At 37.1% G+C, this 558,578-nt stretch overlaps 8 protein-coding genes, 3 long non-coding RNA genes, 3 other non-coding genes and 1 pseudogene across 28 annotated transcripts; 5 read left to right on the top strand and 10 right to left on the bottom strand.

The window, feature by feature from the left end:
• The first annotated feature begins 117,536 nt into the window (after positions 1-117,536).
• On the top strand, positions 117,537-117,644 carry LOC145715582 (U6 spliceosomal RNA). Its single transcript, XR_014137866.1, has one exon. It is a non-coding gene; the product is annotated as a U6 spliceosomal RNA (small nuclear RNA).
• A 14,764-nt stretch (positions 117,645-132,408) lies between these two features.
• On the bottom strand, positions 132,409-132,534 carry LOC132670648 (small nucleolar RNA SNORA51). The gene has a single exon (XR_009606868.1). It is a non-coding gene; the product is annotated as a small nucleolar RNA SNORA51 (small nucleolar RNA).
• A 60,097-nt stretch (positions 132,535-192,631) lies between these two features.
• Positions 192,632-200,166, bottom strand: LOC132669088 (uncharacterized). Its single transcript, XR_009605991.3, has 3 exons — positions 197,741-200,166; positions 193,261-197,495; positions 192,632-193,228 (listed from the first exon to the last, which is right to left on the bottom strand). It is a non-coding gene; the product is annotated as an uncharacterized LOC132669088 (long non-coding RNA).
• A 10,364-nt stretch (positions 200,167-210,530) lies between these two features.
• On the bottom strand, positions 210,531-230,332 carry RSL24D1 (ribosomal L24 domain containing 1). Its single transcript, XM_060618474.3, has 6 exons — positions 230,180-230,332; positions 225,633-225,746; positions 223,827-223,899; positions 218,376-218,439; positions 216,498-216,583; positions 210,531-215,090 (listed from the first exon to the last, which is right to left on the bottom strand). The coding sequence occupies exons 1-6, from the start codon at positions 230,258-230,260 to the stop codon at positions 215,017-215,019; spliced, it is 492 nt and encodes a 163-aa protein (XP_060474457.1). The 5' UTR covers positions 230,261-230,332; the 3' UTR covers positions 210,531-215,016.
• A 3,907-nt stretch (positions 230,333-234,239) lies between these two features.
• LOC132670490 (U6 spliceosomal RNA) lies at positions 234,240-234,345 on the top strand. Its single transcript, XR_009606727.1, has one exon. It is a non-coding gene; the product is annotated as a U6 spliceosomal RNA (small nuclear RNA).
• A 1,390-nt stretch (positions 234,346-235,735) lies between these two features.
• RAB27A (RAB27A, member RAS oncogene family) lies at positions 235,736-310,688 on the bottom strand. Of its 5 annotated transcripts, XM_078448629.2 has the most exons (8): positions 310,577-310,688; positions 293,878-293,992; positions 275,464-275,629; positions 265,464-265,638; positions 257,555-257,640; positions 255,271-255,374; positions 249,425-249,548; positions 235,736-238,025 (listed from the first exon to the last, which is right to left on the bottom strand). In XM_078448629.2, the coding sequence occupies exons 4-8, from the start codon at positions 265,614-265,616 to the stop codon at positions 237,827-237,829; spliced, it is 666 nt and encodes a 221-aa protein (XP_078304755.1). In that variant the 5' UTR covers positions 265,617-265,638; positions 275,464-275,629; positions 293,878-293,992; positions 310,577-310,688; the 3' UTR covers positions 235,736-237,826. The 5 variants fall into 5 exon arrangements, with proteins under 5 accessions (XP_078304755.1, XP_060474452.1, XP_060474453.1 ...); XM_060618469.3 differs by lacking the exon at positions 275,464-275,629 and having other exon boundaries at positions 310,577-310,687; XM_060618470.2 differs by lacking the exons at positions 275,464-275,629; positions 310,577-310,688 and adding an exon at positions 296,483-296,573.
• Positions 310,689-324,299: 13,611 nt separating this feature from the next.
• Positions 324,300-326,110, bottom strand: PIGBOS1 (PIGB opposite strand 1). 2 transcript variants are annotated; one of them, XM_060618467.3, is made up of 2 exons: positions 326,001-326,110; positions 324,300-324,676 (listed from the first exon to the last, which is right to left on the bottom strand). In XM_060618467.3, exon 2 carries the CDS (start codon positions 324,593-324,595, stop codon positions 324,431-324,433), a length of 165 nt encoding a protein of 54 aa, XP_060474450.1. In that variant the 5' UTR covers positions 324,596-324,676; positions 326,001-326,110; the 3' UTR covers positions 324,300-324,430. The 2 variants fall into 2 exon arrangements, with proteins under 2 accessions (XP_060474450.1, XP_060474451.1); XM_060618468.2 differs by lacking the exon at positions 326,001-326,110 and adding an exon at positions 325,800-325,911.
• A 108-nt stretch (positions 326,111-326,218) lies between these two features.
• PIGB (phosphatidylinositol glycan anchor biosynthesis class B) lies at positions 326,219-366,717 on the top strand. Its single transcript, XM_081795870.1, has 12 exons — positions 326,219-326,351; positions 328,127-328,262; positions 328,692-328,809; positions 333,697-333,801; positions 335,737-335,867; positions 347,313-347,453; positions 355,406-355,457; positions 356,588-356,799; positions 357,404-357,468; positions 363,806-364,019; positions 365,653-365,833; positions 366,344-366,717. Exons 1-12 carry the CDS (start codon positions 326,219-326,221, stop codon positions 366,479-366,481), a joined length of 1,626 nt encoding a protein of 541 aa, XP_081651996.1. The 3' UTR covers positions 366,482-366,717.
• LOC145715560 (uncharacterized) lies at positions 336,030-339,871 on the bottom strand. The gene is made up of 2 exons (XR_014137802.1): positions 336,875-339,871; positions 336,030-336,746 (listed from the first exon to the last, which is right to left on the bottom strand). It is a non-coding gene; the product is annotated as an uncharacterized LOC145715560 (long non-coding RNA).
• On the bottom strand, positions 340,250-343,905 carry LOC132669084 (uncharacterized). The gene is made up of 2 exons (XR_009605989.3): positions 342,327-343,905; positions 340,250-342,086 (listed from the first exon to the last, which is right to left on the bottom strand). It is a non-coding gene; the product is annotated as an uncharacterized LOC132669084 (long non-coding RNA).
• On the top strand, positions 348,165-348,259 carry LOC132670537 (U6 spliceosomal RNA; annotated as a pseudogene).
• On the bottom strand, positions 366,297-408,617 carry CCPG1 (cell cycle progression 1). Of its 5 annotated transcripts, none has more exons than XR_013556294.2 (11): positions 408,459-408,616; positions 387,715-387,783; positions 385,057-385,177; positions 383,342-383,418; positions 382,292-382,490; positions 380,221-380,316; positions 378,135-378,386; positions 374,387-374,508; positions 369,748-371,156; positions 366,703-367,468; positions 366,297-366,441 (listed from the first exon to the last, which is right to left on the bottom strand). XR_013556294.2 is itself a non-coding variant. In XM_060618462.3 (11 exons), the coding sequence occupies exons 2-11, from the start codon at positions 387,772-387,774 to the stop codon at positions 366,810-366,812; spliced, it is 2,451 nt and encodes an 816-aa protein (XP_060474445.3). In that variant the 5' UTR covers positions 387,775-387,783; positions 408,459-408,617; the 3' UTR covers positions 366,297-366,809. The 5 variants fall into 5 exon arrangements, 4 of the variants coding, with proteins under 4 accessions (XP_060474445.3, XP_060474442.3, XP_060474443.3 ...); XM_060618462.3 differs by having other exon boundaries at positions 366,297-366,826; positions 367,371-367,468; positions 408,459-408,617; XM_060618459.3 differs by having other exon boundaries at positions 366,297-367,468.
• PIERCE2 (piercer of microtubule wall 2) lies at positions 408,590-415,868 on the top strand. Its single transcript, XM_060618466.3, has 2 exons — positions 408,590-409,038; positions 415,375-415,868. The coding sequence occupies exons 1-2, from the start codon at positions 409,021-409,023 to the stop codon at positions 415,720-415,722; spliced, it is 366 nt and encodes a 121-aa protein (XP_060474449.1). The 5' UTR covers positions 408,590-409,020; the 3' UTR covers positions 415,723-415,868.
• A 2,310-nt stretch (positions 415,869-418,178) lies between these two features.
• Positions 418,179-488,573, bottom strand: DNAAF4 (dynein axonemal assembly factor 4). 5 transcript variants are annotated; one of them, XR_013556295.2, is made up of 11 exons: positions 488,364-488,570; positions 487,886-488,033; positions 484,495-484,628; positions 462,770-463,001; positions 446,971-447,116; positions 445,158-445,267; positions 429,943-430,096; positions 428,780-428,885; positions 426,480-426,608; positions 420,841-420,913; positions 418,179-419,239 (listed from the first exon to the last, which is right to left on the bottom strand). XR_013556295.2 is itself a non-coding variant. In XM_078448632.2 (10 exons), the coding sequence occupies exons 1-9, from the start codon at positions 488,484-488,486 to the stop codon at positions 426,499-426,501; spliced, it is 1,263 nt and encodes a 420-aa protein (XP_078304758.1). In that variant the 5' UTR covers positions 488,487-488,571; the 3' UTR covers positions 418,179-419,239; positions 426,480-426,498. The 5 variants fall into 5 exon arrangements, 3 of the variants coding, with proteins under 3 accessions (XP_078304758.1, XP_078304757.1, XP_081651997.1); XR_013556296.2 differs by having other exon boundaries at positions 420,846-420,913; XM_078448632.2 differs by lacking the exon at positions 420,841-420,913 and having other exon boundaries at positions 488,364-488,571.
• Positions 488,574-514,577: 26,004 nt separating this feature from the next.
• On the bottom strand, positions 514,578-543,530 carry PYGO1 (pygopus family PHD finger 1). 2 transcript variants are annotated; one of them, XR_013556297.2, is made up of 4 exons: positions 543,369-543,530; positions 521,840-521,925; positions 517,737-520,779; positions 514,578-516,249 (listed from the first exon to the last, which is right to left on the bottom strand). XR_013556297.2 is itself a non-coding variant. In XM_060618457.3 (3 exons), exons 1-3 carry the CDS (start codon positions 543,415-543,417, stop codon positions 519,655-519,657), a joined length of 1,260 nt encoding a protein of 419 aa, XP_060474440.1. In that variant the 5' UTR covers positions 543,418-543,530; the 3' UTR covers positions 514,578-519,654. The 2 variants fall into 2 exon arrangements, 1 of the variants encoding a protein (XP_060474440.1); XM_060618457.3 differs by having other exon boundaries at positions 514,578-520,779.
• Between the last annotated feature and the right edge of the window lie 15,048 nt (positions 543,531-558,578).

Below are 558,578 nucleotides of genomic sequence, written 5' to 3'. Positions count from 1 at the left end.
ACAATTTCCAGTGGTGGAAATAGCACAAATCTCAACAGGATTTAAATAAAATACCAGACCTGAGGAAAATGGTCTTTTTCTCAGATGCAATGGATGTATAATACAAGACCTAAGGACAATAACCTCTAATTGTTTTTTCAAATCTAGTCAATATCCATTATGAATTGATTTGCCTTTTATCTGTCCTCTGGACCCATTCCATGGGTGTACCTGTCTGAATCCAATGATCATTTTACCACTGAGGATTAGGAGAGGAAGAAAGAGATGTCAGGAGACATCCAGGTCCCTTCTTTTAGAAAAAGTTCAAACTAGTGGTATCTCTGAAGGCCACACTAGCCTATTTAACAGTTTTTCCCAGCTTCTGAAACATCATCATGCTCACTGACAAGATGGTCCAGTGTCTCCCCAGCTGAGGTACCTGAGTCCACTCTAGCATGAGTAATGGAACTCAGTGGCAAATCCTCAGCGTTATCTGCCAGTCACATAACTGGTTTCTTGACATGGAATAGGTAATCTTCAGCTGTCTTTGTCATAGAGTGTCAGGGGGAAACCAGAAAGCCATTTCGGTCAGACTCTGCAGATTATTCTGTAAGCCAGAATCACAGTGTTCATTTTACCAGGAGTAGAAATCCCAGGAAAACTCATTTATGCTACTGAAATTCATACTAGTCAGATTTGCTCTAGGAGAGAAAAAAGACCAAGCTGCCAGAATTGCCAGATTCTGGGTCATCCAAGAAACTTATAATGAGCTGAGCTGGGCTGGACAAAACATTATTGCTCTTTATCCAGTATTTTTCGCCTAGATGACAACCAGGACTCCTTGCAACCATTTACACTTTAGGTTTCTTGGCAGATTTCTTTTGAAATCTTCCACTGGAAAAGAAACATTATCTAAAGTAATCTACTGATTCTAAGTCTTTCATCTTAACCATGGACACTGGTGCTTCCACACATGAAGGGGCTTGCACAAGGTCACCCTAAGGGTCAGGATGGGAAGGGTTACTCCACTGTAACAATTGCTCCAAAAATCCCAGTGGGTTAGCCCAGCAAAGGTGTATTTCTTTCTCATGCTACATGCCTGGCATATCTGTTCATAATCTCTCAAAGACTCAGACTGACAGAGGCTCCATTTTAGTACATGCTTACATGATTACCAAAAAAAGAAAAGGAAAGATGGAATCAGTCACTAGCAAGTTGATGCTTCTACACACAAGTAATATATGTCTCTTCCACTCACATTTCATTGCCCAAGGAAGTCACAGACCACATCTGATTTTAACAGGCTGGAGAAGTGCTATCCTGCTACCCAGCCAAAAGGAAGAGAGCAGAAATGTTTGTGAACAGCTCTGAGGACAACAAAAGTCACAGAGCTAGTTAAGTGCTGAGCCAAAACTAAAACCCTGTTTAAGGGTTTTTCTACTTCCCTATCCTTGAAGGCCTAGATCAAGTGCTGTCTTTTGCATAAAGCTATCCCTGGCTATGCTGGCTCAGTTTGCTCTCTCCCTTTATTCTGTTATTCTTATTCTTTAAACTCTATCTGGATACATTGGTAACTGTCCTCCATTGAAAACCAACACCTTCCAAAAAAGAAAAAAAAAGAAAACTAACAACTTCCCTCCTTTAAGGTTAGGTAATATTTAGGGACACCTGGGTGGCTCATTTGGTTGAGCGTCCGACTTCAGCTCAGGTCATGATCTCTTGGTTTGTGAGTCTGAGCCCCGTGTCAGGCTCTGTGCTGACAGCTTGAGGCCTGGAGCCTGCTTCAGATTCTGTGTCTCCCTCTCTTTCTGATCATCCCCTGCTCACATTCTGTCTCTATCTCAAAAATAAATAAAGATTTAAAAAAAATTTTTTAAAGACTAGGGAATATTTATGGGGTAAACATATTTGTGCACTGAACACAAACACACACTTACACACATATACACAGTTTTTAAGAAACCGCTCCATTGATGCTGGATCCTACAGTCTCCAAAAATGGTACTAGAAAAAGAAAGGGTCTTCTTCTCTGGACTCAGTAGATATAAGACAGGGAGAAATTAAGTTAAGAAGGCATAGTTCCAAGCTTAAGACGGGACAGTAAAAACTGATCTATGAAATGCATTTTGACTTTATGAAGCAATGTTTGGTAGACTAGATATTATTTAATGTGTTTTGTTTTGTTTTGTTTTGTTCTATAATTAGCATTTATTTCCATTCCACTCCTATCCTCTCCCCTGTATCACAGGGGCTGGGCACCTAAGACCACAACATGCAGATTCCCTTACTTGCAGAGGGATAGATATGATTTACATTCTGCCAGGGTGATGCTTTCACGAGATTTGAAAGGATTGAAGATGCAGTAGCCATTTTCTTCTTTCTCCAGCAGTGGCACCAAATACATGGGCTTTGCACAAATAAGTTTTCCAACAGCCTCTGCATTCCCCTGCCATTCACTCATCTCAGGACGTGAAGAAGCTGTAAAGTCAGCAGAAATTTCCTGCAGTTATCTGCCTCTGAGGTGACAGCACTCTGACTCTGGACCATGGGGGTTTTGCAAAATGAAAACTGATGGCTGATCCCCTGACTTTCATTCCTGCAGACTTCCCAGTGGTTTATAACACCTGAATACCTGCATAAAGTTATATAAATTCCTGTTTTCCTGACTGAAGTCCAACTGAAACAAAAATTTACCTGGTTTAGTTATTTACTTCTGATTATAAACATAATGCATGATTATAAGAAATAAACTTAAAGCAACAATAATCTACCACTCAGATAATACCCTGTGTATTTATTGATCTATTTTATTCTATTCTCTTTCCTATATAACACGATTTTTGTCTTTATTCATGAAGATTTCAATATACACATGATTCCAACATCCTAGCCTTTCAATTCCTAGACTTCCTCTCTGCAGATGACCTTGTCCTCCACTTGACCTCAGCTGCTCACTCCCTTGGCCGTGTCCATAATGACCTTGTGTTTACATAATTGCAATCCTTCTATTAACTAATTTTCATGCATCTCACTCCCTGATCACCACCTACCTTTCTGGCTCACACCCTCTGGTGCCCAGACTCCATCAATACTAAGATCCCTGATAAGACTCCCAATTCATTGGTCCTGCCAACTTATTCTCCTTTGCCTACTGATATCTCCTCCTCCCTCCTTACCCAGCTTATTCTGTGGTGAATAATCATAATCACTTCACTTCCTTGTATCCCCTCATTTCCCTTACCCCTCCCTTATTTCATCACATTGACTATGGCAAAGTCACAACACTAATTAAATCCAACTTTCTGCCTATACTATGCCTGCCCCCTGTGCAGCTGAATATGACTGAAAGAAAAAAAGTACAATCTATAATTGGTCTCACTTCAGATCCATAAGCATGAACCTCAAATAGGCTCTTAATGCTGTCCAACAGTCATACTTTATTCTCTTAGTCACACCCACATAAATCCGTATGATTACTTCATACCTCCTCTTCTCTTCTCAGCCTCTAAACCCTATGCCCCCAATCACCATTCTCAACCAATGACTGTGATTCTTACTTAATTAAAGAAATCCTTAATCAGTACTTTATGGATACATCTACAATATCTGTATTCATGCACAGTACATGTAAGACGTAGTACCTTCCTGCAAGTTCCAAAGTTCAACTATTTATTATCCTATCTTAAAAGCCAATGTTCCCACTTATCCACTGGAGGCTATCCCCTCAAGCCCAGTCACAGACATCATTCTAACAATTCTCACCATCCTCTCTCACATTGATTTTCCTGCTCCAGTAGATCTTCTCTATCAGAAATGTGCTTCATCTCTCCCATCTTTAAAAATCAAACTATCTTTTAAACCCACTTTCCCTGATATCTCATATTCAACTCTCTGTCCTCCTTTGTAGCAAAATCTCCCAAAAGAGTTGTTTAGGTCTGCTTTCACAAATTCGTCTTTCTGTTTTCAGTTACAGCCATGCAAATAAGATGCTTTCCTGTGTAACCCCAATGAAACTTGTCTGGTCAAGGTTACAAATGACCTCCATGATGTTCACTCCAATGTCATCTCAGTCTTCATCACTTTGATGCTTCTAAAACACCACAATCTCCTAGCCCTCTTCCTGCTCATGGGTCCCTCCTCTGTTTCCTTGTAAGTTCCTCCTTTAATCTCAATCCTCTTACTTTTGTAGTGACCCAGAACACTTCCTTGGCTATCCCTGTTCTTTGGGGATCTTATTCAGTGTGATGGCTTTAAATACCATCTGTCTCTCAACTTCTCTCAACTTTACATGCTAGCCTAGACATCTCTTCAAAATACCAGACCTACACACCTAAATGCCTTCTCAACGTGTCCATTTGGTGTCTACTTGACATCTTAAACTCAAAGAACTCAAAATTCAATTCCTGTTGTCCCTCCCAGAAACCTATTCCACTGGTAGTCTTCACCATCTCAAACAATGACAGCACTATTCTAGGTGCTCAGGCCAAAAATTTTGCCATTATACTTAATTCCTTTCTTCCTTCCTTTCTCTCATAGTCTACACCCAAAACGAGCTTCAACAGTTGACACCACCTTCAACATGGGTCCAGAATCTTTCCACTTCTTCTTATCTCCATTGCTATCACCAGTCCAAGACACCCTCATTTTCACCTGGATTACTATGAAACCTTCTAATTGGTCTCTCTGCTTCCACCCTTGGCCCCTTAAAGTCTACTCTTAAAGCAACAACTGAAGTGATCCTTTTTAAACCTAAGTCATATAATCTCACTCATCTGCTCAAAACTTTTCAGTAGTTTCCATCCCACTCAGACTAAACCCAAAGTTTTATAAAACTCACATTTTTTGCCTTCTTTGTTTTTCTCTCACCTCATGTCCTATTGCCTCTTCACTTGCTCTGCTCCAGCTAGTCTGGTCCCTTGCTATTGCTAAAATGGGTTCCTTCCTTGAAGCCTTTGTGCTGACTACTCCCTCTACTTGAAGTATTTTTCCTCAGATACTAATATGACTATCTCCCTCACCTCTCATGAACAGTGCCCATCAATGAGGTTTCCCTTGACCAACACTACTTAAAATTACAATCCCCTCTCATCCTAACTCCTGTTGGCTCTGCTTTCAAACTACATCCAGAATATGGTTCTTTTTCCCCTTTTCAATCTCCTATTTCACCCCTTATTTCCCTTACCCTTACCTCATAATACTTACTGTCTTCTAACTTACTATGTAATTCACTTATTGCTTACATTTATTATTTGTTGCCTTAATTTCTCTACTGGAATACATGCATAATAAGACCAGGAATATGTTGTTCACTGGTATATCTCAAGTTCCTAAAATACTGTCCAGAACATACAGACAGGTGCTTAATAAATATTTGTTGAACAACTTCATATATGTGTTAACACATGCATTTTTTTTTGACAGGCAGGGAGTGTCTTATAGCACGAGCAGTCAGAGACAAAGGATCCAGTGTCATGCTCTACGATCATTTCTCTCTCTTCAGGACACCCTCTTCTCCACCTTTCAAAAGAAGGATATTTCAGATAGTACTGGTGCCCCCCTGTTTGCCCTTCATACTCACCATTCAGAGCACACTTATGGTTTCCTACTGTCAGTACTTCCGACTCTCTACCAAAAGGCTTTCCCTGTCCACAGAGGTGTATTCTTCCACACACAGAGTTGGGAAGAAGTTCCAAGGAGTTCACACCCTGAGGCAACTTTGACCAATATAACACAGTGGTTGATAGATAAATGAATTAGTTTCTTCTCGTCTCAGGTAGGGTAGCTCTGAGGTATGTTCTTCACTGCCTTCCCAGTTGCCCATAGTGGTGACCTACACATTAATGCATCTACATCATGTATTGGCTGTTTTCCCCTTCCTGTGTCATTATCCACTCGCCTACTGGTACTCCCTGGGATTATAACTTGCATTCAAAACCTTGTCAAAAGTATGTGACAGAAACTACCTGCATTTAAAACCTTGTCACAAAGTATGCTTTTTTAACCCAAGCCAAGACAAGGCATTTGGATCAATTTTTGTCACAATTGCATGTTACACAAACCTTTGTTTCTCCCAATGGTTCTCAACAGTTTAATAAAATGATAGAAAACAAACAAATTCAAAAGCATCTCAAAAACCACCCAATGCAGTTTTATTTTTTTCTGTTTCATGTATATTGTGGTTCTTCATAAGATTTCTAAAAAATAAAATATAATACAGCTTCCCCCGCAAAATGTAAAACTTCTGAAACCACAAAAAAATGATCTCTATTGATCTTAAGTCTCCTCTTAGTTCTAAGATTCAGTGCATCTATCAACACTTTTGTAAGAGTTCACACCCATAAGAGTTTTCTATATTCAACTTTTACTCTGAGGTCATTACAAGATTTTCATGGAGGTACCAGAAACTGTTAAATTCAGAAGATTTCCCAACAAATTAGAAATGTATCCATCTGGGCTCATTGCAGTACCTCATACCTGGCTGCTTGGAGATAATTTCCTTCCTCCTGGGAAGTGGAGTGTCACTCACGCCCACAAGACCTGTTTCTTTCCTATCACCTCTTGTCTAAACATCACAAACAATGATAACCTGGCTCAGGGATGAATGGCTTGAGAGGAAATTCTGCTGTCCTGTTTTTTCACCAGTTAGAATCAGGCCAAGTATTTGACATTTTTCTTGGGAGCTGAGCCACTGGTGACTTTCCACCAGGGTGCTGGCATTTCCAACAGGCTCCTATTGTGCAAGTGAGGTTGTTTGTTTATCATAAATTAGATCATGTTTAACTTGGCTGCACAACATGCCAATATGGACAAAAATATGTTAATAATTGGCATTCCTTACTTCCCCACACTCATGGCCTTGCTGCTATTTGCTTGAATCCCCCAGCACTAATCTAATTAAGCCCTTTATCCCTCATTATATCAGTTACTATAAGAATCTTCAGATTCCAAGACCCCCCTCACTGCCTACATTCTAATCCTCATAAGGCTCTACGTACCTCATATTTCTTCCCCTTACCACCCCTCCCCAACTCCTGAAACCAACAAAATCTTTCTACTTTCTTCCTCTACCTCTACCTCTCTGACAATTCCCTTTACCATCTTGTTCTAATAAACCCACCTCCCATAAGGTTACTACTTCCCTGAATCTCTTACAATGGAGCTTGTTTTTTCCCCTCTGTAGCCATCAAACCACTGGACTCAGTGGTACAGAATGTATCATCCTGGGTGTTCATTACTACTTTAATTCTCCCTCCCTTTTTCCTAAAAACCTCCAGCTCTGAATCTCAATTTATTAGATTATATCATCTCCTATCCAGCAATCCACAGACCAACTTCCCCTCATTCCTCACTAATTTTAGCTCTTGGTTCACTATAATCCTAATAGTACTCTCAACACAAATATAAATGATCCTTCTAAAACCTGGCCTCTATCTTCCTCAACATCCTCTTTTCCATCATCTTGATCTTTATCCTACCTCAACTATGGACTCCCATGGTCATATACTAGACCTTGTCATTTCTGATTACTAAAATACACAGACTCCAAGTAACATATAAATCCACCTGACAACATCATCCCTGACTGTTCTGCCTTCCCACCTGTTAAGACAGACTACCATATCCCTATCTAAAACATTTCCCTACAATTTCATACTAAATTCCACTCCTTTCACCTATTCAAGGACATCTCCAGAAAATTTCCCCTCATCAACTTTTTCACCTTTACTGAATTTTTCCAGACAGAACACAAACATGCTACTATTTTTCCTACCTTAAAAAAAAAGAAAACTTCTATACTGACTCACTTTCCCCACAAGTTATTGCCTAATTTATTTGTACCTTTTGCAGCAATCCTCCCACAAAGTACTCTACAATTTGTGTCTCTAATTCTTCTCTTTCCACTCCCTTTTAAACCCACCTCAATGAGCTCCTCTTTGTCTATATTATTCGGCCAGAACTGCTCTTGAGTCATCAAAACCTCCATGTTGATAAATCTAATGGTCAATTATTAGGCCTTATCTTAGTTGACTTATCAGCATTTGACACAATCCATTACTCTTCCTTGATACTTTTTTCACATGATTTCAAGTTATCATAATCTCTTTATTTTACTCCTACCTACTGCTCCCTCCTTCTCAATCTCCTTTCCTTTCCCTTTCTTCTCCCCCTTGACTCAATATTGAAGGACTTCAGATACATGGTTTGAAAGTATTTTCTCCCATTCCATGGGTTGCTTTTTTTACTCTATTGTTTCTTTTGCTATACAGAAACTTTTTAGTTTGACAAAATCCCACTTGTTTATTTTTGCTTTTGTTGCTTGTGCTTTTGATATCATACCCATGAAATCATTGCCAAGACCAATTTTATGAAAATTTCCCCTTATATTTTCTTCTAGAAGGTTTACAGTTTCATGTCTCACATTTAAGTCTTTGATCCATTTTGAGTTGATTACTGTGCATGCTATAAGGTAAGGGTCTAATCTCATTCTTTTGCATGTGAATATTCTCTTTTCCCAACACCATTTGTTGAAAAGACTATTCTTTTCCCGTTGTGGATTATTGGTACCCTTGCCAAGTGCCATTTGATTGTATATGCATGAATTTATTTCTGGGCTTTCTGTTCTATTTCATTTGTCTATATGTTTATCTTTATGCCAGGATCATACTGTTTTTATTACTGTTAATCTGCAAACATATAAAGAATTCAACTTAATAGCAAAACAAAACAAAATTAATAACCTGATTTTAAAATGGGTTAAGGATTTGAATAGACATTTATCCAAATAAGACACACATAAATGGCCAAAATGTATATGAAAGAAATGTTCACATCACTCATCATCAGGGAAATGCAAATCTAAACCACAATGAGATATCATTCCACACATAATAGGATAGATATTATTTTTTAAAAAAACAGAAGATGTGTTGGTAAGGATGTGGGAAAATTGGAAATCTTGTACATTGTTGGTGGGAATGCAAACGGATGTATCCCCTATGGGGATGGAATTTCCCCCCAAATTAAAAATAGAACAACATATGATCCAGTAATCCTACTTCTAGATACTTATCCAGAAGAATTTAAATCATGATCTCAAAGAGATATTAGCACTCTCATATTTATTGCAACACTATTAATAATAGTCAAAATGTGGAAACAACCTAAATGTTCATTAATGGATGAATGGATTAAAAAAATGTGGTATATGCATACAATAAAATGTTATTCAGCCTTTGAAAAGAAGGAAAACTTGCAACATGCAACAATGTGAGTGAACCTGGAAGATATTATGCCAGGTGAAATAAGCCAGCCACAGCAGACAGAAACTGTATGATTCCAATTATATGAGGTATCTTAAATGGTCAAACTCATAGAAGCAGAAAGCAAAATGGTGGTTGCTAGGTGGTCAGAGGGAAAAGGGGACAATGGGGAGTTCCTAATCAATGGGTTTACAGCTTTAGTAATGCAAAATGTGTAAGTTCTAGAGATCTGCCATACAACATTGTGCCTATAGTTAACAACATAGTATTGCACACTTAAAAACCACACTTAAAAAGAATAGATCTTATATTAAGTGTTCTTACTACAATATAATAAAAATTAAAAAAATTTTAAATATATATTGGGCTCACTCTACTCTGAAGTCTCTACTCCATATTTTTTCACTCCTTTGGAGGTTTTTAAATACTATTTTTATGCCAAAGACATTCAAACAGATATTTGTAATCCAAATCTTTTTTCCTGAATTCCAGTCTTATATATCCAACTGCTTACTTGACATCTCCACATATATCTCCCTTACTTTCCTATTTCTGTAAAACAAATTACCAAGAATAGTCACTTAAAACATCAGTCATTTCTTATCTCACAGTTTCTGTAGGTCAGAAGTCTGGGTGGACTGGACTGGTTCTCTGCTTGGGATTTGACAAGGCCAAAATCAAAGTGTTGGTTGGAATAAGTTCTTCTCTGGAGGTTCTAGGGAAAAGTTGGCTTCCATCTTATTCAAGTTGTTGACAGAATTCAGTTCCTTACAGCTGTAGGATAGATATCCCCCTTTTATTGCTGGCTGTTAGCTAAAGGCTACTCTACAGCTTCTACACCCACATTCTTTGTCATATAGCTCCCTCCATCTTCACACCAGCAGCAGTATGTAGAAATCTTCCCATACTTCAAATCTTTCTGGTTTTCCCTTCTGCTACCTTATTCTGTCACTAGTGAGAGAAAGACTATGATTTTAAAGAGCTGATGTGATAACTCCCTGTTTTAAGATTTACTGATAAACAACCTTAATTACATTTGCAAAATTCCCTTGCCATGTAACATAACATATTCACAGGCAAGATATCTCATTATTTTCATAGTCCCAGAAATTAAAGTGGAAATCTGGGGAAGGGGGACATATTTAGAATTCTTCCCACTACAATATCTAATGGACGTTTCAAACTCAGAATGTCCAAAACTGAGCTCCTGCTATTTGGCCGTTAAAACCTGCCTCGCCCTCAACTTTTTCCATCTCAGTTGTTCAGGCTAAATAACATGAAGTCATTCTTGGCTCCTCACTTTCTCTCACATGCCACATCTAATACATCAGCAAGTCCTACTGACTCTACCTTTAAAATATACCCCAAATATGACACTTCTCACCATTTCCACTGCAAATGCCCTTCAAGCCGTTGTCATTTCTTTCCTGGACTATTCAATAAAACCTCAGTGGAATCCCCACTCTGCTCTTCTTTCTGACCACCTATGTACAACATAGCCGCTGGAGAGAAACTTTAGAAACCTAAATCAAATCATGTTCCCCCTAATTTTAGTTTAGTTAGATTAAAAGCCAAAATCCTTATAATCCTTACAAGGCTCTCCATGACCTATAAATTCTCACTTTACCTGTTTGACTTGACCCCTTATTCTCTTCTTCACTGACTTTGCTCTAGCTACTCTGGTCTCTTCACTCTACTTCAAACATACCAGGCATGTATCACCACTAAGGTCTTTGCATTGGCTATGCCCTTCACCTAAAATGTTTTTCTTTCATATATACAAATAGCTAATTCAACAACCTCATGTATTTTCTAAAATGTCACTGTCTCAATGAAGTCTTCTCTGAACATCCTATTTAAAGTTGCAACCTGTCCCCTACATTTTCAATCCCCCTTTCTCAACTCTGGTGTCTCTCTGTTCAATAGTACTTACCACCTTGCAATATATTATATAATTTACTTTTTATTATGATATTGTTTATTGACTGTCTTCTCATCTCCTCCCCACTGAACTTAAAATGTTAATTTAAACGTAACTTTAATGTTAATTTTAATAGGGATGAGATCTTTGACAGTTTTGTTCACAGATGTATCCCAAATACCTAGATAAACAGTATGTGGCCAATTAATAATAATTGAATGATTACTTGCATTATATAAGATAGAGAGATTTAATTAATTCCTGAGTAAGAAGGGTAAGGTGAGTCAAGATTAGAAATCACAGCCCACAGAGAGCTTTAAAATTATAGCATATGTCTATTCTTTAGGTTTCATTCATTCCCCAAACTGAACAAAATTAATAATAAAAATAATTATATTCTTACAAGACTTTCTTTTAATAATCATCTCACTGCTGAACCTTTCCAATATGTCAAAGGATCCAAAAGTTTCATAGCCAATATCATTTTCTTTGTTCTTCCCATACCAAAGCTATGTTAAATTTAATAAGACCCAAGATAAAGAAATAGAATCTTGATTACCTAGCCCAAACTCTTCCCCTGCTACTTAAGCATCTTCTGAGATACATATGTGCTCCAAACTTAGAATGTCTCTATCTTGGATGTTCATGCCCAACCCTTTCTTATCCTCTTCTTTCATATCCTATGCACTAAGATACCTGTATTCTATTACCATCAGTCTGTAATACTACTCATCCCTCCTTTGAATAACAAAAAATATTGTAACATTTACTGAATCTTTACTAGATGTCATATATTTTGCTAAGTATTTTATGTCATAAAAACACTAAGGTAGGTATTACTATTATTATCCTCTTTTAAAAAAGAAAAACTTCAAGCATGCAAGTTCAAGAATTGCTAAAGTCCCACAGCAAGTAACTATGGTTGAGCCAAGATTCAAATGGAAACAACTCTATTTCACCCTCACAGTCCTCTTACTAACTTTGTCCTGCCATTTCTCCCAAAGTAAATTATCTCCTCTTGTTCCCAGAAAAGTGTGTCATGACTATCACCTACTTAAGGCCGGGTGGCAACTTTGCATAGAAGCTGACATTTCATATCACCCCTGAAGTCGGACTTCTGGCAGGGAGTAGAATGAAATGGTAGAAACCTAGAAAACTATTTTACTACAGAAGATTCAGGAATTTCCATTATAGGGAATCAATTAAAATAATAATAGCTTTTATGTATAAGTTGGTATATATATCCATATATGTTCTCTAATTTAAATCCATTTATTCATTGAAGAAATAGTTACCAAGTATTATGCCTATGATAAGCACTGTTCTAGACATTGATAACAGTTCCATGAGATAGGAGACTAGGTATTATAATTCTTATTTCACAAATGAGTCAACGAAGGCTCAGAAAAATCACATGATTTGCCTAATATCACATGAAGTTATGTGATGGAAAAACAAGAGTTAAACAAGGGCTCTTAACTAATAGTTAAATGTCTTTATTATCCAGCCTTTTTGCAAACTATACGTATTTTTCATTGAAACTATTCAAGGTAAGTGGCTTTATTTGAAAATAAAAGTTTACCCAATCTCTGGAGTCTGATACACTTCTCTGTAATCTATAGTTTTGTTCACAGATGTATCTGTGAAAAAGAAATTCAGAAATGGAAAAGATAATTATATGGATCAGCTCTAGTTAGTTGAGCCCACGCTTAGAAAGAAAAAAAAAAAAAAACTATGGTCTCCTGATTAAAATTGAGAGAGAAAGGAAGCAAGGAAAGTCTGAGAAAATCAAGTTGTTATAGCACGTTCAGAAAACAAGTATCATTTGTTTCCTCTCCCAGCGCAAAGATGATATTGGTAGTGGTTTCCCAACCAGCCTTCCCCTCTTCCTACAAAATAAACCATTTTGTTTTATTTCACAAACACTTGCATATGCCACATACTGTTGTAACTGATTTATAAATATTACTTCAAGAAATCTTGGGGTTCCTGAGTGGTTCAGCCAGTTGAGAGTCCAACTCTTGATTTTGACTGTAGTCATGATCTGTATCATGACTGTAGTCATGACTGTCGTCACAGTTCAAGTGTTCGAGCCCACATCAGGCTCTGTGCTGACAGTACAGAGCCTGCTTGGAATCCTCTCCCTCCCTCTCTCTCTGCCCCTCCCCTGTTCACACTCTCTCAATCTCGTTCTCAAAAAAAAAAAAAAAAAAAGAATAAATAAACTTTTTAAAAAATCACCAAATTGCTGAAGCATCATTTCAAACATACCATCCTCCTCAAAAACGTATAATGCTTCCAATTGCCTTTCAGATTGAAAACTCCTCCTCAAATACAACAATGCACCAGAAACTTTTGGCCAAGAATTAAATTCAATATAAGTAAAAGGTTCAATATCTCTACCAATCATTTCATACTAGCTTTACCTCTCTGCTCTAGGCAAATAGACACTTTTACTCTTCATTACCAAACCTTCCTCCTCTAATCTCAATACTTTCGTATATGCTAGCATTTCCTCAAATTCTTTGGAATCAGTAAATTTCAAAGATCCTTCTGATAACAAGGTCATAAAACAGTTGAGAAACTGGGGCTCTTCAAGGTAATCTAGTCCAACTCTCTTGTAGGTAAGGAACTAGGACCTAGGAAATTAAAATTTTTTCCACTAATTAATGGTATAACTGGTTTTGGACTTTGATGTCTAATCCTGGGCCATTTTAGCAAAAGGAAAAATGACCACATTCTGGTAAACAAATAGGAAATCTAAGCACAGAGGCATCTACACAGCATAATTTTTAATTTGGTCAAAATGGATTTATTGTCAAGTAAAAATCATTTTTTCTTTAAGACAATTTGTAATTTTCATTTTCTTTTTAAGAATTTCTACACAATACTGTGTAATAGTATTGATTTATGCTCTGTATTTCATATTGATCCAAAAGGACACTGCCAAGGTCTGCTTTAATCTATAATTAAAGAAGAAAGTCTCCAAAGCCATTCCCTGAGAACTTAATTCCCAGCATCTTACACACTGCTCTTTCACAATCGAATACTTTGCAACAGTTTAAGGATGTATTTTACCCTTTTCACCATTCCTGCTAAAAGAGAAAAATCATGTTTAAAATAAATGTCTAGTCATTAGAAATAACATTCCACATTTATATGCCCTCAGGTTTTGCTTAAGAATGCTACTCATTGACAGGAAAAAAGCAAGTTCATTGTATATCTTTCTCTTTATTTTCTCTTCCATTAGGTAAGTGCTTCCTGGATTTTTTTTATGACAGCCAATTTAAATTCAGCAATCATGTCCCTTCCTGACACAAAGAGCAACAGTCATTATAAGAAAAGATTGAGCAGAAACATACAATCTGACACTCAAGGAAATTCTGTCAAAGTAACAACATCTCCCACACCTCTGAACTATGATCCCATTTTTGGATACACAAGATCCAACCCCATTTGAAATTCCAATGGCTACTACAAGGTTGCCCAAACACCTTAAACTTGTCCCTTTGCTCTCTCTGAATGTGCCCCTTCTCAAATCCTCTTCTTTCTCACATTTTGCCTCACATACTCTGTACCTCACTCTCTGCCTCTTGATCACTTTCTCCCTTTCATTCCCCTCTCTTCTCTGACTTTCTCATCACTTCCTGCTTGAAACCATGGCATCACAGCACTGGTACCTAACGTAAGTTCTATCAGTCCTTTGAACCCCCTCTATTACATTCCCTTCAAATGAATATCTAATGGTTAGAAATCCTTTCCCTTTATGGCATTGAGGAGGGCTCTTGTTGGGATGAGCACTGGGTGTTGTATGTAAGCGATGAATCATAAGAATCTACTTCTGAAGCCAATAGCACACTGTATACACTGTATGCTAGGTAACTTGACAATAACTTATATTTAAAAACAAAAAACAAAAAAAAACAAAACAAAACCTTTCCCTTTTACAAAGCCAACCTAAGTTTTCTTCAATCTTTCACCTAGAGACCAGAGATCTCAGCCTTCTGGGTCCACAATTAACAAAGGTAAATCCCTCTTTACATTACTGCCAGACAAATGTCACTTTTCCAGGCTAAACATTCCAGTCATAGAGCTTCATGTATATCACCTTAATTATTTTTGCTCCTCTGAACTCCCACTCCTATTGTCTGGACCTTGTAATGTTGTACTTAATATGATTTACAAATCACCAGTCTTATCACATGGGCTGGGCATATTCCCACAGTGAAACTGCAAACTCTTTGAAAGCAGGGCCATGATTTATTCCTCTTTATGTCACTTAGATCCTAGGTCATGCAGGGAGCCTTTCACAATACTTCCTGCTGTTGCATTAGCCAGTATCAGGCATTGTTGGCTCCAGGTCTTATGCTCTGGCTTCTGGTGTAAGGAAACTTCCTATACATTCTAAGAAGGAACAGGATCTCTTTCCTCTGCATCTAGGGTGGGGAAATATGTTTCTTCCCAATTCTGGTCAATGAGTTTTATCTAGACCAGAGTTCATATACCTGGTTGTGTGGCAGAAACATCAGGGGAGATTTTTTTTTATTCAGATTCTCTAGCCTCACCATTGACATCCTAAATTAATCCTTCCAGGAGTGGGATGTAAGATGTTGTATTTAAGGAACTTTCCCTACATGATTCCCATGCAACCTGTCTGCTCACCGATATTTGGAAACTTGCAAATTATTTAGCCTTCAGTAATAACCCCAGTTTGTTTTTGAATCATTTCTTTATGGGATGTGATATTCCTCCAACAGAATCATTATAATATTCCAGGGCAAGAGATTTGTCACATGTCAACAGAAGAAAGCAAGGCAGGTCAGAGCAGACAGAGAACTTGAAGAGGGCCTTTGAAAGAAACACCCAACCTCATTATCACAGGAGGAGGCCAAATGAAAATTAGGAAATTGTTTTGTTTTGTTTTGTTTTCCATTCTGGTCCTAAAGTTATTCTTTAGAATAAAGACAGAAATGGAGGCAGCAGAGAGATAAAAAGAAGGCCTAAGTCATATGAAGCAGGTTCCACAGGAAACATATGGTAAACCAGAGAAAATGAGAGGAACTGTGCTCAAATCCTTCCTACCCTTCCTGGCCCTATGACCTTGGCCAGGTTCACTTCTCTTGTCTGCAAAATGCATTTAAAAAAAGTTGTTAGGATAAAATAAAAAGATGTCTGAAAAGCACACAGGAAGTATTATTCCCCTTCCCCTCAGATCTAAGGTGGTGCTCCTTCCTCAAGACCTCTGTGAAGTGCAACCTTGTGTTTCAGCACATACTGTATTGGAAATATTTTTAAAGTAGCAAATTTCAGAACAAATGAAAACAGATTACAGCAAAACAAAAGGTAAGACACAGCACACAGACCACTTCACTCCTCTAAATATAATATTTAGAAATTAAGAAACTCAAGCCTTACAAGTCATTCTGATTCTCGACTTTGGGTCAAAGATTTTGGTTATTGCTTTTCATCAGCTTCCAGCATTTGAGGCTGCAGACTTGCCCTTACTTCTTTATAAGCTCAAATTTAGTGCTTCCAAGATGGCCAATGTAAAGGCATTCACTTGCCCTTAAATGCTAGATTTCACCTAGTAAAATGCTAGATTTCAACTTAGTAAAAAAAATAGCTAACTGAATTAAATGCCCACTATACCAATTTACTGAGCAAGTACTTCACATATATTATCTCATGCAATCTTCATAACAACGCTGTAAGTCAGATGCCATTATTCTCCTCATTTTATAAATAAAGAAGCTGATGTCAGAGGCATTAAGCAGCCCAACACAACACAGCAAGGTAAAGATAACACCAGAACTCAAAGCCAGTTCAAAAGTCCATATTTTTAAGCAAAATGTTCTACTGCGTCTGTGTTCCTCTTCATTCAGTCACCAAAACTTTACTGAATGCCTCCTATATGCCAAGCATTTTCTTAAGCAAATTAAATGATATAAAGATAAATGAGTCTTGGATCTTTCCCTAAAGGAACTGAAAATTTTATATTATAATAATAACAGTGATAATAATAACAGTGATGGTAATTACAGAAAACACTTAAATGGCACTTATTGTTTGCCAGGCAATATTCTAAGAACTTTAAATACCAAGATGTTAAACTTACTTAATTCTCCCAGGAAGCATGTGAGATATGTACCAATTTTAAAGATAAGCAGGCTGAGGCACAGAAAGCTAAGTAACTTTTAGAACTTTACATAGTAGCAAGTAGCAGGCTTGGGACTTGAACACAGGTAGTGTTCCTTCAACCCGATTGACTGTGAGCTAAGCATATATTACCAGTGATCCGAGGAAAACTTGATGTGTGTTTAGAGGACACTAATAAAATTCTGCTGCAATTAAAGAGAGCAAGGCTACTTCTAGCTGGGCAATGTAAAAATTCTCACAGAGGAAGTGACTCTTGACCTGGACATAAAAGGATGGATTAGGGACTTCTGTAAACCAAGAAGAGCATTCTAGACAGAGGCATGAGCAGCAGACATAAGAGGAAAATCACAGAATGTGGATAGGGAATGTAAAATATTTGGCTGGAACATCAGTCTGTATCCTGGGCAGTGGGAATAGATTGAAAAAGAGAGTAAGGTTAGAGCTCTTCTCCCTTTATTTTGCCTTCTGAAAAAAATTAGAATATGACTCATCACCAGCCAAAGATGAATTAATTTTCCTGTTCTGATCTCTCTGAGAAAGTCATGGAATCTTTGCTTCCCAGCTCTTTATGTCTTTATTTCTTTATCAGAAACTTAGCTTGATAAATGGTAGGAGAGCATATAGTTTAGGAGCACAGACTTGGGAGCCAAATAGACTGGATTCAAATCTAGCCTCCACCACTAACTAGCTATGTGACATTGCGTAAGTCTCACCTCTTCCTTGATTTCATCATCCTATAAAATGGGTATAATAAAGTGTTATTTTCAAGACTCAAAGAGATAATATGTGTTAAAGCACACAGTATCTTGCTTGGCACATAACACTCATTAAATGCTCAATACTATCGAGTTTTTGCTATTGGTTTTGCCTTTTGCTGCTGGTTCCTCTCACCATATACCTCTAAGGTATATCTGTATTTGTCTAGATGATATTTGAAATATTTAGCAACCAGTAAGGCTTAGCACTAGCCAGTTAGACTAGACACTGCTGATGACAATATATACATACACTAGCTAAATATCAACCTTGGCAATATGGAAATTTCAGAAAATGACTATGGATCTTAAAGCATACCATTTTTACAAGCAAATTAAATTGGAAATTTAGATTGATGGTAAATAAAATAAAGTGTTACCTTACTGAACAAAAAAAAAAAACTATATGGTAACAGAGTATGTGAGAACTAACACAGTTATTTTAAAAACTCATATACCAGGGTTCTTCAAATGAATAATATATACCCAGACACCAAATGAAGCAACAGTTTTAACTTATTTAGTTTTAAAGACATATCTGAAAAAGTTCCGTGGCAAAGACTATTTAAAACAACAAAAAGATATACCGTGGGTATAGGCAGGATAGAGAGAAGAATAATTTTTGGTGGACTCAAAACTATATTACAGCAAGATATCTTAAAAATAAATAAACAGGTGCTTCTCTTGAGAAAAAATTAATAATGACATTCTACATAGACCTTTCGTATTTAGCATTATTATAAGAGATCTAGAAAGGCAATTCACAATAGTACAGCCAAATTCGCAGATCTTAGTTCTTCCAGGTAGTGAAATGCCAAGCCAATAGGAATAAATCATGCAAGTGAGATGAAAATTTTCAAGTGAAATGCAATGTGGATCAGGATTAAAGACAATTGTTTAAGTAAATGAATTCATATATGCCTATAAGATGTTGAAATCCAAGTTGTGGTTAGATAGGAAAGAACCCAAGAATAATTACAAACTAAAATATTACTAAGAGAGCAGCTCATTATACTTGTCATGACAAAGAGACCAAGAAAATGTTTGAAAAAATCTTGAAAACAATACAGAAAATATTTTACTACCCTTATATAAAAATTTACCATCTGAATCAAGAATACTGTGTGCCAATGGAGAAAGGATAGTATCTTTAATAAATGGTTCTGGGAAAACTGCATATCCATAGGCAAAGAAAGTAATGAAATTGGACCCTTAAATTAAACTTAATGTATGACTTAAATGTATGACTTAGCACCATAAAACTCCTGGAAGAAAATGAGGCAAAGCTTCTTGATGTGGCCTTGACATTGATACTTTGGACAAGACATCAAGGACACACAGAACAAAAAAAATAAACAAATGTAATTATATTAACTAAAAATCTCCATATGACAAAGGAAAAAACAAAATGAAAAGGCAACCAATAGAATGGGAGAAATTATTTGAAAACCATTTGTCTGATAAGGGGTTAATAACCAAAATATGTAAGGAACTCATACAACTCAATAGCAATTAATAAATAACTCAATTAAAAATAGACAAAGAACTTGAGTAGACACTTTCTTGAAGATATATAGTTATTATAGTTATATTGACAATAGTCAATGAGTTATATGAAAAGGTGCTCAATATCACTAATTATTAGGGAAATGTAAATCAAACCACAATGAGATTTTACTTCATACTTGTTAAAATGGATATTATCAAAAAGGCAAAAAATAACAGGAATGTGGAGCAAAGTAATCCCTATGCACTGTTGGTGAGAATGTAAATTGGTACAGCAACTATTGAAAACAGTATGAATGTTCCTTAAAAAATTAAAAATAGAACTACCATATGATCAAGAATCTCACATATGAGTATATATCCAAAATGAATAAAATCACTATATCAAAGATATTTCTGCTTTCCCATGGTCTATACATCATTACTCACAGTACAGAAGATATAGAAACAACCTATATATATTTCAACCTTGTCTGTTGAAATATGAATGGTTAAAGAAAATGTGCTGTGTGTGTGTACATATATGCAAACACACAATAAAATATTATTCAGTCTTAAAAACAGAAGGAAATCCTTATTCCAATGATGCAAGGATGCATCAATATTTCCAAATCAATCAACATGATATACCAGATCAACAAAATGAATGGTAAAAAGTATATAATCATATCAATAGATGCAGAAAAAGCATTTGACAAAATTCAACATACATTCATAATAAAAACTCTCAAAAAAAAAACTCTCAACAAAGTGAATTTAGAGGAAATATACCAAAATATAGTAAAGGCCTTATATGAAAAACCCACAGCAAATACCATACTCTCTAGAGAAAAACTGAAAGCTTTTCCCCTAAAGTTAGGAACAAGACAAGAATGTCCAGTCTCACTACTTTTATTCAACATACTACTAGAAGTCCTAGCCACAGAAATCAGAAAACAAAAAGGAATAAAAGGCATCCAAATTGGTAATGAAGGGGTAAAACTATCACTATTTTCAGGTAACATGATACCATATACCAAACACCCTAAAGACTGCCAAAAAAACTTCTAGAACTAATAAATGAATTCAGTAAAGTTGAAGAATATAAAATTGATATACAGAAATCTGTTGCATTTCTGTATACTAATAACAAAGCAGCAGAAAGAGATATTAAGAAAATAATCCCATTTACAATTGCACCAATAGTAATAAAGTACCTAGTAATAAACTTAAGAGATGGAATGACCTGTACCCTGAAACTATCAAACACTGATGAAAGAAATTGAAGACACAAAGAAATGGAAAGGCATTGCATGCTAATCAATTGGAAGAACAAATATTGTTAACATGTTCACACTACCCAAAACAATCTATAGATTTAATGTGATCCCTACGAAAATACCAACAGCATTTTTCACAGAACTGGAACAAACACCCTAAAATTTGTATGGAACCACAAAGATCCTGAATATCCAAAGCAGTCTTGAAAAAGTAAAGTAAACCACTAAGAATCACAATTCCAGACTTCAAGTTATACTACAAAGCTGTAGTAATCAAAACAGTATGGTACTGGCATGAAAATAGGTTAATGGAACAGAATAGAAAACCAAGAAAAAAAAAACCCAATTATATGGTCAAGCAATCTTTGACAAAGGAGGGAAGAAGATGTAATGGCAAAAAGACAGTCTCCTCAACAAATGGTGTTGAGAAAACTAACAGCTACACACAAAAGAATGAAACTGGATCACCTGCTTACACCATACACAACAATAATTTCAAGTTGGATTAAAGACCTAAGTGTGAGACCTAAAACCATAAAACTCCTAGAAGATAGCACAGGCAGTATTTCTCTGACATCAGCCATAGCAACATTTTTCTGGATAAGTCTTCAGAGGCAAGGGAATAAAAGCAAAAATAAGCTATTGGGACTACATCAAAATACAAAGCAAATAAAACAATCAAAAAAAATAAAAGGAAACCTATTGAATAAGAGAAGGTACTTGCAAATGACATATCTAATAAAAGGTTAGTATGTAAAATATATAAGGAACTTACACAACTCAATATAAAAAAAACAACAACAACAACAAATAATCCAGTTAAAAACCTTCCAGAATGGTTAAAATAGAAAGACATAATAAGTGTTGATGACAATGTGGAGAAAAGGGAACTCTCATTCCCTATTGTTGGTAGAGATGTAAATTGGTACAGCCTCCTTGGAAAACAGCATGGGGATTCATCAAAAAAACTAAAAATACAAACACCATATGACCTGGTAATTCCACTGCTAGGTATTTATCCAAAGAAAATGAAATCGGTGATTTGAAAAGATATATGCACCTCTACATTTATTGCAGCATTTACAATAGCCGAGATATGGAAGTAACCTAAGAGTTCATTGAAGGATGAATGTATAAATAAAATATGGTACACACACATGCACACAGGAATATTACTCAGCAGTAAAAAAGGATGAGATCTTGCCATTTAGGACAACATGGGTGGACTTAGAGATATTATGTTAAGTGGAATAAATCATACAGAGAAAAGCCAATATGATATGATTTCACTTATATGTAGAATCTAAAAAACAAAACAAAAAACAAAAAAGCAGAAACAGACCTATAAATCCAGAGGACAAACTGATGGTTGTCAGAGGGGTGGGGGTGGGGGAATGGGCAAAATAGGTGAAAGGGAGTGAGAGACACAGGCTTCCAGTTATGGAATAAATAAGTCATGGGATGAAAGGTGCAGCATATGGGGAATACGGTCAATGATAGTGTAATAGCATTGTATAGTGACAAATAGTAGCTACACTTGTGGTGAGCATAGCATAACACATAGATTTGTCAAATCACTATGCTGTACACCTAAAACTAATGTGACATGTATCAACTACACTTCAATTTTACCCTCTCTCTCTGTCCCTCCCCACTTGTGCTCTGTCTCTCTCTCTCTCTCTCTCAAAAATAAATGAAAACATTTTTAAAAATTTTTTAAAGGAAACACTACCATTTGTAACAATAAAAATGAACCTGGAAAACATTATGCAAAGTGAAATAAGCCAAACAGATAGACAAATACTGTATGATCTCACTTATATTTCAAATCTAAAAAAGTTGAGCTCATAGAACCAGAGAGTAGAATTGTGGTTGCCAGGGACTGGGGGGTGGGCCAGTGGGAAGGAAATGGAGAAACATTGGTTCAAGAGTGTGAACTATCAGTTAAAATATGAATAAGTTCTGAGGATCTAAGGTAGAGAATGGTGACAATAGTTAACAATACTACATACTTGAAATTTGCTAGGCGAATAGATCTTAAGTGCTCTCACCACAAAAATAAAAGTTAACCATGTAAGGTGATGAATACATTAATAATCTTTATCACGGTAGTCATTTCATAATGTATATCTATTTTAAATCATCAGGTTGTGCACCCTAAATATATACAATTTTTGTCAACTATACCTCCGTAAAGACAGAGAAGAGAAATACTGCGTGCATTTCTACATCCTACAAGAGACATATGGATCTGAAAAAGGTCCAACGTAGAAAACTAAAAGAGGAAAAAAAAATAATAAATCACTTTATGTGGTCAAAATTTGGGATTTTTTTGGGGGGGGGACTTTAAGAACAATGACTTGAGTTCATAATATTCTTTAATTCATGGCATTCTAACATTAATGTTCTTGTCAAGCCCTCTGTTTCATTTTTCCCTTTTATCTCCAGTTCCTACTCCTACTCCCTCTAGCACCCATAAGTGTATACCTGAGATTTTCAACTGTGGTACCACTGATATTTTTGATCAGATAATTCTTCGTGTGGGAGTTGTCGTGTGCGTTGTAGGATGTTTAGCAGCATCCTTGTCCTTTATCTACTAAATACCAGTAGCAATCCATTGCGGGTTGAATTGTGTCCTTCTCCCAGGAAAGGTATATTCAAGTCCCAAGATGTAAGTAAATGTAAGTAAAGATGAAATTATACTGAGGTAAGGTGGGCCCTCAATTCAAATGACTGGCATCCTTATAAAAAGAGGAGGAGACGCAGAAAGACACACACAAAGCAGAAAAACCTTGTGAAAGACATATGGAGTCAATATAGCCATGTGACTAGGGAGGAAGAGACTGGAATTATGCAGCTTCAAGTCAAGGAGTGCCACGAATTCCCAGCAACCTCCAGAATATGGGAGAGACAGCATAGCCCTGCTGAAACCTTGATATCCAACTTCTAAGCTCCAGAACTGAGAAAGAATAGATTTTATTTTAAGCCATCCACTTTGGTAATTTGCTTACGTCAACCCTAGGAAACTAATACACACCCCCACGATGGTGATAACCAAAAATGTCATCAGATTTGCCTAATGTCCCTTGGGAGACAAAATCATCCCTGATTGAGAGCCACTAGTATACACTCTAGTAAGTTTGATGTCCTTTGATGTATATATGTCTTTCATATAATGTTTTCTTTCCATATAATGTTTTGAGATATATATATATATATATATATATAGATATATATAGATATATATATATATAATTTGATATATATATACACACACACACATACATATGTATGTATTTATACACACATATATATACATATATGTATATATTTACATTAAATATATATATAATTAATGTAAATAAACAGTAATGTGTTTAGAGATCTTATCCTATTTTCATTCAATGTTATATTATTCTTAAGATGTGATCATATTAGTATATGAACATATATTTTATTACTTTTGACTGATGTATTGTTTTCCAAGGTATACATCCATTGCATTTTACTTACCCAGTTCCCCATTAATGAAGAACTCAGGTACCCTCAGTTCCCACTGACAAAAACAACACTACAAAGAGGATATTTTTATTTATTATTGAAGTATAGTTGACATAAAATGTTATTCTAATCTCAGGTATACAGCATAGTAATTTGACAATTGTATACATTACTCATTGCTTACCAGGATAAGTATAGTCACCATTTGTCATGATACCACATTATTACCTACCATCTTATTTAGTATATTGCCAGTGCTATACTTTTCATCTCCATAGCTCTCTGATTTTATAAGTGGAAGTCTGTACCTCTTAATCCCCTTCATCAATTTCACCATCTACCCTACCCACCTCCCTGCTGGCAATCACCAGTTACTTCTCTGTATGTAACAGTCTGTTTGTTTTATTTGCTCATTTGTTTTGTTTTTTAGATTCTATATATAGGTGAAATCATATGGCATTTGTCTTTATCTAACTATTTCATTTAGCATAATACCCTCTATACTCACCCATGTTGATGACAAGGTATCATTCTTTTTTATGGCCAAGTAATATTCCACTATATATACACCACATCTTTGTTACCCATTCATCTATCAATGGGCACTTAGGGTGCTTCCACATCTTCAGTATTGTAAATAATGATGCAATAAACATAAGAGTGGGTATATCTTTTCAAATCAGTGTCTTCATTTTCCTTGGATAAATATCCAATAGTGAAATAATTGGATCATATGGCATTTCTGTTTTTACTTTTTCTAGTGGTTTCTTTTTTCTTTCAAATATAATTAACATACAGTGCATAGTGCTGTATTGGTTTCAGAAGTACAATATAATATTTCAACAGTTCTATACATTAGTCAGTGTTCATCACAATAAGTGTCTTCTCAATCTCCTTCACCTATTTCACCCATCCCCATATCTATCTCTCCTTTGCCAACTACCAGCTTATTCTCTATATTTATTTTATTTTTATTTTTATTTAAATCCAAGTTAGTTAACATATAGTAGAATAATGGTTTCAGGAGTAGAATTTAATGATTCATCACTTACATATAACACCTTGTGCTCATCCCAACAAGTGCCCTCCTTATGCTCATCACCCCTTTAGCCCATCCCCCAACCCACCTACCCGCCAGCAACCCTCAGTTTGTTCTCTGTATTTAGGGTCTCTTATGGTTTGTCTCCCTGTTTTTATCTTATTTATCCTTCCCTTCCCCTATGTTCATCTGTTTTGTCTCTTAAATTCCACATACGAGTAAAATCACATATTTGACTTTCTCTGACTTATTTTGCTTAGCATAACATATTCAGTTCCATCCACATTGTTAAAAATGGCAAGCTTTCATTCTTTTCAATCACCAATATTCCATTGTATATATGTACACATATTCTTTATCCATTCATCAGTCAATGCACATTTGGGCTCTTCCATTATTTGCCTAGTGTTGACAGCACTGCTAAAAACATTGGGGAGAATGTGTCTCTGTGAGTCATCATTTTTGTATCCTTTGGATAAATCCCTACTAGTGCAATTTCTGGGTTGTAGGGTAGCTGATTATTAATTTTTTGAGGAAATTTCACACTGTTCTCCAGAGTGTCTGCACCAGTTTGAACTCCCACCACCACTGCATCCTTGCCAACACCTGTTGTTCCCTAAGTTGTTCATTTTATCCATTTTGACAGATGTGAGGTAGTGTCTCATTGTGGTTTTGATTTGTGTTTCCCTGACTATAAGTGATGTTGAGTATCTTTCTTTTCATGTGTCTGTTATCCATCTGGATGTCTTCTTTGGAAAAGTGTCTGTTCATGTCTTTTGCCCATTGCTTCACTGGATTATTTGTTTTTTGGGTGTTGAGTTTGATAAGTTCTTTATAGATTTGGATACTAACACTTTATCCAATATGTTATTTGCAAATATCTTCAATCATTAAGAAGTAAGTGAGTTGGCCTAACATCTGTGGGTCCATTTCTGGGTTCTCTAATCTGTTCCATTGACCTATGTGTCTGTTTTTGTCCCAGTACCATACTGTCTTGATGATTATAGCTTTGTAGTAGAGCTTAAAGTCTATAATTGTGAGGCCTCCAGCTTTTGTTTTCTTTTTCAACATTACTTTGGCTATTCTTGGTCCTTTTTTGTTCCATACAAATTTTAGAATTGTTTCTTATAGCTCTGTGAAGAATGCTGGTGTTATTTTGATAGGGATTGCATTGAATGTATAGATCATTGTGGGTAGCATCAACATTTTAACAATATTTGTTCTTCCAATCAATGAACATGGAATGTTTTTCCATCTCTTAGTTTCTTCTTAAATTTCTTTCATGGGCTTTCTACGGTTTTCAGGGTATAGATCTTTTACTTCATTGGTTAAGTTTATTCCAATGTATCTTAATGCGTTTTGGTGTAATTGTAAATGGGATAAATTCCTTGATCTCTCCATTTTTTTGTTATTGGTGTATAGAAATGCAATAGATTTCTGTACATTGATTTTATACCCTACCACTTGGCTAATTCATGTATCAATTCTAGCAGTTTTGGGGTGGAGTCTTTGGGATTTTCCACGTAGAGTATCATGTTATCTGCAAAGAGAGAAAGTTTGGCTTCTTCCTTGCCAATTTGTATGCCTTTTATTTCTTCTTGTTGTCTGATTGCTGAGACTAAGAATTCTAGGACTATGCTGAACAACAGTGGTGAGAGTGCAACAAAAGATGAAGAAGGGCTTTATATCATAATTAAGGGGTCTATCCACCAAGAAGATCTAACAATTGTAAATATTTATGCCCCCAACTCAAAAGTGCTCAAATATATAAATCAATTAATCACAAACATAAAGAAACTCGCTGATAATAATACAAGAATAGTAGGGGACTTTAACACCCCACTTAAAGCAATGGACAGATCTTCTAATCAGAAAATCAACAAGGACACAATGGCTTTGAATGACCCACTGGACCAGATAAACTTAACAGATATATTCAGAACATTTAATCCTAAAGCAGTATAATACACATTCTTCTCAAGTGCACATGGAACATTACCTAGAATAGATCACACAGTGGGTCACAAATCAGCCCTCAATAAGTAAAAAAAGATCTAGATCATACTATCCATATTCTCAGACAACGCTATGAAACTCAAAATCAACCACAAGAAAAAAATTGAAAAGAACACAAATACTTGGAGGTGAAAGAACATCCTATTAAAGAATGAATGGGTTAACCAAGAAATTAAAGAGGAAATTAAAAAATACATGGAACCCAATGAAAATGAAAACATGACAGTCCAAAACCTTTGAGATGCAGCAAAAGCAGTTGTAAGAGGGAAGTATATAACAACCCAAGCCTTCCTAAAGAAGGAAAAAATGTCTCAAATACACAACCTAAGCTTATACCTAAAGGAGCTGGAAAAAGAACAGAAAATAAAGCCCAAAACCAGCAGAAGAAGAGAAATAATAAGATTAGAGCAGAAATCAATGCTATTGAAAGGAAAAACAAAAACAAAAACAAAACCGGAAGAACAGATTAAAGAAACTAGGAGCTGGTTCTTTGAAATAATTAACAAAATTGATAAACCCCTAGCCAAATTGACCAAAAACAATAAAAAGACAGTATTATGAGCAACTATATGGCAACAAATTGGGCAATCTGGAATAAATGGATAAATTACTCGAAACATATAAACTAGAAAAACTGAAAAAGGAACAAATAGAAAATTTGAACAAACCCATAACCAGGAAAGAAATTGAATCAGTAATCAAAAATCTTCCAACAAGAGGGGTCAGATGGTTTCCCAAGGAAATCCTACCAAACATCTAAAGAAGAGTTAATACTCTTTCTTGTTAAGCTGTTTCAAAAAATATAAATGGAAGGAAAACTTCCAAACCCATTCTGTAAGGCTAGTATTACCTTGATTCTAAAACCAAAGACCCCACTAAAAAGGAGAATTACAGACCAATTTCCCTGATAAACATGGATGTAAAACTTCTCAACAAGATACTAGCAAATCAAATCCAAAAATACATTAAAATAATTATTTGATATGATCAATTTGGATTTATTCCTGGGCTGCAGAGGTGGTTCAATATTCACAAATCAACCAACGTGATACATCACATTAATAAAAGAAAGGATAAGAACCATATGATCCTCTCAATCGATGCAGAAGAGGCATCTGACAAAATAAAAGCATCCTTTCTTGATAACAGCTGTCAAGAAAGTAGGGATAGAAGGAACCTACCTCAACATTATAAAGACCATATATAAAAGACCCACAGCTAATATCCTCAATGGGGAAAAACTGAGAGCTTTTCCCCTAAGGTCAGGAACACGACAGGAATGTCTACTCTCACCACTGTTGTTCAACATTGTTCTCTATATTTAAGAGTCCGGGGGTTTGTTTGTTTGTTTATCGCTTTTTTCTTTGTTTGCTTGTTTTGTTTCTTTACTTCTACATGAACCAAATTTATTTCAACAGTGTCTTATAGTTTTTGGTATATAAATCTTTCATCTCCCTAGCTGAATTATATTGTTTAGATGCCTTTATAAATGGGATTGTTTTCTTTATTTCTCTTTCAGATACTTCATTGTTAGTGTATATAACTTCAACTGATTGTTGTTTGTTTATTTTTGCACCCTTAAACTTTACTGAATTTATTTATTAGGTCTAACAGTTTTTTGGTGGAATTTTTAGGATTGTCTGTGTACAAGATCACTGGTATACAAGTTTCAGAGTAAATGTTCTGTGTACTGTGTTCTCCAAAGTTCTGCTAAAATTTTAAGATACATTTGAATTTAGTTTTACACTTATTTGTGGAAAATGACAAATTTACAATGTTAAGACATTCAATGAGGAATATTCTGTTTTCCCAATTATTCAGATCTTCTTGATGCTTTTCATTAGAATTGGAATATAGGATTTAAAAAATTTCACCTAAATTACCAAAAACATTTTTTCTTTAAAGACATATTACTTAAAGTGCTTTTTACAGGTCTGAAAATTTGAATAATTCATTATCCCCAAGAGATAGTAATGTCTGGAACTACAAATAAGTTAGGATAACCATCTGCAAGTCAGTTAAGAGAAACTGAGGATGTGACACATACTGTTTGAAGCTAATGTCACAGAGGAAAGTCCTACCATTTGATATTCTGTCCAATGATCTATTATTGTTAGAAAGAATTATGGGCTTCATATATTAGGATTCTGTGGTCAGATTCAGACAGGCAAATATAATGCAAATGGGAGACTGTTCTAAGACCTTGGTCTTTCCGCCTATATCCACCTGAAGAAAGCAGGCATGTAAAACTCTGGAAATAGATTTACAAGAGAACTTGATTCTTGCAAAGAGTAAATATCACCCACTGATTGAGGGAAGGAGAAAAGAAGCATTAAAATGGGAGCCTGTCTGACAAAAACCTATTTATTCCATGGCTAATATTGGAGAAGGAGAACTAACTTTCTGGTATGTTGTTCAGAATCCCAGAATTTACCCAGTTCATTATATTACTGAGTTGTGGGATTAAATACATTCTTCTCTCCCTTATTCTCCCAACCCATTCCTAGTCCCACTGTCATAAGCCACTCATAATACTTTCCTCTAAGGTTTCCTGACAGTCATTTAAAATATTGAAGGTCATTTACACTGTGTCCTGAACCCACCATACTTTCATGACTTTGTTTAAGCTCTTTATTCTGTTTAGAAAACCCTCACTTCCACTCTACCTTCTATCAACTAGGTGAACTCCCATTAACTCATCAAGGCTGAGCTCAAATATTATCTCCTCTCTATAGCTTTCTTTCATCTTTTGATCCTCATAGAATTCATTGATCCTTCATTTCTGCTCCCACAGTACTTTATATGTTTCCCTGTTATTATATATGTCTCACTTATCTTACTTAATTTTAGTTTATTGATTTAATTGGGTAACATATATAAATTTCTTTAAATAGTACTGGGCATGTGGTATGCATTATATAAGAATTAGCCATCATCATAGTTAACACTGTTATTGTTATCATTCCTTTGTGTATTTGTCTCCTCTACCAGCACTTGACATTTCTCAAGGGCAAGAATAATGCCTCATTCATTTTCATTTCCCCAGTGCCTGTCATAGTATGTAGCATACATTAGGAACTCAACAAATTTTCATTGAATTAAGTTCCTTCACAACAGTAGGAACTGCCATGTCTAAAGCTGGAGCATGATGCTGACTTTGAACTTTCCAAGTCTCTTAATCTTAAACTAAATCTTTGGCTGCTCTGCCCCTCAAATGATGTAGTTGGGTGCTGTAACCACTGCTAGTGAAATCATCCAGAATAATTGAGGTACACCCAATCCATGGTGTATAAGAAGAGCAGGCCAAACACCCTCTCAGAATGCATTTTTCATGATAAATCATTTATTTTCTATTGGTTCACTGCTAGGATGTCTGAACAATCTTTGCCTCTGAATGGCAATAAAGTTTGGTGACTTTATTTCCAGAAAGTAAATAGTTGTATATTCATAGTTGTTTCACCTTTTCCCAAAAATCAGTTGTGCTTGAGGTATGATAGGGGAAATGAATCACATGTACCAAACCAATATCCACAATGACTTTTTTTTTTAATTTAGGAAGAATTAAATCTCTCTTCCCAAAACCCATCATGTTTATGACCTAAGATGTCAATATATCATGCTTTTTCAGCTGAGTCAATTTTCTGCTGAAATTAATGTATTACCCTTCTTTCTCAATTCAATTCTGTGGAACTAGTCTTGATAAGCTTTTCTGGGAGAAAAAAAAATGTATGTTTCAGACATTTCTCATATAGACATCCAAATCATAGTTAGATACATTATAAACCAGAGCCAAACTAAAAAATGTAGTCTTACACCTACACAAAGGGCAAAGATGCATATCTTGACATTTGTCAATAAAATTACACATATTCATCCACACACAAAAAAAAATCTGAATTATTCCCTAAATGTGTGTGTCATGTGTGTGTGTCATATGAGGAAGGACTATGGAGTGGTATAAGTCAGCAAAATCAAGTCCTCTCTCCCTGCATTAACTTCAGACACACACTTTCCCACCCTACTGGGCTTCCTATTGCCTACTCAGGCAACATGTCTAGAGACCAGCATCCCTTGGTTCCAGCCTACACATTTTCCCAGCAAACCACCTATCCACATGGTGAATACTAGGAAAGCCTAGGACATGAGAGAAGAGGGAATCTTAATCCTTTTGATCCTATATCTTTTTTCAATGTAGTGGCCATATTGTTCCCAATGAGGACTTCCTTGGGCCATCGTCCTTGTAGTATTTCATCTTTCCAGAAAAGGAAGCCACTCAGGAAACTTGCATGATCATTTCAACCTATACCAGACTCTCTTATTGCCCAAGAAATTATTGAAATCTGCAAAGAAACATCCCTAACACTAGGCATTGGAAATTATCCAGGGGCAAGAAGCTAAAGCTATCTCTGAGGATATGTTGAATTGATTCAAGGATTTCTCTGGAGTATATAGGTTTTTCCAGCTTTCTTGGGTTCCTTCTCTATCACTCAATATCACCTTGTCCATTCAGGTTAGACTGAAACTTCACAGATGAGAGAGAGATGATATATATATGAATAGAGATAGTTACAGATGGTAATTTCTGACTAACCACATTGAAGCCCATATATTAGATTTGAGGTTATGCTCAAAGGGTGAAGTCCTAAAACTGATGCAAGTCTCCATAAGACTGTGGTCAAGGGTGGATGAACAAATTAAATGGACTTTGAGAGATGAGGCATAAGCAGAACAGTCTGGAGGTTTAGGGAATAGTGTGGGGAGGTAATTATTCACTTTACTTCTGCAGAGAATCTGGCAGCATTCTAGTGCCCTTATCACTGGTATTTTGAGGGACATAAGTAAACAACACCTTTGGAATGGACAATGGCATGTCCTCAATGGGCATTTGCAGCATAGAGTGGCAAATCTTCCTCAAGCAGCTTCGTATTTGTGGTCAGTAGAGAGCACTGGAGTAAATACTAGTGGTCAAAACAATTCCATTTATAAGACATAAAAAATTAAAACAAAATACTTTGGAATAACCTAACCAAGGAAACAAAAGACAGACCACTATAAAACATTGTTGAAAAAATTAAAGAAGGCATGAATAAATAGAAAGATATCCTAAGTTCATGGATAGGGGGCATAATATTGTTAAGATGTCCATACTACCCAAAGCAGGCTACAGATTCAGTGCAATCCATGTCAAAATCCTATGGCATTTTTTTGCAGAAATAAAAAAATTAAATTCATACAGAATTTCAGTTTTAAAAAGATCAAAACAGTTTTTAAAAAGAGCAAAGTCAGAGGTTCACACTTCCCAATTTCAAAATATATTACAAAGGTACAGTAATCAAAACAATATGATAGTGCCATAAGACCAACAAATAAGCCGATGAAATAGAATAGAAAACCCAAAAATAAACCCTTGTATATATGGTCAAATGATGTGTGATGAGGATAGCAAGACCATAAAATAGAGAAAGGACAGTCTTTTGCCAGATGCCATTGGGAAAATTGGATATCCACATATCAAAAAAATGAAACTGGAAGCTTATCTTACACCAATACCAAAGTTAATTCAAATGGTTTGAAGACCTAAAATGCAAGACCTGAAACTGTAAAACTTCTAGAAGAAAACATACAAAAAATTCCATGACAGTGGACTTGGGAATGATTTCTTGTACATGACACCAGAAGCGTAGGCAACAAAAGCAACAATACTCAAATGTAACTATATCAAACTTTAAAACTTTGTGTACCAAAGGACATATCAACAGAGTGAAAAGGAAACAGGAAGTGAGAGAAAATACTTGTAGATCATATATTTGATAAAGGGCTAATATTTAGAATATATGAAGAACTCTTAAAATTCAACAACAAAAAAATCAAATAATAAAAATAGGCAAAGGGCTTAGATATTTCTTCAAAGATAATATACAAATAGCCAAAGAGAATATGAAAGATGCTCAACATCACAAATCATTAGAGAAATGCAAAGCAAAACCCCGTGAGTGAGATATCACCTCACACCTGTCATGTCAGGATAGCTATTATCGAAAGAAAGAAAGAAAGGAAAGAAAGAAAGAAAGAAAGAAAGAAAGAAAGAAAGAAAGAAAGAAAGAAAGAAAGGGAAAGAAAGAGACAAGGAAGGAAGGAAGGAAGGAAGGAAGGAAGGAAGGAAGGAAAAGGCGGCTACTGGGAGACTCAGTAGGTTGAGCGCCAACTTCGGCTCAGGTCATGATCTTGTGGTTCATGAGTTTGAGCCCCACATCAGACTATGTACTGACATCTCAGAGCCTGGAGTCTACTGTGTCTTCCTTTCTCTCTGCCCCTTCCTCTCTCTCTCTCTCTCTCTCTCTCTCTCTCTCTCTCTCTCTTTCTCAAAATATTAAGTTAACATTAAGAAAGAAAAAAGAAAGAAAGAGAGAGAAGAAAGAAAGAAAGAAAGAAAGAAAGAAAGAAAGAAAGAGAAAGAGGAAAGCAATGCAAAAGTAACAAGTGCTGGTGAAGATTGGAACACTTTTGTGACTATGTGTAACATTACTGAACTTTATACCTAAAAATGATTATGATGAAAAGATATGGTTATGATGTTAAATTTTATATTATGTGGTTTTTACCACAATAAAAAGAAAAAACTAAAAAAAATAATGGTAGTCACTGCATTTGATGAACTAGTCTTTATGCACTTGCAGGACACACTTTAAGGATTCATAAATATGTCTGGGGGAATACTTCATGGGGCTAAGTTAATGTCAGGAGTTTCAAAAGTCATTTTGATTTAAGAATTAATATAAATGCAGAATTAATATAAATATTAATATAAATTAATATAAATAATTATACATAATTATAATTATTAGTTATATTAGACATTATATAATATATATTATGCATATATAATATAAATATAAATCTGAGCCCCTTTTGTCATCACATGAGAAGATCAGGAGACATTTATGTTACACATAAATTTTTGGCACCCCGCGGTAGTTTTTACTTAAAATGATGACAAAAGACCTCCTTTTCCACACTTTGCTGGCATCTTAAGAGATTTAGCCAGGTCGAAACATCGCAAATGTGTCCCCAAATATTTCTATTACCTTGGGCATTATATCCCTATATCACATGATGTCATTATTTGATAACTTGTCATAACTTCTCAACACTAAGGAAACAACTCATGATTTCAGAATAGACACTTAAATTATTCCTGACTGTAATTAATAATGTGATGGACTCAAAGAGGAGACAATAATTTGTGAACTAGATTTGAAGTGGTGTCTTGAGGATTCTTTGGCACTAAAAGCAGATCTATCCTATCTCAATCCATCACAGCTAAGCGATAATATGTCATGGGGTTGTTAGCAAGACCTAAATAATTCAAAAAGACAAGTCTCTTGGGATATAACGGAAGACTTAAATTGAACTTTATTTTAAAGCAAGTCATAAAATATGCTTTTGAATCTGCCAAGGTAGATGACAAATCCATTTAAAACTTAACAGTCAATACAGTAGCTTTTATAGCTTACAGGTTGATATACCCCCATTGCCATCCTTCCCCAAAAAATATATCCTATTTACTGTTGGAATGAAAGATGTGTCAGAGGGGTGTGTGGGTGGCTCAGTCGATTAAGCGTCTGACTCTTGATTTCAGCTCAGGTCATGATCTCACAGGTCGTGGGCTTAAGCCCTGCATCAGGCTCTACACTGACATCACAGAACCTGCTTGGGACTCTCTATCTCCCTCTCTCTCTGCCCCTCCCCTGCTCACTTGCTCTCTCTGTCTCAAAATAAATAAATAAACTTAAAAAAATGAAAGATGTGTTAGAATGAGAGAAATAGAATCAGGGAAACAGAAGAGGTTGCTTCTTTAATCACATGAGATAATAAGGGTGAACAAAATCCACTGGCCAGAGGTCAGTTCAAAGAACTCATATCAGCAGCACATTTTAAAAAATAACAATCTTCTAACTTTCCAGTTATGTTTTTTTCCACTCTAATGTGTTTGTTTGGTTTGATCCTTCTGATTTTACCTACTTCTCAGTGTCCAAGACAAACTCCACTTTTTTTCTTCCAAGTTTTTATTTAAATTCCAGTTGGTTAACATGCAGTGTAATATTAGTTTCAGGTGGAGAATTTAGTGATTCAGCACTTCCATACAACACCCAGTGCTCATCACAAGTGTACTCCTTAATCTCCAACACCTACTTAACCCATCCCCCCACCATTCACCTCCCCTCTGGTAACCAACCATCAGTTTGTTCTCTATAGTGAAGAGTCTGTTTCTTGGTTTTACTCTCTTTTTTCCCCAATGATGTTCATTTGTTTTGAGATAAACTTCACTTTTTATTGTGAACCCCTGGTTTACTGAAGTTCAGAGAAGGGGATGGGATTAGATCTTATTAGATAAGAGTTTATGATCCTTCTATGAAAAATACTGAACTATCCAAATTCAAAATATCTGTTCCTGGGATACCAAAAGGTACAATAGTGGTTCTAATGTTGGATAAAAGTAGTTGGAAATAAATTTAAAGGGAGGAATGAGGCAGAAAATAAAGAAAAGATTAAGTGTTTTATTTTAGTCATGCTGTGAGTGACAGCTGTCTTCAGACAGATATCCACTAGCAACTAGAGATATGTAAATAGAGGTTGAGAAAGAGGTTGGAGTCAAAAGTCTTGGTTTGGAAGTCCTTAGCACTGAGGATCATTGAAGCCCTTGGATGGATAAAATTTCCTCTCCAAAGGTGATAGAATAGAAAAAAATAGAATCAAAGGGTATCAATTGTGCTTTGGAGAATGCAGAAATAGAGGTGAAAGAAAGGGACAGGATGGTGTCATTGAAACTGATGGGTAGACGGTATTTCTCATGACTGAAAAAGGTTCTGCATTCACTTTCCCAGTTTTTAAGGGTCTAGGAATCATCATATATTGGCATCAACCCTGAGGAGGACCCAGAAGAGAAGTCCCAAGATATTCATAGTCAGGAATTAATAAAGTGTGAGAAAAATATATCTTTATCCAAGACAAGAACCAAACTGGATTAGAAAAACAAACTAAAATTTTTTTAAAAAACAAACAAAAAAGTTTGGGGAAAGGAGAACACATCTAAGTCTGAATCAAGTCACCTGGAAAGGTCAAATGAGAAGTAAAGATGACCCTGAGAATAAAATTACAGATGCTAGACAGACTGGAGTTATGATTTCACTTGAACCAAACATCATTTGGAGGGCTTTGGTGATGCTCTACACTTCAGGGTTGACCAGACCTTTTTGTGAACAGAGTTCTAACGGCTACACAGTACACCATAAAGAGTAGTTAAGAGCACTTAATTATAGCATCAGATAGACTTCAAGTCAAGCCCTGGATCTGTCATTTACATCCCTGTGGCTTTGCAATAATAACCTCTTTCTCTGAGACTCAGTTTCCTGATCTGTAAAACAGGGATGATAAGATGTATGCATCACAGAATTATAGTAAGAATTGAATAAGATAATATATGGGAAGCACTTAGCACAGTTTCTAGCAAATTAGTAAATGCTCAATCAAGTTATGAAACAGTTGAAGCCTTGCTGATTACATTTCCCCACACTGAGGACCAAAATTATAGTAAGTCACTGTGGGAGAAGCTATTGTAAATAGCTCTGTAATGTGCTGAGCCATAACTTTCATTTCCCAATACTCAAGAAGTAGGACATATATCTACTGAACCCTCAATTGGGGAAGACAACCCATTTTGCCATGACCTACCTATTCTTTGTTCTGGTAGGGCAGACCTTTATAGTGGGAAATGTAGTCATAAATAGAGCACTGGATAAGTTTATAAATTTCCACAGCAATGTCATTATTACCTTCCAGAAATCTTGGGAGGCAATATGAAAGTCAAACCTGTCATGGCTAATCATGAACTCCCAGAAGTACAAAAAAGTACCTGGATATTTATTTGGACATTATTTGCTTATATACCAGATTTTTGAAAGGAAATGAAGAACAATAACTAACTCCATTCTACAGATGGAAAAACTGAGGCCTAATGAAATTACATTGTCTCCCCCAAAATACACAGGGTAGTAGGTATTTTTAATGCCTTCTAGAGACCTAGCACATTTTGAACACCTTGCTATGTTTCTAAGTTATATCTCGTATCAAGGTAGAACCTAGAAAAATCACTAATCCATACTCCTTAGACGATAACACAAGGACACATGCTCTGGACTCCATGCGAGGCTAAGATTCAGAAGTGATTCATATTTTGTTTCTGCAGAGACAGAAAAGGTGCCCAGATTTGGGATTGGGAACAATTGCAAGGCCAAGTTACTGGTACATGCGTGTCATTGGAGCTGGGAAGAATGTCAGTGGTGCTACTGAAGTATGGTTTTGGACATGGTTCCTGAGAAGTTAACCTTAGTGAGGCCAATTATTCTACGAGCTTCCCAATAACCTCTTAACACATTTTTTTCATTTTTTTGAATTTAAGTATAGTTGACACACAATGTTACAGTAGTTTCAAGTGTACAACCTAGTGATTCAACAATTCTATATGTTATGCGATGCTCACCACAAGAGTAGCTACCATGTAACACTATCACAATACCATTGGCTACATTCCCTCTGAAACTCTTATTCCCATGACTTATTTGTTCTATATCTCCCACTCCCCTTCACCCATCTTGCCAATCCCCCTCCTTCTTCCCCTCTGGCAACCATCAGTTTATTCTCTGCATTTATAGGTCTGATCCTGCTGTTTGTTTGTTTGTTTGTTTGTTCATTTGTTTTGTCTTATAGATTCCCCGTGTAAGTGAAATCATATGGTATTTGTCTTTCTCTGTCTGACTTATTCACCTTGATAACAAACTCCTTTTCTGCTTAGTCAGCCATAGCCAGCTTCTGGTGCATGCTTCTAAGAACTTCAATTGATTGGCTCAGTACTTGAACCTATAAAAGTTATGTTACTTGCAACATGGGATTTGTGTTGGATGAATTTCAATGTCTGATTTTTCTTCCAAAAGAGCTTATCTGTATACAATGTCAGTGATAACTCTCAGAATATACTATACTTTAACAATTCTAAATAAAGTAAGAATTTATTGGGATGCCTGGGTGGCTCAGTTGGTTAAGTGTCTGACTCTTGACTTTGGCTCAGGTCATGAACTCATGGTTCATGAATTCAAGCCCCACATCTGGCTCCATGTTGACAGTGTGGATGGAGCCTGCTTGGAATTCTCTCTCTCCCTCTCTCTCTCTCTAAATAAATAACTTTAAAAAATTTAATAGTTGCTAAATTTAAAAAAAAGAATTTGTTGTAATTCACTTTGTGTTGAGAAAGCTATCCTATGGCTGTGAGTGAATCATGCTAAAGTAGCCATCCAATTTTGCCCAAAAATCAGTCAACTCACCAAGAAAAAAATCAGTCAAAATAGGCTCATTTGTTCCACAGTGTATGACCAATATGTTCTCCTGATCAAATGAATTTTTCTCTTTTTCAACTAACTTTGGCACTAAGAAACAAAATATCCTTTAAAAATTATTTCCCCACTGTAAATAAATATCTCCAATATGTTAAAATGTATACAGTTATGGACAATAACCTTTTCTCTGAGAAAAAGAAATTGGACAGACACCTTTCTTCTGGATCTCTAGGCAAAATAAATAGCATCTCAATGATACTGTTTGAAAACACTAGGAAATTTAACTCTAACCACTCTACTACTGTCTCCCAAAACACCCCAGAAATTTCCTGTAAAGGAAAAAAAAGGAAGGAAGGAAGGAAGGAAGGAAGGAAGGAAGGAAGGAAGGAAAAAAAGCAAGCAAGCAAGGAGGCAGGCACCATCTGATAGTTTTAAAGACTATTTGGAAATTTTGTAACATTACACCATCATCATGTCAAGGAAAACCAAGACACTTTGCCTGGAAGCCCCAACCCTATTTCCTTCAAAGAGTGGATCCATTCCATCAATTTAGCATTTATCTAGGTGTCATCTTCAAACATTTCCTGGGCCTTAAATGGCTATATTTGTTTTGCCTCCCAGACCAGGGCCTCCTGGTTAACTTACCAACACTCAACTTGCCCTGGACCCCACACCAACCCCATTCTCTGCACATACCAAGACCACTCTCAGAGTCTTACCAAAATTGGTTTGAAGCCTTGCCAGAAAAATTCAGTGTCTTTTGAACATTTTTTATTTTTCTTTATATATTATCTAAAATTCAAAACAGTTCAAATACCAACATGGGACAAAGTACTGTTTGGTCTTCAAACTACACACTATTTCCACATACATACATATTCTCACACTGAGCATCATTAAGCAACCAAAGAAGAGTGGTATACCAGGGTCCTAGGCTCAATACTCCTCTAACTGGATGGTAACTTAGGGAAAATCTCTTTACTTCTCTGGACTCTGTTTACTCAGTTGTAAAATAATGACATTAAACTAAGTTCTAAATTTTTTTTGTTTTTATAGTACATTATTTGCTACAAAACTGTGCAGTTTGTTTATATTTACTTCTATCTAAATCAAGATAAATGGTTATATTTCAGAAACAGTATAGGTATTTATTCTGCATGTTCACAGATAAGCAGTTCGACGTGATCTTGAGGTCTAAGAGTTCGTTCCACAGTCGTATAGCACGAAGATGCAAGAACTGAAAGCCACCATTTCTGGATTCCAGAGCAGAATCAAAAACCCCAGACTTCTGATCTCTGGCAATGCCTTGGCCACAAACAGGTATAACTTAATTTCTTCCCTGAGTTTTCCAGAAGTGGAACAGACTATTTCACAACTATTCTAAGTAAAACTTCAGAGCCTTTACCATTGGCCTCTCTGTGAATACATCCAGGATTGTAGACAGCACAGAAAATAATGACATTTACTCCTCACATTGATCCGACTGCTGGAGCAGGAGAAATCAATATGCATTACTGCAATGATTTGCTAAATTTTCCATTCAAGGAAATCGGCTTCTATTAAGGCTGAAGAACCACATATCTACTACTCTTCAATAGAAGTTTGAGGACTGGGGAGGATAGTTAATCCCCAAAGAAAGTCAAATGTTGGGGAAATTAGATGGGGGAAAAAAGTCTTAAAAGTAGGGTCACCAAGTTATTTGAATATTTTAGGTGCCATTTCTTTCTGCCATGGCAGATCCCCTAAGTGACAATGATAATCTCTAGGTAAAACAGCATCACAGTGTAATGTGGGCTCTCAAATAGGAGCTGCTATTTCTCCCACACTTCCACCAAGGGAGAAAATGATATAAGTTTCACTCTTAAATAAACTGTTACTTCCAGAAATTTCCTCTTCCACTCATGCAAAAGTCCCTCAAATCATCTATTTTTCCCCTCATAAACACTGTTGTGCTAGCTATTCACCAACCTTCTGATCCTGGTCTCACCTTCACCAATAATTTTGACATCTTATTAGTTTTCCTCTCACTCTTAACACTACCACCAATCCGGTAGATCCCAATATGGATACGGACAACCTACATAGGATGTGGTCACACAATTCCTTCACTTCCTCAGTACTAGTGACCTTCGCCTCACCTCCACAACAGAACCCAAACCCACAGCCAACACCAGATGTTCCTGGTCAGCACAAAGAATTTTTCCACCTCTGAAATTAGATTCCATTATTCCATTTTCTGACCAAAAACTGTACTCCATTACACATCTCTTACCACCATATTTCCTATCACACCTATTTTTCAACTTTACCACTATCTCTAGTACCCTCTGACATTCCCCCCAAAAATTACCAACACATAGATTCACAGCTGATCGAACTTATCCTGCATACCCACAAGCATGGTCAATCCTGAGAATCACACAATTAGCATGCTTATTGTCTTGACATGCTGCCTTACCACACCACACCCTGGATCACTGTGATCATCTGCTTTTGCTCTCAAGTATTCAAGAGTTTGATTCTGAAATGCAAAATTGAGAACTTAGTTTTCAAGTGTAACTACCAAATGTATTATTAGATAAACCATGGAATTGAGACACACTGCCTCTCAGAAATAATATAGTTTGAGTCCCCCTCAATTTATAGGAGGTAAAATAACTTACAAAGTTCACAAAGCTTGTTAAGAAACAAGGTTGGAACCAGATCCCAGGGCTCCTGGCCACCAGACTCCAAGCTTAATGCTCTTTTCTTTATGCCACATCACTTCCCTTGGCCAGTCACTCACTGACAATTATCAAATGTAAAGGATATTTTGTTCTCTGAGTTGGGGAATTTTACACCATATAAGCATCCCTTAAGACATTAGAATACATTCTTTGTGTTTTGTTTAAATCCCTTATCCAACTGGGGAAAATAAAGTTTAAATACCAACAATACAGTGATTATAAATAATCTATAATAATCAATGAACTTACAAATAATCACTGAATCCTAAGACTTATTCCCTATATCAGGAGTTCTCAATCCTGATGGGCATCAGTATCACCAGAGGAGATTTTTCATAAGTAGAGATTTAGGATACTTTACCCTCATAGGTCCAATATCAACAATGGGATACATTATAAGTGCAAATTCTCATTATAAAAAAATTCTGTAGCAGCATAGTGTTTCTGTTATCTAAATCTTATTATCTATCTATCTCTGTGTGTGTGTGTGAAATTATCTGGAATTTTTTAAATATGAGATAAATATAAAGACACCTCCCTCTCTGGATCTAAATATTAGAAGTTCTGGTAATGAGACCAAGTTATCTGGATATTTAAAGTTTTTCTCCCAAGCAATTCTGATGCTCATCTAGGTCAAGAACATTTATCTCATGTAGCTGCAGTCCTAAAGTTTCAAGTCAGTGGGATCTTCCAGGATCCCACTTCTAAAAATAACACAGTCCAGAACACAGTCCAGCAGCTGCTGTTCCTGAACTAAAGATTCCCCCACTGAGCATATATAGAAATCAGCTCAGGTTCAAAGCTCACACCCACTCTTACTCAGGTGTATGATTCAGCCATACAGAAAGCTTCTTATATATATTGTGATATCATTAAACATAACATTAGTGGCCTCATACAACATCCTCCTGTGGTTTTGTTTTCTATTGCATTTTTGCTGGAACTTTACCTATATAACTTTGGGTATGTCAAAACCAACCTCAGAGATTATTCCCTCATCTAAAAAAGTGAAAAACTTGAATTACTTTTAGTCTCAGAGAAGATCAGTACTCACTCCCTAGCTGCTCTTTCTTCATATGCCTCTAAGACTCCCTCCTGGCCCAAATTTTGGCAACACAAACCAGTTAACACCACATTTTATATATGTAAGACCAAAGTCAACTTCAAGTACTTTATTATTATTATTATTATTATTATTATTATTTAGGACTTACAATAGTCTAAACATTGTGCTAAATATTTTTGTGTGTGTGCTAAATATTTTAAAACATTATGTAACATTTAATCCTTTTGAGTCCCTACAGAGGCAGAAACTATTATTTACAGATGAAGAATTAATTTAAAGAGGTTAAATAATTTTCCCAAAATTTTACAATAAGTGGCAGAACCAAGATTCAAACCACATCTGTCTAACCCCAGAGCCCTCTATTCAGTTTTATTCCTCTTCATGTTTAGAAACTCATGTAAGTACATATTCTTCTGAGGACTGCCTCATGTTCACATTATTGGGAATTTAAATACCTGACTTTTGAATTAATAAGTTATGATTCCTCTATTTTTACAAATACTTAACCCTTTGAGCCTTAGAGAAATCATTGTTTTCTCTTACAGAAACACGCAGACACACACACACACACACACACACACACACACACACACACCAAATAGCCAATGAATAGTCACTGAATGTTTCTACTGGATACGGTCTCTTAGAGGACAACTACTCCAAATCCTTTATTACATGTAGATGGTGAAACTGAGGCTCAGAGTTTTGCCTAAGATTACAAATCTAGTTAGAGGCTAAGCTGGGAGATCTCTTCACTATTCATGCTGCCTCCCACAGTTGGACATTACCAATTTCCTTACAGCCACAAATGATTTTTTAATACATTTATTAATCTTTTGGAGACACTAGTAAAATCCCATTACAGGATTTCTATGCAGCAAAGCTATTTCTGTGAAGCAGAGAGTAGTTCAAAATCATACCACTTTGTCCTTCAAAGTCATACACAATCTTAAGAGCACATGAAATTCTGAAGATGAATGTTCTTTTCTGGTATCCTCCCACATACCAATTATTCTGCATGTAGGAAAAGCCTGATGGTATATTTGTGTGTGTTTTTCTCCTCTTGAAATAATTTAACCAGATCAATCTATATGCAGCTCTTGGTTCTTTTACATGAAAATTTCTTGTTCTTTACTATCCTCTCTTTCTCCTGAAATATGAAAATCACTTTTATCATAAGGATTGTACCCAGATGATAGGGTCATATCATAAGGGTCTTGAACTCAAATGACAGTTTAAGGAGATGCTCAAGGAACAGAATTAATCCTCATCTTGGCTAAGTTTGGAAATGTCCTATGAATATTTACTATTGAAGAGAGAAGATTTCTATAATTCATTCATTGAGCATACACTCAGTGAGTACTCCTGGATGCCTTGTATGAAATAAGGTGCCGAGAGCAGAGAGATGGGCAAGGCAGAGGTCATGCCATCAAAGAACTTATAGTTTCCAAAGAAAACATGTGTACACAGACAATGCAATAGAATTTGATAAGTGCTGTGATAGAGATAAAGTCAGGTGTGTGGGATCTCACAAAGGGGAATAGAACTATGCTTGGAAATCAGACACGTTTCCAAATGAATATGAGATGTGAGGTGGATCCTGAAGAATAAATAAGAATTCTCTTTAAAAAAAAACTAGATAAAGAAGGAAATTCCAGACGGAGGGAATAACATGTACAAGTGCCTGAAGCAGAAGAGAATATGAAATATTTAGGAAACTGAAACAAATGAAACATAGACCTGAAAGCCAGGTAGTATCTATCATCAAGGGCCTTTCATTCTATGAGACCTGGGAAGCCTATTAACCCTTCCATTCATTGATAACTTGTATTCTCTCAATTATTCTCTCTCTTTAAAATCCCTATTGTCCTCTTGAACAATTTTAATATTCAACCTATTAGCCTTCCCTGTACAGAATTACTCAGCGCCAATGACATCCATGTCCTTGCCTCATCTTTGCATCTGAAGCAGTCTTCACTCCTACTTTCTATCTGCCCCCGTCAAAAGAAGTTATCCCTTCTTTTATTCATCATTCTTTCAGTCTGTGCTTTTAATCTCATCTCTTCCCTGCATCTTTGAGTCATTATTGTCACAATTTATCCTCTCTCTCCTTTTTTTTTTTTCCAGCTCATTGTGTTAGTTTTAACACTTTGCTATGTATCCTCTCCCCTCATCATTCACTCATTCAGTTTGTCAGTATTTATTACCAAAATCCACACTATGCATTAGGATCTCAAAATATGAGTAAGAAAGAGACACAGTCATCAAGGAGCTCAGCCCAACAAAAGAAAAGGACATAAAAACAAACATAACCAAGTGTAATTACTTTAGTCTATATGATATAGTATGTGACGTAGTTCAATAGACTCATTCTGAACATCTGCAGCTAGTGTACCGTTTATCTGTGTTATTTATGAAATGTCAAGAAGGTCTGTTTTTATCGTGAGTTCCAAGAAAGAAGCAATTTTTCCCACTGAGTAAGATTTACAATGATCCATCGACAGACATTGAGAATACTATTTGTAGCATTCCAAATCTGCTTATTCTCCTTTATTCCCCAACACAGTTAATGGTACTGACTCTTCAAATCATAAATCTGGTACTCACCCTTGATACCTACATCATCACCTGTGTCTAATGTATCATCAAGTCTTAGTGAAATCAAAATATATCCTCAAAATAAATCTCAAATCCTCTTGCTATCATTACCAAGATACTACCAGTCATCATTGTATCTTGTCTGGACCACTACAATTGCTCCACACTCATCTTTGTACAGCCACTTAAGCTGCCCTTTGAACCATTATCAGCTCATCAAACAAAACAATATTTTTTCATTGCAAATATCATGACAGCATTCCACTTTCAAACTTTCAATGGTTACCATTTCTTCTGTAAACTAAAAAGTCTTTAATATGACCTAAAACTCTTGAGGGATTTTTGCTCTTTCTGCCCATCAAATCTGAAATATATGACATCTCTCTTGCTCACCAGGCTCTGACCTGCTCGCCCTTCCTTAAGAGCACCAAAGCAGTTCGCACCTGACAGCCTTTACACAGGTTGTTCCAACTGCCTAGAATGCTCTTCCACCCAATCTTCATTTGGTTAATTCCTGCTTATCTTTCAGAATTCAATTTATATCATTTCATAAGAAGTAGATAATCACATTAGAGAAGACAGAAATCACATAGTCATTCCAGTTCTCCATAGGTTTCCCTCAACTTTTTTTGTTACAGCTTTGGTGAGATATAATTAACATACAATTCAGGGGCACCTGGGTGGCTCAGTTGGTTAAGCATCTGACTTCAGCTCAGATCATGATCTCACAGTTTATGAGTTTGAGCCCCATATCAGGCTCTGTGCTGAAAGCTCGGAGAGTGGAGCCTGCTTCGGATTCTGTGTCTCCCTCTCTCTCTGTCCCTCCCCCACTTGTGCTCTGTCCCTCTCTATCAAAAATAAATAAACATAAAAAAAAATTTTAAACATACAAGTATACAATGTTTTTAAACATTTATACTATAATGTTTTTAAACATTAAAGTATATAATTCAACAGCCTTTTGTATATTCACAGAGTTATGTAACATTCACCACAATCAATTTTAGAATATATTTATTACCCCCAAAAGAAATCCCATGCCTTTGTATTTGACTTTTTATTTGTTCAAGTTTTTATTTATTCTAGTTAACATATAGTGTAATATTGTTTCAGGAAAATTTAGTGATTCATTACTTACATATAACAATACGCAGTACTCATTACAAGTGCCCTCCTTAATACCCATCACCTACTTAGCCCATCCCCCACCCATCTCCCCTCCAGTAACCATCAGTTTGTTCTCTATATTTAAGAGTGTTTTATGGTTTGCCTCCCTCTCTTTTTTTTCCCCTTCCTCTATGTTTATCTCTTTTGTTTCTTAAATTCCACATGAGGGAAATCATATTGTATTTGTCTTTGTCTAACTGACTTATTTCACCTAGCAAAATACACTGCAGCTCCATCCACATCATGGCAAAGGTCAAGATATTCTTTTTGGTGGCTGAGTAATATTCCATTATATATATATAATTGTAGTGTTATCAATTTATATTTCTTCATGATTTTATTAATTGATTTATATATTTAGGTGCTTTCAAGTTGGAGGCATAAAATTTACAATTGTTAGATCTTCTTGATGTACAGACCCCTTTATTATGATGTAGTGCCCTTCTTCATTTCTTGCTACAGTCTTTGGTTTAAAATCTAGTTTATCTGATAGAAGTACGGCTACTCTGGCTTTCTTTTGATGTCCATTAGCATGAATGGTCCTCCATCCCCTCACTTTCAATCTGTAGGTGTCCTTAGGTCTGAAATGAGTCTCTTGTCAGTAGCATATAGATAGGTCTTGGTTTTTACCCATTCTGATACCCTATGTCTTTTGATAAGAGCATTTAGTCCATTTTCATTCAGAGTGATTATTGGTAGATATAAATTTTGTGCCATTTTATTACGTTAAAGTCATTGTTTCTGGAGATTTTTTCTGTTCCTTTCTGGTCTTTGTTGCTTTTGGTCTTTCTTTCCCACTCAAAGAGTCTTCTTTAATATTTCTTTCATGACTTGTTTAGTGGTCACAAATTCCTTTAGTTTCTGTTTCTCTGGGAAACTCTTTATCTCTCTCTCTGTTCTAAATGACAGCTTTGCCTACACATTTTTCCCACTCAGTATGTTGAATATATCATGCCGCTCTCCTCTGGCTTGCCAAGTTTCCATGGACAGATCTGTTGATAACTTTGTCTCCCTTGTAGGTTAAGGATTTCTTTTCCATTGCTGCTTTCAGGACTCTTTCCTTATCTCTGTATTTTGCAAATTTAACTAAGATATGGTTTGGTGTTGGCCTGCTTTTGTTGATTTTTATGGGAGTTCTTTGTGCCTCCTGGATTTGGATGTCTATTTCCTTCCTCAGATTAAGGAAGTTTTCAGCTATAATTTGCTCAAATAAACCTTCTGCTCCTTTTTCTCTCTCTACATATCCTGGAACTCCTATGATACAAATGTTATTACACTTTATCGAGTCACTGAGTCCCTAAGTCTACATTCATGATCCAGTATTTTTCTTTCTTTTCAGCTTCATTATTTTCCCTCATTTTATCTTCTATATCATGTATACATTCCTCTACTTCTTCCATCCTTGTGGTCATTATATCCAGTCAGTTTTGCATCACAGTTATAGCATTTTTAATTTCATCCTGCCTAGTTTTTAGGTCTTTTATCTCTGCAGTATGGGACTCTCTGGTGTCTTCAATGCTTTTCTCAAGCCCAGCTAGTATCCTTACGATTGTTGTTTTGAATCCTGGCTCAGGCATATTACTTACATCTGTTTTGATTAGATCCCTGGCTGTGACCTGTTCTTGTTCTTTCCTTTGGGGTGAATTCCTCCATCTTAGCATTTTGTCTAGTCTCTGTCTTCTCTGTGTTAGGAAAGCCTGTGATGTTTCCTGCTTCTGAGAACTAATGCCTATATTAAGTAAGAAGAGGTCATATACTATCCAGGGCCTGATGCTTCAGGAAGTGTTTCTGGTGTGTGCTGCGTGTACTTGCTATTGTGTTTTGACTGTTCTTTCCCTCAGGTTAGACCTCTGCAGTTTCTCCTTGCCTTCTGTGAGGAGTTTTTAGACCTTGTCCAGTTGTGTGATGAGCTTTAACTAGATGTATTTTGGCCTGTTTGTTAAAAGAGGCTAGATTCTATTTTCCCCAGAGCTGAAGCTTTGCAGCACTCTATGGTCAGTAGACTTGGTACGTGCAGGGGTTTGTGCCAGTCTTCTGGGGGAGGGACCCACTACTGCTCTGACTCTCAGGCACACTTGCCCTAGTTAAAAAGTACCTGCAGACTGCAAGGGGGTGGGGCTTTGTGTAAGTGACTCAAGCCTCCACTGTGGGCACTGTGCTGCTCAGTGAAGTCCATCCATGCTGATGGGTGGGGGAGGGAAGTGGCATCCACCTGCCCTCCCATTCCTAGAGAGGGGAGTTCACACCTACCACTGTTCAGGCTGCCCTCAAAGAAGAGCAAATAATCTCCCCTCATGGGTCTCAGGCATCCCTCAGGTGCCTTCACTCTGTGTGTGTCTGAGTGCTCTGCCCGCCCAAGGGTGCTCTGGCTGGGTTTCAAAACTCCCAATTTTAGGGATCCACTGCAGCATGGACCTGTGCTGATCCTCTAGGGGGTCTCAATACGCTGTGGCTGGTGCCAAGAAAGGCGGTCACATGAATGCACAAGGGCCTGTAATTTGTGGTAAAGTGTAGCAAAAAACTGGTGTGTAGGTTAGCTGCCCTCAGCAGGTGCCTCTGCTCCTATTTTAATAAACAAGCCAGCTCAATGGCGCCCTCTTTAGGAAAGTATTTTTCTTGTGCAATGCTCTGCACATTGCTTGCTCCCACACACGCTCTCTCTCTCCCACTCCTCTCTCCCTGATCAGGGCTCCCTTGCCTCCACAGCATCAGGGATTCTTTTCTCCCCCAAATCATGTCTCTGCACCTACTACCTTTCACAATGTGGCCTCGTTTCTCTGCCTAGTTGTGCAATTTTTTCTCTCAATCCTCAGATCTTTTTACTGGGTATTTAAAATGACTTGGCTGTGCTTCCAATTCTGTGTCTCCCTCTCTCTCTGCCCCTCCCCCGTTCATGCTCTGTCTCTCTCTGTCTCAAAAATAAATAAACGTTAAAAAAATTTTTTTTAATAAATAAATAAATAAAATGACTTGGCTGTTTATCTAGTTATGTTCAAGGCATGATTGCAAGCATAGGGTCCCCCTACTACTCTGCTATCTTAACTCTTCCCCCATCTTCATACTGTTTGACAGTCACCTCTAAAACTTCTCCCCCATCCCTAGACAACCACTAATCAACTTTCTGTCTCTACAAATTTGCCTAGTTTTGATTAGATTAGATTAGATTAGAATCATAAAATATGTGGTCCTCTGTTCACTTAACATTAATATTTTCCAGGTTCATCCATGTTGTAGCATGTATCAGTATTCCATTTCTTTTTACCTACCAAATAATATTCCATTGTATGGGTATACTACATTTTTTTTATCCATTCGTTATTGATGGACACTTGGGTTGTTTCAACTTTGGGGCTATTATAAAAGAGACTTTCATGAACATTTATATGCAACTTTTTATGTAGACACAATTTCTCATTTCTCTTGACTATGTAACTAGGAATAAAATTGTTGGATCATATGGTAACTTTATGTTTAGCCTTTGGAGAAACTGCCAGACTATTTTCCAAAGTGAATGCTCCATCTTACAATTCTACCAGCAGTATATGAGGAAGCTTTGATATCTCCAAGGCTCACTAACACTTGTTATAATCTGTATTTTTTATTCCAGCCCTCATAGTGGGTATGAAATAATATCTCCTTATAGTTTTAAATTGCTCTTCACTGATGGTAATAATGCTGATCATCTTTTCATGCGCTTAATTGGCCATTCATATATCCTCAATTTCATGTGGTATAGCCCCAACTCATGGTAAATAGACTATATTAAAATGTATCCATACCCTTTATGGAAGATAATATATATGTAACTTTAGATTCTTGTGTTGCATTCCCATTGACTAGCTGACAAAATGTTATATTTTGAAAACATTTAATTAAATATATATTGATTTTAATTTTGTGATTTTTTTCTTATTTTGAAATCAATAGAACATCTTTTTGGCTATCCAACGTTATTGTAGGTCACATCTATGGTTCTTAATGCTAATTCCTATTCAGTAGTAACACAGGCTATTAACATTTTGCATAAGATAATTAGGAAAGAAAAACACTACCATATTGCCTACAGGGATTCTGACAGCATAGAGGAAGAATAATCCAGAACAAATCAGAACTACTGCTTCAGTTTTCTTTACTCTTTCCAGTTATTTACAGTTCTGTAGGTAAGAGAGATTGAAAATTAACAACAGAACTCATATATATCTATTTCAATTTGTTGAACGTCTGTACATGTTGTGACTTTTAAATTTTCATTTCATAATACTAATTTTTAAAAAATTATTTTGTTATCTTCCTAACACCCTTACTTAAAAATTCCCCTAGTAAAAAATTAGAATTCACTTGGTGCCTCTGCATTGTGCTGCAAATCTGATACCATCATCCCATTTAAAATCAGAGATGCCTGTACTTGAAGGGTAGCAATTCTAACTGGCTCTAAGTATGTTTTTTTTCCAGAGTTAATAATGACAAATAAATAATCCAATAAGTCAATTAAAACTTACTACAGGAATTTGATTCATCCATACCTATTGTTTTGGAGCCTAAGACATTTCTCTATGAACATAGGTAGGTAGGAGGAAAGATGCTGGATGGATAGATAGATAGATAGATAGATAGAGATTTGGGAGCATGAGCTATGCCTAGAGGACCAGGAAAGCTCTCTTCATAAGGTAAAGGTCCCTAACTCACCTGTGTATACTGCTCCCCAGCTCAAGAGATATATTGAATATCAGGAGGATTAACCAAATATCTCATCAGCTAATGAAAGGCAAAAACATTTAACTCACAGGCATTCATGATTTAATCAATCATAAGGATTTAGTGAATCTTAAAAAGACTCAAATGAACTGAGATTCAGGGAATAAGTTGGTGACATAGGAGGCTTTTGAATTTTCCTCCTCCCATGAACACACTGAATGTGCAGCTACAGATGAAGCAATTCCCCTTGAGAGAAACAGAAACTGAGTGACTTCTACACATCAGGGGACTAAACACATCAAATGGGTAGGAAAGGCAAAGACACTCTCCTCATAAACACCACCCCCAACTAGTGCCATATGATCAGAAGGGAACCCTAGCTCCCAGTTTCTCCCTGAGGAGCAAAGGGTTTGGACCACAAAACTGGTACTCAAAATTTTAAGGTTCCCATAGGAGCAATGAGGTCCCCAAATCACCTAGTTCTGAAAGTCCAAGGGACTTGCGTTCCTGAGTCCCACAAGACTATAGCAAATAAAGAAGCGGTTCTTAACAGGTGCACAAGACTTATCTTGTCTATCACCCCAGGGCACAGCAAGACGAAGCAGGCAAAAAAGTCCATCTCCCAGGCTCTCCCTGGAAGGAGTTTGACTGCATACTTTATAAGCTACTGTATACTCTACAAATTGATGTCGGAGGGTCCAGCTTCTAATTAGCACACATCTAGGCACTGGCTGTGATCCTCCCCAAAACCCAGAGGAGCTGGTAGGCACTTCCTCTGACTTCTTTCTCCAACTCACTCCACCAGTAAAATCAGATCACCAACATCTCCTTGGAAGGAACTTGTCTACACATTTACCATGGCAGGTTCCCAAATTATGTAACTTTGATATCCAATGGGGCTTGCATTTACAAGTCCCACAAGACTATAGCAAACAGAGAAGCAGTTTTTTTTAAATATTTATTTGTTTATTTATTTTGAGAGAGAGAAGGAGAGAGTGCAAGCAGGAAGGGGCAGAGAGAAAGAGAGAGATAGAACCCAAAGCAAGCTCCGTGCTGCCAGCACAGAGCCCAACATGGGGTCTGATCTCACAAAATACGAGATCATGACTTGAGCCAAAATCAAGAGTTGGACATTTGGGGCGCCTGGGGGGCTCAGTTGGTTGGGTGGCCAACTTCAGCTCAGGTCGTGATCTCACGGCTCCCTCGTGAGTTCAAGCCCCCTGTCGGGCGCTGTGCTGATAGCTGGGAGCCTGGAGCCTGCTTCAGATTCTGTGTCTCCCTCTCTCTCTACCCCTCCCCCACTCACACTGTCTCTCTCTGTCTCAAAGGTAAATAAACATTAAAAAAAAAAGAGTTGGGGCGCCTGGGTGGCTCAGTCGGTTAAGTGTCCGACTTCGGCTCAGGTCACGATCTCACTGTCCGTGAGTTCGAGCCCCACGTCGGGCTCTGGGCTGGCTGCTCAGAGCCTGGAGTCTGTTTCGGATTCTGTGTCTCCCTCTCTCTCTGACCCTCCCCCGTTCATGCTTTGTCTCTCTCTGTCTCAAAAATAAATAAACATTAAAAAAAAAAAAAGAGTTGGACATTTAACCAACTGAGCCACCCAGGCACCCCGAGAAACGGTTTTTAATTAGGAACAGGATCCCTCTCCACAACTATGCATATAGGCTCAGTGCAGAGGAAGTAGGTAAAAACACAGAGTCAAGGAAACATTGGTGAACTCTACTTGGTTCACTGGAGGCTCCAGAAAAAGAACCAGTACTTCCAGTACTATGGAAGCTCAGGATGACTAAGTTGATGAATATCTACTTCAGGACTACAAATAGTCTTCTGACAATAGCATTCCATCACTAAGCTCTTCTGTATACTATTTAAACTAGTTTTTGCTTTTAATTTGAAAAAGTAATACATATACATAGGGAAACAAGTGAAACAGTTTCCAATAGTAAAAATTAAATCTCCTTCCTACTCCAATCCTCGCAATCCCATTCCCTGGAGAACCACTGTTATCAGTTTCTTGTGTATCCATTTTAAAAAAATCTATTTACAGGCATCATACACACTTCTCTGCATCTGCTTTTGTTGTTGTTGTTGTTGTTGTTTGTTTATGTATTTATTAGGGAAATAGAGAGAGAGAGCGCACAAGTGGGAGAAGAACAGACAGCAAATCTCAAGCAGGCTTCTCCCTGACAGTGCAGAGCCCTATGTGGGGCTCAAACTCACCGCGAGATCATGACCTGAGCTGAAATCAAGAGTCAGATGCATAACGGACTGAGCCACAGGCGCTTTTTAATAAGAGATATTTCTATGTTAGCACAATGTATTTATATCTTTCTACTTAAAGTGATATAATATTCTATAATATAAATCAATCATAATCGATTTTACTTCTTTTTAATGAGAGATATGTCTATGTTAGCACAAATGTATTTACATGTTTCTACTTAAAGTGATAAAACACTCCATTGTATAAATCAACTATAATTTACTTGATAGACATATTTTGGTATTGCAATCAGAAGCAAAGCTATACAAGCATCTTTGTACATAACCTCTTTGACCAATTATCTTTGGTTAAATTTCTTGATGTAGAACTACCAGGTCAAGGGATATTTATACATTTTCAGTTTTTTCAAATAGCATCCAACTGTTCTCTAAAATAGTTGCACCTGGGGTGCCTGGGTGGCTCTGTCGGTTAAGCAGCCGACTTCGGCTCAGGTCATGAGCTCGCGGTCCGTGAGTTCGAGTCCCACGTTGGGCTCTGTACTGACAGCTCAGAGACTGGAGCCTGTTTCAGATTCTGTGTCTCCCTCTCTCTGACCCTCCCCTGTTCATGCTCTGTCTCTCCCTGTCTCAAAAATAAATTTAAAAAAAATAATAAATAATAAATAAATAAATAAAATAGTTGCACCCATTTTTCTCTCATCAACAAATTTGAAGTTGGAGATTGGGAGGGAAGATGGTGGCGTAGGAGGACGCTGGGCTCACCACGCGTCCTGCTGATCACTTAGATTCCACCTACACCTGCCTAAATAACCCAGAAAACCGCCAGAGGATCAGCAGAACGGAGTCTCTGGAGCCAAGCGCATACGAGAGGCCCACAGAAGAGGGTAGGAAGGGCGGCGGGGCAGTGCGCGCTCCACGGACTGGCGGGAGAGAGCCGGGGCGGAGGGGCGGCTCACTGGCCAAGCAGAGCGCCCAAGTCTGGCAGGCAAAGCGGAGGGGCCTGACAGACTGTGTTCCGACAGCAAGCGAGACTTAGCGTCTGGGAGGTCATAAGTTAACAGCTCTGCTCAGAAAGCGGGAAGGCTGGTTTCAACCTTCTGCATGTTGCTGTCCAGTTCTCCCAGCACCATTTGTTAAAGAGACTGTCTTTTTTCCATTGGATGTTCTTTCCTGCTTTGTCAAAGATGAGTTGGCCATACGTTTGTGGGTCTAGTTCTGGGGTTTCTATTCTATTCCATTGGTCTATGTGTCTGTTTTTATGCCAATACCATGCTGTCTTGATGATGACAGCTTTGTAGTAGAGGCTAAAGTCTGGGATTGTGATGCCTCCTGCTTTGGTCTTCTTCTTCAAAATTACTTTGGCTATTCGGGGCCTTTTGTGGTTCCATATGAATTTTAGGATTGCTTGTTCTAGTTTCGAGAAGAATGCTGGTGCAATTTTGATAGGGATTGCATTGAATGTGTAGATAGCTTTGGGTAGTATTGACATTTTGACAATATTTATTCTTCCGATCCATGAGCAGGGAATGTCTTTCCATTTCTTTATATCTTCTTCAATTACCTGCATAAGCTTTCTATAGTTTTCAGCATACAGATCTTTTACATCTTTGGTTAGATTTATTCCTAGGTATTTTATGCTTCTTGGTGCAATTGTGAATGGGATCAGTTTCTTCATTTGTCTTTCTGTTGCTTCATTGTTAGTGTATAAGAATGCAACTGATTTCTGCACATTGATTTTGTATCCTGCAACTTTGCTGAATTCATGGATCAGTTCTAGCAGACTTTTGGTGGAGTCTATCGGATTTTCCATGTATAATATCATGTCATCTGCAAAAAGCGAAAGCTTGACTTCATCTTTGCCAATTTTGATGCCTTTGATTTCCTTTTGTTGTCTGATTGCTGATGCTAGAACTTCCAGCACTATGTTAAACAAGAGCGGTGACAGTGGGCATCCCTGTCGTGTTCCTGATCTCAGGGAAAAAGCTCTCAGTTTTTCCCCGTTGAGGATGATGTTAGCTGTGGGCTTTTCATAAATGGCCTTTATGATCTTTAAGTATGTTCCTTCTATCCCGACTTTCTCAAGGGTTTTTATTAAGAAAGGGTGCTGGATTTTGTCAAAGGCCTTTTCTGCATCGATTGACAGGATCATATGGTTCTTCTCTTTTTTTTTGTTAATGTGATGTATCACGTTGATCGATTTGCGAATGTTGAACCAGCCCTGCATCCCAGGAATGAATCCCACTTGATCATGGTGAATAATTCTTTTTATATGCTGTTGAATTCGATTTGCTAGTATCTTATTAAGAATTTTTGCATCCATATTCATCAGGGATATTGGCCTGTAGTTCTCTTTTTTTACTGGGTCTCTGTCTGGTTTAGGAATCAAAGTAATACTGGCTTCATAGAATGAGTCTGGAAGTTTTCCTTCCCTTTCTATTTCTTGGAATAGCTTGAGAAGGATAGGTATTATCTCTGCTTTAAACGTCTGGTAGAACTCCCCTGGGAAGCCATCTGGTCCTGGACTCTTATTTGTTGGGAGATTTTTGATAACCGATTCAATTTCTTCGCTGGTTATGGGTCTGTTCAAGCTTTCTATTTCCTCCTGATTGAGTTTTGGAAGAGTGTGGGTGTTTAGAAATTTGTCCATTTCTTCCAGGTTGTCCAGTTTGCTGGCATATAATTTTTCATAGTATTCCCTGATAATTGTTTGTATCTCTGAGGGATTGGTTGTAATCATTCCATTTTCATTCATGATTTTATCTATTTGGGTCATCTCCCTTTTCTTTTTGAGAAGCCTGGCTAGAGGTTTGTCAATTTTGTTTATTTTTTCAAAAAACCAACTCTTGGTTTCGTTGATCTGCTCTACCACTTTCTCACACCATTCACAAAAATTAACTCAAAATGGATAAAGGACCTGAATGTGAGACAGGAAACCATCAAAACCTTAGAGGAGAAAGCAGGAAAAGACCTCTCTGACCTCAGCCGTAGCAATCTCTTACTCGGCACATCCCCAAAGGCAAGGGAGTTAAAAGCAAAAGTGAATTACTGGGACCTTATGAAGATAAAAAGCTTCTGCACAGCAAAGGAAACAACCAACAAAACTAAAAGGCAACCAACGGAATGGGAAAAGATATTTGCAAATGACACATCGGACAAAGGGCTAGTATCCAAAATCTATAAAGAGCTCATCAAACTCCACACCCGAAAAACAAATAACCCAGTGAAGAAATGGGCAGAAAACATGAATAGACACTTCTCTAAAGAAGACATCCGGATGGCCAACAGGCACATGAAAAGATGTTCAACGTCGCTCCTTATCAGGGAAATACAAATCAAAACCACACTCAGATATCACCTCACGCCATCAGGGTGGCCAAAATGAAGAAATCAGGAGACTATAGATGCTGGAGAGGATGTGGAGAAACAGGAACCCTCTTGCACTGTTGGTGGGAATGCAAATTGGTGCAGCCGCTCTGGAAAGCAGTGTGGAGGTTCCTCAGAAAATTAAAAATAGACCTACCCTATGACCCAGCAATAGCACTGCTAGGAATTTACCCAAGGGATACAGGAGTACTGATGCATAGGGGCACCTGTACCCCAATGTTTATAGCGGCACTCTCAACAATAGCCAAATTATGGAAAGAGCCTAAATGTCCATCAACTGATGAATGGATAAAGAAATTGTGGTTTATATACACAATGGAATACTACGTGGCAATGAGAAAAAATGAAATATGGCCTTTTGTAGCAACATGGATGGAACTGGAGAGTGTGATGCTAAGTGAAATAAGCCATACAGAGAAAGACAGATACCATATGGTTTCACTCTTATGTGGATCCTGAGAAACATAACAGAAACCCATGGGGGAGGGGAAGGAGAAAAAAAAAAAAAAAAAAAAAGAGGCTAGAGTGGGAGAGAGCCAAAGCATAAGAGACTGTTAAAAACTGAGAACAAACTGAGGGTTGATGGGGGGTGGGAGGGAGGGCAGGGTGGGTGATGGGTATTGAGGAGGGCACCTTTTGGGATGAGCACTGGGTGTTGTATGGAAACCAATTTGACAGGAAATTTCATATATTAAAAAAAAAAAAAGAAAATAAAAAAAATAAATAAATAAAAAATTAAAAAAAAAAAAAAAAAAAAAAAAAAAAAAGAAAGCGGGAAGGCTGGAGGACAAAGGGAGGGAGAGCTGCTGAGCCCCCGACGACGGAACTCAGTTTGGTGGGGAACAAAGGCGCTCACCAGCGCCATCTCCCTCGCCCATCCCCCAGCCAAAATCCCAAAGGGAACCAGTTCCTGCCAGGGAACTTGCTCGCTCCCAACTCTGTGCTTCTGCAGAGCCAAACCTCCGGCAGCGGATCTGACTCCCTCCCGCTGCCACAGGGCCCCTCCTGAAGTGGATCACCTAAGGAGAAGCGAGCTAAGCCTGCCCCTCCAGCTCCCGTGCACCTTGCCTACCCACCCCAGCTAATACGCCAGATCCCCAGCACCACAAGCCTGGCAGTGTGCAAGTAGCCCAGAGGGGCCACGCCACCCCACAGTGAATCCCACCCCTAGGAGAGGGGAAGAGAAGGCACACACCAGTCTGACTGTGGCCCCAGCGGTGGGCTGGGGGTAGACATCAGGTCGGACTACGGCCCCACCCACCAACTCCAGTTATACACCACAGCACAGGGGAAGTGCCCTGCAGGTCCTCACCACTCCAGGGACTATCCAAAATGACCAAACGGAAGAATTCCCCTCAGAAGAATCTCCAGGAAATAACAACAGCTAATGACCTGATCAAAAAGGATTTAAATAATATAACAGAAAGTGAATTTAGAATAATAGTCATAAAATTAATCGCTGGGCTTGAAAACAGTATACAGGACAGCAGAGAATCTCTTGCCACAGAGATCAAGGGACTAAGGAACAGTCACGAGGAGCTGAAAAGCGCTTTAAACGAAATGCAAAACAAAATGGAAACGACGACAGCTCGGATTGAAGAGGCAGAGGAGAGAATAGGTGAACTAGAAGATAAAGTTATGGAAAAAGAGGAAGCTGAGAGAAAGAGACATAAAAAAATCCAGGAGTATGAGGGAAAAATTAGAGAACTAAGTGATACACTAAAAAGAAATAATATACGCATAATTGGTATCCCAGAGGAGGAAGAGAGAGGGAAAGGTGCTGAAGGGGTACTTGAACAAATTATAGCTGAGAACTTCCTTGAACTGGGGAAGGAAAAAGGCATTGAAATCCAAGAGGCACAGAGAACTCCCTTCAGACGTAACTTGAATCGATCTTCTGCACGACATATCATAGGGAAACTGGCAAAATACAAGGATAGAGAGAAAATTCTGAAAGCAGCAAGGGATAAACGTGCCCTCACATATAAAGGGAGACCTATAAGACTCGTGACTGATCTCTCTTTTGAAACTTGGCAGGCCAGAAAGGATTGGCACGATATCTTCAGTGTGCTAAACAGAAAAAATATGCAGCCGAGAATCCTTTATCCAGCAAGTCTGTCATTTAGAATAGAAGGAGAGATAAAGGTCTTCCCAAACAAACAAAAACTGAAGGAATTTGTCACCACGAAACCAGCCCTACAAGAGATCCTAAGGGGGATCCTGTGAGACAAAGTACCAGAGACACCACTACAAGCATAAAACATACAGACATCACAATGACTCTAAACCCGTATCTTTCTATAATAACACTGAACGTAAATGGATTAAATGCGCCAACCAAAAGACATAGGGTATCAGAATGGATAAAAAAACAAGACCCATCTATTTGCTGTCTACAAGAGACTCATTTTAGATCTCAGGACACCTTTAGATTGAGAGTGAGGGGATGGAGAACTGTTTATCATGCTACTGGAAGCCAAAAGAAAGCTGGAGTAGCCATACTTATATCAGACAAACTGGACTTTAAATTAAAGGCTGTAACAAGAGATGAAGAAGGGTATTATATAATAATTACAGGGTCTATCCATCAGGAAGAACTAACAATTATAAATGTCTATGCGCCGAATACCGGAGCCCCCAGATATATAAAACAATTACTCATAAACATAAGCAACCTTATTGATAAGAATGTGGTCATTGCAGGGGACTTTAACACCCCACTTACAGAAATGGATAGATCATCTAGACACACGGTCAATAAAGAAACAAGGGCCCTGAATGATACATTGGATCAGATGGACTTGACAGATATATTTAGAACTCTGCATCCCAAAGCAACAGAATATACTTTCTTCTCGAGTGCACATGGAACATTCTCCAAGATACATCATATACTGGGTCACAAAACAGCCCTTCATAAGTTTACAAGAATTGAAATTATACCATGCATACTTTCAGACCACAATGCTATGAAGCTTGAAATCAACCACAGGAAAAAGTCTGGAAAACCTCCAAAAGCATGGAGGTTAAAGAACACCCTACTAACGAATGAGTGGGTCAACCAGGCAATTAGAGAAGAAATTAAAACATATATGGAAACAAACGAAAATGAAAATACAACAATCCAAACGCTTTGGGACACAGCAAAGGCAGTCCTGAGAGGAAAATACATTGCAATCCAGGCCTATCTCAAGAAACAAGAAAAATCCCAAATACAAAATCTAACAGCACACGTAAAGGAAATAGAAGCAGAACAGCAAAGGCAGCCTAAAGCCAGCAGAAGAAGAGAAATAATAAAGATCAGAGCAGAAATAAACAATATAGAATCTAAAAAAAATGTAGAGCAGATCAGCGAAACCAAGAGTTGGTTTTTTGAAAAAATAAACAAAATTGACAAACCTCTAGCCAGGCTTCTCAAAAAGAAAAGGGAGATGACCCAAATAGATAAAATCATGAATGAAAATGGAATGATTACAACCAATCCCTCAGAGATACAAACAATTATCAGGGAATACTATGAAAAATTATATGCCAACAAATTGGACAACCTGGAAGAAATGGACAAATTCCTAAACACCCACACTCTTCCAAAACTCAATCAGGAGGAAATAGAAAGCTTGAACAGACCCATAACCAGCGAAGAAATTGAATCGGTTATCAAAAATCTCCCAACAAATAAGAGTCCAGGACCAGATGGCTTCCCAGGGGAGTTCTACCAGACGTTTAAAGCAGAGATAATACCTATCCTTCTCAAGCTATTCCAAGAAATAGAAAGGGAAGGAAAACTTCCAGACTCATTCTATGAAGCCAGTATTACTTTGATTCCTAAACCAGACAGAGACCCAGTAAAAAAAGAGAACTACAGGCCAATATCCCTGATGAATATGGATGCAAAAATTCTCAATAAGATACTAGCAAATCGAATTCAACGGCATATAAAAAGAATTATTCACCATGATCAAGTGGGATTCATTCCTGGGATGCAGGGCTGGTTCAACATTCGCAAATCAATCAATGTGATACATCACATTAACAAAAAAAAAGAGAAGAACCATATGATCCTGTCAATCGATGCAGAAAAGGCCTTTGACAAAATCCAGCACCCTTTCTTAATAAAAACCCTGGAGAAAGTCGGGATAGAAGGAACATACTTAAAGATCATAAAAGCCATTTATGAAAAGCCCACAGCTAACATCATCCTCAACGGGGAAAAACTGAGAGCTTTTTCCCTGAGATCAGGAACACGACAGGGATGCCCACTCTCACCGCTGTTGTTTAACATAGTGCTGGAAGTTCTAGCATCAGCAATCAGACAACAAAAGGAAATCAAAGGCATCAAAATTGGCAAAGATGAAGTCAAGCTTTCGCTTTTTGCAGATGACATGATATTATACATGGAAAATCCGATAGACTCCACCAAAAGTCTGCTAGAACTGATACATGAATTCAGCAAAGTTGCAGGATACAAAATCAATGTACAGAAATCAGTCGCATTCTTATACACTAACAATGAAGCAACAGAAAGACAAATAAAGAAACTGATCCCATTCACAATTGCACCAAGAAGCATAAAATACCTAGGAATAAATCTAACCAAAGATGTAAAAGATCTGTATGCTGAAAACTATAGAAAGCTTATGAAGGAAATTGAAGAAGATATAAAGAAATGGAAAGACATTCCCTGCTCATGGATTGGAAGAATAAATATTGTCAAAATGTCAATACTACCCAAAGCTATCTACACATTCAATGCAATCCCAATCAAAATTGCACCAGCATTCTTCTCAAAACTAGAACAAGCAATCCTAAAATTCATATGGAACCACAAAAGGCCCCGAATAGCCAAAGTAATTTTGAATAAGACCAAAGCAGGAGGCATCACAATCCCAGACTTTAGCCTCTACTACAAAGCTGTCATCATCAAGACAGCATGGTATTGGCATAAAAACAGACACATAGACCAATGGAATAGAATAGAAACCCCAGAACTAGACCCACAAACGTATGGCCAACTCATCTTTGACAAAGCAGGAAAGAACATCCAATGGAAAAAAGACAGTCTCTTTAACAAATGGTGCTGGGAGAACTGGACAGCAACATGCAGAAGGTTGAAACTAGACCACTTTCTCACACCATTCACAAAAATAAACTCAAAATGGATAAAGGACCTGAATGTGAGACAGGAAACCATCAAAACCTTAGAGGAGAAAGCAGGAAAAGACCTCTCTGACCTCAGCTGTAGCAATCTCTTACTCGGCACATCCCCAAAGGCAAGGGAGTTAAAAGCAAAAGTGAATTACTGGGACCTTATGAAGATAAAAAGCTTCTGCACAGCAAAGGAAACAACCAACAAAACTAAAAGGCAACCAACGGAATGGGAAAAGATATTTGCAAATGACACAACGGACAAAGGGCTAGTATCCAAAATCTATAAAGAGCTCATCAAACTCCACACCCGAAAAACAAATAACCCAGTGAAGAAATGGGCAGAAAACATGAATAGACACTTCTCTAAAGAAGACATCCGGATGGCCAACAGGCACATGAAAAGATGCTCAATGTCGCTCCTAATCAGGGAAATACAAATCAAAACCACACTCAGATATCACCTCACACCAGTCAGTGTAGCCAAAATGAAGAAATCAGGAGACTATAGATGCTGGCGAGGATGTGGAGAAACAGGAACCCTCTTGCACTGTTGGTGGGAATGCAAATTGGTGCAGCCGCTCTGGAAAGCAGTGTGGAGGTTCCTCAGAAAATTAAAAATAGACCTACCCTATGACCCAGCAATAGCACTGCTAGGAATTTATCCAAGTGATACAGGAGTACTGATGCATAGGGGCACTTGTACCCCAATGCTTATAGCAGCACTCTCAACAATAGCCAAATTATGGAAAGAGCCTAAATGTCCATCAACTGATGAATGGATAAAGAAATTGTGGTTTATATACACAATGGAATACTACGTGGCAATGAGAAAAAATGAAATATGGCCTTTTGTAGCAACGTGGATGGAACTGGAGAGTGTGATGCTAAGTGAAATAAGCCATACAGAGAAAGACAGATACCATATGGTTTCACTCTTATGTGGATCCTGAGAAATGTAACAGAAACCCATGGGGGAGGGGAAGGAAAAAAAAAAAAGAGGTTAGAGTGGGAGAGAGCCAAAGCATAAGAGACTGTTAAAAACTGAGAACAAACTGAGGGTTGATGGGGGGTGGGAGGGAGGGCAGGGTGGGTGATGGGTATTGAGGAGGGCACCTTTTGGGATGAGCACTGGGTGTTGTATGGAAACCAATTTGACAGTAAATTTCATATATTAAAAAATAAATAAATAAATAAATAAATAAATAGAAATAATAAATAAATAAAATATTAAAAAATTAAAAAAAAGAAATAATCGATCAAATATGAAACAAACTAAAAAAAAAAAAAATTTGAAGTTGATAGTTTCTTGTCCTTAATACTAGATATTATCAAATGTTTAAATGTTGGCAATCAAGTAGTTATCTACTTGTTTTGATTTGCAAATATTCATAACCAATGCTGAATATTTTTTTTATATTTGTATAATCCATTTATATTTTTTCCTCTATGAACTGCCTATTCCTACTCTTTTTGCATATTTCTACTGAGTTATTAGTTTTTTACGTTATTAAATCATCAAGTGTTGCTTTGGTTTGAAATAACTATTAGAAAAAATAATACCTTTTCTTCTTCAAAAAATATAAGAACTACTTGAGAGTTTAAGCTTTTTCTTGTGGATCTATAAAGCCTAGATATTTTTAAGTCACATATTCTGTTTTTACCACTGCAAGAAAGACCAGAGAATAGAAATATTTTTAGCCCTTATCAGATAAATATTAATATTACAGTAGACTCCCTTAAATTTTCAATACCGTTTTATTTTCTTATTTTCTATTCTTTTGGCAAGAAGAATCTCTTCCTCTTTTGAGCCTTCTGTAATTGGTCTCACTTTTTATCTGATTGTTCAGTCAAATAAATTCTCAACCAGCAAGGATTTCTTGGTTCATGGTGGATACTCCACAAATATTTAGGGTGTTGTTAAATCAATATATGGATAATGCAAAGCCTCCTTCAGGATGCATTTTCATTTGTATGTCTGCTACTCAGCATAAGACCTTATAAGGAAAGCAAGTGATGTTCCCTGTTTCCTGATAATAAAATCATGGATAGGGGAGCCTGGGTGGCTCAGTGAGTTAAGCGTCTGACTTTGGCTCAGGTCCTGATCTGGTGGTTCCTGAGTTCAAGCCCCACATCAGGCCCTGTGTTGACAGCTCAGAGCCTGGAGCCTGTTTCAAATTCTGTGTCTCCCTCTCTCTCTGCCCCTCCCCCACTCACACTCTGTCTTTGTCTCTCTCAAAAATAAATAAACTTTAAAAAAAAAATCATGGCACAAAAACAGACACTCAGATCAATGGAACAGAATAGACAACCCAGAAATGGACCCACAAATATATGGCCAATTAATCTTTGACAAAGCAGGAAAGAATATCCAATGGAATAAACACAGTCTCTTCAGTAAGTGGTGCTGGGAAAACTGGACAGTGACATGCAGAAGAATGAACCTAGACCACTTTCTTACACCATACACAAAAATAAACTCAAAATAGATGAAAGACCTAAATGTAAGACAGTAAGCCATCAAAATCCTTGAGGAGAAAACAGGAAAAAACCTCTTTGATCTTGGCCACAGCAACTCTTACTCAACACGGCTATGGAGGCAAGGGAAACAAAAGCAAAAATGAACTATTGGGACCTCATCAAAATAAAAGGCTTCTGCATAGCAAAAGAAACAATCCGCAAAACTAAAAGGCAATCGACAGAATGAGAGAAGATATTTGCAAACGACATATCAGATAAAGGGTTAGTATCCAAAATCTATAAAGAACTTATCAAACTCAACACCCAAAACACAAATAATCCAGTGAAGAAATGGGAAAAAGACATGAATAAACACTTCTCCAAAGAAGACATCCAGATGGCCAACAGACACATGAAAAAATGCTCAATATCACTCATCATCAGGGAAATACAAATCAAAACCACAATGAGATACCACCTTACCCCGTCAGAATGGCTTACATTAACAACTCAGGCAACAGCATATGTTGGCGAGGATGCGGAGAAAGAGGATCTCTTTTGCATTGCTGGTGGGAATGCAAGCTGGTGCAGCCACTCTGGAAAACAGTATGGAGGTTCCTCAAAAAATTAAAAATAGAACTACCCTATGACCCAGCAATTGCACTACTGGGTATTTATCCAAGGGATACAGGTATGCTGTTTTGAAAGGACACATGCACCCCAATGTTTGTAACAGCACTATCAACAATAGCCAAAGTATGGAAAGAGCCCAAATGTCCATCGATGGATGAATGGATAAAGAAGATGTGGTATATATATACAATGGGTATTACTCAGCAATCAAAAAGAATGAAATCTTGCCATTTGCAACTACATGGGTGGAACTAGAGGGTATTAAGCTAAGCGAAATTAGTCAGACAAAGACAAAAATCATATGACTTTACTCATATGAGGATTTTAAGACACAGAACAGATGAACATAAAAGAAGGGAAGCAAAAATAATATAAAAACAGGGAAGAGGACAAAACATAAGAGACTTAAATATGGAGAACAAACAAAGGGTTACTGGAGGGGTTATGAGAGGGGAGGATGGGCTAAGTGGGTAAGGGGCATTAACGAATCTAATCCTGAAATCATTGTTGCACTATATACTAACTAATTTGCATGTAAATTTAAAAAATAATAAACTTGGGGCGCCTGGGTGGCTCAGTCGGTTAAGCAGCCGACTTCAGCTCAGGTCATGATCTCGCGGTCCGTGAGTTCGAGCCCCGCATCGGGCTCTGTGCTGACCGCTCAGAGCCTGGAGCCTGTTCGGATTCTGTGTCTCCCTCTCTCTCTGACCCTCCCCCATTCATGCTCTGTCTCTCTCTGTCTCAAAAATAAATAAACGTTAAAAAAAATTACAAAAATAATTAAAAAAATAAAAAATAATAAACTTAAAAAATGTTTTTAATTAAAAAAATACAAAATAAATCATGGATCTATCCCTATTTTACCCTCATTGTATAATATACAGTTCCATAGCATCCATGACATTTTGTTGTTCTTTATTTACATGATATTTATATATCTCTCTATCCTACTAGACTGGAAGCCCTATAAAAACCAAGCTGTTTCTAATTCATATCTGTACTTTCTGCCCAAGCACAGACCTTAGCACATAATAAGGCCTCAGTAGACACATTGAGTGAAGAAAGAAACAAAGTTGTATACTCTCTATAACTTACTACATGTTAACACAAGATCTGAGGCAAACTTTCCTGCCCATGCTTCATTGTAAGAGCATTTACCTAGACCACTTCCCTCAGAAGCAGGAAGATCATCAGGTCCTTCTGAAGATAATCAGGAAAAGCTTCTGGAGCCTGTTCAACCATTGTCAATCTCCTTCAGTGATTACTATAAATGAAATTACAGAAAATCCTGACTGGATATATTTTATAAAGAAATTTAAAATATTTAATAGGATATTGAACTCTTCTCAAAGGAAAACTGCTCTTTCCCTGATTAGATTATGGGTTGTTTTTCTTTAGCCCAAACGAGGTAACTGATTATATGAAAAATAAATACGTAGCTAAAAGTGAAAGCTATTAGTAACTCCATCCCTCAGAAGCCAGGCTGCCTTGAGCACATCTGTGCTGGGATTTCTAACTCCTTCCTCCATCCTGAGATGGTGATATTCTTTCTTTCTTAGTATAAAACAGCCTTAGCCTGAAGGGCATCAGTAAGCAGCCCAGCATTGGGAAAGAAGCCTCCCAGGGATGCGGGAGTAGCCTTCATTCCCAGCTTGAATTGTTTCTTAATGGAATTCTACAATGTCAAAAAAGTGTCTGCTGAATTCTAAACTAAATCTTGTCACAACACACTGATTAGACTGACAGCTTGGCTTGAAATCCTGGGGGAAATATAGTTGAGTAGGGGCTAAGAGATTTGAGGGGAACCAGCCTACACCTGACTATATATTGAAAAGAAGAGGTAGCCTGAAGTCACAAAGAGCTGAAAGCTAGAGAGGAACATCTCAATACTAAGGGACCTCGACCAGGTGAGTAAACTGAAACCCAGAGAGGTGTCAGTTTTTCATAGGTGGAAGTGTGAATGGGAGTTAAGGAAATCAATATTGTGAGTGTTGATTCCTCTTTTCAAAAGTTTGGTGATGAAAGGAAAGAAAGCAACAGGAGCTTTTTAAATATTCCTGATGTGACATGGCATAAAAGTCTCACCAGTTTAAAAGACATGAAGAATTTGGAATTATTTTAAGAGTCACAGCTCATGACACTAACAGATAAAAGGGTGATGATATAATGAGTTGCATAAAGTCAACTATTTTGAGTAGCCAGAAAGACACCATTTGGGTTGCACACTCTATAGATGTCAGCCTCTATCTTCTGGAACCTAAGATAATTAGCTCCTATCAAATCTGTAGGAAATAGAATAGAAGAGCCCTAAAGATGTTTATGCCCTAATCCCCCAAAGTCATGAATATATCACCTTACATGGCAAAGAAACTTTGAGAATCTTGAGATAAGGAGAGTATTCTGGATTATCCAGGTATTGTTGGGGAAGGTCACTGAGAGGACATGAACTCCAGTTGACCTGTGAGGTGGACCTTGGCAATTGGAGGCTTCTCACCTCCTTTACCTTCCTTGGAATATACATTTTTCTTGCCTTCCCCAAGAAACTGCCCCAAAAACATAGCCTTGAGATAGTGATGTGGTGTTAAAACATCTGGATGATATTATGTTACTGAACCCAGTTAAGGTCTCTATATAAGCTTTTAAGATTTGTCTCGTAGGTGCAGAGATATATTCACCTTACAGCTGCCCAAAACAAGGCTCCTAGGTAAGTTTTTTGCTTAGTGAAACTGCCACCTACAAATCTGTAATGTCCGTCCTTTTTCTTGAATCTCTCCCTGTCCTCCATGTACAGGGGCCAGTTTCAGATTATAACTGGGAAGCTCCTAAGGTTTTGAACCAACAGGTGTACCCAATGTGATCACAAGTGTCCTTAAGAGAGAGCCATGAGGGTCAGAGTGACAGAAGACATGATGATGGAAGCAGAGGTCAGAATGAGGTGAAGAAGAGTTCATGAGCAAAAGAATGCATGCAGCCTGTAGAAGCTGAAAAAGGCAAAGAAATGGATTCTCCTCTAGAGTGTCTCAAAGGAACACAACTCTACCAACACTTTGATTTTAGAACTTCTGATCTCCAAGACTAAGATAAATTTTTGTTGTTTTTACTGCTTAAGTTCGTTGTGATTTGTTACACCAGCAATAGGGGATTATGAAGAGATTAACTGGCACATTTAATAGATCTCAGCACTGGATAAATGGGCATATGGGAAGTATTAGCATAGAACTGTGCTCTAACCACCACCCTGCTCCAGCTCAGGCATTGTCTCCCCCAAGTCTATGCCATGTGTTCATTCTCTTCCTTCACCTACTACTCATTCCCTTTTGTTCTTTTTCCACCTGTACTCTTCCCACTCATCCTTTAAAGCAATTCAAATGTTATTACCTGTCTATATGGGCATCTGGATGCCTCCAAGAAGACTTAAAGTTTCCTCCTTTGTCCCCATTGGATTGTTTGTACCTCTGCCACACCCCCTAGGTTATAGCCTATCATTAAGTCTACCTCTGTGGCTTCCCTATCTCCATCCCCTACCCTTGCCTTTGTCTTCAGAGGGATAAATATTAATTCAATCCCCAACTGGTGGAATATTAGGCAGTTTGTTGGCCAAAGATCTTCTCATTATTTTTTACAAATCACCTGTATGTCATTAGTGCCATACTCATTTGGTTACTATAGCTTTGTATTAGGTTTTGAAATCAGGGAGTGTGAGCTCCATTTGTTCTTCTTTTTCAAAATTATTTTGGCTATTCATGATCCTGTGAGATTCTAGAAATACAATTGATGATTGTATGTTTATCTTTTGTATGTTTATCTTTTATGTTGTACTCATTTATCAGTTCTATGAGGCTTTTAATGTGTGTGTGTGGGGGGGGGTGGATTGTTGTTACAGATTCCTTGGGATTTTGTTTGACCAAATCATGTCACTTTCAAATAGGGGCAGTTATATTTCTCCCTTTCCAGTGTTATGACTTTATTTTCTTGCCTTACCGTATTCTACTGGTTAGGTCTTCTGGTACTATATTAAATAAGAGGGTATAAGTTGACATCCTTACCTTATTCTCAATCTTAGGGACAAAGCAGAGGTACTTAACCATTAAGTATAATGTTAGCTGAAGGTTTTCCATAGATGCTTTTTACCAAGTTGAGGAGAAACTATGTATACTTATTTTTCTCAATGTCAATTGACTTTTTTTTACTCCCTTCACCCATTTATGAATTTTTTTTTAACCATGAATGGGAGTTGAATTTTGTCAAATGCTTTTTTTGCATTTATTAATAAATATGGTCATGTGTTTTTTTTCTTTAGTTTGCTATTAAGATGGATTACATTGATTGGTTATCAAATACTGAGCAAGTTTTTATATCTCTTGAAAAGCTTCACATGGTCATGGTGTATAATTCTTTTCAGATACTGCTGAATCCTATTTGCTAATATTTTCTTAATAATTTTTGCATTTATATTCATCCATTCATTTTGAGGTTTTCCTGGTTCATGGTATGACACGTGATTTTTTATTGAAACCTGGACATTTTTATTATAAGAATCTAGATCTTACTTAAATTTTCTGTCTTAATTGGTTCCCTTTGATACTGCTCCAACAAGAGAAGGGATGGGGATAATCTTGTTAGTTCTACCTCCAGGGGAAGTAGAAGTCCAGGTTCTTCATGTGGCCTCTGTTGAAACTGAGATGGGGGGATTCCTTTTTACCACAGTGTAGGAGTGGGAGCTCCAGCTCTCCATGTAGCCTGCACTCCTACTGTGGTGAGGTAGCCTCATTACTACTGGGTAATGGTGATGATGAACTCTCTTATACTTCCCTGACAGGAAGGGAAGAAGTAACTCCTCACTGTCAGGTAGGTATGAAAGTCCAGGCTTCCATGCGGTTTTCAGTAATACTGCAGGGTGGACCTCATCGTCAATTGGCAACAAAGATGATCTCCACCCCCTAGTTTGATTTTTCTGATACCATCCTGGCAGGGATGTTGGGATATCTTGTCACAGCCTTGCACATTTGGAAATCTAAGCTCCCTACTTGGCCTTTGCTGGCATGGGTGTGGATAGGGCAATTGGTTTTATTTATTTTCCTTCCTGTGGTATTTGGCTGGAGTAAAGAAATTATTGTATGAAAGTTTTCTGTCTTGCTATACCAGCCCTTTCCTGTTCCTTTGGTTACAGAGAGCAGGCTTGGTGGGGGTGGGGGGAGGATGTTTGTTTGGGGGTTTTGTATATTTTGTTTGTTTGTTTGTTTGTTTGTTTGTTTGTTCTACACCTATTGACATTTCTGAGTTGCCAGTTTCTTCAACTCCAACTCTGGGATATATGGGCAAAAAGAAAATTCGGGGAATTCCACCGTATCATTCCTTAGTTTCTGATGCCCCTAGCTTGACTGCTTTTTCTCTCTAGTTTTCAATCTTCCTATATTTCTCTTATATATAATATTTAGAGTGTTCTGTTGTCTTTAGTGGTAGAAATAGGAAAAAGTGAATCTACCCCATCTCTCCAGAAGTGGGAGTCTCTACCTTCACTTTTTGATGGTGGTAAATTTCCATTGTGCACTCAGCTCCCAACATAGTGACTGGCATTATGTCTGTGGAAGTATTCATTTATTGATACTTGTGTTGTTTACAGTTTTTGGTGTTTATGAAAATAGCTGCTATGGACAATCTTGTACAAATCTTTGTATGGACATATGCTTTTATTTATCTTGAAGAATAACCTAAGAGTGGAATGACCAGGTCACAATGTAGGTGTACATTTAACTTCTAAAGAAATTGTCAAATTTTTCCAATTTTCCAAGTGGTTGAATCATTTATTTTCCCACCATTAGTGTATGCGAATTCTACTTGCTCCATATCCTAAATAACACTTGATGTAGAATTTTTTTTACTTAAAGATTTTATGAATTTATCTTTCCAGCTCTATTGAGATATAATTAACATAAAACATTGCATAACTCTATGATGTACATTGTGTTAATTTGTTACACTTACAATTGCAAAATTATTATCATCAGAGTGTTAGCTAACACCTCCATAACATCACATAATTATCATTTCTTTTTTATGGTGATAACATTCAAGATCAGTATTTAACTTTAGACATTCCATTAGATGTGTAGTGGTATCTCACTGTGATTTCCTTAATGACTAATGATATTGAACATCTTTCCATTATTACTTATCCATATTTATTTGTTGGTAAAATGTTTGTTCAGATCTGTTGCCAATTTGAAAAATTGTATTTTTTTATGATGTGTTTTGAAAGTTCCTTATATATTCTAGATATGAACCTTTTAGTTGATACATGATTTGGAAGTATTTTCTTCCAGTCTTTAGTGTATCTTTTCATTCTTATAATATCTTTTGAAGAACAGGAGTTCTTAATTTTGATGTATCCCAGTTTATCAACGTTTAATAATTTTTTCTTTTTGTGTCATGCCTAAGAAACATTGCCTAATTCAAGGTCACAAAGAATTCCACCTGTGCTTTCTTCTAGAAGTTTTATAGCTTTATGTTTTACATGAGGTCTATGATCCATATCGAGATAACTGTTGTATATGGTGAAAAGTATGGATCAAAGTTCTTTTTTTTTTTCAAATAGTTATTCAATTGTTCTAGTACAATTTGTTGAAAGGGTATACTTTTCCCATTGCAGTGCCTTTGTACCATTGTCAAAAATTAGTTTTTTACATGTGCAAGGGTCTATTTAGGGGGGCTTTATTCTTTTCATTGATCTATTTGTCTATTTTGCACCACCACCGCAGTGTCTCGATAACCATAGGTCTTTAAGTCTTAAAATAAAGTAATTAAAGTTGTTTCTTTGTTCTTCAAAGTTGTCTTGGGTATTCTAGGTCCTTACATTCTAATATAAATTTAGAATCAGCTTGTCAGTTTCTACTGTAAAGTCACTGGGATTTTGACTAGGATTTCTCTGAATCTATAGCTTAAAACCATGGAGGGGCACCTGGGTGGCTCAGTCAATTGAACATCTGACTCTTTATTTTGGCTCAGGTCATAATCTCATGGTCAGTTGTGAGATTGAGCCCAGCTCTGTGCAAGGCAGAGAGCCTGCTTGAGATTCTCTCTCCCTCAACCTCTGCTCCTGCCCCATTTGCACTCACTCTCTCTCTCTATCTCTCTCTCAAAAAAAACAAACAAACAAACAAAAAAAACAACAACTGGAGAAGTTATATCTTAATAATGCTGAACTTTTTTATCCCTGACCACAGTATATGGTCACCATTTATTTAAATCTTTAAAATTCTTTCAGTAAAATTTTATAGTTGTTAGTGTAGAGGTCTTTTTGCATGTTTTATCAAGTTTGTCTGAGTACTTGATATTTTTGATGCTGTTTTAAGTGGCATTTATTTTTTTAATTTTAGCTTCCACTTTGTTTAGTAGTATAAAAATATAATTTAGGTTTTGTTTGTTTCAAGTTTTGATTTAAATTCTAGTTAGTTAACATATACTGTAATATTAGCTTCAGAAGTAGATTGGAAAGATTCATCACTTACATATAACACCCAGTGCTTTTTGTATACAGTTGACACTTGAACAACACCGGTTCCAACTGCATGGGTCAACTTACACATTGATTTTTTTCAGTGAATATACAGGAAAAATTTTTGGAGACCTGTAACAATTTGAAAAAATTCAGAGATGAACTGTGTAGCCTAGAAATACCAAAAGAATTAAGAAAAAGTTGTCACTGTAAGAATATACTATATAATGTACATAACAGGCAAAAGATGTGTTAATCAATGGTTTATGTTATTGGTAAGGCTTCTAGTCAACAGTAGGCTATGAGTAGTTAAGTTTTGGAAGAGTCAAAAGTTATATACAGATTTTCAACCGTACAGAGGGTTGGCAACCCTAAAATGTATATTGTTCAAGGGTCAACTGAATCTATCTTGTATTCTGCAACCTTATTAAACTTACTATAGGATATTGGTCTGTAGATTTTTTTGTACAGTCTTTTTCTGGACTTTGTATCATGAAAAATCAGCTTTATTAAATAAATAGGAAATTGTTTCTTCCTATTCAATTTTCTGGAAGAATTTGTGTAAAATAGGTCCTTTTTTTCTTCATAAACCATTGGTAGAATACACCAGTGAAGATATATGAGGCTGACTTTTCTTTGCGAAAGGTTTTTAACTTCAATTTCTTTAATACTTCCACAAATATTTAGGTTAGTATGTTTCTTACTGAATGAGTTTTGGTAGTTCATCTGTTTCAAGGAATTTGTCCTTTTAATTCTACATTGTCAAATTTCTTGTCATAGTTTTATTCATAATCAACCTCTACTATCCTTTTAAGAACTATAGAATAAATAATGATCACCTCTCATATTTCTGATATTAGTAATTTGTGTATTCTTTCTTTGATCAGCCTGGCTAGAAATTTATTAAAGTTTTTTTTTTTTTAATTTCAAACACAGCCAAGAATTTTATTCTTCTTGCTTTGTACTAGGCTAAAACATGAATGTTGAAAAAAAGTGCAATCTGCAAAACAAACAAAACACAAACAGAAACATTAATAAATACAAAGAACAAGCTGATGGTTGCTAGAAGTTTATCAATTTTATTAATATGCTCAGAGAACCAACCTTGATTTCATTGAGCTTACTGTTTTGTGTTTCTGCTTTGTGTTTCATTGATTTCAGCATTGATCTCTAATATTTTTTTTCTTCTGCTTAATTGGAATTTAATTTACAACTTTTGGCCTAGTTTCTCTTTTTTTCCTTTTCAAATTTTTATTCAAATTCTAGTTAATTAAAACACAGTGCAATATTGTCTTCAGGAATAGAATTCAATGATTCATCACTTACATACAATACCCAGTGCTCATCATAACAAGTGCCCTTCTTAATACTCATCATTCATATAGCTCATCTCCCACCCACCTCCCTCCATCAACCCTCAATTTGCTCTTTCTTTAAGAGTCTCTCGTTGTTTTGTTTCCCTCTCCCTTCAACCCTATTCCCATATGTTTATCTGTTTTGTTTCTCAAATTCCACAAATGAGTAAAATCATAGTATTTGTCTTTCTCCGACTTATTTCACTTAGCATAACACACTCCAGCTCCATCCACATCATTGCAAATGACAAGATTTCATTCTTTTTGATGGCTGAGTAATATTCCATCGTGAATATATACCACATCTTCTTTGTCCATTCATCAGTCAATAGACATTTAGGCTCTCTCCATAGTTTGGCTATTGTTGATATTGCTGATATAAACATTGGGGTGCATGTACCCCTTCAGATCTGTATTTTTGTATCCTTTGGGTAAATACCTAGTACTGCAATTGCTGGATCATAGGCTACTTCAATTTTTAACTTTTGAAGAAACTTCCATACTCTTCTCCAGAGTAGTCATCATCAGGGAAAAACAAATCAAAATCACAATGAGATATCATCTCACACCTGTCAAAATGGCTAAAATTAACAATATAAGAAACATTAAGTGTTGGCGAAGTTGCAGAGAAAGAGGAACCCTCTTGCACTGTTGGTGGGAATGCAAACTGGTGTTGGCCTAGTTTCTTAAGGTGAGAGCTGAGGTAATTGATTTAGACCTTTCTTTTTTTTTAATATTGGTATTTAATGCTATGAAATTCCCACTAACTACTGCTTCAGCTGCATCCCACACTTTGAATTGTTTTCATTTTTATTTAGTTCAAATACTTTTCTAATTTTACTTTTGATTTCTTCTTTGATCTGTGGTGGGTTATTTAGAAGTATATTATTTAATTTTCAAATATTTAGGGATTTTCCAGATATCTGTTATTTATTTCTAGTTTAATTTCATTGTGGTTAACCTATTTTCTTTTACTTTAATGCTTTTAAATTTATCAAAGCTTTGTTTTATGGCCTACCCTGTGGTTTACCTTGGTGAAAGTCCCTTTGCACTTGAGAAAAATGTGTATTCTGCTGTTGTTGGATAAGTATTTTATAAATGTCAATTAGGTTAAGTTAGTTGATGATGTTTAAGTCTACTAAATCCTTGCTGATATTTTGTCTGCTTATTTAATTATTGAGAGAAGGATATTGACACTCTGGCTGTAATTGTGGATTTGTATATTACTCCTTTTGGTTTATTAGTTTTTGCTTTATGTTTTTTGAAGCTCCATTATTAAGTACATAAGTGCTTAGAATATTTTTGTTCTATTAATGAATTGACTATTTTATCATTATGAAATAACTGCTCTTTATCCTTGTTAATATTATTTGCACTGAAGTAGACTCTGTCTAATATTTAATATATCCACTACAATTTTCTTTTGAAGAGCATTAGTAACATAATTTTTTCCATCGTTTTCTTTTTATTGTGTTGTATCTTTATATTAAAGTGTGGTTTTTGCAGGCAACACAGAGTGGGTCAATTTTTTTAAAAAATTGAATCTGGCAATCTTTGCTTTTTAATTAGGATATTTGGGACATTTACATTTAAAGTGATTGTTAATATTATTTGGTTTAAACTGATCCTCTTACTAGTGTACCATAGCTCTATTTCTAATTTTTTGAGGAAACTTGATACTTTTTTCCACAGTGGCTTTACCAGTTTGCATTCCCACAACAGTGCACAAGCGTTCCTTTTCCTTCACATCCTCACCAACACTTGTTTCTGACTGTTAATGTTAGACATTCTGACAGGTATGAGGTGATATCTCATTGTGGTTTTGATTTGTGTTTCCCTGTTGATAACTGATGTTGAGCATTTTTTCATGTGTCTGTTGACCATCTGTATGTCTTCTTTGGAGAATTATTCATGTCTTCTGCCCATTTCTAATTGGATTATTTGTTTTTTGTTTTTGAGTTGTATAAATTCTTTATATATTTTGGAATTCAGACATTGCCATTTTTATCTCTAGAAGCTCAATTTGTGTCTTTTTTATACCTTTAACGTCTCTACTTAACATGCTTGATTTTTCCTTTAGCTTTGTGAGTGTATGAAATATACTTATAAAAAGTGTTTTAATATTATTTTCTACTAATTCTATTACCTGTGTCATTCTGGGGTCTGTTTTGATTGATTAATTATTCTTCTCATGGGACGTATTTACCTACTTCTTTTCATGACTGATAATTTTTTACTGGATGCCAGACATGAATGTTACATTGCAATGTGCTGAATATTTTTTGTATTACTACAAATATTCTTGAACTTTGTTCTGGGATGTAATTCAGTTATTTGCAAGTAAGCTAATCTTCTTGAGACTTCATAAAAGTTTTGTTAGGTGAGACCATAACTACCTTTATTCTGGGGTTAATTTTCCACCCATTGAGCTGAGACCCTTTTCTGACTGATGCCATATGGATTATGAAATATTCTCACTCTGGCAGACACTATTTTCATCCCTTTGTGAACTCCAAGCACAGGAATTAGTTTGTTCTTTCCTTAGGCTGGGGTAGTTTTCTTACTAGTATATGCTGATCAGTATGCAAATGAAATTGTGAGCAGATCTTCAGATTTCTGGTGTTCTCTTTATCTGCAACTCTCTTCTCTGAGACTCTGTCCTAGGAGGTCTGGTTGTCCTAATTTCCCCAGTCTTCCAGCTTTACCGCCTCAATTCAGGGACACCTCTGGACTCTGAGTGACTGCCCCCCTTTTTGTGCCTTGGCCTAGAAACTTTCTCTATGCAGTAGCACAGGGCAATATGAGGTCTCATCAGATTTGTTTTCCGTCTCTTTGGGATCATTTCTTTGTTTGTTCTCTGATACAGAATATCTTATTTTTTTAGCAACTTACTCTACACAGTTTGCTGATAAGCATTTAATACTGTCCTTTATGCAAATGGAACCATTTCCATTTAGTGTCTATAGGTTTTCCTGGCAGCCCTATGAGATGATTTGGGGAAAGTAATAGTCATTTTTGATGGAAAAGGAAACTAAGGCATGGAGAGGCTAGGTGAGTTGTTCCAAAATTTACAATTACTTTAAGAACTGATAGTAGGACCTAGGATTCCAGAATCAGATTCCTGTGATCTTTGTACTATAGCAGGCTGTGGCACTGCTGTTTTAATAATAGAGTCCTGCTCTCAGTTACTTAAGGAAATTTTGAAGTCTTATTCTTTACTTCTTTATAATATACTTCTTTTGTGGGTGAGATTGAAACATCAAGTGAAATCAATTGATCCCATTCTATAGAAAGGAGAAATTCATCCCATTCATTTATCACTTACTTCATTAATCCAGAAAATATATGTGAAGCATCTACCACATGCTAAGTTTTGAGAAATTGACAGGCCTGACATACGATGGGGAAGAATTTATGTCTGTTTATATTTCCTGGTTTTCTTTCCCTATTTCCACCTCATTAAGCTCTAGAAATAGTTCAAATTTGGATCTTAGCTAAGGTCTCCTTGACATAATTTTATGCTCCCTTCTTTAAATATAAGGAAACAAACTTCTGACTGGTGTAAGGAAAGATATGACAACTTAAAAATTTTTTTATGAGAACATATTAAAAGATTTGTTTGAGGATGATTTAGGTCCTATCTTTCCTTGAGGGCATGTAAAACAGAAGGACTAGCATGTCCTTTGCACAACTTAGATCTTATTTGTGTCCACTTTGTAATTGATCTTTGTGGTTGCAATCCAATTTTGTCTCTCTAGTTTAGGATGTACTTAATAGTATCTTGGCTTTGACTAAGGCAGGATAGAAGAGGCTTGCTGTAGGATGAATTAACCTGGCCAAACACAGACTTATACCACTTAAGAGGTTCCAAGAAAGGGATGTCTCACTTTGATGTTTAATATGTGGGGCACATTTGTGCGCACACACACACATACGGAGAGTAAATTCTAACTTAACAGTTGAAGCCCTGGGACATATAAACACCTATAATGAAATCTCCTAGGCTTACAAAGTAGAGAGAGCTACCCCTCTCCCATGTATTAGCAGAAGTAGCAGATGGCAGCTTTCTCCCCTAATAATCACCAGATGGCATGTTGCTATGCCCTGTGGTGCAGGAAGGAAGAAACTGGGTTGATCAGGTATTTTCTAAACTTAAGCTCTTCTTACTTGATTGAAATTTGCCTGTGTTATTAGTCATATGTCTATGTAAAGAAAACTTAAAGAATGTGCCTAGAACTGTACTGTGGCTACAGAGAGCATTCATTTTAATTTCAAAAAGTTTTAACATATTTACCAGCTAGTAAATTTCTAGTCTAAGCATATTCGCAGGTAACTGTTCACTTGTATTCTGGGCCATGGTATCTTTTAGCATCATGCTCTGATCCATTTTAAAAACCTCTTTTATCCAGTATCTTTCAAGAAAAATAAAATGTCTAGAAAACTGATGTTTAATCTTCTGAGAAGCAGGTATTTTATTGTAAAATTTTAAAATAAACTTTTCATATTGGGGTGTCTGGATGACTCAGCAGGTTAAGCATCCAACTTCCGCTCAGGTCATGATCTCATGGTTCATGGGTTCAAGCCTCACATCAGGCTCTGTGCTGACAGGTCAGAGCCTGGAACTTGCTTCAGATTCTGTGTCTCCCTCTCTCTCTCTCTCTGTCCCTCCCCGTTCACACTCTCTCTGTCTCTCTCTCAAAAAATAAATTTTAAAAAATAAAATAAACTTTTCATAAATATACTTGATTTTGAATAATAGTCTAACTATAATTTAACTTTGTTTTCTGTTAGAGACATCAGTTATGGTACAAGTACAATTGATATTATAGAAACAAATGGGACTAAAAACAGAATTCACCTTAATCCTGGAGATGATCCTAGAACAAAAAGTTCACTGCAATTTTTGAAAGAAGCTATAAATAACTATCCTTTTAATTACAACTCAATGGGAATAAAGCACCTAGTATTACCACCAAAACCAAATTATAACATTAATCTGACATGTTTCAATGGATTCAAAAATCATTAGGATCCTGACTGGTAATTAGATATTAAGATGTATCTTGTCTTTGTATTTGGCTGGTAGGCTGAGGTTTCTTAGATTAAAACCGTATCTTTAATGAGTAGAGATAATATATGATATAATGAAAGGCTTCTTCATCACTTGCAATACTTTCTAAGCTGCTTTTATGTAAAAATGGACCATTCATTTTCTGGTTCCATTTCATGTATAGTACTTCTGCCTCACACTGGCCACAGCATTTTACCTCAAAAGGAACTCATTGTTCTGCCAGCACCATTTGCTAAAGAGATTTTTTTCTTCCGTTATATACCCTTTCCTGCTTTGTCAAAGATTAGTTGGCCATATATTTGTAGGTCCATTTCTGGGTTCTCTATTCTATTCCATTGGTCTTGTATCTGTTGTGTGTCAATACTTACTGTCTTGATGATTATAGCCATGTAATACAGGCTAAAGTCCTGGATCATGAGGCCTCCAGCTTTGGTTTACTCTCTCAACGTTACTTTGGCTATGCAGGATCTTTGTGGTTCCATACAAGTTTTAGGCTTGTTTGTTCTAGTTCTGTGGAGAATATTGGTGCTATTTTTATTGGGATTTCATTGAATGTGTAGATTGCTTTGGATAGTATCAACATTTTAACAATATTTGTTCTTCCAATCCATGAGCATGGAATGTTTTTCCATTCCTTTGTGTCTTCTTCAATTTTTTTCATAAGCTCTCTATAGTTTTCAGTGCATAGATTTTTTACCTCTTTGGTTAGGTTTACTCCTAGGTATCTTGTGGATTTTAGTGCAATTATAAATGAAATCAATTTCTTGATATCTCTTTCTGTTACTTCATTATTGGTGTATAGAAATGCAACTGATTTCCGTACATTGATTTCATATCCTGCAAATTTGCTGAATTCATATATTGGCTCTAGCATTTTTTTGGTGGAGTCTTTTAGGTTTTCCATGTAGAGTATCATGTCATCTGCAAAGAGTGAAATTTTGATTTCTTCTGGACCACTGTCTTACACCGTACACAAAAATAAATTCAAAATGGATGAAAGACCTACATGTGAGACCATCAAACCATCAAAATCCTACAGAAGAAAACAGGCAGCAACCTCTTTGACTTCAGTCACAGAGACTTCTTACTTGACATGTCTCCAAAAGCAAGGAAAATAAAAGCAAAAGTGAATTATTGGGATCTCATCAAGATAAAAACTTCTGCACAGCAAAGGAAACAATCAACAAAACTAAAAGGCAACCAATGGAATGAGAGAAGATATTTTCAAATGACATATTGGATAAAGGGTTGGTATCCAAAATATATAAATAACTTACCAAACTCAATGCCTAAAAAATAAATAATCCAGTGAAGAAAAGGGGAGAAGACATGAATAGACACTTTTGCAAAGAAGACATCCAGATGGCAAAGAGACACATGAAAAGATGTTCATCATTTATCATCAGGGAAGTACAAATTAAAACCACAATGAGATACTACCTCACACTGGTCAGAGTGACTAAAATTAACAACTCAGGAAACAAAAGATGTTGGCAAGAATGTGGAGAAAGGGGAAACCTCTTGCACTGTTGGTGGGAATGCAAACTGGTGCAGCCGCTCTGGAAAACAGTATGGAGGTTCCTCAAAAAATTAAAAATATGACCCACCACTGGCACTACTAGGAATTTATCCAAAGTATACAGGAGCACTGATTCAAAGGGGCATATGCACCCCAATATTTATACCAGTGCTATCAACAATAGCCAAATTATGGAAAGAGCCCAAATATCCATCAATTGATGACTGGGTTAAGAAGATGTTATATATATATATACATATACACACACACACACACACACACACACACACAATGGAACACTACTAAAATGAAATCTTGCCATTTGCAACAACATGTATGGAACTGGAGGGTATCATGTTAAATGAAATAAGTCAGTCAGAGAAAGATAGATATCATATGATCGCACTTATATGTGGAATTTGAGAAACCTGACAGATGACCATAGGAGAAGGGAAGGAAAAACAAGATAAAAACAGAGAGGGAGGCAAACCATAAGAGACTCTTAAATACAGAGAACAAACAGGGTTGATGGGAGTGGGGTGGGGAGTGGAGAAAATGGGTGATGGGCATTGAGGAGGGCACTTATTGGGATGAGCACGGGGTGTTGTATGTAAGTGATGAATCACTGGAATCTATTCCTTAAGCCAAAACTACACTGTATGTTAGCTAACGTGAGAACTGAAAAAGAAAAAAAAGGAACTTATTTGTCTTATAAGTGTGTCATTATGATTCTTAGCAGTTCGTATATTTTAATACACATAAATGTCATGGAGATTACATAGGCAAACATGCCATTTAAGAAATAATGTAAGATTCAACAAATGGTGTTGGAAAAACTGGATATCCACATACAAAAATAAATTTAAAAATAAACTTCGACCTTACCTTACACTGTATTTAAAAATTAACTCAAAATGGGTCAAAGACCTAAACATAAGAGCCAAAACTATAAAATTCTGAGGAGAAATCATAAAGGAAAAGCTTCATGATATTGGATTTAGCAATGATTTCTTGGATATGATACCAAAAGCACAGGCAACAGAATTTAGGACTTTTGGGAAAGATAGTAGAGTAGGAGGACCCTAGGCTCACTTCACCCCACAGATACAACCAGATAACATTCACATCAGTATAAATATTTAGGAAATAACCTGAAAAATGGCAGAACAAACTCTGCGAACTGAATATAGAGAAGAGGCAACATCAAAGATATTAGGAAGGGTGGGACGCAATTTGAAACTAAATGGACTTGGGGGACTGTCTTCAGGAAGGAGGGATGTGGTGGGCACAGAGATGGAAGAGAAACAGACCCCACACCAGGAAGCCCACATGGGGAAGATGAATCTCCATTAACATTTGCTGTGACAACCAGAAGGGCTGAATATTGTGCATTCATACATCCAGTGGGACCTTAAACATGTAATTAAAAAGAAAAACCCCCAGCAAGTTCAGTTCTGAGAGAGGTGGTGGGGGAGAGGAAACTGAGTCTCTGCCCTTAAAGAAACAACACAACAAACAGTCCATGGAGATACAGCATAAAAGCAGCACTTTGAAAGGCACCTGGGGGATACAAGAGGAAAAGTTATTTACTAATCTCAAAGCTGTCCCAGAGGGGCAGAAATTGCTGGGGAATTACTCCAACTAGCAGATGCCATTTCCTTTCTCCTCCACCCAGTGTAAACACATGGCCACCTGTGGGACTCACTACCTAAGTTACTAGCACTGTCACCCCAACCCCTACACTGTGTTTCCATCAATCCAGCCCTCCCCATGGCCTGCCTCAGTCCCAGGCCATTACTGCAGAGGATGAGGGCACTCAAAGCTTCTGGGACAACTGCTCTACTGCACCACCCCTGCAATGTCCTTCCAGGGATCCACCCCTCCTGATGGGCTGCCTCAGTCCTGGAGCTGCAGGTCCCCCACCTGCAGATGATGGGAGTGCAAAGCTTGCTAGCACTGCCACCCCATTGCCCTTCCCAACCCTGCTGTGCTTCTGTGGATACACCTTCTCCATTACTCTCTTGGCCAGAGCCCATACATGTGATGCTACAGGCCTGGAAGTGTACAAGCAGCCTCTACAGTATCCAAACCACTCCAAAATGACTCCTCTCTGAAAGAGGAAAAGATAGCCACACACATCAGTCAGACACAGAAGCCAGCAGTAGGCTGGAGGCAGACAATTGACCTGACTACAGGCTCCAACCCATCAGTGAAAACTTCTCAGGGGATGACACAGGGAAATCACCTGGCAGTGTGTTGCTACTGCCTATCTCTAGCAAGCCCCTTGTCTGACTCAACTCAAGTCCAAGACATCCCTATACTGCCCATTAACACCACAGGAACCAAACAGTGCCCATAACAGGCAAAGAGAGCCATTTCAGATGACTACACTGAAGGAAAAAACAGCTCAGCCACTACAGCAGGACACATGAATCACATATAGGAGACATCCCTGAAGCACCAGGTTCTGGTGAACATGGGACAGTGCATGTCAGGGCACTACAAAACCTCTTCTTCAAAAGGCCATTACTTTGTGCAGGATATGTAGCTATCCTTCCTAACAGAGAAATAGACAGACACTTAGAAAAAAATAAGAGACAGAGAAATAAGTCCCAAGTGAAATAAAGGACAAAATCACAGCAAAAGACTTAAGGGAAACAGAGATAAGTTATATGCCTAACAAAGAATTCAGAGTAATAATCATTAAAATATTCACTGAACTTTAGCAAAGAGTAGTAGACATCGGTGCGACCCTTAACAATAAGATAAAAAAAAGAACCCAATCAGAGATGAAGAACACAATAAATGAAATTAAAAAATATACTAGATGGAATAAATAGTAGAATAGACAAAGCAGACTTAATCAGTGACCTGGAGGGGTGCCTGGATGGCTCAGTCAGTTAAGCGTCCGACTTTGGCTTAGGTCATATTCTCAAGTTGGTGAGTTTGAGCCCCATGTAAGGCTCCATGCTGACAGTTCAGAGCCTGGAAACTGCCTTGGATTCTGTGTCTCCCTCTCTCTGCCCCTCCCCTGCTCACACTCTTTCTCTCTCTCTCTCTAAAAAATAAATAAACATTAAAAAATTTTTTTTAATCAGTGACAGAGGACAGAGTAACAGAATATAATCAAGCTTAGCAAGTGAGAGAAAAAAATTATGCAAAATAAGAATAAATTTAGGGAACTCATTGACACTATCAAGTGTAATGACATTCACATTATAGGGATCCCAAAAGGAGAAAAGAAAGAAAAGAGGGCAGAAAATTTACTTGAAGAAATAACAGCTGAAAACGTCCCCCCAGATCTGGGGGAAGAAAACGGAAATCCAGATCCAGGAGGCACAGAAATCCCATAACAAAATCAACCCAAGGAGGTTACACCAAGATGCACAGTAATTAAGATGGCAAAAAGTAGTGAGAGAGAATTTTTAAAGCAGCAAGAGAAAAGAAATCGGTTACATACAAGAGAAACCCCATAAGGCTAAAAGTTGATTTTTCAGAAGAAACTTTGCAGTCCAGATGGGAGTAGCATAGTATATTCAAAGTGCTGAAAGAAAAAAGCCTGCAGCCAAGAATACTACATCCAACAAGGCTATCATTCAGAATAGAAGGAGAGATCAAGAGTTTCCTAGACAACAAAAGTTAATGGAATTCGTCACCACTAACCCAGTCCTACAAGATTGTTAAAGGGAACTCTTTGGGAAGGAAAGACGATAAGCAGGAGTAAGGAAAGTAGGAAGCACAAAAGCATTAAAAATAAGTATTTCAATGAAAATAGAGCAGGGGATTCACACAATAAAAAAATGACACCATATACCTAAAATGTGGGGAGGAGAGGAGTAAAGAATGGGTTCAAACTTAAGCGACCATCAAATTAATATAGTCTGCTATATATACAGAAGACGTTATATACCAGCCAAAATTTGGGGGAAGCAGCAAAAGCTATTCTAAGAGGGAAGTTCATAGTAATACAGGACTGTCTTAAGAAGCAACAAAATTTCAAATAAACAACCTAACTTTACACCTAAAACAGCTAGAAAAAGAAGAACAAACAAAAAAAACAAACAGAAATAAATAATATAAAACTAAAAAACAATAGAGCAGAACAATGAAACCAGAGCTGGTTCTCTGAAAAGATCAACAAAATTGATAAACCTTTAGCCAGACTCAACAAAGAGAGAGAACTCAAATAAACAAAATCAGAAATGAAAGAAGAGAAATAACAACTGACACCACAGAAAAACAGAAAGGATTATGAGAGAATATTATGAAAAATTATATGCCAAAAAATTGGACAAAGTAGAAATAGATAAATTCCTAAAAACATATAACCTCCCAAAATTGAATCTGGAGGAAATAGAAAATTTGAACAGACTGATTACTAGCAATGAAATTGAATCAGTAATCAAAAAACTATAAGTTAAGGACCAGATAGCTTCATAGGTGAATTCTACCAAATATTTAAAGAAGAGTTAATACCTATTCTCAAACTATTACAAATAATAAAAGAGGAAAGAAAAATTCCAAATTCATTCTATGAGGCCAGCATTACTCTGATACCAAAACTAGATAAAGACACCACTATAAAAGAAAACTACAGGCCAGTATCTCTGATGAACATAGATGCAAAAATCATCAACAAAATGTTAGCAAACCAAATCCAACAATATATTAAAACGATCATTCACCACAATTAAGTGGATTATTCCCAAGATGCAAGAGTGGTAAACTATTCACCAATCAATGTGATACATTACAGAAATAAGAGAAAGAATAAAAACCATATGATCATTTTAATAAATGCATTAAAAGCACTTGACAAAGTACAACTTCCATTCATGATAAAAAACCTCAACAAAGCAGGTTTAGAGAAAATATGCCTCAGTATAATAAATTACATATATATTTAAAAAAAAAAAAACACTGCTAACACCATACTCAGTAAGGAAAACCTGATAGCTTTTCCCCTAAAGAAATGAACAAGACAACGATGTTCACACTCACTACTTTTATTAAACATAGTATTAGAAGTCCAAGTTACAGCAATCAGGCAAGGAAAAGGAAGGAAAGGCATCAAAATCAGTAAGGAAAAACGTAAAACTTTCCTTATTTGCAGATGACAGGATACTCTATATAGAAAATCCTAAAGACTCCACCAAAAAACTATTAAAACTGATAAATGAATTCAACAATGTTGCAGGATACAAAATCAATGTAAAGAAATCCATTGCATTTCTATACACTAATAATGAAGCAACAGAAAGAGAAAATAAAGAAAGCAATGTCATTTACAATTACACCAAAATAATAAAATACCTAGAAATAAACTTAATCAAAGAGAGAAAAGACTCTAAAAACACAAGACAACACAAGACAACACAAACAAATGGAAAGATATTCCACACTAATGGATTAGAAGAACAAATACTGTTAAAATGTCTGTACTACTCAGGCAGTCTACAGATTTAATGCAATCCCTATCCAAATACCAACAGCATTTTTCACAGAACTAGAACAAACAATCCTAACAGTATATGGCACCATAAAAGACCCCAAATAGCCAAAGCAATCTTAAAAAAGAAAAACAGGGGCACCTGAGTGGCTCAGTTTGTTGAGTATCTCACTTCGGATCAGGACATGATCTCATGGTTTGTGGGTTTGAGCCCCGCTTCTGTCTCTGTGCTGACAGCTCAGAGCCTGGATCCTGCTTTGGTTTTGTGTCTCCCTCTCTCTCTCTTCCTCTCTGTCTCTGTCTCTCTGTATCTGGCACTCTCTCTCCCTCTCTCTCAAAAATAAATAAACATTTAAAAAAAATTTTTTTAGAGAAAAAGCTCGAGGCATCACCATTCTGGACTTCAAGTTATATTACCAAGCTATAGTAATCAAAACAGTATGGTAATGGCCCAAAAATAGACACATAGTTCAATGAAACAGGATAGAAAACCCAGAAACAAATATACAATCATATGGGCAATTAATCTCTGACAAAGAGGCAAGAATATGTAAGGGGAAAAAGACAGTCTCTTCAACAAATGGTATTGGGGAAAATGGACAGCTACATGCAAAAGAATGAAATTGGACCACTTTCTTACACCATACACAAAAATAAACTTAAAATCAATTAAATACATGAATGTGAGACCTGAAGAAACCATAAAAATCCTAGAAGAGAGCACAGGCAATAATTTCTCTGACATTGGCCATAGTAACATTTTTCTAGATATGTTTCCTGAGACTAGAGGAAACAAAAGCAAAAATAAACTATTGGAACTTTATCACAATAAAAAGCTTTTGCACAACAACAATTAACAAAACTAAAAAACAAGCTACTGAATGGGAGAAGATATTTTTATATGACACATATAATAAAGGGTAGTATCCAAAATATATAAAGAACTGATAAAACTCAACACAAAAAAACAAATAATCCAATTTAAAAATGGGCAGCAGACGTGAACAGACATTTCTCCAAAGAAGATATACAGATGGTCAAAAGACATGAAAATAGGCTCAACATCACTCATCATCAGGGAGATGCAGATTAAAAGCACAAGGAGATGTTACCTCACACCTGTCAGAATGGCTAAAATCAAGAAACAAGTATTGGCAAAGATGTGAAGAAAAAAGAACCCTCTTTCATTATTGGTGGGAATGCAAACTAGTGTAGCTTGCACTGTGGAAAACAGTATGGAGAGGTTCCTCAAAAAGTTAAAACTCGACTACCCTACGATCCAGTAATCAAGCTGCTAGTTATTTATCCAAAAAATACAAAACACTAATTTGGAAGGCTATGTGCATCTCTATGTCTATAGCAGTACTTTTTTATAATATCCAGATTATGGAAACAGCCCAAGTGTCCATAAATAGATGAATTGATAAAGATGTCATTGTGTGTGTGTGTGTGTGTGTGTGTGTGTGTGTGTGTGTGTGTGTATACACACACACACATAATGGAATACTATTCAGCCATTAGAAAAAAGAATGAAATCTTAACATTTGCAACAATGTGGATGGATCTGGAGAATATAATGCTAAGCAAACTAAGTCAGTCAGAGAAAGACAAATATCATATGATTTCACTCATATACAGAATTTAAGAAACAAAACAAACCAGCAAAGGAAAAAAAGGGAGACAGAAACAAACCAAGAAACAGACACTTAACCATAAAGAACAAACTGGTGGTTGTCAGAGGGGAGGTGGGTGAGGGGTTGGCTAAAATAGGCAAAGAGAATTAAGAGTACCCTTATCATGATTAGCACTGACAGTATATAGAACTGTTAAGTCACTATATTGTACACCTGAAACTAATATAACACTGTACATTAACTATACTGGAATTAAAATTTAAAACAATAAAATTTTTAAAAATTAAATATAAATAAAAGCACAAGCAACAAAGGTAATAATAGATAAACTGTATTACATCAAAATTTAAAACTTTTGTGCGTCAAAGGATGCAACTGACAGAGTAAAAAGAAAACCTACAAAATGGGGGAAATATTTGCAAAGCATATCTCTGATAAGGGGTTAATATTCAAAACATATTAAAAATTCCTATGACTTAATAACAAAAAAAAACCTCAGCTTAAAAAGGGGCAAAGGGGGCACCTGGGTGGCTCAGTCGGTTAAGCATCTGACTTCAGCTCAGGTCATGATCTCCAAGTTCATAGGTTTGAGCCCCATGTCAGGCTCTGTGCTGACAGCTGAGAGACTGGAGCCTGCTTCAGATTCTGTGTCTCCTTCCCTCTGCCCCTCTTTCACTTGCGCTCTCTCTCTCTCTCTCTCAAAAATAAATGGCCATTTAAAAAAATGTTTAATGGGCAAAAGACTGGAATAGACATTTCTCCAAAGTTGATATGCAGAAGGTCAACAAACACATGAAAAGATACTCAACATAACTAATCATTAGAGAAATAAAAATAAAAACTACAGTGCAATTTCACCTCATACCCATTAGGATAGCTATAAAAAATAATAGTAATAATAAGTATTGATGAGAATGTTGGGAAATTAGAACCCTATACACTGTTAGTGGGAATGCAAAATGGTTAAATGGCTTTGGAAAACAGTATGGCAGTTCCTCAAAAAATTAAAAATAGAATTATTATATGATTTCAAAATTTTACCTCTGAGTCTTGAAGAGATGTTTGTATATTCAAGTTCAAAGCAGCATTATTCACAATAGCCAGAATGTAAGCAACCCAAGGTGTGTTTTGACAGATGAATGGATAAACAAAATGCTGTGTATCTATACAATAAGATATTATTCAACCTTTAAAAGAAAAGAAATTCAGGCACATGCTATAACATATAACATGGATGAATGCTGAGGACATGATGCTAAGTAAAATAAGCCAGTCACAAAAAGAAAAATACTATATGCTTCCACTTAAATGAGGTATCTTGAGTAGTTAAATTCATAGAAACAGAAAATAGAATGGGGGTTTCCAGGGGCTAGAAGAGAAGGGGTAGTGGGGTGTCACTATTAAATGGGCATAGAGTTTTAGTTTCACAGATGAAAAGAGCTCTGGAGGTTAGTTAAACAACAATGTGAGTGTACTTAAATACTACTCAACTACACACTTAAAAATGGTCAAGAGGGGAAATTTTATATTATATGTATTTAAAAATTTTTAAATTTTTAATATTTTAAACAGTTGGTGCTATCAACATTCATGTATAGGATTTTATGTGGGCATAAGTTGAATTTCCTTGGGATAAACATACAAGAGCACAACTGCTGGGTCTTAATGGTCTTTGCATGTTTAGTTTTTAAAGAAACTGCCAAACTGTTTCCAGAGTAGATGTACCATTTGCATTTCCACAGGAATAAATTGATCCAGCTTCTCTGCATCTTCTCCAGTATTTTTGATGTTGTCACTGTTTTTCATTTTAGCCATTGTGATACCTGTGCGTGATACCTCATTATGGTTTTAATTTACATCTCCTAATGGCTAATGATGTTAAACATCTCACCTATCTATGTACCTATTTAGTGCAAGCCTTTCATGTCTTTCACCCACTTTCTAATTGGATTTTTTTCACTACCTGCTTACAGCTATAAAATTTGGAGGACTCTCAGAAACAAAAGTATCTATGCATGAACAAAACAAACACATAAGCACGAATAAAAAAAATTTAGTAGACATATGGTTAAACAAATAAAAGAATAAAAATAACACTCTGCAACAGTTTCTCAATAATGACATTAAATCTAATACCTGTGGTGATAAATATATTAATAGTTCTCTGCCCCACTGAGTCACTTTGAAATGGATCCAGCGGCCTGGCTGTCATCCATGGTGTGACAGCTTCCAGCCCCAGACTCTGCAGGAATCACTTCAGGGTTGATCCCAGGGTCAGTCTCCACTGATCCAGGAACTAACTATGATTTTTATTTAGGCATGAGGCTTAGATAAGCTAGTAAACTCCATTTAAGGAGATGGTTTGTTTCTATGCCAAGTTTACCTGCAGATCAATAGTAACCATAATTATAATAGTACTAATATTAGCATATTTTTTATAGTTTACAAAGAGTTTCAAAATCAACTTCTTCCTTTGTTATCTAATTGAGGAAAATTAAAATGTAATTGCAATAAAATAAACTGATATTCTATGGTTCCTAGGAATGCTGAAAATCAGAAAATTGTTAAACCTATATATTTATTCTACTGAATCAATGAAATTCTTTGGCAACAACTTCAAACCCTTCCCTGTGAAAGGTAGCTGAGCTGCACTTAAAAAAAACTGAGTTTACTTCCAAAGAAATGTTGGAATCTTTAGCCAGCTAGGCTAAAGAGCTGAGATCAGGCTAGAATAAAAACAGCTTCCTTCTCTTTGAGTAGTATCCCTCTGTTTTTGGGTGTTTTTTTTATGAATTCCTTTTAAATTCTTCTTGAATTACATCTTGAATGGGCATCTCACATTTCAGCTGAAGAATTGAATTCAGGTGGTCTTCACATGTCGCTATAATGAAGGCAGAGAGGATTCAACCAGACATTGGATTTATATCACTGGGATTTTTTGTTGCCTATTCAAAAGTTTTTCCACTAAACAGCTAGCGTCTGTGTCACTCCTAGATTCAGATTGTGCATTAGACTTCTTCTTAAACAATAAACTTCCATACTTTACATCTACTTTCTTGGTTTCATAAAGTTATCTGTCTCTTCTGATAAAGTTATCATAATCTGCATCTTTATGTCTCTAGTCTTGAAGAGTATCTTTTTTACTCCTCTAATGCCAAATAAATTAACAGGCAATAAAAATTCTCTTTCAAACAATTAAAAACATGGAGATTCTTTACAGTCATGATCTCTCATAATTTTTTAAGGACTTTGGATCATTTCTTCAGTGCCTTCATTCATCTATTAGATTCAAAGAACTGGAGAAACAATGATTAGCCAGACAAGATCTCTGCCTTCAAGAAGCTCACATTTGAGGGATAGATGCAAGCAATGTGCTCTGTACACTGTGCTCATTGCCAGAGTAAAGCTGTGGGCATTGAGTAAAACTGTGCCTTGAAATCCGGGTAGAAAATGAAGAATTTGTAATACAGTAAGGGTGTGAGCTTAGAAAAGAAAAAAAAAGGTAAATATAAAGTAAGCAACAAGAACTGGAGATTTATACACACATGCATAAAACTTTTATTGAGCTCCCACCAAATGCAAGACATTATCCTAGGAACAAGATACCATTAGAATAGATACAGAAGGTCCATTTACCTATGTCTCTTGTGCTCTAATGGAGGAGACAGGTAATTACCAACTACAATTTTTTAAGTATCAGGTAGTAATATGTACTATAATGAAAACAAAACAGAGTAATGTGGTAAGGAGTGAATTGAGGCTATTTTAGGTAGGGTGGTCAGTAAGAGTCTATTTCATATCAAAGGATAGGATTTGAGTGCTTAGATTTTGTTCTTTTGCTAAGTCCATTATTTTGATACTGTTTCCTAGAAGGCATCTCACAAAAACTGGAGAACACTTGGAAAAAAGACTTGATAGCCTGATTAAAAGCTTTTGCTACTAAAAATGAAGGCAAAGCCAGAAAAATATATTAATGCAGAGTCAGGTGAAGGCAACAACAGCTTATTCATAGAGCAAAAACAGAAAACAATAGTGGAGAATATGCCTACTAATTCTCAGGAGAAAACAGGAACAGTTTCAAAGAACATACATTGAATCCTCAGCAAATAAAGAGGCAGGAATTGATGTGAATGTAATTGATTTGTGAATGCTTCCACAGGTATTCTGTACATGTACCAGAATGCTTATGAATGTACTTCTTATCTGCGGGGGGCAGGGGGTGGTGGTGAGAGAGCCGATCCTAACTTGATAAAAAACTGTTCTGTCCTAATTTTTTCATACTTAAAATATTTTAAGGTCATTCTATATCAATACTTACAAATAATTTCTTTTTTAGTAATATAGTTTTTAAGTTTATTTATTTATTTTTAGAGAGACAGAGACAGCATGAGTTGGGAGGGGCAGAGAGGGAGAGAGAGAGAGAGAGAGAGAGAGAGAGAGAGAGAATCCCAAGCAGGCTCCACACTGCCAGTGCAGAACACGACACTGGGCTTGAACCCACAAAACCAGTGACCGAACCATCCAGGCTCCCCAATATAGTTTTTGAATCACTATGTTGTGCACCTGAAGCTAATGTAACATTGTGCCAATCATACTTCAATTAAAATTTTTTTTCTTTTTTTAAAGCTACATCTTGTTCCATTGTTTATTTAACCACTAATATAGTATAAATGGTAGACATTGAGCTTTCATAAGTAATTGGCTACTTGTTCACCAAACCAAATTCTTCCTCCTGAGCATATGGCTATGCCTCATTTTCTAATTCCCCTCACAATTCTGTGAGTATGTGACTATGTTCTAGCCAATAAAATGTGAGTAGAAGTGATAGTACCATTTCCAGGCCTGACCCATAAGCACTTAATCCTCCATACTATTTCTTCTTTAGCTAATTTGATGAGGTTGATAAGTCTAATAGATGAGGGCTTACTGCAAAGAACACCCTTCCCTACATGACTTAAGTAAGATTCAAGGATGCTCCTTTGTTTATGTATGGCATGGTCAACATAGATCCTCCAAATTTCCATCCTGTGCCTCAAAAATGACTAACTGAACTGTTTTGTTCCCCACTGAGCAATCAGAACAAGATGCTCATCAACCAAACTTTGGTTAAGTTTCTCTCCTTCCTCTGGGCCTCAGCCTGAGCCAGCATCATGAAATACCACCATACCTGCCTCTCACAACAACAAGCTGACATCTGGGTAAAACATTCTCTGATATCCCGTCTCATTACAATACCTTTGCTCATTCCACTTTCCCACACCATTTTTTCTAGCCTTGTTTACTTCTGCCTATAAAAGAAAAGCCCTTTTATGCCTAACTTTTGAGATACTTGCAGATATTACAGTCCAAATATCTGTCTATTGCAATTGTCTCTGCTCCCTCCCCAACCTTCTTGCAATAATCCTTTGAAATAAAGACTCGGTTTACCTAAATCTGTAATTTGGGGTTTTTTAATAGACTTTATTTCTTAGAGCAGTTTTAGGTTCATAGCATAACTGAACAGAAGATAGAGATTTCCCACATACTCCCTGCCCCCACACATGCATAGTCTTTCCCATTATTAACATTCTCCACCAGAATAGTACATTTGTTATAACTGATGAACCTACATTGACATATTATCACCATAATAATTTATCACCATAAAGCCCATAGTTTATATTAAATTAAATTCATTCCTGGAAAAATATATAATGACATGTACTGTTAAAGTATCATAGAATATTTTCTCTGCCATAAACATTCTCTGTGCCCTACCTATTCATCCTTTCCTCTCTGATAGTGGATATTTTTTAAAATTTTTTAACATTTATTTATTTATTTTTTAGAGAGAGAGAGAGAGATAGAGCATGAGCAGGGGAGGGGCAGAGAGAGAGGGAGACACAGAATCTGAAGCAGGCTCCAGGCTCCGAGGCATCAGCACAGAGCCTGACGCGATGCTGGAACTCACGAACCGCCGGATCATGATCCGAGCGAAGTCGGACGTTTAACCGACTGAGCCACTCAGGCGCCCCTGAGAGTGTATTTTTTTAATCTGACAAAGCAATGCTGCAATACATGTCTTTATATTCTTCTTTGTGCTCTTGAGAGAATACACATATATATATATATGTATATGTGCTATATATAATATATAACTATATATACATATATATATAAACATACATACATATGTATATATAAGAATTGCTGTATCAAAGGGAATGCATATTTTAAAAACTTGATAGGGGGGCACCTGGGTGGCTCGGTCCATTAAGCACCCGACTTTGGCTCAGGTCATGATCTCGTGGTTTGTGAATTCAAGCCCCACGTTTGGCTCTGTGCTGACAGAGCAAAACCTGGAACCTGCTTCAGATTCTATGTCTCCCTCTCAATCTGCCCCTCTCCTGCTTATGCTCTCTCTCTCTCTCTCTCAAAAATAAATAAACATTAAAAATTTCTTGATAAAAAAGTTAAAAAATAATAAAAACTTGATAGATATATATTGATAATTTTTCTTTCAAAGGGGTTGTATTAGCCACCATAATATATTCTTGTATTGTCCTAATATATCCTTTGCCAGTATGATAGATAATAAATAGTCTGAAAGATTTTAGCTACTTCATTTCTCATAAATTAGAAGAAACAAGAGGAGGATTCTTGCTAAGACCTTGATTCTTAGCAATAGGGGAAAACTTGTTAATAGTGAAAAGAATATTGTGGAAAATAAGCCTTTAATCTTGGGATTTATGATGATAAAGAAATGAAATATTAGGCACTGTCAAACATATGCACCTGAGTTTAGGAAGCAAATTCCTAAAAAATTCAAAGAAAGTATGGATATCCTACAAAAAACTCCAAAATTAAGGGATGGTGAATGGGTTCCATTTTGCACTCCAACTCTAGTCAATTGGTAATGGCTGCCTGGCACCCAGCAATGAGATGGATTATGAGGGAGCATGCAGCTCAGTGATTTAAAAGGAAAAAAATGGAAAGGTACAGATGCATGCAGTGGCTACCAGATGGAAGAGTGGTAGAATATGTACTCTCTTTCATCCTGAATGAACTAAACACAGATAATGCCATTTTTTTAAATGAAGCAATGCTCTAGAAAGTAAAAATCTATGCAGTTGTGAAGAAAAAACAAATAATTGAATACATCTATACTCACATCTTTAGCATTCATTTTCAATAAGAAGCAGTTTCCTCCCCCGTACCTCAGGAGACATCTGACAATGTTGTGTGGACATTTTTGGTTGTCATAACTTGGAGGGGTGCTACTGGTATCTAGTGAGCAAAGGACATAGATGCTACTAAACATCCTATAATGCGTAGGACAGACCTCAAAACAAAGAATTATCTGGCCCACAGGGCAATCATGTTACTGTAGAGAAACTATCCTCTACAAAGGTAAGAAGAGGTACATAACTGGGGAACAAGTTAGAGCCACAAACTTAGAAAAATAATGTCCCCAAAACTGGCCAATAATGAAATGAGACTTGTAAACAAGCCTTTTAAAAAAAAGTTTTTTGGTTTTTTTTTGTTTGTTTGTTTGGGGTTTCTTTTCCTTAATTGCTGATGAGAAAAGTGAGGATGGAATAGGATCACTTCTGAGGGAAGATGATACAAAACAGAGAAAGACATGCCATTTAGTTATTATCTTACAAACCATCTTACCAGCCAGAACAATCTCCAACCAGAAAGGAAAAAACAAATACTGATTGAAGAAAACTGAAGTACAACATTAAAGAGAGGTAATGTTCTGCCCAGCTACTTAAATGAATCCAATGCTGAAACCTAGATGACTTACCTTTAGGGCATGGAAAGTGTTGATATACCATCACTGACTTGAGAAGTCATAAAGAATGAAAAAGCTTCCAGAAGGTGAGAGAGAGGAAATGTTGTCCCAGTTTTCTAAGAAATATAGGCACAAGAGGAGAGAAAGGTTTTGATTTCCAGGAATTCTAGACCAGCACATTTGGGTCAATGTCCAGCAAATATTCATTGAGAAAGTAAAGCAATGACTATAGTAGACACCATGAACTGGTCATTTATTCATTTATTTACAAAACACCTTTTTAATGCCTGCAAAACATTATGTACTACTCAAGGTGCTATTTTGTTACAAATCAACATTATTTGCTTTGCTATTGGGTCCTAGTTGGTCAACTGCCTTAAATCCTTTTGGAACATGCCCAGGAACAAATAAATTAATCAATACTTGTAGATAAACAGAATCATTTACATCTAGTTAATCTTGATTTCAATAATACGTTTCACATTCTCTCATATATATCCTTGTTAAGAAAGAGAAATATGAATAAATGATGAGTAAGGGAGATTTACAGCTGGTTGAAGTTTATGGAGAAGCGTCAGAACAGAAAGAACAATGGCTCCCAGTATGTTTGCTCATCAAAATCACAATCCTAGAGGGTGCTTTAAAAATGCTGATTTGTGACTTCTACCCCACATACACAAAAACAAGATGTCCAAGGATGGACTCAGGAATGACTTATTTTTTAAGTTTCCCAGGTATCACTGACATAGCTAGTACAAAGATTTGCATTCAGCGAACAGTGATCTGAGGAAGAGTATTTAGTGGTATACATCAGGGCTCAGTTAGTAGCCCCCTTTAAGCTTATTGGCAGCATGGATAAAGACTCAGAGATCATAATTTTCCTATCTGCCAATGGCACCAAGTTGACAGTGCTATTCTATATACTGGAAAACAAAATCAGTGTTCAAAAAGAGGTCTATGGATTGGAAAAATAAAAAGTAACAAGATGAAACTTAAACAGCTACATTTAAGGTTCTATATCTTGGTTCTAAAAAGAAATAAGATGAAAATATAGGGAACATGTGTGTTGGGAGTAATTAATGAGGGGGTAATCCACCCCAATGAGTTTAGGTGACAATAGATCCATATGTACCAACAGTGTGGCATAAATAAATGCTAAAAGCTAGTGCAGTATTTGGCTGCATTAACAACCATCCTTGGGTTTTGCCAAAGAAAAGGAATAGACACACTGTTGTCTCCTGTACAGACTACATGTGGAGTATATATCCAGGTAGAGTAGGGCTCTCAATCTTGGCACTGTTGACATATTTCTTTGTTGTAGGGGCTGTTTTGAGCATTGTAGGATGTTTAGCAGCATCCCTGGCCTCTGCCCACTAGATGCCACTAGAATCTGCCCCCAGTCATGACAACCAAAAATGTCTGCAGACATTGCTAATTGTCCCTGAGAGGCAAAACTGCCTCCAGTTGAGAACCACTGAGTCAGAAGTGCCTCAGCAGACAACTGTCCTCACTTTCAAGAGAGTAGACTAAAGAACCTGAATTCAATACTGACTCTGACAATTATTTGTCTGACTTTAGGCAAGTATCTTAACCCCTCTGTGTTTTGGCCTCCTGATCTACAAAACAAGGATTAAAAAAAAATACCAGAAGAATTTAACTCACTGAGTTGTTGTAAAAAGCTGATGAGTTAACATAGGTGCTGACACATGATTGCTGTTATACAAACACTAGCTATTACAACTCAGTCTATCAACTTCTTAAAGAGAGCCTCAGAAGACTTCCCCCAATTCTCATTTTCTTTTCACCACTCCTCACCACCACCCCCAACGGCACACTGCAGGCTCTGCTAAGAACCTTGTGTGTGAGCCCAAATAACAAAGGAAAGAGAGAACAGACAAGGAAGAAAAAAGGAAAATGAGCAATGAAAGCCAGTCCTCAGCTTTCCCTAGACCCTATATAGAGAGATATTGGATTAGAAAAGTGAAACGATGAAAACACAACATAAAACTGTCACATTATGCTTTAAAACACTTTCATGCACATTAATAGATTTAGCATAACCTGGAAAGTGATTTCAAAATCAGAGAGAAACAGCCAGGAGCACTGGCTGAAATCTTCAGCCAACTTTGGCTGTGAACTAATTTATGCCATAGTACAGTTCTCCACTGTCTCCCTGGAGCTTGGCATGTGGTAGGCATTCAAAATATACTTTATGGATGAATGAATGAATGAATGAATGGTTTTAAGAATTATCACACAGCTAGTTTGTTTAGAGCATGGGGGGTTAGACATAACCTATTCACAGATCTGGCTATTAATACTAATTAAGGAGTCCTCCCTTTTTATTTTCTTTTCTCTAGGTAAATCTCTATATAATTTGTACATAAGTTTCAATAGGTAGAAAAACAGAGCACCTTTTGATGAAGTTAGTTCTCCAATTATTTATCAGCATTTGGGGAGTAATCTAGGCTTTTCTGGATAATTCTCACAAATCCTGGTTATAATCCCAAAGAAGTCTTTTCCTCCCAAATTTTACCTTCCTTATTTTCTCTTTCCCTTAAGTTTTTGTCCCTTCTTATACCAAGCTGAGTAAAGAAAAAGCCCATGAGGCAGTAAAGCCATTTGTGTTCCTTGGAGGTGGGTAGAAGGATGATTGTTGGGGTGGGGAGTACAAGAAGCCTCATGCCACCTTCTATCTGTCAGTACAATGTCTCAGGGGTTAAATATCAAACATCTGTAAAAGTTGGGAGAGGAGAGTCATTAAACCAGAAAATCTCTATAAACTTACCAATCCTAACAATTACGAAAGCTGAGCATGGGTTGTAAAAATATTGTAGTTAAGATCAAATTTTTCCTTGGACTTGTAACTAGTTCTATGTGCTAGATATGAACACATGCGTACCTACTCCAAATCCCCCTTCAAGGAAGGACTTGATGCCCAGCTTGGGGACTGTGATCATCAGGACAATTTCCAGCTTTCAGCTTCTTCAATGTCTGCTTCAGTCACAAGGAGCTGCCTCACCAGTGGTCACACTGTTCCAGGGGCATCCTGTTTCTAGTGACTGAACACGGAGGGGTACAGAGGCACAGACTTTGGTCTGAAGCAGACACTCCAAAGGCATACTTGCCCCACCGATGCCTGACCCAGGTTTGCTGAGGCTTTGTCAGGCCTACATCACAGTTGAGTTTCTCCCTCTGCCCAATCCTGCTTACCCCTTCCCTTCACAGATGTTTAGCTCTGATAAACGTGATATCCCAAGCTCTGCTGGAAGCACCCAATTCTGGAGAATCCAGCCTATGACATTTTCTGTGATGACTGTAATGGATGAGTTCCTAAATTATTTGGAATAAACAGATAACCTCCCAAGAGGACTATTTTGAAGAAAAAATGGGAGAGGTGGAAGAGGTAAGCCCTTATTATGCTGATTGGGAAAAAAAACTGTTTCAATACTTGATGCATTTTAGTCTTAAGGAAATGATTGTGATCCTCTGTTATGGGCAGAGGACGGAGTCTGTGGCTGAGAAGGAAATGTTTTGATTCAGACACTTAAGAACTAAACTTGCCCCGAGTTTGTCTTTTTGATGCTGAAAAGCAATGGTATGTGGTGGAAGCAAAGAATGAGAAAAGTCAATGCAAATCAGTCAACTAGTACAAGTTGAAGATGGATCTGTTTGTTTCACGTCAAGGAATAAGGTGAAGCTGCCATTGCTGATGAGAGGAAAATAAAAACTGTTAAAATAAAAACATAAAAGCTGTTTCCAAGGCAATGGAGAAGAGTTCGTGAGTGATCTTTTCTACAGGAAAATCAACAATGAGAATAGGATAGCCAAACAAATTTCTGAATTTGTTTCTCAGGACCCACCAAGTTGTTCTAAGCCCCCCACAAAAAAAATTCTCCTAGAGATAATCCCATATGAATATCATGACCTTATTGAAGGTAGATTCCGATTTGCTGCAGTAAAATTAAGTAGGAATTAAAAAAGAACTTTGTATTGCACACAATCATAGGCACCATCTGAAATACACATTTATTTGGTTATTCAGTTTAAATACCCTTTAGAAGGTTTTACTAAATATAGAACTATCATTTATAGTTGATTATTATCGATGTTTATGGCTTTTTTAAATAAAATGTTGGTTAGGAAAATAACTGCATTTTAAACCACTGATCATTTATAACAATGTCAGACCCTTACCTGAAGATGCAGAGAACCAAAGGGCCTGGAATTTACTTTCCTCTAGAGCAGTCTTCAACCAATTACTGACAAACATAGAATAAGAAAGTCCAGCTACCTACTTGGGGGTCGGAGTGAAATCTGGAGACACTCCTACCCCAAGGTTTAACTTAAACTCCAGGGCTCCCCTACTGGATTAGACTGAAGCTTCCCCCTGAGGGACTTTGTCTGAAACCACATCCTTAATTGGCTCCCACAGCTGTCCTTTGCCCAGTCCATATATAGGAGAAAACACGGCAAATAAAAGAAGAAAAATAGAGAAAATGCTTTAATGTTAAATTTTAATTACAAACATCAATATGAACTTATGATTTTTAAAAATATATTGCTGGGATACCTGGGTGACTCAGTTCGTTAAGCATCAGACCCTTGATTTCAGCTCAGGTCATGATCTCACAGGTCACGGGTTTGAGCCTCACAAAGGGCTCTATACTGAGCATGTAGCCTGCCTGGGATTCTTACTCTCTCTCTCCCTCTGCCCCTCTCTCCCACTCATGCACTCTCTGACTCACTCACTCTTTCTAAAATAAAATAAAATAAAATAAAATAAAATAAAATAATATGCGAACATATTTATAAATATAATAAATATATTTATATAAGTAAATAAATATAATAAATATATCTTCCTATCTCTGTCCACTGAAAAAAGTCAGAAAGCAAGAGTTCAGTAGGAATGAGGATGTCTACACCTAGGTCTTGGTTTCAAATTCTCCACTAATACACTAGAATTCCTTGGGGGGAAAATAGCTGATTTTAGGTCTTGGAGAGGAAATGCACAAGGTAAATCAAGGGCATCTTGTTATGTCATAAAGCTAGAAAGCACTCAAAGACAGATTCATAACAAAAAGACCCAGAAGCCAGCTTGAAGGGGCTTCCACTGGCCTTTGAAACAAATGCATATCTCAAAAAGAATTAAAAAAAAAATTTTTTTTTTTTAAAAAGGGGCGCCTGGGTGGCTCAGTCGGTTGAGCATCCAACTTCGAATCAGGTCATGATCTCACTGTTCGTGGGTTCAAGCCCCGTGTCAGGCTCTGTGCTGACAGCTCAGAGCCTGGGTCCTGCTTTGGATTCTGTGTCTCCCTCTGTCTCTCTACCGTCATGCTCTGTCTCTCTCTGTCTCAAAAATAAATAAACATTAAAAAAAGTTAAAAAGAATAATGACTGTAATGGATGGATTGAATAAATAAGCATCCAGGAACCCATAATTAAACTCAAGAAAGAAAGACAAAGGAAAGAAAAAAGAAAGCTCTTATTTTATAATAAATGTAGAAGTAATCATGGAAATCAGAAACTTACCACATTTCTACCCTATTGAAAAAATTTATTTGGGTTTCTCAGTGAATACTAAAACCGTGGAGTAAAAAATTGTCTCCTGGTATTGGGTCTTTCCCCACAGATCACTTACAAATTCCAAAGCAAAATACACACCTTTATTATACAGCAACCTAGTAATCACCACCTTAAATGAGTATCCAAACTTAAATTTCTAAGAGCAAGACAACCTGACCTTCAGTGTCTCATCATATGGTGCAATATAAAATAGATAATATGTGTAAAACATTCTTGCCAAAAATGTTTAACCTGGGTCTAATCAAACCTATAGACCTAATTTACAATTCATAAAAAATTTAAGAAATCGTAGCACAAGGTCAATAACACCATAAGGGAGCAATCAGAAACTCCAGAATTGGAAGGTTTTTACATGACAATTGCCCTGAACTCTTTCAAAGCCAATGCCAGCAAAAAAATAAATAAATAAATGTTCTAGATTAAGAAATACTAAATATCCATATAAGCAAATGCAATGTGTGAATCTCAATTATGTCATAATTCAAAAGAATAAAGATACAAGTTATATTCTTGGGATACATGGAAAAATTGGAATGCATATTAAATATTGGACTGGATGTTAGATATTTATTATTTAATATCACAGAATATGAATATGGATTTATTATTAAATATTATAGAATTATTGTTTTTTTAATTTTATTTACATTCTAGTTAGTTAACATATAGTATAATATTACTTTCAGGGGTAGAATTTAGTGATTCATCATTTACACATAACACTTAGTGTTCATTATAACAAGTGCCCTCCTCAATACACCCATTTAGCACTTACCCCTCCATCAACCCTCAGTTTCTTATCTTTAATGGTTTGTTTCCCTCTCTCTTTTTTTTCCTTTTCCATATGTTCATCTATTTTGTTTCTTAAACTCAACATATGAGTGAAATCATATGATACTTGTCTTTCTCTGACTGACTTACTTCACGTAGCGTACTACACTCTAGTTCCATCCACATTGTTGCAAATGGCAAGATTTCATTATTTTTGATGAAAGTAATATTCCATTGTGTGTGTGTGTATATATATATATATATACACACATATATATACATATACAATATATATACATATATGTGTGTGTATATATATATACATATATACATATACACATACATATACATATATGTATATGTGTGTGTGTATGTATACATATACTATGTATACATAGTATATGTGTGTATATATATGTATATATATACATACATATATATGTGTATATATATACATATATATATATACACACACCATATCTTCTTTATCCATTCATCAATTGATGGACATTTGGGCTCTTACCATAGTTTGCCCATTGTTGATAATGCTGCTATAAACATCAGGGTGTACGTACCCCTTCAAATCTGTATATTTGTATCCTTTGGATAAATACCTAACCTACTAGTGTAATTGCTGGGTCATAGGGGACTTCTATTTTTAACTTTTTGAGAAACCTCCATACTGTTTTCCAGTGAGGTTACCACCAGTTTGCATTTCCATCAACAGTGTAAGAGAGTTCCCCTTTCTCCATATGCTCACCAACACCTTTTGTTTCCTGTGTTGTTAATTTTAACCATTCTCACAGATGTGAGGTGGTATCTCATTGTGGTTTTGATTTGTATTTCCCTGATGATGAGTGATGTTGAGCATCTTTTCGTGTGTCTGCTAGCCATCTGAATCTCTTCTTTAGAAAAGTGTCTATTCATGTCTTACGCCCATTAATTAACTCATTATTTGTTTTTTGGGTATTTGATAAGTTCTTTATAGATTTTGGATACCAACTATTTATTACATACGTCATTTGCAAATATCTTCTCCCATTCTGCCTTTTAGTTTTGTTGATTATTTCCTTTGCTGTGCAGAAACTTTTATCTTGATGAAGTCCCAATAATTCATGTTTACTTTTTTTTCACTTGCCTCTCTGGTGACTAGTCTAGTAAGAAGTTGCTCTGGCTAAGGTCAAGTACATGCTGTCTGTGTTCTCCCCTACTATTTTAATGGTTTCTTGTCTCACATTTAGGTCTTTCATCCATTTTGAATTTGTTTTTGTGTATGGCGTAAGTAAGTGGTCCAGTTTCATTCTTCTGCATGTTGTTGTCCAGTTTCCCCAACACCATTTGCTGAAGAGGCTGTCTTTCTTCCATTGGATATTCTTTCCTGTTTTGTTGAAGATTAGCTGAGTATATAGTTTTGGGTCCATTTCTGGGTTTTCTATCTTCCATTGGTTAATGTTTTTGTGCCAGTACCATACTATCTTGATGAGTACACCTTAGTAATATAACTTGAAATCCAGAATTGTGAGCCCTCCAGATTTGGTTTTCTTTTTCAAAATTGATTTGGCTAATTCAGGGTCTTCAGTGGTTCCATACAAATTTTAGGATTGTTTTTTCTAGCTCTGTGAAAAATGCTGATGGTATTTTGATAGGGATTGCATTAAATGTTTAGATTGTTTGGGGTATTATAGACATTTTAACAAGGTTTGTTCTTCCAGTCCATGAGCATGGAATCTTTTCCTATTTCCTTTTGCCTCTTCAATTTCTTTCATAAGTGTTCTATAGTTTTCAGAGTACAGATCTTTTATCTCTTTGGTTAGGTTTATTCTTAGGTATCTTATAGTTTTTATTGCAAGTGCAAGTGGGATCAGTTCCTTGAATTATTTTTCTGCTGCTTTGTTATTGGTGTATAGAAATGCAACAGATATCTGTACAATGATTTTATATCCTACAATTTTGCTGAATTCATGTATCAGTTCCAGCAATTTTTAGCACAGTCTTTCAGGCTTTCTACAGAGGGTATCACGTCATCTGTGATAGTTTGGCTTCTTTCTCACTGATTTGGGTGTCTTTTATTTCTTTTTGTTGTCTGATTGCTGAGACTAAGATTTCCAGTACTATGTTAAATAGTAGTGGTGAGAATGCACATCCCTGTCTTGTTCCTGACTGTAGAAGAAAAGCTCAGTTTTTCCTCATTGGGAATGATATTACCTGTGAGACTTTCATATATAGTTTTTATTATGTTGAGGTATGTTCCATCTATCCCTACTTCATTGAGAGTTTTATCAAGAATAAATCCTCTAGAAGAGTTAATATAACAAAAGAGTAGGAAGACCCTAGGTTTGCCTTATCCCTTAAACACAGCTAGATAAATATCAAATTATTTTGAACACCCAAGAAATCGATCTGAGGACTGAGAGAGCAAAATGCACAACCAGTGGTGGAAAAAAAACCCACCACATTGTGGAAGGTAGGAGCTACAGAGAATTGATTTAGGGGAGAGAATAGCTGCAGGTGCTGTGATGGGGAGGGGGCCCTGATCGCAGAGACAGAAGTGAGAGAGAAAGAGAGAGAGAGAAAAAGAGTGGAAGTGCTTGCAGGGAATTTCACAAGAAAAACTCTTCCCCAAAGTCATTGATGGAGAAAATGAGAGGGGCTGAATACTGCAAGTTTTTCTCAACAGTGGGCCACAGAGGTTTACACCATCATCAGGGTCACACCTAGCAGGCTTAGCGATGCTCCTGTGGAGAAGGAAGGTGGAAACCTGAGAGAGGGCAGCATGGGCTGAGGATCCCCTGGGCTGCACATAGAGAAGCAGTTCTCCTGCTTGGAGTGCATTTGGGAGAGAGGACACAGCCCCTCTGAAAGCAAAAGACCTAGTTGGTGCCATTGAGCTGCTTCATTCATAACATAGGAATGGGGACACTGGTTGAAGGCAGCAAGACTTGGTGCTGGCTTTCTGCTGTGCCCTATAAACTCTGAACCAGTGTAGGGTCAAGCAACTGATTTCTAGGACAAGCCACAACTGGCCATAGTGCACCAAGACCCTTGCCCAGAGGATCAGCGTGGGTCCATGCCACAGGGATCTCTAAACTTTGGAGTTTTGAAACTAAGCCATGCCCTTGAGATAGAACAGAGGAATGTTGTGCCACCTGGCAGGCAGACAGTTCAGACTCAGACAGAGTGAAGGCGGGGATCTGACAGAAACCAAGGACACAAGAGAAGTGATTGCTTGCTCTTCTGTGAGGGCTCCCTTGAGAGTGGTGGGCATGAGCTCCCGGCTCTGGGGATGAGAGCCAAGCAATGCTGTTTTCACCCCACGAGTTAGCATTGACCTACTTCAGTGAGCAAAACAGTGCCACCAAGTGGACGCTCAAGCTGCTTACACCAAGCGCCACACCACTGCACCCTGCAGGTGCATCTCCAACAAGGCAAGTCTGCCTGAGAATCAGTGCAGCAGGCTCCACCACCAGAAGACCAGCACAAACTCCTCACACGTACCAAGTCTACTGACCATAGAGTGCTGCAAAGCTTCAGCTATAGGCAAAATAGGACCTAGTTTCCTTTGTTTTTGCTTCTCCAACTTGGGATACAGAAAAAAACAAATTATTTTTGGAACCAGCTTCTTTTAACAAGCTGACCAAAACACACCTAGGATCTAGCCTTCTTTTTTCTGGGGACCTTGACAATATGACAAGATGGAGGAATTTACCCCAAAAGAGAGAACAGGAAGAAGTAACAGCCAAGGATTTAACCAATACAGATATAAGTAACATGTTTGAACAAGAACTTAAAACAACAATTATAAAGATATTAGCCGGGTTTGAAAAAAACATAGAAGACACAAGAGAATCCTTTATTGTAGAGATAAAGGAACTAAATACTAGTCAGGCTGAAATTAAAAATGCTTATAACCAAGATGAAAACCCAACTGGATGCCATGACACTGAGGATGGATGAACCACAGGAAAAAACCAGTGAAGGTTATAGAAGAAAAAACCAGTGAAGGTTTATAGAAGATAAAATTATGCAGGGCACCTGGGTGGCTCAGCCAGTTAAGTTTCCAACTCTTGGTTTCAGCTCAGGTCATGATGTCACAGTTTCGTGGGTTCAAGCCCCAGGTACACCTTTGTGATGACAGTGCAGAGCCTGCTTGGGATTCACTGTGTCCCTCTCTCTCTGCCCCTCCCCCACTCGCTCTGTCTCTATCTCTCTCAAAAATAAATAAATAAACTTAAAAGAAAGAAGATAAAGTTATGGGGGGGGGGAGAATGAAGCTGAAAAGAAGAGGGAAAGAAAGGTATTGAGGGGTGCCTGGGTGGCTCAGTCAGTTAAGCGTCCAACTTCAGCTCAGGCCATGATCTCTTAGTTCATAAGTTTGAGCCCTACATCAGGCTCTGTGCTGACAGCTCGTAGCCCAGAGCCTGATTCAAATTCTGTGTCTCCCTGTCTCTCTCTTTCTGTCCCTCCCCTGCTCTCTCTCTCTCTCTCTCTCTCTCTCCCTCAAAAATAAATAAACATTTTTTAAAAAACAAGAAATGTACTGGATCACAATGTAGACTTAGGGAACTCAGCAACTCCATAAAGTGTAATAACATTTGTATCATAGGAGTCCTAGAAGATGAAGACAGAGAAGAGGGCACAAGAAGCACAGGGAACTCCCATTAAATTCAACAACAGCTATCCATCACCAAGACATATCATAATCAAATTCACAAAAGACATAGTCAAGGAAAGAATCCTGAAAGCATCAAGAGAAAAAAGTCCTTAACCTACAAGGAAAAACAGGTTCACTACAGATATGTCCACAGAAACCTGGCAGGCCAGAAGGGAGTGGCATGATATAGTCAATGTGCTGAAGGGAAAAAATATGCAGCCAAGAATACTCTATATAGCAAGGCTATCATTCAGAATAGAAGGAGAGATAGTTTCTGAGACAAAGAAAAACTAAACAAGTTTGCAATCACTAAACTAGGCCTGCAAGAAATATTAAAGGGGACTCTTTGAGTGGGGGAAAAAAAGGACCAAAAGCAACAAAGACTAGAAAGGAACAGAGAACATCACCAGAAACACAACTTTATAGGTAACACAAAGGCATTAAATTCATACTATCAATAATTACTCTGAATGTAAATGGACTAAATGCTCCAATCAAAAGACATAGGGTATCAGAATGGATTAAAAAACAAGCATATATTCTGCCTCTTAGAGACTCACTTTAGATCTAAAGACACCTGCAGACTGAAAGTGAAGTGAGTGCCTGGGTGGTTCAGTCGGTTAAGTGTCCAACTTCAGCTCAGGTCGTGATCTCACCGCTCATGAGTTGGAGCTCTGCATTCCACTCTGTGCTGACAGCTCAGAGCCTAGAGCCTGCTTTGGATTCTGTGTCTCCCTCTCTCTCTGCCCCTCCCCCACTCGTGATCTGTCTCTCAAATAAATAAATGTTCAAAAAAAAATTTTTTTAAGAAAAAAGAAAAAAAAAAGAAAGTGATGGGATGGAGAACCATCTATCATGTTAATGCACATCAAAAGAAAGCCCGAGTAGTCATACTTATAACAGACAAACTAGATTTTAAAACATACTGTAACACAAGATGAAGAAGGGCACTATATCATAATAAAGGGGTCTATCCAACAAGAAGATCTAACATTTTAAGTACTTATGCCCCCAACTTGAAAGAACCCAAATATATAAATCAATAACCAACATAAACACATTGATAATAACACAATTATGGTAGGATACTTAGCATCCCACTTACAACAATGGACAGATCTAAGCAGATCAAAAAGGAAGTAATGCCTATCAACGACACACTGGACCAGATGGACTTAACAGATCTATTCAGAGCATTGCATCTTAAAGCAACAGAATACACATTCTTCTTGAGTACACATGGAACATTCTCCAGAATAGATTACATACTGGTCACAAATCAGCCCTCAACAAGTACAAAGATCTAGATTATACTATGCATATTTTCAGACCACAACACTATGAAACTTGAAGAAAAATTTTGGAAAGACCACAAATACATAGAGGTTAAAGAACAGCCTACTAAAGAATGAATGCATTAACCAGAAAATTAAAGAAGAAATTTAAAAGTACATGGGAGCAAATGAAAATGAAAACATGACAGTCCAAAACCTTTGGGATGCAGCAAAGACAGTCCTCAGAGTGAAGTATATTGCAATTCAGGCCTATCTCGAGAAGCCAGAAATGTCTCAAATATACAACCTAATCTTACACCTAAAGGATCTAGAAAAGGAAAAATGAATAAAGCCTAAAGCCAGGAGAAGAAGAGAAATAATAGGATTAGAGCAGAAATAAATGATATAGAAACAAACAACCAAAAAAAAAAAAAAAAAAGGTAGAATGGATCAATGAAACTAAGAGCTGGTTCTTTGGAAGAATTAATAGAATTGATAAACCCCTAACCAGACTTATCAAAAAGAAAAAGATCCAAATAGATAAAATCACGAATGAAAGAGGAGAGATCAGAACCAACACCACAGAAATACAAACAATGTGAGAGAATATTACAAAAAATTGTATGTCAATAAATTGGGCAATCTGGAAGAAATGGACAAATTCCTAGAAATGTACAAACTATCAAAACTGAAACAGGAAGAAATAGAAAATTTGAATAGATCTATGACCAGAAAATAAATTGAATCAGAAACCAAAAATCTCCCAACAAACAAAATACCAGGGCCAGATGGCTTCCCAAGGGAATACTACCTGACATTTCAAGAAGGGTTAATATCTGTTCTTCTCAAAGTGTTCCAAAAAGTAGAAATGGAAGGAAAGGTTTAAAAATCATTCTATGAAGCCATCATTACCTTGATTCCAAAACCTAAGACCCCACTAAGAAGGAGAATTACAGGCCAATATCCATGATGAACATAAATGCAAAAATTCTTCTTTCTGTATTTATTATAGACTCAAGACATAACACTGATGACTGAATTAACATACATTTAGAAGGGTGTATGGTTTAGGCCTCAACTATAAAGATTTTAGAAAAACTTAATTTTCTCAAGTATCCCCCAGAGTCATACCATTCAAGAAATATATGGCTTCCTAAACTTGAGCCACTTTCAGATATTTCTTTATTCATTGAATTGGTATAAGCATTTGTTAAGGTTTCAGGCATCATTTGTCTCTTGCCAGTATCAAATGAGATATTGGATTGTATCCGAGCAATCTGCAGTTTCTATAAATACTTGATAAGGTCTACTTTCTCTATTGAAAATGGAAAGTCACTTGGACTCTGGTAGAAAATTTTCTTTCTATTCAAAAAGAAACAAGTATTTTGCCCGCTTACTCTGTTTTTCTGGATTCTAGTACTTCTAACATTACATGACATTATATCATGCAAAGGAACTTGAGTTTTCCAACTTCACATCTTACAGATAAAGACACAGACCTGCAAAGCTTAAAGGATTTGTGCAGAGTTATATAGCTAAGTGGTGTCAAATTAGGACTGAATCCATGTTTTTTGATTTCTAGTTAAATGTAAAGATTTCTACACAATATTTCTGTACCACTTATTTACTGTGATCTTGGATAAGTTGCTTAACCTCTCTATGCTCTGGGGCTAATAATACTGTGGCAGCTTGTTCAGCTGTCCAGCCCCATATCTCCTCAGCCTCCCTCAGATTTCAGAAAGCTGTGATGTACAATTCTGTGGGAGTTTAAGGTCATCTTAGGCTGAGTATTCCACCTTAAACATCCATTGCCTACCCTTTCCATTCATTCCCTTCCCTCTTCTTTGTCATCCAAAGGGAAAAAGAGGTGCTCTCAGAAGTCAAGCAAGGTCTGGCCATTTATATTCTGAAGTTTATTTTTTAAATGAACAAATTCTAGAACAAGTTTCAAACATATTTTATACTGTGGATGAATAAACATCTTATTTCAATCCCATCCAAGTATTTTTGTAACTAACTGAATAAGTTTATTTGAAAATAACACCAAAAATCTAAATGTGAAGGGTTTTGCGCATGTGAGCCTAAGGCAAAAAATTCCACCTAGTCCAAAGATCTATAGCCAGGATTCTGTTGAGGAACAGCTACCGTTCTGCCTCTCTTCTCCACCTCAGCCCTGAGAAGGAAATGGGTAATACTCTGTTTACTTCATTATGGGTTCTAGAATGTACTGTATGCCACATCCTTTTCCTAAATTATGCCTTATCAAGATCCCCTTCTATTAATAATAGTAGATTAAATTACAGCCAATCCTCATCATTCACAGAATCCGTATTCGTAAATTCACCTATTCATTAAATTTATTTGTAATACCCAAATTAGTATTTGGGGCACTTTGAAGCTCATTCATGGACATGCACATAACCATAAAAACTTTGAGTTGTATCATGGACTAGTTCTCAGCCAAAGTTGAAAGAGGCACTGCCCTGCGTCTTATTTTGGCTCTCATACTAGAGAAAAATTACTGAAATAAAAATCTGATTCTTTGAAAAGATCAATAAATTTAAAAACCAGACCAAGTGAGAAAGCAAGAAGTACCAATATCACAAATGAAAGAAGGAGTATTACTACAGATTCTACAGACAGTAAGGATAATAACAAAATGTAAATGAACAACTTTATACCAAAAAGAACCCAACAACTTAGATGAAATGGAAAAAAATTCTTGAAATAAACAAACTACCCAAGCTCACTTAAGAGTAAATACATTATTTGAATAGCCCTAGATCTATTAGTGAAATTTAATCCATAGTTTAAAACCTTCCTGGGTGGGGGGAGGCAGCCATATTCAGATGATTTCACTAGTGAATTCTATCATGCATTTTAAAAAGTAAACTCTTGCAGAAAATATGAGGAGGAACACCCCTGCAAATAATTTTATGAGGCAAGCATTACCTTTATGCCAAACCAAAGAAATCATAATAAAGCATAACTTCAAATAGCAGTCATGAATATATCCACTATTATCATTATTATTATTGAGAGAGAGTGTTATTGGAGGAGAAGGGCAGAGGGAGAGAGAAAGAGAATCTTCAATAGGCTCCACACTCAGCAGGGAGCCTGACATGGGGCTCAGTGCCACAACCCTAGGATCAAGATTCAGGCACTCAACCATCTAAGCCACTCAGGAGCCCACATATCCACTGTTATTGCTAAAGTTAAAATTCACATACATTGCTAATAGGAATACAAAGTGATACAACTACTTTGGAAAATATTTTTGTAAATTGTTAGATAAAGTTATATGTATTTGTCACATTGGTTAGCAATTCCATTACTAGGTAATAACCCAAGAGAATTGAAAACATATTTCTAAAGGTTTATAAACATGTGAATGTTTACAGCAGTTTTATTGTGCAATAGTCAAAAACTGAAAACAACTCAAATGTCCATCAACAAGTAAATGAATAATGAAAACGCAATGGTCCAAAACCTCTGGGATGCAGCAAAAGTGGTTCTAAGTGGGAGGTTTTATCAATATAGGGCTGCCTCAAGAAGAAAAAAAAAATCTCAAATAAACAACCTAACCTTCCACCTAAAGGAGCTAGAAATAGAACAACAGAGACACTTGGGTGACTCAGTCAGTTAAGCATCTGACTCTTGATTTTGGCTCAGGTCATGATCTCACAGTTTGTGAGATCAAGCCCTGTGTCTGACTCTGTGCTGGCAGCCAGAGCCTGCCTAGGATTCTCTCTCTCCCTCTCTCTCTGCCTCTCCCCCATTCTCTCTCTCTCTCTGTCAAAATAAATTCAAAAATAAAATAAGCTTTACATTTTAAAGAACAGCAAACAAAACCTAAAACAGCAGAAGGAAAGAAATAATAAATATTAGAGCAGAAATGATTGATATAAAACTAAAAGAAACTACAGAACAGACCAATGAAATTGGAAAATGATTCTTTGAAAAGAGGATCAATAAAATTGATAAACCTCTAACCAGACTTATCAAGACAAAAATAGAAAGGACTCAAATAAATAAAATCACAAATCATAGAGGAGAAATAACAACCAACACCACAGAAATACAAACAACAATAAGAGAATATTATGAGCAATTATATGCCAACAAATTGGACAACATACAAGAAATGGATCAATCCCAGGAAATATATAGACTCCCTAAACTGAAACAGGAAGAAATAGAAAATTTGAACAGACTGATAACTACCAAAGAAATTGAGTCAGAAAACTCCTAACAAACAGAAGTCCAGAATGAGATGGCTTCACAGTGAATTCTACCACACATTTAAAGAAGAGTCAATACCTATTCATCTTAAACTAATCCAAAAATGTAAAAGGAAGAAAAACTTCCAAATTCAGTCCATGAGGCCAGCATTACCTTGATACCAAAACCAGATAAAGACACTAATAAAAAAGAGAACTATAGATCAATATCCCTGATGAACATAGATGTATAATTTTTCAATATAATATTAGCAAACTGAACTCAACAATATCTTTAAAAAAAATTCACTATCATCAAGTGGGATTTATTCCTGGGCTCTAAGGGTGGTTTAATATTTGCAAATCAATCAATATGATACATCACATCAACAGGAGAAATGGTAAGAACCATATGATCATTTCAATAGATGCAGAAAAAGCATTTGAGAAAGTACAATGTTCATTCATGATAAAAATCCTCAACAAAGTAGGTTTAGAGGGAACATAACCAACATGATAAATACCTTATATGAAAAACCCACAGCAAATATCATACCAAAGGGGGGAAAACTGAGATCAGTAACACAACAAAGATGTCCACTCTCTCCACTTTTATTCAACATAGTCCTGAAAGTCCTAGACACAGCAATCAAACCAAAAAAAGAAACAAAAGACATTCAAGTTGGTAAGGAAAAAGTAAAAGTCACTATTCACAGATGAAATGATACTCTATATAGAAAATCCTGAAGACTCTACTAAAAACTGCTAGAACTGATAAACAAATTCAGTAAGGTCGCAGGAGGCAAAATCAATATACAAAAAATGTGTTGCATTTCTATACAGTAATAATGAAGCAGCAGAAAGAAAAATTAAGAAAACAATCCCACTTACAAATGCACACAAGATAATAAGATACCTAGGAATAAACCTAACCAAAGAAGGGGAAGACCTGTACTCTGAAAACTATAAAAAAAACTAATGAAAGAAATTCAAGATGACACAAAGAAATGAAAAGATATCCCATCCTCGTGGATTGGAAGAAAAAACACTGTTAAAGTTTCTATACTACTCAAAGCAATGTAGTCTATTTAATGCAATCCTTATCAAAATACCACCAGAACTTTTCACAGAACTAGAACAAACAATTCTTAAATTTTTGTAGAACCACAAAAGACCCTGAATAGTCAAGGTAACCTTGAAAAAGAAAAGCAAAGCTGGAGGCGTCACAATTCTGGACTTCACATTATATGACAAAGCTGTAGTCATCAAAACAGTATGTTATGGCCACAAAAAAAAAAAATAGACATATAGATCAATAGAACAGGATAGAAAATCCAGAAATAAACCCACAATTATATGGTCAATTAATCTTCGATGAACAAGGAAGGAATATCCAATGGGGAAAAGACAGTCTCTTCAATAAATGGCGTCAGGATAACTGGACAGCAACATGCAAAAGAATGAAACTGGACCACTTACTTACACTATACACAAAAATAAATCCAAAATGGATGAAAGACCTAAATTTGATACAGGAAACTATAAAATCCTTGAAGAGAATACAGGCAGTAACTTCTTTGACATTAGCTGTAGCAATGTTTTTCTAGGTATGTTTCCTGGGGGTGGGGAAACAAAAGCAAAAATAAACTATTGGGATTACATCAAAATAAAAACTTAAGCATAGCAAAGAAAACAAAAAAACTAAAAGGCAACCTATTGAATGGGAGAATGAATATATGTGCAAATGACATATCCACTTTATCCACATATCCACATATCCACTTTAAAGTTTCAGTATCCAAAATATATAAATAACTTACAAAACTCAACACCCAAAAACCAAGTAATCCAATTAAAAATGGTCAGAAAATATGAACAGAAATTTTTCCAAAGGAGAAATACAGATGTCCCATAGACACATGAAAAGATGCTCAACATCACTCATCAACAGGGAAATGCAAATCAAAACTATGATGAGATAACTACCTCACACTTGTCAGAATGGTTAAAATCAAAAACACAAGAAACAACAGGTGTTGGTGAGGATGTGGAGAAAAGAGAACCCTCTTACACTGTTGCTGGGATTGCAAACTGGTGCAGCTACTGTGGAAAACAGTATGAAGTTTTCTCGAAAAGTTAAAAACAGAACTACCCTATGATCCAGCAATCTCACTAGTAGACCTCACTAGTAGGTCTTTACCCAAAGAATACAAAAACACTAGTTCAAAGGGATACATGCACCCCTATGTTTATTGCGGCATTATTTACAAAAGCCAAGATATGGAAGCAGCCCAAGTGTCCATCAACTGACAAATGGATAAAGAAGATATGACATATGTATATAATGGAATATTACTCAGCCATTAAAAAGAATGAAATCTTGCCATTTGCAATGGCATGGATGGACCTAGAGAGTATAATGCTGAGCAAAACCAGTCATACAGAGAAAGACAAATAACATATGATTTCACTGGTATGTGGAATTTAAGAAACAAAACAGATGAACATAGGGGAAAGAAAAAAAGAAACACACTTTTAATTATAGGCAACAATCTGATGGTTACCAGAGTTGGGAGGGTGGTTAAAGAGGTGATGGGAATTAAGCAGTGCACTTGGTGTGATGAGCACAGGATGATGTATTGAACTGCTGAATTACTATATTGTACACCTGAAACTAATATAACACTATATGTTAACTATCTAGAATTAAAATAGAAACCAAAAAACAGTAAATGAATGAACAAGTTGAGGTACATCATACAATGGTATACCACTCAGCAATAGATAGAATATATGTAGTAATATATGTAATATATGCAACAACTTGGACAAGTATCCAAAGCATTATGCTAAAGAAAAAAAAGCCCAACCAAAAAAATGTATCATTTTTTTTATTATTCCATTTACATGACATTCTAAAAAAGGCAAAACAATAGGGATAGAAATCAGATCATTGGTTACAGGGACTGGGAAGAGGAAGACACTGCAAAGGGGCAAAAGGAACTTTTTGATATAGTGGAAATATTCTATAACTTAATAGTGGTGGTTTTTACATGACAACATAAATTTTGTAAAACCCATAAAACTGTGCATTTAAACATAGTGACATTTGTTGTATGCATATTATACCTCAGTAACTCTGAATGAAAATAAATTGTATAAGATACATATTCTTGGTAATTTCTTAATATACTTTCTTATAAAAGGAAACAGGAAAATCCCTATAAGAAACTGCACCTCAACCATTTTTTATTTTACTCTCCATTTCTGATTTTCTTTACACTGTTAAAAGAGAAACTATACAGTTTTCACATTAGAAAGAAAGTGATGGGCACTAGAAGTTCAATATATGTATGTGGCCACAAATGAATTATATTTAACATCTTTCTATGATGTTTTCCTCCAAAATTCCTTTACACCATAACAAGCAAAAAAAAAAAAAAAAAAAAAAAAGTTGCAATATTATCGTGTTGTTATTTCTCCAGAAATCTGGGTTCTGGAATGCTATTTCAATTTGCACAATTCTAAGAAAGCTATACTAGAACAGTATGCCAGTGCATTTTCACAACAACAAAAAATTATTCCAGTGGCTGACATCTAGGGCAGAGGGAAACAGAGAAATTTTTCATATATTGTATTTATTCATACTTGGGAATACATGGTTGACAGGAGGATGAGAAAAGGGTTTCAGAAATTACAAAAAAGAAACAGGAGAGTTTAGAATCCCTAACTCTCTGGCCTCTTATAGATTTAATTATTTCGGAGAAAGAGAGCCCTAACATAGGCAGTCCAACACATCTTTTCTACTCATGCTGTGACACAGCTGGCTAGGTACGGCGAAAGTATATTAATTCACTTACAAGTCCTCTTCATAATCAAATAAGAGGCTGAAAAGAATGGAAGGGGTGATACTGGGAATTCGAGCAGTACTGTTTTTCAAAATAATGCAATAAGAGCCCTCTTATCTAATATATCTGCGGCCAATTGGTAAGTGAATAAAGTAAAAGTCAGTAAAAAGGAATCATACAAAGTGATTCACTCATTAGAATTTTTGTTTTAACTTAAAATATACAAATCCATATATATTCATCAATCTTTTGACATAGGACAAAGGCCTTCACTTTTAATATGATAGGAATTAAAATGATCTGTTACCAATATTTTTTAGCAACTTGCCTTTAACAAGTCTTTCCAAAACATTCAATTGAACTTTCAGAGAAACAATTCTCTTTTCACACTTAAAATTCTTTGGTTTATATAATATTTAACTCAATTACATAATTATAACAGCAAGTACAACTGGTATAAAAAGCTTTGGAAACAAACACAACAGACTCATGGGAAGCATATAACTCAACTGGCAGGAACAGAGCATGCAGAAGTTTTATATAATCATTAATAGATGTTGAAATTTATCAAAAGCTTGTGCCGCATTTATTAAGATAACCATGAAAGAATTCTTGTTTATTCAATTAATATAGTGCAGTATACTGAGAGAATTTATGAAATTAACCATTCTTACTTGATCTGATATTTGTAATACACTGATGGATTTAACTGTATATGTTATTTAGGATTTTCACATACAGTTCATAAGTAAAGTGGACCTTTAATTATCTTTCCTTATGCTGTCTTTATTTGGGTAAAGGTCATACTAGCCTTAAAAAAAGTTGCAAGTTTTCCTCTTTCTTTTTTCATAAAACTTATATAAAACAGTAATTTTCTTCCACAGAAAATTTGGTAGAACTCTCCCATAAAGTCATCTTTGTCCAGCGCTTGTGGGGAGTATGGGTATAGGTAAGGGTTTTTGATTACCATCAAATTAATTTGTCTTTTATCTGCTTATGCCATTTTATAATTACATATTCTTCAAGAACCCTAGCTCATCTAATTTTTCAAAATACTTTTTTTTATATAATAGTCTTTTTAAAAATTACTTTTGTTGCAAAATAAAGTCATGAAAGTGCCTCAGAAGCAACTTGGTGCTGTCAAGGAAGGTTTCAGGGAGACCTGAAGGCTATATAAGAGTTCACTGAAGGATCAACATGTACAAATGCATGGAGGCACACGGAAAAACATTTACAAAAAGAAGTTAAATGTTATATTTTATCCTGTAAACAATAACAAACCACTAAAGGTTTTTGAGCAAAAGCAACTCAAAAGTCACATTTGCATCTGAGCCAGGGGAAAATTCAGGATTAGTGGGACCTGAAGCTTATACAGTTTGTGAGGTAGGTCTTTAAGAAAAGAATAGAGGGGTGCCTGGGTGGCTTGGTCGGTTGGGCATCCGACTTTGGCTCAGATCATGATCTCACCATTTGTGAGTTTGAGCCCCGCATAGGGCTCTATGCTGACATCTCAGAGCCTGGAACCTGCTTCGGATTCTGTGTCTCATTCTCTCTCTCCCCTCCCCCATTTGTGCTCAGTCTCTCTCTGTCTCTCAAAAATAAATAAATGTAAAAAAAAAATTTTTAAGGAAAGAATATGGACTTGTGAATACAAAATTAGGCTCAAAGGTAGAGTATTTCTAGAAGCTATTCCTACACCTAGGTAATAACTATAAAGAAGAGATACAAACCATATAGAAATGTCTCACTAAAATGAAACTAAACGTATCCCCCCTTCAATCAACTTCCATTCAGCTGGATCTCAAAAATGTCTGAAGCAGCTCCAACACCACCTAATACAAGAGAAAATGTGACTAGGGAAACTAGTGGAAGGGGACAGTGGTTTTAATCAATTGTGGTTTAAATATATTCTGCAAACTTTATAAAAACATATGACCATGTGACCATATGACAAGTGACATGCCCTGCAGCTAAAGCTTTCTTAGCTTAAGGGGGGGGGGGGGGGTGGCTGACTTTGGCCACACATATAATAAAATTGGAAAGACACAGATAAGATTAACATGGCCCCTGCACAAAGATGACATACAATGGTGTGAAGCCTTACATAATAAAAAGGAAAAAAAGGGAAGACAGGAGGGAGGAGGCTGTTGCATTAGTAATGAAACAAAGATGAGGCCTGAATCAGGATAGCTGCAACATAGGTAGAAAAGGATTAGATAAGTGGGATATTTTGGATGTTGAATAGGCAGGGCTTGGGAACTCATTGAAAATAGTAGGTGAATGAGTGAAGGGAGTGTGAGTTCATTTCTGGGTTGGATGTCAAGAGTGGATGATGGTGCCATTGACTGAACTGGAGTGTACGGAAGGAAAAGCAGGTTTGGTGGGGAAGAAGAGACTAAATTCAGTTTGGAGCACATTGAGTTAAAGTGTGTTTGAAACATTAATTCACTCACCCAGAAATTCTTTCTTGAGCATCTAGTATGCTCCAGGCACCATATTAGGTGCTGAGGATGTAGTGGTAACCCAGGTAAGATCCCGACCTTCATGGAGCTGCCATTCTACTGGGGGGATCAGAAAAAAAAAAAAGAAAAAAAAGAAAAAAAAATTACTTTTGTGAAAAGTTTCTAGGTTGTGATCTCCAGGGAACTTCAGAAAACCTCTAATATTACAGTCTGTACCTCTCTTGGCACTAATCTTCAAGAGTAGTCTCCCTCCATTCTAGCACATAGCCCTCAAGATGGAGAGGGTGTTAGGGGAGAGGGAAGGCTTGAAGGCCCATAGACCTGTCTACACTCATTGCAAATTCCCACATCCCCAGCCCTGCCCACCATGCTGTTATCTAGCTGTCAGTAGGCTGCTTTTTTGCCTTATGGTGTCAATGAGGCCAACAATGAGCTACGCAGGTAATTACCAGGGCACAGAATCCTATCTAAAGATTAATATCTGGGAGTGCCGGAAGATGGTGGCGTAGGAGGACGCGGGGCTCACAGCGCGTCCTGCCGATCACTTAGATTCCACCTACACCTGCCTAAAGAACCCAGAAAACCGCCAGAGGATTAGCAGAAGGGAGTCTCCGGAGTCAAGCGCAGACTAGAGGCCCACGGAAGAGGGTAGGAAGGGCGGCGAGGCGGTGCGCGCTCCACGGACTGGCGGGAGGGAGCCGGGGCGGAGGGGCGGCTCGCCGGCCAAGCGGAGCCCCCGAGTCTGGCTGGCAAAAGCGGAGGGGCCGGACGGACTGTGTTCCGACAGCAAGCGCGACTTAGCGTCTGGGAGGTCATAAGTTAACAGCTCTGCGCGGAAAGCGGGAAGGCTGGAGGACAAAGGGAGGGAGAGCTGCTGAGCCCCCGGTCGGCAGAGCTCAGCTTGGCGGGGAACAAAGGCGCCAGCGCCATCTCCCCCGCCCATCCCCCAGCCAAAATTCCCAAAGGGAACCAGTTCCTGCCAGGGAACTTGCTCGCTCCGCGCAAACACCCAACTCTGTGCTTCTGCGGAGCCAAACCTCCGGCAGCGGATCTGACTCCCTCCCGCTGCCACAGGGCCCCTCCTGAAGTGGATCACCTAAGGAGAAGCGAGCTAAGCCTGCCCCTCCAGCCCCCGTGCACCTTGCCTACCCACCCCAGCTAATACGCCAGATCCCCAGCAACACAAGCCTGGCAGTGTGCAAGTAGCCCAGATGGGACACGCCACCCCACAGTGAATCCCGCCCCTAGGAGAGGGGAAGAGAAGGCACACACCAGTCTGACTGTGGCCCCAGCAGTGGGCTGGGGGCAGACATCGGGTCGGACTGCGGCCCCGCCCACTAACTCCAGTTACACACCACAGCACAGGGGAAGTGCACTGCAGGTCCTCACCACGCCAGGGACTCTCCAAAATGACCAAACGGAAGAATTCCCCTCAGAAGAATCTCCAGGAAATAACAACAGCTAATGAACTGATCAAAAAGGATTTAAATAATATAACAGAAAGTGAATTTAGAATAATAGTCATAAAATTAATCGCTGGGCTTGAAAACAGTATACAGGACAGCAGAGAATCTCTTGCCACAAAGATCGAGGGACTAAGGAACAGTCACGAGGAGTTGAAAAACGCTTTAAACGAATTGCAAAACAAAATGGAATCCACGATGGCTCGGCTTGAAGAGGCAGAGGAGAGAATAGGTGAACTAGAAGATAAAGTTATGGAGAAAGAGGAAGCTGAAAGAAAGAGAGAGAAAAAAATCCAGGAGTATGAGGGGAAAATTAGAGAACTAAGTGATACACTAAAAAAAAATAATATACGCATAATTGGTATCCCAGAGGAGGAAGAGAGAGGGAAGGGTGCTGAAGGGGTACTTGAACAAATTATAGCTGAGAACTTCCCTGAACTGGGGAAGGAAAAAGGCATTGAAATCCAAGAGGCACAGAGAACTCCCTTCAGACGTAACTTGAATCGATCTTCTGCACGACATATCATAGTGAAACTGGCAAAATACAAGGATAAAGAGAAAATTCTGAAAGCAGCAAGGGATAAACGTGCCCTCACATATAAAGGGAGACCTATAAGACTCGTGACTGATCTCTCCTTTGAAACTTGGCAGGCCAGAAAGGCTTGGCACGATATCTACAGTGTGCTAAACAGAAAAAATATGCAGCCGAGAATCCTTTATCCAGCAAGTCTGTCATTTAGAATAGAAGGAGAGATAAAGGTCTTCCCAAACAAACAAAAACTGAAGGAATTTGTCACCACAAAACCAGCCCTACAAGAGATCCTAAGGGGGATCCTGTGAGACAAAGTACCAGAGACATCACTACAAGCATAAAACATACAGACATCACAATGACTCTAAACCCATATCTTTCTATAATAACACTGAATGTAAATGGATTAAATGCGCCAACTAAAAGACATAGGGTATCAGAATGGATAAAAAAACAAGACCCATCTATTTGCTGTCTACAAGAGACTCATTTTAGATCTGAGGACACCTTTAGATTGAGAGTGAGGGGATGGAGAACTATTTATCATGCTCCTGGAAGCCAAAAGAAAGCTGGAGTAGCCATACTTCTATCAGACAAACTAGACTTTAAATTAAAGGCTGTAACAAGAGATGAAGAAGGGCATTATATAATAATCACAGGGTCTATCCACCAGGAAGAGCTAACTATTATAAATGTCTATGCGCCAAATACCCGAGCCCCCAGATATATAAAACAATTACTCATAAACATAAGCAACCTCATTGATAAGAATGTGGTCATTGCAGGGGACTTTAACACCCCACTTACAGAAATGGATAGATCATCTAGACACACGGTCAATAAAGAAACAAGGGCCCTGAATGATACATTGGATCAGATGGACTTGACAGATATATTAGAACTCTGCATCCCAAAGCAACAGAATATACTTTCTTCTCGAGTGCACATGGAACATTCTCCAAGATAGATCATATACTGGGTCACAAAACAGCCCTTCATAAGTTTACAAGAATTGAAATTATACCATGCATACTTTCAGACCACAATGCTATGAAGCTTGAAATCAACCACAGGAAAAAGTCTGGAAAACCTCCAAAAGCATGGAGGTTAAAGAACACCCTACTAACGAATGAGTGGGTCAACCAGGCAATTAGAGAAGAAATTAAAACATATATGGAAACAAACGAAAATGAAAATACAACAATCCAAACGCTCTGGGATGCAGCAAAGGCAGTCCTGAGAGGAAAATACATTGCAATCCAGGCCTATCTCAAGAAACAAGAAAAATCCCAAATACAAAATCTAACAGCACACCTAAAGGAAATAGAAGCAGAACAGCAAAGGCAGCCTAAAGCCAGCAGAAGAAGAGAAATAATAAAGATCAGAGCAGAAATAAACAATATAGAATCTAAAAAAACTGTAGAGCAGATCAACGAAACCAAGAGTTGGTTTTTTGAAAAAATAAACAAAATTGACAAACCTCTAGCCAGGCTTCTCAAAAAGAAAAGGGAGATGACCCAAATAGATAAAATCATGAATGAAAATGGAATGATTACAACCAATCCCTCAGAGATACAAACAATTATCAGGGAATACTATGAAAAATTATATGCCAGCAAATTGGACAACCTGGAAGAAATGGACAAATTTCTAAACACCCACACTCTTCCAAAACTCAATCAGGAGGAAATAGAAAGCTTGAACAGACCCATAACCAGCGAAGAAATTGAATCGGTTATCAAAAATCTCCCAACAAATAAGAGTCCAGGACCAGATGGCTTCCCAGGGGAGTTCTACCAGACATTTAAAGCAGAGATAATACCTATCCTTCTCAAGCTATTCCAAGAAATAGAAAGGGAAGGAAAACTTCCAGACTCATTCTATGAAGCCAGTATTACTTTGATTCCTAAACCAGACAGAGACCCAGTAAAAAAAGAGAACTACAGGCCAATATCCCTGATGAATATGGATGCAAAAATTCTTAATAAGATACTAGCAAATCGAATTCAACAGCATATAAAAAGAATTATTCACCATGATCAAGTGGGATTCATTCCTGGGATGCAGGGCTGGTTCAACATTCGCAAATCGATCAACGTGATACATCACATTAACAAAAAAAAAGAGAAGAACCATATGATCCTGTCAATCGATGCAGAAAAGGCCTTTGACAAAATCCAGCACCCTTTCTTAATAAACACCCTTGAGAAAGTCGGGATAGAAGGAACATACTTAAAGATCATAAAGGCCATTTATGAAAAGCCCACAGCTAACATCATCCTCAACGGGGAAAAACTGAGAGCTTTTTCCCTGAGATCAGGAACACGACAGGGATGCCCACTGTCACCGCTGCTGTTTAATATAGTGCTGGAAGTTCTAGCATCAGCAATCAGACAACAAAAGGAAATCAAAGGCATCAAAATTGGCAAAGATGAAGTCAAGCTTTCGCTTTTTGCAGATGACATGATATTATACATGGAAAATCCGATAGACTCCACCAAAAGTCTGCTAGAACTGATACATGAATTCAGCAAAGTTGCAGGATACAAAATCAATGTGCAGAAATCAGTTGCATTCTTATACACTAACAATGAAGCAACAGAAAGACAAATGAAGAAACTGATCCCATTCACAATTGCACCAAGAAGCATAAAATACCTAGGAATAAATCTAACCAAAGATGTAAAAGATCTGTATGCTGAAAACTATAGAAAGCTTATGCAGGTAATTGAAGAAGATATAAAGAAATGGAAAGACATTCCCTGCTCATGGATTGGAAGAATAAATATTGTCAAAATGTCAATACTACCCAAAGCTATCTACACATTCAATGCAATCCCTATCAAAATTGCACCAGCATTCTTCTCGAAACTAGAACAAGCAATCCTAAAATTCATATGGAACCACAAAAGGCCCCGAATAGCCAAAGTAATTTTGAAGAAGAAGACCAAAGCAGGAGGCATCACAATCCCAGACTTTAGCCTCTACTACAAAGCTGTCATCATCAAGACAGCATGGTATTGGCATAAAAACAGACACATAGACCAATGGAATAGAATAGAAACCCCAGAACTAGACCCACAAACGTATGGCCAACTCATCTTTGACAAAGCAGGAAAGAACATCCAATGGAAAAAAGACAGTCTCTTTAACAAATGGTGCTGGGAGAACTGGACAGCAACATGCAGAAGGTTGAAACTAGACCACTTTCTCACACCATTCACAAAAATAAACTCAAAATGGATAAAGGACCTGAATGTGAGACAGGAAACCATCAAAACCTTAGAGGAGAAAGCAGGAAAAGACCTCTCTGACCTCAGCCGTAGCAATCTCTTACTCGGCACATCCCCAAAGGCAAGGGAATTAAAAGCAAAAGTGAATTACTGGGACCTTATGAAGATAAAAAGCTTCTGCACAGCAAAGGAAACAACCAACAAAACTAAAAGGCAACCAACGGAATGGGAAAAGATATTTGCAAATGACACATCGGACAAAGGGCTAGTATCCAAAATCTATAAAGAGCTCATCAAACTCCACACCCGAAAAACAAATAACCCAGTGAAGAAATGGGCAGAAAACATGAATAGACACTTCTCTAAAGAAGACATCCGGATGGCCAACAGGCACATGAAAAGATGTTCAACGTCGCTCCTTATCAGGGAAATACAAATCAAAACCACACTCAGATACCACCTCACGCCAGTCAGAGTGGCCAAAATGAAGAAATCAGGAGACTATAGATGCTGGAGAGGATGTGGAGAAACAGGAACCCTCTTGCACTGTTGGTGGGAATGCAAATTGGTGCAGCCGCTCTGGAAAGCAGTGTGGAGGTTCCTCAGAAAATTAAAAATAGACCTACCCTATGACCCAGCAATAGCACTGCTAGGAATTTATCCAAGGGATACAGGAGTACTGATGCATAGGGGCACCTGTACCCCAATGTTTATAGCGGCACTCTCAACAATAGCCAAATTATGGAAAGAGCCTAAATGTCCATCAACTGATGAATGGATAAAGAAATTGTGGTTTATATACACAATGGAATACTACGTGGCAATGAGAAAAAATGAAATATGGCCTTTTGTAGCAACATGGATGGAACTGGAGAGTGTGATGCTAAGTGAAATAAGCCATACAGAGAAAGACAGATACCACATGGTTTCACTCTTATGTGGATCCTGAGAAACATAACAGAAACCCATGGGGGAGGGGAAGGAAAAAAAAAAAAAAAAGAGGTTAGAGTGGGAGAGAGCCAAAGCATTAGAGACTGTTAAAAACTGAGAACAAACTGAGGATTGATGGGGGGTGGGAGGGAGGGCAGGGTGGGTGATGGGTATTGAGGAGGGCACCTTTTGGGATGAGCACTGGGTGTTGTATGGAAACCAATTTGACAGTAAATTTCATATATTAAAAAATAAAAAAAATAAATAAATAAATGGAAAAAAAAAAATAAAGATTAATATCTAAAATCCAGTCACACCCTATCTACTGTCTATGGTGCCCATTCATTCTGGAGGCAACAAATGTAATTAAGCATGTATTTGTGCCAGGCTCTGGTCAAAGTACCAAGAAACTCAGTAATGAACAACATATAAAGGACTTTGCCATTTTGAAGTTACAGTTTAGTGCAGCACTGTCCAATAGAAATATAATGCAAGCCACATGAGTAATTTAAAATTTTCTAGTACCTATATTTTTTTAGAAAAGAAACAGGTGTTTTTAAATTTAATAATGTTGTGTAGACTGAATTATGTCCTCTTCCTCCCACCCTCAAATTTATATGTTGAAATCCTAACCCCTAGCATTTTAGCATGGGACTGCATTTGGAGAGAGGGCCTTTAAAGAAGGCTTCAAATGAGATCATTGAGGTGGGCCCTAACTCCAATATGACTAATGTCTTTATAAAAAGAGGAGTTTGGGACATGGACACATGCAGAGGAAAGATCATGTGAAGATACAGGGCGAAGATAGTCATCTAAAAACCAATGAGACAGAATGGCTAAAATGAACAACTCAGCAAACAACACATGTTGGTGAAGAGGCAAAGAAAGGGGAACACTTTTGCAATGTTGGTGGGAATGCAAACTGGTGCAGCCATTCTGGAAAATAGTATGGAGTTTCCTCCAAAAGTTAAAAATAGAACTACCCTACAACCCACAATTACATTGCTAGGTATTTATCCAAAGGATACAAAAATGTTGATTCGAAGGAGCACATGCATCCCATGTTTATAGCAATGCTATCGACATAGTCAAATTATGGAAAGAGCCCAAATGTCCATAAACTAATGAATGGATTAAGAAGTGGTATATATATATACAATGAAATATTATTCGGTGATAAAAAAGAATGAAGTCTTGCCATTTGCAATCATGTGGATGGAACTAGAGTGTATTATGCTAAGCAAAATAAGTTAGAGAAAGACAAATATCATATGATTTCACTCATAGTGGAATTTAAGAAACAAAACAGATGAATATAGGGGAAAGGAATGAAAAATAAGATAAAAACAGAGAGGGAGGCAAACCATAAGAGACTCTTAAATTCAAAGAACGAACTGAGGTTTGCTGGAGGACTATTGGGTTGGGGGATGGCCTAAATGGGTGATGGGCATTAAAGAGGGCATTTGTTGGGATAAGCAAGTGATGAATCGCTAAATTCTACTCCTGAAACCAATACTACACTATATGTTAACTAACTCGAATCTAAATAAAAAATAATAATAATAATAATAAATAAATAAAAACCAATTAGAGAGGCCTCAGAAGAAATCAACTTTGCCAACATCTTGATCTTGGACTTCTAGCCTCCAGAACTGTGAGAAAGTAAATTTCTGTTGTTTAAGCCACCCACTCTGGAGTACTTTGTTACAGAAGTCCTAGCAAATCCATAAAAATAATATATTTTATTTAGTCCAATATATCCAAAATATTACCATCTCAACATGTAAGCGATACAAAAATGAATTAATGAGGTACTTTGCATTCCTTTTTTTTTATACTCAGTTTTCAAAATCTAGGGAGTATTTTATACTTGCAGCACATCTCCATTCAGACTAGCCACATTGTAAGTGCTCAGCAGCCACTTGAGTCTAGGGCAGTGGAAGTCTGGTGTGTCCAGCCCTCTTCCAAACCAGGCTGCCATTTCCCACACTGTGAAACCCAGACATGCTCTTTGCTCAGTGTTTCTGAGTTTGTTTGCTTCTTTGTTTTTCAGTTTGCCAGTCCCACTGACTTCCCTCTGACTTCTGCAGCGATTTAGTGTTGGTATGGTGACAGAGAAAGCAACCCGGGCTCAGTTAATCATCTTGTCAGAAATCAAAAGTCTCCCCAGAGGACTGGAAGGTTTTTGAAACCTCACTGTTCTTGGCTAGCTAGTATTCAAATAAGAGCACTGTAATGACTCAGTCATCTCCCTCTTCAGCCTTATGCAAGTTTTTCCTCTGTTGATAGTTGGAGTTTCCCAAAACTTCAAAAAACAGAGAAATTGAGTGGGACATTCAAAGATTCTAAATGTGCACTGAGAGCCATGAAAAGAAATAATAGCATAGAACTCCTCTACTCCCAGAGTCCCAATAGCAAAAACTCACTTCTGTGAAAGACCATCCTGAGATACAGACAAATAAAATAATTCTTGACCAAAGACAGTTTTATTCCCATCTATTAAAAGGCAGAGTCACTTAGTGCTAAATTTCAAACATTCCCTTCCCCTTCATGTTGAACACTGGAGCTTGCACTTTCATCTACACTTCTGAAGTTCTGATTTGCTAACATCCTAATGAAAATTTATAGTAGTTTTTAAAGTATATGTAATCCAGATATCAGCTGGCATTGACCTATTTCTTAATATCTAGATAAAGACAGATTTAAGTCTCCATGGTACGGATTGTAGAAAAATGCAGTGGGATCCTTGGGATATCTGCCCATTTTAGGGGTTAGGGAGGGTGACACTTTGGAACGGCTGCCTCTGCTTCTCTACCTCTGCTGAGTGAATATTGAAATCAGGGGTCCTCTCATCATCCACTCCCATCCAGCTCAATGGTGCTCTGCCTTAGGTATTCTTGTCCTTAATTTCTACCCAGTGCACCCTCCAATCAATATATTTTGAGTGAATAGAAAATATTACTGGAGGGGCACCTCAGTGGTTCAGTGGGTTGAGCATCCGACCGGCTCACATCATGATCTTGCAGTACGTGGGTTTGAGCCCCACATCCGGCTCAGTGCTGTCAGCACAGAGCCCACTTCAGATTCTCTGCCCCCCTCTCTCTGCCCCTCCCCCACTTGGGATCTCTCTCAAAAATAAATAAACTTTTTTTTAATAAATAAATAAATCCCTATTTGTTTCTAATGCACACTACTTAAGTTATCACAAGTTTGCCAGTGGCTCCTGCAGACCCCCATACCCTATCCTATGGTCTCACCTTTGCTTCAAGTAGCTTATCAAGGTATCTTTTCTCTTCTAAACATATCTGTAACTCTGTGTTGAGAGGTCTCTATTGGATCAATTTCACAATGTGAATACATCTGTTCTGTTAAGGAATATTTTTTTTCTCTTTCTTTCATCTTTCCACCCATCCTGTACTCTTTCCATCCAATACTTCTCCATTTAGTGTCCCATATTCAGTCATTGCCAGTATCCCAGTTTAAAAATTAAACTATGATATAAACTTCTATGTTTCATTTTCACACTTCCTTGTTTGTACGCTCTCTAGCTAATAGTCAAATGTTAGCTGATACTGCGTTAAGTACTTTCTTTTTCACTGGGGTATCTGCATTCTAGTAGAAGAACTAAGACCTTGCCACACTGACCAAAACAAGTAAAAATGGGGGTATCCTAATCTTGAGCACAAAGCAATTATCTAAAAACAAAAGTACTCCCTTTGCCTTCTTGCCTTTGGTGGCCAACATTGGGCATAGATGTTTGGTTCTTTCTTTCTTTCTTTCTTTCTTTCTTTCTTTCTTTCTTTCTTTCTTTCTTTCTCTTTCTTTCTTTCAGAGAGAGAGAACACACACACAAATGGGGGAGAGGGTCAGAGGGAGAGAGAGAGAATCTCATACAGGCTCCACACTCAGCCTGGAGCCAATCCCACAACCATGGGATCATGACCTCAATTGAAATCAAGAGTCAGATGCTCAATCAACTGAGCCACCCTCAGGTGCCCCGAAGGTTAGTCTTCTTATAAAAAGGAAATAGGATTTCAAGGAGTATGAAATTAAAAGAAAAACTGAACATGTGGTGTAACTTGTTTCCATCCTTAGAATCTCAACCAAAGGGCATCTTAACCAAAGGGCTCCTTGGTTAGATGTACAGCCCAACTGTCTCATAATCAAGGACACTGGTCCTTCTTCAAGAGAAGGTCTGGGGGAGAGGCTCTGCATGAGGCATCAGAGTGTGTGAGTTACCTTACCCCCTAGGAAATGAGGCCTGCTCTCCATTATACCCCCTCCACAGCAGGCAGTTTTATCCCCTTCCTCCAAACTTACCCAGTTCAGTAGCTCTTCAACATCTCCCTTGCAGCACTTACCCTTTCTACCTTCTGTTACAGTTATTTACCTTTACACCTTTTTTTCCCTGTTAGAAATGAATCTCCTGAGGGCCTTGGTACTTACTTTTCCCTCAGATAAATGTATTTCTGATCAAATGTAATCTTGTCAGAGAACCCTTCCTTGACCAGCCTCTGTAAAAATAATACATTCCCCATCACATCTCTCTCCATTCTCTTCTTCATTTTTATTCAGAGCTCTTATTACTACTTGACATGTGATATATTTTTTGTCTGTCTCCCCAGTACATACCCAGGAATACAACTTACTGAGAAAAAGAAATTTTATTGTGTACCCAACTCTGTTTCTAGCTTGTAAAATAGAGCCCTGGCATACAGGAAGCACTGAATAAATATTCATTAAATGGATTACAAATCAATCATAATATCTATCTACATATCTATCTATATACCCTCCACAGTACCTAGTACAAGGCCTAGCATTTCTTGAGAACCTAGTAATTACCCTTGAAGGTAGGAAAGGGCAAAAGGGTGGTAGGGAATAAAAGAGAAGAGAAGAAAGATGTGTGAAAGGAAGGAGAAGGGAAGGAGTAAAGAAGGAAGGAAGAAGAAAGGACTAAATGGCCAAATGAATTCATAAATGAACAGGTTCTATTTAAGCAACATGTCACTTTGGGAAATTATGGGAAAGACTACAAGTGTCATTAAAACCAACTGGTACAAGGAAGAAGGCTTAGATAGTGGCTCATTTCCTTGGTAGAGCCATTTACTGCAGAAAGTCAGGATGCAAGGGAAATTACTGTAGGAGAATGCTATCCTACAGTCTGGCCAAGTGAAATATTAGATGGATTTAGACTTGGCCATCCATTAGATGGATTTACTGCTTGGCCAAAAGCCACAGAGCTAATTGTTACTTGTTTGAGTCTCTTAAGACTACAACATCAAAACTTGAATTTTTAACATAACGAATAAACATCTGTGAGCCCCTTAATTAGAGGATGGTCTAGAAAATTAAGAAAATTACTTTTTAAAAAAGAGAAATTAAGACATGGAATCAGTCCAGGAAATTATTCAACTGCCTCTGTATAGGATCAATTCATATTTTCTCCCTGCCTCTTTAAACGCCTTTTGGCCATAAAGCCACTCCTCTTCAGCCCCATTTGACTCTTATCAGCTTAGCCATGCTGACCAGCCTTCATGTTCTAGCTATTCAACCATTAGGCACATATAAAGATGGCACATATAAAGATCATATTCTCTAATGATCAATAAAAGGGCACTGAGGTGCCAATGAGATAGTAGAGCACAGTGATTAAGAGTTTAGCATCTGAAGTCAGATTTCCAGATTCAGATCCTGGATCTGTCTTTTAATTGATGTGACTTTGGGCAAGCTATTTAACCTCTTAATTCTCAGTTTTTATCAGTAAAATATGTGATAATAATGCCTATTTCATAGTGTTACAACAAATATGGTGTATGCAAAAAATATGGTATATTGTCTATAGTGTTGTAATGTTATATTTAGTCTAGTTCCCAGCAAACAAGTGTTTAATGAATGTTAGTTCTTTTCTGTCTTGTTTGTATTTGTCCTTTTTTTCTCCTTTGATAGGATGAAATTTCTTAAAATGAGAAATCATGTCTTCCTTCTCCTTGATAATGATTCATTTTAACAATAAAGTGTTCTAAAATGAAAAGTATGTACTCACTTTAGGGGATTCCATTCATCCCCAGTCAGTAATCTCTACTTATATTTTCCTAAAGATAGCATCCAGTTGTGAAGCTGTTAGAAAGAGCGCATAGTATGCACCTGCATGTTATTTTCAGGTAAAAATCTGATCTCTATATCATCTCTTTCTCTATTTCTCTCTTTCTCTCAATCTTGCTGTCATTTTCCACTTTATTCCTCTACTCCAAAAAGTTACATTGGATATTTGCAACCAAATTCTTCCCAATAGTTTGTTTTATACTCAAAGGAAACTCAAATCACATTCTCTCATAAAACACAATTGCCTAATTGATGAAAGATAATGTGATTTCCCAGGGCTCTGGTCTTTTCACTCCTCCACTTTCCTGCAGAGTAAAAATGCTGTTCCTCTTATAAGCAGTAATAGGGGAAAACAGCATGGCAGATACCCTGCTCTAGAATACTGAAGCCAAAAAGTGAGACAACAGTGCTGACATCCTTGACCCTGGTGTACAGTTCTGACTGAACTTAAGTCAAAGATTCTTCCTTGCCCTTGTTAAACTGTAAGAAACCATTCTATTAGCTCCACCAACTTCAGTACATTTATTTGTCCTGCTTCCATGCTCCATATTCATTTGGGAATCACACTGCTGTGGCAAGAAAGAATCTCCCATCCATCATGATGCCCATTTGCACCATCATAATCCAGGGACTTCCCATAGAAAGAGAATCAAGAAAGGTTAACGAAGGAGAAGAAAAGCTAATGGAAGTCTACACATGTCAAAAAAAAAAAAAAAAAAAAGGCTTCCTCGTCATAGTTTGACAAACACAACGCATTAGAAAATTATAAACTTGAGGATTCAGAAAAATAAAGGCACAGTTACTTTCTAAAGAACAGAGTCACATTTGTAAATTGCTGAGGTAATTCCAGTTTCAATGATTTCCTGTGGAGAAAATAAATCTGGGTTTATCAAGCTGAAATGCTCCCTACATCTTCCATATTTAAAAACTTGGATTTACTTGAACTTTTAAGTTAACCATCTGCCAAAAGTCTAAGCCTGTTTTCTTACATAATCAAAACCTGGGTTTCAGCTGGTATTAATAATACATCTGTATTATCCATAATTGCTTCAAGCTTCATTTTGGCATGATTAAGGGTAATCATAATCCTTTGAAAAGTCCATAGTTTATTCTGTTTAAAGCTACTGTTAGAGTTAATGCATTTTCATGTTTCTACCTTCAGTTCAATTAATGTGAAATCAAATATGCATTTCCTTTGATTACATCAACTTTTATCTTTCATTCCATATACCAAAGTAATAAGTCTGAGAGTCTAGCAGATAGGAATAGATTTATGTGTTTTGGTTAACAAATCCTATAAAAATCCCTAAAATATGCACAATAGTATCACATTTATGCAAAGGTCATATGTAAGTAGCTTCAGCCATCTGGGTAGAAGCTAAGAACCCACAAGTAATTGAAGGTCAAAGTCTCTAGTACAAAAAGGAGAGGTTGCCTGTTGCTGCTGTAGTAGCCCAGTGGTGTTCTATTTCTTCTTCACTGCCAACTAGCCACAGGAGCAACCAGCCAAAATCAGACATGCTCTGCCAAGGGTGGGAGGGGTGGGGGGACACCAGTACCCCTCAGAGATATTCTGCTTTCAGGTACCTTCTCACACTACTAGTCTGGAATATTTGGCTATTGTTCTGCCACTCATGACTTCCTTGGAAATGATGACAATTCCTCAACAAAACTTCTTTTCTACCTAAAAGTAGAACTCTTGGCTCTACTAATTTCTTATTGTAATTTCAAGACACCCCTCCCAAGCCTTCAGGAGGAGGAAGAGGCCAAAGAATGAAGATTTTAGGGTTATTGCCTACACACCATAAACTCCTACCAAAATGCCAATTAATGACTCCAATCCCCCCTCCTCCCCAGCACTCAGCTTTCTTATTTGAAGGACTGTAGTCCATTCCATCTACTCTAGGTCTTACTTCCAAAACCAAAGCATCTGTCATATTCTCCAAATCAACCAAGCTTCCACCAAGAGGGAAATACCTTTGGTTCCTGCAATCAGCATCCCTCTACTTCTATCCTACAACCGCTCTTCTCAACGTCCCAGCCTCCCAAAGAGAATATACAGATTACCTGAGGCCACTGAGGCAAACAGCCTCAGGGATTTTTTTTCTTTTTTCTTCTTTCTTTTTTAATTAATTAATATTTTCCCCAACTCCATGTCTCCCCATCCACAATACAGGCAAAGGGCCTGGGCTGTGGTGTATATGGGTAGATTTACTCTGCCTCCTTTTTCTGTACCATCAGTAGAAGGACACAGTCTGTGGTAAGCACTCTCAGGTTTTGAATGGGCCAACTCTTCTAGATCTCATCTCTAAAACCAGTACTTTGCCAAGTGACTCCAGCACACTCTGTTACCCTGCTTATACTGAACCACGTATATCCTAGAACACAGATCTTGTGGTGGATCTACTGCGTACAGGGCAATGCCCCTCCCATAGCATTAATAAGATACTAACATCTGCAACGACTATGCCTAAAACAGGTTTAGGGGCCCTGCTAATAACGAAGCAGAGCGGATGATTCAGGGTCCCTCATTTCACAGCCAAAGATTCAAGTCACAACAGGCTTTCTATGGTTGCCCTTCTATGTAGGCCCAGACCAAACACAAAACTCTGACACAACTGGCATCAAGTAATTATTAATAAAAAGATGCATCCAAAATTGAATTCTACTGAGGATGAGAATTCAGAATTTGAGCTTACCCCAAACCTCAGTCATATATAATCCAAAGGGAGAGCTCCCCTTTCTATATCAGTTTGACCAATAATGATTTAATTGCCTATAGAATACAATACTCTGAAGTGCGGTAAAGGATACCTTTGGAAATTCATTATAAAACAACCTGTATGGGGGTGCATGGGTGGCTCAGTCAGTTAAACGTCTGACTTCAGGTCAGGTCATGCATGATCTCATGGTTCGTGGGTTTGAGCCCCGTGTCGGACTCTGTGCTGACAGCTCAGAGCATAGAGCCTACTTTGGATTCTGTGTCTCCCTCTCTCTTTCTGCCCCTCCCCTGCTTGCACTCTGTCTCTCTTTCTCTCAAAACTAATAAACATTAAAAAAAATTTAAAACAACCTGTATGAAGGCATTTATAGCTAGAGAATTGAAATGTGTTAGGTTTTCAGAGAAAAGTGTAGATGTGCTTTAGGAATGGAGGTAATTTACAAAAAGTCCTAAGCTTAACATTACTTTACTCCCTTTACCCATTTCTTACTGTCTCAGGAGAAGAGATAATTCATTTTTCCTTGACTTTTTATATTCATTTACATGTTTCATAATTTTTATAGGTACTCTTTAAGATAAATTCTCAAAGACAAACATATCTCACTCTAAATCTCTCATTTGCTTTTCCCCATTATCCATCCTTCTTCCTGCTGCTTATTCTGGGCGTCAAATTTTAGTGTTCTAAACTTTTTCCTTAATGGATATTTCAATCTCTGTTTCAGCTAGCTTGCCCTAACCAACTATTTGCCACTAACTTTAAATGAATAAATAACCTTACAACCATCCTATTTTAAATCATATGACTCTTTTCAAAATAAATTATTGAAGATAAATTATTATCCCTAAAGAACTTGAGTCCAAGAATCCACTGAAGTAATATGAGTGAGGTTTTATAAATTTTTAACTGTTTCAGAACAGGTGAGATTCATTTGATTAAAACAAAGTATAGATGAATTCAAAGGAAAGATGGAGCATTCCCTGCTTAAGAGCACTTTTATATTGCTATAACGAATTTTAAAGTTCTGAGATAATTACAAGTTTTTGCTTTTCTTTGATAATATACGCATAAGTTGTTTTTATGAGATGCTTTAGCCCTTTAGCAGTGAAAATCGCCTACCTACCCAGCGAGCTGTAACCATGATACATTATCTGAGGGAAAACTCTGAAACAATTTTAGGAGACAACAAATATCAGAGGCCTGAAAGTGTACTGGAGAAATGTGTATGGAATGAAAAGGGAGAGAGCTGCTAGGGCTAAAATAAAGAAGTTTGGCCATGTGACCAAAGCAGGTTTGGGGGCGAAGGGGGCGGAGTGTGGAGAAAGATTTGAGAGACCCAAGCAACCAACCAGAGCCACTGAATATATCTTCCAAACTCAGTCAGCCTCCACTGTCCCAGCTTCCTTCATCTGCCACCTTCTTCCTAACTTTCTCCAACTGAGGTCTCTGAGAAAAGACAGAAAATAAGGCAAGGGGCAAGAGTCAATCTCGGTATCCAAAGACACTAAGAGAAGGAACAAGAATAATAAGTTTACCAATCCATTCCCCCAAAGAAGATTATAGAAACTAAGCACCAACTCCAACTTCTGAAAGAAGATAGGAAGGAAGGAATGGTTGGAGATAAGCAGAATTCCAGAAGGAAAAACGATATTCACTAGGAACCAGATATTACATAATCAGAGTTTCTTTTATTCCAACTGTCACCCACAAAGTTACAAGAGTCAAATTACTTCCACAGCCTGATCTTTGAATAATTTAAATACTTTACTATCGCCCCCCCGGCAAAATGAAATAGAGAGGAGAGTGTGTACACATTAGGTTGTATAAGATGTTTGTAACTGATCAGCAGCCAGCATTGAAAATTTTCATTGCATAGAAGTCAGACCTAAAGATAATTTTTCCATTTTCACTTTTTAAAATTCCATTGTGCTCCTCAGAGAATTAGATAAAAAACGTTGTGTGCCTTCTTTTTTTTTTTTTCTTCTTCTTCTCTTTGAAAGGCTGGTTAACAGACTTCTCCATCTCTTCCAGTTATCTCAAATAGCCCAGCGCCCTCTATTGGCCTTCCTGCCACACTGCTTCTCTATGGCCTCTGCAGCTACCTGGGTTGTTTTTAAACATTCTGCAGCTGCAGCTCTGCAGACAAATTAGTGGCTTAAGAAAAGTGCTGTATAACAGGGCGCCTGGGTGGTTCAGTGGGTTGAGCATCCAACTTGGGCTCAGGTCATGATCTCACCATTGGTGGGTTGGAGCCCCACGTCAGGCTTTGCGCTGACAGATCAGAGCCTTCCTCAGATTCTCTGCCTGCCTCTCCCCTGCTCAAGCGTGCTCTCCGTCTCTCTCGCAAAAATAAACAAACATTAAACAAACTTTTTTATTTTTTAATGTTTATTTATTTTTGAGAGAGAGAGAGCACGAGCGAGTGCAGGAGTGGGGGAGGGGCAGAGAGCGAGGGAAACACAGAATTGGAAGCAGGCTCCAGGCTCTGAGCTGTCAGCACAGAGCACGAAGCAGGGTTCAAACCCACGAACTGCCAAATCATGACATGAGCCAAAGTGGGACGCTTAACCAACTGAGCCACCCAGGCTCCCCTTAAAACAAATGTTTTTAATTAAAAAAAAGAAAAGTGCTTTATGGATTGAACTTGAATCATTTGACAAAACAAAGGAGAAATAGGTATAATGGACTCTAAAATCAACCATTAAAATTATTTATGGTAGGGTCAATGATTATGTCATTGCCCTCTTTTTAAAAAATATTCAATTCAATTCTTTTAAAAAACATCTTTGTTACGTGGCTGAATTACCATTAATTGTGGATATACATGACTGGCTTCAGAAGCAGACAATGAACTGGATCAAATCTAATCAAAATGACCCAACAAACTGAAGAGTGATGAAAGCCCATCATGCTAGCCCATAATGGACCTAATCTTCCCCAGACTTACATCCTCTTAGTCTGAGCTGTGAATGGGCTAAGGGAGTCAGATGATATGAGGAAAAGAAGCTCCTTGAGAAGGACAAGTTGAGCACTTCCAGAAAGCAACTGATCCAAAATTCTTGGGAACCATTTCTTGACAGAATCTTTAACCCTACAATCTTTGATACAATGATCTTTTAAATGATATTATAGGGTTACCTTTGATGGGTTTTTTTTTTTCAATAGGAGAGTTTGTCGTCCAAACAAAGGCTAATTTTACCCTCATATGTGAAAAAATCAGAACTTCCAAATTAGCTACCAAAAACTAGCAAATAATCCAAGACTAATTTCAATCTGGGACCTATGAAGTCTCCATGTAAAAAAGAGAAAAGACATCACCACAGTCCCCTGATCCATCCTGACTGATCTGTTCCTTGGGCTAGAGGCCTCATAAGTAACATTTCCTTGCAACACAAGATTATCAGGAAACGGTTTCTCTTACCACTACAATAGTGAATTATGGTTCTGCCTCAGCAGTGTTGAATCATTTATATGCCAGGCGTTGAACAGGGGTTGGAGGAACAGAAATAAAATACAATCTCTACCCACAAGGATTTCAATCAAGTAGGATTCAAAGACAAGTGAACATAATTAGAATACAACACTGTAAACTCAATAATAAAAATATGCACAACACAGGAGCAAAGAAGAGAGGGTTCTAGCAAGATCCATGATTTCAAAGTCAAAGTTTGTTTTGCACCCCCAAATTCACCCCTTTCATTCAGTGAGGATTTAGAAACCAACTGGATTCTTCTCATACATTTCTGATACACCATTGCAAAGGAAAAAGCTGAGAATAAATAGGTTAACCAAAATAAGATTTACTCATAACCAGAGAAGCATTAAACATAAATAGCAAGTTACTAAAAACACAGAAGAGGGAGTTTCAAGGACAGAATTGTAGGCTATGTCAGATAGGGATTAAGTCAAGGAAAATTCAAACTGAAAGAACAGATTGCTAGATTTGGAAGTAAAGAGGTCACTGTTGAGTTTAAGACAAACCACTTCAGTAGAGTGATGAATACAAGAAGCCAAGCTGAAAAAGATGTGTTTAAATAGGACATACAGCAGTCACAGATAGTATTGTAGGTGCAGTTACCTTAAGGGAATGCCATGGGAGACAGCACAGGGGAACATTTTCTTCAGGGACAATAGCCCTTCCTGTTGGGGAGAGGTTGAGAGCATGGGCTCCCCACTCAGAAAGATCTGGGTTCAAATTCCAGCTATACCATTTAAAGTAATTTCACTCCAAGCCTCTATAAAATTAGGTAATCACAGTACTTACCTCATAGGAAAAGTACCTAGGAGAGGATAAATAGCTGGAAAGAAATCAGAGAAATCACCACATTTCTTCAGTTCTAAAACTCATATTTTAACATTTCTGAAATCGGGATGCATTATAGTTTAATTATCAGCATTTTCCCTTCTTAGCAGCACATAAAATAATGACTCACTTAGCAATCAATGGCATCTTAGTATTTAATGAGAGAGTTAGTCTCTAACCCTGGAGCAGTTGGGTAACTAGCTTAGCTTTATGCAAATTGGCTTATGAAGAAATGTTAAAGTGAACGTTTTGGTTAAACTCACAAGGGCTTAAAAAGTTTTCTGTGTCCTTGCTATTCCTAATACAGTCCACAAACAACAACATCAGCATCACCTGGGATCTTGTTAGAAATGCAGAATCTCAGGCCTTACCCCAGATCTATCAAATAAAAACTCTCATCTTAACAAGGCCTCTAGGCAGTTTGTGTGTATAGTCAAGTTTGAAAAGCACTGTGCCCGCTTTTTTGTTTAGATATGTTTTTAAATTGAAGATATTGACGTAACTGGAATTTGATTCGCTTCCTTAACTACTCAGCAAAATTTTATTTTTTCATTAAAAATATAATGGCAAAATGGGATTAAGTTGATGCTTTAAAATCTTTCAACATTTATGATGTATCTGGGGATTAATATAACTACATGGAAATCAAAATCTCTGGAAATCACATAACATTTATACCAAAGTTGGGGAGATGGAAAATAAAGTTTTAATTAAAATTTTTTTTTCTTCTGTGGCATTGCTCAATTTGGTTTTTATATGATGTTCCAGAATGATACATTTGTTGCTGGCCAAGGGAATACCACCCAGATTGAACACTTATGCACAAGGACTGAACATTTAAGGATTCCAGTTAACCTGGTCTGACCAACCCAAGCAAATGATAAGCTGCCAAATGTTTGATTGAATATCATACAATTAGAAATAGTGAACTGTTAACGAAATTTGTTGTGTGGTGACGTCTACTGTAGAAAATATAAATCATTAATATGGTCTTTTGGAACGCCCTGATTAAGAATAATAGTACAATCATGACCAGAGGTAGTACAACTTTGATTATTCTATTATCCTCTGTGGTGGATTTAATCAAAAGGGAATGTAAAAAAAGAAAGTATAGCCCTGAAATGGAATAGTTAATCCTCCACATAAAGAGTCTGGATTGGCTGCCAGAATGCAAATAGCTGGAGTGATGAATGTGAAAAGATCAGCAGTCCAGAAAAACCCCTGGACACTGTTACTGTATAGTGCAAATAAATTAGGTTTTCTATAATTAATGTAGGCAGGAGGAATTAGATTCAAGACTTTTTTTATTAATCTTCTTGGTTTTATTACATTGAATAGGCACATGTGGTCTCTCCATACCCCCAGGAATCTGATGTCCATCCCCAGCTTCTTGCTACAGGGGCCCTTTGCCAGCTGGTCAAGACCTAGCCAAGCCCACTCAGGCTCTGTGTCACATAAGGCCCATCTCTGCTCCATGGAAAACACTCACACTCACTCTTTTCCCCAATAAACAATGGGATACAGGTTAACCTCTACACAGTAACCTTTCTGTTGCCCCCATCAGCAAAGCAGTCTATTCTTTGGATTCCCTGGATAGAAATCACATCCCTGTTTCCTATAACTGGCAGCATCAGTGGACACATAGTAAACTCTCCAAGTAGTACTGTGAAAGCTCTATCTTGGCTTGGGTTTCCCCTGAAACAAACACTAAGAAAAAGATTCAAGGTCAAGTGGTTTATTTTGGAGATTAGCTCAGAAAAAGCTGGTGGAGGAATGGGCAACCTAGGTATGTCTGGCACTGGGATGCACTGTCCAGTTTCCCTCAAGAAGAAAGACTTCGAGTGTTACCAAAAGAGCCTCAGCCATCGGCCTTCTTTGGAGATTGCCTTGTCTGAAGAAAACTGCCTCTCCCAAGGTCAGGCTTCCTTCTAAGCACAACTCATACCCAGTGACTAATCAATGTAGTGTTTAAAATGCCCAACCCACTCCCCCAACTCAGGACAACTCGGAAGAGCATTCTAACTGCAGAGCTCCCCAAGGGGTCAGGGGAGGCTCTGTTTGGACTGCATTATGGTCCAACTTCTCCCTCTATTACTCTGCTTCTTTCCCCTCCTTCGCACAGGTATTGATCCCAAAAGAACTCTTAATAAACATCCTGCATGCTAATGCACCCAATCTGCAACTACAGGAAAGGAAAGGAAGCCAATATAGGGTATGTTATCAAGTAATTTTCCACTGTGGGCAACAGGAGTTCAATCACACCAGAAAACTTTGAGAAACAATGTGGAACATGTGCCTTACAAGTATCCCACCTGAGGAGTGAAGGAGCTGGGGTATTCACTGGGTGAGGACATAATTCTTCTACAACTGGCCTATCCCATGCACAGCAGAGCAGGCTGCAGCTGCAAGAAGCAACCCTTAGGTGGAGTCATGGGGCTAGTTCTTGGTTAGTGGACTGGAGCACAGGGAAATGAGAGGTGCCAGTGGGATATGGGTGGTCTCTGACAGGGTCCACTTCTAGCCTCCTGCCCCAGCTTATGCCTGAGTGGAGTCATCTTCCCAGACTAATGATGCTATGGAAAGAAAAAACAGATATGGAAGAGTACTAGAAATACCTACCACGATCAGAAAGGGATTTGGGCTTGGAACACAGAGTGACCATAATCAAACATTTATTGAGTAAATACCTGCCAGACATTATCTTTGGCTATTCTCACTCAGAAACTCATTTAATATTCACAGTAATTCAATGAGGTGTTTTTATTTAACATACCAGGAACTGAAGTTCAGAGGAGGGAAATTTCCCCAAGTTAGAAGCTTAATCCCAATCAGACACAAAATTCCACATTCTTAACCATACTATACTATACTACCTCTCTAGGAGCAAGAAATAGATTTCTCAAAAAGGGAATATTGTCGGTGAGTCTGGAAGGCAAAGGGGAATTATTCACAAAGCTAAATATCTTTCAATTTTGTGAAAAGTGAAGAAACAGCACATCCCCTTTTCCCCTTGCAAGCAGCCAGCATGGGGCAGGGGGGAGGTAAAGGGAGGAAAATGTAACACCATAACAAAAATTTAATGGTAAAGGTGAAATTTCTTTATGTTTTAAACTGTCAGCATTTTGATTTATTCCAACTGCTAACATTAGGCATTCCAGTTGCTGAATTAAGATTGTGTTTGCAACTTAAACGACTATAGCAATGTTATTACCTGAGAGTGACCAGAAGAGTCATGGGTTGGCTGGAGTTTTCATCCAGGGATAGGTGCAGGTTACTAGGAGATGGGAGACAAAAACAAAGTTGTGTCTCAATCATAGGCTACATCCCACACATCATGCTAGTTCAAATTAACACTTATTACCAAGTATCTTACAAAATTCATATTGACAGTCTTCCCAACTTCTAAGAACTATAGAAATAATTGCTACTACAATAACTATATTAGGTCCCTGGGCTTCATTTCCAAATCTCACTTTCTTTTTTATGAGCTGCCACTTGTCTAAATGGATAGTGCTCTCAACCTCTAACTTCGAGATATAGAAAATGACACAAGAGGAAGTGGCAGAAGACCAAATCAGCTTACAGACTGAATACAGCAAGCCAAGTCAAAGGAAGATTTTCTCTCCCTTGGCCAGAGTCTCCATACTTTAGGAGGCATCTGAGGTACCACAAGGCTCCACGAGAAAATCTGTTCCTTTCTTTCTCCTCAGGCATGAGACTATGAAAATTCTCAAATGCTCTCTTATGATAAATGGTCAATTGTTAGGGCATTTTACCAGGATTGGGATTTCAGGCTCAAAAAAAAGTGAGAAAAAAATTTCCACTCAGAACCACAAAACCAGTGGGAAAAGTGGGCATGTTGGATGACAATGAAGCTGGTAAGAACAGGAAGAGGAAAAGATACATCAAAAATCAAAAGAACAGAAGTAAGAAGTTGCAAGTTATTTTCAGGGTTTTAAGTGGAAGGAGAGAAAATAAGATAGGTATAAAGGCAAAGATTTTTTAATAAGAAATAGACTAACTTTTGAATATAATCTGGGAAGATTCTCAATGCTTCTCCTCATTTCCTTTTGGAATCCTATTTAACTAAGAGGTCATAGTTCACAGTTTATCAGCTGTTCTTTATCCATTTAAAATAATCCACTAGGAAATGTTAGACCAAGACTGTTAACAGTGTCCAAACAAATAATATCTCAGAAACTAATCACCCTGGGGGGAAGGGGAGAATGATCTCAACTCCACTATGGAAAATTGCTAATCTTATGACCCCAATAATTACTTTGTAAATCATAGAGTAGTTCTTTGTTATGGTGCAGGGTAAAACTTCACCATTTATCTCCACCGAAATCTGGGACATCTGGCTACTCTAACCTTGTCTACTAGACAGAGCATAAATTGCAGGCCAGGGTGCTGTGAGCAGTAAAAGGTAAAAAGTTATGAAAATTTGTGTCCTTCCAAACAAAACCAAGTGATGACTTCTATATATATGTTTTATTTTTATATCATCTTCCAGCCACCTGTCCATAACAGTTTGAATTTAGGGAAAGACAAGTTTGACACATCTGGTCACTTTTATATAAAAAAGCTTATAACTAAAGCTCATGTTTAAAATGGCACTCAAAAAAAAAAGGGACAAAAACTTCAATAAAAAATATTATTATCAAAAGACTGTTTTATTATTAGAATTTTTTTAGGAAGTTGGTCCTTGGTCCAGATGATGTTTTTCTGAATCCTATGACTATTGGCCTATGCATAAACAGATCAGAAGTAGATGATTGGAGGGAGTAGTAACAGGTAAAATTATTTTGCATTTTTTTTTTTTTTAAATTTTTTTTCAACGTTTTTTATTTATTTTTGGGACAGAGAGAGACAGAGCATGAACGGGGGAGGGGCAGAGAGAGAGGGAGACACAGAATCGGAAACAGGCTCCAGGCTCCGAGCCATCAGCCCAGAGCCTGACGCGGGGCTCGAACTCACAGACTGTGAGATCGTGACCTGAGCCGAAGTCGGACGCTTAACCGACTGAGCCACCCAGGCGCCCCAACAGGTAAAATTATTTTGCATTTTAAGTTGTCAGAGGAGAAAAAATATATGAATACAGAGTGGGAGCAAATTGCCGAATTGGATATATTGAGTGATTACTCTTTTTAATAAGTTCTAAAAACTATATATATATATATATATATATATATATATATATATATATATATATATATACTTCACATACATACAGAGGAAGAGAGAGAGAGAACTGATAATGGCCTAGAAGAATATTTGTTTAACTCTAAAAAAAGATAATCCCTACTGTATATACTTCTGTATGATTGTTTTTGTGGATTTTTTTTAATAAGCTTTTTTTAAGCCAATGAAAATGCTTTTTAAAAAAGATTTTATTTTTAAGCAATCTTTACACCCAACACGGGGATTGAACTCACAACTCTGAGATCAACAGTTGTACATTCTACTGACTGAGCCAGCCAGGCACCCCTAAAGTACTTTTTAAAAAATCTCCTCCTAAGCCTCCCAGCATGTAATCTTCAATAATTATCTCTCCAGTGGTAAAAACAGGACATACATGAAGTTTGTAAGGAAAATTAGACAATATATTTAAAGAATCTAACACCAAACTTAGCTAGCAGATGCTATATGATCAAAGGCTACTTATTTCGGGAGCCTGGCTAGTTCAGTCGGTTAAGTGGCCAACTTCAGCTCAGGTCATGATCTTGCAGTTCACGAGTTCGAACCCCGTATCAGTCTCTGCTGACAGCTCAGTGCCTGGAGCCTGCTTCAGATTCTTTGTCTCCCTCTCTCTCTGCCCCTCCCCTGCTCACGCTCTTACTTTCTCTCAGAAATAAACATTAAAAAAAAAAAAAAAGTCTACTAGTTTCATTGGCTTATAACATTTTCTAAAACCAAGGATCCAAAATGAAAATGTATTCTATTTTTATTCTTTCATTTTCTTTCATATTTTTTGTTTGTTTTATTTAAAATTTAGTTAGTTAACATACAGTACAATATTGGTTTCAAGAGTAGAATTCAATTATTTATCACTCACATACAACACCCAGTGCTCATCACAAATGCCTTCTTTAGTACCCGTCAGCCATCTAACCCATCTTCCAACCACCTGCCTCCGTCAACCCATAGTTTGTTATCTATCATTAAGAATATCTTATCGTTTGTTCCCCTCTTTTCTCCTCCCCCCTCATATGTTCATCTGTTTTATTTCCTAAGTTCCACATATGATTGAAATCATATGGTATTTGTCTTTCTTTGATTGACTTATTTCGCTTAGAATAATATATTCTAGCTCCATCTATGTCATTGCAAATAGCAAGATTTCATTCTCTTTGATAGCTGAATAATATTCCATTGTGTATATATATATATATATATATATATATATACATATATATATACTATATAGATGTGTGTGTGATAAATATATATGTATATATATATTTATCACACACACACACACACACACACACATCTTCTTTATGTATTCCCCAGTTGATCGACATTTGGGCTCTTTCCATAGTTTCACTATAGTTGATAATGCTGCTAAAAAACATTACGGTGCATGTATGCCTTTAAATCTGTATTTTTGTATCCTTTGGGTAAATACTTAATAGTGTAATTGCTGGATTGTAGGGTGTTCAATTTTCAGTTTCTTAAAGAACCTCCATACTGCTCTCCAGAGTGGCTGAACCAGTTTGCATTTCCACCAGCAGTGCAAGAGGGTTTCCCTTTCTCTGCATCCTTGCCAACACCTGTTGTTTCTTGTGTTGGTTAATTTTAGCCATTCAGACAGGTGTGAGGTGGTATCTCATTATGGTTTTGATTTGTATTTCCCTGATGATGAGTGATGTTGAGCATCTTTTCATGTGTCTGCTAGCCATCTGAATGTCTTCTTTGGAAAAGTGTATATTCATGTCTTCTGCCCATTTCTTAACTGGGTTATTTGTTTTTTGGGTGTTGAGTACAATAAGTTCTTTATAGATTTTGATACTAACCTTTTATCAGATATGTCATCTGCAATAAACTTCTCCATTCTTTAGGTTGCCTTTTAGTTTTATTGATTGTTTCCTTCACTGCACAGAAGATTTTTATCTTGATGAAGTCCCAATAGTTCATGTTTGTTTTTGTTTTCTCGCCTTTGGCGACATGTCGAGTAAGAAGTTGCTGCAGCCGAGGTCAAAGAGGTTGCTGCCTGTGTTCTCTAGGATTCTGATGGTTTCCTGTCTCACATTTATGTCTTTCATCCATTTGAATTTATTTTTCAGTGTAAGGTGCTAGAAAATGGTCGTTTCATTCTTCAGCATGTTTCCATCCAGTTTTCCCAACACCATTTGTTGAAGAGACTGTCTTTTTTCCATTGGATATTCTTTCTTGTTTTGTCGAAGACTAGCTGACCATATAGTTGTGGGTCCATTTCTGGGTTTTCTATTCTCTTCCATTGATCTATGTATCTGCTTTTGTGCCAGTATCATACTGTCTTGATGACTACAGCTTTGTAATATAGTGTAATATAGCTTGAAATTAGAATTATGATGCCTCCAGTTTTATTTTTCTTTTTCAGGATGGCTTTGACTATTCAGGGTCTTTTGTGGTTCCATACAAATGTTAGCATTGTTCGTTCTAGCTCTGTGAAGAATGCTGGTGGTATTTTCAAAGGGATTGCATTTAAATGTGTAGATTTCCTTGGGTAGTATAAACATTTTAACAATGTTTATTCTTCCAGTCCATGACCATGTAATGCTTTCCATTTCTTTGACCTCTTCCATTTCTTTCATAAGTGTTCTACAATTTTCTGAATACAGATCTTTTACCTCCTTAGTGAGGTTTAGTCCCAGGTATCCTATGGTTTTTGATGCAATTGCAAATGGGATTAATTCCTTGATTTCTTTTTCTGCTGCTTCATTATTGGTGTATAAAAATGCAACAGATTTCTGCACATTGATTTTATATCCTGCAACTTTGCTGAATTAATATATTAGTGTTAGCAATTTTTTTGGTGGAGCATTTTGGGTTTTATTCAGAGAGTGTCATGTCGTCTGCAAAAGTGAAAGTTTGACTTCTTCCTTGCTGATTTGGATGTCTTTTATTTCTTTTTGTTGTCTGATTGCTGAGGCACAGACTTCCATACTATGTTAATTAGTAATAGTGAGAGTGAACATCTTTGTCTTATTCGTGACCGTTAGGGGAAAGTCTCTGTTTGTCCCCATTGAGGATGATATTAGCTGTAGATCTTTCATATATGGCCTTTAGGATGTTGAGGTATGTTCCATTTATCCCTACTTCATTGATGGTTTTTAACAAGAACGGATGCTGCATTTTATCAAATGCTTTTTCTGCATGTATAGACAGGATCATATGGTTCTTAACCTTTCTTTTATTAATATGGTGTATTACGTTGATTGATTTGCAAATATTGAACCAGACCTGCAGCCCAGGAATAAGTCCCACTTGATCATAGTGAATAATTCATTTAATGTACTGTTGAATTCAATTTGTTAATATCTTGTGGAGAATTTTTGCATCCATGTTCATCAGTGGTATTGGCCTGCAATTCTCCTTTTTAGTCTGGTTTGTCTAGTTTTGGAATCAAGGTAATGCTGACCTTCCATAAGGAGTTTGGAAGTTTTCCTTCCATTTCTATTTTTTGGAACAGTTTGAGAAGAATAGGTACTAACTTTTCTTTAAATAGCTGGTCGAATTCCCCTGGGAAACCATCTGGCCTATGATTCTTGTTTGTTGGGAGATTTTTGATTACTGATTCAATTTCTTGGCTGGTTATGGGTCTGTTCAAATTTTCTATTTCTTCTTGTTTCAGTTTTTGTGGTTCATATGTTTCCACGAATTTGTCCATTTATTCCAGATTGCCCAGTTTGTTGGCATATAATTTTTCATAATACTTTCTTATAATTGTATTTCTGTGATATTGGTTGTGATCTCTCCTCTTTCATTCATGACTTTATCTATTTGGGTCCTTTTTCTTTTATTTTTGGTAAGTTTGACTAGGAATTTATCAATTTTATTAATTCTTCCAAAGAATCAGCTCTTAGTTTCAGTGATCTGTTCTACTGTGGGGTTTTTTTGTTTGTTTCTTTCTTTATCATTTATTTCTGCTCTAATCTTTATTATTTTCCTTCTGCTGGCTTTAGGCTTTATTTGCTCTTTCTTTTTTAGCTCCTTTAGGTATAAGGTTAGGTTGTGTATTTGGGATTTTTCTTGCTTCTTGAGATAGGCCTGAATTACAATATACTTCCCTCTGAGGACTGCCTTTGCTGCATCCCAAAGGTCTTGGACTGTCATGTTTTCACTTTCATTTGCCTCCATGTATTTTTTAATTTCTTCTTTAGTTTTCTGGCTAATGCATTCATTCTTTGGTAAGATGTTCTTTAACTTCCATGTATTTGAGGGGTTTCCAAAATTTTCCTTGTGGTTGGCTTCAAGTTTCATAGCGTTGTGATATGAAAATATGCATAGTATGATCTAGATCTTTTTGTACTTGCTGAGGGCTGATTTGTGGCACAGAATGTGATCTGGAGAATGTTCCATGTACACTCGAGAAGAATGTGTATTCTGCTGCTTTAGGATGAAATGTTTGAATATGTCTGTTAAGTCTATCTGGTCCAGTGTGCCATTGTTTCTTTGTTGATTTTCTGCTTAGAAGATCTGTGCATTGCTGTAAGTAGGATTTTAAAGTCCCCTGCTATTATTGTATTATTATCAGTGATTTTCTTTATGTTTGCTATTAACTGATTTATATATTTGGGTACTTTCAAAATGGGGGCGTAAATATTTAAAATTGTAAAATCTTGATGAATAAACCTCTTAATTATTATATAATGCCCTTCTTCATCTCTTGTTACAGTCTTTGTTTTAAAACCTGGCTTGTCTGATATAAGTATGGCTACTCCAGCCTTCTTTTGACATCCATTAGCATGATAGATGGCTCTCCATCCCCTCACTTTCAATCTGCAGGTGACTTTAGGTCTCAAATGAGTCTCTTATAGGCAGCATATACATGGATCTTGGGGTTTTTTGTATCCATTCTGGTACACTATGTGTTTTGATTACAGCATTTAGTCCATTTACATTTAGTTTATTTTTTTATTGAAGAACCTACATACTATTTCCCACAGTAGCTGTACCAGTTTGCATTCCCACCAACAGTGCATGAGATTCCCTTTTCTCCACGTCTTCACCAACATTTGTTATCTCTCATGTGTATGATGCTAACAATTCTGACAAGGTGATATCTCATTCTGGTTTGATTTGCATTTCTCTGATGATTAGTGATGTTGAGCATCTTTTCATGTGTCTGTTGGCAATCTGGATGTCTTCTTTGAAAAAATGTCTTTTCAGGTCCTCTGTCCATTTATAATCAGAATATTTGGGTTCTCTGGTGTTGAGTTGTATAAATTCCTTATTTTGGATATTAACCCTTTATGAGATATATTATTTGCAAGTATCTTCTCCCATTCAGTAGGTAACATTTTTTTTTTGTTGATGGTTTTCCTAACTGTGCAAATGCTTTCTATTTTTGGTACAGTCCCAATTGTTTATTTCTGCTTTTGTTTCCCTTGCTTGAGGAGACATACTTAGGAAAATGTTGCTCTGGCCAATGTCAAAGAAATTACTGCCTATGGTTCCTTCTAGGATTTTTACGGTTTCAGGTTTAATATTTAGGTCTTATCCATTTTGAGTTTATTTTTGTGTATGGTTGAGAAAGTGGTCTAGTTAGAAGTAATATTGTGAATTATCATTTATTTTTATGTGTGTATGAAAACCTTTACAAATTAAATGAAAATTAGAATCTTGAGGGGAAAATGTCTTTCAGTAAAGCAATCTTGCATGACATAATGAATCCCATTAATAATAATTGAGTATTATAACTCTCTGCTTCTTTGACATTTATTGAATTTTTACCAGAACACCATGATACAAAATAAAAGTTTGGAAACATTGTTTCTCATATTATAATCCAACTCAAGTATAGTATGAAAAACAAAGCCCCAAACATTAGAACTTAAATGAGAGCAGAAGACACAGTAAAAATGATGCTATAGACCCAGAATAAAAAGAAGACCCAGAAGAAAAAGAAAACGGGGCCCAGAATGAAATATGAGACACGAATTCATTAATCTTCTTGTCCCCACATCTGTGTATGTATCAGTATCTGAACTCATCTCACCATGTTCCCCTCCATTGCCAATGGAAGAGTTTTCTCTCTTCCCAAATCTTACTTTTTCTAAGACTAAGACTACAACCTAACTTTATTATCTGTTTTCCTTATCTCCTTCCTTAAAGTCTTCAAGATCTTTTTAAAACTCTCCTTCAGCCATGTAAACCTCACAACCTACCTTTCTAAAGCTCTTCTCTGTCACTTCCAACTTACTCAAGATAATTAAATTATCTCTAATTTTGTTATGCAAATTCACTCACTGTAGCAAGGCTTCAAATACTCCACCCCTAACACTCCCCTGTCACCCAAGAAAGGTCCCTGTGAGCTCCATTGTCAAATTCAATGTACATTCTCCTGATCTTGTTAGAATTCTGGACCTCTCTCCTACATTTGATACCATTAGCTACTTCATTATCCTTGAAACTCATTTCTTGACTCCTCTATCACAGCTTTCTCCTTTTGTATCCCTGGCTGCTATTTATCACTTTCAGTTGCTGACTCAGCTCCTCTGCCTCTGACAGCCCTTATATGTTGACACTTCCTGGGGTTCTATCATTCTGTTCAACAATGTCAATGATCCACCATATTCTCTCTGCAGTTTTAATATTCCCAACAACCTGATTCTTTTCTTTTTGACAGAGGAATCCCCCAGAGTACTGGAGTTCTCTTTGCCTGTCTAAACCATGGAAACTTACACTGCTCTTTCTGGGATTATATTCATGTTCACAATTTCATCTCTACTTACATACTGATGACTTCTACCTAGTCCTATTAGGCCTTATCTTCTCCCTGGAGCTTAGACTTGTGTACTCAATTGTCTAATGGGAAATTCGATTTCCCCCAGATAATTCAAACCCATCACATGTACAAAACTGAAATCATAATACAGCACCAGTTTCCATTTTTTGTATCTTCCCCTTATTATAGAATAGCACAAGCATTCTTCTTCCAGCATCAACCAGGAACCAGGGACTCATCATCCTTGTCTCTTTTCCTTACTCCCCACATCTAACTGAGACCAAATCCTATCAATTCTAATTCATTAGTACTTGTCATATCAGTCACCTCATCTCTGTCCCAACTGCTATTGCCATTGTGGAGGCCCTATTAGCTGTTTCCTATACTTTTTCAATGAAGAGAGAGCATAGGATTCTGTGGGATGAATCAGGCTCTGGAGCCAGCATTCTTTTATAGAACTAGAATAAATAATGCTAAAATCTGTTTGGAGCCACAAAAGACCCCAAATAGCCAGATCAATCTTGCAAAAAAAAAGCAAAGCTGGAAGTATCACAATTCCAGATTTCAAGTTATATATAAAGCTGTAGTAATTAAAACAGTATGGTAATGACACAAAAAGAAACACATAGATCAATGAAACAGCATTGAAAGGCCAGAAACAAACCCGTGATTATGTGGTCAATTAATCTTTGACAAAAGAGGCAAGAATATGCAATGAGAACCTTCAACAATGGTGTTGGGAACACTGCACAGCTACATGCAAAAAAAATGAAACTGGACCATCTTCTTACACCATACACAAAAATAATCTTAAAATGGATTAAAGAGCTAAATGTGAGACCTGGAACCATAAAAATTCTGGAAGAGAGCACAAACCGTAATTTCTCTAACATCAGCCATAACAACATTTTTGTAGATATTGTCTCCTGAGGCAAGGAAATAAAAGCAAAAATAAACTATTGGGACCATATCAAAATAAAAAGCTTCCGTACAGTGAAGGAAACAGTCAACAAAACTAAAAGACAACCTATTGAATGGGAGACGATGTTTGCAAATGACATATCCACTTTAAAGTGTTAGTATCCAAAATATACGAAGAACTTACAAAACAAAACAAAAAAAAAAAAACCACAATATAATCTAATTTAAAAATGGGCAGCAAACATGAACAGATATTTCTCCAAAGAGGATATACAGATGGCCAAAAGACACATGAAGAGATGCTCAACATCACTCATTACCTAGGAAATGCAAATCAAAACTACAGTGAGATATCACCTCATACCTGTCAAAATGACTAAAATCAAGCACACAAGAAACAAGTGTTGGTGAGGCTGTGGAGAAAAAGGAACCCTCTTTCACTATTGGTGAGAATGCAAACTGATGTAGACATTGTGGTAAGCAGTATGGAGCTTCCTCAAAAAGTTATAAATAGAACTACACTATGATCCAATATCACACTACTGGGTACTTACAAAAAAAAATACAAAAACACTAATTCAAAGGGATACATGCACCCCTGTGTTTATTGAAGCTTATTTACAATGACCAAATTATGAAAGCAGCCCAAAGGTCCATCAATATATGAACGGATAAAAAAGCTGTGGTATATCTATATACAACTGAATATTATCTAGCCATAAAAAAGAATGAAATTTTGCCATTTGCTACAACATGGATAGAGCTAGACAGTAAATGCTAAGCAAAATAAGTCAGTCTAAGAAAGGCAAACACCATATGATTTCACTCATACGTGAAATTTAAGAAACAAAACAAATAAACAAAGGAGGAAAAAGGGAGAGACAGAGAGAGAAAGAGACAAACCAAGAAACAGACTCTTAACTATAGAGAACAAACTTATGGTTACCAGAGGGAAGGTAGCATAGAGGGATGGGTGAAATAGGTGAAGGGGGTTAAGAGTACACTTATTTTGATGAGCACTGAGTAATGTATATAATTGTTGAATCACTATATTATACCCCTGAAACTAATATAACACCATATGCTAATATACTGGAATTAAAATTGGAAACTAAAATATATACATGTATTCATGTTATTATTATTATTGTTCTTATTTTCTTCCAATTAATGTATGGCAGCAAGACTAGTTCATGGCAGCTATTAGTATTGGGAATGACATTCTGAATATATTCTGTACCAAGTCAGGAGGGGACCAAGAGCAGGACCTCAAGTGACTCCAACAAAGAGAGCATCCATAGCACCCCCAACCATTCAAAACTACCAGAAGACTCATAGGAATATTTGGAAATGCCATTGTTTTAAGTCAAAAAAGTTGAATTATTGCAATTTCACATTGTTCAATCTGATACTGCATATAATGTATAGAAATTAGATATGTTTACCCAGAAAAAATACTATCTTTAAATTTTTGTTCAGGGCCTTTAAAAACTAGTTCCTCTAGGGGAACCTGGGTGGTTCAGTTGGTTAAGCGTCTGACTTCGTCTCAGGTCATGATCTTATGGTTCGTGAGTTTAAGCCCCACATCAGGCTCTCTGCTATTGGCATGGAGCCCACTTCAGACCCTCTGTCCCCCTGTCTCTCTCTGACCCTCCTCTGCTCATTCTCTCTCTCTCTTTCTCTCTCTCTCAGAATAAATTTTTAAAAATCTTTAAAAAGTGGCTTCTCTTCTTTAAATAATTTTAAGAATTTTTCAAAACCATATTACTGTAGCTATATGTCACTTCTCATCTTCATGAGGATCAAGACAATCACAATCAGTATCATCAGGAAAACTCAGGTCTGAGCTTTTGTTTCTTCAGTCTTCACTGAACATGTTCCTTGGGTCTCTGCGATGTTACTTGTGCACCACCAGCTGCTTAATTTTAACCCTTATATCACAGAGTTTTTAGCTTCTAAACTTGACTTGAACGTTAAAATCCTTAATGGCAATGCTTCTCCCTGCAGATGTTCTAAAAAGTTGGTGACAGCATCTGTTTTCACCTGCACAGCCATATCAGCAGGTTGTCTGATCCATTTTGACGGTGTTTGGCAATGACAATGGCAACAGTTGTTGCCACAAAAAGAGACAGGTGATGAAAAGCACTTCTAGCTGAGTGTGGAAGATGCAGGATGTTCAAACAACCAGAGGTTCTAATTTTGCAAAGGTAGCTTGGATTTCATCATATGTCCTATGAGTCCACATAGTTCAAACTCAGTTCATAGCTTCTGGTTGACTGTCAGTTGGAAGGGACATTTTTAAATGATTTCTCTGTGTGTCATCACTCATGTTCTCTCATCCAGGTCTCCAGGACTTGTTGCAGATTCTATAAGAGAAAGCATTTTAGGAAACTGGAAGAATAAATCAAGAAGAATATTAGGTCTAAGGACTACTCTGCCTAAATAAGAGGCAAAGCAAGGCTTTCTGTTTGAACACTGTTAAATAAAGAGTTGACGTAAGGAAGACTTCCTTCCCCATCTCAAGGCATTGAAGAGGCGGCCATGGAAGAAGGGAGAACATCAATATTAGTGGCCTAACTCCAGTGGCTAAGCTAACAATAAAGAGATAGAGTGGAGCAACAAATGATCTCAAAAGAGGAGGCCAAATGCTGCTCATAAAAGGGAAAGAGAAAGAAACCCACGGAGACAAAGCACCTGAAAAAGGGCTTTGGAGGAGAGCAAATAGGTGTAAAGAGGATTTTCTTTTCAGTTGTTTGTGATGGGATATATGACAAATTCCCTCCTCCACCTTTCCTATAAAGTTTTCTATGTCAATTGCTTATTATTTCAAATGATCTGAAAGGGGTTTTGTTGGTTTGTTTCTATTGACCATAAAGAGATTATGAGTTTGGCATGAAGTATAGTCCAGAGATGCATCATGGAAATTCTGAAACTGGACTATGGTCAACATCTGGGTGAAGTCAATATTTTTCAACATTCACAAAGTCCCAGCTAAATCTTGAAACTCTCCCCTCAATTTAGAAGAGACTTGACTGGCCCAAGATTTACCAACTCTGAAAACATTCTCAGTGATTTATCACAAAGGAAACACTTGCTCCTATGTTAAACATCAAACACTTCCAAACTGCCCCAAACACAAAGCCAGCAAAGAACCATTCCCTAAATTAATATAAATATTAATAAAACTAATAAATAATATATGTTTTCTTTTTGCTTATACTTAAAATAGAAGGTAAAGGCATCCAGAGTGATGCAATGAAATAATGAAATAATTATGTTGCACACACACCATAGCGAAGTCACATAGAAGGTAAATGCCAGATGGCTGCACCACTCCAAGGAGGCTGGCAAGATATACACACCTCCAGCCTCTCATAAAGCAGGGCTTCGGGAATAGGCAACCTGATCTCAATGCAAGAAGGCTTGAGCTCCATCTGAAACCACTGGTAGCTATCCACCTTCCTAGTATCAACAGTGCAAGTTGTTCCAAGCCTAAAGGGCTGTTGTCTGAAAAGAAAGAGGAATATCATCTAAAAGAAGCCAATAGATGAGACAGATTTTTACATCTCCATCTACCAAATTTCACACAGATGTGTTTGTAGGAACAATCTGAGTGGATTTAGCTAAAATAATAAATAAAATATAGCAGTTAACTATTTACAAAGTATTTCTGGGGAATCCTTGGAGATAGATATTATCTAGAAGTTCTCATTGTAAGCTAGTCTCAGCAAAATCAGTAAGATGGATAGGAGATTGGAGAGTAGAATGCAGTGGTAGCAGCCCCTGCCATTAGTGTCAACACCCAAGAGAAAACAGCTGCAATCCTCACTTTCTGGAATGCCAATATCATCCCACCTATATGGTAGGCCTCTTAAAGGAAGAAAGCTTCCAGGATTCAGGGATGGACTTGCAAGAGGCAGGGAACTACATGAGAAGAGGATAGGTGAAGGTAATGGGAAGAGGCATTGTTGAATTCTCCTTGGAAGCTGTGATTCATACTCACTCAATCACTGATATTTCCCAATCAATTTGGGCAGGGGCAAGAGGCTCTTTGTTACACCTGATTTACCAAGCCAGGTGAGCTCGCAGGGCTAATTCTTCAAACCAAGAGAGGAAAGAGTGGGAGAAACCTAACTAAATAAGTAAAAACCTAAAGGCAAGAGGTACATTAGATTGTCAAATTCCTGTTGGCGGGTGTATTAATAAGTATGAATTAATTACACACTTGCTATAGTTTTCTAACTTCAGGCACCAGTTACCCCGGCTAGTTCCATCTTCAAAACTGGAGACAAATGAGAGGCTTTACCCATGGACATTTAGTACTCCTTCTGAAGTACTAGTAATGCTTAGTCTCACCAGCAAGAGGTCCCCTGTGTGAGGGGGAAGGATGGCAGGAAGCTACTTTATCTCAGCTAATTCCACTACCTTCAGAAAGACTGAAAAATGTGCTTCAGGAACAAAGCTTTGAACCCTAGGGAAATCCCACAGAAGTCTGAGTTTTTTAAGATATATATATCCTCTGTACCAATGAATCATTTCTTTTCAAGCATAAATGCTCCAGTCCTCAAGCTCTCCATTCATATGGTGTAGAACAAACAAGGTTGGTTGGTTGGTTAAAATTCACAAAACTCCTGAGATAGAAAGTTAAAAGGACCTGGGATAATGGCTGGATCTGAACAAATGAGAAGTGGTATTGTGGACCAGTTGTCAGGAAATTTGGGGGCTACTTCTGCCTTTGCCTTTAACTCACTGTGGCTTCTAGCCCTGGGTTTCCTCGCCTGTGAAATGAGGCTAGCATGATAAAAACTGTATTTCATTTCTTATGCATGCTCCGGTTGACTGGCAGTGGGCACCTGGATGGTTGGTTGTCAGGATTCTGAGGCCAAAACTATATTCAAAGGGGAAAAGGATTGGGATTGATTAGTGATGCCTACAATGCACACAGGATTAGGAAGTACTGCCTCATAATTTGCCATATGTGGAAGTTCTTTTCTGGGGCTGCAGCTTTATAAAGTTATGACTTATGTACTTCAGCATTACTGAATCTGGACAGTTGTGTTCTTATAACCTCCATTGTTTCTGTCAGCAGTTAATCTTATTAGTGTTCCCTTGTACATAACAAGTCATTTTTCTTTTGATTTCAAGATTTTCTCTCTCTGGATTTTATCATATTTGCAATGATGTGTTGTGGTGAATCTTTCAGTATATCTTACATGGAAGTTGTTACACTTCTTAGAAATGTAGATTAATGATTTTCATCAAATTTTGGGAGTTTTCAGCCACTATTTCTTTGGATTTTTGTTTTTGTTTTGGCTTCTCTCCCCTCTCCTTCTGGTACCCCTAATACACATATATAGATGTGCTTAGTGGTTTCCCACATTTTTCTGAGGTTCTGTTCATTTTTTCTTCATTTTTTGTCTCCATTTTTCTGTATAATCTTTACTGATCTATCCCTAAGTTTGATTCTTCTTCCAGTTCAAAACTACTGTTAAGCTTGAGTGAATTTTTCATTTCAATTATTGTATTTTCAACTCCAGAATTTCAATTTGATTCATTTTTATAATTTATATATTTTATTGATATTCTCTATTTGATGAAACACCATCACTGTACCTTTCTTTACTTCTTAAAATGCTTTTTTTCTACAATTATTTATTTTTGATAGAAAGCACAAGCAGGAGAGTGGCAGAGAGAGAGGGAGACACAGAATCAGCAGGCTCCAGGCTCTGAGCTGTCAGCACAGAGCTCAACACGGGGCTCAAAACCAGGAACCATGAAATCATGACCTGAACCGAAGTCGGACGCTTAATCGACTGAGCCACCCAGGTGCCCCTACCTTTCTTTACTTCTTTTAGGAAGGTAAACCATGGTTTAGGAAACTATGGTTTCCTTTTAGTTCCTTGGATGCATATAATGGCTGCCTTAAATTCTGTTAAATCTGACATCTGGTTCCTCACACAGGCAGCTTCTGTTGCCTACATTTTTCCCTGTACGTGGGTCACACCTATTTCTTTGCACATCCTATATCTTCTTGTTAAAAACTGGAAATTTTAGGTAACACATTGTAGAAACCCTGGATACTGATTCTTATCCCCCTTCTCTGGAGCTTCTTTTCTTTTCTTTTCTTTTCTTTTCAAGTTAATTAATATACAGTGTAGTATTGGTTTCAGGAGCAGAACCCAGTGATTCATCACTTACATATAACACCCACTGCTCATCCCAACAAATGTCCTCCTTAATGCCCATTGCCCATTTGGCCCATCCCCCCAGCCAACATCCCAACAGCAACTCTCAGTTTATTCTCTGTATTTAGTTCAGTTGGTTAAGTGTCTGCCTTTGGCTCAGGCCATGATCTCGCGGTTCATGAGTTCAAGCCCCCAGTCAGTCTCTGTGCTGACAGTGTGGAGCCGGGAACCTGCTTTGGATTCTGTGTCTCCCTCTCTCACACTTTTCTTTTTAATGCTTATTTGTTTATTTCAGAGAGAGAGAGAGCAGAGAAAGGGCAGAGAGAGAGGGAGAGAGGGAACCCCAAGTAGTCTCTGTGCTGCCAGCACAGAGCCCGATGCGGGGGGCTCGAACCCACAAATTGTGAGACCATGACCTGAGCCAAAACCAAGAGTTGGATGCTTAACCAAATGAGCCACCCAGCCTGTTCATTACAGCCACAAAACCACAACGTGGTTTTAGCAGAACTCTCTTTGTCCTTTCCCTACCTCTCTGTTAAAATGTCTGCCTCATTTAGTATCACATCCGTTTCACTCCACTAATTGTTCTACTGTTGTCAACAATGTCCTTGGACATAAATTGTTCCATAAACTCATCCAATTAAATTCTGGCAGTAGTAGTTGTTAGGACCAGTCGTTGAGGTTTGTTCTAACCTGAAGAAGGCTCTTTCTTGGCTGTCCCTCTGCAGTTCTCACTGGTTAAACTAGCCAGTCTGTGATTCCACTTACTGCTTTTAATTTAGAGCAATTACCTGCCACCTCTTATTTGCTTCCACCAAAACTTCCATTTTTTAGATATCCATTATTTTTGAGAGCATCCTTAGGTTTAAACTTCCTCACATTTTTTTTTCTCAAATAAAATCAGTACCTTTGGGGAGAACTTCAGATTGATCTTTCTTTCTGGATTGTCTCTCTCCTTGAGCAAAATTTTCAAACTCTGGGCAAGTGTGACAGCCTGTGATTTTTCTTGGCTTACTTCTCTTGGCTTGGAACCTCTGTTCTACAAGCGAACTAAGACAAGCACATCGGGGACCTCAGTACCCTTGGCCTGACATGCCCAGGGAAGATCTTCTGCCCCATGAGTGGTGGTTGGGTGGATGAAGGGAACTCTGACCTCTCAGTCACACTCAACAGTACAGGAGCCTCTTCAACTCAGAGTTTGAGAGAATGAAAAGTGCTGGATACCTGCACCTCCTGATGATATACCATATTTCTTGATCAGAAACTCAGGAGAGAGAGAGCCCCATCTTCTTGGCCACACTCACTACAAGTAGAGCTTCTGTCAAGTTGATGGGGAGAAGGCTGGTTATGGCTTATGTGCCACAGACTCTTACTGTTATTACTCAGTTTTAAGAGATTTTCTTTTTTTAAAAAATGTTAATGTTTATTTATTTTTGAGAGAGAGAGAGAGAGAGAGAGAGAGAGAGCAGGGAAGGGGCAGAGAGAGGGATATAGAGGATCCAAAGCATGCTCTCCACTGACAGCACAGAGCCCAACGTGGGACTCAAACTCACAAGCCATGAGATCGTGACCTGAGCCAAAGTCCGATGCTTAACCAGCTGAGCCACCCAGGTGCCCCTTAAGAGATTTTCTTGAATAAATGTTTCTTCATTTGCTGTATGCCCTTAGAAAAATGTGTAGATTTTTCAGTGTTCGGACTTTATTTTATAGTTTTTAGTAGTTATCCTTGTTTTACTGAGGAGTAGAATCACAGAACTCTTCACATGCCAGCGGAAAGGAATGCCTAACAGCTGCCTTCTTTTCTTAAAAAGTAAATTAAAACTTGCTTTAGTTGCATCTGAAAGTTGTCACATCTTTTTTTACTGAATGCTGATCATCAGGTATCTTCTGTTACCCAAAGTGACAAATGGATAAGTACAGATATATGCTTATTTTCTACTCTATAGAAAGAATCTGTGTCAGCTGAGGCTCTTGATCATTGCTGAACAGAATTCTAGCAGCACCAGGGGATTCTTGAAGGAATGCTTTCTTGTATACCGTGGTTATTAATTTTATGCGTAAACTGAGGAAAGCAGACTAGGTAAAGCAGATTATCCTCCCTAGTATGGACAGGCCTCATTCAATCAACTGAAGACCTGAATAGAACAAGAAGCTGAGTAAGAGGGGACTCATCCTTCCTGACTTCTTGAGGTACAACATTGGTCTTTCTTTTCCAGCCTTCAAACTCAGACTGAAACAGTGGCTTTTCTTGGATGTCAAGCTTGCCGGCTTTGGGAACCAGCTGTCCTGGTTCTCCAGCTTGCCAGCTGAAGATCTTGGGACTTCTCAGCCTCTATAAACACATGAGACAATTCATTATAATAAATTTCTGTATAGACATACATATAGATATAGATAGATATATTTATAAGTATATAAATGTATCCATCTTATTGATTCTGTTTCTCTGGACATCTCTGACCAATACACATACGATTTTACCTTTTGTAGTATTTTGCTGCCGCAGATAATTCTTAGATTTGGCTTTCTCCAAATGATTAAAAAATTTAGCCTCCAGAAAAACTCCACGAAATCACTCATGGTTTCTTCTACTTTTCGTTACTCATAAATGTTGATTATGAAAGTAAATTGCATAAGTAAAGCTATTTTTTATCTTTTCCTGCTGCATTTAATTCAGACCTACCAGGAGACCATAATGTTCTTAGAATGCATACAATTCAAACACCACAAGGCCAAAGTAAAATAACATTAACCAATCTGATAGAAATACTCACATGAATTGAGAACAAGAACAATCAGACCAGGGGCGCCTGGGTGGCTCAGTCGGTTAAGCATCCGACTTCAGCTCAGCCCATGATCTCACGGTCCGTGAGTTCAAGCCCTGCGTTGGGCTCTGTGCTGACTGCTCAGAGCCTGGAGCCTGTTTCAGATTCTGTGTCTCCCTCTCTCTCTGACCCTCCCCCATTCATGCTCTGTCTCTCTTTGTCTCAAAAATAAATAAACGTTAAAAATAAATAAATAAAAGAACAATCAGACCAAAAGTGGTGATAGAACCAATTATTTTACACTGATTTCTCTACCATTCAGCAGAGAGCACCCCTATGATACAAAAAACATCAACTATTTTCAAAGTGAATTTAGACCACCTCCAAATGTAGTTAAGGTAGGAGAATTGTTGAAATCTAGGGACAAATCTACAACTGTAACAATGTTATTATCTATATACCATATCCATAGTTCATCCCACTTTTGTGAACAATAGTCTGAGAAGATTTATACCATTGGCAAAATAATCTTACAGAAACAATGACCCTGAAATAACTGACAAAAAACAGTAAACACACTGTAAACAACTCCGTTTAATTCTACTTACATGATGCCATGTCTACTTCATTAAACATTTGAAGAGAAAATGGATGTTACATGTTTTATTGGCTTATCTGATCATTGCAAATCACTTCAAATAGCAATCCTATGTTTAAAAGGATTACACAAATGCATCATCACACAGCAACATTGCTGGCTACCTCTAAGGCAATTAGCTCTACAGATTTCTGCTGTGCTAGTCAACTTGACTCTGCTTTTAAACTAAACAAAGAGAAAATGAGAACCAGCCAGCACAACAGAACCTTACAGAATTGATCTGGAAGACAGCCCTTTTCCCATCAACAAAAAATCTGGTCCTAACTTAAACCATCATTGCCAAGCACCGTTTCCAACCTCTCATGAGATATGAAGTTGGACCCCCTACTCCTTCAAAAAGATTATGTATGACCCTGGCTGACAACCATAGGTATAAATGAATAGCTATTCCTGGAAAAAGGGGATGTAGGAGGTGGGTAGACTTCATCTATTCCTTCAAATATTTGCATGCCCTCACTCTGTAACAGACAATGGACCAGATGATGCCATACAAAAATAAAATCAGATACAGGGCCTATCCTCAAGAAGCATCCAGTCTGAGTGTGAAACCAAATAATTTCAACCCCATGTTATAAGAGCTACAAGTGAGACATATTCATGATTCATTTGGAACTTAGAAGATGTTAAAATCTTTGGCTGAGGAGAGGGAAAAAGGCATTTATCTTCACAGAAATATTGAGCCAAATTCAATTTTTTTAAGATTTATTTATTCCTGTTCCTCCCTAGCTCTACATCAGTTGCCTTAAATAACACTCCAGCTTCTCACCTCAAAATCAAAGGATACCCATTCCAAATAGATAGCAGGTGTCTCTCTCACTTCACTTCTAAATGGGGTCAAGAATAGTTTTTAACTGTTTTGTCCCTGGGAGCTAAATGACCAGAATTCAAGTTCCTAACAACAGTATCAAACTCAGCTTCCCAAACCTGCCCCACAAAATGGCAGTAGAAATTCTACTGATTGCCATTTAACCATTTCCAGACTAACCAACTCTGTCCATTCCCTCTATAAAAGAGACAGATATGCACAATGCATACTGAGTAGTCACAGTATATCAGTCAGCTGCTCCCTAGCACATCCACACACTTCTGTTTCCCTTAAACTAGTTGTATGTTTATCAGCAGTCAATTGTGTTTGTTCCCAAACCTATTTATGCCTGTTGTACTTGTAATCTGAATGGGGATTGTGGTAAACAAACTAATGCCCCTCAAAGATCTCCACACCCTAATCCCCAGAATTTGTGAATATGTTACCTTCTATGGCAACAGGAACTTTGCAAGTGTAATTAAGGTTAAGGGCTTTGAGGTGGGGAGAATAGACTGGATTACCCAGGTGGGCCCAATCTAATCACATGATTCTTTAAAAGGGGGAGAACCTTCCCTGGGTGTAGTCAGTCAGAGAGAAGGGTCGTGGTGAAAGAGTACATGAATAACTGTTGATTTTGAAGATTGAGGAAAGTGGTCATGAACCACTGAAGGCTGTCTCCAGAGGCTTGAAAAGGTAAGGAAAACACTTTCTTCTAGATTCTCCACAAAGGAATTTAGCCCTGCTGCGTCTTGATGTTAGTCCAGTGAAACCTATGTCAGACTTCTGACCTACAAAATTGTACGATAACGCATTTGTGTTGATTTAAGCCACTAAATTTTTGGTGACTTGTTACAGCAACAATGCAACAAGAATATAGGAATTAAAGATCTCAACTTCCCCACACAGACATTTCTTCCCTCCACCTTTCCTTGTAGCAGGTGCTGTGGCTTTTCAGGTGTGAAGGCAAGTCTGTCTTCAGGCCCATGACCAGAATGCTTGAATTCTGCATGGTTAGAGCTCACATACTCAAGAAAATGGGAAAGGCATTCCCCCAAACAAGTTTCTTACAACAGATTTGCTAGATCAAAGCCTGCATACACTTCTAAGGTGGGGAATCACAGCGCTGAATACTAAGTTAGGGAGAATGATCCCCATACCAACAGCCTACCAATGTGCAAATAATTTGGAGGAAGCATGTGTAATAGTAAAAAGAGCACAATCTCTAGAAACAGGATTGAGTTTAGTTCTTTCCCTGAACAAATTATTTAATTTTGGTAAATGGGAATAAAAATACCTAGTTCACAGAGCTGTAAAGATAATCAATAAAGCATGTAAATCTTTAGGCATATGCACATTTAACACATTTATCACTATTGTTGTTACTACTTGCAAATTGTGCTGCTTCTTTGTTTCTTGGTCTCTAATGCCTCATTAGGCCTCACTAGGTAACACCTGCCACACTCAGGGCTTCAAATTTCTCATTCACATATGTTGCTTCATTTGATCTTGATAATACTCTGAGAGGTAGGCGGAGTAAACTTTGTTCTTCAGGGGAAGCAACTGAGGTGCTGAAAGATAAAGTGATTTGCAGACTGCTATTAAGTGGGCAAAGTCAAGTCCAGAAGGTAAACAATCTGGCATTAGGTTTCCTGTTCCTCCTCCCCCCATTGATCCTGTCTCTGGTTTCCATATGCAAATACAATGTGGTTCTGTTTAAGTAACTCCCCAGCAAGCCCTTTAACACTGTTTTGTTTGAGGCAGCATCCTTGTGATGTCCCTTTTCCTACACTTCTCATGCTGAGTGCCTCACACCTCCTTCCCCGTAGAGTATGTATCAAGTTGGCTTTCTCTTAGCTATCCACTACACAAATCCTCTCACGTGTGTTTTGCAGCAAGAGCAGTATGTCTGGGCTGACCCACAGGGTCCAAATATAGAGTATGTGCTTGGTGTAGGTTGGCATTAAGGATGAAAGCAGATGAGTCAGTAAGGTCAGCCCCATAAAGAAATGTGACCTTTACCCAAATGACTTCCAGATCTATAGAACGATCTAAAAGTAGTTGTATTTATTCGCTCAGTTTCCCCAAAGTGATCACTTTTCAAGATACCAGTGGAAATAAGGTCCAAAAGCACATAGTATAAGGTTTGATGGCCACCTGCTGTCCTTGCCACTTGGGAGGCAGTTTCCATGTTTTGTGTATAAGGACTTCAGCAGTGTGTTGTAAATTAAGTGCAAATCTACATAAACATATTCTTAGATGTCTCCAGCTACAAATCTCTTACACACTCCGTCTGGCCAAACCTGAAATGTTCTACTTGGCAAAGTTATGCAACTCACAAGAACTCAGATCTGGGTCAGGGATTAGAATCTGCATCAGAAAGTTCACCTATTTCCATCCTTTGGTCCTCCTGCTTCAACAACCCCTATTGGAGGAAGCAGAAAGAAGAGTCAGAGGAACTAACATCTAGTGAGACCAGACTATGTCTGGCACAATGCCATATGTGGTTCTAACATAGCCCAGAGAAGTAGGGAGGCACGGTTATTCCTCTTACTAACGAAAAGCCCAAGATTAAATAATTGACCCAAGGTCACACAGCAAATAAGTGACAACTGGGATCTAAGCTCAGGTTTGATGAGTCCTAAGCCCTTGGTCCTTCAACTACCCCATACTACCAGAAGCATCTAAAGAGAACACAAAAGAAGACTAATTATGTCACAACCTATTAGCCCTCAAGTACAGCTACATTAACCTGTAACAGTGGATCTCAAAGGAAGCAGTTTTGCCATCCAGGGGACATTTCATCATGTCTGGAGACATTCTGGTTGTCACAAGTAGAGGAGAGGTGCTACCGACCTCTAGTGGCCAGAGGCCAAGGATGCAGTTAAACATGCCACAATGCAAGAGACCTTCCACAACAATGAGTTACGCTGCCCATAGTGTCCAGGTTGACAAACTCTGACCTGTAAGAATCAGTCTCAACATTGACCACTCCTCCAACATTGACCATTCATTAAACGTTTTTTTTTTTTTTTTTGCCTTTTTTAACAAACTGTCCGGAAGGATTCAATACTGTACTGTTGCTGTACCATTAGATCCCTTATATTGTTTGTTTAGTATTTTTCTTGAAATCTTTTCAATCATTTTTACATAGTTTCAATTTACATGTACTTAAATGGAATCCTCATTGACACAATAGCTAGTTATATTTTTCAAAAATACACTAAAATAAGTTCCTACTTAAAACAAACCTACTTGTCTATGCACCACCTGTATAGTCTTCCAGTGTCGTCATATTCTAACCCTCTTTGGTAAATACTGATCGAGATGCTTGCTAATTTCCTTTCCAGTATAATGGTTTCTACTCTGAAGTGGCCTAAAGCGTAAGACCCAATATGGCTTCATGAGGGATTTAATCTGGGGCCCAAAATTATTAGAATGAGAAACAGATTGACACACTCTGTCCTAAAGAATCTCTGAGGCACCACCCATGTGAAGATGGAAATCTGATAGAGAATTGGTAAATGGCTCAACAACAAGGAAGAATGTGAGAGCATGGACACTGGTGAGGAGCCAAATGATAGGATTTTCCCATCAGGGACTAGAGTCCCCCAATGCTATAGAGGTGACTAAAAATAGGATGGTGGCTTTAAATTCTGTGTAAGCAATTTAGATTCCCAAAATCCCCATCATCTCAAAAGTTCTTTATGTGGCCAAACTAGCAATCAAGTTTAAGGGTAGAATAAAGACTTTGTTAAGTAAGTCCTGTAAAACCTCTAAGAGTACACAATAGGATCACAGGTGTACGTTCATATAAAACTCTTGACAGGTATACTTTAAATCTTAATAGTGGAGAGGACCTACCAACTCGATTTACTTCTCATACTCTGTCTCAGAAAGCTATTGAAGGATGGGCTAAGGCTTTTGGAAACTAAAACCAGGAAGAATTGCAAGTGTTTGCTTCTTTCTACACTGTCCCATTCCTTCATAATAAAATGAGCCACCTAGCTCATTTCAAAAAAAGAATAGATCATTGGTTAATAGCCTGAAAATATTTTCTAATGATGCATGGTTGCCTCACCCCCTCCTCCTCCCCATCCCCAGTAATAAGGGCTCAGGATTAATCGGCTTCAGGATTAATACTACACTCCTACTGTTAGACAAACTACAGCATACAAACTAGAAATGGGAATGGATCTCGGTGCTAGCAATCATAGACATGGAGTCAGCAATTTGATACAATTGTTTCAAGGTGATTTTTCAAACCTGAGGTGATTCAGAGGTGGGGGTGGGATGGGGGTTGGAACAGAATGAGGAAACAATGTTTTTGTTAATGAAATTGAGTTAACTAAACTATTAACCTGATCTGTTGACCTTTGACCTGGAAATCTTTTTATTTAACTAGTCAGTAGACCAGTTTTAAGGGCAAACAGCTGCTTTTTAGTTTTAAACATTATAGCCAGTGGATTTTAGCTAGCTATGAAAAGTTAGTTCCCACAACTGGAGCAGTAATTCAAACTAAAAACAAAAGAATTACCTCTTTATATTCTGATGGCATCCCCATATTTGCTACACATTTCTGTATAATTTACCTTTGAAATAAGTTATTTCCCAATCTCCTATAGGATGCAATGAAGTCATGACAGCTGAGTTCTAAATTCAGCTCCATTGTCTATCACTATGGCTAAAACCCTAGAACTCAATTTTCTAATCCACAAAACCATGCCTTCACACGTTATTTCTAATGTTCCTTCCAGCTCTAATAGTGCATGATAAACTGCATAAACATTCAAAAACACTCTGGAGCTAAGGTACTTGGTACTAGAATGGGACGTGAAAAGAGGTTAAGAGGAGTTGAAGAGAGAAAAGTACTAGGGCTGGAAAATGGGCCCTTTTCTTCTAAAGGAATACATACTTAATCTTGCCTGAAGAAGTTCTGCAGGGGCCAATTAGTAGAGAGATCCAGAGAGACCCAGAAAAGACAACTGTCTGCTCACTGAAGGCTAAAACCTCTCAATCCTGTATTGCATAGCAATTCCAATCTTTTGTAAATTTTTTTATTGAGAAAAGCCACAAACCTAATTTAAAAACATTAAATCCCTGTTGGGAGTTTTTCACCTCCCCCAGAACCTGAAAAACATTTAGGTTCATTTCTTTCAGTGTCTACCAAGAGTTGGTTTTGTCATCATGTTGACTTTATTTAATCTTCCCAGGATGTCTGGTTGCAACACTGAGGAGCAATATCTCCCATCATACACTTGATGGATTGTTGAGCCCATACAGGACAGGGTTCTTTAACTTTCTCCTTAGAAAATATTTGTTTGTTTTCTGGGGCGCCTGGGTGGCTCAGTCGGTTAAGCGGCCAACTTCAGCTCAGGTCAAGATCTCACGCTCCGTGAGTTCGAGCCCCGCGTCGGGCTCTGGGCTGATGGCTCAGAGCCTGGAGCCTGCTTCCGATTCTATGTCTCCCTCTCTCTCTGCCCCTCCCCCGTTCATGCTCTGTCTCTCTCTGTCTCAAAAATAAATAAACGTTAAAAAAATTTTTTTTAAAAGAAAATATTTTTTTTGTCTTCGTGGCAGTTAGCATTTTCTTTGAATAGATGAGCTATATACCCTTTTTCAAATGTCTTCACAGGCTTCCAGAGCTTCTCTTTATTCATGGCCTTTATCCTGAACCACAAGCCCCACCTACCACCTATCAACTATCTAACTTATTCCCAGCTCGACCCCCTGCTTCTTACCCTGTTTAAGTATATTATCATTTGATCCCCTTGGACCTTAGACACTGCTATACCCCCACGACCTAACTTAATCCCTGGACCATGATTTGGCAGTCAACTCCTAGTAAAGCTGCCACTGTTAGTAAATGCTGTATGTAATTCAGCTGACCCAGAGGTGCACTTCAGTCCTTGTGACCCATGTCCCCACCAGGTCAGCCCACATGCAGAACCCACACCACTTTGAGAATCCATCCAAGTAAGGTAACTCCTTCTCTGTAAAGTCACAAACCAGGTGAGGGACAAAATCTGAAGCCTGGTTCAGATCAAATGTCTGAGATAGTGTTGGTCTAGTCCCCTGCCTGTGTTGTTGGTGGGATACATGTACAAACCAGCTTTGGCCTTGAGAAAAGGGAGAGAGTCATGAATACGGTTTCACCTTAAACAGCTCCCCAAGGCCCATGAAAGTTATTATAAACAAATGCACCTTCTTGTGTTGATTTCCCTTATGGAAATGGCACCTAACAAAAATTCCCAAGTCTACTGTAGCCTTATAAATCAAAAACAAAACAAGAGCCCTCCAAAAATTAGTAATGCTTATTCTACTTATATATATATATTAGTCACAGGAAATAGGCTTAGTTAATAATTGTTTGCAGAGAATGAATATCAGTGAAGGAAACATAAAACATCAATTCTGATACAGCTGTCTTTGCCCATACTCCTATATACTTAAGTTCTGAGTAAATGTATTTTTATTTGACTAAAATACATCATTGCAATATTATATCCATAAAATTAATTGGAATTTGATTTGTTCATTTTGTACTACTGATATTTTGAGAAACCATGTCATTTAAAACTCTCCAAGCACAATTTTGTGGAAATAAAACTACCGACCAAGAGCTCAGTTGATGCAAGCCATCATAATTCTCTCTGCACTAGGCTGCTACTAAATTGTCTCTCTTTATCAAAACAAAGATCTTCAAGGAGAAATGTTCTCCTTCAAATCTATTTAAAGCATCTTGTTTTTCCTCTTGAAAAGAAGCAGCAGGCACCCCCTTCACACTGTAAGCCCCTAACTGCTCCTCTGAAAACAGTAATAGGCTGGAATTGCCCACCAAGGAAGGAAGTTCCAGCACCTTTTCCGAAGTCTAAGTCATTTAAACCTGATCCAGGTCAAAGTAGAATGTCCTCTGCTGGTTATGCCAAAAACCAAGGAGGAAAAACTAACAGTACTGAGATAGGGGTTCCAGGCCTAGCTCTGCTTTGACCTGAATATGTGACCTGGGGCAAGCTATTGGATCTGTGTATGTCTGAATTTAATCACTTGTCACGGTGGAGTAATATGTGCTCTACAAACTTTACAGGGTTATTATGCACCTCATATGAAAGAAATGTATAAAAGTGTATAAAAAGTTTAGATCCTGTACAAATAAAAGATTACCATCACTGAGTGAAATCTGGTAAAGGGGAGACAGTTACTTAGTTCCAGTGATTTGCATAACCTATATCCTACTTGGCCTGTCCATAAGTATATAATATAAAATCAATTCTTGAGGTGCCTGGCTAGCTCAGTCGTAGAGCATGTGACTCTTGATCTCAGGGTTGTGAGTTTGAGCTCCCAATGGGTGTGGAGCCTACTTAAAAATAATAGTTTCTTGATGCTTCATTGACAGGAAATACCATAAATCATCCTTAGAAATCAGTTCATTTCACCTTTTTCTTTCACACAGTTTTTCCATTCAGATCAACAGCTATGTAATTCAACACGTGCACGTAAGCTCACTGACTTTCTATGATAGAGCTAAAGGTAGAGGTGGAATGAAAGAGCAGAAGAGTTACCATTCCTTTTGTATTTCCTTTAGAGACCTTGGCCAGAATCTATCCTAACCTCCTTAGCTTCTCGTATTGCTGAAAATACTTCCTGTTTCAGCTTTAACCACTGCCTTAGAGACTGATCACCCCAACCAGCAGACCAATCACATGGTTATCAGTACCTTCAACAGACTCCTACATAGGCTTGTATTGTCTTTAACTTCCATCCATGTTGCAACAGTAAAGTCAGCCACAGAGACGCACAGGTTTTCCACTGCACTTAAAATCATACCGCTGGGGCACCTGGGTGGTTCAGTTGGTTAAGCATCCAATTTTAGCTTGGGTCAAGATCTCACAGTTCATGGGTTTGAGCCCCATGTAGGGCTCTGTGATGACAGCTCAGAGCCTGGAGCCTGCTTCAGATTCTGTGTCTCCCTCTCTCTATGTGTCTCCCTCTCTCTGTGTCCCTCCCTGTTCATGCAAGTGCGTGCTCTCTCTCTCTCTCTCTCTCTCAAAAATAAACATTTTAAAAAATGTACCCCTACTTCATGCTCTTTTCTGTCTACCATCTCTCAGCCTGTGTCTGTAGCTGTGGGCCCTTATTTTCTGCACAGAACACACGAACTTTACTATTCTCCTCCCAGCAGTGGAACAAATATAAGTTGCCATATTCAAACACTATTCCTATAGATCAGATCTAAGGAATGTCTAATATTTCCAGTAAATCCTTCTTCGACCAATGGAAATTACTCACTTTGTGCTGGACCAGGCCCTTTACAGAGCTTGGTGATCCAACCTTGCTAATCACTGGGAGGAGGGAAACTGAGGTAGGGGGCAGATTCCTGAGTTTGCAGAGGGATAGGTTTAGTCCAGCCCCCCAAAACTCCTGCACTAAGCTGTCCAGGTGTGTGGTGAGCAGGAATCAAGCTGCTGAGGATGGGAAACAGACCCTGTCCTTTCTAGTGTACCCTGTGTTTTGAGGATCCTTCCTGCCTGTGAGCTTGTTCTTCACGGTGGCCACAGTTAAGTTCTCTCACCCCACTAGCTTGGTTACAGGGTCCTCACTTGGGGGAAGGGGAAACTTGCCCCACCTCCTTCCCCATCCCTCTGGATCTGTCACCATTTTGCACCTTTAACACCTGCCAGTAAAGATTGTCTACACTAAAAAATAGAAAAGAAAATTTGCTGTAGCAATTATTACTGCGAGAGAGTCTGAAGGTTGGGGAAATGAAGGGGTGTTGAACTGGGAAGACCATAACTTGTGACAATGGGTGTAAATTTAGGGAAAATATTTTACTTAAAAAAAAAAACAAAAAACAAATACCTGAAAAGTGGGCTTTGCAGACAAGAAAACCCAAAAGCATTCTTTTTTCCAGTCTGTATCAACCAAAGTATAAGTCCTTGAGTTCTGGCTAATGCCCAGGTGGTGAGAGGCTCCATGCTGTTTTTTGGGGGGAAGGAGCCTGCATGCTTCTGACTAGTAGCTGTGGAAAGGTGGAATGTACTGCCTTTTTCCAGGACAATTCCAGAAGTAAAGAAAATACAAACATTTGAAAAAAAATTTTGAGGAAAACCGCATCACTCGTGAGCATCATCCTTGTTGGAAATCATTTCTGTCCTCAGTTTAGGCAAAATAAGAATAGCAGCTGAAGGCTTAATTTCTGGATCTTGTACTTAGATCTTGTACAACTCTGGATCTTGAACTGGCTTCTATTTTACTTGAATGGTAAACTCCTCTCCTAAACCAAGTTCAAATGGAACCTTAAGTCACCTTTCTTATGACAACCCTCTTGGTAGCTTGATTTGGTCTGGGTCATCCTTGCTTTGTACAAGATTATTCTTTGGAGGCAGGCTTGATTTCAAAGGCACAGATTCTTCAATGAGTGCAAGCAAAGTAGGAATGTTCTGTTGTTTCCCTGAGGCACCAGATCTTACAGCTGGGATTCCACCTGCTGCATTTATTTCAGTATCTAAGCTGCTGGACTCAAAGCCATCCCAAGCCACCTCTTCGATGTTCAAGTTAGGGGGAACATGGGGGCATCATAGGGTTCCATGGGACAAATCTGTATGTTGACAACTTTGTTTTCAGGTTCCTCAGGCTCACTCCCATCAGACCACTCCTCAAAGTTTTTAGAACTTGATGGGGAGTTTTCACTAACTCCTGAGGTACTTTTCACCCCTGAAAGTCCATTCATGGGAAATTTCATAGGCTGAGAAAATTGATCACCTTCTGGGGATAGGTCCGCAGTTTTAGTAAAACTTGGGGCAGTGAGTTTGAAGATCTTGGTTCTTTATTCTCCCACAACTACTTCTGGCCCAAGTAAAGACACCAGCACTGCTAGGCTGTGAAGAGTAATCGACACAATGGAATAGCTGGTATCACACAGGCCCAGTAACACCTGCGGCAAGATGACCCCATTGGATGAAACAGGATTTGAATTGCACTTTGGGGTTTTGGGGGGCTTGGGGGAGGAGAGTTTCCAGCATTATTGAGATATAATTGGCATATTCTGTAAATTGAAGGGGTACAACATGTTGATTTGACATACTTACATATAGCAAAATGATTACCACTGTTAGCTTTATGTAATCTTCATTGCTTCTTTGTGGTGAGAACACAAGACCACTCTTTGCTACTTTCAAATAACAATGCAGAATTACTAACGACAATCATATCAAGTTAAAACTGGATGTTGGTACCCTTGGACCTCCAGCCTACTATTCTACTTCTATGAGTTTCACTTTTTAAGATTCCCTATGTAAGCGATACCATACAGTATTTATCTATGTCCAACTTACTTCACTTAGCATTATGCCTTCAAGGTCCATCCATGTTGTTGCAAATGGCAAGATCTCCTTCTTTCTAATGGCTGAAATAAATTTCTGTGTGTGTATGTAACTATCTTCTTCACTCATTCATTCATTAGTGAACACTTGGATTGTTTCCATATATTCACTATTATCAATAATGCTGCGATGAACAGGACAGTGCAAATAACTCTTTGATAACCAATTGTCCTTTCCTTTGGATATATACTCAGAAGTGGGATTGCTGGATCATGTAGTAGTTCTAATTTTAATTTCTTGAGGAACCTCCATAATGTTTTCCATTGTGAGTGCACCAGTTGACATTGCTACCAACAGTACATACCAGCTACCTTTTCTCCACATAAAACACTTGTCATCTTTTTCTTTTTTTTAATTTTTAATGTTTATTTTTATTATTTTTGAGACAGAGAAAGACAGAGCATGAATGGGAAAGGGTCAGAGAGAGGGGGACACAGAATCTGAAGCAGGCTCCAGGCTCTGAGCTGTCCGCACAGAGCCCGACACGGGGCTTGAACTCACGGACTGTGAGATCATGACCTGAGCCGAAGTCGGATGCTTAACCGACCGAGCCACCCAGGAGCCCTTTGTCATCTCTTTTTCGATGCTAGCCATTCTCCCAGGTGTGTGGTGACACCTCATTGTGGTTTTTTCTTGAATTTCTCTGGTGATTAGTGATGTTGAGCATTTTGTCATGGGTCTGTTGACCATCTGTATGTCTTCTTTAGAAAAATGTCTATTCAGTTCATCGGCCCATTTTTAATCATACTAGTTTTTTGGCTAGTGGCTTCAAAGATTTCCTTATAGATATTGGCTCTTAGCCCCTTATTCCAATACATGGTTTGCAAAATTTTTCTCTAGTTTGATAGTATGCTTTTTCATTATGTTACTAGTTTGTTTTATTGTGCAGAATCTTTTAAATTTGATGTATTCTTACTGGGTTTTTTTCTTACTGTTTTGCTGTCTGTGCCTTTGCAGTCCTATCCAAAAAGTCTTTGCCAAGACCAACATTGGAGAGCTCCTTCCCTGTTTCTTCTAGGAGATTTATAGTTTCAGGTGTTATATTTAATTCTTGAATCTATTTTGAGTTATATATTTTTCTTTTTTTCTGTATCCTAGGAGACCTCATAATGACCAAATCTCAAGCACATGAAATAGGTAGTTCTGTGTCAAGCTGAGGGGCAAAAGTAGAAGACCAGAGTCTTACTTCTTTCCATGACACCTTTAACTTCAGAAGCTATACCAGCAAATTAACATTGCAGTCTTTGCCAGGTTGGGAGTTGAGAAAGGGGGAAGACAAGAACCCAATTTGTCTGTTTGCTACTTAGGATTAGGGTAATCTTAGAGGCAAGAATAGGAAATAAAAATAGAACAGAATGTACATCTACATTTCCTCTTCTTGTCTTTTTTTGCCCACAGTATATCTCTCTTGCAGCTTCCTTGATGACAGAAAGTTCCTCACTCCCTCCCTTTCTTCCTTATCCATGAGGCGTCACACCAGTTTTCTAACTGTTGACAGTCCAGGGGAAGGAGGAAAGGAGAGTAGGTGGAGGAAATGCAGTCTTGGGATTAAACTCTGGGAAACAAAATAAGCATCCCACTACTTACTTATGTATGGGGTTTTTCCTTTTTACTTTTTTGACATTCCCCCCTTCACCCATCTGTCTTGAAATAATTTTTTGAGTGATAGAAGACAGGGATCGCATTTTATTTTCCTGCGTGTGGTTTTCTATTGTTCCTAATACCATTTGTTGAAGAGACTGTCTTTTCCACAGTGGATGTTGCTGGCTCCCTCATCAAATATAACTTAACTATATATGTGGGATGATTAATTCCACTTTCTCTATTCTGTCCATTGGTTTCTTTGTCTTATTTTTATGCCAGCATCATACTTATTTAATTACTATAGCTTTGTATTATAGTCTGAAATCAGGAAGTGTGATGCTTCCAATTTTGTTCTTTCTCAGGATTGCTCTGGCTATTTCTGGTCTTTTTTGTTGATGTACAGATTTTAACATGCTTTTCTATTTCTGTGAAAGAAATGCCATTGGAAATTTTATAGGGATTGTGTTGAATCTATAGATGGCTTTGGATAGCATAGATATTTTAACAACAGTAAGTTTTACAATTCACAAACATAGGATGTCCTTCCATTTGTTTATGTCTTCTTTGATATCTTTCCACAAAGTCCTCTGGTTTGTCACTTCTTTGGATAAATTTATTCTTCACTATTTTATTGTTTTTATGCTGTTGTGAATGGGATAGTTTTCTTTAATTTTCAGATGTTTCGCTGTATAGAAACCCAATTGATTTTTAAAAATTTTTTAAAGTTTATTTATTTTGAGGGAGACCGAGAACAGCAGAGTAGGGGCATAGAGAAAGGGAGACAGAGGATCCGAAGTGGGCTCTATGCTGACAGCAGACAGCCCGATGAAGGGCTCTAACTCATGAACCATGAGATCATGACCTGATCCAAAGTCAGACACTTAACCTACTGAGCTACCCAGGTGCCCCAAAAAGCTATTGATTGTGTGTATTGACCATTATATCCTGCAACATTACTGAATTTACTGATTAGATCCAATCTTTTTTAGTTGAATCTTTGGGACTTTCAACATAAAACATCATAACAGCAAATAGTGAAAATTTTACTTCTTCCTTTCTGATTTTGATACTTAATATTTTCGGTCTTGCCTGATTACCCTAGCTAGGACTTGTTCTTCATCTTAAAAGAAACGCTTTCAATTTTTCTCCATGAAATATGTTAGCTGTGGGTTTATCATATATGCCCCTTATTATGTTAATACATGTTCTGTACTTAACTTGTTGAGGGTTTTTGTCATGAATGGGTACTGTATGTTGTTAAAAGCCTTTTCATAGCTACTGAGATAATTATGATTTTTATCTTTTATTCTCAATGTGGTCTATCACATTTATTAATTTGTGTAACTTGAACCATCCTAGTATCCAAGGGATAAATCCTACTTGGTCATGGTATGTATTCCTTTTTTTTTTTAAACTGAAATGTAGTTGACAAACAATATTAGTTTCAGGTGTACATATAGTGATTCAACATTGACATACATTGTGAATTACTGCATAGATCTTAGCTAGCATCTGTCACGATGAAACGTTGTTGTATGTTATTGACCATATTTCCTATGCTGTACATTGTATCCCTGTGTCATGTTTAGTTTATAACTGGAAGTTTGTACTTTTTAATCCCGTCTTTATTTTCCCCTTCTCCTCAACCCCCACCGCTCTGGCAACCACTAGATAGTTCTTTGTATATATGAGTCTGTTTCTGTTTTCTCGTTTGTTCATTTTATTTTTCAGCTTCCACATGAGTGAAATAATATGGTATGTCTTTCTGTCTGATTTATTTCACTTAGCATAATACCCTCTGGGTCCATCCATGTTGTCACAAAGGAAAAGATTTCAGTCTTTTTTATAGCTGTGTAATATTCCATTACACACACACACACACACACACACACACACACACACACACACACTCCACATCTTCTTTATCCAGTCGTCTATCAGTGGACACTTAAGTTGCTTCTCTAACTTGGCTATTGGAAATAATGTGGCAGTGAACACAAGAGTGCATATGTCTTTTCGAATAAGTGTTTTCATTTGCTTTGGATAAATATCCAGAAGTGGAACTGCTAGATTATATGGTAGTTCTATTTTTAATTTTTTGAAAAACCTTCAATGTTTTCCATAGCAACTAAACCATTTTGCATTCCCACCAACAGTGCGTGAGGGTTCCTTTTTCTCCACATCCTCACCAACACTTGTTTTTTGTCTTTTTGATAACAGCCATTCTGAAAGGTGCTGGGTGATAACTCATTATGGTTTTGATTTGTATTTCCCTGATCATGAGTGATACTTAGCATCTTCTCATGTGTCTTTCGACCACTTGTATGTCTTCTTTGGAGAAATGTCCATTTAGGTCCTCTGCCTATTTTTTAAGTTAGTTTGTTGACACTGAGTTGTAAATACCTTATATATTTTGGATATTAACGCTTTATCAATTATGTCATTTGCAAATATCTTCTTCGATTAAAAGTTTTACCTGTTCTTTTTGTTGATGCTTCCTTTGCTGTGCAAATCTTTTCAATTTGATGTAGTCCCATTTGTTTATTTTTGCTGGTCTTGTCCTTGACTGGGGAGACAGATCCAAAAAATACTTGGTAGACTGATGTCTAAGAATTGACTGCCTATGTTTTTTCCTAGTAATTGTATGGTTTCGGTCATATTTAAGACTTGAATCCATTTTGAGTTTATTTTCACACATGGTATAAGAATTTTTATATATGATCCAAGGTCACCTGAGTGGCTCAGTCAGTTGAACATGTGGCTTCAGCTCAGGTCATGATCTCACAGTTCATGAGTTTGAGTCTGACATTGGGCTCACTGCTGTTAGTGTGGAGTCCACTCAGATCCTCTGTACCCCTCCCCCACTTGCACTCTCAAAAATAAACATTTTTAAAAAAGAATTTTTATATGTGGTCCAGTTTCATTCTTTAACATGTCATTGTCCAGCTTTCCCACGATAATTTATTGAAGAGACTGTCCTTTCTCCATTGTATGTTCCTGCCTTCTTTATCGAAGATTAATTGACCATAAAATTGTGGGTTTATTTCTAGATTCTCTGTTAAGTTCCATTGATCTGTTTTTGTGCCAGTACCATACTGTTCTGATTACTACAGTTTGATAGTATAGTTTTGAAATCAGGACATGTAATAACTTGAGCTTTGTTCTTTCTCAAGATTACTTTGGCTATTTGGGGTCTTTATTCTGTACAAATTTTACAATTATACATTCTAGTATTGTGAAAAAGGCCATTAGTATTTTCATAGGGATTGCATTAAATCTGTAAATTGCTTTGGGTAGTATAGATATTTTACAATATTCCTCTAATCCATGACCATGGGTCATTTATTTGTATCTTCAATTTCTTTCATCAATGTCTTATAGTTTTCAGAGTACAGGTCTTTGCATCCTATTGGTTAAATTTATTCCAAACTATTTTATTCTTTTTGGGGCAATTGTAAATGATATGTTTTCTTAATTTCTTTTTATGATAGCTCATTATTAATGCATAGAAATGTCACAGATTTATGTACATCAACTTTGAATTCTGCAATTTACTGAAATAATTTATTAGCTCTAATAGTTTTCATGGAGTATTTAGGATTTTCTATATATAGTATTGTGTTACCTACAATTAGTTTTATTCCTTCCTTTTCAATTTGAATGTCTTTGATTTCTGTTTCTTATCTTATTGCTAAGACTTAAGGCTAAGAGTTCCAATATTATGTTGAATGAAAGTGATAAGAATGCACCTTGTTGTCTTATTCCTGATCTTAGAGGAAAAGCTTTAAGATTTCATCACTGAGTTTGATATTAGCTGTAGGTTTGTCTTTTACAGCATTTATTATGTTGAAGTATGTTCCCTCTTTACCCATTTTGTTAAAAGTTTTTATCACAAATAGATTTTGAATTTTACCAAATGTTTTTTCTGCGTCTATTGAGATGATCAAATGATTTTTATCCTTTTAATTAATACAGTGTATCCCATTGACTGATTGGAAGATAGTAAACTATCATTGCAGTCCTGTAATAAATACCAGTGGTCATGATGTACAATGTTTTTAATGTATTGTTGAATTCAATTGGCTAGTATTTAAGTATTATTGCATCAAAGTTCATCAGAGATAGTGGCCTGTAATTTGGGGGATAGGGGTCTTTCTCTGGTTTTGGTGTCAGGGTAATGCTAGCCTCATAAAATGACTTTGGAGGCATTCCATCCACTTGAATTTTTTGGGACTAGTTTAAGGACGGGACTAGATATAATCCTTGCTTAAATGTTGGGCAGAATTGACCTATGAGGGCACCTGGTCCTGGGCTCTTATTTATTGGGATTTATTATTATTATTGATTGAATTTAGTTAGTACATATCAGTCTTTTAAGATTGCCTTTTTCTTCCTGATTCAGTCTTGGAAGATAGCGTGTTTCTAGGAACTTATTCATTTCTTCTAAGCTATTCCATTTGTTGGCATATAGTTGCTTGTAACAGGCTATTATGATCCTTTGTATTTCTGTGGTGTGCCTTATTTATCCTCGATTTATAATTTTATTTGCACCTTCTTTTATTCGTAATGACTCTAGGTTAAGTGTTACCAATTTTCTTTTCAAAGAACCGGTTCTTAGTTTAATTAATATTTTCTTTTTTTTTCTTTTAGTTTCTATTTCACTTATATCTGCTCTGATCTTTATTCTTTTCACTAACTTATGGCTGTGTTTGTTCTTCTTTTTCTAGTTAATTTAGGTGTAAGTTTAGATTGTTTGAGATTCCTCTTATGTCTTGAGGTGGGCTTGTATCACTATAAACTGCCTCCTTAGAACTGCTTTTACTATACCCCATAGATTTTGGACTGTTGGCATTTCCACTGGTTTCAAGGTAATGTTTGATAAATTATTATAGATTGAAGGAGACTATAAAAGGAGGGCAAGGCATTTGATGATTAATTGCACAGCTAAAGGACGATAATATGTTGAACAATTTTTTTTCTTAACAGCAACATGTTTAGATTTAATTTCTTCTCATAAGATGGCTACATTTTTTGAGTATAGTTGGCAGACAATGTTACATTAGTTTCAGATGTACAACTTAGTGATTTAACAAGTTTATACATTATGCTATGTTCAACACAAGTATAGCTACCATCTGTCCCATTATATCATTATTACAATATCCTTGACTGTATTCCTTATGTTCTGCTTTTTATTCCTGGGACTTACTCATTCCATAACTGGAGACCTGTATCTCCCACTCCTCTTCACCCATTTTCCCCAACCCTGCCCCCAGCAACTATTGGTTTCTTCTGTGTATTTATAGTTCTGATTCTACTTTCTCCTTAGACATTTTTTACATTCCATTTATGAGTGGAATCATATGATATTTGTCTTGCTCAGTCTGACCTATTTTGCTTACCCTGTAGGTCCATCAACGTTGTCTCAAATAGCACAATATCATCCTTATTATGGCTGTGTAATACTGCATTGTGTGTATATGTGTGTGTATACCACATTGTCCTTATCCATTTGTCTAATGATGAACCCTTAGGTTGTTGCCATGTCTTGGCTATTGTAAATAAAGCTGCATAAATATAGCGATGGATATATCTTTTGGAGTTAATATTTTCCCTGGATAAATACCCAGTAGTGGAATTATTGCATCTCGCAGTATTTTTACTTTTTAATTTTTTGAGGAACTTCCACACTATTTTCCACAGTGGCTGTACCAATTTACATTGCCACCAACAATGCACAAGGCATCCTTTATTGTCTACATGCTCGCCATCACTTGTTTCTTGTCTACTTTAGCCATTACAACAGACGTGAGGTTAATAGCTCATTGTGGTTTTGATTTCCATTTCCCTGATGATAAGGGATGTGGAGCATCTTTTCATGTGTCTGTTGGCCATCTGTATGTCTTCAGAAAATATCTATTCCAGTCCTCTGCCCATTTTTTAATCAGATTGGGGTTGTTTTTTTTTGTGTGTGTGTTGAGTTGTAGAAGTTCTGAATATAATTGGTATACTAACCCTTTATCAGATATGTAATTTAGAAATCCCTTCTCCCATTCAGTAGGTTTTCTTATAGTTTTCTTAATGGTTTCCTTTGCTGTTCCAACAAATAATTTTTGCTTTTGTTTTCCTTGTCTTGGGAGACCTATCTAGAAAAACGTTGGCTGATGTCAGAGAAATTACTGTCAGTGTTCTCTTCTAAGATTTTTATTTTTTCAGATACCATATTTTGGTCTTTAATCCATTTTGATTTTACTTTTGTGTATGGTGTTAGGAAGTAGTACAGTTTCATTCTTTTCCATGTAGCTGTCCAGTTTCCTCAGATCCATTTATTGAAAAGACTGTCTTTCCCTCCATGGTATATTCTTGCCTCCTTTGTCATAGATTAATTGACAATATAAATGTGACTTTATTTCTGGGGGGGTCTCTATTTTGCTCCATTGATCTAAGCATCTAATTTTTGTGCCAATACTATAGTGTCTTAATTACTACAGCTTTGTAGTATATCTTGAAATCTGGAACTGTAATATCTCCAGCTTTGTTCTTCTTTCTCAGGATTACTTTGGCTGTAAAAAGTCCTCTGGGTTCCATTCAAATTTTGGTATTACTTGTTCTAGTTAGTTTTATGGGGGGAAAAAAGCTATTGGTATTTTCATAGGGATTGCATTGAAACTGTAGATTTCTTTGGGAAATTTGGGCGTTTTGACAATATTCTCTGAATCTATGAACACGGAATTTTTTTTTCTGTCATCTTCAATTTATTTAATCAGTGTTTCATAGTTTTCAGGGTATAGATCTTTCACTCTCTGATGAAGTTTGTTTCTATGTATTCTTTTTGGTGCAAAAGTAAATAGTGTTCTTAATTTCTCTTTCTGTGACTTGATTATTAGTGAATAGAAATGCTACTGATTTCTAAGTATTAATTTTGTGTCCTTACACTTTAATGAATTGTTTGATATCTTCTGGTAGTTTTTTGGTGGAGTCTTCAGGATTTCCTATGTATAGTATTATGTCATCCACAATAGTGACACTTTAACTTGTTCTTTATCGGTGTGGATGTCTCATTTCTTTTTCTTTTTTTTTTTTAATTTTATTAACCTTTACTCACTTTTGAGACACAAAGAGAGAAAGAGCACGCTCATGTGCGCCTGAGTGGGGGAGGGGCAGAGAGACAGGGAGACACAGAATCAGAAGCAGCACAGAGCTGTCTGAACAGAGCCCAATGTGGGGCTTGAACTTACCACAAGATCATGACCTGGGCTGAGGTCGGATGCTTAGCCAACTGAGCCACCCAGGCTCATTTCTTATCCTTGTCTGATTGCCGTGGCAAAGACTTCTAGGACTATGTCGAATATAACTGGTGAGGGTAGACATCCCTGTTTGTTCCTGACCTTAGAAAAACTGTTTTTCACCATTGAGGATGATGTCAGCTGTGGGGTTTTAATACATGGCCTTTGTTATGTTGAGGTGTTCCCTCAACCTTATTTTGGTGGGTTTTTATCATGAATGCAAGTTGAATCTTGTCCAGTGCTTTTTCTGAAAATACTGAGATAATGATTTTTATCATTTGTTTTGTTGATGTGGTGTATCATCATGATTGATTTGCAAATATTGAACCATCCTTGCACTCCAGGAATAAATCCCACCTGATAGTGGTGAGTGATCCTTTTAACTTATTGTTGTATATGGTTTGTTACTAATTTGTTGAGGATTTTTGCATCTATATTCATTAGAAATGTTTGCATCTATCTTAATCAGAAAAGAAAAATTTCTCTTTTGTAGTGTCTTTGGTTTTTGGTATCTGGGTAATGCTGGCCTTATGGAATATATTTGGAAGCTTTCCTTCTTTAGTTTTTGGAATAGAGAAGAATAAGTATTAACTCTTGTTTAAATGTCTCATAGAATACTCGTGTGACTCTATCCGGTCTTGGACTTTTATTTTTTGGTAGGTCTTTTTTTTTTTTTTTTTTTTTTTAATTACAGATTCAATTTCATTACTTGGTATCAGTCTGATGAGATCTTATATTTCTTCCTGGTTCAGTTTTGGAAAATTGGATGTTTATAAGAATCTATCCATGTCTTCTAGGTTGTCCAATTTGTTGCCATATAGTTTTTTGTAGTATTCTCTTATAATCCTTTGTATTTCTGGGCTGTTAGTTATTCTTTCTTGTTTCTGTTTTTATTTTTGAGGGTCTTTCTCTTTTTTTCTTGATGAGTCTGGCTGTTTGTCTTTTCAAAGAACCGGCTCTTGGTTTCATTGGTCTTTCTTTATTATTTTTTTTCCCTCTACATCATTTAATTCTGCTCTGATCTTAATTATTTCCCTTCTTCCACTCACCTGGGGCTTTGTTTGTTCTTTTACTAGTCCCTTTTGGTTTAAGGTTAGATTAAGCTTTTTGTTTGTTGAAGTAGGCCTGTATTCCTATATACTGCCCTCTTAAAAATGCTCTCACTGTGTCCGAGAGATTTTAGATTGTTGTTTCATTTTCATTAGTCTCTATGTATTTTTTTATTTCATGTTTGATTGTTTAATTGACCCCTTTGTTGCTTAATACCATGTTTAATCTCCACGTGTTTCTGAGATATTTTCTAGTTTTTGTGATTTATTTCTTGTTTCATACCACTGTGATCAGAAAAGATGCATGGTACAATTTTAATCTTCTTAAATTATTAAGGCTTGTTTTATGGCCTAATAACTGATCTATTGTGGAGAACATTCTATGGCACTTGAAAATAATGTGTATTCTGTTGTTTTTTGATGGAGTGTTACATAAATATTTGGTCCAATGTGTCATTGAAAGACCTTGTTTCCTTACTGATTTTCTGTCTGGATGGTCTATCCATTGATGTGAATGGAGTGTTAAAGTCCTCTACTATTATTGTATTACTATCAATTTCTCTTTTTATGTCCATTAATATTTGCTTTATATATTTAGGTGCTCCAGTGTTGGGTGTGTAGGTATTTGCAATTGTTATATCCTCTTGTTGGCCTGATCCCCTTATTATGTAATACCCTTCTTTGTCTATCATTAGAATCTTTGTCTAAAAGTCTATTTTGTCTGCTAAAAGTATTGCTACCCTAGATTTTTTTTCTGCTGCCTTTGCATGGTGAATATTTTTCCATTCCTTCACTTTGAGTCTGTATGCCTCTTTAGATCTGCAGTGAGTTTCTTACAGGGAGCACATATATGGGTCTTGTTTTTTTTATCCATTCCACCACTCCATGTCTTTCGGATTGGAGCATGTAGGCCATTTACATTTAAAGTAATTATTGATAAGTATGTACTTAGTGCCATTTTTTAAAATTTGTTTTCTAGTTGTTTTTATAGTTCTTTGTTCCTTTCTTGTCTTGCTCTCTTGGTGATCAGTGAGTATCTACAGAGTTTTATTTGGCTTTATTTCTCATTTTTTGTTGATCATAGGTTTTGGGTTTGTGGTTACATGAGGTTTGTGTATAACATACTAAGTAAAGAACAGTCTATAATAATTTGATCATTTAAATTCAAACACATTCTTTAAAAAAAAAACTTCTTCTTCCCCTTCTCTTGCCTTTTTACTCCCTTCTCCACATTTCATGTATATGTTGTTAAATTTTATATCTTTTTATTCATATTTTCCTTAGGTCTAATTATGGCCATTTCCACTTAAAGAAATCCCTGTAATATTTCTTGTAAGCCTGGTTTAGTGGTGATAAACTTCTTTATCTTTTATTTGGTGGGAAACTCTTTTTCTCTCCTTAAAATCTGGGTGACAAGCCTGCCAGGCAGAGTACTCTTGATTGTAGGTTTTTCCTTTCAGCAATTTGAATGTATCCCTTCCTTGTGGCTTGGAAAGTTTCTGCTGAAAAATAGGCTCCTAGTCTTACAGGTTTTCCCTAATATGTAAGTTTTTGTCTCTCTTTTGCTGCTTTTAAGATTCTCTCTTTGGGGGCGCCTGGGTGACTCAGTCAGTTAAGTCCCTGACTTTGGCTCAGGTCATGATCTCATGGTCTGTGAGTTCGAACCCTGTGTCAGGCTCTGTGCTGACAGCTCAGAACCTAGAGCCTGCTTCGGATTGTGTGTCTCCCTCTACCTCTCTGTCACTACCCCACTCACACTCTGTCTCTCTCTTAAAAATAAACATTAAAAAAATTTTTTTAAGATTATCTTTATTCTTTCACATTTTAATTATTAACATTTTTAATTATCATGTGCTATTGTGTTGAGCGCCTTGGGTTCATTTTCTTAGGAAATCTCTGTGCTTCCTGGACTTGAATGTATATTTCCCTCCTAAGGTTAGGGAATTTTCAGTTATTATTTCTTCAAATAACTTTTCTATACCTTCCTTTCTGTTCTTCAGGAATCCCTATAATGTGAATGTTCATTTGATATGGCCCAAGAAATCTCAATCTATCCTCATTTTTAAAAATTCTTTTCTCTATTTCCTTTTCAGTTGTGTGCCTTTCCTTACCCTGTCTTCTAGATAGCTGAACCATTCTTCTGCATCCCCTAATCTATTGATCCCCACTAGTGTGTTTATTACAGTTATTCTTAACTCTTACGGGTTCTTTTTAATATTTGTCTCTTTTTAAAAATTTTTTAGGGTTTATTTTAGAGAGACACCAAGTGCAAGTCGGGGAGGGGCAGAGAGAGAGAGGGAGACGCAGAATCTGAAACGGGCTCCAAACTGAGCTGTCAGCACAGAGCCTGACATGGGGCTTGAACTGAGGAACAGTGAGATCATGACCTGAGCCAAAGTTGGATGCTTGACTGAGCCACCCAGGTGCTGTGTGATGCTGTCTCTTAATTGAAGGTCTTACTGAGTTCTTCCATTCTTTTCTTCAGCCAAATATCTTTATGGTCAGTACTTTAAATTACTGTGATTTAAATTGTGATGCCTCCAGCTTTGGTTTTCTTTTTCAACGTGATTTTGGCTACTTGGAGTCTTTGTGGTTCCATACAATTTCTAGAATTGTTTGTCCTACACCTGTGAAGAATGATGGTGTTATTTTGATAGAGATTACATTCAATGGATACATTGTTTTCATAGACAGTTTAAAAATATTTGTCTTATCCATAAGCATGGAATGTCTTTCCATTTCTTTGTGTCTTCTTCAATTTCTTTCCATGGTTTCTTCTTGCTTTCTTGCCTTTATAATTTAGTGACTTTCCTTATTGTTATATTTTTATTCATTTTTTTAATTTTTTGTGTACCTTTGTGATTTGTGGTACCATAAGGTTCATATATAACATCCTGTGTATTTAACAGTCCATGTTAAGTTGATGGTCACTTAAATTCAAGCACATTCTTGTTTTTTAATGTTTATTTACTTATTTCCAGAGAGGACACAAGAGCAGGGGAGGGGCTGAGAGAGAGGGAGAGAGAGAATCCCAAGCAGGCTCCATGCTGTCAGCACAGATAGAGCACTTGACCCCACAAACTGTGAGATCATGATGTGAACCAAAATCAAGAGTCGGATACTTAACCAACTGATCCCCAGTTCGAGAATATTCTAAAAGCATAATATTGTTACTTACCCCCACACACACACAACGTTTTGTTTTTGATGTCATATTTTACGTCTTACTTTGTGAATCTCTTGACCTATAAGTCTAGATGATTTTGCTACATTTTTCTTTAACTTACATACCAGCTATGTAGGTGCGTGTACCACTACCTTTACTACATTATCTTTTGCGAGTGAGATTTTTTTTCTCTCATAATTTTTTATTTCTATTTATGGCCTTTCTTTTCCTTTTAAAGAAATCCCTTTAACATCTCTGGTATAGCTGGTTTGTTGTTGACAAACTGCTTTAGTTTTTATTTGTCCAAAAAATTACTTACCTCTCCTTAATACTGCATGATAACCTTCCCAGGTAGAGAATTCTTGCTTTAAGTTTATTTCTTTCAGCATTTTGAATATATAATGCCAATCCCTCCTGTCCTGTAATTTTCTTCTGAAAAACAGGTCTTAGGGGGTTCCCTTGTATGTAACCAATTTTTCTTTTGCTACTTTTCAGATTCTCTTTAACTGTTAGCACTCTGATTATAATATGTCTTGGTGTGGGTCTGATTGGGTTCATCGTATTTGGGATCTCTGTGCCTCCTGCACTTGAACAGTTGTTTCTTCCACCAGGTTAGGGAACTTTTCAGACACTATTTATCAAATGAGTTTTCTGTCCCTTTTTCTTCTCTTTCTGGGCCCTTACGGTATAAATGTTAATATGCTTGATATTGTCCAAAGGTCTCTTAAATTATCTTCATCTTTCTTACTCTTCTTTTTGATGTTCAGGGTAGTGATTTCCACTACCCTATCTTCCACATCACTGATAGCTTCTTCTGCATCACCTAATCTTTGGTTGATTCTAGTATAGTTTTCATTTCGATCATTGGGTTCTTCATCTGCGATTGGTTCTTTTTATATTTTCTATCTCTTTACTGAAGTTCTCACTGTGCTCACTTAGTCTCTTGAGTTTACTGAGCATCTTGATAACCATTACTTTGAATTCTTGATTTGCTTATCTCCATTTTATTTAGTTCTTTTTCTTGTGTTTGTCTTGGACTTTCTGTTTGGAGCATATTGCTCTGTCTCATTTGGTAGCTCTGTTTCTATGTGTTAAGTAAATCAGTTACATCTCCTGATCTTAAAGAAGTGCCTTTAGGAGCGCCTGGGTGGCTCAGTCGATTAAGTGGCCGACTTCGGCTCAGGTCATGATCTCGCGGTCCGTGAGTTGAAGCCCCGCATCGGGCTCTGTGCTGACAGCCCAGAGCCTGGAGCCTGTTTCAGATTCTGTGTCTCCCTCTCTCTGACCCTCCCCCATTCATGCTCTGTCTCTCTCTGTCTCAAAAATAAAATAAATGTTTAAAAAAATTAAAAAAAAAAAAGTGCCTTTATGTATAAGGTATCCTGTGGGGCCCAGTAGGATAGTACCCCCCATTCCCCCAAGCTAGGTGCCCCAGGAGTGGCACTTGTGTGAGCTGCATGCACACTGCTGTTACGGCTGGGCTGCTATTTTTCAGACTCAGTGATGTGTAGTGTTGTCCCACAGCAGAGGGAATATGGCTGCATGGTCTACCTGTGACTGACAACAGCTCTATACTGATAAGCAGGAATGGATTCCACCCTGAGAGGCCCAACTTTGTTACAGTGGTACTGGTGTGTAGTGCTGACCCCTGGCTTGACTTTCTATAAAGCCTGGCTGCAAGAGTTGTAGGCGTATGGTGGATAGGGCAGGCCTCTGGCATGGCTTGCTGTGAGGCCTGGCTGTGTGTGTTACAGGTGTTCTGGTGGGTGAAGCTGGCCGTTCCAGACCAGAGGCACTTGAGAGTGTCTCTGGTACTGGCAGAGGCCACCCAGCAAGGATAGCAGGGCAGTGAGCTCCCTGGTGGGAGGGGCCCTGAGACAGGTGGGCAGTGTGTGCATGGTACTGCATGGGAAAACCAGGGCAGAGTAAGCAGTGCAAGCACAATAGATAGTGTCAGAAATGGTACTGCTAGCACTAGTCCAGCTAGTTAGAAGGGAAGTGACAAAGGTGCCCACCAATGCTTCCATGCCCAGAGTATGTTCCAACAGAACCCTAACCCTCTAGTCCACATGCTTAAATTAGTCACTGGATCCTGTTCACATGTAACCCAGGTGATTTTCAAACTGTAGTCTCTACACCAGGACTTGGAGAGAGTAAGATTGTGTGTACATCCTTTAAAAGCAGTCTCTATTTCCTATTGACCTCTGGCTCTCTCAAACAAAAGCCCTATTAGTTTTCAAACCCAGACATTTCAAACCCAGACATGAAGGATTCATCTTCCCTGTACAAGACTCCCAGGTGTGGAACTCAATGTAGAGTTGGGAATGCTTGTTCCTCAAGGAGGGCCTCTATGGTTGTGCTATGCCTCCCACTTGTGTATCACATGCTGGAGGAGTGGGTCTTGACTAACCCACTCCTTTGCCCTTTCTACCTGACTTGACAATTTTTATCTTTATATCCTTAGGTGTGTATGATGTGTGCTGCTAATCTTCAATTTATTGTCAAACCCCGTTCTATGTGTTGTTGTAGATTTTGGTGTGTCAGGTAGGGGGAAGGAAGGAGCTCAGGATCTTTCTACTCCACCATGTTGATTTTGCCTCTTGTCTGTGGTCTTTTAATGAGTCCTTAAGTTCATTCTGCTAATATTTTATTGAGAATTTTTGCATCTATGTGTGCCAGGGATATTGATCCATAGTTTTCTTGTAGTGTTCTTATTTAGCTTTTGTATTAGTGTAATGCTGGTCTCATGAGTTTGGAAGTGTTCCCTCCTCTTAAATTTTTTGGAAAATTTTGACAAGGATTGGCAATTATTTTTTGAATGTTGAGCAGAATTCACCTGTGAAGCTATTTGGTCCTGGGGTTCTCTGTGTTGGGAAGTTTTTGATTACTAATTTAATTTCCTTACTCATTATTGGTCTGTTCATGCTTGCTATTTCTTCCTGATTCTTGTAGATTATCTATTTTATTGACACATAATTGTTTTTAATTGTCTCTTATGATCCTATGTGTTTCTGTAGTGTCAGTTACTGTTTCTCGTCTTTCATTTCTGACTTTGAGTATTCACCTCCTTTTTTCTTACTCTTGTTAAAGGTTTATTAACTTTTTTTATCTTTTGATAAGCCAGCTCTTACTTTCATTGATCTTTATTGTTTTCCTGGCCTCTATTTCATTTATTTCTACTCTGATCTTTATTATTTACTTCCTTCTAACTCTGGGCAATTTGTTAGTTTTCTAGTTCTTGAGGTATAAAGTTAGAATTTTTTTTTTAACTTGGGTTTTTTTAAAATTCTTAATGTATGTATTTATCACTATGAACTTCCCTTCAGAGCTGGTTTTGCAACATCCCATAATTTTGTTAAGTTTTATTTCTATTTTCATTCGTTTTGATTTCTCTTTTTATTTCTTCTTTGATCCAATGGTTGTTCAGGAATGTATGGTTTCCACAGATTTGTAGATTTTCCAACTTTCTTCATGTTGTCAATTTGTGTTTGTTTTGTATTTCCACTGTTATTTCCCCTCTGTCTCTACCTACTTTCATATGTTAATTCCCATGGTGGTATGCTCAGTTTCCCCTTTATTTGTCTTTTGTGGATATACCATAAGATTTTTGCTTTGTCATTACATTGTAAGTTACATAAAACAGTGTATTTTACACTAATAGCAACATATCTTTGAAGACCTAGAATGGCTCCACCTTTTTGCTCCTTTTGCACCTTTTGCTTTTATACTAATGTTGTTACAATTTACCTCTTCTTAGGTCATGTATTTGTTAACAATTTACAGTTATTTTTACTAGTTTTTGCCTTTAACTTTTATACTACAGTTAAGTGATAAACACACCATCCTAACATAGAGGTACATTTTTCTATTTTCACCTTTACCAGTATTTTGTGTATTTTCATGTTTTCATGTGGCTGATGAGTGTATTCATTTCATCTTAAAGAGATCCTTTAAGCATTTCTTACGTGGCAAGCCTGGTAATGAATTCCCTTGGTTTGTGTCTGGAAAGGCCTTTTATTTCTCTTTCAGAGCAGAAGGATAACTTTGCTGTATAAAGTATTCTTAGCTGGCAGTTTTTATTTTCCCAGATTTTGAATATGTTACTCCACTCTCTGCTGAGTTGTAGAATTTCTACTGAGAAGTCTGCGATATCCTAATTGGGTTCCTTTGTAGGTTACTTTTTTTTTTTTTTTTCCTCTGACTGCCTTTAAAATTCATTCTTTATCATTGATTTTTTACAGTTCCTATATAATGGTCTTGGAGAAGTTTTTTGCCCTGAATAATTTTTGCATTGAATAGGATGTTGTATTAGTTTCATCAACTTCTATGTGCACTTCCTTCCCCAAGTTTGGCAAATTGTCAGCTATTATCTCTTTAAATAAACTCTGTCACCTTCTTTTCTTATCTTCTCTTCTGGAACCCCAATTACTCAGAATTTTCCCATTCTGATGGAAACTGATGGCTCTTGTAGACTTTCTTCACTATTTTAAATCTTAGTTCCCTTTCTTCTTCCAACTGTATTTCTTCTATATTCCTTCCTCCAAGTTACTTTTTTGTTCCATCTGGTCTGCCCTGCTGCACATGCTCTATATTGCATTCTTCATCTCATTCACTGAATTTTTCAGCTCTGTAATTTTTGCAGTTTGTGTGTACATAAATTTTACATTTATGTTTTAATGGGTTTATATATATTTATATAAATTTTCATATTTTATATATTTATAAATAAATATAAAATTTCAGTCCCTTTGGTAAAAAACTCCTTGAGTTCATTAATTTTATTCCTGATTTCATTGAATTGCCTTTGGATTTTCTTGTAACTCAGTGAATTTTTTAATAGCTATTTTGATTTCATAAGTTAGAACACATTATCCCATGCCTTTGAGTTCAGTTGCTAGAGTGTTATTTTTTGTGATAACACATTTCCTTGATTTTTCATATTGTTCATAGTTATGTGCTGCTGCTTTTGCATTTAAAGTAGCAGACACCTCCTTAACAAAGCTTTTACACTTTGGTTCTTACATTCATCATGCTGGCTATTAGAAACATGTCTTGTATATTCCAAGAGGTGGTGCTATAGCTCAAGTTTGTGGTTTCTCCCTTTCCAATTTCTTAAGCACATTCTGTGTCTGTTGGAGCTCACTCTGACATACAAGGATGCAGAGAGTAGGGGGAGGTGTGCATTTAGTGTCTGAGGCTTTGGGGGTTCCCTGCCCAAGCCCTTTAAGAACTGGTTCTCCGTTCACTATAGCCTTGTGAATCTTGTGGGTGCAAGTCCCATTGGCTTTCAAAGCTAGGTGTTTGGGCGCCTATCTCTCAGTTGCAGGTATTAAAAGTTGTGGTTCCAACTTCAAACAGTTCATTCTCAGGGAAAGTCTCAAAGTTAAGAGTTCATTCCTGATTGTGGGTCACCACGCCAAGGATGGGGTTTATGGCAAGTTTGTGTCATACTCTCCTACTCATTTCAATGTGTTTTTTTTTTTTTTTTTCCTCATTCACTTGATATGTAGGAGTTGCAGTTTTATTCTACAGGAAACTATTATATATGTAACTGTAGACTTGGTATCTCCATGGCAGGAGGTGAGTTCAGGATCCTTCTACATTGACATCTTGGTCTACAACTCCTTCATTCCTTTTTTTTTTTTTTTTTTCTTTTCCTTTTTGCTCCTGTGATGGGATGTTTTCAATAGATACTTTGAATTCGTCTGTTTTCAAGCTCATTGATTCATTCTTTTCAAGTATGATGTTGAAACTTTCTATTGAATTTTCAGTTCAGTTATTATATTCTTTAGCTCCAAAATTTATGTTTGGAACTTTAGTTTCCCTTTGTGGAACTTCTCATTTTGTTTTTGTATTCCTGATATCATTGAATTGTTTATCTGTGTTCTCTTGTAGCTCTTCGAGCATCTAGAATAATTATTTTGAATTCTCTATTAGAAAAACCCTGGATCTCCACTTCTTTGGCACCAGTTAGTGGAGGTTTACTGTAATCTTTTGATGGAGTCCTGTTTCCCTGATCGTTTTTGAACCCTGTAGCTTTGCATAGGTGTCTGAACATTTGAAGTAGTCATCTTTTCCAGATTGTCTCAACTAAGTCTTTTGTAAGGGAAGACTTTCACCTGTGGGTAGGGGCACACTGGAGCATGTTGTGACCCTGGCTCTGGTGGTGCGGAGTACCAAGTGCAGGGGCATGCGGCAGCACTGGGTCTGGGGGAGTGTGTTGTCCCTCTACTGAAGCTGCTAGGGTGCAGATCATCAAAAACTGCATGGTTTTATAAGCATTATTGGTGTCTGCACTGGCTGCAAGGGCTATTAGAGTCCTCAGTGGTACCTCCTGGTCCACCAGCTATGGATCAGAGTAGGCAGCAGTGGTGGCTGGAGCTGGTGATGTGCACACACTGAAGTGTGGAGGCCAACTGCAGGTGCCTATATAGTGTCAAGGGCAAGTTGCAGACACACATATGGTAGTGGGAGCCAAGGAAGGCAGCAAAGGCTAGGGCCAAATGTGGGCATGCTAGTGGCTGCAGGTGCCCTGGATATCATGAACCAGCTGGCTGCTGGGTCTCAAAATGTGTGCATGGCAGTGGAGACCAGTTATGAGGTGTCTGGCCAGGCCCATGCAGGTGTGCAGCTGGACAGACTAGGTACAGGTGCAAGCTAGTAATGGAAGATAGCATTTTATCTGAAACCATAAGTGTCTGGGAGACCATGACTGTTGGTGTGCTCTCCCCTGGCTGCACAGTCTCCCCTGCGACATGTGTCCTGCACTGAAAGACAATAATGGGGGTCAGGCCGGTGCATAGCTAGAAGGGCTAGCCCTGAGTGTGCACACAGCAGTGGGGAGACATTCACAGGAATCTAGGCTGGCTTCTTGCACTCACACAGCCACCGAGGTCTGGAATGGCTGCCAGTACAGCTTCTGGACTCCAGAAAGTGCTAGGGGAGAAGTTAAGAGTAGAGAGGGACTCAGGCAGCTGGAACCAGTGAGGGGAAATATCTGTGAGACAAAAGGCAGTGAAATCTTCAAGGAGTCCATAGCAGCTGTGCTGGCTATTAGTTTCTTTGGTGGTGAAAGCTACCAGATTTGTGTGCAGAGCAGGTCTTGGGGAGTCACCATCACTCGTGCTGTGTAGCTTGTACATGCAGCTTTTGCTTTTCTTCCTTGTTCCTAGCCATCTCTATACATTTCAATTTTGCCAGTTGGGAGTGGCAAAACCAATGCAGGATCTTCTTGTGGTGCCTTTGAAAGGCTGGGGAAGCTGGTCCCTCACTCTCTAAGGGAGGAGAACTCTTCCTAGCTGAGAAGTTGACTCTTGGTGCTAAGCAATGCCACCTTAGGGAATAGGGTGATGCAGGCAAAATGAAGCTGTTGTCCTGCCTCCTTTTTTGCAGTTAGTCTCAAATTTTTATTGTACTGTGTTGGTAATGTTTCTTAAGTGGGTTCCAAAGCTTTCTCAGAGCTGTTGGTATTCATGAATAACTGTCTAATTGTTGATACTTGTTGGGGAACAGAGGCTGGGGTCTCCTACACCACCATTTTGGTGACATCACTCTTGAATCCTAATATTGAATAATGTCACATCACCTGCATTATTTTCAATTTATTCAGTCTTTTCCACCTTGGTCAGTGCCTGGACTGAGGGACTGCATCTGTAAGTACTGGATCAAGCTTCCTTGCCCCTAGTAGAATCTTTCCGATCTTCAAAAGAAGTCCTAAGTGACTTTGGTTGTAGTCAGTAATAATTAGCCCAAAAATTACCAACTTGATTTGTCTTTTTTACTCTCAAAATCAAGGTGACAGGTGCATTTTCTTGGCAGTTAGCCAGCCCTTCCAGTATCATTGTTCTGTCTCTGGTAAGCATGCACTTTGGGGTCTGAGATGAAAGCCCTGATGATTCCATAATAACTTTCTGAGGCTGGAATTCTGATAGTATTTTGGGAAGGTTCCATTTTGTTTTCCTGTGGGTAAAAGCTTCCAATATGCCAGATTCTTGGGCAAATAAAGGTGATCAAAAATGAGTTTCTCATCAGTATATGGGCAAATGTATACCACTTTACTCTCCATCACTACTTCCCAAAAGAACAGCCTGTCTTTTTAAATAACTGTTTTCCATGGCAACTGCTTACACACTACCAATGTCATGGTAGTCCAAAGTTGGGCTGAGAAAACTCACAACCCTTATTCCCAAATTATTCTCTCAAGCAGCACACACAATCCCTGGCCACATCAGCCTTTTTATCCCTTCCATAGTGGGGAAAAGCCTATGAAAAGTCAATGAGAACAGTTCATTCAGGGGCTTTTTGTGCCAATGTTGGGGGAAAAAAGATCAAAATATTTTTACAAAGCAGTAGAATAATCCCTGAAAAATTCTATACTTAAGCACAAAGCCAGTGCTGAAATCCCAGTACAATGAAAAGTTTCCCTGTAATGTTGGTTCACACATCAGAAGCTAGAGGAAAAACACTGAGAGATAGTTTTTTTGTTGAAAGAATAATTTTTCCCTTGGTAGAGCTGAAAGTCCGAGTAGCATTTCGTAATAGAGCCTTTGGGAATGATTTGAAACAAAATAAGCTAACTTCATAAACTCATTCATCATTCAACAGTATTTATTGAACATCTACTGCATACCAGACTATATGGGGATTTATGGAATTTCTAAATATGAATCAGCCCTGTATCCTTAACTATAGCAATCTGGCCAAACTGTTTGAAAAGGAAAACAATAGCATTAGCAGCATCAATATAATAGTTCCTATTTATTAAGTACTAGGAACTAAACTGCATACTCTAATTTCCAAACAAAGATTATGCCAAGAAAGTACAGATGATAAGAGATTCTGACATTTGTCCAGCATATACACAGCTAGTGTGGAGTAGAGTCAAGGTGAAAACAAAGCCACTCTAACCACAAAGCCTATAACTTAACACCCTAAGACACACTCAGAGAAAGCACACTGGCAGCTCTAAAGAAAGAGAAATTATTTCTCTGCCTTTTTGTAACTTGGGGGTATTAGAAACTATGTTTGCCTAGACTTGGGGTCATTTTTATGTAAATTTAACATAAAACTTTCCTCAGCTGAAGAATGAGCCCAACACCTTACTTGAGTTTCTCAGGGCTGCTTACAATTTTAGGAAAAGTTACCCTTTGCATGAAACCTGTCCTGAAGTAATCAGTCTCACCCTAATCTAGGCTGCTACGTGTCCTATTTGCCCACTGCTCTATCTCCTTCCCCTTTGATGGGGTTAAACCTTTACCATGTGATTCCCATGGAAAGAATATTCTATTCCCACTGACCTCAATGATTGGTCTGGTTGGTTTCTGTATCGATATATGAATGAAACAGTCTACTCTGGGCATTTTCTCTACCTCAGAAAAGTACTTTCCTACTAGGCATTAAGTTGGAATAGTGTGAATGTAGTATTTACCATCTTGTCCAACACAAAAAGCTGAGAAACAGAGTGAAGGCACTCTTAATATCAGTGCAGCGTGGACCCCACATACTGAGACTAACTACACACCTGGTCTTTTCAGAGCTCCAATAAATGACCTCTTCATAACCTTAGTGTAAGTTGGGTTTCTTTTACTAAAAAAACACAAATTATGAATAATACATTAGTTGTCTATAGATGTCTTTGATGATGTGTACCTCATCACTAAATTTTGCTCAATATCAAAATATGCATGTTTGTTACTTATATTGCTGTACTAATTGTGTAGTTATAAAGAATACACAAAAAATACATATTATAAAAGGTTGATTAAAAGCTAAATATAAATAAAAGCTTTAATGTTTTCTTTCTGAACCCCTTTGAACTGCAAAGCAAAGCCCCCAAATCGACATATTCCACATTAGAGACCACTGCATGAATGAAGACTGGTCAAGGTTGGACAGTGCTGTGAAGAAAATCAGAGCTCATGTCTTGAAAATGGAGCATTTTCTATTGGCAATGTGCTCTGTGGTGATATTTTGATGGTGGGTGATGGAGATCACTGGTAAAGATCAAGGATACTGAACCTTGAGAGACTGGGGAATTTATCAAATAGAATAATGACTAGCTCCATAATGTCCTCCACTTTTCAACACCATCATGGAAGCCCTCTGCACTCTCCACATGGAATTAATTACTTTCTTATAAATCAACTTTGGTTCCCATCACATTGTATCCTAGCTAAGTAACAGCCCTCTATCTCTTTCACCTAACTTTAAGTATTTTAGTCACATTTCACTAATCTCTGCATCCCTAATGATTGCTTAACAAAGAACTGGGAAACTTCTGTGGTGAACAAATGTATGCATTACACCAGCTTCAAGCAAGAAAAAGAAATGAATTTAAGCCTCTTGCCTGGCAAGAGATAAGATAGTAAGAACTGTAATGTATCACTTCTCAGATGAGAGAACTTCATGTTGAGCTGTATATGGGTAATTTTAAACCTTTGTATGGTAATACCTACAGCCTGAGTCTACTGCTTCAAAAAGAGATACCATTTCTTATGCTTTCTCAATGACTCATTAAAACAGATGATGATAATAGCAAACATGCAGTGTATGTGATAAGCTCTTTACATGGACCAACCAAAAAAATAAGTGCTATCATCCCCAATTTACATATGTGAGAACTGAGACTTGCATAAGTCAAATAACTTGACTGAGTTCACGGAGTCCGGTGCCCAGTAGAACTGTGACTTCAAAGCTGTGCTATATTAGAGCTTTCATTTTTAAAGCAGCTCTGTGTCCTCTAAATTGACTTGGCTGCAATCCCTCTCAATCTGGGTCCAGAATCTAACCCCTGGATCCTTACTGGCTTTGGCTCCATTTAACCCTTTTGCAGACAGTTTGTCTGAGCTGCTCAGCCTGACAGCACAGCACCTCTATGCAGTGCCACTCTACCCAGAATTCTGATTCTAGCAACTCTCTACTGCCTCCACCTGGCACCTAGAAGTACAGATTGCACTTTAGCCTAAGTAATTGCTTACCACCACTTGTCCAATAGCCATGTATGTAATTAAATTTCCTAGAAGCCACGTCAATAAAGTAAAAACAGAGGAAATTAATTTTTATATATTAACCCAATGTATCTAATGTATCCAAAACACTGGAATGCCCAAAATTTGTTAACGAGGTATTGTACATTCTGTTTTCGATCAAAATCTAGTAGGTATTTTATACTTACAGCACATCATAATTTGCACTAGCCACATTTCAAGGACCCGGTAACTACATGTGGCTAGTGGCTACTGTACTTCTACATTTTAGCCTTAGACATTAAATCCATTAGCAATGTGTGCTACCGCATCAAATTGGATTATAACAGAAATCTACTTGAGAGTCAATCTGATATAGTGAGGAAAGCACAGGCTTCATAGACAGTCTCAAATTCATATCCCAGAAAAATGATACAAACAATTGGTAAAGTTTTTTGTAATAATGAAAAGTGAACATTTGTTTAAATTTCCCTCAATAGGGTAATGGATAACAAATTGTGGTATATTTCCTCAATGGTATATTATACATCATTTAAATCAACTAAATCTACATGTGTGCAGAACATGGATGTAATAAAAATGTTTAGTGCAAAAATGTATTATATAATAGGATGCCTTCAGTATGAGACCACTTTTAAAAGTTTAAAGACGTGTAAAAACCACTTGGGAATAGTGGTTCTCTGGGGATGGAAGGAGGGAAATGGGGTGACCGTGTGAAAGGGGAGACTTCAACGGTATTTGCAATGACTGGAGGAAGAGGAAAAAAATCCTAAGACAAAAACTTCAGCAGTTAACAAATGTCTACATATCAAGAAGTCCCTTACATGAAGAACACTATATGTATATCCTCTCTCTCAGCAGTTTTAAGAAAGCAAACCCAGTAACTACAATTCTTAATCCAGAAACTTTTGTAGACAGGCTTCTATCTGAAAATCAGTTTTCCAAGGTAGCCCATCTTTCCCCAAGGGAAACCCATACTTCAACAACACTGGCTTGGAGAGGCACAGAGAGACAATCACTAACTATTGAACTTAGCACCTAGACAAATTTAGGAAGAAACGCCTTTCTAAACTAATCATTTAAGTTAAATGCAGCATGACAAGAAGTGCCTTCACGGTTGCTAAGTCTGTAGGATTTCTACCTGGATCTGTATAAAGTATAACAAAACTTACAGTAACTAATGCAAAATTGTCATGAAGCCTTGGGAATTAATACAGTGCTTACAGAGGATTTATTCTTGGACACATTTTTGTTAACAACATCTCCTAACCCATCTGTGCTTCTACAATGAGGCTTCTAATGATAAAGACCTATGACTTTTCCACTTGCTCCTGTATTATACAAAACTGTGTTGTTGTTTTTCTGCCTGATTCCAGTTCAATTTAAACACTGATTAAATGGGAAATAAAATACTGTGTTGAAAGTATTGATGAAATCATCAAAAACTGGCACTTACCCATGGAAACAAATCATCTACTAATGAATTAATTGTATGCTTTATTTGGGGGTGAGAACGTTTGATGTGATCAAATGAAGTGCATACACATTCTTAGGCCCTCAACAAGCGGTTATGTTACAAGAACGATAAACTAATTTCAAGACGCTTTTTATAGCATGTAGGCTCTAGTTGGAAAATAAGGAGTCCAGTGAAAGAGAAAATACATGCTCTACCTTGCCTACTTGATAATACTTGTCCTGCTAAGGTAATATGACTTTTAATTAAAAAGAATGGAGACAGTTAATTCCCTGGTGCATAAAACATGCACATTCAAAGTAATAAAAATCTTGAGAAAGTTTCTGAAAAGATCACAATAGCTTTCCACAAACCAGCATGCCACTGGCCCTGGGTTCTTTGTAGATAAAATTCGAGCATTTCTTAGGTATTTTATGGTCAATCTTTATTTCCATGGTGGGCTAACAAAGAGGTGGCTAAATTAGTAAGCCCATTTAGATCCTTAAATATATATTAAAACAAAAAGAGACCATTAACCATACCCCAGCTTTTCTGGACATGAGCCTAGATTGGATATGCCAGAGTAGAGTTATGAAAGTTGAGGCATTCACTGTGCACCCTCATTTTTCTGGGACCTGTGCTGAGGGATGACAGACTCCTCTGACTTACTCAGAACATAACCCATGGATTCTAAGAACATGCTATTAAAAACACAAAACAGATAAATTCCCTGGATGGACAAAGCCCATTATTAAAGCAGGCGAGTATATCAACCCTTGTAGTGGGAATAAACCAGGACCAAACATAACCTGGGTCCATCAGAATCAAGGCCTCACAGATATAGGCAGCCAGGTGTGCACAAGCCAGAAGAACAATTAGAAATAACAAAAATACCCTAATTTTTAAAGAAAAGCATCCCCAGGCAGAGATAATAAATCCAAACTTCATCACATTTTAGAATACTTTGTTTTCTAATTATAAAATTAATACATTCTCATTGAAAGCAAAATCCAAAGAAACAAAATAACATTTAAAAACATCCATGACCTCGGGCGCCTGGGTGGCTCAGTCGGTTGAGCGTCCGACTTCGGCTCAGGTCATGATCTCACAGTCTGTGAGTTCGAGCCCCGCATGGGTCTCTGTGCTGATGGCTCAGAGCCTGGAGCCTGCTTTGGATTCTGTGTCTCCCTCTCTCTCTGACCCTCCCCCGCTCATGCTCTGTCTCTCTCTCTCTCTGTCAAAAATAAATAAAACATTAAAAACAATTTAAAAAAAAAAAAAAAATCCATGACCCTATTTATCCAAAAGGTACTTGTTCTTTAAATGCTGTATATAATTAAAAGCACAGTTTCTCAACTTGAGCACTATTGTCATTTTGGACCATATAATTCTTTGTTGGGGGTACTGGTCCTATGCATTGTAAGATGTTCATCAGGATCTTGGCCTCTACTCACCAGATACTGGAAGCACCACCCCAGTGTGGCAGTCAAGTGTCTCCAGGCATTGATAAATGTTCCCTGAGAGGCCAAGTAGCCCCCAGTTCAGAACTACTTTTAGGAGAATCACATAAAATTGTGAAATCAGCAACTTTCACTTAATATATTGTAAGCATCTTTCTGTGTAATTAGAAACATTTCTGTAGCATCCTTTTTAATGGCTTCAGAATAGTCTATTACATGATGTACTATAATTTATTCAACTGAGATTTAATTGATTCAATTAGTCCTTGTTTCCAATGTTGTGCTATAATATGATGAAGGTCTTTGCACATACACATTTTGTCACATAACTATTTCCTTAGAATATATTTCTTAAGATTTTTGGGTCAAGGTTTTTTAATTTGATTTTTTCAACTTCATTTTAAAATTTTTGACACACCTTTGCCTCAGTTTGTTTGAGATGAGTGTCAGCCTTTACCTGGGACACTTTTTCCCACCCAACTTCATGAGTATAGGGATTGATTTCCATCTATTCACTACAATACACACACAGTGCCCTGAACAGTGTCCAACAGATAGTACTAGCTCAATATTTTTTAAATAGATAAGTGAAAGAATGGCAGTTAAAACTTCAAACACCATGTAAATTACTAGTTTTGAAAATTACGTTGTCCAAAAAGAGCAAATTTGAGGTTTATCCTTAAATAACAAATAAGTGATAGGTGTATTTTGGCTTCAGAGAAGAAGGAAGAATATTAAGAAGAGGCGGATTAAAAGTCCAAGACTTGAACCCTTTACAGATCCAAGTTTACAGTGGGAGAGAAAAGCTTTTTGGTGGAGGTAGGGAAGTAATGAATTATTTATTGAATCCCCCCTAGTTCTGGATGTTCTTTAGAAGACTGTTCACTGCCTTCATGACTATACAGCTTCCTTCCTGGGAAGGAAAAAAAAAAAAAAAAAAAAAAAAGACAAACTGGTTTCCTTAAATATTTTCCTAAGACTAAGAAACTTGGAAAATGTTACTTTAACTAAATATTTGTCTTGTGATGGAAACATTCCAAAATAAGATAGAAGAGTTAATCTGAATTAATACCCTGTACTTGTTTGTATCTAATTAGTGGATCTTGAACCCCAAAACCATTGGAGAAAAAACAAATCTAGTTATGAAAGCATAAAAACTGTTTCAAGTAATAGTCCATTTTGCAGCTATGTCCACCCACAGATGGTATAATAAACTTCTCTTAGAATAAAAACCCCTCAAGGTGCCTGGGTGGCTCAATGGATTAAGTATCTGACTTTGGTTCAGGTCATGGTCGTGGTTGGTGGGTTTGAGCCCTTCTTTGGGCTCTGTGCTGACAGTGCGGAGCCTGCTTGAGATTCTCTCTCCCTCTCTCTCTGCCCCCGCCATGCTTGCTCTCTCTCAAAATAAATTTTTAAAAAATTTACAATAAAAATCCCAACTCTCTCCACTTTTACATCCCCTTCTCTTTGAAGTAGGTGAGTTTTATTCTTTGTGATAAGCTACACCATGACAGAAGCACAAATAGAAGGGCAAGAATATGGTGTGTGCCTCATTTAAGATTCAAGGAGTCCTAGCCAAGATGTTCATAATTGGGAGAAGTAAAGAAGATAAAATATGTACATCCTGGCAAATGGACCATACCATCTTCACTGCTTTATTCCAAGGTCACATTGGTCTAACAGGATATTGATCAAACTCAGTAAAAAAAAAAAAAAAAAAAAAAAAAAAAAAAAAAAAAAACCCTAAGATGATTGTTGTTATACTCTAATTGGTGTAAAAACTTATGTAATTTTTCAAGTACATACATTTCTTAACTGTTGATGAACTTATACAAACATCATGCTAAGAAATACCTCTTATTTTGGAGACCTTTGCATTAATTGCCTAAACAAAGAATCCTAGATGTTATAGATGGTAGTTCTCAACTTTGAGAACATTAATATCACCTGGTAGTCTTTTTTTTTTTTATAGCTGGTGAGTTATAATTAACAAAATTGTAATATATTTAAAGGGTACAACCTAATAGATTTGATACATGTATACACTGTGAAGACTCCCACCCCCCCATGGAATTATTTATCCTGTTTTGTGTGTGAAAACATTTTAAGTACTACTCTTCTAGCAAATTTCAATTAAATAGGGTTATCAACTATAGTCACCATGTTTTACATTAGACTCTCAGAAATTACTCATCTTAAAACTGAAACTTTGTACTTTTTGACAGACTTTAACCTATTTCCACCCCACCCCACCCCACTCCCACCCCAGCAACCAATTTTCTACTCTGTTTCTAGGAGTTGAAACTTTTTGTATTCCCTTACTGTTAATATTAGATTCCACATATAAGTGATACCATGCAATATTTCTCTTTCTTAGTCTGCTAATTTGACTTAGCATAATGTCCTTCAGGTCCATCCATGTCGTCACAAATGTCAATACTTCCTTTTTATGGCTGAATAACAACACAGTGTATATAGATACATGGTTACGTTTTCTTTATGGAATTTCTCTATGGATAAATTTTCTTTATTCATTCATCATCCATCAGTGGACACTCAGGTTGCTTCCATGTCATGGCTATTGTAAATAATGCTTCAATGAACATGAGAGTAGGTATCTCTTCAACATAATGACTTTATTTCCTTTGGTATAGACCCAGAAGTAGAATTACTGGATCACATGATAGCTCTATTTTTACTTTTTTGAGAAACCTCCATAATGTTTTCCATAGAGACTGCACCAATTTACATTGCTACCAACAACGGTTGCCTTTACTCCACATCTTCGCTGGCATTTATTATCTCTTTTCTTTTTTTAGAAGAGCCATCCCAGTTGGTGTGAACTGATACCTCATTGTAGTTGTGATTTGCAGTTCCATGATGAGTAGTGATTTGAGCATCTCATCATGTTCCTGTTGGCCACCTGTATATCTTCTGTTGAGAAATGTCTATTCAAGTCCTCTGCCCATTTCTTAATCAGATTTTTTTCCATTGAGTAGTATGAATTCTTTATATATTTTGGATATTAACCCCTTATCTGATACATGATATACAAATATTTTCTTCTTTTCAATAGGTTGCCTTTTCATTTTGCTTATGGTTTCCTTTGCTGTGCAGGAGATTTATACTTTGATATACTCCTGCTTGTTTTATTATTGGTAAAATAATACCAATCAGTATTGGGTGATTGCTTTGGGTGTCAAATCCAAAGAATCATCACCAAGTCCAGAAGCTTACCGCCTATGTTTTCTTCTAGGAGTTGTATGTTTCTGCATCTCTTGTTCAGACATTGAATTCATTTTGAGTTGATTTTTGTATGGAGTGTAAGACAATGGTCCAGTTTCATTTTTTGCAATGTGGCTGTCAAGTTTTCCCAACACCATTTATTGAAGAGACTGTCTTTTTCCTAGTGTATATCCTTGGCTCCTTTGTGAAAAATTAATTGACCACACAAGCACAGGTTTATTTCTGGGCTCTCTATTCTGTTCCACTGATCTATATGGCTTTTTTTTTTTTTTTTTTTGTCAATACCGTACTGTTTTGATTACTATAACTTAGTAATATAATTTGAAATCAGAGCATAATGTCTCTACCTTTATTCTTTATTCTCAGGATTTTTTTGATTATCCAAGTATTTTAAAAAATATTTAAATATTTTAGGATAGTTTATTCTATTTCCATGGAAAAATGCATTGGAATTTTGACAGGGATTGCATTGAATCTATAGACTGCTTTTGTTAAATTAACATTTTAACAATATTATTCCAATCTGTGACTATGTAATATTTTCCTATTTACTTAGGTCTTTTTAATTTCTTCATTCAACGTCTTATAGATTTCAGTGTACAGGTTTTTAATCCATTTTAAGTTTATTTTTAGGTACTTTAACCTTTTTGATGCAATTGTTTTCCTTCTGTGACAACTTCATTATTAGTGTATAGAAACACAACTAATTTGTATACTAATTTTGTTTTCTGCAAATTTATTGAATTCATTTATTATACCAGTGTTTTGGTGGAGCCTTTAGAGTTTTCCCTATGTTCCATGTCATCTAAAAATGGTGACAGTTTTAATTCTTCCTTTCCAATTTGGATGCCTTTTATTTCTTTGCCTTGCTTAATCACAGGCTAGGACTTATAGAAGCATGTTGAATAAATGAGGTGACAGCAGACATCTGTCTTGTTCCTAATCTTAGAGAAAAAGCTTTGAGCTTTTCGGTGCTCAGTATGTTGTTAGCTGTACACTTGTCATATATGGCCTTTATTATATTGATGTACTTGCCCTCTGTACCCAGTTTGTTGAAAGTTTTGTCTTAAATGGATGTAAAATTTTGCCAAATGCTTTTTCTGCATCTATAGAGATGATCGTACAATCTTAATCCTTCATTTTAGTAATGTGGTGTAAGCATTTACTGATTTATGGATAATGAACCATTTCTACATGTTTGGGATAAATTCCATTTGATCACAACATATAAACCTCTTAATATATTATTGAATTCAGCTTGCTAATACTTTATTGAGGATTTGTATGTCTATGATCATTAGAATTATTGGCCTATGATTTTCTTTTCTCCTGGTGTCCTTGTTGGCTTTTGTATCAGGGTAATGCTGGCCTCATAAAATGAATTTAGGAGTGTTCCCTCTTCGTTTTTTATTAGAGCTTAAGAAAAATTAGTATTCTTTAAATGTTTGGTAGAATTTAGCAGTAAAAATATCTGTTTCTGGGCTTCCTTGTGTCAGGATTTTAATTACTAAATTAGTCTCTTTACTCACTATTGGTCAGTTCAGATTTTCAGTTTCTTCATCATCAGTTTTCATAGGTTGCGTGTTTCTAGAAACTCACCCATTTTCTGTAGGTTATCCAGTTTTTTTGGTAGATATTTGTTTATAGTATCTTTTATAATATTTCATATTTGGTGGTTTCTGTGTGTTACTGCATCTTTCATTTCTGATGTTGTTTGTGTATTCTCTCGTGTTTTCTTAGTCTAGCTAAAGGTTTGTCAGTGTATCTTTTCAAAACACCAGCTCTTTGTTTCACCTCTTTTGTTGTTTTTCTGATCTCTATTTCATTTATTTTTTCTATGATCTTTGTTTCCTTCCTTCTGCTAACTTTTGGTTTTGTTTGTTCTTTTTCTGGTTCCTTCAGGTATAAAGTTAGGTTGAGACCTTTGTTGTTTCATGATATAGGATTTACCACATTGAACTTCTCTCTTAGAAGAGCTTCATGCTGCATTCCATTAGTTTTGATATGTTGTATTTACATTTTTATTTGTCTCTGGTATTTTTGTTTGTTTTCTTTCTGCTTTCTTCTTGGGCATATTCATTGTTCAGTAGCCTGCTATTTAATCTCCACATATGAATTTTTCCAGTTCACTTGCTGTAATTGATTTCTAGTTTCATACCATTGTGGTCAGAAAACATGTTTTGTCTTTCTATTCCTGAAATCATTACACTATATGTTCACTAATCGATTTAAATTTTAAAAATATATTTTTGATCTGATTTCAGTCTAAAATTTATAAGACTTGTTTTGTGGGGAATCTGGGTGGCTCGGTTAAGTGTCTGACTTTGGCCCAGGTCATGATCTCATGGTTGGTGAGTTCGAGTCCCTCATTGTGCTCTGTTTGTGTTGACAGTGTAGAACCTTGGGATTCTTTCTCTTTCCTTCTCCCTCTCTCTCTGCTCCTCACTTGTGCTGTCTCTCCCTATCAAAATAAATAAATTAATAAACTTTAAAAGCAAGACTTGTTTTGTGGCATAACCTATATAATATTTCCTGTAGAATCTTCTATGTGCACTTGAGAAAAAATTTGTATTCTGTTGCTTTTGAATGGAATGTTCTGTGTAAGTCCATCTGATCTAATGTGTTGTTTAAGGCCAATGTTTCCCTATTAATGTTCTGTCTGATCTATCCATTGGTGAAAGTCCCCTAGTATTACTGTATTGCTATCTATTTTTCTCTTTAGCTCTCCTTATATTTGCTTGATTTATTTAGGTGCTCCTATGTTGGACAATTAGATACTTCAAATGTTATATCCCCTTGGATTGACTAGATAAACATTATATAATGATTTTCTTTGTGTCATATAACAGTGTTTATCTCTAAGCCTATTTAGTCTGACTATAAGTATAGCTACCCCAGCTTTCTCTTGGTTTGTTTGTATAGGATATCTTTTACCATCCTTTGACTTATAGTCCATGTGTGTCTTTACATCTGAAGTGAGTCTCGTCTTGTTTGGATGGGTCTTGTTTTTTATCCATTCAGCCCATCTATGTCTTTTGATTAGAGAATTTGGCCTGTTTACATTTAACTTCTAGGTATTTATTGTCATTTTGTTCATTGTTTCTGCTTTGTTGTTCCCATAGTCCTTTCTTCTCTTTCTCTCTCCTTCCTGATTTGGTGACTTTGTTTACTGGTTTGCTTAATTCCTTTCCCCTTAACTTTTTGTATCTAATGGAGATTTTTGTTTTGTGGATTTGTGCATCTATGATTATTAGGATTACATAAAAAAATTTTAAGTCCATTTTAGATTGACAACTTAAGTTCAAACACATTCTAAAATTCTTTACTCCCCATACCCCTATAATCCATTTTTGATGTTGAAATTTACATATTTTGATTATGTGTATCTATTAAGTTATTGTGCTTATGGTTATTTTTGTCTTTTAAACATACTAGCTTTATAGGTAATTATCCCCCACTGCTACATGAGATCTGAATTTTGCTGTGTACTTACCTTTACACATAGATTTATACAGATAGAGATTCATACTTTGATGTTTTCCTGTTAGTAATTAGTACCCTTTCATTTCACCTTAAATAAGTCCCTTTAATATTTCTTATAAGCCTGGCTTAGTGGTAATAAACTCCGTCAGTTTTTATCTTTTTCTTTATATAGGAAAATCTTTACCTCTCCTTCAGTTCTCAAGGTCAGCTTTGCCAGGTAAAGTATTCTTAGTTGGTAATTTTTTCTTTCAGCACTTTGAAAATACCATGCCACTCCCTTCTGGCCCATGAAATTTCTGCTGGAAAATCTGCTCATAGTCTTGTACATAACAATGTTTTTCTCTTGATGCTTTTAAGATTCTCTCCCTGTTCTTAACTTTAGGCAATTTAATTATACTGTGTCTTTGTGTGGTTCTTTGAGTTGATCTTATTTGGAGCTCTCTGGTCTCCTTGCCCTGGAGGTCTATTTCTTGCCCTGGATTATCAGTCACTATTTCTTGAAATAACTTGTCTGCACCTTTATTTTCTCCTTCAGGGACCATTATAAATGTGAGTGTTGATCCATGTGATGTTCTTCTGTAAGTCCCTTAAGCTATCTTCACTCTTTTCGATTTTTTTTATTGTAGTATAATTAACATACAATGTTATATTAGTTTCAGGTACACAACATAATGATTCAACACTTTTATACATTACTCAGTGCTCACCGATAAACATAGTCAACATCTGTCACCATACATTATTGCAATATTACTGACTACATTCCCTATGCTGTAGTTTTCATCTCTCTGACTTGTTTCATAACTGTAAGTTTTATACCTCTTAATCATTATCTTTTTAACCCATCCCTACCACTCACCTCCCCTCTGCCAACTACCAACTTACTCTACTTAAGAGTCTGTGTGTCTGTTTGTTGGCTCAGGTGTTTGGTTGTTTAGATTCATAAATAAAATCATATGGTATCTGTCTTTCTTTGACTTCTCTTAGATAATGCTCGTTAGGTTCATTCATGTTGTCAATAATGGCAAGATCTCATCCTTGCCTATGACTGAGCAATGGTCCATTGTATACACATACCATGTCTTCTTTATTGATTCATTTATCAATGGACATTTGGGTTGCTTCCAAATATTGACTATTGTAGATAATGCTGCAATAAACATAGGGGTGCATATATCTTTTGAATTAGTGTTGTCATTTTCTTTGGTTTATATCTAGTAGTGAAGTTACTGAATCATATGCTAATGCTGTTTTTTGAGAAACTTTCATGTGGCTTTCCACAGTGTTTACAACAATTTACATTCTAACAGTGCATGAAGGTTCCTTTTTTCCCACATCCTCACCAACACTTGTTTTATCCTGTCTTTTTAATAATAGCTATTCTGACTTGTAGGAGGTGGTATCTCATTGTGGTTTTGATTTGCATTTCCCTGATGGTTAGTGATATTGAACCTCTTTTCGTGTTTCCATTGGCCATCTGTGTCTACTTTGGGAAAATGTCTTGATACTCTGTCCATTTTTAAATCAGATTGATTTTTTTTTTTTTGGTGTTAAATTCTTCATATATTCTGGATATTAATCCACTGTCAGGTATCATTTGCAAATACTTACATTCACTGAGGCTCCCTTTTTGTTTTGTTGATGGTTTCCTTTGCTGTGTGAAAGCTTTTTATTTTGGTGTAGTCTCAATAGTTTGCTTTTGCTTTTGTTTCCTTTGCCTGAGGGGACATATCCATATTCTGAGGGGTGGGTTGTTTTGGAAGGGCGTCCGTGTATGGTATAAGAAAGTGGTTTGGCTTCATTCTTTTACATACAGCTGCCCAGTTTCCCCAGCACCACTTATTGAAAGTCTGTTTTTTCCTCATTGTATATTTTTGCTTCCTTTGTCATAAACTAATTGACCATATATGTGTAGGTTTATTTCTGGGCTCTCTATCCTTTTCCATTGATCTATTTGTTGTTGTTGTTGTTGTTTCCTTTAAGCACTTTGAATATATCATGCCACTATCTTCTAGCCTGGAAAGTTGAGCTGAGAAGTCAGCTGATAGCCTTATGAGGTTTCTCTTGTGTTTTCTTTTGCTGCTTTTAAGATTATCATTACTTTTTGCCATCTTAATTATTATGTCTTGGTGTGGACATGCTTGGGTTAATCTTAGGGTCTCTGTTATTACCTGGATCTGGATATCTGCTTCCTTCCCCAGATCAGTTTTCCACTGTTAATTCAAATAAGTTTGCTGCTCCCCTCCTCTCTTCCCCTTCTAGTGTCCCTATAATGTTACTGTTAGGGTGGTGTTGCTGAGTTACCTTAACCTATTCTCATTTTCTTAATTGTTCAGCTTGTTTGCTTTCCATTACCAAATCACTGATCCATTCTTCTGTATCCTCTAATCTGCTCTGAATTTCCTCTAGTATATTTATTTCCATTACTGAATTCTTCATCTTTGATTCTTTCTTATATTTTCTCTTTGTTGAAGTTCTTATTGAGCTCATCTACTGTTTTCTTGAGTCCAGTATCTATATGACCATTACTTTGAAACAGAGATGAGCAATATGCCATATCAAGAATTCATTTGGCTCCCTTGCTGTGACTTTGTCTTGTTCCTTCATTTGGGACATATTCTAGGTCTCATTTTGTCTGTTTCTATGTATTAGGGAGATCAGCTATGTCTCCTGGTCTTGAAAGTAGTGACCTTGTGTAGAAGTCCTCTGGTTCCTAGTAGCACAATCCTCTTTAGTTACCGGGACCAGCACTCCGGGGACGTCTTCTATATGGGCTGCATGTTCCCTAGTGTTGTGGCTAAAGCGTCTGACTTCAGCCCAGACTGCTGCAAGGACCTGTTTGCCTGATGTGGGTGCACTCATCAGTTTGGGCACTGGGCAGGCAGGGTTTGGTCCCTATGCTGTTGAGAGCCCCGAATGAGGTGGCCATGGGCATGTAGGTAGGTTGGGCTGCCATTCAGGCTACGTGTCTGCAGTTAGCCTCTCTGCCACAGTTCTGGGGCACTGAATGGCAGGACTTATTTTCTCCACAGCCAGCTAGGAGGCTCAGCTCCTGGAATAGCAGGCACATGGTGTGTGAGGTTGGTTCTCCCTCTCCCCAAGGCAGGAGTCCCTTGGAGTAGTGCCAGCCTCTGCCAGGGCTGCCTGCAAGATAAGGCAGACAGAGCAGGAGCTACTTCAGGATTATTCAAAATATATTTGTCTGTTTTCATTTTCATTGACAATGTTGATTTCTGCATCTTAGGTAAAATAGCCACATCTCTCAATCTTGACAGAGTATCCTTATGTAGGAGATGAACATCTATCAGCCTCACCTCAGATGCTTTCCTAATTGTCCAAGCTCCCTTCTTCCTTGTTGGTAGCCTCCAGCTGAAGCGGGACCAGAACCTATCCCAGTGTGTCCCAGAGTGAAGATCTCAGTCATTCCTTAGATGCAGGCTGATGAGAAGTCAGACCCTCAGGCAATAGATGAGCAATATGTGATTAAGCCCCTTCCAGGGAGACATTGGGAGCTGGGCATTTTTGCCTGCTTCCTCTACTCTGGGCCCACATGTATGTATAGCTGCAAGTGACTACTCCTGTGCCTGTGAAACTTGAGAATGCAAGTCGCAATACTAGTTGATCCATGGGCAGGTCACTTGGACAGCAGTGCAAAAGCTGGGGCACAAATATGTGTACAAGTTTCTTCCACAATGACATTAGCAACTTTGGGCTGTGGGGAGACAACAGGAGAGGTGTCCACCAGTTTCCTAGATGTGTGTTAAAGGAGAAGTCTGACCGGCAGTCAGCAGTTTTCAAAGTATGCAGATGGGTCCCCTTTTAGTTAAAAAAACAAAAAACAAAAACGGGGAGATGGAGTGGGGGGCACCTGGGTGGATAAGTTGGTTGAGCATTGACTCTAGATTTCAGCTCATCATGATCCCAGCCAAGTTCATGGGATAGAGACCTACGTCAGGTTCCACACTGAGTGTCAATCTTGGTTAAGATTCTCAGTCTCCCTCACCCCTCTCCTCGGCTCATTCTCTATAATTAAATAAAAATCAAAAATTTGAATATGGGTAATTCTGCCTGCTCCCTTTATACTGGGCCCAGGAAGGGCAGCCCTTGTTAAGTGTTCACATACCAGTAACTACTCTTTTGTTTGCTACAGTCTTGTACCCAAGTGTCACTGGTGTTCAGTGCTAGGTGTTGTGGGGACCTGTCCCTTGGGTGAGCGTCTTAAAAGCTAGGGCACCAGATGTGCATTCCAAACCCTTCACTCCTCAGGGAGAAGATAGGAGTTGTGGAGTTATTTCCTCGTTGCATGGTCTTGGACCAGGTTTACTGGAAATGTGTCTCAGCCTTTCCTACTCATTTCAATGTGGCCATTTCCTCATTCAGCTAAGGTATAAGTCACCTAGCTAGTTTCTGGATTTTCTTCACTAGTAACTGCTCTGTATGTAACTATACATTGTGTGTGCATGGGAGTAAGAAAGTTGAAGAGGCTACTATGGTGTTGTTATTGGTCAACCCTTAACTTGGTAGCTTTTTAAAAAATACCAATGTCTGGGCCTAATCCCAGAGATTCTCATTTAATTGGCCTGGGACAGGGCTCTGGCATTGTTAATTTTATGGCTGGCCCATATAATTCTAATGTGCCAACAAGTTTAAGACCCACTCTCTGCATGCTACTATAGCTGTCCTTTAACAGATTTGACCCAAACCTTCCTGGATGCCTAATCTCTAGTGGGGATTTCCCATCTAACCAAAGGAAGTAAAATCACTTGATAGGACCCACGTTATTTCTGAGATTCCACTTAAAAGTGGGAATGACATGTTACCATGTATGCTGTATATTTTGAGAAGATGATCTGAAGATTTTTTTCCCTTTCAGTTGTTAAGACAGCTCAAATAGCCTCCTGGGTATCTTCAAAAGCCACCTCTCACCTCAAATGAACCCTGAAGCTTATCAGCATCATAACTTTCAGTCCCTAGGACTGTTGGCAATAATCCCAACAGTCCTGGAGAATTTTAAGAACTGGCAGAAGAATAAATACCTATTAAATTTTCAAAGTCCTATAAACTGTAACTAGATGAAGACAATTCCCAATGATTCAAATTTCTCAAATATAACATAAACTAATTATTTTGTTGCTAAATGAGGCAAACAATGCCTCATACACAGCAGACACAAACATTTCAAAACCTAATTGATGAACACTGAAATCGCTCATAAATAAAAGCAGGTGTTGGTAAAATTTCAAATTTTTTAGATAGGATTAGCATACATTTCAGGGCCAGGTGAATATTTCCTTCAATAATTAGAAATTACACTAATTACAGGCATTACTATCCTAATTTACTTTAAGACAATAAGTTTCAAAAACATTTCATTAGATTTGCTGTCTTAATTACACTCAAGCTGGGACAAATGATCACCTGTCAGCCCTACACACAAAAAAATTAAACTCCATAAAAACCTATCCAGTTCTCCAGAACCCCTTCTCTTGATAGATTTTTTGTTTCCCTTGAATGAGTAAACATATATTGAGCACCAACCATGTGCCAGGCATCATACTAGATGCTATTCAGAATACCAGCAGGTGACTGACTCAGTCAGACTGAGCTTAATTCTAAGTTCTGCTAGTTGTTAGTGACATGGATCACACTATTCAATCTCTCTTAACCTCAGGTTCCTCATCTGCAAAATGAGGACAGACTTAAAGGGTTGTGAATATTCTAAGATAAATGCAATGTACCTGTCGGTAATAACTGGCACTAGATTCTCACAACTCTGGAACTAGGTAGTACTACATGTTTGTAAATGTGAGAACAATGGTATTGAGAGGTTATTACCTGCATATGTTCTCCTTTGAGATGTTTTTCCCTACACAATTTTTATTTCCGTTGTCTATTCTTCTAATGTATTTTCTGGTAGTTCTTCTTGTGTACATTCTAAGAAATGGGGGAAACTGTATTAGTACAAAGTCAAAAGCTAATAGCCGTGTTGTTTTGGCAGCATTAAGAATCTGAGGGCTGAAGAGAAACTCAGTGAACCATGCAATGTAAACACCTAAAATTTAACAAATAGGAGTATGTTGTACTATGCTTCTGAATGGCAAATTCTTTGAATCAAGTAAACTGCCTTTAATACTTGCTCACTCCCTCCCTGTACTGCATTCCTTGCTATCAGAAGAGGAAATATGGAAGTCTCATTAGATGCACACTAGAAAACTGTGTGGAATAACTGACTAGAATGGCATACTTTTCACTGGTGTTCCTAAGAGGCCACAGCTTGCCACCAAACTAAACATATTAGCACTTTACTGTAATAGACTAAAGCAAGTATTTAAAAGCTGTCATTCTGAAAACTGAGTTCCTCAAAATACTAAAGAGCCTGTCTCTTTTATTTTTTGTTTGGTTAACATTACTTTGGAACAGTACTCTTGAGGTATTAATAGATTCTTCCCAATTCATTGTCCTTATTTATGTTTTTATACTCTATGACTGCCATAACAATAACAGCTTATGTTCAGTCCTTCGTAGGATTTCCTGACATGGGAATGCTCCAGCCAAACCCAGAAATGCAGGTTGATCTATCGCCACTAAAGAAGTAGACCTAAGCAAAATCTGGTGTGCCACCCAAGGCAAACACTGCTCTTAAGCAAGTCTTCCTAACAGATTTGATTAATGCTGAAGTCACAGAATGCTTCCTTTCTTAATGCAGCTCACTGCTGGTAATTTATCTTTTGTATCTTTGAAGTTACTGGTTATTTAAAAAAACAAAAAACAAAAAAACCGTCCAGTAAACCTAGCATGTAGCTACACACTAATTTTCCACTTAGTCACAATTATCAAGCATCTTCCAGGCACCAGGTACTTAATATGTGCCTGGGATAAGATAGAAATCATCCCTGGACCCTTGGAGATTATGATAAAATGAGCTGCCTGGATTTGCTGAACAGGATGGAGATGTCTATTAGTCAAGACTTTATCACAAATGTTGAAAAGGAATCTATTAGCAAGATCAAAGGGCAGCCACAAAACTAGAGGTTACAGAATGAGATACAGTAACTGATACCTTAGGGAAGGTTACAAAGCACAAATATCACCTTCAATCCCTATATGATGGATTCAGTTAAGTTATAAAAGCCAAGGAAAATTTTGGAGCAGGACAGCTTAAGCCAAAGGCTCACCAGTGGCACCAGAAAGTAGAGATTCTTACATTCAGAACATGAGAATATATTCTTAAAAAGTCACTTCTTCACAAAGAAATTCAACTGACCAAAAAATTCAAATCAACGTAAGGCTAACTGATACTCAAAACAAAAACATGCAGGGCAAAATGTGTGAGTTATATTTTCAATTCTGTTATATGTATAAAAAAAAAAGAATACAGAAAGAATTTTCCAAAAGCAAAAGACTTTGAAACTGTGTTCTCTTTTTTGATAGTGACTTTTCCCCCTTATCTTTTGAACACTTTTAATTCAGCAGGCTACTGTGCTAATTTTTACCAGGTAGCATTCATTCAATATTATAATGTATACTACACATCTGTATAATTAAAGTCTGATTTTTTTCAATCTCCTTTTAAAATGTAAGAAGGATTAGTGGGGGGGATAAACTGTCTTACATAAATTAACCCTTGATATTATGGGTGACAATTCACTGTTTAAATCATGAGCTGACAAATCGGAAATGGATTTCCCCCTCCCAATCTTCCTAACAGAACGGGGAATAAGATGCTCTAAATAACTGATTTTTCTAGGTGAAATTAAAAGTTAAAATTAACATTTTAAGCCCTACATAACTCTGGCTTTGTGGACTAAGTGCACTGTACCCAATTTAATGACAGCTATCCCCAAACCCTAATACCCTCCACCTTTCTCCCAAGGCAAAGCCCATTGCCTGTAAGTTTTGTGTGGTCACAAAGCCAATCCTAACAGCTAAGAATTCAATACTACCTATTATGGGAGTGGCCTTGAAATGATTATTTTGCATATATTACCTGGATCCTCATAAAAAATCCTGTAGTCATACTATCATTTCCATTTATTCAATGAAAAAACCAACACACAGGTTGAGCATCACTCAAGTAACTTGTACAGTCCTCTCTTAGAGCAATCACTGGGACTTAAGACAGTATCTGAAGCTCCAGATAAATCCCTTCTACACATAGGCACTTGCATGAATACAAAACACTGCCTACTCCATCTATGTGATAAGAAGGCAAGTTACCTAAAAATTCTTCCAACTAGAAAAGAAGAGTGCTACTTTGTGGAATGTTAGGAAAGAGGCCAGTCCTTATGGAACTTATTTCTATAACATAAACATCTTTCAAGGTTTTCTATTTTTAAGAAATAAGACTTAATGAGTTTAAGTAAATTCTACTCCCAGGGTGGAGCTCGAACTCACAACCCCAACATCAAGAGTTGCATACTCTACTAAGCCAGCCAAGTGTCCCTTAATGAGTTTTTTCTGCTATCCTACAAGGTTTTATAAGGCAAATGTGTAAGCAAATTCTTTTCTATGACTTCCAAAGTTATATTACCCTTAAACAATTGAAGAATACGTAAGTTCTATGAAGCAAAGGTCAAGAAAATTTTATGCTTTTGTGTTACACTAACTGCCCAGCAGAGGTCTCAATCAGACAAACAGAAACAGCACTGTACCATGCCACTTCTCAGGCAACATTTTAAAGGGACAACTCAGTCATAGAACCGTAAAGAGCTGCAGAGGAGGGAAGGGGGGAACGGTGGCATCTGCATCCATACAGTTTATAAAGATATCTGGGATCTCAAAATACTATGAATTCCTGACAGTTAGGAAGAACTGATACTACATCTCAAAGTTTAATAACCAAACAGTTCTCTTTTCAGCTCAATTTCCCAAATTGATGGTCTCAGGGTAGGAAATCTGACAGTATGTGATCTTAAACATGTTGATTTTTTTTAAATTTTTTTAATGTTTATTTTTGAGACAAAGCATGAGTGGGGGAGGGGCAGAGAGAGAGGGAGACACAGAATCTGAAGCAGGCTCCAGGCTCTGAGCTGTCAGCACAGAGCCTGACATAGGGTTCAACCCATGAACTGTGAGATCATGACCTGAGCCAAAGTCGGATACTTAACCGACTGAGCCACCTGGGCACCCCTTAAACATGTTGATATTAAAACAAACATAAATCTAGTATGGAGTACAAACTTCAAATAATTTAACAAATGTCTTTGAGTTCATATATCATTTCCCCTAATTGTTTTATCAATAATGTTGTCTACCAATGACCCATATTTAACAAATAAGAACACAAGGGCAAAAATCACACTGGAATTCAGATCTTTGTCCTGAACACTTTGTCCAGTGATCACTTTTTCACTAATACTGAAGTAAAAATTTAGCCATTACTTTATAATTTTATAACCCTAAGATTATAATTTATTCTAAGTTCTGTCCTTAAAAATGTGAAAAGTGAGTTACTTAATATCCTTAAAGTTGCAAAAAATGTATAAATATAAAAACATTATTCAGTATATATTTTTCTTTAATTGTATTTCCTACTTCAGTACTATGTGGGAGTTATTTTCTTCCTGCTAACGAATAGTTTTTTAGTAGCTTTTAAACAAAAAATATGAACTTAGGTCCAAATAATTTGTGACACAAAAACCGTAAATTCTATTATCCAAAAACAATTAGGAGCTTTTTAAATGGAACCACACAACATCCTAAAAGGCACTGGGATTCTTCCACTTTTAAACCACCGCTAAGCTGGAAAAAAAAATCTGGTTCTATCAGGAATCTCAGAATTGAGTGTTCTCCAAAATGAAAGTATAGAGTGCCATTTCAGGAAAAAGCTATTCAGCTCTCACCTCCAACATAATTAGGCTTCATATACTCTTCTAAGAAACCGAAACAAATACTGAAATCAAAATAAAAGATTACTTAAGGCTAATTATCATATATACAGGTTGTTTTAGTTCCTTGTTTTAAGCCCCCTTCTATAATATTAATAAAGTAAAATTAATATTTTACTGCAAAGAAAATTTATGGCTAGGGATATGTAAAATATATTTTTGTCATTAGTTCTTCCATAGTGCCATAATGGCACTGCATAGTGCCATTACCCAAATGGCAGGAACATTTTATGTCTACACTTTGCTTCTGTATTTACAAAGAGAAGTTGCATGACTTACATAAATGTAAGTATCAGTGAAGGTTTAACAATGGAAATGCAATCTAACATCCATAATATCTGATATTTTACAGACAGCAATGAGCAACGTAGAAGAGATGTATTTTTAAATACCTTTCATTTGAGTGACCTTATGTAAAATATAAAAGATCATTTAGAAGTTCTTGGTCTCCTAAGGAGATTTTCAAATGCACTAATAGAAATAGTGAGATCTTTAAGAAATATCTTCCATGTCCACATCCTGTTGTAATTTCTGCACCATTTTTTCTTCCAATTGCTTTCCTTTGCCTTTAAAAATAAATTAAAAAAAAAAATCAATCCACTGTAACCTTGCAGAACACTTACCAACATTTTATAAAGGATCTTAGATGGTTTAAAATAGCCAATTCTAAGAAATTTAAGAATAGTAACCAAACCCACACAGGTCTTATGATATGTCATACATAAAATAAGCATTCCATACACATTTATTCATTTCACCCTAACATGCATTTTAAATATGAGAGAACACAGACCCAGAGACGGATAAAATTGTCCCAGATCATTCAGTAAGCCCAGTAAGCTCAAGAGAGAATTTGAACCCTGGCCCTCTGGCTCCAAGGTCTCTGTTCTTTATAGTGTACTTACCTACCCTAAGAGGGTTACCTAAAAAGTTACATAACAACAGTTCATTACCGTTGTTCTGGGTGTAAGTTCACATCGTCTATATGTGAAACAAATGCTCCAAGATTTTGCCTATTTTAATAAAAGTTGGTACAAAAATTAACTCGTTAAATACTTATCTATTCAACATATAGTTACAGAATTTGACCTTAGTAAGGTTTCGACATGGAATCATTCACAGGAATTAACTCTTGAACTAAATCTCACCAAAATTTCTCTCCCTTCAGGTAATCTGCATAAGTAAATCATGTAACAGATGGTATTTGGTGCCAGCTGAGTGAAGACTGGTTTTCTAGCACCACAAAAGAAACTATGCACACAAACAACTGCCCAAATGAATGACTATAGGCAAGTTATATAAACTTAAAGAGAGGGGCGCCTGGGTGGCTCAGTCGGTTAAGCATCCGACTTCAGCTCAGGTCACGATCTCACGGTCCGTGAGTTCGAGCCCCACGTCAGGCTCTGGGCTGATGGCTCGGAGCCTGGAGCCTGCTTCCGATTCTGTGTCTCCCTCTCTCTCTGCCCCTCCCCCGTTCATTCTCTGTCTCTCTCTGTCCCAAAAATAAATAAACGTTAAAAAAAAAAAAAAAATTTAACTTAAAGTTTTAATACAAACAGTAGTATCAGAACCCAGAAAGCTAAGGAACAGAAGCTCAGACTCAAAAGGCCTGGGCCTCTGTATTTATCCTAAGTTGCACAATTCCCATACCAACCAAAGTTGGAAAACCACTAATAAAAAAACACTTGTTTAATAAAAAGTATGAAATAGGCAAAAATCTATTAAATTAATACTCAAATATGACTAGCTTATGGAATACAAGATTTTTCTGAAGGGAAGAAAAACACCATTTGCAATAAATTAGAACTGGGCAATACAATGAATAAATTATAAACAAAGTCATATCATAAATGTGATATTTACATGAAAAAATGCCCATAAAAAGTTGACTAGCACCCACTTAACCCGACCACAACAATCCTGACTCTTGATTTCTCTACTGAAAGAGAACTTCTGTGTAATACAGCACTTACCGGCAAGAGGGGCACGGATAAGATGAATGTTTTGCTTGACTTCTTTGATGTCCTGAACTTTCTGTAATTCTTTATTTTTCTTTAATCTAGGACACAACACATAAAAGCCAAAACTAGTTACTAAAATTTCTTTAAAAGACATTAATTCCTAATTTATCAAAATAATTTTAGCCAGGGATTAGCAATAAGAACTCAAAATTATTTTCTAGTTCCTAATTAGCTTAAGAAATTCTTACACTACCACTGGTTCATTGACTGTATCCCTAGTACTTAGGAATAAACTGGGGATTAATATATATTTGCTGAGTGAATGAAGAAATGTGATTGAAGAATTAAATGTCAGACATCAATATCTATTATAAGGATATAGTGCAAACCTCTCAAATGCTAAAGTACCTAGATCTTTTCTCCTCAAACGAAATAGTCTCTGTGCTAATTTTTCTGATCAGTAATACAAGAACACAAAACACATGTATGTGAGACAAACATGCTAACAGACTAGTTCTCAAACATTTAGCTTTTGTTTCTATATCACTTTAACATTTTTTTAAAGCCAGAAAGCTGTCGGCACATGCTTTTCTATGACAAACTAAATAGTAATGTGATCAAAAACAAATGCTCCTGGGACACCTGGGTGGCTGTCTGTCAAGTGTCCTACTCTTCATCTCATGGTTCATGGGATCTAGCCTGGCGTGGGCTCTGCATTGATAGCATGGAGCCTGCTTGGGATTCTCGCTCTCCTCTCTCTACCCCTCCCCTGCTTACACGTGTAGACCCTCTCTCTTAAAAAAAAAAAAAAAAAAAAAAAAAAAAAAAAAAAAAAAAAAAAAAAAAAATCCCTGCTCTAAAGAAATAGCCAATTCCAGGCCAGGTAAGTATAAGATGAGGCCACATCTTCTTAGCCATCAATCAAGAAAGCACCCAAAGATGAGGAAATTGACAATGAAATGGGACCCTGCCTGAAGGGATGCCCAGTAGCCTATATGGAGCACTTACAACATCAAAATAAATAATGACAATTATCACCCCTTGAATACCAGAAGAATCAATGAATACACACAGATACATGAATAAAGGAATACATTTTGAAACTGGAAAAGGGAAAAGCTCCTTTATATGAGAAAGACAACTAATAAAAGAAAAAATTACTGAACCAGGTACCAGTTTGAGGAACTTTGCAGAGGGTCAATGTTTTCCCCTAAGATATGTACTGATCAAAAAGAAAGAAAAGAGCTTTTCAATGGAGTGGAAAAAACTGGCAGACACCCCCTTAACCAAGTGATCAATCACTTGAAACAATATGTGGCTCCTGCTATATGTGTCCTTATGTATAATCATTTCTATGATACTCTGGCCAAAAGTACCTAATCTGAATCTAATCATGAGGAAAACATAAGATAAACACAAACTGAGGAAGATTCTATAATATAACTGACCTGTATTCTTCAAAAATGTCAAAGTCATTTAAGAGGAGAAACTGTCCAAACTAAAGGAGCTTGAGGAGATAGGACCACTAAATGCAATGCAAGATCCAGGGTTTTCTGTTGCTACTGGAACTGGTGAAATTTAAATAAGGTTTGTAGGTTATATAACCATATCATTCAATGTTAATTTTCTGATTTGGGTAATTATATGATAGGTATCTAAGAAACATGTTCTTATTTTTAGAATATATACATAGAAATATACTCAGAAAAAGGGTATCATGTCTTCAACTTACACAGAGACAAGGACAGAGTAAATGTGTCAAAATGCTACCAGAATATACAAGAGTTCTTTATACTATTCTAGCAAGTTTTCTGAAGTTATGTGAGAAAAATTTCCCTGGATTTCTACTAGTAATTATTTTTTCAAGAGTTACTCTACACATGTTCATACCTGTTCATTATAAATTTAGCTTGGCGTTTCTGTTTGATCTCTTCAACTCTCTTCATTGCATCAACTACAAAAAAAATAAGAGTTACATATTTTTGCACATTCAAGCAAGAACTTCAATAATCACTTTATTCTGACTTAGAAATGGCTTAAATGAAACCCTCACTGCACAAACAATCCCTACTAAAATAGCTGAAGAAGGTAGGTACTCTTAGAGTTAACAGTGATGTCAGCTATCTTTCACAAATACAGCTCTAATTTTTATTTTACAAAAGTCTTTACTGCTACTAAATTTTCCTTCTACTTTAAACCAGCCCAAACTTTAAGAATTTGGATTAAGGGCAACAAATCTCATTCTTACCTTGTCCTCTCTGTTAATAAAAAAAAAAAAAAAAACAAAACACCATTCTGGTAATAAATACTACTTTTTCCTCTATGTGCCTGGGATATGATCTGCACATGATGAATACTGGTAGAATGAACCCATCAATTTGCCATGTTCTCAACCACTAAAATCCAATAGTTTTGGGAAATGTGTGGAGGGGCTAAATCAAACTATGCTCTACAATCTACATTAGCACTAAGATTAAGACAAACCATACATGTAATTTGATATTTTCTAGCAGCCACATTTAAAAAGTCAAAATCTAGTCATGTATCTTGTTTTTATCCAATATATCCAAAATACTGTCATTTCAACATAATACAAAAATTACTGAGGAATTTTATGCTTGTTTTCATATAAAGTCTTCAAAAACCACGTATTTTACATTTACAGCAAATTTCAGGGCACCTGGGTGACTCAGTTAAAAGCATCCCACTTCGACTAGGTCATGATCTCACAGTTCATGATCTCACAGTTCATGATCTCACAGTTCATGAATTCAAGCCCCGCATCAGGCTCTGTGCTGATAGCTCAGAGCCAGGACCCTGCTTCAAAATCTATGTCTATCTCTCTGCCCCTCCCCTGCTCATGCTGTCTCAAAAATAAATGTTAAAAAACAAATTTTTTTTTTAAATTTACAGCAAATCTCTATTCAGAATAGCCACATTTTAAGTGTAACCCTTGTGGTCAGTGGCCGCCAGACTGGGCAACACACTCCCAATCTAACAACTTCTACTCTGTGGATCTGAAGAATAGCAGGATATTCAAGTAATCTTAAAACATCACCAATATACTTTATAAAGGATAAAATACAGTAAAAAAACCTGTAAGATGCCACCTTAAACAATGATCAAAGTTAACACAGCCAGTAATAAGACCAATGGACAGTAGGAGGTAGCTCCTAATAGGACACAACGATAAGAACTCAGCATCCCATCTATGGTATTCCAGCCAAACGTCCATTACCCAAATCTAACACTGAGGCAGTATCAAACAAAAGTCAATTAAGGGACTTTATACCGAACACTTGACCCATACTCTTCAAAACCATCAATATCAGTGCACGTGGGTGGCTCAGTTAAGCATCCAAATTCAGCTCACGTCATGATCTCACAGTTTGTGGGTTCAAGCCCCACATTGGGCTCTGTGCTGACAACTCAAAACCTAGAACCTGCTTCAGATTCTAGGTCTCCCTCTCTCTTGCCCCTCCCCCACTCATTTTCTGTCTCTCTCTCCCCCAAAAATAAACATTAAAAAAATTTTTTAAATCTGTCAGTATCATAAAATATAAAAACTTGGGAACTGTTTCAAATTCATAGAGACCAAAGAGACATGACCTGTACTATTCCTCCACAGGTCTAAGATTAAATGATAATACTGTACCAATGTTAATTTCTTAATATTAAAAACTATGCTATGATTATTTACAAGAATTTCTATTTTTCAGGAAATACTCTTTCTACTAAACTACTTAGGGATAAAAACATTACATATGCAACTTAAAAACTTCAAAATATTATAAAAGGAAAACAAAGGACAGAGAATGGTAAATTTAATAACATTTGAGGAATCAAAGATGAAGGATATCAGAATTCTGCAGCTTTTCTGTTCAGTCTAAAAATATGTCAAAATAAAATCATTTAAGTGTAATCTGGGGACCAGCCAACATTGATACCACCTGAAAGCATGTCAGAAATGCAGAATCTTAAGTCCCACAGAGACATGCTATATCGCAATCTGCATTTTAACAAGATCCCCCAAAGGTCTCATGGAGCCACTGGTATTAAGATAATGTCTACATGAATAAGACAGAGTCAACTTTAAATCTGCTCATGCTAAATATGTAACTTTTTTCTTTCTTTACTTTCAACAAAAATATGAACAGTTCTGGTACTCAAAAGTATTTCTATACCTTAAAGCTACTCAGAAGGGAAATAAAGAGCAGTGGCAGGTAGGGGCACCTGGGTGGTGCAATCGGCTAAGCGTCCAACTCCATTTCATCTCAGGTCACAATCTCAGGGCTCATGAGAACAAGCCCTACTTCAGGCTCTGGGCTGACAGCCTGCTTGGGATTCTCTCTGCCTCTCCCCCTACACACACATGCATGCTTTCTTTCTCTCAAAATAAGTAAACTTTTCAAAAAAGTGGCAGGTAAATCCTCTCCAAAGAATAAGACACTACCTTTCCAAATATTGCAGAAGACTGAAAAATTTTTAATGTAAGAAACACCTGATTTTTTTTTAATGTTTATTTTTCTGAGAGAAAAAGAGACAGAGAATGAGCAGGGGAAGGGCATAGAGAAGGAGACACAGAATCCAAAGCAGCCTCCAGGCTCTGAGCTATCAGCACAGAGCCTGACATGGGGCTAGACTCATGAACAGCAAGATCATGACCTGAGCCAAAGTCGAACACTTAACCAACTGAGCCACCCAGGTGCCCCAGGAAACACCTGACATTAAAATTGACCTGCAATACAAAGACCTGAAGGATAAAATACAAACTTTTCTTCCTAGGATTCTTGTTTTTGAAGTTCTCCTGCTGTTTCTGTGGACACCAGCATCTTAACAAAAGTTGCTCAGTCCACACCTTTCCACAATTCAAAAACGTAAGCAATGAATATAAAACTGCCAACAGATTAGCTTCAGACCTGATGATACTGAAATAGAGGGTGTGGGGAATCAACAAACCTTTTAGAAGAGTAACATATTTTTTTGGAATACTACTAAAAGTTTTTATTAACTGTGCAGTAGGAAATAGTTTTAAGTTCCAAAAGACTCATACTGTCTACTGAGAAAGTTTTCTACGAAAAGTCTACTTTTAGGATCTCAAAAGGAAAGGATAATAGAATCTATGGGGGGGGGGGGGGGGAGGGAACCCTCAATAGAGCACTGCTGCTTATAGAATTTACTTATGTAGGGGTGCCTTGGTGGCTCAGTAGGTTAAGCGTCCGACTTTCTCAGGTCATAATCTCATGATTCGTGGGGTCTGTGCTGACAGCTCAGAGCCTGGAGCCTGTTTCAGATTCGGCATGTCCCTCTCTCTGCCCCTCCCCTGCTCGCACTCTGTCTCTGTGTCTCAAAAATAAATAAAAAATTTTTTAAAAATTTACGTATGTATAAATAAGTGGGGCAGTGACTGATAACATATGAACCAGTTACTGTGTAAGAGAAACAATAAAATAGGAATACTCAGTGAAGTGCATCAGAAGAGCAGGGACTATATGTGCCCTCTTCATCTTTGTATGCAAGACTAAGTACTTATTGTTAAAATACATGAAGTCTTACGATACACAATTGTATCTTTCAGGAACAGTGTTAATAACAGGAAACCAGCACAGAGGGTCATAGTAACTGAATATACACAGACAACTAAAATATTCACCTGTTTCAACATCAAACTGAATCTCCACCAAGTAATAGTTATAAAATATGTAAAAATGATCTGGAGCTGCTATTCTCAAATAGTAACAAAGAAAATAAAGTCCAAAATTAAATAAAATTCAATGGGATATAAAAATGCTTTCGGACCTTCTAATAACATCTCTGACAAGTTTGTCTTTTAGAATCATTTTAAGAATTCTTACCAAAAATTTGTAATAATGCGTGGTGATGGATACCTAGACTTTGTCATTTCACAATATATATAAGTATCAAATCATTATTACACTGTATACCTGAAACTAATATGTTCTATGTCATTTATACCTCAATTAAAAAAAAGAATCCCATTAATCTCTTTAGAAATCCTTGAGTTTAAATCAGCATTATTTCCTTATCAAATAAACCCAGTATATTCAACTGCTTTCCAGAAATTAACTCTTCCTCTAATTGCAAAACAGAGGGAAAGACCTTATTTAAAAGAAACAAAACACCAAGGTTATGTGGAAAGGCAATTCCAAAACTGGAGTCTAAATTCTTCACATAGTCCAGAAAGATAAAGCTTTAGAGAATGTCAAATACTACTACAAAGGCCCCAATTTTTCAATTCCTCCCCTGAAGTGTTGTGACTGGGCAAAAGGTGATGAAAAGGATGCCCTGACTATGATCCATTCAAGACTGATAAAGTCTACAGGACCCCAAGCCCTGGAGACTTCTAAATAACAAACCAACTATATCACCTCCACACCCAAGACTATATAAATGGCTAAAGAACACGTAAGACAGGCACGGGGAGAAGAAAAGTCAGGGACAAGGACCTCAAACATACGCAAAGGGTCATCTACAAGCTAACTTAAGAAATTTAGTTTTACTACATATGGGATTTTTTTTTTCACTAAAGTCTCTGCCTACTTCAGGAAAAAGAGGGAAAAAAAGACAAGGACTAGTTACCATTGCTTTTAACTTCAGCAGCCTATAGCTCCACTTATACCTAAGCCATGCACTTAGAAGTTCTGTTCGAAAATGTAATTATCACCTTAGGTGCTACACTTTTTAATTTTACAGAAGCATTACATTTTGTAAAGTATACCGAATGTTTATATCCCTAAACTAAATTATCTAAACTTATAATGTGTGTTAGGTTGGGGCACTTGGGTGGCTCAGTCAGCTAAGCATCTGCCTCTTGATTTTGGCTCAGGTTTGATCTCACAGTTCGTAAGTTCAAGCCCCACATCAGGCTCTGTACTGACAGTGCAGAGGCTGCTTGGGATTCTCTCTCTCTCTCTCTCTCTGCCCCTTTCCCCACTCAAGTGCACACAGCATGTGCACGTTCTCTCAAAATAAATGAAAAAAAGAGTGTTAACTTTTGTGTATATTTTAACTATGCCACACTCACCCCAAAAAACTATTCTCCACTTCTATTTTTTCTCAGATTTTTAGGTATTTTTATATCTGTGTAGGCACTTCAAATCATATCTAATAATTACATTATTTTTATAATGCATGTATCAGCCAATTCTGAAAAGGATTTGGGGCAGTTTATAACAAAAGATGCAAGTACAACAGAACTAGTAAAACAAAGATAAAGAATAAAAGCTAATCAATGAAAACATTTAAGCAACATAAAACATTAAATTCAAGGTAATATCCCAAACAAGTCTCTAAAATTCCCGGTATTCCTTTGTGACTTACTAGTTTTATTCCATAGCTCTCGCTGGTATTTAACAGGTTCATTTCTACGTTTTTCAAATTCAAATGAATTATCCTGTAAGAGAGGGAAAAATAATGGTTTTAAGGGAGATACAGAGGAAGCATTATTTAAAACTTTATTCTCCTTTTCACAAGGGTTCCAAGTATTTCAAACCATGGACACATATTAAGATTTCCCCAGGGTGGCCCCAGCAAACCCAAGTTTTCATACTTTTTCTCCTTTTCACACCAGATGTATAAGACAGCCCTACTGAAAATACCAATCTGTACACCAGTGATTCTTAAGAGGACATCGGGAGGAAGGTATTAGCCCCATCCTTCAGAGGGGCATATAACAATCAAGGAGATTATAAAAAAACTGAAGAGGCCTCCCTAATTTCCAGTTCCTAGATGAGACTCACAGGCAGAAAACTTTCTATGAGGCTGAACCATATGAATTACTACTTTTCAAAGATCAAAATGAGTCAAACATTGAGAATTTCATATGGTTCAACCTAAAAACTTATCATGTATGTTCATATATCTCAACACTTATATACCTTTGTTATAGCATAAAGCTATATAACTACACATCTTCAAATAAATGTGGTGCTACTCTGCATGACATAATTCTCTCCCAGAAATTCTTCAGGTGCCCTTTAAATGTACTTGGTATTTTGACAGTTAATAATCCTATTTACCTTAAAACATGAGAAACAATTTTAGAAAAGCTATAGTTCTCTTAGAAAAACTATAGGTATGTTTCTTAGTTTTCAAATTTATGTGAGATAGGCACATGGAACAGCATTAACTCTGTATTTACCTATTTCATTTATATACACGTGACCTACTCAGTCACAATAACCTCAGCAATGACAAGGTAACTGGTCACCAGCAGATGACTGTGACTGGCATCCACTCTTCATTCATGCAGTTGTCACTTGCATTTGAAGTGCTAAGTTTATTCTCATCCATACCAGAAATCATTTTTGTGACAATAATTGTGATTTGGCTTTGCATCTTGTCAAAATACATTCTCCTCATTCATGGAAAACGAGGAGTATTAAGGAAGCCAGGAAAAGGCTTCACTGCAATTGCTTAGACACTGCCCTTAAGGAGTAGAGAGGTGGGAAAGTCAAACAAGGAGGGAAGGAACAGTTTAAAGGTCTTCCTCCCTCAAAGGAGGCTTAGGCAGCAGCTTTCACCTCCTCCTTTATATGGGTCATATGTGAACTAGCTTCACCAGGCCCTTATACCAACTCAGTACCAACAACCTGATGATGGCTGACTCATGCATGATATTCTCTCACCCTTGATTATCCACTATTTCTCCTTCTACCAACACTATTAACTAATTTCTCTGTTCTCAAAGTCCTGTAAGGAAATCCAGAAACTGATAAATGAGTCTACTACAAATCTTTTCAGAACCCTTAATGTTGGTGATGAATCCTTTAATTAATCTCTTGGCTTTGTCTCAAAATCCTTGAGTAGCAATTTTCAACTTCATCTCAATCTATTTAAATGATTTTCCTTTTTGTTTGCAGGAGCTAAAAAATGGTTTTCTGAGAACAAGGAAAATCACGTTCAAAAAATGAATTAGGAATTTTTTTCCTTTTCAAAATTCTACCAATTTATCGTTTTTAGGATCATGTGAGAATTAGATTATTAACAGAACCAAACCCAAATAAATCACTTGCCAATTCTCATCACAGGAAGCCTTGTTATAGTTAATTAAATTATATGCCCTCCCCTGTAAAAGTTAAAATTTTAAAAACCGTAAAAATTCCATTGAAAGCTAACTATACTCACCACTGTAAGCTCTTTACCAGCTGCTTTACGGAATGCTTTAGTCCACCTGACCTTGCGAGGATTGCGCTTCTTTTTAAAGTTTTTATGACACTTGGATTTACAGAATCTGAACACCTATAAGAAAAGTTAAAATAGTGGAAAGTCAACATTACGATTTTTTCTATCGTAGGATGTTACCCCTGCCCAGACAAAATATACTGCAAAGTCTGAAAAATGACAATGGTTGTACTCACAATTTCTTCTTACAACACCACTTAGAAATACATGTAGACATGTAAGATTAAATGTAAATTGAACTATTTTTTGACTAAAACCTGACTATCAAATATCACAGCTAAAGACTAAGGGCCCCCAAAATAATATGGTTAAAAAACTACCACTCATGTTTATAGATTAACAGTAAAACCTTACAGTCATCTTAAATAAAAAATGGTATTTGCAAGGAAAGTCACTTATTTAAATCCCTGCCCACTTAATAATAATTCTCAAAATTCACTTTCTATATACCTCAATGTGGGAGGTGGGGGTAGTTTCAAACAACTCCTGTGAATCCCTTTTTGTTCTTTCCATCCTTTTTGTTAAAACCACAAAATAATTTCAAAAAAGCAACTAACTGGCTACAGATTTGTTTTCTAAAATATGTATTCATAGTAGGAAATTCTTCAATACTCTAATTCTCCACCTTCATCCCAGAAGATATTATCCTTTAACAGTGCTAACTTAAAGTTTAATGATGCTTCAATATGCCCGTGAAATGGCTAATTAGGACTCATTATAAGTCTAAAATGCATATTTTGTTACTTTGTAATGTCTCCAAACACAATGCAATTTGTATGTGTACAGGAAATCTGAGAAGAAAAAGTACTACTTAGGAGTATATGGATCTTGGCAAAGAAAATTAAGGTGAATCATCACACCTAGAAGATGTGACCTATCTTCTAGGTCTAATTAAGTATAAAAAAGGTCAAAATGAAGTATAAACATTTCAAATTTTGTGTATACATCACAAACCTGCATATATATCACAAGCCAAAATACTTTTCTTTTTTTTAATCTTTATTTATTTTTGAAAGAGAGAGAGAGCGCAAGCAGGGAAGGAACAGAGAAGGAGACACAGAATCCGAAGGAGACTCCAGGCTCCGAGCTGTCAGCACAGAGCCCAAAGCGGGGCTCAAACTCATGAACCATGAGATCATGACCTGAGCCAAAGTCGGATACTTAACTAACTGAGCCCCCCCAGGCGCCCCGCCAAAATACTTTTCATTTTATGTACACTTTGTTCTATGGGGAAATTCAAGCAGGTCCCTATATACACTAGAACACAGTTTTCTTAGAAATAGTCAATACTAGGGCCGTCTGGGTGGCTCAGTCAGTTGGGCATTCAACTCTTGATTTCGGCTCAGGTCAGGATCCCAGGGTCATGTGATGGGAGTTCCACACTGGGACCGAGCATGGTGCCTGTTGGGATATTCTTTCTTTCTCTCTCTCTCTCTCTCTCTCTTTCTCTGTGTGTGTGTGTGTGTGTTCCTCTGTTCCTCCCTGTCCCCTCCTGGCCCTCCCTCTCACTCAGAAAAAAAAAAAAAAAGCCAATACTAATTTAATCTGATCTGGGTCAGTACCTCCTGGAGAGCCCTCTCCTAAGAGACATGGGTCAAAACATGCCTGTATTATTGAATAAGTTTCAAAGCAAGTAGAAATCTAAGAATACAATGGATCTCCTGGAGTACCCCACCATGAATTCATATCAGTAATTTTGTATTTTTAGCCCAAAGGACTTTTACAGTAAAATCCTCCTACATTTAATGCCTACTAGATAACTCCTAGACAAGTCCCCATTTCTGAGATACACCTAATGAGAGGTTTGAACTTGTCCTGGATCTCCTCAATTCCAAACTGAGCCAATGGAAAGTTATACATAGAGAAGTCTATTTGAACTCTGTATCTAATAGATGTTAACTGAAAAGCACAATAAAGTACCTGAAAAGACTGGAATCAATGGAGCTACGAAGGGAATTCAACCAATAAGAAAGATCTACTATGTGTCTGATATTACCAGGTACTAGGGATACAAGAATAATTAAAACATCATACTCTATCTTGAGAAGGTTAGGACAGCATTGGAATAAAGTCTCACTTTACAATGAAGAGATTGAGATCAGGGTAGGGCATAAACAATGGGATAAAACTATATACAATAGTCATACGTAAGTAAAATGGAAATATAAAAAAAGGAAGTGGTGGGTGAGTAGTGGATGGATTGTGAGGCAAAGCTTCATAGGCTCAAGTTTCCCTCTTAAGATACTCCTCTATCATCCTCAGTCTTCAACAAGCATATTAAATGATCTAATACCTCAGCTTCAAAGTTCTTCAACTCTTAAACTCCACTGACTGAATACTTATTAAGCACTCATTAAGGGTGCATGTATTTTTTATGTTTGAAAAGTATATAAAAATATGGAATATTAACACTAATTGTACCCTTAAGAAAATACCTAAGAAGCGTAAAAGGGGAGGTCTCTATGAAAAACAGTCCCAGGGAGCCTGGGTGGCTCAAGTCGGTTGGGCCTCCAACTTCAGCTCAGGTCATGATCTCACTGCTCATGGGTTTGACCCCTGCATCAGGCTCTGTGCTGTTATCTGGGAGCCTGGAGCCTGCTTCGGATTCTGTGTCTTCCTCTCTCCCCCTCCCCCATTCACACCTCTCTCTCTCTCTCTCAAAAATACACAAACATTAAAGAAGGGAAGAAGGAAGAGAGGAAAGAGGATGGAAGGAAGGAAGAACAGTCCCAAAAGCTAAGAGAAAAAAGGCAGAAAAACTATTAGGAAGCTATAAAAGTAACAAGTGCCTAATATGAAACCAGAGTGGGAGGCCAAAAAGAAAGCAAAGACCACTAAACTTTGCAGAGCCAGGTTAAGACTTGGTAACTAGACTTGGTAACTAGATTAAAAAAAGGTAAAAGGTTCAAAGATGACTCTCACATTTCTAGCAAAACTGTCTAGGCATATGACAGTAGTATTAAATGAGAAAGCAAAAAAGATGTGAATTAGGAACTCTCAGTAACCTCACTGTTTGGTACAAACAGGATTTCCCTATCCAGTGGAAAATTCAGACTACAGCAAAGAAGGTACAGATTTGGACATCATAAACACAGAAAAAACGAGATTCCTATCTTCCTTAGTGCTTCAGGGCCTCTGAATCTTATATCCCCAGCCAACTCTGTTCTTGTCTTCCCTAGAGTAAGCTGGCTCGCAGCCAATTCAATACTGTCCTTGCTAGCAATACAGACTTCATCACCATGAACTTCCACTGTGTCTGCCAAATCAACACACAACTCTAGATAGCTCCCATGGTCTTTTGTTCTCATTCCTATACCCACCCGATAAGCCCTGCGGGGCAAAAACCGTAAAATTATAATGACCAGATGATCTACAAAGCCATATTGCCCACTCTGAATTAAACGCCAACCTAACGATCATTAAGTTAGTTGCTATAAATTTTTTATCATGTTCCTGAGAGCAGGTATTCAAAATCTTCTACACGTTCTTTCAAGTTCCCAAACCTAGTTTTGGTCCCACACTTTCAGCAAAAACCCCTTGCTCCTAATTAATGACGTCAATATCTTCCATCTATAATAGATACAAGGTGATGAAGCAGAAAGTGTAATTCCTTAGCATAACAAAGTCACCTGTTAAAATATAAAGTCCTAGATCCAAATGCTGAGAAATAATATGTTAGAGGAAAGAGATTCATTCTGATGTAAGAAAGCAAATTCATGTATTATTCACAAAGTCTTTCACAACCAGGTCTCATAATTATGTTTGTATTTTATGTTTATAGATATATCTTCTTATGTAGACTTACATATATGTGTATTTATAGCCTTACCCCAGGCCTGGATCACCATTTACAAGTCACTTCCCTAAAGAGATTGCTTCGCTGTGCCTCTCTTCAACTGTTCACTCTTCCACCACCTAGAATTCCCTCTTCTCACTTTTTTATGCAACATTCAAGATCCAAGATAAATGTCTTTCTGAGCCTTTTCAAATACGACCCTCCCCAACTCACCTCCAGCAACTTCGTAATACATAACTACTACTAGGCCATATGCAGCATTTCTATAGTGTTACGGACACTCCCAACTCTTATTCATCTCTAGGGGCATAGACCCTAGCAATGATGCTTGACTGGGCATACATTCAACAAAGTTTACTTAATTCAAGAACTCCACCCAAGTACAAGAGTGACCAAACAGCCCCCACACACCCCCAGACTACATCCGAAGCTGTCTAAAATAACTCGGGGACCTCACCGCAGCCAGCCTCGGTCAAGGGTCGCCTGGTGTCCAGCTCGGTTCGGGACACCAGGAAGGAGAAACTCCGCAAAGCGGGAGGTCGAGGCCGGAGGTCCTCACAAAATCATCCCCTTGTGAGGGCAGCGCGGAAAACGCGAGCCAAACGCCCCAGGTGCAAAGGAACCACGCGCTGAAGCGGCGCTCCTCACGCCCGCGGGAGCGTCGCAGAGCGCGCGCCAGTCTTGGCGACCTCACCTTGCAATCGTTGCGGACAAACATCATGCCGTGGCCGGGGTAAATGGGCCCCGAACAGAAATAACACTTCTCAATACGCATGTTGAAACCGCGTGAGCTCTCACAGACGAAACGCCGAACTCGAGCGGAAGTGACGCAGCCCGTCACAGGAAGTGGTTCTCTTTAGTACCCGACCCCGGAAATAGTGAGCATGCGTCGGCCCTGAGGGACCTGGGAAGCGATCCGAACGTGACAGCGCCTCTCAGCGGCAGCGCGAGCAAAAGCGCTGCCGTTTTGCGCAGGCGCAGAACTGCAAAGTCGCCTTGGCAGCCTTCACTGTGGGAGGTGGAACGTGGCGGTACGCCGCCTTAGAAACGCTGTTCTCACAGCGGGTCGTTTTCCTCTCTACCATACCCTGTAACGTCAGCATTTACTCCTATCTTATGTGATTTGTTCTTTGTCCCTGGCCGACTCTCCACACACTGGGATGTCTTTAGGAACTCCTTAACACTGGGACACTGCCTGCCCCAGACCTGCCACTGACTGCCTTCCCCAGAGTACTTGCGCTGTGGCAGAGAGAACCTGCGGCCTCAACGCTAGGACCCAAGCGATCGAGTCTCTGAAGCTCAGAGAACGTTACCAACAATTTTTGAAAGACTTGTGGTGATTTAAACCTTTTCTCCTCCCTACCCCTTTTAATTAATATGCATGTGGTAAAAACATTTTAATAGGAAACTAAGGTTCCCTCCTCAGACCTCGAGACTTCTCCACAGTGGCAATTGGTTTCTTTTCAAGATTTTCTGTGCGTAGATAAACATGTTTATTTCTGTGTGCGTGTGTCTCTTTCTTCTTTTGAACACTAATGAGCATCCTATTCACCGTTTTCTGCACCTCGTTGTTACCTGTCTCCCATTATTGGAATAAGAGCTCCATGAGGACAGTGATTTTTGTCGTTTTGTTTACAGCTATAGCCCACAATGATGAAGTCTTGGGGTGATGGTGGGGTGATCCGGAGACAACGGCCAAGAAAGAATTCTTGAAGATGTCTTTGGTGCAAAAAGGTGATTTTATTATAAAGCATGGGGACAAGACCCATGTGCAGGAAGGGCTGCACTGGGGTGATAGGTAACTGATTAGATACCCTCAGGTTGTGAAGAGGTTAGGGATAGAGTAAGTCTCTAAGGTATTTTGGAAACAGGGTTTCCAGGATCTTGAGGGATTAGCTGTTGCCAGGGAAATGCCATTTATTACCGGTTAGTAAAACCTGAGTCACGGAACCATGGAGATGTGTATCAGAGGGGCATAAGCCTGGAGTATGATTGACAGCATGTATCTTGGGAGTTGAGATAAAAGAAGTTTTCAAAGGAATTTTTATATGTTAAAGTAGACTTACAGGATCCTCAAGGTTGGAATAATGTTAAGCTAAGATTCTCTTTTGCCCCTAGCAAAGTGTCATCATCAAGGCAGCTGAGCTCCTATTGGGAGGTCACTCTGCCTGTTTCAAGAACTAGTCAATGGGAATTTAATTTTTCACTTGCCTTAGTTTCCCACATTACCATGTCAAGTAGTTAAACCCTTTCCTTTGTTCTTGGGTAGCCAGGAGTATCCAAGAAATATCACATACTCCACCAGTGAACAGGGGGTACTGTTAGCCTTTATTTTGCCCTCAGCTTGCCCCACACTCCTCATCAACAATACCTAGAAGAGTTCCTGACACATAAATATATATTCTATTACCAATGAATATTTAACATTCTTTTTCACCATTTTGTATAATATGCAATTATATGAAGATATCATTTTAATTGGTTGCTTATTGATAGACATTTGTTTCCTACCTTTTGGCATAACAAGTATCTTTATATTACTGGTGGGAGAGTCAGCATTGTGTGAATGGAGGTCTCGGTTCTTGGACTCTCCTCGAGAAATATTTATCTGAGGATCTGCACTCCAATAAAGATAGCCTGGAGGAATGTAGCGAGAGGAAAGCAGTTTATTAAGGGCAGCAGTTTATTAAGGTGGGAGAGCAGTATGGCCTAGAGGTGGCAACTGCACTGAGGCTAGAGGGGTCCTTTCTTTGTGTATAAGCAGTCTTAGGTCACAGAGGGAGAGGTCTCTAATGGAGGCTGCTTCCAATCAGTTGGGAAATTCCTCCCACAGGTTGTGAGGGGGAGTTTTTGACCCTACAAGGTTTGTACCAAAACATTCATTGCAGCCTCCCCCCCACGCCCCCCCCCACCCAATACTTCACTCTCAACCAAGAGACTGAAAATTATTTTATCCTTATTTACTCTTCTGCTCTTATTCCCATCAACAATTATAGAAGAGCCTCACCAGTCCTCACAAGCTATTTACACAATTCCTTCCCAACTCTCAGTTTTATCCTGCTATTTGAACAAGAAATTTCCTGCCCTTCTCACTTACATGGTCACCCAGCTTCCCCTTCTTACCTTTAATGTCAGAGGCCACATCCCTCATCCATGTTCTTAATACCATACCCTAATGTTTCCTCTGAGACTTGTTTGTTTCAACCTATGAGCATATTCAGTGTTTCACATTAGATTGAATGGACAAGTAGCCAGTCTCCAAAGTTTTTTTTTCTTTCAAATTATAACAACAGAAAATATGAGAAAGGAAAGATATGTATTCTACATCCAATAAGTTGAGCTAAAATCTTAAAATACTTCTTTACATTTATCAAGCTTGAGACCTATGATTCCTGAATCTGAAAATAGATGTCTTTTATCATTACTGAAAACTCCTCAGCTCTTTTCTTTGCATGTATTGCCTCTTCTTTTATTTTCTCTAATTTCTTCTTCTAGAATTCCCATTGGACATAAATTGAAGCTTTTATCTTTCCTCTATATCTCTTCTCTCATACTTTATCTCTGAAATCTATATAATTTTCTCTGACCTGGTTTCTAGTTCAATAATTCTCTCTCCAACTGTGTCAAACTTGCCATTTAACTTCTGACTGTTAAGTTTTCAGTATCAATCGCTACGTTTTTCACAATGGAAATTTTTTTCATTCAGACCAATATTGTAGCTATAATAATGACTTCTTTTTCCAGATGTTTCAATTCCTTTTATGTTTGTAATTATCTTACACATTTTTACTTTGTGGTCCACATCTGATTACTATATTATTTCAAGTCCTTAAGTGTAAAATATTGCTGTTTTTGGTTTATTGACCCTGGGTCATGATTGAGGATGAGGGAGTGGGCAAGGAATGGGTTTTTATTCATAATTGTGAGTTCATCCTTAGTAGAGTGTTTTCTGTAAGAGTCCTGTAAAGTGTGGGTGGAGATGTTCCCTCTGAAAAGATTTTGCTTTGCTTCTACCAAGTAGTCCAGAGGAATTACCAACCAAAAATCACATTTTTATGTTAATTTCTTAGCTTAGCCATTCTCAGACAAAAAATAGGATAAACTTGAACTGCAAACCTGTGTAAAAGGTTATAAATTTTTCAGGAGATACTAAAACATAGACTGGGCCCTGGCTTTCTGTGTGTTTGGGGATGGGGGCATTCTCCATTCCAGTGCCCTACCTCCACCATACCCAAGGCTTTCTCTCCTAATGGCAAGTAGTCATTAAAACCAAGCACCTTACGTGGATCCTGAGAAACAACAGAAGACCATGGAGGAGGGGAAGAGAAAGAAAAAAAAAGTTAGAGAGGGAGGGAGGCAAACCCTAAGAGACTCTTAAAAACTGAGAATAAACTGAGGGTTGATGGGGGTTGGGAGGGAGGGGAAAGTGGGTGATGAGCATTGAGGAGGGCACCTGTTGGGATGAGCACTGGATGTTGTATGGAAACCAATTTGACAATAAATTTCATATAAATAAATAAATAAATAAATAAATAAAATGTAATAATAAAAAACCAAGCACCTTGACTACTAATACTGACAAAATGAAACCAAAAGCAAACCACACTCAATATCAGGTTGTTCTAAATTCTCTCTGTTGCTGCCATTGTTGTTGCCATTGTTTTTGTCAGTTTTGTGGGGGAAAGGGAAAGTTGCAGGATATTTCCCTTACTTTGAGAGACCAACACTGTATTTAAAAAAAAATATGTTCATTAGTCCTCTCTTCAGCAGCACATATAGTAAAATTGGAACAATACAGAGAAGATTAGCATGGCCCCTGTGCAAGTCAACACGCAAATTCGTGAAATGTCCCATATTTTTTATAAAAACAGGGAGGGGGACAAAACAGAAGAGACTCATAAATATGGAGAACAAACTGAGGGTTACTGGAGGGGTTGTGGGGGGGGGGGGAATGGGCTAAATGGGCAAGGGGCAATAAGGAATATACTCCTGAAATCATTGTTGCACCATATGCTAACTAATTTGGATGTAAATTTTAAAAAATAAAAAATAAAATTAAAAAAATAATAAAGTATAAACCACAATACTCTGAAAAAATATGTTCATTATATTTTATACAGCATTATTTAAATGTTTTAGAGTGGAAGAATTTCCCAGTTATATAGTCACCAATGTTGCCAAAAATAGAAGACCTGGAAACACCATACAGAAATTTCCATTTTATAAAAATGCCAATCAAAACACTCCTTCTGGAACATTTCTTGGATTGTTAGTGATCTTGACATCAACTCCAAAAGATCAGAATGTACTTCTCAGATTTCCTAATTTCTCATAACCAATATAGACTTACAGATGAGCCTAAACATTTTTGAAGCTGTTTTTATTTTCAAATTCTATTCCTCTGTTTTTGAACATTGACTCCTTTTTGAAAACTTGTTCCCTTCTGCCGCTGCTTAAGTCCTTTATGCAGTCCACCAATAACCTACTATGTGCCAGGCCCTTTTCTGTGTAGCGACAACACAATTTTGAAGAAAGCTGCCCGAGTCCCATTTGTCATGGAGTTTATGTCTTAATGGATGGAGACAAACATGTAACTGAATCAAGTGGTGCTGAGTGACATATATAAAATCAAAGCAGGTAACAAGGAAGAAAGCAACAATCTGGTTGGGGCCATGAGGACAAGTGACTGCTATTTTACAGAAAGTGGTCACTAAAGTCCTTTGCACAAGGTGACACTTGAACCGTCTTAAAGGATAGGAGAGAGAGTCACGCAGATATGTGGAAGACTAGCTATTCCAGATCAAGGGAACAGCAAATATTCCTGAAGCAGGAACACACTTGACTGCTCCAAGGAGACCAGTGTGCCCACAGGATAGTGAGTGAGGGGGACAATGACAGAAAATAAGGTCAGAGTCCATCTCCCCACATATTCTTTCCGTATCCAATGATGATACCCCCTTCCTGATGTCTCTTGCATCCATCTCTCAGGTATAATATTAATTCAGGCTCTTACCATCCTTGTTTTGCTCACCAGAGACTGGCCAGTACAACACTGCCTGCACTGTAGGTGTTCTATAAATGTTTGGTGATAATGTACTTGAATTACCTTCTCCAGAACCTGTTGTCTTGGCTGGCTCCTCATCAAACATCTAATGAAATTTGTATCCCTGAATTTAGTTTTCTCTAGTATTCTAACTTCTTCTTTGAAACTTTACTGTGATAGGAAATGAAATTATATTCACACACAAACTTGACTAGACTACTTTTTAATTATAAGCTTAATTGGCACAAAGTTCACTGAAGATACACTTCACTTTTACACAATCTTATAAATAGAAAAATACATTGATGCAAAAAATATGTTACTTCAATAGCAAATTCAAACAAGTGATTTCCCAAGAGAATACAGGTTATTTATTTCAATAATTAAAGATAGTTCCTGCATGTGCACTCTATCATGTATATGTTTAATTGTGTATTATAGATAAGGCCAATGGGATATGTAGCTAATTGCTCATTTGGTTCTTGAAAAAGTGAAACATACAAATATTGTCTTCTTTTTAACTATATATAAAATGCTGCCTGATTCGTAGCAGTAAAATTGTAATTCACCTCACTGAAGTCTTACGGCAACTTTAAAAGGCACTGCTTGTGATTATGACCCTGCCCTTGTAATGTCTGAATCTTCGTCTCACTGAAATAACACAGTTCAAATGCACAGGACTCAATGACTTCTTCAGTATTTAAAAGAAGTCTTCATTTCAAGACTAGAAATATGTAAGATCTTAGTAACCACAGCTAGGTGTTTTAAAGGAGTTGTGGGAGGGAACTGGCAAAAAAACAGGATACTCAATAAAAAACTATTTGAAAATTACCATATAAAAGTAATTACTTTCCATCACCGCTGTATTTTTATCATTACAGTTCTTCCAAGCATTTGCCACCACAAAATACATTTACTTTTATTCTTTGTTTAATTACAATGAGTGATATTTCTTCCTAAATAGCGACTAAGCTCTTTGGAACTTTTAATCTAATTTCTTTAAACCACTTCAATAAATAAGAATTTTCCCCTATTGACTTTTATAAACACCTGCCATAAGGCATATTTTAAAACTACCTTGAATTTGATATGAAGACTCTTAAGCATTACAGAGGAATCCATGAGCTTGGCAAGACCCAGCAAGTGCAATAAATGCCTGTGATCTCAATAAAAAATACAGGCTATAGAAGGCTTCATTTTTCTTATATTCAGCTATAGTATAACTGCTTAAATACAAACATATTTTATCTACCAAATAGCAAACAAACATTTTATGTAATTAAAAACTAATTCCTTCAATTCCACCAATGTAAAAAATAAAACAAATTGCAAATATCAATGACATAAAGCATGATGGTGAGACAAAAGATTAGTAGTTCATAAGCTAATTAAAACTACTGTCTGAGGATGCCAGAACAACATTATAAATATGAAGAAAAAGCAGCTAAATGTTTACTTATCACAAATAACTTCAGCATAAGCACCAGCTATGTCCAAATGTGGCCAGCACATAAGCCAAATATAAATGCACAGGTCACAGTGAAATAAAGCCATAAAAATCTAATTCCCTGATCCTTCGATCAACCCTTCAGAGCAGTGGGAATATAGCAGGGAGCTAGAAGCCCCACTTCAGTTGCTCATGCTATATTAAGACACCCCTGACCTCACGCCAATTCCTTACCTACCAAGAGTCAAAGTGAGTGTATAACTGGTCAATCCAGTTTATCCAGAGTCTATAGACATAACCATAATTTATCCTATATTCATTTAAAGATAATATTTATATAAATACTCACAGATATTGAACTGACATTTGTATATATTCTTAGTTAACATTCAAGTGGTTTAGATGGCATTTTACCATCTAAAGGTCACCTACAGTACAAGTATGTTTTTTTTAATTTGGATTAATTGTTTTATAATTGTACCTAAGATTTTAAGAGTTGGACTCTGGACTGATGTATGTTAAGGCAGGCGATGGCATCTTTAGTCATTTTACTTAATAAATGCACTCTTCTGTAACCACAGAATCCTCAATTCTTGAATGATCTACTGTCATGGGCTAAAGTTTTATAAGGCACTTTTGGCAATGTGAAACATTCTCACAACTCTCAGGCTGAATCTTAAATATTTACAAAGCTGCAGCAAATTAATTTTGAAACCAGATGCTTTAATTGACAGCTCTAACTGGGACGGTGAGAAGCAGTTTGTACACGTCGGTTCATCTCTCTCTGTGCCATGTATTACACACAGAGAAGATCACAGACCCTTGAGTTATTGTGTAGCTCACTGGACTCTTCAGCAGCCACATATCCCCTTCTCCTTTTCTTCATTCAAGTGATCTGTGGAGGTGTGACCATTGGATCGTACCACTCCTTCAGGAATCCAGGATTTATCTACACACCGTTCCATTCGCTTCATTATCAGGTCCAGGAGCATCTCGATTGCTTGGTTTATGTTTGTCCCGTTGGCAGCACTAGTTTCAAAGTAGGGGATTCTGCAAGACAGAGACAATTCGGGTAAAAACATGTGGAGGGAAAAGAAAGTGACCTTTGCACTTTATAATTCAACTTCAAAAATAAGTGGAACATAAATATACAAGAAAATAAAAATGCTTTATCACAACAGAGTACGTAAAAAAGCAAAAGAAGACAATAATATAATTAACACTGAATTCCTAACAGAGAAGAACCTCTGGAAATTTTTATTCACATTTCACAGATGATTTTTTTTATGTTTATTTTTGAGAGAGAGAGAGAGAGACAGAGAAGACAGAGTGCAAGTTGGGGAGGGGCAGAGATAGGAGACACAGAACGTGAAGCAGGCTCCAGACTGAGCTGTCAGCACAGAGCCTGACATGGGACTCGAACCCATGAATTGTGAGATCATGACTTGAGCCAAAGTCAGACACTCAACTGACTGAGCCACCTAGGTGTCCCCCACCCCCCATTTCACAGATGATTAAACAGAGGCTCAGAAAGATGAAGTAATTTTCCCAGTTTCATAAAAATACAAAGTAGAAGAGCCAGAATTTAAATCCACAGCTGCTTGATTCCAGTGAAACCAACTCAACCATTATGTTTAACTGGTTCCAAATTAATCTGCTTTGTACGAGGATTTCCAAAACAAATCCCTTCGACTGCATGCTGCACATGCACTGACAGTGGAGAAAAATGCACGCTCTCTTGCTGTGTTTGTCAAAGGCTTTGCCACTTGTCAATTCTAGCCTGTATTCTCTGGTCATAAACTTGAAGACATTCTGATTTCTACATCATCTCAGAGTTTCTCAAGGACATCAGTCTTTGTTTACCCAAGGACCTGTGATATATGTGAAATTTTTAAATAATTCACAAAACATAGTTTCTAAACTATTAAGACTGCTTTTCATATAATCTTGAGAAAGGAGTCTTTTTTCTTTTTTCATTTCTTTTTTAAATTTACATCCAAGTTAGTTAGCATATAGTGCAACAATGATTTTAGGAGTAGATTCCTTAATGCCCCTTATCCATTTAGCCCATCCCTCCTCCCACAATCCCTCCAGTAACTCTCTGTTCTCCATATTTAAGAGTCTCTTATGTTTTGTCCCCCTTCCTGTTTTTATATTATTTTTGCATCCCTTCCCTTATGTTCATCTGTTTTGTAACTTAAAATCCTCATATGAGTGAAGTCATCTATTTGTCTTTCTCTGATTTTGCTTAGCATAATAACCTCTAGTTCCATCCACGTAGTTGCAAATGGCAATATTTCATTCTTTTTGATTGCCAAGTAATATTCCCTTATATATATACAACACATCTTCTTTATCCATCCATCCATCGACGGACATTTGGGCTCTTTCCATACTTTGGCCATTGTTGATAGTACTGCTGTTTAACTTTGGGGTGCATGTGCCCCTTTGAAATAGCACACCTGCATTCCTTGGATAAATACCTAGTAGTGCAATTGCTGGGTTGTAGGGTAGTTCTATTTTTAATTTTTTGAGGAACCTCCATACTGTTTTCCAGAATGACTGCACCAGTTTGCGTTCCCACCAGCAGTGCAAGAGAGATCCTCTTTCTCTGTACCTTCGCCAACATCTGTTGTTGCCTGAGTTGTTAATGTTAGCCATTCTGACAGGTGTGAGGTGGTATCTCATTGTGGTTTTGATTTGTATTTCCCTGATGAGGAGTAATGTTGAGCATGTTTTCATGTGTCAGTTGGCCATGTGGATGTCTTCTTTGGAGAAGTGTCTATTCATGTCTTTTGTCCAGAGAAATGAGTCTTCTTTCAGTGGCCACCTTGTATACATTTGAGTTAGTTCTTGAAACAGGATTAATCAACTGCCAAATTCTTCCTGCTTCTTAGTAAAGCCATGAAAACAGTGATAAAACTGTATTTCCTCAAACTATCAATTCCATTTCCACCATTTAGTAAGGAACCTGACCAAAATGCTCTGAGATATAACAACTGCAAAAGAAAGTTGTTTGAGCACCTCTGTGGGTATTGCAATTGAGTCTAGTTAAATGTTCCTTACATTTAGAGGGACTTTACAATTCTCCATCAGTATTACTTTTTTTGGAGAATATCTTTGTTTTCCTGTGTTCTCCTAGTATGTTAATGCCACATCAGTGACTCTGATTACAATTTCAGTTCCTCTTTTATTATTTCTTGGCTAGGAGCAGCTTCCACCTGAGAGCTTTTATAAATATATATATTTTTAAACTTCCTAGTGCTTTTACATCAAAAATCAAAAGAAGACAATAAAATAATTGACACTGAATTCCTAACAGAGAAAAACCTCTGGAAATTTTTATTCACATTTCACAGATGATTAAACCGAGGCTCAGAAAGGTGAAGTCATTTTCCAAGTTTCATAAAGATACAAAGTAGCAGAGCCAGGATTTGAATCCACAGCTGCGTGATTCCAGCTTGATTCCAGTTCTTCTCACAGTTGCTTTGCTTCTCATGTCACTAAGATGCCATAGTGGGGGAGGGGGGAAGCGCCTGGGTGGCTCAGTTGGCTAAGCATCTGACAACTCTTCACCTTGGCTCAGGTCATGATCTCACCATCCTGAGATCTGAGATCGAGCCTGCATGGGCTCCTTGCAGGGGCTTCTCTGTCCCTCTCCCCCAGTCCCTCCCCTCCCCCTCTCCCTCTTCCCCACCTCCACCACTGCCCTCGCAATGTTGCATGTACCCCCTCTCTATTAAAAAAAAAGGGCAGCAGCAGTACAGTAGGGGGTACATGTATAGGAATGGAAGGCTATTTCTCCATATGATTCCTCATGAGGCTGTCTTGTTATCTGCACACTTCCTGCAGGAGCTGATAGGACTTGCAACTGGACCTCTGTACTTCTCTCCTGCTCCAGGCTAGCTCTTAAAAACTGGTTGAGGAACTCTCCAATGAACATTTATCCATCCATCTGTGAGTACTACGAGACACAGTTGCTCTACTGATTCAACCATGTCCATGTTCATACCCCTCTGTATCCTGATGCTAACATACCTTAATCAGGAAACAGTATGCTGGGCAAATTACATGTTCTTAGTGTTTTTAAACCTGCCTGGCAACACCTTTGCTTACTGTCAGTCTTCTTAATTCCATCTTCATCTGTTGCCTTATCCATAAAATGAAGATAATGAGTCTCTCTTTCCCACTCCCCTGGTCACATGCAATATTTGATGACCAAGTGGGAGGAGTGCATCCTTTGTGGGGATTCAACAAATATTTATTTATTGAGCACTTATGTTATTGAGCTGAATCACGGGGACAGTGTGTGATGCTGCCATTGTTGTAAGAATGGAATATAGGTTGAGAATTCTCAAAATTTAAATATTTACATTTTCTTCATCATGCTTCTTCTTAACTACACCATGAAGAATCATTTAATGTCTACAGAAAATTTCTCATACTTAAAAGAAGGCTTGGGGCACCTGGGTGGCTCAGTCGGTTGGGCGTCCGACTTCAGCTCAGGTCATGATCTCACAGTACATGAGTTCGAGCCCCATGTCGGGCTCTGTGCTGACAGCTCAGAGCCTGGAGCCTGCTTCAGATTCTGTGTCTCCCTCTCTCTCTGCCCCTACCCTGCTCATGCTCTGTCTCTCTCTGTCTCAAAAATAAATAAAAACATCAAAAAAATTAAAATAAAAATAAAAGAAGGCTTAATCATTCTACCACCATTCAGAAATATACTGTTTCATGGAAAAGCAACTGAAAAATTCATCATTCCCCCCAAGAATAATGAGCTGAAATTGGAAATACAAAAAGAGAAAAAGAGAGAGAGAAGGAGGAGGAGGGGGAGGGAGGGAGGGAGAGAAACAAAGAAGGGGGAATAAAACTGGTTGAACAGAAGAACTTTCTTGTCATCATAATGCACATCTAATTTTTTGAAATCCCCTCAAAATCCAATGTAAATAGCTTTCAAACTCAGGTCCTGAGCTCCAATGAATTCAACTGAATCTATTAAGCTGTTTCTACTTTCCACAGTTTTTCCCTCTTGCTCCTGAAAATTGCTTCACAGTTATTTTTGAGGCATACATGAAAATCATAGTTGAAAATACTTTTAAGAACTATAAAATCTATGCATGGAAGTTGCAAACATCTTTGACAATGGTTAGGAGCCATAACCTCTGAAGCCAGCCTGCCTGGATTCGAATCCTAGTACAACCTCTTACCAACTATGGAACCCTGACAAGCCATTAAACTCTGTGCCTTACCTGCTTCATCCATAAAACTAAACACTATCAGCATTGTCTTATAAGGATTAAATGAGTTAACATTTAAAGCATCTATATCATAATCTGACACACAAGAAATGTGTCATTTTTGATATATGTGTCGCTGATAAATGTTTCTTATTTCTAAGGCAGAAATAGGTTAGGTTACAAAAGTTTGTTTGTAATTTTGTTGTTTAACACTAAGAACACATCATCCCATAGAAACACTGTCACTGAGTCATGAGACAGTCATAACTCCAAGAGACCTGAGCAGCATTATCAACATTAAACTCTCAAACTATCTTAAAACTACTGATTTAATCCACAATGTACCTGATCTACAGAACTACCCTAAATCCTAGTACCTGGGACCATGCTATGCTTCCTTCCTACATCAGGGATGGCTCACTCGGATCCATCCTTGCCGGAGTTCTTCATGCCCCAAAGCATCTGCCTACCTTGAGTCCTCATCAGATCCCTAATTCCCCCAAGTGATCTTCACCAAATGCAGAGAGAACTGGACCTTATTTCACTGATTAATACTAAGATAGAAATGATTGATGCCTCTAGCAGATCAATAAGCTATTGTCTAATATAGTTGCTAACTTAAATATTTAATTGGTAGAACTTCAAGGTATATGAATTAGGTTACAAACTTTCAAGTCACTCATGTTGATATAGTACATCTTTTAATAAGATGTACTTTAAATTTTAATTCCAAATTCAAGCAACACCATCTCAGTCAAGTATATTTTCTTGCCATTTGTGAAGCTCCAGGTCATGGGACCAGGAGTCTGGTTAACAACCTTAATCTTTAGACTAATCATTCAGAGTCTTCCTTAGAAGACTCTGGGGCAATGCGGTTTTTGTTTCTACAGGAATAAATGACTGCTAAAATTCACTCCTCTCTGCTCTCTGATAGTTACGCTGCCAGAGAAGCAAATGAGGTCCACAGAGAAGACCCTGAAATAAGACTATCTTTCCACAATAAGTGGTGCTCCAGAAACAGACATGTGCCTTTGAGTTCACATTTGAAAACTAGACTGTCTTGCTTGTCCTAAGGGCAAAGATGAATCTAGTGGATGCAGTTAGTACTGTTTTTTGTCCGTATCTTCTTGATGTTCACTTTTAGAAGGCATTCAGGCTACATTATCCAAACACTTCTCCATATCTGTAAAGAGGATAACCATGGTTCATGGGGTCATTGCGGTAAGGAGAAATTGAGATAATACATGTAAAGGGCTTACTTAGCACAAGCCTAGCATCCAAAAAGTGCTCAATAAATGATGATCTAATGGGTTTTTTCTACTCTAAGAATAATATTCTGCTTTTCCGAAAACTTATTAGGCAAAAAATTTTAAAAATTAGCTTAAATTCAAGAGGATCAATTCCCCTTTTAACCACAGAAATAGTGATATTGTCCCTTCTCTCCACATGGTGGTGCTAATGTAGCATTACTAGAGGCAGTATTACCAAACTTGTGAAAAAACCCTGTGCAGCTACCTGTGATATCAGTCCAAAAATAACCACTCAATAGTCATTTGGAATGCATGCAGAATCCAATTTTGGTATATTTTTTAAAAGAAATAGATTAATCACAAATTTTAAAATAAATAAAATGAGCAAAATGGCTAACTACTTCAAATCAATGAGGGGGGGTATTATGATCATTTACAGTTGTTCACCAGGATATCAAGATCCTGCTCATGCCATAGATCCGGATCCACATCAGGCTGGTTTCCTTTCTACTACTTATTTCCACAAAACTAGAAGACCCTAGATTACAGTTAGAGGTTGTCAAAAATGAAAGCAAGTATATTTGAGGGTTCTTTCAAATGGTTCTAGTTATTTGGCTCCAGTATGGATCCAGATATTATGGAGAAATTTTTTACTAAATTACATAATTAGTCTCACTACTTTTCAAAGTCTGTTGAATGCTAAATGAACAACCATGTATAAGAAAGGGCTGGTTTATGGACTGTTTCAAACTAGGAGGTTTTGCCAAATAAAATCTAGATCCTGTAATGAGTTGTGTGGGGTTCTGAAAAAGTTTGCATGTTTAGTTTCAGCTTATGTGTGTGGTTTCAAACATGCCCAATAATACATCAATGTTTCTTGTATAAAGGAAGGATGTCATGAAGTATGCAAAGAATCAAATTATTTGACATCAATCTATTCATACCACATTTCATCTAGTTCAACGCACAAAGGACACTAAGTATGCTCCTGAGCTAAGCCACTTGAACCCCAGAAATAGCCTGTACTCAATAATGTTGTAAATAAATGTTTTTAACACATCTTTTAATCCAGAAACTCTTGAGCAACTTCCTCATCAATAGCTCACAGCCTCCAGTGGGGAAAAAGTTGTCTTAAATTTGCTGCCTTTAAGGAAATAGATCTTAAAAGTTCTCATTAGATGAAAAAAATTGTAATGATATGTGGTGATGGATGTTAACTTATTGTGGTGCTCATTTTGCAACACATGTATCAAATCATCCCACTGTACACCTAAAACTAATACAATGTTATATGTCAATTATTACTCAATTTAAAAAAGTTGCTACCCGTTCCTCTGTACGACACATGAAATATGTACATTCAATTTTCACTCCTTCCTTGTAGTCACATTTTTTTCTATTTCTTTCAACTCTGAATCACGAACAAAAGGGTTGTAATGACCACCAACTAACCTGTGTGAAAAAAGAAGAGTCTGGGAGGGTATTTGGATGCAGCCATTTTTACTCACAAAGTCCTTGCCTGCCCACTTGTGGTGGATACTCTCTCAGTACCAACCCCAGAGTCCCTTCCCAGTCTATACCACAGCTGATTTAATCAACTGTGAAAGAAAAACATTCCTCTCTAAAACATGGATTTTCCAATGATGCGTCATTGAGCACATTTCCCTCAACCATCCATGGTACAGTAGACAACTGCTTCACATTCTGTGCATAATGATTTGTCCAACTATACTGTCAAGGAAAATATCCACCAGCATGCACGTCTGATAGTAACCTGACATCTACGCCAGTGGTTCTCAAAGTGCTATCTTCAGCCACCTGCAGAAGCAGCATCCGGGGATCGGAAACAAATTTCTGGGTTCCAGCCCAGATCTACTGAAACAGAAACTCCTTGTGGGGGGTGCCTGGGTGGCTTAGTCTGTTAAGCATCCGACTTCAGCTTACATCATGACCTCAGAGTTCCTGAGTCCAAGCCGAGCATCAGGCTGTCAATGCAGAGCCCACTAGGGACCCTCTGTCCCCTGTTCTCTCTGCCCCTCCCCCACGCGCGCACGCGCGCGCGTGTGTTTGTGTGTGCGTTATGTGTGTGTGTGTGTGTGTGTGTGTGTGCGCGTGCACGCACAAGCTCTGTCTCCCTCTCTCTCTCTAGCTCTCCCTCTCTCAAAAATAAAATATATATATATATATTAAAAAATAAAATAAAGAAACTCCTTGGGACCCAGCATTCAGGTGATTCTGAACCGCACTACACTAAGGCTTGAAATCCCATAGTATCACCTCAAAGAGAATGTTGCCAATACTGGATTCTGCTTCCTCTTCTAACATATTTGACTTTGTAGCTATTTTTTCAAGTGTTTCAGCAACTGTAGACTGTAATTGTTTTGACTGGCAGCAGTACAAGTTTGAGCAAACCTGCTTTACTCTTTTCTCTGACTGCATTGACAATTTTATTCAATATAACATACTAGAAAGTATTATTTTGCACTTTTCTAGACAAACCTAAATATTATAGGGAATTACAGGTAAACGGATTATTAATCTACTAAAAATAAAACTTCTGATATTCTTCATCATGCATTCGATTCACCCTTTCCATTTTTGACTACCCCATGAAATCCTTATTCTCAGATCTACTATCCTCGCAGACACAGACTTATGTTCCATATTTGTACTGTAACATGGTCTTTATTACGTTTTCAAAGTTTTTCTAAGACAAAGTCTTTCTCCAAATGCATGTATATTTAAGAGAACCATTTGTGAGCCAATGATCCTTTTTCAGGAACTGGGGAGAAAAGGTAGCACAATAGGAACAGAAAATGCAAATTTATCAAATATACAAATGATATCAAGATGTATCATAAACTGTACCCTATTTTATGACTTTTAGCATAGAGATAAACTGACCAACATAGCCCTTTAGTACAGCCAATGAAAATGTTAATGATTAAAAATGAAAAAAAGATTCTGTGAAAATAATCATTAAACTTAGATGTCAAATTTATGAAATGCATATGCACTAAACTGTTTCATTATAGCTCCTCCTGAAATTGCCAAAAAGCCTACAGAACTACATTTTATGCTTCCTAATTCCTAAGAAAATTGTTTCCATTCCTTTCCATTCTTCTCCAATAGATTCCATAATCTTATGTGCTAATCCCTTCTCTCATTTTAACTTAATTCAGAAACTTTAGACTGAGTCCCTCTTATGAAGTACTCCCCAGAGCTTGTGAGCTGGACACAGATGAAAGACAATCCCTGTCTCCCTACAATCCCAGATTCCCCCTTCAGACAGAAGGCAATGTTGGGCTCTTTGATACCAGGGAGGATGTGGAATCCTGAGAACCAGAACAGAGGAAATAAACAAAAGGCTGAAAAAGCCCAGAGGGGGGAGAAGTCAATCCTGGCTCCCCTCCAGTACTTGAGAACATACTTGTTGGATCTAGCTAGCTCCCCTAGATGCCCTACCTCTTTTGGCTTCATTCACATACTTCTCAAGAGCATGGTCTAGGTCCATGGTTTCCATTGCTTCATCACTCACTTCCTCCTCACCTACTTGCAACATAGCTTCCAGGTCCCAGTTTCGACACTTCAGTATTCTCATTGGTATCTGGCCCTCCCCCTTTCCTTTGCACTACATTCATTACAGGAGTGCCTCTCAAGAATAGATGAGCATATCAGAATCTCCTGTGGGGCTCTGCCAGCCTCCACCTCAGAATCACTACTCCAGACCAAGTGTGTCAGAAGCTCAGAGGTGAGGCCCAGATCTGAGTATTTGTTAATAGCACCAGAGGTACTTTTAACATGACAATTAAGTGGAGAGCTTTTAAAAGACATCAATGTCCAGGCCCCTGCCTGTGGTGGTTTTGTAACAGGTCAACTTGGCTAGGCTGAACATTCCCCAGAATTTCCTTTCTAGTTAGGGTAGATCACAGGAGAGATTTGGGGGATATTGGGGGGTGGAAGTAAAGCAGCTGCCACTCCGTAGCTCTCATACATTGTTGCTCACCTTCTGGCTCATCTCGTTGGCGTAAACCAGCAAACACACCTCTACCTGCTTCACCTTCCCCAAGATCCTCTCTCAGTTTCTCCAGCTCCTGGGCCAAGTGAGTGTGCCTAGCTCTGTGCCAAAGGTCCCTGGCTTCTCTAAGCTATCCACACCATCCAGGTCAGAGGCAGCAGGTACTGACATGGGTTTCATGTGTCATTATGGGTCCTAGATGGTGTTTCCTGGTGCTCTCTCTCATCTTAGACCCACCTTCCCTTCCTGACTTCCTGTCCTGTGGACTTCAAGCTTCAGCATTAGAAACAACACTTTACAGAAACTGTTTAACCAGCTCCCACAAATCCCTGTAACAAATTTTTTTAGGTATAGTTTTCTTCGATTGAATCTTGCCTAATAAACTGCTCCAGGTCAATTATTTCAGAAGCTCAGAGGTAAGGCCCAGACACAAGCATTTGTTAAAAGCTCCTCAGATTTTTTTTTTTTTTTTTTTTGTATCTAAATAAAGATTTTGAGAGAGAAAGAGCATGCGCACAGGAAGGGGGGAAGGGCAGACAGAAAGGATCCCAAGCAGGCTTTGTGCCAGCAGTGCTGAGCCCAACGTAGGGACTGAACTCACAAACCCATGAGATCATGACCTGAACCAAAACCAAGACTCAGGATACTTAACTGACTGAGCGAACACAGGTGCCTGGCTCCTCAGGTGATTCTAACACAGTTAAGCACCACCTATCCTACAGTGAAAACCTCCACACCCTACTGCAAATCTGTGCCAGGGTAAGCTAATATAGTTGGTGGGAATACACACAGCTCCTCAGCCCCACCCTGCCTTGCCCCACCCCTAGAATTAAGAAAGACTTAAAATCCTGCTCTGCCCCACCCTGTCTCTAGTCTTTCCTCCCTCCATTTCACCCCACCCACCCACCACCCTAGACTGATATAGACAAGTACTTATCACATGCTTCCATGTTCAAAGGCTTTCAGCAACTTCCTGTCCCCCAGGAGATTAAGTCTACTCTCCTTATCTGGTATTCAAAACTGTCCCCAGACTCTGGCTTCTTCCCGCCTGGCCAAACTATCCTTCTACTCCCTTCCCAATGTGACCCCTATCCTCCAGTGTTTTCTGGTCTTCCATCAATCCAAGGACGAACAAAGCAGTTGTCACAAGTAAAAAGAAAAAGTGCCTCCTCTGGCCTCCTTGGATTCTGCCTAACAACCAGGACCAGTAGCATCTCCTGCACACCACACCACCTCTCTCTCTAACCTCCCTTCCTTCTCAACTCCACTTGCTGCCTCCTGCTTACATCAAGGGTAATTAATGCATACACATTTGAGTTCTCATTGTATTAGAGGGAGAAACAAAGTAGAGCACAAATTCCTTTGTAGAGGTGCCCTGACATGTTTAACAAGCGGAGGCTAACCCCTTCTTTCATGGCCAATTAATGCTGTTGCTACTGTGATCCTATTCCGGAGCTCAAGGAAGACAGTATTTAGATGATTCTCTACAACAAAACCACAACCTAAACCAAGGGGATCCTCACACTCCTCTCCCAGCATAGAAATTTCAAAGCCAATAGGCCTGCTTGTATTCTGGGGCTCTCTACAGCAGCACATGAACTGGCTTTGCAATTTTTTTGCTGAATAGAGATAATTTTCTTATCCCGTGCATCTCCTACTTGCATCTTGGGAAAGCAGCCTTATAGAATTAGGGCATTTGCACTCAAATGTGTCTTTCTTCAAACACTATGAGATTGAGAAAATGGTACTGAAAGAGTAAATTAAAGCCCTCGCCCAGTGTTTTTCCTATATTTTCACATATTAATATGCAAAGTAGGTATTTATACCTCCCAAGGCTTACATCCGAGTGTGCGATTTTTTGCTTTTGTATTTTCTATTACCCATTCATGTGCTAATGTTTGAATTGGAAATGTTTTCTCTAGATTTCTCCACAGAAACACTCACCCATATTTCTCTGCAAGTCCTCTTGCTTCTTCCTCTTTTACTACTCTCTGGTCTTCTAGATCACTCTTATTTCCACATAACACTATATCTGGGTTTTCGCAATATGCATGCATTTGTAGCTGGCCTATAAGAAAAATTATTATAGGAAAATAAGTGTACGGTCAATGGAAAATATATGCAAGAGTGCTTCAAAACTGTAAATGGATAGAGAGACATAAATGATATAATGCTTTCAAAAGCATTAATAACCTAATCAACAAAACTGAATGGATGGGACAGATATGTAAAACTTATCCTTAAGTTCATACCTCACCTTATTTAAATATCAGAGAGGAGTGGGATAAGTTGCTAACCCTCCAAAAGTATGTACGTGCATGTGGCAACCACGGGCATACACCCATGAGGCTATCTTTCTGTTGAAGGCCATTTGAAAAATACTTGGAAAATTTTAGTACTTATTGCTAATCTTAAAGCTCTGTTTTTCCTATGGTTTCTTTCCATGCAACAACATTTTTAAGAGAACGGTCTTCATACAAACTAGCTTGTTTCTCTCTGAAATGTTTTTCACATTTTTCTATTATCCTAAAGCAGAATCGATTCAATTAAAATAAACAAGATACAAGATTGAGAGAAAATTTAGAATAAATAATAAATGATTCTGTCACCAGAACCAAGAGGAAGCAGGAGACTATAATTCTTATTCCACAGCTTTTATTTCTTTTCACCTGAAAACCCGTAAATGGGCATAATTTTAAAAAGCAATTAAACAAATCTTATTTCTTATTCATCACACCCCATAACAAAATTAAAGCAGCCCAAACTTTCACATTAAGACATACCTCAAAGTTGGTATAGCCTATTTTTATCATGGTTAACCAGAATAGTGTTGACATTTTAGTTCCTCATTACAAAGTCATGTTCATTATATCTTATCAAGAGAAAATCTAGTCGGCAAGCATTCACTGATCATTAACATAGGCCAGATACTTGGTGCAGAATTTCAGAGCCCTGGCCTTTGCCTTCAAGGAACAATCGGGCAACAAGGCCTATACAGGCAAAACCAAACTGTGTTTCCACTGACTGCCATGCCCTTTCTTTCCTCCAGGCTGGTACACATTCTGTCCCCATGTGCTTGAACACCCAGCCACAACCTTCCTTCCAGGAATCTTGACCATTCTTTTAAGACTTGACTCTCAGTTACCTCTACTGTGAAACCTTTCTGGTCTCCAGAGAGTCTCTGTGTTCTATTAACCCATGTGTCCAGTGTCATGATTATGAACATGAACTCAGAACAGACTGTCTAAGGTTGAATCCTGGCCCGCCATTTACTAGCTGTGTGACCCTGACCAAGTTGTTTCCCCATCTGTAAATGGTAATAATAATGGTACTTACTTCATAGGGTTAAGGTGTGGATTAAATGAGTTAATTCAGTGATTCTCCAAGAAAGGTCCATGGACCAGCAGCCTCACCATCACTAGGGAACTTACTACAAATGCAAATTCTCAGATCCCACCCCAGATCTATTGAATCAGGAATGCTGGATCTGGGGCCCAGAATCCGCGTTTTCATAAGCCCTCTGGGTGATCCAGATGCACATTTGAGAACCACTAAGTTAATCTTTAAAGCATTTAGAAGTGCTAGGTGAGTATTACCAGTAATGATGTTTAATAGTGTTTATTTTGGAGACTCTGGTAACTGTGATTATTGGCGATTTTTATTTCTTCCTGATTTTTCTACAAACACTGACTTATATAAAAAGTAAAGTTACCAATTCTTTTAAAAATCTCACTGAAGAAAAAGGCAAATACATAAAAACCTACTACAACCTACTATGCTAAAAATCCTCAAAGTAGTACAAAATAGAAGCTAAGAGGAAAAAAGTTTAATACAACTACAGTTATCACAGAAAATTTCATGGAGGCCATAATTTCCCAGATTTTAAAGAGTAAGTAGAACTCCAACCAGTTTAAAAAAGGGTGGAGTGGGGGGGGGGGGGGGGTAGAAGGGGCTTTTCCCTGAGGTCCAGGAAGACAGATGAGTGAATCCAACACTGCCTGATTCCTTTCAGATTTCGGATTTAGGCTTAGAGGACTCAGCTCTCTGTTCAGTCTCCTGATTCAGCAGGGCTCACCTTTGTATGTATCCCCTTCCCAAAAGGGCATGGAGAGAATCGGAGTCAAAAGAAAAGGCACTGCCAGTACAGGTCTGGAGAATCAAAGGGAGGATACAGACCTCCTCTCCCCAGGCTAATCAGAGTCCAGGAATCAGCTGTTTAATGCAACAGTACCTTTGTTCTGATATGTACCCCACCCCCCAAAAAGAAGAAATGAATGATCCGTGTAATACTCAAAATGCTAATGGAGGAAAAATAAAACGTATACATAATAAATTTTTATTCCCAATTAAGATTTGATACTATTACTTCTGACCCTGAACATTATAACTTTCTTTTTTTTAAAGATGGGTTGGGGGGGGAATATTTTCCATTGAAGATATGAAATCCTCAAAATGTATATGTTTTCTTTACCTGTAAGAATTCTTTTACACTATAAGGAAAACAAAATAACATGCATACATTACACATAATTTCACATAACTTTGTTATTTACCTAATTAGCTAAAAAATCCAGATAGACAAGATTTATCTGTCTCAGAGTTTCCATTTCTATCAGTGAGCAGGGGCAGAGAGAGAGGGAGACACAGAATCTGAAACAGGCTCCAGGTTCTGAGCTGCCAGCACAGAGCCCGACGTGGGGCTTGAACTCACTAACCGCAAGATCATGACCTGAGCTGAAGTCGCATGCTCACCCAACTGAGCCACCCAGGCAGCCCCATAATTTGTTCTAACGATACTGAAAAGAAGATGAGAAGCAAGGTCTGAAAATAAAGGACTAAAAATAGCCACCATCATTCAGCTGTAAGAGAAATAATGAGGTATGCAACACGGGCATTAACAAAGTCAAGTCCAGGAAGCATAACTAAATTTGGGGAAACTATACTTAAAATATTAAATAGCTCTTCAACTGTTAATGATCAATTTAGTTGAGAAAGTGCATAAAAGGCTACTGAACTTGGGGCGCCTGGGTGGCTCAGTTGGTTAAGCGTCTGACTTGGGCTCAGGTCATGATCTCATGGTTTGTGAGTTCCAGCCCCTCCACCCCCACCCCGTCAGGCTCTGTGTTGACAGCTAGGAGTCTGGAGCCTGCTTTGGATTGTGCGTCTCATTCTCTCTGTGCTCTGTCTCTCTCTGTCTCTCAAAAATAAATAAATGTAAAGAAAAAAATTTTAAAAAGCCTATTGATCTGAAAGCAAAAATTCCATGTCCTCAGAGAAGTCAACTACTATTTAAGGCCCAGAGTCCTCATCCTAAAATAAAGACACGCCACCTGCCTGAATCTTCTCCCAGAGCTTGTGAGGACCAGATACAAAGTATGGGAAAACCTTTTAAAATCACAATACACCACAGAAATTACTTATTTAAAAACTGGTTCTTAAAAACAAGGTTTTCTACTATCAAAATCACAGCCAATGACCCTTTTATAATACCAAAACACCAAGTTGTTTTTAAATGGTAGGTATTTTTTTTTTTTTTGTATTCTGATTTAATGGTCATGTTGTATTTTTTAACATTTAGAAACATATTTAATAACCTCCTCTAAAACTCTGCTATATTCAATATTAAAGACATTGATTTATATTTCCAGAATTCAGTTCATTTGTTCCTTGCTTCCTTCCTTCCATAAATACATAAAAAGCACATTTAATTTCTACTGTATTCTAGGCAACATGCTTGGTGCTAAAAAGACATACACAAATCAGAGTTTAACAGATTCATGTAAGAAAGACATGTTAACAAGTATAGCAATTTAGCATACATCATAATAAAAATATGTACAAACTATTATGGCAATTTAAAGAAGAAATGCATAATATTGCATGGGGGTCATGAAATTTACATTTAAGCAAACACTCTGAAAATAAGGAGATGCTTCCTCATGAGACATAGGAGAAGGGCAACTCAGTGGTAAAAACGAAAGTAAAATTACAGAAGCAAAGATCAGTGAGCCATCAGCTGAAGATGAGAATGACAGCCAGTGGCACATTTTGAAGCATCTTGTAATGCATGTAAAATATCTGGTACTTTATCATGGGCCACAGGAAGCCATTGAAACATTTTAATGAGATCATATTTATCTTCTAGAATAATAATTCTGGCAGCCATGTGGAGAGTAGATTTGAGGGAGATGAAACTAGAGTTAAGACAACAAATTACGATATTAGACTAGGTCAGGTAAGAAATAATGAAAATCTAGTCTAGAAACTGTCAGAGATAGACTTGTGAACCATGGGTGTCATGCTTAAGAGCATGGTCCCAGGAGCTATACATTCACTTACTAGCCACATAATCTTTGATAAACCAGTATCTTTCTGTCTCATTGTGCTTGTCTGAAAATGGAGCTAAAAGTGTTAATGTATATTAATGATTTAGGATAGTTTTCAAGAGATCTTATTCATTAATATTAATGTTAAGTACAAGGATCAGGTTTTTTTGTTGTTGTTGTTTTGGTTTTATTTTATTTTATTTTAACTTGTTTTTTTATTTTTTTAAATTTACATCCAAATTAGTTAGCATATAGTGCAACAATGATTTCAGGAGTAAATTCCTTAGTGCCCCTTACCCATTTATCCCATCCCCCCTCCCACAACCCCTCCATTAACCCTCAGTTTGTTCTCCATATTTATGAGTCTCTTTTGTTTTGTCCCCCTCCCTGTTTTTATATTATTTTTGTTTCCCTTTCCTTACGTTCATCTGTTTTGTCTCTTAAAGTCCTCATATGAGTGAAGTCATGTGATTTTTGTCTTTCTCTGACTAATTTCACTTAGTATAATACCCTCCAGTTCCATCCACATGGTTGCAAATGGCAAGATTTCATTCTTTTTGATTGCTGAGCAATACTCCAGTGTGTGTGTGTGTGTGTGTGTGTGTGTGTATGTATGTATGTATGTGCGTATGTATATGTGTGTGTGTGTGTGTGTGTGTGTGTGTGTGTGTGTGTGTGTGTGTGTAGTACTGGTGACCATTTTTGCAAATGTAATTCTAGAGTCTTCCATCATGGGTCTTCCTGCCCAGTGCTCTGGCCCTAAAGGCAGAAAAGGGACCTCGGAGTACAGAAGAGACATGGAGCTGGGGGTATGATCTGCAAAGCCTTCAAAACGTATTTATATCTATGTGATGTATGTGTTAAGCCCTGGGATGATACAAGTCCTCACAGTATACGACAGGCAAGCAGATACTTAAAGATTTATCTTCTCTGGGCTTCTGTCTCCTTATCTATCAAATGGGGCTAACAGCATCCTCTGTGGAAAAGCCAAAGTGATTACATGCAAAGTGCCGCCATGTGCCTATAGGATAAGAAGTACCCAGCAAAGGGGTGCCTGGGTGGCTTAGTCAGTTAAGCCTCGGCTCTTGATTTCAGCTCAGTCATAATCTCACAGCTTGTGGGTTTGAGCCCCCCGTCAGGCTCCACATTGACAGAGCTTGCTTGGGATTCTCTCTCTCCCTCTCTCTCTGCCTCTCCCCGCCTCTCCCCTGCTTGCTCTCGCGCTCTCTCTCTCTCAAAATAAATAAACATTTCTTTAAAACACTTAAAAAAAAAAAAAAAAAAAGAAGTGGTGAGCAAATCAAAGTTAACATTACCAGGAAAAGCACAGTATGTTAGTTATCTTTGCCCCTCAAGTAAAACCTTAGGAGCTCCTCCAAAACAACTTGCACCAAAAGTAGAATATAAGAGGGCATTTTATTATGGGAAGTGGGCAGTGGGAGACAGGGAAACAGTAACACTTACTTATCCAGTTTCTGACATTGAGGAAACTTTGCTCATTTGTCAGATCAAAAAGCAGAAGAAACCCCATAGCATCTCTGAAGAATGCTGTTGTCAAGCTACGAAACCTAGGAACATAAAAGCAGATTGGTCACCTAAATCATGGCCTCACTCCTGAAATATAAAACTAGCAGCAATTCCCTCAGCTCTTCCAATAATTCATAAACAACAAATTAGGTGTTTAATAATGTGCCATAATTTCTAATAACTTCACATTATACATGCATATGGTACCTCTTAACTATACAAGATTTAACAAAGTGTGCTATAATAGATCATTTTATCAGTATAAAGGTATATATATATAATCAATGATATTGGGTATCTTATAAAATATGGTAAAGAGATATCTAGAGCTAGAAAGAATATTTCAAAACATACTGATACTTTCCAAAAATTATATTTGGAATTTTCTTTTAAAATAAAAACAATCTTGGAGCACTTAGGTGGCTCAGTCAGTTAAGCGGCCAATTTCAGCTCAGGTCATGATCTCACAATTTGTGAGTCTGAGCCCTGCAACAGGCTCTGTGCTGACAGCTCAGTGCCTGGATCCTACTTTGGATTCTGTGTCTCCCTCCCTCCCTCTCTCTCTGTGCCTCCCCTGCTCGTGCAGTCTCCGTGTTTCTCTCAAAAATAAATAAACATTAAAAAATTTAAATAAAAACAATCTTATAGAGAACTGATCGTTACCTGAGGGGAGGTGGGGGAAGAGATGAGTGAAATAGATTAAGAAATTAAGAATACATTTCTCATGACGAGGACTGAGTAATGTATCGAACTCAGTATAGTGTATTGCTGAATCACTATATTGTATACCTGAAACTAACACTGTATGTTAACTATGCTGGAATTAAATGAATAAAAATAAATAAAATAAAAACAATCTGTTTAAGTTTTTGAAAATTAAAAAAAAGATAATGATATTCCAAAAGTGTATACTACAGTTATTTATCACTTATATAAGTTTATGTGTTAATGGAGCATGTGATTTGAAAAAACAGTCTGCTGGACAGGGACCACAAGAACTAGCTCATGATACATTAGTCTGAGCCAAGAATGCACAGTACAATTAAGAGTTAATTAGGCCAAAAGCAATGGTGCCTGCTGTGTAGGTTTTCCTTGTCCTGAGAAAGTTCAACTTGCCCTGACATTGCAATGGGTTCCATAACCTTTTAATTTCAGTCTCTAAAGAAGTTTAATAACTCTGAAAAACATTTCTTTGGCTTCAAGATGGGAGTACTACTGACTCAGTCCCTAGCCTTTCTTGGTGCTCTCTTCCAAGGTTTTATCTAGCTATATCCTTTCTCTCTCCGTTTCAAGTCCATTTCCATTTTACTTTTATGCAAAGCCTGCAACTGACAGGCATAGACTCTACGGAAAAGAATACTGACATCAATTTGTCATCTAATATATTTTAAATTTTCTCAAATATTTCTAGTGAACATTTTTACAAAAAAAAGAGTCCTTATCTTTTATAAATACCTACCAAAGTAGTTATAAATGAAAAAATCTGATATTTGGAATTTGCTTAAAAATAATTTAGGAGTGGGGGTAAAAAGAGGTAGAGGTATAAATGAAATGAGATAGGCCACAAATCGATGGCTATTGAAGCTGGGAAATGTGTACATGATTTTATTATACTATCCTTTCCAGTATATATTTGAATATTTCCAGAATAAAAAGTTAAAAAACAAAAGAATACTTCAAGAAAACGAGAGAAAACAGCAGCTTCTAGCTAACTTAAAGAAATTTTTATCAAGATTTCATGTGACTTATCTTGATCAAGCAACCTCTGACCATATGAGTTAATTCCAATCAGATTTTCCATGAGGTTTCAACAATCAAGAATAATGCATGCAATTCTACAATTGTCTTTGTGGCTGAGTAAACAGCAAAAGTAAATGGTGGAAAGTGTCTAAGCAAATGAGTAGAACGAGAAAGGAGGAGGAAGAAAGAGAGAGGAGGGAGGAGGAGGAGGAGAAAGCAGGAAAAGAAAGAAGAAGAAAGAAGAAGAAAGACCATAAGTAAGATGGTCTATTTTCAAAAGGATTCAATTTTCTTCTGTCCTTGTATGAAGGACACATCATTACCATTTCAGATTGATAAATTTCCTGCTAATTTGGAAGTATGTCTTATCTAAGTACAAATCAACCAACCAGCTGGCCTTTTCCTGCTCAGGCACTGTGTGAAGAGCATAGCTGGTTTTCCCTTTCCTCCAGTAAGAAACACATAACTGAAGGTCTCATACCTCTCCTGCCCTGCTGTGTCCCATAATTGCAGGTGGATTCTCTGACCTCTGCCAATGGCTCCATCTGGCCCATTGGCTCTGTACACCTAAAATAGCAAAATGAAAAAAGAAAACTTTTGAGAACACTACTCTTCTTACTTTTCTATTCAGTAAAACTCCCATAAGCATCTAGACTCAAAAAAAACCCTCTGGAATACAACCTTGTTTGTATGTTATTCCAAACAATTATCTTTGGGTAATACAGTAATTTGTAATAAAACATAAATATACACGTTATATATTTTATAAGTATATTATGAAATATATATAAATATCACATAATATGTATAAATAACAATAATCTGGGGAACTTGGGTGGCTTAGTTGGTTGAGCGTCCGACTTCAGCTCAGGTCATGATCTCACCGTTCATGAGTTTGAGCTCCGCATCAGGCTCTCTGCTGTCAGCACAGAGCTCACTTCGGATCCTCTGTCTCCATCTCTCTCTCTCTCTCTCTCTCTCTCTCTGTCCCTCCCCCACTTGTGCATGCACGTGTTCTCTCTCCCTCCCTCTCCCTCTCTCTCTCAAAAATAAATATTAAAGAAAGAAACAAAACATTAATCCACTCACCTTTCCTCAAAGTTCCCTCAGGTCACTAGTTTCAGAAAATATTACCTTTCTATGATTTTTCCCTATCCCATCTTTAAAAAGTACTCTAAAGCAATTTTATAGGAAGGACATCTTAAGATCTCTTCCTCCATTAAAGCAATGAAACACTGGCCAAAAATGTCAAAATCCACTTTTTCTAAACTCTGAGAATTAACAAAGGCTTGCAACATCCCAAGAAGAATCTATTCCATAAAAATGGCTGAATATCAGTAAAAACAGTAAACTTTGTGCTGTTTCAATTTATCTTATTCCCATCCCACTCTCCCCAGCTCCTTAGTAGCTTTGAAAACCAACAGATACATAACTATGGTAGCTGTGAAAACCATTAGCATAGTAGCCACTTAAAGGAGGCAGAACAGGTTTGGAGCTCTCCAAGTCTCATCCCCAGAGAACTGTCTGAAAGTTACCTGTAAATCTCCATTCCCAGACCTTCACTTGACTTTGCCTGACTCAAAGCTTGCTCTATGATGATAACCTTACCCTTAGGACATTCGTTGAAAACAATCAGCAGCAATTATTTAATATCACAGCTACCAAAGGCAGCAATACCAACTGGGGCTAAATCTAACAAAAACAAAAAAAAAACAAAACAAACAAACAAACAAAAAAAAAAAAAACAGGAAATGAGATGTCCATAGGGAGACTTGAAAAGCTCCAAAATGTTCCTTGGAATCTACTAGGCCACTTTCATGTATAGGACCATACATATGCTTGGAAAAGACTTGAAAAGATCCAATTCTCTATGGCTGACTTTGAGACTCTCTCAAGCAGGAAATGAAGGCTAAGGCAGAGTTGTAAACTGCCTGCAGGAACATTAGGCACATGTCCCACAATGGATGCATGCATGCACATACACAATCTGTTGGAAAAGGCTGATAGACTTACTGGTTCAAAGAAACCTGTCCACTCATTGGCTTATCACTAAGTTAACTGAACAGAGACTTCAGTTAACTTCAGCACTAGAATTAGTAATGGGATAGAATTAGTCCCGGGATGTCACTAAATAAACAGCAGGAACAACAGCAACAAAAATAAAGAGCAAAAACAAGAACCTCTTAGGAAAGGGGAAGAATTTGATTGCCAGGTTTTATCATTTAAAATGTCCAGTTTTCAACAATGTTTATGAGACACCCAAAGAAACAGGAAAGTATGGCTTATACACGGGGGGGCGGGGCGCAGGGGAAGGGAGTGAAGAAATCAACAGAAGTCATCCCTAAGGAAGGCCAGATGTTGAAATTACTAGACATAGACTTGAAATCAGCTATTATAAACATGTTCAAAGAACTAAAGGAAATCTTATCTAAAGAAATAAAGTATGGGAATAATGCCTCATTGAATACAGAATGTCAATAAAGACATAGATACTATAAAAAGTAAATAGAGATTCTGGAGTTAAAAATACAGTAAGTGAAGTGCAATATTCACTAGAGGGGCTCAATAGCAGACTTGAAATGGCAAAAGAAATAACCACTGATTTGAAGAGACAGGTCTGTTGAGATTATCTAGGCCATGGCACAAAAGGAAATAGAGTAAAGAAAAATGAACAGAGTTACAGAGACCTATGGAACCATCAAACATACCAACATATGCAAACTAGCAATCATATCAAAAGAAGACAGAGGCAGAAAAAATATTTGCAGAAATAATAGCCAAAAACATCCCAAAATTTGATGAAAAACATTTGTCTTCACATTCAAGAAACTCAGTGAGCTCCAAGAAGGATAAATTCATAGAGACTGACTAGACATATCATCATCAAACTGTCAAAATCCAAAGACAAAGAGAGAATCTTAAAAGCAGCAAGTAAAAAGTGATTCATCACATACAAGCAATAGAGGCCAAAAGGCAGTAGGAGGACATAATTAAAGTGCTGAAAGAATAAAGACTAATCAACCAACAATTCTATAGGCAACAAAGCTTTCATTTAAAATTGAATGATTAATTAAGACATCACCAGATACACAAAAACAGAAAATTCATCACTAGCATACTTGCCCTATAAGAAATAATAAAGATAATGCTTCAGGCTAAAATAAAAGGACACTAGGAAGCAAATAAAGTCCATAAAAAAGCAAACAGCACCAGAAAGATAACTACATAAATATAAAAGAAAGTATAAATGCTTTTTTGTAATTCTTTTCTTCCATCTGATTTAAGTACAACTTCATGAATAAGTACAAACCTGTTGATAGGCACACAACATATAAAGTTGTAATTTGTGTGACAATAACGGTGCAGAGGAGGGAGTAGGAAATGAAGTCCTATATAAGCACAGTTTCATTATAATATTGAAATTAAGTTGGTATTCATCAAAACTAGATTGTTATAAATTAAGATGATAATTGTAATGCTTAGTGGAACTATTAAAAAAATAACTCAAATATAGTAAAAATAATGGCAAGGGAGTTACAATAGTATACTAGTAAATATAGAACACAAAACAAAGTAGTCATGAAGAAATTGAGTAACAAGAAGAGAAATAAGACATGTAGAAAACAGGGACACCTGGGTGGCTCAGTCAGTTGAGTGTCTGACTTGGGTTCAGGTCATGATCTCATAGTTCATGAGTTAGAGCCCCGCATCAGGCTTGCTGCTGTCAGCACAGAGCCCACTCTGGATCCTCTGTCCCCTTCTCTCTCTCCTCCTTCCCCGTTTGTGCTCTCTCTCAAAAATAAATACATAAATGCATAAACACATAAATAAATACCAGAAAAAGATACAGAGAAAACAAGTAGCAAAATGGCAAACATAAATGCTACTTTTTCAGTAACTATATTAAATGTAAGTGGAATTAAATACTCCAAATAAAAGGCAGATATTGGCAAAATGGACTTGAAAACATGATCCAACAATGTACTGTCTACAAGAGACACATTTTAGATTCAAAGACACAAAGAGGCTGTAAACAAAAGGATGGGGAAAAAATACCATGCAAACAAAAACTAAAAGAAGAGCTCGAGGGGCTATACTAATATCAGAAAAAAATAAAATTAAAGCAAAAATTGTTATTTATCATCTTATAATGATAAAAAGGTTACTCCATTAAGAACATATATGAAGAAAAAGGGAGAAAAACAAGCCGACAGTAATATTGAGATATTCCAATACTCTACTTTCTGTAATGGATAGAACAAGTAGTCAGATGAACAAGGAAATACAAGACTTGCACAACACTATAAATCAAAGACATGACAGACATCTACAGAATGCTTCACTCAACAACTGCAGATCATACATTCTTCTCAGGTACACACAAAACATTCTCAAGGACAGGCCATATGTTAGATCATAAAACAAGCCTCAATAAATTCAAAAGTCAAATAATACAAAATGTGTCTCTAACCACAATGGGTAAAATTAGCAATCATTAACAGTAAACCAAAATTTGGAAAATTCACAAATATGTGGAAAATAAACAACACAGTCTTAAATAACCAATAGGTCAAAGAAGAAACACAAGGGAAACTAAAAAATACTTTTAGTATTTTTACTAAAATACTTTTTTACTGTAGTTGTAGCACAACTACAAAAAATGATCAAATGAAGCTAAAGCATTGCCTAGAGGGAAATTTCTAGCAGTAAGCACCTATATTAAAAAAGAATAAAGATTTCTAATAAATAACTTTCAACTTTAAGAAACTAGAAAAATAAGATAAACTAAACCAAAAGCAAACAGAAGAAAAGAAATCATAAAGATTGGTGGAAATGAACTGTCTTTTCTTTAAAAAGGTCAACAAAATTCATAAACCTTTAGCTATATTGACCAAGAATAAAAATAGAATACTCAAACTCTTAAAATCAGAAAGTTTTTTAAAGATCTCTGTATCTCCAGATACACCAAAAAATAATAAAAATTTAAATAATTAGAAAAATTTTTAAAGGACAAAACTACCAACTTTACATTTATAAAAAGATTATAAAGTAATACTCTGAACAATTGTATGCCAAAAAATTAGATAATCTATAATTGAGAAATTCTTAAACACAAATACCAGAAATTAACTCAAGAAGAAATAGAACATCTAAATAGACATATAACCAATAAGGAGACAAATAGAGTTTTTGTGGAATGGCCAGGCACAAATGTCTTCACTGATGAATTCAACCAAATGTTTAGAGGAGAATCAACACCAATCTTTCCCAAAGTCTTCCAAAATAGATAAAAGGTGGAAATACTTGACTCATTTTATAAGGCCAATATTATACTGATACCAAAACCAAAGATATCATGAGAAAAAACAAAAACAAAAAACTACAGACCAACATCCATTTTGAGTATAGACACGAAATATTAGCAAACAGAATCCAACAAAATATAAAAAGGATTATATGCCATGACACAGTGAAATTTATCACAAGGACAGCAATGTTGATTGGCCTTACAAAAATCAATCAATACAACACAATACACAAAAGAACAAAAATCACATGACCATCTCAATACGTGCAAAAAAAACCTTTGAAAACATCCAATGCCTTTCATGATAAAAACACTCAACAAATTAGAAATAGAAGAGAATGTCCTCAACTTGAAAAACTGCATCTATGGAAACCCCAAGAACTCACATTATACGTAATGGTGAAGGTCTGAATGCTTTCTTTCTCCCTGAAATCAAAAACAAGATGAGGATGTTCTTTCTCATCAGTTCTATTCAACATTTTACTGAGGTTCTTGCCAGGGTAATTAGGCAAGAAAAAACTAAAACTTATCCAAATTGGAAAAGAAGAAGTAAAACAGAAGATGACACAATCTTGTATATAAAAGATCCTAAGGAATAAATACACACACACACACACACACACACACAATTAGAATTAATAAACAAGTTCAACAAGTACCCAGTGTACAAGATCAGTTTACAAAATAAATTGTATTTCTATATACTGGCAATGAACAATTCAAAATGAATTAAAAAATTAATTCAATTTACAATAGCATAAAAACAATCCATTGAGCGTCCAACTCTTGATTTTGGCTCAGGTCATGATCCCAGGCACAAGCCCCATGTCAGGGCTCCATGCTGAGCGTGGGGCCTGCTTAAGATTCTCTCTCTCTCTTCCTCTACCTCCCTCCCCCACTCATACTCTCTCTCTAAAATTAAAATAGTAATAGTTTTTAAAAATAATAGCATAAAAAATTAAAATGCTTAAGAATAATATTAACAAAAAAATACTTTGAAAGCTGCAAAACATTGTTGAAAGAAATTAAAGAAGATCTAAATAAATGGAAAAACATCTCATGTTCATGGATCAGAAGGTGTAATATTGTTAAGATACCAATATTCCCCAAATTGATCTGCAGATTCAGTGCAATCCCTACCAAAATCTCAGCTGGCTTCTTTGTAGAAATTGATAAGCTGACCCTAAAATTCAAATGTAATTGCAAGGTATCCAAAATAATCTTGAAAAATAAGGACAAAGTGGGAAGACTTTGACATGCTTCCCAATGTCAAAACGTAGTACAAAGCAGAAGTAGTCAAGATAGTGCTGGCTTAAGGATAGACATCTAGATGAATGGAACAGAATTTCAAGTCCACAAATAAGTATTTTTATTTATGGTCAACTGATTTTCAACAAGAGCACCAAGATCATTCATAAGAGAAAGAACATACATAAGAGAAAGAACTTTCAATAAATGCTAATGGGACTAGATACCCATATGCAAAAAAATAGAAGTTGGATCCCTATTCACACCATACACAAAATTAACTCAAAACCTATGGAGAATGAATTAATGCCTGAAGGAGGGTAAATTAGAAAAGACTGCTAAAGGGCATGAGGTTTCTTTTGGGGTGGTGAAATGTTCTAAAATTAGATAGCAGTGATGGTTTGTACAAATGTGAATATACTAAAACACTGAGTTGTACACTTTCAATGAGTGAATTTTATGTTATGTAAATTATATCTCAATAAAGTCATTTTTAAAATACAAGTTATAAAATGGGAATTGATAGATATAATCACATATACACATGCTGATTCTACCAATTACATGTCAATACTAAAATTTTTATAAAATCCTGTTCTTACTCAGTGGGCCTTTAAGACTCTAGCAGTGGAAAAAAAGACCTAGGGTGACTAAGAGGGAACGAATTCATTTGCCCTGGAAGACAGAGACCCTGTATCTTTTCCAGGAAGAATATTCCCCATTGAAAGATCTTTGTTATTAATCTCCTGACCCCTTGTGGACCTACTTCATGGTAAGGGTTGATTTTTCAGCAAGAAATGTAGTTCACAGAGAAGACCATCTTCTCTCTGCAACTCTAACACAGTGACTTCCTGCCCTCCTCTCCATCACCAGAATAACTTTCAGTCCTGTGATTCCTTAAATGAAAGAGCCCCCTCCTTCAGTGTTCTGTAGAACCTCCCTGTTCCCTTGGTTACTTCCTAGATCAAAACGCAATACTGGCATTCTCACTCCAACCCCAAACTCAGCCTTCTGGCAGCAGTGATGAATTCTGCCACTTAGTGGGGTTAAATTAAGAAAAAGGCCATTAAAAATGACATCAAAGGGGGAAGAGCATAGCTCACAAAACAGGAGTATCAGGGTCAGGGTGGTTTGTAGGTTTCATAACAAAGTTAGACAAATAACTGTGAAGGTCCAGGGAAAGACACAAGCCAAAAGGGTGTTCAAGGGAAAATTAAAAGAAATCTTCACTTTCGTCTCCTTGGTTTTGTTTTCAGAGAAAGAGGTTGAGTGCATGAATGTGGGAGAGGGGTGGAGGGGAGGGGTGGAGGGAGGGAGAGAGAGAGAGAGGGAGAGAGGGAGAGAGGGAGAGAAGGAGAGAGGGAGAGAGGGAGGGAGAGAGGGAGAGAAGGAGAGAGGGAGAGAAGGAGAGAGGGAGAGAAGGAGAGAGGGAGAGAAGGAGAGAGGGAGAGAGGGAGGGAGAGAGGGAGGGAGAGAGGGAGAGAGGGAGAGAGGGAGAGAGGGAGAGAGGGAGAGAGAGAGAGAATCTCAAGCAGGCTGCAAGCTCAGCACAGATCCTGACATGTGGCTAGATCCCAAGACCCTGGGATCGAGACCGGAGACCAAATCAAGAGCCAGATGCTCAACTGACTGAGCCACCCAGGCGCCTATCTCCTTGGTTTTATATTAAGTGTTTTTCAGCACAACCTTCTAAATCACGTTGCCTAGATTGAACATAATGCATTTTCATATGCACCCTTTACTGGTATATTCCAAACTTTGTCTTTCTAATTCCTAACAAGTAGACTAAACAGAAAGGCAAATGTTGACTCAGATATTTTTATATAGAACTTACCACTCTCTTTTCCCTGAAATCAATGCCCACTGTTGTGATAAATTTGGAGTTGAATTTGCCATCTGTGTACTGGTAAAGTACACTGGTTTTCCCCACTCCAGAGTCTCCCAAAGCTAAAAACTTGATGAGGTAATCATAATCTCCATCAGACATAATGAAGAACTCAGTGGTTCACCTGCAAAATACAAACAAATGCATATTTACGAAAAAGCCATTAGGAAATATTAGAATCTTCCATGAATAAAGTGAGTTACTTTAATATCCAGCTCAATAAGTACTATGTGACACCTATATGCCTAAGGGTTCTGTGAAGAGGATTAGATATTACTGCCCCCAAGGACCTAATATTTTGCTAGATGAGGTGCTACTGAAATAACATTTTAATTTAAATTTAACATGCACATTATAGTACTATCAAGACAAAAATTCCAAGTGAGAATGAAAATCAAGATAACCACTACCAAGTCTTTTTTTTTTTTTTAATTTTTAAAATATTTATTTTTGAGAGGAGAGAGAGTACAAGCGGGGGAGGGGCAGGGAGAGAGGGAGACACAGAATCCAAAGCAGGCTCCAGACTCTGAGCTTTCAGCAAGAGCCTGACGCCGGGCTCAAACTCACAAACTGCAAGATCATGACCTGAGCCAAAGTCAGACACTTAACTGACTGAGCCACCTAGGCACCCCCAACCACTCAGTCTTACATACAGATCCTATAAAACAAAAATTTTAAAAAGAAAAGAGAAAGGAGAATGTTACAGAAATAATAAAAATTAGGAGTGCAAATGATTCTAACCACCACCACCCCCTTCTTTTTCAGAGTCTCCTGGCACTAGATCCTTGGCTTTTCTCTTTTATGTGGACATCTAGGCAATTTCATTTATCCTATTCATTTTCAAATGTCACTATAGTTAATTCCTTCAAAGACAATGCTAAATTCACAAGTAAAATTTGGCTTGCAGCTTCTTTTATTTTATTGTTATTATATATTGCAATTAGGTCAGGGCTTTGCTAGAATTCACTTCTCCCTTGGGAACTGAGTTCCAGATTTGGGCAGTCACTGTTTAGAGACCATAGTTCCATTACAAAGGGTTCACCTACCCGTACTTGCCTTGGTATTTGAACAAGAAATGCTACCAATTCAGGTCTTCAATAGTAACTAAAACAAAAGTCCACCTTACAGAAGAAAAATTCTGTTTTTACCAGCAAGACCTAAACATGGTTATTTTTATCCTTTGCAATCAGCACTCTTCATGATTTGTTTTTATTCTCTAAATAGATTCAAACTACTCAAAATACCAGTCCAACTGAAAATGTAGTCTGCCTCCAGGGAAAGCTTATTTCTTTTTATCTTTGCATTTATGATACCAATAAACCGTTCTGAAAATCGGAAAAATAATCAGCTATACCATTACCACTGACCACTCTACCTGCCCATTCAAACATGCATACTTACCCATACACACACATCAAATGCCTACATTAGATGCTGATTTTCCTCTCATTATCCACTTTCACCCAGCCTCACATTGAGAAACTTTACCACAATTCTCAATGCTTCCTATGGAATTATTTCTATAGATCCTTAAGATTCATAAAAGCTTAAGCAAGGACATTTATTGATTTTCAAGGGTGCCTCCCCCACCCTATCCTCAATTTGATGACTCACCTTATGGTCAAAAATCCTGAATGCCGACCCCCAAGAGCCACTGCAATTAATTTCCTCATCATGCCTTAGCAAAGACTGTGACCTCATATTCAGATATGGCTGGTCAGCTGATAAGGGCAGAGCCTCCACTAACATTCATAATTCTATATGCACACTATAAAGAATGATACTTCACAGATGATGACCTTCCTATGTTATAGCTTCAGTATGTACAGGTTGGTTGCCAGTATTAATGGTACATAACAGAATTCCTCTCCAGAAGATGACCAATAGGGTACAAATAGTTTATCACACTACAGCATCTCATTTGGCTCCCAGTGATTCATTAGTAAGAGCTAAGAATTGAAAAGCAGGTCTAGATAGTGTTTAATCATTTTAGAGGTTCCCCTCAAAATGAATGACGAAGCAGAAAGCAACTCCGAAGTCTGCAATGATAACAGCTATCTTACTTCTTTATTTTTAATTTGAACAAAGGTTGCTCATTTCTATATCTGTGTTTTTACATCATTTAAGGTACAGAAGAAAATGTTGTCATCAATGGCATCACTCTTCTGTAATTCTCTAAATCCACTTGAACGGAATTCAAAGACAGATGAAACTACCTCTGTTGCACCAAAATTTAATGTGTTTAGTTATCATGGGACAACAGTCACACAGATAAGTCTACAAATGCTCTTTGTGGGTTTCGTTTTCTATTCATGTTGACAGCAATACATAACAGTTTATTCACAAACCAAGCCATCATAAATGAAGGTATTAACAAACCAAATACCACAACTAAAGGTATAAAAACCACCATCACTACTAATCATAGTTTGCACTCTTCAGATCATGCCTCTAGGTAATTATTTTCAGATTAACAAGGCAGATAAAGATCCAGACCTTTCACTCTCTGGGTTCAGTTTTCCAAAGGATGAAAATTAGAACCCATAGAGATTAACTCATTTGCACAGTCTAGCATATACATCTCCTAACTCCAAGTCCAATGTCCACTCTATCTCCAAGCTTATTGTTGTTACTCAAGTTTCTACAAATGCATGTTGGGCTTAACAGCGACTGGGTACGATATTGTATAAGGTAGCCCAATAGGAAATACATGACCTCTGAAGTCCAGCAGAGCCAGGCTGAATCCCAAGTCTCCCACATGCCAGCTATTCAGACATCTCTTCACCCCATTCTGGACAGATCAGACTGGCTCTGAAGACCAAGAACAATCTCTGAAATTGCCCCTGATCAGCTCAAGACATATTTCTAGCACAAAGTATTTCTGACTGGTTCAGAGTCATTTGCTGAACTAGATCACTTAGATCTAGTTCACAACATAGATCACTTTCAAACTAATTCTGATCTTTTTTGGCTGGTTTAAAACATTTTCAACTCATTGTAAATTGATATGTCTATTGCAAAAGAGTTATGACCAGCTTAAAAACAGGTTCAAATCTGTATCAGACATTGCAATCCATTCTAATAAGCTCATACTTGTTCTAAAAAAATATGAATGCTTCATTCTAGTTCAGAATCAAAGAGTTGAGTTCAGAGTCCACCTTTTTACTGACCTAAAGCCACTTTGGCTAAAATTAGGTATATCTAGTGAACATTACTTGGGTCTGGTTTGAATGGCTCACACTGCTTCAAACTAGTTTTACCTAGCTCTGTAAGTTCTGACCTGGACAAGTATGTTCTGACTGGTTCACATTAGGTTTGATTGTTTCAGAGTGTATTTTACTGAATCAAGTTAGTGCTAATCAGTTAAATCTCTCCAACTAAGTCATACTTGCTCTAATTTTATCAAACTTCTTGTAAATTAGTTAATGTCATCTATAATATGTTTTTTATGGTCTTAGATGGATTAAAAACTGGCTCAAACTAGTCCAAGTTGATTTATCAGATGTTCAAACAGTTTAAGGCTAGAAATGTAAAATGATAAACAGAAGCACAAAAAGCAATGGTTTGGTGCTTTACACTTACACTGAACCAACAAACTTAAATTTTTACTTATAATTACCTCAATTGTATGTGTTGGAGAATAGAGAACAGGTTGGGAGAAAGGAGTACTGGCACACTGGCAGAGAATACGATAAACAATAGGAAGAGGTGTGATGAGTGCCAGAGTCTTCCTTGGTTGAGAACTCACCCTTCATTTTATCTAAGGGACCTAGCAGCAAAACAGTGATCCATGATCCAACAATAAAATAGAGATTTCAAGTTGAGGAAAACCTTCATCAAATTTGGAGGCTATGTAAAGTGTGCCCTAAATTGGTCACAATGACTAGGCTAGTCTGGGTTAACAGAGACCAGAATTCTAAAAAGGAAGGAAGCTGCAAGGAAATAAAAGGACTCAGGAAAAGAGGCAGGCCTTCAAACTGGTAACAGATTTTTCAGGGTTTGGGCAGGGTATATTGATGGTAACAAGATTCTTCTCTGAGTTTGCAGTTATTTAGTTAAAGCCTAGAATTAATGGAACCATTCCATCTTTCAGCAGAAGATAATTCTAGTGCTTAGCAAACTACAAGCACAAACACACATGTGCTTATTACCACCAGATGAAGAAAACTTAACATTAAGTTTCAGCTGAAAACATACAGTGCAGAATTTTACATTTGGAACACCCCAACAACATTTTGTGCAAACTATTTGCAGTCAGTATTCCAAACTACCGATGCTTCAGAAGCCAGTTCATGAAAGCTCTTTCCAATTGAATTGCTCTTGCTAAAAATGGGTTGGAAGCCCACACACTAAGTATTTTATATTCTTTATCACAGCCCTAAAGGCAGGTGCTACATACTACACACACTTCTTCCCTCAGAAGGATCTCAGTGCCATTCTGTCATGGATGTCCCAATGAGAAGATGAGTAAGTGGGCCTTGGGCAGTCTATCTACATGCTAACATGGGCTCAATTCCAGCACATTGTTGAGAGATAGGAAAAAGTAGAGGTTAAGAGCATGGAATCTAGAACCAAACTACCTGGATGTGAATCTAGTCATTTCACTTTAGAAAATTTAACCCCTTTGCCTCAGGCTCTGCAGTTTTAAAATTAGGAATGATTTTTTTTAATTAATTTTTATTTTATTAATTCTATCATGCATATGCTTTCTTATTTCAATTTCTTTATAATTGGGGTGCATCTTACATTTTACAGTCTTACAACCCACAACATCTTGCGATTGTTACTAAATGAGGTGGAATGGAGATAATTGTGTGAAAACCTTTCATTAGCATCTTCTAGCAACATCACAAATGCACCATCAACACATTTTAGATTTGATGAAGCAGTAAACCTATCTCAGAGGGTTATTGTGGGGACTGAGCTAATGTGTACATGAAGAGTTTAGAACAATGTCTGGCACCGAGTAAATCCTGTATTAGTATTAACTCCTATTAGCGTCATCATATCGCAATCTAGCTTCCAACAGTCAATATGCAGGCAATATTCCTTTCTTAGAACTGTAAGAAAAACTATGTCCCTAAAAATTAATGAAAAAGAAAATAAGGATCTATGTATGAAGAACACTTGAACCCAAAAATTTCACTTCTTTAAACTCTAGATCTCCTTCAGGAAGTAGCATCTGAAATACCTCAAGGAAGTGTCTTCTAAAAAGTCAAGAATGACCCTAATTTGGGACTTGCAAAAGACTTTCTTACTCAGTTCACTTCTAACTCTCCTCCCTACACAAATATTTTTTCACAGGGCTCTCCACCCTCACTCTCATCAGATTAACAATAGAAAGCAAGAAACACCCACTTCCTCAACATTCACTAAGTGGTGATAATTGCCTTCTGAGAGAAAGTCAATGGTCTTCTTCCTTATTTAAAAAAGAAAACATACTTTAATTGTTTTTCAGGGAATAAGATAGGAGAGTGGTTTTAGTTAAGAGCAAAGGAATTAGATCCATTTCTCTCCCTCTCTCCCTGCCCCCCACCACACACACAACCTTAGCCCAAATTCTCCATAAAGCTTCCTATTAAAGTCAATCATAGACTCCAACCTTAGGATCTCCTATCATTTGGCAGAATCATTCTAAAACTATTCCAGATAGGTCAGCCATTTCTTGAAAGCCAAATTTTCCCTCTATCACCCATATTTAGTACAGAAAGTAAAAAAAAAAAAAAAAAAAAAAAAAAAGAGGGAAGGATAATATTAGTTGAATAATCACCATGTGCCACAAACAGTACTAGACATACATGATTTTATCAGGTCATCATCCTTAAAGAAAACTCAATGGTCTGTATAAGAGTTATAATACATAAAGAGTGATATTTTCTTAATATGAGGGGAAGTAGGCTTGGGTTCAGATTTTGACTCTTTGTGTGAGACTCCTTGCTCTTTAAACCTCCATTCTTCCAACCATAAAGTAGAGATAATAATGGCTATTAAGTGACATTATCTACAGAAAGCTTTTAGCATATTGCTTGGTCTGTGTTAAGAGTTCAATAATTGAAACTTGTCTTTAGCAATACTATTCCAAATAGTCTCATCAAGTTTTCAGCAAGGCATGTCATTTTACAATCTATTCTTATTTAACCCAGTACCTGAACCTTTAGAAAAATCATAGGAAACATTCAATTTAGGTACAATCACTTATGAGGTCTTCATCCATCACAAAATCTATCTTGGCATTCCAAACTAACACTAAGTTTTATCTATGTGATTTTTGGCAGTTTCAGAGCTGGAGTGTTCGTCAGTTGAATATTTTAATTTCCACAAGAGGAAACTGAATGAAGCTCAGAAAAGACAAGTGAATAATACAAAATCAACCAGCAGGTTAGATGTGGGACTGAGCTAGATCCCTAGTCTAAATTCTAGCACTGTATCCTTTTCTAACATATCATGATTTTTGTTCTCTCTGTATTCCTTTCCTTCCTTAAAAGCCAGGAACCTCAGTTACAGTGGCTTTGATTCAGGAACCAAAGTCTTCTGTGGTGCCAGCTCTTACAGAGATGAATTGCTTTATAACCAAGGCTTAGACTCAGAGAAGTTGGGATAAAAGGCCTGTACTTCTGCATCTCTGTCACAAAGCCCTTCCTTCTGATTGGTTCCCCCAAGAAAAGAAGTCAGAAACTGAGGGCTTGTCTGCCTCTTACTGGTCATAGTAAATCCAAGCAATTAAGTATCTTGATACTTGTACCATCTCCTGTAAATCCTTTCTTTAGGTCTTTCTTCCTTGTGGTTTCAAAGTGGAAACAGCATAAAAATCATGAAGTTTTTCATTTCCTTACAAACTTGTTTGGTCTTGAGCTTAGTACTCTTCTCTCAAATCAAGATTATTTTCTGTAGTGCTGCCTTAACTTCTCTGTAAGAATACTTCTGGCTCATTCACTCTCTCTTTCATTCATCAAATATTTATTGACTGCCTTTTCTGTGCTTGGTGCCTGAGCACAATGGAGAGCCAATACTCACCATGGAAATCTTACACTTTTAGACACATCCTAAGGTATATTCTTCTAATGACTATACCCACCTCTATGGTTTTTCAAAAAAACCAATCCTCGTGAATATTTTAATCTTCCTTTCTAAACATAACACAATATGACATCAAAATTCATATCCCCATAGTACTTTTTCCCTGCCGATATGTGCACAAGCCACATGTGTGGCATGCATATAAAGATGCAAAACGAAGAAAAATGTGAAGCTCAACAGAGAATAAAGAGAAAACTTAAAAAAAAAATACTTATTTTGAAAGAGGGGGGAGGGACGGAAAGAGGGCAACAGAAAGAGAGAAAATCCCAGGCAGGCTCCACGCTCCGCATGGAGCCTGACACAGGGCTCCATCTCACAACCACAAGATCACAACCTGAGCCAGTATCAAGAGTTGGACGCTTAACTGACTGAGCCACCTAGGTGTGCCAATAAAGAGAAAACTTTTAAAAGAGAAACGAGGTGTATGTACAGAATTTTTACTGGAAAATATTTTGAACTTGTTAGGTTAATAAAATATTACAGTATTGCTATAGAGCTTATGGATTCCACTTGTCTTGCCCAAAGTGATTTCTATGTAGAAACTGGAGCATATGAATGTAACTATTTTTCTGATAAAGCATAAAACATCAGCATTTTGGGGAACTCTATCGCCTCATGTTCTGTCGTACATATTAATATCCCCTTATCCAAGCATTCATCTAGATAAAAATGTTCACGTACCAATGACTGGCATAGAACAATAAAGTCTATCAGTGTTTTTAAATTTTAATGTTAAAAATCAGGAGGCTTGTCTTATTTTGTTTTGTTTATGGAACCACTGTTGACCCATTCCTGGCATTCTGATGCACAAACATAATAGAAACAGCAGAAAAAGGAAAGAGAAATCATACAGAGTGAGGCAGGGTAGAAAAAGCATTTTAAGATGTACCAAGATATGAGTGGGGTCAACTTGTGTTTACCAAATAAGCCCTGGCTACAACGGTCTCAGACCATTGCAATTCCTACATCCTGGAATGAAACACATCCACTCTCACTACAGAAACAACATGTGTACTACTCCATTTCCACAAGAGAAGACAGCCTCTGCCTTCCATGTACGTAGGCTTCCTCTTCTCAATTCCTTGTCTAAGTATGAGGAGATAGGTTTCTGCCCTCCTGAGTAGTAGCTGGTCTTGTTTGTGAAAAGATCTTAGGTAGAGAGAACTAAGTAGAAATCTAACAGCTTTGAAAAACAGAAGGAAATTGGAATCTAGCTCTTCCTTGACACTTTATTGAAGGATGAGTTTGATTTTATCTAAATTCAGAATATTATAAACTGCATTAGATATTCACCTATCACCTATGATTCATACATACATTCCTATCAATACAGTGTTTTGTAGAATATCATGGATCCATCCTTAACAGTAACGGGAGATGTCCCTGGCTAAAAATCTAAATTTGCATATCATTTGGCTTAATATTTATAGATGCACCTGCTACATAGGAATATTCCATTCTCCTCATTTAAACAAAGTGAAAAGACTGACTTATAGCAGATGGTACTATTCCGGCATAGCAAGTTATCCAAAGAAAAAATAAAGTGATCTGCAAATACCATGAGATTAAATATACATTTCCAAAAACCTGCAGGACATCCAAACATTTCCTCATTTGTAAAATCTTCCTCTAGATATTTGCAAATTCTTTATGAGTATTAAAGAGAAGTATTAGGGTAAATAAAGAATAAACAGTCTCAATCCAGGCATTGACCCATTTCTGAAATGTTACCATCATTTCAGTATGTGAGCAACATAACCCAGTAAACAAATACAAGCAACTACACATTAGGAAAGAAGGGAACATTGGAATTATTCTTGAAAGTGGAGAGTGTTCTTCTGGAAAACCATTGTGGAATGATTCAAATGAAATTCTGGCTTTTTTTTTTTTTTTTTTTTTTTTTTTTTTTAATTTATGGAGACCATTGATTCATTTACTTAAAAGAGTTTATTTATTGCTTGAATCTCTTTTAGGATCAAAATATGAGTGTTTGTAGGAATTTATGGAAAGTAAACACTGGGTGTTATATTACTTATAGTTTGTGATAAGTAATTCTTGTTTTATAGAGATACAAGGTAACAAGGAAAGGGCACACTGTAGAATAGGTCGTTTGTAAAATATAGGCCATACTATGGCAATAGGAGTGGCTGTTTGGTTTGCTGAGTAATATCTCAAACAATGTGAAAGCAGCCCCATAATGGACACAACCATATGTCACTGCAATGTCCAAACCATGGCTAAATGTGCTTCTTAATGACACCATGAAGCTGGAAATTAAGACTCTGAGAGAAGTGAAAAATCTGTAAAGTCTACTCCGACACAGAGGCTGCTTTTTAAAAGCACATAGAAGATGATGTTAACAAACACTGGAGTCAGGGTCTCCTATATTCAAACAACAGGATGCCACCACCTACCTGTGTAAAATAAGTAGCAAAATGCCTAATAGCTATCAGTAGGTCACAGCTCTCGTATGATTACAACAGATTAAAGCTTGAACAATGATCTTACAACTTTAAGCCTGGTACTTTTTCCACAATACCTTAAGAATGACACTGAAAACTTTATAAAACTCTCCAAGAATGGAGTGAAAATGTTTTCCAAAAATAGAAAAGGAGGAGTGACTTCAGCTACTTGGAAGGTGGGCTGTCTGCAAGTCAACTGGCTGTCAGAAGGAATTCTGCTGTCACAGGCTAAATGATGGCATTTGGCTGTGTCGGAGCGCCACCAAATTCTGGGCTTGGACTCAGAGGCAGAAATACTACGAATGACAGTACTGCTACCCCAGCCAGGACTGCAAGGATAAAAAAATCACGTAGACTTGCAGGAGTTGATATTGGAATATGCATTTCCAAGGTCACAAAACACACAATACCTTTACATTTTTCACCTAGAAATGGAGTCAGTGGTGCTTCTCCCAATACTTGTCCTCCCAGAACATGGGACATGTGTGGTGAGGCCTTTGACCAGCACAGCCTGGCTCTCTCGCCTCTCACCTGCTGCAAGTTTTTCGTGTACTGCAACACAGCAAAGGTGTTAATCTGTCAGAAGAAACACGCCAAATCAAGGAGCAAACAACTTTAATTTGTGAAGTAACAATGATGCTTCTTTCATTCCAAGAAAAACATTAGGATAGAAAAAATTTAGGAATTAGAAGAAGGAAGACCTGTTGAGGATCACTGTCCAAATAATAAAAACAATTAGATAAATATCCCTGAGTTGACAATAACTGGGGAAGTGAAGAGCTCCATTATCATTGCCTTTTTTTAAAAAATGAGAATGTGAGCACTCTGTATTATTCACCGTGTAGGTAAAGTGTGTCCAGAATAAATACCACTCTGCCCTTCCAGATCCAGCCAATTACACACTAGGATATTATTTTCAATGTTGTTTATAAGGGTGATTTTTACAGTATAGTGAAAACATTTCACTGATTTCTTAAAGGACAGGGACCATACTTTAACTTTTCTGTGATGACCTACATACTTGCAGGAACTGTGAATGTTGGGAGCTCCCATCCCACATGCCCTACTCCAAAGGCTAAACTGAACCCTTGGTTTGGCACACAGATGCTTACAATGGTTACTAAGATGTTCCAGATATGGTTCCACTTCTCCTTTGTCCTACCTACCCCACTTCCTCATCCCTGCTGACCACATCAGAGCTTGGTTGTTCTCAGCCCCCAGGAATATGCTCTTTGGGTACATGGTGGCTTATTAACACACACAGGATTCCATCACTTCATAACTGGTTTTCTTTTCCACAGTCTAACATCCACCCTCAACCACCCCCCATGTTGGGTTCTAACAGCCCTGTTTCTAATAATTACCCCTGTGCCATGACCTCTCTACTCTCTTTTCCCCTTTCTGGCTTTCCTGTCTCTCATTTTCAGGTACTTTTCCCCAACACCAATTTGTGTGTGCAAAAACTGACCTTACACCAACAATGCCAGTCAACGAATGCACATTTCCTTATAACACAGTGAGTTGCCATGTTAACTTCAAGGTATTGGACCCTCTCAGTAAGCTCAAGTGCTGCTGTGTCTTCAAGGACTTCTACTTTTGCAATAAGGAAAAGAGATTTGCCCCATCTATTCCTGGGAATAGAGCCATTTCAGGAACATAAATTCTTCTCAGTACTGCGCTAGTTTTGGTTTTCCCATAATGTTAATGAACAGGCAACATACTGATACAAGTCCATCCTGAGTTTAAACAGCTGTAAATATTCCTACCATATACCAACTTTCTTCTTTTAAAAAACGCTGCTCCGTTAAGGAAACTATCAACAAAATAAAAAGCCAACATATTAAATGGGAAAAAACTTTTGCAAATCATATACCTGTTAAGGGATTAATATGCAAAATATATAAAGAAGTCCTACAACAAAACACCAAAAAACAAAACAAAACAAATAATCCGATTTAAAAATGAGCCAAGGACCTGAATAGACATTTGCCAAAGAAGACATTGAGATGACCACCAAGTACATGAAAAGATGTCCATCGTCACTAATCATCAAAGAAAATGCTAATCAAAACCACAATGAGATATCACCTCATACCTCTTAGAATGATTATTATCAAAAAGTTAAGACATAGCAAGTGTTGATGAGGATAGGAAGAAAAGGAAGTCCTTGTACACTGTTCGTGGGAATGTAAATTGGTGCAACCACTGAGCAAAACGGTATACAGCGTCCTCAAAAAATTAAAAATAAATCATATGACCCCATAATTCCACTTCTGGTATTTGTCAAAAGAAAATAAAAACACAAAATCAAAAAGATATATGCACCCCATGTTCACTGCAGCATTGTTTACAACAGTTAAGATAGTGAAACAACATAAATATCCGTCAAAAGATAAATGATAAAATGATATCGATACACACACACACAAATATAACACACACACAAAGGAATACTACTCAGCTATAAAAAAGGAAATCTTGCCATTTGTGACAAGATGAATGTACTTTGAGGATATTATACTAAGTGAAATAAGTCAGACAGAGAAAGACAAATACTGCATGATGTCAGTTATATGTGGGGGAAAAAAAACACCCCAAGCTCATGAATATAGATCAGTGACTGCCAGAGGCAGGGAGTGGAGGAGGGCAAAATGGGTGAAGGAAGTCAAAAGATACAAATGTCTAGTTATGAAATAAATAAGTTATGGGGATGTAACATACAGCATGGCAAATACAGTCAATAACATTGTATTGCATATTTGAAACTTGCTAAGAGAATAAATCTTAAAAGTTCTCATCACACAAAATTCTATCACCATATATGACAGGTGGTAACAAGACATACCATGGTTATCATTTTGCAACATATGCAAAAATTGAAAAGTTACGCTGTATACCTGAAACTAATACAATGAATGTCAATTATACCTCAATTTTAAAGATTTTTTAAATAAAAAATTATAAAAAGAATATTGAAATAGGCTCAGAAAATCAAGCTATTTCCTGATGGTTTAGCACAACTCAAACAATGACACGAGGATTCTCAGCCTTGCCCATTGGGTGTCAGTAAGTTACAGACAGCTGGTTATAGGTCTTTTGGGTCCTTCTCAAGTCTACTTTCTACAGTAATATATTTAGAACATGTGTTCAATTGTTCCCTAAAAAGTATCATATTCTTTAATAGCTGAATCAAAAGGAAAGAAAAGAAACTCACCCAATTGACAAGGTCTAATCGGATATACTTCTTATGGATTCTCAGGAAGTCTTTCCTTGTTCCACCCATTCAGTGTGCAGTCTTGGAAAGGACTGTTTGCATTTCTGTCAGCAGCTGTTTATAGAATGGGGTGTGCCTTGGATTTACTTATGCAAAAGGACCGAGAAACTACAATGTACTTGCAACCATCCAGCCAATTTCTAAATTAACCTGTCTCATCACAGTTGGCTGTTTAGCTACTGCTGTTGATTTCTAATTTTATTGCATCTTGGGTCAGCAAAATTGTTCTGCATAATATCAAATTTTGAGGGATTTCTTAAGTTTTATGAATGTTCCATGACGGTTTGAAAATGATCTATATATCCTGTTAGTTGTATGCTAGTTATGTTTTTCAATCTGATATTACCTTTATTTACATTTTACTACTTTATCTGTTTCTGAGAAAGGTGTGTGAAGAAACTGGATTTTTCTTATAAAATAAGTATAAGATAATATCTTAAAGAAGATGAATATAAAGCATCATACAAGAACAAGGCATTGAAGGCCTTATTCATGAGGCATTCAATCTGTGGCCTTTGTGTTATGTAGAACACTGAGATCCATGGAGGTACTTTAAGAGTTCTGTAAATTTTTATTCAAAGGTCTGTTTTACCTTTATCATTATTTTTTTGATTTGGAATAAAAACTCGTATAGTCACACAAGTTATATAGCAGATTTAGAGACATCCAAATTATTCATTTATACTGCTTGCCTAACTTATTTGCTTCTGTCTTTAGAGCATATATGTTACTTGAAATATCTATAAATGTGTTATTAATGGAGAAGGCTGTAATTTGCACTAGGCTTTTCTCTCCTTTTTCTTTCTCTTTTTTTAAAATTCAGAGTAGATCCCTGGGTCCACTCTTGTGAAATTATTTAAAGAGGCATATGTGAGCCACTCTCCGTACATGACAGCAAGGCTGAGGCACATCTGTTTAGCATGTTTGCTTCCATCCCATTACAACAGTCAATTGAGCAATAAAGAATGAACACAATATGTTGCATCAAAACATTTGATTACAGATCACTGTAGAGATGATTTTATGTTTGGAGAGCTTCTTGTTTGACTTCTATAAATATGATTGAGCTATTCTAAGTTTGGGTTACTTCTTGTCTATTGCAGATTAGTATCTTCACAACCTGTTGGATACTCCTGCACAGGGTCTCAGAAAACCTACATCAGGTCATTGCAGTAAACCTTTCACTACCTCAGAAAATTGCTTTGGTCCAGCCAGTTGCAAACTGTCTTTAGCAAGTTTCTTCAAATGAAATCTTACATGGCACTCCAATATACAAAACCAATGAAAGTGGAACCATTCTAATAAGATGAACATGATACCTGACCTCCAAAGCCTGTGGCCCCCACAAGGACTATCAAGAGCCCTTTGCACACATTTGGAAACCAGTGAGGAAAGCTCTACCTTCCACCCAACTGAATCATCTCATTTGCCTTTGTACACAAACACTTCCTGTCTGCCTAAACACCTTAGATCGACAACACATTTTTGTAAGGCCTGCTAAGCTTTTCTACTGAACATCTCCTTAAGATGCCACCTCTCAAATCTCCCCCACTTACCACATTCTTAGGACTCCTCTCACCTGGGAGGGAAAACCTAAAATATACTGGGTGTCCCTGATAAGAACTCCAAGTAGGGGTACCTAAAGCTTGAGAGAATTAAGGTAAGCCAGTAAGATAGAGTCTTGGAGACAATGATCATTGGGTCACTTACAGGAAATGAAGGTCTATGGGTCTAAGTCTAAATAGTCCTGGAAAAATCCACACCAAACTGGCCAAAAGTGAACAAAAAGGCAGCACCCGTCACACCCCACCTTGGGACAGGTACCAGTGTCCTTGAAAATGAGAATTGTTAGATGGATGTTTATAACCAGCTACCTTGGTGATCCCTTGCTAATGGGACTAATTGGACACACTGAGGCCATCAGAAAATATATCCAGATTAGTCTCAACAGACTCAAGAAGCTATGCTTGGGGTGGAACCCTAAAAAGTCAACATATGTTTAGAGGAACATAATGAAACAATGAAATGGCAAACTTAAAATAACTGATCATGTATTATTTTGTGCTATATCCAAAGCCACTTTATACTAAACTATAACCAGAGTAGCATAAAAAGGCACAAAGTTTATTTTTAATAGTGATAGAGAAAAACTGAAAATTCTCTCTAACTTTATTTTTTTTCTATTAATTCAGGAAAAATTGCTAGTATTATATTTTATCCACAAAATGCTTTGTTCCAGCTAATGGCTATGTCATGAAAACGTTGCTACTTTAAACTATTCAAAAGTTCCAGGGAAGGAAAAAGGAGTGGTGGGAAAATGGGAAAAGAACAACTTCTTATGCTCCCTGAGCACACAGGCTCATGTGTAGGTGGCACAGAACCAATTCAAGACACAAGGGGCTAAATACAAATGGAGGTTCCCAGACAGGTGGTCAAGGTCACATCAAAGTCAAACACCAACAAAGTAAGAAACAGATCAAAAAGGAGAGAAGTGGTTTATGGATTTGTGGAAGAGTGTCCCAGGAATTCAGGAGAACATGTAGTCCTAGAGACTGGAGAGACATTTTAGCTAATTACAGACAGTAGGGACAACACCTAGAAAAGGCCTTCAGTAGTTGCTGTTTTATCAAAAACCTGCGAGATTACCTTCTAAGTCAGGGCAATTTTTTTCCATCTGGTTGCTCTCTCCTGTTAGCCCATCCAATTTCAAAGGCTCCCTAATTGTTCCAACCAGATTCCTTCACTAAGTTTCCTCTTCCTACCTTGGGCATATGGAAGGCCAAGCGTCCAGATTACCATTTGGTTCCCCAAAGCCATACCTGTCTTTGTCATCAGCCAAGCCTAAGGGCACTATGGGAACCAAGTCTCTGTTCTCTCACTAATATTTTAAGGCAGGAGTCTAAATATATAGGGGCTAAAGTGAGTAGGCACGATGGTCACTCAGAAAAAAATCTAGAAGACCTTGTTTAAAAAGGAATGGATAAAAAAAACCTCAATATAAATTTACTAACACAAAATAAAAATGTTGACTGTGAATCAGCAAGAGAACAAGTCAATAGGGTAAAGAGAATTATAGACAAGAGGAGCATAAAGCACATGACAAAATACCATGAGAATGTAAGTATCCATGAATTTTTAAGAAATTGATAAGCAACAACTTTAGAAATTTTTTTGAGTGCTTGGAGGACATTAAAGAAACAAGTGATATTAAAATTTTTAATGATGATGAAATGAGATTCTACATATATGAGAGGTAACTGTAAAGTAGTAAGAAAAAGTTTTTATAAGCCACCATGACAATCAATCTCACAATTCCATAATCATATTTTAATAAGTCAACTTTTTAAATATAAAGTTAACTTCCACATACCCACAAGTTTGACTGTAAAAGTTTTTAAGTTGAATGTTTAGACCTCAGGAATTATGTTTCCATTAAAAAAAAAAAAAAAAAGACAAAAAACAGTGTTACCAATGGTATCCCTTTTTTTTTTTTTTTTTTTTAGTTTATTTTGAGAGAAAGAAAGAGGGAAGGAGGGAGGAAGGGAAGCAAAGAGAGAGGAGCCTGAACTTGCAGCTCCAACTCACAAACCATGAGATCATGACCTGAACTGAAATCAAGACTTGGACACTTAACTGACTAAGCCACCCAGGTGCCCCTGGTATCCTTTTTAAATTAGAACTTTCCCATATACATTTGCACATCACATAAAAATACAATTGCTGTATAGGTATCAAGCATTGAAAATAAACCCCAATGATATTAATCAATTTTTAATGAGAAATTACCTTAAAAATTCATATATGAATGTCACAGAAAAGGTTTTACATACTTACATTTCAGAGTCTACTGCGTATAAATTACAATTTCTGATTTGAAATAATTTCCCTTAATTGCTGGCATCTCTGAGTAGTTGACATACACATTCCTTCAGCTCCTATTAAGTAATTCTACACTGTGGACATTTTGACACAGGAAGGAACAGATGTTAAAGTTCTATTACTACTAATCTAAAATGATTTAATTTTATGTTCCCTTAAGAGACAGAAGCTCATAAAAGAACATGTGTAGGCTTCTACCATCAGGACATTGGACATCTTTCATATACATTCTAGCAAAAGAGGTTTTACATTTTATTCAGATGCAAAATGCTACAGAACTCAGGAGATGCAGTGTGATTTCCAAACCAAAATGTGGGGCATGTGATGTTAGTGCATTTTTGTGATCCTTTTGAGAAAAATTAATATAGTTTAGAAATATAGTTAGGTTGTCCAAGTAGTGGAATTTCTGAACCATCTCACTAATCTATGGGGCAAATGCACAAGAATATGTGAAATGAGAAAGTCCCAGAGATATCCATGGATTTAGTCATCACAACACATCTCTATGCACAGATGATATGTGATTATTTGAGCTCGCTTCTCTTCTGACACCAGGGCTCAGGGGTGAGGCCCTACTGATTGCCATAGAAGGGAAAACGGAAGGAAAGTTGTTTTAAAGGAAACATGCTTACCTATATATCCCTTTTCTCACAGCCTCAGGTAGTAAAGGAGTGATCACAAACCAAGCCAAATGCTTCTCTACCCACTCCACTCTCACCCTGGAAACCTGTCTTCATAAGCCACATCCTACTCTGGATATTTCTTTAACCAACATTTTCTCAATTAGTATGAGTGCTCTATCTGCTTAATTTGTATGGGTATTATGCTACTTCTAAGTACTTCTCTCCTTTCTCATGAAAGTGTCTAAAGTCTTCAGAAAAATTGCACAATTCCTGAGGATCATCTTGTGTATTGCTGGTCTACCACCCCTCATCACCAGACTGACAACAGGCCAGCTGTCGCCCAACTGCTAATTATGTCTACCATCTGGCTTTCTCTAACAGCCTCTTCCTTCCTCTGGTTCCCTCTGTTCATTGCTGATTTCATTCAGGGGTGACTCAAAAAGGGTCTTGGAACTCCAGTGAAAGCTGGTCTTTTTTGGTAAATTAAGTTGTATTTGTTTTCAACTTAACCATACCTAACTTCTATGTTGCCCAGTACTGTGCTAGCAACTATGAATGGCATGAAAGAAATATGTGACCCAGCCACTCCCCTCAAGAAGTTGGTATTGGAGTGAGGAAATAAAATGAATTCATTTTCAACACAGGAAAAATAAGATTATCAGGAAGCAAAGTGTCTAGTATGCCACATAGACCACCCAGCACAGGACATCAAAAGTGCAAAGGGCATAAAGTCAGAAGACCTGAACTCTGTTACATACTTCCTTGCTGTATGACCTATGGCAAGTCACATAACCTCTCCGAGACTGTTTCCTCAATATGGGAATATTTATCTAGCAAGATTATTGTTGGTATTAAAGGATACATTACATGAATGTATTTTATAAACTATAAACTGCTAGGTACAGTAAGATGGTGGTTTACAAGACAAGTAGACTCTGGGAGGTCAGAAAAGGTGGGGAAACTATCTGGCCAAGGCTTCAAGCAGGAACCAGGGCCTGAGCTGAATACCTTCCAAGCCAAGAAGGATTTAGTGAGGTGGTCAGGAATAGGGAAGACCGTATGTGTGGTACAAGGGCATGGTCTGACTTCAATTTAACAAGTATTGAGAAGCCCTGTTAAATACTGAAAAGGCTACAAATAAGACTAAGAAATAATTCTTTACCTAAAAATTTAGTCAGAGAGACAGAAGACAAGTAATTATGAATTCAAAGGAATGCTTAGGAGATAATGTGTCAAGTTGAAGAGGGCTGAACGACTAACCTGTCAGTGGATGGGTTTCTAGTTCTGGCTCTGCTACTATCTCTAATACTATCTACTACCATCCCTCTCTAGGCCTTGTTTCCTCAAATATCAAATAAGGTTTCAACTCCATGGTCCCTGAGAAAACATTCTATTCTCTGATTCTAGGTTCAGAGTCCAGGGTTTCGCCATGACAAATGAGAAAGATAAGTGGACTCATGGTAGCAGCTGTCCCTTGTATCACTTCTCACTCTTTAAAGATGAGAGCCTAGATAGAGGCACCAGCAGTGGGAATGAGATGGAAGGAGCCCAAGAGACATTAATTTAAAAATATAATGCAGCGCCACAGTGGGTTGAAGAGAAAGCAGCAGACAAAGCACTCCAAAGAATCACAGTGGGTGAAGTAGTGTTGCAGACAGAAAGAGGCCATTGAAATGGGGGAAGGGAAAAAGTTGGAGTGGACATAAGGTTTCTGTGGTGGGGATCAGGTTTTTGGAGGGGAAAGATGATGAGATTTGGATTAGGAAAGTTGCACCACAGAGAAATGCCAAAAACCCTCTCCATTCCCTATGGTCCCACATTTATGTCTGTCCTTGGTATAGAGGCAGAAGAACCAATGGTGAAAGGTCAAAAAAGAAGGCCAGGCCTGTACCCACCACAGGAGAGGGAACACATAAGACCAAGGATCACAGCAGGGATTCTCAGCCAAAGAAAATTACATGGAACATGATGGCCAGTCCCTGCTGTTCTGACAAAATTTTGTTTGCAGACATCATGCCCCTGTTGTATGGTACTTTATCTGGCAGGGAGTAAGAGGGAAATATCAGGGAAGACAGCTGGATGTCACTTTGCCTCCACCACTTTCTCTCCTTCGGGGAGCCATCATTAAGGCATCTGTTCTGTTTCAAAACTCAGACCTTGCCCATCATCATATACCACTCACCTGACTACATGTCGATGAAAACACACACTGGCCAGAAAAAAACACATAATTTTCCTTCAGCTTCTTTCTCTTCCTGTCTCACTTGGCTTGCAATTATTACCGCTTTTACCGCTGATGTTAAGAAATGACATGCCAAAACCCTTCTCTAATTACTTAATGCCTGTGGGTTTTCAGATGAGAATTAGCGGAACTAAACCATATCCTCCATGTTTTTGTTCTCATTTGGAACAATATTGTATTGCTATAAATATGTGTGTGCACATCTCCTGATACATGCTAGCAACAGTTTGTCTAGAAAAGTGTTTTCCAACCTTTTCCCTGCTATTTGTATGACAAGCTGGAGCAAATGCTCATGATCAAAGGCAACAGATTTGGGGGCTCCAACAATGCCAGAATCTACTCACCCATCCTGGGGGAAGAGGGCTTCAAATATCTCAACCCATCTCAGCCAATTCAGGGCATATGAGAGAAGAAGCGCTGCTCTAGGGTAAACACCAAAAAGTCAAATTCCTGGGACTTGGGTATGTGCCTGCTCAAGAATACAAGATAATGCCAAATAATCGTCCAATGCAGTTGTTTTACACTCCCAACTTCACATCTTCACCAAGATCTGCTGTTTGTTGTAAGACTTTTCAAAATAGTAACATACTGTTATCTAAATTAGCATTTCTCTGACTGCAAATGTCGTTGAGCATATTTTTTAATTTGTTGGCCATTCAATTTCTTCTTCTGGAAACATATTTATGTCCTCTCCGTATTTTTCCTCTGGGTTATCTTCTTATGGACTTGCAAGAGTTCTTCACATATTCCAGATAGTAGTCCTTTGTCAGTTACAGATGTTGCAACTATCTTCTTCCTGTTCGTAGTTCATCTTTTCACTTTTTTAATGGCTCTTTAACTGGTCAAAAGAAATCCTTCTTTGCCTAAAGTGATAAAGATGTTCTTCTACATTATTTTCCTAAACATGTTACCTTTCACATTTAAGTCTGTAATCTGTTGAAAACATTTTAAGGTATATGTAGGGATCCAATTTCATTATTTTTCCCTGAAGGATATCTAATTGTCATAGTACCATTCACTGAAAAAAAAGAAAAAACTATCCTTTCCCTAGTGATTCACTCTATAAGGGCTTGTTTCTGGGCTCTTTTGTTCCTTGATCATTTTTACTATCCCTGGGCCAATGTCACAAGGCCTTAATCACTATGATTTCATTAAACAGGTATCCCTCAACTTACGATAGGGTTATGTCCTAATAAACCCCTTACAAACTGAAAATATCTCAAATCACAAACACACTTAATACACCTCATCTACTGAACTTCAAAGCTTAGCCTAGGGGTGCCTGGGTGGCTCAGTCAGTTGGGTGTCCGACTTTGGCTCAGGTCATGATCTCACAGTTCATAGGTTCGAGCCCCGTATCGGGCTCTGTGCTGACAACTCAGAGCCTGGAGCCTGCTATGGATCCTATGTCTCCCTCTCTCTCTGCCCCTCCCTCCCTCCCTCTCGCTCTCTCTCTCTCTCTCTCTCTCTCTCTCTCAAAAATAAAATAAACATTTAAAAAATTAAATACAAAAAAAGTTTAGGCTAGCCTACCTTAAGCATGTTCAGAACACTTTCATTAGCCTACAATTGGGCAAAATCATCTAACACAAAGCCTAGTCTATAATAAAATGTTGAATATTTCATGTAATTGAATACTGTACTGAAAGTGAAAAACTGAGTGGTTATCTGGGTACAGAATGGTTTTAAGTGTATCAGTTGTTTACCCTTGTGAATGTGGCCAAGTGGGAGCTGAGGCTCACTCTGGCTACCCAGCATCAGAAGAGAGCTTCCTACCACATCCCTAGCCTAAGATCACAATTCAATATTCAAAGTGCAGTTCAACTGAATGTGTATCGCTTTCACATTATAAAGTCAAAACTCCTAAGTCCAAGCATCCTAAGTCAAGGATCATCTGTACAACTTAGTATCTGGGAGGTCCAGTCTCCTCCACCTTACTGTGGACATTCTTAACCTCTCACACTTTTATCTAAGTTCCTCAAAAACCCTATGGGAATTCTGATTGGTACTGCATGAAAAATCTATGGATCAAATTGAGAAGACTGACATATTCACAATATTGAACATACCTGTGCATGTACATTTTACTGTTCCCATTTATTTAGGCCTTCTTGGTTTTTAAAAATGTTATCAATAAATAAATTATCTTCATAAAGACTTTATAAATCTTCAGACTTATGGATACTTTATATTTTTGTCACTATTATGACATCTTTTAAAAATGTATATATCTTCTATATGTTCCAGTTAGGATGTCCCAAAGTATTTAATAGACAGTCCTGTCTTGATTCTAACATTTTACCATTAAGAATAACATTTTCTGGGGCACCTGGGTGGCTCAGTCAGTTAAGAATCCAACTCTTGATTTTGACTCAGGTCATGATCTCACGCTTCATGGGTTCCATCCCCACATCAGGCTCTGTGCTAACTGTAGGGAGCCTGCTTAGGATTCTCTCTCTCTTCTTCTCTCTCTGCCCTTTTCTCCCAGGTGCTGTTGCTCTTTCCCTCAAAATAAATAAATAAATAAATAATTACATTTGCTATAGATTTTTGGTAGATGCTTGATCAGGATAAGGAAGTTCTCCATCTATTCCTAGTTTTCTAAGAATAAGTATTACAAATGAGTATCAGTTTTATCAAGTTTGTTCTGGCATCTATTGGGAAAATTATGTAATGCTTCTTTCAATCTGGTGTTTATTTGTAATTATGCAAATTATGTAATGCTTCTTTTAAGCAAGTAATTGACAAGCTTTTGCATTTATTGTGACTTTGATCTTTCTAGTTGTTTTTTTTTTTTTCTTCTCTAACCTTCATGATTTTTAAATTTATACTCTCTACCCAGGTCATTCTCATCCTGGGAGGGGTGCAGGAAAGGCCATAGTTCTCAGAGTCACTCATATTTATTTGAAAGAATAAAAAATGAAATATCTAGTAAGTACCAGGTATTTGAGGTGATTACCCAAAACTAATCTTCAAATGTAACACATAACATTTATATAAAGTTGCTCTTTTGAAGCTAAATAAAAAAAGTTTACTTAAGATGCAGTGTCTTAGAGGCAGAAGTAATTATTATAGAAAGTTTTTCAAGTGAAATAGTGTTTCACTCCCTACAGAAATATCAGAAAGTCATTAGCTACCTTTCAAATTTTCTTTTCAAAACTATTATTGATTTTAAGCACTAGAGCTCAAGCTCCCCCATTTTAACTCACCAATTAGAGGTATAACATTTCAAAAATAGGCATTTTAGAGAAATACAAAATGCTACTTATATACGTTCTATAACTCAACATTATCAGTCAGAGGGGTCAGGCCATGCCTCAAAACCGTGGTTCAGAATCTAAGTAAGACTAGCCCCAATGATGATATAGTACAAACAATGTGGAGACAGAGGGGGAAATATTGGCATTTCCTCTTGCTTAAAGCTGGGGTGGCTCAGTCGGTTGAGTGTTTAACTCTTAATTTTGGCTCAGGTCATGATCCCAGGGTCGTGGGATCAAGCCCCACATCGGGCTCCAGGCTGAGTATGGAGCCTGCTTGGGATATTCTCATTCATTCATTCTCTCTCTCTCTCTCTCTCTCTCTCTGACCCTCTCCCCCACTCACATTCTCTTACACTCACTCTTAAATTACAAAAAAAATAAATAAATAAGGTGGGGTGAGCAAACCTGATTTTTTGCCAGGCTGCATCAAGAGGGTTTGTACCTCTAGAAAAGTCGGAGCAGGTTCTGTCTTTACAAATGAATAAAGAGTCCTATAATCCCTTAATAGGTGAGTACCCACTGCATGCTGTGCAAGGTGATAGAAATGCAAATAAGACAGATACAGCACTTGCCCTCAGAGAGTTTACCATCTAATAGAAGACAGGGACGACCGAAACAAGATGCTAAGTATGGTTATTACCTATCGTAGGCATAATGGAAGGATCCCATGAGATTAACACTTAACCCTGATATGGATCAGGTGGGTTAGGGGAGGTTTCTGAGAAGTAGATGAGGGGTTTGGGGACTTGGGATGCAGAAGTTCTCTAAGTACTGTGCAGTCCTAAACAGTACATATAAGGCTAGCATTCTCTGGGGAAGAGCACTCTAGTCCAATGGTGTAGAACAGGAGAGGAAAAAAAAAGCTGAAGGATCCATGGACCCCCATCCATACACTGCCCCCATCCTACCCCACTGCCCATATACACATACAACCCAGGAGGCTACAGTTAAAAAAAAAAAAAGACAAGGTCCTTTCCAGATACTTGGAGAAATGACTGAAGATGAGTATCAAACAGGTTCCTCATCTTTCTTGCCTCGGGCTATGCTTGAGGCCCTACCCAAATCTGCCATCTCCCTCTGCTAGTAAATGAGTGATCATATCACTTTGAAACTACATTTCTAAATTCTACAAATTCTAAACTCTATTTAGGATGGCCTATGCAATTATCCTAACATCTCTTTCATTTAACTCCATGAAGTGCATCTATTTGACCAAGGATGTTAGACAAGGTATATCTAGAAATGAAAAGGGACACTTATGCAAAAGAAATAGAAATCAGCAAGCAACTCTGTAACAAAGCTCTAGAGTCTTATTTCTAATAAAAGCACATTAAATATCACAAAAAAATATAGTATTGGAGTCTATACCTGACTCTAAAGAGCTCCCAAGCCACTGCCAGCAGTGAACAAGTTTTACAACAGCATTAAAAAGAAAAAAAAAAAAAGTGGGTTTTCATTTGGTGATTTCTACAAACCCTTAATCACTTTTAGTTTTTACACATTTTTAAGAACTATTAAAGACTAGACAAGGGAAAAATCTATTTTTTTTAAACAGAACATTTAAGTGTTTTAGAGAAAAATAAACTTGGCTCAACTGACAAATGTGAACGACAAAAATTACAAAGCACAGGAGGATATGGGGAAGGGTAGTACTACTTGGGTCAGGTATGGAAGTACTTCCCAAGAAACTCCACAAAATGTCCCTTACATACAACTGAAATTAAATGAAAAATGACATACATACCAACCCAAAAGGTGTTAATAATCTCAAAATTTGATAAGTAGAATGGCCTATGGCAACAATCAAAAGGTATACCAGAGAAGCTTGAAGTCACTGAGGAGGGAGAGCTGGTTCTGATGATTAAATTCAGGCAGCAGCCTATAAGCACCTCAGTTTAAACATCATGCATTTAATAAGCAAGCACTGAGAACATGCCATGTGCTCACCACTATGTGAAGGACTGAGAACATTGCTCTGGAAGAATAATAGTCTAAAAGAAGCACTCTGTGGAAATGAACAGTAAAACATTCAGTGAACAAGATGCAATGTTTCAGTGAAACAAGAACTGTAATAGAAATATGCACAGTATGCTGGGTAGGTGGGAGGGCTGGGGCAGAAAGGGCTAGAAGGAGAGCCCAGAATGCCTCGTGGGGGAATCGGGAAAACTTCGCAGAGCAGCATCCAAGCCAAGGACTAAAATTGGTACACAAAGGGACAAGTGACACAAGTGAAGGGACAAAAATCACACAGTTCACAGAAGGATGTGGTAAAGGACTTCACATGGCAAATAAGCATCACCCTTTAAAGATAACAGAAACTATCAACAAAATGATCATTGATGCCGATCTGAAAGGTGCAAATCACTGTTGATGGAATTAGCTAAGGGCTGTCTGGCATTTAAAGTACAAAACCAGACAAGGCCTACAGCCATGAAAGGGGAGCAAGTCCTGGGTGACAGACAGTCTGAGAGGATGGGAGTGGAGTAGAAGGCATTTGTACTTGCAGAGGTATAAGGAGAAGGGTATGGTGCACTTAGAGGACCTAAGTAAATGGATGGCTAGACCAGTGCATGGGGATTGGAGGAGGTGCCCAGACAGAGGTTACAAAGGTGGGACAGACTCTGCAACCCCCTAGGCCTGCCTGAAAGGAGTCTTCCATAACATAAAGAGTCTGTGTTATCATCTGGGCAATGGAAAGCCACTGAAGACTTTTGTGAAGGGGAGGAGCATGAGGTGTGTGCCTTAGAGAGATCTTTCGGACAGCCACGCAGAAACTGGGAATATACAACATAGGGTCAGGAAGGGATGGGAGAGGTAGGGATTTGACTTCTGTCAGTGACAGTGGGAATGAAGAGGCAAGGATTAATTCAAGATATATTTATGAAGTAGAAAAATCAGTTTCACTTCTCAATTGACTGGTATAGGAGTTAACCCAAACTTTTCCTTTGGTAACAGAATGAATGCTATAATCATTAACGAAAACAGGCAAAAACAATTTGAAATGATAACTAACGCTGAGCACTTTTCTAAGCCCTTTAAAATCCCGACTCATTTAATCCTCACAACAACCTTATGAAGGCTCTAATTTTCAGATGAGAAGACTGATACACAGAAAGGTTAAATAACTTCTCCAAGGTCACTCAACCAGTAAGCGGTGGAGCCAAGATTTGAACGCAGACACACTCTACTACATTGCAGAGGACCAATTAAATGTCCCTTAGACATGATGGACTTCCAGGGAGTTGTGTTTAATTGGCATTTGGAAAACAGAGTAAGGTTCCAAAGAAAAATCAGTGTTAACAAATGGATTTTTCAACAGAATTGATTTCCTAAGGCCATAAGAGAGAGAAGACGACTCTTGAGAATCAAGAGAGACCAAGAAGGACACTAGGAAGGAGATTTTTTTCCAACAGTAGTCCATAGTCACCAAAGTACAGAGGTGCCAGCTTATAGAAATCTGGACTTCCTCCTTCTTGTGAAAGCAGGGATCCATCCAATCTAGCATTCATAGCTAAATGTTCCCTGCTCGGATTACATCAGAGAGAAGAGATGCCTAATAGAGTATGAAATGGGGAAAACCAAACAAACAAACAAAAATTGATGCACTCAGCTCTTGGAAGGATAAACTGTATCTGTATTTCAGCAAAGTGACTCCTGCCTCCAGAGAACCAGCAGTGATGCAAACTCATCTCCTGAGCAGCACCCTGATCTCACTCATGTTCTCCCAACCCTCCAACCCTCAAGGAACCCACCACTGCTGAGAGGACAGGGCCCCAGCCATACCGCAGCAACACCAGGAGCACAGAAGCAAGCAGGAAGACGTCCTCTTGCAAAGACAGAACAAATGAATTAAGGCTTCTGCGAAAATCAGCTTTTGTTTTTAACGGGCTTTATGTGACTCATCAGCTATCAGGTATGCTATGCCTGGAGCTCTATCTATAAATCAACCCAGTTCAGAGGGAAGAGGAAAGGAATGAAAGCAAAAGTGAACAGATATCTCAGGAAGCTTTAATCCTAAACAGAGAAAACAGAAACAGAGGGAAGTGGCAAGCATCTCCTCTTTGAGCTCGCAGGTACTGAGGGTCTAGAGAGGGCAGAAGCTGGAACATCAGCAGAGTCAGCCCTGGGTTCTGGGACCTGCTAACACATGCACAGATCTTGGTTGTTATAGTGCCATCCTGCAGGCCGCAAGGTTTCATCAGCATTTTCTGCCACAGTTCCTGTCTTGTGGGCGCAGCAAGTGAAAAAGAAAAAAACTGTTGTTTGTATTCTAATGGCTTCTGGGTCACTCAACACTGGAAAGGACAAGGAGAAAGCAGTAAGAGACAGAAAGCAACCAAGATGGGGATAAACTCCTTTGGAATGTACTAAATCCAACCTGGATGTTCTATGGATAAGACGCCTCATGAATAAACTCTCCTCCCCAAAATATTTTTTTATTTTTTTGTATTTATAATCCAAGAATCTAGACAGAGAAAGTCAACTTTTAATCAAGGTTCTTTCCCACGGTGATGTGTGATCATAGGAGCTCTGGATTCACTGCTAGGAGAAAAGCTTGAACTTGCAGCAAAGAAAACAAAAGAAGGTGATGGTCAGCACCCTGGAGCGGAGGTGAGGAGACTGCCTTGATACCAATCAGCTGCATGACCTGCATGTCTGTATCCAGGTTCCTTCTTCACAGAAGGACACACAGAGCGAAGGCTACAAGATGAGACACAGGGAGACTTGGCCTTCAATAAGCCAAGGAGGGGCTTGGAACAGATTCTTCCTCACAGCCCTCAGAAGGAATGAACCCCTGCTGACACCTGGACCTGATAGAATAAAGGTCTGCTGTTGGAGCCACCCAGTTTGCAGTGCTTTGTGACAGCAGTCCTTGCAAACTAGTTCATATCCAGAAGTAGAGAGAACTGTGTAAGCAACTTCCCAGCAGACCTGTCCCCAGATCTTTCACTCCTGTATACTATCACTAAGCATCTCTAAAATATATGGACCTTTCCTTACGTAACCACAATGCCACTGCCAAATCAAACAAAATCAACATTCGGGGGCAAATTTAATTTATAGAAGAAATATACCTTATACAAAAACACGTCCTTACATAAAGCTTTCCTCCATTAAAGCTATTAACAATATTAACAACAAAATCCCAATAAGCATGAATGTTTGTGAATAAAACCCTCAGAGGATGAGCAAGACTCTGGAAGCAAATTCAAGTCCTTAATCAGCTCCCTTATTCAATATATTAACTGAGAAAAAAACCTTTGTTACTTTATCGAAGCACAGAAAAGAAAGGAAAAATGCAGTCAGTATTCATACCCATTCTCTGGTAATGGAAAATGCAACTTTCAAACCACACCCCCAAAATTTAGCAGGTGTCTTGAAGTCTTCGGTTAAAAAAAAAAAAAAAGTTAATATGTGCAATGGTATTCTATGTCAAATTGCATATACTCTAAGTACAGGAAAATTGGCCTGGCAATTTTCAAAACCTCTCCAAAAAAAACCCAAAAAACAAAAAACAAAAAACAAAGATAAACACAAAACTATACCTGATGGAGTATAAATCGTTGGGTGTTCTTCTAAAACTTTAGAAATGCTGTTCCCAAACTTCAACAATTAGACAACTTCCAATTACATGTCCTCTTCAAAAAGATTACTTTTTGTCTATGTGATGTAAAGAGAAATATTAAAGTCAGAATCGTCTACTTATAAAAGTTTTTCAAAAGAATCTTTTGAAAAGCAGTCTGCTCCATCAACTTTCAAAATCAGGCATCTCTGTAAAAACCCACAATCCAGCTAATTAGTCTCAGCTGTTTGTCATATGGCCTGCAGACCAGTCAAGTGATTTTGCTCCTTTCAAGCTTACTAAAACCCAATTCCACTGGCCTTTCAGCAGAAGGCAGCTGTATTAACCTCTTCTAATGTAAGAAGACTAGTATGAACTCTGTTTTCTTCCAGTCAAAAGACTAGAACATTTGTTTTCTTGAGAAAGAATCTTTTAAAGTATTGCATTCTCCAGGCCCTTAAAAATTATACTAACACTGTTTCTTCACAAATTCAATGCCTGATCCAAACAAGCAACACAGGAGATCAAATCAAAGTGGCAGAAATTATGGGGCTGGATGATTTACCAGCCTCCGGCTCTTGGCCTCCAGACTCATAAATAAAACTGTCTACTGAAGGGTCCACCCAGATTTCTTCTAGCATTTCAAATTCAACATGTCCTTCCTTCAACTTACCTCCTTTGCTCTTCTTTCCCAGACTCTGCTTTAGGCAGCCTTCTCTGACTGTGTCTTGAGTAACACAATCCCAACACCTACCCAGCCAGAAATCTGATGGTCCGAATTGACTCCTCCCTTCACTTCCCCTCCCACTTCCATCTGGCCACCAAGTCCCAGGGATCCTTCTTCATCCCACCTTTATTCCAAGTTTTTATTTTTTCTCATCCGGATGGCTATGATCAACCACTTACTTGGTTTTCTGGCCCCATTGATCCATCCTCCACACCACACCAAAATGATCTTTCCAAACTGCAAATGGGTAACCATCACTCTCCTCTATAAAACCTGTCAATGACTCTCCACAACCTCCACAATGGAGTCCCTACTTCTTAGACTTCTGCTTTCAGTATCACCTACAATTCCTAGTCCCCCGACTCCAGCCACAAGAACTATTTATAATTCTCTAAAACCTGTGGTTTTCAAAATGTGAAATCAGTATCATCAGCATCACCTGGGACATGGTTAGAAATGCACATCCTTAGGCCCACCCCAGGCCTACCGAATCATAAATTGTCAGGATGGCCAGAGGGTCTGTGTTTTAACAAGCCCACCAAGTGATTATAATACACATTAAACTGGGAGCCACTGCTCTAAACCATCCAAGCTTGGTTCATCAAGACATATAGCCCTTTGCCTCTTTGTGCCAGCAATGCTGTTAGATGCCTCTTCTCTGTGCTTATGGTTTCCTAGAGCTGGTCAACCCTGTATGGTGACATCCAATTTATTTTGTGTTGGTTGGTGAATATCTTGAAGACAAGAATTGTATCTTCTTTAGTTCACTCATCCCACAGTCACTTGCTGAGCATATACTTTCACTGGGTCAGATGCTGGGCATAAACTAATTAATCTATCCTTTGCCTCTAGGGGAAGCCACCCTCTCACTTTGGCAGCTTGATGTGTGACTGAAAACTCAACCTAGCCCATCTATAAAATCTTATCACCAACCTCAAGAACTGTGGGCAACTAAAAAAGCCTGAACATAACCAGTCTGACATCTCTCGTGGCAAATGGCATGGAATTTTTGGTTCACATCTGATATTGACTCAGATTTACAGACATGGTTTATTAAGGGAGAAAAGGTACATTTTCATGAAAACTTACTCCTCTATATTATCTTACAGCAACCTCTAGAATTCAGAGAATAATTTATTAAGGTAATGTACCAAGACTTTTAAATCCCAGATTAAAACTCATTAGAATTAACTTATCCTAACTACAGTAGGAGTTGAGTAAAGTTTCATATTAGCACTTCTCAACCTTCAGAATGCATAGGACTCTCCTAGAGATTTTGTGAAAATGCTAATTTTGATTCAGTAAGTTTGGGTAGGGCCCATGACTCTCCCTAACAAGCACCCAGGTGATGCCCAGGTAATACTGATGGTTCTAGTCCCAGAAATACACTTTGAGTATCAAGTAAAGCTTCCATTTTTTATAGAACTATTGATCTTCCCATTAGAGCAACACAAACTTTTTTTACCTCCTCTACATTGAAAGCTTTCTGAAATGACTTTGACATCAGGATAAAGATGGCACACTAAACACACACCTTAGTTCTGCTACCTCCCCAAATCTCATTAACATAACGACAAAAAGCTGGGTTTTATTCTTTTAGACACAAACAAAGACAAAGTGAGTGGAAAGAACAGTTACAAAATGGGGAAGCTAGAAAGTAAATGGATAAGAGGTAACTGAACAGCAGACCTGGGAAAGGTGGCCCCTTATCTGCCACTAGGGAAAGCCAAAAAGGAACTCATCACAGATTCTGTAGAAACACTCCCGGAGGTAAAGGGAGGGTAAAGTTAAGGCTAAAAACAGTGGAAGTCTACTTAGGTCCTAATCCTCTAAATACTGATATACCTCCACCCCTGCCTACATGCTGGAACTTCCAGAATGCAGGCATTCTCCACAGGCAGGTGGTTCAAATGTTCTTCTCTGGAGAATCTGCCCAGCCCCGGAGGGAAGGCCTAAAGATAAAGACAACAAGCCCAGGACATACTGATCTGACTAAAACTATTTCGTAACTGTTGAGAGGAGGGACGGAAATGGCGTACACGTGTGGTAGAGGCAGGCGTGTGTGGTAGAGGGAGGTGGGGAAATGAGTTAACATTCTCTTCTTCCATGGTAAAGTGTCTAGGCATAGGCATTTAAATAATGCCTAAAACTGAAAACTGACCACAGAAATATCAGTATGTCATTTAGAGACAAGGGATGTAACTACCAGCAAGAGTCATCTTACTAAAAAGAATTGAAAGCAGTCATCTCTGGGGAGCAGGAAATGAGCTGGCGGGGGTGGGGAGGAACTGATGTTTTTTTTTGTAACAGGCCCATAGCACTATGTCCATGTATAACCTTGATAAAATTAAAAAAAATTAATTAATACAAAATACAGTAGTACACCGACCCCATCCATGGTTTTGTTTTCCAGGGCTTCAGGAATGTGGGGTCTGTAATGGCCCAGAAGCAGATGATCCCTAATGATTCGTCAGTAGGCCAATAGTTGCCAAATGCTACATCACAAAGCCTATGTCATTCACTTCACTGCATCTCATTGTATAGGCATTTTATCATCTCAAATCATCACAAGAAGGATGAGTGCAGCACAATAAGATATCTTGAGAGAGAGACACCATGTTCACATAACTTCTATTCAGTATATTGTTATAATTGTTCTATTTTATTATTACTTATTGTTGTTAATCTCTTACTGTACCTAATTTATAAATTAAACTTTATCACAGGTATATATGTATAGGAAAAAACATAGTATATATAGGGTTTAGTACTATCCACGGTTTCAGCCATCCATGGGGGGTCTTAGAACATATTCCCCACAGATAAGGGGGGGGAACTACTATAAAATGTAATGTCCATGCTTTAATTTTTTTCTTAGATAATTCAGGACATCACAATAAACACCACTGACTTGTGCTATCTCCTCAGCATCTAGGACCTACAATGAAGCAGGATGTTGAGGATCTGGGCTCTGGAGACTTTGAATCTCAGCTTTACCACTCACTGGCTGTGTGACCTCTCTGTGCCTCAGTTTCCTCATCTGTGGAACAGATAATAATGGGATTATTTTGCAAAAACTGAATTATGTGATACCTATAAGCGCTTAAACTAGTGTTCAGCACATAGTGCTCAATAATAGCTATTTTTAAGGTATGTTTTCCCCTGTAATAAATGCCTCCTGACCACTGCATTGATTTCATCTTTTACTCATTTATACTTCATTCTCCTTGCTCCCACCTTCAGCCAGATGTCCCTCACCATAGTAATCCCTGTGCCTTTCTAGAATAACCCCTTCTCCTTCCAGTGTTCAGTTTCTAATTGACAAGGCACCTGGAAACCAAATAATCAAGCTTATTAAAACTGCATGTAAAATGGAGGAAACTGGGCGCCCAGAAATGTCCTGAAAACCTCTCTGTGAGGCAGATCGGCAAGTTTCAATATGAGGCATCTGTCTGACCCCTCAGAACCCTTTGGGCTTACTTCCTAACTATCAACTGTGGGTCAGTGCACTGGGTGACACTCAGGGTAACCAACCACCTCAGTTTCCCCAGGATTATCTTAGTTTTAGCACTGACAGTCTTGTACCCCTGCACACCTCAGTCCCAGCCCTGAGAAGATTACCTAATCCTTCTGAGCTTTCTTCATCATCTGTAAAATAAAGGATAATATCTACTTTGAAAGTCTGGTGAGAATTAAATGAGAGAATGTTTGTATACTTCCTGACACATAACAAGCTCTCAATAAGTGGTAGCTCTAGCTACTGTACTAGTTACATATTATTATCCACTCTAATATCAGTGGCAAATCATTCTTAGATACCTACCCTGTAATTTGGTTATTTTCTTACTGGCAAAAATAACTTGCCTTATATACAGTAGATCTCAGGAGACTGAAATGTGTGCTTTTGTGAATTTCCTTCTGCCCTTGCCCTACACAATTTTATTTTAGGAACTAAGACATATTAGAGAAATTTAGTATTTCAATATTGCTAATTTCTCCACTAGGCAAAGTCCTAGGAGGTTCTTGCCATCTTTTGACACATGCATCTTTTTTATACTATGGGAGACCTGGGGTATTTATGTCAGTAGCTGCTTCCAAACCTATGGACCAATCAGCAAGCCACCCCACCAAGACAGCCATCAGGCATCACACCTGACATTCTTTTTAATTTGCATCTTACTTTTTTCCTTCATAATGGAACCAAATCACTCAGTGTCCTAATGGATTGACAACTCATTCATTAAATATGCCAACTCCATCCCTGAAAAATAAGGGATCTATGTTATCATCAAACAGATGAAACACCATTTCTGACCTCAAAAGCTGAAGCAACTCATTATTCGATAGATATTAATTACAGCCTGGAGGAAATTGCTCACAACTGTGCACCCCATCAACACAAGGGTGAAGTTGCTATGAGAAAAGTTGCACAGTTTGGGTAGATAACAGGAAGGATCAAGTTACACCAAACCAAAACATGGCCTGTGAACCCTGTGAGAGGTAGAGCAGAAATGTAAGACACTACTTTATACTGGCTCCCAAACTCCCTCCTCCCATGCTCATATTGTTCTGCCAACATCCCTAACAAGGTGCCCAAGGCCTGTGAGTGTATGAAGCACTGGAGACCCACACAATCTCATCAAAACCTTGAGGAGCACCCAGTTCCAACCACTGGGGTTGGAGCCAGGACAGGATTTCACCAAGCATGGTCTGCAGCCCACTGATAGCAGAATCACCTAGAGTACTTCATGAAAATCCAAAGTCCTGGCTTCCATCCAGGCCTCTAAATTAGGATCTGAGAAAGAGACTAGGGAATTTACATTTATAAATGCAAGCTTCCCAGGGGATTCCCAGTTATCTATAATAAAGTTTGAGAGCAGCTGCTCTAGGGAGACAACAGAGAGCAAAATGCACAATTATAACTATAATTGTGTCAACCTGTAGGGAAGATCTTGTTTAACCTCTACCAGCCTCAAATTCCCAATCTGTAAAATAAGGATAATAATACCGACCTAGCAGAATGGTGGTGGGAATTAAATGAGATAAGTAATCGCCTCAAACATGGTTCCTCGCACACAGCAGGTGCTCAATAATTAATCGCTCCCCCTCCTTTCTTGTGTATGTCATTCTGATGAAGATTTATAACACTAGGCCCTGTTTTGAATAAATGTCACCAAAGAAAGCAGATGACTAGTTTTAGTTGAGGCCTTGATGTTAAAGAGTCACCAACTAAAAGGCTGAGGCCAGCTGCTTTAACTAGAGGTTGGACCACAAAATGTACCTATGGACAGTGGTTCTCAAACTTGAGTGTGTGTCAGAATCTTCTGGATGGCTTTAAAATAACAGACTGTGGGCCCTGCCTCCAGAGTTTCAGATCCAGTAGGTCTGGACTGAGAATCTGCATTTCTAATACGTTCCAGGTCACGCTGATGGTGTTGGTCCCAGAACCACACTCTGATGGTCATTCTGCAGCCCCAGAATCTGAAATCAAATTGATCTGACACTTGGTGGTAAAAAAGGAAAACTATGCTGTATGCATTTCCTGTGTGACACCAGACTGCTTAGTTACAAGTAAATAAAGAAAAAAGTAATAAACCAGCAATTTCTGAAGTGGTATTGCCTCTGAACCTGAGAATCTTTGCTGCAATATTTTGCGAACAGCAAGGAGAGAAGCCTGGGAGATTTGAGTGCCATTTCCCTGCTCACCCGATGTGTGACCCTGAGTAAAGCACTTGATCTCTCTGAGCCTCAGTTTACTTACCTGGAAACAGGGGTGGGCTCAGTCACTAGCTCCCAAACCTGGTCATATACCATCAATCATTTTGGCAGCATTTAAAATTTTTTTCATGTTTATTTATTTTTGAGACAGACAGAGTGTGAGCAGGAGGGGGACAGAGAGAAAGGGAGACACAGAATCCAAAGCAGGTCCCAGGCTCTGAGCTGTCAGCACAGAGCCCAATGCAGGGCTTGAACCCATGAACCAGGAGATCATGACCTGAGCGAAAGTCAGATGATTAACTGACTTAGCCACCCAAGAACCCCAATTTTGGCAGCATTTTAAAGGACACATGGATTCCTCAGTCCTGACTGCAAACTAATGAATCAGTATTTCCAAAGGAGAGACTGAAAAATGTGTGGCTTTGTGTGAGTATGTTTTAATAAATCCCCCTGTGTGATCTTCACAGGCAGCCAGTTGTGAGGAACCATTACCACGGTGATCTTTCGGGCCTCTTTCAGCAAGATATTTTTGATTTCTAAGTCCCTGTGCCCTGAGTCTGTGCTTACCAAGTAGCTTTCTTCTATTATATTTGCTCTGCATGGAGTTTTACTACAGGAAGCAAGTACATTAGTTCTCAAAGAATCCAGTCTGCTTAACAATTCCAATTCTCATGTATTAATAAACTACTGTTCTAGTTTCAGTTTAAAGAATAAAATAAAGGCCAACAGGTAAGAAATACAGGAATTTCATAGGACTGAATCTGTAAAGCAATCTTCTCTAACACCAACTGCTTGCTTTCTGTCATTCATTCATTAACTTAGCATCTGTCATGTACCAGGTATGATTCTAGGTGTTAAACACATAGTAGTTCACAAAACAAAGTTCCTGTCCTCATTGAGAGAACATTTTAGCATGCAAAGAGAGACAATAAATAAGTGAACATAAGGATAAAATAATTTCAAACAGTAATAAATACCATGAAGACAATAACACAATCATAGGATAGTGAGTGACCAGAGGCTACTTTTAATAGTCATCAGGGTGAAAGTCATCACCCACCTCTTTTTTTTTTTTTTTTTTTAGTTTATTTATTTTGAGATGAAGAGAGAGAATGTGTGTACACACGAGCCAGTGAGGGGCAGACAAAGAGGGAGAGAGAGAATCCCAAGCAGGCTCCACGCCGTCAGCCTGCAGCCTAATGCAGGGCTCAATCTCACTAACCGTGATATCATGACCTGAGCCGAAACCAAGAGTCGGACACTTAACTGACTGAGCCACCCATATGCCCCCATCACCCACCTCTTTGATGGGGTAATATTTGAAATTAAGTCTGAATGATGCCAATGAAACAGTCACATGAAGATCTGGAGAAAAACACATTGAGGGCAAGACGTTCTGAAGAAGGAATGTGCTTGGCATTTCCAAGGAACAGAAAGGAAGATGAGGCTGAAAGATGAAGGCATAGGGATGAGCTGAGGTCATGGAGTCCAGCAGGGCCCAGATCATGGAGACCTCTACAGACCATGGTCAGAACATTTGAACCTTATACCAACCGCAGTAGCAAATAGCAGGGAAATTTAAAAGAGAAGGAAGATATGATCTGATTTAGATTTTTAAAGATCACCAGCTTTTTGCAAGGAATGGTCTGTGGCAGGAGCAGGGAGTGGGGGGCAAGAATGGGACCAGAAAAGCAGCCATATACAGAAGAAATGATGGTGGCCTTTAACTCACAGCTGGCACATACCCATAGCAGGCACTCATATGTTTCTGGACAGCTTTAACTTAAGTTAAAATCATAATATACCTGGGTGGCTCACTCAGTTAAACGTCCAACTCTTGGTTTCAGCTCAGGTCATGATCTTACATTCGTGGGTTCAAGCCCTGCATTGGGCTCCATGCTGAAAGTGCAGAGCCTGCTTAGGATTCTCTCTCTCTCCCTCTCTCTCTGGCCCTCCCATGCTCGTGCTCTCTCTTGCTCTCTCAAAATAAATAAATAAACTTAAAAAAATCATAATATACTTGTTTCACTTCCTGTGATATTTCAGAACAGTCAAGGAAAGACACTGGTTGTTAAAATTCTATCGGAAAGTCATTTCGTTTAAACAACAAAACAACACAATTTTGTCTTGCCCATCTTACACCTGGTTACAATCAAGAATGATTACCATAGGGACATGGAAAGAACACAGTGGAGAAACAGCTGACAGGCCTGTCTTCTAGAACCTTCTCTGTCATCAATCTGAACCTCTTCTGAATCTCTGAGGTTAGCGGGTTTCTAGAGTGCTTACCAGCCCTTGAATTACGTGATGCTGTAAGTTTAATAAATGTGGTGTCCTTACCTGGGTGGCAAAATGGGCTGATGACTCAGGGTAGGGAGTTTCTGTTGTTGACTTTTAACCTTTCAGAGAAGCTACAGTTAATGAAGGTGTTAATGAAGACACTGTCCACTCTTACACTTTCCTTAGAAAACCCTAATGTCCCAGGCAAATCTGAAACAAGGGTATGGTTACCGGCTGGAAATTTGGGGAGCAGACACTCTCAGTCAGCTGAGAGCTCATCATGCATAGGTGCAAGAGCACAGGTCTCTGAGGAATTTAGAGGCCAAGACTTCAGTCACAATGCTGTGGGTTTCTAGCAGGCTTCCACCTATGCTGAGTCATGTGGCAGACTTGCTACTGACAGCTGTCCCCACAGGGTCCATTCCTCTCAAACGGTCCACCTGGTACTTCTACAAGGATCTCCTCCCATGTGATCCCTGAGGGCAGTGGTTTCTCAGTCCAACTGCACATCAGAATCCTTTGTGGGGACTTAAAAACAGTATCAATACCTGGGCCCTATTCCACATTTAATGACTTAGAATCAGGGTAAGGGAGAGGTGACAAATACAACAATGGTGGAGTCATGCTTAGTTAACTTTACGTGATGGAGAGAACATGTCAGTCAGGAAACTGCAGGCCAGGGAGATTCAGTGATTTGTCTAAGGCAGGGCTTCTCAGCCTTGGCACCATGAACATTTTGGGCAGGACAATCCTTTGTCCTGAGGGGCTGTCCTGTGCCTCTATCCATTAAATGCCAGTAGTAACCCCCCAGCTCTGACAACCAAAACTATCTCTAGACATTGTCAAGAGTCCTCAGGGGAGGAGGGGGTCAAATCAGCCCTGAGAACTCCTGGTGCAATATCACATAGTAAATTGTCAGCCATATTAGAGACTAAAACCCAGCCTATTAGTTCCCAGCTATGTTGGCTCCTCCACATTCACACAGGAGTTCCAGAACACAGGTATGAGTCACTCCCTGAAGAAGCACCAAAACCCACTTCATCGCTTTCTGTGCCTAAGCAGAGCAGGGCGATGGAGACTTGACCTTGCCCCTGACAATGGAAGCCTAGTCAGGAACAGCCAGTAGCTTGTTTGGCCACATTTGGTCTCTAGTAACTGACTGGAACAATGCCTTATCTTTTCAAAGGCTGCTAGACCTTTTTACTCATTCTTGGAGTCATTCCCTTGTAGTAGTGAGATTCATTATGAAAATTAATCACATTTTAAGAAACAAAGAAATCCTGATCACCACCATAGATTAAATTTTAAAATTCTTGGGTATCTAAGGGGCGCTTGGGTGGCTCAGTCGACTAAGCATTCAACTTCTGCTCAGGTCATGATCTCACAGCTTGTGAGTTTGAGCCCCACATCAGGCTCTGTACTGACAGCTCAGAGCCTGAAGCCTGCTTTGGATTCTGCCTCCCTCTCTCTCTCTGCCCCTCTCCCGCTCTCACTCTGTCTCTCTGTCTCTGTCTCTCTCTCAAAAATAAATAATAAAACATTCAAAAAAAAATTTTTTTTAATAAAAAAAATTAAATTCTTGGGTATCTCAAAACAACATTTAAGTCATGACCTATTTCTATATGTCTTATTCCTCCCCATATTAGGGCTAGTATAACAAGAATAAAAATGCCTTATCATAAAGTTTAGTTAGCTGAGACCCTGTCTTTGTTCTTAATGATACAAATACACAGGAGATAAGTAACCAGTCATACCCAGATAAGATTTGACCAGCCAACCATGTGGTGGGATCAGGGTAGGATGGATGAACTGCAGTTAATAAAAATGAACAGATTTTTCAGTCTCTTGGCAACCAATTTTATTATTATGCTTTGACCTGGCAGCTGGTAAGGCTTTATATGAATTAATCAATTAACCCATGAAAAAACAAGATTAGTGGCTCTGAAATATGGCATTCTAGTGGCAGAGGAAGCATGTTCATTTTCAAAGCTGCTTTCTTAAATAGGTACACATAAGTTTTAAATAATAAAAAAATAACCCAGTGTTTTACAACAACACATCTCTAAAGGGTAAGTCACCTCTATCTATCTAATACATTTGTCCTTACCATGTATCTTCCATATTTGTTCTGCCACAAGGCCAGGGGGTGAGAGGTTTCATAGGAGTAGGCCACAAAGCAAGCAGGTTGTCAGTAAGACAACACTTGGTTGTTGTGGACTTTAAAAAGCATCAAAATATCTTATAATAAAAAATTTTAAGGGACAAAAATATTAACAAGACCTCAAAAGGAATAAAAATACATTGAATGACAAGCTTTCTGGCATTGTCACAGGGAATACAACCAAATGGTGGCTTTCAACAGTCATATGGATCTCAGAGAAAAGACAAGGGTGTCTCATGTGCCTGCCACATTTGGATCTGGGGACTGGAAGGGACAGCATGATAAGGGAGTGATCATGGGAGAGTGACAACACAAGTGATTAAGGGTGGGAATTGTTGAATCACTAAATCGTGCACCTGAAACTAATATAACACTGTATGTTAACTATACTGGAATTAAAAAAAAAAAGTGATTAAGGGTCAACTTGAAAATCTAGAAAGAAGAAAGAAAGAAAGAAAGAAAGAAAGAAAGAAAGAAAAGAAAAGGAAAGAAAGAAACTTACAAAGTAACAGATATCTTATGGAAGACATTATGCAGTAGACCAACCACTGTGCCTGGAATTTCAGTCCTGACTCTGCCAGTAACTCTGTGATCTTACAAAGTCACTTAATGTCTGCGGATATGAATTTCCTTAATTACAAAAGACTAAAGTAAAACTCAATCTTCTTCAACTTCCTTCCATTTCTTATACTCCTTGAGTTTATGAGTCCTCTCTGTCCTTAAAGATTTTATTTTTTTAAGTAATCTACACCCAACTTGGGGCTCAAACCCACAACTCTGAGATCAATAGTCACACACTCCACCGACTGAGCCAGCCAGGCACCCCCTCTCTGTCTTTAAGATAAACACATGTATGGTCACCAGAACGAGCCATAGCTCAGTCATTGTTTGGACATTATCATGATCAATGCATTTCCTACACATAAACATGGGTTTACCAGACTAGAGTTACCAGATTAAATACAAGATACCCAGTTAAATTTGCATTTCATAAAAACAAGTTTTTGGGGGGCACCTGGGTGGCTCAGTCAGTTGAGCGTCTGACTTCAGCTCAGGTCATGATCTCACAGTCTGGGAGTTCGAGCCCTGCATCAGGCTCTGTGCTGACAGCTCAGAGCCTGGAGCCTGCTTCGGATTCTGTGTTTCCCTCTCTCTCTGCCCCTCTGCTATTCATGCTCTGTCTCTCTCTGTCTCAAAAATAAATGAAAACATTAAAAAAAAAAAAACAAGTTTTTTAGTATAAGTATTTATGCAACATACTTATAGTAAGAAACTATTCATTGTTTATTCAAGATGCAAATTTCTTTTTTTTTTTTACTTGCTAAATCTAGCACCCTACCTCCAACCCCACATCAAAAGTTCAATTTTAAGAAACAAAAGTCTGATTCCATATATGTGAGTACTTCTGAGGTGTCTGAGGCACTAAATGGGAGGACTTCTCAAGAATAACACATAAGGAGGGGTGCCTGGGTGGCTCAGTTGGTTAAACAGCTGATTCTTGATCTTAGCTCAGGCCTTGATCTCAGGGTCAGGGGCTCAAGCCCCATGTAGGGTTCCATGCCAAACACTTTTTTATTTAAAAAAATTTTTTTAAAGAGTAACACACATAGAGACAAAAATAAATAAAAGGAGAAATAACTTTCAACTTTCTTTTTGAGTAAGCAAGGCATCAAATTTTAGTTAACAGTAAATAAAATATGAGTGTTAGTAGACCTCAATAATACAAGAAGAGAATGTGGTGTGCCTTCTGTGCTGCATGACAAGACAGGAGGCCAAACAAGCTGGATGCTCACTGCTCCACATATCTCCCTCTCTGGACATAAAGTTAATTACAAAGCCTTTATCTCTTCCTCCAATTCAGTGCTCAGGTCTGCTCCCAAGGTAATCAGCTCAAGGGAAACCAGATCATAAACTTAAACTTCCTCATCAAGAGGCAGAAGAATAAATGTGATCCAAGCAAAAACTGCACAAGGCATAAAAAGCGAAATCAGTGAAAGGGAAAAATTACTCTCTTCAGAAGGCAATCTTGTTTTAATAATGGCAACACAATCTTGCTTCCTAGGAGTTCACATTTGTTTTTAATTTAGCTTTATTGAGGTATAATTGACATATAAAATTCCAAGACATTTAAAGTGTACTTCATGCTTATTTGATGTATGTTTACATTGTGAGAGGATTCCCCCCATCTAGTTAGGGGCTCAGACTTGAAATATGCAACCTCTGTCTTATTTTGGGGGGAGGTTTCAAACATAATTTATTAGGGAAAATATATTTATATATATCCCATGTATATGTAAAAATAATCCTTTTCCATATTTTGCAAATATAGATATAGTTTAAACAATTGAAGGTTGATTCAATTTTTAAATAACTTATAAGATTAATTATCATACTCTCTAGGCGAAGTACTTTAATTCTCACTGAGAAATGGCAGCAGGAAACCCTGTTCAACTGCAGCCAATATTGCTCTATCAGAAGCAGCAGGATAAGATGAACTAGAACAAGATATTTATAGCTATTGGCTAAAAAATTAAATGTATGGACTAGAAGTTTCCAACGATAAAAATAAATCCAGGTTTATTCATTAACTTACTGGTACATTCAGCAAGAGTTTATTATTGAACATTTCTTTTATCTAAGATACCTTGCAGTATAAGACTCAAAAAGTAAGCCGAAGTCATGCTCTGCCTCCAGGATATTACAATCTAGCCATAAGACGTGTATGACAACATATACATAAACAGTTTCCAGTCTAAAGTAGTTAGGTAATTAAATGCCAAAATGTGTCTCAGAATTGCAATTTCAGTTAGAAGCCAGAGAAGGATTAATTCACTATAGTGCAAAATATTCATCAAGAAATGAATTCCATTTTCTTGAATTTGAATTCAGCACAAGAAATGGTATCCCTGGAGACAGGTACTGAATGCCTCCACACAGTCTGCCCAGCTACAGAGAAGAGGGCTCCCCACTGCCACTGTGATAAGAATCCAAAGCTATTCTCTTGGGGGGAATAGGAGGATAGAATAGGGGAGACATAGGAGATGTTCAAGTAACTACAGACATTGCTTCTCTTAGGTGAAGTGTGAAGGAACAGAGAGGAAGCAACAGTAGAATGATCTCCATTTCTCAGTCTCTCATTCCCTTTTCATCCTTTCAACACATATTTTTTCACAGCTTAATATGTGCCAAAAAACCATTCTAGGTGCTATGCACACCATAGAACAAGACAAATTCATGATCTTCATGAAGCCTATTCTAACAGTGGGAAACAACAGTTGTGTGTGTGTGTGTGTGTGTGTGTGTGTGTAATGACAGTGCTATAGATACTCTAAAGAAAAGAAAACTAAGGTTTTCTTAGGGGGCAAAAAACGATAGGTGGGGTGAAGGATGCTATTTTAGATGGGATGGTTCAGGAAAGCCTTTCTAAAGAAATGATCTTTGACTTGGATTAAATGAGTGAGAAAGCCATGCAGACATCTGAAGGAAGAACATTCCAGGCAGAGGAAAGAGCAAATGCAAAGGTCTTAAGGTGTGGGTGAAGCAGAACAAGCAAAGAGGAGGATAATGGAAGATGAAGCCACACACCACATCAGAGGCTTGCAGACCATGATGAGGATTTTTTTCTTCTGAGATAAAAAAAAAAAAAAAAAAAAAGCCACTGGACAGTTGTGAACAGAGGAGTGAGTGGCATAATGAACTCTGGCTGCTATGTTGACTGTAGAGTGGTGAAGGTGAAAGCAGGGTGGCCCTGCAGGAGGCTTTTGCAGTAATCCAGGTGACAGAAATGATAGGATCTTGGTAGAAGCAGTGGAAATGGTGAGAAATGGTTTTTATCCCATATATATTACATTTTCTCAAAGTAGAACCAGTGAGATTTACTGAAGGATTAGAGGTGGGAATGAGAAAAAGAAAGGAATCAGGTGACTCCAGAATATTTAGTGTGAGAATCTAGAAGAGTAAAGTTGCCATTGACTGAGATGGGAAAGACCAAGTGGAAGCAGATTTGGGAGGGGGAAATCAAGAGTCTGGTTCCTAGAGATTGTGGCGCACTTCAAAACCCTTAAAATCTGTTCTAAAACCAAAGATACCGATATTGAGAAGCTGATCTTAAAATTCATATGAAAATTCAAGAGACCCAGGACAGACAGAACAATTTCAAAAAAAGAAGAACAAAGTGGGAGGACCTCACACTTCCCAACCTCAAAACCTACCACATAACTACAATAATAAAGATAGTATGATACTAGCATAAGGATAGACAAATAGATCAATGGAATAGAATTAAGACTCTAGAAATAAACCCCCATATGAACAGCCAACTGATTGTCAATAGAAGTGCCAAGACCACTCAAAGGGGGAAAAAAATAATATTTTCAACAAATTGTGACGGGAGAATTGGATATCCACATGCAAAAGGATTAAATTAGACCCCTGCCTCACACCATACACAAAAATAAACTTAAAATGAATCAAAGATTGAAATATAAGAGCTAAAGCTATAAAACTCTTAGAAAAAAAACACAGGCATAAATCTTCATGACCTTAGATTCGGAAGTTCTTTCTTAGATTTGACACTAAAAGCACAAACAACAAAAGAGAAAATTAATTATACTTCATCAAAATTAAAAGTCAAGGCAAGCCATGTAATTTAAGAAAGAAAGGGAAGAAGAAAGAAAGAAAGAAAGAAAGAAAGAAAGAAAGAAAGAGAGAAAGAAAGAAAGAGGAAGAAGGAAGGAAGGAAAGTTAGAAAGTAGGTGAAAACTAACAGAAAGAATGATCTTCAGTCCAGTTCTTTCAGCATTTTATTAACCTTTCTTAAGTTCTAATCATCTGCAGAACAGTTTTCCAGACTGTTTTCCCTCTAAAGCAAGTTTTTAAGAAGGCAGAAAACAGTGAAGGGGATAGCAACAATGGACTACCAACAAATTAAATCAGCAATAATTACAGAAATCATATAGCGTAACACTACTCCCCCTTCCCCAACTCTGAGCGATGAGCCAAACATAAAGTGAAAATCCATGGAGTCATAAAAAACAGCTGTTAGCCCAAAGAGATAAGGAAGAAAACCCAAGGCAGAACATTCTGAGGCCATGTGGCCAGCAGGAGCCAAAAGGCCGGGAAGATGAAGTTAAGGGCTCACAAGGTTTCCTTCATTTCAGGCCTGACTTTGCTTAATTGGTGATCTACTGGGAGAGAGATAAGGATTTGGCAATAGTTACCAAAACCTGTCCTTCAGTCCTACCTCCAGTCAAGACCCAAGGGCCTGTCACCAGGTAGGGTTTTTGGTCTGACTGACAGGAGAACCTTCTAGCACCCAGCCAGTTTGCTGCCCAGACCCTCACCAACAAGGGTGTAAAGACGTTAAGTAATCAAACTGAAAACAACAGGAGGGAGGAAGAACTATGGGCAGTGCAGCAGGTCTCGGACTTTACTCCTCTCCTGCCAGAAGTTTCCTTCGACACTGACGGGGACGCTCGCGCCGGGTGCCACCCGGAGGTGACTTCAGCCCCGTGCCAACCTGTAACTGCACCTAGGCAGCACGTCGCCCAAGCTGTCCCCCACCCCCGGCGGTTGTCAACGTAGGGTCTGTGCCGCGCGCCTGCGAGAAGCAAAGCAACTTTTCCGGCAGGCTGACCCCCAGAAGGGAGACGAGGAATCGCAGCCTTCAATGCCAGCCCCAGGGCCAACCCAGCCACTCGCCGGCTACCACGCTCTGCCCTCCGGGTTGAATCGGAACCCCTCGGACGCCGGGGACCGAGCAGCGCCTCCCAGACCTCCCGCAGCCGCCCTGCTCACCTGGCTCAACCTCACTGTCCCCACGCAGCTCCTCTTGCGCGCGCTCCGCGTCCACCCGTTGCCGGCCCTTTTTGGGTTCTCGGCGGGTATTTTCCGTCTGGCCCCACATCACTTCCCGTAGAGGAGAGCGAGGTGGGGGCGGGACCTCCTCTCCACCCTCCACCTCCCGCTTCCTCTTGTCACCTCAGGGAGCACTCCCGCCCGACCCCGCGAGGGCGCTTTGCGGGCTCCTCCTCGCACGCCGCTCCCAGGCCCGCAGCACCTGCCGCACCTACGCCTGACTCCTCTCGTGAGCCACGAAAAGGCCCCCGCACGCTTCCTTTGGCCCATATCAGGTCTCCACCACCCTTTCCTGGAAAGTGTGAAACCTTAGAAAGTTGTTTTCGTATTGAGACACAGGGGTCACATTTACAAACTTCTCTGGGGCCCGCGAGCTGCGAGGTGTGCTTTGGTGACTCTCGCCAAATCTCCTCCCCCACCAAAGCCATGTTCTTAAAGGTGTTTTCCAGGGCATCATATCAGTGTCTCCACCGTAGTAGCCTGGGGGGTGCGGAGCAGCTGCAAAATCGGCCCGAGGCGGGGTTCCCGAGGCCCGGTATGCTCCTGCTCCAGATGCTCCCAGGTCCGGCTCCCCGGGGCGGGATCTGCGCCGAACGTCCGGCTCTGCCACTGTCCATCCCGCCTCGCCAGCTCCTCACTCGGATCGGCCTGGACCTGGCCTTCCTGGGGCAAGGGAAAGCTCTGGGATTCTTGGAAATGACGCGATAGAGAAAAAGTAAACTCTGGCAGGAAAAAATATATTCCTGAGAGGAAATGACAAACGAGGTCTCTGTTCATACAGTCTCGTTCGGATTATAAAATCACCCTAAATTTTAAGAGAGAGCAATTCGTTATAAAAAAAAAAAAAAAAAAAAAAAAGGCAAACTACAGCACAATAAAGAATAGCAGCGTGAGGAGAAATCTGCGAGCCTTTGCTGCCCCCCAGCGGCTTCCTTATTTCAGCGCGGACGGGTTTATGTGCCCCTGCTTGGAACCTGCAGCTGTGAAGCCGGTTCCCCACCAGACTACCACTCAGAGGCAGCCAAATTTCTCCTTCAGTGGCCTCGGGGTATGGACAGTGGCCTTTGGGCTTGCCTCCGTGGGCTCTTCAGGCACAGCACCTCGGAACCAAATAATTCCACTTCTAAGCAGAACCAAATGATTGAAAACCCTAATCAAGCTTCTTTTACCTTCTGTTCCATCTCACTGATCTGGGTCTACTTCCACCACAAGTTCAAGCCATTCCAGGCCCACCTGCCCAACCCCATCATGCTTCCAGTCTGTAGCTATTCACAGACTGCACTGCAATATAATTAGCTTCTCAGGTATGTGTCCAATGGACAAAATCGCTTACAGGACAAACCATATGGAATTGTGAAATATTGAATATGCATCCAATCTAATATTTCTAGGCAAATTTAGCAGAGTAATCTCAAAGTTAGAGATAACAGATTTCATCATAGGGTGATAGTGTCAAAGGACGTTCCCCAGGTAAGAAAGGCCATCATACTAGTAATTCCGGAGGCTAAGACAAGAAAAGTAGCCCCGTGTTCATGTGTAAAGGAACAGTCCTGGGAGTTACTGATCAGCTAATAATTGGAGGACCATCAATGCAGCAACTGCTAATGGCTGATATGATACAAGGAGAGTTTTCCCTTTCAATCCTCCCCACTCCTGAAGCCAAGCAGAGCTGTGACCAGGAGTTTACCTAGCAGGAGATCAAAAAAACAGACAATGGTAATGTGGCCCATTCACTATCTTTTCATTCACTGAATAAATCCAGGTTAGGAATTGGAGATGCAATAGCGAACAAGGTAAATTGGTCCCTACACTCAGTGGCTTGGTAGACCAACAAGTAAGCAGGTTAACTCCAGTGTGGTGAGACAAGATCCCTGAAAATGGAAGTTAGAGTGTTATTGGGACACAAATAAGTGACACCAAATCAAAATTCCCTAGAGAAACTGTTGCATAAATTAAGAAGGATAAATAAGGTAGGAGGATAAAGAAGAGAATTTTAGGAAAAGAGAGCAGAGGAAAGACCTGGAGGCAGAAGAGAGCATCAGATATTAGAGCAACTGAAAGAAGTTCAGAAAAGCTGAAAAACTGAGTAGAATGAATCAATCAGAGAAGAAACTGGAGGAATAGCAGAGGCTGGATTTTTAATAACGCTGGAATGATTATAATGATAATAGCTAACATTTACTGAGCATTTACTACGAATCAGCCAATATGCTAAGAACTTTGCATATATCCCCTCATATACTTCTCACAAGTGCCCTCTGAAATAAGTACTATTCCAGTCTCTATATCACAGATAAGGAAACTGAGCCTTAAAGCAATGAAACAACCTGATCAAGATCATACAGGTGAAAGTGGCACAGCCAGGACTAAAACTTAGAACTCATTTTTCTAAATGGCTATAAGGCTAAGAATGGGTTTCAGAGGCCAATTAGCATGCTGAAATCCAAGTAAGGGATAACACTAATCTGGTTTAAGACAGTGATCATGAGGATGAAGATGAATAAACAGATTTGAGATATTTAGGAGAATAAATCAAGAAGACTTGATTGTAGATGAGGGAGAGAGAGAAATCTATGGAAATGCCCATTTCTGGTTTCAGTAACTAGGAACCATTGAGCAAAAGGAAGAGAGCCCTGTTGCAAAAGGGTAAATTTGGCCATAATGAACAAGTTTAGGACATTTTAACTTTGACATATCGGCATCAGGAGAACATACAAGTGCAACTGTTCAGTGTGCAGTTGAATAGGCTGATCTGAAGCACAGAAGACATGAACTGAAGCAATTGCACAAAGGGTACTCAAAGACATGAAAGTCATTGAGGTAGTCTAGAAAATGCACTACATGGGCAAAGAGGGGGCTTGGTACAAAACCCAGAGGATCACTCCGTTAAAGAAGTCTAAGAGTGCCCAGAGAGGTAAAAAGAAAACAAAGAGAAAAAGTTAATTACAGAAACTAAATATATTGAATACATTTTGTGTATCAAATCAAAATCCTCTCTATACCACTTACTCTAGTCACAGAACTGGTCACAGGATACTTCTTGATTCCCACCCTGGGGCTTCTGTGACAATGCAGGCTGCTGCTTGAAACATGCAGAATCTCAGTTTCCAGTATCACTAATATGGTTGAAATTAGAGGTATCAGTAAGAACTCATGCTTTTTAACACATAGACCTAGACAGCAATAGGATTATATATTGATATGCAGGTATGTATGTACTTTCAAGTAGTGTCTGCTAAGATATGCTAAAAGCAATTATATCACAGGAGTTGTGAATACACTTAGCACCCAGATTTTGATTTCTAAATACCCTTTTGCAATACAAGCAAAAGGCACATGATTATATCTAAAATATCAGGAAAAATAAAACCTTAGAGCTAATAAGTGAAATAAGCAAAGATGCAGAATACAGGATCAGTTTTTTTCCCCTATACATTGGCAATGAGCTATATAAAAAAGAAATTAAGAAAAAATCCTATGTGAAGTAGCATCAAAAAAAAAAAATACTTAGGAATCAGTTTAACCAAGGAGGTGCTGGGCTTATACGCTGAAAACTACAAAAAGAAATTAAAGAAGACCTAAATAAATGAAAAGATGTTCCACGTTCATCATTACATAATATTATAAAGATAACAATACCTCCCAAAAGAAGTTACAGATTCAACACAATCCTTCCCAAAAGGAATGATTTTTGCAGGAATGGAAAAGTTGATCCTAAAATTCACATTAAATTGTAAAGCACCTCAAAGAGCCAAAACAATCTTGGAGAAAAAAAAAAAAAAAAAGTTGATGGACTCACCTTCTGATTTCAAAAATTAATGCAAAGCTGCTAATCAAAACAGTGTGGTACTAACATAAGAATAAGCATATAAATGAATGGAATGGACATGAGAATCCAGAAATGAACCCATAAATCTGGGGTCAAATGATTTTCAACAAGAATGCCAAGATCATTCAATGAGGTAAGAACACTCTCTTCAACAAATAGTGCTGGAAGAACTGGATATTTAGATGCAAAAGAATAAAGTTGGACCCTTACCTCACATAATATATAAAAATTAACTCAAAATAGATCAAAGACCTAAATTATAAACATAATACTATAAGACCCATAGGAGAAAACATAGACATAAATCTTCATTACCTGGGATTTGGCAATGGCTTCTTAGACCTAATAAGAAAAGTATAAGCAGCAAAGGAAAAATGGGTTAAGTAGGCTTTATCAAAAATTTAAAATTTTGTTTAGCAAAGGACACAAGAGAGTGAAAATACAATATACAGAATGGGAGAAAATATTTGCAAATCATATATCTGATAAGAATTTAGTATCAGAATATAACAAAGAGCTGTTACAAATAGAAAAGACAAACAACCAATTAAAAATTGGGCAAAGGACTTGAAGACATTTCTTCAAAGAAGATATAAAAATGGTCAACAAGCACAGGAAAAGATGTTCAATGTCATTAGTCAATAGGGAAATGAAAATCAAAACCAGAATTAGATACTCATTAACATCTACTAGGTTGGCCATAACTTTGTTTAAAAAAAGAAAAGAAAAATTACAAGTGCTAGTAGCCTGTGGAGAAATTGAAACCCTTATACATTGTTGGTGGGGATGCAAAACGATAGTCACTTTGGAAAGCAGTTTGGCAGTTCTTCAAAATGTTAAACAGAATGACCATATGATCCAACAAATCCAATGTGATCTTGGATTAGTTCCCAGACAAGAAAAAAAAAAAAAATTGTCTATTGACCTAAAGAGCACTAAAAGGACTTGGTAGAATTTGCATAAAATCTGAGATTAGATAATATTGTATCAATCTTAATTTCCTGATCTTGATCATTACACTGTAATTATGAAAGACAATATCCTTGTTTTTAGGAAGTACACACTGAAATATTTAGTAGTAAAATGGCATCATGTGGGCAATTTACTCTCAAAGGGTTTAGAAAAACAATAATGTGTGTGTTCATGTGTAATACACATATATGGAGAGAGATTAAAGCAAATGTAATAAAATGTTAACATTTGTGGAATCTGGGTAACAAGTAGATGAAAATTTTTTGCACTATTTTTGTAACTTTTCTCTAAGTGTGACATTATTTTGCAATAGTTTAAAAAAAAAAAACTTTCAGAAGTCCCTTTAGAATATCCCTTTGGATAAAGTCTAGTGGCCCACTTAAAAATCTACCATTTTTTTTGGCTTTCTCTCTCACCCTTTTACTCCCATTATCTGCCCTGCTGATCTTAGAATTGGAATTGATTTGTGATGAGACTGGAGAAACCACCACCTGATTGTTACATGGATGGCCCTGATGATACTCCTTTCACGGAGGCACTGGTGAGGAGGCCTGACATCTTTGAAAAGATCAATGGTCGTTGCCCTTTATGGGTTGAGATTGACAGTTGAAGATGCTGCTGCAACAGGTCTCCCTAGTATCAACCAGAAATAAAAGAATCCCCACTCACTAAAGCTACAGGCATTTCCTGTTCCCAGCACTTGTCCCAAGCCTTGATAAAGCCTGCAGGTAAACACACTCCACACAGGGAGCACCTGAGGAATACCTGACTCTGGTGACCAGAGGGGCTAATCTGGTGGCCAAAATGGCTTATGTTCCTGGGCACCACAGGATTGTAAAAACTAGAAAAACATTTCAGGGCAAGGTACTATACCAAGAGCATTACGTAGAAAACTGACCAAAACACAACCCCTGACTGCCTGCAGATAAGCCCTATTTACTTGTTCTGTAGCTTTAACCTGATGGACAGGCTTTAGGTTTGTCAGATATCTACAGACCACAGAGGCACTACCTGGGAATGTAGGCAGGGAATCACCGTCTTTGCATCCTCCCTTGACTTCATCACAGCTTACTGGTACTTCCCAGAAAGGAGTTTATACACTCATCTGAAGTCCTGATTTTTATGACTCTTACCCAAGAGAACCCTCCAGATCGCCTGACCTAGAGGTCAGCAGGGTCTACAATTGTGTGCCAAAGGACTATATATATTTACATATGTTAAAAGCTGCTGCCTAAGGATCTGGCTTCCAATCAGCCTGAACCCAGGTGCTGACTGAGATCACAGGTCTTAGCACACCGTCAACAACTGGAACCCTTCAAGAATAAATCAGTCTACTTAGGCAATCACAAAGATTCCAAAGACAAATAAGATCTAGGGCAAGGTTGAAAAACAAGTTTCACCTCCTATCTCCTTCAAAGTAAGATACCTCCTTCAAGGCTGGGACAGGTAGCTAGTTTGCATTATACTCAGAAACAAGCATGAAGAGTCATGGAAAAAGAGGAAACAGTAAAAGTATGTTCCAAATAAAAGAACAAGACAAAACCTCAGAAAAAGACCTTAATGAGATGCAAACAAGTAATCTACCTGCTAGAGTTCAAAGTAATAGGCATAAAGATGCTCTCCAAACTCAGGAGAAGAATGGTTGAATACAGTGAGAACTTCAACAAAGAGGTAGAAAATATAAGAAAGAACTAAACAGAAGTCACAGAGCTGAAGAACATAACTGAACTGAAAAATACACTATAGGGATTCAACAGCAGGCTAGATGATGCAGAAAAATGGATCAGTCACCAAGAAGACAAGGCAATGGAACTCACTCAAACAGAGCCACAAAAAGAAAATGGAAATTTAAAAAGAGAAGATAGATTAGGAGACTTACGGAACAACATCAAACAGAATAACATTAGTAGTGTAGGAGTCCCAAAAGGAGAAGAGAGAAAAGGACAAAAAACTCCAAAGAGATCCACATCCAGACACATCATAATTAAAATGTCAAAAGTTAAAGAAAAAGTCTTAAATGCACCAAGAGAAAAAAAAAATATGTACAAGGGAACCCCTTAAGACTACTGGCTGATTTTTCAGCAGAAACTATGCAGGCCAGAAGGGAGTGGCATGATATATTCAAAGTGCTGAAGAAAAGAGAACTTCCAACCAAGAATATTCTACCCAGTAAATCTATCATTCAGAATTGGAGAGATAAAGATTTTTCCATGCAAGCAAAAGCTAAAGGAGCTCATCATCACTAAACCAACTTTACAAGAAATATTAAAGGGATATCTTTAGGCAGAAAAGAAAACACACTAATAACAAGAAAATATAAAAGTAAAAATCTCACTGAAGGCAAATAAATATATAGTAAAAGCAGGAGACAAACCATTTATAAAGCTAGGATTAAGGTTAAAAGACAAACGTAACAAACATAACTATAATAACTAGTTAACAAATACACTAAATAAAAAGATATAAAATATGACATCAAAAACATAAAACATGGGGGAGGGGGGCACCTGGGTAGTTTAGTCAGTTAAGCATCTGACTCTTGATTTCTGCTCAGGTCATAATTTCTCAGTTTGTGAGATCAAGCTTCACATCAGGCTCCATGCTGACAGCATGGAGCCTGCTTGGGATCCTCTCTCTCTCCCTCTCTCTCTCTGCCCCTTCCCTCCCTTCCCTGCTCTTGCTCTCTCTTTTTCTCAAAACAAATAAACCTTAAAAAAATTTTTTTAATAAAAACAACATAAAACATGGTAGGGGACTAGAAATGTAGAGGCTTTAGAATATGTAAAAATTTAAGTTGCTATTGACTTAAAATATACATATATATATATATATATATATATAGGCTATTATATGTGAACCACATGGTAAGCATAAAGGAAAAACCTATTATAGATACACAAAAGATAATGAAAGGAAAAAACTAATCATAACACTAAAGAAAGTCATTAAAGCACAGAGAAAAAGTGAAAGAAGAAAAAAGGAACAAACAGGAAATACAAAACCAGCTGGAAAGCAATTAACAAAATGGCAATAAGTACATACCTATCAATAATTACTTTAAATGTTGGGAATGCAGGCTGGTGCAGCCACTCTGGAAAACAGTATGGAGGTTCCTCAAAAAACTAAAAATAGAACTACCCGACGACCCAGCAATTGCACTACTAGGCATTTATCCACGGGATACAGGTGTGCTGTTTCAAAGGGACACATGCACCCCCATGTTTATAGCAGTACTGTCAACAATAGCCAAAGTATGGAAAGAGACCAAATGTCCATCGATGGATGAATGGATAAAGAAGATGTGGTATATATATACCATGGAGTATTACTCAGCAATCAAAAAGAATGAAATCTTGCCATTTGCAACCACGTGGATGGAACTGGAGGGTATTATGCTAAGTGAAATTAGTCAGAGAAAGACAAAAATCATATGACTTCACTCATATGAGGACTTTAAGAGACAAAATAGATGAACATAAGGGAAGGGAAGCAAAAATAATATAAAAACAGGGAAGGAGACAAAACAAAAGAGACTCGTAAATATGGAGAACAAACTGAGGGTTACAGGAGGGGTTGTGGGAGGAGGGATGGGCTAAATGGGTAAGGGGCACTAAGGAATCTATTCCTGAAATCATTGTTGCACTATGTGCTAACTAATTTGGATGTAAATTTAAAAAATAAATAAATAAAACAAGTTAAAATTTAAAAAATTACTTTGGGGCACCTGGGTGGCTCAGTCGGTTGAGCAACCAACTTCAGCTCAGTTCATGATCTCATGGTTTGTGAGTTCGAGCCCTGCGTCGGGCTCTGTGCTGACAGCTCAGAGCCTGGAGCCTGCTTCTGATTCTGTGTCTTCCTTCCTTTCTGCCCCTCCCCCACTCATGCTCTGTCTCTGTCTCAGAAATAAATAAACATTAAAAATAAAATAAAATAAAATAAATATAAAAAAATTACTTTAAATGTAAATTCTCTAATCAAAAGACACAGAGAAGCTGAGTGGACTTAAAAAAACAAGACTCATCTATATACTGCTTAAAAGAAACTCTGCAGAAGTAAGGACACACCTAGACTGAAAGGGAAGAGATTAAATAAATATTCCATGTAATAAAAATGAAGAGAAAATTGGTGTAACTATACTTATACCAGAAAAAACAGACTTTACAACAAAGACTATAAAAGACAAAGGGCATTACCTGTTGAAAAAGCAGTCAACCCAACCCAGGATATAAAAATTATATTTGTGCACCCAACATAAGAGCACCTACATATAAAACAAATATTAGCAGATCTAAAGGAAGAAATTGTCTGCATCAATAATTGTAGTGTGCTTTAACACCCTACTTACATCAATGGATAGATCATCCAGATAGAACATCAATAAGGAAACATTGGCCTAAACCACACATTAGACCAGATGGACTTAATAGCTAAATACAGAATATTTAATCCCAAAGCAGCAGAATACTCATGCTTCTCAAGTGCACATGAAACATTCTCCAGGATGGATCACATGTTAGGCCACAAAACAAGCCTCAATAGATTTAATAAGACCGAAATCCTATCAAGCATCTTTTCTGATCACAATGGCATGAAACTAAAAAAAATTACAAGCAGAAAACTAAAAAAAAAAAAAAAAAAAAAAATCACAAATATGTAGAAATTAAACAACATTCTACTGAACAATCAATGGGTCAACAAAAAAAATCAAAGAGGAAATCAGAAAATACCTTGAGACAAATGAAAATGTAACTATAACAATTCACAATCCATGGGATGCAGCAAAAAATGTTCTAATAGTGAAGTTCATAATGATACAAGCTTACCTCAAGAAACAAGGAAAATCTCAAATAAAATAACTTTACATCTCAAAGAACTAGGAAAGAATAAATAAAGCCCAAAGTTAGTAGAAAGAAAAAAATAAGAAAGATCACAGCATAAATAAAATAGAAACTAAAAATAAAATTTAAAAATCAATGAAACTAAGAGTTGGTTCTTTGAAAGGATAAACAAATTTGACAAACCTTTAGCTAGACTTACCAAAAAGAGAAGGCTCAAGTTAGTAAAACTAGCAAGAGAGGTTATAGCTGGTACTAGAGAAATACAAAGGATCGTAAGAGACTTCTATGGACAATTATTTGCCAATGAACTGGACAACATAGAAGACATGGATACATTCTTAGAAACAGATAATCTTCCAAGACAGAATCAATGAAGAAATAGAAAATTGGGATAGACAAATTACCAGTAAGAAGGTTGAATCAGTAATCAAAAACCTCTCAACAAACAAAAGCTCAGGACCAGATGCTTCACCAGTGAATTCTACAAAACATTCAAAGATTCGATACCTATCCTCAAACTTTTCCAAAAACGCTTAAGAGGAGGGAATGCTTCTAAACTCATTTTACAAGGCTCTAATACCAAAACCAGTTAAGAATGCCACAAAAAAAGAAAATTACAGGCCAATATCCCTGATGAATATAGACACAAAAATTCTCAATTAAATATTAGCAAACTAAATTCAACAATACATTAAAAGGACCATACACTATAATCACTGACCTTATGGAACCCTGCCTTAGACTGTTGTAACAGGATACCATAATATGGGTGACTTAAACAACAAATATTTCCTACAGTTCTGAAGGCTGGGGAGTCCAAAATCAAGGTGCTCATGGATTCAGTGTCTGGTGAGAAGGCCCTTTTCCAGTTTGTACCTTCTTGCTATAATCCTAACATGGTGAAAAAAGTGATCATCTCTCCTGTATCTCTTCTTATAAGGGCACTAATCCCATTCATGAGGGCTCCACCTGCACAATCTAATTACCTCCCAAAGGCCCCACCTCCAAATACCATCACACTGGGGATTAGGGTTTCAACATATGAATTTTGCCAGGGGTGTCACATTCAGTCCCTACCAAATCCTTATTGTAGAAAGAACCAACTGAAAGCCTCTGAATATGCTTTCCCTGGCTAAAACAGTAAATGAGAAGCAATTTAAGCAAAGAACTGCAGACATTAATGCCATCTTTAAAGATTTTAAGGATGTGGGCAGAGTCTCTATATCCCCACTGAATTCACCTCTCTGGGCCTGGCAAAATTTAAATGGAAAGAGTTCTAGAGAAAAATGGATGGTGATGGTTACACAACAGTGTGAATGTACTTAATGCCACTGAATTGTACACATAAAACCTGTAAAAATAATGAATTTCATGCTATGTATTTTTTATTACACATAAAAAACAAACTAGATGGATTGTGGCAGAAAGAATGAACTATCTCAATTGCAGCTATTCTGGATGCTGTATCCTTGTTCTTTCTTTCTTTTTTTTTTTTAAGACAGCTTTATTGAGATAGAATTATTATAAAGTTCACTATTTTATAGTGTACAATTCCGTGTCTTTAGTATATTGACAAAGTTGTCACTGATCACCACTATCTAGTTCCAACACATTTTCATCACTTTGAAAAGAAACCCCATATCCTGGCAGCCACTAATCTTTGTTTCTCTCCATTTGCCTGTTCTAGACATGTCATATAAATGGAATTACAATAGAGGGTCTCTTGTGACCATCTTCTTTCATGTTTTTCCAAGTTTATTCATGTTGTACCGTGTATCACTATTTCATTAATTATGGCTGAGCAATATTCTACTGTGTGGAAATATAATTTGTTATCCATCCATTGATAGACATTTGTGTAATTTCTACTTTTTTAGTTATTATAATAATGAAGCTATGAACATTCATGTATAAATTTTTGTGTGGACATGTTTTCACTTCTCTTGGATATATACCTAGAAGTAAAATTACTGGGTCATAAGGTAACACTGCTTAACTTTTTGAGGAATTGCCAAATTGTTCCACAGCAACTGAAGTTTTACATTCCCATCAGCAGTGGATCAGTGTTTCAATTTCTCCATATCCTTGCTAACACTTATTATTTTTCCATCTTTTTTGTTTGTATGTCAAGTGGGTATCTCATTGTGACCTTCATTTAAATAGCTGCAATATCTTTATTAGAAAAAAAATTAACTCATTCTCTGCCGCTTGGTATGTAAATGCTAAACTGACAATGCCATCATTCTCAGGAATATCAAAAGCAGTTCAATTTAATTTGATGCTACATATATGGGTTTATCATTCCTTGGATATAACAGGATCATATATTCTTGCCCATTGTCATATGACTTGACTCTGTACCCTGTATGAAGTCTGTGTCCCTGCCCTTGACTCTGGGCTTGACTATGTGATGTGCTTGCTATAAACCAAAAGAATATGACAAGGCTTGACATTTGCCACAGTTGAGCAGAAGCTTACAATTCCAAGTTTCCTCTGTCTCTCAGTCCTATATTGTCATATCCCAGAAAGGGGATGCTCCTTGAGCCTGGGTTCCATGATGAGAAAACTCATGCAAGAGAATCTATCTGTAGTCAAGCAAAGCTAAACCTATCACATAGTAAATACTTGGTAGATGAATTAAAATTTTCATGTGTATTTTTAAGTTAGCAAGAACACCATGGGGGAGGGGAAGGAAAAAAAAAAAAAGTTAAAGAGGGAGGGAGCCAAACCATAAGAGACTCTTAAAAACAGAATAAACTGAGGGTTGATGGGAGGTGGGAGGGAGGGGAAAGGGGGTGATAGTATTGAGGAGGGCACCTCTTGGGATGAGCACTGGGTGCTGTATGGAAACCAATTTGACAATAGATTTCATATTAAAAAATAAATAAATAAAAATAAAATAAAATTATCATGTGTACTTTTATGTGCATAGAGGAAAAACAGTCACAAAAGCTCACACTAAACTGTTGGAGGGACAGATTAAATCAGTATATGCATCAATAATTTTCACTTTTCATTTTGTTCATTTTTGTATCGTTTGAATTTTTAATGAACATGTACTATTTTTGTAATTTTTTCTTCACTCTTTTTAAAAAAAATTACCTATGCTGGCTTCCATTCAACATAGATAGCTTAGATTAAGTTATAATAAATTTACTTTTAAAGAAAAAGAAACTAACAATAAAAGAGTTGCTTTAAATAAAGCATTTTGTACATGTGATTACATTGATAGCTCTCAATGAAAATACAAGCTTAAGATTAGAATAAAAATTATTAGTTCTTAGTGATTTCAAAAAATTCTTTACATACATAAATAATAGATTCATAACAAATTAATTCCACCTTTACCACCATTATTAATGTAAATTTGCTTATGTTAAACAGATCCTGTGTCATATCTGCCATCTTATATAACACTATCTTCTCTAAAACCCCACCTTGCTCTGGGCTACCCCAATTCTCAATTTATTCCTCCATTCTGCCTGGGGCTGAAAGACTGCTCAAGTATATTAAACCAGGCTAATTGTAGGCTACTTGAGGCACATTCTGCCTAAGATAGTTAACTTGATCCACTTCATCTATAAACAGTGCTATAAACATCATTCTCAGCTATTTTAAAAATATAAAGGATCTTCCCATGATTCTGTATATGCTGCATTCCCAGAAAAATTAACCTCAACTAGGAAACAAAATACTCCTTAAGACATTCATTTTAGTCTTTAAAAAAATTACTAGGGTCACCTGGGTAGCTCAGTTGGTTAAGTGTCTAACTCTTGGTTTTGGTTCAGGTCATGATCTCACAGTTAGTGAGTTTGAGCCCTATGTCAGGCTCTGTGCTGACAGCGCAGAGCCTGCTTGGGATTCTCTCTCTCCCTCTCTCTCTCTCTGTCCCTCCCCCACTCACACACACCATGCATGCTCTTTCTCTCTCTCAAAATAAATAAATATACTTAAGACAATACTAATCTGTCTTGGTTGAAAGACGTAAGATGGCAAATAAAAGTAAACACAAAAATCGACAATGTTTGTTTTAAAATCATGGCCTATGATTTATTTATGTTTAAAATAGATTTGAGAAGTTCTTACTACATTATTTATAGTCAGTGTATAATTTCAATAGAACTTTAAACAATTGCAGTTCAATTCCATGTAGTATTAACTTTTCTTCTCTTCTGATTCTTGTGTCAATTTCAACTTTTCTTTAAATTCCACCTTATCTCGGTAGTACTGTTCAAATATTGGTTGATAAATATACATTCCTCCAGCAATTCCAAGGATGCTAGCAAAAAGCAGTTGTGGAAGAGTCAATCTCCCAAACATTTTTCAACAAATGTATTCAGTGCTTCTGCCACACAGTGGTTTTGAAAAATTATACTCCACATCCAGGAAAGATCTTCAGATCTGCGTACAAAAAAAAATGGGAAGCAAAGCAATAACTTAGCACAGCATCCTTGAAAAGGTTCTATGTCTCTACCTTGTTCCAGAGTGAATAGTATTTTCATCATAATATGTACATATCACTTGATTTAACTAAAGCACGAATAGAAATATATAGGGAGTATGGCAAATGAGGGTTGGGGATGGTGTGAGACAAAGCTAAATCCTATTACAGCATATTCTCCATAGTTTTAAATGGATAATTTTTAAAATGGCAAAAGTGAGGGGGCGGAGAGAGACATACTGTTTACACCTTCACATACTACATGAAGCTAACTACTGTAACAAACAGCTCCCAGAAGTTGAAAGTGACTGTCAATCCAATCTGAAGTAGAAGAAAGAGAATTGTTACTTTTCATTATTGCCCCCCCCTTTTTAAACTATTTTAGGGGTTTTGGTAGTATGTGTGATTAAAAACAATTTTTAAAAACAGGCTAAAAGATTTTGTGAGTTCCCTTTGATGCTTTAGAAGGTACAAGTAGACATCAAACATAAATAATTTCCATCCACTTTTGATAAAAATATAAAGGAGATCTGGCTGGGTTTACTTTTAAAAGCTGAGGAGTTAAAACTCCACTATTTCTCAGAAAATTATACCTGAGAACACCTTAGTTTCTGGAGAAAACATGTTTATGAAAGAAGAAAGCAAAGTAAAAGATTTTCATGTTTTCTGATAGCAATCTTTCACCGTCACCTAGACCAGCCCCCGAGGTTACAAAAATTAGTGGCAGAACCGGTACTAGAAACCAGGTTGTCCTTAATATCGCTAAAATGGAGAAGAAATCTAAATAAATGACAGCTTACGAAGCATGCTATGGTTAATCGCCTGCTGAATGTAACAGAAATAAAAAAAAAAAAAAAAGCAAGTCAGCTGTTTGGAAGATAAACCACACCAAATAGGGAGATTCCCTCTTTTGCCGCTAGCTTGCTAAGTGACCCTACCCAAGTCATTTAACCTTTCCGAACCTCATTTCCCACATCTGTACATCAGCTTAAATCATCCTACCCTACCCACTTGGTTCGACAGTTACTGAGCGACCACCCAAATAGTGAAATGTCACGCAAACACGTTTACTATTATCTTTACCACCAAAACGTCCCGAACGCGCGGCCGTGGCTTCGCTGACCCCGCCTCCTGCCTGCCCCAGCGCAAGGGAGCTCCAGCTCCTTCCAGCAGCTTCCGGAAGAGAAACCTGGGCTCAGAGACCTAGAAGCCAAGTCCCGGCAGCAATCTCACGAGAAGGAGAAGCCAAAGGAAAAACGCAGGCGAGCTCACGACAAAGCTTACCCGCGCCAGACAAACGTGCAACATTCCGAAGCAAAGACAAACTTCGCAGGCCGGCGTGAGGAGGCTGCCTTTTCCCAGGTATCTCCGCGCCTGCGAGCTACGGCTGCTGCAGTGGCCAAATTTAATGAGCGGAAGAGCAACGCGCGTTACTTCAGGGTCCTTCTTCCGAGGGACTGAGGTGTCAGGGGATCCTCAGTAGGTATCGAAATAGGTGCAGGATGGAGCAAGAAGGTGGCAACGGCCGACTCTTTTTCCGCGGTCTGCAGAACCGCTCCCACGAGAAGATGAAGCTGCGAAAGAGAAAGTCAACTTTGTACCTCAGCCCCCCGAATAGCTCCGAGCGCAGCGGAGGTGAGTGATGGGGTGCGGGCGCGGAGCTCCGAGGCAGTGGCGGGAAGCCGCGGACCCTGAGCTAGGGCTCCATCTGCTGGGTAGGGTTGCCAAGAAATCGTGCGATCGAGACCGGATTCTCGATCCCTGCCTCTTGCAGGGTGCTTTTCTGCATCAGTTAATTCTGCCGCCGCCGGCCGTGTGGAGTGAATTTACATGACGTTGCCACCCCCATTTTAGAAAGGGGGTACCCAGTCCGGGAGTTACCTGAGGTTTCGTAGCCGCGGAGGGGTTGATTCCTGGATGGGGTGAGACCAGCTCTGACTCCTAACCCATTTATTTTTCCCACCGCCCCCTCTGTCTTCTCTTTGGTATGTCGTGATGATGTTGACAGGAGAAAAATCACCCCAGCAAGTGGATTTTTGATATGTCGGAGGGGGGTTTTAATATAAAGATGGACTTCTCATTCATTCAGTAAATATTTGAGCGCATTATATATACCAAGCACGGTATAAGTGGCTGAAAAGAATGCCGCGTTTCTCTTCTGGAAACCTGAGACCAAGAAAGGGGAGAATCATTTTGCTAAATGAAGAAGGAGGGTTGTGACGCGGGGAAAGGGAGAGGCAGCTGGACAAATAGTTGAACTTTTAGGGATTCAAGATCACCTGTCCAAGGGCCAGTTCTGTGTACTGTTTATTCTCCCCAGTCCACAGAGTAAAAGGGTTTTTTCACAAGGTATGCTTTCAGCAGATATATTTCAGTCGGGAGGTTTCTTTAAGTGTTTCTGAAAGATGAAAGTTGAGATGGGGCATGTATGTTGTGTTGAATGTACCAATTGTCTGGAAAATGTTTAAATGTGATTCCTGGAGAAGAAAGAAGGAGAGTGGCAGGAACCTAGAATGATAGCAAAAGACTCAAAATGGATTAGAGTGCAAACACAAATGCTCAGGAGGCCAGACAGGCACGTCTAAATAAGTTAAAGCACCTTATATTTCAGAACCAGCCAGTTGCTGCCATTTGAGCTCTGCATCAGTTCTTAGTTTTGAAATGCTACAATATAGATTTTAATATAAAATAGGATTTTAAAATGTTGGCAACTAGGTTCACATTAAAAAACAACAAAAAACCCCCAAAAACTCTGTATTCAGCCTGCAGACTGCCCACTTGTGGTAAAGAGCAGGGCTTTGGATGCAGCAGATAGACCTGTGTTGAGTCCTGTTTAGTCATTTACAACCTTTTTGACTTTGGACGAGACAGTTTAACGTCTTAGTCTCAATTTCCTAGGTAAAACAGGACCAATATCTACTTTTTAGCATAGTTTGGAGGGAGGATTAAACGAGGTAAGGCGTGTGAAGGAATGAACTCAGCACCTTGCATAAACATCAATAAAGGCTATTTAAAAACATACAAAGGACCATTTGATATGCCACTGTTTGACATATATAGAAGAGTTGCTCCTTAGTACTTTGTTAGCTGGTTTCTTTCATTAGATACCCATATAGCCTCAGGCTTTAGTTAACCCAGTCTCTTTTTCAGTATTTATCTTACTATTCTCTTTATACAGTTAGTTCCAAGAAAGATGAAAGGAGTGGCAATTACCCAATGGTGAGACTCTGGCCCTTGTATAACTTTCAGCCCAGTTCTGTTTTGACGGGAGAGGCCAGAGTGTAGAGAGGCCAGAGTTCTCTACGGTGACTTAACAGAATCTAAGCAAGGGGCCAACCAGAGCATTAGTTCTGCAAGTGGAACTTGCCTGACTTTTATGCCACAATTACCTGTTTTGTTTTGTTTTTCAGATCTTCTTGGTGAAAACATTTATCTGGTCTTGTTTACTATAGCATTACGAATATGTAACTGTTTTTTAGTCCAGACAAGTTTTGTTCCAGATGAATATTGGCAGTCTCTTGAAGTTGCACATCACATGGTTTTCAAATATCCTTTGTAGTTTCTTTCCTATATTACGAATGTATATTCATCTTCGAAATTGTGTTAGCTTCTATTATGTATTTTTAGTCGATTTTCCATATATTCTCTAAGTAATTTTAACTTATCGAAGTATACCATTATTTTACACTAATATTTCTTCTATATCTTTCTTTGATGTTAATATACTTGACTCAGCCTTTAACTAGCATGTATTCCCATAGTGCTCAGTACTGTGGAGGATGTAGATGAAGTAAAAAAGCACATTCCCATCTTGAAGAAGTTATGAGTTTAATTGGTCGATTCTATTTTTAGTTTGAAAAACCAGTATAAAATGCTGTGTTTTTAAGCTTCTTTGTCAAAAAAAGAGCTTTATGCATAGAAATGAAAATAGGTTTTGTTTCAGTGCTATTTAACATTAGTCCTTAATATTACTAATTATGGTTATTTGACCTGGGAATGGACAGAACGATTGAGGGGTTACACTTATCCCTTAATCTTTGCAAGCATTTACAAGATTCTACATCTTTTGGGGAAAGATAGTGTTCAGCTGCTGGTAAGTTTAAATAAAAGTAATCAAAACAGTTATTAAATGTAGACTTACTCCATCCTTTTAAAAAGGCTAACAATCTATATTAACTAACTGATAGTAATTAAAAGTAGATTTATTCTACCCTTTTTAAAAGGCTAATGTATTTTAACCAAATGATAGTGGTATCAGAATATTTGTTTTTAGAAAGATACTGCTAAACTCTGACCATATCTAGGAAGCCCACAGTTCCAAAGACGTACTGTGATGTGTAACTCTTCATTACATGCTAAAACACAAAACCGAGCATGGAAGTGTCCTCCTTCAAGGAATCCTGTTAAGATATGCAGACTTTGAGGATGACTACATTGTATATTCATTATTTGGACTTTAGAAGTATTCTTCCTTCATGAAAGAATCACATGACAGCCGTGTTGTAGCTAGTTTTTTTTTTGTTTTTTTTTTTTAATTTGCCAGCAGAAGACCATGTTATAGGAGCTTATGAAGACTAAATACATATAAACCTACTCAGGATTTAGTGTTGAAATTAAAACCTAGGGAAAATTAATTTCACAAGAATTTAATGATATACACAATCATTGTGCTATGTATGTAGTAATTAGGCAGCAGTAGTAAGTTAGATTGTAATTGCCAAATCATAAATTTCTGGGGTCATTTGCCAAGAGAGGGTACAAAAGAAGAACTATTGGTGCCAAAGATTCTCTAAACTAATTTTCCTTTAAGCTGTCATCAGGTTAGACTCAGAAGTTTGGGACTTCCCCATTTTCTGTTAGGGAAGTGGCCCAGAATTCCAAAGGTAATCCAAATCCTGAGGGGTTTTTGGAGCCTGGAAAGAAAGACACATGGAAGGATCATGGCGAAGGAGAATTTACAGCAGTTGCAGAGTTTCTCCCATTGATACATGCAGAAGTTAGGAGCTGTGAATTCTCTTCTCCTGTCAGGGCTTCTAGATTGTGTAGGATAACTATAAACTCTGGAAACACAGGCATATACATATTAAGGATATCTTATATGCCAAGAAGTAGGTTATATTATGAATGAAGGAGTCTTCAAGATAGAAAACTTCCTATTCCTTCAGAACCAATCCACTTTCCTCAACATGTAGCTGACCCACCTGGCCATTTTGTGATTTAAAGTAAGCCTCCTATAGTCCCCATCCCCACCCTGCTGTGTTCCCCAAAACCTCTGTCCTATCTGGAACTTGACCAGGTGGAGAAACATTAAGATGCTATCACTTGGTCACTCATACTGTCATAATTGATTATTTTAAACATAGATTACATAATTTTGAAACTAGAAGTGGTCAGAGAAGTAAGGTAAATAGACCAAGGTCACAGCATGTCAAAAGCAGAGCTAGGAGAGTCAGGGTTGCTCAGTTGAGCGTCCAACTTTGGCACAAGTCACGATCTTGTGGTTTGTGTGTTCGAGCCCCGTGTCAGGCTCTGTGCTGACAGATCAGAGCCTGGAACCTGCTTCAGATTCTGTGTCTTGCTCTCTCTGCCCCTCTCCTGCTCGTGCTCTTTCTCTCTCTCTCTCAAAAATAAACATTAAAAAAAATTTTTTTTAAAGCAGAGCTAAAACTAAATCCTAGGTCTACTTATTCACAGCCTAATGCTCTTACCAGATAGCTTCTCTCCAAACTGCATAAAGTGTGTATACAGAATTAGGAATGGCTTAGAATTGCACTAATATGGTAGCCACTAGCCACATGTGTCTATTAAACACTTGAAATGTGGCTAATCCAAATTGAGAAGTGCTGTTAGTGTAAAATACATACTGGATATCAAAAAATAAGTATAAAATAAAAATGTAAAATATTTCTGCAATTTTTTATTTTGACGAAATGATAATATTTTAGATATATTGGGTTAAAATAACTAAAATTAATTTTACCTGTTTGGGATTTTTTTTTTTTTTTTTTTTTACTTTTTAATTTGGCAACTATACACTTTTAAATTATGTGGCTCATGTTATATATAGTTCTGCTGGACAGCACTGGCTTAGCACATGTGAGAGGAAAGGGATATAGAAGGGAGACCTGAACAGGTTACCACACTGGGGGCTTTCAATAGTCAGAAGATGCACAAGGGCATTCGGCCTCTGGAGTTTAATGGAGGAATCAGGAATTTCAAGAACAGGAGAATGGTAAGCTGCTAACACAGCATCATACTCAAGGTTTACCCCTTGCATGTTCCTTCATACGCCCCATCCCACTACTTTTTATTTTCAAGGGCCATATGTAACTATTATTTAATTCTTCTCAGGTCCTTACTATAACCTAGAAAATTATGGTATCTTAAAAGTCTGGAGAGGGGGTTCTCTGTGCTGACAGCGTAGAGTCTGCCTGGGATCCTCTCTCTTCCTCTCTCTCTCTGCCCCTCCTCTGCTCTGTCTCTCAAAATAAGTAAACTTAAAAAAAGAAGAAAAATAAAATGTCTAAAAAAAAAAGTCTGGAGAGACTTCTAATAACTGAGAGTTTACATCTCCATTTGTGTTGTACTAAAAATCAACCTTCTTTTAAATTCAAGATTCCTACATGACAGCCATTCAAAAAGTTTTATTTATCCAGGATAAACGTCTCCAGTTTTAAGTATCATAATCAGATAATGTGCTTTAGACATCCTGTAATTTGTTAATATCTGTCTTAAAATGTAGGTCTCCAAACTGAATACATTATTAAAAGCTAGAGTAGGAGCACCTGGATGGCTCAGTCAGTTGAGCATCTGACTTCGACTCAGGTCATGATCTCACAGTTCGTGAGTTTGAGCCCTGCGTCAGGCTCTGTGCCGACAGCTCAGAGCCTGGAGCCTGCTTCAGATTCTGTGTCTCCCTCTTTCTCTGCCCCTCCCCCACTCACTCTGTGTCTCTCTCTCTCTCTCTCTCAAAAATAAACATTAAAAATTTTTTTGAAAAAAAATAGAAAGAAAGCTAGTGTAACTACTTCAGAATACAGTGTAACCATTAACTCCATAAATACTATACTTCTGTCAATGCACAAGGATTCTTTTAGTTTTAGTGACTTCCTCATATTGTTGGCTTATATTATTTGTAGCCAAATTGGCTTTTCACATGAACTACTTTCAGGCCTGAAAGATAAGACATAAGCATATAGATCTTTATGCAGAGTAAACAAGGTATGTACATAGATGTCTTTTGCTGTATTTTACAGGACACAGTTTAAGTGAAATTATGAAGTACAGCATACCTTTAAGACTTAAACATTAATTTACAGATTTTTTAATTTACAGATTATTGACAAAGAAAAGGAACATAAAGTATTAGAAGCCACTGATACCTGATAGTAAAGCCACTTAACTATAAAGTTAATAAAGACTGATCTAACAGAAATACAAATTTACATATATTTTTAGAAACACATCTTTTGAACAAACTAAGTTTAAAAAACCTGTTTTTAGGGGCACCTGGGTGGCTCAGTCAGTTGAGTGTCCGACTTCGGCTCAGGTCATGATCTCGTGGTCTGTGAGTTCAAGCCCCGTATCAGGTTCTGTGCTGACAGCTCAGAGCCTGGAGCCTGTTTCGGATTCTGTGTCTCCCTCTCTCTCTTTGCCCCTCCCCTGTTCATGCTCTGTCTCTCTGTCTCAAAAATAAATAAAACATTAAATTTTTTTTTAAAAACGTGTTTTTACATTTATTTATTTTTCAGAGGCAGAGCACGAGTTGGGGAGGGGCAGAGAGAGAAGGAGACACGGAATCTGAGGCAGGTTCCAGGCTCTGAGCAACAGTTCAGCACAGAGCCTGACACAGGGCTTGAACCCATGAACCGTGAGATCATGACCTAAGCTGAAGTTGGACACTTAACCGACTGAGCCACCCAGGCACCCTTGAACAAACTAAGTTTAAATTGTGTTCTATCATTGTGTTATTTTGTTAATAATAACTGACATTGTTTTAAAACTCTCAAAGATGTCAATGTGTAGCATTAGAATTACTAACTGTAATTAAGTTATAGTACATTTATTCTTTAGTTTTACTCTTAAATTTACTTTTTTTTTAAAGTATTCATTTATTATGAGAGAGAGAGAGTGTGAGCAATGGAGGGCCAGAGAGAGAATCCCAAGCAGCCTCTGGCTGTCAGCACGGAGCCTGATCCAGGGCTCAATCTCACGAACAGGGAGATCATAACCTGATCTGAAATCAAGAGTTAGATGCTTAACCCACTGAGCCACCCAGGCTCCCCTTAAATTACTTTTTAATGTCATCTGATTACTATGTTTCTATAACTGTGGAATACTTGTCCTTTTATGAAAAAAAAAAAGTAATTTTATCATCTTTATTGCAGGATGGGGAAGTAATGTAACTTAGTAGTTAAAAGCACAGGCTTTAGAAGTAGGCAGACTTGGGTTTGAATTCTGGTTTCCACACTAACTAGCTGTGCAGCCTTGGGAAAATTATTTAACCTCTCTGTACCTCAGTTTCCTCACTTATAAAGTAGTACCTATCTCACAGGGATTGTTAGCAGGACTGAATGAGCTGATACATATAAAGTACTTAGTATGATACCTAGTACACATTACTGTATATAGTTCATAAAAATTTAACAAAAACCACTAAATGTCCTTGTAAAATAGAATCTTAACACAATGAAATGTTTTGCTGGCTATCTAAATTAAAAGTAGTAGTGTTGTAATATATAAATTACAGAGCAAGAATGAGAATGATAAAACTACCTTGGGCATTTCCCTGAAAAATTAATATAATTTTTGTAAAAAAAAACAAAACTATTTTTGCAGAAGAATACTATATTGTCTATTTTTGTACTAAGAATGGCCTTTAATTGATAGTTGGATCAGTTTGTTGATTTCTTATGATAATTCAACATGAACCATTAAGATGTTTTTAATATCTTTTTTTTTTTTTTTTTAACTGTTGAAGATTTGGATTCCTAGACTTGCCCAAGCACTTCTGTCTGCTGTAGCAGACATCAGGCTTTATTCATTAATGAAGCAACTAGAAAATCAGCAAATGGCAAAATGGGTGGTAAGTCCTAAACACTTTAGAAACTATGTCACTTACTTCATTCCTACAGGCGTGAAACACATGGAAAAATATCAATTCTCAAAACAGCTTCAAAAGATAATTTATACAACTTTTTCGAGGTACTTCCATAATGAAGAATAACAAAATGCAAGTGGTGCATGCCATATATTTCCTTCTGATTGCACCTTGGGTGACAGAAGCCACTGATGCCCTCAAAATCTGTGAGAGGCTGAACCCTAGGAACAGCCTGTTTAAGGACCTTCACTCATCAAACCTGTCAGAGTCCTTGCCTCACCTTCCATAAAATTCAGTAGGATTGCTAGAGGCACCTGGGTGGCTTGGTTGGTTGAACGTCAAACTTCGGCTCAGGTCATGATCTCGCAGTTTGTGGGTTCGAGCCCAGTCTTGGGCTCTGTGCTGACAGCTCAGAGCCTGGAGCCTGTTTCAGATTCTGTGTCTCCCTCTCTCTCTCCCCCTCCCCTGCATGCTCTCTCTCTCTCTGTCTCTCTCTCTCAAAAATAAATAAACATTAAAAAAAAAAAAACTCTTAAAAAAAGAAAACTCAGTAGGAATTGCCTACCTCACAGATCACATCCACTGTTTACAGGCTTTGTTCACTACCTCTAGCTACCTGAGACTGAGCCTAAGAAGTACGTTTTCACTGAAGCATTCCTTCACCTCTAGCTAGAATGTTTGAAATAGACTCTGTAAGGGAGAGAATGTAGTGTAGAAAACTGTCTTTTGTCAGACTTTTTATTTCACAGTAGGGAGATTCCTGATCTCACACTCAGTCTTGGATTCAGCCATTCAGTGGTTCCCATTGAAACCATATTCTGAAGAGTGATTGGATTCTTTAATATTGTGGTTAACCTCACTTGGCTCTTTCCTAAATTAAATAAACTTATATGAGCCAGCTTAGAAATCTTACTGCCTTTTTAATCCTGTCTACTGGAAAATGTGTTCCAAGTTCCAAGTGACCAATCAATCAACACATTTCTGGAATATAATTTATTAAATATTTATTAATAAATATCAATAATTTAGTAATCATTAATAAGACATCTGCTGGTAGGGTGTTTGTTTGCCTTAAAAAGACAGATTGGAGTAGTGATTGACTCCTTCCTAATTTGATTCAAGGATAAAATCAGTCTCTATATACTGTACATTGCTGAAGGCTCAACCTAAAATGGCAAAAGCATAATGCCTTTGAAATCCTTACTCCAGAGTAGCAGTACTAGATTCTTCTGGTTTAAGAAAAGTCTTTAAATCCACAAACAATTGGAACATTTTTTAAAGGCTACATTTCAAGAGACAGGAAGCTAGTTTAACATCCTTGCACCAGCTAACAAGCTTTTTGGAAGACATTTGCTTTGTAGACTTGACGGTTCTGTTTGCATGTTCTCCCAAAAACTGGTTTATTATTTTAGTCAATTTCCAAATTAAAATTTAACGATACATCCTGATAGTCATGTTTTTATTCTCTCCTGTGCTGTCTTAATTTTTCATCAAAATATAAGGCAACATTCCCAACCAAAGTCAATAAAAAACCGTCAAAAGACTTGTCAGTAATAAAAGGCAATTTTCAGGAATACTGACTGGAAGAATCTACTTATGAACTTCAGTCTTCTCTAAGCTCTATCATCAACCTGTTTTATGCCTTCTCTTAGTGGGAAGTGAGACTTCAATCAAATGCAATGCCATAAGAATTTACCTGAAAATATAAACTTAACTTTAACATATATATATGTGGAATCGTCACAGACCTGTGTGTGATATAACTTCTTGGAAACAATGTTTGGGCATGTCTGTTTTCAATATCATTTACCTTTTGATGTGATTTTTGCAGTATGTTGACTTGCTGTTTTCCATAGAAGAAGGTAATACCGAGCTTTTCCACTTCCCATTCAATATATGTTTGCTTATAATTGTTCTTAGTTTTTTTGCCAGTTTTGCTCTTGGTTCACGTGGTATTGCTGTACCAGAACTCTTACAAACACCATGGAAACTGTTCTCACTATAATTGCTCTTTTCTACTATCCTTTGGAAGGTTCAAAGTCTATGAACAGGTGAGATATATTACTGTTAATAATCATGTACGAAACTTGAAAAATCTTAAATATCAACATATGTAATGTCTGGTGGACTCCCTAATGTTCAAGTTTATTAAAACCACACATTTTCAGTTGATATATTTATTATAGTAGGAAACAGATATATGCAAACTAGGCAATGAAGGGCAGTTTAATAAAAGGACTATGTACAAATGTTTAGTCAGTGTTTAGAAAAGTCAATAAGGAGATAATCAGAGTACCCCCGGGCTAGTCACAGGAGGAGATTTCTGTTACTCCTTCGTCCCCAAGGAGAGGAAATTGTTACAGGAATCCATATAGAACTGTAACTTTCAGAGAGGACCCCAATAGGAGACAGGCACAGCCAGCCTTTAGCCATAGCAAGGAGAAAGCGGGGGGTGGTGGTTAAAATACTCTGACTCAACTCTTCTGCCCTCCAGTTAACCAAAGCCAACCAGAAGCCAGAAAGCAAGTGGGCTCATTGATGTAGTCCAGACAGGTCAGCATCCCTCCACACAGAACAAGTTTAGAGTAAAGGAAAAGAGATATGGAAGGGCAGACAAAAAAATTTATGGATCCAGGAGATTAGGTCCAATATGGCAGCATAAGAAGATCCTGAACTCACCTCCTCCCTCAAACATACCAACTCTACAGGAACATATGGATTATTGCCTCCCAAAAAAGATCTAAAAATGAGATGAACTGCTGTCCACAACAAAGGGTAAAGATAGGTAAAAAAGGCAGAGACACAGTCTCACGACCCCCCCCCCCCAACAGAATGGCAGCACCCAATAGGGAGGGTTCTCACCAGCTAGGCATTTATTACAGAAGAGCAAGGGATTGGTGCTCCACATCAGGCACTCCAGGTCCTGGGATCTGTACCAGAGAAACAAGCGCCCAGTACATCTGGCTTGGAAAATCGACAAGGTTGATGTCCGGGGTCCCCAAGTGCTATCGGAAACTGAGATTCCCCACTTGGAAGGCTCACATGTAGGCTTGCTTACCATTTAGACCCAGTGGAAAAACAGTAGTTTGAGAAGTATCCAATAGTGACCCACAGCAGGAGGGATATCACAGGTGTAGAGGTCTTCTCTGTGGAGAAAGGGGATCAACTCCACATCAGGAACACCCCCTTCTTGGGGATCTGCATCAGGAATATGGGTCCCTATGATGTCTGCTTTTGAAATCAGTAGGGTTTAACTCCAGAAGACCCGAGGCCCATAGGAAATCTAGACTCTGCTGTTTAAGGACCTACAGACAGTATCACTTGATCCAAGAACCAGCAAAGAGGCAGCAGTTTGAAAATCACCTGAGCCAGACATAAGATTTAATGACAAATTTTAGGGTACTGGAGAGGCTGGGCACTTTCTTCAGGAACAGAAGTGCCAGTAGACACCATTTTTCTTGTCCACCTTCAGCCTAGCTAGCCCAACACTGGCAAGCAATAATTTAGTACTTTCCATTTACCTCACTAGCATAGCTCATCATTCTCCTGCAGACCTGCCCCACCCAACCCACCCACCCTGGCAGGTGCCCCTCCAAAGCAGCTCCCACCCAGGGGGCAGCCTCTGTTGGGACTGGTACCCCTTCACAGTGACTCCAGCCCTGGGATGGGGGTAGATAGCCCTGCCCACCAGCATACCACACTAGTTGTGGCTGGGTTTCAGAGCCAGCCACACTGAGGCCTAATGCTATCCATCAGCATGTCCACAGCAGCCACAGCCAGGCCCCTCAGCCAGCTGTGCCAGGGGCTAGCCTGCCCACCAGCACGCCCACAGCATTTGTGGCCTAATCACAAGAGGTCACACAGCCCATACAGAGGATACCCCTAGAATGCCTGGTTCTGGTGACCAGGGAGAATTGTACTTCTAGGCCCACGGGACACTACCTTTAACACAGGACACATAGCTAATCTACCTAAAACCAAGAAACAAACACGGAGAGATAAAACAAGATAGAGGAATATATTGTAAATGAGAATAAGACAAAACCTCAGTTAAAAAAAAAAAACAAAACCTAAACTAAATGGAGATAAGCAATCTACCTGATAAAGAATTCAAAGTAATAGTCATAAAGATGCTTACTGAACGTAGAAGAGTGGATGAACTCAGTGAAAACTTAAGGAGATAGAAGAAAAAAAAAAAAAAAAAATATATATATATATACCAATCAGTTCTTTACAATACAATAACTGAAATGAAATATATACTAGAGGGAATCAACAGCAAATTAGAGGATGCAGAAGAGCAATCTAGAAGACAGGGTAGTGGAAATCATCCAAACAGAAGAACTAAAGGAAAAGGAATTTTTTTAAATGAGGAAAGGTTAAGGGACACTAGGACAACATCAAGCAGACAAACATTTGCATTATATGGGTCCCAAAAGAAGAGAGAGAAAGGGGTAGAAAACTTATTTGAAGAGAAAATAGCTGAAAACTTTCCTAACCTGGGGAAGGAAACTGATATCCATGTCCAGGAAGCACAGGGAGCCACAAAGAAGATGAACCTAAAGAGGTCCAAAACAAGACATAATAAGGAAGATGCCAAAAAGTAAAGTTAGAGAATATTAAAAAACAGCAAGAGAAGAGCAACTACTTACAACAAAACACCCATACAACTACTAGCTGATTTTTTACCAAAACTTTGCAAGCCAGGGAGACTGGCATGATATATTCAAAGAGCTGAAATGAAAAAACCTATAATCAAGAATGTGCTACCCACTAAGAATTAAAGAGAGATTAAAAGTTTTCCAGACAGAAGGTTAAAGTTCATTACCACTATACCAGTGTTACAAGAAATGTGGAAGGAAATCCTTTAAGCAGAAAAGTCCATAACTAGCAGTAAGAAAATTATGAAAGAAAATTTTCACTACAAAAGCAAAATACAGTAAAAGTAGTAGATCAATCACTTAAAGCTAGTATAAAAATTCAAAGACAATAATTATTTTTTATTGTCTTTTTACTTGTAAAAGTAAAAAGACGAAATTAGTAAAATCAACCACATCTATAATAATTAGTTAAGGGCTACAAAAATAAAAATATGTAAAATATGATCTCAAATACATAATCATGCAGAGAATAATGTACTGTGCTTTTAGAATGTGTTCAAATATAAGCAACTGTCAATTTAAACTGTTGTATACATAGTGTTATACATGAACCTCATGGCACTAAAAATCAATAACAGATACACAAAAAAATAGGAATCCAAGCAAAGCACTATGAAAGTCATCAAATCACAAGAGTAAAGAAACAGAGAGCTACAAAAACAAACAATAAACAGCTAACAAAATGACAATAAGTACATATCTATCAATAATTATATTAAATGTAAAGGAACTAAATGCTCCAACCAAAAGATATAAAGTGACTGGATGGATTAAAAAAAAAAAAAAAAAAAAAAAAAAAAGACCAGTCTATGTGCTGCATAGAAGAGACTCAATTCAGACCAAAAAATATGTACTGAAAGTGATGAATGCAGATATTCCATGCAAATGAAAGTGAAGAAAAAAGTGGTGGTAATACTTAGACAAAAATAGACTTTAACACGAAGACTATAATAGGAGACAAAGAAGCACATTACATAAGGATAAAGGGATCACTCCAACAAGAGGATATAACAATTGTAAATATGAATCCAACATAGCAGGACCTAAATATATAAAGCAAATATTAACAGACCTAAAAGGAGAAATACAGTAGTAGGAGGACATTTTAATGCCCCACTTACAACAATGAATAGATCGTCCAGACAGAAAACAGTAGCTCTACTGACACATTAAATCAGATGGGCTTAACAGACATAGAATAGTTCATCGTCAAACACCAGAATATGTTTTTTTTTTTTTTTTTAAGTGCACATGGAATATCCTCCACAATAGATCACATATTAGGCTAAAAATTAGTCTCAATAAAGTTAGGAAGACTGGAATCTTACCAAGCATCTTTCCTGATCACAACAGTATAACACTAGAAATCAATTACAGTTTTTTAAAAAATGGGGGAAAAAAAATGTGAAGGTCAAAAACATGCTACTAAACAAGCAATAGGTCAACAAAGAAATCAAAGAGGGAATCAAAAAATACTGAGACAAATAAAAATGGAAACAACATTGCAAAATCCTTAGGATGCAACAGAAGCAATTCTAGGAAGGAAGTTTATAGCAAAACAGGCCTACTTCAAGAAATAAGAAAAATCTCAAAACAATCTAACCTTGTACCTAAATGAAGTAGAAAAAACAAAGAAAACCCAAGGTTAGTAGAAGAAAACAATAAAAAATCACAATGGAAATAAATTTAAAAAAAGAAAATATCTGTGAAACTAACAACTGATTCTTTAAAAGGGGGTGCCTGGGTGGCTCAGTTGGTTAAGCATCTGACTCTTTTTTTTTTTTTTTAAGTTTTTTTTAACATTTATTTATTTTTGAGACAGAGAGAGACAGAGCATGAACGGGGGAGGGGCAGAGAGAAAGGGAGACACAGAATCGGAAGCATGCTCCAGGCTCTGAGCCATCAGCCCAGAGCCCGACGCAGGGCTCGAACTCACGGACTGTGAGATCGTGACCTGAGCTGAAGTCGGACGCTTAACCGACTGAGCCACCCAGGCACCCCATGCATCTGATTCTTGATTTCAGCTCAGGTCATATCTCATAGTTCGTGAGTTCGAGCCCCACATCAGACTCCACGCTGACAGTGTGGAACCTGCTTGGAATTCTCTCTCTCCTTTCTCTCTGCCCCTGCCATGTGTGCATGCTCCCCCTCTCTTTCTAAAACAAATAAACTTAAAACAATTATAAAAAAATAAAAAATAAAAAGATAAGATAAATAATGTTGATAAACCTTTAGCCAGACTCATCAAGAAAAAAAAGGACTTAAATCAGAAATGAAACAGAAGTTACAGTCAACACCATAGAAATATAAAGGATTATAAAAGTACTACAAAAAATTATATGCCAACAAATTTGACAACCTAGAAGAAATGGATAAATTTGGAAACATGTATTCTTTCAAGACTGAATTAGAAAGAAATAGAAAATCTGAACAGACTGATTTCTATTAATGAAATTGAATCAGCAATCAAAAAACTCCTAACCACTAAAAGTCCAGGATCAGATGGCTTTACAAACAAATTCTATAAAACTTTTACAGAAAAGTTAGTACTTATCCTCAAACTGTTCCCAAAAATTGAAGACAAAAGAACACTTCTAAGTTCATTCATTGTGAGGCCAGCATTACCCTGATAACAAAATTAGACAAAGACACTAAAAAAAGAGAAGGAGAAGAAGAATATATGAGCCAATATTCCTAATGAATATAGATGCAAAAATCCTCAACAAAATATTAGCAAACTGAATTCAACAATACATTAAAAGTTATCATTTACCACAGTCAAGTGGAATTTATACCAGAGTTGCAAGGATCAATATAAGCAAATCAACATGATATATATACCACATTAACAAAATGAAGGTTAAAAAGCATTTGACAAGGGGCATCTAGTGGCTTAGTCAGTTAAGCATCTGTCTCTTAGTTTCAGCTCAGGTAATGATCCCACGGTTTCATGGGTTTGAGCCCTGCATCAGACTCTATGCTGGCAGCACAGAGCCTGCTTGGGACTCCCTCTCTCTCCCCCCCTCTCTCTCTGCCTCTCCTCCATTCACACTGTCTCTCTCTCAAGATAAATAAACTTTAAAAAAAATTTAAGAAAAGCATTTGACAAAATTCAACATCCATTTAGGATAAAAGCTCACAACAAAGTGGATACAGAGGGAACATACCTTAACCTAATAAAAGCCTTATATGACAAACCCACAGCTAAAAGCTTTCAGCTTTTCATCTAAGATCAGGAACAAGACAAGGCTGTCCACTCTCACCACTGTTATTCCACATAGTACTGGAGGTCCTAGCCACAGCAATCAGACAAGAAAAAGAAATTGGTATGGAAGAGGTAAAACTCACTACTGCAGTTAATATACTACATATCAAAAACCATAAAGTCTCCACACACACACACACACACACACACACACACACACACACACACACAAACTATTAGGACTAATAAATGAATTCAGTAAAGTTATAGGATACAGAATTAATATATAGAAATCTGTTGTGTTTCTATACAAACTAGCAGAAAGAGAAATTAAGAAAACCATTCCATTTATAAATGCATTTTAAAAATACCTAGGAATAAATTTAACCAAGGAAGTGAAAGACCTGTACTCTTTTTTTTTTTTAATTTTTTTTTTTAATGTTTATTTATTTTTGACAGAGAGAGAGACAGAGCATGAGCAGGGGAGGGGCAGAGAGAGAGGGAGACACAGAATCTAAAGCAGGCTCCAGGCTCTGAGCTGCCAGCACAGAGCCCCATGCGGGGCTCGAACTCACGGACCGCGAGATCATGACCTGAGCTGAAGTCGGACGCTCAACCGACTGAGCCACCCAGGTGCCCCAGACCTGTACTCTTAAAACTATAAGACATTCATGAAAGAAACTGAAGATGACACAAGTAAATGGAAAGATATACCTTGTTCATGAATTGGAAAATTAATATTGTTAAAATGTCCATATTACCCAAAGCTATCTCATCAATGTGCCAATAGCATTTTTCTCAGAAATTAACCCTAAAATTTGTATGGAACCACCAAAAAGTCCTGAGTAGCCAAAGCAATCTTGAGAAAGAACAAAGCAGTAAGTATCACACTCCCAGATTTCAAACTATACTACAAAGTTACGGGAATCAAAAAAGTATGGTACTGGCACCAAAATAAAAACATAGATCAATGGATCAGAACAGAGAGCCCAGTGCCTAGGTGGCTCACTAGATTAAGCATATGACTTGATTTCATCTCAGGTCATGATCTCACTGTCATGAAATTGAGCCCTGCATCAGGCTCTGCACTGGGCATGGAGCCTGCTTGAGATTCGCTCTCTCCCTCTCCCTTTGCCCCTCCCCCATTTTGTGTGCTCATGCTCTGTCTGAAAGAAAGAAAGAAAGAAAGAAAGAAAGAAAGAAAGAAAAGAAAGAAAAGAAAAAAGAAAGAAAAGAGAGCCCAGAAATAAACCCTCACTTCTGTGGTCAATTAGTCTATGACAAAGCTAGGCAGGAATATACAATGGGTAAAAGACAGTCTCTTCAAAAAGTAGTGTTGGGAAAACTGGATGGTTACATGGAAAAGACTGAAACTCAACCACTTTTTTCAAACCATATACAAAAAAAAATAAAACAGATTAAAGACCTAAATGTAAGACCTTTAACCATAAAACTCCCAAAAGAAAACAGGTCGTAAACTCTTGGATGTCAGTTTTAGCAATATATTTTTGTCCCCAGGCAAGAGCAACAAAATTAAAAATAAGCTATTGGGACTACCTGGAAATAAAAAGCTTTTTTGCACATTAAAGGGAACCAACAAAATTTAGAGGCAACCTACTGTATGGGAGAAGATATTTTCAAATGATATATCTGGTAAGGGGTTAATATCCAAAATACATAAAGAATACTACAATTAAAAATCACATGAAAAAAATGGGCAGAAGACCTAAATAGACACTTTTCCAAAGAAGACCTATAGATGGCCAACAAACATGAAAATATGCTAAACATAACTAACCATTAGAGAAATGCAAATCAAAACTACAATGAGATATCACCTCACACCTCTCAGAATGGCTATATCAAATAGACAAAAAAATAAGTGCTGGCTTGGATTGGAGAAAAGGGATCCCTCATGCACTGTTGGCAGGAATGTAAATTGTTGCAGCCACTATGGAAAACAGTATGGAAGTTCCTCCAAAAATTAAAAATAGAAATACCATACATATAGTCCGGCAATTCCACATCTGGGTATTTATCCAAAGAAAATGAAAACATTAATACACACTTCTGTTTACTGCAACATTATTTACAATAGGCAACATACAGAGGTGACCTAAGTATCCATCGATAGATTAATGGATAGAGAAGGTTTGGCATGTGTGTGTGTGCACGCACATGCGTGTACACACACACACACACACACACACACACACACACACACACACACACAGTGGAATATTGGCCATAAAAAAATGAAATCTTGCCATTTACAACAACATGGATGGATCTAGAGGATATTAGTGAGGTAAGTCAGACAGACAAAGATAATTACCATATTATTTCACTTAAAAGTGGAATCTAAAAAACAAAACAAATGAACAAACTTAACAAACAGACTCACAAATACAGGGAACAAACTGATGGTTGCCAGATGGGAGGAGGGGTGATTGGATGGGAAAAAACATGTGAACGGGATTATGAAGTACAAAGTTCCATTTATAAAGTAAATAAGTCATGAAGATATAAAGTATAGCATTGGGAATATAGTCAGTAATGTTGTAATAACTTTGTATAGTAACAGATGATAACTACATTTATTGTGGTAAGCATTTTATAATGTACATGTCAGATCACTATATTGTACACTTGAAACTAATAATACTGTGTATCAACTATACTTCAATTTTAAAAAGTAAATTAAAAAATATATATGGGCCTGATTTGGGCTTGTATAACAGGGGAAGCAAATGCCAAGCAAAGGGAACAACATGAGCAAAAACACAGGCTGTAAAAGGGTTTTATCTTATCGTGGGCAGGTTGTCCATTCTGCCACACACTCTAGTGTTCTCACTTCTGTAGTGAGAAGAGAAGAATAAGGGATGAGTCAGAAATGGGACTTCTGCCCTTCTGCAGAATTTAGACTTTATTCTGTAGGTTGTAAGAAACTATTGAATATTGAAGACTTTTGAAAAGCATGACATAACCAAATATGATTTAGAAAGAATTCTCTTGCAGTACCAGTATTTAGGATATAGTGAAAGGGGGAAAGCCAGAATTTGATCTAATTAAAAAACTAGTATCCATTCTTCCTATATAAAAAGGTTGTTGGGAGAATCAAATCAAATAAAATCATTTCTGCATTAGACTCCTGATTGCAAGAATAGGCATTCAGTTAAGCATACCTATATGATGAGAGCTTTACTGTAAGGTTAAAAATAAAAATAAGGAAAAGAGGCACCTTGTAGCCAGGCACAGAAGAAAATTATAGAGTATCTCAGCCACATAAATGAAATGAATGAATTTTATAGAATCCAAGGCAGTTTTGAGGAAAAGTCTGTTCTGTTGTGTCTTTATAGCCTCGTCTGTGAATCTGTTTTGGTTGTCTAATTTTAAGCTTATAGCTAGTCTCCCTTTCTGTCCTCACTACCAACTGTCCAACATTCTCTATACATTCAGTTTGAGAAAATCTGATTAGGTCTGTTAAATGCATTATCCCTATTTGGACATAGTTTCACACTAGCCTGTCTTAGATTGCCTGGGTTCAGATGCCCTCCCCTGATTCAGTCAAGCAGGGAAGGTCATGTAGCACAGACGACTACTGCATAAGCATTCTTCCCTGGATAAGCATGACAGGTACTATTCCTGGCCTTAGAATATATGACATTTTGCAAACTTCTTTAAAAATGCAGTTATTACAGGAGGGCCTGGGTGGCTCAGTCGGTTAATTGTCCGACTTCGGCTCAGGTCATGATCTCACAGTTGGGGAGTTCGAGCCCCGCGTCAGGCTCCTCATTGACAGTGCGGAGCCTGCTTGGGATTCTCTCTCTCTCTCCCTCTCAAAATAAATTAACTTAAAAAAAATTTTTAATAAAATAAAATGCAATTATTATAAATGAAAGATTTAATGATGGTGTGAGAATACCTAAGCATTGATTTCGGTAAAATGATAATAAAACGTCTCTCATTAGAATTCAGTGAGAATCTATATAAAACATATAGCACAGGGTCTCTTACAAAGTAAGTGCTCAGTAAGTGTTGCTGATGACAATGATGTTAATTAAGTAAAGGAATATTTGAGGGCAATACAAAGGAAGGAAGGAAGGAAGGAAGGAAGGCAGGCAGGCAAGGAAGGAAAGCTTGACGAAGGGGAGGAGGGGGGAGGAGAGGAGGAAAGGAAGGAGGGAGGGAGAGGGACGAAGGAAGGAAGGAAGGAAAGAAAGAAAACAAGAACTATGAAAATATTCCTGACAAGTGACAGAACTTGATGTAAAATGATGGGAATGGGAAGGAAACAAAGTGGATGTGTGGGATGAGATACTGCTATTTAAGGGACTCTAAAATTTTAAGACTGAGAAACTGAGTGATACTATTAAATATTAGACACTGAACAGTTTTCAGAGAAGGTTTGGAGCTTATTTCAGACACTTTGATTTTGAATGCCAGTAGAGATCTGTGTAGAAATACTCAGAAAAAAAGTAAGAAATACAAGTGTGAAAGTTTGGAGTGAGGTTAGGACTACAAGTGTACATCCATCCGGGGATGCTGTTAGTAGTTTCACTACAGCAGAGGTTGCATTAGGATGTATGCAAAACAAACCAACCTATGAATATATTTTATTTCACCTGCACAGTGGCTTTTGTTTTGTTTTTTGAAGAAACTACTTGGAAACATTTTAAAATTGGGAGATCCTACATAAAATCTGGGTTTCTGGTTTCTTTTGAAAAAATGAGAGGCCCAGCAACATTTTGGGCAAGGATTCCTTCGTGTATCAGAGCCTCCCCATGGTCTGCATCACTCATTTTTATTATTTATGTGGTCTCTGTAGGCACTTGAATTTGAAATCCCTGCTCTTATATCCTCACCAACATCAGAAATTTCTCTATAGCTACTTATTAGTTAATAGATATATGATGGTACCATAAAGTTGTTTTGTTTTCCTTGCTTTAAATTTTAAGCAGGGCTAAGTCTATTTCCATGTAATAATCTACTGTCTGTAGTCCTCATGATTAAATTATTAGTCTCCTTTAGCCAGTTATTGAGAGATGTCCTAATAATAAAAATCCACATTTCTATCCATGCTCTTAGAGTTTGTATAGTAGGGTTTGTTTTTCTAAATCAATTATACATACATATTTTTCATTTGGATAAAATTAGCAGCTTACTTTCAAAAGAAGATCATATGTACTCAGAAGCTCATCATTGCCTAAATAATCCTAATGTTTCCTTAAATGCATTTATTTTCTTTTTCTTAGAGAATGGTTTTGTGTGACTTTCTTTTATCTCCTTAAGAGAGACTTGATCATTTTTCCATCGGGAAAGCAATTGGCAGAGTTGTATAGCTAAAAATTATTATACCTTTCAGCAAACAAGACCAACATTAAGACAATGAATAGCTTCTTAATTTAAAAGACTAGAATTGGGATATCAGAGCTGGAAAAGACCTTAGATATTACCTCTTTTTATGGATAAGAAAAATTAAGAGTCAGAAGTATAAGTAACTTACCCAAGATCACATAGCTATTTATACCAAAAGGAAAATGCTATTATTTTTTTAAATGTTATATTACAGCATAAATTGTAGATCACTTCTAAACTTGTTTCCTATAACACATTTTCCTTGCTTATAGTGTCAAGTACTCATCCCTGGTGGCACTTGCCTTCATAATTCGTCCCACGGCTGTCATTCCATGGATACCTTTGGTCTTCAGACATTTCTGGCAAGAACAGAAAAAACTTGATCTTATTCTGTATCAGTTTTTACCTATAGGGTAAGTATGGCTACAATCCATCTATTAATTTTAATAACCTATAAATTATAGATTATGAACAAGATTTTACATTTGTAGTCAATTATTATATCTTTTAATGTCAATGAGAATTATCAGACTAAGGAAACAATATTTCCAAATTTATATTTTATATTTTTATATTTATGATTATGGTTAATTGTAATTAATTTGCTTCAGTGGGAATCTTTGCAATTTTTCTAATTTAGAACTTTTTATACTTCATTTCCTAAATATATCTCAAATACATTTTAGAAATACGTGATTCTTTTATATTTGTGTAAGGCTTTATAATTTATAATGTGTATTTAAGTATCATTTCATGATCACAATTCTTGGATCTAGACAATGTAGGTATTTTTAGTTTGTAGTAGAGGAAACAGACAAAATTAAAAACGAGTTAGGTAGAGTCATTGGTTGGTAGCTGTGATAGAACTGGGATTGAAACCCATGTCTTCTGTGCTCAGTTCACCAGCATATATACTAAAGTTAGGGGGGCGCCTGGGTGGCTCAGTCAGTTAAGCATCCAACTTCGGCTCAGTGCATGATCTCACAGTAAGGCTCTGTGCTGCCAGCTCAGAGCCTGGAGCCTGCTTTGGATTCTCTGTCTCTGTCTCTGTCTGCCCCTCCCCCACTTGCACTCTCTCTCTCTCTCTCTCTCTCTCTCTCTCCCTCTCTCTTTCTCAAAAATAAACAGTAAAAACAAAAAGGTTTATACTAAAATTGGAACAATACAAAGAAGATTAGCATGGCCCCTGTGCAAAAAACAACCCGTTTCTTCTAATTTTGAGCTCCTAGGATCATACATATCCCAAGTATCTAGTAGAGTATTCAAAACAATTATTTATTGAAAGGGCTGCATGCATTCTCTTATAACAATAATCTTTTTAATATACTAGTATTCATGCTGTCTGAGTATTTTTGGGTAGGAGTTAAAAAGGGCTAAATCATCTGGAAGCCAAGTTGCCACTGCTGTCATTTCTCAGATTAACATTGTTTTTAATGTATTATATTCATTCAGTAAATATTTGTTTAATCCTAGTATGTGCCAGGTACTGTCCCAGGTGCCAGAGATATAGCAACTTAACAAAGTCCCTGCCTTTATGAAATTTATATTGTAGTGGGAGAAGACCATTAAAAACATGAGTAATATATATTTGTCAATTGATAATACATGCTATAGGGAAAAATAACAAGAGATAAGCATAGAATGCTAGTGTAGGAGGGAAGCAGTTATTTTTTATAGGGTAAATGGGGAAGACCACCATGATAAGGTGACATTGGAGCCAAAACCTAAAGGAATTGAGATAATGAGATAAGGAAAGAATATTACAGGCAGAGACCAGCAAGTGCAAAGACCTTGACATAAGGGTGTATTTGGCATTTTTGAGGAACAGCAATGAGACTGAGCTAAAGGAAAGTGAGTTTGGGAGAACATGATAGTGAGGTCAGAGAGACAGCAGAGGCTCAGATCATGTAGGCTTTTACACAGGGAGATGAAAAGCCTTTTTTCTTCATCAGCAATACGATGTATAGTTTATTCATTCAACAAGTATTGATGTTTTGTATCAAGCATTTGATGATTCAGAAGTGAGGAAGATGCAGTGTCTGCTCCCAAGGTCAAAATTGGTGGAGGGAAAAGAGATAGAACAATAATTCTTGACCAGCAATATAAAGTGTTCTAAGTAGTTATATAACAAAATGTTATAGGAAAAAAGATAATAAAAAGCCTAATTCTGCTTGAAGGGGAAACATTATATAGGGAAACATTTATAAAGTAGGGGAAGTTTTAAATAACATCAAACATGAACATGAGTTTGCCAGGTCTAGGGAATCAGCATGCTTCAAGTTGTAAAAGGCCTGAAGGAGCCTATTCATATAGATCAAATACTTGTTTATTTTGAAGGGAAATATAGGAAAGAACAAATGAGATAATGTATATGAAAATACTTTGAAATTGTACAGTGCATTACAGATATGATTCACAGTCCTAATTAGTCTTACACTCTCAAGTATTGGTACATAGAGTTTGGCCCTAGCCAACAGCCTTTTATGTATTAAGGACACTTTATTTTTTTTTAATGTTTTTTTAAGATTTATTTTGAGAGAGAGGGAGAGAGAGAGAATCCCAACCAGGCTCCACTCTGTCAGCGCAGAGCCTGACATGGGGCTCAAACTCACAAACTATGAGATTATGACCTAAGCCAATATCAAGAGTCAGACACTAAACCGACTGAGCCACCCAAGCGCCTCATGCATCCTTTCAAAATAACCAGTTGCAGGGTGCCTGGCTGGCTCTGTTGGTAGAGCATGAAATTTGATCTAAGGGTCATGAGTTCAAGCCCCACATTGGGGGTAGAGTTTACTTTAAAAAAAAAAAACAACAACACAAAATTCATCTAATCTAAACACCCCCACTTTGTAGATGAGGCAGTGGAGGTTCAGGGAAGAAAATGATACCTGCAAGCTCTTTTGGCTGATCAGGGTCAGAACTGGGACTAGAACCAAAAACCTCTACACTTTGGGCTTTTTATTTTGAAAAAAAGAAAAGAAAAAACAAGCAAACAAACAAACAGTTGCATATCCAGACAAGAATAGTATCTCTAAATATGGAGAAAAATCTTGCTTTAGTCTTAGGAAAATTTCTAATATGTATGGACCTACTTCTTTTTGCCTTTTACATGACCTTGAGAATTTGGGACATCATTTTGTCATTCATTCTGTAAAATCAAACATAATTCAGTTGTCTTTCAGCTGCCACATTCTCTCACCAACAATTAGCAAGACAAAACATAGTATGGGACATCATTATAGATCATGTAGACATTAAGGAGATAAGAGGATAATATGAACAACTTTTTGCTAATAAATTTGACAACTTAAATAAAATAGATGAATTCCTAGGAAAATACAACTTACCAAAACTGGCAAAAGAGAAAATAGTAAATATGAATAGTACTATATATAATAAAGTGAATTTGCAATTAAGAACTTAAAGAAACGCCAGGCTCAGATGGCTTCACTGGTGAATGCTACCATATATTTAAGGAAGAAAAAACATTAATCCACACAAAATATTCCACAGAATAGAAGAAAAAAAAATTCCCAACTCCTTTAATGAAGATCCCATACCCTTGATCCCCAAATCTGACAAGGAACCTTGCAAGAAAAGTCAATTATAAATCAATCTCTCTCATGACTATGAATGCAAAAATCTAAACAAATCTTACCAAATTGAATCTACTGATATATTAAAAAGGAGAATGAATACATAACCAAGATTGGTTTTAGCCCAGGAATGTGAAGTAGGCTTAATATTTGAAAATCAATCAGTATGAGTCATGACATTAACAGAATAAAGGAGAAAATTCATCTGACTATCTTAATAGGCACAGAAAAGCCATAGGATAAAAGCCTATTCATGATGGGAGAGAAGGGAAGAACCATTAGAAAATGTGTAATAGAAGGGGTCTTCATTAACATGACAAAGATTTCTATAAAATGTTAAAGCAAAATCACACTAAGTCTTGAAGCACTGAAATCCTTTTTTCCGGAGACTGGAGACAATACATGGATGCTCATTATTTCCATTGCTGTTTAACAGTATATGTCCTAGCTAGTGCTGTAAGGCAAGAAAAACAAATACTTGGAAAAAAAGAAGTAAAACTATATGGCATGACTGTATGTAGGAAATCCAAAAGAATCTAAACAATTAGGATTAGTAAATAAATTCAGCATGCTCACTGGATACAAGGTCAATATATGAATACTGATTGCCATTTGTATACTAAAACTAGTGGGTAGTCTCAATGTATCTTGCTATAAAATATGTATTAATTACAAAAGATAATTTTACAGTAGAGAAACTTGACAGATACTTCCTTAATCAAGTGATCAAAGTTAAGGGGTGCAAGCCTGGCTCAATCGATTGGTAGAGCATGCAATTCTTGATCACAGGGTTGTGGGTTTGAGCCCCACATTGGGTGCAGAGATTACTTAAAAATAAAAATCTTAAGTAAATAAATAAATAAATTTTTTGGAAGTGATCAAAGTTAACATTGCCAGTAATTGGAGAGGTCAGTATCATGAAACTCCTGATTAGAAGCAGAGAAAACACCTTGACCCTTCTGTGGTATTACTGCCATAATGCATAGCCTGAATCTAATCATGAGAAACCATCAGGCAAACCCAAATTGACATACATTTTAGAAAATAAACTGACTTGTATTCTTCAAATATGCCAGTCATGAAAGATAAGGAAAGATTAAGTAAATATTCTAGATTAAAGGAGACTACAGACATACAACAAGTGAATACAAAAAATAATCAGGGTTTTCTTTTTCTTTGTATAAAGGACACTATTGGGCCAATTGGCAGAACCTGAACAAAGTGTAAATTAGATAGCCATAAAAATTTAATATTAATTTCTTGGTTCTCATTATTTGTGGTTTATGTAAGAGAATTTTCTTATTTTTAGGAAATACCACTAAAAGTATAGAGATGAAGGCAAATGATGTCTGCAACTTATTAAACAGTTCAGGAAAAAATGCATATTTAGAGAGAGGAAAGAAAAAGATAAAGCAAATATGTAAAATGTTAACTTTTGGGGAATCTAGGTGAAGTATATATGGGAATTCTTTATACTATTCTTGAAACTTTTCTCACTCAGAATTATGTCAAAATAAAAAAAGGAAAACTATAATTTACAGTGGCATCAAAAAACATCAGATTTCTATGAATAAAATAATGAAAGGCGTACAAGAACTCTACACAGGAAGTTATAAAACTTTGGGAGAAACTAATGAAGACCTAAATAAATGGAAGAGTATATATACTATCTTCATGGATAGAAGACTCAATATTTTAAAGATATCAGTTCTCTCCAAATTGTGATCTATATATTAAGTGCAATTCCAACTAAAGCCCAGTATGGGGTGTGTATATGTATGAATTGATAAAGCTGATTTTAAATTTTTCAGTGGAATGCAAAATACCAATATTAGCTAAAAGAATCATAGAAAAAAAATGTTGGAAGACTTACACTAATAGATATTAAGACTTATTACAAAGTTATAGTAATTAAAATAACTTAGAATTATTGCAAGGTAAAACAAATAGACTGGTGGAACACAATAGTCCAGCAACAGGCCCAGACATATAGTCGCTCATTTATAACAACAGTGATAAGGCAGTAGAGAAAGGATAATTTTTTTCAATAAATATATAATTAGCTGGATATCCATTTGGAAAAAAATTAACTTTAACTCCTCTTCCCATAAGCAAATAAATGAATGAATAAATATCCAAAAGAATTATAGATCTTAACATAAAGGTAAGAGAGTAGCACTTCTTCAGGATATAATAGAATATCTCCATGAACTTGAGGCAGGCAAAGATTTCCTAAATAGAATATAGTTAAGTATTAACTATAAAGGAGAAGATAAATACATTTGAATACATTAATATTTAAGACTTTTGTTCATCAGATTCACCACTGAGAGTGAAAAAGCAAGCCGCAGACCAGAAGATATATGCAATACAAAAAACATCACCAAGAAAAAAATTCCAATCAATTATATACAGAACTTGTAAAAATCTGCAAGGCAGCAATAGAAAATTGATTAAAAGACCTGAACTTCAAACGATAAAATTTAAGTGGCCAAAACAGGCACATGAAAAGATGTTCAACGTCGCTCCTTATCAGGGAAATACAAATCAAAACCACACTCAGATACCACCTCACGCCAGTCAGAGTGGCCAAAATGAAGAAATCAGGAGACTATAGATGCTGGAGAGGATGTGGAGAAACAGGAACCCTCTTGCACTGTTGGTGGGAATGCAAATTGGTGCAGCCGCTCTGGAAAGCAGTGTGGAGGTTCCTCAGAAAATTAAAAATAGACCTACCCTATGACCCAGCAATAGCACTGCTAGGAATTTATCCAAGGGATACAGGAGTACTGATGCATAGGGGCACCTGTACCCCAATGTTTATAGCGGCACTCTCAACAATAGCCAAATTATGGAAAGAGCCTAAATGTCCATCAACTGATGAATGGATAAAGAAATTGTGGTTTATATACACAATGGAATACTACGTGGCAATGAGAAAAAATGAAATATGGCCTTTTGTAGCAACATGGATGGAACTGGAGAGTGTGATGCTAAATGAAATAAGCCATACAGAGAAAGACAGATACCATATGGTTTCACTCTTATGTGGATCCTGAGAAACATAACAGAAACCCATGGGGGAGGGGAAGGGAAAAAAAAAAAAAAAAAAAAAAAAAAGAGGTCAGAGTGGGAGAGAGCCAAAGCATAAGAGACTGTTAAAAACTGAGAACAAACTGAGGGTTGATGGGGGGTGGGAGGGAGGGCAGGGTGGGAGGGAGGGCAGGGTGGGTGATGGGTATTGAGGAGGGAACCTTTTGGGATGAGCACTGGGTGTTGTATGGAAACCAATTTGACAGTAAATTTCATATATTAAAAAAAAAAAAAAAAATTTAAGTGGCCAAGAAGTATAAAGATACTCACCTCATTAGTCATCAAAGAAATGTAAATTAAAACCATCATGACATGCTAGGGTACATCTACCCAAATGGCCTAAAAAGATACAGAGCCCTTACATATTCCTGTGGGAATATAAATTGATACAACCACTTTGGAAAACTGTAAGAATTTATTAAGGCTGATTGCACCTAAACCCTAGGGTCCAGTAATTTCAATCCTAAGTATATACTCAGCAGAAATGTATATGGGAAACAAAAGTTGCATAAAAGAACATTCATAGCACTGTTCATAATAGTTAAAAAAGGGAAGCATAGTGTTCATCAACAGAATACATACATTGTGGTATGTTATTCGTATTCAGTGGAATACTATATAGTATTGTAAATGAATGAGCTACTGAAATATACAAAAAACTGTGGCTTAATCTCATAAACATAATGATCGAAGGAAACTGGACATAGTACATACAGTGTGATTTCATTTTTGTAAAACTCAATAAAAGGCAAAACATCTACACTATCAGAAGTCAGGATAGTGGTTACCCTTGGGAAGAGAGTAGAGATTGGTTGGAAAGATGAAGAAGCCTTTTGAAGTGCTTCTAATGCTCCATATCCTGTAATCTATATGACAGTTACACAGCTGTGTTAATATAGTGATGATTCATGAAAGCTTATATTCATAGTGTACTTTTCTGTGTATATGTTTATGGTAGGCAGCCTCTGAGATGGCCCCCATTGATCCCATGCCCTTGATATTCATGTACTTGTGTAATTCCCTTCCTTTGAGCATGTGCTGGACATTTTGACTCCATTCTGACAAGTAGAAATGTGGCAGAAGGGATGACACTTCCAACATTGGGTTATAAAAGGACTGTGGCATCCAGGTTGGTGCCCACCTTACTCTGTCTTGGCTGGCTCACCCTGAGCTGCCGATCTCCATGTCAGGAGGTAGTCTTAAGAAAAAGGTCACATGTGGGAGACTGATCCCTGATCTCGACAGCCATGTGAGAGAGTGTGGAAGCAAATTTCCCCACCAGGACCAGTGAAGCTTTCAGATGAAACTGTAGCCCCAGCCAACATTTTGACAGTTCATGAAAGGCTCTGACTCAGAGACACCAGCTAAGCTCCACTTGGATTCTTGACCCACAATACTGTAAGATAATAAATATTCATAGTTTTAAGTTGCCAGGTTGTGGGGTAATTTTGTACAGCAATAGATAATACAGTGTTTATTAATTTAGAAACTTTCCTTAAATACAGCCACTGTCAGTGGAAGATCTTTCAACATGTGTAAATCCACATTCAGTTGGCAAAATTGTAAAGCATTTTTAAAGTGACTTTTGATGCCAAGTATTTGCGAAGCCATATGCCAACATTGGATTTTCAGTAGGTTCAGAATATTAATCACTCTTCTGTTTTGTTTTCCAGATTTATCACTTTAAGTTTGTCTCTGATAATTGATCGGGTTTTTTTTGGTCAAGTAAGTAAAAACATATTAAACTAACAGCTATTTTTAATTTAACCATTTATTACACTAAAAACTCAACCTGACTTCTTAATCTGTGAATATTTGGGAACACAGGCAAATCACTTTTTTAAAATTTTATGGGATACATTAAAAAAAAGCTATTGGCATATACCTTTCATTCAATTTGCTGTGCTTTCTATAAAACATAATTTTGTATTCCTAGTTGAAGTTAAAAGGAGTCTATTTTATGACATTTTTGTCAAGTTTGTACAATTAAGTCAGGTTTGTTAACAATAAAGTTTAACTTTTTAAATGATTTTAATTGCCCCCAAGTTAATCATTCAGAATTCCAAATTAAGCCAAATACTCCCTATTCTTCAAGCATTTTGTTTGACATTTTAATGTCATGACTGTTGATAATGGCCTTTGGTTGTTTTAAGTTCCCTGATTTTAAGGCACTTAGGGGCTCTGGAATCAAACAGCCACAGTTTGAAAGCTAGTGCCCTCATTATTACCTATGTGACCTTGGATAAGTTATGTACTTTTCTTGCCATATATGTACGTTCCCTATCTGGAAATAACTGTGGTATCTGTCTCATAAGGCTGAAGAGTTAAATGAGATACTGCATGTAAAGGCTTACTTACTTACAACAGTGCCTGGGAGAAATGACCACTTACTGTTAACTGCTGTTGTTGATGTTACTATCTTCTTTGTGCTTTAATTCAAATGGTAATGTTTTCAAAGCTTTATCTTAATAATGTGTGATGTCATAAGGTACTAAAGTTTTGAATATCAGTAACACACATACTCATATAAAAACTATTTTTGAGGATCTTTATCTATTATTGCATGTAAAACTTATATTATCAAAATACACATCAACATTTAATCATGCTTTCTTAAACTGCAGAAACTAGCTTATAAATCAAAAGAACACATTAAAACTTGGAATTTAAAAAAAATGAATAAAGAATGATTTCATGTGGTCATTAGTCAAAATTATTAATATAAACTATCATCTTTTTTTTTTTTTTTAACTTCATTCCTGATTTAATGTCAAGATTCTGCCAAATTCTCTAATGCCAAAGATTCATACCTGGCACTAATACAATTCTATTTCTTTTTCCATCAACTATCCCAGTGGACCCTGGTTCAATATAATTTTTTGAAATTTAACGTGCTACAGAATTTGGGAACATTTTATGGTTCTCATCCATGGCATTGGTACTTCAGTCAAGGATTTCCAGCTGTTTTGGGTACTCACTTACCATTCTTTATTCATGGCTGCTTTCTGGCCCCAAAGAGGTACCGAATACTTTTGGTAACTGTACTGTGGACACTGCTAGTTTACAGGTAAGATTCTATTTGTCCAAATAATTAGACTTTTTTAATGCTACCAAGAAATTAACTAAATTCTTCAAAAAGTAAACTGTCTTCTGGAGATGTATTAACTCTTATGATTTGTTAATGATATTACTTAGCAGACAGAAAAGATAATAATTATGCTGATGCTCAGAATGAATACTTCTGATATCTTTAGTTCACTTGTCAAGGATTACAATCAATTTTTAAGAAGTTGAAAACATTTTATTTGCTTCTAAAAACTGAAACTACCAAAATTTTAAGTACTGAAGGACCAGAGAAATTATATTTTTCAATGAAAATGTATATATCTTTATTCCAAATTTGAGTAATAGGACTTAGTTGGATTAGTAATAGAAATATTTTTTAGAATGTAATTGTACTTTAGAATTTCACATTGACATCAAATGTTAGGATTACTTTTAACACATCATCTCATAACTAAAAAAGAGACCGCTTCCTGAAGCATGAAATTCAGTCTCAGTATTTAGAAAAACAGATGTTAACTATATTTCATTTTAAATATATTTATTTCTCAAACTGTCATGTAATATGAGAAAACACTATTTTCTCTTAATATCTGTTTTTATTATAGCATGTTGACCCACAAAGAATTCAGGTTTATCTATCCAGTTTTACCATTTTGCATGGTGTTCTGTGGTAAGTATTTTTATTTAATATAGAAAAAGTTGTATTTATATAGAAATAGTTAAGACAATAAATTTTCCATAAAACACGAAAATAGTTTTTAACTAAGCTAAATGAGAAATTCCTAATTACAAATTATATTACTGCAGTATTCCTTTTGCAGCCTACTTTTTCCTGTGTCCTGTAATGTGAAATAAAAACAGGATTTAATATCCAAAACCTTTGGGTGGTAATATTTCTGGCTGTTAGAAATCTTTCCCTATAAAGTAATGGAATAGGTCTATTTAGCACTTTAAGTTTATGATTAGACTATGAAATTCTTCATTCCATAAATGAAAAATATATTTATAGCTGTTGAAACTACTTTTTAATGTTTCTTTGTACACATCTACCCCTTTAAGACTCACTCTAATGCCTATGCAATTTTTAAAGTGATGCATACCTCTGATTTTATTTTTGACCTTTTCTCCATTTTTCCACTAGGTCTTTGCAGTAATTTTTGTTTTTACATATGACTTGTACAAAGTCTTCTATTCCTCAACTCTGGAAAATGTGAATTTTTACATTGGTTGGTTTGGAAAAACTGAAATTGAAATTACTAACTGCAAGTTTAATTCAGAATAAATGACTGTTGGCTTCTTTCAAATAATCACTAAAAAAAAAAAAAAAAAAAATCACTGAACTAGGGAGGGAAGAAATAAGTAATCAACTGAGACTGGAGGCTGGGAAAAACTAGGTAGTCAATGGCATCAAACTTTTTACTTAAAAAACAAAACAAAACCAAAAAACAGCAAACCACCCAAGGTTAAGCAGCCACCTTTGACCAAGTATACATCATCTCCTACAGATCTCAGATGTACCGTCTTCAGTTGATAGACACACACACACAATCTAAATATTTGATACATCTGAAGTACTGAAACCAAAGGTCATTTGTGTCTCTATAGTCTTACGTCATATAAAAATGCAGGCACAAAAATATAGGCATCAAACAGAACAGCTATTTGGCAAGTCTTAAGAATACTGGGGCCATTCACCAGAGCAAATCTGTTTATGAACCACTATTCAGATTTAAATTTTTGCTTTACAATGATGTGAATTGGAGTTAAAGTTATAAATTGCTTGGTTTTTGCCCAGGTATATTGCCATACTGGAGGACAAATATTTGTGTGTGGTGTTGTTTGGCTAATTTAGGAATTTGGTTTCATTCCATTTGTATAATTTGAGTTTTTCCAGCATTCCACTTCTGTGCCTTCTGTCTTTAGAGAATGTTTTAGAGAAAGACGGAGTTGTGTGAATCCTCATTCCCAGTCCAAAACAATGAATTGTTTAAATGGCAGGTTCCTGGTGACATTTCCAGTCCCAGAGATTGAGATAAAATGCTGATGAGGGTTGAAGAGATCCCCTTCTAATGAACGATAATCAGCCTTTGTGCCATCCTGTGTCCACTCAGAAGGATCCCTAAAGGACCAGGAACTAGCAAAACCCCTCATCTTCTCAGAGAATGTGATCTTTTCCTGTGGACACATGTATCTACAGTCCTTGAATTAGACCTAAAGATTCTAATTCCTAGGAGACTTGTATTCCCACTAAAGTCCGTAGTGAACCAACAGACATTAATCTTTGGATGTTCAGGAACAGTAGCAGGCAGTAGTTCTCTTTGGAGTTGTTTTAAATGGTCCAGTCTGTGTCATGAAATTTTGAGTTTTATTATATCTCAAATCTCAGTTTTTGTTCTTTTGTGACCTCTTTTAACCTGATTTTTATATAAACACAACTCTATCATCAATTGCTATGTAACAGCCACCTTTTAGTGGCTTAAAACTTCACTTATTATGTCTGTAGTTGGCACACTGTCCATTCTACCACATTCTTTTGGTCAAAGCAAGTCGCAAAGCCAGGCCAGATTCGAGAGGAGAGATAAACTTCAGGCTCAGGTAGGGACTGGACACATGAAGAGGAAAAACTGCAGCCATTTTTCAATCTCCAATAATTTCTCTTGCCTAATTTGAATTTCCCTGAGTACTATTCAAAATAGGACCTAACTCTGGAAAACATATCTTCTATATTTGGCTCTTATCCTTAGTGATCTAACCTATGTCAGTTTCCTCATCTGTAAGACAGGTGCCATTGGTCTAGTAACATTGAAATTTTTAGTTGAACCTCTGTCATTTGTGCTGATGAGGTTCCAAACACCTGCTACTAATTCTACATTGGGTATCTGCTTAATTTGTTTCTACCAAAGTGGCCAATGCAAACTTGCTGGTCTCCGATTAGGCCACTTTGTTTCTCCATATACTATTTTTGTCAAAATTGCACATGCCTGTTGTTTCAAAAGCCATTCCCTAAGTTTGTTTTAAAAAACAATGGTACCCTTCCCACCCTCCCAGTTCCCCTTCTCAGAATCACTTAAACTCTTTTAGGTGGTCTGATATTCATCTCTTTAAATAAAATGCTCATAATGCCTTTAAACATCTTTGTTTTTGGCATTATTTAGGACTTCTCGCTATGAAGATGAAAATAGCTTTATTTCCTCAGCAAAGTAGGAAAACAAAATTCTTCCCGATACCACCCTCTGTGCCCAATATTCTTATTACTCTTATTCTTAATAAAGTCTCCTTTCAAATAAAAATAAAGCCTCTCTTCCCCAGGCCCATTCTCCTGTATGTTACATTACAGAATTAAACCACCCTTTTTCTCATGTAAACACTGAATTTAAGTTAACCTAACAGCTTTCCTAGAGTATTTCAAAATGAAAAGTTCAACAGAGAGAACACCTCTGGTTGGTAGAACCTGGTGGAGACCTTTTTCTTGGGCTTTTAGATTGGGTTTTCTATTACAACTTGCCAAAACCAGGATGTGTTTGATGGGATCAGGAATATACAGCCCCTTACTTTCTCATCCTCTCCATTACAATGAACCTTACCTTGGGAAGAAGGAACTCATCAGTTACTGCTTAAGAATACAGATTGTAACATTAAGTATCCAAAACTTAAAAAGTAATTGTGTATATCAAGATAAATCATGTGATGATTAGAAGATATGGCTGAGTAAAAAAGGAACCAACTCATGCAGGGCCTTCTTTGCATATTCAAGTTTTTAGATTTTATTCTGGAGAGTGGTCAACTGGGACATAATGGTTTAACAATAGTCTGATAGTGATTGGATAAGAACCAGTGTGTGTATTATAAAAATATACTCATGGTACAAAAAGACAAAACCCTATAGTTGTCACCCTCTGAATAATGTAGCCCCATTTCCCAGAGAGAATTTTCACTTTCTTATAAATTCTTACAAAAACTTCCTGTATGCCCTTTTTTATGTACCTTTGTTGGCATAGATAACAGAAGAAAATTAAATATTCTGGGATGTTATTTAGCACTGAGTTAGAATTTATGGTAGGCCTGCCTCGATTCATGGCTCACTTTCCACAATATCAGTTACCTGCAGTAAACTGTGGTTCAGAAGTACATGATCTCCTTTCTGACCATCCTGAGGTCAGTAGTAGCCTAATGCTACGTCACAATGCCTGTGTCATTCACCAGACTTCATCTCATCACATAGGCATTTTATCATCTCACATCATCACAAAGAGGATGGCTACATAGAATAAATTTTGAGACCACGTTCATACAACTTTTATTATAGCATACTGTTATAATTGTTTAGTATTAGTTATTGTTAACTTCTTACCATGCCTAATTTGTACGTTAAACATCATCATAGGTATGTAGGTATAGGAAGAGTATAGGGTTCTCAACTATCAGCAGTTTTAGGCATCCAGTGGGGGTCCTGTAATGTATCCCCTGCAGAGAAGGGAGGACTACTGTATGTGAAGTGAAGGAATCTGTATCCTGACAAGTAGTCACTGGGTTCTTACCACGTCTTTATTCTCATAGAAATTACATGCCAGGCTGACAGATTTCTGTAAGTGGTTTATAGAACAGACAGAAAGCTCCCAGAATCTTCAGTAATTGGGAGAGAGGTCTCACATTTCAGGTTAGGTAATGCTTACATTACATTGTGAGGATTATTCCTTTCAGAAGCTAGTTCATTTTAGGGTGGATCCTTTCAATGAGAGCCGCATCTCCATATTATTTGTACATACAATTATGTAAACTTACTGGGCAGCAGTTACTAGGATCTTGTTAATTGCCTCTTTAAAATGGTGAAGAAACCATAGTACTTCCCTGTAAGAAAACCATGGATCCTAAGCTTCTCCTGTGGCACAGACTAGCACTGTAGCTATACTGTATTTCAGACTCTCCCTTTAACAACTCCAGTTTCAGAAATCCCCTTGGAAATGTTCAATGTCAGTTTGAAAACCCTCAGTATTCAAATTCAAGTCTGTTCAACTGTTCGTTCTTTCCTTCTCTTCCCAGCATTTTCTATGTATTATTTCCACAAATAATATGGAGACTGAATTCTCTCTGAAAGAATCCACCCTAAAATCACCACAAAGAAATAGAAGCATTACCTAACTTAAGACTCCTCTCCTTACTGAATAAGCTGGAAATACAAGCACATTTTCTTCCAGCATTCTACCTCAAATGCCATTTTTACAACATTCACCACCATGTACTCCAGTTTTGTATCAGTCACTCATAACATTGTCTCCCTAATGCCAGTTTCTGAAAAACTTTAAGGAACATTTAGTGAATGAACAAATTGTTAACTAGTGTACCACTTCCCAGATGCCCAAGTTATACTTTATTTGAATATTCCTGAGGGCAAGCTGTCTTCTAAAGTACCTTGCCAGGATAGACTTGATAGCTTTTTGTAATCTGAGGCACTAGGTGAGAGGGATCTGTGATACTCCAACTGATGAATAGACTGAACTACAGGTAATGTTATCTAAAACATTTCCTCGAGGAACAAAATTGGGTATCTAAGATTTCTTGCACAAATTTGATTCAGCTATCAAGTAAGTGGCAGGTATCAAATGTCTTGGAATAGATGAAGTTATTTTCATTATTATTTTCAATAGCTGTATTTTCAATTATATTGTTTATATGCATTATGTTATCTATAATCTTCAAAGCAACGAATACAGATAAAAGAAAAGCTGTTAAGGCCCCATATCTAATTAACATTTAAGTGTACAATGAAAGGTGTCTTCAGTTTTTCCTAAACTGAATGTTAACAGTTTTCTTAATCTGCAACAATGGTAACTTGCAAGAATGAGTGTCTTCAGTTAGTGTCAAGTACTAGATGTGATTCAAGTGAAATACAGATCTTAATTTACTCCTGTTTTTGAAACAATCCCTCCTAGGCCAACCTTATGTTAATGTCCTTAAATGGGAATAGTTCAAAATTAATTTTATTCATGTTCAATTGTTTTTAGTGACTGAGCCAAGCTAAAACAGCTGATAACAGTCAATTAGGTGATAATCATGGAAAACAGTGCCTTGGCCCCAGTGGGAATTAGTGCTAAAATTTCAGGCAAGCCACAGACTAGATTCTGGGTACCCAAATTCCAAAAGAACAATGATCTAATTCCAGGAGACAGTACATGTGGATGGAGAATGAGCAAAATGGCAAGAAAGCTTTTTCTTTCCCAGTGGAAAGGCCTGTTCTTTTATGGTATTTTCATCAGATCCTAATGTGCTCATTATCAATGATTATTACTGGGGAGCAAGACTATAGGGGACTTTTACTTTTCATTTACTCTGTTCTGCTTGGGTTTTTTTGCCACATGCAAGAGTTATTTTACAAATGGCAAAAGTGTTCAGCATCTCCAAATTGCCCAACATTGTAGCAAAAGAAGACATAGTTCTTTCAGAGAACGATATCCATCCATGCCAACCAAACATATAGGAACTACTGAAAATCTCCCCGGTAGTTTATTTTTCTAAGAGGATACTCTGCTGGTCTTCGTCCAGAATTACTGAGACTATATGTATGCAATCCAATGCTAGTGCTTGGGAGATGAAAGAGAAGAGATAGGTAAACAAACTACTATGTACCATGACAAGCACAGGACATACATTTTTCTAATACTTGGAAAAGTTACTGTTATCCCATTTGCAGATGGGAAACCTAATGCTCAGCAAAGGAAAGCAACTTGTGCCAGCGTTAGAATTCAAATCTGGGTCTGTTGGACTCCCTAGCCATACTTTTTCCACTATCATTTTTTCTAGAAAAAGGTCAAGACCAGAGGACAATGATAGTGAATGGTTTAGAGAAATTATAAAGATCACCTATTGCTTATTTCTTGTTTGTCTATGACAGCATTACAGTTTGTGCTACTTCCATTAAAGATTACAAACATATCTGCAGTTAACATTTGCTTAGCTATCCTAAAACAAGAGTGCCAGTATTATGGTTCAACATGTCTATCTTCATACAGGGTACTCACTAAACCACCTCAAAACGTGGAAGAAACCAGCACTCAGTTTCCTGTTTTTATCAAATATGCTCCTCGCCTTCTATACTGGTTTAGTTCATCAACGAGGTACTCTTGATGTCATGACTCATATTCAAGAACTCTGTTACAATAATCCCAATATATCTTCAGCCTCAGTGTTTATAATGATGCCTTGCCACTCTACTCCTTATTATAGGTAATACAAATTGTTCCACTATATGCTATTAAGAAAATGAAACTGACTACTTAAATTCCTCAGATTCCTGAGTTTAAATTAACTGACCACTGATCAAGTGATCTCTTTTCATATCAGTTGTCTCACCTATAAAAATTAGTTAATTCAGTTAGATGATATCCTAATGCTTGAATTAAGTGTTTCTGAGAAATATAACACTAAAATTGCCTTAATTTTGCAGGACAGTTTAAAAGATATCCATTTGGTCCTATGCTTCTGTTCTAAGCTGCATTCATTACCAAATGCCCAATAATGGTACAAGAGTAAACTGCTTTCTTTTAAAAAGTTATACACCTACTTAACCTGGCTTTAAACAATCTGAAGTTAATTTTCCATGTGCATAGTCAACTAAATATCAAAGCTGATATCATTTTAAGGTAACTTAACACTTTTGCAATACTCTGCTTAACTGAATCATCAATGCCGGATCATTGATACACAATTTGGAAAGTTGGGATTGGCTAGCAAAAGCCACCAGTTTGATTTAAGACCCCAAGTATCCCTTCAACTTGAGGCTCACCTACTATATAAAAAAGACCAGAGCTGAGAGTGGGACATTCACTATCTCTCCATGCTCATGATAGCAGTAATGCTGCAGACAACAGGAATTGTAAAGGCACCAAGATGCTTTTCATACATGGTTGTAGCAGTTGATGTCTTAGGCTTTGAATAGTTCACCAAGTTCTTATCTTACATTTTTCAAACTGCACAATGGAGCAAAAAATGTCTAATGCCTACTTTGGAGTAGAAGGCTGGCAACTTTTTCTCAGGTGTTTCTATTTTCTCCCTGAAGCAAGATTTTCATCTCCTAAATTATAAAAGTCCATGAAGTGTTAGGTCTTGTGTAAATTTACTTGTATGCATTTCATAGATAACAAAAACCTCTATCACATAGTTATTTTTCCTGAGGCTAAGTTATAAACATGGCTTTTGCATAGTGCAAGCAACTGGCTTAACTTGTCCTAATTCATCAATCCATCTTTTTTACATGCACTCTAGTCTTTCTATGCCACAATAAAACCATTACTTATTTGGATTTTAATCAGTGAACATATGTTGCTCGGTTACTAAAGCTTATTTAAATATATCTAAAACAAACAAAAAACAAAAACCACACAGGAAAAAACTTATTTAAAGGATGTGACCCATCCCCTTTCAGAGCAGAAAGGGAAGAAAGCGAGAATCCTTTGTGGTTCATGAAATTTTCTACCTTGCCAATTAAGCCTATGGGGAATTACTCTTATTAACAAGTAACCTACCTGGTCCCAAAGGCCCCTTCCATTCTTGCAAGAGCAGACTGTTACAGAAGATGGAGTCTCCCACACTACTTACTATCCCACCTTGAAGTGACGTTTCATGCTTTAGTTTGGACTTGAAGCTTATGCTGCTGCGGCAACAAGCAACATGGTGTAAGAATCATATTGTCCATCTCTGAGAAAACTACATTAAAGGCTTGCTTCTTCACCTCAAATGGAACCCATTTAAGATTCAGATTTCACATTTTCTTATGTGAACATGATGGATTTTAAGAGTACTTTGAAAAAAAAATTTTTTATTACTTCTTGTAACTTTTAACTTAACTTTCTCTTCACAGCCATGTCCACTACCCACTTCCAATGAGATTTCTCCAATGTCCCCCAGACCTGACTGGAAAAAGTCAGTATCTTGATGAAGCAGATATATTTTATCTAAATCCCTTAAACTGGCTTTATAGAGAGTTTCACAATGATTCAACACTGCCAAGTCACTTGATCATCTTCAGCATTTTAGAGGAGGTAAGGAAACATGAAAAAAGGGAAAACTTACTATTTATATTTCGCCTCAAGTTTAGCACTCAAGTAAATAGACAACATAACTTTTTTAAGGTCCCTTCCAATACCCATATATTTTTTTAAATGTTTTACTTATTTTTGAGAGAGCATGAGCAGAGGAGGGGCAAACAGAGGGGGACAAAGGATGTGAAGTGGGCTTTGCACTGACAGCAGCAAGCTGATGAGGGGCTCAAACTCAAACCGTGAGATCATGACACTCAATCAACTGAGCCATGCAGGCACCCCACCATCCCCCATATTTTGTAATTCGTCTTTTCCCTGGTCAAAATCCGTCCCAGTTCTGTAACTATCAAGATACATATGTTACTTAACAAGTTAATTCTTTTATTGAGGAACTATATTGTTTTATTAAGAAAAAAGTGGTAGAGACGCAAATGAGGTCATTCTAAAATTCTTGAAACAGTGCTCAGCAAAATGTAGCCTTTATTTACTTAAACGTTTATTTACTTCTAGGAAATAAGTGCTTTCCTAATTTCAAGCAGCTACGAGAGAACTGCTGTGTTCTTCCACACTCACTTGCCAGAAGGTCGAACTGGAAGTCACATATATGTCTATGAACGGAAATTAAAAAGGAAACTCAACAGAAGCTGAAATTCTCAACTGTGTTTAAATCTTTTCTAGAGAAACAGACATTGCTGGGTAGAAATATTCAGATGCTGCATAAACACTCCTGTAAATACTGGGTAAAATTTATGAACTAGCAAAACACCACTGAACTGATTTACCAAATAACACTACTGAGGAAATGTATGAAAAATATCACAAAGTATAAAATCATATATTAATACAAATGCCAGATTTTAAATAAAGACCTTTAGTTTTCCTCATGGTGTAGTTTTATTGTTTCTTCCACAATATTCAGATGTGCAAGAAATTTCACAAAAGAACAAGTCAGCAAGCTCATAAGGCAGCAAATTCTTCACAAGTCAACGGGCTCTTGAACCCACAAAAAGACAAGAAGCAAGTGTAAGATTATAAAGTGTTAAAGATGAAATTCCGTCACAAGGTACTTTTTCAAGCTCTACTGCAAATTTAACACAAATATCAGTGTTAATTACACTTTGTCATAGGATTTGAGCTTGCTTTAAGCTCATACACTGAAAGGAAGACTCATTTCATGCACAAAATCTGTTGCATGCCTGGCTTCCTTGAAACTACAGTTGAACATTTCCAGTGCCAAAAAAATTTCAGCAAAACTAAACTACAGGAAAATGCGTTAGTAAGCTTTTGCTTGATGCTTCTGAGTAATAATGTAAAGTCATCAAACTGATACTTAGAAATGACAGAAAGACATTATCTTGATAATTTCATTTTAGTTTCAATACCAAACATTGTAGATACCATCCATGTTTCTGTTACCATTTTCTAATTTAACTTAATCATGACAATCAATATTTAGGGTCAAAAGGTAACTGCCCCAATTCTATTTCAAGATTTGCCATGTGTCTTCCATTAGTGCGACCATATTTATGCCATTTACCTTCCCTTTTATAAGGTTGTGGCTGAGGGTGCTTCTGCTCTTGTTTTCGATGCCTGGAGTTTTCAATATTTACCATACGTTGCTTTTTATCTGGTCGACTGAAAGCAGTAAACACATTTTTCATCTATGTTAGAGTTAAATTTAAACAAGAAACAATTTTAATGTTTTTCTCCATTAATTATCTGAACACTCTGAAAAAGGATGTTAAATTAACCTGAAGTATAATCCTAATACAACCATACCAAAAAGATTCAGTATTATACTTTTATCCTACAGACAGAAAAAATAGACAAACATAACTGTAGTGGCAACAAAGGGGAAATACTCAACAAATAAATAGAAATGTGACAATAAAATAATGAGATGTGTTTCCATTATTTTTCCTCTCCTGCAAAACCAATCCCTCCCCATTGGCTTCACCCCTCAGCAGGAATATGTATACATTTCTTACAAACAAAAGAAAGTCTTTTTTTTTTTTTTTCCTCTTTACAGCCACAGCTAAGGTTCATAAACAAAGGTCTGTATTTACTGTTTTCCTCAAACTCCATAATCAGGCTTCTTCACTAAAGAATCAGGCTTCTTCACTACCTCACTAAAACAGTCCATAATGCCATTCATGGCCACCCAATTCCCCAACCAAGAAATCCAGTCTCTTTTGTTTAATGTTTAAAGCATTTGACACACGTTTGTATATTCCTTTCACTTGAGATGATCTTTCAATTTTCATGATGCTATTCTATGGTCTTCTCAGCCTTCATTCTCCACAACCCCTTACGTGTTAGTGTTCCCCAAGAATCTGATAAACACCCCCAGCCTAGACTATCTATATGCACACAGAATTTGGACTAGAGTCATGTATCTAATGGCTAACTAATTTTTTCCATGTGACTGTCAATAGGTACCTCCAAGCCCAATTCTCAATTCCAATTCCCCTTACTCAAAATGCCCTTGCATCCCTTACCTTAGTGATGCCACTATCCAACTAGTGATCCAACCCAGAAATCTGGAAGAAATGTTATTTTCTACTTCTCTTTCACAAGAAATAGCACCAATTTTTCTTCTTATATATTATTCAAATCTGTCTCTCTCCCACTCATACTATTAACCTAGTTAATCATCAGCTCATGTCTGTACTTTTTCAAAGACCACCTACCAGCTTCACTCTTTCCAACTAATCCTCCAGGCTATTGCCAATGATCCAAAATGCAATGAAGCAACAAGTCTTTTAGCATAAAATGAAGTCCTTCTGATCTTCACAAAAGATCTGTTATCTTTTCATACCCCAGCACTACCTTGCCTCCTTAAAAGGACATGTCTTCACATCTCCAAATGTGTGCAAATGAAGTTCTCTTTGAATAGAATGTCCTACTCTATCTGCTTGACAAATTCTCATTTCTCCTTCAAAAACCAGTTTAAAGAAGTTCAGTTCAAAGACCACCTCACTCATGAAGCCTCCCAAAACATCTCCAGGTTGAGGCCACCACATACAATATCTCCATTCCTCACTTTATTTCTTATATTTACCTAACTCTCCAAAAGCTTGTGAGCTCCTTGATGGCAAGAGTTTTTCATGTTTCATCAGGGCAGCCTCACACTGTTTGGCTCATTTAGGCACTAGATATTTAATGACTAAAGATACCAGAATCAGTCTCATTATTTTATAGACACATTACATTTATTCAGAAAGATTATATATAACTATCTTAAAGATAAAAAAATAAAGCTAACATTTGAAGATTAGGTGAGTTTCAGGTTACAGAATATAAAGCTAATAAGCAATGAATAGTTTTATTTAGAAATTATGCATATAAGCCATACATATTATAACCTGTAGCTTGCTAAGTTTGCCTCTACCTTTATCAAAGATAATTTTGTACTAACTATTAAGTATCATAATTTAGTTGGTAAGTGGAATTAGATAAGTAAGTGGGTCAATGCAAACTGTTACACACGAGTTCTTCCAATTTCAGAGTGAAATCTGAATTTACTCACCCAAAGTGAGTAAAAAAATAAAAGATTAAAGGAAAATAATTTCACTTAATTACCTTTTCATATAAACTATAATGAAAAGAAACAAGATAGGCTAAAATAGGATCTTTTTTCCTTAACATATTTTTAAGGCAGAAATTAAACCATTTGCTCGAGTCAAAGTGATCATATGAAATTTTCAGTTTATAATAGCTAATAAAATTTTATCTTTCCATTTAATTTATTCTAAATTCTCTAGCAATAAAGTACTTTTACAAATAACACTTTTTTTTCTTTACAAAAAGTACTTTATGGATAGTAACATTCCAAGATGTTAAAATGATAAAAATGCTACCCAATCTATAAATGTTAAAAACTATTATAATAACATGGTGCTATGTAAACCGACCTGGGTCCATATGGAGGGGAAAGAGTGTGACCAAAGAAGTGTCTATATATATGTCCATCCAACTTCTCAAACACTCCATCATTATCTACTTGATATTCCTTCATGTCTTTAAGATAATCTTTAACATCATTAACAAAGTCTGTGAAGAGCTTCTGATCATGTATAAAGACACCATTTAGGAAAAACTTATTGATGAACTGATCAAGTTCTTTCCAGTGATGAAAACTATCCAGTTTTTCTAATAAATACCTTTCAATTAACTGTCTAAATTCATCTATCCTTACAGGATTCAACACTTTCATATTAAAAAGGTTAATGGATTCCTGTTGAGCACATTCAAATACACCAGAGCAAGACTTTCTGAAAGAATCAAAATTTGCACTACAGTCATGCTCAGAACTGCATTTCTGTGATTTTGTATTTTTTCTAAATTCTTCAAAGTGAATTGGCTTTTCTTTCCTTCCCTCTCTTTGCATAGTAGGGCCTCTATTATTCTGGTTTTGTGTACGTGACTTATACTGTGGGTGTAAATATTCACTAAAGACTGTCGGTTTTTTAGCTGCTTCTTCTTTTGTTGCACCAAATCTTTTATTGCCCTTTTCATCAAAGATATTCTTGGTGGTATCTTTGAAATGCCTGAAAGTGGATTTAACTGAATCTGAAAACTTTTTCAGGTTTTCTTTCACAGCTTCTTTAGCTTGTTTAATTTTTTCTTTATGATGTCTCACAAACTCCTTGGTAGAATTCTTCATGGCATCAAATGTTTCCTTAACTGAACCCAAAAATGTTTCCTTTGACTTATTTTTAGCCCTGTGGTTTCCTCTGCTCCCTTTCTTTTTTCCATCAGTTTCTTGTTTTACATTTTGATCTTTTGCCTCAATATACAGCCTTTCCCACAAATCAGAACGCTGCTGTTCAAAGTTTAGCTTCTGCTCCAGCTCAGTGAGTCTTTCCCGTAAGACTTCTATTTCCTTTTTTTCAGTCAATACATTCGGAGAGTCTGGGTTGCCATATGATTCACTAGAGCTTAACTGCTGGAGTTCCACCTTTAAAGCCATGGTTATCAGTCGTTCTCTCTCCAGTTCCTTCCTTAGCATCTTTGCTTCTGCTAAAAGAGTCTCCCTTTGATTAAGGAAGCTGTGTGTCTTCAGCTTTTCTTCTTCCAGATGCTGCTTAAGTTTCTGATTTTCTGTAACTAATTCAGTACCTGTCCCTTTATCTTCCAATAGCCTAATCTGTTCTCTTAGTTTCCTTAACTCTTCCTGTAATGAAGATAAGGCTTCTTCTTCCTTCTCCAGAGATATTCTTAAATACTGATTTTCTGTATCAAGGTTCTTTTTCTGAGTTTCAAAGGCCATCTTCTCTTCTTCAGTAAGGGCCCAACATCTTGCAAGGTTTTCCTTCAATGACTAAATTTTTTTGAAAGAGAAGAAAGAAAAATGTCAAATGCCTTATTTAAAAGCTCAATTTAAATCTGTAAGATGAAATCATATATAACCAATACTCATAAATTTTTAGTATCTATTTTTTTTAAGATTTTATTTTTAAGTAATCTCCACACCCAATGTGGGGCTCAAACTCACAACCAAGATCAAGATCCAAGAACCGAGATCACTCTACCGACTGAGCCAGCCAGGAGCCCCACGTGTCTATTTCTGCAGACTACCCTTTATGCAGTATATGTATTTGTAGTGTATATGTATGTATTTCAAGATGTAAAAATAAGAAGGTTCATATGGAAGAAAATGCACAGCACAGAGCTACATCAAAATAATAACATAGCTGGGGCCCCTGGGTGGTTCAGTATGCAAGTGACCAATCCTTGATCTCAGCTCAGGTCTTGATCTTGGAATCATGAGTTCAAGCTTCACACTGGGCTCCATGCTGGGGTGTAGAGCCTACTTTAAAAAAATTTTTTTTAATGTTTATTTAGTTTTGAGACAGAGAGAGAGAGAGCATGAATGGGGAAGGGTCAGAGAGAGAGGGAGACACAGAATCTGACGCAGGCTCCAGGCTCCGAGCTGTCAGCAAAGAGCCCGACAGGGGCCTTGAACTCATGGACCATGAGATCATGACCTGAGCCGAAGTCAGAAGCTCAACTGACTGAGCCACCCAGGTGCCCCAGGGGTGTAGAGCCTACTTAAAAAATATATATAAAATGAAATGTTTCATTAAAAATAAATAAACAACAACAACAACAACACAGCATGTTGGAAGAATTTAAAGACTGGAAAAAAATTAGCTATAGCCTAGTTTATCCCTAGTAAGATTTCTAAAATAGAACTAGGAGTACTTCTGATTAGTGTTTATTAGTGATTACTATTTCCCATAATCATATTAAAGCCTTAATGGTTTCTAGGTCCACTTACAAGTTAGAAGAAAAGGAGACAGGTCTTCTATCTTTTGACTACAGGACTCTAATCTCTCCTGAGAAGTCTCCTAAAGAGAATTTAGGCAGGACTAGAGGCTTCTCGGACCCTTAAGTGAAGATAATTTTTTATAAAAATAAAATTATAGCTAGAAGTCAGCATCCTTGATAGAGAAAAAAAAAACCATGTTCAATTAGGTTTACAGAGTTCTGCTGCATTTCAAAGTAGCCTTGAATGATCTTTCTTTCAAGATGTTACTAGTAATAAACTTTCACCAAAACAGCAAGAAACTAAACAATATGCTTAAACAAGTTAATTGTTATAGCATTATCTAATCAGTTAGAGTATCTTATGTATAAATCAGCAAATGACACTTAAATTTTACTTAACTTACCACAGACATTATGGTTATTCATTTGAATCAGACAAAAAAAAAAAAATCTGATATACAAGAAACAAAAAAAAAGTCCTTTAAGAGAATGACAGGGGGCATCTGGGTGGCTCAGTCGGTTGGGTGTCTGACTTCGGCTCAGGTCATGATCTCACAGCTTGTGAGTTCAAGCCCCACATTGGGCTCTGTGCTGACAGCTCAGAGCCTGGAGCCTGCTTTGGATTCTGTGTCTCCCTGTCTCTCTCTGCCCCTCCCCTGCTCGCACTCTCTCTCAAAAAAATAAATAAACATTAAAAAAATTTTTTTATAAAGAGAGAGAGAGAGAGAGAGAATGACAATATTGGGGTGCCTGGGTGGCTCAGTCGGTTAAGGGTCCGACTTCAGCTCAGGTCATGATCTCACAGTCCATGGGTTTGAGCCCCGCATCGGACTCTGTGTTGATAGCTCAGAGCCTGGAGCCTGCTTCGAATTCTGTGTCTCCCTTATCTCTCTGTCCCACTCACACTCTGTCACTCTCTGTCTCTCAAAAATGAATAAATGTTTAAAAAAAAATTTTTAATAAAAAAATTAAATAAAGAGAATGACAGTATTTCCACTTGAAAGATAACCATCTGAAATGGATGGTTCACTGTCTTCAAAGAACAAATTAAAATTTAAAATTTCATTATAATCATTTTATCTGCTCTCCAAATGAGAGAGAAAACAAGTTTCATGTATGCAATGGAAGTGGACCACAGGGTAGTACAGAGTAACGTAGCATTATCTTTAAATGCAAAAGCATAAGGGGCCACAGAATGCAGGGTATATTCTGCATTCAGTAAACTCCATAGTCTTGAATTAAGTGCCTGATAAGCAAATCCAGGGGCAGGTCTCCCATGAAGATCTTCAAAGCCACATTTAACAGCTGGAGATAAGAGATCTGCAAGAACTGACTCAGTGAAGATCTATGCAGGGTCAGTCTCCTAAAAGTCAACATCATCCTATGGAACCAGAAACCATGATGGTAAAGAAGAAAATGGCTACTCTTTTTACAACATCCTTTGATCCAGGTAGGAAAAACTACACTATTAACAAATAACTTGAGTAGTCCCTGCCTGAAAGAATTCAGATGTCAAGTGGGATTCTTTTAAGGAAATGTAATGTGACCCTATAAGGGATACACACATCAACTGAAGGAAATTTAAAGGAATGGGAGAAAAAAGCAAGAGTTTACTTTTCTACCCTGAGTTCTGCAAGCCCTATGCCCTTCTTATGGATGAACCAGATAGGAGACCAGCTATCTCGCTGGTCCTCATACCCACACAGGTATTAAAAGAGCTGCTGGATGGTAGGTAAGTTTTAGGTGGGAAGTAGACCATGCTCGCTCTTCCATCCGATCCAACAAGAAACCAAAGAAAAAAAAGGACTGGCTGATTACTTCATTTCCCTTGATGAAGGAAAGACTTAGAGAGAGGCTACAAACTCCTCTTTCTCACTGACTGGAAATGTTTTGTTCAGTTCTATAAAAATAATGCTAATAATAACAATGTTTTCTATATATATATCAATTAAAAATGTTAATTATAATAATCAGAAATAACATCTTTGGTGTCAGATAAATTCAGCTCTGCCAGTTGCTAGCCTTGGAAAAGTTAGCTTTTTTGAACCTCTTTCCCATCTATGAAATGAAGTTAATACTTGCTTAATTCACAGAGCTGTGGTGAGCAATAAGAGTAATACTGTATGTGAGGTACTCACAGCAGTGACTAGGACACAGTAAGTAATCTACAATTACAATATTATATTTACTCACTAATAATCTTCTTTGTACTTGTATCTGAACAGCACAATAATTATTGGCTAACAAGTCTTTTTTATAAAGTTTGTTAGTAGTACCTACCTTATAATCTATAAAAGATTCTTGTTCCTGTTGACATTGGGAAAGATAATCCTTCATATCATTCAATTCATCTTCATGTATCTTTCTGACTAACTGTTGACGCTTCTGAATCTGAATTGTGCCTGAAAAATGAATAAGTAAAATCTCATGATGTCATTCATCAAATGGTGGTAGATAAATGTTAATATAAATCAGGCCAAGTAGGTTAATGCATTTTTTTTTTTAATTTAGCACACATCCACAGATACTTAAGCAGTTCACTATCCTTTTGATTAAAACAAGCCGGTCTACCATAACAAGGGCACTCAAGTTTGTTGTTTTTGAGAGATGGCTGAGGTATAAAAAAATGTTGTCTTCAACAGGGAAACAAACAAACCATGAAATCCATTCACAGGATATAATCAATAAGGAAAAATAAGGTCTATTTTTTCTCACTACATTTTGCCTAAATGATGTAACACAGCCCAAAAGGTATAGCAAGGAAAATAATTGGCTGTGATTACCTACCCTTCTCACAGCCAAATCTCTTAAAAATTCTGCATTAGTTAGGTCTGTGCTAGAGTGCCACCATCCCCATCCCAACAGTGAAAAATCTTAAACCAACTAGGAGTCTCTAAGTTTTCACCCTAAAAACCAAAATGTTAATTTGCCAAGACATGCTGTTCACATGCTGCTACATTCCTCATGCATGAGAGAGAAAAAAACAAAATAAAACACTAAGTCAAAAATAAGGCAAAAAGGGGTGCCTGGGTGGCTCAGTCAGTTAAGCATCCAGCTCCTGATTTCAGCTCAGGTGATGATCTCACGGTTTGTGGGATTGAGCCCCATGTCGGGCTCTGCGCTGACAGCATGGAGCCTGTTGGGATTCTCTCTCCTCTCTCTGCCCCTCCCCAGCTCATGCGTGCAAGTGCACGCTCTCTCTCTCTCAAAATAAAGTAAACGTTAAAAAAATAAGGCAAAAGGCATTTGGCAACCATGACATTAACATCTACAGTGGAATTCTATTATGTAAAGACATCACAGAATTTGGAATGAAAGATGTAATGATAGTTTACTACTTCTTCCCCTACTGCTAAAAAAAAAAAAATAACCTTTGATTTCTTCAATAATCTTGAGAAATAGTAAAGAGAAAACTTTTGCCAAATCATAAACAACTGTTACCAGCTCTGATATTCTTCTGTTAGGGTTCACTTCCTCTCTTTTAATTTTCCAACTTATAAAAGCATGGTAAATTTGTTTCAATATTACTCAAAAGAATTTCAGATTTTTTAAATGTTGAAAATTCATTTGTAGTTCCCAAATAACAGAAAACCTCTTTGTTTTCAAACTGCTGACAGGATGAATTCCTTCACCCCCTTGGAAAATAACCTAAAACTATGTGTTGAGATCTGAATTTGCAGTACTATTACACAGCATGCGTTGGACATCTGTCTTAATGTAGCCTGATTTACCTCCTCTGCTATAGTCCAGCCAGTCTTCTCACTGCTCCCAAACCCAGCAAAGTTTACATTCAGATTATCATGTTCTCCGTTGCTGCAACATTCCACTTTCCTTCTACCTAGCATAAGCATAAGACCAGACCCGGCTCAAATCCTAGTACCTCCAGGATGACTCAGGAAGTATAGCCTTTGAGCTATAATTCTTGTCTGTGCCACACAACTTAGTACTTAGTTATATTCTGTTACAATGTCTGAAGAGCAGGGTAGCCTATCAATACTTAAAGCAACTCCATGAGAAAATCGAATCAACTGAACTCCACTGTTGATTTAGAATATGGATAGCCGACATGTATAAAAAGAGTAAGGAAGACAGGTGCTTCAAACATGAAAAATTTTTTTAACTTTTGTAAGCACTTTCAGAACCTAAAGCAGTACCATATTATCTGTAGTACATTGTTTTACTATCCTCACTCCTGCTAGTTTTCCTTTCCTTCTAGGAAAGGTCTGATTCTCCAAGCTCATACAGAGCCAAGCTTGGTGAATGTTCGGAGTGATTCACTTAATGGGATGTTTTGTTACATAGTTAGTAACCAAATGATAGATTATGGAATGCAATGACTAATTTCATGGTGCATGAGAAATTCAAACTGGCTCTGAAATCAACTCAAAAGAGCTCTTAAAGTGTTGAGATAAGTGCCAGAATTAAGAAAAAAACTGTGATGTCCTTTAAATAGTGACCTTGAAAAATTGTCAGAGAAGTTTTTATATGTTCACCGAGCTAGTCTCATCACGATGGAGACCTATTTCATATTACCCAGGCCTTTCATATTCCAAAAAGATGCTTTTAAAAAGTATAAGAAAATGTTTTATTAAATATAATCATTAAAGTAAAATTTACAAGTAACCAAAATTTTAAACAGAGCAGTAGTTTCTTAATTTTGAAAGCACTCCTTTCTAAGTTATTCTTTCCACTAAATACTTAAAGGTCATGCAACTGGTGGGGTTTTAATGCAATTTGGATTAACATTAAATCACTGTCCAATTTTTTTAGTAAGAAAAAAAAGATTAAGAGAAGACCTTCTCCTTTGTTACCTCCATGTTTACCTGTGGGGAAAGAAATCATACTCAAAAAAAACATTCATACATTTGTTCCAGCTAGAAAATAACAAAATTAAGCATATATTTCAAGTCAAATCTCATTACAACAAACTTCAAGGGAGGATACAAACTACAGTATCTCAGTACTAAATTCAAGCAGATATCCACCAGGAGTCTAAATGTTAATTTTTTAATATAAAGTTAGACAAGAAGAAACACATTTTATTGACTCTGACTTTAAACAAGTATTGACTGTCTTATTTATTCTAACATTACACTGTGTTGAATAATGTATCTTTTCCAAAAATTAACATATGGTACATTTTGCATTAAGGTACACATTGTTGAAAGGAACTAGCAAAACAGGAATATTCCAAAAGTTAAACTGTGGATCATATCAGCAAAACTCAGAAGTTCATGTAAGGCAAATTGAAATCTGTAAAAGTGACAAGACCTAAAACATTTGCTTCATGTGTTTTTTTCAAAATTCTAATACAGCAAAGAGTGTGAATGCTCAGTTCTCAGTCTTATCTTTGTAGAAACAATCACATTTACTAAGATTCAACAGTTAGGCTCCCAAATGAAAAATAAGACCATATGGAATTCCCTCCTCTTTTCATCCAAAACACTTTTAAGGGCTTTGCATTAAAGATGATCAATATACATAAACACTAACAAGAACAACAATGAGAAAAGTATAATAATAAATTATAAAAAATAAATTCTCAATTCATATGGATCATGGAAGCAGCAACAAATGTCACAAAATATAATGTTTGCATAAAACCTGAGGGGAAAAATAATGAGCACCAATTATTATGACATTTCCAATATAACCATTTCAACTGAGATTTAAATAATCTTCCAAATAAAACCACAATTAAAGCTAGTTTGTGATTCTAAATTAAAATGATGTCCCTTGTGGTAAGCACTTCAGATTTTTAATCTTTTTCTTTAAAGAAAAAAAAAAACCATGGATGCTACATTTCTTAAATAAATACCACCAAACTTCAGTGAAAAACAGCTTTGTGAGATAGGCAGCACTATCCCCATTTTCCAAATGAGAAAACTGAGGCTCAAACAGATGGCAAGCTTTGCAAGGTTATATATTTAATGAGGACACTGAAAACAGATCCCAGAATTCCTCACTCTTAGTAAGGGTCCATACACTAGACCATCAATTTTTATATAACCAATTTTCAAATACTTACCATAGAAATGTCCAAATCCCATGCTGATTGCAATCACCAGAGCAAGTATAACACATTTATTGAGACCACTGCTGAACTGGCGTTTATGCAACTCCTTAGAGGGTTCGGTTTCTTGTTCGGGGAGTAGCCGTTCTTCAGAGTCAGAACTAGAAACAGTCTTCTTCCTAACACGGCGTCGTCTAAAGGCAGGACTAGGCTGATGACTGGTCTCATCGCTACTTGATTCGTCATCGCTAGGCTGGGATGAAAATACTATTTTAAAAAGAAAAACGTAAATATTAAAAATTTTAGAATAGATTTTCTAGTAAATATGATTTAGAATAATCAATGCCATCCCTACATGCCCTTTTACATAAGACAGCCAAAAACAAAAACAAAAGAACACAAACACTCAAGTTTTCAAGTTTATCAACATAAAGCCATAAACATCAAAGATTTCAACTGTGATACACAAGAATCAATCATAGTCTGTGCCTTTGAGGGTCTATCTGGTTTTATTTTTCAAACCTCTCTTAAAGTTTATACTGTTAGAACAATCATTCTCATAGTCTATTAAATTTCTTTGCTATTAGAACCATAAACAGATACTGTTTCTGGAAGGAAAAAAAAAAAAACTGTCAATCTCTTCTTTCAATTTCAAATAGAGGCAATTTAAGCTCAACTGTTGAAGGGACACAGGGAGGTATACAAACAGTTCCTGTGACTTACAAAGTACAACTACCTAAAGTTTTCTTGGGTGTATCTGGACCCTAGTTTCATTTCCATTCCTTGAGTCCACAATCAAGGTTCAAAGCACTATAGTTTAACACAGGTATCCAGAAGTCAGATGAGCCCTTCCCTTCGACTGCCACTCTTACTAGAAGGTTATTAATTTTACCCTCTAGTAAATATGTCAGCATGAGGAAGTGACACAACAGCTATCTCCGATATTAAGGACTAGTCTGGTGCTGCTCCTTTATGAAAAGAATAGTAAAGAACAACAACAACAACAAAAAAAAGCCACAAGAAATCTCAAGTCCTGGTATATCCACTAAAAAAAACCACCTTTGGTTTTTTCAAATTTATAATTTGTTAACACCGCTCCATCAATCAATAAACTATATGTTAACACAGAAGGTTAGATGGCTTGGTAACAATTTCCACAGGCCAGTTAGAGGAATTAAAAAAAAAAAAAGCACCAAAAGGATAAATGTGAACCTCAATGTTATACAAAGAGCTCCAAAATAACAAACATTCATGCTTCAAAAAAGTAAAATCGTTCTTCGGAAGACAGGATAACCATGCCACAGGAAAGTTGGTGACTTAGGTTAGGCAATACTTTTTAAAGATGGATCACAGAGGAATTCAGGTAACTTTCACACTGACAACAACAAACACAAAGACAAAAAAACTACTGAATGAATGAATATTCCTAATATTTAGTGATACAGATGCCACTGAGAGATCTTTTGGTCATGACCCTTATGCCCATCATGTTTATCTGGTTATTCTTGATCACTAGTTTTTCCCAGATGGCGTCGCCTCAGCTGTGAGGTTACATTTCTTGGACAAAGAGAAAGAAAGGAAGACTTAAACAAAGCATTACATAATACAAAGGCATTCAAGATCATGGTTGGAGCATTTAAGTCAGACTCTCTGGCAATATGTATTAAGATGGATAAATGCAAAAACAATTCGTCAAGATTCCTTTCAAATTTCATTTGAAATGTCACAAAATTAAATTTATTTAATTTAATTCTACATTAGCATATCACCATCATTATATATTCTAAGTAAACAAGGCAGCCTAATCTATATTAATAAATTCACCTCCTTATCTAATGCTTCCATCTTTTTTAACCCATACATAGGACAGCTAAAATATTTTGGTTTTAAATTTCTTCCAAAGCTTAATTTGGCCCACAGTCCAAGATGCAGGCAACGCAAAGGCATGCAGTAAGCTCAGCCAGCTTTATTACAAGACCAATTTGAACACCTGTTTAGAGTATCACAGATGACAACAGATATCTTTAAAGCACTAAGTAAATAGTAAATGTGACTAGGCACACTCAGCTCTGGAAAAGCTGATCAGATTTAGTCACACCACCTTGGAAAGCGAGTTGGCTAGGAACATGGTGTTTCAGCTGATCATCCCATCCCCTTATGCATTCAGGAATCTTCCACAGCTTCTCCCACCACCTTTCTTTTGTGAATAAACAGGAAAAAAAGATGTATAAAGCTTTGTTATAAAGACTAAAAAGGAAAAAGAGAATTGAAAATACTTATTTTAATTACCACTTAACATCGTTATTTGTGCTCCATCAAAATTTTGCAATCATGCCTTTTAAAAAAAACATATGCAATACAAACTTTTCTACAGCTACCAACTTTGCTTTCTTGGGGGAGAATCCTCTGGCGGCAGTGGACAGTATTCTCAAATAAACAAAAAGTATATTGTCCCAAGAATCTAATTTAGAAGAAAAAACCTGAAGATGAAATCCTACAGACATGGAGAAGGGAAAGGAAAATCAAAATAACCAGGTAATAGGTAGTCAGGAATTAAACCAAGAAAAATAGGAGATAAGAGAGAGAAAACAAGACTCTTAGCAATGGATTTCTATATAGTATTTTCAACGTAATCCAAAATGTCCTTTGTTCTTATTACTTTGTAATACTTTATTGAAATAACTTACTCCTTTCGGAGAGATAGCAATGGATAAAAATACTCCTAATAAAATATTTCTCTTAACTGAAACTGTAAAATCCCCAAGAAGTCCAAGTTCAGAATGGAGATAAAAACTAGAATAATGTGCTTTGAAGTGTCCAAGTTCCTGAGAAAAATTGTTTATAGCATCAATTTCTTAAATGTCTGATTGAACTCTTCTGCTACTCCTGCTTCAATGTGACTACTTTTTCTGGCCCATGAATATTCTCAAATTAAACCAGCATCTATAGTTTTCCAAAAAAAGGAAGGATGGAAAGAAAGAAGACTACTTGAATACAGCATGAATCCTGGATTTAAACAAAATAAAATCTGATGAACAAAAAGTAAAATCATTTCATTAGTCCTTGTAATAAATGTACTACGTATACATTCTGGCAAAGGCTGACCACCACTAAGAATGCCAGATGAGTATTTAAATATTTGAATGAAAAGCTCTTGTATACTAACTGAAAATAACTCACCATTAAACGAGATAGCTAAAAATCTCTACTTGACATTTTTTTAGCTTAAAGTGGAATAAGAGAAATTCCATTTGTCTGATTCTGGCAAATGTTAAGTATTAAAGAATGGTAAATTCTAAGAAAATAATCCAAAATAGACACGTCCCTATTTTTCCATCAAATTAGGACACTTTGGAATCCCTTAGCAGTGCACCACCAACTTGTCTTTCCCACAATTCATCCTTGAGCTACTGCTCAAGTTACTGGTTAATAAGTGTGAGTTAATGCCAGGTCTGTTTATCTTCCAGTAACTTTGTGTCTACATATTTATGTCCATGTGAAAAGACGTTATTATATACGTCCCTCCAAATGAGCCAAAGAAATATAGAAAGGAATTAGCTCAGTAACTCACATTTTAACTTCCAAATCATTATCTGAACAGTAGGCATGAACTGCATTAATAATAGGACTTAAAATAGGCACCTTTCATAACTCAATCTAAAATGAAAGATACAAAGGTCAGAGGCTTTGGGATGCTGCTGTGCTGCCAGCTCTTTGAACCCTGTTTAGCACATAGTAGCATCCAATAAATGTTTGTTAAATGATTAATAACTGAAAGGACCTAAAAGACTTCAATTAATAAGCTTATTTCTAGAATATAAAATTTGTACCACTGTAAGTAGAAACCTTAACTTTCTCCTGTTTTTAGTTACAATGGCACAATCTCCCACCCTTAAAGATCTAAAAAATATATCAAATGCATTTGAGTGTTTGAGACAGTAACAAATCTCCTTGAAGATATTTTTTTCATCTTTCACTTAATAAAAGATGTTGTTATTTATTGTTATAGCAATTGTACTCTAAGCCCTACAATGTAAGAAAACACCAGATTTAATAGTAGGTTTTACAAAAAAAAATCTCAAATATATTAAAAACTTGACCATTATATATATAAAAGGTGGTCACAGGAGAACTTAAGTCTGTCATCAGTGTATTCTTTATGCAGTTCTTACCAGTTTCTGGCTGACAGAATGTATACTGGCTGCTAGAAGAAGAGCCCATGTTAAAGTCTTCTGGACTCTGTGCTTCTTCAACAATTATAGCCTCCTGATTTCCCATTTCTTCTAACTTAGGTGGCTCAAGGGTAACAATATCAGAATCATCACTGACAGTTCCAAAATAGACATGGTCTTCCGACGACTTTTCTTCTCTCTGAGGAATAATTTTAAAAACAGTAAATTTAACAATTATTTAAGAGCCTTATGTTTTCTATGCAGTTCAAAGTGTACAACAGTACTTAAGTGTTATGGTAATTTAGGCTTAAAATAAAAGATATGAGTCCTGCCCAAAAGACAAAGATTACTCAGGAGTAGACTCATCTTTCAGATTGAAAACACCATCAACCCCCTTGACAATTATCTGTCAGAATTAGATCAAACTGCTGCCTAATTTTCATTGGCTACAGAAACTAAAAAGCCCACCTTTAAAACACAAGGACCATGGAAAAGAGGATTCATTTCTCACCAGTTCCATGGGTTTATTCGAGCATAATTCTATACTCAGGAAGCCCATAAAAGACTGATTACAAATTTCTCTGGTTGCATATGTAATAAATTTCAATAGCTATGCTATGTAAAAATCATATAAACTAGTTTTATCTAGAAGTCAAGTAAAACACCAAAAAACAAGATTTTGTTTGTTCTCAAATTTAAAAACGAATCTTCATTTTTAGAGATCAGTCCTAATAACTTAATTTTTCAGTATAATTCAAGAATGTAATCTACTTCCAAGTAAAATTATATTGGAAAGTAAATGAACAGATCTTTCACACATTTCCAAGAAATTACTTTTGTAAATTAAAAGGCATTTCACTTAAGAGTTGAAACAGAAGCTAATGCTAATCATAAAAGTGACCAATCTGTGGAATCTCAAAATTTTTAATAAATGTTGCATAATTCAAAGAGGAATAAAAGTATAACTAGAAAGGGAAACCTTAATTATTCCTTAATATTCCCTAAGGAATATTGCTTACCATATATCCACAGAGTAAAACACATGTTTACCTCAAGTGCCGACTTCGTTTCCTCCAAAGCTGGATAAGCAGTTTCTCCCATTAACACTGTGCCATTTTGGCTACTCTCTGATATAAAGCAAAGATCAATTCAATCAATTATACTTAACTGACTTTTTATAGGCCACATATATTATAATCTGAGTACATAAAATCTACTCCTAATTTTGTAAGTGGATTTAATGAAATGTCATATACAACCATACCGTCACTCTACTGTTGCTAAAAAGATCTCTGTATTTCAAATATAATTATTTGAAATTGTCAGAGGATAATTTTAGATACCGAACTGAACTCATTTAAATTCTACTAAAAAAAACAATACAATCTCTAAGTAAACAACATAATCTCTACTGTACAATACCAAAGTACTAAATTTAAGGTGTTTGTAAAAATCTGTGAATATGGGAAAACATTTTTCAGACATCTGATGGTACATTTCCTGAACTCTTAGTTTATTCAGAATTCCTAAAAGTAGCACTATTCTAATGACTGTCAATACCTGGTAACTCAACAAACAAAACTACAGCTTCAAATTATGAGTTCTTTGCCATGAAAAGGACTATAAAAAATAAGGATTCAAAAGAACACAGAAAAACAAAATGTCACTACAGGAGATATATTTTATAAGAAACTCCTCAAAGAAAAAAATGTACAAAAAAACCCCTAGAGTTCATACAATTCTATTTTTCATACAAAAGGCTATAAAATTTTCATAGAAGTTAAAAATATTAAAATAATACATGATAAACATAAATTTTATGCACAGCCAAGAACATATACCAAACGTTATATGCATTTGCATATTTTATTACACTAATTTAAGAAGATTATTATTAATTTTATCAATTTTTATGTATAGCAGTTACCTCCAGATAAAAAGAATTAAGGGTGACTTAAAATTTGTTTTGTTCATCATTTTTTTCTGTCATTAATGTGTGTATTTCTCATAGAATTTAGTCCCTCCAAAAAAAACAGAGGAGGAAAAAAAAGAAAAACTTTGCCATCTGTATGTTACATAGCCCCTAATAGAGTATTAATCTGAAATTAAGTCTTTCAGCAAAGGTGGACTTGGGTCCAAGAACTCCCAAGGAAGTCTGGAAATACTTTTATATATGTGAGTATGTGTATTTCTTGGGAGAAAAATCTGACCTATCAAAGATGAGGATCACTGTTCAAATGAGAATAATCAATACACAGGCTGAAAACAAGATTAACAGGTATAATCCATCATTACTTCTAGACATGACGTATCCACTTTATTCTCCTGAGGAGAATACGTTCTATTTACATTTTAATGCAATTTTTTAAAACCGTTTAAGAAGTCATTTAAAAATGAAGAGTAAAGCAGTTAAATGCCTTTTTTACCACCTCTAACCAAAAGTAATTTGAAGTGTGATGCTAACTAGAAAAGAGTTTAGTAAATCTCTTGTATTTTGTATATCACTAGTCTTAAAATTAGTAGTGTTTAGTTACTGGTTACACTTGCATTATCAAAGAGTTTATACAGAGGCTGAAATAGATACTATGGCTGCAAATAAACCACTGGTTGGTGTCACTACCCAATCCACACGAAAATTTTAGTCATTTAGTGACTGGATCTGATTAGCCAGAAAGGCTGCCTGACTAGAAAGAATGCAAGATTCACACTATTGTTCACACATCCTATTTAAAAAAAATAAAATCAGATTCCTTTTAACATCTTACCTCCTTGCTCTGATTGTAATACTTGTAGCTCCTCTTGCTCTAAAGATGTGCATTCTGGAGCGAGCTCACAGCTGTCACTGGCTGTGCCATGTTCAGAATTCACCATCTCTATATCAGACCCCTAGGGATAAAATGATCATCAGTTATATGTCTATCAAATCCAGCTCAAAGCTGGGTTTCACTACATGTAGATGCTTCCATTGTTAAAAGTCCTGGATGCTGCCATACTTCAAAGGGAACAGTATCTAATCTGACTACCTTTTATTCAATTTAGTCCATAATGGCCTATGTCAGGGAAACAGCAGAATGGAATCACAGGGTTAGATTCTAAGAGAAGTCAGCCAAAAGTCAAATGCTGCACTCTATTTTATAAGCCCAAGCAATTAATTTGATCACAGAGGGTAGGTTTTTAAGCTTTGCTATTTCTATTAATTTACTTCTACTCAACATTTACAAAGGTACTATGCAAGGCACTTTGCCATGTGTTATGAGGTATAAAAACCTCAATTCCAAAATTCAAATTTGCAACCTATTCAGAGAAATTTCCACATGCAAATAACTATTTACTATGGCAATGCAGAACTAAAAGTCTAAAGGCAAGGATTAAAATGTATCTATAGAATTGATGGGAGTAAATTTTCACTATAAAATTTTAGATTATTCTTTATTCTTCCAAGGTTGTCCTCCCTACTTTGATGTCAACTACCTTCTCTTTAAGAAAATAGTGGATCTTACAGTTTTTTCTCATATCTTAATTAGTAAAATAAAGTTAACCACTAAGTTGATTCTACCTATCCTCATGCCCCTCTCCCAATTTTTTCTGTGATTTACTGATCCATGAAACTGAAAGGTCTAAGTTCTCCTAATATACATAACTCAAAACAGCAAAAATTAAAAGAATTCATTAAAGGAGTAGGTTTTGAGTTTAGTCCTAAGGAGAATTCTGAATGTTAAGACTCTGGGAATGCCTAAAGTGGTAGGGAAATGACAGAAACAGGGTAGGGCTGAATTGGGGACTGCAAGGGACACAGGTTCTGGCCTAAAACAGAATGGTAGCAATGGAAAAGTAAAGTAAACACATGTAAGAGACATTAGCAAGAAAGAGTAGAACTGGATAACTAGATACAGAGGGAAGAGGGATGAAAATACGAATCTGGGGGCGCCTGGGTGGCGCAGTCGGTTAAGCGTCCGACTTCAGCCAGGTCACGATCTCGCGGTCCGTGAGTTCGAGCCCCGCGTCAGGCTCTGGGCTGACAGCTCGGAGCCTGGAGCCTCTTTCCGATTCTGTGTCTCCTTCTCTCTCTGCCCCTCCCCCGCTCATGCTCTGTCTCTCTCTGTCCCAAAAATAAATAAAAAAACGTTGAAAAAAAAAAAATTAAAAAAAATAAAAATAAAAAAAAATAAAAAAAAATAAAAAGAAAATACGAATCTGATCTACTCTGTGACAAGATTATCTCCAACAGAAGCACCCTAATGACACCCTTGGCTAAGTACATGAGAGGCTTCCTGCCTTGCTTCACAATGCAGAATCCTAAGTAAGACTCCCACAGCTTCCTTGTTCCTATAATGTTAATTATCCTTGAAGGAAAAGTTACTGCTATGGGAGCTGATCTAAGCTTTGTATAAAACAGGTTAAAAATAGAAAAGTCACTTATTTAAAAAAGAAACGACCCCAATCTCAATTGGTACAGCTGCTATTAAATTTTCCAACTATACTACAGAAAAAAAAAAAAAAATCCTTCTTTGGTTAATAGTGATTTTTAGAAGACAGGAGTAACCAACTGTCTAAGCCTTAAATTATCAAAGTAATTATAAAAAATACCATTTAAAACTTTTATTAGTCAAGGAAAATAAGTCAAGCCTTAAGAGATCCTAAAAACAAATAGGAAAACTGTAGACAAATCCTTTAAAACTTTAAATATAGATGACTTTTAACTTATTGCTTCTATTTATCAGTATTTTATGATTTTTCTACAATGAACATATATTACCAATGTGGAAAAGAAATTAATGCTTATTATATACTAGTCACATAACATCATACTTCTGTAAGAATATTCATTTTTTTAAAGAGTTCTGGCCATAGCCTTGTTTCTGTCAAGTTCTGCTAATAACATAACATAACATAGCATACCAAAAGTAGAACATATGTTCTCCATGCTCCTTTCTGGTGTGTTTAAATGCAGCCAACATTTCCTAGTTATAAAATTTGGCCAAATTACTTAACCTCTCTAATATCTAGTTTTCTCAACTATGAAATGAGAATGAAAACAATCTATACCACAGACGGTTGTTTACAATTCTATGAGAATGTAGGTAAGGTGCAGGCCCTACACAATAATAAACCTTCAATAAATATTTGCCTAATGTCTCAAAGCTGAGGAAAGCAATGTACTATAATGCAAAAGATACTGCTCGTTAAGAGTTTTCAGTAGTGAAGTTTAATATGGGTGCAAAAGTGTCCAAGCTATGGACAATGGAACCTTAGGCTTCAACATAAAAAAATAATGGCCTTCAAAAAGCCCAGCTTACACCACTAACACTGTAATATTACAAATTGCCTTATTTGTATTAAATAGCATTAAAAGTATTAATAGCATATTAAATATTAAGGTATTAAATAGCATACCTCATGTATTGAAGTATTAAATAGCATACCTCATGATTGATGACAGTCCAACCACAAGATGAATCACTGTCACTGGAATTTTCAGACATTTTTCAGGTCTACAAATATAAAAATATATTGACATGTGGGGTATATTTTTAAAAATTCTATAGGAAGCACTACATGTGATCTAGTATGAAAAGTGGCTTGCTGCCTTCCAGGTGAAACTGAGACAACCCACCCACAGAATTACCATACAGGGCATATAACTGCCTATTTCTATGAACAAATACAACCAAACTTTTAAGACAAGAGAACCTCCTCAGTTAGAATATATGGACAGTCATATTGTTGGAATAAAGAAATAAAGTCTGAAAGAAAATGGAGGATTTGGCCAGGCAGAACTGAAGGGAAAGGAGAAGCCAATTTGACTCTGTGAGTAAATCAAGGGTTGAGAGACCAAATAGCGGAAGAGCTCCCAGGCCAAGCAAAATGAAGTCTATTGTGTTGGCAACATGAAGCAATTTAGATTTTTCAAGCAGGGAAAGAATACGATCAAACAGTTTTTATGAAAATAACTATGTCAGCAATACTCCACCTGAATTAAAATAAAGTGGGGAGAGGGGGGGAGACCAGAAATGGGTTAGAAACTTGAGGTCATTGATAATAACCCAGACTCAAGTCCTAAAGCAGTATATATATTGGTCACTCTACCTGGTTTGTTCTCCCCTTTCTATCTGAAACTCCTATTTAAACTTCAAAACCAAGCTAATCAAATGATATCTTACTGACTTCGTTCAACATATTTAAGTCCTATAAGTGCTCCTATTATTGTACATACACTGAGAACACATTAAATTCAAGTTGAATTAGCGTTTCTAACAGAACGCTAATGCAGATTCAATATGAAAACAGTGCTCATTTACAAACAGGCCAAAAAATATTGGTCTGAATCTTCTATTAGTGATTCTGGAAAAATTAACATTTTAAAATGAGAAAATACAAAGAGGTGCTTGGCCACTAATAATATAAAAATTAGCATGTATTCAGACAAATTACTCAAAACCTAAAATGAGATACAAAGACTGTGTGACTGTGTGACTTATACTGTCATGCTAGAGCATTTTCTAGTAAGTCACCTGATTATCTGATTTCCTACTTACAACTGATTAGGGCCCAGGCAGTTTATAACTCCATAAATGTAAAGGTAAACTATTCCAGTAGAGAAGATTACCCCAAAGGCTACAGCACTCCATATTAAGCTATTATACAATTCCCAATTCCTCATTGAACCAGTTTTTATGAGTTAAAAAAAAAAAAAAACTTTGATACATTACTATTTGTACTTGAATTCTTTTATAACAATTTGAAAATTATGAGCTGACATATGAGACTACACAAAAACTGAGCAATTAACTTCACAGGAGGAAAGAGGAATGGTCAAAGAAGTCTTTATGAGGTTACAATGTTTTTTAGACATGGGAGACAGCAAGTTTTTTTAACTGAATTAGTTGCCAAAATTTAAAAGTTGAGAGATTTCACAAAAAAATAAAGTTGTTTCCCCTTTAGAGATGACACCGGATGTCCCAAAAGAACAGAAAAAGCATTACAGAGCAAAAACAAAGGCAGAAAAAACTAAATATGAAAGTTCTAAGCAAGGCAATTAATCTAACATGAGTGGAATGTTAAAAGAAATCAGGTATGAATCTTTAAAAGTGCATATATTAAGATGAGGTGGCAAGCAATTAAAGAGCCCTAGACCTGGGAGATGCAAGCCATCAGAGCAATACTCCCTGGAGAAGATGAGTATACATTTAACCAGGATTCATGAATAGGAGGGAACAAAGAAGGGACAGGGTTAGGAAAGATTTGAAAAGACATCAAAGATTTTTGTTTTAAAGGATTTAATAACCAAATACAGAAGGGAGAGAGTGTTGGTAGGATAACTCCCAGGTTTCTGGTTTAAGTGACTGGGTAGCTGGAAAAACCATGGAACAAGAAGTAGGATAAAGAAAACTAACTGAAGCCTAAACATTCTTCCTTCCTGTGAAAGCTTCTAACCTCCTTTATAACCCACATTCTCAATACTGCTTCATCTCACCTGAGACTTACCAGTGCTTTACTTTCTTAATAATCTTCCAAAACTTGTGGGTTGGTTACCAAACCCAGAGATATTTAGTGTGTACATATCTCCTACTTTTCTCTAGGTAATTTCCATTTAAACGGCTCTTTTAAACAGGTAGTTCCTAGCTTTCGTTTTCTAACAAAGTAATCTAGTAGCTCAGGTGTTCAAATTAACAAAGCCAACATTTCAAAATAAAGTTATATACATTGCTAAACTGGAACAACTTGAGCATATTTGAGATTTTCAAATCAAGGAGCCCCATTAAATCAGGCCCCAGTTTAATTCTTAGTTTACTCATCTGGAAGGAAGGACAAATTTGACATCCAGTCCAAATGAGAAAAAAAGATTCCCTACTGGACATAACACCAGAGAAACAGTTTGGTTAAGTAGAATTCAGAGCCTTACTAAAGAACCCACTTAAGTCAGCAATTCTCAAAAAGTTGGGTGCACTGCAATTAAAGCAAAATTTTAAAAACTGAGCCCCACCCTAAATACACTGACTCTAAAAGGTGCCATTGTATATGAACCTCCTCATTCGTCAGTGACCTTCCTAAGACGATAATTTTATTATATTATTCCTTTAACATGCTAAGATTTTCATACTGTCTTCAGGGTAATGCCCAAAGGTACTGAATATATAATGTTTCATCTCTAGCATCTCATCCTCACTCCATTCATTCCCTTTGCTCAGACTTTGATACCCTAAAAGGCTTGACATTGCAGATATTCTGATCAGTTCCCTAGCCCCTTACCTCAACCCAAACTCCTGTGCCCATCCTTCCTACCTCATCCCCAAAGACTAGTATTTTCCCTAATCTACCACTTAAGAGAATGCTGTGCTGTAATTGCTTATTTACTTGCCTATTATATAATCCCAACACACAAGCACAGCGCTTGACACATATTAGGTACTCAAAAAGAAGAAAGGTAGATTACTGGATGATGATGCAGTTAGTAACACAAGTCTAAACTGTTCAAGGAAATCAAAATTCTGCAGGGACCCATGAGGTTCCTCTCCCATTATTCTGACCAAAGGTAAAGGCACAAACTCCTCCCATTTTAAGAGCATTACTAATAATTTAGAAATATGCAGTTTATGGGAAGTTACAAAGGCATAAACAATCATACAAAGTTAAGGTACTTTATGAAGATGATAAACTTGAAGCACTTTTCTAGACCCAGGCTTCCTTTCAGTCCTGAGTAGTTTCTTTGTCATACATTTCCCATTGCTTAGGCTTCTTGGGCATTTCAAATATAACATCTACAAGACTTAAAATCATCTTCCTGCTGTTCTTCCTATTTTTGCTATCTCAGAGAACAGCATTAGCCAAAAACAATCTGGCTATAAGGAAAAGCCACAAAATATCAACCCCTAGATTTAGGATAGCTCAAACTTCACCTTGACCCCAAAATCCACTCTTACCCCAACTTCATCATTTCCCACTTCAGTTAAGGTAACAGCTCCCTCATGAATCTCTAACATGTGATCAATTCCCTTCCAGTCACTCCTTTACAAGGCTGCCCACACTAAGTTTATCCAAAAACATAAATCTAATCATTTGAACTACTCAAATCACTTAAAATTAGTCTCCACTGCCTTCCAGATAAAACCCAAAGTCTATAATAAGAGATTCCAGAATAGGAGACCTCATTTAAATGGACTCTCTCACCTCGCAATATGTTAAGATTTTGTATGTAGAACTCTATTGAAGAGAATTTGACAGTAAGTATTACAAGCACATGGTATCACCAGAGAATACAGCACAAGCTGGTGATGATAGGATGTAAATTTACTCCATGGAGTCTCATCTCATTTATGAAGCTACTTACAGCAGAAAGACCAATTCTACATGGGTATAATTACACATTCTTCAGCAGACAGGAGGCCTAAGGTGATTACCATTTTAAATTCATTCCTTTACCCACCTGTTCAACATTTATCAAGTATCTAGGCACTTGCTAGGTATTGAAAATACCATACACCAAAGTACAAAACAGACAGGAGTCTTGCCTCCTGGGGCTTGAATTCTATTCATAGTTGAGTATTTTGAACTGCATCTGAGCCCTGTGATGGAGGAAAGCAAGGAACACTGAAAAATCTCCCAGTCCTGTTTTGTCTTCTGACAAATGACTAAATGCAAAAGGACCAACCTTCCCTCACAAATCCCAGGTTAAGAGTCACTTCCACCTCTCCTCATGATTCCCTTGTTTACTTGCCCTTATAAAACCCCTTGGTTTCCTCTCTCTTTGAGATGTTTCTCATTAATGAACTTTCTCTATATTGCAATACCCTGAAATAAAATCATCAATTATACTGTGCATTTCATCTTCCACAATGGAGACATTCAATAAACAATACATAAACAGCTAGAATACACAGTATATTTGATGCTATATTTCTAACTATGAAGAAAAACAAGAGAGGAGTACAGAAAATCCAAAGTTGGAAGGGACTGATTTTTAAAAACATAGTCAGGAAAAGCTTCATTAAGAAAAGTATATTTGAGCAAATATTTGAATAGGTGAGGCAATCCTTATGTGGTTAACTGGGGAAAGAGCATTTCTGACCAAACTGCAGGTACAAAGTTGGAATGAAGCCTGCCTCCATCTCTGAGGAACAGCAATGAGGCCTGTGTGGTAGAGAAGAGTGGCCTGAAAAGAAAGCAGGAAAAGATGAGGACAGAGGGCTAACAAGCACGTAGAGCCTTATAGATCCTAAGACTTTATAGCTTTTTACTCGGAGTTAAACTAAGAGTCACAGAAAATTTTTGAGGAAAGAAAGAAAACACTCTGGTAGCCTTCTTTAGACAGCACTGTGGGGGAGAGCAAAGGCAGAAGCAGGAAGATCATTTACAAAGCTACAATATCCAGCTGAGAGATTATGGTGGTTTGGACCAGGGTGGTAGCCATAAAGATAATCAGAAGTGGACAGATAACACAAATATATTCTGAAGGTACAGCTAAGTAACGACACTTCCCAATATACTGAATATAGGGTGTGAGAGAGGAGTCCTGGCCTAAACAAATACAAAAACCAAATTGCCACTGAGACAGGAAAGACTTCAAAAGCAGTAGGTTATGAAAAGAAAACTGGTGAACTATTTTGGGGCATGTTAAATTTGAGACAGCGATTATCACATCCAAGTGGAAACATCAAGCAGGAAGCTGGAGACTAAGTTTAGGGGAGTTATGGGCTAAAGACGTAAAGCACTTCAGGTGGCAGTTGTCAAAAGTAATAACAGCAATGTTAATTTTATCTCAGAAAGTATAACTTGATTGAGTGTTACCTGATATAATGGTGCCCCTCATCCTTCCTGAGTAGCTACATTTTACTATGGAAAAGGGTAAGGTTTCCTATCACCATATCTTCTAGAATTAGACATGATGGAGAAGAATGGGAGCATTATTCTCCCACATGTCTATAATTCCAATGTAAGCCAACCAATGGGCTGTCAGCAAAGGTCTCAAAAGTGCTGCTGTGCTGTAAGTGGGATCAAAGATAAGGCAGTCTAGATAGCTTTCAAGAATCTATTTCTAAAATGTTTTTCAAAGGCTCTGGAACTTTCACCTCCCCAAAAGGATATCAAAATGCCTGCTTTAAACCAGACTTCATCATGAGAAAGGGAAGAGGATCCAACAACCCAACTAATAAAAAATTTTTAAACACCCTTTATATTTAATTATTTCTCCAATAACAACTCTTCAGAAATATTTTAAATGAGCCTATCTTGATCTGAAACATAAGTATTTCATTCATTGAGTCAGCATATACTTCTTGAGCAAGTACTATGTGCCATGCATGAATTATTCCAAGTGATGGGGATACAGCACAGCAGGGTGGCAAAACACCAGGACCTTCCCTGAAGAGTTCATATTCTAGGGCTACACACAAGCGGAATATATGGTAAGTCAGTTGGTGGCTAATAACTGTGGAGAAAAATAAAGCATGAAGGGGGAAAACTGAATGTAGGGATTGGAGGATAGGGATCAGAATAAGATTAGATAAGGTTAGGGAAGGTCTCCTACCAAAATATGAGGGCAACTATTTCTCCATAACCTCAAAAGGCTAACAACCATCATTAATGTCTGATCATCTCCTGAGCAAAAACTATCTTATTTTAATGCACATTCCCCAGATAACTTAGTGGGGTTGTAAATCTTTCCCAATGTTTACTGACTATCCTTATTTCCTTTTCTGTAGATTATCTCATGTTCTTATGTTCACTTTCTTACTGGATTATCTTTATTGATCTGAAATTCTTTAAATTGGGTCACAAAATAATTCACTATTACACCCATCACAAATATTTTCTTCTAAAATGCTTCAGTTTTTTAAAAATACCTTCTATCATAAATTTTATGCAGTCAAATACAGAGGATGGAGAACGGGGTGTTCTTTAGAACACCTCTATTATATATCTTGCTTGCTCTTAAAAAGTCTTTCCTAATCCAAGGATGACAAAACTATTCTCCTATATTTTCTATTAGGACTTTTTCAGTTTTGGCTTTACATTTAACTGTTTAAATCTATACATCTGGATTTTTTTCCCTTTTGGTGAGAAAATATCCCGATTATGGAAATTTCATACTTTTTCTATGATTTGAAATGCCAGTTTTTATTATGTAAAGTTCTATAGGGACACTTGGGTGGCTCAGTCAGTTAAGTGTCTAACTTCAGCTCAGGTCATGATCTCATGGTTCGTGAGTTCAAGCCCTGCATCAGGCTCTGTGCTGACAGCTCAGAGCCTGGAGTCAGTTTTGGATTCTGTATCTCCCTTGCTCTCTGTCCCTCCCCCGCTGTCACTCTGTCTCTCTCTCAAAAATAAACATTAAAAAAAATTTTTTTTTAAGTTCTATACATTTATGAATCAATTTCTGTAGTCTCCATTCTGTTCCGCTGATCTATATTCCTGTACCAATGCTGTTTTAATTATTATGGCACTTGTCACTTTCTCTAGTACCATTTTTCAACACTTTTCTTATTCCCTTCATAAACATATATAAACACCCAAAACAATTATATACAGGCAAAGATGAAACTGACGGAAGGTTACATACAATACTTACTCCAATCTGACCTTGAGAATAACTATTCTCTACAAACAGTCAAACCCTTTACAGAGAAATTCAGAAACTTTCACTATCTGGCAATCACTTACGTCTCCCTCCTGAACTATCTCACCTGGTCAAAGTAATCTACTTACTATGTCTCCTGAATACAGAATGGACACTCATTCATCCATGTCTTCACTTAATCAAGTTACACTTCCTGGAATGCTTTCCTCCTCCTTTCTTCTCATTTCTATACTTAATGCTCAGCTCTCCTTCATGAAATTTTCCTAGATCAGTTTCTGACACAATGGTCTCTACTCCTGAGTTTACAGCATTTACGTCTTACTTCTTAGCACAACTTGCCTAATGTAGTTTGTGTCACTTTTTTCCTTGAGTTACTCTGCTTGTTAGTATTATGTTCAAGGCTTTGTTTGATAAAGAGCTTCAACTTTAGCTCCACCCCTAAACTTGCCTGTGTTGAACTGAGCATAGTTATGAGTATTTTTTTTAATGCTGCGTATTTTCAAAAGGGATTTAGAGCCACTAAAATCACTACCTACCACAGTGAAGAGGTCGAAACAGAAAAGCTTAAGAAATCCATTATCATCTACCAATTTCACCCACTCTTCAACTTCCAAATGAAGTCTCTAGCAGCAAGGAAAGAAAATTTGATGAAACCTAATGCCACATCACCCCAGTGGTCTGACCATGTTACTGTACTTCTCAATTCTAAAAAGACCTCTTACAAAAGCATAGCAAAAATCTATTGTGAAAAATGAAAGTCTCCAGCTGGAGCTGGCTTCTGTATCACCTCATCTTACTTTCAGCAGTCAGAGACAATACTCTTGTATCTATCAGGAGACCAGCCTTCCTGGTGTAATACTGAGGATGCTCTCAATTAAGTCTTAAAGACAGTGAAGTCTAGTTCAGATCTACGCAAAGGCATTTTACTCTAACTCTGTAGCAGACAGCCCTCATAAAAGTGCCACACCTTAACATTACCAACATCAACTTTGCTTTGTTGTGATGCCACTGATGTACATTAAGAGTTATTTTTTTTTCAAAAGTTTTTTAATATTTATTTATTTCTGGAAGACAGAGACAGAGTGCAAGCAGGGGAGGGGCAGAGAGACAGAGACACAGAATCCGAAGCAGGCTCCATGCTCCTAGCTGTCAGCACAGAGCCCAACACCGGGCTTGAACCCATGAAGTATGGGATCATGGCCTGGAACAAAGCTGTACACTTAACCGAATGAGCCACGCAGGCGCCCCAAGAGTCGCTTTAAAAAAGTCCTACTGAACTCACTATCTTGTTCCTTGAAATTGTTAGTAAGCACATACTTCACTACATTTTCAAGCATCTTCTTCACAAAAAAGATCAGTAGAAATTTCTGACTTTAGTGTTAGAAGAACTGAGCTTATCCTGAACAGGTGGCTTCAGTAACTGAAGAGTTTTCCCTCTTGATACCTAGCCTTGGTAAATAATATAGACCTCATAATGTATATTTTGAGTAGAGGAATATCTTCATCCCTGGTTCCATTTCATATTTCCTACCATTATGCTCTCATTTTTCTCTTCTACCTGTGTTACCTTCTTCTATTTTGTCTACCTCAATAAGTTGCTTCAGCCCTCTGGCAACAAGATAAATTCATTCATTCACGTTCATTCAGCAAATATTTATTAAACATCAACTATATGACACTGTTCTAAATCCTTTTGTTTTAAATATTATCATTTAGGGGCTCGAAACAGGTTTTGATTAGGCAAAACGCAAGATGAGTACAAACAGAAGCAAAACATGCAGATAAGATGGGGAGGGTATTTCAGGCAAAATGAAGAGCATGTACAAAGGCAATAAAAGGAACAGGCAAAGAATATCTTCCTCAACAGTGGTGGTACATAGTTTATATTTGCTGCAAATTTCATTTTTTAAGTTTTACTTTTAATTTATATCCAAGTTAGCATACAGTGCATTGATTTCAGAAGTACAATCCAGTGACTCATCCCCTAATGTAACACCAGTGCTCATCCCAACCAGTGTCCTTAATGCCCCTTGCCCATTTAGCCCATCCCCCTACCTATGCCCCCTCCGGCAACCCTCAGTTTGTTCTCTATATTTAAGAGTCTCTTGTGTTTTGTCTCCCTCCCTGTTTTTATATTATTTTTGCTTTCCTTCCCTTATGTTCATCTGTTTTGTATCTTAAATTCCACCATTCATGAGTGGAAGAGATTTTCTTTCTCTAATTTCACTTAGCATAATACACTCTGGTTCCATCCACATTGTTGCAAACAGCAGGATTTCATTCTTTTTGATTCCCAAGTAATGCTTATTGTATATATATTCCACATCTTATCCATTCATCCTTCAGTGGACATTTGGGCTCTTTCCATACTTAGGCTATTGTTGATAGCGCTGCTATAAATGTTGGGGTGTATGTGCTCCCTAGAAACAGCACACCTGTATCACTTGGATACTTACTGCAATTGCTGGATTGTAGGATAGTTCTATTTTTAATTTTTTGAGGAAACTCCATACTGTGTTCTAGAGTGGTTGCACCAGTTTGCATTCCCACCAGTAGTGCAAAAGGGTTCCTTTCTCTGCATCCTCACCAGCATCTGACAGGTGTGAGGTGGTATCTCATTGTGTTTTTGATTTTTATTTCCCTGATGATGAGTGATGTTAAGCATCTTTTCATGTGTCTGTTAGCCACCTGGATGTCTTGGCTTTGGAAAAATGTCTATTCATGTCTCTTTCTCACTTCTTCACTGGGTTGTTTTTTGAGTGTTGAGTTTGATAAACTCTTTACAGATTTTGGATACTAACCCTTTATCTGATATGGCATTTGTAAGTATCTTCTCCCATTCCATCAGTTGCTTTTTAGTTTTGCTGATTGTTTCCTTTGCTGTGCAGAAGCTTTTTATCTTGATGAGGTCCCAATAGTTCATGTTTGCTTTTGTTTCCCTTGCCTCTGGAGACGTGTGGAGCAAGAAGTTGCTGCAGCCAAGGTCAAAGAGGTTTTTGCCTGCTTTCTCTAGGATTTTGATGGTTTCCTATCTTACGTTTAGGTCTTTCATCTGCTTTGAGTTTATTTTTGTATATGCTGTAAGAAAGTGATCCAGGTTCATTCTTCTGCATGTCACTATCCAGTTTTCCCAACACCATTTCCTGAAGAAACTGTCTTTATCCCATTGGATATTCTTTCCTGTTTTGTCAAAGATTAGTTGGCCATACGTTTATGGATCTCTTTTTGGGTTCTCTATTCTGTTCCATTGATCTGTGTGTCTGTTTTTGTGCCAGTAACATACTGTTTTGATAATTACAGCTTTATAATACATCTTAAAGTCCAGAATTGTGATGCCTCCAGCTTAGGGGTTTTTTTGTTGTTATTTTCAGGATTGCTTTGGCTATTCGGGGTCTTTTCTGGTTCCATACAAATTTTAGTATGGTTTGTTCCAGCTCTGTGAAGAATGCTGGTGTTATTTTGATAGGGATTGCATTGAATATGTAGATTGCTTTGGGTAGTATCAACATTTTAACATCTGTTCTTCCAATCCATGAGCATGGAATATTTTTTCCATTTTTGTGTGTTCTTCAATTTCTTTCAAGAGCTTTCTATAGTTTTCAGTGTTGTTATCCATGGATAATATATACCTTACAGTAGTTTACACCGAAGTGAAATTGAGGCCCAAGAGAGAATCTTTGCTTTATTAATTTTCCAGCTTCTGGATCTCACTCTCTCAGCTTTTCTCATGCAACAATAAAGCAGACTAAAAGTAATTTCTCTCCCTGCTTTCAGTTTTCAGGATGCCCCACAAAGGATCAGGAAAGAACCCCCTCTCGTTAAAAATAATAACGGTATAATTATAAAATGGTATAATAATAATAAATGCTCAGCAAATAATGCAGTTAGGTTTCTCCCCCAATACTATAAACATGGAGGAGGAAAAGGCGTTGAGGATCTTCTGAAACTGATTTTTCCATCACCATTGCACAACTTCGTTTAACAGACAACGGAGTTAAATCCCTTTGGAATGACGAAAAAAGAAAAAAAAAAGATTTTTCACCTCTTTGGTTAGGTTTACTCCTAGGTATTTTATGGTTTTTTTTAATGGTTTTTGGCGCAATTATAAATGGGATCAATTCTTTGATTTCCCTTTTTGCCGATTCATTATTGGTGTATAGAAATGCCACTGACTTCTGTGCACTGATTTTATATCCTGTGACTTTGCTGAATTCACGGGTCCGTTCTAGCAGTTTTTTAGTGGAGTCTTTTGGGTTTTCATATAGAGTATCACATCACCTGAGAAGAGTGAAAGTCTAACTTCCTCCTAGCCGATTTGGATGCCTTTTATTCCTTTGTGTTGTCTGATTGCTGAGGCTAGGACCTCCAATACTATGTTGAACAGCAGTGGCAAGAGTGGACATCCTGTCATGTTCCTGACCGTCTCTCAGTTTTTCCCCACTGAGGATGATATTAGCCATAGGTCTTGAGGTATGATCCTCCTATCCCTACTTTCTTGAGGGTTTTTATCAAGAAAGGATGCTATATTTTGTCAAATGCTTTCTCTGCATCTACTAAGAGGATCATGTGGTCCTTATTCTTTCTTTTATCAATGTGATGTTATCACACTGATTGATTTATGGATATTGAACCAGACCTGCATCCCAGGTATAAATCCCACTTGATCATGGTGAATAATTCTTTTAATGTATCGTTGGTCCGGTTGGCTAGTACCTTGTTAAGAATTTTTGCATCCATGTTCATCGGGGAAATTGGTCTGTAGCTCTCCTTTTTAGTGGGGTCTTTGGTTTTGGAATCAAGGTAATGCTGGCCTCAGAGAATGAGTTTGGAAGTTTTCCTCCATTTCTAGAATAGGTGTTAACTCTTCTATAAATGTTTGGTAGAATTCCCCTGGAAAGCCATCCAGCCCTAGACTCTTGTTTTTTGGGGAGATTTTTGATTACTAATTCGATTTCTTTACTGGTTATGGGTCTGTTCAAATTTTGTTTCAGTTTTGGTAAAGTTTATATGTTTCTAGGAATTTGTCCATTTATTCCAGATTGCCCATTTAATTGGCATATAATTGCTCATAATATTCTCTTATTACTGTTTGTATTTGTGCAGTATTGGTTGTGATCTCTCCTCTTTCATTCTTGATTTTATTTATTTGGGTCCTTTCCTTTTTCTTTTTGATCAAACCCGCTAGGGGGTTATCAATTTTGTTAATTCTTTCAAAGAACCAGCTCCTGGTTTCACTGATCTGTTCTTTTGTTTTGGTTTTGATAGCGTTGATTTCTGCTCTAATCTTTGTTATTTCCTGTCTTCTGCTGGTTTGGGGTTTTATTTGCTGTTCTTTTTCCAGCTCTTTAAAGTGTAAGGTTAGTTTGTATATGTGTGGCCTTTCTTCCATCTTTAGGAAGGCGTGGATTGCTATATACTTCCCTCTTATGACCGCCTTTGCTGCATCCCAAAGCTTTTGGGCTGTGGTGTCATCGTTTTCATTGGCTTCCATGTACTTTTTATTTCCTCTTTAATTTCTTGGTTAACCCATTCATTCTTTAGTAGGATGTTCTTTAATCTCCAAGTATTCGTTGTCTTTCCAATTTTTTTCTTGTGGTTGATTCTGAGTTTCATAGTATTGTGGTCTGAAAATACCTGCAAATTTTAAATGTACCTGGGATACATCCTTCCAAACATTTTATATAAGCATTGGGGTCAAAAAGTATCCTACTTTACTCTTTCCAATTAGCTGTTTAACAAACTTCTTAATGTTTAAAAATTATTCAAAAATGACTTTAATGACTAAAAAATGTAGTGTTATATTTATCATAGTTTATTATCCTATTAATGGATGTTTAAGTTGTTGATGGGTTTTTTTATCATCAATGAAAAAGGGTGATGCAAGAAAAAAGTCATCTAAGGCTTTTAGTGTCTAATAAAGATGGTTCTGTCACTATACTTTATGGTAATTTGGCAGATTCACATTTTAAAAAGTTACACTGACATAAATATTTCTGTAGTTAGATGGTGAGAAATCTCTTTAAGGAACTAAGTAGTCTTCAATAGGTTCACTTCAATAGGTTCATAGGGAGGAATGAACTCTTCACTGTATTTGCTTTCTTTTTTCAAAGTAGTCTAACCTTAAGTGATGGGTCAGTTTACACTTTTACCATCTACAGTGTCGACCTCATTTTGGTCCCCAAATTCTAGCAATAAATAAACCTAGCTTAGGAGACCAGTTCAGCCAGTAAGCCTTTGTGCTATGGGAAGCAGAAGTACTACCCTAGGGGAAGCTGATTTCAAGGCTTACTGGCTAGAATGGTCAGGAAAACCTTTTATTTGAAAAAGACTTAGAAAAAAAAAAAGAAAGAAAGAAAGAAAAGAAAAAGGAAAAGACGAAGTTTCTGTAGGACTTTTAAATTGTTACAGCCGATAAATCTTGCAACGTATTTTCAGCAAGCAAAGGCCAAAACTAAGTGGCTTTCCAAAAGCATCAAGGAACAAAAAATTTGACAGGCAATTCTGAATATGGAACTAAGTGCTGGCTATCATTCTGGATGCTCACAACACAGCACAGAAGCTTCCCACTGTTGATGTAGAAGGTAGAGGATCAAAGAGATGCAGAAATACAGCCACTTTCATATAAAATATTTCCAAATTAAAAAAGAAAGCAAATTTCATTGTTCTCCCTATCCTGCATCCCAAAGGAAAAAACTCAGTTTTTGCCAAGTTGCATCATTCAGGAACACAACCTCCACGTTCATAAACATGATGTTACAAAAGACTTTCAATGTCATCTTTTGTTTCCCTTGTAAAAGATAAGCATTATTAATATACAGCTTCTTAAAACTTTTAAGACCACCTGGTAAAATAGGGCTAACTATTTAAATGTACAAAATGAAACAACAAAAAGAATCTAAGAAATTGGAAAACAGCTTTATAATCCAGAGGTAAAGATGATCTTTTTCTGGGGCACCTGGGTAGCTCAGTCGGTTAAGTATCCAAGTCTTGATTTCAACTCAGCTCATGATCTCGCAGTTCACACAAGTTTGGGCCCCGCATACAGCTCTGTGCTAACAGTGCAGAGCCTACTTGGGATTCTCTCTCTTCCTCTCTCTATGCCCATTCCCACTCAGGTTCCTCTGTCTCAAAATAAATAAATGTTAAAAAAAAAAAAAAAAAAAAAAAAGATTATCTTTTTCTAAGCTTTACACAAAACCCAGAAATTGTAAAGGAAATTATATAAAAATATACACTTGTTTGCCAAAAGTAACTATATGTAAAAATGAATGATATACTGGGAAAATATCTGAGACATGTATGCAAGAGTTTTAAAAACACTTCAAATGCACCAATAACCAATAAGAAAAAAGGTTAAAGCACTGAGTGGAAAATTTAGCAAGGAACATGCTCAAGCAATTTTTAAAACACATAAAGTAGTGTAAAAAGAGAAACAAGATTATTTTAATGCCTAACAAATTAACAAAAGACTAAACAGGTTAGTAGGTTGGATAAGATATCGGGAAATAGGCATTGCACACAGGGGAAGTGTATATTGTTATCTTTCAGTGATGTTTTTAAAGTTTTAAAAGTAATCTCTACATCCCATGTGGGGCTTGAACTCATGATTCTGAGACCAAGAGCCGCATCCTCTTCCAACTGAGCTAGCCAGGCGCCCCTCCTTTCACTGATAGGCAGAAAACCTGTGACCCACCAATTCCATTTCATTTCCTATTTATTTCATTTCTAGGAATTTATCTGACACAAATGCTAACATGAGTATGAAAATATATACACAAGGGGTACCTGGGTGGCTCAGTCAGTTAAGTCTCCAACTTTGGGTCAGGTCATAATCTCACAGTTTGTGAGTTCCAGTTCCACATGGGGCTCTCTGCTGTCAGCACCAGGCTTGCTTTAGATCCTCTGTCCCCCTCTGTCTCTCTGCCTCTCACCCACTTGTGTGTGCACATACACACAAGCTCTCTCTCAAAAAAAAACATTTAAAAATTTGTTTAAAAATTAAAATATATATATACACACGTGTAAGAATGGTTGACGGAGTAATTTTTACAATATAGAATTAGAAAGTAAAATGCCCACCAAGAATGAATTTATTAAAATTAAAATTTGTAGCATCTATAATTAACACAGCCATTAAAAAGATTGAGTAGAGGGACGCCTGGGTGGCTCAGTCGGCTGAGCGCCGACTTCGGCTCAGGTCACGATCTCGCGGTCCATGAGTTCGAGCCCCGCATTGGGCCCCTGTGCTGACAGCTCAGAGCCCGGAGCCTGTTTCAATTCTGTGTCTCCCTCTCTCTGACCCTCCCCCATTCATGCTCTGTCTCTCTCTGTCTCAAAAATAAATAAACGTTAAAAAAAAAAAAAAATTAAAAAAAAAAAAAAAAAGATTGAGTAGATCAACATGCCTTGGCATGGAGAGGTATCATTAAAAAAAGCGAGACAGAATAATATGTATAACAAAATGCTATTTATATTAACCTATGTGCGACATTAAAATTTCAGAGTATCTTTCAAATCTAAAAATTAAAATTATATGTAATATATCTGCCAAATTTTCAATGACCATTATTACCTTTATAGTCAGCAGAAAATAAACGCTTTTTTAAAATGAAAAGACAAACCCAATTTTAAGCATAGTATATGACTGATACAAATCCAATCATCTTCTGGATGACCAGTTTCTTCAAAACAAGTTAAAGGGCTTAAGGGAGTCATAGAAAAATGTTTACTATCTGAGGTATAAGAAGTTTACTGTGGAAAACTGACACTAGAGAAGACAGCATTACTCAGGGCTTTGACGAGTCCACAGTGCAATAATTACACCATTAAGATGTGGGTCCTATGGCTGCCCTGACTCTTGGTTACTATATTCATCATGTGAGTGGAGGCAAAGATAAACATAACCGATCTTTGTAAGTAACCCTCTCCTAGTTCTAATGGAATGGAATTTCATTTAAAACACTGAAATCTATCACTAAAAATAGGTATCTGGGAAAAAATCTAGAACAGAGTAGTAATTTCACATTATCCACACCCAAAAAGAGGCACCAACACTGTTACATACAGCAGAGTACAGCAGATTAACCTTTGGATCTAGAAAATAAATTCTCTAAGAAGTGAATCAATACACAGTTTCTTCACAAATTTCCTTCTATGATGTAACATCCCTCAAACAGGGAAACAAAAGCAACTACTGCCATATTCAAAGATAAAAGTATTCTATTTTTGCCTCAATCTAAAAGAAGCCACATCTTTGATAAAAAGTTTGAAATGAGGTAAACATTATGAATTCAAACTTCAAACACTATGATGAAATTAAGATGTCTGTTGGCATGTAAACATTCCCTTCACCAGTATTCTCATTCTAAGAAAAAAATCTGAGATTGTTATATCTTAATTCTGGAAGAGCCCAAAAGAGCCAATAAATACATAAACTTGACCAGGCTCCATACTCACTTGGGGACCATGAGCCTCTGGTGGCCCCTTTTTCCCTTTTATGAATAAATACATAAATAAAACTGTTGGGTTTTGTCTTTTTGTTCTCCTTTATTCTCAAATTTTTTAAAAAATAATTTATTTTTGCTTGTTAAAAAATAAATATTCATCATATATCTATACTTTTTCTTTAATTTGTCCTAATTTTATGAAAAACAAAGGGATTTTACACTTTTCTTGTTTTCCATTTTAAAAAATATAGAATTAAATATACATCCATTGTTACTTTTTAGTAGTAATATTAGAAAGTATTAGTAAAGATACTGACTTATCAACTAATCATATAAACAGCTGTTACCAACCCAGGATACAGAATGTATTTCTTTGCCTTTCACTTTCATATACATTTACTTACAGTCCTTAAAAAGTTTCTAAAAGACTTTTTTGCTTTAATATTCTATACGTCCATCTTACTGAAGTTAATCTCAAGGGTCAGATGCTATAATAGGCAGCACTGATTTCCCAAGAAGGTGTCTAAGCTGTAAACTATTTCTGAAAGACCAAGGCTTACACATGCAATGTATCTCTCAGAGGACCTACGATTTCATATACAGTGTAAGCTCACTGTTATGAGCCTGTTATGAAATCAACTTAAACCAACATTTTAGAACATTAAACACATTTAGAACATTAAAAACATCCACTTCCTACTGTTAGAAGTTAGAATGATATGATGTGCAATTAAAAAAAAAAAAAAATCAAAACCAAAATTAAAAGCCCAACCATAAAAGCACACTAAAGTTTCAGGACCTTTAATGCAGAAGAGTGCAAAGTCACAGTCAGGACAAGGGCCAGGTTTCCTTCAACCTAGAAAAAGCCAAAAGTTCTACCAAAATATCAAAGTAATACCCCATTTGACATTTTCCATCAAACTTCCCTGTCAAAAAATACATTATCACATTATCATCACACTTCAAATGCATAATATATTTTTATGTAAATGTTACTTTATGTAGACCAATAATACTATGCATGCATAGATCACTCTGCCACTTACAAAGTAATGTCTTTTTCATATCTGATTTAATCTTCACAAATACCCTAAGAAGTAAGGCAACCAGCTATTATGTACAATGTACACAGGGAAACAAAAGAGACTCATAAATTATGTGCTCAACATCATTAAACATCCTTACTCCCAATCCAATGCTCTTTTTACATGTCATCACATTGGTAACATGAACTAGAAGGTTTTAGGATTGTGATTTATGGACAAACACTAAAGAAAAATTAGATTTCTGATTTACTGTAATGAAGGAGGAAAATCTTTGACTCACGTTACTCATTTTTTAATACTTCCTTCAGAAAACCCTACTGGCCCTTCTTTAAACACACACCAGAAGCCCTTTTTTAAAAAAAGAAAATCCCTAAACTTACCAGTTAACTGCAATCCTTCTCACATTATAGGGCTAACTTTCATCTTAGAACTCAAACTGTAAACTTTTTTCAAGTTTATCTGATGCAATACATTGGACATATCCTTTGAAACACATTCATATCTCTAAATTGTTTTAATCTAGTCAAAACTGTAAAACTGCCACAAGGAAGTTCTTGAAAATAGAAGTTATCACATACATTATGGCAACTTCCTCACCTAACCACACATAACATGCAAACAATCCAGCCTCTAGTAGTTCTGCATTGTTAGATGAGTCTGCATTTTCTGTTTTAAGATATCCTGGGCTTAACAGGCCTTGCTGCTGTGTCCATGTTCTTTACATGTCAGAAACTACTGCTCTAGGATCTTAGCAGTTCATACTCACCTAGCTTTTTTAAATGTTTCTTTAACTTGGATAAGAATACAACTACACAGTCTAGACTACAGTACCGTGGAAGCAGTTAGTAACTCAAACATGTTAATCAATTATGTTTCTTATGTCCAGTACATGGACCCAAATATCTAGTAAGATATTGAGGCAACACAATACACAAAATATACAAAATTAAAAAGTACAAAATAGTGAAAAGGATTTGGAATTTGAGGAGGAAGCAAAGCTCCAAAGAACAACAATCTAAGAAAATAAAATATGACTACTATAGCTTGAAAAACAAAAAGCTTTAGAATGGATCTTTTATTAACAGTTAATGGACACTTGGAGTTGAGGTTAAATCTCAATTTTTCAGGACTGATCATTGCAAACATAGATAGAATATTCCTATAGAAGACCAATGTGACCCTTTCCTTATGACAGAAAACCAAATGTGGGCTAAATAATGTGCTTCTTTTCCATGCATAACAGACATATCCATAATAGAAAATAAAACAAAAGTAAGCATAATCCAAAATATCAGACATATTAAACATGGTACTCAAAGTGATTCAATGAAAACAAGCTTTAAAAGCCCACATTTTGTTACTGTTTAACTTCTTTATTTCCACTGGCAAATGCTTACAAATAATAAATTCAAATTTTCCCTATCTCCAGATCTTTTCAGATTAGTATGCCCATCTTTTGTCACCTGATAGATTTACAGGAATAATCAAGATTGTACTGCCTTAACACAAGACTAAGCACTTCTGTCATTGATTTTATTGTACAAAATGAAAACAGATTTAAAAATAAAAGATGACATGTACAAATAATAAGAATTATTGTCATATGTGAGGGTTTTTTTTCCTTTTAATCCACCTAACGCCCCTTCTGCACAAATAATTTACATTCAAATTGTTACTCATATAGTCTGTGGATGCAATAGCAGGAGCTTTGTGTATGTTTTTTGTTCCTTGTTTGCTTTTTAAAGTAATGTTTAAAAGGTTAACTGGAATTGCTGCTTAATTAATTTCTTTTCCATAGAAAATTTGGAAAATACCAGAAAGTATAAAGAAAAAGTCATTTGTAGTTTCACCATCTACTCACTGTTACAACTATCCTTTGAGCTTATTTCTGATCACTTCTAGCTTTACAGTTTACACAATTAGAATTATACTATTTTCTAACCTCTTTTCATTTAAAAAGTAGTATTTCCCACATCCCTGAATATTATGAGTATGATTTTTTAATTGCTTCTTTAATTAGAATCCTATTCTTAGTGCAAAGGGTTAAAAATTATGCTTAAAATAATACCCTACTCCCGTCCTTCAACTTTACGATGAGAGCTCAGCAAAGAATAGTAAACCATTCACACTAGCGTTTAAGGTGGGATAAATTAGATCCCTCTGAGAAATGTGGGACCTAATAAGATTCAAACCTTAAACTATGAAGCACTAACAAGGATTTCAAGCGTTATCCAATGGATGTAACCTTAGCGGAGGAGGCAAATCTAAAATTCGCAGGACTCATGTAGTTACCTTTCTTGCTACAAGAGAGCCTCACGTCGTTTCTACATAAAGCAATTGTGAAACAGTGCAAATTTCACCCCCTCAACAAAGTACCCTAATTGACTGAGTTCATTAAAACTGGCGCTCCCAATGGCAGAGCTGGATTCATTAAACAGAGATAAATATGTAACGCATACAAGGAATTGTGTGGACAGCTGCTACAGGGGAGTTATCCATCCATTAGGAAGACCATACTACAGTGGGTTGGTGGATGGGGAAGAGGGTAAGTAAGAAAGGATATCTGACCACTGTCAGCCTGGCGTATAAGCAGAAATCTCAGCCGCATTATTTAATATTTAATCTTTCTATTCCTGGCATCACGGGGCTCAAACGTCACCAAAAAAGATGGACCGAATGAAAAACCCGGCCGGGTGACGCACGTAACATCTTACCATATGGATGTTCAACAATCAAGACAGAGAAGCGCCCCAAGCCAGCCCGGTGAAGGAAGGAGTGTCCCCCGGGTTATAAACTACCCCACGCCCCGGACACGCCGTTCGGGTCTGCCAGCGGGCATCTGAGGCTGCAGGACCTCGCCACCCGACGCCTCAAAGGCCGGCTCAGGCCCGGGGGGCTGCGGACTCGCGTTCCGAGACCGCGCGCGCGCCTGCATACACCAGGCTCCAGGAGTCGGCCCCCGCCGGAGCAGACCCCAGTACGAGCAGCCCCAGCCTCACAGAAGACCCCGCCTCTGCCTCCGGCAGAAGAGGGTGCTGGTCAGGGCCCGGACCGGTGGCCGCTACTCCTCTCCCGGGGTCCCAATCCGCCCAGGGCCGTACCTGAACGAGCAATGCCACCTCCGCCCGACTGCGCTGACTGTCGCGGTGGCGGCGGTCACAGCTCCGAGCACAGTGACGCCTCTCTTAAAAACAACAACCTGCTCGCAGGCGTCCGCAGCCGGGAGGCGGTGGCCGGCGGAGCGACGCAACGCATGCCGGGACTCGTAGTCCCGCCTGCTCCTCATGTCGGGCGCCGGAGGAGGGAAGAACTACGACTCCCGAAGAGAAGTGCAGCCCGCCGCTGCCAGGCTGCAGGAAGCTAGGCGGGGCAGCAGCGATCCTCACAACATCCGGGCCCCGGCGCTGGAGAGGCGCCGCGGCCGGTTGCTAAGGAGACGGGCAGCTCTGACCACTCTAAAGGATTCGCGGTTTCACCCCGAAAGCTACTCCCTGGATTAGGCGGATTAGTCGGTACATACTGATTCAGCCAGCGGATCACGTTCTCTTCGCTCCCTTAACTGGATGTAGTAAAAGGCCGCGTCCCCTGGATGCTCGCTGGTCTTCTTACCATCCGCTGCGGGGAAAGACTACGTTTGCCGAAAAAATAAGGAAGATACCGAGAATGACCGAGTACGACTGGGTGGGTTTGGGCAGAGAGCTGAATGTTTTTGACCGCTGGTACTCCTTGCTGTAAATTTGAGCATCGCCCACCCCCCGCCCCCGCAAAAAAAAAAAACACACCTTTTTAGGCAACCACTGGGCTATACAGATGTAATTGTGCATTGCATTGAGCCAGAATTGCCTCTGAAAATATAAAAATGATTGGGGATGCTATGCAACTCGTACCCCATTGCAAACTGCGGTGATGGCTGTAAATGAGAAAAATGTACCTTGTTAATTTTACATTCTTACACTGTGCCTTGTTCAAAAGGGATAGGACCAAAAAAAGGATATGTTGCCCTTGTATTTACTGTTGGTGGAAGCAGTAGAAAGTTAAGGTTTAAGGTTAAAGTTAAGGTTTTGTCCCTCAATTGTGGCAAAAAAAAAAAAAAAAAGATTAACAAGGGAGATGATGGGCCTGGGCAGAAAGAAAAAGGTACCCCAAAATTTGACTTTTGGAGGGTTTTTTTATTCGTTTGCTTTTGGTGTTGCTCTAGTTAACATCACTTGTGACACAACACCAAAAAAGAAAACACAAATTTTAATTTTACAATTACAGCTTCCATAAAGGGCATTTTCATTATCTCAATGACTTATTCTTATCTTTTTTTAAATGTGCATGTGTTTATAATGAAGAACTTTGAAAAGTCACAGTGGCTTGACTTTCTGTAATTCCAGAGGAGACTGAAAAGTACATTAGTGAGAAAGCTAATATCTATCTATAGATTTTTATTCTTTTCAAGGCAATTTCACAGTGTAATTTTAAGACAATTTTAAAAAATCATTTACAATTTTAATTAACCTTTTTATCCTTAAGTAATATTTGCTGTGTAACCTGGCAGAGCATTTAAAATAATCCTTTTGTTATTCTTTGTATGAGGCTGTATGTTTTTAATTGTATCTAGTTTGAACTCTATATTTTAAGAATATCAGATTTGAAGAGGGTGAAACCCCAATAAGAAAACTACAGTGAGGCCATGAATAAAGTAAAAGCCATGAATGTTTTTTTTTTTTTAAGATTATTTATTTATTTTTGAGAAAGAGACAGCCGGGAATGGGCAGAGAGAGAGAGAGGAAGAGAAAGAATCCCAAGCAGGCTCCACACTGTCAGCGCAGAGCCTGACTTGGGGTTTGATCTCACAAATGTGATCATGACCTGAGCAGAGATCAAGAGTCAATTGCTTAGACTGATTAAGAGTCAGAGGTCAAGAATCAGACTGAGCCACCCAGGCACCCCTTGAGTATTTTGTTTCTAAGTCTATAAACATTTGTTAATTATCCTGGAAGTCTAAAAAGATTTAGGTAGACACTTAACATTTCCAGATTGTGTGGTACAAATTATGCCAACAAAGTTTGTCTTCTAGTTTGACTGGATTTGGTTTTCTGTATTATATTTTGGGCCAATGATCAGAATTTAGTAGCAGGTGATTTGATGAAAGAGTACTCTGTGACTGAGGTTGCTATGGGCAACCTGACTGGGTGTCCATAAAGTATATTAGGGTTGCTACTGTTTCCTACAAGTTACAGGGCAGCCACCTTCCAACTAAGAAGCTTTTCCTGTGCTCCAGAAACCTACACACTTTTTAAAAAAATGTTTTTAAATTCATTTACTTATTTTAAGAGAGAGCAAGCATGAGCAGAGGAGGGGAAGAGAGGAGGAGAGAGAGAATCCCAAGCAGGCTCCACACAGTCAGCATAGTGCTCGCCTTGGGGCTCGAACCCATGAACCAGGAGATCATGACCTGAGCTGAAATCAAGAGTCAGAGGTTTAACCAAGTGAGCCACCCAGGCACCCCCAGAAACCTACACATTTTGAGAAAAGCTGACCTGTTGAGATACCATAGGATTCTGGTGACTTGCTATTATCCAGTCTACTGTGATATTTTTAAAAAACACTAAATATGCAGTGTCACAAAGAATAAGTAGCAAGATCTGATGAGGTCTACTTCTAGGTTTGCCAGCTTCCTACAAGATTATGAATATACTGGGGCACCTGGGTGGCCTAGTCAGTTGAGCATCCGACTCTGACTCTTGATTTCAGCTCAGGTCATGATCTTATGGTTCATGAGATCAAGCCCCTCATGGGGCTCTGTGCTGACAGAGTGGAGCCTGCTGGGATTCTCCCTCTCTCTGCCTCTCTCCTGGGATTCTCTCTCTCAAAAAAATTATGAATATGAAGTATTAGTAAACTGTACTATACAGTTTATATATACTATACAGAAATGCAGAATCTCTGCCCTACCCCAGACCTGAGTCAGAATCTACTGTTTAACCAGATTCCTGTGTATTTCATATGTACATAAAAGTTAAGAGAAGGACTGTACAATGTAGTGTTATTAACCTGTAAACTTTAGAACTGAATTCTGGAACATCATCCATATGCACTGAGGTATATCTGAAAGAAATGATAAAAACTGATTCCATTTATATCACTTCAGTTGTATTTCATTTTATCTCCATAACCACAGGAACTATGGCAATTTTGTTTTGTTTTTTCTTAATTTATAGATGATACATAAACAATCTCCTATTTAACACAACCTTTAAAAATCAGAGTTACAGTACCCTGTCAACTACCATGAAGTTATTTAGATATAATAATGTAACTTCCTATCTGGAAGGATTTAGATCTTACATGTTCCAGAAGCTGCCAAATATTTTTATTTTTATATTTTTAAACTACCAAAATTTTTTGCCTATTTAGATAATAGAACATACTTATTAACTTATTATAACTTATTAACTTGTCACAAATAAAGGGCCTTATCATGAGTAAATATGCATATCCCTTTATGCTTTTTGAATAACAAAATCACTTAGATCTGTTAAAAAGAAAGCCTGGGGCCAAGGTGGAATCACTTGCCCCCAGGATAGCAAACCAAGACTTAATTGCAGTTTAAGCCACTCCATAAGAGGAATTTAAAACCAATCAATCCGGAATTTTATAGTCAGCACCAATCAGGTGATCTGTCACCTTGGTTCACCCTCTCCCTCTCCCAAAGGAAAATGAGGTAATCTGCATGATAAAACCCTCTGTCCTTTCCCCTAAAGGAAGGTGACCTTGCCTGAAACAATCTTTTCTTTTGCTAGTAACTTATCCTTCCTATGAAAACCTTCCATTTTGTACCACTCCTCAGAGCTACCCACCACTTACTTGATGGGATGCTACCTGATTCATGAATTGCTTAATAAAGCCAATTAGATCTTCAAATTTACCTTGTTGAATTTTGTTTTTTAACAGTTGCTATTGCTACATTTGGAGGGTACTGATATCTGAGTCCTCAGATTAGAAAACAACCATCTAATCCAGCTCCTTCCTTTTATATTTATAGACAAGGAACTTGAATCCTTGTAAAATAATTTCATCAGTCATCTAGCTATTAGTGCTAATATCAGAACACAGAACTGGTGACGCCTAAGAGGTGCTCTTTACAACTCTTAAAGCAGAAGGTACACAAGTAGCAAGTTTCCCAACTAGTCTGTTGGGAAATAAGCCATGCAGGTATGATTATGGCCCTCTCTCTACCCACACTCCTTTGCCTATCTCCCAGAGGCCTCTTTAACTCCTCACTATGGCTTAGCCACAACTTTCATAACATCATCTAGGGATCAGCAGCTTAAGCATCTCCTGGGACTTTGTTAGAAATGCAGAATCTTTGCCCTACCCCAGACGTGAGTCAGAATCTACTGTTTAACTAGATTCCTGTGTATTTCATATGTACATAAAAGTAAGAGAAGGACTGTACAAGAGAACACTACTATGGATAAAGGACTTCTAGTTTCAGATAACTTCTCCATGTTATTAGTAGGTAGTAAAGCACTACTAAGATTTTGTTCCTGATGAGACAAGTTAAGAAAGAAGCAGGCCTTAAAGGTGGCTGGGTCAGTAGTAGCTGGAGGTTCCAATGAGATAAATATTCATAAAATAACGTTCTAATTCCCAAGAACTGAGCAATGAAGTTTTTCTGAGGCCAAATATTAAAGTCTTTCAGCTCAAGATACCAAGACAATAGAACAATAACCAAACACTTCAGACCTTTGTCAATTACAGTATCAGTCTTTAAAAAAATGAATAGTTAACCTGGAGAACTTAAGAAGAAAAAAAAAAGACCAGCAATTTCATTTCTAACACCTATGTTTGCAACAGGGAAATTTACAGTAAGAAAAAGGCTTTTCCCTTTATTCAAATACAGCAGCAAAACAAGTGCTCTTGGGTTGGATTTTCAGGAAGATCCAAGAGTTCTCAAAATTATTTAAAGAAGCTCTTCTGAAAAGTTACTTTGCCTTATGAATGTCATTAAAACAGGCACAGCATGAGAACATAGTATACTACTTTGTGATACTACCTCATTTTATAAACTATAAATTTACAAACTTTACAAGTTCTGTGGGATAAATGGAGTCATTAGATGATAATTAAAAGAACAAATAATCCAGGCTGTCTTATTTTACAAGCAGGAAACTGAAGCATAGAGAATCAGACTTACCCAGGTTCTCACGTTCCTGGCAAGTCCAGGAGGCCAGACCCAGCATTCCAGTGCTCTTTTCACTAAACTTGATTCAGATTTTTAAATCCCTTATTCACAGAAAAATACTTCCAAAAAGTTTATTAAGGGCTCTCTTCAAGTAGAACATTAATAGTTGACTGAAAAGTTGATTGAATATGATTTATAGTACTGTTACATAAAAAGGTAGCTTTTAAGGATGTTATTATGAGGAAAAGATTTTAACTCAGGTTAATTTCAACTTGCAGTGCCTTTTTATTTTTCAAGATTATAACCAGTCACAAGTACATCTATTTTTTTAATGTTTATTTATTTTGACGATCACTTCACATAATTAAGGTTATTTTTGTGGCAAGAACATTTAAAATCTCTCTTACCAATTTTCAAGTATATAATATAGTAATGTTAACTATACTCACCATTCTGTAATTAGATCCCCTGAACTTATCCCTCTTATAACTGGAAGTTTGTACTCTTTGACCAATAGCTCTCCATTTTCCCCCATCACCCATCCCCTGGCAATCACTATTCTATTTCAATCAGTTTGACCTTTTTATTTTTAAAAAAATTTTTAAGGTTTATTTTTGAGAGAGAGATAGCAAGCAGGGGAGGGGAGAGGAGGAGACAGAATCCCAAGCAGGCTCCATGTGGTCAGCACAGACTCCGATGTGGGGCTTGAACTCATGAACTGTGAGTTCACGACCTGAGCCCAAGTCAGCCCTCAACCAACTTAGCCACCCAGGCACCCCTCAATGAGTTTGACTTTTCTAAACTTTTAGATTAATATATATGTGAGAATCTAGTATTCTTTATCTGACTTAGTTCATTTAGCATAATGGCTTCCACGTTGTCCAAAATGGCAGGATTCCGAATCCTTCCTTTTAATGGCTGATTAATATTCATGTGTGTATGTATACATGAGAGTATAGTATACTACATCTTTAGCCATTCATGCATTAATGGGACACTTAAGATTGTTCCCATTTCTTGGCTATTGTGAATAGTGCTGCAATGACCATGGGAGTGCAAATGATCTCCTCAAGATAGTGCTTTCACTTCTTTTGGATATATAACCAGAACTGGGATTGCTGGATCACATGTTAATTCAATTTTTAATTTTTTGAGGAACCTCCATACTATTTTCTATAGTGGCTACACCAATTTACATTCTTACCAATAGTGCACAAGGGTTCCCTATTCTTCACATCCTCCCCAATATTGTCCAATATTTTTGACACTAGCCATTCTAACAGTGAGGTGATATCTCATTGTGGTTTTAATTTGCATTTCTTTGATGATTAATGATGTTGAACACCTCTTCAAGTACCTGGTGGCCATCTGTGTGTTTTATGTGTGAAAAATGTCTATTCAGGTCATCTTCTCATTTTTTAATCAGATTCTCTTTTGCTATTGAGTTGTATGAGTTCCTTGTATATTTTGGATATTAACCCCTTATCAATATGGTTTGCAAATATTTTCTCCAATTCTGTAGGCTGTCTGTTCATTCTGTTGCTTCTTTTGCTATGCAGAAGCTTCTTAGTTTGATGCAGTGTCATTTGTTAGTTTTGCTTTTGTTGCTTATGCTTTTGAGGTCATATCTAAAAACTCTGCCAAGACCTAAATCAGAGCTTTTCCCCTGTGTTCTTTTCTGGGAGCTTTATGGTTTTAGGTCTTACATTTAAATCTTTCATTCATTTTGAGTTAATTTTTATGAGTGGTATAAGACACTATTGTGTTAAGTTTAATTTTGGTGGGGTTTTTTTCCCCCAAAATTTTATTATTGACAATAATTTTATATCTTTATATTTTAGGACAAGAAAAGTGCTTCAGCTTCAAATTCAGACACAGAAATGAAACCTGAACAACTTCCCCCTTGTGTGAACCCTGGAAATCCTGTGTTTTCATGTATGTTGGACCCAAAGACACTCCATACAGCTACCTCACTATCAAAACCTAAGATGATTATGTACAAAACCAGTTCAAGTAATTATGGTGAATTTTTACCTATGCCACAGTTTTTTCCCTGCAATTATAGTCCAAAGGAACAAGTATTTTCAAGCCATATCAGAGCTACTGGATTTTATCAAAATAATACTCTAAACACTGCACCTGACAGAACCAGAACACTTGATTTTCCTAATTTTCAACACACTCTATGAAAATATATTCCTGTGTATATTTAAGAGAAAATATACTCAGGAAAAGTGAGTTCTAAATCTAAGGCTAGAATACCAAATTTGGACTAGAAAAGCATTTGAATTAGTTAAAAGAAAACTTTTAAGAAATAAAGCATTTGAACTGATAACTGAATGACAGTGACTTCTTCTTAAAATGTGTTCAAAATAGAATAAAAGGTGGATGCGTTTTAGTACAAAATAGAATAAAAAGTAGACACATTTAGTACATTATTTAGTACATATTCTCCAAAAGTTTCAAAAGGCTTTAAGGATCTCACGTGTCAACTGAATATATTTAACAAGACAAAGGAACACAGGAGCACTAAGAAAAAAAATTGAATTAAGGAAGACTGACCAGTAATTTCCCAGTTTTCTGTTATTTCAACTAATGGCTTAGAACCTGGGGGAATGTTAGTTTCTACTGCTAGGCCGGTAGAAGAGAGGACCTGCTATTCATTCATTCATTTGGCAGGTATTTATAGAACACTTGCTAATGACAGTCACTAATGCAAATGGAACAGAGAAATAAAAGACAGTCCCTTTATTGTTTCAATGAGTAATATTTTAGAGGAATGAGATTAGCAAATTAATAAAATGTGATAATTTATGTAAATTATGCAAAAGGTCTTTCAGACACAAAGACAGAATTGCTCAAATTGAGACCAAGGACATCAGGAGAAGCATCCTGGAAAAGGTAAAACCAAATCAAAGGAAAGATCAGTAGAGGAAGAAGAAGCAATACGTAGAAGTACAAAGATGTAAGAGATGCGGTACTTTTTTATAAACGCAAATAATTTGATATATCCTTAACAAAGTGTAAGCAGTGGTGGATGACAGACTATTCTTTAAACTATGTAATTCCACTGTATACAGAGATTTATTTATTTCAGCTGCCATCTGTTGAAACCACACTTGAGTCTGAGTACCTTTAATGAAAAAAATCACTGCTCTTATTTTTCCCTATTAGTGTCAGATTCAGGATATTAACATCAATTAAAAAATAATCTTGAGTTGCTAGGGGATCAGAAATTTGTATCTTCTATTTATAAAAAAATGGTTTGATTTGAGAAAATATTTCAAACTCTGCCTCATAAGATTTTTCCAAACACCTCAAAACTTATTTGATAATGACATAAACAAAAAGAAAAATTAGTTTTGTTCACCTCCTCTAAAACACCAAAAATCAGGGCACTGGACAAGATATTGAGGTGAATACTGCAAATTTTAAAAAAACTTGAGTTTAGTTGCCTTTTCTCCACAAAATCTATACAACCTGTTTTCCCCCTTCACTGTAGGTACTCAATTTGTGGCAAGTGAAGTCAATTTTTTAAAATTTAGAATCTATATATTAACCTAAAGATTCTTACTATAGCAGGTGGTTAGGCCCTTTTTTGTTTGTTGCTAAAATTCTCAGGTAGGATGAGTATCTCAGAATCAAGCACATTGTCTGCAATAGCCACTATATAGTCATTTAGTGCCTGTTAAAGTCCAGGGATTTTCTAGGCACTAAGAGCATGTCCTCATGGAGCTTAGATTCTGGTAAATTCCAGTAGGGAAAAAGAGACCAAAAAACATATATATAGAGGGGTGTCTGGGTGGCTCAGTAGGTTAAGTGGCCGACTCTTGATTTTGGCTCAGGTCATGATCTAACGGTTCATGAGTTTGAGCCCCATGTTGGGCTCTGTGTTGACAGTGTGGAGCCTGCCTGGGATTCGTTCTCTCTCTCTCTCTCAGAATAAGTAAATACTCTCAAAAAAAAGTATAGATATATATGTGTGTAAGTACATATATATATAGACATATATTTACATTTACATACATGTATAAATGTACATATATAAATTATGTATACATAGTTACACGTAAATATTTATGTATGCCTATAAATATATATAAAATATGCCAAGTGATAAATGTTATGGGGAAAAAAATAAAACAGGGTTGGGGGAAAGGGAGTGCTTAAGCAAGGAGTTATTTTTGGTAGACTGGTCTGGGAAGGTCTCTGATAAGTTGATGTCTGACCAAACCCCTGAAGGAAGTGAAGAGAATCTCTGGGGAAAGTAGAGCTGTTGTGAGACAACTGAACATGTAGTCTGGAGTTCAAGGGAGAAGCCCATGTTGAATATAATCAATTTGAACAACATCCACACGAAGATATTATTTAAAATCATGAGGCTTGGGGCGCCTGGGTGGCGCAGTCGGTTAAGCGTCCGACTTCAGCCAGGTCACGATCTCGCGGTCCGTGAGTTCGAGCCCCGCGTCAGGCTCTGGGCTGATGGCTCGGAGCCTGGAGCCTGTTTCCAATTCTGTGTCTCCCTCTCTCTCTGCCCCTCCCCTGTTCATGCTCTGTCTCTCTCTGTCCCAAAAATAAATAAAAAACATTGAAAAAAAAATTAAAAAAAAAAAAAAATTTAAAATCATGAGGCCAGATAAGACTATAAGGTATTCATAGAAAAGAGACCAAAGGACTAAACTCTAGGGAACTCCAACATTTAGAAATCATGGGAATGAATATAAATAAACAAATGAGATCAAGAAGTGATTAGTGAAGGAGGAAGAAATTAGCAAACTGATGCCCAAAAGCCAAGTAAAGGATTTATTTCAAGAGGCCAGCTGTGTGAAATTATCTTGAGAGGTAACACATGGATTGAGATCTGAAGGTACAAATAGGCAATGCAGAGAACATTAGTCACCTCAAGGAGAAGTGTTTTAGTGAGGTCACAGAAAGGAAAACTTTAATGGAATAGGTTTAAGAAAAAATGGAAGTGGTACTTTTTAGTAGTTTTGCTGTAAACTGAACAGAGAAATAGACTGGAAGCCGGAAGTAGACATATGGGGCCAAAGGTTATTTTTTAAAAGATAGGATAATATAGCCTATTTGTATTCTGATGGGATAACTTTTTGTGAACTACTGACCTGTACTAATCAGCTCTAAAGATAAAATGTAGTTGAAGACAACTACAGAGTAATGTTTCTTTAATATAGACTAAAAAAACTAAACTGTATAAAATCAAAAGCATGGATAGACAATATACAGAATTATTCACCAGCTTATAGTATATTTAGAATCTGGATACAAACAACTTAAAAGAAGCTTTAGAGTTTGGACTGTGAAATTCACCACTTTGTGAGATATACAACATAAAGCAATACATTTTTGGAATATGCTAAAATGTAAGTAAGTAAACAAATACACAAATTTGTAACTTACTGTACAAATAAGTAAACAAACACAAACGAGTTTGTAATTTTTCCAAAAAGAAGGATTTCATTTCAGAAAACAGTTTGAACAACTCATTCTTGTAGAAAATATTTAAACACATTAGGTAAAAAATTCAGAGGGGCCCGTGCGTGGCTAAGTAGGTTAAGCATTGGACTCTTGATTTTGGCTCCGGTCATGGTCTCATGGTTGTGAGATGAACCCCACATCAGGCTCCGTGCTGAGCAGGAAGCCTGCTTGGGATTCTCTCTCTCCCTCTCTCTCTGCCCCTCCCTGGCTCTGAAAAAACAAAAACAAAAACTCATATACTTCAGGCAAACTTTCATACCTTTATATGATTATCAGAATTGTTGACATTTCACTTCCATTTCTTGACTCATCATTACTGCAAATACAGCATGAGCTCTCAGCTTCAAACAAAACGAAGTTTATCTTCCCAAAGTAATATTTTATCAGTGAGTTTAGGTCTGCCTCTCTTTTAGCTATAAACTAAAAGACTATCAGAAATCTAGTTTACCCCATCAAAAATCTAATAAATATATTTGAACAAATAAGTTGATTGGTTTTTACCATGTATAATAGCTAAAAATTATTGAGTTTACTATTTCTATTATTGTACTGTTTTTTTTGTTTACTAAACAAAAAACATGTTTATTAGGTCATAAAAAGGATAAAACGAAGTATAAATACTGTCAAAAGTAGTTCCTTAAAAAGACTATTTTAAGATGGCCATAGGGTCATCATATGCCTTTAAAACATTTTAGAAAAAAAAATAAATTAAAAAATAAAACATTTTGGAAAGGGGAATTACATTTCAAAAACTATGGGTAATGACAAAGAGAAGATGCTGGTAATGTGGTCATTATCTGAAGCATAAACCTGGTTTTATTGGAGAGTTAGTTACAGTGAGGTATGCCTTAGGGTTTATAAACAAACCTTATAGGAAAGAGGAAGCCTGTTGTGTACAATTGGATGCATGATGCCATGAAACATTCTATTCAAACTAATTCTCCTTGTTCTGATTCTATGTGTTAAAAAACAGAATTCAACTGAGTGAACTTGAAAAATTTAACTGGCTTTAACAGTCAGGCAGGATCCCATCTAGCCAGCAGAAAAGTGCTCTGAGAGGCTAAACAAAATGGAAGATGTTTATAGGCAGAAACAGGGTGGGACAAAGAAGCTATAAACAAAAAAAGGGGGAGGAGGAGGAGGAGGAGGAGAAGAAGAAGAAGAAAAAAGAAAAGAAAGAAAGAAAGAAAGAAAGAAAGAAAGGAAGGAAGAAAGGAAGAAAGGAAAAAAGGAGAAAGAAGAATTGTTTCAGGCAAGGTCACCTTCCTTTGGGGGAAGCATGGGGTTCTAGCAAGCAATTTACCTCACTAGTGCTGATCAGAAAATTCCAGATTGACTGGTTAAAGTTCAGATTCTTGCAATTATATCCTGATTTGCAGCAATGGGGGCAAGTGACTCCATTTTTATTTTACTTTTTTAATTATTTTTTATCATTTTTAAAATTCCAGAATAATTAACATACACTGTTATATTAGTTTCAGGCATACAATATAGTGATTCAACAATTCTACACATTATTCAGTGCTCATCACGATAAGGGTACTCTTAATTCCCTTCACCTATTTCAGCCATTCCCTCCCCTCTGGCAAACACCAGTTCTCTATATTTAAGAGACTTTTGTTTTTCGTCTCTTTTCCCTTTGTTCATTTGTTTTGTTTCTTACATTCTACATAGGAATGAATTCATGTGGTATTTGTCTTTCTTATACTGACTTATTTCACTTAGCATTATACACTCTAGATCCATCCATGTTGTTGCAAATGGCAGAATTTCATTTGTTTTATGGGTAACATTCCATTGTAGATACATACCATACCTTCTTTATCTATTCATCTATCAGTGCATACTTGGGTTGCTTCCACATTCCAGTTAATGTAAATAATGCTGCAATAAACATAGGGGTACATATATCCTTTCAAATTCTTATTTTCATTTTCTTTGGGTAAATAGTAGCGGAATTACTGGGTCATATGGTAATTGTTTTTCATTTTTCAAGTAACCTCCACCCATTTTCCACAGTGGCTGCACCAGTTTGGATTCCCACCAACAGTGCCCAAGGGTTCCTTTTTCTCCATGCCTCACCAACACTTGTTACATCTTGTCTCTTTGATACTATCCATTCTGACAGGTGTAAGGTGATATTTCATTGTGATTTTGATTTGCATTTCCCTGACAATGAGTGATGTTAAGCATCTTTTTGTGTGTCTTTGGAGTAATGTCTGTTCATATCTTCTGCCTGTTTTTAATCAGATTTGTTTTTTGTTTTGTTTTTTTGTGTTGTGTAAGTTCTTTATATACTTTGGGTATTAACCCCTTATTGAATATATTATTTGCAAATATCTTCTCCAGTTTGGTGTCTTTTTGTTTTGTTGATTGTTTCCTTTGCTATTCAAAGTTTTTTATTTTCATGTAGTCCCAATAGTTTATTTTTGCTTTTGCTTCCTTTGCCTTAGGAAACATATCTAGAAAAATGTCAGAGAAATTACTGCCTGTGCTCTCTTCTAGGACTTTAGGTGTCATATTTAGGTCTTTAGTCCATTTTGAGTTTATTATTGTCTATGGTGTAAGAAAATGGTCCAGTTTTCCCAAAACCATTTGTTAAACACCCTTTCTTTTTCCCACTGCATATTCTTGCCTCCCTGGCATAGCTTTATTAACCATGTAAGTGTGTGTTTATTTCTAGGCTTTCTATTCTGTTCCATTGATCTATATGTCTGTTTTGGTGCCAGTACCATACTGTTTTGATTAATACAACTTTGTAGTATATCTTGAAATCTGGGATTGTGATACCTCCAGTTATGTTCTTCTTTTCCAGATTACTTTGGCTCTTCAGGATCTTTTGTGGTTCCATAAAAATTTTAGGATTTTTTTATTCTAGTTCTGTGAAAAATGCTCTTGGTATTTGATTGGGATTGCATTAAATCTGTAGGTTGCTTTGGGTAGAATGGATATTCTAACAATATTTGTTCTTCCAATCCATGAGCATAGAATATCTTTCCATTTGTGTCATCTTCAATTTCTTTCATCAATGTTTTATAGTTTTCAGAGTACAAGTCTTTCCCCTCTTTGGTTAGGTTTATCCCTAGGTTTTATTATTTTTGGTGCAATTGTACATGGGATTTTCTTAATTTCTGTTTCTGCTACTTCATTATTAGTGTACAGAAATGCAACAGGTTTCTGTATATTGATTTTGTATCCTGCAGCTTTCCTGATTCATTTCTCAGTTCCGAAGTTTTTTGGTGGAGTCTTTAGGGTTTTCTATATATATAGTATGTCATCTACAAGTAGTGAAAGTTTTACCTCTCCTTACCAATTCCAATGCCTTTCATTTCTTTTTCTTGTCTAATTGCTGTGGCTAAAACTTCCAGTAGTATGTTCAATGAAAATTTTGAGAGTGGAAATCCTGTCTTGTTCCTTCCCTTGGGGGAAAAGCTCTGTTTTTCCTCATTGAGGATGATGTTAGCAGTGAGTTTTTCATAGATAGCCTTTATTATGTGGATGTCTATTCCCTCTAACCCTACTTTGTTGAGGGTTTTTATTATGAATGGATATTGTACCTTGTCAAATGTTTTTCTGCATCTATTAAAATAATATTTTTTTATCCTTTGTCTTATTTTTTAATGTTTATTTATTTTGAGAGAGTGTGCACACACATGAGCAGGAGAGGGGCAGAGAGAGAGAGAGAGAGAGAGAGAGAGAGAATTCCATGCAGGCTCCCCACTCAGCATGGAGCCTGATACGGGGCTTGATCTCACAACCATGAGATCATGACTTGAGCCCAGATCAAGAGTCTTAAGCTTAACTGACTGAGCCACCCAGGCAACCCTATCCTTTTTCTTACTGATGTCATGTATCAAGTTGATTGATTTGTGAACATTCAGCCACCCTTATATCCCGAGAATAAATCCCACTTGATTGTGGTGAATGATTTTTTTTAATGTATTGTTGGATTTGGTTTGCTAATAATTTGTTGAGGATATATGTATCTATGTTCATCAGAGATATTGGCCTATAGTTCTCTCTTTTTTTTGTAGTGACTCTATCTGGTTTTGGTGTCAGGGTAATGCTGGCCTCATAGAAAGCTTTCCTTCCTCTTCCATTTTTTGGAATAGTTTGAAAAGAATAGGTATTAACCCTTCTTTAAATGTTTGGTAGAATTCACTTGTGAAGCCACAAGCGACTCCATTTTGGACCTGTTTCTTTTAACATGTTTACCAAGCAATTTTATGATGTGATTTACTATATACATCTGTTTATAAGGAAAGGTGAATTGTCATATAACCTATCATCCCCATGCAGATGCTCAATTTCTAATTATGAATTAATAAGTAGGCAGTCTGTTTTGCTGGGTTAATAATTAATAAGTAGGCAGTATGTTTTCCCCAGGCAGTCTCCTGAGCTGGGTTAATGTGAATCTGATACTCAGAGATGGATCAGCTATTGATAGGTCTTTGAGAGGGAGACTGAGCCAGATCAGATCAATACGATAATGAAATACTCCTGTTGTCAGTCTTTTTGGGAGATCACCTACTAACCCTTTCCCCAGATGGTATGTGCAAAAATCCTTTGTCCTTATTTGGCACATGGATGAGATTCACTGGAAAGTACTTGGCTTGCTGGTGACAAGTGGTCTCTCCTTCACCAAACTCTAAACAGGTTCCTTTAGCCACTTTCCAACTGGGCCTCATCCTTGGGCCTTGTCAAGTTCAGTTGTTAGCAAGAATAATGCTAAGTTGGGTTAGCCAGAATCCCCACCATTAATTTCAATCACTCTCAATATTTGACCAAATTCCTCACCCCTCATCATCCCCAGGTAATGCCCAATCAACCTGGCCTGCCTTCAGCAAGAATCCTGTTAGATTAATATAGCCAGAATCTCCCTACCCCTGATGTTTCCTCTTAGTGATTTTCTATCCACTGACAACTCCGACCCCCATCCCCAACTTGTTCCTTAGCTGTTAATCACCACTTGTCCATTGCCCATGCTATATTATGAAAAGACCCCAATTCTACACTGAGATCTCTTTTCTTATCCTGTAATAGTTCCCAAGTGAAATGTGTTTTTACTGTTCTAACTACTGTCCAGCTCTGGTTTTCTTTGACTCTGGAAAACTGGACAGGATATGTTTATACAAACATATGTGTTTACTTTCTACTTAACTATTAGATAGCACCTATCTATTAGGAATAACATTTTTACTTCTGTCAGTAAAGAGCTAAAATGTATTAAAAAAATTATACCAAACCTGGTCTGGGACAAACCACTTTTGCTTAATGTAATTCACAAACCTCTTTCTGGGAAGAAAGAGATGAACTGTCCTCATAAAATGCTTAAGCACTTTAATGACATAAAAACAGGTTTAATCAAACTAGTTACCCATCCACCCTGACTCCGAAGTGACTATCAAAGGGCAAGTGAGTGGTATATTAGAAAATATTTTTTTAATTAAGTCTAACAATAACTATTTTCTATTCCTGTAAAGCATCCACTGCAAAATGTGCTAAGTCTGATCTTTCCTTTGTAATCAATGTTTTGATATAGTTTTGATATTTCTTCATAGCCAAATTTGTCAAAAAATCATCTTTAATTAACATGTATACTATGTATTTATGTGTATGGTAATCACATAGTAGTGGGGGATTAAAGATCCCTTCAGATGATTAAAGATCCCTTCAGTTTACATTTCTGTAACAGCCACATTTAGTTTGTTATCCATTTGGTATCTTGAAATTAATTTCAATTAAATAATTGACATTATGAAAAAAATCAAAGGACTACTATTAGAATTTTTTTATCTTTTATTCACAGGCCTTAATTAGCACTATTATTTGGGAGGTATGTTTTTATCATAAAAGAGATGGGAATGTTGTATCAATATTTCAACTCTGTCACTACTTCAATCTAAGACAAAAGTCCCTTGTAAACCATAGGAGATTGCTCAAAAGAGGTCAAGTATTTCGTAAATACAAATTCATCTGTTGCATTTAAACCAAGACTTTACTTAGAGGATAGGGTAAAAAATATTCACACATAACTAGTTAAGACTATCCCTTCTTCTATTCCTCCAAGGATAGATCTTTTGCCCTTAGGGCAGCTATTGGGCCCAGTCTTTTTCGAGAGGGTAGGGGGAGAGGGGGAGAGGATGGTAACAGGAAGAGCCTGAAGCAGCACTAGGTTGGTTAACATATTTTGAACATCAAACTGGTATTTGACACACATGAAGACCCATCTTCATGTTGGTAACACTTATTTTTTAAAAATAAATTAACAAACCAGTGTTGATTATAAGCAAAAGCAATCCTTATTAGAAGCAAGTCTTATTAGAAGGTCTAATACCTGGACAAGGCTGCTATGTAAGTTATCAAAAGTTGCTTTATAAAAGTCTCAAGGTTGCTGAACTAACCTTATCTGTTCCCATTCAAAAAAAATATTGAGTTAAAAAAAAAAAAAAAGAATGAAGCTGTCTTATGGTCCATTTGAATGATATCAGATGACCAAATGCTATAAAAACTTACTCCTAAAAAATTGTTTGATTTTTCTAAAAATCCTCTAAATATAAACAGACAATTGTGATAACTACTATGTGCAAAAGGGAAGCTATACTGTTTTTGCTTAATGCTTGCATCATCACAGTGATACAACACAAGTGGTGGTGCAATCAAATGCCAGTATCATAATATTCTGTGTTAACATTTCACCCTTTGCTGTCTTTTTTTCTTTTTCCTATTGTACTTGAAGGTACTAGAAAACTTAACTTCATCAGATAGTATGAAATATGATCAAGGCTTTGGGGAACACTGCCTGTAGCTGAAGTTGAAAACAAGGTTTCCCAAACAGTTGTTTTGCTAGATTGAACTGGTCTAACCTCCCACACAGGTGGTGGAGAAGTATGAAAGGGAAAAAAAAGGTTCTGTGCATTGAAAACTAAGTGAACATCAGTATTGATTATACCAAGGTCAATCATTCAGACAACTAAGTAGTATATATAATTAAAAAAAAATTTTTTTAAGGTGGTCTTTTATTTTCAAATTTTACCTTGTCAAAAATGAATCCGTGTCTTAATACTCATCACACCAACAAATATTTGGTTAGTTTTAAGGGCAAGTTGAATTCAGTAACAACAAAAACAACAATATATACATACATATATACATATGTATGTATATGTATGTACATATATATGTGTGTATAAATATATATATATATATAATTAATCTGTGTATTGAAGAAGAATTAAATCATTCTTGTTTTGATTTACTTATTCAGAAACCATTCAAGTCACACATTTAATCTTCCATAGATTTGTAATATATAAATCTATAGATTTTGCCCTCTACAGAACTAGAGAACTAAAGAGAAAGTGATTCTGCACAATCAGCCATATTTACAAATATTCCTAATGTCTCCAGTTATTTTTTTAAAAACTTCAAACAATATCTGGTACAATACCTAGTTGCTTCAGCAGTCATTAAGATTTTAGTTCTGTTCCTTGAATTATATTCCGAATCTTCTCAGCATCATTTTGTACAATTTCATTGGACGGGTCAATCTTAAGTGCAGCTTCATAATCCTGTAAGCCTATATTTATATAGCAGTGATAGTCAATAAAATCAGTATTTTATACATACTTGTGTTATCTAGACAATTTTTTTTTACTAAAAATAACCAATAAGAACATGGTTCAGGACAAGTACCAGGTTTTCAATTAGATTCTCATTTTCATATATGCATCTCTATGTAGTATTTCTAAAATACTGCAGAAATTTTTCAGTAATTTCAGAAGTAATTATACTCACTTCACTCAGGACTTTGTAAGAAGCAGTTTTTTTAGGGTTTTTAAAAATTCATTTAAGTAATCTCAACACCCAATGTGGGGCCAAGATCAAGAGTCACATGCTCTTCCAAATGAGCAAGCCAGGCACCTCAGAAACAGTTATTTTAAATTCAAGTACAAATAAGCTAACAGCTTAAACTCATTAAAGCATGAACAGACTCATTTTTGAAAAATGCCATCTTATTTAGAAATTCTAGATTAGGAGAGCCTGGGTGGCTCAGTCGGTAAAATGTCCAATTTCAGCTCAGGTTTTGTAGTTTGTGAGTTCGAGCCCTGCGTTGGGCTCTGTGCTGAAAGCTCAGAGCCTCGAGCCTGTTTCAGATTCTGTGTCTCCCTCTCTTTCTGTACCTCCCCTGCTCCCGCTCAGTGTGTTTCTCTCTCAAAAATAAATAAATATTAAAAAAAATTTTTTTTTGATTCTAGATTAAAAAAATAATTTTGGTAGACTCAATCCATACTTTATATAATCCATAGATTATCGTTTATGTTTTTTTCTATAGCTATCATACCTACAGAATTCTTTTGAGGAAAAATTGGCTTAAAAGGAAAGCATTGTGGGCTGGTTGTTACATATATACACAAATAAGTCTAAATCTTCACCAAAATGATAGTGCTATCATTTCTAAAGAATGCTTTAAAATCTTTCATTCCTGCATTCATAATTTTTATCTTCACAAAGCTGGACGAGACACTTAAAAAACAAAAACAAAAACAGGGCATATAAATCTCATATGGGTGCTTTGGTTGGAAAAATCTCTGGGGTACCTGGGTGGTTCAGTCAGTTGGACATAGGACTCTTGATTTCACCTTAAGTCATGAGATTGAGCCCTGCATCAGGCTCTGCAATGCACGTGGAGCTGCTTAGAATTCTCTCTTGTGCACACATGTGCGCTCTCTCTCAATAAATTAAAAAAAATTTTTTTAATTTAAAAAACGAAAAAAATAGAAATCTAAAAATGTCAGAAACAAGTTTAAAAACAAAGTCAGAAATAATAAAACCATATAGACTAGCCCCTTCCCTGGCAAGGCATCATCAAGGAGTATACCTTTAGGCCTTGAATAAAGGAAAGCTGAATGGTCCTCTGGGTACAGAAGTATGGGAAGAAGAACATTAACGGTAAGACACTGACTACTAAAAACTTTTGCCTTTGGAGCAAAATGAGTAACTGCAAACCAGTCCCCAAACACATTAAAAACGAAAAAACAATAAAAAATCAGTGTTATGGTTTCTATCCACCAGGCTGAATTACAAACCTTAGCACAGTCCCACAAATATAAGCAATGATCATATACGGTAGTACATCAGTTATTTCTGAGCTTGTGTGTGTGTGTGTGTGTGTGTGTGTGTGTGTGTGTGTGTGTCCAAAGCAGTTCATTTTAAATTTCCATCATATCTTAACTGACTCATTTTTAAAAAAAAAATTTTTTTTTTAACGTTTTATTTATTTTTGAGACAGAGAGAGACAGAGCATGAACAGGGGAGGGTCAGAGAGAGGGAGACACAGAATCTGAAACAGGCTCCAGGCTCTGAGCTGTCAGCACAGAGCCCGATGCGGGGCTCGAACTCACGGACCACGAGATCATGACCTGAGCCGAAGTCGGCCGCTTAACCAACTGAGCCACCCAGGCACCCCTTAACTGACTCATTTATAACCTTTATCACACATCTTTCTATAGAAAAGTTGTCTGATGCTACAGCATTTTCTGAGACCTAAACTGGCTGTTCACTCCCTTCTACAACAATAAATTTTTTAAGTATTTCAAAATCATTTTTGTCAGATAAATTGCAAAGAATACATTAAATGCTAAAAATATAAAACAGTGGAGTCCTAAAAAGTTATGATCTTAAATAATCCCATTGATACTTTTTTCAGAGTATAATTTGTAACTTAAAACATTTCTATCAATTTCTTACCTTCTACATACAATTCTAGTTGACAGAATGCTGTTCCACGTCGTATATGTGCCTTCATTCTTCCATTAGCATTGTCTGCAACAGGTGGTGTCAATAATTCTAATGCCTTACAGAATAAAATGAGGGAAAGACAATTTCCTAATTTAAACTTGAGCAAAAACATGGTAAAAATATTAACTCTGAAACAAGCCTCAAGTCTGCACCCACCAAAATTTTGGGCTTAACTGATATAGAAATGTATCAAATACTTATATTTGGGTTGAACAATTTAAAGAATTGTTCAATTGTTCCTATACAAGATTCATACCCTCTCTCCCAAAGTTATCTCTGGTTTATCATTTGAAACCTCTACATTTTTACCTTCATTAACAGGAATGATTAAAGAGTATTGGAGATCTTTTATAAAAATTCAAATTGGGCATTTCAGTTCATTCAATCATTCAATAAATATTTGTGGCCAGAATTGTGCTAATAAAAGGAAAACTGGATCCTAAGAATATTGCCAGATCTTTTAGTAGCTTAATAAGATCAAAGTATGAGGATCTGGTTATTTCTTCCATATTTTCAATCTCAAGGGGCAACTTAAGAGATTTTGCATGTGATTTTCCCTGTAGACAGGTTACTTGGATATGGAAAAAAAAAGAGAAAAAAACTAGTTTATTAGTAATGACATGATATTAGTAATGAAATTAGGATATACTAAGTTACTCTGAAAATCGGGAAATTACTAGGGAGCTATCCTACCGTGCAAGTGGTAGTGATAACAAGAGAATACCAAGTTTTCTTCCTTCAACCTTGCAGTAAGTCTGCAAAACTTTAATAAGAAAAAGGGTAAGCACAACTGACAAACATTTACTAATTTCCTTGTGAATTTCAAATGATACATCAAGGAAATATAGGAGCAATTGATAGGGGATTTCTAATGAAACTTGAAATCTAAAAAAAAAAAAAAACAGTTTCTTATCTATTCAAACACAGAAAAATCTTTTTTTCAGTAAAAAAAAAAAAAAAAAGCCCAACAAGATGACTCTTATAATCCTTGCATCTCAACTACATAAATTTAAAAGAAAACACATGAAGGGTATCATTTAAACCAATAAATAAGGATAACAATTTTAAAGCAACACACACACACACACACACACACACACACACACACATACCTTAGAAGAATCTTCGATGGCCTTGTGTAAGTTTTTTAGTTTTAGGTGGCAAGCAGCCCGATTCAAATACAATAGTGGAATCTTGTTATTTAGTCTTATGGCTAAGTTATATGCATTAATAGCTGCCAAATAGTTTTCTGTTGTGAACAATTTACTAATGAGACAAAAAAAAAAAAAAAAAGGAAAACAATATAACATTGAAATAGGAACACAGAAATACTATCTAGTAACATCTGGCAGAGGAGATGGTTTACCTCCTTTTCTATTCCCTATACAATGGTTTGTAGGCTACACTGCCCCCTACTTTCCTCCACATGTATCAACATATAATCTGAATGGGACTGACCTCACCCCCACCTCCAAAGGTAGCTATGGTAGTTTAAGCCCTAAGCATATTTCTATCCTCTTGGCTACAATGACTGACTTGGGGATAAGCTTGTGACCTAAATTGGTCTATTCAGAATGAAGCCTGTGACTTTGTTTCCAATGTTGGAGAATGAAAAGTTGGGAAAACTCCTCTTGCTGGATACAAATGAAGAAAGCATACAGCCCTAACTGTGGTGACCATTTTTAACACGATGAAAAGAGCCAGCACTAGAATGAAGCTGATACCATAGAATTATGAAAAGAATAAAAAGGCAGACAGAAGCAGAGTCCTTAGTGATACAATTAAGCTGCTGCATCAAGCTTTACCTGAAATATAACATACCTTTAGCTTTTTAGTTACATAGCCAATAAATTCCTTTTAACAGAGTTTAAAATTGTTTTAAAAAATTTTTTTATTACTTGCAAACAAAAGCATCTAATAGTTTAAATCTTCCAAAATTCTCTTCAAACAGATGTACATAATTAAGGGTTTTATTTAAAATGTAAAGTGGTTTTTATTTTTCATGTACAATTCCTAGAATTTTGGAAAATGCACAAAAAAGGGAAAAAATAAAATACCAAATATAAAACTGCTATATAAAGAACACTTTGTATTTATTTCCAGTTGACTGTACTGCATACTGTACCGTTCTAGAACTTGATGACATCAAAGTAAAAGCACCCAGTAAACCATTAGTAAAAGGTAAAACAACACTACTGTGACATCTAATGTAATCCGGATTCAAGTTTAAAATAACTTGCACAAACTAGAAAAGCTAATTCTCTGGTAAAAGTTTATGTTTCTGAAATGCCTCATATCAGCTAGGATGTTTCGGAATGCAAGTAACAGGATCTCAACTCAAACTGGCTTAAACAAGGAAGTAAATGATCTCACATTTAAAAAGTCCAGAGAGGGAAGCCAGTGTGGCTCAATCAGTTAAGCCTTAGACTTCTGATTTCAGCTCAGGGCATAATCTCACGGTTTGTGAATTTGAGCCCCACGTAGTGCTCTGTGCTCACATGGCAGAGCCTGCTTGGGATTCTTTCTCTTCCCCCTTTCTCTCCCCACTTCCCTGCTTGTTCCTATCAAAATAAATAAGTTTAAAAAATTAAAAAGAAAACAAACAAAAAAACAAAACAGAAAAACAACTCCAGAGGGAAAGGCTCCATGCCCAATGAAATCAGCAACTTGAACATATTATCAAGGCCTAAGGTTACTTACACTTCTCCATTATACTATACTCACAAGCTACTTCATCCTAGGGCTGGTTTTTCTCATAGTATAAGATGACTGCATAGCTTAAGGTGCCACATTCAAAGCACGATATTCATTAGAATAAAATGGGACGGTATCTTCTGGTATATGCTCCTTGAGAGCAAAAAAAACTTTTCCAGAAATCTCCTGGTTCACCTCCTTTCCCATCTCATTAACCAAAAGTACCCACCTGAAAAAAATATTAAGCCTTGGGGTACCTGGGTGGCTCAGTTGGTTAAGTGTCTGACTCTTGGTTTCTGCTCAGGTCACCATGATCTCACAGTTCCATATCAAGTCCTGTATCAGTTCCACACTGAAATGGATCCTGCTTGGGATTCTCTCTCTTCTCTCTTTCTTTCCCTCCCCCACCTCAAGCTCTTTCTCAAAATAAACTTTAAAAAATATATATTTTGTCTTAATAAAACCACCAGTCACTCCCTCTCTTCCTCAATCTCTCTCCCCATCTGTCTCTCTCTCTCCCCACTTTTACACCTCAGTACTACATATTGCTGTTTGGGAGCATTTAAGAAAATTCAACAATATGATAATCTTTTCATATTAAGAAAATTGGAGATACACTATTTTTAAAGATTTTTTTTTTTTTTTTAAGCAAAGTATTCTCTAATTTCTGCCAGGATTTCTGAAACCAGTCTCCTCCTAATGATGTATATTTAGGGTTTTTGTTTCCTAATACTCTGCTTTTATAAACATTATAATAAAACATAGATCTAAAAACAAAACAACAACACAAGCAAATAAACCCACCAGCAGTGCAGTGAAAACCCTGATTTGTTGAAGTCAATCAGAATTTATCTCAGGACTTGGTCACATGGGTAATACAGTCTACACTCCTAACCAAAATAAGGTCTCAGCCAATAAGGATAAAGGGAGGGCATACATTTTGGCTGGATAACCTATAGTGTCTACTACAAGCTCCCCCTCCCCTTTTTAATTATGGCACAATATACATAACATAAAATGTACCATTTTTAACCATTTTTAAATGTATAGTTTAGTGGCATTAAGTACATTCACATTGTTGTGCAATCATCATCAACATCCAACTCTAGAAGTTTTTCACCTTCCAAAACTGAAAATCTGTACTCATTAAACATTAACATCCCATTACCTCCTACCTTTGATGACCACCGTTCTATTATCTGTCCTATGAATTTGACTGCTGTAGGTACCTCATATAAGTGCAATTATACAGTATTTTTCCTTTTGTAACTGGCTTGTTTTACTTAGCGTAATGTCTTCAAGGTTCATCCATGTTGTAACATGTAACAAGAGTTTCTTCCCTTTAAGGCTATTGAGAATACACCATTCACAAAAATAAACTCAAAATGGATAAAGGACCTGAATGTGAGACAGGAAACCATCAAAACCCTAGAGGAGAAAGCAGGAAAAAAACCTCTCTGACCTCAGCCACAGCTATTTCCTACTTGACACATCCCCGAAGGCAAGGGAATTAAAAGCAAAAATGAACTATTGGGACCTCATGAAGAGAAAAAGCTTCTGCACTGCAAAGGAAACAATCAACAGAACTAAAAGGCAACCAACAGAATGGGAAACGATATTTGCAAATGACATATCAGACAAAGGGCTAGTATCCAAAATCTATAAAGAGCTCACCAAACTCCACACCCAAAAAACAAATAATCCAGTGAAGAAATGGGCAGAAAACACAAATAGAACTTCTCTAAAGAAGACATCCAGATGTCCCACAGGCACATGAAAAGATGCTCAACGTCACTCCTCATCAGGGAAATACAAATCAAAACCACACTCAGATATCACCTCACGCCAGTCAGAGCGGCTAAAATGAATAAATCAGGAGACTATAGATGCTGGTGAGGATGTGGAGAAACGGAAACCCCCTTGCACTGTTGGTGGGAATGCAAACTGGTGCAGCCGCTCTGGAAACCAGTGTGGAGGTTCCTCAAAAAATTAAAACTAGATCTACCCTATGACCCAGCAATAGCACTGCTAGGAATTTACCCAAGGGATAGAGGAGTGCTGATGCATAGGGGCACTTGTACCCCAATGTTTATAGCAGCACTCTCAACAATAGCCAAATTATGGAAAGAGCCTAAATGTCCATTAACTGATGAATGGATAAAGAAGTTGTGGTTTATATATACAATGGAATACTACTTGGCAATGAGAAAGAATGAAATATGGCCTTTTGTAGCAATGTGGATGGAACTGGAGAGTGTTATGCTAAGTGAAATAAGTCATGCAGAGAACGAGAGATACCATATGCTTTCACTCTTTTGTGGATCCTGAGAAACTTAACAGAAGACCATGGGGGAGGGGAAGGAAAAAAAAAAGGTTAGAGAGGGAGGGAGGCAAAACATAAGAGACTCTAAAAAACTGAGAACAAACTGAGGTTTGAGGGGGGGTGGGAAGGAGAGGTGGGTGGGTGATGGGCATTGAGGAGGGCACCTGTTGGGATGAGCACTGGGTGTTGTATGGAAACCAATTTGACAATAAATTTCATATTAAAAAAAAAGAATATTCTGTTGTATGGATATACCACATTTTGTTTACCAAAATATCCATCAATGGGCACTTGGGTTGCTTCTACCTTCTGGCTATTGTGAATAATGCTACTATGAACATGAGTGTACAAATATCTGTTTGTTTCCCTGCTTTCAATTCTTTTCTGTATATGCCCTAAAGTGAAATTGCCGGATCATATGGTAATTCTATTTTTAATTTTTTTGAAGGGGCTCCATACTGTGTACAATTTATATTCCCACCAACAATGTTCAAGGTTTCTAATTTCTCCACATCCTCACAAACACTTGTTATTTTCTGGGTTATTTTGTTATTTTGATAATACCCAGTGTAATCTATGTAAATTAGTATCCCACTGTGACTCTGATTTGCATTTTCTAAATAATTAGTGACATTCAGCATCTTTTCATGCACCTTTGCCTTTGGAAATCCTCTTTGGAGAAAAGCCTATTCAAGTTCTTTGCCTAATATATATATATATATATATATATATATATATATATATATACACACATATGTACATATATATACATATACATATATATGAATATATATACGTATATATGTACATATATATTCATATATACGTATATATGAATATATATGTATATACATATATACATATATGTATGAAAAATATATAAATATTTATATATTTATATATTTATTTTCTTTGCCTACTTTTTAAAAAGATTGTTTAGTTTTTAAACTGTTGAGTTGCAGAAGTTCTTTAAATATATTCTGGATATTAACCCTTTATCAGATACATGATTTGCAAATATTGTCTCCATTCCATGGGCTGTCTTTTCATTCTGTTAATAGTGCCCGTCATGTACAAGTTTTTAATTTTGATGCATTTCCACTTACTTGTCTTTTGTTGTCTATGCTTTTGATGTCACATCCAAGAAATATTGCCAAATCCAATGTCATAAAGTACTCTGTGTTTTAGTCTAAGAAATTCATTGTTTTAGCTCTTCTGTTTAGATCTTTTATCTCTTTTGAGTTAATTTTTGTATAAGGTGTTAGGTAAGGGCCCAACTTCATTCTTTTGCATATGAATTTCCAATTTTCCCACCACCATGTGTTGAAAAGACTGTCCTTTCTCCACTGAATAACTATTGAAAATCATTTGATCATAGAGGGGAGAGCTATTTCTGGACTATCTATTCCATTGGTCTGTATAACTGTACAAATCTTATATTAACCTATACATTTGAAGAACAATTCCATTTTTCATCTTTAACATAAGTTTATAGTTTTATAATATAAACGTTTTATCAGAAAAATTTTCCCAGGTTTGAAGGGAAGAAAAGTTTAAAATGAAAATTATTTTTAAACTATTTTTACATTTATTTTTGAGAGACAGAGAAAGATAGAGCATGAGCAGGGGAGAGGCAGAGAAAGAGGGAGACACAGAATCTACAGCAGGCTCCAGGCTCTGAGCTGTCAGCAAAGAGCCTGATGTGGGGCTTGAAACCACGAACTGTGAGATCATGACCTGAGCTGAAGTCGGACGCTTAACTGACAGAACCACCCCAGCGCCCCTACAATGAGTGTTATTAAAAGAACCATTGTAGGAGGCATAATAGCAAGAAATATAAAGTATTAAAATATTTTTAAAGTTTACATATACGTATTAAAATATAAATCCAAATGAACATTACTTTTTTTTAACTTTAATGTCACTACAAAAATCCAAAAATCTGCCGTATGGCTTTCAGAATGATTTTGAACTTGGAAACAGCCAAATTTCAAAAGGAAAGGGAAAAAATTAAACCTGTATCCAAAGGGCAGTAACCTTTGAACAATTTAAGCAGAGAAGTTAATAACCATGAAGTCTTCATTGATGTTCGAAATAAGGCAATGCCAGTGAAAAGAATTATGCAAAAGTACTCATTAATTCAACACATACTGAGTGCTTATTATACTGAATGTATAGTGAGAATAAAAGAGACATGAACAATTGCAAACAATCCTGTCATTTTTATTTTTTTATTATTATTTTTAAAAAAAATTTTTTTAATGTTTTTATTTATTTTTGAGACAGAGAGAGACAGAGCATGAGCAGGGGAGAGGCGGAGAAAGAGAGGGAGACACAGAATCTGAAGCAGGCTCCAGGCTCCGAGCTGTCAGCACAGAGCCTGACACGGGGCTCGAACTCATGGAGTGTGAGATCATGACCTGAGCCGAAGTCAGACGCTCAACCGACTGAGCCACCCAGATGCCCCAAATCCTGTCATTTTTAATGTTTATTTATTTTTGAGAGACAGAGTGAGGGGGGAAGGGGCAGAGAGAGAAGGAGACAGAATTTGAAGCAGGTTCCAGGTTCTGGGCTGTCAGCACAGAGCCCAACATGGGGCTTGAACCCACGAAGTGTGAGATCATGACCTAAGCCAAAGTTGATGCTTAACCGACTGAGCCACCCAGGAGCTCCAACAATCCTGTCATTTTTATGATGACTGATGGGTATGCCTTTGTAAAGAAAGAAACATCCTGATTAGCAATAGCCAAAAGGGCCCAAGATTTTGTACAAGACTGGGAGAAGCAACCAGAGGCAGGAATGATAAGAAAGAAGTGATGTAGAGAGAAGTAAAGAAAAGGGCAGAAGACAGCTAGGAGAAATCAGAAGTAGTGGGGCTTAGCAACAGCAATAGGGCCAGGAGCAACACATATTCCAACAGAAGACAGAACGGCTCTGTTTTGTGGGCAATAGGAACTGTAACAGCCACCTGCCCCTGAACAGACTTCAAAAATTGTTGTCTCTTTCAGCATCTTATCTTTCAGCATAGAAAACATTCTTGGGTATCTCTAGAGCTTCTAAAGCTGAGTATCAGTATGCCTTTGTGAAAGCACGTCAGCCACTACAATTTAGCACTCAGGATGGAAACAGGAAAAGGAAACTACATATTAAACAAAATGACAAGTTAGGCCATAACAGGTAGTGTATTGCAATAGAGTATTATGGGCTATAAAATGCATACAAACAAGCAAATGAACAAAATGATAATTACATCAAAGAAGTGATCTGAGAATAAATATGGATTCTAAACTTCTGTAATTCAGGCAAAAGGTAGAAGTATAAGAAAACCATCTTATCTCCAGAAACATAGTTTTTAAAATGCAGAAGAGGGGTGCCTGGGTGCCTCAGTTGGTTAAGCATCCAACTTCAGCTTAGGTCATGATCTCAGTTTGTGGGTTCAAGCACCTATGTTGGACTCTGTGCTGACAGCTCAGAGCCTGGAGCCTGCTTCAGATTCTGTGTCTCCCTCTTCCCAGCTCCCACTCTCTCTCTCTCTTTCAAAAATAAATAAACATTAAAAAAAATTGTTTTAATAAATAAAATGCAGGAGAGCAAGGCATATTTGGCAGATCTGTCCTGAAAGTAGGCAGGTCCAAAGGACTGTTGGAAGATGACTCTTCATGGGAATTTTATGTTCGTGCATATCTTATGTCAGATGCACAGACGGCTTTTATTTGGGACAATCTTTTCAAAGATGTGCATATAGCACATAGCCTTGGAAAATATAGTGTCTCCCTCTGGGGCAAAGAGCAGATTTATCTGCTGTTCAGTATGAAAAAAAGATAGTATCTCCTTGTGGGTCAAAGGCTGGACATATTTGCTTATAATCCTCTCATGAAAAATTGTGTTAAGCATGGTGTTCTCAGCTGTGGTTCAAACCTAGGCCTGCCTATGCATTGGCCTTGTGGGACTTGAGGCGCAAAGGGAACCAGTATGAAGGTCACACTGATTGCTGTGCCTTGAATAACATTCCTTTGTCTCTAACCCATGAGTCTCATGTCTTCTCCTGGTGTCCATGAAACTGTGGTAGGCTAAACCTTCACAGTTCTTGCTGGGGCATGGACCCAAACCTAAGTATGTGGAAGAAATTCAGTTTGGCAAGTAGAATTATATACTGTGTTGGGAGAAGATGGTCAATAATCAGCATCAAAAAGTCCAACATGAAGTAAAAGACATCCAGCAAGGCAGATCGAATCCAGACACAGAACATACGCAAACAATAAGGATACAGAAATACAGACTGGCAGACTAGGTTAGTCTGTTAGCAGATAGTGGGCTCCTACAAACAAAGTTGGGGCTCAGAGTAGAATTAGCCTGGTGGCAAAAGGGAAAGCAAAAGCAAAGGACATCCTCAATCTTAAAAGGAATGGGGTACTAGGCAGGCGACAAAATCTGACATGACACTTAGGCCAAGAGACTAAAAAGAAAATTCAGACCCAAGAACCAGGGTAGACAATGCTTTTATGTAATAATAGCAATACAATGCTGGATTGTAGCATAACATATCCTTGATTCCCTCCTATCTAACATTAGACTTGGCTGTAGAGAGTGAGGTATGCAGATGGGATTCAAGTGGCCCTAGTGTGGGGAAAGAAGGTGTGTAAGTCTAAAGTTAAGACAGGGTCCAAAAGAACTTACACTAAAAGTCAAGCACAGAGTAATGTCCTTGAGACAGAACAATGGTCCATTTACAGTCCATTTACTTCATGTGATTACAAGTGTCTAGAAGGACAGCTATTAAATTTATTTACAGATTCTGAGTCATGTAAGGCTGTTAAATAACATCATACATACCATGCATATATCTATATTAGAGCATCTAGACTCTGTTTTATGAGATGTTCTCAGTGAAAAGCTATCTGGTACATAACGTTAATTGGAAAAGGTAAAATGCTTTCATGAGCAAGTAAAATTACCTAAGCTTATGTATTTTCCCAAAAGGTAGAGATTTGGCATTTAAAACTAAGATACAGTAGTGGGAAGCTAGGCAAAAAACATGAAAACAATCTGTGGCTTTTTCTAAGAAAAAGCTATTGGTTTTTGAAAGGCTTGTCCACCTCTACCCTTTTGTGAAGCAAGTGTCCCATGAGTTTTAGCACAGTAAGAACAGTTTTGTCCTGTGTAAATATAGAAGGCTATCATGAAACAAAGCCTCTGGAGATGAAGGTATTTCATCCTTTGGCTTAAAGTCAACTAACCGTTTCTGAATCAGTTCTATTATGTCTATTTCTATCTTTTGTATTGCATTACATTGCTAGTGAGGATATTCTTCTAACAAGTCTTACCTTTCCTTTTATCTATTTGTACTTGGCATTTCGATTAACTGTACTTTGTTTCTCTGGGTGTTATTAGCTACTAAGTTTTCTTCCATCTCTCCTCATTCTCGGCTCTCTTCCTCTCCTCTTGTTTTGCTTCTCTTTCTTTTCCTACCTAATTGGAGGTAGTAAGGCAAAGTGGTACAAAAACAAGAGACTAAAAGTAATTATAATCTACCAGTCATGCCCGACTGCTGCAAAGTATACTTTTGCACTAGGTTGCTGCCAATTTGTTGCTTTTGCCAGCAATTTTATTTCAATATTTTACTTTTAAAAATTGTTATTTAATTTAATTAAAAAAAAATTTTAAACATTTTAATTTTATTTTTTGAGAGACAGAGAGAGAGAAGAGCACAAGCAGGGGATGGGCAGAGAGAGAGGGAGACACAGCAGGTTCCAGGCTCTGAGCTATCAGCACAGAGCCTGACACGGGGCTCAAACCCAAAATGCAAGATCATGACCTGAGCCGAAGTTGGACACTCAACCAACTGAGCCACCCAGGCACCCCTAATTTTTAATTTTAACTTAATTCACTCACACACACACACACACACACACACACACACACGTGTGTGTGTGTGCATCAGTGTGTGTGTGCATCAGTCAAAATTCTAACCCTGGCTCAATGATCTCATCTGTCCTTTCTACTCTTAAACCCAAATCACATCTTAAGGGTATCAGAGGAAGACCAAACCAACACTCCTAGGACCTTTAGCCAGTCACAGCATCACAACACCTATACCAAAGACCTGTCTCACCGTGTCAATCAACCCTGTTATCTTTGAGCACTGATGTAAAAGCACACTTTTCCCCCGTCTTCATGTTGCCGTTCTTTCCTACTCCCATCCCCCTCTACTCCTTTGCACTTTCTTTTTTTTTTTTAATTTTTGTTCTAATGTTTATTTCTGAGAGAGAGAGAGAGAGTGAGAGAGAGAGAGAGAGAGAGAGAGAGAGTGTGTATGTGTGTGTGTGTGTGTGTGCCTGAGCAGGGGACAGGCAGAGGGAAAGGGAGACACAGAATCCAAAGCAGGCCCCAGGCTCTGAGCTGTCAGCACAGAGCCAGATGCGGGGCTCAAACTCACAAACCGTGAGATCATGACCTGAGCCGAAGTAAGCTGTTTAGCCGACAGAGCCACCCAGGCACCCTTGCAATTTTTTTGTTGTTGTTGTTAAAGCAATCTCTATGTTCAAAGTGGGGCTGGAACTCGAGACCCCAGATCACGAGTTACATACTCTACCGAACAAGCCAGCCAGGTGCCCCTCCTTTGCACTTTCTTATTCCAGGTTTTGCCATAACTGACTCCACCTCTCATTCCTTTCCTATACCCTTAACTTTTCTTAACAATCCCATCTAAAATAAACTTGGCTCTGTCCTCAGGGCAATGCTAATCTCTACCACCCTCTCCACTGCGTCCCTTCCTGAGTCCCCACATCAGGGGTTAGGACTGTAGAAACTGGCATTCTTCAGACTCTCTTCTGCTAGATATAAAATCAAACTCTCTCTTTATACGCAGTCATTATCCTTTGATATTCCTGACATCTTTCCCCCTACAGCCTTCTAGTCACTGTCATCTCCTGTCTTTTTAAAAGTCACTATTCTCCTGGGACAACTGGCTGGCTCAGTTGTTAGAAGTGTTCAACTCTTGATCTCAAGGTCATGAGTTCGAATCCTATGTTGGGCGTGGAGCCTACTTTAAGAGAAAGAGAGAGAGAAAAGTTAAAATCACTCTTCTCATATTCATTAAGGCCTTTGAAACTGGTTCCCAGCATCTGTCTCTATCCCGACTTCTGCCATGATTCCAGAAGATTCTAAAGTTTATGTCTATGGTCCATTCATCAATTTAGTCTTGAAAAACCTGAAACTCCTTAAGTCATCATGCCTTCCTTTCAAGTGTACTTCTGCTACCCACTCCCAGGGCCACACCTTGGCCTTCATCATCACCTGAACTGCACTACCTTGGAAATATCAAACTCTGGAATCCCAGCCACTAATCACAATTTTCTATTCTGCCAACTTTCCCTTTATACTAAGTCTTCTGTCTTAACAGTACCCTCTAATTTCTTAATTGCTCCATTTTCTCTTAGTCCAATGAGCCCCTCATGGGATCTCTCCCTTCCTTTTTTTTTTAAGTTTATTTATTTATTTTGAAAGAGAGAAAGCTTGCACTAGCACTAGCACAAGGGGGGGAAGGGCAGAGATAGAGGAAGAGACAGAATCCCAAGCAGGCTCTGCACGATCAGCACAGAGCCCAACTCAGGGCTCAAAAACACTGAGCCATGAGATCATGACCTGAACCAAAATCCAGAGTCAGATGCTTAACCAACTGAGCCACTGAGTTGCCTGGCATCTCTTCCTGTGTAACCCAACTTGGACTTTGTGGCTCAATACCTGAGCTATTTTTCTTTTTTTTAATTTTTTTTTTTTTTAACATTTATTCATTGTCTGAGAGACAGAATGTGAATGCAGAAGGGCAGAGAGAGGGAGACACAGAATACGAAGCAAGCTCCAGGCTCTGAACTGACAGCACAGAGCCCGACAGGGGGCTTGAACTCACGAACTGTGAGATCATGACCTGGGCTGAAGTCGGATGCTTAACTGACTGAGCCACCCAAGCGCCCCAACTGAGCTATTTTTCTATGAGCAATCTGGTCCCTTGCACTACTAGTCTTTTACTGTACTTGTCAGTTAAAATTCCCACTCTGGCCCAAGATCTATTCTTAAATCCGAAAGAAGACCAAACCCTAAAGGAGATAAATCACACAGCTGTACTGACATCTCTATGAATTCATGTTCTCAACCTGGCAGAGCCAACAGTATTCACTAATCAATTTCCCTTATCTAGATATATACTTGTCTCCACTATTCTTCCCTCCAATCTCAGAAAATGAAGTATCTCTGTCTATTCCAAGTCAATCCATCAACATTTTCTAGAGCAAAGTAATCAATCCAACAGGACCGCCCACTCAGCTTTGCCCATTTTAGCATTCTCAGGCTGCAAGGAGGAACAATTCATAGCCAAACCAAACTCTGTCTTCACTAAGGCTAACCAATTGGATAAAAAGGACAAAATCAAGACAATCCATCCAATTCTTGGCTTTGACCCAATTTTCTCCACTCTGCTCAGGAGGATTTCAATCATCTCTTCTTTCTCTTGTCTCCAAATCTATTCAAATCTTTTATATTCTTAAAGAAACAAAACAAAAACTGTTTCAACTTTCTGCTCCATTGGCTTCTGGGAATATTTTTGTGTACTCCTTCCTTTTGCCAGACCTTCAAATGTTGGTAGGTCACAGAGTGTTATCCTCAGGCCACTACTCTCCAGGTCTACACACTCTTTGTGGATATCTCAGACACTTTTATAAATTTAACTACAATATAAATGTTGATAAGCTCCAAATCTATGTCTACAGTACTGGCTTCTCCTCTGAGTTTCAAACTTGCCAGACAGTGTCACCCAGAATGGCCCAGAGACATCTCAAACTCAATATATTAAAAACTGAACTTACCTGCATTCTCTCCTGATGAGCCTCTCATCTAGTATTCCCTAATTTAGCTGGTGACAGCATGCAATCAATCATTCAAACTAGAAACTGAGAACTCCTCCTTCTTACTCCCTCCAAATCCATCAAGAGGTTCTGCCTATTTTATCTCATCATTATTTCTCAATTTGCCCTCCTCTTCACCCCTACAACACCACCTACCACAAGGCCAGTTCAAGGCCTTTGCTGTGTTTTCTGCAACACATTTTTTCCCTCTCCTTACAGAATAAAATCTAAAAAAAATCTAAAAAAAAAAAAAAAAAAACTAGACTCCTAAATATAGTGAACAGACTAGTAGTTGCCAGATGGGAGGTAGATGGGGGGATGGGTAAAATAGATGAAGGGGATTAAGAGTAACTTATCATGATGAGCACTGAGTGATGTATAGAAATGCTGAATCATTATATTTTATACCTGAAACTAATATAACACCAACTGGTAATTATACTTGAATTAAAAAATAAATTAAAAAAAAGAATTTTAACCAAACACACAAGGCCCTGATGATTTTTCTAGGTTCATTTGTCATTACTCCTAGCCTCAAATTTTATGTTTTAGCAAAAAATAAACCACACATAGTTCCTGACCCATATATCACACCATTTCTTGTCTCTTGAGCTTTTGTTCATATTTTCTCCAATACTTGAAATGAATGCCTTTATTTTCCTTTCTCTTAAAACTTCTACTTATCACTGAGGATCTCAGGTGCTATATTTGCTATGAAGCTTTTTCTGAACATACCTTCCTTCCTTTAGGGGTAAATGTCCCTCTTATGTACTCTCATTTTACTTTGTTCTTTTCTATGTATTGTACTTCTCACAAAGTATTATAAGTATTCGTATAAGTATGTCTCCTGCACTGATCTTTGTAGCTCAGAGGCTAGTTGGTAAATAGCAAACAATTAATAGATGTTTATTTAATGGTTGGATAAATGGAGAGGAAGGGAGGCAGGGAAGGGGAGAAAGAGGAGGAAGGATCATGTAAGACTTTAATGTTGGAAGTAAAAGAAGCCAACTTGTCAGCCCCAGGCCTCTGACCTTCAGAAAAATTGTCACTTCAGTTCAACTCTACATATTAATCCCTGGCGGTGTAACAAGCAAAAAGACCAAGAAAAAATAAGAAAAGAAAAATACAGATGCAGACATTGTGGTAGACAGATAATGGAGACGACCCCACCAAAAGATGTCCATATCCTAATCCTCAGAATCTGTGACTTTGTCACCTAACATGGCAGGAAGGATTCCACAGACTGGCCTAAATTAAGGTCTTGAGGTGGGAGATAATTCAGGATTAAGCAAAGGATACTAATGTAATCACAAGGATCCTTATAAAAGAAAGAGGGAAGCAGGAAAGTCAGAGCGAGAGAAGGAGATGGGATTATGGAAGCAGAGGTTGGAGTGATGCAATTGCTGGCTGGAGGCCACAAGCCAAGGAATGTAGGCAACCTATAAACTGGAAAACGAAAGCAAATAGATTCTTTCCTATAGGCTGTAGAAGAAACACAGATGATACCTTGATTTTAGCCCAGTGAAACCCATTTTGAACTTCTGATTTCCAAAACTGTAAGATCATAAATTTGTGTTGTTTTAAGCCACTAAATTCATGATAGTTTATTATGGCAACAATAAAAAAATAAAAGTCTATGTCATGAAATACAATAAGTAATATCTACAACTGCCTCAAAATATGAAATCAAATTGCCATTCATAATGTATCAGATTGTACTGTTTTTGATAACCGTATAAAAATATTCACACATAGGGGCGCCTCAGTGGTTCAGTCGGTTAAGCATCTGACTCTTGATTTCAGCTCAGGTCATGATCTCATGGTCGTGAGACTGAGTCCCAAATTGGGCTCCATTCTGATCATGCAGAGTCTGCTTGGGATTCTCTCTCTCCCTCTCTCTCTGTCCCTCCCCTAACTTGTGCGCTCGCACGCGCTCTCTCTCTCTCTCTCAAAATAAATAAATAAACATTTTAAAAAATATTCACACACAGAGCAACATAGAAACAAATAAAAGGATTTCATGGATATAAAATGAAAATTTGTAAGATAAATTTGGTAATCTTTTAAAGATGGAGATGAATAATCGAAGAAGCTATAGTTTCTGAAAAACACATTTCTAGGAAGGGCTTATGTTAAATATAAGTGATTTTAAAAGGGATTTTAATAAGTGATATGTTTCATTTCTATGACATTTAAATGCAAAATCAAATAAAAATAAGAGCCTTATTTGTTATACAATCTGACTTTTTAAATATGGAGGCCCTGCCTATCTAATTGGCTTATTTGGATTATCTTTCCCCAACAACATACACACATAAGCACATATGTCAAGATACCTAGAAAATGTAGTTAGTACTACGGTCTACCTAAATTTATTATAAATCTCATAGCCAGAGTCCAAACAACGTACTTTCCTTTGTCCTTCAGCCATTCTGGATTCTTTTCTTCTTCTTTTAAATCAGAAAGTTCAGGAATATCAGTATTCAATGCTCTCCGTGCTTCCGCTTGTTTGTGCAACCACTGAAATCAGAGAAGTCTAATGAAGGACACAAAAATCTTATTTTTATTAACAGCTACTTTGACATTTGCCAGCTTCTATATAAAATGGAAATACTATCTGTTATGGACTGAATATTTGTGACCCCCAAAATTCGTATGTTGAAGCCCTAATCCCCAGGGTGATGGTATTTGGAAGTAGGACTTTTGGAGGTAATCAAGTTTAGATGAGGTCATGAGAATGGGGCCTGCATGATGGGATTAGTGTCCTTATAAGAAGAGGAAGAGACCAGAACACAGCTCTCCTCCCACTACTCCCTGTACCCTGATCTTGGACTTTCCAGCCTCCACAACTTTGAGAAATAAATGTCTGTTGTTTAAGACACTCAGTCTAGGGTATTTTGTTACAGCAGCCTGAGTAGACTACTATACTATTTGATAATGCTGATTTTTTTAAACTTTCAGTTTTTATCCTTTTTTGTTTAACATTACCAGATAGTTAAGACCAAACACACAAAAATTTCTAGTCCAAATTTCATACAAATGGGAGTTTGTGGGAGTTCATGGGATTATTATTTTATTTTTCTTATCTATAACACATTTGTTTTTCTATATTGAAAAATACATAAATGACTTTTATTTTTTCTTTTTAAAAAAATTGTTTAATGTTTATTTTTGACAGAGAGAGAGACAGAGCATGAGTGGGGGAGGGGCAAAGAGAGAGGGAGACACAGAATCTGAAACAGGCACCAGGCTCCGAGCTGTCAGCACAGAGTCCAACAGGGGGCTTGAACTCATGGACAGCGAGATTATGACCTGGGCCAAAGTTGGACGCTCAACCAGCTGAGCCACCCAGGCACCCCATAAATGATTTTTAAATAATTATACTTTTATAATTCTAGAAATAACTTTATAAATAATAAAATTTAGAATATATTGTTTAATAAGAAAATAGTTAATATTTATAAACTGTCATTATGTCTTAAGGATTTTCAATCATTTCCACAAGTTTTGAATTGTGAGAGGAAACACTTAACACCTTGTAGTAAAAAATAATGCAGTTCTTAGAGTCTATATACCTAAAGATAAAACATTCAAAATGCCAGGGCCCCCTCCTAACAATTCAAAACCCCATTGTGGAAATGATTGAAAATCCTTAGAACATAATGTCAGTTTATAAATATACCTAAACTATTTCTACTTATTAAAAATACTATTCGTTAAGTTATTATACAAAATAGAAAATAATGATGTATGGGGCATATGGGTGGCTCAGTTGGTTGAAGCGTCCAACTTCGGGCTCAGGTCATGATCTCGCTGTCCATCAGTTCAAGCCCCATGTTGGGCTCTGTGCTGACAGATCAGAGTCTGGAGCCTGCTTCAGATTCTGTGTCTCCCTCTCTCTCTGCCCCTCCCCTGCTCACGCTCTGTCTCTGTCTCTCAAAAATGAATAGATGTTTAAAAAATTAAAAAAAAAAGAAAATAATGTATTTGATAAAATAGATGGCAAGTGTTTATCTCCTGGAAAAAGCAATAATACTGCATACTGAATCTTGAGACAAAAAAATTCTGCAAAATACTTTTCCATAAGGAAATACTAAAATATATTCAAGAAGTAATATCTTTAGTCTAATGAATACTTAAATTCAGAACCAGTACTAGTTTTAAAAGATGAAATAAAAAATATTTTCATTGTGATCACTGTAACTAACAGCAAATATACTTACCTCCTCTTCTTCTGCTACTTGTGATTCCCGGAGAGCAGTTGGAAATACTCGAGGGGTAAAGTTGATTTTAATACTGCCAACAGAGCGAGGAGCAGGAATACTATTTTCCTTTAACTTCTCCAAAAATATATTTTCTGAATTTCTTCCTTCAAAAGCAGTATTAGCAAGTGAGTTCTCTCTCATTTTCTAGTTAACAAACTGACTCTTCAACTAATTACACAGCAAAGCTACCTCTAAAATCCTATACAAATAAACTAAAGATAACTTCTGCTAGAAAGAATGTAAAACCCATCATCAAAAGTGTGGCAGCAAGTTATCTGTCCTTTAATCAATGACCCCAGCTACTTTTCTAGGGTTCTCTTTGTTAAAACACACAGTGTCTAATTTACATTCAATCTAGGGAAGGGAGGGCACTCTAGGCAACTCTACAACCGCTTTCCATTTTAGAAAGCCATCACTGGAAGCACTACCTCTATTTTCCTTAAGCTCCTACAGCAATATCTTCTATAAGCTTCCTTATAAAAGTTATGGTATAAAAGTGATGGTATAAAAGTTTTTCAGCCATCAGAGATAGCTAATGAAAAGAGGCCAAAAAAAAGTAATAATGAAAAGCTATACGTTTTAATAAAGATAGTTACACGTAATAATGGTTAAATCAATATAAGAGGAGAAATTAATCTACGTGTTAGAATATAAAGTATATGATTAAAAGGAAGGAAAATTGGGTTTAAAAACTGCAAAAGTACCAAAAGCATGATACACAGATAGAAAAGGCAAATATCAAAAATTTAAAGAAAATCAGATTTTTTTCCACAAATATGACAGTAATATCTTTGTTATAAAATACAAATAAGAAAAAAAAACTTCCAAATTAAAAAATTGGAAAATGGCCTAAATTGACATTTCCAAGAGAGGGAGGAAGGGGACAAGGAGGAAAAAAATAAGGACTCAAACAAACAAGAAAGCAACATTAACAAAAATTTGACTGCAAGTTTTCTATAGATGTCTGTAGTTGAGACAGCTATCTTCCAGTATCCTAGCCATTCTCCCCTCTTCCTTTTAGAAATAGAATTTGAGTTCTAGGCTAGGTACATGACTAGGTCAGGCTAGAATCGATATAACCCAGCCTCCCTTAAGATTAGATGTGATTGGAGCGCCTGGTTTACTCAGTTGGTTAAGCCTCTGACTCTTGATTTCAGCTCAGGTCATGATCTCATGGTTGGGGAGTTCAAGCCCTGAGCCAGGCTCCATGCTGACAGTGCGAGGCCTGCTTGGGTTTCTCTCTCTCCTCCTCTCTTTACTACCCTCCCTTGTTCACATGTGAGCTCTTTCTCTCAAAATAATAAAGTTAAAAAAAAATTATGTGTGACTATATGCCAAATCTGAGACAACAAAATCTGAATAGAAGTGATGTATACAACTTATGGATCGTCATCTTATAGGTACATCTGCTTGCTGTGGACTTCTCTTCCCATTTCCCACTGGCTAAAAAACAACGCCAACTGCAGCATCCAGAGATTGAAGACAAATGAGGTAATAACAGAGGCGGCCCCACCAGCCTGGATGGCCACATAGAACAAAATCATCTTATCAGGCCTACATGGATCACTGTTACATAACAAGTATTAGATTATGGAGAACTATATTTCTGTCTTATTTGATCTGTAACTTGGATCTCCTTATTACAACAATTAGCTTTAACTATCTAATACAATGTCCCAAGAATTTTATATCCAAGTAAATTGTTGTTTACGTATAAAAGCAAAAGATGTTCCTAGATATGTAGAACTAAGTGAATATATTACTTAGCCATCTTTTCCAAAGACAGTAAAATCTTGGTTTGTGAGCATAATTTGCTTATAATCCAAAACACTTCTTTTTTTTTTTTTGAAAGGCAGACTGCCACGTGTAGTGCCTCATTTGGATGTGTCTGGAGTCTTGGAAGCTTGACTACCCTACGTTCTCCTACAAATGGACCTTGAGAGCTTGTTTGGAGGTTCTAGCAGAGGAGCGCAGCTACTCGTATATCCTTGACTGAAGAACGGTCCTCCTCTATCGGGGAAGGTCCTCCTCTTCAACCGAGCGCGCAGCTTCGGGAGGGACGCACATGGAGCAGTGAGGGAGGAAGGGGACACCCGCCTAGCCAGCCAGATCAGTCGAATCAACCCTGGCAATCAATGACATCAATGACAGATGTCGCAGCCAGATCTCCCTCACATCCCCAAAACACTTCTATATCAACACAAATTTCCCCCATAAGAAATAATGGAAACTCAGATGATTCATTCCACAACCCAAAAATACTCATATGAAAATGATTATAATACCATAATATAATACAAAATAATAAATAAAATATACAATAAAAAGAAAAATAAATTAACCTGCACTTACTTTTGAAAACCTTCGTGGCTAAGTATAAGGGAAACAAGAGAGAGGAGGGTTATTGTGTAAGACGACTTTCACTATCATTAACAGAAATCACTGCTATCTATTGGCTCAATGGAATCTTTTTCTGCATGGGGGCCATTGTATATACTCATATGGATGTTGACTACAGTAGTGCATTGATAAACTCTTGTCATGTACTGTATTTAATGTAACTGGCAAAAAGGCAGCAGAGGAAAGGGTCTATATCTGCCAGCAGCCTGACTTAGAATAAAGCAAAACATTCCTAAGTTTACAGTTGTATGGAAAGCAAAGGACTACCTGTAGGCGCTTTGAAGTGAAGAAAAATACACAAGTGCCAGTTGTGGGCACCTTGCAACATTCTGAAAAATCTGATTTCTGCCAAACACTACTGCATGAGATAGAGCATCTGAGCATGGTAGACAATCACCCACAATTCTGCAGCCAGAGAGAACCATTGGCTCAGTTGTGATCATGTGACATTCGGCATCATGTACAACTCATATTGCAAGACATCACTCATGTATCAGGTTAAAATTTATTAGAAATGTTTGCTTGTCTTGCAGAACATTCACAGAATAAGTTATTCACAGTCTAAGGTTTTACTGTAATATATTCAAAGAAACGTTCCAGAACATGGAGAAATGAAATTAAGAACCCAAGCATAGGGAACTTAATAGTAAAAATGGAAAGCATGGATTTTCCAAATAGTGGAGAAAACACTAAAAATTTATGAATAAGATTCTTAAATGGTAGTACAACAGAAGGAAAGCAGAATAAAAAGTTAAAATGAAGTATCTAACTTCAGTATAATACTACTAATGATTACTAGAATACTGAACATGAAGGAAATAAGCATTCTTTTCCATAATGATAAATTAAAAAATATTTTCTTACTAATTTTGCTAAAATAAAATTTTTTTAATGTTTATGAAAAACATTAAAGTGACCACTAGTTACCTTTTTATTTTTTTTCCTGAGAGAGAAAGAGCTCCATGCATGGAAGCAGGGGGGAGGAGCAGAGACAGAAAGAGAATCTCAAGCAGGCTCAACACTCAGCATGAATGCAGAACACAACTCCACAACCCTGGGATCATGACCTGAGCCAAAAATCAAGAGTCATATGCTCATCTGACTGAGACACCCAGGCACCGCAACCACTAGTTAAATTAAAAAATAGGGTATCCATTATAAAAATAGGGTATCTAGCCTCCAAAATCTTATGGTAAAATAAGACAAATAGTAAAACAACAAAATAAAAAGAAATTAGCTTTCTGTTTATAGAAGCATAAGTTAAAGGCTTTAGACACTTCTACAAACAATTTCCAGATAAAATGTTATATACACGTAAAATCCTTGATAAAAGTATAACAAATAAACAAAGGTTCAAATATACAGTTCAGTTCAAAAGGTAAGCAAAGAAAAAGTCTTATCAGAGATTTATAGTCAGGTAATTCAAAAGCTGACAAAAAAGCTGTTTGGACCCCCTACGTTCAGGAATAAGACAAGGATGTCCACTCTCATTATTACTATTTAACATAGTATGGGAAGTTTTAGCTTCAGCAATCAGACAACAAAAAGAAATAAAAGGCATCCAAACTGGCAAGGAAGAAGTCAAACTTTCACTATTTGCAGATGACATGATACCCTATGCAGAAAACCCGAAAGACTCCACCAAAAAATTGCTACATGAATTCAGCAAAGACAACAGGATATAAAATCAATGTGCAGAAATTTGTTGCATTTCTATACACCAACAACAAAGCAGCAGAGGGGCACCTGGGTTGCTCTGTTGGTTAAGCGACCGACTTCGGCTCAGGTCATGATCTCGTAGTTTGTGAGTTTGAGCCCCATGTCCGGCTCTGTGCTGACAGCTCAGAGCCTGGAGCCTACTTCAGATTCTGTGTCTCCCACTCTCTCTACCCCTCCCCTGCTCACGTTCGGTGTCTCTCTGTGTCTCAATAATAAATAAATGTTAGAGAAAAAAATGATTACATACAATGGAATATTTTATTACTCACCATCAAAAAGAATGAAATCTTGCTATTTGCAATGACGTGGGTGGAGCTAGAATGTATTATGATAGGTGAAATAAGTCAATCAAAGAAAGACAAATACCTTATGATTTCATTCATATGTTGAATTTAAGAAACAAAATAGATGAATATATGGGAAGTGGGGGAAGATGAGAGAAGGAAAGAAATCACAAGAGACTATTAATGATAGAGAACAAACTGAGAGTTGCTGGAGGGAGGCGGGTGGGAGATGGGCTAGATGCATGATGGGTATCAAGGAGGCCACTTGTTATGATGAGCACTGGATGTTGTATGTAAGTGATGAATTGGGCGCCTGGTTGGCTCAGTTGATTAAGCGTCCAACTCTCGATTTTGGCTCAGGTCATGATCTCATGGTTTGTGAGTTTGAGTCTGGCATCAGGCTCTGTGCTGACAGAGCAGAGCCTGCTTGGGATTCAGTTTCCTTCTCTCTCTGCTGTTCCCCTGCTTGCTCTCTAGCTCTCTCTCAAAATAAATTAAAAAATAAACTTAAAACAAAAATAAGTGATAAATCACTGAATTCTACTCCTGAAGCCAATATTGCACTGTTAACTAAAATTAAAAAAAAAAAAAAGTTGTTTAGAAATATATCTATATCTATATCCAAAATACATATATAAAGACTAAAGGCTGGAAATTTAATGCTGATAGTTACAGAAGTGGGAAGCTGGAAATGAAACTAGAAGCTTAGAAGGGCTGCATTCTTAGTGTAAAGGATACTTATAGGGGCACCTGGGTGACTCAGTTGGTTGAGCATCCGACTTCGGCTCAGGTCATGATCTCACAGCTCGTGAGTTCGAGCCCCGCGTCAGGCTCAGAGCCTGGAGCCTGCTTCTACTTCTGTGTCTCCCTTTCTCTCTGACCTTAACCCACTCGCATTCTGTCTCTGTCTCTCTCAAAAATAAATAAACATTAAAAAAAAATTTTTTTTTAAAGGATACTTATAAAATCTCCATCCACTGGTCTAGGAAAGTAAAGCCTGTTCTTCCTGGGGCTTTGGACAGGAGGAGAAAAAAAAATGTCTCTTGCGAGAAATCAAAACTCCAGGTATTCCTGTGAGCAACTCTTACTTCCACAAACTACAACACTTGAGATTTTTTTTTTTTTTATATGCACCCACTGAACAAAAAATCCTTACTGAAGATGAACACATAAGTCACATAAGGAAACAATCCAGTATGAAGGACAGTTACCAGACACAACAAACAGGAGGAATGGCTTCCTAAGAATTTGAAAAAATAGAATAATCTGGAAGAGATTAAAATAATAATTTTAAACATGTTTATTTAAAGAGCAAAAGCAAGCTAAATCCATAATGAAAAACTAAGAAACTAATGACAAAAGAACACACAAGAAACAAAAATGACAAAAGAATAAGCAAAACAAACAAAAAAAGGAACTTCTAAAATGAAAATTATTGTCACTGAAATTTAAAACATTTAGGACAAGTTTAGCAGCACATTAAGCATAGGTGAAGAAAATCTGCAAACTCAAAGAGATCTGAGGATAACAGAGCAATTAAGAAATATAAAGAAAACTGAGAAAGGTGATATTTGAAGACAATAGCTTAGAATTTCCTAGAACTGACTGAAGACATACATTCTTTAATAAAAGTAAATTCCAAGTTCTGACATTATGAAACAAATATAAAACTGCACTGAGACTAATAAAATCGAACCACACCAAAGTGAAGAATTTTAAAGCAACCAGAAACAAAAGATGGATTACCTTATAAAGGATCAATAGCTAGATCAAGAGCAGACTTCTCAGCAACATTAGAAGGCAAAAGGTAATAGAAAAATATCTTTAAATTACTGATGGAAAATAACTACAACCAGCCAAACTATCCTTCAACAAGTAAAAATATAAAGATAATCAGTGTGCCTGGGTGACACAGTAAGTTAAGCATCCCACTCAGGATCTCGGCTCAGGTTATGATCTTGCAGTTCATGAGTTCAAGCCACACATTGGGTTCTGCACTTACGGTGTGGAGCCTGCTTGGGATTCTGTCTTTCCTTCTCTCTGCCCCTCCCCTGTTTGTGTGCTTGCTCTTGCAAGCGCCCACATGTGTTCTCTCTCTCTCTCTCTTTCCTCCAAAATAAACAAACTTAAAAACATTTTTTTAAATATAAAGACAATAATTGAACTTACACCCATAAATCTTCATTAAAGAACTACTAAAGGATTTACTTTCATATAAAGGTTTTTTTTCAATGTTTCATTTGTTTTTGAGAGAGAGCGCAAGTGAGGGAGGGGCAAAGAGCAGGGGACAGAAGATATGAAGTGGGCTCTGTGCTGACAGCAGTGAGCCCAATGTAGGGCTGGAACTCAGGAACCATGAGATCATGACCTGAGCCAAAGTCGGACACTCAACTAGCTGAGCCACCTAGGTGCCCCTAAGGATTTATTATCAAAGGGAAGGCAGTTTGACCCACAAAGAAGTGAAACACAAGAAGCAAGGACAAATAAAATATCAGTAAATATACATCAATCTAAATAGTAATGACTATTAGTGGAGAAAAAACCCACACTAACAATAATGACTAAATTTAGGGATTTAAAAATATAGTGAAGTCAACTGATCCCCCTGCCCCTCAAAAAAGTGGACTAAAATATTTAGACAATAACATAGAAGATGTGTATAACTATAATGTGCATACTAAATTTCCTTGTAATATTTACAAGTATGGTAGAGATTAACCTTAAAACTTTGTTTAGTATGCATGTTAAAATATAGTAATTGGAATTATATCTATATGCCAAAACATATACAAAAAAATTAATATTAATCATTCAAAGAATGAAAATAGAATACGCACCTTTCAAATTCGGAGAAAGAAAAGAAAGTAATTAAGAACACTTTTTAAATCCAAGGCAGAAAAACAGAAAAAAAGAACGAAAAAGAGAGTCTGGTAAATGTAAATCACGAAGATAGAAGAAAATCCTAAGACAAAAGTGTATTTTTATTTATAATAATAAATCTAAGTGTCCCATTGTTTATTAAAAGAAAGCCTCAGGATAAACAAAAATAGGGGCGCCTGAGTGGCTCAGTCAGTTAAGCATCTGAATTCAGCTCATGTCATGATCTTGCAGTTTGTGGGTTCAAGCCCCGCATCAGACTCTGCTGACAGCTCAGAGCCTGGAGTCTATTTCAGATTCTGTGTCTCCTTCTCTCTCTGCCTCTCCCCTGCTCATGCTCTGTGTGTGTGTGTGTGTGTGTGTGTGTGTGTGTGTGCGTGTGCGTGTGTGTGTGTGTCTCTTTCAAAAATTAAAAATTAAAAAAAATTTTTTTAAACACCACAAATACACATCATAAACTATAATTTATAAACATAATGATTCAGAAAATTTTACATATGAGAATTATAGTCATTTTCATTCTATGTATTTGGAAACTAAAACCAAAACAAAACAAACAAAAACTCCCTCGTAATTCAAGGGCCAAAGGAAAAAACAATGATGAGTTACAAAATATTTGCAATTAAACAAGAACAAAAACACAAGATTCCAAGACTTGGTGACTTGGTATTAACATAGTATTTAAGAGGGAAAAAAATTTAACTTAACATGCATGTATTAAAATATTACAAAATTAATGGAAACAAGTTGGACAAAAAATAGAGAAAACTAAAGAAACTAAGAGAACACAGGAGTTAATGGAATAGAGAACAAAGAAACTATAAAAAGGATCAACAAAACCAAAAATTGCTTTTTTGAATGGACTAATAAAGTTTACAAAATGTTACAACAGTAGATCAAGGAAAAATAAAATGGTGTTAGAAATAAATAAATAGAGATAATTATGTTATAATTAGAGATAGAGATAAATAAGAGAAACCTTATGCAAACAAATTTGAAAAGGCGATAAGGACAATTTCCTAGAAAAGAAATTATCAAAATTGACTTCAAAAAAATAGAAAATCTGGAAATCACTAACTATTGTAGAAACTAAATGTACTTCTATGCCTAGATGTATTAGGGGTAGTTTTACTAAACGTTTGAGCAGCAGATATTTGTTAGTGAAAGCAGACTATTTTGAAGAATAGAAAAAGAAAACAGGTATAATTCCCAGTGTACCTGAGCAATAAATATTTTAAGAATTTGCATGTCTGAAAAGTTTTTATTTTTGCCTCATGCCTGATTAATAAGCTGGGTATAGAATTTCATAGTGAAAATTATTTTCACTTAGAATTTTGAAGGCACTGATCCATGTTTCAGGATTCCAGTGCTGAGGTTGAGGACAGATGCCAACATTTCCAGTCCTTTGTGCATGATCTGCTCCTCTTCTCTGGGAGCTTGCAAGATCTTTGTCTAAAGGGTGCTAAAGTTTCTGGTAATGTGTTCATCAGTGCTTTGGCATGAATATTACAAAATCTACCATGCTGGACCTGATAGAATCTTTCAACAAGGCAATTCATTAAAGTTTTCAGAATTTTTGTAACATTAAAAAATTATTTCCTCTGTCTTTCCCTCTCTCTTCCTTATACCCCTATGATTTGAATGTTGAACATCTTGGAAGGATACTCTGATTGTTTTATCTTTTCTACTTTAAATCTGTCCTTTTGTTCTACTTTCTGAAAAAAATTATAAAGTATATTCCAACCACTTGATTACAATTAAAATTTTTATCACATTTTAAATTTCCAAACTGTTGTATTCTCTTAGTATTCTTCATTGTAGCCTCTTGTTCTTGTTTAATGATTAAAATTTGTTTCGGGGATGCCTGGGTGGTTGAGTCAGTTAAGCATCTGACTCTTGATTTTGGCTCAGATCATGATCTCACAGTTCATGTGTTCAAGCCCCATGTCAGGCTTTGTGCTGGCAGTGCAGAGCCTGATTAGGATTCTCTCTCTCCCCCTCTCTATCTCTGCCCCTCCCCCCATTCTCTCTCTCAAAATAAATAAATAAACTTTAAAAAATACATGTTTTCATTTCTTTGAAGACATTAGTTATAGTGAAGTTTTCTTCTGTTCCCTGCATTACTTGGCTGTTCCAAGTTGCATTTTTCTTTGTCTTGGCTGTCACCATCAATTAGAGATAAAGTATAAAAATTCTGACTGGAAGGTCTGTATACATGAATTGGAAATCTGTTGGCTAGTCAGCTTTAGCAGGGTGAACTAGCTGGGCCATTACAAATGGCGGGATTTTTTCATCCTACACTCACTAGTTTCCCTGTAGAGGAATTCTCCAATCTGCATCCCAGGTACACTAGGCTTGTGCATGCATATGTACATGTGCATGGGGATCCCTTGAATAAGTACTAAGATTTTCACAATGCAGGTTTTCACTCAATCTCTGCATTTTCAATGCAGAAGAATCTTACTCAGTCTACAACTGCGCAGAAAGGAAACCCCCAATCTTCTGTCATGATGAGGAAGAGATCTGGTAGTGAAACTCTACTTACGCACTTTCAACCAATCTTTTTTTTTTTTTTTCCAGACTTACATTTGCCCTACCTTTCTAAGTTGAAAAGGGACAAATTAACCTGGCCTCAAGTCTCATCTCTCCCTCTACAACGCGTTTAGTAGCTTACCAAGCAAGTCAAAACTACATCAACAGAACAGGCTGATTCCAGTAACTGAACTCCTTCTAACAAGATAAGGAAGTCCCCATAGTTAATTAATTAGACGTTCAATCGGGGCGCCTGGGTGGCTCAGTTGGTTAAGCAGCTGACTTCAGCTCAGGTCATGATCTCGTGGTCCGTGAGTTCGAGCCCCGCGTCGGGCTCTGTGCTGACAGCTCAGAGCCTGGAGCCTGTTTCGGATTCTGTGTCTCCCTCTCTCTGACCCTCCCCCATTCATGCTCTGTCTCTCTCTGTCTCAAAAATAAATAAACTTTAAAAAATTAGGCGTTCAATGATTCCCTTTCCCAGTCTCCTATAAACACAATAGTACAAGGGCCAGGACCCTCAAATGGAGGCTTCACTATGTCCGGCCATAAGCATAACTGAGGAATAAGAAGAACTTGAGAAAATCATGTGCACTTTGCTGTTTTTCTGCCTAGAAATATTTCCAATATACTCTATCCAATTTTACTAAGAAATAATTTATGTACAGTAAACTGTACTAATTTTACAGTGTATTAATTCAATGAGTTGACAGATGTATGCACCCATGAAATCACAATCATAATCAAGACAGAAAGGTTCTATCACTTCCAAGAGTCCCCTATGGCCACTTGAAGTTCATCCCTTCCTTTTACCTCTGGCCCCAGATAACCACTGATGTGCTGTCAGTCATTACAGAATGGTTAATATTTTCTACAATTTCATGCAGTATGGACTGGTTTGGTCTCTCTTTTTTATTGCAGAGTAGTATTTCATTTTTATGAATGTATGAGAGTTTGTTTATTCACTCATCTGTTGATGAACATCACTTCCAGTTTGTTGCCACTGTGAATAAAGTTGCCACAAACATTTGAATACAAGTCTTTAGGTGTATACCTCTCTCTTGTGTAAAAACTGAAGACAAGGATGTCTGAGTTACATGATAGGTATGTACTTAACTTTTAAGAAAGGAGCCAAAAACTTGTCCAAAGTAGTTGTACCATTTTACAGTTCTACCATTGGTGTACAAGAGCTACGGTTGCAGCATATCCTCAATAACACTTGTGTTGATGGTCTTTAATTTTCTGTTTTAGTCATTTTAGTGGATATGTGCTGTGTACTGTATCTCACTGTGGCTTTAAAATTTACTTATTTTGAGAGGGGAAAAAGACAGCAGGCACACATGCGCATGTGCATGAGCATAGAGAAGGGGCAGAGAGATTGACTCCCAGGTGGGCTCCAAGCCGTCAGTGAGGAGCCAGACATGGGGCTCTGTCTCACGAACTGTGAGATCATGACCTGAGCCAAAATCAAGAGTCAGAGGCTTAACAAACTGAGCCACCCAGGTGTCCCTCTCACTGTGGTTTTAATTTGCATTTCCTTACTAACAAATAATTTGAATATCTTTTCATATGTCTATTGGCCATTCATATGTCTTCCTCTGTTAAAAGTTCATTCAAATCTTTCATCCAATTGTTTATTGGATTGTCTTCTTTTTTTTTTTTTTTTTAATTTTTTTTTTTTCAACGTTTTTTATTTATTTTTGGGACAGAGAGAGACAGAGCATGAACGGGGGAGGGACAGAGAGAGAGGGAGACACAGAATCGGAAACAGGCTCCAGGCTCCGAGCCATCAGCCCAGAGCCTGACGCGGGGCTCGAACTCACGGACCGCGAGATCGTGACCTGGCTGAAGTCGGACGCTTAACCGACTGCGCCACCCAGGCGCCCCTGGATTGTCTTCTTATGTATGTGTTATGTACACAGTGAGGTAAGAGTCTACCCTCATTTGTTTCCATAAAGATATTCATTTGTTCTTGACCTTCCTTTACCTATTGAATTATCTTGTTACCTTTGGTTAAAATAATTGAACTATACATGTGTGGATCTATTTCTGGTCTCTGTATTCTGTTCTTTTGAACTTGTGTTTGTCTTTCACCAATTTCATCTTGTCTTGATTACTGTAGCTTGACGCTAAGTCTTCAAATCAGGTAGTGTGAGTCCTACATATTTGCTCTTATTTTTAAAAATTCATTTCGCTATTCTAGGTGATTTATATTCTCATATAAATATTAGAATCAGCTTGTCAATTTCTACAAAAAGATTACTGGGATTTCTACTGGAATTGCATTGAATCTATAGATGAGTTTAAGAAGAACTGACATCCGAACATTGAGTTTTCCAATTCAGGAACATGTTCTATCACTACATTTAGCTAGGACTTTTAAAATATCTCCCAGCAATCCTCCTGTAGTTTTCAGTGATGTGATCTTACACTTCTTTTGTTAAATTATTCCTACATATTTTCTCTTTTAATGTTATTATAAATAAATTAAAATGTAATTTCCCAGTTGTTTGCCTCTGGTAAATAAAATTTTTTTTTTTTTTAAATTTTTTTTTCAACGTTTTTTATTTATTTTTGGGACAGAGAGAGACAGAGCATGAACGGGGGAGGGGCAGAGAGAGAGGGAGACACAGAATCGGAAACAGGCTCCAGGCTCCGAGCCATCAGCCCAGAGCCTGACGCGGGGCTCGAACTCACGGACCGCGAGATCGTAACCTGGCTGAAGTCGGACGCTTAACCGACTGCGCCACCCAGGCGCCCCTCTGGTAAATAAAATTTTAAGTGACTTATATCCTGAATTTATTAATTCACCTATTAGTTCTAGTCGTCATTCTTCATATTTCTTAGGGATTTCCACATATACAATTGTGTCATCTACAAATAAGTTTTACTTCTTTCTGTCTAATCTTCATGCCTCTCATTGCTTCTTCTTGTCGTAATGTAATGGTTAGGACCTCCAGTACAATGCTGAATAGAATCAGTGAAGCTAGACATGCTTGCCTTGATCCTGGACCTACAGGGCAGGGCAAAGCATTCATTAATTCACCAATAAACATGAAGCTTACTATACATTTTTTTGTAAAAGGACTTCATTAAAGTAAAAAAGTACCTTTCTACTCCTAATCTGCTGAGAAATTTTTTTCATAAATGGGTGTTGGATTTTATCAAATACCTTTCTGCAATAGTGAAATGATCACATGTTTTTTCCTTTACTGTGTTAATATTCTTAATTACATTGAATAATTTTCAAATGCTACACCAAATTTGCACATTATCCATTTCTATCAGTCAAAAGTTCTCTAAGCTGTGTGAAGAGAAAACATGACTACAGTTGATTAACCAAGAATGAGTTCTTGTTTTTTTTTTTTCACTTAACAAGCTTGAAGGAAGGTAGGAAGGTAGTCCAGTGCAGAGGTACTGGCTTTCCAATGTCTTTAATGTTGCAAGCTCCTTCTTCTTCCCTATTCCATCATTCTTAGTGTATGTTTTGCCTCTTTGTGGTCTCAAGATAGCTAATGAACTTTCTGTAAACACCTTCATCTTACGTAGGAAAAGGAAAGGAGAAGCAAGCAGAAAGGAGTAATACTTTTCTATAAATCTTTAGCAGATTTCTTTTTGCATATCATCAGCCAGAGCTTGTCACCTGGCTACATCGAGTTACAAGACAGGCTGGGGAAATGAGGTTTTTTTGTTTTACTAATTTAAAATTACTTTGTTTATAAAAATAATTCAATATGCTTTGTTCCTTATTTTTTTATAATAAAAAATTTCAAGCATATATAAAAGTAGGCAGAATAGAATAATTAACCATAATGCATTCATGACCTGACTTCAATTATCAACTCCTGGCCAATATCACTTCATCTTCTATCTAGTTTCACATATTATTTTGGGTTTTTTTGTTTTTTTTGGTTTTTTTTAGTTTTTTTTTTTTCAACGTTTTTTATTTATTTTTGGGACAGAGAGAGACAGAGCATGAACGGGGGAGGGGCAGAGAGAGAGGGAGACACAGAATCGGAAACAGGCTCCAGGCTCGGAGCCATCAGCCCAGAGCCTGACGCGGGGCTCGAACTCACGGACCGCGAGATCGTGACCTGGCTGAAGTCGGACGCTTAACCGACTGCGCCACCCAGGCGCCCCTCACATATTATTTTGAAGCCAATCTCAGACATATTTTTTTCATCCATGCATATTTCAGTAGGTATCTCTATGAGATAAGGACTTACTTTCTTTTTTTTTTTTAATTTTTAAAAAATGTTTGTTTATTTTTGAGACAGAGTATGAGCAGGGGAGGGGCAGAGAGAGGGGGAGACACAGAATCCGAACCAGGCTCCAGGCTCTGAGATGTCAATACAGAGCCCGAAGTGGGGCTCAAACTCACAAACCAGGAGATCATGACCTGAGCTCAAGTCAGATGCTTAACCAACTGAGCCACCCAGGTGCCTCTGGAAATTTTTTACTTCTATAATCACCTTAATATAAAATACTAAGTAGTTTTCAACAAAATGACATCACCCAATATTGAAGTTCTAGGTCCAAGAAGAGCATGGATCTCACACACACATTTAACTCCTATGCCCTGCAAAGTAACTGAATCATAGTATAGACTCCTAGCTTCACATTAAGAGATAAAATTAGGGGGATGTGCTTTATAATATGGAACTGGTAATTAAAACTTCCAAGGTTTTGCTATTTCTTCATTAGTAATATTTTGGTTAAGCACAAACTGAGTCACTCTTCAAAGTTATTTTAAGGCTTTGGGATGCTAGGCAACAAACATTTAAAAGGTAATATTTTTTCAAATCAGTATTATACACTTTGAGTACTTCTTCCCTAACACATTTCTGATTGCAAATGTCTCCTTCATACAAACAAACCCTGCCAAAATATGTTATGAATCAAATAATGAACATGGCTAATCTGCCTGTTTTATCTGTGTAGCAATATAACACAACAATGGTCTTCACCTACTCTGGAGCCTGATCACCTGAGTCCAAATTCTGACTCTACCATTTATGAGCAGTGTTACCTTGGGCTAGTAATACTCTCTATGCCTTTTCTCACCTGGAAAATGGGAATAATCATGGTTCTTAAATCATAGGATCATTTAATGACTTTTCAACACACTCAACCTCACTTAAAGTGAGGTAAAGACATATAGCCTAGAAGAAAGAGTATAGAGCTCAAATCCCACAAGTTTACTTATTGGGTAGGTGTTTATCATTTCTGAATATCTACTTCCTCTAATAAGAATAGCAGCACTTAGCCCAAAGTGTTGTTGTGAAGACTGAGTCACACAATCAATAAAATCACCTGGCATAGAGAAATCACCCAATAAATGTTAATTATTGTTATTACATAAGTGATTTTGCTACAAAATGTTCCATTTACAAAATATACGAAATATACCCAAAGCAAAGTTTAATATTATAAAATCAGATAAAATCAAACTCTTAGCTTTCAATAAAGAAATGTGTTCTTTTACCTATTTCTAAACACATCAGGATCGAAGGCCAGGAAAACACTTGTTTGCTTACAACTAAGTTTGTGTAAGGGTACTCATGTTCCTCAGTCATGTGACGAAAATGTATTTTAATGAGATTCCTAGTTTCTTATCTCTAAAGAAATAAATGAATGCTCCCGGCACTGCTAGTCCACTCCAAGTCTTTTTGGACCTGAGTTAAACACGTATTTAACAACACTTGCATACATTTCAAAATGAAGCACACAAGCAAAACCAACACTGAATCCTTGCTCATTGTATTTTGAAAATGTCACTACTTCCTAAAAGAAGAAATAGATCTTTCACCTTAGCTTTTATATTATAGTACTTATTCTCTATATACCAAAATAATGACCTAATAGTGTAAATAGATTATGAAAATAAAAAGTGACACATACACTTTACCAACAGGCCCCACTTTCCCAGAAAATATTAATCACTGTACCTTTAGTGGCAAGATTTCTAGATGCTGAAATTCTAGTATGGCTTTTATGTTTAAATTTTTTTCTCTCTTCTTCAATTTGCTTTTCTTGTTCACAGAATTTCTCTTCTCTATGAATTCTTTTTTGTTCTTCAGCTTTTCTTTGACATTCCTTCCAGGCTTCCAATTCTTTAGTTGCTTTCATTCGTTCATTTTCTTTCATATCTTCTATTTTTTTCCTCTCCTCTTCTTCAATCTGTAAAAATTACAATTACCAAAACTTTAAAACATGTAAAAAGCAACATTTTAAAAATGAAAACTGCATTATAATAATCTTACCTCTAAATTCTTGTCATTGAATCTGCAGCAATTGTTAGTAGTGAATAAAAAATTAAAATGGGAATAGTAAATGATTTAGTATCTCCATGAACACAGGTTTTGGCTCCAGATTTACCATTAACTATTGATACCATCTTGAGCAATCATTTTCTCTAGCTTCAGTTTACTTATATGTAAAATGGGGGCAGGCATTCAATTAAATGATATCTAAGGGCTTGGTAAAAAAAAAATTGTTTTTTTCTAAAAAACAAGTCACTTGTTCCAAAATTTACACACACACACACACACACACACACACACACACACACACACGCGCCTTTCTATGTATGCCAGCCTTACCTTGTCTTGGGACTGAAGTTGTGCCTACATTCACCTGAGAAACAAGGGAATAGTAAGAAAGGAAACAGGAAGGATGAACTAGGGAATTTGTCTCTGGTGGGTAGAAATGTTTGAACTTTGGATGCCGTTGCTGCCAAATATGTTTGCAGTAGCAGTTACTTGAAGCTTCCACAAGAAAAGCTAACTATCAGATGAATTTGAAAGCAGTGCATCATACAGGAGTGTGCTCTTTTTCCCTCTTATTAACATTCCTTCATATGGGCAAGAAAGAAAAAAAAAGCCTGTGAAAGCCTAACTGGTTGGTGTAAATGACTGACCATGTATCTCTGACTTTCCTATGGTTACAAAAATATCCTGACTCTATTGTCTAAAGAAGCAGTATCTAACAGAACTTTTCTCAATGATGGTAATGTTCTGTGCTATTCAATACAGCGGCCACTAGCTGTATGTGGCTAAGGAAGTACTTAAAATGTGGCTAATGTGGGGTGCCTGGGTGGCTCAGTTGGTTAGGTGACAGACTCTTGGTCTCAGCTCAGGTCATGATCTCACAGTTTTTGAGTCTGAGCCCTGAATCAAGCTTTGCAATAACGGTGCTGAGCTTACTTGGGATTCCCTCTTCTCTCTCTCTGCCCCATCCCCGACTGCACTCTCTCTCTCAATAAATAAGTAAACTCAAAAAAAGTTTTTTTAATGTGGCTAATGTGACTGAAAAACTAAATTTTTATTTAAGTTTCATTAACGTAAATTTAAGTTAATTTACATTTAAAAAAAAATTTTTAACGTTTATTTTTGAGACAGAGACAGAGCATGAATGGGGGAGGGTCAGAGAGAGAGGGAGACTTAATTTACATTTTAATACTACATTTGGCACAGCTCTAGAATAACATGCTGAGATGGAGTTTCCTAGAAGCTGAATTATTTCAGAATACAGAATAAACATTCTAAGTATGAAACTGCACTGAAGAGGTGTTCTGTAATATCTCCATGACCTAATACCTTCTTCTGGAAGACTGTTATTTTCCTACTGGATCGTGGAACACTGACTTCAAAATAAATTTCACAGAGTACTGAACAGGAATTTCCTATAGTCCGAGAATTGCACACAAGGCCTAAACTAAGCACAAAAGATGGTAATTTTTGCATGTTCTAAGTTCAGAGAGCTGCCAAAAGGTTGGGCCAGGAAGGATCTTACGTGTGGCAAAGAGCCAGCCTTTAAATGACTGACAACAGGGCATGATGACCAGTCACTGTTAGCCAGAGACAGCCACAACCTAAAAGGAGAAGATGACAACTTCACCCAGTTAAATATTATGTTTGCCTTTTTTCCTCTCCTTCCTCTCTGCCCCAACACATGGAAGAAGGGAAAAGTATGTGCAGTCAGAACGCCCTTAATCCCTCAGAATCTCTACAAGTGAAGTGAATTTTGAAAAGTTTTTAAAAACATGTAAGACTAAGCCTTAACTACCAAAAATGAGACTACCCTTATAACCAAAAGTAACAGGAAAATTATGGTATTATAGCAAAGATATAATTAAGAGAACTACATATGTATATACATATATATACATACATATAGAAATACACATACATACATATATACACATATACATTTATGATTTAATTTATAATACACTATAGTTTTTAAAAAAGGCTAACTCTTCAGGGAGAAATAGGGAAGAGGAAGGGCCAAGAAAGGCTTTACAGAGCAGGTGACAGAAGGGACTAGAATGAAGAGAAAAACATGAAGAATACCACAAAGCTTACAATAAAAGGAAAAGAGAGACTAAATATATCAAAGAGAAAGACAAACAAATGTTAAACAATCCTTGAAGTTCCTTTGTTAAAAAAAATATGATATGGGAAACATACCTCTTAAAGAAAGGCTTTAATAGTAAACTACAGTAAACAGAAAAACTCAGAAGGGGACTGAAGATGGGGACATCTACATTTCTTTTTTTTCCCCTAATATGTATTTTATTTATTTATGTTTGAAAGAGAGAGAGGGAGACAGTGCATGTGAGCATGAGTGGGGGAGGGGCAGAGAGAGAGAGAGAGAGGAGAATCTGAAACAGGCTCCCTGCTGTCAGCACAGAGCTTAACTGACTGAGCCACCCAAGCGCTCCCATCTACATTTCTTTTAATTTGGAATGAATGTCTGGTTTATTAAGGCATTGTTCTTTATAAACCAATCTCTATTATGAATTACATGCAAAAATCATAAAATTAGCAAATTGAAATGAGGAAAATATTAAAATTATAATGCATCTTGATCAAATACCATTATTTCTTATTTATCATACTAGGAAATGAAAAGAGAAAAAACAATTTAATTTCATTACATGCCAAAATATCCATTGATACTAGGCATAAAAGAAAAATTTTACTTAAAAAAGGACTCATATAACATCACACTTTATGGTGAAGCATTAGATATATTTCTAGCAAAGTCACTAAGCCAGCATGACTACTATTGTACTATTTTCCTAGAGATCGTAGCCTATACAATAGAATTTTAAAAACAAGAAATATAAGTACAGATTATAAGGAAATAAAATTGTCATTATTTGCAAATAATTAGATTACCTGAAAGAACCAAAATAACAAACTGACAAACTATTAGAACTATAAGGAAAGTAAGTTCAGCAAGACAATTATATACAAGATCAACTAATACAAACTCATAAAAACTAACCTTCCTACAAACTGGCAGTAAACGATTAGAAAAATACATTGGAAAAAAACATTGTATTAGTAATTGGCAAAAAAACTTTAAAAATCCTAAAAATAAGCTTAACAAAGAAGCTATTTACTAACAAAGTATTTACTAACAAAGCTATTTACTAACAAAGTAAATCCTATATGTATGTTAAATAATTTTCCTGAGGGATAAGTCCAAATAAATGGAGATAAATGCCATGTTCCTAGAGAGAAATCTCAATGTAAATATGTTGATATTCTGAAAATTAACTTATAGAGTCAACGTAGATCTAATCAAAATACCACCAAAACTTCTTAGGGAGCTTTGTAAGTAATGTAAAAATTACCTGCTTAGTTATCTCAGAGGCATGAAGGGGTTGGCAATTCCCACACACAAACATCAAGTATAAAGCTGGACAAATCTATCCAAAACAACCATTCTGGAGCACAGGAAACTAACCAAAGACAGCTTGCAAATTGAGAAGTGTTTGCTCTAGAATAAATGCTAAAGTTACAGGTAAGAACAGTGGGAGGCTAGACCTGTCTGCCTGAGGTTGCTCCAGACCACCCACTGCCAGCATGAATAATGAGACTGGCAGTTCTGCCAACATAAAGCTAGCAAAAAGAATCCATCAGCTTTGTTGGCAAAAAGGGTGGACTCATTTCAGGGTGGGGCAGCAAAAACCCATGGATTTGGTGGATAAAAGTGATGGACTTCATTGTGAATAAATAGGGAAATTCTGAAGTTGGTAGAGGTCCTGGTTAGGATAAGTGCCTAACTAGTCAGAAAATTAATAGAAAGATCATGTAAATGAGAAAACCACAGAAAGTCTACGAAAAGCTTACAAGTCTGGCTAAATGGAAAGGTATGTATTTATTAGGAAGACCTGAGAAAGCCTGGCATAAAACGAAACCAAAGTGAGGTGACTGGCTGGCTCAGTTGGTACAGCAGGTGACTCTGGACCTTGGGGTCGTGAGTTTGAGCCTCACATTGGGTGTAGAGATTAAAAATAAAATTAAAAAAAAAAGTGAAACCAACAAAGAGTTGAAAACTGGCTCCAACTTTGAATGTATTCTAAAACCTACCCACAGACCAACCAGCAAAGGGTGGTAGCCTTTACCACCTCTGCCCATATCATTAGCTAACAATTAAGCTATGCAGACACAGGAAAGACCTCTAAGGAAGCCAGCCTAAAGAATAAGAATTAAAAAACTTAGCAGAAACATCAGCAATTGTGTACTACAAACGAGACCAGACTGATTTCACAGTTAAAGTACAGGCAAGTTACTAAAAAATAAACAGCCCTCAATAAATAAACTAACAAACAAACAAATACAACAGGACCCAGAATTTCTATAATCTATTAACTAAATGTAAAGGGTTTTTTTTTTGTTTGTTTGTTTTTTTGAGAGAGAGAGTATGCTCACCCACATGAGTGGGGGAGGGGCAGAGGGAGAGGGACACAGAGAATCTCAAGCAGGCTCCATGCCCAGAGCAGAGCTCAATGCAGGGCTCCATTCCACAACTGTGAGACCATTACCTGTGCTGAAATCAAGAGTTGGATTCTCAACTGACTGAGCCACCATAAAATGTATACTTTTCAATCAATAATATTTCAGAAAACAATTGATAAAAATTTCTCAAATTTGATGAAAACATGAATCCATATCTCCAATAAGTTCAACAAACCAAAGTAAAATGAACACAGAGATATACCTGAATACAACTTAGTGAAACTGCTAAGTTAATACAAGAGCCAAACAAAGGAAAATCTTGAAAGCAGCAAGAATAAGACGGCTCATCATGTACAGGAAATGACAATACAAATAAGGCTAATTCCTCATTAGAAATGATGGAGGACAAAAAAAGTCAAACGCCATGGTCAAAGCACTGACAAAAAATATATAAACTATGAATTCCATGTCCAGCAAAACCACTCTTCATAAATGAAGATGAAATAAACACATTCCAAGATAAATAAAACTGAGAAGATGTGTTGTTAGCAGACCTGCCCTACGAGATATGCTAAAAAAAGTTCTTCAGCCTAAAAGGAAATGGCACCCAACACTAACACAGATCCATAAGAAGGAATGAAGAATATGGGAAATGGTAAATATGTGCATAAATATAAAAAACAATACAAATGGATAAACAAAATGTGGTATATACATAACAGACCGTTATTAAGCTTTAAAATGGAAGAAAATTCTGACACATGCTATATGTGGATAAACCTGAAGACATTATGCTAAATGAAATAAGCCAGTCACAAAAGGACAAACATGGTATGATTTCAATGACATGAGGTACCTAAAGTAGTGAAATTCATAGAAACAGAAAGGAAAATGGGTATTGCCAGGATCTGAGGGAATGGGGGAATGTGGAGTTATTATTGTTTAATGGGCACAGTGTTTCAATTTTGTAAGATTAACAAAACTCTGGAGATGCATGGTGATGATGGGAGCACAACATTAATGTATTTAAAGCCACTGAGCTTTAAAATTAATGATTAAAATAAAAATTTTATGTTACATATATTATATCACAACTTAAAATAAATTTAAAAAGATAACGCAATTCAACATCCATTTATGATCAAAATTCTCAAAGTGGGTACAGAGGTGACATACCTCAGCATAATAAATGCCATGTACGTCAAGCTCACAGCTAACAAGATACTTGACAGTGAAAAGCTGAAAGCTTTTCTTCTACAGTCAGGAACAAGACAAGGATGCACACTTTCACCACTTTTATTCAACACAGTATTAAAAGTCCTAGTCAGAGCAAGAAATAAAAGGCACCCAAATCAGAAAGGAAGAAGTCAAATTGTCACTATTTGCAACAGACATGATATTATATATAGAAAATCCTCAAGACTCCACCAAAAAACTGTTAGAATAAACAAATTCAGTAAAGTTGCAGGATACAAAACCAATGTACAAAAATCTGTTGCATTTCTGTACACTAATAATGAGCTATCAGAAAGAGAAATTAAGAAAGCATGGGGTGCCTGGGTGGCTCAGTTTGTTAAACATCTGACTTCAGGTCATGATCTTATAGTTCATGGGTTCGAGCCCCATGTCGGGCTCTATGCTGACATCTTGGAGCCTGGAGCCTGCTTCAGATTCTGTGTCTCCCTCTCTCTCTGTTCCTTCCCCATTCATACTCTGTCTCATAAAAGTAAATAATACTTAAAAAAAAATTAAAGAAAGCAATCCCATTTATAATTATATCAAAAGAACAAAATACCTAAAAATAAATTGAACCAAGGAGGTAAAAGACTTGTACACTGAAAACCATTAAGACATTAATGAAAAGAAACTGGAGAAGACACAAATAAATGGAATATTCCAGGCCTATGAATTAGAAGAATTAATATTGTTCCAGTGTCCAAACCATGCAAAGCAATCTACAGAGTCAATGAAATCTCTACGAAATTCCAATGTCCTTTTTCACAAAAATTGAAAACAACAATCCTAAAATTTGTATGGAACCAAAGAAAACCCTGAATAACCAAAACAATCTTGAGAAAGAACAAAGCTGGGGCAGCAAGCCCACAGATTTCAAACTACATTACAAAGCTACAGTAATTAAAACTTACAAGTATGGTATTGGCATGGTGCCTAGGTGGCTCAGTCAGTTAAGCTATCCAACTGTTGGTCTCAGCTCAGGTCTTGATTTCAGGGTTGTGAGTTCAAGCTCCACACTGGGCTCCATGCTGGGCATGAAGCCTACTTTTTAAAAAATAAAAGTATGGTACTGGCATAAAAACAGACACACAGATCAATGATCTAGAACAGAGAGCCCAAAAATAAACGAATGCATATATGGCCAATTAATTTATGATAAAGGAACCAAAAATATATAATGGGGAGAGAACAGTCTCTTCAATAAATGATACTGGAAAAACTGGATATCCACCACATGCAAAAGAATAAAATTAAGCCATTACCTTACACCATACACAAAATTTAATTCAAAATGGATTAAAGACTTGGATGTAGGATCTGAAACCATAAAATTCATAGAAGAAAACACAGGTAGTAAATTTCTTGATAACTTGTCATAGTGATTTTTTGGATTTGACACCAAAAGCAAAGGTAAGAAAAGCAAAAACAAACAAGCAGAATTACACCAAACTAAGAAGCTTCTGCACAGCAAAGGAAATCATCAACAAAATGAAAACAAAAATCTACTAAATGAAATATTTGCAAATTAAAATCTTATAAGGGGCAACTCAACACCAAAAGTACAAACCATCCAATTAAAAAAAGAACAGAGGATCTGAATAGACATTTTACCAAAGAAGACATACAGGTGGCCAACAGGTACATTAAAAAATGTTGAATGTCACTAAATACTAGGGAAATGCAAATGGAAACCTCAGTGAGGTATCACCTCACAGCTGTTAGAATGGCTAGTATCAAAAAAGACAAGAAATAACAAGTGTTGGTGAGGATGTGGAGAAAAGGGAACCCTTGTACACTGTCAGGAGAAATGTAAATTGGTGCAACCATTACGGAAATCAGTATAGAGATTCCTCAAAAAATTAACAATAGAAGTACCACATGATCCAGTAACTCTACTTCCAAAGAAAATGAAAACACATATTCAAAAAATATACAATGCCCCTCCCCATCTTTACTATAGCATTAATTACAACAGCCAAGGCATGGAAACAACCTAAGTGTCTACTGCTGGATAAATGGATAAAGAAAATATGGAATATATACACAGCAGGGTATTGTTCAGCCACAAGAAGGAATAAAATTTTGCCATTTACAACAATATGGATGAACCTTGAGGGCATTATGATAAGTGAAATAAATCAGAGAAAGACATACCATGTGATCTCACTTTTATGTGGAATCTAAAACAAACAAACAAAAAAAACCCTCAAGCTCATAGATACAGTGAACAAACTGGTGGTTACCAGTGATGGGGTGCTGGGTTAGGCAAAATGCATGAAAGGGGTCAAAAGGTATAAATTTCCAGTTATAAAACAAACAAACCATGAGGGAAAAAAAGTACTGCTGATTTATCACATTACATTGTTTAATCAAGAAAAAAGACAATACAGACTTTTTTTTGGCCTTTATTCTCTTGATTTATTTAAAAACCTAAGATTTTTTTTAAAAAGCAGTAAGTTTTTATTTAATTTTTTTTCTTCCAAGTCTTTATTTAAATTCAAGTTAGTTAACATGTAGTGTAGTATTGGTTTCAGGAGAATTTAGTGATTCATCACTTACATACAATACCCAGTGCTCATCAAAACAAGTAACCTCCTCAATGCCCATCATTCATCTAGCCCATCACCCACTAATCTCTACTCCAGCAACCCTCAGTTTGTTCTCTATAGTTAAAAATCTCTTTAAGATGGTTTGCCTCCCTGTTTTTATCTTACCGTATTTTTCCTTCCCTGCCTCTATGCTCATCTGTTTTGTTTCTTAAATTCCACATATGAGTGAAATCATATGGTATTTGTCTTCTCTGACTCATTTTGTTTAGCATAATACACTCCAGTTCCATCTACATTGTTGCAAAAGGCAGGATTTCATTCTTTTTGATTGCCAAGTAATACTCCGTTGTATATATATATACTACCTTTTCTTTATCCATTCATCTGTCAATGGACATTGGGCTCTTTCCATACTTTGGCTATTGTTGACAGTGCTGCTATAAATATGGGGGTGCATGTGCCCCTTCAAAGAAGTATTTTTGTATTCTTTGGATAAATACCTCGTAGTGCAATTGCTGGGTCGAAGGGCAGTTCTATATTTAACAAAAAGCAATAATTTTTAAAGTACAGTAATATGTACTGTTGAGTTATAACAAATACATATACCTAAATGGCAAAGCAGACCAAAGAGAGGGGGAGATAACAGAGTTTTACTTGAACAAACTTGCTATATTTTACTGGAATAGAATCAGTGCTTACTTGAAGTAGATTGTTAGAAGTTAAAGGTGCATATAGCAACCACTGAAAAGTTTTACAACTATATATACATACATATATATATATATATACATATATATATACATGTGTGTATATATATATATATATATATATATACATATATATATATATATATATATGTAATAAAGGAGCTCTAGTTCCAGTTTTGACATGCAGAAAGCTTAGAAGTTGTTACTCCAATCCTTACAACAACAAAAGAAAGATGGACAAAGTGAAAAACAACTAGTTTTCTTGGACTCCTTAGAGAAGTGAGTTGCAGGGCAAACTGTTAGCCTGAAATCTGGACAGACAGGTGTATCCAAAACACACAAAGATGTAATTACCTGTAGCAAAAATAACTAGAGCTATAAACTAGTAGGAACACTTAAATGGGTCATTTTGACAAAATACTAGAACTGAAGGGTGGACTAGCAGGACTACTGATAAAGTGTTTGAGGCCACAGTCTTGAGAAGTGCCCCTATATTTTTGTGGGCTTCACCTTCAGAAACCACATTAGGCTACATTGATGAAGCTCTGAATATTAACTTTGTGTCTCTGGCAGAGGGAGGGGAAGAATAATCATTGTGGATTACAGAAATACCCAGAGCACTCTCCTTAACAAAGATCTACTAGCCAGAGTAAAGGACCTTGCCAGAGCGGAAGTCCCTTACCTCTGCTGGGAAAGAAAATCCCTCCCACTTCAGTCTTCTCCAGCTTTCCTGTCCCACTTATGGGGAGAAGGAAATAGTCAGTAGTCAAGGATTCAAGAAAATAGACCAGGAACAGTGCAGTCAAGGAAGGGAATAGGAGGCAGTGGGAAAAATCTGTCTCACTGGAGGAAAACTTGAAAGATCACAGCTCCAAGATACAGGCCCATGGAAAAAGTGATATTTAACTGAAAGTCTATGAATGCTTCTCTTCCCTTATAAATTTACTACCATACCTAGGGGGTTCCAGGATAATGAGAGTAGATTATATAAGTTCTTTCCATTTTTCTCTCAACAAAAATATTTTTGCTTCCACACTCTCTTCTTTCCAAGGCTAACAAATATCCTAATGGGTATAATGAATGAATGAATGAATGAATGAATGAATTTTAACCACACTTCTGGAAAAGATGAAAAAGTTTGAAGTAAACAAAAAAATGGACATGTATGATTGCTGAAAGTGTACTTCTATACAGATGTTGTGAATCTGGGATACACTTACACAAAAAGGATGTAGGTCAGCACATCTGACAAAATGTACACATAAGAAAAGCAGTGTCAGAGATACTGTCTTTTCTGATGACTACCTGTTAATAGCTAAAGTTGATTTCTCATATGCTTAGAAATTTGGTAGATTTACACAGAAAATTAGTAAATTATTATTACAGAAAAAAGAAATTAAAGGTAGAAAAAGTAATCATCAGAAGGTAAGTGTTGCTCCTTTTTAAAAAAAGGTTTTCTTATTATGAAAAAATATGCATTTATTATGGTGAGAACTCAGAAAATACAAAAGAAAAAAGAAAAAAGAAAAAAAATTACTAGTGATGTCACTATTTTCTATTCATTTTCTGTTTTCTATTCATTTTTTAATTATAAAAATAAGATTTTATATAATGATCTTTTCAAACTGCCAAATAACACACAGATATGCTACAATAATAACTGAAATGAAAAAGCCAATCTTTAAATCAAATAGAATTGCAAAGGCCCCAGAATAGCCAAAATATCTTGAAAAAAAAAAAAACCTGGGGGGCTCATACTTTCTGACGACTATAAACAACAAAATGAAAAATAACAAGTTTTGGCAAGGATGTAGAAAAATTGGAATCATCACATATTGCCGAAGAGAATGCCAAATGGTACAGTCGTTATGGAAAATTGTTTGGTGGCTCCTCAAAAAGTTAAATGTCCCAGCAATTCTACTCCTAGGTATATACACAAAAGAATTGAGAACAGGTACTCAAAAAAATAATTATAAGTGAACGTTCATAGCAGTGCTATTTACGATAGCTAAAAGGTGAAAAGAACTTAAATTTCCACCAACTGATGAACAAAGAAACAAACTGTGGTATATCCATACAACGGAGTATCGTTCAGCTATAAAAATGAATGAAGGTCTCACTTATTTTACAAAATGAATGAGGGACACCTGGGTGGCTCAGTCGGTTGAGTGTCCGACTTCAGCTCAGGTCATGATCTCACAGTCTGTGAGTTCAAGCTCTGAGTCAGGCTCTGTGCTGACAGCTCAGAGCCTGGAGCCTGTTTCCGATTCTGTGTCTCCCTCTCTCTCTGCCCCCTGCCCTGCTCATGCTCTGTCTCTCTCAAAAAGTAAATAAACATTAAAATAAATAAATAAATAAATAAATGAACTCAAAAACATTATGCTAAGTGAAAAAAGGCAGATACCAAAGGTCATATATTGTATGTGAAATGTCCGGAATAGACAAATCCATAGAGACAGAAGGTAGATAAAGACTACAGAGGAGGATAGAAAAGTGAGTGACTGCTAATGGGTATGGGGTTCCTTTCTGAAGCGATGAAAATGTTCTGGAACTACATAGTCATGATGGTTGCATAACTTGTGATTAAGCTAAAAGCCATAGAATTGTATACTTTATTTTTTTAATACTTTTATTTATTTATTTTAATTTTTCTTTTACATTTATTTATTTTTGAGAGAGAGACAGAGCGTGAGCAGGGGAGGGGCAGAGAGGGAGGGAGACTCAGAATGTGAAGCACGCTCCAGGCTCTGAGCTGTCAGCACAGAGCCCTATGTGGGGCTCGAACTCACAAACCATGAGATCATGACCTGAACCAAAGTCAGACACTTAACCGGCTGAGCCACCCAGGAGCCCCCAGAATTGTACACCTTAAGAGTGAACTGTACAGTGTATGAAGGAAATCTCAAAACTGTTATTTTTAAAAAAGGAGTAAGTGTAGGGCAAATGATGGAATAAGAGAGGAAAAGACCAACCAAAAATAAAGGTTCTGCTTACCAATATCTGAAAGAATTAAAAATGGAGGAAAGGGGAATGGGTAGGTTTCAAAGATACATTTTAAATTAAAATGGCATTGAGGACCAAATCAAAACCACCATGAGATACCATCTCACACCCATTAGGATGGCTACTACCAAGACAAAAAGTCATAAAAGAGTTAAAGAATATTCATTAGCTCAAGTATATTTTCTGACCACAATGGCATGAAAGTAGAAATCAGTATCAAGGAAAACAAAAATTAACCAATATGTGGAGATTACACATTACTCCTGAACAACAAATGGGTCAGAGAAGAAATCAAAAGGGAAATCAAAACATATATTGGAACAAATGAAAATGAAAACACAAAATACCAAAATTTATAGGATGAAGCAAAAACAATTTTAAAAGGGAAATTTATAGTAATAAACTCCTACCTTAAGAAAAAAGAAGGATCTCAAATAAACAACCTAACTTTACACCTTAAAGAATTAGAAAAAGCAGAATAAATTAAACCCAAAATTAGTAGAAGCAAAAAAATAATAAATATCAGAGCATAAAGAAATGCAGTAAGGCCTAGAATGATAATAGAAAAGATCAGTGAAACTAAGAGCTGGTTTTTTGAAAAGAAAAATAAAATTGAAAACTATTAAGCTAAACTAAGGTAAAAGGAGAGAAGACTCAAAAAATAAAATCAGAAATAAAAGAGGACACATCACAACTGACAACACAGAAATACTAAGGATCATAAAAAAGTAAAATGAATAATTATATGATAACAAAGTAGAAAACCTAAAAAAATGGATAAATTTACAGAAATGTACAACCTACAAGACTGAATCATGAAGACAAAACCTAAACAAACCAGTTATAGGAGAATGAATCAGTCATCAAAAACCTCCCAACAAAGAAAACTCCAGGATCAGATGGCTTCAGTAGTAAATTCCACCCAACATTTAGAAAAGGATACATACACATCATTTTTGAAAACCTTCTAAAAAAGTGAAGGAGGGAACACTCCCAGACTCATTTTATTAGGCCAGCACTACCCACATACCAGTCAAATAAGAACACTACATGAAAAGAATACCATAGGCCAATATCCCTGATGAATATAGATGCAAAAATTCTCAACAAAATATTAGCAAACCAAATTCCAGAGTACATTGAAAGGATTATACACCATGACCAAATGAGATTCATTCCTGGGATGCAGGATGGTTTAACATATGCAAATCAATCAATGTCATACATCAGTTTAACAAAATCAAGGATTAAAATCATTTGGTCATCTCAATAGATGTAGAAAAGCGTTTAGCAAAACTGAACATCCTTCCATGATAAAAACTTTCAACAAATTAGATCTATATGGAACATAGCTCAAAATGAGGGCCATATATGACAAACCCATAGCTGACATCATACTCAATAGTGCAAAGTCAAAAGCTTTTCCTCTAAGATCAGGAACAAGACAAGAATGTCCACTATCACCACCTCTACTCAACATAGTACTGAAGTCCCAGCCAGAGCCATTAGGCAAAAAAAAAAAAAAAAAAAAAGTAAGAAAAGCCATCCAAATTGGAAAGGAAGATATAAAAGTATCTAGATTTGAAGGTGACATACAGAGAAAACTCTAAGAACTCCAAAAAAGAAGAAAAAAAAAAAAAAAACCCTGTTAGAACTAATAAATGAATCCAGTACAGCTGCAAGGCACAAAGTCCATATAAAAAAAAATCAGTTACATTCCTATACTAACAACAAACTATCAGAAAGAGAAAATAAGAAGAAATCTCATTTACAACAGCATAAAAAAGAATAAAATACTTAGGAACAAATTTAACCAAAGAGGTGTAATATCTATACAATGACAACTACAAAATGCTGCTGAAAGAAATTGAAGACACAAATAAATCTTGAAGGATTGGAAGAATATTGTTAAAATGGCCATGCTACCCAAAGGGATCTACAGATTCATTACAACCCCTATCATAATTCCAAGAGCATTTTTCACATCAATAGAAAAAACAATCCTAACATTTGTATGGAATCAAAAAAGATTCTAACTAGTTAAAGCAATCTTCAGCAAGAAGAAAAGCTGGAGTGTCACACTTTCTAATTTTAAACTATATTACAAAGCTAGAGTAATCAAAACAGTATGGTATTACCATTAAAACAGACATATAGATCAATGAAACAAAATAGAAAGCCCAGAAACAAACCTATGCATGTATGATCACCTAATTTTTAACAAAAGCACTAAAAATGTACAAAGACGCAAAGATAGTCTGTTCGGTAAATGGTGCTAGAAAAAAATGGATATTCACATGCAAAAGAATGAAACTGGAACCCTACCTTACACCACACACAAAAACGAACTCAAAATGGATTAAAGACTTGAATGTAAGATCCAAAACCTAAAACTCCTAGACGAAAATATAGGTGATAAGCTCTTTGACATTGATTTGGAAATGGTTTTTTAGATTTGACACCAAAAGCAAAGGCAACAAAAGCAAAAATAAGGTGGGACTACATCTTAAGAGCTTTTGCACAGCAAAAGAGAACACCAACAATATAAAAAAGTAATGTACTGAATGGGAGAAATATATGTAAACCACAGGGCCAATAAGGGATTAATATGCAAAATACAGAAGACTCATAACTCAATAGCAAGAAAATAAATTAAAAACTTTTAAATGTACCAAGGACGTGACTAGTCATTTTTCAAAAGAAGATACACAAATGACCAGCAGGTATATATATTCAATGGAAATGAAGTCACTTTCTCCAGGAGATGTCTACACTACCACGTTTAGTGAAGCATTATTCAAGATAGCCAAGATATAGAAACAATCTTCCGAATCCATTAATGGATGAATGGATTGAAATGTGATATATGTATATATACACACATGCATATTCATTCTGTTCGTTATATACACACACATATATATACATACTATGCATGTTATATATAACATATATACTGCATGGTATCATTTATACATCAAATTAAAAAAAAAATTGAACTCACAGAAACAGAATAGAAAGAATGGTGGTTGCCAGGGGCTAAGAGGCAGGGTAAATGGGGAGGAGTTGATGATAGGGTACAAATTTTCAGCTATAAGTGCTGAGATCTAATGTAAGGATAACTATATGAAGTGATATATGTGTTAATTAACTTCACTAAGGGATTCCTTTCACAATGTATATGTATAGCTAATGTTCACATTATATACTTTAAATATATTAGAATTTTGTCAATTACACCTCAGTAAAATTAAAAAAAAAAAAAAAGAAGCTTAAAAATAAAGCAAAAGCCACCATGGTACACTTTGAAGGAGAAACAAACAAAACAAAGTGTATTTGGTCTGTAAAACTTGTCAATAAGAAATATCAAAGACAGGGGTGCCTGGATGGCTGAGTCAGTTGAGCGTCCAACTTTGGCTCAGGTCATAATCTCGCAGTCTGTGAGTTCAAGCCCTACATAGAGCTCTGTGCTTACAGCTTGGAGCCTGGAGTCTCCCTGTCTCTCTGCCCCTCCCCTGCTCACACTCTCTCTTTCTCTCTCAAAATTAAATGAACATTTAAAAAATTTAGGAAAAAAAAAAAGAAATATCAAAGACAGAAAAGGTGAAAAATAAAATTCAAAAGGAATAGTGATACAAAGACTGGGTATATGAACAGCATAATTGTCTTATGATGGCAATAACTGTTAATAACAAATAAGGTAAGACAATGAAGACTTCACATATAAAGAGTTGGTCAAAGGAGTTAGAACAGGAGTTACCAAAAGCACAGAGCGCTAAAGATGGGTTTATAGGGAAAATGCTAATTATGTAAAAGGAAGAAACAGGATTATGAGAAAATCAATAGGGCTAACAGGGTACTGACATATACTGAAAGGAAAGGAGATGCAGAAAAAGGAGGGGCTGGGGGATACAAAAAATGCTAGGAACATTAAAATTACTAATAAAAAATAGAATAAAAAATGGCCAAGTAGTTCCTTGTGGTATTTTTGTACATTGTACACTCTTCCAATAAACAGCGTATGTGGTTTCACAGATAAGAATTTTTTTTAACATTATTTTAGATAGAGAGGCACAAGTGAGCAGGAGACAGGGACAGATGGAGGGATGGAGGGATTGAGGGACGGAGGGAGAGGGAAAGAAAGAGAGAGAGAGAGAGAGAGAGGGGGGGGGGGGGGGGGGAGAGAGAGAATCCCAAGCAGATTCTGTGCTGTCAGCACGGAGCCTGACACGGGGCTCAATCCCAGGGCCCCAGGATTATTACCTGAGCTGAAATCAACCCCCACAGATAAGAACTTTTTAAGGCACTATAGTATAATCTAGACAACTCCAGAAAGCAACTCATACTTCATCTGCATGATTAGGCAAAATTTGTTTCACAGGTTGAGATTTCTGGGTTTTATCTTTAAGAAAAAGAAGAAAGCACCTCAAAATTGATCTACCTAGGTTAAAAGTTCAGAGGACAAAAGTCAAGTAGTACTTACCCTGAAGTAGAAAACAAAAGGAAAACTCAAAAGAGAACAGGGCAATCTATAAAACAAATAGTAAATAAGATAGGAAATCTAGGCAATAGCAGTCAACACTGTCCAATAGAGCATGTTTCAGATTAGTTTGGCATCTGTATTCCAAACTTTCATTAATCACCTCAAAACCTATAACTGCCTCAATCTCTTTCCCTCTTGCCTCCTTCATCCTGAGGGGAGAAAAAAAAAAGGATTCTTTTAACTATCTGTGTACTTAAGAATTTTCCAAATACTTAGTTATTCCTTAGTCCTGCCCTCTAGTGTCAAAAGATAAAATACCCCACAGGGCAACTGGGTAGATCAGTCGGTTAAGCATCAGACTCTTGATTTTGGCTCAGATCTCATAGTTGATGACATCAAGCCCCGAGTTGGGGGTCTGCGCTGACAGTGTGGAGCCTACTTGAGATCCTCTCCCTGTCTCTCTGCCCCTTCCACTTCTCTCTCTCTCCTTCTCTCTCTTTCCTCCCCCTGACTCTTTGTCTCTCCAAAGTAAATAAATATTTAAAAAATATATCCTGCTATTACTTAAGAGTAATTTTTTCACTAGTTCACCTTCATCCCACCCATTCCATCATCATCAATTCCCTGCTTTGGTTGTATTATCAACCTTTCCTTTACTGGCCTCTTATTCAACATGTAAATATGTTCAAAGTCTTTCTATCTTAAAAATACAAAAGTTCTGCCTCCACACTACAAGCACTTCACACTCAATAGCCAGAATGAACTTTTCCAAAATACAAACCCTATTAACTTGATATTCTTGCTGAAAATTGCTAAAGAGTGCCCCATTACCTTCAGGAAAATTTTCAAAATATTAAGATTTTATTTCTGACCAACAAATGTTCCCTCACTGTGCCACTTTCTGTCATGTGCTTACTCAAGCTGTCTGTAATTTTTCCATTTATTCTCCAGGTACCTGTGACTCATTCTCCAGTATTGGGCACAAACAACACTGCCTCATATTTCCTGCCCATACTCTCAGACTGAGATACCAGTCTTTTGTCAGTGTTCTCTTTTTATCCTCCCATGACCTCTCATGCATCCTCTGGTGCAATCTGTTTTTCTCGCCTGTCACTTTCTCTGTACCATGAGTAAACTGAAAGTGAAGACTGACTTGTTCAACTCTGTAGCAACACCTTTCACAGTATTCAACAAATGACTATAAAGTGAACAAATGATAGACCAGCAGCAAAGATAGTGAAGAGCTGATTCTGTAAAATTAGTTTGAAGCAACAAAGACTTCATGATTCATGTGAACAGGTGTCAAACTGATTATCATTTCTAATATCACTTTAAATTTTTTTTTTTAACGTTTATTTACTTTTGAGACAGAGAGAGACAGAGGATGAACGGGGGAGGGTCAGAGAGAGAGGGAGACACAGAATCTGAAACAGGCTCCAGGCTCTGAGCTGTCAGCACAGAACCTGACGCGGGGCTCGAACTCACCAGCCGTGAGATCATGACGTGAGCCGAAGTTGGACGCTTAACCGACTGAGCCACCCAGGCACCCCCTAATATCACTTTATAACATCTAAAGCAATTGTTTTATGGGTTTACAAGGGAGCCAACAAAACAGCCTGTCTTCCACTGGGCCTTGTTATATGCCGATGTAGATCATCAGCCTAGGATAAAATAGACACAAAGAAAATGCAGTGCTAAAGATGATGCAGACAGATGGAATCAGAGCCTTGAATGAACTACATCTGATCACTGCTTTATCACTGAACTTGCAAAGTGGCCCCAAATTCCTCCCATCCTATATACATGCCCCTTTACAATGTGATTTAATCCCTCTTTCCTAGAAGAGGTGTAGTCTTTCTCCAGCCCTTGAATCTGAGCTTGCGATATGACATATTTTGGCTAATGAAACATTAGTAAATATGATACAGCAAAAGCTTTAAAAGTGCTTATTCAAGCTTACATTCCAGGCAAGGTTTCAGACACTTGAGCGAGGCCATTCTAGAATATCCAGCCATAACAAATCCAGCCCCAAACCACAAAAAATGCCTCACCAACATACAGAATGTTGAGAAATAAGTATTTGTGCCTTTAAGTCGCTAAATTTTGGATAGTTTATTACACAGTGTTATTGACTGGATGTTTCTGTGTCCCCAAATTAATCTGTGGAAGACTTAATCCCCAGGGTAGCTATATTTGGAAAACAGGCCTTTGATGAAGTAATTAAGGTTAAATGAGGTCATAAGGGTGGGGCCAGATAGAACAGGATTAGTGTCCTAGTAAGAGGAGACACCTGATTTCTTTCCTTGTCTCTCTCTCTGTCTCTTTCTCTCTCTCTCTTTCTCTGCCAACTGCAAACCAGAATAGACTCCTCACCCAAAACTGACTTTGCTGGACCTCAATCTGACTTCGAGACTCCAGAACTGTTACAACTGTCTGTTGTTTAAGCCTTCCAATCTGTGGTATTTTGTTATGGTAGCCCAACCAGACTAATACAGCACAGTGAACTGACATTATAATGAGTCTTAGCACCAGCCCTGCTAATTATTTAAAAAAAAATTTTTTTTTAACATTTATTTATTTTTGAGACAGAGAGAGACAGAGCATGAACGGGGGAGGGTCAGAGAGAGAGGGAGACACAGAATCTGAAACAGGCTCCAGGCTCTGAGCAGTCAGCACAGAGCCCGACACGGGGCTCGAACACACATACAGCGAGATCGTGACCTGAGCCGAAGTCGGACGCTTAACCGACTGAGCCACCCAGGCGCCCCAGTTATTTTTAAAAGATTACTACTAAAAACTGTTCTTTTTTGAGATGTAATTCAAATTTTAAGTTAAGTTTTTGGTTTAAGCTAATAACATGTTGCCTTTTGTTGTTGTATCTCTTCATCTACTCTTACTGAACCATGAAAGTTCTTTTCTGAATGTCTAACATCAGACAGAGTAAAAAAAAAATCTGTGTCTATCCATCAAACTAGAATGTTGCTACTGTCACAGGGTATTAGAGCAAGGTATTCACATTAATTATTAATTCAAATATTTGAGTACCTACTATTTAACTTGGCAATGGCTATAATAAGGAAGAAAGAAAACATAATCCCAACTCTGAATTCTATTGAAGGAAAGAAACAAACAACATGGACAGTTTGGAGTAAAGGCTATAGACTTACCATAGGTTCTATCCACTTTAACATAATCTACAGCTTCACATTTTATACACTAACACCCCTAAAACCATCTTTCCAAATACCAAAGTCAGGCTTTCAGATATCAGTATACTAATAACTTCGAGACATAACATGGTGGTACTGCCAGGTTTATTATTTTACCAATACAGCAGAATGCATACCATTATTTAACTATTTTATTAGTTCAGTAAATATTTGTCCGTTACCACAAATTTTATATTATTTTGCTTTTATTTTTTAAAATTCAGGAAAATGATAAAATCAAAAGGCTGATAGCAGCAATAACACAATAAAGAAAAGATGGAACTCAAATATACTGAAAGCAGGAATCTTCGGTCAGCTGACCATGTGTTCAATTTTCAAGTAAAAGACAAAGTATACAAATAACCATAGGCGCATGCACACACGTGCTCTCTCTATATATATGTACACACACACACATATATATAAAGTCAAGTAGAAGTAATGAAACAAGTGGAGAAACCTTTGGAATTATGAACTGTTCATTATGAATAAAATAGTAGTAATCCAAATACAAAAGAAGAGACTTGGATCCACAGAGCTCTTCAAGAAATGTTAGTTATAGATTCCTTAATCATTTCAAGATGTCAACATGAGAATAGAGATAAGAAATTACTTGTAAAGGGGTGCTTGAGTGGCTCAGTTGGTTGTGCATCGGACTTTGGCTCAGGTCATGATCTCACGGTTCATGGGTTCATGGGTTCGAGCCCCTTGTCGGGCTCTGTGCTGACAGCTGGTCAGAGCCTGGAGACTGCTTCAGATTCTGTGTCTCCTTTTATCTCTGCCCCTCCCCCATTCATGCTCTGTCTCTGTTTCTCAAAAATAAATGTAAAAAAAATTTTTTTAATAAAAAAAAATTACTTGTTAAAATTAGTCAGAATAGGTAAATCTATAAAGACAGAAAGTGGATTACTGGTTGCCTGGAGCTAGAGTGGGTGGGAGGAATGGTGAGTGACTCCTAGTGGGCACACGGTTTCTTTTTGAGGTGATAAAAATGTCCTAAAATTGATTGTGGTGATAGTTGCACATCTCTAAATATACAACAAACTAATAAATTATAAGCTTTACATGAGTGAATTGTATGGTATGTGAATTATATCTCAAAAAATATATTGCTGATTAAAAGCTTTAACTTGAAAGCCTCAACAGTTAAAAAAAGATACTAATATGTCAATATTTAGTGTTTAACTAGGCTCTTTTTTTAATTTTTTTAAGTTTATGTATTTATTTTGAGAGAGCAGTGGGGAAGGAGCGAGAGAGAGGAAAAGAGAGAATCCCAAGCAGGCTCCCCACTGACAGCAGAGTCCAGAGCCTGATGCAAGGCTTGAACTCAGAAACTGTGCAATCATGACCTGAGCCAAAACCAAGAGTCGGACCAACTGAGCCACTCAGGCACCTCAAGACTCTTCTTGTTTTAAATAATCATGTCCATTATTTCAAGATTTAAAAATAAGTAAAACACTTCTATCATACAACCTTACCATTTTTTTACTACCTTGGAAAAAGAACATTCTTCCTGAAACAAGTAAATCTATTGTTCAATCTTTATATCCTCCATTTTCATATAGATTTTCAGGAACACATGTAAGTGTAGATAGCCTACATAACATAATAAGTCCTATAACCAAAGCATGAACAAAGACTTGAGGAAGTACAGTGATTGTAATAAATTATCCTTACACAGTTTACTATTATCTCTTTAATTAGAGGACTTTCCTATCAATCTGCAACTTACCTGCATCATAACATTTAGTGCATATTTTTGATCTTCTCGCCTTGTTGCAGCTTTTGCTTCTGTAGCTTCTTTTGCTCTTTCTTGTGCTTGTAAAATAGATTTTTCCCTTATTCTTTGCATCATCTCTTTGTCAACTAAAACATAAGAAATATCATTAAATTAGGATTATGATGAATGATTTATTTAGGAAAAAACTGTCTGACATACTGATCCAAGATGAGATTTTGGGAGGGACCCAACTTCACATGGAAAAATGAAAACATTTTTCAATATTAAACTGGCCAAGAAGCTAACATTAAAAGGCAAGCAAGCAACTGTAACAGCAATAAATTACTACAGAGGGAGATAATGACGGGGCGTGGGGGAGGAGGATGAGAGAAAGTAGGAACAATAGAAAAGGTGAATAAGATGGGAACGATGAGGATGGGGAGAGGGACATAAAAGGGAGATAAAGGGTAATTAAATGAGAGAGGGAAAGAGGTGCAGAGAGGGGGAGGGGACAGGATGGAGGGAAATGTACACATTTATCCCCCTCCCTCTCTGTCAAGAAACCAGGACTATTTGCTTATAAACCTAATCACAATAAATATCACATGAGGTCTCCTACAAGAGGAGGGGTTTTTTTTGTGATATACTAACATGTGCTTCTTCATTAATGCATTAAATAATATATAACAAGTGTAATAAATACTCTCAAAGTATTTTAATGAGTATAAAAGATAAAGGTACTTGTGATATAAATGTATTTGTGATATTTGTATTTTTGATACAATTGTTGTCTGTTGCCTACATTCATAGTTGAAGGGAATGCTAAATTTCAGTGGAGGTTCAATTGAATTAGGGGCAATCCTCTCTCTCTGCAAAGAGAGCTTTGCTACTATTCTTCCTTTCTAATCTTATATTTTAATAAACTTTTGCCTGTTGTTCCAAAAAAAAGTATGGAATTAAAAAAAATTTTAAGTCTACTTACTTATTGGGGGGATGGAGACAGGGAGGGGGAGAAGGGGAGAAGGGGAGAAGGGGAGAAGGGGAGAAGGGGAGAGGGGGAGAGGGGGAGAGGGGGAGAGGGGGAGAGGGGGAGAGGGGGAGAGGGGGAGAGGGGGAGAGGGGGAGAGGGGGAGAGGGGGAGAGGGGGAGAAGAGGAGAGGGGGAGAGGGGGAGAGGGGGAGAGGGGGAGAGGGGGAGAGGGGGAGAGGGGGAGAGGGGGAGAGGGGGAGAAGGGGAGAGGGGGAGAGGGGGAGAAGGGGAGAAGGGGAGAGGGGGAGAAGGGGAGAAGGGGAGAGGGGAAGAAGGGGAGAAGGGGAGAGGGGGAGAAGGGGAGAAGGGGAGAAGGGGAGAGGGGGAGAGGGGGAGAAGAGAGGGGGCAGAGAAGGGGGGAGAGAAGGGGGAGAGAGGGGGAGGGAGGAGGAGGGGGAGAATCCCAAGCAGGCTCCACATTATCAGTGCAGAGCCCAGCATGGGGCTCTAAACCATGAACTGTGAGATCATGACCTGAGCCAAAATGATGACAAATCAGATTTTTAACTGACTGAGCCACCCAGGCTCCCCTGGAATTTTAACTTTGAAAGAAACTGTCTTAAAAAGAAAAAAAAAAAAAAGCATGGCATTTTTATTCATTCAAGATCTTGACTAGGGCTTAAGGACTAAAATTAAGTCTGAAGCCTCCCCCAACCCACTTCCTGTTTAATAACAGAATGGAGACAGCTGGACCGGGTTTAAGGGCAAAAATAATTAAAAGAACCTACTTTCACTTCTAAAAAATGAAAAATATACCAAGAAAGAAGTCAGGAGGAAAAAATGGAGCAAATATGTTTTGAATAATGAGGCAGGCTTGGCATATAGACTGCAGTTCCACATAATTTATGTGAAAACCAGTATTTTTAAAGAAATAATTTCACTGAATTGCATGTGTAACTGAGTTTGATTTCTAAAGGAATCTCAAACCTTGTTTCTGAAGTAAAATCAATGTTCATTACTTGTTATATAAGCTAGTTTTAAGACTGTTCTGATTAGTGTAAATCAGAGGTTGGGAAACTACGGCCAAATCTGACCTGCTGCCTATTTTCCTCTAGCACACAAGCTAAGAATAATTTTTATATTTTTAAATAGTTGAAAAATCAAAATAATATTTTGTGACAAGATAAAATTCAAATTTCAGTGTCAATAAACATGAATGGTCTATTGGCTGCTTTTGAGACCATATGGCCCATAATATTCAAAATACTATCTGGTCCTATATAGAAAAATATTTCTTAAACCTTGGTTTAAATGGTCAAAGTGTGGAATGGATGACCATAAGACCATGAAAAAGAAGAATCAAGTAAATGTGCAATGAAAGCAGATGTAAAAAAGAGGAAGATCATGGTTAGGAAAGAAAAAAAAAACCTCTTCAGTTAGTCTGGCAATCACTAAAGAAATTAAAGTAACCTCAGTATGGTAATCTACCTTAACCAATATTTTCTGAGCTGAACACCAGACTTTAGAGAAAAATCTACCTGGTCCTGGGGATTACAAAATTAAATTCCACTGCAAAATACCAAGAAAAGAGTAATATCAAGAATGATATTCACCTCCCCATTCTCAGTAATTCCTACTCAAGGCTTAACGCCAGAGACCTAAGAGAAATTTCAGGCAACAGACATAAACCCCTAGAATATAAGACAACTACAACAGGGAGGAAGGAAATAGAGGTAAAGCAGTAGAGGGCAATTACTGACCCACAAAGCCAATCTTGGTAGAAGAACAGAGTACTTATTAAGGGAATAGAGAACAGGGCATCTCAGCTTTGTACATTATAATCCCTGGGAAGTTTTTTTAAAACTACCGATACCTGTGCCGCACTCCCATAAACTGATTTGATTGAACTAGGCTGAGTTTCAGACATCTGTGTTATTTAAAAGTTTTGTAGATGAGTCAAAGAATCACTGCTCTATACTCAAACTTCTAGGGCTGCAGTTCCAGTCTGCCACTTACTTGTTGTGTGACCTGTGCCAATTATTCAACCCTTCTGTGCCTCCGTAGCCTAACCTTTAAAAAAAAAAAAAAAAAAAAACTGGCAGGGCAGGGGATGGTAACCTAATAGGGTGTTCCTGGGATTACCAGATGTGTTAATGCCTACACAAAATAAGGTCATATCAAGAGGCCTTAGCCTATGAAGATACAAGTCCACATCTGCTTGAGAACTAATACAAATTGCGCTCTAACTTTTGAATTATTCAATCTTTAAGTAATTTATCTTAAGTGTCAGCTGAAGCACTATATCCTTTAAACCATGTTCATGTTCCTATTTTTCTTCTACTAGAGAAACAACTGTTTTGAAAGAGAATTTTTTTTAAAGGTATAAAATACAAAACACACAACCAGATGAACACCTTTGAATAAAAACACTTACCACCTGGCAGTGAAAGGGTTTCCCACATGGCCACTTCTTTTTTATATAAGGTGAATATAATAGTGTCATTCCCAATCTTGGCTTTGCTGTTCTCATCATCTATGGGCGCACAGAGAAACACTTCAAATAAAAATGGAGGAAAGTTGACCTATTCAGAAGGGGGGGTAAACGGAGGTTAATTTAGTTACACAAAATAAAGACTAAGTCTTTAAGAAAAAAAAAGGGATAGGGGCCAAAATCATTTTGACATGCCTGCTATAAATTTATTCGAGGTCCCATAAGATTAACAAGGCATATGAGGAAATCCTAGATAAGAATAAGGTCTGATCTGATGACATCGGTCTAAAGAGGTGTCACCTGATGGAATTCGGTTTGAAAAAATAGAACTAAATTTTAGGACGCTTATTTGCAACAACGCGCCCATGGAGTCTTCGGATCACGTCCCCGAGGGCCCTTCAGGCACAGCTTGAGTTCCTACCTTCAGATAGTTTTCCGTGCAAAACACGTCCGCGTCCCTGACGGAGACGCCTCGGAGGGGCACAGAGATAAACACCGAAGTCTTCGTCTGCTGCCAGGTGTAATCGCTAACCTGCAGAGGCATCTCTGGAGGCGGTAGTAACCGAGGATTCGGCTGTTTAGGACAAGCACCTGCTCGGTTGCTAGGGAAGCCGGGGTTACCAAGCGCCAGCCCTTCCGGGTCAGGCCCGGCTGCGGCGCCCCGCGTTCCCAGCGTGCCCCGGGCGCGCCCCTTCCACTGCCTTGTCATCTCCCCGTGAGCTTCTCTTGTGACTGCCGGGGCATCTTGCCGCCGGTGATGCCACCTCTCTGGCTCTTATCCGGTACCTGCGGTCTGAGTGAATCACCAAAGAAATAGGCCTTCGTCTTAAGAAAAAAGCCTTGCGCCTGTGAATGGAAAATAAAAGGGGGGGGGGGGGGGAGGAGGAGCCTGGGTGGCTCAGTCCCATAAGCATCCCACTTCAGCTCAGATGATGATCTTAGGATTCATGGGTTCGAGCCCCCATGGGGATCTGTGCTGACAGCTAGAAGACTGGAGCCTGCTTTGGATTCTGTGTCTTCCCTTTCTCTGCTCCTGCTCTGTCTCTGTCTCAAAAATAAACATCAAATAAATAAATAAATAAATAAATAAATAAATAAATAAATAAATAAATAAAATTAAATTTAAAAAAAAGAAAAGAAAGAAAGAAAAAGGAAAGAAAAAGATGTGCCCTTACTGGAAGGAGTGACCTGGGAGAAGCAGGTGTGAGCCCATGCGTCTTGCAGCACTGGCCTTTTGTTCCTATGGAGGCTGTCAGAGCATCATTTGGTGTTCCTGTTTTGGAGATTTCCTGATCAGACCGATATCCTGGCCTGGGAGCTTGGCCTTACTCTTGTAGTGCTCCAAATCCTATCAACCTTAACGCCACCAAAAGAGTGTAGATCGGGTTCACTCCATGGTTTGAGACCTAGGGAGAAATAACTCTATGACTCATGTGACAAATGCTTGGCTGCAACTAAGCTGTAGGATAGCGTGGATTTGCATGGGTACATTTTACAATTGCTTAAGGAGACTTAGAACTTTAGCTCCGGAAGGAGATATGAAAGTGATGTAGTTCATCCTGCATATTTAAGGAATCTGAGGCCCACACACTTAACCCTCTGCCCACATACATGAGTGGCAGAATTGTGATTAAAATCATGATCTCTTAACTCCTATTCCAATTATTTTTCTCCAGGCTACTTTCTCTAGACTCAGTTTATAAGTTACTGGAATCTGATGCTTAAAAAAGAAGATAAGAACACAATTTACATGAAATTTCGGCACCTATGAACTACTTGCCACCTACAGATTTGGAGTTTAAAGTTTATTTATTTTGAGAGAGAGAGCAGGGGAGGGGCAGAGAGAGAGGGAGAGAGAGGATCCTAAGCAGGCTCTACACTGTCGGCACAGAGTCTGATGGGCTTGAACTCATGAACCATGAGATTATGACCTTAGCCATAACCAAAAGTCAGACGCTTAATTGACTGAGCCGTCCAGTCACCCTGGATTTGGATTTTTAACTTTTTACTTTTGGAGGCTTTTAACACAAATTTCAAGCCTCCTGAAAATTTCCCTGAGGAAAGTTTAGAAGCAGCAGACTTGAGAGAAAAAAAAATATAATCTTGTCCCCCAAACAGGACGCCCCTCAGTACCTTACCCAATTTTGTCAGGGGTTTATCATCTCAAGGTTCTCTAACTTTGAATACTGGGAGCCATTCTTAGATTTATTTTCCCTCGTCCTTACTTTTGGCATTCTCTCCCCTTTGGTTCTATTCTTACTCTTACCATTTTGTTTCAGACTTTCTATGCTCCAAAAGAGAGGATTTATGCATTTCTTTCATATAAAATTTTAAAGTCTAGATTCTCTATGTAAAAATACAAGTGAGAAAATGTATGTATGGAAGATAGTAAAAGGGATACTTTGTGTTGTTTGGGGCTCTAAAAAAATCTGTTAGCAATCACTTTGTTAAGCACATACACACCTCTGCAGTTAAATTGTTCTCCAGCCTACCACAGTCTTACTAAACTTTCTGCACTGTGAATGAATTATCCTTTAAAAAAACTTGATAAGTTTATTACTGAATGATTGCATCAACGGATACCAATAAAACATTAACTTTTACACATTGTTTTATGTACTTATCTAAACAGTATTTCACAGGCCTTGAGACATTCAATCTTAAAGTCTTAAACTATTTCTTACTACATTTTAAAAACAGAAAAGCTCTAATTTAACCCATATATAAATAGAAGTTTGATATATGGCAGAGATGGCTCTGCATGCAAGTGGGGAAAAGCACAGAAAGGAATAGCTATTGAATACATTGCTGCTAGGAGAAATGGTTACCACATGGGAAAAAATGAGATTAGATTTCTACATGCATATGGCATCATACATACAAATGAATTTCAGATTAACTCAAGACAAAAGTTTGAATATTAAAAATATATATCCATATGATCTTAGAGTAAGACAGGAATTCTTTTTTTTTTTTAATGTTTATTTCTGAGACAGAGAGAGACAGAGCATGAGCAGGGGAGGGGCAGAGAGAGAGGGAGACACAGAATCCGAAGCAGGCTCCAGGCTCAGAGCTGTGAGCACAGAGCCCAACGCGGGGCCCGAACTCACAAATCGTCAGATCATGACCTGAGCTGAAGTTGGTCACTCAACCGACTGAGCCACCCAGGCGCCCCAACAGGAATTCTTAAATATGACATAAAAGCACCAACTATAAAGGGAAAACATTGAAAACTTGAGCTAAAATTAAGAACTGGTATTCACCAAAAGGCACAACAAGGAATGTTAAGATATTTTATATATAACCCTTCAGCCAAAGACCACAGAGGCCCATGTACTTGAACAAGCTGAGTTCATTACTTACTTAGCAAGGTAGAAGACACACCATTGGTGTCTCAGGAAGAGGATGTTAGAATTTAGGGAAAGGTCGAAGGGAGGGAGAGTTCCCTCTAGACTGAGTCCTTTCAAAAAGCAAGGTTAATTCTATGATTAAAGAAGCAGCTTTCATAGCAATTTCCTAGCAAAAACCTGAGAACAAACCAAATGTCCATCAATAGTTATATTCACACAATGATATCACAGAACAGTGAAAATGAATTAATTATATCTATACACTGGATGGATGAGTGAAAAGAATAAATCATATGAGACTCTTAATAAATAATGCCATTTTTATAAAACCAAATCTATTGGTTAAGGATTCCTACATATATAATAAAACTATAAAACCAAGTAGAGGAGAATAAAGGACAATGATTAACTCCTAGGTGAAGCTTGTGCCAATGGGATCCTTTGTGGTAGACAACAGAGCTGATTTCCACATAGACACAGTGCATGATTTAAGATAGAGGTTCTCAGAGTGTGGTCACCTAACCATAATAACAGTATTATGTGGGAACTTGCTAGAAATGCAAATTCCCAGACCCCATTGCAGGTCTACTGACCCAGAAATTCTGGTAGTGGGACACAGCAATCTGTGTTTTAAGAAGCCCATTAGGTAAATCTGGCCCACACCAAAGTTAGAACCACTAGGCTAGGGCGCCTGGGTGGCTCAGTTGGTTAAGCATCTCACTTCAGCTCAGGTCATGATCTCGTGGTTCTTGAGTTCAAGCTCCATGTGGGGCTCTGTGCTGACAGCACGGAGCCTGGCGCCTGCTTGCGATTCTGTGTCTCCCTCTCTCTCTGCCCCTCCACCACTCATGCTCTCTCTCTTTCTCAAAAATAACATTAAAAAATAATAATAATTTAAAAAGAACCACTAGGTTAAAGGTTAGGTTTTATTGGCGAAAAGGGAAGCCTACTTACAAAACTAAGGAGAAAAACACAATTTCCCCCATTCTGCCATCATCTCAAGGAGAAGTACGTTGGGGCCAGAGCAATGTGTTGGATCTTCAGTGTGAATTTGCATTATAGGAGAGGAATTCCATCCCGCTGTGGCTCTCCCTTCTTACAGGGCAAACTTAAAAGGAATCTTGTCAGTAGGGAAATCACTGGGGCACTAGTCTTGGTTTAGGTGCAACTATAAGACCTGTCCAAGAAAGTCAACTACCCAGTATCTGGGGACTTGATACTTTGGACTTGACTCATATGTGACTTGACTCACATGGGAAACTTTAGTTGGAAGAAAGTAATAGTACCATGGCCACCTGAGTTCATATGCAGTCCTTCTTATGGGGAGACAAGAGATCTAGGCCATATTGTCTGGTTCCCCAAGAAGATACAGAGATAACACCCAAGATCATTTTTGTTTGATTCTGTTCATTACGTCAGAGCAAGCCATTGGAGAGCACCAAAGAAATTGCCAAGTTATATCTTTCTTTCTCTGTCTCTCTAATTTTGGGTGATGGATGTACTATTTATGTTATGATTCATAATGTACATATACAAATATATGCATTATTTGGACATGACAAATATATAAAATTAAAGTAAAAAATGTAAAAACTAGCTCTGTGGTAGAGGAGGGTCCCTATTTTCTCCTAACATATTGTGAAGTTCTTAGGGATTGAAAATGTACATTATGAACAATTAAATCTGATTTTTTATTCCTAACCTAAAATTAAGTAACTATAATTTGTTTATTTTTGATGGTCAAATTGTCATATTTGGCTATTGGGAAAGGTTGATTATAATTTTTAACACCATCCAGAATTTTAAAAGCCTTTTAAAAATCCTTTATTCTTAGAACAAGATGATTTAGACCCACCTTGAAATTCTTTCTGTTTTTTTTTTAATCTCTAGGAAATGGAATCAGTTATTCTCCAAGAACTCTTAGTGCTTTTTAATGGAGAATACCATTTCAGACCAAAATATAGGCACTAGGTTTTAAATGTATTTGTTATTTTACTATTTTAAATTTGGGCTTTAGGAAAAGACAATGTGGTTGACAATTAGATAAGAATATATAGGTAGAGCTCATGTAGAAAGTATACAGTGACTATTCCTTTATTTTTGTTTATGGTCCATATATTTCAGATTTACACTTATAGAATAGAGATCTTGATGATTTTTCCTATTAGATTGTTTTAGCACAATATCAGTTATTTAATTTTTTTAAAGTCTGATCTAATATATAAAGAGCTTGGAAGTTACCACTCCATCCTATGTAAAAAGCTGAACAAAGTAAAAATTCAACAATTCTTCTTAGATCCATAAAAAAGTGAGGTCACAGAGAAAATCACTGCCCCCCCCAAAAAAAAAAAATTGGGATCACAACCAATCAGAAAAGTAACCTCCATGGGAGCCAGTGCCAAGGTAGAAAAACAGGAACGGTAGTTGACAAATTGCCAGAGCTCACCATGGGTAAGCCTCAGACATAAAAACTCCAGGAGGAGCCAGTCATCAGGGAGCCCCTACACTTCTGTGAAATTTTACTTCCTGAAGCTGTACCAGGTTTTCACAGTCAATATCAGAGAAAAATCCCCTTGTGCTCCCAATAGGGGGAGGAGAAAAGGCACCATTTTGAAATAGGCCAAAACATTCTGTTCTTCTTGTCAAAGTATGCCCTCAGATGAAACTATTTAACCAGATTCTAACTTGCTGGGGTTTTATCAAAATTTAACTGACTAGAGGGAAATTTACAGCAGTTAATGCATATGTTAGAGGAGAGAAAGATATAAAATCATTCATGCAAGCTTTTACTTTAGGCAACCAGAAAAACAGGAGTAAAATCTAAGCAGGAAAAAAAAAAAAAAAAAGAATACAAATTGGAGCAAAAAAATCAATGAAATTGAAAACAGGAGCTCAATAGAGAAGATCAATAAAACAAAGTTGGTTATTTGAAGAGTAATAAAATTGACAAACCTCAAGCCAGGCTAACTAAGAAAAAATGAGAGAGGACACAAATTACTAATATCAGAAATAAAAGAGAGGATATAATTACAGATCCCATGAATATTAAAAAGATAATAAAGGAATACTATCAACAACTCTATGCCTATAACTTTGATAACCTCAATGAAATGGACCAATTCTCTAAGATATAAAACTTACTAGGCCTATATCTATTAAATAAATTGAATCAATAATCCATAATTTTCCCAAACAGAAAGCACCATGCCTAGATGGGATCACTCGTTAATTCTACTAAACATGTAAGGAAGAAATTATACCAATTTTCTACAATCTCTTTTATTTTTTAAAGTTTATTTCTTTATTTTGGGAGGGAGAGAGAATGTGAGCAAGGGAGAGGAAGAGAGAGAAGGAGAGAGGCGATCCCAGGCAGGCTCTGCTCTGTCAACACAGAGCCTGACATGAAGCTCAATCTCGCGAAGCGTGAGATCAGAATCAGAATCAAGAATCAGTCACTTGACTAAGCCACCCAACACCCCTCTACAATCTCTTTTAGAAGATAGAGGCAGAGGATGTACTTAGCTCATTTTGTGAGGCCAGACATACCAGCTTCCTAGAAATCTCCAAGGAGCCACAGCCAGCCTTGTACCACGTCTTGAAGTTGGATATTGTTCAACTTTGTTCTTTTCCTTCAGTATTGTCTTGGCTAATTTTGGGTGTTTTGCCTCTCCATATAAATGTAGAATCAGTTTGTCAATATTCATAAAATAACTTGCTAGTATTCTGATTGGGATTGCATTGAATCTATAGATCAATTTGGGAAGAAAATAATCAATGCAGTGTAGTCAAAGAAAAATAGTCACAGAAATCAATGGAACAGAATAGAGAGCCCCGAAATATACCCACATGAATATAGTCAACTGATTTTTGACAAAGGAGCAAAGGTAATATAATGGAGAAAAGAGTCTTTCCAACAAATGGTCCTGAAACAACTAGACATGCACATGCAAAACAGTGAATCTAGATATAACTATTACACTTTTCACAAAACTGAACTCAAAATGGATCACAGATTTAAATATAAAATGAAAAACTATAAAACCCTTAGAAAATAACATAGGAGAAAATCTAGATTGCCTTGAGTTTGATGATGACTATTTAGATACACCAAAGTCATAATCCATGAAAGAGAATTGATAGGCTGGGCATAATTAAAAATTTAAAATATCTGCAAAGCGCCTAGGTGGCTCAGTTGGTTAGGTGTCTGACTTTGACTCAGATCATAATCTCATGGGTTCATGAATTCAAGCCCCGCGTTGGACTCTGTGCTGACAGCTCAGAGCCTGGACGCCGCTTCAGATTCTGTGTCTCCCTCTCTCTGCCTCTCCCCCACTCATGCTCTGTCTCTCTGTGTCTTCAAAAATGAATAAATGTTAAAAAAAATTTTTTTTAAACTTGGAAGACCAAGTTTACATTTGAAATTCTTAGTCTCCTTGGAATTTTCTGCAGGAATATTGCATAATGAAAGCTTTTCCTTGAGGAAAGGGATATACACACAAGAAGTACAGGCCAACCAATGCAATCTTGAGAAAGAAGAACAAAGCTGAAACCATCACACTCCCTACTTTCAAACTACACTGCAAAACTATAGTAATCAAAACAGTATAGTACTGGCATAAACAGACATATAGATCAATGGAACAGAATAGACAGCCCAGAAATAAAACCATACATATATGGCCAATTAATTTATGATCAAGAATATACAATGGGGAAAGGACAATCTCTTCAATAACTAGTGTTGGGAAAATTGAATAGCCACACATTAGAATGATATTAGATATTACAAAAGAATATTAGACCACTACCTTACACCATAAACAAAAATTAACTCAAAATGGATTGAATACTTGAATATAAGACCTGAAACTGTAAAACTCCTACAAGAAAACACAGGTGGTAAGTGTCTTGACATTGATACTAACATTGAATTTTTGGATTTTATTCCACAAGCCAAGGCAACAAAAGCAAAAATAAATGAGTGGGACTACATCAAACTAAAAAGCTTCTGCACAGCAAAGGAAACCATCAGTAAGATGAAAGGCAAATCACATATCCACATCCAAAATATGTAAATAACTCAGAAACTAATAAAATGAACAATCCAATTAAAAAATGGACAGAATTTCTAAACAGACATTTTCCCAAAGAAGTCATACAAATGAACAACAGACACATAAGAAGATCTTCAATATCACTAATCATCAGGGAGATGCAAGTCAAAACCACAATGTGATATCACCTCACACCTCTTAGAATGACTGTTATGAAAAGAAAAAAACAACACAAGAAATAACAAGTGTTGGAGAGGATGTGGAGGAAAAGGAACTTTCATACACTGTTGATGGGAATGCAAACTGGTGCAGCTACTATGGAAAATAATATGCAGGTTCCTAAAAAAATTAAAGATACAATTACCATATGATCCAGCTATACCACTTCTGGGTATTTATCTGAAAAAGAAGAAAATACTAATTTAAAAAAGATATATCACTTTGATGTTTATTACAACACTATTTATATTAGCTAAGATATGGAAAGAACTTAAATGTCCATTGATGGATGAATTGAAAAAGAAGACATGGTATATGTACAGTGGAATACTATTCAGCCATAAAAAGAAGGAAATTCTTCCATTTGCAACACCACGTGTGGACCTTGACCTTGAGGGTATTATGCTAAGTAAAATAAGTCAGAGAAAGACAAATATTGTATGATTTCATTTACATGAAATGAACACACACACACACACACGTGTGTGCGTGTCTCAAACAAAACAAAACACATAGATACAGAGAACTGTTTGGTGGTTATCAGAAGGGAAGGGAATGGAAGGTAGGCAAAATGGGTGAAGGGGGTTAATCATATGATAACACATGAACTGGAGTTATTGTGGTGATTGCTTTGTAGTGTATACAAAGATCAAATTATTATATTGTATACTTGAAGCTAATAATGTTATGTATCAATTTTAGCTCTATTAAAAAATAAAGCAGCAGCAGCGCAGGCTACCCTTAGCAGGCTTGCCAGAGAAAAGACTCATGATGTTCCTAAAGCATCCGAGGGCTACTGGACAAGGATTACAGATTTGGGGAAGCCCAAACATGGTCTGGAAGAGGGAGCATGGGTGCCAGATGGCACATCCTTCCAACCAACATCTTTGCCTTTTGGAGAAAATGCAGATAGAAGAAGTTCAGAGAAGGATTATCAAAAACAGGGATTCAGGATCTAAGGTCACGCATTCGGGCAAAAATCACTTATCAATTATTTATTAATTGTTTTAAATCAGGGTAATTGTGTTAGAACCCCAACTCTACTTTTACTAACTGTATGACCTTGAGCAAGTTTCTCACCCCCCTGAATCTTAGTTACCTCAATCTGTAAAATAGAGGCAATAATATCTATTTGTAGGGTGTTGAGAGGATTAAATAGGATTTTGTGTAAAGTGCTCAATATTGTTTTTATTTAGACATTTGAACAGATCCAGGGCTTTTCTCCTGGACTCCGCCATAAGCATTTTTTTCTGATGCACATCCTGGCATACATGAAATAGCTTTCTACTTGAATAGGAATAATAGTGAAGCTTTTAATATTCCTGAACTGAATGCTGTTGACTTTGACAACTATACCTTTGAAAGAGAGTACAAATCCAATCAATCTCCAAGTCTTAAGTATTTCTCAGATCCATCCATGTTTCACTGCTCATTGTCTTAATTTCTTGAGCTACCGGTAGTTACCTAGAAGAGTAACTATATAAGCAACCAAGTACCTTGAAAAGTACCTAATAAAATCTTTTCTTCAAGACTCAAAGATTCTCTACCTTGACTGAAGACCCAGTTTTTAAAAATTTAATTAATTAATTAATTAATTATTAGAGATCTGGAGAGAGTGAGAGAAGCAGAGAGAGACAGAGAATCCCAAGCAGGCTCTGTGCTGTTAGCGCAGAGCCCAATGCAGGGCTCAAACTCATGAACTGTGAGATCATGACCTGAGCTAAAATCAAGAGTCAGACACTTAACCCAGGTTCCCTTGAAGACCCCATTTCTAACCTGTGGCTTACAGCAGAGACTTCAGGCAAGCATGAGAGAAAAACAGAAATACCCTCTTATGATGAGACTGATTGGTTGATGCTAAATGAGAATGAGGAGAGTAAACTTCTCTAAGAGGATGCAATACATAACTATTTAATAAGCATTTAATCAATGTTTCCCCCAAGGGGGAAAAACATACTGTGGATAGTGAGGACACTGACAAATTAAGTTCATAATCTCTCAAATATGTTTATATAAGTAGTATTTACCTAAAGGTTGACCTAGAAAAGATTTAATTTTTCTTTTGACAACTCTTTCCATGCAGTTCTTACAATAATGTTGAAACAATTAAGAAATATGAAACATATCTGGCAATCCAAAATATTTGGACCTTTTATTTATTTTTTGTAAGATAAAAGAATGAATCCTTGTGACTTCCTAGGGACCTCTTGGAAAAAGATATTTTACATCTAAAAGATGTTTTATTTTATCTTCTTAAATGTTTATTTTATTTTATTGAGAGAGAGAGGCAGAGAGAGAGGGAGAATCCCAAGCAGGCTTGGCTCAAATCTCACAAACTTCCAGATCATGACCTGAGCTGAAACCAAGAGTCAGGTGCTTTTAAACATCTAAGCCACCCACGTGCCCCTATCTTAAATTTTTTAAAATCATCTTATGATAAAAACTAAGCAAGATTTGGGGTGCCTGGGTGGCTCAGTCGGTTAAGTATCCAACTCTTGGTTTCGGCTCAGGTCATGACCTCATGGTTCATGGGTTCTCTGTGCTGACAACGTGGAGCCTCCTTGAGATTCTCTGTCTCCTTCTCTCTCTGTACCTACCCTGCTCACTCCCTTTCTCAAAAATAAATAAATAAACACACACACACACACACACACACACACACACACACACAAACTAAGTAAAATTTGCCAAAATTTTTAACATATTTCATTGCTCCTTTTTAGACTTCTTACCTGTGCATATTATGAACCAAGGCAAATAAAGTTAACTTTATGCATAACTTCTATAATTTTCCTCATCCATTCATGTTTTTATCTTCTATAACATTCTGCATCAAATACTTTAGAATAAAACTACTCTCTTCATGATTTCTTGCCAGGATTGCACCTAGGATAGTCTTTATCATTCATATTCACAGAATACAACTTACACTTCACAGAAACTACTGGGAAGAGGCCACTGAGAATTACCTGTCATATGCAACAAGAATTTAGTGGACCAGTACAGCTCAGAAGTACACATAATATGGTCACACAGTCATCTCTTTCATGCTTGTGAATTTCACAATAACAGGACCCAAAGACAGAACCACTCTATAACCAAGATAATGCAATCCAAAACTGTATGTATGAAAATTATGCAGAGTTATATTCTAAATTACTTAGAAATTATCAGAGCATCCAAAGATTATTAATTAATTAATTCAACTTAATATAGTTCAAGGTCTTAAAGTTAACATTTAAACTAACACCCTTTTAGAACATAATATATTCCTGATATTAAAAATGTTGTTAGAATTATAAAGCAATTTGATTAAACAAAATTTTTCATTGTTCCTTATCCTAAATATGTAGGAGTCATGATAGTATATTTAATCAACTCTATACAGAAAATGGTAGGAAGTTCAGATTAATTATTCTCTTCAAGAGAAAACAAATCCACATCTTTAAAAGAATAAAATGTACATTTGTATTTTACTTCACACTAATATAATCAGGAAGAAGGTATAGCCAGTTTTTAAACCTAAATTATCAAATAAGTCTGATTTGATTGCATGAACTTGATTTCTTATTTTTTTAAAATGGCTCTGAGTTAGCAGCTTTTGTGAGGATAATTTTTTTCTTAAAAGATTACCACACTTAAAGTATTAGTTGTTTAGTTTCTTTATTTTGGGGAAAATTTGAAATTATTAGATTTATATTAATGCTTTTTAGTCTCTATAATAAGTTTTCTCACCATTGCCACTTATTGACATGTAGGGCAGACGATTCTTGGTTATGCAGGGCTACCCAGGACCTTGTAAGGTGTTTGGCAGCACACCAAGCCTCTACTCACTGGATGCCAGAAACACCTCCAAGTTGTGACAACCAGAAATATCTCTAGACGTTGTCAAATGTCCTCAAGCGGGGGAGAAGGGGACAAATGCTCCAATCCAGTCAGAATAGTGCTACTTTATTTTAAGAGCTTTATAATTTATCAGTACATTCTAGAGGTAGAATTATATCTCACTCACACAAGCAGAGGTAAAGGTGTTTTTCACTTGCAGATGCATCCAAACACAAGAATATTCCAGCTTCAGCTTGGCAGATTAGTGGTGGGTGTATCTTTAATTTTACAAGAAACTGCCAAACGATTTCAAAAGTACAAATGTTCTGTTCCTACCAGCAGTGTATGAAAGTTTTGGTTACTTTGCATATTTGCCAACTCTTAATAATATTAGCACTATTAAATAAATTTTAGCAAATCTAATAGTTGGTATATTTTATGCTTTTGAGTTGCATTTTCCTAGTGACTAAAGATGTTAAGCATCTTTCCATGTGCTTTTTTGCATTTCACTCTTTTCTAAATTGTCTGTTAATGTCTTTTAATATATTTTTTTAAAAAATAGTCTATGTTCCTATTGAATTGTGAACATGTTTTATATATTTGGATACAAGTCCTTTGTCAGATATGTTTTTCAAATATTTCCTCACATTCTGTGGTTTGGATAAAGCTTAGTTTATCAACTTTTAAGATATTTGAACTTTTTAAAATTTTTTTAATTTTTAATTTTTTTAATATGAAATTTATTGTCAAATTGGTTGCCATACAACACCCAGTGCTCATCCCAACAGGTGCCCTCCTCAATGTCCATCACCCACCCTCCCGTCCCTCCCACCTCCCATAGACCCTCAGTTTGTTCTCAGTTTTTAAGAGTCTCTTATGTTTGCCTCCCTCCCTCTCTAACTTTTTTTTCCCCTTCTCCTCCCCCATGGTCTTCTGTTAAGTTTCTCAGGATCCACATAAGAGTGAAAACATATGGTATCTGTCTTTCTCTGTATGACTTATTTCACTTAGCATCACACTCTCCATTTCCATCCACATAGCTAAAAAGACCATATTTCATTCTTTCTCACTGCCACGTAGTATTCCATCGTGTATATAAACCACAATTTCTTTATCCATTCATCAGTTGTTGGACATTTAGGCTCTTTCCATAATTTGGCTATTGTTGAAAGTGCTGCTATAAACATTGGGGTACAAGTGCCCCTATGCATCAGCACTCCTGTATCCCTTGGATAAATTCCTAGCAGTGCTACTGCTGGGTCATAGGGTAGATCTATTTTTAATTTTTGAGGAACCTCCACACTGTTTTCCACAGTGGCAACACCAGTTTGCATTCCCACCAACAGTGCAAGAGGGTTCCCATTTCTCCACATCCTCTCCAGCATCTATTGTCTCCTGATTTGTTCATTTCGGCCACTCTGACTGGCATGAGGTGATATCTGAGTGTGGTTTTGATTTGTATTTCCCTGATGAGGAGTGACGTTGAGCATCTTTTCATGAGCCTGTTGGCCATCTGGATGTCTTCTTTAGAGAAGTGTCTATTCATGTTTTCTGCCCATTTCTTCACTGGATTATTTGTTTTTTGGTTGTGGAGTTTGGTGAGCTCCTTATAGATTTTGGATACTAGCCCTTTGTCTGATATGTCATTTGCAAATATCTTTTCCCATTCTGTTGGTTGCCTTTTAGTTTTGTTGACTGTTTCCTTTGCAGTGCAGAAGCTTTTTCTCTTCATGAGGTCCCAATAGTTCATTTTTGCTTTCAATTCCCTTGCCTTTGGGGATGTGTCAAGTAAGAAATTTCTGCGGCTGAGGTCAGAGAGGTTTTTTTCCTGCTTTCTCCTGTAGTGTTTTGATGGTTTCCTGTCTCACATTCAGGCCCTTTATCCATTTTGAGTTTATTTTTGTGAATGGTGTAAGAAAGTGGTCTAGTTTCATTCTTCTGCATGTTGCTGTCCAGTTCTCCCAGCACCATTTGTTAAAGAGACTGTCTTTTTTCCATTGGATATTCTTTCCTGCTTTGTCAAAGATTAGTTGGCCGTACTTTTGTGAGTCTAGTTCTGGGGTTTCTATTCTATTCCATTGGTCTATGTGTCTGTTTTTGTGCCAATACCATGCTGTCTTGATGATTACAGCTTTGAGGTAGAGGCTAAAGTCTTGGATTGTGATGCCTCCTGCTTTGGTCTTCCTCTTCAAAATTACCTTGGCTATTCGGGGTCTTTTGTGGTTCCATACAAATTTTAGGATTGTTTGTTCTAGCTTCGAGAAGAATGTTGGTGCAATTTTGATTGGGATTGCATTGAATGTGTAGATAGCTTTGGGTAGTATTGACATTTTAACAATATTTATTCTTCCAACCCATGAGCACGGAATGTTTTTCCATTTCTTTATATCTTCTTCAATTTCCTTCATAAGCTTTCTATAGTTTCAGCATACAGATCTTGTACATCTTTGGTTAGGTTTATTCCTAGGTATTTTATGCTTCTTGGTGCAATTGTGAATGGGATCAGTTTCTTTATTTGTCTTTCTCTTGCTTCATTATTAGTGTATAAGAATGCAACTGATTTCTGTACATTGATTTTGTATCCTGCGACTTTGCTGAATTCATCTATCAGTTCTAGCAGACTTTTGGTGGAGTCTATTGGATTTTCCATGTATAATATCATGTCATCTGCAAAAAGTGAAAGCTTGACTTCATCTTTGCCAATTTTGATGCCTTTGATTTCCTTTTGTTGTCTGATTGCTGATGCTAGAACTTCCAACGCTATGTTAGACAACTGCGGTGAGAGTGGACATCCCTGTCGTGTTCCTGATCTCAGGGAAAAAGCTCTCAGTTTTTCCCCATTGAGGATGATGTTAGCTGTGGGCTTTTCATAAATGGCTTTTATGATGTTTAAGTATGTTCCTTCTACCCTGACTTTCTCGAGGGTTTTTATTAAGAAAGGATGCTGAATTTTGTCAAATTCTTTTTCTGCATCGATTGACAGGATCATATGGTTCTTATCTTTTCTTTTATTAATGTGATGTATCACGTTGATTGATTTGCGAATGTTGAACCAGCCCTGCATCCCAGGAATGAATCCCACTTGATCATGGTGAATAATTCTTTTTATATGCTGTTGAATTCGATTTGCTAGTATCTTATTGAGAATTTTTGCATCCATATTCATCAGGGATATTGGCCTGTAGTTCTCTTTTTTTACTGGGTCTCTGTCTGGTTTAGGAATCAAAGTAATGCTGGCTTCATAGAATGAGTTTGGAAGTTTTCCTTCCCTTTTTATTTTTTGGAACAGCTTGAGAAGGATAGGTATTATCTCTGCTTTAAATGTCTGGTAGAATTCCCCAGGGAAGCCATCTGGCCCTGGACTCTTATTTGTTGGGAGATTTTTGATAACTGCTTCAATTTCTTTGCTGGTTATGGGTCTGTTCAAGCTTTCTATTTCTTCCTGTTAGAGTTTTGGAAGTGTGTGGGTGCTTAGGAATTTGTCCATATCTTCCAGGTTGTCCAGTTTGTTGGCATGTAATTTTTCATAGTATTCCCTGATAATTGTTTGTATTTCTGAGGGATTGGTTGTAATAATTCCATTTTCATTCATGATTTTATCTATTTGGGTCATCTTCCTCTTCTTTTTGAGAAGCCTGGCTAGAGGTTTATCGTTTTTTTTTTTCCAAAAAACCAACTCTTGGTTTCATTGGTCTGCTCACCAGTTTTTTTAGATTCTATATTGTTTATTTCTGCTCTGATCTTTATTATTTCTCTTCTGCTGGGTTTGGGGTGTCTTTGCTGTTCTGCTTCTATTTCCTGTAGGTGTACTGTTAGATTTTGTATTTGGAATTTTTCTTGTTTCTTGAGATAGGCCTGGATTACAATGTATTTTCCTTTTAGGACTGCCTTTGCTGCAACCCAAAGCGTTTGGATTGTTGTATTTTCATTTGTTTCCATATATTTTTAAATTTCTTCCTAATTGCCTTGTTGACCCATTCATTCTTTAGTAGGGTGTTCTTTAACCTCCATTATTTTGGAGGTTTTCCAGACTTTTTCCTGTGGTTGATTTCAAGCTTCATAGCATTGTGGTCTGAAAGTATGCATGGTATAATTTCAATTCTTGTAAACTTATGAAGGGCTGTTTTGTGACCCAGTATGTGATCTATCTTGGAGAAGATTCCATGTGCACTCGAGAAGAAAGTATATTCTGTTGCTTTGGGACGCAGAGTTCTAAATATATCTGTCAAGTCCATCTGATCCAATATATCATTCAGGGCTCTTGTTTCTTTATTGATCCTGTGTCTAGATGATCTATCCATTGTTGTAAGTGGAGTATTAAAGTCTCCTGCAATTACCACATTCTTATCAATAAGGTTGCTTATGTTTGTGAGTAATTGTTATATATATTTGGGGGCTCCCGTATTCGGTGCATAGACATTTATAATTGTTAGCTCTTCCTGATGGATAGACCCTGTAATTATTATATAATGCCCTTCTTCATCTCTTGTTACAGCCTTTAACTTAAAGTCTAGTTTGTCTGGTATAAGTATGGCTACTCCAGCTTTCTTTTGACTTCCAGTCGCATGATAGATAGTTCTCCATCCCCTCACTCTCAATCTGAAGGTGTCCTCAGGTCTAAAATGAGTCTCTTGTAGACAGCAAATAGATAGGTCTTGTTTTTTTTTATCCATTCTGATACCCTATGTCTTTTGGTTGGAACATTTAGTCCATTTACATTCAATGTTATTATTGAAAGATATGGGTTTAGAGTCATCGTGATGTCTGCAGGTTTCATGCTTATAGTGATGTCTCTGGTACTTTGTCTCACAGGGTCCCCCTTAGGATCTCTTGTAAGGCTGGTTTAGTGGTGATGAATTCCTTCAGTTTTTGTTTGGGAAGACCTTTATCTCTCCTATTCTGAATGACAGACTTGATGGATAAAGGATTCTCAGCTGCATATTTTTTCTGTTCATCACATTGAAGATTTCCTGCCATTCCTTTCTGGCCTGCCAAGTTTCAGTAGATAGATCCGCCGCTAGTCTTATCGGTCTCCATTTATATGTTAAAGCATGTTTATCCCCAGCTGCTTTCAGAATTCTCTCTTTATCCTTGTATTTTGCCAGTTTCACTATGATATGTTGTGCAGAAGATCGATTCAAGTTACATCTGAAGGGAGTTCTCTGTGCCACTTGGATTTCAGTGCCTTTTTCCTTCCCCAGATCAGGGAAGTTCTCAGCTGATTTCTTCAAGTACCCCTTCAGCCCCTTTCTCTCTCTCTTCCTCTTCCGGAATCCCTATTATACAGATATTGTTCTGTTTGATTGCATCACTTAGTTCTCTAATTCTCCCCTCATACTCCTGGATTTTTTTATCTTTTTCTCAGCTTCCTTTTTTTCCATAATTTTATCTTCTAATTCACCTATTCTCTCCTCTGCCTCTTCAATCCGAGCTGTGGCCGCCTCCATTTTATTTTACACCTCATTTATAGCATTTTTTAGCTCCTCATGACTGTTTCTTAGTTCCCTGATCTCTGTAGCAATGGATTCTCTGCTGTCCTCTATACTTTTTTCAAGCCCAGCAATTAATTTTATGACTATTATTCTAAATTCTTGTTCCGTTATATTGCTTAAATCGTTTTTGATCAATCCGTTAGCTGTCGCTACTTCCTGGAGTTTCTTTTGAGGAGAATTCTTCCATTTTGTCATTTTGGATAGTCCCTGGAGTGGCGTGGAGCTGCAGGGCACTTCTGTGCTGTCTGGAGTAATTTGTGTGGCGGGTGGGGCTGCAATCAGACCTGATATCTGTCCCCAGCCCACCCCTGGGGCCACAGTCAGACTGGTGTGTACCTTATCTTCCCCTCTCCCAGGGGCAGGGCTCACTGTGGAGTGGTATGGCACCTGTCTGGGCTACTTGCACACTGCCAGGCTTGTGGTGCTGCTTTGATGGGATCTGGCATATTAGCCAGGGTGGATCTGCAAGGTGCACAGGGGTGGGAGGGGCAGGCTTAGCTCACTGTGTCGTTGGTGGTGCCCTCAGAAGGGGCCCTGCAGCACTGGGAGGGAAGCAGGCAGACCCGTTGGAGGGATGGATCCACAGAAGCACAGCTTTGGGTTTTTGCGGGGTGCAAGCAAGTTTGGTGGGAACTGGTTCCCTTTGGGATTTCGGCTGGGGGATGGGAGATGGAGATGGCACTGGCCAGCACCTTTGTTCCCTGCCAAGCTGAGCTGTCTTCCAGGGCTCAATACCTCTCCCTCCTGGTGTCCTCTCACTGTCCTGCTCTCCAAGCAGAGCTGTTGACTTATAACATTCCAGATGTTATGTCCCGCTGGCTGTCAGAACTCACACAGTCCGGCCCCTCCACTTTTGCCAGCCAGACTTTGGGGGCTCTGTCTTGCTGGGCGGGCTGCCCCTCCACCGCCCCACCTCCCTCCCGCCAGTCTGTGTAGCGCGCACCGCCTCGCCACCCTTCCTACCCTTTTCCGTGGGTCACTCGTCTGCGCTTGGCTCCAGAGAGTCCGTTCTGCTAGTCTTCTGGCGGTTTTCTGGGTTATTTAGCCAGATGTGAGTGGAATCTAAGTGACTAGCAGGACGCGGTGAGCCCAGCGTCCTCCTACACCGCCAACTTCTCCAGAATGGATCTTCTTCTTTGATAAACATAGAGCAACATGAGCCTCCTTTCCTGCTTGCTTTGGATGTTATTCTGTGAGAAGATGATATATAGAACAATGATAACCATCTTGCAACCATGAAAGGAAAGCCAAGAGAACCACAGAGAAATCTACATGGTTTCCTGATACTGAGCTGATGAATATACCAGTCCTGGAACCATCTATCTTTAAACTTCATTTTATGTGAAATAACAACATGCTATTGTTTTTGCCACATTTGGTTTAATATTCAAAATGGATCTTGATACATGTTTGTTATTTAACATATAACATATACTTGAGCTATCACTTTTGATACAAATTTCTTTAAAAATCTCACACAATTACTACTTTTTTCTTCCTGTAGTTGTGTTTTGTTTCATCTATGTTGAAACTCTGTGGTAAGCATATGTATTCACGATTGTTTGATCATTTTGGTGGGTCATTCCTTTTATAATTACAAAATGTTCTCCTTCCTATTAATATTTTTGTCCTTACATGTATTTTTAAAATGTGTAACCAGAAGTCGTTTTCCCAGTTTTATTGAGATATGACTGACATATGGCATGGGGTACAACCTGGTGACTTGATATATGTATTGTGAAATGATCACAATAAGTTTAGTTAACATCCATCACCTCACATAGTTACAATTTTTTTTTCTTATGGCGAGAACTTCTAAGATCTATCCTCTTAACAACTTTCAAATATATGATACTAGTATTGTTAACTTTACTCACCATGCTATATATTACATCACCAGAATTTATTTATCTTATAACTGAAGTTTATAGCTTTTGACCCCCTTACCCATTTTAACCCCCACCCTTCTACCTCTGGCAACTGCTAATCCAATTTCTGTATCTGTGATGTCAGTTTTTTAGCTTCCACATGAAAGTGATATCATGTGGTATTTGTCCTTCTCTGACTTATTTCACTTAGTCTAATACCCTCAAGTCCACCGATGTTGGTGCACATGGCAGAATTTCCTTCTCTTTTATGGATGAATAATATTATATTATATTCACATTGTTTGTTTTTTACCATCCGTCCATTGATGGGATACTTAAGTTGTTTCCATGCCTTGGCTATTATAAATAATGTTGCAATGAACATGGGGTTGCAGTTGTCTCCTTGACATAGTCATTTCACTTCCTTTGGATAGATACCCAGAATTGGGATTGCTGGATCATATGTTAGTTCTGTTTGTAATTTTTTGAGGAAACTGTAGTGGCTGGACCAGTTGGCATTCCCACCAACAGTGCAAAAGGATTTCCTCTTTCCCACATCCTCACCAACATTTGTTATCTCCTATCTTTTTTATAATAGCCTTACATTATGTTTTGTCTGATACTAACATTGTTATAGTGGCATCCTTTGATTAGCATTTTCCTGTTATACCTTTTGCTATCTGTTTACTCTTTTCTTTTTAAACTATGTTTTCTGATGACCAAAGGAATACATATTTATTGTTGACAATACTGAGGAGAAAAATCCAGGAAAAAAAAATCCAGGATTATTCCATTATCGAGGAATAAACACAGTAACATTTTATAATATTCCAGACAATTATCTCCAGGTGGGTATACATAGACATATAAAATGTTTATTTTAAAAACTAATTGTGATCATTTTGTATGTAACTTTTTATTTTTTATTTTTTATTTTTTTTTTTTTTTAAATTTTTTTTTTCACATTTATTTTTGAGACAGAGAGAGACAGAGCATGAACAGGGGAGGAGCAGAGAGAGAGGGAGACACAGAATCTGAAACAGGCTCCAGGCTCTGAGCTGTCAACACAGAGCCTGACGCGGGGCTCGAACTCACAGACCGTGAGATCATGACCTGAGCTGAAGTCAGTCGCCCAACCGACCAAGCCACCCAGGCGCCCCTGTATGTAACTTTTTAAACTTTTTTTACTTAACAATTGTCATCATTTCTTCCATTTTTTTAATACAACATGAAGTTTTTTAATTCTTCATAATTTTCATTATAGAGAAGGTCTTAAGTATACAATTATTTAGAATTTGGCTTTTCTACTTCTTAATGAATATCACTGTACATAAACCATTCCTTTGCTTTTGAAATTTCTATGTGTATCTCTTGTAAAAGTCATTTGGACAAAAAAAAATTCATTGGTCTTATCTGAGAGTGTCATATAGGTGAACTGAATCCATTTACATTTGGTTTTAGGTACATTTTTCTTAGTTTCTTTTTAGCTGCTTTTCTATCTTCTATTGGCTTGATAAAATTTTCTGTATTCTGCTTTGCCCTCTGCTGGTTTAGAAGCTATATTGTACTTATATTCTTTTAATTGTGACTTTTAAATTTACTTAGAAGTTATGACTTTTTAAATACAGAATTCATGGGGTGCCTGGGTGTCTCAGTTGGTTGAGTCCAACTCAATTTCTGCTCAGGTCATGATCTCATGGTTGAGAGATTGAGCCCCTTTTAGGGCTCCACAGTGAGCATGAAGCCTGCTTAAGATCCTCTCCCTCCCTCTCTCTCTGCCTTTCCCCTTTGCTTGCATGCATGCATGCACGCTCCTAAACAAACAAATACATAATCCACTATTTTTTCTTAAAAAATCTGAAACTATCCAGTATCTTTACATGTCTTGAATGAGATAAGGAACTAACATGCCTTAACTACCACTTGAACATCCTCCTGTATGTGATAACTGGGCCACATTTGAAAATCAATTAAGTCTTATATGTCCTTACTGATTTTTTTGGCTCCTTTTCTTCCTGATGGACTTTTTTTTTTTTTTTTTTTTTTTTTTGAGAGAGAGAGAAAGTGAGTCGGGGAGAGGAGCAGAGGTAGAGAGGGAGGTAGGGTGGCAGGGAGGGGGAGAGAGAGAGAGAGAGAGAGAGAGAGAATCTTAAGCAGGCCTCACGCTCAGTGCAGCAGAGCCTGACAAGGGGCTAGATCCTGTGACTGTGAAATAATGACCTGAGCCGAAATCAGGGGTCAGACGCTTGACCACTGAGCCACCCAGATGCCCCTCCCCTCTGGACTATTTTTAAGCCAGGTGAAGAATCATAAGCATTTCAGTATTCATCTTTTTAAAAATAGGTGTTTTATTAAATAAACAATGTCATTATTATAACAAAACTAAAATAATCACCAATGTCATATAATCCAATTTCATAGTCACTTTTCCCCAGCTGTGTGTTTTGTTTTGTTTTAATCAAGACCAAACAAGATCCACATTTTACTCCTTCCACTGCTATCTCTGTGGTTATAATCACATCATCTTTCACAGGAATTCATTATAATAGCTTCCTAACTAGTCTTCTTCCTTCAACTCCTTACCTCTTGAATCTATTTTTCAACACAGCACTCAGAATGATCCTTCTCCCCTGAAAACTCTCCAATAAAAGCCAAAAGCTGTACAATGAACTACAAAGTTCCATATAATCTGCTTTTCTGTTAATTTTTCAACCCCATCTCCTGTCACTTTTCCTCCTGTTCACTCCATTCCAGACACACTGGCCTCCTTGAAATATATGAAATGTGCCAAGCATGCTTTCCACAGGGTCATTGTACCTGCTGTTACCTGTGTCTGGAATTCTCTTCCCCAGTTATCTGTGTGATGGTCTCCCTTACTTCTTCAGGTCATTACTTAAGTGTCTTTTAACTGAGCTATTAAAAATTAAGAACTTCCATCTCTTACCCTACCACCCTGAGCACTCCCTGTCATTCTTTTTTATTTGTGCATAGCACTTGTTCTCTAACCTACTTTATAGCTTATTTTCTCGTTAGAATAACAACCTCCTAACAATGGTGATTTTTATGTTTCATGTACTGCTATATTTTTAGCATCTAGAACAGTGCCTGACATAAAAAACACTCAACAAATGTTGAGTAAATGAATGAATGTCTACTTACCACGTTTCATAACTTTAATTTTTATTCTTTAGTTTGCCTTTCAGGTTCCTGTAACATACTTATCTTAAAGTCCTTTTCAGGCTGTTCTAATATCTTCATCTTGAGTGGATTGAAATTTCAAAAAGTATTGGTTGGCTGTTTGTCTTATCATCCAGTTTCTTCATGCATTTTGAAACTTTGATTTACAGTGGGCATATTCTTTAATTTTTTCTTTCTTTCCTCTGGGTTCATCCTTTCTAGAAGTTTTAAGTTGCCTCTGAATTGTGTCCTAGAGACCTCAATTTAGCCAAGTGTTATATACTAATTCAATGTCTCAATTCTTTGATTTTCTATCACCAATTCTTTGGTAATAACTAGTGTCTTTGATGACACCAGTTACTAACTGAGCAAACCTTGGGCCCACATCTTCCTATGAGCTGGAGCCCCACGTATCACCTGGAGGTAGGTTTTGCTGTTTAGCCTCCTTTCACAAGTGGTGGCTGCAGCAATAGAGAGGAATACCAGCTTGGCCTTTACATAGTGCTCTTTTTGTCCCCTTTTTCATTCTTGTTATTTTTGCCATCAAAAAAAAAAAAAGTTTCACCAGAGGATCATCAATTTTATTCAACTTTTTAAAACTAACCTGCTTGTGGCTTTATTATTCCTTTCCTGTTTTTTAGTTCCTATTTTTTTTTTTTTTTTTTTTTTACTATTTTCTTTCTTCTACTTTCCTTACATTTTAAATTTTCTTATCTTCTTGAGATCAACACTTAGTTCATTATATTTGGGGCTTAAAAATTATCTAAAGGTATACATTTCTTTTAAAAAATACTGTTATTGCATCTTGCAAGCTTTGAAATGTAGTTGCACTTTTAGATCTCATTACCCTGTCAGATTAGAACTTCTGGCTGCAAATTTCTACTCTGGACCTAGAGTCAGGCAGGCTGCTGCTTCAGCATGGTTCAAGGTTTCTTCCTATTATTTTTTGCCCTTGGATATGTTTTTTGGTTTTGAACCCAATTTTCTTTTTATATTTATCATACTATGCTTCAAACACAGGGGGTGCTTTAGAGCATCCACTCACGATGTTATTTTATAGGAAGTCTCTGTACATCTTTCTTCTACAGCACGTAAGATAAACACATTTTTGATTTTTTCCTTCCACTTATTTAAAACTTTTTTAAGTTCTTATTTACTTAAGTAATCTCTACACACATTGTGGGGCTTGAACTCACAACCCTAAGATCAAGAGCCCTGCACTCTTCCAACTGAGCTGGCCAGGTGCCCCATCATTCCATAAATTTAAATAGAACTTTCATGCATTCAAATCTTATCTTGATATAATTTTATCTTATTGTCATTCCTATTACCTCGAATATCAAGTTGCATCAACTGACAGATCCACTTGCATCTTTCCATGTAAGTCTAGACACGTAATGGATGTTTCCAGCAAACTTTGGAGGTCTTTTGTAAAATTAATCTTATATTCAGACAAGTTTCTTCTTAATACTGCTACAGGGGTGTTTCTGTTTCAGGGATTGTTAAGCTGTGAGGTTGTAGAGCTCCTCTCCAATTAATTTTTTATTAACAGAACTTAAGTCCTAATTTGTTAAAATCAAAATAGAGATAGATTATGCTCAGACTTTCTAAGGAAACTCAGGGCTCAGTGTTATGTATCAACTTTACAGGGGAAAAAATGCATGTAACAAGACCTATCCAAAAATATTGGTTTGGTCCTCAGTATAAAATTAAATTCCTGGTAAATTATAGGCTGTTGTCCTGGTAAGTGTTTCCTGGAACATTTCCTACCCAAAGCCAAGACTTTCATACCTATAACCTAAGATTGTCCTGTTGAAAGTCAAGCACTTAAAAAAAACAGTTGTTTTTCTCTTTGAAAACTAGCTTTATTTAAAAGAATCTGAAGCATAACACTATAGGAACAAACTTACAATACATATTGTTCAAGAAAGCCTGCCATACATAATTTTTACCAATAGTAGGTCTAAATACTGATAAATAACATTCTTTATACAATGCACAAATGACATTTAGTATGAACCCTGAAAAGAATGGCCAACAATAACATGGACTGTTTTGAAAGTGGAACTTCTACTTGTCTTACTAATTATCTGCAGAATAAAAAAACTAAAATGTGGAAGATAAACTCCTCTTAAATTCTAGCATGGTGTTTAAGGAAGAAAGAAAGGGATCAAAAGCAAGAAATTAAAAGAATCAAAAGAAAAAGATAAATTGGCTTACCACTATTAATAGTAATTATTAAAAATAATTCAGAATTGAGAATTTTTGGTTTAATACTTGGAAGCCCTTAGACAAACTATCCATTATCTACTATATTCAATCAGTTACCAAGCCAATTTTGCTTCTCTGAAAACTGTAACCTGTACAAAACCATATAAAGAAAATAAACAATTTGGGGGTAACCTAGTCATTTCATACTTGAAATTTTTCCACAAAGCAATTCCTGAATTAATTAATACTAATTCTTCTTAAAACCTCTATGATTTAAATAGAAGCAGACCCATTTCTAAGAGATTGTATTTGAAGGTACCAGGAAAAAATAAATTTCTAACATGTAATTCTAAATTTTTAACCCTCAAAATAGACCCATGAAAACATTAGGGATTCAAATAAAATATAATGGAATTATGCCACAGTATGGTATATGGTATTTTTTTAAATATTAAGAACTGAATCAGATTTATTGCTATGTCAATCCTATCAATAATTGACAACCAAGTGTACAAAATACACCACACAACAACCAAGCCAAAAATGATGCTGTATAGAGATACCATTAACATAACACAGGTAAACATTTATCTTATAATATACATCACTAATACAGCAAAGCCTTACTCAGGATAGTTTGAATTGATAAAAGTCTAAAAATTTGAATATTTAAAAAGATATGCAGTTTAAGCACTCATGAGCATTCTTTTTTTTCTTTTTCTTTCAAGTATATAATTTCAAAAATACAAATTTGCACTGGCCAAGCATTATCAATTACAATTCTTCTGTGTACTTGTTTTAATGGCAAAAGAATGCTTTTGTATTCTCAAACAAATGCTTTATAAAGCTATGCAGTATTCTTAAATGCTTTATAAAGCTTCACATTTTTCTAAGATTAAACATTTTTCCTTAAAACCTTATGACTTTTATTAACAAATCTTTTCATCAGATAGTACAAAGTAAACACCATTCAAGTCTTTGTATCAATGGTTACAAATTCTAAGTAAATTAGAGGAGTTTTATGGCATTATAATAGTTTCTTAAAAAATGAAGATTAGCATTTCTACTTATTTTGGTTATGAAGAAGTGAATGATATCTTTTGTTGGAAGATATCAGACTAGGTTCAAAGTCTAGAATGTAATTTTAATGATATGGGCTAAAAAAAAAAAAGTCCTAATATGTACCACCAATTAAGATAATAATTCCTTAATAAGTTATAACTGTAAGAGGAAAAACAAAATTTTCAGAAGTATTTATTGTATTATGAGTGTTATGAATTGCTAACACCAAATTTTACTGCTCTCTCCCATTTCAAAACATCAGGCCATCTACTAATCCACAAATATTGATGTTTCACATACTTCATAGAGTAGCTTAAACATACCAGCGTAAGAAATAATTAGTATTACATAGTAATTTCCTTTGCCATAGGAATAAATGTTGGACAAAGTCTGGAAACATTTTATTTTCCAATTTGAATTACAGTAATTTTGCCACAGACCACAGCACTAGTGCATGTGTTACTTCAGACATGCTCTAAGAACAAAACAAAAAATTACTGCAAAAATACATGTCACCAATGTGGAACACACTCAGATTTGTATAAAAGTACTGAACTAATATCCCAAAAAGAGGTATATGTAAACAGTACATAAGGAAGAAATAGTTTTAATATGAAACAGTCATTTAAGTCACATACATCATGATAAGAAGCAGGACTTTCTTTTATAAAAGATATTTTAACTAACAAGCAACATCATCTATATCATCTACAGAACAAGAAAAGTACAGGTATTTAGAATAAGTTTTAATATAATTGCAAGTAATGTATTTTGACAAACTGACAAAGATGAAGCTTATCTCGGGTTTTCAATAAAAATTTTCAATGAAATACAGGCAGCCTCTGACGTATTCATGTCTGGCTTATTGACAGCCATTTTTCATTTCCCCTAGACCATATGTCTTAGGAGATGTTAATGCCAGCCTTAGCCTCCTTACTCCAGGAGTACCTCTAGACTTCCACTACTGTACCAAAAGTTGGAAAAATGCAGATGTGACTTCTATACTGCTCTACTGGATAAAGAGAATACAGAAAAGGGGGAAGTTACTAAAATGTGGAAATGAGAAGAAACCTCTGAGTTCAAAAGTTGAGGAAACTATGAAAATATCCAAAAACCTAAAGGAAATTGGGAAGTACTCTCAAGACAGCATCCATCAATTTGATAAAAATACTGCTTCCTACAGTACTTGAAATGTGGTCATATTGTCTGAAATCTTAGATATTAGATAAAACTTCATTCTGAATAAGCAGTCTTAAAAAAAATGTTTAATCCCACTTTCTTCACTATCTTCATTTGCATCTTGGTGGAAAACACTTTTTCCTTAAAATCTAGCCAGCCATAACCACAGAAAGAAATGGGAATTTTGATTGGAGGAAAAATATGGAATTTTGGAGCACAGGGCATCCAGTAAGGGAAGAGGCAAGCTGACTTATATAGCATTCCACCGGAGGGTTTAGGATGTAAGAGGGCAACTAGGAAACACTAACACCAAGAAACTAAACTTACCTGAATCACATCAGGAAAAAGGAAGACCTCTGTTTCTTTCTACCTCCTACACTGATTGGTTCCCTAAAGAAAACTGAGTGTTCAGCATGATACTATCGCTTAACTACATTATGGTTTAAATAAGCCTTTATGAGCTTTCCTAACAATCTAATCATCTTATATAATGTTCCAAACCACTATTTACAAATGAACTTTGGGAGCCTGGATGCTCTTAACCGAACTTTTTAATTAAAAAAAATCTAAAATAGCACAAATGTTCATGCATATGAAACCTCTATACACTATAAAAAAGAAACTCAAAAATTCTTTAGAGCTCCCTTAGAAAAAACCATTACTTACATTTTTTTTTTTTTTTACTATTAAATACAATTACTATAGTATGGACAATAAGTACTAGCACTCTTAATATGTTCAAGACAAACAAGTTTGAAAGAATACTAGATGAAGACTCCTGATACTTATTTGGATGATTAAAGTTAGCAGAATTCATGGTGACCCACACTATTGAGGTTTTTTTCCCTACCAGTAGGCAGAGATGGGAGTCTAAAAAAAAAAAAAAAAAAAAAAGATTGGATTTTTTTATATTGTTACTCTAAGAAGAATAAGCACTATTACAAGAAAAATCTTGCTTTATGTACATAATCTAATTTGGATTAACAAGAATCATAATAGCAGTACTCTAAAAGTATTTCACACCAAAGGAAAGAAACACTGATCACAAATCTAATTCTAAGCACTCTATCTGAAGAATAAATTTTCTTTTACAAACTAAGCTGTTTCAGCATTAGTGAGTCCAGTAGCATCTAGAAGCAGTGAAATGAATAAAAAGTGAGTTCTGAGAAAGGAACTGATGCATTAAAACTATCATGACTAGCTGTCGTGAGAGAGCCTAGTTGCTGAGGGTCAGTCAGGTTAAACTAGACAAAACTTGAGAATGTAAGAGAAACTATGATTTCCTGTTCAATTGTGTGGGTGTGTATGTGGGTGTGTATCTGTGTGCATGCAAGATGAGGCCTTTCAGTGAAAGAAAAGGATTACATAAAAAAATGTGCAATGCTACTGGAAGGCTATTCGACCTATGTACATTTCTTTCTATCAATGAATATTTAAAAATGTTTAGGGAAGCTCATCACTTGTCCTAACAAAGCCATAACAATTTGTTTAATAGCCTTATTTGGGTCAAATTGGACAAATTGGTACCTGGCCATTCTTATAGTTCATCATTTTTCCTATCAAAAACTGTCTAGATAATTTTTGACTTAGTGTCATATGGAGACAAATGAACTAGTAAAGAAAAGTACTTCAAAGACATGAAAACATTCATGAACTATGATTTTATAGTTTTTCAGTGACTCACTGTCAGTCAACCATGAGTTTTCTTTTGAATATTTACAGATTCTTATTTAAATAAGGTGCTCTGAAGACCTAAATACTTGAATAAAAATTCAACTGTAAGTTTTTAAAAACAACTACTTGGAAATGGAAAAGAATCTCAATATGAATCAAGTATCTTTATACTAGCTTGGGAGAGGTTACTTCACTTTCACCCAACTACTGAAAGTGTAAGCAACAGATGGCTTAAGAAACCACAAAATCAATTTTAACAATAAGTACAACGCAAGTACTACCATGAAAAATGTTAACTCCTGAGGACACTGTAAGGTTCTACTCAATATCTAACTGTATTATAAAAAATCATGACCTGATGCTAGGAATAAGCATTTAGCATGCAGTGCATCATTTCTTAAAAATCAGCACTTACTAGGATTTCAAGAACATGACTAGATCCTTAAACATTTAAAAAATTGTGTATCTCTAATAAAAACTATAATGTAAGCAAAATGGGATTTTCAAGTATGCTACTGAACACATCAAATGTCAGAGTCAGCCAAAAATACTGCATTTAACCTGCTTCAACTGGTAAAGATGTCACACAGAGGAGTACCTAGTATTAGAATTTATATCATTTCATTTTCTAAAACTGTAAAGATATATATTTTACAACTGTATTGAAAATATTTTGTACTCACCTCTAACTAGTCACAGGTAAATGGAGAAAACCTTCTACTACTTTGTACCATATGAAATTGCTGTTTTTGTAGGTCAAAATTAAAACACTGTATTTAAAAAAATAAGTTTTATTCAATCAAAATATGTATGAGTATTAATAACTTTCTAGTAAGATATTAAATATTTCATTTTAAAAAAATTTGTCATTTTTTCAGATATATAAATTGTTCAGATCCTCCAATTACTACTTCTTAATTGGAGAACATGTTGTTTCTTAAAAAAAAAAGCTTCAAATGATGAAAACGAAGGTAGTTCATTGGATAAAGGTCTGGTGACTACAATGGACATGACGACATTGAATATCCCAATTGAATTAACTTTGCTTCCGTGGCTTGTGACATGTGAGGTCAAGTGCTGTCATGTAAAAGTGTGGGCTCATGTTTATTAACCAAAGGACCTTTCTTGATCAAAATTTTCATGCATAATTTTACTTCCTCAGCAATATGCTGCTGCTGTCGTTTCACCAGGGTTTAAGCAATAGTAATTATTCTTCTGCAGATCACCATATGGCCTTCAGAACATTTTTGGTCACAACGATGATGGTGCAAGTTTGGGAGCTTCAAAAATATCCAAATATTGTATAAATTGCTATCAATTGTCATATATAGTATCTTTTTTTTTTTTTTTGGTCACAGTTCATGATCCACTCTAAAAATATGTTTCTGCTTTTTTGAATCTTAATGAGTACACCTCCAACTGTCTTCATTCTTGATCATCTCCCAGGAGGATGTTCTTGGATTCATCTTTTCACTTTTCCCAGTCACAGAAGCTCCTGTCTGCTTCAAGGCCTTGAATTGTTGTTTGTGAGTTAGCTCTCACCCTGGCTCTTAATTGGTCTTTAAGATGGATTCTGATCTCCCCTGAGGCTCATTTTTGAATCCAGATTCCCCAGAACAAGATTTTTCAAACCACCACTGAGTGGTGTTCTTTCCCCAGCGGAGCCTTGTAGGCCCAACTTGATATTTACACCTATCTCATTTGCAGTATTGTCCTGGCTTGAAATCATATTAAAAGAAGTATCCATAATTCTTCTGAGGATACTATATTATTTATTTGTCTGGAAAACAATAAGAAAAAACTCAATAATCAAAGGAAATTGAAGAGTGAAGGGCATAACACTGTTACAATTCTAAATAGCACAACTAGAAACATACTTCACTTCAACTCTACTAATTGCAGTCAATTTTCAACTGATCTAGTATTAGCAATTTCATGTGGTACAATCCACAAGTCAATCAACAAATACTTACTGAGCATCTACTATATGCTAACATCTGTCTCCTATCTGTACAAACAGATATCTTGGGAAGACTGACTTGAAAATAGGAAAGTCATTAATTTCAAGGACCCTAGCGGGGAGAAATCTGGTGTCATACTCTATTATTTTTTAAAACATCCATTAAAATGTATGCTTTCTTCCATGTTACAGCTACATATGCTTTTTTGAAAACATATGTCAAATAGATCCTTGAAAAATTTTTTGAACTGTTTAATGTAATATTGCCAAAGTTCAGCTCTGCAATGTACATTTTTCAATGATTCTAACTTTTAAAAGTCAAAACTTGCCTACATTTGCTATATATTATTTTGAAGCTTCAAGAGGCTTTTATGTTTATGATTAACAACAACAACGACAACTAACATTTATTTGTATAGTACTTTCTAAAGCACCCCCATATACATTATTCTCATTTAAGATAGCAAACAAAGACAATACAAAATTTGCACTGGTAATGAAGTAGAATATTAACAAAAACTGAAAGGTAAATAATCTTTTTGTATGTGCATTTAAAAAAATAATGTAAAACATTAAAATCCTGTGTCACTGAGCCTCTGAAATACACAGGAAAAAAAAATCACTTTAACTAATGCCTGTGATTAAGCATCACTGCCCACTGCAGGCGGACCAAAAGTTTCTCGAGTACGCATTAACTGGACATCTTTGTCAGCCATACAGGTATCACAGCCCCATACTGCTGATGCTTCTGCAGTTAGGAGGCCATAAGCTGTTTCAGTCATTCCAGTGCAGATCCGATGAAACCATTTCTGACAAGAGGCTTCACATAAGATGGCATCCTGATCATCATTCACTTCATTTGTACAAATTCCACAAGGATACACTGGGTCAGAAGAAGAATGGCCATGACGGCTTGGGTGGAGAGAGGATTTATTGCTTTTTTCAGTGGTGCACGCATCTGGGGCACCTCTAGGTTGTCGCGGCTTATTCTGCGTCCCATTTGCATGGCTGTTATTTGTAGCTTCTGTGGTACTGGAACGGCTATTCTCTTGATTTACTGCACTGTTTCGATTAACATTTTTTAATTCAATATTACTCTGATTCACTGTGTCATCCATATTTAAGTGAGGTGGATGAGCAGAGGAATTTTGATTAGTGTTTTTGGTTGCTCCTTGGCTAAAGTCTTGTTTTTGGGGTGGTGCTTTTGCTTGACCAAAAGTGTTTGGGGGAGGAATAAAAGAATGATTAGATTCTAATGGAGAAGTAAAATTTGAATTATTTCCAGGGACAAAGTTAGATGCCAAGTCAGGGTTAGATACTTGGTTAGTATTCTGTGGAGGAATCTGATTGAAGTTTTCAGCAGGATTTTGTCTAAAATGTTGATTAGGCATGTTAACATTCTGACTTAGTGCATTATTATAAGATGGATTTCCAAAGCTTGAATTATCATGGGGCCCAAAGTTAAAAGCATGAGGTCGATTAAAACCCATGCCCAAAGGATTCTGAGGAAATGGGTGTGGCTGATTCCTGAGTGAGTAAGGACCACAGTATGGGGAAGACATTCTTGGAGGAACGTGAGGTGGCATTCTGAATGTGCTATAGCCTCCAAAGCCAGGATAACCAGGGCCAAGATATGGATTTGATGAAGGTAGTGGTTTATAGGAAATAGTATTATAGTTGTCATCAAATGGATTAGCAGCCACTAGATGGTCAGAGTTTGGATTCGGTGGTGGAGCATACTCAGACAATGGAGGAAAAGAAGGCCCCTGAAATGAGAATGTAGAGTAAAATACATGTTTTGAGCAAAGAAGTCATTAAAATTGTTATCTTAACATGTAAGAACCTAGTTTTAATCAAATTTTTCTTACTATGTCTTATGAAAATTTAATTCATCTGACTTTTCAATTCCAAATAAGTTTTATATTTACTTTTATTTAATGATTAAAATGTATAGATTTCTTCCATTTAGGAAAGAAAATAAGGCATGCTTTTCTGAGCTCAAATTCATTGTTACTTCAAATTTCAAAGGTATTTATTAACCTTCAAAAGAAGCCTAATTACATAATTTGCATTTAATATGCTTAACTTTAGTTCTGGAATTTTTCACTTAAAATTCTAACTAAAAGTACCTGTTACACCCTCAAAAAAACCATAAAATTAAGTAACAATAAACAGGCTCTAAGTTTTTTTACTGGCTTAACTTCAGGGAGTAGCTATTAAAGTATTCCCCAAGCACTATGCTCTCGGCCTCAGAATGGAAAAATAAACTTCCAGTTTTAGTCACACTGTAATTTTAAGAGGTGGTGGCCAAAATGGAAAAAAATAATCCTTACACACAAAATACTTACTTGCAGTCTTTAGAATAAAAAGAGTGCTTCAAATTTACAGAAGATAAAGCCACAAAAGCCTGTTTTGATAACTATTTATTCAACCACATGTTGTACACAAAAGATGCCTCCCCCATGACTGCTCAATGATACTACTACTAAATTATTATAACAGCTAAACATTGCTTCAGGCTAAACCTATGTTCATATATTTTAAATCTTTTACTAAAACTACAGGCATCTGTGCTGTTTAAGTTAGTTTTAAGAATAAACATTTTAATTTGTCTGCCTACACTTCCCTCTTGCAATATCCACTCTAGGCCTATAGGCCAACAATAGCCACTAGTTACAGAATTAAAAAAAAAAAAAATCACTGCAAAATTCACTATTAGGTTACAAATGAGGAGGGGAAAAAAATCCATGACCAAATTTAAATTTGCCTCATTAGGCTGATCGTATCAGTGAACAAAAATGGTTATCAAAGAAAATGTCAATTTACCTGTGTATTTGTCTTGCGTTTTTTCTTATCTGGGCTTCCTAGTTGTACACCTGGTCCTCCTAACCCATCCAGTCCACTATCACCACCTAAAAGCAAATAAAATCCAGATAACATTTCCACTTGTAACTGAAATCATTTTATATCTCTCACAGCAATATCTATCATAATTACCTGTTAATATGAGTTCTGTTTTTGTTAGATAAAAGCAATACTAAGTTTTTAAAAAATATCTTTGCTTTTCAAAAAGTCTTCCCCATAATTTCAGTCAGAAACAGTCATTCATCTCTACTCCCATGGTATTTTTTTACTACTCTTTCATTGAGAAAGAAAGTCTCCATGCCACCCTTGAATCTTTAGTCATCTGGTTTCCTATCCCTGAAAGCAGCCACTAGTTTCTGCTGTATCTTTCAAAAGACAATCTAGATAAAATTCCAATATAGTACCTTTTGTGGGGTGTACACACACGATGGCAGACGCTCTATACACAATGCCACTGTACATTTTCTTTCTACTTGGAAATCATTCCATATCATTACATACTGAACAGCTCCATCCCCTAATAACTCAGTAGTATTTCATAGTATGATTATAATCTAATTCATTGAACTACCCCCTCCCCATTGATGGATATTTAGGTTGCTCCAAACCTTTGCTGTCTGCAATGAAAATCCATGTATAAATGTCTTAAAATACATGTACAAATCATTCTTAGAACTGGAATTAAGGCATTAAAGGAATGTGGCCTTTTAATTCTTAAAGGTATTGCTGAAGTACAATGCACATGAGTATTATTTTCTCAACAGTGTATGATCAAGCAAAAGCAAAAGCAAAAGCTTGACTGAATTCAAGAAGTTAAAGTTTATCAACAGATTTTTTTTCCATTAGAAAAACATTTTTTATTATGGAGGATTCTGGGTCATTTAAAAAGTAGACAGAAGAATAAAGTTATGTACATACATATATAGATACACATTTGTAATAGGTTAATAAATAAGTTCAGTGAGGTGACAATTAGAGGAGACCTGCTCACATATGTGGATTCTGAGAAAGGGGTATTTAAACGGGGACCTAAAGGAGGAAAACAAATCTCTGAGTAAAGAGCCTAAGGAAGAGCCTCTAGGCAGAGAACAGCATGTGTCAAGATTCTTAAGTAGAAAGAAGCTTGATGTGTTTGGAAAATTTAAAAGAGGCCAGTGTGTTAAAGGGACTCTGGAGAGTGCCACTAGAAAAGGTTAGAGACAGGCAGGGTCCAGATCATTTTAGAGGAGAGTAGACTGTGTCCCACTAAAATTCTTATTTTGAAGCCCTAATGCACAGTATGATGATGTTTAGACATAGGGCCGTTGGGAGGTAATGAAGGTTACATCCAGTCATGAGGATCAGGCCTTTATGATGGGATTACTGGCCTTAGGAGAAAGAAGAGTGTGCTTGCAGACCCCCTATGAAGTACAAATACAGGAAAGACCTTGTAAGGATATGGGCAAGACGGTGAGCATCTGCAAATGAGAAAGAGAGCACTCATCAGGAAGTGAACTGGCTAGCACCTTGATCTTGGACTTCCCAGCTGCCAAACTGTGAGAAAATTAATTTCTGTTGTTTAAGCCACCCAGTCTATGATTTTTGTTCTTGTAGACCATGCAGACTAAGACACAGAGCCTTGTAGCTTATGCTAAGGAACCTGAATTTTATCTGAAGAACAGTGGATGATCATTTAAAGGTTCTGAGTAGGAAAGTGATATGATTTAAGTTTTAAAAATATTATATTAGCAATTGTGTTCAGAATGAATTAGAGATGGGACAGGGGAAAAAGCAGGGAGACCACTATTTTACAATAATAGTTCAGGAAAAGAAATGGTACTTAGCAATAAAGAGAAATCAGTATGTTGGACATAGTCCAACCACCTAAACAAAATGCAAAGCAGATTTCTGTAAGAGCTATTTAGAGAAGTTTAAATACTGTGAAGGTGGAAAACTGACAAACAACAAAATTCAGTAAGGATTCTGGATGTTAAATTAATATATAATATTAAAAAGCTTTCTTATGTACAAACTAAAACCAGTCAAAAGATACAGCAGAAGAAATGCTTCATTTATAGGAACAAAACTAAACTAAAATGGGTAGCAATAAATTCTAAAAATGTACAAGATCAGTATGAATAAAAACTTTCAAAAGTCCTACACTGAGAGACATAGAGGAAGATTTCTAAAAAGTGGGTAGAGTGTTCCCTATTCTGGCTAGCCACCTGGAACAAAATAACATTTTTTTTTAACCTCACTTATTATCCCAAACAGCCCTGTTGTGCCCTCCTCAGAGACATCAGCACCAGGTATTTGAGTCTTAGGCCCACAGGGTCCACATTCCAGGTCCAGAGGCATTAACTAGCCTAAGCAGTACTCCCATTCTCAGATATCTGAGTTTAACCTCCACAGGACCTCTCCTGTGAATTTATATATTCTAATAATTTCAACTTCTTTCCTTTGTCCCACAGCCTTAGGAATGGTAGCTGTTTCCCATAGTTGATATCTCTGTGAAAACTTTAGTAGCCTATTTTTGCCACTTCAGTTTAATGTCTATTAACAATACCTTTTTACTAAATTCTTTGTGTTAAAAACAACTGATATGGCCTGGCTAGACTCTGACTGATACATACACATCTCAAGTCCCACCAGCCAGAAACTGTCATTACTACTAAGTTAACATTATTCCAGACATCTAGCTTATTATCTACCTATCTACTTTTCCTTCCGTGTATATAGAGCAATAGTAATACCTTTAGAAAGATAGGATACTATTTTTTAAATAAAAGCATTAAATTTTAAGTTAATTAGAATTTAACAAAGGAAAAAAGAAGTGAAACTAAAGAGTACATTAAATGTTTCTCTACCATAAGAGAAGTTAAAAAAAATTTTTTTAATGTTTATTTACTTTTGGGGGGGTGGGGCGAGCATGCACAAGTAGTGGAGGGACAGAGAAAGGGGAAGACAGAGGATCCCAAGCAGGCTCCATGCTGACAGCCCAAAGTGGGGTTCAAACCCATGAACCCCAAGGTCATGGCCTGAGCTGAAGTGAGATGCTTAACCAATTGAGCCACACAGGCGCTCACACAGTAAGTTTTTTTTGTTTTTTTTTTTTTTAATGTTTATTTTATTTTTGAGACAGAGAGAGAGGGAGGGATCCCTGGGAGCAAAGAGAGAGAGGAGAAACAGAAACTGAAGTAGGCTCCAGGTTATGAGCTGCCTGCATAGAGCCTGATGTAGGGCTCGAACTCATGAACCATGAGATCAAAACCTGAGCCTACGTTGAACAAACGCTTAACCAATTGAGCCACCAAGGTGCCCCTGCAATTCACCTTTAATCTGTTGAATTATCATCCTGTCTTTGAGATCTCATTTTTTTCATTTTTTGTTTTTATTAAGGTCTAGCACTTGAAGTACATGTATTTCCTTCTGTCTTTTAGGTTATAGGTCTTCATCTTCTACATGCTATTTCTTTTTTTGTTGTTGTTAGTTCATTAGTTTGCTATAGTATGTTTGCACAGTTATGCTTTTTTTTTGTTGTTGTTTAGTTTTACGCTTATTATTTTGAGAGAGAGAGAGAGAAAGAGAGAAAGCACACACGCGCATATGTAAGTGGGGGACAGGCAGAGAGAGAATCTTAGGCAGATTCTGCACTGTTGGTGTAGGAGCTCAGTGCAGGGCTCAAACTCATGAACTGTGAGATAATGACCTGAGCTGAAATTGGACGCTTAACCGACTGAGCCACCCAGGTGCCTCTGCTTTTATTTTTATCTTACAACCCTGCCTAGATCTTTTACCTGCTCTGATTTAACATAGGTGACTTTCTGACTTTCTTCTATTGCTTATATGCTATATCTATTAAGATAATCATGTGATTTTTTTCCCTTTAAATTATTTTAGTGTTCAACTCAAGAATGACATTCCTGAAATAAAGCTACCTTACTCATTTTTATATGTTATCATTTTTATATGACTGAACATACTAATATCTTTTTAGAATGCTTGCCTATGTTAGTAAGATTAACCTGTTGTGTTTCCTTGGAACATCCAGGTTCTTAATTCTGACTTTTTGTTAAGTGCACATCTACCTAGTTGGGGGGTAGAGTAACCCATTCACATGGGATGGTTTCCCTGTGTTCTCTGATTCAGTGTATTCCTGGAGACTTGTACCAGAGATTAGTCCTTTTTTTTAAAAAACAAAAAACAAAAAACTTTTTGTTTTACTCATTTTTTCCTTACTGAAAAGAATGAGAAGATAAGAGTACTCATTGAATTTGCTTCTCCCCAGACTTGGGGTTATTAGTAAGAATTCTCAAAATTCTGTAAATCATCAGTAGCTTCCAAGGGCAGACAGTGCATTCTGGGCTGTTTCTACTTTTTGGTTACTAAGAATAATGCTGCTGAATATTTATGTACAAGTTTTTTTTTTTTTTTAATATGAACATGTTTTCAATTATCTGGGGTATATAGCTAGTAATTGAATCACTGGGCTATATGGTATCTCCAAGTCTAATGTTTTGAGAACTGCCCAACTGTTTTCCATAGTGGCTGCAATATTATATATTCCCAGGTTAAGTCTGAGGGTTCCAATTTCTTCACATCCTCCCCAACACTTATTTCCTGTTGTTTCTTTAAGTACTGTCATTCTAGTGAGCATAAACTAGTATCTCATTGTGGTTTTAATTTGCATTTTCATAATTACTAATGAAGTTGAGCATCTTTTCATGTATTTATTGATCATTTATATATATATATATATATATATATATATATATCTTTTCTTTAAAAAATTTTTTTTTTACATTTATTTATTTTTGAGAGACAGACACAGAGCATGAGCAGGGGAGGAGCAGAGAGAGAGGGGGACACAGAAATCTGAAGCACGTTCAAGGCTCCGAGCTGTCAGCACACAGCCCGACGCGGGGCTTGAACTCACAAATTGCAAGATCATGACCTAGGAAGAAGTCGGACGCTTAACCGACTGAGCCATCCAGGCACCCCTATATATCTTTTCTTTGAAGAAATGACTAGTCTAGTCATTTGTCTATTTTTTAGTTAGGTTATTTATGTTTTTTGTTGTTAAGTTGTAAGAATTTTTTATGTAGTCTGGATACTAGACTCTTATCAGTTATAAGATTTATAAAAATATTTTCTTCCAATCTGTGGGTTGTCTTTTCACTTTGATAGTGTCCTTTGACACACATATGTTTTTAATTTGACGAACTCTAATTTATTTATTTTTCTTTTGATTGTTTAGATAAAACTAGATTTATATACTTCTAAGGTACTAGTTTGCCTCCCTAAAATCTTATACACATACTGTCTTACTCAGCAGAACACAAAAGACAAAAATGAAAACTTGTGGTTCAAACTAAAGGAACTCCTATTTTTAAATTCTTTGATGTGGCAGTGATCCCATTTCATTAGATGGTATGTAAAGAACTAATAGTGAGATCCAGTCTACCCCTCAAAGTCATTGATTCAAAATCTGATGGTTCAGGAATGACTGAATCTATTACTAATTTATAACTTATTCAGTAACCTATATAAATTGAACTGATGATTACATATTAACAAACTGTATTCACTTTTCTTTAACAGTATATACTGACATGCTGAGCAGGGAAATGTGTTGTTCTCAAATCTGAATACCTAGAAATTTTGATGAGTTTGGTAGGGGAAAAGAATTAGCAATGATTTTAGAGGCCAAATAATAAAGTGGTTATATAAATAAACAAAGGTTCCAAACATCAAAGTCCTATACCTCCTAATATCTGTCATGGTTATTTCATTATAACAAAAATATAAATAGAAAAATGTAATTCCTAAAAATAAAAACAATTACTAATAAATTAATCTCTAATCTCCAATCTAGAATATATAAATTAGCACTCACAGCATTAATACTAAATGATTATAATTTTAAAATTAAAATGCTGTAATTTAAAGATGGGAAAAATGTACTCTTAATGGTATCTACCATCTTTGTTCACTTTCCAAAAATTTAGTAATAACTGCTTATGTTCACTGTAAGGAAAGGCTCTGACATTGGCAGTCATTTAAATAAACTTACTATTTTCAATTAATCTGTGAGTAAAATGAACTAAAATTCTTTTTAGAAACTTTTTCTAACATTTCCCTCCATAAAGCAAATCTTCAAGTTCCCATTGGTGTCTGTTGCTCCATTTATTATTCATCTAAAGAGTTAACTACATAACACTTTCAATGGTTCTGACTCTTGGCATTACCCAGGTCCTTCTTGCTGCTACCTGTAATACTGATGGTTCTTCTCTAGGAGTAATCATTATGTTAGATCAGATTCATAGTCATCAGGGCTAATTAGAATACAAGCTACCAAGAACTTCCATGATTCCCTTTAAAAATAAAGTGAAAGGTTAGAATCCAGGTTACGGGAAAGTGGTGGTTATTAAGCTAGTCACTTACGTTACCCTGAGAACTTTTGGTACCACAACTTTTCTCTAGATGCTCTACATATTTGCTGCTGCTAATTCTGCAAGGTAAACCATGACTATTCAGTCAGGAGCTGAGAACTGTGGGGTAGAGAACCAAGAAAATGGGAACTGCCAAAGCATATTATTAACACCAGCTACTGTGATACTTTTAATTTGTTAATACCTGAATTTCTTTATCTCATCTCTTAACTCCTACCTGCCCAGTAAACTCTGAATGCACAAGGGGAATAGACTGTGGGAGGATGATGACGAAAATAGAACAAGAAGCCTCTCTCATTTTAAGAAAGCTAAGGAATTTTCTCTCTTTAGATATTATTACATTATGCCACTTAATCTCAATTAAGCAGAATAATTCTCTTACCTCTTTTTACCCTTTAACCTTTTTTTTTTTAGAGCTGGAAGTTGAAGTTATATGTCCTTTCATAGTCTTACAGGAGAGTCTAATCTGTTAAACAAGGAACTTTTTTCCCCATCTAAAGATTTTACAAATTAAAGATTTTTTTTATATGAAATCCATTTGTAACTGGAGATAAGCAATATGCCTCATAAAGAGTTCAAAGTAATGGTCATAAAAATGCTCACTGGACTGGAGAGAAGAGTGGAAGAACTCAGTGAGGGCTTCAACAGAGACAGAAAATACAAAAAAAAAAAAAAATCAGAGTCGAAGACTACAAAAACTAGAGGGAATCAACAGTAGAGGATGCAGAAGAATGGATCAGTAATCTAGAAGACAGGTTAATGGAAAGCACCTAAGATGAATAGCAAAAAGAAAAAACAAACAAACAAAAAATGAAGATAGGTTAAAGGATCTCTTGGGCAACATCAAGTGAACACACATTTGCATTATAGGGGTCCCCAAAGGAGAAGAGAGAGAAAAAGGGCAGAAAGCTTATTTGAAGAAATAAGAGTTGAAAACTTCCCTAAACTGGGGAAGGAAACAGGCATCCAGGTTCAGGAATCATACAGAATGCTTAACAAGATAAACCCAAGGAGATCCACACAATGACATATAATAATTAAAATGTCAAAGGTTAAAGATAGAGAATTTTAAAAGCAGCAATAGAAGTGAAAATGGTTACACACAAAGGAAATACCACAAGCTATCAGCTGATTTTTCAGCAGAAATTTTGCATGCTAGAAGAGAGTGGCATGATATATTCAAAGTACTGAAAGGAAAAAAACCTACAACCAAGAATACTCTAGCCAGCAAGATTATCATTCAGAATTGAAGGAGAGACAAACAAAAGTTAAAGGAGTTGATCACCACTAAACTAGCCTTCTAAAAGATGTTAAAGTAGTAAAATCAATAGTATCTTAATTAGTTAAGAGGACTCACAGAATAAAAAGATGTAAAATATAAAAACATATATGTAAAATGGGGAGGGGGGAATAAAATTGAAGTTCTTTTATAAAATGTGTTTGTATTCAAGGCGTCTGGGTGGCTCGGTTGGTTGGGTGTCTGACTTCGGCTCAGGTCCTGATCTCATGGTCCATGAGTTCGAGCCCCGCGTCGGGCTCTGTGCTAACAGCTCGGAGCCTGGAGCCTGGCTCGGATTCTGTGTGTGTGTCTCTCTCTCTGACCCTCACACGTTCATGCTCTGTCTCTCTCTGTCTCAAAAATAAATAAACGTTAAAAAAAAAAAATTAAAAAAAAATTTAAAAAATTTAAAAAATGTGTTTGTATTTAACTGACCATGAAATTATTATAGACTACTATATTCTTAGGATGTTATTTACGGACCTCATGGTAACCACAAACCAAAAACCTGTAATAGATAAACAAAAAATAAAGAGAAAGAAAGCCAAGTATGACACTGAAGAAAGTCCTCATCACAAGGAAAGAGCAAGAGAAAAAGGAATAAAAAAAACTACAAAAACAACCAGAAAACAATTAACAAAATGGTAGTAAGTATATACTTACAAAACTGTATGTAAATGGTCTAAATACTCCAACAAAAAGACACAGGGTAATGGAGTGGATTTAAAAAACAAGACCCTTCTATATGCTGCCTACAAAAGACTCATTTCAGACCTAAAGATACATACAAATTGAAAGTGAAGGGATAGAAAATTAATATTCCAAGCAAATGAAAGCAAAACAAATAAACAAAAAACAGACTTTAAAACAAAGACTGTAACAAAGAACAAAGAGGGGCATTACATAATGACAAAGGACTAATGATAAATTGCATAATGATAAATGATAACTGCAAATATCTATGCACCCAATATTAGAGCACCTAAATAAGACAAATATTAAAAGGGATAAACTGACAGTAATATAATAATAGTAGGGTACTTTAATACCCCACTTGTATCAATGGATAGATCATCAAGGCAGAAAATTAATAAGGAAACAGTGTCTTTGAACAATACATTAGACCAGATGGACTTAAAGATATATACAAAACATTCCATCCAAAATAACAGAACACACATTCTTTTCAGGGTACAGGGAACATTCACAAGAATAGGTCACATATTAGGCCACAAAACAAGTCTCAATAAATTTAAGAAGACTGAAATCATATCAAGTACCATTTTCAACGACAGTATGAAACTAGGTATCAATTACAAGGAAAAAAAAACTGGAAAAAGCACAAACATGTGGCAGCTAAACAACATGCTACTAAACAACTAATGGGTCAATGAAGAAATCAAAGAGGAAATAAAAAATACATGGAGCCCAATGGAAATGAAAACATAATGATCCAAAATCCTGGGGACACAGCAAGAGCAGTTCTAAGAAAAGAAATTTATATGGATACAGGCGTACCTCAAGAAATAAGGAAAATCTCCAATAAACAATCTAACCTTATAACCAAAGAGACTAAAAAGAACAAACAAATCCCAAACTTAGTACAAGGAATGAAGTAATAAAGATCAGAATGGAAATAAAAATGAAATGGAGGCCAAAAGGAAAGATCAATGAAACCTAGAGCTGGCTCTGAAAACATAAAGCTTACAAAACTTTAGCTAGACTCATCAAAAACAAAACTAAAAAAAAAAACAAAAAAAACCCCCAAAAACAAACAAAAAAGAGAACATCCAAATAAACAAAATCAGAAATGAAAGAGGAGAAGTAACAACCAATACCACAGAAATATAAGGAATTATAAGAGACTACTACAAAAAATTATATGCCAACAAGCTGGACAACCTAGAAGAAATAGATGTTTCCAGAAACTTCCAATCTTCCAAAACTGAATCAAAAGAAACAGAAAATCTGAACACATACCAATTATTAACAATGAAATTGAATTGGTAATCAAAAAACTCCCAAAACACAAAGACCAGGACCAGATGAATTCACAGATGAATTCGACCACATACTTACAGAAGAGTTAACACCTATTCTCCTCACACTATTCCAAAAAATAGAAGGATAGTTTCCAAATACATTCTAAAAATCCAGCATCATCCTGACACCAACACCAAACACACTACTAAAGAAACCAAGAAACAACTGCAGACCGATATCACCAATGAACACAGATGCAAAATATTAGTAAACTGCATTCAAATACATTAAAAGGATCACTTACCACCATCAACTGGGATTTGTTCTGGGGATGCAAAGATGGTTCAACATCTGCAAAGCAATCAACATGATACACCACACTAACAAAACGAAGGGTAAAAACCACATGATCATCTCAACAGATGCGGAAACAACATTTGACAAAATTCAACATTTGTTCATGATAAAAACCTTCAACAAAGTGGGTTTAGAGGGAACATACCTCAAAATAATAAAGACCACACATAACAAACCCAAAGCTAACATCATACTCAAAGGTGAAAAACAGAGCTTTTCCTCTAAGATCAGGAAAAAGACAGGGATGTCCATGCCCAGTGCTTTTATTCACCATTGTACTGGACGTCCCAGCCATAGCAGCCAGACAAGAAAAAGACATAAAAGGAATCCAAACTGGTAAGGAAGAAGTTACAACATCACTATTTGCAGAAAACATGTGATACTATACATAGAAAACCTTGAAAGACTCCACCAAAAAACTATTAGAAGTAATAGATGAATTCAGTAAAGTTGCAGGATACAAAATTAACACTCAGAAATCAGTTGTGTTCCTATAAACTAGTAACAACTTAGCAGAAAGAGAAATGAAGAAAACAATTCCATTTATAATTATACCAAAAAGAGTAAAACACCAGGAGTAGATTTAATCAAGGAGGTGAAAGACCTTTACTCTGCAAACTATGAAAACACTGTTGAAAAAAATTGAAGATGACACAAACAATTGGAAAGATACTCCATGTTCATGGAATGAAGGCTTAACATTGTTACAATGTCCATACTGCCCAAAGCCATCAACAGATTCAATGTAATCCCTATCAAATGCCAATAGCATTTTTCAGAGAACTAGAATAATTCCAAAGTTTGTATGGAATCACAAAAGACCCCAAAGAGCTGAGCAATCTTGAGTAAGAACAAAGCTGGAGGTATCATAATCCCAGATTTCAAGCTAAACCACAATAGCTGTAGTAATAAAAACAATATGGTACTGGCACCAAAATAGACACATAGATCAAAAGAACAAAATAGAAAGCCTAGAAATAAACCCATGCTAATATGGCCAATTAATCTACACAGGACATAAGAATACATAATGGCAAAACGATAGACTCTTCAATAAATAGGGCTGGGAAAACTGCACAGCTACATGAAAAATAATGAAATGGGACCACTTTCTCATACTATACACAAAAACAAACTTAAAATGGATTAAAGACCTAAATGTGAGACCTAAACCTACAAAACTCCTAAAAGAAAATAGGCAGCAATTTCTCTGCAGCCACAGCAACATTTTTCTAGATATGTCTCCTAAAGCAAGGGAAACAAAAGCGAGAATAAACTATTGGGACTTAACACACAAAAAAGCTTTTGCACAGTGCAGGAAACCATCAACAAAAGGAAAAGAAAACCTGCTGAATGGGAGAAGATATATATAATGATTTATCTCATAAGGGTTCAATATCTAAAATATATAGAACACTTATACAACTCAACACTATTAAACCAAATAACCCAATTAAAAAATGGGCAGAATACAAAAATGTTTTTTCAGAGGAGACATACAGACGGCCAACAGACCATGAAAAGATGCTCTACATCACTAATAATCAGAAAACTGCAAATCAAAACCACAATGAGGTATCACCTTACACTGGTCAGAATGGTTAATATCAAAGAGACAAGAAATAATAAGTGCCAGTGAGGATGTGGAGAAAAAAGAACTCTTGGGCCCTGCTAGTTTATGTGCAAATTGGTGCAGCCACTGTGGAAAACACTATGGAGGTTTCTCAAATATTTAAAAATAGAAATACCACAGGATCCAGTAATTCCACTACTGAGTATTTACTCAAAGAAAACAAACACCACTAATTCTAAAAGATATATGCACCCTTAGGTTTATTGCAGCATTATTTACCAAGATATGGAAGCAACTTAAGTGTCTAATGCTGGAGGAACGGATAAAGAAGATGGGATACAAACACACATGTGCACACACAGTGGAATATTACTCAGCAATAAAAAAGAATGAGAGCTTGCCATTTAGGACAGCACATATGGACCTAGACGGCTTTATGCTAAATGAAATAAGCCAGACAGAAAAAGGCAAATAACCACATTATTTCAATGGACCTAGAGGGCTTTATGCTAAGTGACATCAGCCTGACAGAAAAAGGCAAATACCACGTGATTTCATTTGTATGTGGAATTTAAGAAAACAAACAATAAAAGCAGAAACAGGCCCACAAATACAGAGAACTAGTGGTTGGCAGAGGGGAGGGGGATGGGGGGAAAGGAAAAGTGGATGAATGGGAGTGGGAGATACAGGCTTCTAGTTATGGAATGAATAAGGGGGATGAAGTTACAGCATAGGGAATACAAGAAAAAATATCGTAATAGCATTGTATGGTGACAGAAGGTAGCTACACTTGTGGTGAACACAGTATAATGTATACAGCTGTCAAATTACTATGCTGTACACCTGAAACTAATCTAACACTGTTGCCAACTATACTTCAAAAATGTTTTTTACGTATTTTATAATTTTTTCCTTCAAAAACAGATTTGTTTCGAGAGTAGTTCAAATAAGAATGCATTCTAATATATGTGTATATTGGTTTAAGTACATATACTATGCTGATTAAATGACACAAACCAAGTCTGTCCTTCCCAAAATTTACATGTTGAAATCCTAATCCCCACTTTGATGGTACTTGGTGGTGGGGCCTTTGGAAGGTGATTAGGTCATGAGGGCAGAACCTCTGCCCTCTAGGATGAATGGAATTAATGTCCTTATGAAATAGACCTGAAAGAGCTCCTTTGGTCCTTACATGTTATAACACAATGAGAAGACTGCCCAGGAAATAGGCCCTCACCAGATACAGAATCTGCTGGCACGTTGATCTTGGACTTTCTAGCCTCCAGAATTGTGCCAAATAAATTGCTATTGTTTATAAGCCACTCAGTCTATGGTATTCTGTTACAGCAGCTTGAACTAAGGCAGTGCTTAACACAATGCCTGGCACATGGGGACCCTCAAATACTAGTTTTCATTTTGCTTTCCTTTATTTTTTTAAGTTTATTTATTTTTGAGAGAGAGAGAGAGAGCAGGGGAGGGTCAGGGAAAAAAAGAGAGAGAGAATCCCAAGCAGGCTCCAGACCATCAACATGGAGCCTGATTAGGGGCTTGAACCCATGAACCATGAGATCATGATCTGAAGAGAAACTAAGAGTCAGACACTTAACCAACTGAGCCACCGAGGTGCCCCCATTTTGCTTTCCTTTAGACTAAACTATACCATAAGCTCACTTCAATTTCTACAGTATTTAACATCCTATCAAAATATCTAATATCCAGCATTATCAACACATTCAGTGGACAATATCAGTTTTTCATAACAGCAAAGAAGTCTGGGATGTAATGTCAGTTTATTCTATCATTTACTATGGATGTGAACATCTCAGCTAACAGCTTTACCTTCACCTGCAGCATGTACTTCTGTAATACTAGTCTCTACCATGGAATGACAATATTAGGAATTAAGATGTGAAAATAGTATTATAAGACTTTCTCATGCATTTGGTGAAATAGCCTTATATGACTGGAATGAAAGTACCATTATACCCTTTGTGATGCCCAGATCCTAGATTAACCTGAGCATGTAATAAATATTAAATTCTGAAAACCCTCAATATCTGTGATTTAAGATTTTAAATATTTGTGGTTCTAGTACCAACTGTTCTCCCCAAACTAATGATCTTTTTATTGCTGAGGTGCATGAGTTCTAAAGTTGCTAACAAATGTAAAGCTTAGGAGGGTGGGTAAATGGCATTTGTGTACAAAGCTGACTCTACAATAATGCCGCTAATAATAAACTTATTTTATTAAGAAAGTGAACCAAATTTTTAAATTAAAAAATTCAGGAAAAATGGAGAACAAAAATGCAAATATTCATAAAAAATCATTTAATAAACAGTTTGTATATGTCCTTTTTGGCAAAATTATAAAATCTGAAGGGTTTCTGCTTTTTTAATTTTTCTTTTGGTTCAGTCTTCCCTGTAAAGGGAGAGAACCTTCATTTCTGTTGAGTTCATACCCACTCCCAATCAAAACAAGAAAAAATATGCTGTCAGTCTTTTACTTATTGATTAAATACACCTAAAAGTGAATGCTGATCACATTACTTATATTTTAGAATGTATATTTTAGAATGTATATTCTAGTTCTGATTTTAAAAGTAAACAGATAAAGTGAACCAGGCAAGGTTTAAAGTGCTTTATGTATATTAACACATTTAATCCTTTAAACAACTCTGTATTTAAATCCTTTAAATAACTCTGTAACCAGTGTTATCCTCATTTTACAGGAAACTGATGCACAGAGTTTAAATAACTTGCCAAGGACCACACAGTTAGTAAACAGGAGAAATGGGATAAGAAACCCAGCAGTCAGAGACAAATGCTGTACTCATTCTCAATATTGCTATTAGCATGTCTATGGAGACTGGGAATAGGAAAGGAGACCCAAAATCACTCTTGACAATGCATTAGGATACCTTGAAGGTAAAGATGACTTAGACCCCTTGAGTTGCCTGGAATAAGAGTGTTAAAGAGAGAATTATTTATCTTCCCAAGAGGTAACTCCTCCACACCTCTGGGGAAAGCAAACTAGGAAGACTAAATTACCTGAATTTACTGAAACCTCTTTGTTAACATTTATCAAATTAGATTTCAGAAACATCTGTTGAGTTTATTTAAGTGTAGAAATAAAAACAGTAATTGCTCTCTATAAGGATCCCATAATCTAGAAGAAACAATTTTTCTTCCTTTTTTTGAAACTAAATGTAATGAGATAAATACTATGATACAGATGAGCACAGGATGTTGAAGGAACATAAGGAAGTCCCATATAATAATGACTGAAGGAGGAGTATCAGGAAAGACATCCTGGGAATTTTCTTTTTTTTTTTTTTTAATTTTTTAATGTTTTTTTAAATTTATTTTTGAGACAGAGAGAGACAGAGCATGAGCGGGGAAGGGGCAGAGAGAGAGGGAGACACAGAATTTGAAGCAGGCTACAGGCTCTGAGCTGTCAGCACAGAGCCTGACCCGGGGCTCGAACTCACAGACTGTGAGATCATGACCTGAGCTGAAGTCGGATGCTTAACCAACTGAGCCACCCAGGCGCCCCCATCCAGGAGTTTTCAACAGAGCTGATGCCTTGAGGATGAGTATTCTATGAAAGGTGGGAAAAAGAGTGGGCAAGCCTAGCAGAAGGAAGAGAATGTGCAAAGAAAGTTTTAAAGGCAAAAGAAACCATTACAACATCTACAGACCTGGAGCACAGGAGAGCATTTCATGGAATATGAAGGTTGGAGAATTAAGGGGTAGGCCTGGACCAAATAAAAAAGCGTCAATACAAGAAGGCTGGATTTTTATCCAGAGACAATGGGGAACCACTAAAGAATTTTACAGGAGCGCCTGCGTGGCTCAGTCTGTTGAGTCTAACATCTTGTGGTTTGTGGGTTTGAGCCCCGCATCGGGCTCTGTGCTGACAGCTAAGAGCCTGGAGCCTGTTTCAGATTCTGTGTCTCCCTATCTCTTTGCTCCTCCCCTACTCACACTCTGTCTCTGTCTCAAAAATAAATAAACATTAAAAAAATTAATAATTTTACAAAAAGAGTAACATGAATTGTGTTTTGGAGCACTATGGCAATGGAACACAGTGGGTAAGACTTTTAGCCCTGGAGGTCAGCTCTAGTTTTGCCACTTACTAGCTGGGTAAATTTGAATGTGTTACTTAATCACGTGTTACTTAACCTCTCTAAGCATCAGTTCCTCAACTATGAATGATGATAACATCTAACTCAAAGGGTTATTGAGAGGATTAAGTAAGATGATCAATTTAAACCAGTTAACAAACTGCTTGGTAAGTACTCAATAGATAGTAGTTATTTATCACCAGTGGTGATGTGGAAAATGGATTTAGAGGGACAAAACAGGAGGCCAGGAAACCAGTGAGAGCTGCTATGATAATAATCAAAGAGAGAAAATCTGAACTAAAGGAGTGGTTGTGGAAAGGTCAAAGAGATGGTGGATTCAAAACACAATAAGGACACAGATATTCTAGGACTTTGGGACAGTGCTGGGTGGGAGTGGAAGACGGGTTACTGAATAAATGACGTTCACCAAGATAGGGAATGCGGGAGAAAGAGCATACTGGACATCTCACAGATAGATACCTTTCAATCAACATGTTAAAAACAAAATTCATTTATCTCCCTCTCATAAATCCACTCCTTTTATATTATCTTCACGGTTTTTCTCTTCTACCTCTCAGGCTACTCCTTCACATTCTGCTTTTCAGGGTCCTTTTTTCCCTTTTGTCTCCTAAATATTAGCATTCCCCAAGTTGCTTTCCTCAGTGCTTTTCTCTTCTCTCTTTTTACTCTCTCGGGTGAGCTATCTATTCCCAAGGCATCAATTAGTATTCACTTGTTTACTGATAACTTCCAGATCTCTATTTCTGGCTCAGACCACTTCCCTCAGTTCCAAACCATGTATATCCACTGTGTACACTGAAACATCCCGGGGGCATACTCACTTTCCTGATAATCTGCGTGGCCCTTATATGTACCAATTAAAAAAACAAAACAACAAAATCCCCCCAAAATCTTTCTTTTAGACTTTCATTGGCTCTTCCCTTCCATTTTGTGAGTACATAAGTTATGTTTCTTCTCCAATCATAACCCAAACCCTCCATATATTCACTCAACATTTTTTTAGTAAAGTCTACTTTTGTACTTTCATGACATTTCTGTGCTATTATCCCAGCCTAAAACACATTCTAACCTCTCCAATGTCACTGCTAACTCAGGTTAAAAACATTTTATCTGGAATGAATGCCTTAACTTCCTTCTTCATCTCTAAATTTGTCTTCATTCTTTTTTTTTCTGTAAGACTCTTTATTTCAAATCCTGATGTTATTCCCCTTCTCTCACCTGCAGAGACCTGACTTATGAGAAGGAAGGAAGTCTTGTCTGTCTCATCCCAGCTTCCCACATTGAGTGCCTAGCACATGATACATATTTAAAAACATGTACTGAATGCTTTATTAATGAATTGCCCTCTCTTCTGCTGTCTTTCAGCTTCTTCTCTCTCCCTTTACATTGGGTTCTTCTTTAAGTATACAAATATGCTTGGGCCTTTTTTCAAGGGAAATAAAAAGACACTTTCTCTTGACTTTCTCTCTAAGCTATTGGCTATGTCTTTCTGTTTACCACCTTCCTTAAGTCACATCTTTATCACTTAATTTTTACTACTTTAACATGTGGTTTTCTCTCAAAAGTGCCTTCTTAAAACCACTGCTGATTTTTTGGACCTTTTTCTAATCACCCATCTACTTTGCTGCTCTTTCTACATAACTTCCACAAGGGAATATTCACTGTTTCTTAGAACTCTTCTCCAGGAGGCATTCCTTGATTTCCTTAAAAAGGGTAGGTTATATGTTCCCTTATTTCCTGTAGATGATCACAGTACTTATGTTATTCGTAACTGACTACTACTTGTCAGTATCCTGGTCTGAAGATTTCCTGAAGACAGTGTTATGCCTTCTTAATATTCCCACTGTCTGGCACTATGACTGCTCTATAAATATTTGCTGAATACATGAATGGATGTTGTGATCAGATCCACCCCCAAGAGTTCTAAGAACACTGGATAATGGGAATGTTGGTTAAAAGTAACATTCTAAGAAAAAAAGGCAGTAAAGTATTATGAGGAGCTATAGACAATCAGAAAGCATAAAGATATGAGTTACTTCATGTATTCACTCATTCATTTATTTGGTATTTACTACAGGGAAAGCAAAGAAGGGAGAAACAGAAAGATAACCAAGATATTGTACCTATTTTCATGGATCTTTTTTCTTTATGTTTATTTTGAGAGAGAAAGAGAGAGTGAGAGAGCACGAGCAGGGGAGGGACAGAGAGAGAGGGAGACACAGAATCTGAAGCAGGCTCCAGGCTTTGAGCTATCAGCACAGAGCCTGACGTAGGGCTCAAACCCACAAGCTGTGAGATCATGACCTGAGCCTAAGTTGGATGCTTAACCAACTGAGCCACCCAGGTGCCCCTCTTTTTTTTTTTTTTTCTTAAAGTTTGTTTATTTATTTTTTGAGAGAGAGCCAGCAGCATAAGCAGGGGAGGGGCAGAGAGAGAGAGAGAGAGGGAAAGAGAGAAGCCCAAGCAGGACTTGGGGCTCGATCCCAGGAACCTAATCCCATCAATAATTGTGAGATGACTTGAGCCAAAATCAAGACTCTTAACCAACTGAGCCACCTAGGCGTCTCTCCTCGGGGATCTTTCTTATAATCAAGGGTTGAGGGCTGGGGGAAGGAAAGAACTGGTAAAAAATAGGAGTAAGACACTTTGCCACTAAATAGCAATTCTGAATCTAATATTAAAATATCAGGACCACATTTGTGTGAAAGACCACAAATTTGTGTGAAAGACCATTTGTGTGAAAGACCACAAATCAGCTTCCTCGGGTCCATTCACCTTTTCAATCTACGTCTAACAACAGCAATTCTCAAACCTTAGTGGGCCTAAGGAACACCAGGGGATCTTGTTAAAGATACAGAAAAATTTCCCTGAAATCCTGATTCTGTGGAGCCAAAAACTTACACTTTTTTTATTAAAATTTTTAAATGTTCATTTATTTTTGAGAGAGAGACAGAGTGTGAGCAGGGGAGGTGCAGAGAGAGAAGGAGACACAGAATCCGAAGCAGGCTCCAGGCTCCGAGCTGTCAGCACAGAGCCCGATGCAGGGCTCGAACTCATGGACCATTGAGATCATGACCTGAGCTGAAGTTGGATGCTCAACTGACTGAGCCACCCAGGCGCCCCCTAAAACTCACATTTTTAATAAGCATCCCGGGGGATATGATACTTTTGGTCTAAAGAATATAATACTGTAAAGTCCTTAGTCATTTATGTTGTCATAATTTTGCCACATCTGAGTTCCATCTATCATGTTATTTTCTTAATAATTTCTTCAAACTGAAACTCTGGTGTATGTATCTTAGCCTTATCCTAAATGAGAAGTTCTATATCTTGTATTTTTTATAATACCCATGAAATAAATACGTAACTATTTAAAAGTCTGTCTGTATACATGAGTGGATGGGAAACAGTTTAAGAAGCACTGCTCACAGTTTATGTTCTGCAAAGACCACATCCTGCATGTAGTCTTAGGATATAAATTACAACAAAAAGTTTCAGGGCAGTGAAGTTCAGCAGAACTGGGCTTCAAAAGAGCTCACGTAGAAATTCTGGTACCTTTTATAAATTAATCCAAAAATGTTTTTAAAATGAATGTTATAGTCACTACAAAGTGACTTATTGTAAAAATCCCTCCTCATATTGACTTTTTATTTTAAAAAGTGCTTTGTCTTTTATTCTGGTACTTAACTCGCAGCATATTCCTGAGCTGACACCTGAGCCAACTCCCAACAGCTAAGGCACCAAACTTAAAACCAGTAGCTGGAACAAAATAAAGATGGATCTGTGTTCTTGACCCACAATAAAATACTCATCCATTTTATTTAAAATTACATTTGATTAAGACTGATAATTGAGTTCAAAGGTATAAACTTGAGAGCCCTCTTTCTTTTCCTTCAACCCCAAAGTCATTTATAATAAAAGGCAAAATAATATGGTAAAAATATCAGAGGAATAATTGTATCTCAGAAAGGTCTATTCCTTAAAGTGTTTGGCCACTCAAAACCACAAACAGAAAAGAAAGCTGAAATAGAAAACCTTCACTCAATGAAAGATTGTGCTTATTAGGCCTTAAAAACAATATTCTGCTTTAAATTACATTTTTGCTTAAATGGCTAAGAAAATCAATCTCTACCTAAATATTCGAGTGATGTATTTTGGATACCACATTGGCACTGTGTCACAATCCAGTTCTAGATGTTTAATCTCTAGTCGCATGGAACAAAAACATAGATGAATGACTGTGGTTCTTGATCTCTACATCACTTAAGTCAACTGCAAAATTTAACTTACTACTTTATAAAGCACTGATTTATAAAGCACTTTAATCTGTTTGGATGAAAGGACTATTACAATAGCCTCCTAACTAGCTTCCCTGCTTCAGCCCTTGTTCTCTACAGTCTATTCTCCACAGAGCAGCCAGAGAAACCTGTTGAAAACAAGTCAGATCACTCTTATCACCCTTTCTGCTCAGCTCATACTATTCACCCTTTGCTCACTCTCTGCCAGTTACCATAACTTCTTTGCTGTTGCTTGAATACATGAGGCAAATTCCAGACCCAGGGCCTTTGCACTTGCTGTTCTTTTTGCTGAGACTGCTCTTGCCACACATATCCATATGGCTGTGGTTTATCACTTCCTTTGGGTCCTGGTTCAAACATCACCTTCCACATGAGTCCTCTTACACATAATTGATACCTCTCCATCCTCATATGGATTTTCTAACCACTTTACCTGCTTTGTTTTTCTACAGAGCACTTACTATGTGGTATTCTATATCTCTGTCTTTTGTTTATCATCTGTTTACCCCACAAGTGTGTGAGCCCCGGCTGGGTGAAGACTCTTTTTGCTTTGTTCACTGTTGCACCCCAGTGCCAAGAACAGAGCGTAGCACACAGTACGTGTTCAATAAATATTTGCTTAATGAACAAACAGGGCTATTTCAACTTTGGGACTTTCAGCCTTAACCCTATTTTGAGCTGGAAATCAGAGCTGCAGGATATCCCCCAAATTTCCCTCCGGCATTTGGCATCTGTGAACTTACACGCATTATCTTTTGTCTGGTACAGCGTTCCCTCCGATTTCTCTCAGATAGTAAGGCAGCACAAAATTTCCTAACTAGGGTGCAAGGAAGAAGCAAACCAATCACGTATAAAATTGATTTTAGGTGATTCGATTCTTACCCATAAGCCAATAAAGAAAATGCCTTTTGCATTTATATAGTGTCTCCTCTTAAACCCAAGAAAAATAAGCTGTATATTTGTTGCCTGTGAGGGTGGGAAGGGGGGCTGGGAGAGACGCGAAGGCCCGGTACACCTTCCTCAAAGCGTCAACTCTTGAGCAGTCTAACTTACTTTTTGGGGGGTGGGCATCGTCCGTGGTCTCTGCCAGGGGGTGGTTTCTTTCTCACCCTTCGAGGTGCCTATTGTGCTGTCTTGCGAATGAGCTGAGGTAGGAGAGCGGGGTACGGAGGGATGCTGAGTGCGGCTTCAACTGCCGCCTAACACAAAGTCGAGGAGGCGAGGGCTCCGCGCGGGTGTCTAGGGGCGAGCGGGCGCGGGGGCTGAGCGCCCGGAACCGCAGCCTCGGCCCCGGGGCGCAGGCGGGACGCGGACGGCGCGGAGTTAGGCCCGGACAGAGCCCCGTGGCCTCCCAGCGGCCCGGCACGCGGCCCCCGCGCACCGCACTCACCCCGGTCCCCCCAATCCCGCGCCCTTCCCGGTTACCTCGAACTCTCTTCAGCGAAATGGGATCCTTCTCCTGTTCTGCTGACATTACAGACCGCAAAGCATGACTCCCCCCCAGGCCGCGGGAATTCGGTCTCTTTGATGCTGCGGCGGCGGCTCCTCCTCCTCCTCGCGGGGCCGCTGCGGCTGAGAGGCGAGCCTCCGAGCCGAGGCGCGGCCGAGGGCGGCGGGGACGCTGGCCGACTTTGCAAAGTTTGGGAGGAAGACGAGGCCTCCGGGCGGCCGGGCGGCGTGCGGGGGCTGGCGGGGCTCAGCGGCGGCGGCCGGGAGCGCGGCCTGGGGGCGGCCCCCCGCCCGGGGCCGGCATGTGCGGAGGACGAGTGCGCCGCCGCCGCCTCCTCCCACTCCTTCTTCTTCGCCGCCGCCGCCGCCTCGGGAGCCGCTGACAGGGGAGGCAGGAGGCGGGCGGCCGGGCCCTGGCGGCTCACTCACAGCGCCCTCTGAGGAGGAGGTCTGCGCTCTCGCCGCTCCCGAGTCGCAGACACAAAAGCCCCCAGCCTGGAGACGCCTGCAAAACCCGCTCTGGGGCGGGCGAGGGACGTGGCGCGGCCCCGCGGCTTCCCCGCCCTGAGCTCCCCAGCCCCGCGCGGGGACGGACTTCGGGGGGCGGGGGCCGCTGCCTGGTCCCGCGGCGCCTGCCGCCACCGCCGTCTCGCGCTCCGCCTCGGCCCAGCCCCCACGGCCCGCGCGCGCCTCTCGCTCCGCGCCGGGACTCGCGAGCCCGCGGTCCTCGCAGCCGGGGCGGGCAGTCGCGCGCCGAGGGGCCGCCCCGCCCAGCCCCGCGCCTGGCCTCCCCTGTCGCCCGCCAGGCCCGAGGACGCCCGGCTCTGCGGCCGGCGCGCCCCGGCCAGGCTTCTGCGAGGAAATGGCATCTCCGAACTTCGTCGGAGGCCACAGCGGGCATCTTGGCCTCGCAGCCAGGGATCTGAAAGAGGAACGTACGATCCGAGAAAACTTTATAAGCGGGAGCTGGAGACTTCTCGGCCGGCTTGTGGAGACCCACATTCCCCGACTCCGTGTCCGTGGTCTGGACACCTGTTTGTTGAATGCCCCAACTTCAAGTTTTAATGACTTGACTCTTCAAGAAAGAGCGTTGAGGAATTTCATACAGCCAAGGAGGGTGGGTAGGAGCGGAGAGAAGGCTGGACCTGATTTAGACGTTACATTTTAGGAGAAGGAGTCCTAGTGTGATTGTACTTTGGATTTGGTCACTGATTCCACATCCATCGGTTGGGCTGTGTGACCTGAGGCAACCTAGGCGACCTCTCTGAGTCTCAGACGTATGATCTTTAAAAGGCGGTGGGGCTGCATCTCTAACGTCTCATCTAGTTGTGATGTTCTTTGACTTTTACAAAACTGTTGTCCCTGTTCGTTGTTAGGTTTTACAGTTATCCTACTAAGGAGAATCTGTAGGCGCAGGCTTTGATCTTCAGTCAGTGAGACACTGGGTTTATTTTGATGTCATAATCACTGAAAAGCACTCATTAATCATGAGAGCTAACCGCAAACAAAAGGAGTCTCATCCTTTTGAGACAAGACCCCTAAAAGTCACTCAACTGCACAAAGAATTTCAGAAAGAAGGTGTAAACATGAAGCTAATGTATAGTCTTAACAGCTGCATCATGGACAAGCACCATCGCCACAGATTCAGCTTTAAAAGACAGGATATGGTATGTGCAGGAGACAAAATTTACCCTTTCTCTAGTAAGTTTTGAGGAAAATTCGTAATTAGAAGATCCAAACTAGGATAGGCTGAGGAAAATTTTGTACAGAAGGCACATCTAAGGAGAAACTCACCATCCCCTCCCCCCAGCTGGAATGTAAGCTCCATGCAGACAGGAATTTTATCCACTTCACTACCGTATCCTCTGGTACCTGACAATGACTGGCAAGTGTTCAAAATTTTATTGTTGTTGAATGAATGCGTGCATGAATAGACAGACTGGAAGTGACCGTAGGATAATGGGATTGACAGAGTTTTGTTCAGTGTGATAAAGCCTAAGCTAGTTGTATGATAAAGCAAATTGGGTCTTACATTCTACCTTGTTGAGAGATGAGCTTTGGAAATATCAGTCAGTATGGAAATGTAGAATTTTTATTACATAAACCTTAGTGCAAGGAGAGTGGTTGAGCAAAATCATTGCTAAGAGATTTTGAATTCTTTATTGTAATTCCCTAAAGCTAGAGACTCAGAAATAGTATGTAAATCAAGAGAAGCAAATTGGCCTTTTTTAAAATGATTCATCAGAAATAAAAAGACCATTTTACTTGGCTATGGATTTTTACATCAATTTGACTTCCAAATTCCGACTACTTAGTTGCTACATACTGGAATTACTTGGAGGGCATTCTGAAATTTCACATTCCCAAACCCCTCCCCAGATTTACTGAGTCAGAATTATTGGGAATGAGGTCTGGAAATCTGTCTTTAGATGCTCTCTTGGTGATTCTACAGCAATGAGAATTGTGCATTATATTCCATATGCCTCCAGTATGACAAAATTGCTAACAAAAATATTCCTTCACTTTGCTATTGTAGTCTTTATCCATGAGGCTTGGTTATGAATTCGAGTCGATCTTTACTCCCTCTTTCATACAGAGAGATGCAGGTAAATCTATTGTTGGTGGGCTTACCCCACTGTTTAAAAATACATGCTCAGGGGCGCCTGGGTGGCTCAGTCGGTTAAGCGTCCGACTTCAGCTCAGGTCACGATCTCGCGGTGGTCCGTGAGTTTGAGCCCCGCATCGGGCTCTGGGCTGGTGGCTCAGAGCCTGGAGCCTGCTTCCGATTCTGTGTCTCCCTCTCTCTCTGCCCCTCCCCCGTTCATGCTCTGTCTCTCTCTGTCTCAAAAATAAAAAAAAAATTAAAAAAAAACGTTAAAAATACATGCTCAGTCATGCCTAAAACTCCGTAGAAATACATTTTAGGGTCAGCAAATTTTTTCCTGTGGAGGGCCAGATAATAAATATTATAGGTTTTTCAGGCCATGTGATCTCTGTCACAACTATTCAACTCTGCCATTATAGGAGGAAATCAATCATAGGCAATATGTAAACAAGTGGGTATAGCTGTGTTACAATAAAACTTTATTTATAAAAACAGGCAGTGTGCTGAATTTGGTCCAGAGACTAATCTGCTGACTCCTACACTAGAGGTTGGATCACATAAAGGACTTTAGAGCTCAGGGACAGGCCTAGGCTGCAGATATAAATGAAGGAAGTATTACCTAAAAATGGATAAACTACCTAGGACTAATGAGAAATGAGAGTTGAGGACAGAATACAGGAAAACAGTGACATTTTAAAAGATGGGTAGAGATAGAGGAGTCTGTAGAGGAAATTGAGAGGGAATGGGAAAAAAAAACAACAACCCAGGAATGTCAGGGCAATCAAGAAAAAAGAGAAAAATGATAACATGATCACATGCTGCAGAGAGAAGTACTCATTTCTGTCATCACCCATCCTTGGCCTGGAATGTACTAAACTCCTCCTCGTGTTGTTTTGACATATTTTGAAGTATTGAATTTATAGTTTATGCTTTAAATATATTACATCTCAAATTTTGTCTTTTTGTATTGTGGAAGGTAGCACAGTGAACATTTAAGTGTAAAGAATCTGATATGAGTTGGTTTAGATTTATATGCAAACTTTTTTTCAGAAAAAAAGAAAATATTCCTTTAAGTTCTATTTTTCAAGAATATAAAATCAAAGATCCATTTAAAATAGAATAGAAATAAAAATCAAAGCCAATTCTAGGTGTTTGGAAGTTTTGCAACATTGATTTGAGTCCTTTCATGATATTATTGCAAACGTGGTCAGCTTAGCAACCTCTATACATTAGTCACCCACATCTAGAAGCCCTTTGTAGACAAATATAGATGGGCCATTAAAAGCTCAAAACTGGAGGGAATCACAACAGCAAACTTATGGGAATGGCTTTATGAGTCTGGATTCAATCAGGACACAGAAAACATACAGTAATTTGAATAGGGTAAGTTTAATACAAAGAATTATTAACTATAGCAGGAGATTGCTGTAGGGAGGGAATGGATAGTTAGAAGCCAAAAAAAAAAAAAAAAAAAAAAAAAACGGCTAAAGAATATGGGAAAAGCAGGAGCACCGGTCTGGCTCAGTTGGTAGAGTATATGACTCTTGATCTCAGGGTCCTGATTTCAAGCCTCATGGTGGGTGCAGAGATTACTTAAGTAATTTTTTTACAAATGGGAAAAGCAGATATGAGGAGGAGCCACTGCCCTTAAGGCTGAGATAGAGCACCCAAAGAAAAGGCGCCTCCCTTTCCAGACTGAGATTCTGACAATGTAGAGTACCAGAGGAAGCCGTTGGCCCTTGGGTGCTGCCTGCATTGCAAGAGCCTGGCCCTGGATAAGTTGCCAGCACTACAGAAGCTGGACATTGGAGAAGACATGGGTGCTGCAGGAGCCCACCAAGAGGAGCATCTGTAACAGGAAAAAAAAAAAAGCCTCTTCCTCCTGAAATATCCCTCCAGCACCCGCTACTGACAAAGTTTAACATCATTCCAACTGGTAAAGGAAAAAAATATTTTTTTTAATGTTTATTTATCTTTGAGGGACAGAGAGACAGAACACGAGCAGGGGAGGGGCAGAGCGAGAGGGAGACACAGAATCCAAAGAAGGCTCCAGGCTCTGAGCTGTCAGCACAGACCCCGATGCAGAGCTTGAACTCAAGAACCATGAGATCATGACCTGAGCCGAAGCCAGACGCTTAACTGACTGAGCCACCCAGGTGTCCCTAAAAGAAAAATATTTAAAGAGTCCATCTTAATTTTTATGAAGGATAAATTGGGGTTGAGAGGCAATGAATTGATATTCACACAATGCTAGTGTGCACTTTAACCTAGGAAAGATCCCTAAGTGACCTCATATCAATAGCACCTCTGGTTCTGGAATATGCTCTATCAAAAAATGGTGCCTTCCAAATTTTTGCTATCTTGCTTTTTTAAAAATTTTTTAATGTTTAGTTTTGAGAGAGAGAGAGAAAGACAGAGTATGAGTGGGGGAGGGACAGAGAGAGAGGGAGACACAGAATCCGAAGCAGGCTCCAGGCTCCAAGCTGTCAGCACAGAGTCTGATGCGGGGCTTGAACTCCAGAACCAAGAGATCATGACCTGAGCTGAAGTTAGATGCTTAACTGACTGAGCCACCCAGGCGTCCCGCTATCTTGTTTTAAATGTATATTTATTTTCAAGGCTGTGGAATACGGGGCAGAGTTTAGCTTCAAAATACCCTTGAAGTCATTCTCCTTAACCTCCTACATCCCATCCATAAATTTTATACATTTCATAAATTTTACCTCCTAAATATTTCTGAGATGTATTCTTTCTCTATTCCTGCTGCTACCAACCAATTCCAGCCATGATCATTTATCTCGGTTCTAGACTAATACACTAATCACATAGTAGTTTCTTCCACATTCACCTTAACCTACATTCAATCCATTTTTCTACTCTGTAGACAGAGTGCTCCTTTTTATTTCGAATTTTAGACTCACAATAGGTACAGGGAAGGCCTGTGCATTCTTACCCTGGCCTCCCCCAATGTCAACATCATGTACAACTATAGTACAATATCAAAACCCAGAAACTGACATTGGTACAATCCATAGAGCTTACTTATATTTTACCAGTTATGCATGCACTGATGTGTGTATGTATGTTTGTGTGCATGTGTAGAGCTCTATGCAATTTTATCACATGTGTAGTCTTGTGTAACCACCACCACAATCAAGATATTTGATTATATCATCACCACAAGACTTCCTGATAGGAAGATTCCCTTGTATTATCCTTTTATGGCTATACCCACCCACTTCCCATCTCTAACTTATCAGTGGCAAGCACAAATCTATTCTGCATTTTTATAATTATGTTATTTCATGAAGGTCACACAAATGAAATCATGCAGTATGTATCATTTTGAGGTTTTTTTCCCACACAACATAATTTCCTTGAATTTCATCCAAGATTGTGTGTGTCAATGTTTTGTTCCTTTTAACTACTTAGTGATATTCTATGGTATGGATATACCACAGTTAAAGCATTCACTCATTGAAAGACTGCATGGGTAATTTCTACTTTTTGGCTAATATGAATAAAACCATTATGAACATTAATGTACAAATTCCTGTGTGAAAATAAGTCTTCATTTTTCTGGGATAAATGCCCAAGAATGCAATCGCTGGGTCGTATGGTTAGTCCATTTTTAGTTTGAAAGTAACTGCCAAACTATTTTCCAGAGTGTGGAGTGCTCTTTTTAAAACACAGAAATCATCCTGTCATCACTTTACATTAAACTCCTCAATGGCTTCCCACTGCTATTATAATTAAGACTAGATTTATTTTTTTTAAAGATGAACTATAAGGCTTATATAATATGATTTCCACTGATTTCTCCAGCCTCATCCTGTACCACTCCCCTTGCTTTTGAAACTCCCTGGCCTTTTAAAAATTTCCTTCAACATTCTCCTGCCACAGGGGCTTTGCAAATGTTTCCTCTTTGGAGAATGCTTTTCTCTCTGGTCCTAGTCCAATGAACTCCAACTCTACTTTTTTTTCCCTTGAAGTATTTATCTCCTCATTGAAGCCTTCTTATAACCTACCTCGGGTTCTGTTTTTTCATGTTCCTTTCCTTCAACACTTCTCTCAGTCTGAAATTACATATTAATTTCTGTGAATACCTGATTAAATTTTATCTTCACCTCTAGACTCTGAAATTCATCAGAGCCAGGGTTATGTTGATTTTTGCTTATTATTGTCTAGCACGTATCAGGTGCTCAATAAGAATTTTTTTAAGTTTATTTATTGATTTTGAGAGAAAGAGAGAGAGTCAGAGAGGGAGGGAGAAAGAGAGAATCCCAAGCAAGCTCCACGCTGTTAGCACAGAGCCTGATGCAGGGCTCCATCCCATAAACCGTAGCTGAAATCAAGAGTCAGATGCTTAATGGACTGAGCCACCCAGGCACCCCAGTTAACATTATTTTTTGAATGAATGAGTGAACAACATACTAGCAAAGAATTCAATGTCAAAGCCTTAATGTTCCATAATTTTGTTTATCCGTTATCTATTTAAGATGTATTAGCTACTCTAAAGCTGGTAGAAAAAAAGATAATTAACTACTCATGTTCAGGGTGGTCTGCTAAGCAATAGATTCCATTAACCAAATTTCAGATCCATATACAGTTTACATTAATACATTCTGAAATATACGTTACTTCAACTAAGATTTATTTCTAAATATTTTTATTGGATAAATATTATTGAAAAATTTAAAAAAATGATTAATAGGGCATTTGTAATTCCTTAAAAATATTAAGGAGGCTTGCAAGTCAAGAAAGGAACAAATGTCTATGTAGGCCTCCAGCTTGATCCTTGTTTGTCGTATGAACCTGACAAGCCTTTTGCAAACAACACCCAAAGACTTTAATTTAACATAACCATCCTAAGAAGGTCCGTGGTACCTTTCCTGGGGCAGACTGGTTAAAAACGTTCCTGGTTACATAGAGGTGCCTCCAGTCAGGCACCTGTTTTTGATCTTTGATTTAAAAGGCAGTTAATCACATGCTTCTTATGTGACAGCTGATGAAACCAATATGGCAAAGTAATGTGGGATTTTTGCCTTGTTTTGCTCTGTTTCTTACAGCAATGGGAAAAGAGGCAGATTTTTTTCAGGATGTAAATACTGCCAACATAGGCAGACTGCAACACTGTGGGTGCTTGAGAAATTTTTTAAGAGCATGTGGGAATGAGCAATATATGTGCATACTCGTGAATGAAACACAGCAAAGCAGGACTACCTAAGAAGCATGACAAATCTTGGTGTTAAAACAACAAACTGTAAATATGTAACAATTGGCATTTTATGAAATATCTTTTAAAAGACAGAAAATGTGCCAATTTTAAGCCTTTTTGTTTTGTATGTGTGTTTGGAAGGAAAGAGTGGGAAAAAGAAGGCAAGGTAATGACAACTTTGTGCAATAACCTTCCTTGGAGTCCCCCCATTTCTTTGTACATTCACATTTTTTATGGAGACACAATTTACATGTTATAAAGTTCACTGTTGTAACATGTACAATTCAGTGTATAGTATTTTATTCACTTTTTAGTGTATTTTCATATATTCACAGAGTTGTGCAACCATCACCACTATTTAAATTCAGAACATTTTATCACCCCAAAAGGAATAAACTTATTCAATATATTGCAATATTATTCATTTTTCCATTTTTGACACTCAGTTTGTCCCAGATTTGGCTATGAAGAGCCTTTCAGCTGATTCCTGTGGTCTTTTGAACATATCTCGTAATTCTTTGTGCACTTCCTTAGTTTCTGACACAAGATGTTCTAGAATCCAGTACTGTCTCTGCCCCAGCCCTGAAATTAGCAGTTTTCCCCTCAAGAAGCCTTGATCCCTTTTAGTGGGGAATGATATTTAGAAAACAAACTCTGAGTACTCTTTTTGCTATTGCTACTAAATTGTCACTGATTATAGGTTATTTTTTTTGGGGGGGGGAGAGAATGCAATGTCATATAGCTCAACTATATATATTAAATCATGAATGCATATCAATATACATAGATACCTCTAATTCTGAGTCAATTTAATGTGGTTTTCCCCTCTTTGTATTTTTCTTCTCCTACAGTGAGAACGCTGGTTCCCTGAGTTCCCATATTTATTAGGGCTTTTATTACAAAATAAGCAAAATGTAATAGACACTTCTCTAAAGAAGACATCCAGATGGCCAACAGGCTCATGAAAAGATGCTCAACGTCACTCCTCATCAGAGAAATACAAATCAAAACCACACTGAGATATCACCTCACGCCAGAGTGGCTAAAATGAACAAATCAGGAGATTCTAGATGCTGGAGAGGATGTGGAGAAACAGGAACCCTCTTGCACTGTTGGTGGGAATGCAAACTGGTGCTGCCACTGTGGAAAACAGTGTGGAGGTTCCTCAAAAAATTAAAAATAGATCTACCCTATGACCCAGCAGTAGCACTGCTAGGAATTTACCCAAGGGATAGAGGAGTGCTGATGCATAGGGGCACTTGTACCCCAATATTTATAGTAGCACTTTCAACAATAGCCAAATTATGGAAAGAGCCTAAATGTCTATCAACTGATGAATGGATAAAGAAGTTGTGGTTTATATACACAATGGAATACTACTTGGCAATGAGAAAGAATGAAATATGGCCTTTTGCAGCAACGTGGATGGAACTGGAGAGTGTTATGCTAAGTGAAATAAGCCATACAGAGAAAGACAGATACCATATGTTTTCACTCTTACGTGGATCCTGAGAAACTTAACAGAAGACCATGGGGAAGGGGAAAGGGAAAAAAAAGTTAGAGAGGGAGGGAGGCAAACCATAAGAGACTCTTAAAAACTGAAAATAAACTGAGGGTTGATGGGGAGGTGGGAGGGATGGGAAAGTGGGTGATGAGCATTGAGGAGGGCACCTGTTGGGATGAGCACTGGGTGTTGTATGGAAACCAATTTGACAATAAATTTCATATTAAAAAAACCCAAAAAACAATCAAAATGTGAAAGCACAGTTTTCATTTATAATTTCAAAATTATATTGACACACACAAATTACAAACACATGCACTCATGTATACATGTACAGACAACTTGAGAGTGTATCATCATTCATTACAATGAATTGTAGCCCTCTTTCCCCAAGATGCAAACCTCACTAATTATCACTCTACTATTATATTATGGCTTCATTTTTTTGGATGGTAAATTACTTTGCTTTTGAAGGGTTATAAATTAAAATGTAAATTATGGCTTATAATTAGTTAATACCTAATACAATAGATATTGTAGATAGCTCTTATAAGGCTTGGTTGGAGGGAATTGAGATAAAGAAGGTTGAGACAGAGAGAGGTAAGGATTGAAGGAAGTCAGGGAGGGTTGAATAATACAAAAAGTTAAAATTTTCTAATTTTCAATTTTCTTTTATGTATGTATTGATCTCAGCATGAATATATGTGTAAACATATGTAGGCAGTATGTATAGTGGTTAACCTTTCAGATTTTTGGATCCAGCTGCCTGATCTCAAATACTGCTTCAATGTATATTAGCTGTATAATGTTGGGAAAGTACTTGGCCTCTCTGTGCCTCAGTGTCCTCATCTGCAACAGAGGGACAATAATAAGGTTGTGAGGATTAAATGAATTAATGTACATAAAGTGCTTAGAATAGTGCCTGGTACATAGTAAGGGCTATGTAAATGCTTGTTATTATTATTGTATTTAGTCTCTATTTTCTTACAAAAATAGAATCAACTTATACATACCTGTTATGTGAACTTGATTATACTATATATGTTTATTTCCACATCTATGAATAAAGATCTGCCTTATTCTTTGCCATGGCATCATCATATTCCATTATATAGATATACTGTAATTTAATTTTTCAGTCTCTATTGATGAGACAGGATGTTTCCATTTTTCCTATTATAAACTGTGCTAAACATTCTTGTACATAAATTTTATGTACAAAACTGCCCTGTAAAAAGTTAACTTATATATCCTTCAGTAACTTGTTTTTATTTCCTTCTTCCTAGGGGTCAGTGGTTTTCAATGTTTTTTCTGCTTCCATCCCATCCATAGCCACTGAGAGCATGTCCTGTCATCCAGAATATTTTGCATTAAATGACTCGTAGCAGTTCAATGGTGCAGCAGAGATGCAGAAGCTGCAATTTGTGTCTCGGTGGACTTCCTCCTTCTGTCTTTCCCTTCCTTCTTTCTTTCCTTCCTTTCTCCTCAGAGTAACAGAACTCTGTGTTTAGCTGGGAAGATGTCTGCCTAGAATGAAGACTCTATTTTCTAGGGTGTCTTGCAGAAAGGTGCAACAGTTGACTAAGATCTGAGCAATGAGATGCAAGTGTCCTTAAAAGTAGGAACCGTTCCCTTCTTTCCTGTATGTCAGCTGCAACAGGATGTGAATGTAATAATGGTGCTCCAGCAGCCACATATGACCGTAAATGAACTCAAAATGGAATCCATGCATACATGGAGTAAAAAGATAAAGAAAGCCTGCAACCCTAACACTGTTGAATCCCTAACCAGCCTTGCAATGATCACTTCCAGTCTTCCTGACAAGAGAGAAATAAACTTCTGTTTTATTCAAGTCACTGCTATTTTCAGTTTATTTCTTTCTTCTTGTGAAACTGAATCTTAATAAAGGGTTATATGAGAATCTTGGGGTTGAGGGTTTGAAGGGAAGGTGTTTAGGAACTTGAAAAAGCCTCTTTAGATAAAAATCCCTGATACAGGTCTTGCATATGTCTTTTGCATATTTTTTTAAATTCTGAGTTTTTAAAAAAGTTTATTTTTGAGAGAAAGGGAAAGAGAGAGCATGGGGGAGGGGCAGAGAGAGAGGGAGAACCCCAAGCGAGCTGTGCACTGTCAGTGCAGAGCCTGATGCTGGACTCAGTCCTAAGAACAGTGAGATAATGACCTGAGCCGAAATTAAGAGTAGGACGCTTAACCGACTGAGCCACCCAGGCACACCTGTTTTTTGTTTTGTTTTGTTTTGTTTTGTTTTTGGTAAACTTCATCCCCAGTGCAGAGCTCAAGGCAAGGCTTGAACTCACGACCCTGAGATCAAGACCTGAGCTGAGATCGACAGTCGGAGGCTTAATCCACTAAGCCGCCTAGGCACCCCTAAAATTCTGTTTTTAATACTTGTTTGCTGCCCTTGTAAACTGGAACATTAAAACATTGTATACTTAAATGGATTCTTGCCTTGTTCAAGCAATAATTTTTAATAAATAAAAAAAGAAGCTATTAAATCTAACATTTGTAAATTTTAAATTTATTGAACTTACTTGGTGCTTTTGGCAAAATTGGGTGTCTATATATAGGAATCTGGTTTTCTAATACACTGTCTTGATTGTGGTTTTATAGTAAATCTTGGTTTATGGTGGTATGAATAGTTGTTTTTTTACCTGCTAGATAATACTCAACAATTTAACCAAACAATAATTTATTTAAGTTGTTCTCCTGAGGGACGGGTTATTTCTACATTTTTACCATTATGAATAGTTCTGCCAGGGACAATTTTGTGTTTGTTTTTTGTGCACATTTGCGCAAGTTTGTTTTTTTTTTTCTAGAATAGGTGCCTAACAATACAATTGCTAGAAGTTGCCAAAATGCTGTTCAAAGTAATTTCATCAGTTTATATCCTCCTAGAAAAGTATAAGGGATCCTAGAGCTTCCCATCCTTGCCAAGTTATTATTGTCAGCCTTTTCTCATGTATGTCAATATCATGGGTGTGAAGAGTTATTTCATTGTTTTAGATGCATTTCTCTAATTACCAAATGGTTTGTAAGCCATTCGGATTTCCTTTTCTGTGAATTGTCTATTTAGATACCCACGCCCATCTTTCCATTGTGTGGCTTGAAGTTTTCTTATTGCTTTTTTTGAAATTCTTTCTATATCTGGATACCAAACCTGTGAGGTTGATATTTGCACATAGCTTCTTCCAGTACACAGTTTGCTTTTAATTGTGTTTAGGCTATCTTTAGTCATGGAGAGGCTATAAATTTTAATGTAGTTGAATTGTCCATCTTTCAGTTATAGTTTTTGCTTTTAGTTAAGCACATTTTTAAAATACATTTGCCTATCTTGATATAAAAATTTATTTTCTTCTAAAGTTTAACAATTTAGCTGTACTTTTCACAATCTGGTCTTTAAGGCTTTTCCCATTTCTGGTATAAGGTAGGCTTCTACTAATATTATCTTTTCCATATGGAAATTTCTGTGAGAAACCATATTAAGATTTTTCGTTTGAACTGCCTTAAATATATAGATTTATTAGGAAGTATTGACATTTTTAAGATAGTGAATATTCCTGTCCATAAACATGTCCTATCTCCTTCTTTAAATAGGTGTTCAAGCATGTCCTTCAATAGAGTTTTATAATTTTCTCCATGAAAGTGTTATACATATTTGCTATGTTATGTATTTTTTTTTAAAGTTTATTTATTTATTTTGAGAGAGAAGAGAGTGTGAGTGGGAGGGGGCGGAGAGAGAGGGAGAGAGAGAAAGAGAATTCCAAGAGAATTCCATGGGCCCCCTTATGTTATATTCTTAATCCTTAATTTTTGTTGATATAGTAAATTATACTTTTCTTTAAACTTACATGTTCTAGGGGCGCCGAGGTGGCTCAGTCAGTTGAACATCTGACTTCAGCTCAGTTCATGATCTCATGGCTTGTGAATTTGAGGCCTGCACTTTGGATCTTCTGTCTCCTCCTCTCTCTGCGCCTTCCCCACTCATGCTTTCTCTCTCAAAAATAAACATTCATTTATTATATACTATAATTTATACATAAGTATAAATGAACACTTAAAAAATTACATGTTCTATGGGTGCGTGGGTGGCTCAGTCAGTTGTGCACCCAACTCTTAAAAAAAATTTTTTTTTTAATGTTTATTTTTGAGAAACAGAGTGTGAGTGGGGAAGGAGCAGAGAGAGAGGGAGACACAGAATCCAAAGCAGGTTCAAAGCTCCAAGCTGTCAGCACAGAGCCTGACATGGGGCTTGAACTCACAAACTGCAAGATCATGACCTGAGCTGAAATCAGACACTTAACTGACTGAGCCACCCTGGTGCCCCCCGGTGGCTCACTTTTTATTTTGGCTCAGGTCATGATCTCAGTTTGTGGGATCAAGCCCCACACCAGGCTCTCTGACAGCTCGGGGCCTGCTGGGGATTCTCCTTCTCTCTTCCTCAAAAAAAAAAAAAAAATAAACAAATTTTTTAAAATAAAATAAAATAAAGCTACATGTTCTAGGGGTTTGTTGTTGATATTTAGAAACTCATTTGCACTTTGTATTTTGATCTTATACCCATCAATCTTACTTAACTCCTCTATTTGGACTAATAGTTTGTTTATAGATTTTTCTTGGATTTCCTATGTAGGTGATCACATCATATACACATAATGAGTTTTGTTTCTTCCTTTGCAATCCTACCTACCAACCCATGTGATGTTGTCTAGCTATTATAGTACATTGTTAAATAGAAGTGGTAATGTTTTCAAGGTTCGTCAATGTTGTAGCATGTGTCAGAACTCCATTCTTCTTTTATGACTGAAAAATACTCCATTGTATAAATACACCACATTTTATTTATCTGTAGATGGACATAGGTTGTTTCCAACTTTTGGTTATTGTGAATAATGCTGTCAATAAAAATTGGTGTACAAGTATCTGTTTCAGTCCTTGTTTTCATTCTTTTAGGTATACATCTGGCAGTGAAATTCCTGCTCATATGGTAATTCTATGTTTAGCATTTTTGTGGAAGCTGAACCATTTTCCAAAGTGGTTGCACCATTTTATGTTCTGACTAGCAGTGTATGAGGGTTCCAATTTCTCCATATCTTTGTCGGTATTTATTTCCTTAAAATTTTTATTATAGCTATCCAAGTAGGAGTGAAGTGGTAGTTCATTGTGCTTTTGATTTGCATTTCTCCATTGACTAAGGATGTTGAGCCTCTTTTCATATGCTTGTTGGCCATTTGCACATTCCTTTGGAGAAATGTCAACTCCTTTGCCAATGTTTAAGTTGGATTGTTGGTCTTTTTATTGTTGTATTTTAGAAGGTCTTTATATTTTTGCTTTATACAGTCAATGCTGATTTAGATTTATCCACATTTCTCTATGTCTTTGCTCATCATGGCTTTTTGGTAAAAACAGCTTTACTGAGGTATAATTCATATACCATATAACATACCCATTTGAAGGGTACGATTCAATGGTTTTTAGTATATTCACACAGTGGTACAACCACCATCACAATAATTTTAGAATATTTTTGTCACCCCAAAAAGAAACCCTATTCCCACCATCAGTCATGTCCCATTTTCTACAACCTCCAGTCCTGTGCAACCACTAATATATTTTTGTCTCTATTGATTTACCTATTTTGAACATTCCATATAAATGGAATCACACAATATGTGTGTGATTCCAATATGTGGATTCCAATCCACAATATGTGGGTTTTTTGACTAGCTTCTTTCACTTAGCATGCTTTCAAAATTTATCCTTGTTGTAGGATTTATCAGTACTTCATTCCTTTTTTTAAGTTTATTGGTTTATTTATTTATTCATTTATTTTGGTGGGGG

This window comes from Panthera onca, chromosome B3 (assembly GCF_046562875.1).
Source record: "Panthera onca isolate mPanOnc1 chromosome B3, mPanOnc1 haplotype 2, whole genome shotgun sequence".
NCBI lineage: Eukaryota > Metazoa > Chordata > Mammalia > Carnivora > Felidae > Panthera > Panthera onca.
This window is presented reverse-complemented; position numbering and strand designations above follow the sequence as displayed.

Excerpts from the sequence above, each read along its gene's own strand:
- RSL24D1 (XM_060618474.3), bottom strand. The coding sequence starts at position 230,260 with ATGCGTATTGAGAAGTGTTATTTCTGTTCGGGGCCCATTTACCCCGGC. Across the intron at positions 216,584-218,375 it reads GCTAAATTTATAATGAACAG|ATTAAAGAAAAATAAAGAAT; the intron begins GTATGAACATGT and ends GTTGTGTCCTAG. Across the intron at positions 215,091-216,497 it reads TATCCGTGCCCCTCTTGCCG|GCAAAGGAAAGCAATTGGAA; the intron begins GTAAGTGCTGTA and ends TTATTTTTAAAG.
- RAB27A (XM_078448629.2), bottom strand. The coding sequence starts at position 265,616 with ATGTCTGATGGAGATTATGATTACCTCATCAAGTTTTTAGCTTTGGGA. Across the intron at positions 255,375-257,554 it reads GACACAGCAGGGCAGGAGAG|GTTTCGTAGCTTGACAACAG; the intron begins GTATGAGACCTT and ends TTATGTTCCTAG. Across the intron at positions 238,026-249,424 it reads GGACTTGCAGAGAAATATGG|AATCCCCTACTTTGAAACTA; the intron begins GTGAGTGTTTCT and ends TCTGTCTTGCAG.
- PIGBOS1 (XM_060618467.3), bottom strand. The coding sequence starts at position 324,595 with ATGTTTGGGAGATTGACTCTTCCACAACTGCTTTTTGCTAGCATCCTT.
- PIGB (XM_081795870.1), top strand. The coding sequence starts at position 326,219 with ATGGAGCAAGAAGGTGGCAACGGCCGACTCTTTTTCCGCGGTCTGCAG. Across the intron at positions 364,020-365,652 it reads CACTCTACTCCTTATTATAG|CCATGTCCACTACCCACTTC; the intron begins GTAATACAAATT and ends TTCTCTTCACAG. Across the intron at positions 365,834-366,343 it reads TCTTCAGCATTTTAGAGGAG|GAAATAAGTGCTTTCCTAAT; the intron begins GTAAGGAAACAT and ends ATTTACTTCTAG.
- CCPG1 (XM_060618459.3), bottom strand. The coding sequence starts at position 387,774 with ATGTCTGAAAATTCCAGTGACAGTGATTCATCTTGTGGTTGGACTGTC. Across the intron at positions 374,509-378,134 it reads GGGATTTGGACATTTCTATG|GCACAATTCAGATTCAGAAG; the intron begins GTAAGTATTTGA and ends TTCATTTTTCAG. Across the intron at positions 371,157-374,386 it reads AATCTTTTATAGATTATAAG|TCATTGAAGGAAAACCTTGC; the intron begins GTAGGTACTACT and ends AAAAAAATTTAG.
- DNAAF4 (XM_078448632.2), bottom strand. The coding sequence starts at position 488,486 with ATGCCTCTGCAGGTTAGCGATTACACCTGGCAGCAGACGAAGACTTCG. Across the intron at positions 488,034-488,363 it reads GCACGGAAAACTATCTGAAG|GTCAACTTTCCTCCATTTTT; the intron begins GTAGGAACTCAA and ends CCTTCTGAATAG. Across the intron at positions 445,268-446,970 it reads AAGTAGCAGAAGAAGAGGAG|TGGTTGCACAAACAAGCGGA; the intron begins GTAAGTATATTT and ends CTCTGATTTCAG.
- PYGO1 (XM_060618457.3), bottom strand. The coding sequence starts at position 543,417 with ATGTCAGCAGAACAGGAGAAGGATCCCATTTCGCTGAAGAGAGTTCGA. Across the intron at positions 521,926-543,368 it reads TTCGCTGAAGAGAGTTCGAG|GTGGTGATAGTGGACTGGAT; the intron begins GTAACCGGGAAG and ends ATTTGCTTTTAG. Across the intron at positions 520,780-521,839 it reads AACGCAAGACAAATACACAG|GGGCCTTCTTTTCCTCCATT; the intron begins GTAAATTGACAT and ends TTCTCATTTCAG.